Source organism: Trachurus trachurus, assembly GCF_905171665.1.
Source record: "Trachurus trachurus genome assembly, chromosome: 11".
Taxonomy (NCBI): Eukaryota; Metazoa; Chordata; class Actinopteri; order Carangiformes; family Carangidae; genus Trachurus; species Trachurus trachurus.
Window position 1 is genome coordinate 1,709,384 of NC_139904.1, and position 525,617 is coordinate 2,235,000.

Below are 525,617 nucleotides of genomic sequence, written 5' to 3' on the forward strand. Positions count from 1 at the left end.
ACAAAACACACAAAGACACAAACAGACAAAACACACACACAGAACGTGTTTCACTGGGAGTTTTCTGCTCTATCTTAAAGGGATAGTTCAACATTTTGGCAAACTGGCCCATTGCCATAATCATTATAGTCTTAGGAGTAGATTTGTTACCTTTAATTGTTGGTGCAAGCTTTTTTTAGAACGGCGGAGCAGAGCCGCGAGCTGCTCAGAGCTACGCTACAGAGGCTCATTATGGGATTTCTTGGTTTCCTTCATTAAACTCATCAAATACACAATCCAACAACTCCACAACGCACGAGTTGTTTTAGAGGGAAATTCATGCAAAACCGCTGATGCGTGTTGCCTTCAGGGACAGTTTTTCAGCAAGCAGTCTCTGTATTTCCCTCTAAAACAACTCTGTGTGGTAACGTTGTGTTATTATCTCATAGCGTGGTGAATGTGCAGCTCACAACTTGTCCACCAGAGCGTTGTGGAGTTGTTGGATTGTGTATTTGATGAGTTTGATGATGAGGGAAACCAAAGAAATCCCATAATGAGCCTCAGTAGCGTAGCTCTGAGCAGCTCACGGCTCTGCTCCAACACTCTGTGGATGAATGAGTGTGTGTTTTGTGTTTTGTCTTTTGTCCAGATGTTTATAGTTGTATGTTTATAGTATGAGAAGTGTTTTGTCTGTGTGTATGACCACCATGAGGAGAAAGATAAAAGATAGAGATAAAACTTTATTGATCTCACGCAGCAGACACGCAGCTGTAGTTTATACAGGGGAGTGAGTCACAGAGCAATAAAGTCTGAGGCAAAGTAAAGGAAACAGATTTGCAAGATCTGCAAATGTGCGTGTGAGATTAAAAGATTTAAAATGAAACTTAAAACATAATAAAATATCCAGTTCAATAGAGAATACTCTTTTTATTTGACTTTTATTATCTCTCTCTCTCTCTTTTATGGACATTTATGGGCTTAGTTTGCATAATAACTTTATTCAAGCTGCGGTGCGTTCAGGTTCAGCCCTCGGGGGCCACCGTAGTTTCCAGTAGAGAGAATGATGACACACAGGTTGGACGTGAACAGACGTGTTTCAGCCTCAGGTGTGAACATTTGGAGATGATGAGATAAGATGAGGCTGAAACGTTAATAATAATAATATCTCTAATCTCTGTGGTGGTGTGAGGAGGAAGAGGAGGAGGAGGAGGAAGAGGAGGAGGAAGAGGAGGAGGAAGAGGAGGAGGAAGAGGAGGAGGAGGAGGAGGAGGAAGTTGCCCAGAAAACTGTGACTCGGCTCTGAACCCTCTCGGTCCTTTTTGTGCTGTGAAGTGTCGTTGTTACGCAGTCGTGAGTCAGTCGCTCCTTCTGCTCACTGGAAGTAGCCTTGACTTAGTGTGTGTGTGTGTGTGTGTGTGTGTGTGTGTGTGTGTGTGTGTGTGTGTTCTTGTGTTTCCTCCGCGAGAACCAAATGTTCTCACAGAGGCACAGAGATCCTCTACAGCGAGGACGCTCTGCTCTGCTCTGCTCGACCTCTCTCCTCTTAAAGGAACATTCTGTCTCCTCTGGTAAAGTGGACGTTGTGTGTCTCTTCTGTCGGTCTCTGAGTCGGACGCTGCCTGACAACAGAGTGACGGTCGGACACGTTTTACTGGGAACAGTCATGTGTCATGATGATGACAGCAGGTCAACAGGTCACTGAGCCGTGAAGTCACGGACACAAAGTATAAAACAAGACGCTGAGTGACCTCCCATCACTGCTGCGCTGCTTTTTTAAAAATCTTATTAAATTAATAGTTTACCAAAAAATGAAATTCAAAAAACCTTGTAATATTCCTCCACACTGCTCGTCCACTGCAATCCAAGTGTCCTGAAGGGATGTAGTCCAGAGTTTACTGGAAACTACCTCATTTAGGACATTTTTACAGCCTAAACACAAACAGTCCTGGATTGCAAATTCAATCCAGGACTGTTTAGGCTGTAAAATGTCCTAAATTACATCATTTCGAGGACACTTGGATTGCAGTGGACGAGCAGTGTGGAGGAATATTAAATGGTTGTTGTGTAGTTTTATGGACGTTTTTGTGTCGGTCCCTATTGACTCTCATATAAAGTTTTGGTTGGACTAGGAACCGGCCTCCCGGGTCTCCAGATGCACTTTGAGGAATAAAAAACTACTCTGGAGTATTCATCAGCATGAGGGTTGAATTTCATTTTTTGGTGAACTATTCCTTTAATGTTCACACAGGCTTTTATTTTGGTATTTCCTGTGGAACAAATCACAGCATCTTAAGAGAAAAAACAAATGTACCAAACAAAAAGGTTGTTTCCAGGGACACGAACAAGTGACGGACCTCGTTAAGAACTAATGCTCAATAATAAAACCAAACAACTAAAGTAAAAACAACAAATGCTAAAGGTCCAGGAAAACCGTGACATCTAGCGTTCAGATTTTGGTGACGGTGGCCTCTGAGGACAGAAAAGCTTGTGTGGAAATGGCGTCTTCCACTATTACTTCTCACTATTCTCTACCGACTTACTACTACTAACTCACTCACGCAAGATGGCGACACTCTCTAAAGCATAAATGTAGATATAAAAGAATAATTATAAGGCTACGAAAACCAAACAGATTTTATTTTATAGCGATTATACACTTAGACAAATATATTCATGGGTAGTAGATTATTCAGATTTCGCCAATAAACCTTGACAAATATTACGCATTGGACCTTTAAAACCTGATCAAACCTCAATGTATAAAAATGATAAAATCACACTTTTTATAATGTGGTTGATTACAAATCAGCTCCATTTCTACCTGAATTTCCTTCGGGATTAATAAAGTAAATCTATCTATCTATCTATCTATCTATCTATCTATCTATCTATCTATCTATCTATCTATCTAACTATCTATCTATCTATCTATCTATCTATCTATCTATCTATCTATCTATCTATCTATCTATCTATCTATCTATCTATCTATCTATCTATCTATCTACCTCATACAAGTTTAAAGTAACATGAATTGTGTATCTTGTTATTTGTATAAGTTGTCCTGCTTTTCTTCTGTTAAGGCTGCTGTTGCTGTCATGAACTCATTTCCCCTCGGGGATAAATAAAGTATAATCTAATCTAATCTTATCTAATCTAACAGTGTAACAAGTTCAGTTTGTTTATTATTAATCATAAAAACACCAACCAAACCGTCATAAAGGCGGCGTCCATCTTTATTTAGCCTGTGCCACGTTTACTCATAAAAAAAACTCATTTATACTTTATTTAAATGAAATTAAAACTAAATACTTAAAGTTTTTATCTTTATGTTTTTGTTTGCTCTCACTGCCAAACTGTTTCTCCTTTTTTTTTTTTCTTTATTACAATGACAATAAAACCTCTGAGTGTGAGATAAAAGAAAAGCAACATGAGAGGGAGAGAGAGAGGTATTATGGTTCCACTGGGCTCAGCAGCTCTGAGGTTTGTCTTTGTTGCCTCTAACTAAACTAACTAACGGCCTTTCAGCTTGATTGTCTCTAATTGGCTCTGCTGCTCCACATGATGCTCCTGAGCTGCAGGTCGAGTCGGGGGACCACCTGTTCAGTCCGGCGCTCAGATTAACGGGTTTCAGTCGGTATCAGTAGAAACCGGCTGATTGGTCGACCCGGTGTCGGCTCACATCTTCATCACTTCATCAAACTCTGGAGACAGAAACGCTCCTGGATTAGGATTGTCCTCTCATTTAAAAAGCTAATAAACCTAATTTAGTTGTGTCGGTGCAGTCTTTTAAAGGGATAGTTCACCCAAAATTGAAATTTTCAGAGTCCTCCGTGGCTTCTCTGAGTTACAGGGGGTCTCGGCGTAGCAGTGCATGTCCATATAACGGTTGCAAATGGATACCAACTGTCTTTGTAACAAAAAGACACACCAAAAAACATCCAAATACCTCCATGCTGCTCGTATGTAATGTCCGTCTTGTATTGAAGCCCTGAAATGCGAAATAGTCCCGAAAAAAATTTAATAAGTCTATTTCAAGCTTGTTTTGTAGCGGAAGCTCCTCTTCCCGGTTCGTCCAAATTTGACCGCTACAAAACAAGCTTGAAATATAGACTTATTTAATTTTTTTCAGAACAATTTCTCATGTCCGGGCTTCAATACAAGAGGGACATTACATACGAGCAGCATGGAGGTATTTGGATGTTTTTTGGTGTGTCTTTTTGTTCCGAAGACAGTTGGTATCCATTTGCAACCGTCATATGGACATGCACTGCTACGCCGAGACCCCCTGTAACTCAGAGAAGCCACGGAGGACTCTGAAACTTCTCCCAGCCCTTAATAGTCCACATGAGGGGGAGTAGTAGATAATGAGTGCAATTTCAATTTTGGGTGAACTATCCCTTTAAAGAATAAAGTAGTTTATTAGTAGTAGTTTTTTTTTTAGCATTTGAGGATTTCACTGGCAGTGCAGCAGCGGCGGTCAGACGAGTCGAGTTCAAAGCAGCTCGACTGTTTTTCCTGAGAATTTGCAAAGTGGATTCTGAGGAAACGGCGGCCTCAGGGCGTTTAGTAAAATATGTGCTTCGCTTGGCACAGAGACAGAACCAGCATTTAGCCTTTGTCACCGCAACGCCGTCATCGTTGTGCATTTGATTATGTGGCTCGAAGAAGAGGAAGAGGAGGAGGAGGAGGAGGAGGAGGAGGAGGAGGCTGCTGCACTGTCACTGTGTCCCCGAGAGTAATCAAGTAAATTTACTGCTGACTTTACTCTCTGAGCCCTGAGGTCGTGTGATGTCACTTTACTCAACATTTCAGTCAATAAATAAGATTCAGTTTCCTCTGCTGCATCAGTCAGTCACATCTAAACATAGGAGTCTTTATAAGTGGTGTCATATACCTCAGTAAGACAGAAATCTGCACCTGTGACTGAGCTTTCTACACGTTACGCCTAAAACCAGGCCAGTAAGTGTGTGTGTGTGTGTGTGCAGACGTGTCCAGGCTCGCAGTGAATCATCTTGTTGCATAACAGCAATCAGCTCCAACAGCTGAACACCTGTAGCACAGCTGATTACCCATGTTCATGTTCATGTTCGTGTGTGTGTGTCTATGTGTGTGTGTGTGTGTTGGGGGTGTGTGTGTGTGTGTGTGTGTGTGTGTGTGTGTGTGTGTGTCCAGTCGTTCCTCATTATGCAGTGAAGCCCACGCCAGCTGAATCAGCTCTGTCGCATGAACTCAGATTGTTAAATATGTTTCGGTGTTGGTTTAATAGACCGTTTGGTTACATTTTGTGTTTGTGCAAAAATATATAAAGTCATAAAGTTACGTTTTTAACGATTTGAATCGACCGTTCAGTCTAAAACTTAGTGATCGACACTCGTTTCTAGAGCTTTAGTCGACTGTGTGCAGATATAAGCTGAACGTACAGTGTATCGTTACCTGCAGAACACATCCCTCTCCCTAGCGGCCTCTAGAGGCTGCAGTGTGTATTACAGCAGGCTATTCACCACGGCTGTTTTCACACCTGACCGAAAGGACTCGGCATTTATCACTTGTTTCAGTTCTGCTTTCACGCCTGCTTTCATTTCTGAAGCGCACCAAAGTTTCTGAATAACGGCACACAGTTGAAAAGAGCGGCTCGTTGATGGGACAAATTTGCAGGGGGAACAAAAAAACAAACAGCAAACATGGAACACCATGTTAAATTGGCTGTTTTATTTAATATACGCCACATCATGTGGCTAGTGTGGCTGCCATTCATAGAACCACGGTTACCTCCAGAATTGTTCATTTTATTATTAAATAATTGTGGTTTAATATGACCATCAGGTTAGGCAGCGAGGCAGAGAGCATCTCACTCTTACAATGAGAAAGTTAAAGGAAAATATGGTTGATGACGGACTACGAGGTGTTGTGTGTTGCTAACGTTACAGCTGCACTGTGTATTGCAACACTTTCTACATTCGGTCCTGCGTTTGGTCCGGTTTCAGGGTTCACTTGTTCTGTCCACTGCAGAGTTCAGATGAGCTTTCACAGCTGCCCAAACGAAGCGGACTATAATCCCAGTAAACGCACCCTGGTCAGTTTAAAGCGGATCTAACAGCTCTGGTGTGAAAGCAAAGCGACCTAACATACAGTGTTGGATTAAGTGAACTAGACTAATTATAATTCAGTTTTTCACATCGTCATGTCTGAGTGTTGTAGAAATCGTCATCCTCAGCCTCCTGAACAGACGAGTCGACCATGTGCAGCTTTAAAAAATGACAAAGCAAGGTGAATTTCTGCCTTAACACAGTTGTTTTTGAATAGATAGATAGATAGATAGATAGATAGATAGATAGATAGATAGATAGATAGATAGATAGATAGATAGATAGATAGATAGATAGATAGATAGATAGATAGCAATGTAAAATGTAATAAAAATGTATATACAACTTGACTTTGATGCAGGATGCAGGACTTTTATTTCTATCGCAGCTTTTCGGCTTCGTCGTTCACTGAAAGAGGAAAAAAAGGAAAAATAAATCAGCTTGTTGTGCGACGTGCGTTAAAGCTTCACAGTTACTTGAAATCACAGTTGTGCAGGATTCAAATCACAGGAGGAGCTGCACTTTGTTTTGATAAAGGTCAAAGATAAAGGTCGCACCTGTGACAAACAGTGTTAAGCCTTCGTTAGCGCCATTTAAACGTGACGCCCACAGCAGCACGATATCCCATCATGCCTTGGGAGGTCAGAGATCCTGGAGGAGCAGAAGTTTACAGATGAATGGTGTCTTCTCCTTCTTCTGTCGATGCTCCTCCCCTGAGTCATGCTCTGTGGACCGTGAAGAGAAGAGAAGAGAAAGTAAAACTTGATGGGCATGTCGGGCCTTAAAGGGACATTGTGTAACTTCTCCTGTTCTCTATTCACGAAAATGGATTATTTGGTTCTTCAGTCTGTTTTTCATTAACCAGTAATCCCCCCCATCAACAAAGTGAAGTGTTCCTTTCAGCTCTGAATGAGCCGTTCATATCATTCATATCTACATGGAGCGGGTAAGCTCGGTGCTGCTGCCATGTCGTGTCTCCATGTTTTTTTACGTTCAGTGGCAGCATTACTTGAGTATTAGATTTCTTTGGTACTTATTAGGGGTGTAACGGTATACACTGGGTACGGAAAGTATTCAGACCCATTCCGATTTTTCACTCTTTGTTTCATTGCAGCCATTTGCTAAAATCAAAAAAGTTCTTTTTTTTCTCATTAATGTACACTCAGCACCCCATCTTGACAGAAAAAAACAGAAATGTAGAAATGTTTGCAAATTTATTTAAAAAGAAAAACTGAAATATCACATGGTCATAAGTATTCAGACCCCTTTAAATTTTTCACTTTGCAGCCATTTGCTAAAATCAAAAAAGTTCATTTTATTTCTCATTAATGTACACTCAGCACCCCAGCTTGACAGAAAAAAACAGAAATGTAGAATTTTTTGCAAATCTATTAAAAAAGAAAAACTGAAATATCACATGGTCATAAGTAACCCTTTGCTGTGACGCTCATATTTAACTCGCATGCTGTCCATTTCTTCTGATCCTCCTTGAGATGGTTCTACTCCTTCATTGGAGGTTACAAAAGAATTTCTGCAGCACTCAAGGTTCCTAAGAGCACAGTGGCCTCCATAATGCTTAAATGGAAGAAGTTTGGGACGACCAGAACTCTTCCTAGACCTGGCCGTCCAGCCAAACTGAGCAATCGTGGGAGAAGAGCCTTGGTGAGAGAGGTAAAGAAGAACCCAAAGATCACTGTGGCTGAGCTCCAGAGATGCAGTGGGGAGATGGGAGAAAGTTCCACAAAGTTAACTATCACTGCAGCCCTCCACCAGTCGGGGCTTTATGGCAGAGTGGCCTGACGGAAGCCTCTCCTCAGTGCAAGACATATGAAAGCCTGCATAGAGTTTGCCAAAAAACACATGAAGGACTCCCAGACTATGAGAAATAGGATTCTCTGGTCTGATGAGACGAAGATTGAACTTTTTGCAATTAATTCTAAGCGGTATGTGTGGAGAAAACCAGGCACTGCTCATCACCTGCCCAATACAAAGAGCTGCAGTGATAGTTGACTTTGTGGAACTTTCTCCCATCTCCCCACTGCATCTCTGGAGCTCAGCCACAGTGATCTTTGGGTTCTTCTTTACCTCTCTCACCAAGGCTCTTCTCCCACGATTGCTCAGTTTGGCTGGACGGCCAGGTCTAGGAAGAGTTCTGGTCGTCCCAAACTTCTTCCATTTAAGCATTATGGAAGCCACTGTGCTCTTAGGAACCTTGAGTGCTGCAGAAATTCTTTTGTAACCTCCAATGAAGGAGTAGAACCATCTCAAGGAGGATCAGAAGAAATGGACAGCATGCGAGTTAAATATGAGCGTCACAGCAAAGGGTTACTTATGACCATGTGATATTTCAGTTTTTCTTTTTTAATAAATTTGCAAAAATTTCTACATTTCTGTTTTTTTCTGTCAAGCTGGGGTGCTGAGTGTACATTAATGAGAAATAAAATGAACTTTTTTGATTTTAGCAAATGGCTGCAAAGTGAAAAATTTAAAGGGGTCTGAATACTTATGACCATGTGATATTTCAGTTTTTCTTTTTTAATAAATTTGCAAAAATTTCTACATTTCTGTTTTTTTCTGTCAAGCTGGGGTGCTGAGTGTACATTAATGAGAAATAAAATGAACTTTTTTGATTTTAACAAATGGCTGCAATGAAACAAAGAGTGAAAAATTTAAAGGGGTCTGAATACTTTCCGTACCCACTGTATGTATGTGAATATTTAAAAAAATCTGCGCTATTTCATGGATGCGCGCTGCGTCGCTAGAAACGCATCAAACACGTAGCGCATGCCCCCCCCCCCCCCCCCCCCCCCCCCCCCGCCCCCCCCCCATGTCAATCACTGGTGAAGGAAAAAGACAACTTGTGTGTAACAACTTATCCCGCTGCTTTGAAGCCTCTTGACATGAACACAGACACCAGAAACATCCCCAAAGCAACTGGCATCTAGTCTAAATTAACTGTGTAAACCAACATTGATGTTAGTTTCTTGTTTTTTTTTTAAATAATAGTTGCCAGTTGTCAAGTGCAAGTTTTTTTCCCTTTAGAATTAATGAATGGCTTGTTTTATTTATATTCTATTTTTTTTCTACTTTTACAACACAAGACAGATTTTAGTTTTACATTCAGTAGTGTCTGTTGTACCGAAACCGTACCGAACCGTGACCCCTGAACCGAGGTACGTACCGAACCGTGACTTTTGTGTACCGTTACACCCCTAGTACTTATTACTCTTACTTGAATACATTTCCAAGACAAATATTTTTTACTTTTACTCGAAAAAATCCTATTGGACACAAGCTGTGTTTGTCAAAGAAGGAAACCCTAACCCCTAAAAGCAGCACATAAGTGCAGCTGCTTTCAAAGAGTTCATTCTCACTAACAAGAGTTAAAAGCTCCTTACATTCATTTACAAACTATTAGAGTCATTCATTGATGTGAAGAATAAGAAACTTACTCTGACTTTGACTTAAAGTACATTTAAAAGCAAGTACTTTTTTACTCTTACTGGAGTAACATGTGGACTGAGCTACTTTTACTTGTAACAGAGTAAATTTTGACCAGTAGTATTTGTACTCTTACTCAAGTACTGGGGTCGAGAACTCTGTCCATCTCTGCTCTGGTAAAACGTGGGTCAGGTAAACAATACCACATCGCCATGACAACATATTGTCACGTGTATTGTTTTGCCTCTTGTTTACATAGAGGCTTGTTTATGCCGTTATGTGCAGCGGCTGTCTGCCCAATTTCAGGTGAATGCAGCATGAAAAATACGACTGAGTTGCGCTAGATGGGAGATATTCCTACATATTATACCTTTAACCAGATGGGCTGAGTGTGTTTGTGTCGTGGGAAACACACAAAGAGACAGAGAGCCGGTGTTTTTCCATCACATCAGGCCGATCATCAGAGTTAACTACAGTCACCTGGTCCACATGGCACCAATAAAAACACTGCAGTTTTCTTTGTCCGAGGTGGAGAGACGGAGAGAAACAGAGAGAGAGACGACCTCTGTGTCCTGACGGTCCAGCTCTGTGTGTTAATGTGTGTTAATGTGTGTTTGTGTTGTGTGTTAGCGTGTGAACCAACACAAACACACAGTCACGGACGTTTTGACATCCGAGTTTCTCCAGAGAAACGTTTTGTTTTCTGGACGAATCGACCGCAAAGAAAAACATTTGTTTGTTTAGAGAGTGTGTGTGTGTGTGTGCATGTGTGTGTGTGTTTGGCAGATGGGTCTGAGCAGCCTGAGAATTTCACAATCTGGACTCGATTTGTTATGAACACGCTCACACACACACACACACACACACACACACACACACACACACACACACACATTTTGTTCTGCACTTGTCCTCCTACTTCACTGCTGCTCAGGCTCAGTTCTACACGCACGCACACACACATGTTGGTTTGATGAGGTGTGTGTGTGTGTGTGTGTGTGTGTGTGTGTGTGTGTGTGTGTGTGTGTGTGTGTGTGTGTGTGTGTGTGTGTGTGTGTGTGTGTGTGTGTGTGTGTGTGTGTGTGTGTGTGTGTGTGTGTGTGTGTGTGTGTGTGTGTGTGTGTGGAGGGTACATCCTGATAGCTGAGAATATCACTGTCAGATGTTGTCCCCTCTCTTTGTAAATTAAATACAGTGTCATGCAAAAGTTTGGGCTCCGCTGGTCAAAATGTCTGTTAGTAGTTAGTGAACAGTTCAGTAAGTGGAAGATGAAATGATCTCCAAAAGACATAAAGTTAAACATTAAAACACTCTTTTTTTTCAATATTTGAATCAATATGAGTGTATTATTTTAGTTTTCTACAGTTTCAGAGTGAAAAAGGAGAAACAAAGCAGCAGCCTGCAGAAGAACGGGAAACTGCAGGAGACTTGAGCTCTCAGAGAACTTTGACCAAGGAATCAGACAAGATATTAACTATTTACACTGTGATAGTTTCCAATGGGTGGGCTACTAGCTACTAACTATGCAGGGAGACCTTTTCCATTTTGAAAATGTGAAAGAAGAAAATAAATATATTTATATTGTTTAAAATGTAAAGGGAATGTGTCATATTCAGTTTCATCTTCCACTTGCTTCACTAGCGTTCACATTAACAGAAATTTTGACCAAACTTTTGCATGATGTTGCCTTCAGGGACAGTTTTGCAGTTTTTCATCAACAGTTTCTGTGTTTCCCTCTAAAACAACTCTGTGTGGTAACGTTGTGTTATTATCTCATAGCGTGGTGAATGTGCAGCTCACAACTTGTCCACCAGAGCGTTGTGGAGTTGTTGGATTGTGTATTTGATGAGTTTGATGAGGGAAACCAAGAAATCCCATAATGAGCCTCCGTAGCGTAGCTCTGAGCAGCTCACGGCTCTGCTCCGCCGTTCTAAAAACAGCTTGCACCGACAATTAAAGGTAACAAACCTACTGCTATGACTATAGGGATTATTATGGCAATGGGGCAATTTGCCAAAACGAACTCACACAGAGCTGCTGCAACAGGCTGATGACCGGTGTCTTTTAACTGGAGCTTCCTTCTTGGGCCCCAGGTCCAGATCGATCACCGTACGGAGGAGTTTCCCTCCTCTGATCCGCTGGTTTCCCTCTGGTTCTGGTTCTGGTTCTGGTTCTGGGGCTAGTTGCAGAAACTCACCATAAAACCTTGTTGGAGCAGGTTTCGTGGAGCTGGTTCCTCCACTGGGCCGGTGGTGAAGCCCCAGACCAGCAGCCACCGACCTGAGGAAGAGGTCTGGACGACTCGCCTCCATCCTGCACCTTTAAAAAACAACAACATTTAATTAAAAATAAACAGTTCTGTGCCCATCCGAGACCGTTCTACACGTCACGTCACAGCAGTTACCATGGTGTCAGGAAAGAAAACTGCTTGCTAACTGTTGACTATAACAATAATTTTCCACGTTATGACAAAGTATTAGGGCCACATTGAGAATAAAAATCACAAACTTAGAGAATAAAGTCACAGTTTTACGAGGAAAAAAAGTCATAGGCTAATATTTAAACCTGTTGTTTTAGAAGATAAGAGGGAAGTTGTTAAATGAGGGACGTGTTTCACAAACAAGGAGATAGCCTAGTTAATCTTTTGGTTCATCAGCACCGTTGTCATCAGTTTCAGGTCTTTGGAAAGAACATGCAAGAATGCATCTAGTAGCTATTTCCGCAGAAAGAACCAAGCGCTGCTTTTTTCTCATAAAACTATGACTTTATTCCACAAGTCTGTGAAAAAAAACTTTTTTTTTCTCAATGTGGTGTATCAATCGCTCTGGTTGGACCCTGCAGTGGTTAAAAACGGAGAAAGTCAGATAGAAACAGTTTTTTTTTTTTTAAACAAACTTTACTTAGTATCAAACAAACATGAAATAACAGTGAAGTAGGCTACAAAGAGTGCATATCACACAAAAAGCAGAGTTTGACACAAAAAAAGAAAGGAAAAAATAGAATGTCTCAATCTCTTTTTCAGGTAGAAACAGTCGTATCACACCTGTTGCTGTTGTCGGTGCTGCGGTTGTGGGTTTGAATCCCCAGGCCTGAGTGTGTAGGATACTGTGTGTGGAGCAGTGATGAGAGTGGTGGATATTTAAACATTCATGTTCTCTGTGTTAAATTAGTTTACCCTTTAATTTACAGGCTGTTAATTACGTGATAATGTCAAGAAATAGCCTAGAAATAGCCAAACTATTAACTGTGTTGAAATGTCAAGAAATGTTTTTTTTTCATAAAGGCAAAAGTAAATGCTTGTCATGCGATTCTTTGGGAAAGGCCAAGTTCTGCAAGTGACCGTTATTTCTGGGATTATTTCGCAATCAAGTGTTATTTCTTGGCAATATTTCTCAACATTACTAATTGACAGTTATTTCTGGGCTGTTTCTTGATTATGACGTAATTCATGGCCTGTGAATGAAAGGGTTACAGAGAGATGTTAGCTGACTGACAGGAACCTTGTGGGAAACCAAGAAATCCCATAATGAGCCTCCGTAGCGTAGCTCTGAGCAGCTCACGGCTCTGCTCCGCCCGTTCTAAAAACAGCTTGCATCGACAATTAAAGGTAACAAACCTACTGCTATGACTATAGGGATTATGGTAATGGGCCAATTTGCCAAAATGTTGAACTATCCCTTTAACAACACACAAGAGTTGGTGTTAGTCTCTTACACACGCACACACACACACACATGAGATAACGCAGCCTGTTGTTGTAGCAGAGACTCAGGGTGTCATTAACATGCACATCTGTGTGTGTTTGTGTGTCTGTTTGTGCAGTGTGTGTGTGTGTGTGTGTGTGTGTGTGTGTGTGTGTGTCTGTTTGTGCAGTGTGTGTGTGTGTGTGTGTGTGTGCATAATTATCACTTTTCACTTTAGTGTGTACACTCGGTGTGTGTTCATGTACCAGTTTCTACTCAACTGTGTGTTTTGTTGGTAGAAACATAATTATCATTTTCAACATGTGTGTGTGTGTGTGTGTGTGTGTGTGTGTGTGTGTGTGTGTGTGTGTGTGTGTGTGTGTGTGTGTGTGTGTGTGTGTGTGTGTGTGTGTGTGTGTGTGTGTGTGTGTGTCTGTGTGTGTGTGTGTGTGTGTGTGTGTGTGTGTGTCTGTGTGTGTGTGTGGGTGGCTGATGACTTTCACCAAATGTGTGTGTTCTCTTTTAGTGCTGCACATGTGTGTGTGTGTGTGTGTGTGTGTGTGTGTGTGTTTCATCTGACAGTGTGTGTGTTTATACTTTATAGATAATTATACACTTATACCTGTGTGCACTTGTGTGTCTTCATGTCTGTTTTCAGTGTGTGTGTGTGCATTTGTGTCTTTTTTTCTCTGTATGTGTGTGTGTATATGTGTGTGTGTGTGTGTGTGTGTGTGTGTGTGTGTGTGTGTGTGTGTGTGTGTGTGTGTGTGTGTGTGTGTGTGTGTGCAGTGGTGACGCTCGCCCATAGTGAGCGTCGCCACGGCAACGGCACTAGCAGCAGCGCAGTGTGAAGTGGAGGAAGAGCTCACACAGAGAGAGAGAGAGAGACAGAGACCGGTCTCCTTCCTTAAACACAGCCACACGATTGGTCGGTGGCTGTCGATGATGTCACACATGTAACCGGTGGATGTGTGTGTGTGTGTGTGTGTGTGTGTGTGTGTGTGTGTGTGTGTGTGTGTGTGTGTGTGTGTAGCAGCAGCAGCTCAGAGCCTCAAGAGTTAACGATGAAATCAAAACCCAGGAAGAGAGAGAGAGTGTGTGTGTGTGTGTGTGTGTGTGTGTGTGTGTGTGTCGTACTGAGCTCTTTGTGTTGACTTCCTGCTCTCTTCTTCTTCTCCTTCTCCTTCCTGACAGAAAAGAGAGACCGGCGTTCAACAAGAAGAAGAAGTAGTAGAAGAAGAAGAGCAGCGAGGACGAGGACGAGGACGAGGAGGAAGAGGAAGAGGCTCTGACCACAGCTGGAGACGATTACATCCCAAACCGACCGAGGGGATTATTACTACGACGACATCAGACTGAGGATTTACTCTCCTTATTCTTCTTTTCCTTTTTTTTAAAGGGATAGTTCAACATTTTTTTGGGGGCAAATTGTCCTTCTGCCTTTATGGTTGAGACATGAAACGACGAAATGACGGTGAAGTGTTTCCTTCTGCTCTGATGAACCGTTTGGGGCGACAGGTTTGAGAGAAACTCGAGGAGCTGAGGAGGATTTCAGCTCACAGTTCAGTCTCTTTGTTTTTCCTCTTGATAACTGAGTTTTATCATTAAAGGAACGTGACAACTGAAGTTTCTTTCTGCCAGAAGCCGGAACAGCGTTTTAATTTCACTTTGGATCTCAACAACAACAACAGGACAAATCCTCCTTTGTGTGTCTGTGTGTGTCTGTCTGTGTGTGTGTAGTTCACTGTCCCTCTGTGAAACATCAGAAGGGACAATAACAATACCCGTCCCTGTGTTGTGTTGTGTTGTTGTGTGTCTGTCTCTTCTGGGATAAAACATGGGATCGGAGAAGGACTCGGAGTCGCCTCACTCCTCGGTGAGCGGCGTTCCCAACCCTAAGTGCCGTGCGCCGGGCAAACGCCAGGGCCGCATCTCCTTCCACAGCCTTTTCCACAGCAAGCGGGGCGGCGGGGGCACCCGGGGCACCAGGGGCCCCAAGGGAGCCGCCGCCGTCGCTGCTGTCGCCGCCGTGGCAACGCCGCTATCCCACCACCTGCATCATCACCAACAACATCAGCACACGACGACGACGACGCAGCAGCTTCTGCCTTCAGCCCCGAGCTCAACGCCCGACGCCGCTGCCTCGACTACGCCCACAACAACCACCACCACCACCACCACCACCGCCGCCGCTGCTGCTGCTACGACGCCCGAGGACGACGCTAACGACGCCACGACCGACGCCGCCGCCGCCGGTTCCCCGTCCAATCAGCCGGTGTCGTCACGCCCGGCGTCGCCCGGGTGCGAGCTGCTGGAGTGCCCGTTGTGCCTGGTGTCGCAGCCGGCGGAGCAGCTGCCGGCGCTGCTCGGCTGCAGCCACCGCTCCTGCCTCTGCTGCCTGCGTCAGTACCTGCGCATCGAGATCACGGAGAGCCGCGTGCAGCTCAGCTGCCCCGAGTGCAGCGAGCGCCTGGCGCCGCGCCAGGTGGCCGACATCCTGGACGACGCCGCGCTGCTGGACAAGTACGAGGAGTTCCTGCTGCGCCGCTGCCTCGCCGCCGACCCCGACTGCCGCTGGTGCCCCGCGCCCGACTGCGGGTAAGAGACTGCTCCTCTCCTCGTAAAAAAGTCATTAGTTATAGTTTCTAGTTAGCCTATAAATCTAGCTGCCCCCTAGCAGCAGCAGATCTATTTGCTCCGTAGGTGGGTCTAGAAACGAGCCATAGGAACTTTTTGAGTCTGGAACACCGATTGTGTTGACCAATCACAGCGCTCTATCTGTTTAGAGAGTCGTTGGGCGGCTTAACGCCATGACGTCATACTTGCGACGGTGAGAAACATGACAAGAAGATAGATGGCTTTGGCAAAGGAATCGTTTGAATCGGCGTTGGCATCAACTTTGAAAGAATTAAACTTGTCATTTTCTCTAAAAGTTGAGCAAGAAACTGCTCTGAAGTCGTTCATTTAGAAGAAGGATGTATTTGGTGTTTTGCCGACGGGATACGGGAAAAGTTTAATCTACCGACGTCATCCTGCTCTTTGCTCTGATTGGTCGTAGCGCTACCCTATTGGTGTAGCCTATAAATCTATCTATGCCCTAGCGGCAGCAAATCTCTTTGCTCCGTAGGTGGGTCTAGAAACGAGCCATAAGAACTTTTTGAGTCTCCAACACCGTTTGTGTTGACCAATCACAGCGCTCTATCTGTTTAGAGAGTCGTTGGGCGGCTTAACGCCATGACGACATACATTTTAATTGGCTTGTCAGGCTAACGTCATCCTGCTCTTTGCTCTGATTGGTCGTAGCGCTACCCTATTGGTGCAGAGGCAGTTTGAAAGACAGCCTTCATCCCGCCCCCTGGATTGAGTCGAGGTCTACCGGTCGTTGACAGACTAGACATGTTAATGAGATAGTCTGGATGGTCAGGCTAGTTACTAGTTACTTTCCCCAAAAAGTAACAGAGTTAGTTACTGAATTACTACGTTATGAAATAGCTAATTTCCAGGAAACGTAAGACACCACGCGGAGTCTGTCTGTGCGGAGGGATACTAAGTGAGTTGGTTAGTTCCAGATAAACGGCTTAGTTCTGACAAGTTGTTTGACTGAAAAAAAAAAGTGTGTATATACAGTAACGTAACGTAGCTAAACTTTAACGGGTGTATTATTATTATTTTGTGACGGGACTTGTTGAGTCAAGTAGCGACGCATTTTATTGTCAGTTTAGTTTAGTTTATTAAGATCCTCATTAGCTGCAGCAGCTACTCAGAAAACACAAAAACAGAAACACTATAAAAGCAAAACAAAACAAAAAGCACAGTGAGCTTTACACTTCCTTACATCTTGATTTACACATTCTGAGACACTATATCATATAACCTTGTGCATTATCCTTTCTTCATTATATATTATACATAATATACCATATACCAATCAATATTACACCCATACATACTGCAAAACACTGTCTTATTTCTAGTCAAAATGTAATTTCTAGTCAAAACAAATCAAATTATACTCAAAATAAAACAAGTCACATAAAAAGCAGCTTGTTTTTAGACACTTTTTACTTCTTTCAAGCAGATTTTCACTTGAAATAAGTAGAAAAATCTGATAGTGGAGCAAGTTTTTCTTTCTTATTACAAGCACATAAAACTTGCTTTCACTGGCAGATTTTTCTACTTATTTCAAGTGAAAGTTTGTTTGAAACAAGTGAAAATTGTCAAAAAACTAGTTAATTTTTAGGTGATGAGTCTTATTTTAAGTGGAAAGAGATTAGTTTTGACTAGAAATGAGACATTTTGACAAGAAATAAGACAAATATTCTTGGAAAGATGTTGAGTTTTTGCATATAGTATATGTCTATACATACTATATTACAATATGCAAACACATCATATATATATTATATCTTATATACCATATATATATATATGTTATAAAGGGGGAAACAGTAACTTTTTTGATTACTCGTTACTGAAAAAAGTAGCGCCGTTATTCCCATCTATTGATCTAATCAGTTCATTCAGTTATATTCTATTGATTATTAGTCAATACAAATGGAAAAGACTCCAGCTCCAAACACCTAAAGAAATAAAAACCAGTGAATATATTGACAAGGTTGACACCATCGGTTATTGATTGATCGGTGGTGAGACAGTTCAGGCCTCGTGGGAATAAACAGGATCGTGTTTGTTATGTTGCATCTTTCATCTTTTCTGTTTCCACCTTCGTGTTTCTGTCGTCTGATGAAATTATCTGATCACAGATTTTTTAAAAAACGACAACAAGCTGCTCTGATTCATCCCAGAAGTGAAACAGACCCGAGGGAATTCACCCCTCGTTGTCGTCTTGTCAAGGTGCCGAGAAAAAAAACAAACAAACAGTTGTTAAGAGAAAAAAAAAAAAAAATCAAAAGAGAAACTAAACAGTGAGTGAGATGAAACGTTAAAAAAGATCTTTCATTATCTCTGATGCATGTTTCAGTAAAAGCAGCAGCAGCAGTAACTTGTTGCTGGAAGTGGGTTTTTTTCTTTATCTGTGCAGGAATTTCTGTTTTATTTTTATGGAAGTTTCTCAGGAACTGAACTGAGCCTCATTAAGATTAAAGCTGCGTCTCAACATCTGTTTCCTGAAGTGATGGAAACTTTTCCTCCACTCAGTCGACTAACAAGCTGTTTATCTCCTCATTACGAGGCCGGGCGAAGTGAAACCTCTGTCTCTACTTGTCTTTTCTCTCCTTTTCTCTTCCTCTTTCGCAACATCATCTGATCCCTCGCTCGGGCTCGGCCCACATTTACGGTTTTTTTTTTCTTCTTTTTTTTTCTTTTTAATGGGGAACTTTTTTTTTTTTCCTCTGTACTTGCCGGGATTTCAGATGAGCGGTGTTGCCTCAGAATGACCGAGGGGTAAAAGAACCGGTGTGAACCAGTCAGAGAGCAGGTGGAGGAGGAAGTGGAGTTAGAAACTCCTCTCGCTGCGGTTTGGAGGTTTGGAGGTTTCTCAGCTCTCGTCTGGTTGTTGGAACAAATGAGAGGCGTTTGCGAGTGTGTGATTCATTGTGTTTGTGTCTGTGTGTGTGTGTGTGTGTGTGTGTGTGTGTGTGTGTGTGTGTGTGTGTGTGTGTGTGTGTGTGTGTGTGTGTGTGTGTGTGTGTGTGTGTGTGTGTGTGTGTGTGTGTGTGTGTGGGAAGGACCAATGCAGATTTTCAGTAATATTTTGCTGCTGTGGTTTTTGTACAGTGAAGCTGTTGCAGTCGCAGCGGGGGGTCCCAGACTCTGTGTGGTCTGTAGCTACCTGTGTTCGAATATGTTTTTACACACACACACATGGTATTTGGTCAACGCCAGAATACACGTGCAGAGAAACCGCCATCTACGTCAGACCGATCTGGGCCACATGCGACCCAGATCCAACCTCCGATTGGCCCCAGCTCTGGCCCCTAGTCCTGCAGAGACAGTAGTTCCCATCCTTGAGTTTAAATAATGACCAACATGTTTATTTTTTATTTCAATTACAGCCTTTTTTGGTAACCCTTTAATTTACAGGCCGCTAATTATGTGATAATGTCAAGAAATAACAAGTAAATGCATCATAATGTCTAGAAATAGCCCAGAAATAACGGTCAGTTTCATAGTAATGTGCCAAGAATTAACGAATTAATGACTGGAAGTAGCCCAGAAAGGTCAATTGCAAGGAAAATTCTGGCCTTTCCCAAAAAATTCCCAAAAAGCATGAAAAGCATGTGTAATCTTTTGCCTTTATAAAAAACATGACATTACTATGCAATTAAAGCTTCAGTAAGCGATCCGGTGGTTTTGGCTAACTTCCTGTCAGCAGATGGAGTTAGCAGTCCCCGTCCTCGTCCCTACGTCACCACATTGACGCGCATCCCTTGGCTGCACACACAGAGAGGACTGCCCCTTTATGCCGTTCTCTCTCCTCATTGGATAAAGGTTGTAGGATACAAGGAAAGTTTTCTCCTGGGCTCAGAGCAGAGCAGAGGGACTGACAGACCCGTGTTTCAGACCAAACACTCTATAGAAGTGATTGCTGTCTGAAGATACAACTATTTAAGACTTATATTAACACAAACATTCACCTTACTTCTGCTTTCATTGTTATTTCTTGACCTTATCACGTAATTAGCAGCCTGTAAATTAAAGGGTTACTGCTTTTTTGTGCCCGGGTCAATTGTGACCAGGTTTTAAAGGGAAACAGTGAATAAACATAAACATAACTTGTTACTTGCTAGTGGAAATCTGGCCCAGATGAATTTGTAGTTGCTCGTGTTTGTTGGGTTTTGTTATCTGACTCAAGAAAGATGTGGGAGAATAAAAACATAAATAAAAACTGAACACCCAAACAACACTTCTGCTGCTAAGAAAGATGCTAGATGTGGCGCCGGAGGAGAGTTGCCTCTGATTGGCTCTGACCTGGAGACAGTAGGAGGAGTTTAAAGCCTTTAAAACGTTTTCTTTCATGCATGTGTAATTCTGGCACTGACCAAACACTATTTATACATTTCTGATCTATTAAACACAAGGTACAGACAGATGAAGAGTCAGTCGTCTCAGTCTCAGTGATAAGAACCAATGTTTTTTGTGTCTTCAGACTTTGCAGCTGAACTCCAAACTGTGTAGAAATAACGTCCTGTCGTTGGTTTATCCACTCAGGAATAATGTCAGTGTTGTTTTTCATTCAGTTTGTGGTTTGATCTGTAGGAAAACGAAGTGGAGACTTATTCATTAGAGGCTTTTCACCTGTTTCTAACGATTTCTATTGATGCTAGTGACATTTTCCCAAAGTTTACTGCAGTGCATTGACATTTTGATTTTTATAATTTCACCAAATTACATGTTATAAGTCACAAAATCAGTATAAATGCACTGAATTCTCTGCTGAGTGTTTTTCTGGGTGACCTGTGTCGACCTCTGTGTGTTTCACTCTTCATCCGTTTTATTGCGGTGACAATTGATTTTTTTTTGCAGTGTATATCGGTACTGATTCCAGATCGTTAGTATTAATAAGAGGTTTGATGCCGGTGGCGGCGGCTGCTGCAGCAGCAGAGTGAACTGGTGTGACCTCGGTGTTTCTGAGGAACTTGACTCTCACTGTGTTTAGTTTAATCAGTCTGAGTGTTTTCACTCCGTCTGCTGTGTCAGACTGCGACTCTGTGAGTAACACTCCACGACGTTCATCTCTGTTCTTACACTTCCTTCTCGTGTTACCGCGTGAACACACACAAGTGTTAGTAATAATAATCGTAGATACATACCGACAGTATCATTATGTTTGGTTTTGGTTTGTTAGTAAGGTATTTATTTCACTAAAGTAAAGATTTGAGGTTTTTCCCACAGAGCATTTATAGTATTAGTCAACAAAAGTTCCTGATCACAAAAAGAGTTAAAAAGAAAAACCCAAAACCAAAGTGTCAGAGGAGGAGAAGTCGACCACACTGACCTACATCTGTGTGTGTGACGCCAGCACTGAGTCACACACACACACCCACACACACACACACACACACACACACACACCGCTCTAAATCAGATAAGTTGACTAAATCCAAATTATTATTCACCTCAGACAGCCGGGACTGGAGAAGCAGCTCTGTTAACACACACACACACACACACACACACACACACACACACACACACACACACACACACACACACACACACACACACACACACACACACACACACACACACACACACACACACACACACACTCTCTCTCTACCGTCAGTGGAGAGGAGGCTTCAACAGAAACAGTGAATAAGTGTGAATTTCCTGAGTGTCATCATCACAGAGGGAGTGTTTATAGGTGAGAGTGGACACAAACGCAATGTGTGTGTGTGTGTGTGTGTGTGTGTGTTTTGCATCTCAACCCACTTGTGGGAAAGTTATGTAAATGCGACCTGTTTTTTTCTTTTTTTCATCTTATCTTTCTGAGCGACACTCAACAGACGAGAATGTAGACGAGTGGAGACAATGGAAGAGACAACAGAGAGACGATCCTGTATGTGTAAAGATGTGTGAAATATGAGTTGTTTCCTGCTCATCGTTAATGTTTCACTGGAGGAACTAGGTCACGTTAGTTTAGATTACAGTAAAAAGTCCCCAGATCGAGCAGGTGACCAGCGACACACCTCTAAGTATAACAACCGTGATAATAACTTATCTTTGCTCCATAAAGGCTGGAGGTGTAAACAAGGAAACTGATGATGAGTCAGTGTCATGTGAAGTGAACGCTGCTTTCAAAGTCTGTTCGGAAAACAGAAAACACAGAACAACTCCTCAAACTAAACCATAAAGGGAATGGGATAGTTCAACACTTTGGCAAATTGTTCCCATTGCCATAATCCCTATAGTCATAGCAGTAGGTTTGTTACCTTTAATTGTCGGTGCAAGCTGTTTTTAGAACGGCGGAGCAGAGCCGTGAGCTGCTCAGAGCTACGCTACGGAGGCTCATTATGGGATTTCTTGGTTTCAAACTCATCAAACTCATCAAATACACAATCCAACAACTCCACAACGCTCTGGTGGACAAGTTGTGACCTGCACATTCACCACGCTATGAGATAATAACACAACGTTACCACACAGAGTTGTTTTAGAGGGAAATTCAGAGACTGCTTGATGAAAAACTGTCCCTGAAGGCAACGCGCATCGGCTGGTTTTGCATGAATTTCCCTCTACAACAACTATGTGTGGTAACGTTGTGTTATTATCTCATAGCGTGGTGAATGTGCAGGTCACAACTTGTCCACCAGAGCGTTGTGGAGTTGTTGGATTATGTATTTGATGAGTTTGATGAGGGAAATGTGGAAATACTGTAGGCTACAGCTCACAGCTCTGCTCCGCCGTTCTAAAAATAGCTTGCACCGACAATTAAAGGTAACGAACCTACTGCTATGACTATAGGGATTATGGCAATGGGCCAATTTGCCAAAATGTTGAACTATCCCTTTAAAATGTTAAAAAAAACAACAACAATTCACCTGTTTCCTCATTAGTGTGTGTAGATGATGATAGCCAATCAGGAGACTCGTGCGACCGTCAGAGCCGAGAGCATCCAGTGAGAACAAAGAGCTGGCCCTCTCTGCCTCTCTCCCGTCTCCTCCTCCTCTGGCTGTCAGTTGCTATGGCGACTATCGATGCGGCATAGAGGGAGCGTTGCCAGGGGTAACAGGAGTTGCGACTTAATTAAACAGATCAATACATACATACTCACCGGACTGCGTGTGTGTGTGTCACTGTTCCTAATTTTGAGCTTCTGTCGTCGTTGTTTTTGACGTGATGCATGTTCAGTTCATCCTGCTGTGTGTGTGTGTGTGTGCGTGTGTGTGTGTGTGTGTGTGTGTGTGTGTGTGTGTGTGTGTGGTCTCCCAGGTGGCTCTCAGTGGAGCCGAACGCCGACAGAACTGTCTGTGCACGTTTCCTCTCAACACACAGCGTGTCAGCACTCATAACACTCCTCCGCCTCTCATCCCTCTCTCTCGTCTTGTTGCATTTTGCGTTTTACATCTCGGCTCTTGATCTCTCGCCTCCTCTTCACCTCCCCTGTGTCTCTCCTCCTCTCGTCGTTCGACTTATCTCTGTCCATCTCTGTTTGTCTCTTCTCTCTCTCATCTTGGAGGCATCAGATGTAATTACTACTCTGTGTTGTTGTTGTTGTGGTGGTGCGTTCAAGTCCGCCGGTCGTGAGGCAGAGTAGAGAGGGTTCGCCGCTTTGTTTTAGTCATTAGCGACATGAGACTGAAGTCTGAGGTCGACCGCGTCAGATCAGAGGTCAGATAAATGTGCAGCGTCGACATCTGCTGCAGTTCCTCTCCTGACCACTAGAGTCAGTTGGTCCCCGTAGACCAGTGGTTCTCAACTGGTGGGTCGGGACCCAAAAGTGGGTCGCGGACCCGTTCTGGATGGGTCGCGGACAGCTGGTCAAAAAAGTAAATAATTAATGCACATCTGATGTTGGACATGTCTTTTATTTTGAAAAATAACTTCTATTGAAAGGCACGCGTAACGTGAACACATGCAGTTGTGATGCTCCTCCTCACTTTCTTATTATTTGCTCCATTTGCTCTGAATGCAAAGATATCAGTTTCTTATTAATGTGGCCTGATGCAGTGAATCTTGTTTCGTTTTGTGGGTCTTTATTTTGTGCAATTTGATATTTATTCACTTTAGTGAACATGCTCTGAATGCAGAGATGCATTAGAAGTCAAATATATCGTTTTGTTGGTCTCCATTTTGTGCAGTTTGATATTTTTTTATTCACTTCCGTACATGCAGTTGTCATGGTCCTGCTCAGTTTCATTCATGTGCTCTGAAATGCACTTTGCTCAATAAAGAGCTAAATGAGTTTTTAAAGGCTTTAAAAAATTGAATTCTATAAAAGTGGGTCACGACTTAATGACCATGGGAAAATGTGGAGCCCAGAGTGAGACTAGTTGAGAACCCCTGCCATAGACGTCCATGTTGAAATAAACATAACAGCTAATTTCCTGTTTATAAAACCTGTTTACATTTTAGTAAAGACTATTGTTGTGGTTCACTTACCCATTGAAGTTGGAATTTGTCACATCCGATTCAACTGTGTTACAGTTGAGTTGATAACAATCTGGAAAATCAACTCTTAAGTTACGGTGCGTTCCTGTTGCACTCAGAAGTCAGAATTTCCAAGCTCCGAGTTGGATTTTTGATCTTGAACGCCCTGTAATCTTGAAGTCAGATCTCTCACTCAGAAAGTCAGACGAATCTCACCAGCCCCTGACATAAGACTCAGTAATTTAACTGTTTATTTTAGGCTATTTCTTTGGTAATAGTTTCACATGAAAGTCAGGCGATTACATAGAACTGGTAAATTCTTATGCCTGTTCATTTTCCATTGCTGTTTGTCTGAGTAAAAACCACCCAGAGTGTTGTTATCAAGCTAGTATTGCTACAAAATAGTCAGCAGTGGCTAACGGCTAATAGCCTAGTTTGTTTTGATGCCTGTCAGGTGGTTTTGTTGTAAGCTTGTACGGCTTTTTAAAAACGTTATAAATTGTTTGCATTGATATCAACATTTACAAGTATGAAATCATTATATTTTCGTTTCGTTCTTTTGTTTTCCTTCTGAAAAGCACTGGAGCTCCGACCTCCAAGGTGAATGGACGGCACCATTAGCTATTGTTGTTGTTAGCATTGTGAGCTAATCCCAGCCGATAACAACACACTACGTGATAGTTTATGTTTGAAAGCAACGCAGCAACATGTCTTCAGGCAGAAGCTGCACAACAAAGTCACTATGACTAATGTAATGACACTATAGTGATTGATAAACAGTGTCATGTTCAGGTTTTATTCACTGTTGACGCACAGAGCGGCCATCTTGGATTGTGAGCTGGGGGTTCGTGGAGTTCGTCTGATTTTCCAAGAAAGATGAAATATGAACAAAGATAAAAACGATTCACAATAAAGCAGAAATATGTTATAATATAGAAATGTTTATCATGTCTCTTTCCCTTACCTCTCTCTTTCTGTTACATTTCTTTGTTAAACACTTTTTGTTTCTGTTCTGCAAAAACAAGAAGTCCCAATAGGGATGATTTAAAAGTGTTTAGCTCAGAGGTCAGAGCGAGTTTGGAGGCAGAGAAGTAACAGTTAACAAAGCGTCCGCCCGTCTTGTTCATTACTCATCTGACAGTCGGCTGCTCTGTTTCTGTTTAGCCGAGCTTCCAGAGAAGCTGATGCTGCAGGAAAAACAGCGAAACTGGCATCTCTGTGTTTTTGTTCCACTCACTAGAGAACTGAAGGGTTTATGTGGTTATCTAAGTGTTCGGCGACATTTTAGTGACCGTTTGACCTTTGCATCCCGTTGTGTAACGTCTCACAGATGAACATGTGGAGACAGAAGTGAAGTCTGAGCCCTCACAGAGGACGGCCCGATGCCACATCGTGTCTCGTCTTGTCTTGTCAAGAGTGAACAAGCTCTTTTGTCTCCTCTGACATCCATGAATGTGTCCGTTCTGAGGACTGAGGCCTGTCAGTGTCACAGTTGTTGTTGGTGTCGGTGATAATGAGAGACGTGTTGTTGGAGCGGCCATGTTGGACTCACGCCAAAACAATTACAAGTTTGTCGTGTTATCACGTCGTCCACATACTCTCGTCTTTCTCTTTCTAAACCTGGAAAACTGGCAGCAGCTTTGTTTGGTCAGAGCAGAGTAAAGTTAAAATCCCTGTCTGTCTTTTATTTTATCTTTCCTCCAACATGTTTTCTCCCACTCAGCTCCACCACAATATTGCATGACAGGTTCCTTTGTGAATCCTCCAGTGACTGACAGCCTCTCACATCTCAGTTTGTCTCCCTTTCTCTAGTTTTTTATTGTTCCGAAGTGAAAACGCTTCGTCTCCTTCTGCCAGTTTCACCAGAATCTGCTTTCAAAATGTGCAGCATTAACTCAGTGAACTTAGTCTTAGTGTGTGCTTTTAGTTAGTCAAGTTAAAGGGATAGTATCATTTTTTTAAAGTGGGGTTGTATGATCTACAAATAGCCCCTAAGTACTTTAATTGCAGTAGAAGACTCTCTGCACTCCTCCCGTTAGCAACGCCAGCCCATAATAGCCCTGCCCAGAGATTTACAACATACAGTGTTGTGAACAGACCCAAAGAAACGGCCTATTTTCACGGCCTAAAAGAGGTTTTATGTGAAAAAAAATACACAGTTCCATTGTTCGCTATAATATAATTAGAAGAAAAAACACAGTTTTTATTTGGACCTAACCAACTCACGTATCCCTCCGCCCAGGGTTAGCGCCCGCCGATCAGCAGTTGGTTAGGTCCAAATAAAAACTGTGTTTTTCCTGCACTTTGAAGGGCTGGAAAAAATTATATTATAGTGAACAATGGAACTGTGTATTTTTTTTTCAGGTGAAACCTCTTTTAGGCCGTGAAAATAGGCCGTTTCTTTGGGTCTGTTCACAACACTGTATGTTGTAAATCTCTGGACAGGGCTATTATGGGCTGGCGTTGCTAACGGGAGGAGTGCAGAGAGTCTTCTACTGCAATTAAAGTACTTAGGGGCTATTTGTAGATCATACAACCCCACTTTAAAAAAAATGCTACTATCCCTTTAAGATGTCTGTTTTTTCATGTTTTTAGTCTTTACCCCCATACTGTTGTGTTTGTGTGTGAGCAGAGTGTCTCTTAAAAACACAAGGAAATAGGATAAAATCTGGTGGAAAATGAATTCCAAGTGATTGTTTTGCTGTTTTTCTGCACTATTTATGGTGTTTTCTAAAGATAAACCAGACGTCCTTCGATGGTAATCACTTTTCATAGAAACAGAAGTGGAACACAATAAGAGCAATAAACAGCACTCAGACACATGCACACACTGAGTAAACTGCAAAGAAATATGAAAACATAAAGGATATATATATATATATAAATAAAACTAATGGCAATATAATCATAGAATAAAAGCAGAAAAAAATGAACTTCATCATCACTGCGTCACAGCTGCATCTTCATCCTGCTCCTCTTCCTCTCTCTCTTCCTCTGAAATCCATATTGATTGACCTCGTCCTGTCTCTTCACTCCGCTCTCGGTCTTGTTACTAAGTGATTGCTCCATTGATCAGAGCTGCTCTCGGGCTCTCGGGGCTGCGTCATGTTCCTATTAGCGGCCATGTTGGAGCCTTCGCTGCTGCTCGAGTTCGCAGGATTGCAAAAGAAGTCACATCTCGGTTATGCAACACATGTCTGTTGCCAAACACGGCGGTTTGGGATCGACGAGTTTTCACCTAGTGTCGTTTTAATGTGGTTTTAGAGAAGTGCCGAGACGAGCAGACAGTTTATACTGCACGACAGACTCATTTTAAACACTTTATGTCTTATTTTTTCTCATGCTCAGGCCTCTGTCTAAGAGCAGAAATGATGCATCTCAGACAAGAAGAAAAATAAAACAGGTTATTACTTTGCCTCAGTGTTCATGCTGTGCAGGTAATGTAGCATCACATTGATGCAGCTGCCCACAGTTTAGAAATGTGGGCGTTCACACTCAGAAATATGGAACAGCCAGTTTGCAATCAGCGCGACACCTACAGCACTTTCATATTTCACAGATACTGTATGTTTGGTTCAAGCTTTTAATTTACTGCAGGACCGACTCTTCTTCAGCCTCCTCTTCACTCAACTCTCTCTTCTCCCCACCCGACTGTCACCTCCACTCAGGTTTGCCGTCATCGCCTCGGGCTGTGCCAGCTGTCCCCGGCTGGTGTGTCGCAGAGACGGCTGCGGCGCCGAGTTCTGCTACCACTGCAAACAGGCCTGGCACCCCAACCAGACCTGCGACTCGGCCCGGCAGCAGAGGGCGCAGTCGCTGCACACGCACAGCAACCACTCGCCCAGCTACACCCAGGAGCAGGGGCCCGGTGAGCACCTGCAAAACACACACACACACACACATCCTTGTAAATCTATCTTTGTGAGGACATGTCATTGACATAATGTATTCCCTAGCCCCTTACCCTAACCTTAACCATCCAAAACAAATGCCTAAACTTAACCATCACTCTAAACCTCATTTAAACCTAATTATAATCTAACGTCTTAACCCTCAAACAGCCCTTGGAAAAAGTGAGGACCGCCCAAAAATGTCCTCAGTCTGTTGGTTAAAAACTCGTTCCGGTCCTCACAACGTAGCATGTACAAGAACACACACACACACACACACACACACTGAGCCTTTCTATGTATACATACGTTAAATTTTCCATTTATGAAACATATGCACACATTAAAAACACATATGTCCTGTAATGATTATAAGAAATTAGAAATTTGACGATTTTCATATACTGACATATGTCCATACCATATAAATATGTACACACTTCGACATATATATGTATCTAACATATTAGTATTATTCATTTGTGTGTAGCCTAATATATAGATAACATGCAATTACTGTATGCATATGTTTTCTGTACTATTTATGGTGTTTTCTAAAGATAAACTAGACGTCCTTGGATGGTAATCAGTCAGACTTCATTTCTTTTCATAGAAACAGTGCAACACAATAAGAGCAATGAACAGCACTCACACACATGCACACACTGAGCCTTTCTATATGTACATACATTCAGTTTCCATTTATGAAACACATGCACACACATTAAAAAAACACATACTGTCAATCTCTTACAGCAAGAAGATGAATTATCAAAACTCAAACGGTAAATATTAATATTCATGGAGATTTAGCACTGGCTGTTTGGCTAGCTTTTTAAAAGTGTTTTTACTCTACATGCACACATACATAAAGTGAATAGCTGCTAACTGTTTTCTAAAGGCTTGCCTTGCTTACCATTAACGAATCTTGCGTTGCTCGCCGCCATGTTGAAAAGGTCAAAGGTTATTCTCATCTCGGCAACTCGGGCATCAAAAAATTCTACGAGTTGCCCAGTGTAAAATACCACATGAGAGGGTGTTCATGTGCACTTTTCAAGTCGTCTTTTGGTATTTACCATAATTACCATAGCACATGAAGGCAGCATAACAGTATTAACATTGTGACTGTCCCCATATATCCATAACAAACATAAACAGTAACATATTGACAGATGTGACATATAACTCCTTACAATTTCATGATGAGTAAATCATATGAACAGAAATAATATAATATAATATAATAATATAATATAATATATATTTGTCATATATGGCAACATTTTCCTCGATATGGGGCCCTTCATGTCACATCCGGTATTATATTCTGTATGGGGAAGTGTGTGTGTGTGTGTGTGCGCTCTGTGCAGACATAAACAGTCAGATAAAATCTCCCCCAGCAGCATTTCCGGCCTGTAAACTGTATTTCACACGTCTGAGCGCTCGGTGCGTCTGGGTGTCACTCAGCCTCTATCACATGTCGATCGTCTCAGTCTGTGAAAGTCTGTTCTACCTGCTGCACCGCCGTCGCTCGCTCCCTTCCCACCGCCGCGCCTCGTTCAATCAAGCGTGAGACACTATTTATATCACAGCTTCTCCACTTTGATAGTTTCACCACCGCTGCAGCAGCACTGTGTGTGTGTGTGTGTGTGTGTGTGTGTGTGTGTGTGTGTGTGTGTGTGTGTGTGTGTGTGTGTGTGTGTGTGTGTGTGTGTGTGCATCCTGTCTCTTTCAAATGTCACCGTGACACAGTGGCTCAGTGGCTCAGACTAAACTCTCAGTTTGGTCTGATTTATAGAAAGATGTGTTGGTTTAAATTTGACTGAAGTTAACTGAGCGATCTAAGTTGTTAAATTAAAAAGGCAGCTACCAGAAAACTATAAAAACAGCTCAACTCTGCAGGTGCAGATTACACCAATAACAGATAGCCTATATTTATTTTTATTTAGGAAAAATTACTTGCAAGATTTGACTCTACAAGTTATTTTTTCTCTTTTTTTACAGCATTATTTAAGACTATAAGGTTTCAGGAAATCATTTGTGTTCTAAGATTATATGTTTTGGTCTCTGCAATAAAATAAGAGTGTGTATTTAAAAAAAAATACATCCCCATTCTCTCTTTTTCCTCTTGCTTTAAAGCTATCATTAGCATTAACAGCTGTAGTAGCCTAATGTATGGTGCGTTTGAGACAACTCGAAACTCGGAAACTCCCATTTCAAAACTCAGATTTCCGACGTCAAAGCGTTGGAGACGCACCACGCCAGAATAACCAGAAACATGGTGGAGCGGGACAAACTTTGCTTTCAAACTGCTTCATGTAGCAAAGGCATTAAAACATTACAAAGGACACAAAAACTATTTTTTTAAATAATGAAACAGATCATTTAAAATTGAAGAGAAATAACAACACAAATTTACTGTGTTCCATAGGTTTATCTGTAACTGTAAGTGAATATTGTATATGTCATCGATCGATGTTTTACCGTTTGCGATGTGGTTCTGCGCAGATTGTTGTGTGACATCAGACAACTGATTCTAGGTTAAAGTTAAATGAAATGAAGTTATTTCTTAAAAGGGTCACTTTTAATTATTCACAGCTTTTTTAATGAATGAATAGTTTATTTCATTTATTGGATCTCCATTAGCACCAGCACATTAGCTTCCTGAGTCCAAACATTAAGTCAAAATCGTCTATTCTTCTGAGTCCATCAAGGAAAAGACAAAACAAAAACACAACAGCTAATAGTCACAACACATAGATACAATACTAGATGCAGACATACATACAGCACAAGACATGACACACCACACGTAAGAATCCGTAAATATATGCAAGTAGCCTATAAGAATAGTTGTTGTATATTTGATCGCTCCCACCATCATGACTACATGGCTACAGCCAGGATCTAGTTAGCTTAGCTTAGCTTAGCTTAGCACAAAGGCGGGGAAACAGGGGAAAGCAGACAGTAGTCTTATCATCTCTACAAACATAACACACTACAGATATTGAGAGCTTGTCTGTGCAAACACTGTTAAATGCGCGTTTGTGTCTTTTTAATCGCATTTTGATTAAAAAATCTATGAAATAAATCCCTCCAGCTGTCCCCCAGTCGTTTATCTCTCCTTAATTCACCACTTCCAGTCTTCCTCTGTCTGCCAACTATTCAGAGGAACTGACAAGCATCCAGAAAAACCCCAAAAAACTGACTCATATCACCATGCAGGCCGCTCCCTCCATGTCTGTCTGTCTGTCTGTTGCTTAGTCAACTAGATACAGATCTACAGAGACAGAGACAGAGACCATGAGGGAGTGGGAAAAAAGAAAAAGAAAGAAAGAAATGACGATGAAAGAGAAGACGAGAAGGAGTGTGTCGGGTCGTGTCAGCAGAATACAGAGTACACAAGCAATAACAACTACTCCCACACACACATAGACACACACACACAGTGCCCACTTCAAGTCTCTTCAAGTTAAAAGGCCAGAATGCCCTTTAAAGAGCAGAGAGCATTCCCAGCATCCACAATTCAAACACACACTAAACTGACTTTTTTTTCTCCTTTTTTTTTTTTTTTGGCGTTCTCTGCCTTTAAATGCATTAGAGGACAAAGTGCTGCAATTGTTTAATCCATTACTCTAACGAGGTTTGATTTTGTTGCCAACCGGACAGGAAAAATACAACTGAAGGGAACCGTTGTAGGAGAGTTTAGTTTTTCTTACATTCAAAGGGATAGTTCGACATTTTGGCAAATTGGCTCATTGCTATAATCCCTATAGTCATAGCAGGTAAATTCATGCAAAACCTGCTGATGCGCGTTGCCTTCAGGGACAGTTTTTCATCAAGCAGTCTCTGTATTTCCCTCTAAAACAACTGTTATTATCTCATAGCGTGGTGAATGTGCAGCTCACAACTTGTCCACCAGAGCGTTGTGGAGTTGTTGGATTGTGTATTTGATGAGTTTGATGAGGGAAACCAATTAAGAAATCCCATAATGAGCCTCCGTAGCGTAGCTCTGAGCAGCTCACGGCTCTGCTCCACCGTTCTAAAAATAGCTTGCACCGACAATTAAAGGTAACGAACCCACTGCTATGACTATAGGGGTTATGGAAATGGGCCAATTTGCCAAAAATGTTGAACTATCCCTTTAAACTATTATCACATTTTCTTTTTCAGTCTTGAGGCGTTTTATTTTATTTATTTTGAAGCTAATTTAACTAAATCTGACTGTAATGTGACTGTAGATTCTGCACAGTGTGGTGTTATCACTTTATCCAGATGCTAAATGAACATAAAGATGCACTTTCTTTTCTTGTTGTTGGGTCTGAATTGAAAACTCAAATTTTCCTCATCTCTCCTCTCCGTCTGCAGCCGACGACATCAAGCCATGTCCTCGCTGCGGCGCCTACATCATCAAGATGAACGACGGCAGCTGCAATCACATGACCTGCGCCGTCTGCGGCTGCGAGTTCTGCTGGCTCTGCATGAAGGAGATCTCCGACCTGCACTACCTCAGGTTCAGACACATCTCACACACTTTATCTCTTTTACTTTAATCTCCAAAATAAAACGTTGGAGCTGCAGCAGCCGGAGGTTCAGGCAGAACTCCAGCTCTGGATTTTATTAGATCCGAAGTGCTGCAGCTCGAGTCTTGTTCGAGTCATGTCCTCGGGATAGAAACAGCTTTTTTTCTCACCTGATGATTATGAAAATTATGATTTATTAAATGTGGAGTTTCTCAGGGCTCAATTGACCTATGGCTAAGCCACGCCCCCAAACGCGATGAGCCAATCACAGTGCGCATAGCTAGCCCATACACTCGGACATTCTCTGCTTCCACGTCCATTGAAATGCATTGCAGTTAGTCACTTTTCGTTCGTTTTTATATGTTTTTTCTTGACATTTTAAGTTTAAATGGTCAAACGGTGTCCATGGGTACATGCAACTCCAACACTAGGTATCCCGAGAGGCTGGGCGACGGGGTGGATTTTTTTTTACCTTTACCCAAGCCACATCTCAACCAAGAGAAGTGTCTGCTCTGGATAAAGTTATGAGGTACACTGCAAAAACTCAAAATCTTACCAAGAATATCTGTCTTATTTCTTGTCAAAATGTCTTATTTCTGGTCAAAACTAATCTCTTTCCACTTAAAATAAGACTCATCACCTAAAAATTAACTTGTTTTTAGATCATTTTCACTTGTTTCAAACACATTTTCACTTGAAATAAGTAGAAAAATCTGCCAATGAAAGCAAGTTTTTTGTGCTTGTAATAAGAAAGAAAAACTTGCTCCATTATCAGATTATTTCAAGTGAAAATCAGCTTGAAAGAAGTAAAACGTGTCTAAAAACAAGCTGCTTTTTAATGTGATGAGTCTTATTTTAAGTAGAATGAGATTTGTTTTGACTAGAAATGACATTTTGACTAGAAATGAGACAAATATTCTTGGTAAGATTTTGAGTTTTTGCAGTGTAGACCACAACACCAACTGAACGTGGATAAAATTAACAAGGATGTCTACATCTGTTCTAAGTTAAGTCAACAACGTATTTTAGGCAACATATTGTCAGAGATGTTTAGATGTTAGCCAGCATCACAACTAAGCATAAAGTCCGCTAGCTTAATGCTAACGTATAATGTAAAACTCCATAGACAGGCTAACAGAAATTAGCCCGTTGCTATATATCGGCGTTTCGCGGCAACCGACAGCCATAGCAGTAAAGCTAAGTGAAGTTTTAGTGACTTGGAGATGATATTTAATCTTTCTGTCTCCAAAAATCATCAGTTGACCTCCTGTGAAATGTCTCCTACTGTGACAGCTGTTGCCATAGCAACTGTCACCGAATGTTGACTGTTTGTCCCAGTGAGTGGAGGGGGCGGGGCTTAGCCAGAGGTCAATTCTTGGACCTCATCTGTTTCACATTATAGAAAACGTTGATGTTATGCAGATGACATCCACATTTACTTTACCTCTGTGATGAGGTGGGAGGTTGAACAGATAAATATAAGACACCTATAAATGTGAAATTAACCCTTTAACTTCTCTCTCTCTCTTTTCCCTCCATCAGTCCGTCCGGCTGCACCTTCTGGGGGAAGAAGCCCTGGAGCAGGAAGAAGAAGATTTTGTGGCAGCTGGGAACTCTGATCGGCGCTCCGGTCGGCATCACCCTCATCGCCGGCATCGCCGTCCCCGCCATGGTCATCGGCATCCCGGTGTACGTCGGCCGCAAGGTAAGAAGCAGCAGAAACTCAACGCCCTGCAGTGGCATTAATATTATAAACGAGAGCTCGAAAGTTTGATGTTAAAGGGATAGTTCAACATTTTGGCATATTGGCCCATTGCCATAATCCCTATAGTCATAGCAGTAGCAAACTCATCAAATACACAATCCAACAACTCCACAACCCTCTGGTGGACAATTTGTGAGCTGCACATTCACCACGCTATGAGATAATAACACAACGTTACCACACAGAGTTGTTTTAGAGGGAAATACAGAGACTGTTGATGAAAAACTGTCCCTGAAGGCAACGTGCATCAGCGGTTTTGCATGAATTTCCCTCTACAACAACTCTGTGTGGTAACGTTGTGTTATTATCTCATAGCGTGGTGAATGTGCAGCTCACAACTTGTCCACCAGAGCGTTGTGGAGTTGTTGGATTGTGTATTTGATGAGTTTCATCAATGAGGGAAACCAAGAAATCCCATCATGAGCCTCCGTAGCGTAGCTCTGAGCAGCTCACGGCTCTGCTCCGCCGTTCTAAAAATAGCTTGCACCGACAATTAAAGGTAACGAACCTACTGCTATGACTATAGGGATTATGGCAATGGGCCAATTTGCCAAAATGTTGAACTATCCCTTTAACGCTTCTTTTTAATCAGCTTAGTTAGTTGTTTGATTCTTCTTGTTTTTAAGTCTTTTTTTTTAAATAGACTGAATATGTTTGAGTTTTCTGCTCATGTCCGGACAAAACAAGATGTATGAAAATGTTCAGGCTCAAAGTCCTGTACAGTCACATCAGAAAAACAGATTTATATAAAGTTCAGCATAATGTAAATCTGTTATTGTATCTATCTTAATATAACTATATAATATGATCATTAAAATTATCTTTTGAGGAAAGTCAGAGCAAATCTAAATCTAATTTTCAGTAAATCCTGAAAAGGAGTTTGAGACGTTGTTGGAAGGAAAATGAAACTGAAATCTACATGAGACGGTTCACATCCGTTATGAAACCGGAAATTTATGAGTTCACAATCTTTAGAACAAAAACCATAAACATCACACACACACACACACACACACACACACACACACACACACACACACACACACACACACACACACACACACACACACTGTTTCTTTTACAACCTTCCTGTGATAATTACCTGGAATTCACAACATTGCAGAAACAACGAGCTTTTCTCTGTCTCTTCTGTTCTTTTTTTGGTTCGTCTTCGTTTTGACGTCACGTTAAGACAAAGTTGAAAGTTTTTCTTGAAATTACGAAGTGGTTTCAGTTCCTATGACGACCACAGACCAGTTTCCCATCACACACTGACAATCACACACCATCATCATCATCACACAACTCTTATCTTGAAGTTAGGATCATTCACACATGCACAAGTTCTGAAACTACTGAGATATAAAGCTTTGAAGATATTCAATCACCTTAAATGTGTTAAATAATTACATTAAAGCGTGTTTTACTTTTAATTTTATATAGAAATATATTAATATTCATATTTACAAGAAGTAAAAGAGAGTGAGAACTGAGGAGTTTTAGAAAACTCCTGCGTCAGTGAGTCTTTTGTTTGTGAAATGAGTCTAAAATGATAAATTATTTCCGCAGCGGTTTGATGAGCTGCACTTTCTAAAACCTGCTGATGTTCACTTTCTCTTTTGTCCGAGTGTTGTTGTGTGTTTGCAGTTGTTGTGTTGACAAAACAAAAGAAAAAAGAGACTTACACTGTAATAACTCACCATAAGAGGCAGGAATAGGAAGTGGCGTGTTTGAAGGACTGTGGCGCCCTCTGGTGGACGGAGGCGGAGCTGCAGCTGAAGTGTGAAGCATTAGAGGAAACATTACTGTACAGTTTTTCTCGATTGCTAAGACACATTTCTCGAAAGCTTCTCTCATTTTCTCTAAACTGTGAACACAACCCCCAATTTTCAAGCTACATTGACAAAACCTCAGACTCTTCTTGCAAAACCAAACTTTCACCTCAAAACAGTTCAATCTGTGCCCAAAACTGAACTATGTTGTCAAATCGTGCCCCGAGTCAATCAAAATTAAAACCACTTCTGAGCAGCCACTAAACACTACATAGACGAATAGAAAACACAATGCTCAGCACATGAAGCTGTAGAAATAAATGTTTATCGCCCACAACTGTAATAGTCTACTTGCCAGCCCATAGGGCCCCATTGTGAACCCGGAAATGTTGAGTACCCCAAAGTTTTATGTTAGAAATATATAGTATGGGTCCCCAGTATTCAGAAACTGCCGGATGCTAACTTATATATATTGGGCAATTAGCACAATTGACATAATTAGCATAAATTAGCATAATTTCCTATATGGGCAATATTTCAACAAAATTGACTTGGCTGATCTGGGCAATATTGGAGTGGTTTTAGGGGTTATTGATGATGCTGAATCCATTTCTGACATTTTCAAAATTCAAAATGGCTGTCTAAACCGGTAGTGACCAGATTTAAACCGCCAGTGGGCCGATTTTGATGGATTTCAATCTGGTCCCTTCCGGTTTAGACAGCCATTTTGAATTTTGAAAATGTCAGAAATGGATTCAGCATCATCAATAACCCCTAAAACCACTCCAATATTGCCCAGATCAGCCAAGTCAATTTTGCTGAAATATTGCCCATATAGGAAATTATGCTAATTTATGATAAGTATGTCAATTGTGCTAATTGCCCAATATATATAAATTAGCATCCGGCAGTTTCTGAATACTGGGGACCCATACTATCTATTTCTAACATAAAACTTTGGGGTACTCAACATTTCCGGGTACTCATTTTTGGCAAGTAGACTATAAGCTAAATGCATGTTGCAAAACAAAAAATCTGTGCATTTAGCACTTGTACATAAAAAAAAGTACAAAAACCAGAAATCCTGTGCATTTTACACGTAGCACTTGTACAGTACAAAGACAAACAGAAATCTTGTGCATTTAGCACTTGTATACAGTAAGCCTACGTAAAAATAAAGTACAAAAATATAGAAATGAGAAGTGCACAACTCAGCCACAGCATCATTTCTCTGTGGGTCAGGCCACAGGACTTCATCCTGAACTAGCTTACAGTAGCCTATATGTTCCCTCACATCATTGGACACAAGTGTGATCAATTTTGAGTTGAAACTTGTGCTTTACTTGTGTTTGACTTTTGCCTCCTGTGCTCAGCATTATGCAACACAGCTGCATCACAGTGAAAACGTGTTGGTAAGTTGAGTCTAAACAGGTGAAAAGTGCTGATGGTTTTGCCAAAAGAGACTGATTCAATCAGTGGGTTCAGACATCAGGGTTTAGTGTTTTAGCAATTGAGAAAAACTGTAAACTGTCTCTGTGTCTCTGTCTCTGTGCTGCAGATCCACGCCCACTACGAGCTGAAGAAGACGTCTCGCCACAGAAGGAACCTCGCCATCACGGGGGGCGTGGCCCTGTCCATCATCACGGCGCCCGTCATCGCAGCCGTCAGCGTGGGTATCGGCGTTCCCATCATGCTGGCCTACGTCTACGGCGTGGTGCCCATCTCTCTGTGCCGAGGCGGCGGCTGTGGCGTGAGCCGAGGGAAGGGCCGAGGCGTACGGATCGACTTCGATGAGGACGACGGACCAATCACAGGTGAGGACGATGGAAAACACATGTCACACATTGTCAAATGTCCTAGAAAAGCTTTGAGTCGTCCTGGAAAATGATTTATCACATCATGACAGCAGCTGCCAGATCTCAGTTTGACTTTTTCAGACACAACCAAAGATTTTTTTCCCAATCCTAGAGAGAAAACTATCAACATGGAGTTGATGAGTGTTTCTAGTATTGGACCTGTCGTCTTCTCTGATGAAGGACAGATAGATAGAGACAGAGAATTGTTGTAGGTGTGGTTTAAAAACAAAAACAACATGTTTTTGCATTGTTCTATGATAAAATTGTCTTAATTTCTAAGCATGTAAGATATTTATGTCATAGATAAGTTGGAGCCACAGACTGCACGTCTTTAAATCTGGGAGAGAGAATGAGAGAGAGGAATAAACATAGAAACAAACTGGTTAAACCCACATAGAAAGAACCTATAGGTTTTAATATAGGTTTGAATATATGTGACATACATAAAATTTGCCGTTTTCGTATACGCATTATGCTATATATATATATATATATATGGTGCATATATGCGTATATATGCACCATATACTGTATGCAGCATATATGCACAGATAAACTGCATATATGAAACCTATATGCAGTTTATCTGTGCATATATGCTGCATACATGCGTATATATTAAAACCTATAGGTTAGCGGTGGGAGAAAAAATCGATTCACATAAATATCGCGATATCATCTTGGATGATTTTTAAATGGATTTTTTTTTTTTAATGTTTTTTTATTTTTATTTTTTAAAAATATTGTGGAATGTGCATTTGTTCGCCTTTTTTACATACAGAGAGTCCAGGTTTTGAAAAGGGTTTAAGTTCACTTCATAATGGAGTATGTTAATTTATAGGCTCCTACAGTATTTGTGTGCAGATAAATGTTAAAAATGCTAAAGACTAAAAATCTAGAGAATCCGCAATATCACAGAATCGCAATTTAAATCGAATCGCCATCCAAAAAATCGTAGAAGAATCGAATCGGGAGAAAAGCATATCGTCCCAGCCCTACTATAGGTTCTTTCCATGTGGGAATGTAAAAGATAAGCTACAACTGTGGAAAAGACTTCTCCAAAGCATGAATGGGAGGGATGGAGGATGTGTTGGCGTGATGTCCGTCATACTGTAGCAGCTGAAAATGTCCTGGAAAAGTTGAACTCTGGTGTGTGACTCAGGTGAAGACGTGTTGATTAGGTTAGGTTAGTTTATTGGTGTCCACCAGGGAGAAATTTGTCGCGGAGACAGGGAACATGTTGCATACATAAAAAACACTTAGCTACAGTACAAAAAGAACATGAAGTTAAAAGACTGGTGGAGTAAACAGACCACTGGACAATCCTGCACATGCAGCAAGCTGAACGTCATTCACATGCATCCACACCGCTACACTAACTGTAATCATAAATATACATTCATATCAGCATCACATAACCTCAAACATACATTAATCCATTCACTCACATATGTCCATAGTTTGAGTCATCATAATACATTCATTTCCATATGCACACATATACACATAGCCTATGTTCGTATACATGTACAGAAACGATCATGTCTCTGTCTCTGTCTCTGTCCTCTAGTGGCCGACGCCTGGAGAGCCCTCAAGTCTCCAAGCCTGGGGGAGAGCAGCCTGGACGGGGCCGTCAGCGGCCTCAGCACCACGTCGCCCAGCGAGGGGCTGTCGGTGGCGCCCGGAGCGCTGGGGGACACGCCGCACTTCAACACGCTGGCTGGAGGAGCGCTGGGTTCACGCACCGGGAAGTACAGCCGGTGAGGAACCACAGTCCAGACCGAAGTTACACAAGCTGTGTTTCCTTTTCACCTAGAAATCTCTCAGATATCTCCAAGACATTTTTACGCTCTTATGAGGTGCTTTTACAGATGTGTCGATATCAACGTGTATCGCAAAAGTGTCATGGAAACACGTTTTTCACATTTACACGTCACTCCAGGTCTTATTAGATCTGATCCAGTTTTCCTTTGCTCTCCCTCTCCTCCATCTGTTTTCCCGTCACAGTTGCTGCTAAATCATTAAATGCAAAATGTTTTGAACATCCATCTTCCTTAAAATTGAGTCTCACGGGTGATTTTATGAGAAGTATGAGAGGGACGTCGCTGTAAAAAAGTCTGTCCTTCATTCACAAGAGGTTGTAGGTGACACACTTTGTACCGTTTCCACCCAACTGGGTTATTTTAATAAAACTGAGGCGTTTCAGTCGCGAGACCTTTAGGCTTCACCAGAACTACGGCTCATTCACAAAAAACACCTGGAAACACATGCAAATAGCAACTGTACTTTTTCGAAATTTTATTTCGTGAAAACCTGTGATGGAAACCCAGCTACAGCTGCTGACAGAAGTGTGTGTGTGTGTGTGTGTGTTCAGGCTGGAGGTCCAGGCGGGGGAGCTGGCTAAAGAGTCGGCCCAGAGAGAGACCGGCAGCCTGGGAGCAGGAAGCGACTGCGCCAGCACCAGAGGGATGGCCGGGTCCATCATCTCCTCCTACACACTACCTGACAGGTCAGTCTCCTTAGTAATAGTAATAATAATGACAACAATTATAATGATCTGTATTTTTTAAGAGCTTTGTGACTGTGTGAGTATTTTACAAAAACATCAAAAATATAAAATCAGTGAAATCAGTATATTTCAAAGAAACCATTAAATCAGTTAGGGCAGTTGTATATAAACCAATTTGGAACTATTTTGAGAGAAATAAAACAAAACTTTGAACCTTTTTTTAAAAAGAAAAAGAACTTGTTACAAGATACTGTATTTAGTCAATCTATTTTACAAGCAAATAATAAACAACCTAAATGTAAAACAAACATTGTTACAGGAAATCAAGAGGGGAAAAATAGTGAATTTCAATTTTAATGAAAACAAAAATCTCAGTTTTCCAGCAGATTTTTGGAAACATGTTACATTTTAAATCTCCATGTTTTGTTTTGTTTTAATGTTTTGATAAAACTCAAAACTTTTTTTATTGTTTTTACAAAAATTCAGTTTAATTAGAATGAATATGACTCAGCATGTCAAAGGTCACTGAAAATCTGCCAGTGAAAGTAAGTTTTTTGTGCTTGTAATAAGAAAGAAAAACTTGCTCCACTATCAGATTTTTCTACTTATTCCAAGTGAAAATCTGCTTGAAAGTAAAGTAAAGTAAAAAAAATTGATTTGTTTTGACTAGAAATAAGACAAATATTCTTGGTCTCTGTCTCTGTCTCTGCAGGGAGTGCACCAACCTGGAGATCCAGGTGGACATCGAGACCAAACCGAGCCACCTCTGCCTGACCAGCGAGGAGGACCTGACCCCGCCGCCGCCTCCGCAGGGCTCCGCTGCCATGGCGACCGCCTCGGGAGGGGAGGAGCCTCAGGACTGCAGCTCGCGGCGCGGCGGCGCCCTGTCGCCGGGGGCGTCGATGGGCGAGGGGCTGAGGGACGTGACGCTGGCGCAGCCCGAGAGCATCCGCAGCGACCTGGAGATGTCGGACACGCAGTCGGACGACATCGCAGAGCTCACGTCGGACGACTGCGACTCGCCGCGGCCCAAGAGCTGTCGCCAAGGGCAACCGCAGCCGCAGCCCCCCCCCTGCAGAGCCCTCAACCCCCCCTCCCCCTCCACCCAAGGCCTTCACTGCCCCGCAGACAGCAGCCTCATCCTCTACGTCTGAGGATCGCACAACAACTGAACCAACCAACCAACCAACAACCCAACAAGACATTTCTCCCATTTTCCCATTTCCACCTGAACTCAGCGCTTTTCTTTTCTTTTCTTCACTGCAAAAACTCAAAATCTTTCCAAGAATATTTGTCGTATTTCTATTTCAAAGGAGGTTAAATCGAAAGCAACTGGACTTAGTTATTTGTCTAGGAAGACGTTTCACCTCTCATCCAAGAGGCTTCATCAGAATGAAGATGAAGCCTCTTGGATGAGAGGTGAAACTAAGTTCAGTTGCTTTCAATTTAACCTCCTTTGAAATACTATGACCTGGACAAATGAGAATGTGCACCAGCTTGTCGTATTTCTAGTCTAAACTAATCTCTTTTCTCTTAAACTAAGACTCATCACCTAAAAATGATCTTGTTTTTAGATCATTTTCATTTGTTTCAAACAAATTTTCACTTGAAATCTGCCAGCACAAGCAGTTTTTTGTGCTTGTAGTTGTAATAAGAAAGAAAAACTTGATCCACTATCAGATTTTTCTGTTTATTTCAAGTGAAAATCTGCTTGAAAGAAGTAAAAAGTGTCTAAAAACAAGCTGCTTTTTAATGTGAGTCTTAATATAAGTATAATTAGATTTGTTTTGACTAGAAATTACATTTTGATTAGAAATAAGACAAATATTCTTGGTAAGATTTTGAGTTTTTGCAGTGTTTTCTTTTTATTTCTTTTCTTTTCTTCTGTTTCTGTCATTTCTCATCCGCTGCTTCTGCGCCTCACCACCACGGACTTTTAAAACGGTCTTAAAAAAAAAACACACAGACGACGTTTGTTTCCTCTCGTCCGTCTGTCTGTCGTATCTTTCTACCTGTCAAATCTCCTCACCGAGTAAATTGTCAGGGCTCTACCTCTGAGATTTATAAGATAAGATGATGATTTATGTTTACTCCTTGGTGCAAAATGCCTTGGCTACTTAAGCAAAAAAAAAAAAAAAGAAAAAGAAAAGAAAGATTTAAAAAAAAAAAGAAAACAAGAGGTACAAATTTTCCACAGGGGAAAAAAAAACTGATATCGTGAAACGAGGTGAAGCGTCACCAAGCACAGCAGAGAGAAACGGACGGATGGATGGATGGATGGAGGGAAGATGTTTCTAACGACGTGTGAATGAATGTGGACTTTGTACTTATCAAACTATTGTGGCTTTATTTTCCTCTTCTCCTCTATTTATATTCAGACGACCTGGAAATTGTATTATTTGCCGTGTGCATGAGTCTGCATGAGCCGAGCCTCGTGTGAAAGGTGTGAAAGGAGGAGGAGCGAAGAGGAGCGAGTTCCTGTTGCACTGGTCAAAGTTAAAGTTTACGTGTATAAAGAGAGAGAAGCTGCACTTGAATCTTACTTTCTCTGCACAGACGAGTAGGAGGAGGAGGAGGAGGAAGAGGACTAGGGGAGGGGGAATCACAGATATATAACAGAGAGAGGTCTGACAGTGACGTGACCCGAGGACCCTGAAGGCATCACTGACACTTTCCATCCAGTAAAACAAACACAAACTCAGATTCAAAGTTCGTCTCAAAAAGTGATTTAGAAACTTTCTATAATCTTCAGTTCTTTGAAGAAACACGTTCAACCCGCAGTAACTTTAAATTTATTAAAGGGATAGGTCAACATTTTGGAGAAATTGGCCCATTGCCATAAACCCTATAGTCATAGCAGTAGGTTTGTTACCTTTAATTGTCGGTGCAAGATGTTTTTAGAACGGTGGAGCAGAGCGGCGAGCTGCTCAGAGCTACGCTACGGAGGCTCATTATGGGATTTCTTGGTTTCACCTCATCAAACTCATCAAATACACAATCCAACAACTCCACAACGCTCTGGTGGACAAGTTGTGAGCTGCACATTCACCACGCTATGAGATAATAACACAACGTTACCACACAGAGTTGTTTTAGAGGGAAATACAGAGACTGTTGATGAAAAACTGTCCCTGAAGGCAACGTGCATCAGCGGTTTTGCATGAATTTCCCTCTAAAACAACTCTGTGTGGTAACGTTGTGTTATTATCTCATAGCGTGGTGAATGTGCAGCTCACAACTTGTCCACCAGAGCGTTGTGGAGTTGTTGGATTGTGTATTTGATGAGTTTGATGAGGGAAACGTGGAAATACCGTGCAGCTTGCGTCTCTGCTCCACCGTTCTAAAAATAGCTTGCACCGACAATTAAAGGTAACGAACCTACTGCTATGACTATAGGGATTATAATGGCAATGGACCAATTCGCCAAAATGTTGAACTATCCCTTTAAAACATAAATAAACAGTGATACAACTTCAGACTTAGATTTAGACTAGTCAGACGAGTCAGTCCAGATGTGGACGTGTGTGTGTGTGTGTGTGTGTGTGTGTGTGTGTGTGTGTGTGTGTGTGTGTGTGTGTGTGTGTGTGTGTGTGTGTGTGTGTGTGTGTGTGTGTGTGTGTGTGTGTGTGTGTGTGTGTGTGTGTGTGTGTGTGGGCCGAGTGAGTCGGGTTCAGTCTGAAGTTTAATTAATAAAAAGCAACATCAGTTACTATAGGTTAAATATAAAATCATATTTATAAACGTGTAAATAACTTTGGTTCATGTGGAAACAGTTCGTAAAGAAACTGTTTTTATATTTTACTATTTTATATCTGAACACAATGTGTCGGTTTGAGTCACTGTGACCTCTTACTGTCGTCATGGAAACAACACGGAAGATTTTCCTTAAAATCAGATTAACAGAAGAGTATATACTGCATATCTAAAAAAAAACTAAAAAAAAAACTGAATCTTATGACTGTTGCTACATTTCTGAGGAAATGATCAATATCAATATTTTTTCTATTGATTAATTTCTATGAAAATATAAATATAGCCAAGTGCAACTTATTCTAACGGTTCAGCAGTCAGGAATCAAAATCATGATGAGTTCACTGTAACACAATAAGAAATCTTCTCTTTTTTATAGTTAAAAAATATCAACAGTTCACTGATAATCAAAATAGTTGATTATTACTTAATTAATCAATAGGTGGACAAATAGTTTTAGCTGTAATTTGTGATCATTTTTCTAAAACTGGTAGGAAATTATCCAACAGACAGTGAACGCATCTTAACCCACACACACACACACACACACTAGGCTTGGGCGGTATCCAAATTTTGATACCGTCAAACTTCCTTCACATTTTACCACGGTATACGGTATTACCGTGACTAATTAAAAATGATGACGTAAGTGGCATTACCAAACATTGGCTTGTGTATTCACCAATCAGAAACTGAATACTAGGGCTAAGCATTAGCAGACCAAAATCTCATTGGTCGATTGGTTGCAGGAAAAAAAACAAAAACATTTGGAGCCCTGTCTTGTCAAAATTAAGTCAAAATCAATATGACCGAACTGTATATGAAAGGCTATAGGGCTTTTATTTTGAAGGGCAGGTCAAAGTAGGCTAAAACATATTAAACTAACTGAAAATTCAACCACACATAAGTGCTACTGGACATATAATCAATTTTAGACATTAAATGACTTTTATTTAATATTTAATCCTTATCTCCTGTATAAGTGCATTGCATTTTTTCATGACGGTATTGAAACTGATACCGTTGCTATTTTTAAACACCTGCAGTATACGGTATTACCGTAATACCGCCCAAGCCTAACACACACACACACACACACACTGGTCACCGTCAGACTTCTCTCTCTGGGTCGTTCAGGTGTGTGTCATGTGACTGGACCTGTGTGTGTGTGTGTGTGTGTGTGAGACGCTGCCTTATAGACACACTCACTGACCAACAACACGAACACACACACACACACACACACACACCTGACTGCTTTTAGTTTCTGAGGTGTTAAACTGGCTGATCCCACTTGAACGGTGTGTGTGTGCGTGTGTGTGTGTGTGCGTGTGTGTGTGTGTGCGTGTGTGTGTGTGTGTGTGTGTGTGTGTGTGTGTGCGTGCGACTGCACTCCTGATGAATGTACTGTGTTTGTCCCACTGTGTTTTTTTGAATGAGCACTCGTGCACTTTATCTGAATTTTATCGTATTTATCTTTAGTTTTGTTTGTGTTTGTTGCTGTTCATCTGTTGCTCTGCGTCCGTGTTTACTTCACTGTCTGTGGTACAAACCAAAACTGATCACCTACCTACCAGAAGGCCTTTTCTGTTGTTGGATGTAACTCCAGAAGAGTTTGGCTCACAAAAAAGAAAAGGAAAAAAAAAAAAAAAAAAAGTTTATCATTCAGTATTTTTAATTTCACACAAAATCCAAGTTGTTGTTTTTTTTGGTTTTTTATTTTTAAATCGATTTAATGATGCAAAGATGTAAATGTCTTGTTTTTTTTAAATGTATTGATGAGCCAAACACTTCACTTCTTGATGCCAATAAGCTTCTTAATCATCGTCACTAGCCTGACTCGTTCCTTAGCTTTGGAATCACCTCTGTGCTTCTGTTTCAACAAGGTTTGTTCCTTCAACTTCAAATCCACTGGGAATCGAACCGGGAGCCTTTTGTTTTTTTTTCTTTTCTTTTTTTTTTTTAAATGTTCATCTCTGAGTAGCTTTATTATGGATTCAGCTGCTTCTGTAAACCTGACAGTGCTTCGTTTGGTCTGCACTCTGCACACTCACCACTTGTTTCTGCCTGCCTGTGAGAAAACACACGAATGTACCACGGACGGAAAAAGAAAAAAGACAAAACTAAACAAAACCAACCCCCAAAACTTCCTGGACAAGTCTGATGACTGAGTGTTAAAGGAGAGAAGAGCGCAGGTGTTCCCGTCTTTATTTGAAAAAAGGTTTTATTAGAGTAAATAGATAGCAATATTTAAGTGTTATAATTCTGTTGGTGTGTTTCCTGTCTCTGTCGGAGCTCGGCCTCGGGTGGAGGTCGACTGGACCACGTGCAGGAAGAAGACTGTGAGAGACAGAGAGTTGTGGACATTTTGAGGGGGAAAAAATAAAAAATAAACACAATCTGATGTTGCACCAAATCAACGAGTCGTCATTTTTATCAGGAGAGATGATGATGAGAAAATAAAATGAATGAAGAAATATTAAAGCAGAAGTAAGCGATATTTTTGTGTTAATATAAGTCTTAAATAGTTATATCCTCCGACAGCAATCACTTCTATAGAGTGTTTGGTCTGAAACACGGGTCTGTCAGTCACTCTGCTCTGCTCTGAGCCCAGGAGAAAACATTTCTCGTATCCTACAAGTTTTATCCAATGAGGAGAGAGAACAGCATAAAGGGGCGGTCCTCTCTGTGTGTGCAGCCAAGGGATGCGCCTGAATGTGGTGACGTAGGGACGAGGACCAATAGATCCATGACGAGGGCGGGGGCTGCTAACTCCATCGGCTGACAAGACGTTATGGTGCGTTCAAGGCAACTCGTAACTCCTGTTTTTCCGACCTGTGAAGTCGTACCAGTTCGATCTGGTACGAGTTCACGGGTCAGAAGTTACGAGTGGTTACGAGTTACGAGTGGCTTACTTCTTACGCTTACTTCTGCTTTAATAGTGGTATTTATAGTAGAAGTAGTAGTAATAATAATAGTCGTGGTAATAATCTTAGTAGTAGTACTAGTAAAAATAACAGTAATAGTAGTATAGCAGCAGTAGCCTAATAGTAGTAGTAGTAGTAGTATTAATAGTAGCAGTTGTAGTAGAATAGCTGTAGTAGTAGTATTGTTTTGTTGTTATTAATGGTAGCAGTGGCAGTAGAAGTCGTTTTTTAATAAGTTTTTATTTACTTATATGTTTACTTACTTATTTATTAGGTTTGTTGAGGAAAAAGAAAAGAAATGTTGAAACTAATTCCACAAAAACTTCAACTGATGTTTGTTTGTTCACAAAATCATTCTTCTGTAAAGATAAATCATCCAGATTGTCTTTCAGCTCTTAGAACGAATATTTACCATGATATCTACATGTATAATAATTATCTTTATGGCTAAAACTACAGTTCTGAGTCCTGGTCACCGTACTCCAGTCCAGGTGGCGGCGCTACCGACCCAACACGCTGTTTCCGAGCTGCCGTAAAGCAGTAGCAGCAGCCGCAAGAGGTAGAAGAGAAGAAGTGGTGTCGCGCTGAGTCGTAAAGCAGAACGTGTGGAGTCGGAGGAAGGTTAAAGTGAATCCAACAAAACTCGGTAAATATGAAGATTTATCATCATTTTATCACCAAACTGAGTTAATTTAACCACCGCTGAGTTAACGTGTTGTTTTAAAGCGGTGTTGCGTTCACGGTCCGTGGGTTTAACAGCGGAGAGTGCGAGCGGCCCGTCGTTAGCATGAACACACTGTCATTGAAGGAGACACAGGATCGATACTGATTATTACTGTTAAAACCCAACCTGATCACAAACTGATCCAACAGATCATCACTTAGTTTATGTATATTTACATATGATTGTTTAGATAACTGTGCAGTAAAGTGATTTAGTGTTTATAGCGGTGTAGCTACGGGAAGCTAACCGGCTAATAACACAGTCAATGTTTGTTTCTGTATTGATCAATAAAACGTAAAATCAGTTTCCTCTGATCAATAGTTTGGTTCAGGTTTAATAAGAAATCACAGATCTGCTTCATTTAACCTTTAAAACCGCTTTTATTAAAGAGGATAAATGAGTAAATGTCATTTAATTCTGTTATAAATTGAATTTGTTCATAGTTCCCATTAACAGTCACTTCACAATCCATCCTTAGTTAGTTAGTTAGTTTACTTTCTCCTCTGCAGTTATAGGAGTATTCCTCGCTATTCTATATATATTAACTTGTTTACATCCTCTTATTTATGTCTGTGCTTTTATTTGACTGTATCCATCAGATTAATAATCCTATAATTATTCCACTTCATTCTTTAAACATCCAAACAACAGTGAATTAGAGATGTGGTGGTCATTGTTTTGTTTTATAGTTAATCAAATTAAAACTTCAGACCAGAGGTCATTCAAGACACAGCTTCTGAAAACAAAACTATATTATCACATCATACTACATAATGTTACATATTTTATTGATATATTGATCCCACACGTGGGAAATTCACTTTGCAACAGTAGCAAAGAAGTAAAGAATACAAATATAAAGACGTTGCTATGTACAAAAATATATGTAAAACTAAAATATGTACTGTTATGTACAAAAAAAAGTATATGTAGGCCTACATGTTGGTTGATCAGAAGTATTGCACAGTGGACATGAATACAAGTAAATGTACAGTTTGTGTGAACTGAAAAGGTAAAATACATAAAGATAAATTATGCAAAAGGAAAGAAAATTTATGCAAAGGTGACAGATCGGTCATGCAATAATATTGTGACATTAAATATAATTAATGTGTTGTGTTTGTAATCTGCACAGTTGAGCTCCGACTGGTTTTGTGTAATAACCTAATTTATCCAGTAAAGACTCATCCATCATGCTCTTGTCCCCTCTTCCTCCAGCAGCATCATGCCGTTCGTGGACGTGCAGTCGCGGCTGGGCATCAACCTGGACCGCTGGCTGCTGCTGCAGAGCGGCGAGCAGCCCAACAAGCGGGCGTCTCGCTGCCACGCCTTCGAGAAGGACTGGGTGGAATGCTCCCACGGCATCGGACAGACCCGCGCCAAGAAGGAGTGTCTGCTGGAGTTCGAGGATTTCTACGAGTGCATGCACCGGCAGAAGACGGTGAGAAGGGAGGAGGAGGAGGAGGAGGAGGAGGAGTTTTAAAGGGATAGTTCAACATTTTGGCAAATTGTCCCATTGCCATAATCCCTATAGTCATAGCAGTAGGTTTGTTACCTTTAATTGTCGTTGCAAGCTATTTTTAGAACGGCGGAGCAGAGCCGTGAGCTGCTCAGAGCTACGCTACGGAGGCTCATTATGGGATTTCTTGGTTTCCCTCATCAAACTACACAACAAATACACAATCCAACAACTCCACAACGCTCTGGTGGACAAGTTGTGACCTGCACATTCACCACGCTATGAGATAATAACACAACGTTACCACACAGAGTTGTTTTAGAGGGAAATACAGAGACTGTTGATGAAAAACTGTCCCTGAAGGCAACGTGCATCAGCTGGTTTTGCATGAATTTCCCTCTAAAACAACTCTGTGTGGTAACGTTGTGTTATTATCTCATAGCGTGGTGAATGTGCAGGTCACAACTTGTCCACCAGAGCGTTGTGGAGTTGTTGGATTGTGTATTTGATGAGTTTGATGAGGGGAAACCAAGAAATCCCATAATGAGCCTCCGTAGCGTAGCTCTGAGCAGCTCACGGCTCTGCTCCGCCGTTCTAAAAACAGCTTGCACCAACAATTAAAGGTAATGAACCTACTGCTATGACTATAGGGATTATGGCAATGGGCCAATTTGCCAAAATGTTGAACTATCCCTTTAAAAAGGCCTGAATACAGATAAAGCAATGGATGTCAGTGTAACAATAGAAATCAATGCACCATTAGAGGGAGGAAACAGAATCTGCTTCGTTAAAGATTTGATGTCTTTTATTAATAAATCTGTCTGAGTTACTGGCAGCTGGAAGAAAAACTGAAACCAGATCTCTCTGCGCTGAGAGTCTGATCGATCCGTAACTATGGAAACCAGCTGTTCACGTTCTCTCATTTCATTATTTTATGACGCTGACGTCTGGTGGAAATCTAAAAAAAACAAACAGATTTTTACTCAAATGACATGAAAAAGTCAAAAATCAAAACCAACAAAGAGGAAAATATGAAACAGTTTCGCTGCTGATTGAACTTTTATTGCTTCAAATTGAACGTTTGTTCCACAAGCAAACTAAATAAAATGTGAAGGTTAAATACATTTCACGTATTGTAGATAAACATATTAAAGTTAAACGGCCTCAGGTTAGTTTGATTGATGGAGGAAGAGACAGGAAACAACATCTGTCGGCCGGAGTAAAAACTAAACAGTCATGTTACCAGAAGGAGAAACAACATCCGAGTGGAACTGTGTGACAGATGTCAGAATTACACTGAGTTCAGCTTTTGTTACCAGAGTGTGTGTGTGTGTGTGTGTGTGTGTGTGTGTGTGTGTGTTTGTGTGTGTTAGTGTGTGTGTCAGCAGAGCTCAGACTGACTGACACTCTGAGTGAATGTGCAGCAGCAGCAGAAACGTCGTCGTCATCGTCGGTAACGAAGCTGCTGAGTGAAGATGAAACAAGCTTCAGGCCGTCGTGTTCGTCTCCGTCAGTTCAGATCAGAATTAATCCGCCTCAAATAGAAAACCACCAGGTCCTGTAGGAAACAGTAGTTTAGACCTTTAAAGGGATAGTTCAACATTTAGTCAAATCCTCCTCTCACCATCCCTATAGTCACAGCAGTAGGTTCATCACCTTTAATTATCGGTGCATGTTGTTTTGAGATGGGCGGGGCAGAGACGTGAGCTGCTCAGTGAACGGCACAGGACCCCTGTCCCTCATCAAACTCATCAGATACACAATCCAACAACTCCACAACGCTCTGGTGGACAAGTTGTGACCTGCACATTCACCACACTATGAGATAATAACACAACGTTACCACACAGAGTTGTTGTAGAGGGAAATGCAGCCGGAACTACATTCCCGACACGGCTGCTGCTGGGCGGAGGGATTTCAAAAGCACAAAGTAGTTCTGAGTATTTGCTTCATGTGTCGTAATGTTACATAATTATACATGATTATCTCATAGCGTGGTGAATGTGCAGCTCACGATCTCAAAACAACATGCACCGATAATAAAGTAGGTTCAATAAAGGTGATGAACCTACTGCTGTGACTATAGGGATTGTGTTGAGAGGAGAATCTGCCAAAAATGTTGAACTATCCCTTTAACCACTGAACTCTAATCAGTGTTTCCTTCTGTAGCAGATTTGCAGAGACTCTCCTCAGGAGTTTACAAGGCCAAATCAGTGTTTTTGTGAGGTCACTGTGACCTTTAACCTTTGACCTTCGGCCACTGAAATCTTCTCAGTTCAACGTTGAAACCTCGTTAACGTTTTTGTGTCAGATTTAAAGACGTTTAGAGACGTCGTGTCCATGACAACAGGACGGACAGAGATGGAGACATGGACTCAGCCTTCATGTTCTAACTTCTTCTTCTTTATCTTGTTCTTCCTTTTTTTTATTTTTTTTTATACAACTTTATTGACAACAAGAGTATACACAGGATTGAATACAGTTAGATGAAATAAGCGTATACAACATTAATACACAACCAAACCATCATAAACACGCCAGGGGATGACAGTCACAGCAAGACAGAAAAAAACATCAACTTAAATAAATATTTTGTGAAGTTTACAAAGATCATACGTTTTAACAGCTTTTTTATTCTCACTATCACAGAGGGAGGAGATATATTGACCAACATGCAGACAGTTCCAAGAAGTTTGGCTTCTTACCAGAAAATTTTGACTTATTTTTGTAAAATTTGGATAAAATAATTAACAAGTTAATCATATAAAACTGAGAATTTAGTTTTTTATCATATTCAGTGTAGCCAAACAGAACATTTTTCCAGCATGAATTAAACTGGGGATAAATACGATCACTGATAGAGCGTGCCAGTCTGCTCCAGAGTTGTCTGGTGTGTGGGCCAGACCATAATAAATGAACCAAGGTTTAGTTGACAGAGACACAGTGGGAACAGTTCACATCAATGTCCTTCTCCTTCTTCTTCTTCCTGCAGCACGAGCGGCTGCACGCCATCCGTAAGCAGCGCGACAAGATGGTGAAGGAGGGGACGTACACGCCGCCGGCCTGTCACTCAGGCAAGGAGGACCAGTCGCCATGACGACCAGACCTGTGTCGCTCTGCCGCTGTTGTGTATAGTAACTCAGATATCACTATTTCCTGTTCGCCTGTACAAGTTTGCAAATAAATGTTATTATCACCCACAACCCTCCTCCTCCTCCTCGTCTTCTTCTTTTCCTTCTGTCGTCGTCTCAGAAAAATATTTGGTTGAAAATATTTAGATTTAATTTCAACTAATTGATTTTTAAACACCTTTTTTTTTTTAAGCAGCAGAGCAGAGAAAAGAAACATGAGTTGTGACGAGTGAAGAAGACGACACCGAGAGAAACCAGCGGATTAAAAACAAACAAAAACTGGTCTTTACATTAAAGGGATAGTTCAACATTTTTGCAAATTGGCCCATTGCCATAATAATCCCTATAGTCATAGCAGTAGGTTCGTTACCTTTAATTGTCGGTGCAAGCTATTTTTCGAACGGCGGAGCAGAGCCGTGAGCTGCTCAGAGCTACGCTACGGAGGCTCATTATGGGATTTCTTGGTTTCACCTCATCAAACTCATCAAATACACAATCCAACAACTCCACAACGCTCTGGTGGACAAGTTGTGAGCTGCACATTCACCACGCTATGAGATAATAACACAACGTTACCACACAGAGTTGTTTTAGAGGGAAATACAGAGACTGCTTGATGAAAAACTGTCCCTGAAGGCAACGTGCATCAGCGGTTTTGCATGAATTTGCCTCTAAAACAACTCTGTGTGGTAACGTTGTGTTATTATCTCATAAATTCTAAAGTAAAAACAGCTTGCACCGACAATTAAAGGTAACAAACCTACTGCTATGACTATAGGGATTATGGCAATGGGCCAATTTGCCAAAATGTTGAACTATCCCTTTAACTCAAAGACCAAAAACAGCCTGTAGTTTATTGTACTCTACTGTTCATGTATCTGTGTCTTTAACCACAGTTGAGTTTCTCAGACCCACTGACCTGATTCTGTGGTGGTAAAGTGGTAAAGTGGGTGAAGGCTCCCGAGGGACGAGCGGAGCGGAGCGAAGCGACTCTGCTGATGATGATGATGAGACACAGATACAGACGGATGATGCTCTTTGACAACCGTGATTCAATTACCAGTGTTTAACATCAGACTGATGGGATTAGGAGGCTGCAGCTGTCGCCACCAGAGGGCGCCAGCAGCTCAGGTAAAAGGTGAGACAGTCTCTCTCTGCTTCTATAAGGAGATATTTCTGCTCTTATTCTTATCTCTTATTTCAACTCACAACATTTTGCAGAGACTTTAACCGAGTCTGTGCTGAAGCCTTAGGTTTTAATCTCACTGAGGTCGGACTGAGAATAAATTATAATGTCGCTCTGAGCTGCAGCGGAGGACACTGAGGTCGAGTCTGTGTTTATATTTACCCATGTTTTGGGGGGTTTAATGTTAATGAGGAGGAGTTCATTCTCTTTGATTTAACAAACTGGTTCTTTGGTTGTTATTAGACACAAGATTTAATAGATTTACTCACTTTTATGAGTTGACATTTAGACGACCAGTGGTGCATTTATTTTATTTTCTCTGGCTTTTATACTGTAATTTATTGGGGTTTTAAAAACCATGAGTCACAGCAATTACAATTACATTTCATTTTATTTGACTTTTCATTGGTAGGGTTGTTCTTTGTCACAGTTTTTCTCTTTTTTTATGTATCCTCTTCAATAATTTTTATCTGCACAAGCACCTTGTAACTTTTTTTTTTTTTTGTCGTTTCATATCTTTACAATGAAATAAGGGTTTGGCAACAATCCTCATAGCAGCATCACAATAAATACAGAATGAATTAATAGAAACACTAAAAACAATACATAGAAATACCTTAATGCTATAGATATTAGATCATTAAAGGAGAAGCTATTTGAAATAAAGGTTACGATCATTATTACTATTCCTTCTTTTTCCAAACCTACTAGAGATGTCTTTTTGCAGAATAATTCACTGTTGTGACTCGTGCTTTTATTTTGGCGGGGTGACACTGGGAGTATCTAGACCTAAAAAACCTCTACGTTTCTAAAATATTGGATTTTTAAAATATATATAAGTAATAATGTATAGATATGAGTCAGAAGCTAAAATCTGAATCAAAAAAAATGAAAAATGAACACAGTTCTTTATTGATACGATGGACAGAAACATTTCACTTCCCTCTGACCCCTCCACCCCCACTCAGACTTTTTATTTCAGATGACAGAGCAGCGATGACCGTCTGAATGCTCAAACAGGTCACGTCGTCAGGCCAAAGCGTCGGACTCGGACAGCGGCCGAGGCCTCGGGCAGAGTCTCACTCCCACACAGAGAAGCTTTGTCTTCCTCTTCATCTCCATCATCGTCCTCATTAAACTGAATCCACAGATAATTATTGTACAATAATGGATCTGTGACCTGCATCATCACAAGGTCTCAAAAATAAATCTAATTAATTACTGAGTCAAGTCAGATCTGAACCCACCACCGCCACCACTGAAAGGAATAGTTCACTCAAAATTAAAATTTCACTCATTATCTCCTACTCCCCCTCATGTGGACTAAGGGCTGGGAGAAGTTTCAGAGTCCTCCGTGGCTTCTCTGAGTTACAGGGGGTCTCGGCGTAGCAGTGCATGTCCATATGACGGTTGTGAATGGATACCAACTGTCTTCGTAACAAAAAGACACACCAAAAAACATCCAAATACCTCCATGCTGCTCGTATGTAATCTCGCGAGATTTGGACGGATCGGAAAGAGGAGCTTCCGCTACAAAACAAGCTTGAAATATAGACTTGTTTAATTTTTTTTGGAACAATTTCGCATTTCGGGGCTTCATTACAAGACGGACATTACATACGAGCAGCATGGAGGTATTTGGATGTTTTTTGGTGTGTCTTTTTGTTATGAAGACAGTTGGTATCCATTTGCAACCGTTATATGGACATGCACTGCTACGCCGAGACCCCCTGTAACTCTGAAACTTCTCCCAGCCCTTAGTCCACATGAGGGGGAGTCGTAGATAATGAGTGAAATTTCAATTTTGGGTGAACTATCCCTTTAAAGCTGTGTGTTTACAATCAATCCAACATGATCAATAATTAACTGCTGCTGAGTGAAGGAATGAGCAGCAGCTGCTTCATGTTGAACTTTAGCCTGTGTTTACTGTGACTGTGGCCTCAGGTTCATGGTGGTGGTGATGATGATGATGATGATGAGCCCGGCTGCTGTTTGATTAGAGCGGCTGCAGGGCAGATAATCCAGCTGTGAGGGAGGAGGGGGGGGGGGGGGGGGGGGGGGGGGGGGCAGGGGGGGAGACAGTCTGGATTATCCCACAGCAGCAGAGCCAGTCACACTGTATCACCACCTCCACCCCCAACACACACACACCGCTGCTCCACTGACACCGTCTGAGCTCCAGACGCCATGTTTCACACTCTGGTGTCCTGCTGCCACATAATAATAATCATAATAATAATAATTCATTAATTTAGTTAAATAAAGAATAAAAGACGTCTCCGCTTCAGACTGTTTAATAAAACAAACTAAAATCCACTGTATAACCAGAGTGTATTGGCTTTATAACTGATAGATTACACGTGATATAAGGTATGCAGGTTTATTTACATAGTGTCAATACTGTTTCATATGCGTGGATCAATATTTGTTAATTGGAGAGCTGAGATATACATATATACATATACAGCTCTGGAGAAAAAACAAAAAGAGACCACTTCAAAATGTTCAGTTTCTCACTTTGGTTTTATTCTTTAAAGTAGCCTACTGACAACATTTCTTCCAAATTTGAAATAAAATTATTGTCATTTAGAGCATTAATTTGCAGGAAAAAAATTGCAACTGTTTTTTTTTTTTACTTAGTAAGAGTTCAGTAATCAACATTGATGGAAGAACCCCAATTTTTATCACAGCAGTGGTTTTATAATCTTCATTAAATATGATTTTGGTTCATCAGTGCCTCATTAAATAGAGTGACGTGGCGTGAGCTTGTGTGGGAATCCAACAGACAATCGAACGGCTGCCAAACATGTAGAGATGCTGATTTATTAAGAAAACCTTTGGAGTGGTCTCTTATTTTTTTCCTGCAGGTTTTTATCGGTTTTTGTTTTGTTTTGTGTGTGTCAAAAAGAAGTGAGCAGCATTTTGTTTCTCACCTGTGGTTCATGCAACAAGTTGTAGTTGCAGCACCGATTCCTGATCTGTTGAGAATTTATTCTGAAAGAACACATTTATTACATATTATTATAAGAATTAACACGTTCAAATATAAGTTAATATTCATAAAAAACAGTTCATATATTAAATATGTAGTTAAAAAGAGGACTGAAATTCATTCAATTTTATTTGGTCGGACTTCAATACCCAGGATGCTCTAGGAATAAAAGGTGAACATTTTTTCCCTTTTTTATTTACTAATTGACGTCTGACTCATTTGAATCAACAGTCTCACTCCATCACTTTTTAGTTTCAAGCTGAATCTGAATCATCATCATATAGTCTCTGTATATAACTGGTCTGGTGCTACAGTAGTGGTGGTTTGTGTTGTGTTGTGGTGTGTTGTGTTGTGCAGACTGGGTGGAGCCCAAAACACCACACAGCCTGTGGCCGGGCTGTAAAAACCAAAACAATGAGCTGAAATATGCTGAACACGCTCTGTAGAGGAGGAGGTGATGATCCAGAGCCTCTCTTCTGATTGGCTGACTTGTTTTCTGAGCGGTCCAATTAAAAACAGAGCAGATTTCAGAATAAAACACTGATGGTGGTGATGGTGTTGTCCAGGTGGTGAGGAGGCGGGGCTTAGTTGTGACATCACAAAGTGACAGGAAGTCCTGACGGCAGCTGGTTTTAGTTTCTCTGTGGACTGAGGCTTTGATACTTTGACAGTTTGAAGGAGTTTAAACACAAACATTAACCTTTATTTTGAAGGAACTTTAACACAAACATACCTTTATTTTGAAGGAGCTTTAACACAAACATCTACCTTTATTTTGAAGGAGCTTTATACAACCATTTACCTTTATTTTGAAGGAGCTTTAATACAAACATCTACCTTTATTTTGAAGGAGCTTTAATACAAACATCTACCTTTATTTTGAAGGAGCTTTAATACAAACATCTACCTTTATTTTGAAGGACCTTTAATACAAACATCTACCTTTATTTTGAAGGAGCTTTATACAAACATCTACCTTTATTTTGAAGCAGCTTTAACACAAACATCTACCTTTATTTTGAAGGAGCTTTAACACAAACATCTACCTTTATTCTGAAGGAGCTTTAATACAATCATCTACCTTTATTCTGAAGGAGCTTTAATACAAACGTCTACCTTTATTTTGAAGGAGCTTTAATACAAACGTCTACCTTTATTTTGAAGGAGCTTTAACACAAACATCTACCTTTATTCTGAAGGAGCTTTAATACAATCATCTACCTTTATTCTGAAGGAGCTTTAATACAAACGTCTACCTTTATTTTGAAGGAGCTTTAATACAAACATCTACCTTTATTTTGAAGGAGCTTTAACACAAACATCTACCTTTATTTTGAAGGACCTTTAATACAAACATCTACCTTTATTTTGAAGGAGTTTTAACACAAACTTCTACCTTTATTTTGGAGGAGCTTTAACACAAACATCTACCTTTATTTTGAAGGAGCTTTATACAACCATCTACCTTTATTTTGAAGGAGCTTTAACACAAACATCTACCTTTATTTTGAAGGAGCTTTATACAAACATCTACCTTTATTTTGAAGGAGCTTTATACAACCATTTACCTTTATTTTGAAGGATCTTTATACAACCATTTACCTTTATTTTGAAGGAGCTTTAATACAAACATACCTTTATTTTGAAGGAGCTTTACTGTAATAATAACATGTATGGGGCATGTGTTTTTGTGACCTCTTCATGTCCAAGGTCAGCTCTTCTCCTCCTGCTGCTCATCTCTCCATCTCAGCATCTGTAATCAATAGATTTGTGAGCTACTCCCTCTCCTTCTGCTTCTCCTCCAGCTGTTTGGAGAGGGAGGGGGTGTTGTGTCCATACATGTGTGTGTGAGTGTGTGTGTACATAGGGATTATAAAAACCAAGATTAATACTATCACATGTGATCATCATCCAGCACTATAGCTGCTATATGTAATAATCCAGAGTGAGGAGGAAATATTCCAGTGTGAACGCCCTGTTCTCCCTCTCCTCTCCTGCCTGAAGTGTGAGAAAGTGTGTGTGCATGGAGTGAATGTGGATGTGTGAATGTGAATGAGTGTGTGTTTGGCAGTGCTGCTGATGACGCAGGGACACACAACCGAAATCTGAATTTCCGCGACACTTAACACACTCAATGGACATGGGTTAAGTGTCGCAGCCGTGAAAACTGCCTATTGAAGAGAAAGCGAGAGTGTGTGTGTGTGTGTGTGTGTGGCGGGGGGAGAGAGGGAGAGTGTGTGTGTGTGGTGGGGGGTTGTAGCCTAGACTATAAGGCGAGAAGAGAGGGAGAGAGAGGGGGAGAGGAGAGGAGAGGAGGAGGAAGAGGAGGAGGACAGCCATTACCATTCAGGATCACGTTGCCTGCTGCTCCACAGCCTCATCCCCGGCTGTGTGTGTGTTACAGCCTATATGTGTGTGTGAGAGTGTGTGTGGCAAGCGGCTCGGGGATTTTTCCTTTTTTTTTTTTTTAGGGAGGAAGCGTGGCGACAGGATCACGATCGGTGGACAGGAAAACATCCAACCTTTTTATTCATCCATCCCTTCCTTCCTTCTATCCATCCATCCGTCCGTCCGTCCGGGAGAAGGGAGCAGCGGCGGCGGCAGCAGCAGCAGCATCTCCCCGGCTTCCCTCGCTCTCTGCTCGGATACCAGGACCGCTGCTGCCCGCTGAAGGTAAGCAGCTCCGGAGCTCCAAACCAGCACCAACCCGTATAGCTATAGGCGATTATCTATCTATATCTATCTATCAGCACCTGTCGATCGATGACATTCATTTATTGATTATCAAGGATAATTTAGAAGAAGAAGGTGGGAAAAAAGTAACCGATCAGAACTAATCGATCAGCTATAAACTCACTTTACTATCATAGCCTATCATATCAATCCAGAACCACCGAGCTCTTTACATTCACATGTTGATGATGCATCGGGTTGTAGCTATAATGTGTCATAAAAATCAATAACGTGTTGATATAGGCTATATATAGCTATAGATTATTGGTTTTTGGGGTTTTTTTTCATCTCCGCGGTGCTCGGCGGAGCTGCAGCCGGATTTGGAGCCGCAGGGCCGGGTTCTGCTCGGTGCTGCTCGGGCAGAGTCACGGAGGGTTTGTGGGTCGTCGTGAGAAGCGGTTGAGGTTTTTTTTTTTTTCTTTCCCCACTAATGCGAGGCGAGACTCGGCAGTGGCAGAGACTCTCAGATGGAGAAATGTAATTAGTTGGTGTGATCCATCCGAGCAGCACATAGGGGCGGTGTGCTGGACAAAGAGCCCCCACCTCCTCCTCTTCCTCCTCCTCTACCACCATCATCAGCTCCAACGTTTAGCTCCATGTCTGACGTCCATTCATGCACACAGACACAGAGAGAGAGGCATGCATGCAGAAGTAGAGATATATTACTCTGCAAATCCACATGCAAATCCTCATCCAGATAGACAGAGACCCTCCCATCATCATCATCATCATCATCATCATCATCATCATCATCATCATCATCATCATCATCATCATGGCCTCCATCTCTACCTCCACCTGCTCTAGTAGATTCCCACTGGGCTCCATCGCCGCCTGCAGCAGCTTCTCCCTCTTTCTCTCTCTGTTTCTCTGTCTGGAAAACCTCAGTCATATCATATGATGCAAGGTGCACAGATAAATAATAATAATAATCCAGACTCAGAGCTCCATCACCTCCTCCTCCTCCTCCTCCTCCTCCTCCTCCTCCACCTCCTGCAGCTTTGTAGCAGATGGTCAAGCGCACATCTCCCCGCTGACCCCTCCAGCGCCTGTAGCTGCCTCCTCACATACAGTCACACACACACAACAAACCTTTTCATAACTCGTCGTCTCCACACAGGCTCATTTCTTTTTCTTTTTCTTTATTTTTTTTTCAGACTACAGACACACAGTGTGTTGTGTTGTGTTGTGTAGTTGTAGTTGTGTTACGGCTACAGGAGAAGCCTCCGTCTGTCTGTGCTGCTGCTGCTGCTGAGGTTAAATACTGAACATGTCTGTAATTTAATTTCATGTGAAGACTCTTTTCAGACATCATGCTCTTTGAATCAGGGTTTTTTACTTCTGTACTAAATCACAACGGTTTCACTGAAACCACAGAGAATCTCTCCACTTTTTTATTTTATTTTATTTCCCTTGTACCTCCAATCCTCTTTATCCATCCGCTCTGATTCACTGATTCGTTGTTTAATGCACATTGTAAGTTCACAGAGACCAAGGTGACGCCTCTGTTTAATCCCCACTGTTTAACACTGTGCAGAGAATCAAACTCTGTATAATAAAGTGATAAAGTTCCTGTGGAGATCATTATAAAGTAACTCCTCCTTCATTTCTTATTCTGTCTGATCAGCAGCCCAGAAATAAGACATTATAATAATAAAAAATGAAGAAAACCCCAAACTGTTTAACATGCAAACACCTAAACCTGTAAAAACAGAGGAGCAGCAGCAGAGTCAGAGAGGTGTGAGCGGCTGAGCTGAGGTCAGCGAATAATAATCAGCGTTTTATAGCTTCATTAATAATTTGAACAAAGTTAAAATAAAACAGTGGTTGGCTCATTATCTCCTCCAGTTGAAGATCAGAGCCTCAGATTGTTTCACATGGAGAAGTTTTGGGAAAAAGTGGTGAAAAAATGAAACTTTAAACTACACTTTAACTTAAATTTAGCTGTAATTAACTTGTGGATCGAGTAAAAACCTGCTTCTACCTGTGGATCATCAATAACAAGAGACAGAGAGAGAGATTTGGTATTTGCACAGTGACGTCCCAGAGCTGTAAATATTGATCGGTGTGTGTGTGTGTGTGTGTGTTAGATGGCTGTGTGATGATGATGACACATGATCACACCGGTCCAGTAAAAACCTCGGAGACATGTGACTCAACTCTGGCTGTTTGCTCTTCTTTCACTTTCCATCTCTTATCTCCGACTTTTAACCTGTGCACAACAAACACTTTCCCTTTTTCTCCTTCAATCTCTCTCTCTCTCTCACACACACACACACACACACACACACACAGACAGACACACAATCTCTCTCTCTTTCTTTTTCCATTCTCTATCTTTAATTAACTCTCCGTCTGTCCAGTCATCATGCTGAGTAGTAGCTTCGGTATTTTTTGGCAAGCTCATTTGGTTTGTGTTTATAATAGCCTATATGTGAATGCTTTTTCTCTGAGTATGTGTGTGTGTGTGTGTGTGTGTGTGTGTGTGTGTGTGTGTGTGTGTGTGTGTGTGTGTGTGTGTGTGTGTGTGTGTGTGTGTGTGTGTCTGGCCAGTTATTCACCCTGTCAGTCGGTGTGTTACTCATCAGGACTGTGTTTTCAGAGCAGAAGCTGCTCATTCATCCTCTGCTCCTTTTACAGTACATAACCAGTGATTTACGTGATGTTAAAGGGATAGTTCAACATTTTGGCAAATTTTCCCATTGCCATAATCCCTATAGTCTTAACAGTAGGTTCGTTACCTTTAATTGTCAGTGCAAGCTATTTTTAGAACGGCGGAGCAGAGCCGTGAGCTGCTCAGAGCTACGCTACGGAGGCTCATTATGGGATTTCTTGATTTCCCTTCATCAAACTCATCAAATACACAATCCAACAACTCCACAACGCTCTGGTGGACAAGTTGTGAGCTGCACATTCACCACGCTATGAGGTAATAACACAACATTACCAGACAGAGTTGTTTTAGAGGGAAATTCATGCAAAACCGCTGATGCACGTTGCCTTCAGGGACAGTTTTTCATCAACAGTCTCTGTATTTCCCTCTAAAACAACTCTGTGTGGTAACGTTGTGTTATTATCTCATAGCGTGGTGAATGTGCAGGTCACAACTTGTCCACCAGAGCGTTGTGGAGTTGTTGGATTGTGTATTTGATGAGTTTGATGAGGGAAACCAAGAAATCCCATAATGAGCCTCCGTAGCGTAGCTCTGAGCAGCTCACGGCTCTGCTCCGCCGTTCTATAAAATAGCTTGCACCGACAATTAAAGGTAACAAACAACTACTATGACTAACTATAGCAATTATGGCAATGGGCCAATTTGCCAAAATGTTGAACTATCCCTTTAAATATCATCATGCATCATGAGGGCAGTACGGTGGCCCTGAGGGGTGAACACACTGTTGCATCACACAAACCACAAACACTCTTTATCTTAGAAACAAAGCTTTGAACTCCAGAAGTTAAAACAACTTCCTGTTGTCGTGTTGTGTAACTCTGAATGTTTAAACACGTTGGTTTATTTTTTGCACAACTTTCTGTATTTATTGCAGCAGTTGTGTGTTTAAAATATCTTTAAATATCTTCTCTAGTGTGTCTATGAAGTTGTCGCCCGGGGACGAATAAAGTTTATTGAACTGAACTGAGTTGAACTGAACTAAAAACAGGCTGTTAATGTTGCTGTAAAGTGTGTGAGCAGCCAGTCAGCTGGTGAAAAACCACTGAGTAGGTTAGTATGATGATGTCACCGTTTCACAGATCAACCAATCAGATACCAATCAGCTCTGATGGTTTGAATGCAGCTTGTTGATCGAAATAAAACAGTTTTTGGTCAGTTTTTCTCATTTTATACGATAAAAGCAGAGACTCTGGATCTGGATTCATGTGTAGGACAGATGTGTTGTGTTGTGTTGTGTTGTGTGTGTGTTGTGTGTCTGAACTGAGCGTGATGTTTGTGTCCGACTGTGGAGCACGAGTGTCAGTGAATGTTTCGTCAGCGGCCGTTAGAGCGCAGGAATGCTGCTCTGGAATCACAGGGAGGCAGTTAGGACCGTTGCTCTGCTGCTAACGTCTGTTTTTCTCCTCCTCCGGCTTTCTCCCTTTTCTTTCTCTTTTGGATTCTTCACTGCCTCCTCCACAAAGTCTTCTCTCTCTCTCTCTGTGTGTTTTATGCCACTTCTTTTTTTTACTCCTCTTTTGTTGCACATAACCCTAACACACACACTAACACACACACTAACACACAGGCATGGCGTGGCCGGGCTGAGCTGAGCTGTGGGAACAGGCTGCGTCCATGTGAGTCCTGGTCGGGGTGTGAGTTATAAATCAGAGCAGTGAGGCATCAGCATCTCTGCATGGTCGCATTCAGCCGCCGCTGCTGCTGCTCACTGCAACAGGAAGAGGCAGCAGCCAAGAGCCCTGCATGGATATCACTCTGTGTGTGTGTGTGTGTGTGTGTGTGTGTGGCTCCGCTGCACACTTGCTGACCTGTGTGTATTTTTGTGTAGCCTACTGTAGCCTATATAAAGCAGTTAGTAGCCTATGTATACTAATCTATTTTAATTTGAATATATGAGTTGATTATTATTGTAATTTGAAGCAAAACAGGCAGTTTAAAGATGCTGTGTTTGGATTTTTCTCAATTTTGTCACAGTATTGATAATAAGTTGATTGATAAAATACAATAGATTCATAAATTACAAATCAGAATAACTGCCTTGGTGAGTTAAATTACAGTGGTTGGAACCAGTCAGAGTTGACTGAATGTCAAACTTGTATTTAGCCTTTGGGGGGAGTGTAGCGGATGTGCACTCACTCCACCCATAAAAGACGTGCTAACCAACCCACCAAGTGATTGTCAACCTCTTGGCGAAGAGGTTAGCATCGTCGCCTCTGGTGCGGGAGGTCGTGGGATCGAACCCCACCTAGGGCAGGCCGTGAGAAACACAACGCAGAGGGCCAGATCGACATCAGCTACAGGAGCATACATCAGTCCGACTGCCCAAAAGTCCGACGGCTCATTTCTCCGACTACCCATTCTACAGTGTTGAGGTTAGGTTTAGGGTAAGGTTAAGGGTTAGGTGAAGGTTAGGTTTAGGGTAAGGTTAAGGGTTAGGGCTACTTAAGTCGGAGAAGTGGGAGGTCGGACTAATGGACGCAAAAATAAAGAAATGTATGGTCGGAGAAATGGGTAGTCGGACAGACGTCATGCGCCCTTAGCCTTTAGCTGATGTTAGCATCAGTGAGCCTTTCCTTTCTTCTACTTGCTAACCAGACAGACGGCAAAATATAATTTCATATAGCCTATAAAAAAAGACGGCTGAATAAATAATGCTAACGTTAGCCATGTAGCAATAGCAAAACTTAGCCTACAAACATATCCTCATGCATTCAAGTTTATAATCTAATAATGACAGAGAGGCCATTCTCCTCCATTAACGTGATTTTGCCAATAATAGGCTACTTACGAACTTGTATTTTATCACGATAGACAACTGTTAATGCTAATGTTAGCTACTTAGGAATAGCTACATTTATAAACAGCATCTTTTAATCAGGATTGGTCAACAGAAAAACAGTGTTAGTTTTTAATTATCAGTATTTTTCAAGCAATTCATTGATTAATCAGAGTATAACTGATAATAATGATACGTTTAAATAAAAATGGTATTTATGTACCTTGAACTGTTTGTTTATCTGTAACTGTCATGCACTCAAGACTCAATCATTCTGACAGTAGATGTCCAGCCTGTGTTATAACGTCCGGTCTCACAATTAACCCTAAGGGTAAATTACTTAATATATTAGGAGGTAGAAAATACACCAGTTTGAACTAGTAGGCTATTGAACAGATTTTCCTGGACGTGATCTCAGTAGCAACTCGACAGAACTTCTTCAAATTTGGCTCAAACGCTCAAAGACTCAGAGATTCAGTTTTGGAGGCCAAGTTTCCAAAGATCTTACTATAACAACCTTTTTTGGCTTCGTGAATATCAATGTGATTTCTCAAGAGTTATTCAAAGGTCAAAGGTCAGTGTGACCTCACCCAATAGCCTACTTTTTAGGCTTATCTCACAACTTCACGCAGCGATTAGCTATGACAAATAAGGATAAACAAAGTTCTGGAACTAGTTTGAGTGGCGTAGGGATACGACCATGAGGAGGAGGAGGTTTCATTTAATTAGAAATCACAAGAAGAGGAATTTATTAATTAAAAATATTTATCTTGCAGTCCTGATTTGCAGCAGTGGGGCAAGTTATTGTACATCTGTGCATGTGTGTGTGTTTGTAGTGGAGAGGAGAAGAGAGTGAGTCTCATCATCTTCAGAAGATCTCAGTGTTTCTGCTTCCTCTCAGTTTCTTCTTCAAAGCTCTAGCTGGTTTTACCCTCTGAGCTGTAATGACACGGTGCGGCTTTGAAGCTTCCCCTCTGGCTCTATTTATAAAACCGCTAGTTGCTATAGTGGCACTGACTCACACACACACACACACACACACACACACACACACACACACACACACACACACACACACATAGACAGAGAGAAAGAGAAAACACCAACATCAGGACAGATAGAAACACAGCTGTACACTGGAGAACCGCGGTGGGTTTTGGGTAGTTTGGGCTTTCTCTCTCTCCCTCCGTCTTCCTAGAGGCGTTGCTGTGGAGACGGGATTCAGGAAGTGGGGCTCTGCCAGGCCAGCGGTCTCGCCAGGGGCCAGCAGAGGGAGGAGGAGGAGGAGGAGGAGCAGGAGGAGGAGGAAGAGGAGGGTTTTTTTGGCAGCGGTGGTGCAGATGGAAATCCCAGCCGTGGTGTTGAACTCACAGATCGTACACAGAGACATTCCCACCCAGTGACCAGCGCTCCGGTCACGCTGCCTCAGGGCTGTGTGTGTGTGTGTGTGTGTCACAGTTTGGACTTCAGCTGAGTGAGTGTGTGTAGAGTTCCTCTGAGGTCTTTGTGACCGTTTTCTGTCAACCAACAGTTGGTTGATGATAACTTGTTAAGACTCAGACTCAAGTCCCACTGGGGGCTTTTATTCTGAAAAACCTTGTAGCTGTTCTGAGGAAACAAAAGTGAAACCTCACAGGGAGCTTATGCATGTAAACCAACCAACACTGATCATTTTAACAGTAAAAAACAAAACAAAACATGATTTTTTACTTTTACTCTTTAGAACATGACGTGAATCTAATAAATATTTCTCTTTCTGTGACCTTCAACCTTTTGAGCTCCAGACGTATCTTGTTGTAGCATGTTCAGCTTCGTAGGAACAACACACAACAAGTGTGAATAATGAATTAATATAACAGAGATATTGTTAAAGGGATAGTTCAACATTTTGGCAAATCCTCCTCATAGCAGTAATTGCCTTTAATTGTTGGTGCAAGCTATTTTTAGAACGGCGGAGCAGAGTCGTGAGCTGCTCAGAGCAACACTACGGAGGCTCATTATGGGATTTCTTGGTTTCCCTCATCAAACTCATCAAATACACAATCCAACAACTCCACAACGCTCTGGTGGACAAGTTGTGACCTGCACATTCACCACGCTATGAGATAATCATGTAACATTACGAGACAGAGTTGTTTTAGAGGTAAATGCAGCCGGAACTACATTCCAGACACGACTGCTGGGCGGAGGGATTTCAAAAGCGCAAAGTAGTTCCGAGGATTTGCTTCATGTGTCGTAATGTTACATAATAATACATGATTATTTCATAGCGTGGTGAATGTGCAGGTCACAACTTCTCCACCACCTGCAGACAAGAGTTGGTTTCTCTAAAGAAGATTTAAAAACCAGTGATCAGATGATGCTTTTTTCGTTTCTCCGCCCTTTTCTTTCTTGTGATTATCTCAGTGACTCTATGAAAAAACGTCTTGCACAAACATTCACAATGAACTGCTTCGATTTGGGTCAAAGTCAAAGGTCAAAGGTGATGGTAGTGGTGGTGACCAGAAGATACAGTTTTGACCTTGTAAATGCGATAGCTGGGATTCTTTGAGGGAACTTCTTTAAATTTAATAGAAACGTTCACTCTGACTCAAGGAAGAACTGATTAGATGTCGGTGGCTAAAGGTCAAAGCAGGTTTAGTATAAATTGTTGTGGTGACGGGTGTAAAACCTCTGACATCTTGACTGGTTGGTTGACGTCTGTGAGCTGGAATCGAACCGACGATTCTCTGAGACGCTCGTCCACCTGCCGAGGCCCCGAGGAGCCGTAACACAAGAGCCAATAAAAAACCACTTCATTGTGTCAGAGCTGCAGCCGCCGGCGCAGTGCTGAGATCGGACGTATTGATTCATGTATTGATCCTGTGTGATGGACAGATGAGAGCATCAGCTCCCTGGAGGCTACACACACACACACACACACGCACACACACGCACGCACGCACGCACGCACACACACACACACACACACACACACACACACACATAGACACCTGTGTTTACTATCAGCTGTTTTTCTTTGTTATAATAAACAGACAGTGGTTTTATTAAGACATTACACAGATGTAGAGAAGAAGCAACAGATCAAGAGAAAGAGAAAGAGGAATGAAAAGAAAGAAAGAGAAAGAAAGAACGAAAGAAAGAAAGAGGAAAGCTCTTTCTCTCTCATCTCACCAACATATTGACTCTTTTTTATAAATAGAAACCAGACAAGCTTTGAAATCTCATCTCTTTCTCTTCCGCTTCCTCTCTCTCTCTCTTTTCTCTCTCCACTCCTCCATCACAGTGATCTGTCGTTCATCATCACACTTGGCCTCGTCCATGTGATCAATTAATCAGCTGAAAAAGAAGCTGCTGCTGCTGCTGTTTGAAATTGAAACTTTAAGGCGCTGCTGTTTTTTTTTTCCCCTTCAAAATAAGAGTCTGATTTGATTTAAGTTTTACATTTGTGATGAATTTAAACATAATTTAGGACATAATCACATTTTTGCAACCTTGAAACTTTGCATTTTAATAGAAGATGCAGTAATATATATACTATATACACACGTTAGTCTAAATAAAAAAGTCCTTAAAGGGATAGTTCAACATTTTGGCAAATTGACCCATTACCATAACCCCTGTAGTCATAGCAGTAGGTTCGTTACCTTTAATTGTCGGTGCAAGCTGGTTTTAGAACGGCGGAGCAGAGCCGTGAGCTGCTCAGAGCTACGCTACGGAGGCTCATTATGGGATTTCTTGTTTTCCCTCATCAAACTCATCAAATACACAATCCAACAACTCCACAACTCTGTGTGGTAACGTTGTGTTATTATCTCATAGCGTGGTGAATGTGCAGCTCACAACTTGTCCACCAGAGCGTTGTGGAGTTGTTGGATTGTGTATTTGATGAGTTTGATGAGGGAAACCAAGAAATCCCATAATGAGCCTCCTCTGTAGCGTAGCTCTGAGCAGCTCACGGCTCTGCTCCTGATTATGGCAATAGGCCAATTTGTCAAAATGTTGAACTATCCCTTTAAGTATTATTGAACTAACAAACCTGTCTGTGCAGATATCTTGATTTTCTCTTGTCTTGACACTTTTTTTTATCTCAGCTGCAACAACAAACGTTCACCGGAGACAAACTCAGATTAGACTTCTGGTGGCTGAAGGTCAGAGGTCAGAGGTCACGATGATGATGATGTCACAACAACATGATCTTGTCCTTGTGAACGCGGTATCTAAACTAGAACTAAACATTCACTTTGACTCGAGGACGAGCTGATTACATTTTGGGCGTCAAAGGTCAATGTGACTTCATGAAACACTGTCAAAGCACCGATGACAAACCTTCACAATAAAATGGGCTGCTTTATACGACTGTGGACAGGGCCGTTGCTAGGAATTCTGGGCCCCCTTAAAGAATACTAAAGTGGGCCCCTCCCCCTAACTTTTCCTTTTTTTTTTTCTTAGACTACGTATGTATTATGGTTTTTTATTTAGCCTTCTTTGTTTTGATGCTAATGCAGCATTACACTGCAAAAACTCAACTTTTAATATATTAAAAGTAGCTTGTTTTTAGACACTTTTTACTTATTTCAAGCAGATTTTCACTTGGAATAAGTAGAAAAAATCTGATAGTGGAACAAGTTTTTCTTCCTTATTACAAGCACAAAAAACTTACGTTCACTGACAGATTTTTCTATTTATTGTGAATTTAAGTGAAAATTATCTAAGAACAAGTTAATTTTTAGGTGATGAGTCTTATTTTAAGTGGAAAGAGATTAGTTTTGACTAGAAATGAGACATTTGGACAAGAAATAAGACAAATATTCTTGGAAAGATGTTGAGTTTTTACAGTGTACTATGAGTATTAGTCAGGGTCTTACGCAGAATAATTCAGTCATACAAAGATTAGACTACTGGGGTTTTTTATGGGCCCCACTGGGCGCTGGGCCCCTAGAGTTATCATCACCTTTCTCCCCTGTACAACGGCCCTGACTGTGGACAAACAGTTCTTCTACTCACTCGTTCGTATCAGTATCACCTCTTTTCCTCCGTCTGGACACGATGACAAACGTAACCCAGTTGTTTCTTTTCCTGCTGAATCGTTGCATCATTGATGACTCTCGCCTCATCGCACCGGGAGTCAGCGATGAATTATACAACATCTCCACTTTGTCTAAAGCTCCTTCTTCTCCTTCTCCTCCTCCTTCCTTTTCTCATTTTCTCCTTCTTCTCTTTCCCCACATTTCTTCTCCTGACCTTGTTTCTCATTCCACATCCTTCCTCTTCTCCTTCCTTTTCCTCATCCCTCCCTCTCTGGGAGTACTGTAGTGTAGAGGGGATGCATGGAACGCTGTCTTGGATGACAATAGAACAAAGATTTGCTTATAGTTTGGTCACATTTTTACTTAAAGCAGAAGTAAGCGATCCGGTGGTTTTGGCTAATGCTGCGTTCCAGGCAGGCTTTTGAAACCGTAAATTACAGCTTCAAGTCACAACTTACGACTTTGTAGCGTTCCAGGCAACCCACTCGTGTTTCTCCGACCTGTTTTACCTGTGAAAGTCACTATAACGGCCACTCGTAACTTCTGACCCGTGAACTCGTACCAGATCGAACTGGTATGACTTCACAGGTCGGAAAAACACGAGTTATGAGTTGCCTTGAACGCACCATAACGTCTTGTCAGCCGATGGAGTTAGCAGCCCCCGCCCTCGTCATGGATCTATTGGTCCTCGTCCCTATGTCACCACATTCAGGCGCATCCCTTGGCTGCACACACAGAGAGGACTGCCCCTTTATGCCGTTCTCTCTCCTCATTGGATAAAACTTGTAGGATACGAGAAAAGTTTTCTCCTCGGCTCAGAGCAGAGCAGAGTGACTGACAGACCCGTGTTTCAGACCAAACACTCTATGTAAGTGATTGCTGTCGGAAGATATAACTATTTAAGACTTATATTAACACAAAAATATCACTTACTTCTGCTTTAATATTTATCATGTGGGAAAACCTAATAATTTGTTGTTGCAGCTACAAACTACTAATGATAGGCGGCTATGCAACCAGGCTCATTTTACTCTGCCTCTACCAAGAACTGAGACGCTTACTGTAGGAGAACTGTCATGTACAGAGCAGTGACGTATTGAAATCGGCTCCCACGATATATGACCAACATTGAAAATAAATGGAGATTCAAAAAGAAAATAAAACAGGCCATTATTAGTAAAGAACTTAGATTTTTCTAAGGTTTTGAAAAGTCAAAGTTGTTTTTGTATTTTTTATTATTATTATTTTGTTTTGTTTTTTTGTTGTTTTTCATTTATTAAAAGGGACAACGAGGAGTTTCTATTTGGTTATAAAAAAGTTTCATATCAATGTGGATGAATCTCCGTTACCACTTGTTAATGGTCCATTTTAGATAAATCTATGGTTTTGTCTCTATGGTTATTTTGTTATTATTAGTGGTGGTGGAAATGCTGGGCGAGCCGACCAGCGTTTCTTTACTTTCGGTTTCGTGGCGAGTCATGAGAATAACGCCGCCGAATCTCTGTTTATGGTGGGAACTACGACGGTATGTGATCGTCTTCCAACCTCTGACTTTAATTCTTGATGAATGAAAACATGAGTCTGTCTTGCACCGGTCAAAGAATTTCACGGTGCGGAGGCTCATAAATGTAGTGTGGAAACACTTCACTTTTACAAAACTCCTCGTTGTCCCTTTAACGTGAGACTTTTTTATAACCAAATAGAAACTCCTCGTTGGCCCTTTAAAGTATATTGAATATTGAATTGAATTGAATTGAAACTAAACTAAACTAAACTAAACTAAACTAAACTAAACTAAACTAAACTAAACTAAACTAAACTAAACTAAACTAAACTCTCTCTGTCTCTCCTTGCAGCCCTGAAGTGACATGGAGTCGTCGGATGATGACACGCTAAGCGAGCGCTCCTGCGTCAGCGAGCCGTCCTTCAGGAGCGAGCGCTCGGGGGGGTCGTTGTCCCCGTGCACGTCGGGCCTGGTGGGGCCCCCGGGGGACACGTTGCCATGGAACCTGTCCAAGCACGAGAGGAGGAAGAGGAAGAGCCAGGACTCGGTGCTGGACCCGGCCGAGAGGGCGGTGGTTCGCGTCGCAGGTAAGAGATGGAGAAACCGCCGCTGCCTTTACTGTTTGTCTTTGAGCAAAGCATCATGGGAGATTTCTCTGTGTCTGCAGCCACAGGAAGCGTCCTGTGATGATGATGAGTGTGTGTGTGATGGTGGTGAAGCAGTTTTATAACAGAGAAGATTGATTGACAGAGATGATGATGAGACTTTTTTTTTTTCATTTTTCCACAAAACAAAAGAAAACATTCACTGATATAACGAATAACGAATGTGTGTGGTTAGACGAAGCTGAGAAGCTAAAATCTCTTTTTCATTTGAATATTTTTGCATTTTCTTTATTTCTTGAAAAGGCTTGGGAAATGAGACGAAGAGCGATGTATAGTTGAGAACTGAAAGTAATCTTAAATTGTTTCTTTATGTCACACCTGTGTGGCAGGTAACACCAACAGGAAGGACTGTCTAGTCTTTGTATTTGCTATTGTGTCCTGTAATCTCATATGGGATGGGCCACAGTGGTGGCACGAAAATTCATTCATTTATTCATTCATTCATTCACTGACATAGGACCCTATGAATTGAAATACAAGTAAATAATATGCAATAGAAATACCATAAAGAGAAATCACACGGAGAATAGGTATTTGCACCAAAGGGAGTAACACACTGCAAAAACTCAACATCTTTCCAAGAATATTTGTCTTATTTCTTGTCAAAATGTCTCATTTCTAGTCAAAACTAATCTCTTTCTACTTCAAATAAGACTCATCACCTAAAATTAACTTGTTTTTAGATCATTTTCACTTGTTTCAAACAAATTTTCACTTGAAATAAGTAGAAAAATCTGCCAGTGAAAGCAAGTTTTTTGTGCTTGTAATAAGAAAGTAAAACTTGCTCCACTATCAGATTTTTCTACTTATTTCAAGTGAAAATCTGCTTGAAAGAAGTAAAAAGTGTCTTATGTGAGGAGTCCTAGAATGAGATTTGTTTTGAGTAGAAATGACATTTTGACTAGAAATAAGATGAATATTCTTGGTAAGATTTTGAGTTTTTGCAGTGTAGAGAGTAATACAGTTCCACCTTTGTTCAAAAGTCTCCATTTTCAGTTCATTCGTTCCATATGTAGACCCTTTTCAGTCTCTGTACCCACTGAGTTATGGTCAGTGGTTTTGGATCCTTCCAGTTACAGTAACAGTTATCTTTTTTTTTTTTTTTTTGCAATCAGTAAAAGTATCTTATGGTAACATGTATCTTTGATCTGAACTATATGTCTCCAGAGGTACAGTAGTACAGCTCCCAGCAGGAATATCAATGGGTCTAATGGGGAATTCACTTGTAAGATCTTGTCAGTTTCTTCCTTGACTCTCTTCCACAATTCTTGGATAACTGGGCAGTCCCAAAAGATATGAGAATGATCTCCAATGTTTCCACATTTTCTCCAACACAATAATTCCACATTAGGTTCTTTCACATACCTTGGAATTATTATTATGTGGTGTATTGAAATACCTTATTTTTAATTTCCAGCCGAATTCTCTCCATAACTGACTATATTAAGTCCTTTATGACAATTTATACGCAGCTCTTCCCATACGATGATGATGAGACTTTTAACACTGATGCTTTTTGCTTCTCTTCATCGCTCTAGTCTGAGTCGTAGTTTCTTCATGTTCCCGCTTCGTTCTCCTTCTCGTCATTTGCATGTTGACATTTTCTCAGCAGCTCTTGTGCGACGGCCCGAGCCGCCCTCTGGCTCCTGTACGAGGACAAACCCACAGCGAATAAAATGTCACAGAGACGACGAGATACAGATCTGGTTCTGGCATCTCTGGGAGTTCAGCACTTAGATGACAAAAAAATACAAAAAAGCAGCTATGATTGGAAGTTATTGGTTTTTATCTCGTTAATCACAATTTGAATCTTGTTTTTCTGTCTTGGTTCATGTTTGAAGATGAGATTTGATAAAGACGAGCGCATGTTTCCGTTTAGTTGATTCATACAACACATGCATTCACTTTGAGGTGGTTTTATTGTCTCCATCTGTGCATGCGGAGGTCAAAGGTCAAAGGTCAAGGTGAGGAAGCGGTCAGTCAGGTGAGGGGTCAAAGCACTGCTCAAGCTCAAGAAAACACTTTACTGTGTCCCCCCAAAAACACTTCCTGTTGTGTTGGGAGTTGGTGATGAAGTCCTTTGCAGTGCATTGAGCCTTCAGGGCCACCATTTTTAATTTTTTTATTTTAAATGTATTTATTTAAAAGGGACAATACACATTAATGAACATTCGTACGTGTGCACAAATGTAAATGCGTCAGAGTTAGCAACTTGCTAATTTGCATCCGTAGTCCCTTGGCAGGTAACACACAAACAGACAGAAATACACAAGAATTATACAGTGGTTCACAATCATATACACATTCATACCTATACATAAAGTGCATGTGATCTGTAAAGTGCCTGGTATAAAGTGCCAGTTTCTAAAGTGCAAGTGCAAGTTTAAATAGATAAAGTACAAGTCTGTTCACCTCTCTCTCCTTGTTTCATAATTGTGAGGATTATTTGCTGTTTGAGGCTTTTAGCACATTAATGTTTGTCAGTGGATCAATACCCAGCTCTTAGCGTTTTAGCTTCACCTCCGCTCACCCTGCAGCAAACAGAGGAATCAGCTCAGAAACCCTCCAGCACTTAACCACAGTTTATGTTTGTATCACACTGAAGACTGAGACTTTTCAGCATCGTTTATTCATACTTTTTATTTCCTTTATATCTCCGTCTGTGTCTGTTGAGTTGACGTGATTCAGTGTTTCGATTAATGTCAATAAACAACAACACACAGAGATGCTGTGATATAATATTACAAGTCTGGAAACTAGAGGTGTGTCCTTTTCATAGTCAAATCTGATTCGTCAGATGTTGTTTTTTCCATTCATTCATTCATTCATTCATTAACCTTTATTTAACCAGGCAAAATTGCTACGAAAAAAATTCTTATTTAGGCAAAGGCCTGGTTTCTCATTGATTCATGATCACATTTGAGTCTTTTGCCACTCTGGAGAAAAGAGTTAAAACACCCGAATAAAGAAATGTAATTCTTCAGTTAGCTGTGAGATCACAATAACAGGTCATTCTCCATCCTTCCTTATGATCTCACTCACTAGGCTGCATGCAGGACATCACCGTCTCTCTTCGGTGCAGCGATGACGAGTACGAGTACGAGTATGTGCTGTGAATTAACAAGTGTGTATGGTGGATGAAAACGTGGAGTCGCATCGTTGTGTGGCCGTGATGTGTGCATCAGTGTTTGTGGTGATAGACGGGTGTGCCGTTCCTCCAGCACTCATTGTGATGTTTCTATGTTTCTATCTAAACAGTCTCACCTATATTATAAGAAAACTAATTCTATGTAAAACCAGATGTTCAGCAGCAGGGAGCACCCCTACGTATATTCAGAATGGTACGATCCTTTTTGCGACGATTCAACGACAAGGTCCATAGTCGAATCAGAGCTCTTCCGAATCAAATCGTCGAATATGGTCGACTATTCGAGGTCATCCTCTAATGGAAACAGAAGATTTTAGTGACCTGACTTGTTACTGAGAAAATAAAAGTATAGTTTTTATATGAAGTGATGACGTATTGTGAAGGTTTCTGTCCGTACGTCTTAGAAACGCTGGCAAAAACGTCCACCAGGCCTCCAGGACGAGCTGAGTTTGGTGCCATTATAGAACTTTTTATACCATTTGTTCATATTTTCTATGATTTTTGATCCAGTTGGCGGATGGATACGACCACGGTGAGGTGTAGTATAGTTCTGCTGCTGTTACCACTGATGCTGCATGTAAAGAGGGGGTGGGGGTGGGGGTGGGGCGACCACAGCACAGTAAAACCTCCTAGACATGGAAGCAGCATGTAGGTCAGGACAGAGTGAAGGTTGATGTCTGGCTCGGAGGACTTCCTGTCTGTCTGTCGGCAGCCGCCTCCAGAGCTGCTGCTTTAAATCTGTCTTTCTGGCTTTATCATCATCATCATCATCACCATCCACGACTCTTCACCTGATCTGGAGTCAGTGTGAGTCAGGAGAGCTGCAGCTGCAGGATCATTTCACTTGTTTAAGCTCCGTTCAGTCGGTATTACTGTAAAGTGAAGTTCAGAGCTGAAGGAGTCGTTGTGCACATGTGTGTGTCTGTGTTGGATGTTGTGTTGGTGAGAAGAAATGGAAAAGGAGGAAGCAGGAAAACTTCTCCATGAATGAGACAAGTGTGTGTGTGTGTGTTTGTAAGACGGAGGAAAGAGAAACATCAGAGTCAAAAACAGAATCGGAAACTGAAACAGAATCAAAATGCTAAGTGGAAATAAAATGAGGAACATGAGATGAGTGTGTGTGAGATGGAGGAAAGAGAAAATATGAAACTAAACCTTAATTATTGTTCATCAAAGAATAGGGAATGTAAAATGGGTCATAGACATAGAAATAAAGAAAACATATAATACAAGATGAATATACACATAAAATATATAATGTGTCCCTAATATATAAAAGAAAAAACAAGAATATGAGTTTAAAATCTGCATTTATGAGTTGAGGATAAGTCACAGAGAGGAAGAAGAATCTGCACATGAATGTTAAATGACCTGTGCATGTGTGTGTTTGTCACAGTAAGAGTGGGATAATAATAGATTAAAGACAGAGAGAGAGAGAGATGGAGAATCTGTGAAGGTTTCTGCAGCAACTTGTGACATTTTTAAAAGTCAAATCATGGAGAAAGGAAGAAAGAGACGTGATGGTTTACATGTGACGTCTAATTACAACCAGAATCTGGTTCATCGAGGCTTTAACGTCCTGTTCCCGCATCAGTTCCACATTCTCCATCAATGTTATGGTTTTAATAAGAACATGAGAAACATAAATCTATAAAGAAACGTCTTTTTGAAGCTGAATTTTATCATGAAAACTCGATTTGTTTTGGTAAAATTTGAGAATTTGATTCCAGTGAATCTGTGGAAGCTGCACATGGGGAGGGAAATACAAATGATGTCATGTAATATGGTTTTAATGAACAAAGTTTTCCGCTTTTCCTCCTCCTCCTCCTCCTTTCTTACTGTTTTGGAAGAAGCTGGTCTGTAGTGGAAACTCACAGCTGTGCCGGTTTGGACGCCAAGAGAATCAAAAAGAAAAAAAAAGAAATCTGTCTCTAGAAAGGTCAAAGAAAAGAAATAAACAAACATTTATGCGTTATTTTCTGTAATTATTAAAATATGCAGTGAGACTGGGAGGTTTTCCAGCCAGCCGCCATATTTGGATGCTGGCAGCGTCACACAAACCTCCACGTGGACGTCTCGCGCCTCGTCTCGTTTCCTGAAGCTGAAGCTGCGACGCTAACGAGTCTCATTATGAAGCGCGGAAAAAAATGCAAATGCAGCAAACTGATTCGTCAGCTGAGCTCTGATTTAACGAGCTGCTCAAACGTTTCCCAGTTTAAACTCTCTCCCATGAGAGACTAAACGGAGGAATTTAGACCTGAATCTATTTCTGTCATGTCCACTTTTTACCCATTTAGGGTAATTAGGGCAAAATGAACTGTGATGCCCTCCCACCACCACCACCACACCCCGCTCCACCCCAGCCTTCAAATAGACACATCACACTGATTTATTCATGAATACACACCAGACGAGCTCGTTAGAAACCTAATTATGAAGTTTTTATTATTGGGTTTAATACCCGTCATAGATGAAGTCGTAACTCAGATTAAATCATTCGTGGTTTCAGATGATAATTTAGTTTAATGAGGCATATTTTTTGCAAACAGTTAACGAGGTAATAGCTTTTTTGTGGACAGAGTTGAGCCTTCAGCCGTTAGTCTTTATGGCAGTTTATTTAAGCTAAGCAAATGTTTTATCTGACACTTGGCAATAAATATTAATTATTCCTCTCTGGTTTTAAGTGAGTGTGAACTGAGGACACAACTTTATAAATTACTAATTGTACCTGAACGCCTCTTGTAATTTAAAGGGATAGTTAAAAATTTTGGCAAACTGGCCCATTGCCATAATCCCTATAGTCATAGCAGTAGGTTCGTTGCCTTTAATTGTCGGTGCAAGCTATTTCCAGTTATTATCAGTTTTATCCAGTTATCATTATGGGATTTCTTGGTTTCCCTCATCAAACTCAAATATCAAATACACAATCCAACAACTCCACAACGCTCTGGTGGACAAGTTGTGAGCTGCACATTCACCACGCTATGAGATAATAACACAACGTTACCACAAAGAGTTGTTTTAGAGGGAAATGCAGAGACTGTTGATGAAAAACTGTCCCTGAAGGCAACGCGCATCAGCGGTTTTGCATGAATTTACATCGAAAACAACTCCGACAGTGCCAAAATGTTGAACTATCCCTTTACTAACACAACTAAACAGATGGATTGCATGAAAACAAACCAGATGAAAGAATAAAATATCAGCAGTCGAATCTTCTTCTTATTCAGACTTAGTAATAAACAAACTTCTTATTCCAGATGATTTTAAATCCTCTGCCTCGTCCTGATTGGCTGTCGTCTCTTCGCTCTGTTGATTCGCTCGCTGAGCACAGAGAGGTTCACGACCAGCGCTCACTCGTCCGTGAAGCCTATTGTGATGATATTACTTTTTTTTTTTCTTTTTTACATAATATGGACAGTGTGTTTACATTGACCTCGATCTCCATTCAAGCCGAAGCTGGAATGTGGACGATGAATATATTAACCTGCTCACACAGAGGTCACACTGTAATAACACAGAGGAGGACAATGGAAAACAACACTGTATAATCATAACTACACACCGTCCAGCATTAGTTATGTATTATTAGATACTTAATTTATCATCATATTGATACTAATTAGTCTGTAATTCGTAATCACAGCTATAAATGTTTAATGAACCAATCTATAATGATTAATTATTGTATTTTCATGTGATGGATTCAACATTTATGGATATAAAGTATGATATCAATGACAAACCAGTTATTTGGGAGGTTAATTAGATCATTTATGAAGTGTCCGTTAATGAATAATAAACTATTTAGATGAATATTTACATACAGACATGAATTTATGATCAGTGAATGTGTTTATACACTTTTTAATACCACAGCTAATGATTCATTCAGGTATTTACTACTTAAATACTTTTAAACCACTCTAAACGCATCTCCTAACCAACTCTTTTGTAATTGATATAATACTTGATTTATGAAGGTTAAACCCATCATTTATTAGTGTAGTATAAGTATAATGTATGAAAATTCAATCGTGTTTATTGATTAGGATGATTACAAACAGGAAAAACGACGTGTAACAGGTGAAATTTTACTGAAATATAAAAAGAGTGGAGGAGGGAAAAGTTGTTGTTTCTCGACGAGAGCTGAACACTGCAAAAACTCAAAATCTTTCCAAGAATATTTGTCTTATTTCTTGTCAAAATGTCTCATTTCTAGTCAAAACTAATCTCTTTCCACTTCAAATAAAACTCATCACCTAAAAATGAACTTGTTTTTAGATCATTTTCATTTGTTTCAAACTAATCTTTACTTGAAATAAGTAGAAAAATCTGTCAGTGAAAGCAGGTTCTTTGTGCTTGTAATAAGAAAGAAAAACTTGCTCCACTATCAGATTTTTCTATTTATTCCAAGTGAAAATCTGCTTAAAAGAAGTAAAACGTGTCTAAAAACAAGCTGCTTTTAATGTGATGAGTCTTATTTTAAGTAGAATGAGATTAGTTTTGAATTGAAATAAGACAAATATTCTTGGTAAGATTTTGAGTTTTTGCAGTGAAGTCAGAGGATGAAGTCATGGAGGAGAGAGAGAGCGAGAGAGGGAGGGAAACACAGGCGGCTTTGTGAGGAGATGAGTTGAGTTTAATTCACCCTGCAGAGAGAGAGAAAGAAAGAAAAAGAAGGAAAAAGAAAGAGAGGTCGTCGTGGTCGTCCTGACTGGACTCTGCTGCTGCTGCTGAGCATGTCAATGACACAGAGCTGCTCTTCATGTGGATGTAGTTTGGTCTCAGAAACCCGTTGTAATGATTTACAGTCGTGCACGATGGATTCAATCAACAAACCACAAACAACAAAACTTCTCAAAAGTTGGTTTTATTTTGTGGTTGGAACCAAAAACACTCCACTGTAAAACTGTCACAGCATTAAAATGTTAAAAAATGTTCTTTATTTAGCGTTTTATGTAACATCTGCTTGGTTTTTCCTGCAAAGATTGGAGGCCAAATATCAAAGGTCAAAGGTCAAAGTTCATGTATTTAGCAATTTAAAGTTTTAGATTCAACAAGACCACAATTATGTTAGAAAGGAAATCAAATAACGAAATGAAATGAACCTGAATTTTATTTGTGAAATTGAATGATATTGGTAAAATTTTCCTAAATATGAAAGTCTTCGCTCTCGAATCATGCGACCGTCAGTCACCAGTGTCGAGAAACTGAGACTAAAATGATTTTTTATCCTCCGTCCTCACAAGACAAATCGCACGAGATGACACAGAGGAAAGTGTGTACATGCAGTGTGTGTGTGTGTGTGTGTGTGTGTGTGTGTGTGTGTGTCCCTCTGCAGCAGTGATAATTCACATCAGGACCCCAGACGTCGCTGCCTGCATGTAACCGAGGCGTCCGAGGCGGCGCCTGCTGCTTTCTCTTCTTTCTCTTCTCTTCAGGCGGATGAACGGACGCCTCGGCTCATGGGGTCCCAGACTATATTATTATTCCCCTGTTGCCATGGCGACGTTGGCTATCCTCCGTTCGTTTCCATGGTTGTGAGAGACGAGGAGAAGCAATGGCTATGGGGGGTGAAAGAGAGGGAGGGAGAGGGAGAGGGAGAGTGTGACACTGGGGTATAAAAGAGGAGGGCAAAAACAAATAGACTGAGAGAGAAAGAGAGGGAGAGAGTGTCAGAATTTTAATTTGGAGCGAGAGAAAAGAGGAGAAAGAGAGAAAGAGAGAGGGAGAGGGAGGAGTGAATGATCGAGTCAGTTTAAAAGCTAATGAAGAGAAGGAAAGAAAGAGGGGGAAGGGAGGAGGTGAGAGGAGGAGAGAGAAGAAAGAGAGAGATGACTTTAAACTAAAGGAGAAATAGATTAGAAAAGAAAAAGAAGAAAGAGAATGATTAAGAAAAGGAATGAAAAGTTAGAAGAGAGAGAAAGAGAAAAGAGAAGGAGAAACTGGCATGGAGGGAAACTGTGACTCAGGTTGAAAGAGAAAGAAAGAGAGAACAAAACACAGAGAGAGGTCAAGAGAGTTCACTAAAAAGATGTGAAGAGAGAGAAACATAAAGAGATGAAGTCAGACACAGTGGAGGTGTTTAATAAACACTAAATCCTACATTTCCCATAATGCACTTTGACAGCGTCTGGTAAATGTCCGTTTCTTCCCCCGTGTTGTGACCGACCAACCAGGCGTCTGAAATGCTGCTGGAATGAAACACAAACAGTCAGATAATGTCTCCACTTATTCTGTCAAACCTCACGCTGAACAACAACTAACTAACTAACTTATTTTTACAGAAAATTACCGTAAACAGTTTTCTTCTACAACCGTTATTTTTACAGAAAATTACCGTAAACAAATAACAGTTTTCTACTGTGAAATTTACAGTTGCCAAAACAGCATACCGTAATGTCTCATACATTGTGACCGTATTTTCTACGGTAAAATTCTGGCAACCACAGCTGCCAGTATTTTACCGTAAATTCTACGGAATTTTTTTTACAGTGTAACTAACTAACTAACTAACTAACTAACTAACTAACTAACTAACTAACTAACTAACTAACTAACTAACTATTACACTGAACTACAACTAAACTAATGGAACTGTATCATACAACTACACTATACCAATATAGCTATAGTAACTATACCAACTACTTATATACTAACTATATTAACTACATCTATACTAACTTAATCTATACTAACTATACCCACTATATTAACTTAAAGCAGAAGTAAGCGATATTTTTGTGTTAATATAAGTCTTAAATAGTTATATCTTCCGACAGCAATCACTTCTATAGAGTGTTTGGTCTGAAACACGGGTCTGTCAGTCACTCTGCTCTGCTCTGAGCCCAGGAGAAAACATTCCTTGTATCCTACAACCTTTATCCAATGAGGAGAGAGAACGGCATAAAGGGGCAGTCCTCTCTGTGTGTGCAGCCAAGGGATGCACGTGAATGTGGTGAGGTAGGGACGAGGACCAATAGATCCATGACGAGGGCGGGGGCTGCTAACTCCATCGGCTGACAAGACGTTATGGTGCGTTCAAGGCAACTCGTAACTCGTGTTTTTCCGACCTGTGAAGTCGTACCAGTTCGATCTGGTCGGAACGGGTCAGAAGTTACGAGTGGCCGTTATAGTGACTTTCACAGGTAAAACAGGTCGGAGAAACACGAGTGGGTTGCCTGGAACGCTACAAAGTCGTAAGTCGTGACTTGAAGCTGTAATTTACGGTTTCAAAAGCCTGCCTGGAACGCAGCATTAGCCAAAACGATCGCTAACTTCTGCTTTAATATATACTATCTATACTAACTATACCAACTACATCTATACAACTACATCTTTACTAACTACTGTATACTGACTACATCTATACTAACTACATCTATCATATTCTAACAATCAATCAATCAGTTTACCTTTTGTCCATGTATTACGACCTGAGAATCATGATGAATCTGTTTTTTTTTAAAACCAAAACAGAAAAGGAACATGTTCTGTTTGTCTGTTTTTGATTTTAAAATACAAAAAAAACAAACATTTGAAACGCTCCTTTAAGATGTTAAAGATTCAATAGAAAGATGTAAAATGCTTGTTTTTTTTATCGACATAAACTTGTTTTTACAACTTTGTTTCAAACATGAAAAACCAATTTCAAAGAGCAAAAGGAAAATTGAATATAATTTTTTTTTTATATCTTACCTACATAACAGGAAATGTTGCAGCTGTTCCTCAGTTCACCGAGGGCTGACGTGACATGTGATGTTTGTGTTTGAGAGGCAGCGGGAGGATATGATCTAAATCACATTTAAACCTGGTTGTTTTATAAACTGAATCAGAGTGACAGTGAGATATGTCAGAGAAATGAAAGGATCGCAATCTGTAAAAGGTTAACGTCGTTAGATCAAATTCAAATTACTGAGCCTGTGTTTGCTAAATGAGACACTCGAGGTTTAGCTGATGGCAGCTCTGACCTCTGACCCCTCCGCTCTGTGTGTGTGTGTGTGTGTGTGTGTGTGTGTGTGTGTGTGCCAGCGCTTCACTTTATGCATTGCATCGGACACATCACATTGATTTTTGTGGCCTCTTGATTCGCTGCATGTTTATTCTGATGATGATGTTTGAGCTGCAGAACATTGGCGTTTTATTTTTCCCTAATCGAGTTGCAAGTTATTCGTGAAAAGTCGAGACTGTACGGCAAAAATCAGACTCTTCAAAGAGCTGTATGAAAATGTATGTGTGTGAATATAACGCAATAATCCGAGTCATGCACATCTCACAATAATTTCATTCAGTCTCTCTCTCTCTCTCTCCGGGGTATTTAGGGCGGCTGAGCTGCTTTAACAGGCTGTAATTCAAACAAAAATGCAGGCGTGCATAATCACAGCATTGTTTGTTGGTACAGATACTGTAACCTTTACAACTGAAGATCCATATTCTCTTTAGTTTGGTGGCTGCAATCCTCATTTATTCTTTTTAAGAAGAACATAATGGCACTGAGGTTTTGGGTTCGATTCCCCCGGGCCTTCCTCTGTGGAGTTTGCATGTTATCCTTTAAGAACTTTCTTTGTTTTTAACCTTAGGGACAGTTTGAATTTTTAGTTGCATCACATTTTACTCCCTGTTTTATCTGATCTACACACTTTGGCTTCGATATTTTGATTATTATCAAGATTTTTATGTATTATTGAAGTTTTTTTGGCTTTTATTGTGACCTTGTCTCTTGAAACTTTTTTACTTTTACTGTGTTTGTGTTTCCTGACACTTTTATATTAAAGAGATAGTTCAACATTTTGTCAAATTGGCCCATTGCCATAATCCCTATAGTCATAGCAGTAGGTTTGTTACCTTTAATTGTCGGTGCAAGCTATTTTTAGAACAGTGGAGCAGAGCCGTGAGCTGCTCAGAGCTACGCTACGGAGGCTCATTATGGGATTCCTTGGTTTCCCTCATCAAACTCATCAAATACACAATCCAACAACTCCACAACGCTCTGGTGGACAAGTTGTGACCTGCACATTCACCACGCTATGAGATAATAACACAACGTTACCACACAGAGTTGTTTTAGAGGGAAATACAGAGACTGCTTGATGAAAAACTGTCCCTGAAGGCAACGCACATCAGTGGGTGAGTGAGTTTGATGAGGGAAACCAAGAAATCCCATGAGCCTCCGTAGCGTAGCTCTGAGCAGCTCGGCTCGGTCGTTCTAAAAATAGCTTGCACCGACAATTAAAGGTAACGAACCTACTGCTATGACTATAGGGATTATGGCAATGGGCCAGTTTGCCAAAATGTTGAACTATCCCTTTGAGTTCAACATTGCTGTTTCTTGTGTCTATTAAACCTTTTTTAAGAGGAACTATGCAGGATTTGTACCTTAATTCCCAGTCCTAGTTCTGGTTAAACCAATGACTAGTAACTAGTTCCAGGGAGAATGGAGCGTCTCTTGGCTGAAAACCAACCTTGTAAGATCAGAGCCTCCGACCCGGTGTCCCAGCTCTCGTCTCCATGGCGACACGCCACACAAACGTAACGCGCTAACCCCGTAACCCGTAATCTCTTGTTGATGACAGATAAGACTACACAGATATACACATGGTAACATGGTAGATGATAAATAACGTTATCCACCGCTCCATGGATTGGTTTCTCACCGGCTTTGTTGGAAACAAATGATGCACATGGAGGAGAGGAGGGTTAGAGACACAGAGGAGGAGAGACCAGACTTGCATAGTTTCTAGGGGTGGGCAAAAATATCGATATGGCAATATATTGCGATACTTTATATCGCGATACGATATCGATATTCAATATTTAAATATCGATATTTTTTTTTCAAAAAAAAAAATTCAAATTTTTTTTTCAAATAATAAATCATGTTTCAGACGTAAATCCAGTACGACTTCCGCACCTTTGCTCCGCGAGGTGTCACTGTACTGCTACCTCAGACAGTGTGTTGTACATGCAAATATGTTGTTGTAACTTGCACTTGTATAAAATGGCATGGATAATTTGAATGGAAAAAAGGGGAATATCCGCACACTGAATTAAATTGAATTCAGTGTGCGGATATTCCCCTTTTTTCTTTGCAATTATCCTGACTGTCCGGCACCTGGCCTAAAATAGGCATTGGATGTGCGCACAACCACCCTGCTTTTTCATGGATAATTTGAATGACATTGTTTTGACTCAGTTTGTCCCATAAATTATCACTATCATCTGATGTACAATACAACTCGGATTTTAAGATGCATAATGCCTTTTACATTTTTCAGTGTAGAATATCGTAGAATATCGCAATATATCCTAATATATCGCAAAATTTGGATATCGCAATATCGTATTGTGACTTAAGTATCGTGATGCGTATCGTATCGTGAGGTCCTTGGCAATACCCACCCCTAATAGTTTCCCTTTAATTCATCTTTTACTCTGTATTCCTGAGTTAAAACTAAAGGATAAATGAATGAGTGTGGTTCCCTGTGGTGGGTTGATGACCTGTTGCATAATAATGAGACTATTCTGACTCTTTGAATCATTTCAGAAGCAGCCGACCATCTGTGTCTCCTGCTGCAAGTTTAACAGCACAGTGATGTGAGATTTAAAGTCTGATGCTTCTCCGTGTCGGCGTGTCCTTCCTCCTGGTGACGGTTCGGTCATGGCTGCTGCTGCTGCTTGTTGTTGTTGTTGTTGGTGGAGCTGGGAGCTGAGCTGCTGCTGAGGCGTTGGTTCCTGCTGATGTGTCCAGAGGACTGCATGTCCTTTTGGCTCATAAAGCACATTCATGGTGCAGCTGGACTCTGCATGACGGCACAGACACGCAACAACCACAATACACAACCACTCCTACACTTATGTTACTCTGTGTGTGTGTGTGTGTGTGTGTGTGTGTGTGTGTGTGTGTGCACAAACAGGCGGGAAACGCACACTTCAGCATGCAACACAGTGAGCGACAGAGAGATGACTCACTACTCTGTCCACATTCATTTATCTTCAGCAGTCACTGTAACACAAACAGACGCACATTTTAGACTTTATTTATACTCATATTCCTGTTTGCAGCTGATATACATAACAAGGAGAGTAAAAGTAAAGAGAAGACGTAGATTTAAGACAATAAAAGAGGAGAAGAAGTTTAGTAGAAGTTGTAGTGAGTTTGCTGTAGTTCCCATCGTCCACCACTAGGCGGAGATATAAAGGTTTCACACTCTGACAGACACATTGGTTTCCTGTGCAGAGGTCACGCAACATCTATTAGTCATTTAACCAGTCAGCTGGTAAAAGATGTTGACCACAGTGTCTAATATGGGTCTGCTGTGCTTTTATTGTGAAAATGTTGGACATCCTCTTTGCAGCGGCCAATAGATATAACGTTATGTGTCATATCTTTATCCTTGAAGTGACTTTTTTTTACTTTAACGATTGGTTTTCCAGTAATAAATGAAAACGTTTCCCCCCATGACTCTGTTCCTTTCTGCAGCGTTGAGTTGAACTTTCCATTTTGTGTCGTTATAAGCGATTTGTCAGATTTTCTTTATCTGCAGTGTGGAGGATGAAGACGCCGCTGCCCTTCTCTCCTCTCAGTGATGATGACCTCGCATTTATTTTATCTATGATGTGTTCGGCCTGTGATTCAGTCCAAACAGGAAGCAGAGAGGGAGGGAGCCGGGAGAATGATAAGATAATATACTAACGCCTCGTCGGTCCTTGAACCAGTGATATGATAAATAAACTTTGTGCTGGTTATGGCAGAACATTTGTTTTTGATTCTATTAGTGTGAGTGAGGCAGAGGAATGGGAAGTCGACTGTGTGTCTGAGTCTGACATTGTGCTTCACTTTAAACTCATATTTATGTGTCTGTATGGGATTAAGTGACATAATCTCTAGACTGTTTCAATGAGGCTGCTTTATGGGCTTTGACCTCAGGATGATCGCATGACAAACCCAGCCATCAGATTATCCACTGATGGCTGGCTTTTCACCCACAGAGACAGAGCAGACTCGTGGGCAGTCACCTGACAGCAAATAATACATGACCTGTTTTTATTTTATTATATATATAGGCCTACCTCTCTGATATTAAATATTCCCCCCACTAGAGATTGCATTTCTCTCGGTTGCAGTATTGAGATTGGATCCAAGACTGCAAAAGCAAAGTATTGACCTGAGAAAAGCTTCCAATTAGATTTTACTGTAATTATTTCAACACATACAGTGTTAGCCTTTAGATGGCAGTGTGCTCCTTTAATTCAACTCATCCACAACCAACACTCTCCACACACAGACACAGAGCTTGGTGGATAAAGAGAACAGTACAGATGTACAGAGGAAGTATTGTGTAGAATATAATGGGTTTGTTGGAAAGTCAATTGAATCAACCACCATTTAAATAGATATATATGTTTTTTTTTTTTTATATCTTTGCCAAAAAAATAACAAACAATCATTATTTTTTTCTCATTTCTCATTGGAAAGTCAAAGGGAAACAACCTTAAAGAGAGAAAAACAAAGAGATGTCAAACAGCTGGGCTACATATTCACTAAAGATAAATAATTCCAAAATATGGAGACACAAAGATAATGCTAGGAGAGACAAAAAAAAAAAAAGCAGGGACATAAATTTACGTCTACTTCTTGGCAACCCATGAAAAGAAAAGGTGTTTTTTATATATCGTTTTGGGGGTTTTATGTTAGTTAGTTAGTTAGATAGATAGATAGATAGATAGAACGATAGATAGATAGATAGATAGATAGATAGATAGATAGATAGATAGATAGATAGAACGATACGATAGAATGATAGATAGATAGATAGATAGATAGATAGATAGATAGATAGATAGATAGAACGATACAATGATAGAATGATAGAACGATAGATAGATAGATAGAACGATAGATAGATAGAACGATAGATAGAACGATAGATAGATAGATAGATAGATAGATAGATAGATAGATAGATAGATAGATAGATAGATAGATCTTGGGAAAATCCCTTCAAGAAATTTTTGGTTCCAGTTCCAGTTGCAGCGTCATACCGGTAGCCTGAAAGAGGAGGGAACAGAATACGCACTAATAAAAAACACACAAACACAATTCTAACAAAATACAAAGAAGAGAAAAAGATGGATCTATCAATTTATGGCTTTTATTTAGAAAAAAAGTTACTTTATTTGAAAGTGCACCAGATTCAGAGCACCACCGACCTGTCTGTCACCGAGCCCCGGCCTCCACGTGGGGGCGCTGCGGCTCCACGGACCCACCGACCGGCAGCGGCCATGTAAACCTGGATCAGGATCAGCACAGAAACATTCCTGTGGCGGGGAGCGAGAGAGAGATTCCTGGCGTGGCCGGTAGAGAGGGATGGAAGACAGGAGCTGAGAAACCTGAGGAGGAGGAGGAGGAGAGAGAGGGAGGAGAGAGAGAGATAGAGACCGCAAAGCCTCGCGCAGCAGATCACAAGCGGCCATTATTGGCTGGGAAGCAGCACGCGAAGCAGCGCGCGCGGCGGATCCACGGAGGAAGACGCCGGCTCGAGTCCGGATACACGATCCACGATCCCGCCTGGAGCTGCACGGACTGGGGGAGGAAACAGCCACATCCCCCCTCCACCACCATCTACCCCTCCACCTACCACCATCTACCACCTACCCCCCCTCCTCTCAGCTGGGGTGTGTTGGATATTCACTCCCCTCCCTCTCTCTTCACACACACAGGAGCTACAAAAAGCAGCAGTCACCGGGTGGAAGCCGATATCCAAGGAGGGACAACACACACACACACAGACACACAAACCGAGCGATGCATCGACTGTGTGTTCCCGCAATAAGAAGAAGAGGAGGAATAATGGACAGAAAGCGTTTCTATCCCAGTAGAAACCAGCAGCGGCGTTAACACATCTATTTCTATTTCTACTGAAACGCGCTTATTCCACGTTTTTGTTGCCTCTTCTTTTTTGTGTATTCTCCGAAGTCTCCCTGAGGATTATCTAACCGGCTTGGAAGTGAGTGAGCTGCTGTCTGTCGGACTGTGTGTGTGTGTGTGCGTGTGTGTGCGCCACCACCACCACCGATGCATCAAACCCACCAGCAGTGTTTCCCAGGCTGGTGGTGAATTGGAGGAAGAGGAGAGGAGGAGGAAGGGAAAGGGGGTAAAGACGGGAAGGAGGACCGGGAGGACCGGTGGGTCTCTGCGGGTCTAGCTGCAGGCTCTAGGCCGCTGCAGAGCCGCCATGGCCGGCTTCATCCCGGGGCTGCTGCCCACCAACCACAGCCAGGAGAAGGAGTTCGCTCAGGCGTACGAGGACGTGCTGGAGAGATACAAAGGTAAAAAGATGGAGAATGTCAACAGAGTTAACCAACTACATGAAACGGCTCATGTAACTTTGCAGAAGCATGTTTAGGCTGTGTCATTATTAGGCGATGGGATGTCCCTGTGGGGAAATGACAGGAATGTGGCAGTGTGTGTGTCTGTGTGTGTGTGCTGAAAGTGTAAATTGACCCTGGAGCTCCAGTCTGGATCTTAATCTGGATTGTTTCATCATTGTTGACCATTTGGATAAACAGAACAGTTCTTATTCTGGTTCTTCTTATTCTTTTTAGTTTAGTTTAGTTTATTTCAGTCTTGACATGTCACCTCATTTTACATTAGAAATGAGATCACACATAAATACATCAGCTATAGGCAAGGTCCTTATATATGTAGACTCTAGTGGATACTGTGTTTTTATTGAGTGTATGTAAAGTGATGAGCCCTGTCAAAGACAAATTCATCTATCTATCTATCTATCTATCTATCTATCTATCTATCTATCTATCTATCTATCTATCTATCTATCTATCTATCTATCTATCTATCTATCTATCTATCTATCTATCTATCTATCTATCTATCTTAAAGGCAACAAAAAACAAACCAAACGGATATTAAGACCAAAAAGGTGTAGGTTGAAGCTTGGTTTATTTTGCCTACCCTGTTTCTAAATCAAGTTGTATTTAAATTATACAGATATCAGCAAATAACAGAGTCAAAAAAGGAGAAAATATGTATTATTATTAGGCTATTTAAAAAGACAGCTCTACATCCATCACAGCTCATAAATTGATCACTCTATTCTTGAATATTTTTATAAAATGAGATGGAGCTGCTGTGATGACAGGGACAGGGACAGCCACCCCTCCTCCCACTCCCTTGTAATCACTTGTGTGCTCTTTAGACACCAGAGGAAGCAGTTTTATTACCCCCCTGCCCCCCCCCCCCTCCCTCTTCATGTGCCTGCATCAGGGAGTTTTCCCCACACAGCTTTGTGTGTGTGTGTGTTGTGTGTTTGCTGTTTGTCCTGTAAATATCAGACTGACTGTGCTGCTGCTGCTGCTGCTGCTGCTGCTCGGTCTGATGGGGGTTTAAGACACTAAAACAGCCTCATCACACACTGCAATGCACACAGAGACACTGTCACTCACTTTCAGAGAGTGTGTGTGTGTATATATATGTGTGTGTGTGTGTCTGGTATTGTTACCCCCCCCCCCCCCCCATTCCCCCCACCGACTCCCTGCAGCAGTGGCGTTGCTGTTTTATAATCCCAGAGACAGGGGCGCTTTAAAAATGAATGCCTCCACTGAAATTGACTGTGGTTGGGAGGGAGGAGGGGTTGGAGAGAGAGTGTGTGTGTGTGTGTGTGTGGAAATGTGTGTGTGTGTGTGTGTGTGTGTGTTGGTAGGAAGAGGATGGAGGGGAGTGGGGGTTGGAGTGGGGGGTTGGGGGGGTTTCAGAAAGCCAATAGACTCGGGTCACATCTGTGATGCTGGCGCTGATGAAAAGGAGGTGGTTTAAATTATTGATCATGATAATGAAACTAAACTCCTCGGGGTTTGGGACTATAGGCTTCTGTGTGTGTGTGTGTGTCTTTGTGTCTTTGTGTGTGTCTGTGTGTGTGTGGCCTGCACCTGTACAACCACCTTGTAGAACCACAGAATAATGATAATAATAATGATAAGAAGACGTCATTCTGTCCTGGTCCTTGTGATTTGCTGCTCTATCTGCCGAGGGAAAGTGAAAACATGTGGCCCTGAATAGTTTCACCCATAACTGGAATATATCTAGGCCAAAATATGCAGACGTCTATGTGTGTGTGTGTGTGTGTGTGTGTGTGTGTGTGTGTGTGTGTGTGCGTGTGTGTGTGTTTCTCCTGTATAAAACATCAGTTGAAGCTTTTTTGGCACAAATATTTCGTGGCCTCGGGCGCAGCAGCAAGAAAATACGTGTTAAATGAAGTTTGCAATACTTTTTTTCACTTTGGCACTATACAGTATCTATGTTATTATATTAAAGGGATAGTTCAACATTTTGGCAAATTGGTCCATTGCCATAATCCCTATAGTCATAGCAGTAGGTTCGTTACCTTTAATTGTCGGTGCAAGCTGTTTTTAGAACGGCGGAGCAGAGCCGTGAGCTGCTCAGAGCTACGCTACGGAGGCTCATTATGGGATTTCTTGGTTTCCCTCATCAAACTCATCAAATACACAATCCAACAACTCCACAACGCTCTGGTGGACAAGTTGTGAGCTGCACATTCACCACGCTATGAGATAATAACACAACGTTACCACACAGAGTTGTTTTAGAGGGAAATGCAGAGACTGCTTGATGAAAAACTGTCCCTGAAGGCAACATGCATCAGCGGTTTTGCATGAATTTCCCTCTAAAACAACTCTGTGTGGTAACGTTGTGTTATTATCTCATAGTGTGGTGAATGTGCAGGTCACAACTTGTCCACCAGAGCGTTGTGGAGTTGTTGGATTGTGTATTTGACGGGTTTGATGAGGGAAACCAAGAAATCCCATTAGCCTGGTGAATGAAGAATGAAAAATGGCGCTGGCAGAGCTGCAGTCCGTTTCCCAGCCAGTGATTTCTCTCTGTTTGTGTCGATCGCAATCACCGTCCAGTTTTCTTTTCTTTTTTTAACACTGTGAGTAGAAAAACATCTTGGTTGTGTGTGTTTCCCCCTGAGAGCGGCCGGCAGCCATTAGAGGACGGACGGAGAAACACATTGATCTGAACAGAACTGCTATCGGCCTCTCGGGCCTCCTGCACTGTCAACATGTAACAGCCTCAAACTGATGGTAGGTCAGTGCCACGGTGGTGATACGTCAGGCTGCAGCCGGGACAGTAACTCTGTCTGATCCAAAACCTATAAAGCATTGGATGCTGCTCGTATTATCTATCAATCTACAGTGAGTTATTTTGACTTTAACAAACTTTATTGGCTCTGATAGTTGTTGCAGCTGTTACAGTCACACATTATTCCTCCTGAATCTGATCAGTTCACAGTTACTCCATGACTCAGATATCCTGTTGAAGACGCCAGATCCCACAGCACCGTCTTCATTTATTGTCTTCATTGTTTTGTCTGACCAGCTGCATTCAAAAACATGAACTTTTTAATTTATTTTCAATACAGATTCTGTCCATTAACTGATTAAATATTTCATCTTTAAAGGGACATTGTGTAACTTCTCCTGTTATCTATTCACGAAAATCGATTATTTCGTTCAAAAGTATGTTTTTTTTTTTTCGCGGTAACGCAGTGAGGAGGAATGGAGCGTTACACTGATGCTGCATTCACCTGCAGTCAGGCAGACGGCCGTCGTCGCTAACAAACCAGATGTAATTTTAGTCACAGAAGTCCAGAGAAAGCCGGTAAAACAATACCACATCGCCATGACAACATATTGTCACGTGTATTGTTTTGCCTCGTGCTGACGGACCACTTGTTTACATAGAGGCTTGTTTATGCCGTTACGTGCAGCGGCTGTCTGCCCAATTTCAGGTGAATGCAGCATGAAAAATATGATTGAGTTGTTTGCGATATACAACCACAACGCTAGATGGGAGGAATTCCTTTAACATATACCAGTCCAGATGGAGGTATACAGTAGCCTATGTGGTGTTTAGTTAATAGTTGTATTTAAAGGGACAACGAGGAGTTTTGTTAAAGCGAAGTGTTTTCACACTACATTTATGAGCCTCCGCACCGTGAAATTCTTTGACCGGCGCAAGACAGACTCATGTTTTCATTCATCAAGAATTAAAGTCAGAGGTTGGAAGACGATCACATACCGTCGTAGTTCCCACCATAAACGGAGATTCGGCGGCGTTATTCTCATGACTCGCCACGAAACCGAAAGTAAAGAAACGCTGGTCGGCTCGCCCAGCATTTCCACCACCACTAATAATAACAAAATAATGATAGAGACAAAACCATAGATTTATCTAAAATGGACCATTAACAAGTGGTAACGTAGATTCATCCACATTAATATGAGACTTTTTTTTATAACCAAATAGAAACTCCTCGTTGTCCCTTTAATGTAGTATTTCTATGTGTTACAGTTGTAGCCGTGACCCACTAACTCAGTCTGATACTGTAGATATCTTTAGATCGACGTGTTGATGTGCAGCAGCTGCAGCTTTTGGACCTGGACCTGTGTGTGTGTGTGTGTGTGTGTGTGACTCTGTGTGTGTGTTGTGTTAAGACATGAGCTGGTCTCGGCCTCGTCAGATCCTTAATGAGGCTGTAACCCTAGAGGACGTGTCCTGTGTCTCTCTGGACCGTCTCTACCACCACAATAGGCCTGAAGGAGCTGCTGCTGCTGCTGCTGCTGCTGCTGCTGCTGCTGCTGCTGCTGCTGCTTCCATCACAACGGATCAAACTCCTCCTGTCATTTAGTCGTTTAGTGACACGTTGTTCTTCTGCTTTTTGACCTACAACCTGCCCTGTTTGTGTGTGTGTGTGTCAGCTGTGTGTGAGCGGTTGTCAGAGAAGAATAGACGTGGAAATGTGAACTTGGCGTTCTGCTCGGGGACTTCATCATCATCATCATCACCATCAGTTGACTGAAACCGGAGCGGCGGCATGTGATACGGTTTAAATGATGCAAAAGGTGCTGCAGCCTTTTACTGTGTGTGTGTGTCTGTGTGTGTGTGCTGTTGTGTGCAACAATGACAGGAAATCTAAAGCAAAGGGGACACACGGTGATATATGGAAAAACACTGGGACCTGAGTCAGACTCACACACACAAACACACACACACATTCTGCCTTAGTCAGTGGAAAAGCAGCTGGCTTCAGGCAGATTGACAGCAACGTTACATTCACTCAAGTCGCTGCATAATGAGCAGGTTGTGCAGAGAGAGGAGAGCGGTGCTGTGCTGTATGGATTTCATCTCCTCAGGCGTGTGGTTTTCTCTTTGTGTTTCTAACGAGACGAGTTGAACAACAACAGCGTTGACACAGCAGCAGGTCAAACATGAGACTGTACAACTACAACTGTCTGAGGCCAGAATATACGTAAGGAAACGGAAACCTGGAAGGAAACGGAACAATTAGACGCTTTAGGAGAAGGAGATGGTCAGGAGGAAACCCCCCAGTCAGAGCTCTGCCCTTTATAAATATAGACTCTAGAAAGTGTGTGTGTGTTTGTGTGTGTGTGTCTGTGTGTGTCTGTGTGTGTTGAAGAAATATAAAGTCAGATAAGATGCAACACACGCTGATAAAGTGATTTTTATTTCGTTTGGTTTGGCCCTCGATCGTCTGATTAAATCCACGTCTTAGGCAAACAGAGTCGTCTGTATCCTGTGTCGAGTGCGTGTGTGTGTGTGTGTGTGTGTGTTCTCGGTTGAGTGCAAGTGTGTGCATGTGTGTGTGTGTGTGTGATCAGCAGGGTTAACATTGCTGCAGATCTTTGGCTGACGGTGGCATCACGATGTTCTCTCTGTGAACTTAACACCTCGAACTCAGCGCTCAGTTCACAGGCAGCTCAGGCCTCCTGCTGCCTGTGTGTGTGTGTGTGTGTGTGTGTGTGTTGCCCTATAGGCTCACATATGTGTTGGCAAAGAGAAGGACACACTCTCTGTGGCTTTTTAAGGAGTAATGTTTTACTATTTACACACACAGTTTAAATGTAAATGACTTTTTATTTCTATTATCCATTATTCATCCAGATCATTCATCATCACAATGTCTCAGAGTTTGACTAACGACCCACAACCCAAAATAATGATGATAACAAATGACACAGCACAAAAAGAGCTTGACAAAGACGCCAAAAAAGAAAATATAAAGTTGTTAAAACAATTTGAAGAGTCAGTTGAAGAGAAACAAGAGGAAGTATCAGCTCTAAGTTTAAGGAGAGACTCAAAAGAAGTTAAGCTGAGTTAAAAAAGTAATAAAATAGAGATAAAACATCAGTAAAATCTCTAAATATTCCTGTCTACATCCAGGGAGTCGGTGTTGTCAGGGGCAACAGGAGCGATGTGTCGGTGTCTCTCCTGCTTCTGGACCAAACACGTTAGAATAAAAGAATATTTGTTGCTTCATCATCAGTTAAATCCAGATGCAAATAGCTGCTGTAATCATGCAAACACAGCGCACACTGATACGGTGTTATACCTGCAGCAGGACGCACACTCACTCTCACACTGACACACACACACACACACACACACACACACACACACACACACAGGAAGGAAGTAGACGGTGGTGTGTGTGTCTGTCCGGGAGCATTTGGATCTGAGCGTCACGGTGACGGACCACAGGAAGAGACAGGCAGGACGCCGCCGCCACTTCCTGTCCCTGCAGATCTGTGTTGTGTGTTTGTGTTGTGTGTTTGTGTTGTTTTGTTGTGTGTTTGTGTTGTGTGTTTGTACAGTACCTGCCTCTGTGACTCTCCGTGCGCTGCAGACACACAAAGGACGTCTGTGCTGCTGCAACAATCTCATGAATCCTATTAAAGTGCTGCTGCTGCTGCTTTGAATATGCAGCACCTTCATCACCTTCCTCACCTCCTCCTCCTCCTCTTCCTCCTCCTCCTCCTCTTCCTCCTCCTCCTCCTCCATCGCTATCATCCTTCCTGTCTTTGTGGCTCCGTCACCGGAGAAACGCCACATGACCTCATTAAAGAGATAAAAATTAGACCTGGAAATGTCCCAATCAGACGAAGGGCGATGAGTTCTCACCCAACTCTACACTAGGCAGCATAGTATAGTAGCCTGTACCTTCTACCTCAGTGTTATCGGGTGTTTATCATTACTATTATGACCTATTAGTCAAAATCTTCATTTTAATCATTATTTTACTCTTTATGCACTATTTTATGAATGGATTTGTTGATTGTGCAGCTGAGAAACTGATTTTCCTTCGGGATATCTATCTATCTGTCTATCTATCTATCTATCTATCTATCTATCTATCTATCTATCTATCTATCTATCTATCTATCTATCTATCTATCTATCTATCTATCTATCTATCTATCTATCTATCTATCTATCTATCTATCTATCTATCTATCTATCTATTCTATCGGAGGTAATAAGGGAAATGTGAGTGAGGAGGGAGAGGATGAAGGGATGGAAAAAGGAGTTGGAGATGTACAGAGGAGAAGAAGAAGAAAGAGGAGATGGGATGAAGAGGAAGAAGAGGAGGAGATGGAGGTCGACACAGAGGAGAGGAGAGGAGAGGAGAGGAGAGGAGAGGAGAGGAGAGGAGAGGAGAGGTCGGTCCAACAGTCGGATCATTACAGCTGGATTTTTCCACGTGGCCTAGTTTTCCCTCTTCCAGCTCCCTCGCTCCTGCTCTCCTCCTCCTCCTCCTCCTCCTCCTCCTCTTCCTCTGAACTCAACTTCTCTCTCCTCTCTCCTCCTCCTTTCTTTATCTCTCTGCTCTCATTCCTCTCCACCATCCAGTCTCTGATTGTCTGTGAGATCTCACCCTGTCGAGACGTTTTCATCGTTATGTAACAAACAGATTCACACAGAGTTTATAAACCTCTGTCTTCTCTCTATCGATTATTCTTTTCCTTCTCTCTGTCGTTTTCACATTCTCACTTTCTTTATTTCATTACCAACCAATTATTCAGCTCTCCCTCTCTTCTCTTCTCCTCTCCTCTCCTCTCTCCCTCCCTCCTCCCCTCCTTGTTTTCCCGTCGTTCCCGGCGCTCTACTTCCTGTTTAGTCACATTCTCCAGCAGCAGCAGCACCTGACTCCGCCGGCCGGCAGGGAAAACCAAACGCTGTCAGAGCTGCAGCAGGGAAAAACAAACGCTGCCCGAGCTAGAGAGACAAGAGAGACAAGAGAGACGAGAGAGACAGAGAGAAAGAGGGAGAGAGGGAAAAAGAGAAAGAGAGAAGGAGGAGTGTGGAGCGTGGAGGGGCCGTCAGGGAAATGAAACGCTCCCAGCGCTCCCGGCTCGGCTGCCAGGCCTCTCCACCCTGCTGGGAGAAGATTGCTTGTTGTTAATGCATTAAAAATGGACACGGGAGCAGGAAGTGACACAGAGCAGCAGAGCAGCAGAAGCTTAAAAAACTAAATGTTTTAAACCTGACAGAAGCTCAGAGGAAATGTAAGGCTGTTTGCACTGCAAAAACTCTACATCTTTCTGCAAAAACTCAAAATCTTTCCAAGAATATTTGTCTTATTTCTTGTCAAAATGTCTCATTTCTATTGAAAACGAATCTCTTTTCGCTTAAAATAAGACTCATCGCCTAAAAATTAACTTGTTTTTAGATCATTTTCACTTGTTTCAAACTAATTTTCACTTGAAATAAGTAGAAAAATCTGCCAGTGAAAACAAGTTTTTTGTGCTTGTAATAAGAAAGAAAAACTTGCTTTCACTGGCAGATTTTTCTACTTATTTCAAGTGAAAATATCCTTGAAAAAAGTAAAAAAAAGTGTCTAAAAACAAGCAACTTTTTATTTGATGAGTCTTATTTTAAGTAAAATGAGATTTGTTTCGACTAGAAATAAGACAAATATTCTTGGTGAGACTTTGAGTTTTTGCAGTGTAGAGATAGATCGACTACAGATCATGTGATTCAGACTCTGTAAAACCAGGTTAAAGCAGAAGCAGCGACACACAAACGGCCTCTCTGTGATATCACAACACTTTATTTCAACTATTTTTATCCACTTATCTACTATTGAACAACCTGTGGACGTTTGTTTCGGGCACCAAACCCATTCATCCACATCAGCTGAGCTTTGTTTTCACAAGATACTGGAAGAATTTCACCTTTTTTTTTTATTCCACCCAGATGATCTCTTATCTGGCTGTTATTGTGATATCAATACTCAGGTTTTATGTTGCAGTTTTACTGCGTTTCGACTTTTTTATAGAGATGGATCTCCGGATGAGTGGTTTTAAGTGTTGATGTAAGGAGTGAGGAGGAGGAGGAGGAGGAGGAGGAGGAGGAGGAGCGATGTCGCACATGACAGACGGAGGAGGAGGTCGTAGGCGAGACACTACAGGCAAAAACACCGTTTTTTCATGCACTGATCAATTTATATTCTATATATTATATGATATTTTTACAGAGGGGATTGTTGATATATCATTCACAGCCTCATTTATACAACGTTTTATTCCTAAAAACAGGCTGAAATTAGATTTTTTAGGGCTGGTGACAGTGTTTTCTCATTTACAGAGTGATAAAAAGAGATATCCAGAATCCTCTCTGTAAAAACTTCTGACTCTAATATGTCAACACAATAAAACAAGAATTTTGAAAGCGGCTTTATCTATTGTTCAGATTTCTGTTCTGGAAATATATGCAAATTAGCGCATATTTCATCAGATATCGCCACATTTACATATTTAAACATACAATTTGACAAAACTTGTAATACAAAAAATATTTGTCTTAATGTGAGTGATAAACTTGGGAAGTTTCATGGTGATATGTGTTAGCTAAAATTTTTACCCCATTCACCTGTAGTGTCTCAGCTTAACGCTAATAGTGATGATATGAGACGTAACAGTCGAACACAAGACGCCTCTGTGTGTGTGTGTGTGTGTGTGTGTGTGAGCAGCTAATGGTGTCGTGCATTCTCCACGTTTTAGCTTCATGTGCAGTAAATCTGTCAGTGTGACCCCCTCACCCCCACCCCCACCTCATTTCCCCCAGGCCCCCACCCCCACCCCCCTCCCCCTCTCTTTACCCTCTTTTTACCCCATCACTGTTCACTTCTCTCTCTCTCTCAGCCCTCGGGGTTCTTGCATAACCAGCACCCAGCTGATTTTTAGGAAAGTAATCAATGAGCTTCATTGTGTGTGTGTGTGTGTGTGTGTGTGTGTGTGTCAGGGGGAGACAAACCCAGCTGAATGGTTCGTGGGGGCTGCAGCCGACAAGTGTGAAATATTTCCTACAACATGTATTAGATGTGTGTGTGTGTGTGTGTGTGTGTGTGCAGCGACCCTCTCCCCTCTCACAGGGTGTGTATTCATGACTGTAACAGTGAACAGTGTGTGTGTGTGTGTGTGTGTGATGCAGCAGAGGAAGCTGAGCTCTGTTTGTCCCGACTCTGCCGGCGCTTCCTGGATGTTGGATGTGATCGCTGAAGGAGGGAGGAGGGGGAGGAGTGTGTGTGTGTGTCTGTGTGTGTGTGTGTGCATTTATTTAAAGGAAGAAAAAAAAAAGAAATAGGTCAAGATTGTGAGTAGATGTTGCCATGCATATCATCAGTGTGTGTGATGGAGCTGTGCAGCAGTACAGTTAAAGGACAACTCGGGGCTGTATTTTCATATCATTTTAGGTCTAACAGAAGGAATCTGAAGGTTTTCAGTTTAATGTCTCCTGTTTTGTGGTAGTTGTGTCTGTCCCTGCGTCGCCACGGCAGCGATGAATGGGAGCGGATTGAAGTTCTGCTGCTTAGGCTGTTTCCATCCCTCAAAGCGACAGAGAGCGTCAGATGGCGACTCAAACATGCACCCAGAAGTTTATTATTTACTTCAAACAAGCCGACATGTTTGTAAAACTAGATCTAATTCAAAGTCTGGCGGAGTCGAGACCCAAGTTGACGCTCGGTGTGTTCAGGTGCAGTGGGAAGCTCCCGTTTGTGTCATAAACACAGGAATATCAACTCTGGACTTGCTTCAAGTAAATAAACTTCTGGGTGCATGTTTGAGTCGCCATCTGACGCTGTCTGTGGAAAAAAAAAATCTTCAGATTCCTTCTTTTACAACTAAAATGTTAGGAGAATACAGCCCAGAGTTGAATTTGCCCGGTATTGTCCTTTAAGAATAACGTCAGTGAAGCCAATTCTGCTGCAGAGCGTGGAGCTGAAACTAATCACACACTCATTTATTTTATGGATTAATTTGCAAAATATAATGAGTCATTATTTTGTCTTTCAAGGAAAACACAGTTAAATGTGATGATTCAGTTTTCACTCGTTTAGGAAAAAGAAATCGTCACATTTGATGATTGAAACAGGAAGTTACAGATGAATCTTCAGCTGATTGTTCACCTGTGATGATGATGATGATGTCATGGTTTGATTGGCGGCTCAGGTCATGTGACGTGTGTTACAGCTTTAATGATTTAAAACAGTAAAAACGTGTTGATGTGTTAGAGAATAAATGTGAAACAGTTCAGTTGTTTGTCGACTGAAAGTGAAACACAGAAACAAATGAGACGAAAACATCTTTAAAACATGAACAGTGTCTTCAAATGTAGACGGTTTATTGTGAACGCAGAATAGAGTCGTCAGTGTGTGTGTGTGTGTGTGTGTGTGTGTGTGTGTGTGTGGGATGTAAATGCAGCAGGCCTGTCGAGATGAGCTAAGACAGGAGGAGAGAGATGCAGAGAAACAGTTAATGAATTAATCATGGCCGCTGCTCTACAGACGGCGTGTAGAGGACATCGATTGCACACTGCTGCACACACACACACACACACACACACACACACACACACACACACACACACACACACACTGCTGCACACACACACACTGCTGCACACACACACTGCTGCACACACACACACTGCTGCACACACACACACACACTGCTGCACACACACACACACACTGCTGCACACACACTGCTGCACACACACACTTGGTCCTGCAGCTCTGTCCCCTATAGAGCATCATGTGTCTGAAGGGTACACTGACTGACTGCATCCTCCTTCTCTTTCTCTCCCTTCTCTCCTTCTCTTTGTCTGTCACTTCCTCTCTACTCCTTCACAATAAAAGTCTTCGGGGAGAAGCTGAAATGTTCCTCAGGTTGTTAATTCACAGATTAGCTCCTGTCCTGTTCTCCTCCGTCCCGTCGGTTTGCACAGTCAGATGGAGCTAAGCAGCAGCAGCTTCAACGCCAATAAATTCAGTCTTTTCAAGATTGATCTCGTCCTCCGACTCTCCTTCACTCCTCCTTCACTCCTCCTCCTCCTCCCTTTGTCTCCTTCTCCCTCTCTCCAGATTTATTTCCATTACTCCCCTGTTTTTTTTCTCTTCATATCCATTATGCAGCTTCATTCTGCTCCTAATCCTCCGCTCCTTCACCTCCTCCATGTTAATTCTCTAATGAAGCCAGGAAGCTGCTGCTGCTGCAGGAGGAGGAAGAGGAGGAAGAGGAGGAGGGTAAATCTATACCTCCTCTTGTCTCTCCATCATCCTGTCTTCCACATACATGTTATTCAAGCAGGCTGGAGGAGAGGAGGAGGCTATAGGAGGAGGACAGTGGTGTGAATCACACTGTCACATATATTATTTTTATTATAATAGCTGAATGTAGGAAGTGTGTGTCTGTGCAGCTGCAGCTTTCCTTCTCCTCGTTTGAAAGGTGAAGGAAGCCTGCATGTGGAAACTAAAGACGTGAAAAGAAAACCTCCGAGATGTAGAATCAGTGTGTATTATAGAAGAGAAACACACATTACAGGACCGATGACTTGTATCATCAGAACAGACATGTCAGCCTCCCTTCATATATAAAAGAGGCCAGTTGTAAGGCCCATTTATTAAAGCAGAAGTAAGCGATCCGGTCGTTTTGGCTAATGCTGCGTTCCAGGCAGGCTTTTGAAACCGTAAATTACAGCTTCAAGTCACAACTTACGACTTTGTAGCGTTCCAGGCAACCCACTCGTGTTTCTCCGACCTGTTTTACCTGTGAAAGTCACTATAACGGCCACTCGTAACTTCTGACCCGTGAAGTCGTACCAGATCGAACTGGTACGAGTTCACAGGTCGGAAAAACACGAGTTACGAGTTGCCTTGAACGCACCATAACGTCTTGTCAGGAGATGGAGTTAGCAGCCCCCGCCCTCGTCATGGATCTATTGGTCCTCGTCCCTACGTCACCACATTCAGGCGCATCCCTTGGCTGCACACACAGAGAGGACTGCCCCTTTATGCCGTTCTCTCTCCTCATTGGATAACACTTGTAGGATACAAGAAAAGTTTTCTCCTGGGCTCAGAGCAGAGCAGAGTGACTGACAGACCCGTGTTTCAGACCAAACACTCTATAGAAGTGATTGCTGTCGGAAGATACAACTATTTAAGACTTATATTAACACAAAAATATCACTTACTTCTGCTTTAATAGAAAAAGAATTAATAAGAAATAATAGTTGTGCATCAGTATAAATTGTTGATCTTGACTTTGCATTGCATGCCACAGTGTAGCCTGTGGTTTACTTGTCTTCTGTACACAGTAATTACCTGCTTCTTATGGCGATGGCGGTGGTAATTGTATCACGATTAATCTCAATAATAATAATTTACCATTTGATGATGACAGCGACTTCGTGATCATTGCTTTGGGGTGGGCCCTTGAGTCTCGTTGCTGAAAAGTATTAATCCTTAACGGCACATTTCAGACCAGTTAATATAGACTTTTCTCTTCTTTCTGTCTCTTATAAAGCGTTTAAAGTTTAATCGGCTCGTCTTTCTCACTGTTTTTGAGTCAAAGAAGAAAAACTAACTTGTATCGCTGCAGAGATCTGTGACTGTAAATCCACCGGTTCAAAGATCAGTGGAGAGACTCGTGCATGTGTGTATACTGTACACACACACATATACACACATGTACACACTAGGCCTCCTAATAACTGTGTGAACCGCCGGCCGCCGCGTCCCGATTGGTCGAGCGTCCGGCTCTTAAATCCCGTGAGATGAAAGGAAGCGCTGAGTGGACGTGAGCGTCGAGGCCGGCGACGACCTCGACTTGTGACCGAGAGAAGCAGCAGCGACTTTTAATCTGCTCCAGTTCCTCCTGTGACTCTCAGCTGACTGCACACACACACACACACACACACACACACACACACACACACACACACACACACACACACACACACACACACACACACACACGCACACATAGGTGCACACAGCAAGGGAGGTGGATACTGTCAGACTGTCCGGTGAGTTGGAAGAGAAACGTATTGAAAGATATGAATTCTTTGGCAAATTACACTAATGTTTCTGTAATTTAATTATTTTTTATGTTTAAAAATGACAAATAACCAGATGAAACATAAAACAGCAAGTATTAATCATGAAGATAAAGGACACAAACGCGGAATATTACAACATCAGTCAGGCCTGAAGGATAAAATAAAGAATTAGGAAACAAAACAAAACAGTTATTATGTCAAATTGGACTTTCTTTATTCAGATTATTTCGAACAATAATAAATATGAGTTCTTATTGAGGAGTCACAAGTGAAACAGGCTGCCGGGGATTCATTGATAAACTGATCGACAGATAAATTAATCTACAATTTATTTGAAATTGAAGAAGTTTCTAGATTTATTTCCCCTGTTTCAGATTCTGCTGTAAAATGAACATCTTTGACTTTTAATTTGCACAAAAACAAACTTCAGACGTCTGCAACTCGTCATGGAGAATTAACACTGTCTCACTCACACCATAGTAGTAATAATAATAGCAGTAATGATAATAACTGTATTTAGTTTATTATTTATTTATTTCATTCATTTATCTATTAAAATAAAACTCATTAAAAAATGACAATACTGTAACTCTTGAATGAAAGGGAGCAGAAAGAAGCGAACTAACTTATATTGTCTACTCCTTGTTACAAGAAATGAATTCAAATGAGATAATATGCATCCAAGCACAGAAGAAATGAAAGTAGAAAAAGAAAACAACGTCTACAACAAAAATGGCATCAAATAAGTCGAGTAAAACCAGATCAGAGAAAAACTCCAACTCTCAAATGAAGACTTTGCAAAAACGAGTCAGAAGAGTCAAATAAAACTAAATAAATAAGTAAATGAATAGATAAAATAATAATAAAATAAAAGAAGTGAACACACAAACACAGATCGGAGATAAAAAACAAAACAAACTCCCTCCTCCTCCTCCCTCCGTGGTGCGTTCAGGTCCGTGTGTTTGTTTATGTGTGTGAGGTGGATTTGCCTGTGACGTTAATCTGGTCCAACCCCCCCTCCCCCCCCCCCCCCCCTTCTCAGTCCTAATCCCATTCATCCACTTTACTACACCAACAACGTGGCCAGCAACCAGTACACACACACACAGACACACACACACACACACACACACCCCTACCTGGCCAGTCACAGTGGACCGGCCCGTTCCTTCACATGTCTGCAGCATCAGGACCGTACCACTGCTGCAGCGCCGCGGGGGGGTTTAGAGTTTAAACTCAGCATCGTGGCCTTTGATTGGTTGATTGGATTATTTTTTGGAAGGATGAATATAAAGCTGATGTTTATGTTTATATTCATCACATCAACATCCAATATAATAAGAATCTTGAGTCTGTTGTTGTGATGCTGCGTCGTGGTTGTCGTGGATACGGAGCTGCTGCTGCTGCTGCTGTAATCAGGCTGCAGTAGCTAGGTATATTTTAAGTGTCTTGTCTTTTGAGTGCAGAGCTGTTTTTAAAATCCAAACAATCCCCCTGTAAGCTTCTTGTCTTTTTTTGTGTCAGCGCTAATGTCCTCTTCTCCTCCTCCTCCTCCTCCTCCTCCTCCTCCTCCTCCTCCTCCACATGGTATCTGTTTTATTTTATTTTAAGGTGGTGAGAATAACAACATGAGAAGTTTATTAGTGTCTGTGATAAGGCCTCTTAAATCACAGGGAGGAAACTGGCCTCGTTAAACAGCTTTTTACTGTTCAGCTTTTAGCTTTTTTTTATTAGGCTAGAGACGGTTTTATTTCCACCTGCTCCTGCAGCCAAAACACAGATAATCTGTTGTCTGTCCAGGAACAACTCTGCTGCTGCTGCTTTAAATAGACCCGTATCCTCAGAATAATACAATAAAATAATAATAATAACAGTTGAGTGGAAGCTGCCAAACAGAACAGAGAGTTTGTGTTCAGGCCTCAGGCTGCTAACGCTGTCTGACCCACTGTACTGTAGTACCGGCCCTGTGTGTGTGTGTGTGTGTGTGTGTGTGGTCCTGGGAGTATTAAGACTTCTGATTCATCACCCTATTTTTATCTGTCCTGACACACTCCTCCTCCTCTTCCTCTCCTCTCCTCCTCCTCCTCCTCCTATTCCCTCCCTCTGTCCGTTCATGCAGGTTTTTGTTTTTCATATCTTGCAGCTTCTTATCTCCATGTTTGTGTTTTTTTTTTCATATCTTCGTCGTCTCGGCCTCGTTTCTTCCTCCACGTCGAGTTCATCTTCTTCTTTTTCTTTTCTTTTATCATCATCATCCCTCTCTCATTTTCTGCCTCTCCTCCACCTCTTTACTAGGTCAGTGTAGTCGGAGGAGCTGCTGTTAATCTCTCACAGCTCCGGCTACTTCTCTTAACAGGCTTTGCTGCTGCTGCTGCTGCTGCTGCTGCTGCTGCTGCTGCTGCTGCTGCTGCTGTCTAATTGAGATACTCTAAAATTACCACCCTGCAGGCCTGTGTTGTGTGTGTGTGTGTGTGTGTGTGTGTGTGTGTGTGTGTGTGTGTGTGTGTGTGTGTGTGTGAGCAAGCATGAATATCATAAAGGGTGTGTGTGTGTGTGTGTTTGTGTGTGTGTTTTCATTTCCTGCCTCAGTTGCATTAGCCTGGTGTTAATGTAGGGAGTTGGTCATGCCCCGCCCCCTCCTGTCAGCTTGACACATGATCAATCAGAAATTGATTATTGCATATACTTAGAGGGATAGTTCAACATTTTGGCAAATTGGCCCATTACCATAACCCCTATAGTCAAAGCAGTAGGTTTGTTACCTTTAATTGTCGGTGCAAGCTGTTTTTAGAACGGCGGAGCAGAGCCGTGAGCAACAGAGTTGTTTTAGAGGGAAATTCATGTAAAACCACTGATGCACGTTGCCTTCAGGGACAGTTTTTCATCAACAGTCTCTGCATTTCCCCCTAAAACAACTCTGTGTGGTAACGTTGTGTTATTATCTCATAGCGTGGTGAATGTGCAGCTCACAACTTGTCCACCAGAGCGTTGTGGAGTTGTTGGATTGTGTATTTGATGAGTTTGATGAGGTGAAACCAAGAAATCCCATAATGAGCCTCCGTAGCGTAGCTCTGAGCAGCTCACGGCTCTGCTCCGCCGTTCTAAAAACAGCTTGCACCGACAATTAAAGGTAACAAACCTACTGCTATGACTATAGGGATTATGGCAATGGGCCAATTTGCCAAAATGTTGAACTATCCCTTTAAGTGTCACCTCATACACTGAACATTCCCATTGTTAAAAGGATGAATAGATTTCATTTTAATAGAACTGAATTAGCATTGATCACATGAACAGGACGACCTCATCGCTCCTGTTTATTATTCACTTCCTGTCCAGGATCAGATCACAAGTGTATTGATCTGGCTGTCTGTGTCAAAGCATGTGTGTGTGTGTGTGTGTGTGTGTGTGTGTGTGTGTGTGTGTGTGTGTGTGTGTGTGTGTGTGTGTGTGTGTGTGTGTGTGTGTGTGTGTGTGTGTGTGTGTGTGTGTGTGTGTGTGTGTGTGTGTGTGTGTGTGTGTGTGTGTGTGTCGGGTTTGGAGACGTAATCTCTCACAGTTTGAAGCCAGAGATGAGCTCTGAGTCCTGACGGCGTCCGATCGATACACGACGTTGTCAAAGAGACGAGATGTCGGAATAATTTATTTCCGATTCACAGCGGGAATTGAACTCTCGATCACTTTATTTATTTTGAAATTCTGCACTAACACAGACAACTCTACAGTCTGGTGGCGGGGCAGGGGGTCGTTGTTGGGCCTGGGGGTCAGACCGGGTATAAAGGCCTTAGACCCTCATGTTGCTATTTCAACAGGAAGCCTTTCAGAATAAGGGCGCGCGCGGCAGGATGCTCTTTAAATGACATTTTATTAGTTTTAAATGTCACGTCTTTGTGTCCAGAGGATAAAAATCACAGCTCAGCCATAACAACACTGTGACTGTCATGTTGTTATTATAATATACTGGTTCATAGATTGGACCGACTGGTTCACGGATCATCGACCTGCACTGATCCACTGTGTGTCTGATTCATTTATTCTTTTATTCAGATTCTCGTCAGCTGCTTCTCTTCCTGAGGGTCGACACGTTTTTTTTCTTCTTTTTTCTCTTTTTTGTGATTACTTGAACTTAATTAATCTGTATTAGGTTTTTTTTGTCTTGTCTTGTTTCTTCTCTCACATTTTTCCATTTATTTATTGATTTAGTGCTGTTATCATTCCTACTATCATCATCTTCCCTTATCTTCATTTCTTTTTTTTTCTATTTCTTTTTTTTTCCTTTAAAAACTTTTTTAGTTACTTCTCTACCTTGCACAAGGTATGTGAATATTATTTCTTTACTTTGTTTAAATGATTTGTTAGGTCAAGGTGAGGTCGTGTTAGAAGCCTTTCAGGTTTCAGACCTCACCTGCACATTTTTTTTTCGTATCTTTCTCGCTAGTAAGAGAGATAAGTAAATGTTTTTGTTCTATTTTATATGTGCAAATAAATACAGTCTAAAAGTCTAAAAGACGTGCAGCAACAAAATACACATAAAATACAACACACTCAGATTTAAAACAGTAAATATGAAGCATGTTGTTGTTAGGCCGGACAGTGATGGTTATAGTGTGTGTGTGTGTGTGTGTTTGTGTGTGTGTGTGTGTGAAGGGAAAGTTTTAATGTGATGTTGATGGATCAATTGTGTATTGATTGTACACACACACTGACTCTGCGTGTGTGTGTGTGCATCAGTCTCTCCTCAATAACCCCGTCTCCTTGGTCACCTGCTCTCGTCTGTGTGTGTGTGTGTGTGAACGCCTCAGTGGACTGATGCACACTGCCTAGATCTGTATGATGTGCGATTGTGTGTGTATAAATGCACACACACACACTATGTTGTGGTGTTTCTAAGTGTGTGTGTGTGTGTGTGAGGGACCTGGCACGTCCCGCTCTCCGTGACCTGCTCCATCTGTCAGAGGGTCTTTGCTCCCACTAATCACCAGGACACAGAGACACAGAGACCCCCACTCTGTTCCACGGCCAACACACACACACACACACACACACACACACACACACACACACACACACACACACACACACACACACACACATTAACGCACGCACACACACACTAGCGCGCACACACACTCTTTCTTTCTCCCCTGCTCTGCCCTCCAGTTCATATTTAACAGACTCTGGTTCATTCTCTGTTTTCTGGGTCAGTTCTCTGTGAGTTCTCTGTTTTCCTGCTGTCTTTGAACGCCTCACGGTTTTCTGGGTTACATCAGCTGATATCTATCTATCTATCTATCTATCTATCTATCTATCTATCTATCTATCTATCTATCTATCTATCTATCTATCTATCTATCTATCTATCTATCTATCTATCTATCTATCTATCTATCTATCTATCTATCTATCTATCTATGCCACCACCCAGAGAAGGAGGGATAATAAAAGGAGGGGTGGAGAGGGGGAGGAGGGAGCAGCTCTTCTCCTCCTCCACCTTAGCAGGTTTTCCCGGATTTCCCGTCTGTCACCCCTCTCTGCAGGAGGAGAGGAGGGGGTGATATAATCCTCATCCCTCCCTCTGTTCCCTCACTCACCTCCTTTTTTTTTTTAATCTGAGCGTTTAATCACACAATAACATTCCTGGAGGGGGATGGACTGATGGATGGATGTATAGACGTATAGATGGAGGTATAGGGTGGAAAGGGTCAGAAGAAGAGGAAGAGAGAGGGGGGGAGGGGCTGGAGGAGAGGATGAAGTGAAGTGAAGAGGGGGATGGAGCTAAGCTAAGATGCTAAACGTAGCATTTTAACTTCTGCCATAAAAGTATTCAAACGTTTTCTTCTTTCTGTTTTTATTCATCGATGACATCCCAGTGCTGTTACTTTAAAGGGATAGTTCCCCCTAAAATTGAAATTTCCCTCATGATCTCCTCCCCCTCATGTGGACTAAGGGCTGGGAGAAGTTTCAGAGTCCTCTGTGGCTTTAAATAATAATTAAATAAGTCTATATTTCAAGCTTGTTTGTAGTGGAAGCTTCTCGAAGCTCCTCTTCCCAGTTCATCCAAATTTGACGAACCGGGAAGAGGAGCTTCCGCTACAAAACAAGCATGAAATTAGGGCTGCCCCCGACCAAAGATTTTGTTGGTCGACCAGTAGTCGTCACTTATGGCGATTAGTCGACTAATTGACCCCCCACCTTGACGAAAAAAAAAAAAATTTAAATTAAATTTTTTTTTTTTTTTGCTGCCCGCGGTCAGGTTGAGAATTAATTAATTAATGCTCGTGACTCCGGCCGTGTTGGGTCCGAGATTCAACAACAGCCGGTCGGGTTTCACCGTTATTACCGGCAGAATGCCCGTTTATCACCAATAAACACAGTAGATGAGGAGGGTAAAAAGTTACTGAGCTCAGGCTGTGACGGGGGTGCGGGGGTGGGGGTCCGCGGCGTGGAGCGGTGCGGGCATAGACATATGTCTGTGGGTGCGGGTCTCTGACTGCAGCGGGGACTATCATGGATCCGCTCCGTGACACTGAGACTGACCCCCGGTGAGCGCTGTGGGACGGGACCGGGGCTCAGCTCAGACAGCACCCGCTAATGGTGACAGCGGTGGTACGAGAGAGACTGCCGTGCCTTGTAAAAAAAAAAAAAAAAAAAAAAGTGTCACGTCACGACTTCCTGTATCTGGCCCTTCAAAATAAAGGCCCAATAGCCTTTCATATACAGTTCAGTCATTGATGTTGGCTTAATTTTGACAAGACACGGCTCCAAATGTTTTGTTTTTTTTCCTGTGACCAATCGACCAATGAAATTTTGGTCGGCTAATGATTTTTTGGTCGACCAGTGCTTGGTCGACTATTTGGGGGCAGCCCTACATGAAATATAGACTTATTTAATTTTTTTGGGACAATTTCTCATTTCGGGGCTTCAATACAAGACGGACATTACAGACGAGCAGCATGGAGGTATTTGGATGTTTTTTGGTGTGTCTTTTTGTTACGAAGACAGTTGGTATCCATTTGCAACCGTCATATGGACATGCACTGCTACGCCGAGACCCCCTGTAACTCAGAGAAGCCACGGAGGACTCTGAAACTTCTCCCAGCCCTTAGTCCACATGAGGGGGAGGAGATAATGATAATGGGAAATTTCAATTTTGGGTGAACTGTCCCTTTAATCATCATGTTTTGGTTTCTGTGGCTCATCCGTTGCAGCTCGATCTCCTAACTGAGTTTCTACCTGTCACATTGTTGGCTGAAGGTTTTTACTGGCTGCTGTCGAACACTTTAATGAGACGCGGTGAGGACGAGGAGGAGGAAGAAGATGAAGAGTAAATGGATTTGTGCAGCTGGATTTAGACCCGACTCGAGGAAACAGAGGTTTATTTGTTTCCTGGGAACACGGAGGAGAAAAAACGTTGTAGATGAGATGGGTGAAAGTTTGTGTGAACGAAGCTTCAAGTCGATCTGGTAAAACAGGACGAGGGAACGAGGTCGTCGTGGTGTTGAACGACACCCTGAGGCAGCTTTACATTACAGCTGCAGGCAACAACAGTAGTATAATGAGTGTGTGTTCAAGAGCGCAATTAGTGAGTGAAGTGCATAATTAGGTCATGATTTCCTTGTATTGTTGTGGTAATAGACGGCTACACACACTCATATGTGATAGAGAGAAGAGTCATGGAGGATAAATATGGAAAAGAAGATAATAGAAGACAATAAATGTGGAAAATGAAGTTGGGATGAATAAGTAAATAAAAAAATGTGGAAAAGCAAAGACAGACAGATAAAAGCTGAGTGATTGACAGCTTCTATACGGGGATACACTGACTGTCCTCATTACGCTGCATCTCCCTACACTTGACATTGATTGGTTTATAAACTGTCACCAAAGCTTTGCTCATATTAGGTCGTTAGTGAAGTGAAGTCGTCTCATCTTCCTGTTAAAACTACATGAGTCTGAACAGAGATCAGCTGGTTCAGTCAGACCAGGTCTCAGGGCTTTGGTCCGGTGGAGCTTTCACACCTGAACATATTTGGTTCGGACCAAACAAGGTCGGTTTTTAAAGCCGCCTTAACCTAAGGTGTGTTTATATAAACTATTAAAGGGAAAGTTCAACATTTTTGGCCCATTGCCATAATCCCTATAGTCATAGCAGTAGGTTCGTTACCTTTAATTGTCGGTGCAAGCTGTTTTTAGAACGGCGGAGCAGAGCCGTGAGCTGCTCAGAGCTACACTACGGAGGGAAATGCAGAGACTGCTTGATGAAAAACTGTCCCTGAAGGCAACACGCATCAGAGGTTTTGCATGAATTTCCCTCTAAAACAACTCTGTGTGGTAACGTTGTGTTATTATCTCATAGCGTGGTGAATGTGCAGCTCACAACTTGTCCACCAGAGCGTTGTGGAGTTGTTGGATTGTGTATTTGATGAGTTTGATGATGAGGGAAACCAAGAAATCCCATAATGAGCCTCCGTAGCGTAGCTCTGAGCAGCTCACGGCTCTGCTCCACCGTTCTAAAAATATCTTGCACCGACAATTAAAGGTAACGAACCTACTGCTATGACTATAGGGATTATGGCAATGGGCCAATTTGCACAAAATATTGAACTATCCCCTTTAAAAAATGTAATTATGCATCTGCTGCTTCTAAATATCTCCACTGACTTATTCATCCATGTTTTTATTCCCACTTTTATTCATCAGATTTCTTCTTTTATATATATATATATATCCTATAATATGGCGCTGCAGTGACGCAGCAGAACCAGAGTGGAGGTCGAGGCCGAGAACATTCCTGAAATAACAAACATGATGGAGGGAGGAAGTGGGGACTGTTCTCCTCTTCTTCTTAAAGCGGCAGCAGGACGTTTGTTTTACCCACTTTGGTCTTCAACCCGGTTTCTCACCTCTGTGGATTATTATGGTCTGTGTGTTTCAGTGTGATAGAGGCAGCTCTGCTCAGCTCTGTCCGGGTGCACGTGAGCTGCGTCGGTTCACTCCTGTTTCTCATCTGGAGGCTGAACAGATCTCTGCTTTGTGTCTGAGTGGCCTGTTGTTCCTTTTCCCCCTGATGAGCTGATGAATGTGTTCAGGTCACGTTGGTTCATTCACACACACACACACTAATACACACTAACACTGACACGCGCTCTAACACACAGGCTTTTCACGGAAATCAAATTTGCACATTTGCTCATTTTCAAGGCGAAGGTTTCCCAGATGACTCGGCTTCTTGTCTTGTCACACGTTCGTCGTTAATCACTTTATGGTTTATATTTTTAGGAGCTGAAGCGTCTGCAGCAAACGAAGCGTCGGGACAAGTCCCAACATGAACATGAACATGAACATGAACATGAGCAGCAGCAGCAGCAGCAGAAGAAGCTTCATGCTTTCTCTTTTTTTCGAGTCAGATTTCTATCTCAGATTCACAGAAACAGAAAACCCTTCTATTCCCCGTGTTCGTCTGCTTCGTATTCATGTCATTTTCTGCCTCTTTGCTGTTTTCTCCTCCTCCTCCTTTTCTGTCTCACTACACACACACACACACACACACACAGTCGTGTTTCATCCTCCTTAACTTTGACCCACTTCCTGCTCTTCCTGCTCTTCCCTCGGAGCGCCGGCCTGAGCCGAGCGTCTGTCAGTCAGTCAGTCAGCGGCGCTGCAGCAGCTGCTGACGATGCAAATACCTGAGATTCAGCATTTGCAGTTTGTACAGTAAGAAAAAAACTACACACACACACTCAGACACACACCTGGGCAGCTGAGTGACTGATGACAGTGAACGCACCACTCAGAACGGCTTTAATGCTGTTTCCTGCAAAATCACCACAACTTGAACTGGTCATCTGAACGGTTTCACTCAGATTCTTCTGTCTGTTCTGCACTTTCATCTCTTAAACCTTTTGCATCATGACTCAGCTTTTTTGTTTTTCTCCCTGCTGCAGCTTCTTGACTCTCCCAACTCAGATTTTCACACAGTTACAGTGCGGTTTTTATTTTTTATTTTTACAAATTCACTCCAGAGCAGGTCATTTATCTCCATTTGCATATTATTATTTATAATAACTACTTTGAATTTCTCTCAGCGTTTCGGCTCACACTCCGTGTAAAAGAGGACCAGTTGTGTTGTAATTGTAAATTTGAAGAGCCGTCCGCTGCTGTCTGTATTTGTGTTGCTCCTATAGGAGTTATTAAAGTTGCATGTCGTCCATAAGCAGTGGTGGACAGTAAGGAAGTACAGTTACTTCAGTACTGTACTAAAGTTCATTTTGGGTATTATTTTTTTGGATACTTCTTACTTTTCACACATTTTCTTTTTTTTCCTTTTTCTAAATTCTGATCCCAAACCTGCTGATTCATGTTTGTTTTGTCCCAGCCGTGTTGCCGTACCTGTTCTCCATCATGCTCCTCCTCTGTCTTTAAGCAAATACAGAGAAAAGTAGTATCAAATAGTAATATTTTGACTAAGCTACTGATATAATAAGTAATATATGACAAGGAGAAGCCTACATCTGTATTTCTACTCAAGTAATGTAGATATGTACTCGTCCACCTCTGTCCATCAGAGACCAAACGGACGGTGCAGGATCAGGAGTTAACGATGACTCACCGCTTCTTAACGCACCAATCACCATCAATCATCACAATCATATCAGCAGAATTTAATTTGGCCTTAAATCTGATTTTGATATTTTTTTCTTTTTGAAGTGAAACACCGGGACAGTTAACGAGGAGCTGGCAGCCAGTGTGGGTATTTTTAAATAAAGTTATGAATATTGAATTAGCATGGAGGGGGAAGCACAGACTGTCCCCTCTTTTTCTTTTTCTTTTTTCTGAGTGTGTGTGTGTGTGTGTGTGTGTGTGTCTGGTTGTTTGAAAGCAGGTCAGTTTTTTTATTTTTTTATTTTTATACAACTTTATTGACAACAAGAGTATAGACAGGACTGAATACAGTTAGATGAAATAAGTGTATACAACATTAATACACAACCAAACCATCATAAATACGCCAGGGGATGACAGTCACAGCAAGACAGAAAAAACATCAACTTAAATCAATATTTTGTAAAGCTTACAAAGATCATACTGTACGTTTTAACAGCTTTTTTATTCTCACAGTCACAGAGGGAGGAGATGTATTGACCAACATATGCAGACAGTTCCAAGAAGTTTGGCTTCTTACCAGAACATTTTGACTTATGTATATAAAATTTGGATAAAATAATTAACAAGTTAATCATATAAAACTGAGAATTTAGTTTTTTATCATATTCAGTGTAGCCAAACGAAAGCAGGTCAGTCTGTGTGTATTCAGCCGCTCACTCGTCGCCGACGGCTGCGACCTCAACTCAACCAGTCTGTGTGACATTTTCAGAGCTGATGATGCTTTTTATTTTTTTTATTCAGTGGTTTCAGTGTTTCCTCTTCATCCTCTTCATCCTCCTCCTCCTCCTCTCAGGCCGTTGGCAGAAAAACCAAAAACCTCGTAACCACCGTCGTCACAAGACAGGAAATAAAAACGAATAACAGAATTGAACTGCTGGGGGTTGTCGTGGTAACGCCTGGCAACGACGACAAAAACAGGGATAGATAGCTGCGTGATACTAGATATATATAGGTCATTATCTATCTGCACTTATTGATCTTTCTTTTACTGTTATTTATTGACCAGTTTTTCTTTGAGAGTGTGAATGAACGTGTGCACCGACGCTCTCATGGAGCCACTTTTTACATTTAATGTCTGATTAATCTATCAGAATATAATAAAAAATATGGTTAAAAGTTGCAGAATAATAAAGTTGTGATGTCACAGAGACTTTAAATCAAAGGAAACATGTTTATTTGGTACAAAAATCAACAAAATTCATAACATTATCATCATATTTACATTATTTTTAAATGACATTCAATCAAACTTTATTCATGCAGCACTCTTTCTCTGCTTGGTAACTCTGGTTCACTGTTAGAAATAATCCACCTGCTGTTTGAAGGCAAATATTTAAGTTTCAAATGATCTGAATTTTTTCTGTTTTTTTATCATTAGAATAAAAATTGTGAAAAACAAGAACACTGAATTAACAGAAATAGTCCAATTGTGGTGTTTGCTTTCATTTTTCCTTATTTAATTTAGGAGTTAAGGTGAGACTTTCAAAATAAGAGCTCAGCAGATCGTTGAATTTCTGAAAGTGGATTTTAGAAACTGAAACGATCTTTTACAGTTTGAATAGAAAGTGGTACAGTAAAGTGTAGAAGTGAAGCTGTGAACTGAGCTGCTCTGTGGCCCGAGGCCGAGTGGCAGCAGTTACTTTACTGATGATGATGTGTGTATTTGTGTGTTTGTGTTAAACTGAGGAGGTTTATTTTGAAGGGGCGCCCTGAAGCCAAGGAGCCACATCACATCAGTCCTTGTTTTTTTTTTGGAAACATTTCTTCAGGCGTCAGATTACTTGACCTCTCACCCTGGAGACTTCCTGACCTTTAACCCCTGTTAGTGCGTGTGTGTGTGTGGTAATTTAGTGTGAAGTGATGAGGGGAAGTCCCTGTGACCTGATCTGTAGTTTCAGAAACCTCCACAGAAACGTTTCGGTTTCTTCTCCTTCTCTTTATTTGACGTCAACGTTTTTACTCTTTTGCATTTTCTACTTTCTCTGAATCGCCCTCACTACTTCCTCTTCACTTCCTGTCTGGTGTTTCCCTGCAGAATCATCTCCTTCCAGATTATTCCACCTCTTCATTTCCTCCTCCTGCTCCTCCTGCTCCTCCTCCTTCTTTCCCTTCTCCTCTCTGGAAACAGTAAATATTCTTAACTAGCGCCTGATTGCTCTATAACTTTTTAGAGTCACTGAAGACGTTTAATTTGAACGAATGAATGAAAAACGAGCCGATGTTTAGATTTATGATGTTAGCGGTGGCGTTTACAGCTCTGTGATAAAAACTAATGTTTCTAATGTTTCTACACGCGAGTCGACGCCTCGTGTTTCATCATCAGACTCAGAGAATTAACGGCGTGCGTCTTCGTCACATTAATGAAGTTTGAGTTAAAAAAAGACAGAAGATGAAACAGAGCGGTTAGTGTCGGTGACTGGGATGATCTGCTGACTGTTTTATCTCTGATCCAGAATCAGTTAAAGTCTCTGTTTCTAATAGAATCAATGTGATAAAGGCATGAACGTATTTATTTCTATCAGAGCTCAGTTTAGTTCCTGAAACTGTCCCGTTTAGTTTAGACGTGACGGTCCAGTCGGTCGATCCTCTGCTTCTGTGTTTGAGGTTTGATCTGGTTTCTTCAGGTGACAGTGAGTCGTGTATTTGAGGAGTTTCACCTGTTTTCTACTTGTTTCTATTCAGTTTATTCAGAGTGTTTGGTTGTTAAACAGTAAAATGTTGAACCTCTGGTGCAGATTTGACACAACCACTGCAAAAACTGATCGATCGATGATCAGTTCTGCTCATATTCCCTTTAATTATCTGACTTTTGGAGACTATACCTGCAAGCTGCATGAAAAGCCCTCTGGTAGAATTTAGGAGGCAGGTCCTCTCTCAGTTCCGATCGTTGTGTAATCGTTGTGTGACAGCTTTTTCCTTCTTTCTCGACTGCTCTTATTGTTTTTGTTTTCTGGTGGTGTAGACTCTTTCTAATAATGCTCGGTTGTAAAAGTGCAGCTTCTTTCTCTCGGCGTCACATCCTGCTCTGTGCTGATTGGAGGTAACTCAGAGTAAACCTCCAGCCCTAAACATAAGTGTTTCGTGGCCGGTCTTCTCCGGTCCCCCGGGGCAGGGAGTCGTTCAGCCGCTGTAAAAGTTCCTGCTATGGGGACAAGCTCCAACAGCTCCAACAGCCCTGACCCCGTTAAAGGGATAGTAGCATTTTTTCAAAGTGTGGTTGTATGATCTACAAATAGCCCCTAAGTACTTTAATTGCAGTAGAAGACTCTCTGCACTCCTCCCGTTAGCAACGCCAGCCCATAATAGCCCTGCCCAGAGATTTACAACATACAGTGTTGTGAATGGACCCAAAGAAACGGCCTATTTTCACGGCCTAAAAGAGGTTTTACCTGAAAAAAAAAAACACAGTTCCATTGTTCGCTATAATATAATTTTTTCCAGCCCTTCAAAGTGCAGGAAAAAAACAGTTTTTATTAGGAGCTAACCAACTGCTGATCGGTGGGCGCTAACCCTGGGCGGAGGGATACGTGAGTTGGTTAGGTCCAAATAAAAACTGTGTTTTTCCTGCACTTTGAAGGGCTGGAAAAAATTATATTATAGTGAACAATGGAACTGTGTTTTTTTTTTTTCAGGTAAAACCTCTTTTAGGCCGTGAAAATAGGCCGTTTCTTTGGGTCTGTTCACAACACTGTATGTTGTAAATCTCTGGGCAGGGCTATTATGGGCTGGCGTTGCTAACGGGAGGAGTGCAGAGAGTCTTCTACTGCAATTAAAGTACTTAGGGGCTATTTGTAGATCATACAACCCCACTTTAAGAAAATGATACTATCCCTTTAAACTACCCTGAAGTTCCTGCAGATGAATCCTCCTCTGTAGGAGTCACACTCGCTGCTGCAGCGTCCGTGAATCTACTCCACTGTTTAAATGTTCTGTTGCTGTGAAGGTTCAGAAACAGAAACAGAAACAGAAGAAGTTTTTTATTTATTCATCGTCCTGAAGGGAAACTGTTGTTTCTCTAAAATACTCCACAGGATGAAAGATAAGAAGTCTGAGAGTACAAACAACCTCCCGCCCTGTTCCTCGGTGTCGAGGTTTATTTAAGGAGAAATACGCACAACATCTATTTCTGTCCAGTGAAAAAGAAAAGAGTGTTTGTTTGTAATTGCTGCTGCACCACAGGCCTGGATGCACATTAACTTACATAATGTCGTCAGTCATGACTTCAAAGTGTCTGATGACCAATAGAAAACATTTGATTATCACTAATATGAAGCTGATATCACGGCCATGTTTGAGCCTCCTCCTCCTCCTCCTCCTCCTCTGAGCAGCAGTTTCACTATGATGTGATTTGAGCGTCATCGTAAAAATCAATTATTTCCTCAGACGTGTGTTATTTGTGTTATTTTACAACTAATAAGCTCCAGAAAGTCAGAATTTAACGGTGCGTTTACTTCATCCTCAGTGTCACGTCGACAGAACAGGCCTGACCGATGGATCAGAGCTCTGACGACGGATGAATGAGCTGCTTTCATGTTCAAGTGCGTGTGAGTGAACACACCAGAGGGGGAAACGCTGTTTGAACCCGTGTGGAGCCGCGACCGGTTCTGGTTTATGGACCTGCAAAAGGGGTCAAAGGTCAGACTAGGGAGGTCATGATTACTTGTTCTCACAATTAATCACGGTATTAAATTCCACAATTAATTAATTATCGTAAACATTTCTCAATGCCGTCATTATATCAGAACTGTATCGATCAGCGTAACTCGCATGGACCGAAAACAAACGTAACATTGAATTGGCAGTTATTGAAATTTTAGCATGTCTTTTGTAATTTAAAAGAAAAAAAGATGAAAATAAACTTAAACATTTGGTATAGATGACAAATAATCACTGAAATGATCCAAACATTTTCCCTGGGGGATGAGTAATTGGTCCTATATTAACAGATACTTAAAATAATTTGTGTATATGATTAGAAATGGGATTATATTTAGACTATAATGGTTTTTTACACATTCATAATGTTGTGAAATTAATTCATTATTGCATAATAATGATAAAAATCCTAATACCGTGATTATTTCTCTGGCAATAATCGTACCAAGTATAAATATAATGGTGACATCTCTAGGCCCAGCTTCAGAACAAATGATTTCATCTCAGTTTAATTCAGATGCTCTGGACTCTGCCGCTCTGGTCTCGACTGTCTCACCACCTCTCCGATCCTGAACCAGTAGCTTGGTCAGTGTGACGTGAAGTCCAGAGCTGTTAAACCTCCGTCCTCAGACCTGGTTCTGCCACTCAGAGCTTCTGAGGGTCTGCAGGGGTTTGTGGTGGAGGCTTGTGGCAGAGCTGCAGTGTTTTCTACCCCTCCACCCCCCCATCCATCCATCCATCCATCCATCCATCCATCCATCCATCCATCCATCCATCCACCCCCCTCCCTCGGTTCTTTCTGAACCAGCAGCTCTGCGTTCTGGCTCTGGCGAGGTCCTGGCTCCCTGTGAAGCCCTGTGGAGCTGGTAGGAGATCACAGCCCAGATCCCCCTCTCTCACTGTGTTCACATCAATGAAGCAGGGCAGAAGAGAGGGAGAGAAGGAGGGAGGAGGAGGGGAGAGCAACAAAGAGCAAGAGAAAGGAACAGAGGGGAGGAGGAGGAGGAGGAGGGACAGAGTGGTGGATGAATGAAATCTTTATCTGTGACGCTGCAGAGACGAGACGAGGCCGCTCTCACTCACATACCTCCACCTCACACTTTCACTCTGCTCTGTCTCTCCCTCCATCCCTCCATCCCTCTCTTTCTGTTCCTCTGTTCCTCAGCCCTCTAGTGGAGCTCACGCAGCTCGACCTCCTTTCCTTCTTTCTCCTTCCCTGTCTCTTTCTCTTTCTCTTCTTTGCCCTCTGCAGAGGCCACAACACTGCACACAAATAGCTTCTTGTTATCTATTTATTTATTTTTCAATGCATCTTTAATCAGACGAGTTGCTGAAAGTCAAATACAAGTTTTTTTAGCTCCTGAATGAGCCTGTGAACTCAGTCCTGGGGCCTCATTTATCATTGTGGATACACCTTTTTTTACGCCATTTTCCCCTCGTTTTGTGCGTACGCACTTTTCTCCGCCAAATTTGGGATCTATCAAGCCAAAACCTGACGGGGAAAAGTGCGGACATTTACACCCATTTTGACCCTGGCGTACGCCTTTTTTGAGGAACAGGAGGAATTGGCGACACCGTTGCTGAGTCAGAGAACTGCAGTGTGAGAGGGAGAGAGGAGCGGAGTACATTTAGAAGAGCACAGTAGGATTTTTTAAAGTAATTGTGGTAGTGGTGGACCGTTGATGCTGGCAATCCAACCCGCTCTATAATAACACTAGGCTCTATGTTAATTGATAAACAGAGCGCATTGTGGATTTTGCTTTTTTGATTAGGCTATGTGTGACGTCCGACAAGGATCAAACCATCCAAGTTTAAAAACACACCGGCAGCAGCGCCCGTGATCTGCAGCTACTGAGACTGTTATTATTCTGTCACCTGAGTTAACGAGGTGCACGTGTGTTTGGAGCTGACGAGAGGAGAGAATAAAGAGTGAGACAACGCGGCTCTGAGGAGGAACTGTGAAGGACTCAGCTCAGCTGACCTAAACCGAGTCCAGTAAAGCTGTAACTGTGTAGTGGGAAGGCGTGCAAAGTAATGGTAACTATCGTCCTGCTTCCTACATTGTTTTAACATCTAGGTAAAAAAAAAAAAAAAGATTACATAAGATTCTTCTTCTTTCTGCTCCCTTTTGTTGAGATTTGGGAGTTTTTTGTTTTTATTGTAGCTTATTAAAATGCAAGATCATTTATTGTCCGTGTATCTGCTTTCGGAGAAGCGGAGAAGTTCCGCTGCCCGTCCTCCGCCCGTTGTCTCCGTTGTCACTTTGTTGTCACAAAAGTTGCTGCGCCACAGAGAGCACATGGCTAATTAAATATGCACGTGCTGACCATATAGAGTTGTATATAGGCGTTCCGGGGGTGGAGTAAGAGGTGTGTTCACGTGTGCACCATTCTTGAGTCCTGTGTGACTTATTGCGGAGAGTTGTGCGTACGCACAGTTTGATTGATCTGAAAAAGGTGTAAATATTTAGGGTGTACGCCATTTTCGTCTTTTCGCCGTACGCAAATATTTAGTAGCAGTTTTACACCCTCTTTGATAAATGAGGCCCCTGGTCTTGGTCTTGGTCTTATTTGTCCATACAAACCCACTGACAGTGAATCTGAATGCAGCCTCGGGGTCGACCACTTCAAACCCTCTCTCACACTGTGGGAACCTCTTGACACCTCAGTAACAATGACTCTTGACTTTTAGAGAGTTTGCAGCTTATTATGCATCTGCTTTACTTTACTTTGCTGTTGCAGGTAGAACAAGTAGAGTAGATGCAGGAAGTTTTCTGTATTCTGGACCCGGCAGCACAGCAGCACCTCCTCTGACTGAGTTAAACTTTGATTACAGAGCTCGGACTTCATTGTGTGAACGCAGCAGGAAACATCCGGGAATTCACTTCAGTTTTCACCCAGTGACCTTGAACGCATCGTCTCTTTCTTGTGCATCCAGAAAGAAAAAACAAAACACACTGACCTGATTTCACCTCTTCTTTCTGAACGTTCTCACTTTCTCTCTGAGATAGAGATCTGTTGTATCAGGTCTCATACCTGCAGACAAAGAGGCCACGCAGCTGAGCTATTGCAGGAATCCAGAGTGTAAACGTTCGTGTAGTGGAGGAATGCAGCTCGACTGCAGGGAGGTTGTGCTTAATCGTTTCTTTTTTTTTCTTTTTTTTTGCTTGTAATATAACGTATAAACTGTGTGAGAGGCGCCTGAGGAAGGAACAGGGAATGAAATGAAACAAAGAGGAGGAGAAGATGATGTAAGAGAGTTAAATGAAGGATGGAGGAGAGAGAGGAGCTGTGACTGATGGAGAGGAGAGAGAATGGAGAGACTTGGAGGTAGAGAAGCAGGAAGGGCAGTGGGAGCGATGGAGAAGTTAAACAAAGGCCTATTTCTGTACCATCCGCTCTCCGTGCTGCTTTCTCTCTCTCTCTCTCCCTCTCTTTGTTTTGTCTGAGGCCTGAGTCCAGCCTCCGTGACTCGCTGCCTAAACTCGCCACCGCCGCTGCTGCACTGACGTAGCGGTTTGACATAATTACTTTATCATACCAGCAGCGCTCACAGTAGCTGGTTCCGTGCAGGAGGAGGAAGGAGAAGCAGAAGAAGCTGATTCACTGTTGGAGGAATGCAGCATTCAGATTCCTTCTCCTGCAGCCGGGACGTTGAGGTTGAAACCTAAATCTCTCAGATAGCTCCCGAGGCGCTGGCTGTGTGAGGGGTGAGGAGAGGGGGGATTTCCTGTGTTTTAACATCCAGTATATTATATTAACACAGTGCACAGTTCTGTCTCTCTTTACATAAACAGAGGAACAGTGTAAATAAACTGCAGACGGCTGCAGCTTCATCTCATTTAAAGAGTAAAATGATTATTTTCTATAGATTTACAGCAACGACAGTGAAATCCTGCGTCTTAGCAAAGCACTAGCTCCTACAACTCCCATAATGCACCTCAGCAGAGTCTTTCTGCCTTATAAATATGATATTATCTACAAATCTGTGTTGTTTCCAAAGGCAACAAGTCATATTTTTCCCTATAATTAAGCATATTAATAATTAGTGAAATCCTGCGTGCACTAACATGGTCCTACACTTCCCATAATGCACCTCTGCTGCAGGCTCCTCCCATCTGATAAATGTTAGGCTATATTATCACTAAATGCGTGTTGTCACCAAAGTTAACCAGCAATCTGATCACCTGTGAAATCCTGTGTCTTAGCACTAGCATGCTCCTACACTTCCCACAATGCACCTCTCTCTGTGTTATATTAAAGCTCCAGTGTCACAGTTTGATTCCAACATGAAAAACCAGAAGCTGCAGTTCCTCTGACGACCACTAGAGTTAGTTTTTTTTTTTTTTAAATGACAACCTAAAAGTTTTGCATAAATGAAGGTGTGGCCTCTTTGATTGACAGGAGTTTGCATTAACTGAGAGTTTAGCTGCGACACCTCGTGGCTGAGGCGGCGTCCATCTTTATCCACAGCCTGTAATAAAATATAAATATAAAAACATAAACATGATGAACAGGTGTCGTCAGCTCGAGTCCAGATTCAATTTTCTAATTTGCTCTCGTCTGTGACCTGGATAACGATGATCGATGTTCGAGCCTCGGTTTAGGGGGCGAGGGGGCGGGGCCTAAGTGTTGACAGAGGGGGCAGTTGGACAGGTGCATCATGCTGGCTCTGAATTCTTCATCACGCCCTGGACTCGATCCAGAGCAACAACTGAGCGCTGCCCCGCCCTCGCTGAAGACGTGAAGACGGGTGAAGGTCGCTGACGGACAGACAGGGGAGGGGGGAGGAGGGGGGGTGGGGGGGGGGGGGGGGGGGGTTCGATGATTGATGAGGAAGGAGTGGGGTGAATGTGACACGCATGTCGAATGTTGTCCAGTTGTTGCGGCGTCTAGTGCTCCACCTGTCTCCACTGACACACCCACGCTGCTGCTGCCGGTCGGGGGTTTCCCTGCCCCATAACCCCCCCTCTCCCACTCCCCCTTCACTTCCTCTGTTCTTCCACTGTTTGACTGAACTGAGAAATGAAAACTGAAATATGAGAATTCCCATAATTTCACACTAATCACACATTATACTAAACTGAAACTTTAAAGGTTATAGCTACAACTTTTTCATCAAAAGGATTAATTAAAAAATAATAATACATCCGCAGAATGTCTAGAGGGGAGCAGAATAAAAGTATTAATTTTACTGAATTTTTAAAAATAGTATATAAATAATTGTTTCATGAATTTTTGTGGGTCCGAAATATGTAAATATTTACATCTGGTTACGTTGGCAACGTCGGCATGGAATGATCTCTGTGGCAGCAGCATTAGAACTTTAGCTACTGCTGTAACTGGCAACCAGTAGAACTGAAGGTTGGAGCGAGAGCAGGCAGTGTGAGTTCTACACCGGAGGAATTAAACTTGTAGCTATCACTATTATATTTTTCAGCTGTTTAATAAAGTATTAAAGGGATAGTTCACCCAAAATTGTAATTTCACTCATTATCTCCTCCCCCTCATGTGGACTAAGGGCTGTGAGAAGTTTCAGAGTCCTCCGTGGCTTCTCTGAGTTACAGGGGGTCTCGGCGTAGCAGTGCATGTCCATATAACGGTTGCAAATGGATACCAACTGTCTTCGTAACAAAAAGACACACCAAAAAACATCCAAATACCTCCATGCTGCTCGTCTGTAATGTCCCTCTTGTATTGAAGCCCCGACATGAGAAACTGTCCCGAAAAAAATTAAATAAGTCTATATTTCAAGCTTGTTTGTAGTGGAAGCTCCTCTTCCCAGTTCGTCCAAATTTGACGAACCGGGAAGAGAAGCTTCGAGAAGCTTCCGCTACAAAACAAGCTTGAAATATAGACTTATTTAAGACGGACATGTCTTTTTGTTGCGAAGACAGTTTGTATTCCATTTTCTGTCATATGGACATGCACTGCTACGCCGAGACCCCCTGTAACTCAGAGAAGCCACGGAGGACTCTGAAACTTCTCCCAGCCCTTAGTCCACATGAGGGGGAGGAGATAATGAGTGAAATTTAAATTTTTGGTGAACTATCCCTTTAATACGCTGCTTTTTGAAAATGTAACTTTATTATACATGAGACAATAACAATGACACACATTTGTCCAGAAGCCCTCGAACGCCTCATTATGCTCAGATACAAAGCTGGCAGCTCCATGTGAGTGGGACTGAGACTGTGGGTCAAAGACCAGAGGTCAACGTAACACAACATGTGTTAATCGTGTCCCAAAGACATAATATTATAATATAATATTATAACTGAGTTAACTTTGACAGCCCTGATTGGATAATAAAGAAGTAAAACTGAAATGCTTTGAGGACACTAACAAGCAACATTTTATTTTTGATGATTTAGATTTATGTTTTTTTTTGTTTTTTTTTTGGGCTTCAGTGATTATGAAAACTAGATAATTGGGATAAAAAATGAAACCAACGCCCCACCCCACCCGACCCCACCCACTTCCTGGTTGTGACTCTGCATCATCTGAAGCCGTTTGTCAGTTCACAGACTTCCTGCACACGACCAGAGAAACCACATGAACTCATATCCACATTTTACACAACTATAGTATGTCTTTAAAGGTCATGAATAATGAATTAATTGTGGTCAAGATTTTTTCTATAATCAATCAATCTAATAATAATATGAACCCCCACCCACCCTCCCCCTCCTCCACTCCCCTCTGCTCCACAGCTGTTTGCGGTTACTGGGTGTGTCGGGCTGTGTGTGTGTGTGTGTGTGTGTGTGTGTGTTGGGGGGGTCGAGGGTCCTCTGGGTGCAGTCACATCGGTATTTGCATATTCTGCGTTATGACTGAGTGCAGTCATGTTACAGGGTGTGGAGCAGGAGGAGAAGCCTGAGAGCTGCTGCTGCTTCTGTTGCATCGTTCAGACTGTTGAATATAATGATGATGATGTCGTTGTGAGAATATTTAGTTATTAGATATAAACACAGCTACGACTAATTATTATTTTTATCTATTATTTTATTTGTCATAAGTTTCCAAGTCATTCCTGCTTTTTATTTCCTACATGTTTGCGAGAGATAAGATAATTTTCTTAGAGATCTCAAGAGTGAAAAGTGAAACGATATCATTCAGAGATGTCCATGTCATGCTGATCCACATCTCTCGGTCATTATCCTGTATCTGTGTCGGGTTGACATTTGGCTGCTTCAGGCTTCCGTAGAAATACAAACACAATTGAGAAGTTGAAACGAGAGAATATTTATTATTAAGTTTTGATTTAAAGACGTTTAATGATGATGATGAAGAACTGAGTCTTTAAATTGTTGCTGGATAAACTCCCAGCAACGTGATTCATCATTTCAACTCTAAAAGTAGAAAATATTTGAGAACAAAGAGGCCGGAACAGGATGATTAATCTAAGTTTGTATCTAAAACAACTCAGAGTTTGATTCATTTCATCCTCTATGAAATACAAACAGTGTGAACACGAGACAGAAGGTGAGAACAGACGAGCTGCTTTAGTCCAGACTGAGTGGAGGACCGGGGGACTTCCCTGTGACGAGCTGCTGCTGCTGCTGACTTCATCCTGAACCGACGCTGAGTCACTGAGACCAAACATGGCCCAGTGTTTCTACTGCTGATGGAAACTGGAGCTAAAAAAAGGAACGGAGAGGACGACTGATCATCAAACTCATCATCAAATACACAATCCAACAACTCCACAACGCTCTGGTGGACAAGTTGTGACCTGCACATTCACCACGCTATGAGATAATAACACAACGTTACCAGACAGAGTTGTTTTAGAGGGAAATACAGAGACTGTTGATGAAAAACTGTCCCTGAAGGCAACGTGCATCAACGGTTTTGCATGAATTTCCCTCTAAAACAACTCTGTGTGGTAACGTTGTGTTATTATCTCATAGTGTGGTGAATGTGCAGCTCACAACTTGTCCACCAGAGCGTTGTGGAGTTGTTGGATTGTGTATTTGATGAGTTTGATGAGGGAAGCCAAGAAATCCCATAATGAGCCTCCGTAGCGTAGCTCTGAGCAGCTCACGGCTCTGCTCCGCCGTTCTAAAAACAGCTTGCACCGACAATTAAAGGTAACAATCCTACTGCTATGACTATAGGGATTATGGCAATGGGCCAATTTACCAAAATGTTGAACTATCCCTTTAAAGAAAGTAAAAGTTATACTTCTAAATCAGTAGATGAGGTTGATCTCTTCTCCTCCTCCTCCTCCTGTTAACGACTGCTTGTTAACGACTCCTCTAATGAAGTGAGCTGTCAGCTGGTTCAGCCTTCATGATGCAGGACTTAATGGTTTCTAATGATTTTGTTCAGCTCCTCTTAAAGACTGATCTCAGGTCTGTTTCCTCCGACCTAAACTCTATTATTATAACTATTATTATTTATAATGTAAAAATGAAAACCCAGTGCGTTGTGGTTGTGACTGGTTCCTCGGTGTTTCTCTCCTTCCTGCTCCTGTTTGATCACAGCTCTGGAATGAAAAACCACATTAAAGTGTTGGAGTGTGTGAACTCGTCCAACTCGTCCATTTACGCCTGGCAGCCGCTGCAGCAGGAAACTGTGTGTGTGTGTGTGTGTGTGTGTGTGTGTGTGTGTGTGTGTGTGTGTGTGTGTGTGTGTGTGTGTGTGTGTGTGTGTGTGTGTGTGTGTGTGTGTGTGTGTGTGTGTGTGTGTGTGTGTGTGTGTGTGTGTGTGTGTCTCTGTGTGTGTGTGTGTGTGTGTGTGTGTGTGTGTGTGTGTGTGTGCTCTGGTCCATTTGGTCCATTTGGTCCATTCACTTAATGCTGCTTCACTGTGCTGTGGTGAATGTCAATGACTCTTATTGTTATCACATAAAACTCTGTGATGGAGATGGACTGGGACAGAGTCGGTGGACACGAAGCGCTGCGAACACCAAGACACTGAGACACGACACTCGGTGGACGACATGTTGTTCTGCATCTTGTTTTGTGTCACAATAGAGACAAATAGAAGCTCATTAAAGTAAAGTAAAGTAAAGTATGCCTTTATTCATCCCACGACGGGGAAATTTGCAAGTTACAGCAGCAGTACATACAAACAAACACACTCACACATGCCGTGCACACTGTGGTGGCCTGGTAAAAAAAATATAAATATAGACATTTATAAATATAGGGCAACCAAGACATTAAAAGAAATATAAAATAATATATATATGGCTAAAAAGATATATCAAAGTGCAATCGTGGATGGATTCTGGTCTGGTTTACTGAGAGCAAACTTGGAGTTTGTCCAGAAAGTGTTGCACAGAAGCACTAAAGCATTTAAGATTCTCTCCTCATCTTGTCCTTATCACTTAAAGAATCACTTAACATCATTTAAGACCTTCATGAACACACTGAGGAGAAGATCTTCATGTTTCTCTGACTGTATCTGAGCTCCACTGTAGCTTTTATTTTGCTATTTGGATGTTATTTGCTTATTAAAGTTGTTTTATTCTGTTATATTTTTCCTTTTCCTTTCTGTTGGACCAAAGCTTCCTGAGTTAAATCTTTTTCCTGAATGTTTTCCCGTAACAGTTTAATTTACTTTAAGGGGATTGGGTGCAGCAGCCTGAACTAACTGAGAGTGAGATTCAGCCGTCAGTGTCAGACTGGAGCAGGATCAGATCTTTGTCTTCAGTCTGACTCCGGTTCTTCCTCCTGTGGAGTTTGTGTTTGATAAAAAGCAGCTGCTCCTCGTGACGTGAAACATCGATTTCTTGTGCAACATAAAAGCTCAGAGTGATTCCTCCCTCCAGCTCAGCATCTGCTTTTTATATACATGTATATTTCTTAAAACCCCGTTCCCGTGTCGTAAATTCAAATGAGTGAATATGTAACAACACGATGAGTTCAGGAACGTGCAGAGACCAGGGAGCGGTGCGTTCAGGAGCAGCACTTATTATAGGATTTATGGACGTCATTAAAAACACACACAAGTCTCTGTGTGTGTGAGTTAACATGAGAGATGAGAGCGTCGCTAAGACATTTAAACTCAATTCAGGTGTTAGTCAGTCCAGGATGACTGTGACTGTGTGTCTCTTATTAGCATTACACACACGCACACACACACACACACACACACACACACACATACAAACACACTTGCTCACACGTCTTAATTAGCAGCATCATCATCATGTAAAGGAAGAACTTGAAATATCTGAATAGTGTTGGTGAAATGTTGTCACGGGTTCGGTGACGCACAGAGACCGACTATATCGAGATGTGTGTGTGTGCATGTGTGTGTTAAAATGTGTGTGTGGGTGTGTGTGTTTAAGTGTGTGTGGGTGTCAAGGACGACTTTGTCCCGTCTGTCTCTGCGTCTCTTAAACAGCTGTGCAATTTAATCTAAGTGGGACACATGAAGTATGTGCAGCAGACTGACTGACTGACAGCTGCTGGTGTCTGACTCTACTCTACTGTACTTTACTGTATAGATATAATATATATATACTTATATAGATATAAGTATCTATATAAGTATATATTTACTGTCATATTTCAGTTTTATCCGTCCTCTGTGCTCAGTGACAGATGTCGTAGGTCGATAGTTTTAAAACTCGTCTCTTCGCATCCATTCATTCACATGATCCTGGACTTTTATTTTGGAAACTGCTCATAGTCTGGACTTTTATTTTGAAAACCCCAGGGTCAGTTTTGCTCCAACATGTTGGAAAAACTGGAGGATTTTTGAGGAGCAGGAAATAACTTGTGGCTCATCGAGTTTATTTTAATTTTATTGTCTCGTTCTGTTTTTGACTTTTTATCTTTCTATTGCTGCTGCTCTGATTTAAAAAAAAAAAAGTGTTTTCTCTTCTCTAACTTTTTAATTTAGGTAATTTTCTTACTTTTTATTATTAAACCTTTTATTTATTTAACACTTTATTATATCAACTATTTATATATTATTGCTGTTATTGTGTCTGTTAGTCAAAGACCTTTTTTTTTTTTTGCTCCGTTGCACTTTGAATCAATGAATTTACTCAACACTTTGTATTGGATTTAGACCTGGTTGCTTGATTGATTTATTAATTGATTGATTGATTTATGGATTGATAGACAGTCTATTTCCTTCTCTCACACACTGAAAACGGCAGAGCACAACAGTGTGTGTGTGTGTATCATAGTGTGTATTGTACAAGTTACTACTGCGCGCGTGTGTGTGTGATCTTTACGTCTTTGTACCTTTGTCTCTTTTTCTCTTTGTGTGTTTGACGACATAATTTCTTTCTCTTTGTCTCCCACACACTCATTCATCCCTCTCTCTTTCTCCATTTCAACTTTTCGCCCACCTCCGTTTCTCTCCAGCTGTGTGTGTATGACTGTGTGTGTTGCTGGTTTTATTTTAAAGCCACCTCTACTTTCCCTCCCACCTCTGCTCTGCTCTGCTCTGTCAGCTGACTTCATCCTGACACCATAATTACATCATAATTAAAACTCTGATCACTTTGTGCTGCTGTTTCTCATCTTCCTCCTTTTATTTCTGTGTTTGGTGAAATGCGACTCTCTGCGGCTCCTCTCAGTCTTTGTGGTGAACCAACATCCTCCTCATCTTCCTCCTCATCCTCCTCATCACTAACATGGCTGCTGCTGATGAACAGGAAACAAACTGCTGTTACTGGAAACGGAGCATCGGAGCGCGTCCTCTGGACTAATGTTGTGTTTTTCCCTCCGGTCTCCGTTGTGGCCGTTAAAGAGACAAAACACAAAACATTCGACTTGTCGTAATGAACTGCGCACAAAATTAAATCTCCTGTGGACACTTTAAAGGGATAGTTCAACATTTTGGCAAATTGGTCCATTGCCATAATAACCCCTATAGTCATAGCAGTAGGTTCGTTACCTTTAATTGTCGGTGCAAGCTATTTTTAGAACGGCGGAGCAGAGCCGTGAGCTGCTCAGAGCTACGCTACGGAGGCTCATTATGGGATTTCTTTGTTGGTTTCCCTCATCAAACTCATCAAATACACAATCCAACAACTCCACAACGCTCTGGTGGACAAGTTGTGAGCTGCACATTCACCACGCTATGAGATAATAACACAACGTTACCAGACAGAGTTGTTTTAGAGGGAAATACAGAGACTGTTGATGAAAAACTGTCCCTGAAGGCAACGTGCATCAGTGGTTTTACATGAATTTCCCTCTAAAACAACTCTGTCTCTCTCTCTGAGCAGCTCACGGCTCTGCTCCGCCGTTCTAAAAACAGCTTGCACCGACAATTAAAGGTAACGAACCTACTGCTATGACTATAGGGATTATGGCAATGGGCCAATTTGCCAAAATGTTGAACTATCCCTTTAACACAACCCCAAGAAAGTCTAATAAATGAAGATTTAACTCCAAATAGTGACGGATGTTCGTCCCTGTTGCAGCTCGTGTGTGTGTGTCTGTGTGTGTGTGTGTGTGTGTGTGTGTGTGGACGTGTTGGAGCCTGTGGTGGATTATCAGGCTTTTAGCTGCAGCCCCTCCCTGCCTTTGTGTGTGTGTGTGTGTGTGTTTTAGTGTGTATTAGTGTGTATGTTGAACAGTGTGAGGTTCCAGAGGCATTTTAAGAAAACCACTGTGTGTTTAAGGCTGCGTGCAAACACTGGAACAAACACACAAAAACACACAAAACCACTGGCTTTAGTTGTTGTTTTTTCTTTTAAACTGGAATAACTCAACACACTGAAGTTAACACAGTTAGATTTATGGATATAAAGTCAAAAATAATCGTATTTATGTCCAATTTCCAGTAAGTTAAGAGGAAATCACTTAATTTACAGGTTAGTGTGTAATCCTGTTAGATATGATGACATCACCGCTCCGTCATGTGACCTCACCACGCGTCAGGTGACATCTGGGAAAAAATATATGTTATAATAAGATCATAATAATGATGTAATGATGGATGACTGTCACTTTGAACAAGATCTCTTTATTCTTACTGATGCAGACGTTGCCGATGTTTCTATTTCCCATCTCTCAATCCACCACTTCTCCTCCTCCTTCTCCATCTCTCTCTCCTCCTCCGCTGACTCACTGAAATCTCATTTACTCCTCGATTACAAACCGAATCGAAACAAATCTCTTCTCTCTTTCTTTCTCTCCATCTCTGTAGAAAATTACTACACACTCAAGTCTCCATGGTAACTCTCTCTCTCTCTTTCTCTTTCTCTTTCTCCATCAAAAACTACATCAAGTAAAAATCGTGTGTGGAATATAAAAGCTGTGATGTGATGTAACCAGGAACCTCGGTGCTGCAGCAGCAGAGCAGTGGGGAGTGGGGACACGTTAGAGCAGCGCACAAACCTCCTCCTGCATGCGTCTGCAGAAATCTGTCCCTCCTCTTCCCTTCCTTCCTTCCTTCCTTCCTTCCTTCCTTCCTTCCTTCCTTCCTTCCTTCCTTCCTTCCTTCCTTCCTTCCTTCCTTCCTTCCTTCCTTCCTTCCTTCCTTCCTTCCTTCCTTCCTTCCTTCCTTCCTTCCTTCCTTCCTTCCCTTCTCCTCTCCTCCATTCCTCCAGGAGATGAGATAGAGAGAAAATCACACTCACACCGTCTTCACCTCCTTTTCTCTCTCTCTTGTTTTATATTTCAAGTTCAGTTTGTCACTTTTCTGTCTGGTGATGGTTCTCAGCTTCATGTCTGAGGTTGTCTCACCCTCTTCACCCTCCTCACCCCCTCCTCTTGCAGCTCTTTTTTATTTATTTTTTATTTTAAGTCTGCAGCTCTGAGCATCGTTCCAGTGATGAGTCACTTCTGTTGGTGCTTTTGACTCTTTTTAAAGTCGTTTATGGATAAAAACTTTTCTTCTTTTTTAAATTATTTTAAATTCTTAAGTTCTATCTAAATGTATCTCTCTGGTTTTGTGTTAATTTATCAGAGGAGATGAAACTAAACTCACTGACATTCACTGACTTTTCCACCTTGGTGTTTTTATTATCTACTAAAATGTCAGTCGACGTCTGAGGGGACTGAAGATTTAACATCTGAATGACTTATTGTTACTTCACTTCTCTGTCTGACTCTGCATCAGTTATTAATATCACACTGGACTGGACCAATCATATAAGTGTTCTATCAACTCATTAATGTGCATGAGGTTAAATTAGATTGAACAGTTTATGTATCGATCTCAGGAAACATGAAGGAATATGAAGGAATCAGAATGACGTGTTCTCTGCAGATGAACAGTCGGTTTAGTAAAACTGCTGCAGCTCTGCCTCCACGTGCACATTCCTGCACAGCTTTAATTGTATGTGCACTTTTTTTTTTTTTACTAGTTTGTTGCATCTTTGTGTTTTATACGAATTCACATTTCACTGTGTTGATTCTGATGTAACTCACTCACTTTGTTGGATCTAACACGGCGTAACGGGAGTTTGAATGAGATTGAATATCGTTTCCTGTTCTGCTGAACTTTACACTACATCACCGACCGTATGCAACTTGATTTTATTGCATTTCATTAAAGATGAAACTTGTTTTTCTGTTGCACTCTTGCAAAATATCTTTGTGCTGCTGTACGTCCTAAAGTCAGACTTTGCTGATGCCTGTTGTTGTTGATGGTTAATTAGTTAGATCTCAAATGAACAGACAGTTCCTGAACGCCTCTGTGCAGATGTTTGTGGATGTTCAGACTGATTTTATTCTTATTTTTAAAATCTTAAATCTAACCAGATGTTTCTTCTCCTTCTCTCTCCTCCATGTCGTTCCTGTTCCTGTTCCTGACCACGATGTTTTTCTACAAAGGTAAAAAAACTTTTCAGCTTCTTCGTCGTTCTGTTTGTAGCTGCTGTCGTGTTTTCCCCGTGGCGATGTGTGTGTGTGTGTGTGTGTGTGTGTGTGTGTGTGTGTGTGTGTGTGTGTGTGTGTGTGTCTGTGTGTGTGTGTCGGGGCCCCGGGGGCCTTTTTTATTTAATCCTCAAGGAGCGAATGTGAAAAGGTGGAAAAACATCCCAGCGACTGGCTGCTGTTCTGTCGCTATGGTAACCAGTCACACCACCACCACCATCACGGCCACCATGACTACGGCCTCTTCCTCCTTCTCCTCCGGTGTGTGTGTGAATACATGTTTCTGTGTGTGTGTGTGTGTGGATGAGGTCGTGTGAAAGAGTGGAGTCCCAGGGTGCGTTCAGGATCGCTGGGCAGCTTTTTTCTTTCTTTTTTTTAAACATTTCTGTCAGAATTTCTTAAGGTTGGACAGAAGGTCGGCTTTGAACTCACCGCTGCTTTGTGTGGATTACTGGTGTGTGTGTGTGTGTGTGTGTGTCAGAGAGTGAGGTCAAATCCCATGTGGTGTGTTTTTCTCCACCAGTGTCACTGGTGTGTGTGTGTGTGTGTGTGTGTGTGTATGTAAACAAAGCCGGTAGCTGCTGTCGCCCCTGAACTTTGTGTTTCAGGTTGTTATCAGATCATCTACTGCAGCGTGTTTCAACCTTGGGGTCGTGACCCCACGCGGGGTCGCCTGGAATTCAAATGGGGTCACCTTTAATGTCTAGTAATTGATGAGATCAGACTTTTATTTCTGCAGCTCTCAGATCATCAGTGAATTAATACGTAACACTGATTAAATGAACAAAACTTCAACTTTATTAGCAAATCAAATAAACAAAGATTGTGTTTCATGTGGCTCCACTTTCATCTTCTCATAGCTGCATTTTTTTTTGCAAATATATGATTGAATTATAGTCGATTTATAAAAGGTTATACAGTTGTTTTATATAAAGTTCTAGAGTCGATCTAATTCAAAGGTTAACCTGAACTTTTACTCTGAAAACCCACTTCCTGTCCATAAATCTGTTATATTTAACAACCACATGAAGACACGGACGACTCTGTTTTACCGCTCTCAGTAAAAAAAAATCAGCTGAAACTACACAATATGACTATTCTTTGTCCATTTTTTAACAAAAACTACCAACACACACTGACTCTTGTTCAGACTTTGACTCTAACCGACGCGTTTAACAACTTATTTAATCAGAAATAAGAGCTCTTCTTCAATCTGTGGAGGTAAATAATGTGTTTGATTCATTATTTAATCTGTGCCCTCAGTGTAAACACATTAGGTGTCATAGCAGCAGTGGTTGTGTGTGTTTGATCCTCTCCATCTGCAGCTGTTGGTTCAGTGTCAAGTTGATTTCCTGTCGCTCTCGTGTCTCGTGTCTGTTTCATGTTGAACGGCGACGAGGATCCTGGTCGACACTGATTAAAATCTCTCTTTTCTCTTTTCTTTTCCTCCTCTGTGGCCTGATGTGACCTCCAGTAATTAGTCTGCCCCCGTTACACGTTATTATTACAGCAGGAGGACGGGGACGTTCAGAGCTGCTGCTGCTCTTCAGCTTCTCCCACTTAATGCTTTTTTTTTTCTTTTTTTTTACGAGTGGCCCTGAAGTGCACGAAGCCTTCAGAGGTATTTGGAGTAAACCTGCTGGTTGCCATGGCACCAGACCTCATCAGGCGGGTGTGTGTTGTGTTGTTGCACCCAGTCGCAGTCGCACAAAACACCTTTTAAAAGTTAAGATTTTCTCCTTAAAAGTCTTAAGAGTTTTAGTTGCACAAACAGTTCTGATTTAAAACATTCACTTGAATATTTAAGGTGTTTTTTTATCTTAAGGATTCACTTAAAGTCAGTTTTGAGTGTAAGGTCATAAAACACCTTAGCAACCAAACTAAAGGGGAAGTTCCCCTCAGAGGAACGACCTTCACCGACCTTAACATTCACTCTGTTCCCTCAGCTAAGGAGAAATAAAACCTCTAAGAGAGAGACTTAAGTAGAAAACATGAAGAGAAAGAGAGATGATTAGATCAATAACTGATCAGTTTATTGATTGAGGCTGATTTTGATAATTGATCTTCCAGGGAAAGTTTTAAAGTGTGAGAATCGGCTGTGTTTCAGAAAAGTCCCTCTGACATTTAAGTGGTTTTTAAAAAAGTTTATTTCGCTTTCTGACATTTATTGATCACAAACTCTGAATTATCTGTCCTACATTTACATGAAATCGGCCTAAGCTCTTTTTTTTTTTTTTATACCAAAGAATAAAACGTTCCAACACTTCACAGAGTTGTAAGATCACAGGCGCCGTAATGATGTGTTGATCCTGAGCTGAGATAACGTTTCCTCCTCATTAATGTCAAGTCGCAACACTAAAACTAAAATTAAAGTTTGATACGATCTAAGATCTAAAATTAAAGTTTGATACGATCTGTCACCATAGAAACAAGCCACACCTGTAGTCGACACGTTTCCTTCCTTAATCGGGAAAAAACCTGCCACAAATCTTCAAGTTTTTCCTCGTAAATTAGATTTTTTTTCCATGAATTAGTGAGTTTTATCTCATAAATTTGAGTTTTTCTTGCGAATTTCAGACTTTTAACTTGAAAACTCACTTCCTCTTTCTTCTTCCATTCATACTTTACTTTACTTCAACCCACTGTGACGAACACACGTTGTCAGACTCGTGGTCGACTGTTTATTTAAAACAAACACACGCTGTATAAATACATGAACTGAACCTACAGGAGATCATCACACTCTCTACGTAACGTTTAATGTTTTATAGAGAGAGAGACATATAGGGGGGGGCTGAGAAGTTATAAAAGCTGGGGAAAGTGTGTGTGTGTGCGTGTGTGTGTGTAATCTGCTGCAGTATGTTGATCCAGTCGGCAGCTGAAAGTCACACACACACATACACACATACACACATACACACACGCAGCAGGTTGAATGACAAATGCGACAGTCAAACATTCACGCAAGAAAACGGACAGCTGAGTAATGAAAACACGCCTCCTTCTTTTTCATTCTTAAACACACACACACACTAACACACACACACACTTACACACACTAACACACACTAACACACACACACACACACACACACACACACATTGGACGTAGACACCAGTGAAACACATGTTTCTGGCTCTGGAAGTGACATCACCCGCCTTGTGGTCAAAGTCCAGTTCCTCTATCCGGCTTAGAGCGAACACACACACACACACACTCAGTCACACACACACACAGTCACACACACACACTCACACCGCACTCGGCTCGAGCTCCTGTAACCGGCGGCGACGACACACACTCGGCTAGAAAACGGCGACAAATAGAAGAAAAAGGAGAAGAAGAAGAAGTGAGAGATGAGGGATTATCTGCTGGGAGGAGGACGGCTGCGACCCTGAGGCCGCTCACTCTAACTCCCCCTCTCTTTCTCTTTCTCTCTTTTCTCTTTCTCTCTTTTCTCTTTCTCTCTGTTCCCTCGCTCCCTTCCTTCTTTACTCAGTCTCTCTCTTCTGTTTGTTTTCTCCCTCCCTCTCTCCCTCCCTCTCTCTTTCTCTCTACGTTTCTCACCACTTCCACTTCACTTTTATACAATTCCCGTCTTTATTTACTTCTCCTCCACCTCCACCTCCTCCTCTACTCGTCTTTTTCTCTTACTCTTTCTCTCTCTCCGTCCTCTATGAGAGAGGGATGAGCTCCACGGCTTCGTACAGACAGTTCCTTCAGGACCTGGAGGAGAAAAGAGGTTGGTTCCCCCCCTCCGTCCGTCAGCTCGCTCTGTGTGTTTTTATGGAGGCCATCATTCATGGTTGTTATGGCGATGTAATGGAGAGCAGAGCGGTGTCTTATCAGCTGTTTACGTGTGTGTGTGTGTGTGTGTGTGTGTGTGTGTGTGTGTGTGTGTGCGATGACACAGAGCACGTGTGGATGAGCTAATCACCAACACCTCATGTTGGGGGGAGAGTGGGTTTTCATGGCTGATTCAAGTTCAGCTTCACCTGCAGTGTGTTTGTGTGTGTGTGTGTGTGTCTGTGTATAGGCTGTGTTTGTGTGTGTGTGTGTGTAGGCGTGTGTGTAGGCGTGTGTGTTAACCTACTCGGCTGCTGCATGCCGTGCCGTGCCGTGCAGATGAGATGAGATGTGGGTCAGTAGAAGGACGAGCGTCGCTGCTGCTGCTGCTGATGTGTGTTACCAGGCTGAAGTAAAGGGTTAATGATGATGTGATGCAAACCAATGTCAAGTAGCTAATCTTTCATAAAACTGTGACTATGTGTAAAGGAAAATAAATGTGGACTCCAATGGGGAATAAATATAATTCACTTTTACAATGCAACACCATGTTTCTTGACAAATTTTACATCATTTGTCAAATTGTCTAGAAGAAAAGAGGTGTTTTTAGGATCAGTCCTGCTCAGTGTTGCCAAAATGCATTAAAATGTAAATATAGAAACACAGCAAAAAAAAATCTATTTCAAATTAATGTTTTCAGAAGAAAACTCCACTGTAGGTGTTTGTGGTTAAACCATTTGACATTTTCAGTGGCATTCAGTCTAACCATTGTTAAAAAATGGTTCCAATCTCATTTCAAATTACATAACCCAGTACAACAAATTGTACATTGGAACAAATCTGATGCTTTTAAAAAACATTTTCTTTAAAGACATGTTTGAATTGCTCATCTTGCTAACCTTTATTTGTCTCTGACCCATAAACAGAAACGTTATAAATCAGAATATCTTCATTTATCTCAAAGTGTTGATGTACAGTAAAAAGTGTAAAACCCAGTTAAAGCAGTCAAGAACATTTATTGTGCACAGCTGCAACAGAAAATCTGGAAAATCAATAGAAATCAAGCTGAGCAACGTGAAAATAAAAAGTGGAGGTTTCTGAATCGTCCAAAATAACTGAGTGAAGATGTTAAATGATCCCAACACACACACACACACACACACCCTGAACACACAGACCAACACCCTGCTGCTGCAGCCTGAGCTCTTCATAGCTGCACAGCTTCATTACCATGCGTCGTTGATGTTGGCGTCTCAGCTTCTTGTCTTGCCAGACGGACGCCGGGCAACAAGTCAGGCGTGTGTGTGTTAGTGTTAGAGTGTGTGTGTGTGTGTGTGGACAACAGCAGGAAGGTGCGTTCAAGTGTCAGGTGACGTGTCGGGACGCTTCACAAGAGACAGCGTCAAGTAAACCGGACCGGGTGTTGGATACTTCCTCAGATCAGTTGAACGTGTTAAAGTGACGACACAAAGAACCAGGTTGTGTTGGATTCTTACAACAGTTATTGATATTATTATTATTATTATTATTATTATTATTATTATTATTGAACAAAACTAAAACAGCAGATATCTGGTGTGTTTTTACCTTTTATGGTAGAAACTGGACGGTCGGAGCAGATTTGTCTCATGTGCTGTTTGTCTGATGTAGAAAATGAGTTTCATCTTGTTCCCTGTGGAGCTGCACTTGGTTCAGTTTAGTCGAATAAAAGCAGATATTGATTTATTACATATGGACGATGCACAAAGATGAAGTCTGGAAACTCTTTACCTGCAGAAAACAAGATCGCACTCGTATTTTTTCATTATTTTCTCCTTGTAAGAGCAGCAGTGATTCATTATTCTGTAGCTTGTTCTATTATTTACATCAGTTTGCATCAGTTTCTTCTTCCTGGACACATTTAAAACAACAGTGTAACAGAGCGACATGTGATTTAAAGCCAGCTCAGATCTTAAAGTTATAATCAGTGGCCTTTAAATAAACTTTATGTTTATACGGAGCTGCAGCAGCTTCTTATTTAAGCTCAAAATGTACATGTTCAAACACTTCAGCATGATGTGTTTTATTTTGAAAAGACAAAGCCAGTTTCCTGTGTTGGGCTCTCTGTTCCAGCTTTTTAAAAAGGGGTCCACGCTAATTAGTTAGCATGCAGCTAATTGTTTGGGGGGGTCTCCGTGCACATAAAGCTGCAGGATAAATTAAAGTGAAGAGTTTAATGTGACTGAGTGCAGACAGGTGTGTGTCAGTGCTGCATTCAAATGTAAATGGATCGTGGAGTTTCTCACACCTGCTGCTACTTGTGTCTCGGTGATATTATGTGGCACAGTACTGATGCCCCCCCCCACACCCCCTCTCTGCCCCCCCCCCCTCGGTCTGAACAGCTGCTGTGTGTGAGGCTTTACAGCTCCACATGTCAGGCTGCGTTACCATCACCTCCAATCTGCTTTAACCCTTTAAATGACCGTGGAGTTAAACAGTTTAAAGTCACTCATCATCATCACACGGTGTGAGTCATTGATCCGTGTGGATGAAACGAGCTGCAGGATTAAAACTAGAACAAGTGATGTTGTACTGATGCTGTTTGATGAGTTTGATGTCGAGTTGTTTTTAGGATTAAACAGTTTGAAATGAGACGACACAGAGTCATGTAAAAGGTTTGACTTATTAGTCTTTTAGTTCCAGCTGTTAGCTTCCTGTAGCAGATGAAATCCAGATGTTTTCATTCACATATTCAGTCATCTAGTGTTGAGTTTCACTTTTCACTCAGCCTACTGATTTTATTATATTCTTTCTTCTTTTTATTATTTGTCTTCTTCTACCAACACACTTCTAATACTACTACTACACTGCAAAAACTCTAAATCTTTCCAAGAATATTTGTCTTATTTCTTCTCAAAATGTCTCATTTCTAGTCAAAACTAAACTCTTTCCACTTTAAATAAGACTCATCACCTAAAAATTAACTTGTTTTTAGATAATTTTCACTTGTTTCAAACAAATTTTCACTTGAAATAAGTAGAAAAATCTGCCAGTGAAAGCAGGTTTTTTGTGCTTATAATAAGAAAGAAAAACTTGCTCCACTGTCAGATTTTTCTACTTATTTCAAGTGAAAATCTGCTTGAAAGAAGTAAAAAGTGTCTAAAAACAAGCTGCTTTTAAAGCAGAAGTAAGCGATCCGGTCGTTTTGGCTAATGCTGCATTCCAGGTAGGCTTTTGAAACCGTAAATTACAGCTTCAAGTCACAACTTACGACTTTTTAGCATTTCAGGCAACCCACTCGTGTTTCTCCGACCTGTTTACCTGTGAAAGTCACTATAACGGCCACTCGTAACTTCTAACCCGTGAAGTCGTACCAGATCGAACTGGTACGACTTCACAGGTCGGAAAAACACGAGTTACGGGTTGCCCTGAACGCACCATAACAGTCCTCGTCCCTACGTCACCACATTCAGGCGCATCCCTTGGCTGCACACACAGCCCTGCATGCCGTTCTCTCTCCTCATTGGATAAAACTTGTAGGATACGAGAAAAGTTTTCTCCTGGGCTCAGAGCAGAGCAGAGGGACTGAGAGACCCGTGTTTCAGTCCAAACACTCTATGTAAGTGATTGCTGTCGGAAGATATAACTATTTAAGACTTATATTAACACAAATATATCACTTACTTCTGCTTTAATGTGATGAGTCTTATTTTAATGAGATTAGTTTTGACTAGAAATGACATTTTGACTTGAAATAAGACAAATATTCTTGGTAAGATGTTGAGTTTTTGCAGTGTAGCACTAGTAGCCTACTTCTACTCCTTCTATTATGTCTTCTTATTATTAATGAGAATTTGCACAACTCTGACTCAGACATCGTCTCTCTGTGTGTCCTCCCACACCTCCTCGTCCACACACTCCACCTCGGTGAGACACAGAGACTTGTGGTGAACTTGTGTGTCGACTGTCAGATGGTCTGAGCGATCGCTGTGCAGCAGAGGGTGTGTGTGTGTGTGTGTGTGTGTGTGTGTGTGTGTGTGTGTGTGTGTGTGTGTGTGTGTTCATGCCCGAGGAGCTCGGTCTCTCCATTTGTTTAAGGTGGAGTATCTGACAGCTCCTATTCTTATCTCTCTCTACCTGTGGCCGAGGTCACGTGACCTGAGCTGCAGCCTCACACGCTACCGACATGTAAAGGCTTGTTTATCTCTCTGTGTGTGTCTTTCAGTTCTTTTTTATCTGTGTTTGTGTGTCAGTGTCCTCTGTGCCGCGGCGGCCCGGGCATCGATCTCATGATCTTTCATCAGCCGATCGAGGACCAAAGTTCTCACAAGCTGCTTCATCTCAATACAAACTGAATTGAACCTTCAGCTCCTGGAACTTGTTTTACAAATGTTTACTCACAGATTAATAATAATAATAATTGATGACAACATTTATTTATTCACACTTCGTATACTATTTACTCACCTCCAGTCTGTGGTTTTGTCAGAAGGAAGCAGTAAAAGTTATTAACGACTCTAATCTGCAAACACACAGATCTCATTCATCTTTTTCCTTTTATACGTCCAAAAAAATAAAAAGACAATTGAAGGTTGAGTCTAGAGTTTTGTGCCCTGAAGTAAACACTAGACTTATACAAATGAAATCCGTCTTAATCATCACCTATGGGATTCTAGTCCTGTGTGGTGGGAGTAGTAGCTCAGGGCTGCTAGCTGCACTAGCTGTCTCTGATGCTAACGAGTGCTAGCAGCTAGCACGTCTCTCTCTCTCTAGCAGCAGCAGCAGTCAGGACCGCAAAGAAAAAGAAATCCAGTCTGAGTGAAGCGCTGGAGCCGCGGACCGATTCCCCACCGTCACCGACAACTAAAGCCTCGACTGGTAACAAGTATGAGGACCGTTGTGGTGAGCTAGCTCGATGCTAACTTCGGCTAGCGGTAGCGGTTAGCATCCGCTGTTAACACACTACAAAAACTCAAAATCTTACCAAGAATATTTGTCTTATTTCTAGTCAAAATGTAATTTCTAGTCAAAACAGTTCTCATTATATTTAAAATAAGACTCATCACATTAAAAAGTAGCTTGTTTTTAGACACTTTTCACTTCTTTACCTATATTTTTACTTGGAATAAGTAAAAACAATCTGATAGTGGAGCAAGTTTTTCTTTCTTATTACAAGCACAAAAAACTTACTTTCACTGGCAGATTTTTCTACTTATTTCAAGTGAAAATATAAGTTTGAAACAAATGAAAATTATCTCAAAACAAGTTCATTTTTAGGTGATGAGTCTTATTTTAAGTGAAAAGAGTTTAGTTTTGACTAGAAATTAGACATTTTGACAAGAAATAAGACAAATATTCTTGGAAAGATTTTGAGTTTTTGCAGTGCACCGTCTTCCCAGCTCACCACAACGGCCCAGTTTCAATGTTTTATTTACAAACTGCAACGAAGAAAACTCCAGACTCTACCTTTAAATCCCATTTCCATGTTTGTCTGTATCACAGTTGTTAATCACACGGTGAGTATAATTACAGTCACCATCTGATTAGACCTGAGCTCCATTCTGACTTTTATCTGTTTCCATTGGGAACTCGATAACGTCCGATCAATCAAACAACAGCGATTGTTGCTGGGACACAATCAGACTGATCACACTGTGGTGTGTCTGTGACTGTGACTGTGACTCAGCCATGTGTGTGTGTGTGTGTGTGCGTGTTTCTGTTGCCGTGACACCACCACCCACGTTGGAGATGATGGTTTTTTTTGGGGTTTTTTTTTAGGCGTCTGAGGAAGTTCAAACATATTTTGGTCGTTTCTGTTTCCTCTTTTGTTTCTATTTTGGTTGAATTCCTTCGCTCTAAGCCGAGCGGCTCCGACCTGTGTGTGGTTGTAGGAGTGTGTGTGTGTGTGTTTGTGTGTGTAGGCCCTATGTGTGTAAACTCAGGGCGGCCAAGTGGTTCAGTGGTTAACGCTGCCTGGCAGGAGCAGGAGGCGTTCGAGTCCAACCTGGAGCAAAGAGGAGGAGATGTGGACCAAACCACACACACACACACACACACACACACACACACACACACACACACACACACACACACACACACACACACACACACACACACACACACACACACACACACACACACACAGGAGGCCCTTTGTCTGGGTGGAAACATTAAGCTGTGCCGTGTGTGTGTGTGTGTGTGTGTCTCTCTTCATCATAATCCAGTCATATGAGCGGTTTTTGACTTTAACATTAACTCCTTTGTCGTCATGAGTTTGTCTTTTGTCGACATTAAGTTGTTTTTGAATTGGATTAACTTGGAGTGAAGGATTAGAAAGAAAGAAAGAAAGAAAGAAAGAAAGAAAGAAAGAAATAACTCCTGTGTTTTTACCTTGAGAACATGTTCGTGTGTGTGTATCTGTGTGTGTGTGTGTGTAGGGAGGGGATGTGTGTGTCCGACATCAGGTTGGTACAAAGTGTGTAAAGTGATCAGCTTGTTTGGATCAGACAAGAGGGGGGGGGGGGGGGGGGGGGGCAGCTGGTTGACGAGCAAGTGTGTGTGTCTGTGCAGCAGGTAGATGAAGTGGTGTGTGTGTGTGTGTGTGTGTGTGTGTGTGTGTGAGCAGTTAATTTGGGTCACTTAGCCTCGACTTCTCTGCACTGACGTTTTAATCCAGCGCTGTGTGTGTGTGTGTGTGTGTGTGTGTGTGTGTGTGTGTGTGTGTGTGTGTGTGTGTGTGTGTGTGACCCTGCTGAGAGCAAATCCTTCAAAAAAAAAACACACACACACACACACACAACATGCACACATCATGGTACACGGCCGATACTGATATTTAGGGAATAAAACTATTCCTCATGTGCAGCTTTGGAGTGAATAAATGAAGAAACCAATAACTGATCTATGACCTGATTGAGAATGAATGAATGAATGAATTGCTTTTACACATCAGCAGCACATCAAAGAAATAAGGAAACAAACAGGAGTTCAAAACCTTTATCTGAAAAAAAGAAAGCAGAGAAAATGAAAAGTGAAACAACGCCAAGGTTCAGGAGAAATCATCAAAAACTGTCTTCTTTTCCAGGCGTGAGAAATAAAACTAGCAGTTTTAAACAGACTGAAATTGAACAACCAACTTCTGCTCATCAGAGCACCAAAATATTTTGTTGTTTTGTCCACAGATTTCATGAAATAATAATAAAACCTCTCTCAGATCATCATACTTCGTACAATATAAAAGGAAATGAGACTCACTCTCTACTTCATCTAACTCACACATTTCACATCATCTATTCTCCTCAGGAATCGACCGACCTCGAATACCAGATCTCAGCTGCTGTGCAACTGAAGATCTTTGATTTCTCTGTAAACGTGATGTAACATATAATTAATTGATAACTGATCAGAGAATTAATCAGTAACTATTGATAATCTAATATAAATAATGATCAGTTTGCAGCTTTTCATGTTCATCAGACATTTTGCTGAGTCACAGCAGCAAAGTGACAAACAGCAAATAAGGAAAAACTGCAAAAAAGTAGAATATAAAGAACTTTAAAAAGATCAATAATGTAAATAATATATAATGTGTGTGAGTTTATTATATCTCCTCTGATGATTTCCTTTGTCTCACATGATGATAAACTGAGGACGTCTGTGGGAAATAATCAATATGGACACTAATCAACAGATCAATGATAAATGATTGATCTGTGACCTGAAGGCTTCATTTCACTGTTTCACCAACACGTCACAGCTCATAGAGGAGTAATGAGATGTAATCTGACTGATGGATGGATGGATGGATGACCTACACACACACACACACACACACACACACACACACACACACACACACACACACACACACACACACACCCCTTTCTCCACCTGGTTCTCCACCTCGGCCGTCTGAACCTCACACTGACTCACTACATATTTCACCCGAGACGTCAACGAGTCGAGTGTCTCTCAGCGTCGCTCTGAATCCACAGCTTTAAAAACCCACTAAAGGTCCTAAAAAGGCCTAAACACACAGACACAGACACACACACACACAGACACACACACACACTGCAGAGCTCCGACCGCTGCTCAGCACATATTTTATTTTATTTTATCTGGACTTGAATGTCTCCATTACTGCTGATGGCTTCAGCAGACGCTGGAGGTGAAGCTGCAGGAACAACTCACCACACCAGCTGACTCCGTCTGTGTGTGTGGAAGTCATCAAAGTCTCTTCTATACTCTTTTATTGATTATTAATTGATCAGGTTGCACATGTTTTTAAAGTTCAAAATTGAGATTTAATCAGCAAAAGATCTTGTGATGAAAACCTGAGACTTCAGAGCTTTAAACCGCTTTTTAAATCAGAGTCAGATAGGGCTGGGACCATACGCTTTTCTCCCGAGTCGATTCTTCTACGATTTTTTGGATGGCGATTCGATTTAAATTGTGATTCTACGATATTGCCGATTCTCTCGATTTTTAGTCTTTAGCATTTTTAACATTTATCTGCACACAAATACTGTAGGAGCCTATAAATTAACATACTCCATTATAAAGTGAACTTAAACCCTTTTCAAAACCTGGACTTTCTGTATGTAAAAAAGGCTGTACTACTAAAAATTGATTTTTGAAAAAAAAAAATCGATTTAAAAATCGTCAAAATAAATATCGCGATATTTTTGTGAATCGATTTTTTCTCCCACCCCTAGAGTCAGAGTCAGAATGCTTTATTAATCCCAAAATGAATTAATTTCTCCAGTCGGCACATCCACAATGACTAGAAGATAGAATAAAAAATTACAACAATGAATACAGCAATCTACAATCAGCATCCACACAACAGTGGTGCACGGAAAAAAAGTGAGATGAAGATCAGTGCTTCTTACGCATTTTGTGCGTTTAAATCCATCGTTCCACCTTAAGACTTAAGTTAATCAGTTGTGACTGGAGCTTTACATTGTTGTTGTTATTGTCGTTGTTCCGCCACCAGCAGCCGGAGAGCCCCCGGTCTGAGTCTGAGCTGCAGCTTCAGGTCATCACGTTACATAAACGTCTGGAGTTGGTTTGTTTGTCTGCAGCTTTAAGCAGAGGGGGGCGGAGTCAGAGCAGAGGGGGGCGGAGTCAGTGCATAGGGGGGGCGGAGTCAGTGCAGAGAGGGGCGGAGTCAGAGCAGCAGCTCCACAAGTGACTGAGTTCACACCTGAGCAGCACAACGTTCATCCAGTCAGAGAGGACAGAGGGAAATGACTTAGAGAAAACATCTTTTATCATTAGAAAACAGCTGCAGTTTATTCATTTATAAACCAAAAAGATGTTTTTTTTTTTTTTTACTTTCCATCAGCCCTAACCCTCGTTCAAAACAACTCTGCAGCCAATTTATTTAACAGAACACACTGATGTTAAAAGAGTGCTAATTTTATTTTTCAGCTGTTAACTTTATTGTGAAAGGTCCAGTTTCCTCTACAACACCATGAGCGCTTAAGATGCAGAAAAAAAAATCTAAAATAACATACGGTATGTAACAGAAATTATAAACACAAACATGAATTAAACCGAACCTGAGGAATAATTAAAAACATTTCTGCACATTAAAGCAAATATAAAAGCAGCTAAAGCACAATGAAATACTTCATAACACCAAACCTTAATCCAAGATAATTCCCTTTCCCACAATAATATTTCATATAAAACTTCTCCGTCTGTTTTTCAAAATAAAAGACCCATGAAACACAGAAAATACACTATAAACAAAATAAAAGTCCAGTCCTTAGCTCCGCCTCCTTCTCTGTGATAACCTCAGTAACTGTGATGGAGCGACTCAGTTCAACAGCGGGAATCTTTATCGACATCTCAGTTTGTGGCGGTTCATGGACGACCTCTCTGACTTCTGGGTCACACACACATACAGTAAACACACACACACATAAACACACATAAACACACACACACACTCACACATAAACACACACACACATAAACACACACACACACTGAGAGTTTCCAGTAGCAGCGGTCCAGATGTGTGCAGCGTGATAAGGCGTCTGCTGTGTTTATCAGCGTGGAGCCGGTCGGGCGTGGCCTCCCGTCGCCTCTCCGGCTCCTCCAGACCATAATAAGCTGCTGTCCTCTTCTCCATGCTGCAGGTGGGGCTGCAGCGCCCCCTATAGGACACACACACTGCTGGTGATTAGGAGTGTGTGTTCCCAGATTGTGTTTTATTTAGTGTGTAAAGACATCATGAGCTCGGTCCTACACATGCAACCACAGCTCTGACAGGCCTGTAATCACACACAGCACACACAGCGTCGGTGTGCATGTAATTACAGCGTGAGAGTGTGTGTGTGTGTTGTGTGTGAGCTTGTGTGTGTGTGTGTGTGTGTGTGTGTGTGTGTGTGTGTGTGTGTGTTGTGTAGGCGACGGAACGAGGCCGAGGCGACAGGACAGGGAGAGGAGGAGCAGGAGGACAAAGATAAAAGCTGGAGACAGAGGCAGAAAGCAAAGAGACATGAAGCTTCTCTTTCCTGTTTCCCTACAACTCTGAGTTTCCTTCTCTTCTCTCTTCTCTCTCCTCTCCTCTCCTCTTCTCTTCTCTTCTCTTCTCTTCTCTTCTCTTCTCTTCTCTTCTCTTCTCTTCTCTTCTCTTCTCTTCTCTTCTCTTCTCTTCTCTTCTCTTACCTGGTTTCATTTTACTTGAAAGCACTTTGAGAAGAGAAAAGTGCTGGTGATGGAGGATTCTTCAATGAGGACATTTTGTCTGTCCTCAGGGTGAATTTTCCAAAAGAAAAAACTATTTGTGTATTTGTTGGGTCCATTTTGTAAAAGTTCAGGGAAAAAGAAAAGAATTGTGTCTCAATTATGACATTTGTCTTTTTCTGGCATGTCGAAATCCAAATATGACAGAATGTCTAAGTTTAGGGTTTGTTCCCAACCTAGACTTTGAACATCTTCCTATAGTAAAGTAATTAAAATAAATGTTAAATTCATAAAAACTTCACATTGCATTGTCACATAATAACTTGAAAAAAACATATTTTTAATTAATTTGGTTCATATTTGGGCAACTAGAACATTTTTTAATAGTTAAATATCATTCAGGAATAGGAAGTTTCACTTTATTTACACATATTCAGTGCACGTTGTTTGCTAGAGTTCTGCTGGCAAGTCTAAAACTGAACTAACTAACTAAAAATTGTCATCACGATCAATGAATCAAAGTTATTCTGACATCTTTGTTCCAGAAATAGAAAAAAACACAGTTTAAAGATTTTTCTTCAGGTCAAAGAGAAGAATCACCTATAAATAAAGTGTAAAGTTGTTTTTATTATTATTACACCAGAGTCAGAGAGAGAAAGTGAAAGCTGAGCTCACTGAGCCTCAGGCTGCAGCTTCTCTGAGAGAAACAAGTTAAACTCAGAGTCATCGTCAGCGCTGCAGAGAGAAAAGTGTTATTGACCTCGTGTCTCTTCAACCTGCTGCTGCTGACTGGAGCGTTTGTTTCGTCTCTAAAACTCCTTCTTCTGTTTCCTCAGCGTCTTTCTGTGGGAAGTTATTTTGTTTACACATGTTTGGTTTTAATTGACTTCACCCCCCCTCCTCTCCTCCTTCTCCATTGTCCCGGTCCTCTGGCCTCGGCCTCTGGACACGGAGCTGCTGCTTCATCAACCTGCTGAACACTGAGCTGCTCTGTGTTATCTGACTCTCACATGGCTGTTTAACTTTAATGAAGCTTAACGTTGATCCAGGTTCACATGCTGCCACCTCTGTGTGTGTGTGTGTGTGTGACTCGCTGCAGGTGTGTGTGTGTGTGTGTGTGTGATGCATGTTTATTCATATACAGAGTGATTTAAGAGCTGAACTCAAGTCACTTCAGTTCATCTAAACACTTTGTCACGTTAATGATTCATGAGAAACACAGAGGAGGAGTTTATTTTTAGAGCCAGTGCTTTGAAACAACTGAGGACCAATTAAATCATTAATAATAATGAAGAGATGTTCAGTTCAGTTCAGTTCAGTTATTAACGGACATCTGCCTACAAGAACAAACACACTGGAGGTGCAAACATACAACTAAACTGTTTTTATAGTAACATTATATTCTCCAGCACCAGGAGGATTTTTAATTGTGAATCTTCAGCTTCATATGATTCAGTTTAAATGAGTCGGCATCAAAAAAAAGTCTGAATTTAGAATAAAAAATATAAAAAACGGAGTCAATACCAATAAGATTTAGTTAAATCAGCCACATTAAGCGAAAGTGTGAGTTGTGTGTTTATGAATTTGTAATCTGAGCAGTGTGTGTGTGTGTGTGTGTGTTTTATTGTGTTGGTCTCAGTGGGTGGGACAGTCGTCGTCGTCTGCTTCCTGTTTACTTCCTGTTGTCCCGGGACTCCTCCGGGAGGCTCCGCCTTCAGCAGCAGCAGGGCATCGTGGGAAACGTAGTGTTGTCTCAGTCTGTGATTTACTCACTGTCACATCTGAGTGAGTGTGTGTGTGTGTGTGTGTGTGTGTGATGTTGTTCTTTCCCAGTCGCTGCAGGAATCTGAAACACGTCGGCCATCTTTTCTTTGGCTCTGCAGGTTGTTATAGATGGAACCAGAGGTTTATTTTTAGAGTGTTTGAAGTGGAGGAAACGATGTCTTCAGCTTGTTTGGTCTCAGATGAGCTCAGATCAGCTGGACAGAGTTTACACATGCGGTGTGTGTGTGTGTGTGTAGGAGGTGTGTGTTTGTGTCGTCTTTTTTCAGCTTCATCTGTTTTCTTGTTTTCTCTGCGTCACGTTTCGTTCCAGTTTCACCTCATTCACTGGATAACTGTCCGATCCGGTCCGACCCGGTCTGATCCGGTCTAACCCGGTCTGATCCAGTCTGACCCGGTCTAACCCGGTCTGATCCAGTCTGACCCGGTCTAACCCGGTCTGATCCAGTCCGATCTGGTCTGACTTTCCGCTCCGAGCTTCATCCAGCTTCGATCTGTCCATATTTTTTTATTGAAGCCTTTTCATCCATGATGCTGCAGCCCAGAGCTCCGAGACCTCGGGTCAGTGAACTCACTCACAGTTTGTGCAGAGAGAGAAGAGAGAGAGAACATCCGTCAGTCGTCAATACAGACAGTCAGTCAACAGACAGTTAAAGGAGAATTCCGGCCATTTTTGACCCCTAAATCATTTTCCTGATGGTTAACCGGTGTTGGTTGGAGCAAAAAACGCGACTAAAATTGATGCAGACAAACCGGAGTTACACCATGGCTACCTGGCACTAGGGATAGCCACAACGCTAAAAACAATCAGATATCTCTGGTACATGACTGGAATCCTTAGAGACACCACTGAACTCATATAGTGTAGAGCAGGGGTGTCAAAACATGTGGCCCGTGGGCCAGAACCGGCCCTGCAGAGGGTCCAATCTGGCCCTCAGGATGAATTTGTCAAGTGTGAAAATATGAAATTGCACATATTTTTATCAAGAAATTTCAAGTGGTTCATAATATGTTTTGTAAAATGATAGTTCAGTAACTGCAAACATCTTATTAATGTACTAAAACAGAAGAACATTTCAATTTTTTAAATATATTTAAAGGTTATTATGCTATTATTTTACTGGTCCGGCCCACTTCAGATTAAATTGTGCTGTTTGTGGCCCCTGAACTAAATTGAGTTTGACATCCCTGGTGTAGAGTATAAACAGTATAAACTTTGTGTTTCTGCATGTAGCCACTCACCTCAGATAGCCCAACTCTGAAACATCCTGGAAAGACATTACTATCTGATCACAGAGAGAAACTAACACTTTGTCCTTGTTGTGATGATTTCTTTATAAAAAATAAACGGTCATATTTTGGACGTTACCACTGCTCTGCTCCACCGGTTATTTTATCTACAGACAGTTAACAGTCTGACTTCTTCAACACATAAGGCTGTTAGATGATTTGACTTGTTGGAGGCGTCGTCGTATCAGGACTCACATCATCACCTTAATTTAGTGTAATGAGGTTTTTATCTCCTCCTCCTCCTCCTCCTCCTCCTCCCTCAGGTTTTCTGAAAACACTGGGATGCCGGTCTTGAACTCGTTTCCCTCCAGAGCTCGTTAAAAGAGGATTATACTGTAGCGCCGCTAAGTCAGAACGTACCTGAGTCTCTGACCGACCTGCAGCCGCGTCCGTCCGTGTCCACTCATTAACACACTCATTGATCACCTTCCACGCCGTCGGCCGCGCTTCACACTCAACTCTCTGACTCTCTGGCAGCTCCAGAAACACTTTCACACAAACACACACACGGATAAAAACACAAACACACACACAGACACACTCTCAGATCTGAACATGATCTTTTAATATCTTTTCCAAACACATCTCAGAGTCTCTACCTTTCATTTTTTCGTTTTACTCTTCTGATTTACTGTCACTGATGTACAGTAAACCCAACATCTGGAGATTTAAGATCCTTAAACGGACCCCGAGGAGTTTGTATTTGGTTATAACAGAGTCTCATATTCATGTGGAAGAATCTACGTTCTCGTTTTGTCTTTATAGTTATTTTGATATTATTATTTAGTGGTTGGCTCACCCAGCATTTCCTATAGTTTCGGTTTCCCGGACGCGGCCCGGTGGGTCATGGGAATAACTCCGCCGGATCGCTAGTTGAATAGAATAGAATAGAATAGAAGCTTTATTGTCATTGTAAAGGAAAACAACGAAATTGCCAGTGGCCTCTGGGTTGACAAATGCAAACAAATATATATACACAACAAAACACATACACAACCATTCTGGCCAGCAGGAAAAAATGTAACTAAAATGTATAAAAATATATAAATAGGCTAAAAATAACAGTGCAAACGGCAAAAGTGCATCAGTGCTTCTGGTTCAGGGAGTGTATGGCCTTAGGAAAGAAACTGTTTAGAAGTCTGTTTGTGCGTGTTTTAATTTGGCATCGTTTATGGTGGTAACTATGACGGTATCTGATCATCTTTGAACCTCCGACTTTCATTCTTGATCAATGAAAACAATCTTGCCAAATGTTTTCACTTTCGTCCGTCTTGCACCGGTCCAAGAGTTTCACCTCGTGCGCAGAGGCTCATGGGAAATATAGTGTGAAAACCTTGTTGTCCCTTTAACCTGTCACATATGGAGTTGTACAAGTTAAATGTGTAGTGAAATTTGCAATAGACTGTGTAGTGAAGTTTACAACTAAATAAAATTGAAGATACATTTAAAATGACTCAGATTAAGAGCTAGAAAGAAAACAAAAGAAACATTGCAGTGTATAGAATAAGATATCAATGCATTACTTACTGTGAAGTGCAGGTTGCTACTGTAGCTTTCTGATGTAATAAAACGTAATCACATGACGGCAGCTGAGATACTGTGAGATACAAGAGACTTTTATAGACTTACGTGAGTCTGGAGCAAAGTCTGTAAAGTCTGTAAAGTCTGTAAAGTCTGTGCAGCTGCTGAGTCAGTGACAGAGTGAACAGCAGCCTGGAAACAAGTTTAAAACCACTCAGTCGCTGCTCGTTTACACTGTTTCTACTGACAGGAAGTTTTCTATCACTTTAACTATGATCAATATTTCAGAATAAGAGCTGATGACATCACACTTCACCTCAGTAGTGCGTTTATTTACTTCCTGTCAGGGGTGAGTTTAGTGATGGTGAAGGTTTTCGTAGTCTGAATGGAGTCGTCATATGTCACGTAGAGGTGTGTGTGTGTGTGTGTGTGCGTGTGTGTGTGTGTGTGTGTGTGTGTGTGTGTGTGTGTGTGTGTGTCACGGCGACGAGCAGCCGCTGACAGACTCTGATAATTACAGCTTTTTTTCAGCGGCTCGGGTCAAGTGGCCCAATAAAAGGCCAGAGAGGACGATGGGATGGGATGGAGAGGAGGGGGCTAATTGAGAGGTGTCCATGGTAACGAGAACAGCTGGGGTTAAAATGAAGGGCCTGGTTACCGTGGTTATGCGTCGGGGTCCCCTGTATTTGTGTACACTCTTCACATTCTTTCCTTCTTTCATTGATTCCCTCGCTTTTTAGTTTTTTTTTGTCTCTTTTCCCATCGACTGACCTCATCGTCTGAGTGTTTCTCTTCTTCTTCACCCCCCCCTTTCTCTCTCACACGACACACACACACACACACACACACACACACACACACACACACACACACACACACACACACACACACACACACACACACACACACACACACACACACACACACACACAAACCTCCTCCACCAGCTCTGATTGGTTCTCTCAGGATGTAAAGTGAATATGTGGATGAATCTAACTCTGATCTCATCCATGACTTTAGATTTTTCTCTTTTCTTTTTTTCTTTTTTTGTAAAATATCTCCAACTTCAACTTAATGGATTGGAACAAAAAACTTTGTGTTGACGTTCACGGTTTAATTATTGATAATGATCGTGATTCATTCACTTTTTATCACCAGGAAGTTAAAGTTTAAATTTGGGCTAAACTTAAGAGAAAGATCATTAAAGTGAAACGAATCAGTTTCAACAGAGAAACCAAAGAATTTAACACTGGTATTATGTTATAAAGGAAAAAAATGTAAATTACTTTTAGTTTAAAGTTGGGATTGGCAATGATTTTCAAATAGTCGTTCAGTTTAAAATAATCATCTTGTCTGTAAAAATGTAAATGTTCCTTTTTACTGTGGCAGAAGGAGAAACATGGAGAGACTTCACTCCACCAGGAAGTTCTGTGTGAAACTCTGTTAAATGAAAACAAGTGAAACTGAGCTGCAGCTCAAACTCTGCACGGTGCCGACTGATGAGAAGCTACCGGAAAATATTGACATAGTTTTACACCGGGAGAGAATTAATAATCGATTATTTCCCCGCCGCCATTATCCAATAGTACTTTTGCTTGAAATGCCCGTCACTGGTAGAGAGTAAAGAAGAGTGGCTAAAGAAGTCATTGGAATATTCTCTTTGTTAATTAGCGACCGGTGAAAGGAGCAGATAAAATCAGATTATTCTTATTTCTGCTCCTTTTCTTTTCATGTTCATATTTAAATACTGTAGTTTAGTTCAGTCAGTGAGTGAAATAAACAACAACTTTCCCATCATGCTCTCTGTCTGTGAGCCTGAAGCTGCAGATTCACATCCGTGTGTTTTCCAAAGTCTGGAAATCCCACACTTCACTTCCCTGTTCTCTCTCTCTCTCTCTCTCTCTCTCTCTGTCTTGTTTATTATTCCTCTTTTCTTTCACTTTCATTTTTCTTCCTCGTGGACTTTGATCTTTTTATCCGTCCTTATCTCACCCTCTTCACTTTGTTTTGTTATTTCTTTTCCCCCGGTTGTGTCACTAATTCGTCTCAATCAGAAAACTATTTGTCTTCTTCCTTCTACTACTTCTTCTTCTTCTTTTAGTCTCTCCGTCCCTCCCTCCCTCTCTCTCTCTCTCATTAACCTGTGATTAACGAACGCCCTAAAACCAAAAGAGTCCGGACGGAGCTTCTCTTTTCTCACGGGGTCATAAATCTATCGCTCCTCCTCCTCCTCCTCCTCCTCCTCCTCTTCCAAAGTCCGTCTCCTCCCTCCTTTTTCCCACCGTCCACCTCAGTGTGAGAGGAATCTCTGTGTGTGTGTGTTTATCTGACCAAATTGAAGCAGCGATGACTGGAAAAGTGTGTCTATAATCTGTGTGATTAGATTATCTAAGTGACACACACACACACACACACACACACACACACACACACATCAACACACACACAGACACACACTCTGGTCAGAAGGCTGTGACCGGCCGGTTAAAGCTCCACAGGTCAACACCACTGAGCCTGATGGAGCCACTCAGAGAGGTCAGAGGTCGTGTGTGTGTGTGTGTGTGTGTGTGTGTGTGTGTGTGTGTGTGTGTGTGTGACCTCTCTGTGCTCATGCTGCGTGCAAACCAAACCAAACTCCATCGTGTAACAACCAGAAACCTACAGATCGATACCGGCTGATGTTGATTCTAGCAGCAGAAGAAACTCTCACTTCTCATATTCTATAGTTATATAACGGGAATGAATGAAACAACAATACACAAACACTATTGCAATATTTTGTCGCCATGCATTGATCTTTTATTATGTAAATTTCAAATGCGAATGACAAACACTGTCAGAAAAAGTACTGCAGCACTGTACTAAGTCTGTCTGTGTCCCATCCCATTTTTAAAGGCTACAAGTGTTAAAGTTTGTTTTGTTTTTTGGTGTTTTTCCCGCTTTCTTTTTTTCTCTGATACTTAATTTTCTTTATATATTTAAATACTGTTAACCTTATTGGTTTCGGTCTTTTTCTGGTTTAGTTTTGCTTATGTATGTTTGTTTGTTTTTCATATTGTAAGAATGCTGGGTAGCTTAATTTGGTATGTAGGACAGGCATTAATATAAGCATTATGCTTCTGCCTTTGCCTTTTCAGTCACTACCTTGTTATTATGTGATGTGAGTGACTGAATAAAGAATTTCATCATCATCATCCCATTGTGCAAGAATCACAAAAAAACTTTACCCCGTTTGATAAATTAGGTGTCAATAAAGTTTTTTCTTTCAGGACATAATCTGCAGATGCAAAAACACCGTATGTCACAACGTATGACAACTTCAGGATGTTACAAAATGTTTAAAAGTGCAATAACATCATATTCCCGTCCTTATTACATCATATATACATTTATATTACTATAATATTTAGTGCTGAATCATCTCTCTCTATTATAACCTTGATTTTATACGTCACTCTGTGTATTTTTATAGTTTGTGTCCTGAGGGAGGACAGAGTGGACGTTCACACTCTGATCTCTGTGGTGGAGGACGGGTGAGACGGGGGGACGTGGGGACGGGGGGGTAATTGGGTTTTGTTTGCACCAAACAAGAGCTTTGGCTCAGTTTGTGTTGTGAGCGTGTGAGTGCAGAGAGTTTCCCTCCTCCTGCGTCGTCTCGTCCTTCTTCCTGCTCCCAGACCAGAGTTTTCATTTGTCTGTCCACCAGCTCCAGTTTCCATAAAGTTTTGGACGTTTTGACGCCCAGAGTTCAGAAATGATTGAAAGACTTTTGTCCTTGTTTCTCTCCTGTGGCCTCAGAAAAAAAAAAACCCGTCCAACACTTCCTGAAACTCAGCCAACCGTAAAACAGCTGGGAAGGTTTTTTTTCACATGATTGTTGGCACGGCAACCAGGAATGTAACAGGTCTGTCATCACAGGACGGAGACGTAGCTCTGAGCTCTGAGCTGACCTCAGGTCTGTGTCCGGACGTGTCCACGATGTCCCACTGTTCACCACCGCACCTCAGGGCGTGTGTGTGTGTGTGTGTGTGTGTGTGTGTGTGTGTGTGTGTGTGTGTGTGTGTGTGTGTGTGTGTGTGTGTGTGTGTGTGTGTGTGTGTGTGTGTGTGTGTGTGTGTGTGTGTGTGTGTGTGTGTGTGTGTGTGTGTGTGTGTGTGTGTGTGTGTGTCCTGGAGTCACCTCCTGTTAATCCTGTCTTGTTAGTTCATCTAACGAGGGGCCACAGCCACACGGACTCTCCTCCTGTTTCATCCTCCTCTAAGCTCTTAATGGCATCTTGGGGTCTCACTGTCTGTCTGTGTGTGTGTTAGGGCTGGGCGATATGGCCTAAAAAAAAATCCGATTCACGATTTAAATCGATCTTAAGTGACAGGACCAGTAAAATAATAGCATGATAAGGTATTTTAAAAAGAAGAACTTTTCCCTTTTGTATTACAAGATGTTTACAGTTAATGAACTATTCTTTTACAAAACATATTATGAACAATCTGAAATGTTTTGATATAGCCTAAATACATGTGCAGTTTCAACAATATTATTCCTCTTCTGCCTTCTATGTCGTTTTCACACTTGGCAAATTCATTCTGAGGGGCCAGATTGGACTCCCTGCCTGGCCAGTTTTGGCCCACAGGCCGCACGTTGTTTGACAACCCTGGTCTACGATCTGAAAAATGAGGAGAACATTTTGAAAAAAGCACCACCCACACAGACACACACCCCTCCCCTCCGAGCTCGATCCGCTCAGTTCTCCCGTCAAAACATTCCTCAGTGATCCGTCGGCGGCGGTAACGGATCATCCCACCACAGACTTAGTCACTCACCAGCGGCTGAAGCTGTAACAGACTCTATTACAACATGACCGGCTATATATATCTACCGGTATCTATATTTAGATATATAAATATAACATAAAATTAAGGGCTGCAGATTTTTTTTTTTTAGTTTATTTGAAAAGGGACAATGCACATTAATAAACATTGTATAAAAAAACACAGCAGTAAATGCACTCGAATTAGCTTAAAAATCTAGTTTTCATCGATTCTCCCTCTGCCAGATCGTACAAAGCAACCGTTAAAAAAGAACAACAATGGAATAAAATATTGTACCACATACACATACTAACTGTCCGTAAATACATACATAATAAATAGGCTACACATTTGGACAACAATAACAACATCAGTGCTCACATCTCTGGGTGTCTGCAAGCCAGTTCTTAACATTAGCTTGGAATGAGTGATATGATGGAGATTCTCTGATTGATTGTGGATTTAAAAAAAGGAGATTTCAGTTGGAATAATTGTTTTTCCTTTTTTATTTTCCTTTTTTTTTTTACTGTTGATGTGATTTTTGTCGCACAAACACCTGCAGCAGATGATGATGATGATGATGAAGAAGTGTTAGACCAAAGCGTCATCATGCAGCGATGCAGGGATATACTTGGACACGTAGTCAGATTAGGACGTTAAACTTGTCACCAGTGTCTTTTATTTCTTTTCCAAAAGTCTCATTTTTCTACAACTAACTAGTAACTGTACTAGATTACATTCCTGCAGACAGTCGTCCTTCCAGCCCTGGTTTGACCTGTGACCTTCTGTAGCTCCTGTGGTTTGGATGCTGCAGGATTTAAATAATATTGCATTGGATTATTTGCATTTATTCCACAAGATGAGCCCATTTAACACATGCACTTTGTTTTATCTGTGTGTTTATGATGTTTAGAAGTATTTTACATGTTGGCAGCAGTGAGATGAACTTCCTGTAGTGTCTGACTGAGCAGCCACTTATATTATGTCTTCTCCTCTGTGAGAGTTGAGTGTTGCGGACTGAGTCTCGGTCAGACCAGATCAGATCAGATCAGGTCCGTCGCTCCTCTCTGTGATTATCCCTCAGTCAGTCTGAGGCTCATCGCTGCAGCCTGGTTGACCCGGCGACGCCAAATCCATTTGTCTGGATGGAGATGAACTGTCTCTCTGTGTGTGTGTGACTGCTCCTCTTCTTCTACTGTTCATTTCACAGCAGTCTGAGCTCACTACGCTGTGTGTGTGTGTGTGTTTGTTATTTTAGTGACTTTTTGATCCAGAGACAGAACAAACATCTGATCTGGTTTCAAAAAGAGAAATGAAGAGTTTGGACTTTTGCTGTTGTGCAGTTTGTGCAGCTGAAGGAGAGAATCAGTGGTGCAGCAGTTGGAGGGAAAGCGGCTCTGCTGCTGCTGCTGCTGCTGCTGCTGCTGCTGCTGCTGCTGAGAGTCTGGACCCAGATCGCCCCCTATCTGCTCCGCTGTGCACTGCATGGTCTGGATGCAGCTCCCTCTGCAGACTCTAGATCAGCTGTTTGTGCACCAAAAAATAAAAACATGCACACAGACAGATCCAGTTTGCTCTTCCTGAATGGATCGGACCCGGTGCAGCAGCAGCAGCAGCAGCTTTAACAGCAGCATTAGCAGCAGCTCTGGGCTCTGGTTTCCAGACAGGAAGTGTTTGTGCTGCGTTTCCCCAGTGGGGGGGTCAGAGGTCAGAGGTCACACAGCTGCTGCAGCGTAGGAGGATGGATGTCGGACATCAGATGTTTTATTCACACGACTGCAGCCGCTCTTATATCAGATTAAAGCTGCAACAAGTCATCCATTAATCAACAATAGTCAACTATTTTTATAATTGAACATCAGTTTGAGTCGTTTTTAAAGAAAAAAAGTCCAGATTCTCTGATTTTAGCTTCTTAAATGTGAATATTTCTGGTTTCTTTGTTCCTTCATGACAATAAACTGAGTCTCTCTTTGGTTTGTGGACAAAACAAGACATTAGAGGACGTTTTCTGGTGGTTTGGGAAACACTGACTGACATTTTTCAACATTTTTTAACATTTTATTGACCAAACAACTAATCAGTCGATTAATTGTTTAAATAATACGATAAATAATCGTTAGTTGCAACCCTACAGTATCATTGTATGTATGTGTCAGTGATGTCGTGTTAAACTGGTCTGATGAGACGGGACGAGGTCGAGGACGTCTGTCGTTTTTATTGCAGCTCTGTGGACATGAAAGTCCAAGGACGGAGGATTCATCACTGTGATGTGTTCATCCTCTTCCTCTTCCTCCTCCTCCTCCTCCTCTCCTCTCCTCTCCTCCTCTCCTCCCTCCCTCCTTCCTTCCCCCCGTCAACACATGTATCTCCTGTTTCCTCCTCTCACAGCTGTGATGATGCTGTCGACACGGAAACAAGACGTTTTTCTTTCAACGTCTTTTTTTTATTCCAGACAGAATAATAATAATAATGGCGGCCGCTGCGTTGTCACCTGTGGCCTGTCATCGTCTCTGACTTCCTGTCTCTCTGTCACTTTCAAAATAAGAGCGTAGGCCTACACCTGCAGACTCACTGTAGCACGGCGCCGCTGAGCGTCAGACCTGTTCCTGTTTTATTATTCAGAAGACAAGAAGAAGAATCGGAGCAGCAGAGCATGAATTCATGATTCATGTTCTGCAGCTTGTGAACAATGTAGTGTGTGTCTGTGTGTGTGTGTGTGTCTGTGTGTGTGCGTCTACTGTATATGTGTGTGTGTGGTCGGCCCTGTGGTGTATTTCCATATGCAGATCAGTTTATAGCTCTGACTGTGTGTGTGAGGAGAAGAGGAGGTTGGTCACAGTGTAGTCGTGTGTGTGTGTGTGTGTGTGTGTGTGAGTGCAGGACAGCAGGTCTGTACTTACAGGTTCAGTGTGTGTGTGTGTGTGTGTGTGTGTGTGTGTCAGGGTGACCTTGCTGACTTTCTATAGAGGATGCTGACTGGAAGAACTGAGCTGTACTGGGGGGAGGGAGGAACAAGCTGCAGCATCACACACACACACACACACACATATACACACACACACACACACACACACACACATACACACCGCCTCGTATAAACAATATCGCAGCGACATAATTTAAAGGGATAGTTCAACATTTTTGGCAAATTGGCCCATTGCCATAATCCCTATAGTCATAGCAGTAGGTTCGTTACCTTTAATTGTCGGTGCATGATGTTTTTAGAACGGCGGAGCAGAGCCGTGAGCTGCTCAGAGCTACGCTACGGAGGCTCATTATGGGATTTCTTGGTTTCCCTCATCAAACTCATCAAATACACAATCCAACAACTCCACAACGCTCTGGTGGACAAGTTGTGACCTGCACATTCACCACGCTATGAGATAATAACACAACGTTACCACACAGAGTTGTTTTAGAGGGAAATACAGAGACTGTTGATGAAAAACTGTCCCTGAAGGCAACGTGCATCAGAGGTTTTGCATGAATTTCCCTCCAAAATGTTGAACTATCCCTTTAACGGCTAAAACAGCATCAGGTGATGGATCAGATTGAGTGAAACAGAGACAGTGAGAGTGTACACATCACTCACAAAAGGCTGTGTGTGTCTGTGAGTGTGAGATTTCTCTCTCTGATATCTGAATGAAAAGAGTCATTCACCACCGACACAAAACAACAACTGTAGTGTCTCTACACCTCCCACACTCTCTCTCATCCCTCCATCCTCCTCCTTCTCCTTCTTCTCCTTCCTCTCCTTCGTCCTGTTGTATGACATCATCCCCAGTGTGTGTGTGTGTGTGTGTGTGTGTGGCTGAAGTTCCCAGACGCAGCGTTTTCTGCAGGAGTGGGAGGGTCCATGAGCTCGCAGCCCTGACCTCTTGACCCTGAGAGCTACACACACACACACACACACACACACACACACACACACACACACACGCTTTCATTCATGTGACAGGAGGAAACGCTGACTAATCAATTTTCTTTTCTTTTTTTTACGTGTGTGAAGTGAAATGTCTTAAATTCAGAGAAGCTCAGAGTTCATTGGCTGACAATAAAAGAATACACATTCACACTGGACGATATAGACATATACAGTTTACCCCAACAACATGACATACATTCAATACATGACGGACACAAGAACAAAATAACAAGACAAGACAACTCCAACCAGGTTTCCATAGTATAATGATACTCATCCACAAATAATGAATTGACTCTACTATAACCACTACCTTTATACTCCTGCTGTAACCCATATCCTTATATCAAGTACAACATCATGATTAATGGAAGTTCATTTTTAAGTCATGTTCTTTTAGAGCTTTTTTAAAAGCATATATACTATTTAGTAGGGATGTCCCGATACCACTTTTTCACTTCCGATACGATACCGATATTGCAGCCTTCAATATCGGCCCGATACCGATATTGATCCGATATTAGGAGTGGTGAAAAAAAACAATTATTTATATTTTTCAAATTCTAATGCAAAGGAGAGTCCTCCTGTTGCTGACTGACAGGCTGCTGCTGTCATGTTCTTCTGTGGGACAGACAGTAGTGAGCTTACTTTTGAACTGTAAAATATTATAATGGGCTGCTTTTATCGGAGCGTTTATATCGGAGATTTTAGATGCAGTCCGATATAATCCGATATTCGCTTTTTTGGCTGATAACGGACAGATATCCGATATCAATATCGGATCGGGACATCCCTCCCTACTATTTAGTTGTTTAATATAACTTGGCAGTGAGTTCCATTCCTGGATTGCTCCATATGACTTTGTTCCTGGTTGATGTAGTTTTGTTTTGGTCAAATAAAACGACCGTCAGCTGCGAGTCTCTGTAATAAAAGAAAGTTTTTCATATAAAATATATGAACTCTTTGTGGTTAAAACAGTTCTCAAAAAAGTCATGAAGGAGTAGAGAAGTCTGTGTTTTACATTAAACCAAGACAGAGAGTCGTGCATTCTTCTAACATTGGCTCTGAAACCACAAAATAATCTCACACGCGCTGCTTTGTTTTGAGCCAGTTGCAGCTGGGAGTGTTTGATGACAGATGACGAGTGTGTGTAGGTGTGTGTGTGTGTGTGTGTGTGTGTGTGTGTGTGTGTGTGTGTGTGCAGATCAAACCTGTTTGTAAACATGATAATTGATAGAAAAGCTGCTGTTGTGATATTCAGTGTGTGTGTGTTTGTGAGCAGCAGCTTCATGTGTGTGTGCTGTCAGTGTGTTGTCAGAGTGTGTGTTGTGCGAGGCTCGACAGCCGAACACACACATGTTGGTCTCTTCTGCCACACAGTGGTGACAACTCACTCTAACACACTCAGAGACCATGTTGATCAGTTTCACTTCCTCTTCTTTTCTCTGTAAATCTCAGTTTTTATTCTCATTTCAAACAGGAAGTTCTTTTGTTTTGTCGGTTTAAGTGTGTGGTTATTTAGCAACCAAAAGGATTCTGGGTAATGTAGTTCTCACAAATTTTTAAACTTAATATCATTAGGAAAAAGTTTGACCATTTCATTATCAGACACACAGAGGGGCATTTCTGGGGCAGAAAGGATTCTGAGAAATGTTGTTCCCTTATCTTGTTCACAAACATTTAGAGGTTTTAATTTTTTGGGGGGGACAGAGGGATTCTGGGTAATGTAGTTCTTTTCTTCTGCAATAGGCTCAATCTCAAAAAGTTAAGGCTTAATCTAAGGTAGAGATCTAAGTCAGACTTTCACATCTAGAAGAGCTTCTTAACAATGCAGAGGTCGCTTTGCAACAGAAAGGATTCTGGGAAATGTTGTCCCATCTTTCCTTTAGCAAGGACTCATACATTTTAAGCTTTAGCGACTTTGTTTTAACAAAGTTTGAACCTCTTAATCAGATGTATCTAGTAGGAACAGAAGGGATTCTGGGTAATGTAGTTCTTTTCTTCTGCAATAGGCTAACTTAAAAAGTTAAGGCTTGATCTAAATCTAAGTTAGACTTTTAGACGAGCTTCTTCACGACACACAGAGGTTATTTTGCGACATAAAGGATTCTGGGAAATGTAGTCCCATCTTTCCTTTAGCAAGGACTCATACATTTTAAGCTTTAGCGACCACTTAATCAGATGTATCTAGGAACAGAAGGGATTCTGGGTAATGTAGTTCTATTCCCTCCTTTCACAAAGACTCATAAATCTTAAGCTTGACTTCGTTTTAGAGAAAGTTTGAACCTTAATTGGTCACATACCAAGCTCATTTTCAGCCCTCTAGGAACTCTGGGTAATGTAGTCCTGTAACAAGAAGTGACCAGCTGAGCCTCAGTGTTGGAAACCGCTGCATCATCATCATCACCACGACAACAAACAGCTGGCACCGGGCTCAGGTCTCCATGACCTCATCTCTGGTTCTGGTTCTGATCAGGAAATGACTCAGTGATTACACAGCCATCACATCACCGCTGCTGCAACACACACACACACACACACACACACCACCAACTAGGGTTTTTTTTTTCTTTAATCTATGTGTTAGGCTTGAAAACTTTTTATCGCATCTAATCGTATCGGATGAATTGAAGTCGCCATGACGACGGCTGAGACCGAGAGCGGAGGAGGAAGAAAATGAAACGTTGTCGGGGTTGATTGTGGTTGTTTGTTGTTTGGTCTGGAGGTTGCTAGGAGTGAAAATGTCAGTGGCTTTCTTTTCAGAGCGGAGCTGATAACACACACACACATGCACGCACGCACACACACACACACACACACACACACACACACACGCACATGCACATGCACACACACAATTCTCTGCGGGGTGACGGTAACCCGAGGACCCCCTGCCCTCCGGTCTGCAGCCTGAATCATGCTGAATCATGCTGCAATGTCTCTAACATGCACACACACACACATGCACACATGCACGCACTAAAACGCACACACTAACACTAACACACACACACACACACATGCACACACACTATCATCACCTTGGCTTAATGGCCGCCCGTGTCTGAAGCCTTTGAACGCACCGTCACAGTCAGCAGACATCATTCAAAGATAGCTGCGAATAAATATCACAGCCAGGATGCAGCGTTTACGCACCCATAGCAACGGGGGTAAACACACACACACACACACACACACACACACACCTAGACACGCACACACACACACATACACTGACAAACACACACTCTTCCGGGTGTGAAATTTGGTAAACATCTGCTCATACACAAATATATAACATGACTTAACATGCTGTAATAGAAATACATGCACATGCACAAACACACACACAGGAAGATGAGTGTGTGTGTGTAGCTGGCATGTGGTTTCCTTCTGTGGGGCAACTTCACACACACACACACACACACACACACACACACACACACACACACACACACACACACACACACACACACACACACATTTCCGTCTGATTAGTCCCATTTTTTCATGTATTTGCTGGTTTATGATGACGGCCGCCTCGCCTCAGACCAGTCGCTTGTTTCAGGGGAAAGGAATTCACTGAGAGAGTGTGAGAGGGCGAGAGAGGTTGAGAGAGAGTGAGAAACAGAGAGAGAGAGAGAGAGAGAGAGAGAGAGAGGGAGGCATGGTGTTGGTGGGGGGGAGGAGAGGGGGAGGAGGAGGAGAGGAGGGCTTGTGAATGGAGAGGAGGACGGAGAAGTTTTGAGCTGCAGTAGTTTAGAGCTGGAAGAAAAAGAAGAGAAGATGCTGTGGAGACGATAGTGAAGACGACGAGGCGTTCAGGGACGCTCTCCTGTGTGGGTCGTTCCAGTTGTGCAGCAGCTGGAGGTTTATTAGTTGTAGTTTACAGTAGTTTAGTTTAGTTTAGTTTAATTGGAGATATGATGGACTGTCTGACCGACCCGGCCGTCATCGCACCCGTCCTGGTCGTCGCTTTTCACTTCCTGACGGCGGCTGGAGTTTGGTTTTACCGTCGCCGTCGTCGCCGCGGTTTAGTCGACGAAGGTAAACCTGTTTCCTTCTCTCTCTGTCACTTCTTCTTCTTCCTTTTCTGCTCTGATTTACCTCCGATGGGGAAGAGGAGGAGGAAGAGAAGAGAAGAGAAGAGGGGTGGGTGGGGGCTGCTTTAACATCAGCTCCATGTGCTTCCTGTTTAGGCTCCGCCCCCTTTGCCATTTATGTAACGGACCCCTCACTCGGCTTCTCCTTTTTTTTTATTTCTTGTTTTACAGTGTGTTGAGTTCACTGCTCTGCCTGTTAGCTCCATGCTAACGCTAACGCTAACGCTGCTCCACGTTGCTGCAGCTTCTATTTTAGTTAAAGTGGAATGTGAAGCTGCTTTAAAGTGCAACGACACCGGGGGTTTCTCCTCTTTCAGCTCCGTCCATCACACACTAACACACACTAACTTGTTTTTACACATTCATACACACACACACACACACTTTTAGTTTTTAAGCTTTTTTTTTTCTTTCTTTTTTTTCTTTTCTCTTGCTCATCATTGTTTCTCACCTCCTCCTCTGTGACTCAGAGCGGCCCCATCTTCCATATTTGGCTGAAAAGCTCAGATGTTTCCCTCGACTTTTGAAATCTGTGTGTAATTCAACCTGGAGACCACAGTCAGTGTGTGTGTGTGTGTGTCTGTGTGTTTGCAGCTCACATGTCCATCTATGTCTTGTTCATGCTGTGTAACTAGACTTTAAACAGGGAGCTGCAGCGCTGCCAACGAGCTGCTTTGGCCTCTTGTCTGGTGGTAAACACTGATGCAACCACACGTTTCTGCAGAATTAAACAAATTCCAGTTGTGTTTTTATTTTTATTCTGTGTAGCTTCAGTGCTTAGAGTTGATTTATAGCCTGTCCACTGTGTTTATTACATTATCTATTCTCCACTACACTGACACGATGTTAGTGCCTCTGCTCCAGTAGCTGCTGCATGCTGCTGCTAATCGACAGCAGCGCTAATGGCTAATGGCTGCTATAGTAAAAAAAAGAAGAAGAAAAAAGTCCAGCTCTGAGTTTTTCAGTGGAAACTCCTGTCAGAGAGCGACTGAGGACACGTGTCTGGTTTTTAGAGGAAGATCTGACGTGACATAACAGAGCGGATCAATAAGGTCGATCGGCTGTGCCAACTTTGTGTGTGTGTCCATTTGAAATGCATTCGTGTGCAGCTGAAGTCGTTAAGCCTGTTGCATTATGGGATGTTTCCTGATGAGTGAGTGAAGTTTCACTGTGACTGATTCTGACTCAAACTCGACTCTCAGGTTCACTGGGTTTGATCTTGTTGACGAGCAACTGGGGTGTAACACAGCTGCAGAGTGTGTGTGTGTGTGTGTGTGTGTGTGTGTGTTCATGAGGCTGTGACATTGTGTGTTCTCGTCACAGGAAGTAGAGACACAGTGGTAAACCGCCCCTCTGTGTGTGTGTGTGTGTTAATGTGGTTAAATTTCACACAATATGTAAAACGTGGTGGTTTCCCACTTTCTCTGTGATCACCAGGCTTTTACGCTCCAGCCCATAATATCAACAACCAACATCTCATTCAGTATTAAAAGTATCAATCAATGATAAAAGTATTAAAGGTTCAGCAGGAGACAGTGAAGGGTTAATGAGACACAGACAACATGACACAGATCAGATGTTGCAGGGAAACTTCAATAAAACCAGAAAATTAAAAATAAAAATAAATGTTATTTAAGGTGGATAAGTTGTTTTTGCATTAAAAAAAATATAGAAATTATGATTTTTTTTCGACCAAACAAAACGTACAAATGTGATTTTTTATTTTGCTGTTTCTGCAGCAGCACGATCAATCAAACTGTACTTATAGGGCACTTTTTATACAAAAGATAAGAAAAATATATTGTAAAACAAACAAAAAAGCACATTTACACAGAGACAGACACACAATTTTCAAGTAAAATTTAAACACTGAGGAAGCGTTGTCTCACACTCAACAATTTTCAGTTTGCAGTGGATAGAAATAAGATAAAGTGAGTGGCAAATCTAATAATTACAAAGAGATGAAATGACAATACTGCATAAAATTAAAGTTCAAATTAAAGTAAAGATCTATTAAATCAATAAATAGTAAAATAGTAATAATAGTAAAAACACAAATGTGATTTATTGTTACACAACATTTAGCCTACAGTAGGTTACGATGCACAAAAACAATCCAACACTGTGATTCAACCCTCACCGTCGTCATAGAAACGACCTGTTTCTGTCGTGTGTGTGATTTCAGCCAAGAGACGTTCTGTTTGTTGCAGCTCAGTTTTACACTAGTTGATGCTGTGTGTACCTGTACAGCTATACATGTGAGGACCAGTTTAAGTTTTAAACCATCAGAGTGAGGACATTTTGGCCGGTCTTTATAATAACTAGGTTATTAAGTGTAATGGTTAAGGTTAGGCATTTGGTTTGGATGGTTAAGGTTAGGGTAAAGGGCTAGGGAAAACAGTATGTCCTCACAAAGATAGCCATGCAAACGTGTGTGTGTGTGTGTCAGGTGTGTGTCGGGTGTGTGTGTGTGTGTCAGGTGTGTGTCCAGGTGGGCAGATTGAACCTGTTCTTAATCTGATGACCGGCGGCTTGTGGCTGAGACAGACAGCTGCTTCCTGTCTAATAACAGCAGAGAGCTTCTCGACGAGAGAGAGATAGAGGAGATATTGAAAAATTAAATTCTGGAAAAATGTTATAAAAGTTTAAAAAATGTCCTAGTTCAGTCAGTTGTTGAGCCGGTTCTGACCCGGAATGAACCGGTTCTGCTGCTTCTGCTACAAGATGTTTAACATGCAGAGGTCGACTCGTCACTGAAGAGGAGAACAGAACAGAAAAGAAAAGGAATTTAATGAAAAGAAGGATGGAGGCCGGTGCCAGTGTTTGAGTGTCACCACAGAGAGAGAGAGAGGAGAGAAAGGGAGAGGAGAGGGAGGGGGAGTTGGAAGAGGAAGGAGGGGGAGATGATGGAGTGATGGAGGAAAAGGAAGGAAGGAAGGAAGACACTCGGAAATCACCCCAGTTGTAAATTTTAATTGAATCAGAAGAAGAGGAGGAGGAGGAGAGAGAGAAGCCAGAAGACCGGAAGACAAGGCCAGAAGAGAGGGAGAGATTAGAGGTGATAACGGAGGAGGAGGAGGAGGAGGAGAAGAAGGAGGGAGCGAGGAGAAGGAGGGAGCGAGGGAGCGAGGAGGGATAAGCAGCACGCTGCCTGGTATTAGAGACGCAGCCTATAAGCTCCGTCTGGTATTTTTAGTGTTGTTGACTGACGGTCCCTGGAAGAGAAATGGAGAGAGAGCGGAGGAGAGGAAGAGGAAGAGGAGTGTGAAGGAAAGAAGGAAAGGAAAAGGAAGAAGAGAAGGAAGAAGAAGAGGAGGAAGGAGGAGGGATAGAAATAAAGGAGTGAAGCTGCCTGAGGGGGAAACAGGAAGAGGAGTGTGTGTGTGTGAGCTGATGATGTCATAGCTACTTCCTGGTCACATGACGCTCCATCGCTCCGTCATCGCTGCTGATTCCTGACTCGGCTGAGTTTTCTTTTCTTTTTTTTTTCTTTTTTCTTTTTTTTCTCCTTTCTTCCCTCCTGAAAACATGACGGAGCAGAAATAACTGGGAGCTGCAGTCGGAGCTATTTATATTCCCAGAGCCATGAACAAATCATGAGTCGAGTCGAGTTGAGGAGAGTCGAGGCCGTGGAGAGAAACCGGACGGACGATGTGATTGGACGATATTTTTTGCCTGAAGGCTGGAGGCAGCTTCTCTGCTGTTTGTGCCTGAAAAGACAAAAAAAAGGGAAAACAAACCCACACAAGATCAGAAACACAATAATGAGATGATGGGATGTTGTGCAGCTGCTCTTCTTTCCTCTTCATATTTAATTAAAGGTCCAAGAAGCTGCAGAGCTAACGTTGCTAACGCTGCAACACTTTGCTGTTTGTGCCTGAAAGCCAAAAAAAAGGGAATCAGAAACACAATAATGAGATGATGGGATGTTGTGATGTACTACAGCTCCTCTTCTTTCCTCTTCATATTTAATTAAACATGTCAGCTCGGCTCCAACAGAGACCAACAACGACTCAGTCACAAACACGTTCTTCTCCGCCTGTTTCCTCCAAGAAGCTGCAGAGCTAACGTCGCTAACGTCGCTAATGCTGCTGCAACACTTTGTTGGTTTTTACCTTCTTTTTTTGTGTGTTTTCCTTTGTTTTTCCTCATAAGGAGAGAAGCTTTAGAACAACAGCAGCAGCAGGAAGCAGAGAGGCTGAACAGAACAGCTGCTGCATCTGGATTATGTCAACCTCAACCAGCACTAGTGTGTGTGTGTGTGGTGAGAGTGTGTGTTAGAGAGAGTGTGTGTGTGTGTGCAGAACAAACTGAGTGGATTACATCATCATAAATGGATTTTTTTCCCTTTTTTTCTTTTTTTTTGTGCAGAATTTATTTTTGATCCTATTCCTGCAGGATCTAAACTAATGATGCATCAGGAAATAACACAACAAGAGGGCGAACGAGCATGAGAACAAGTGGCACAGGCAGAGAGAGAGAGAGAAGATAAACAGCCAATGAAAACACAGAGAGAGAGAAAGAGAGAAGGAGAGAGAGGGAGAGAGAGAGAGGGCGCCACTGACTGGAGAGGGAGTGTAACTGACTGAGGGGGAGGAGCCTCAGCTGACTTTGACACATTCACACACCCACACACACACACAGACACACACGTGTACGAGCGAGAGAGAGAGAGAGGGAGCAACTGCTGCTGGTGGAGGAAAAAAAAAAGAAGAGTGTGTGTGTGACATGGCAGAGAGCGAGGAGGAGAGAGAGGGACCGGGCGACACACACTGGGATTAAACCACAGAGAGAGAGAGAGACTGGTCGTCGTGGACGCTGTGACATCATCATCGCCGTGACGTCACACACACACACACACACACACACACACACACACACACACACACACACACGGTGCTGCTGCTGCTGCTGCACTCATGTGGCCCGACTACCGGACTGAATGTCGCCTCAACGCACACCTGCACTCGCTCATGTGCTGTGCAGGTCAGTGTGTGTAAATGTGTGTGTGTGTGTGTGTGTGTATAAGTGTGTGTGTGTAGTTGTTGTTGACACACAGAACACGTGTTCCTGTGTTTGTGTTGTTGGTGCTCGGCGGTGACGAGACGACAACACTGAACCGAGGCTGAATGTGGGTCTCTATTAATCATTGTTGTTGGTGTCGGGGCAAAGAGCAGCACAACTCTGTGTGTGTGTCTGTGTGTAGTTGTGTTGTTAGTGTGTTGTTAGTGTGTGTGTGTGTCACTCAACAATCCCCTCCTGTGTGTGTGTCTGTGTGTGTCTGTCACTCACACGTCTGCAGCTCGGTTTGTTTGATTCCTGAGGGATTTATTATCCTGATGAGGGTGTGTTAGAGTGTGTTAGAGTGTGTGTCAGTGTGTGTGTGTGACCTATTAACATATTAATACCCTGTGTGTGTGTGTGTGTGTGTGCGTTCTGGCGGAGCGAGCTCGGCTCCTCCAGCAGGTTTTGGGAACGAGGCGTGTTGTCGTTGTCGCAGTCGCTGGTGAAACCATTTTGCAAGAGTGTGTTGAAATATGTGTGTGTGTGTGTGTGTGTGTGTGTTCTTCGCCTGGAGCCTCGGCCACTATGTAAACGTGTGTGTGTGTTTCAGTGTGTTTCAGTGTGTGTGTGTGTGTGTGTTGGGTTTTCTCCAGTGGAGATATTTTAACGTCTAAATCCTAAATCAAACTTCCTCTTCTGTAAATCCGTTCTACTTCTGGAGCTCAGGTTAAAGGTGTGTGTGTTTAGTGTGTCTGTGTGTGTGTGTGTGTGTGTGTGTGTGTGTGTGTGTGTGTGTGTGTGTGTGTGTGTGTGTGTGTGTGTGTGTGTTTGTACAGGTGTGTGTGTGTGTGTGTGTGTAGCAGATATGGAGGGAGAGAGCTAACAAGATCTGTGGAGGAGGAAGTGATACCGTCTCTCCACATGGCTGCTCCATCGCCATGGCAGCAGATAAACAACCGACAGGAAGCGACGTAGCAAGCTGCTTCCTGATTGGCTGAAATCTGACTGGAGGGAAAAGAAAAAATCCCCGTCTTGTCAAGTTTTTACTAGAAATGAGAAACTGCCCTTTTTTCTTCTCAGTTTTATTTCACACTTACTCGTCAATTTGAGTTTTTTTAGAAAACGCAGACGAGTCGACTTCACCTCGCAGGATGTTTGAGTGTGTGTGTGTGTGAGTGTGTGTCTGTCCACAGGAAGTCAGATATGAGGCTGAATGGCGGGAAAAGGAAGGAGAGAGACGGGGTCTGTGTTTTCTCTCAGACAAGACTGATATGAACAGGAGAGGAGGAGGAGAGGAGGAGGAGGAGGAGGAGAAGGAGGAGGAGGAGGAGATAAGAGAGTGCATGGAGGCTCAGCATCAGCCTCTATTCCTGGCTGTGCTGCCTCATGGTTCAGGCCTGTGGAGACTGAGACTCACTGTAGAAACACACACTGAGCCTCAACTACAACAACAATGATGATGATGGTTAAAGGTTCAGAAATGGCCGTTTGTCCTGTTTGTCGCCTCCTTCTACCAGTTTCCCACGAGTTGCTGCACGAGTTTTAGATATTCAAAGCTTGGGGCGAGACCGAGCTCCGTGTGTGTGTGTCTCAGATGTTTGATTGACAGATGACGGTGGCTGATGAATCGTGAGCAACGTGACGCATAATTCATGCACCCTGCGAAAAAAAAACTACCCCACTTTCATCTCGGATTTACTCAAAAATAGAATTTTGCACAAAGTTTGGGCTCCATCATCTGATAGATGAGTTATTACACTAATGTTAAGACCCACAGTGGAATCAAATTCATTTTTCTTTTCTGTAAAGCTTTAATACAGACCATAATATGAATGAATGAATGAAATATTTATTTTCATGTCTCATATCATGGGACTAAGAGTATCAAAAACTAGACCGTCCTTCCTGTTGACATCACCCGCCACACAAATGTACATGCAACTTTTTGACAGTAGCTCTTCTTCTCGTTGCTCAGACCTTTTCGAGATAAGAAGAAAATGCAAATAAAATACGTATATCAAACTGAAAAAGACGCTTTAGCTTCTCCCTGTGGCGTCCATATTATTTATCAGCTCAGTGTGGTTCTGTTGTTCACCATCATCTCCTCCTCATCTCCAGAGCTGCTCAGTCTGAAAACACCTTCAACCTGCTGCTTCATTCATCTGTAATAATAATATTTTTTCCTGCTGCTGTTGTTGTTTTCCGAGCGAACAACAGCAGCTAAAACCGTCGACTCCTCGTTTTGACCTTTGACCTCTGACCTGCTGTTGATCCGTCGACTGAAATCACAACTAATCCGTGTGTGACGTCACCTGTCTGTGACCCCGCCGTGACCTTTGCACCGTGAGACTTAGTTAGCAGGAGTTAGCTGCGATGCTAACAGGCTCTGTTGTTATTGATGCAGGTCGATCATAAATCTGTAAAATATGAGTGAATATGTGCACAGGACTGGTTTATGTCGACTGGTTGGTTGTGTAACATGAACTCGTGGGTGTTCAAGTACTGTAAATCCTTAGAAATTAATCTGATTTATTAACTCTGGATTAAATAAGATCAGGTTTTTGACTTGCAGAGATTAAGTACTTCCCACCAGAGGAAAATGGCGGCCGTCTGAATGTGGTCCAGTTGTGTTGAAACTGTGAGAAGCTGCAGAGTGTGTTTGTGTTTCTGGAAACAAGTACTGTAGAAAATTTCCCACTTTGCCCTGTGTGTTGGTTTATCCTTTGTAATCTGCCCAATAATCTGCCCAATAATCGGCCAATAACTCCATCAAACGCTGGATGATGTCACTGACCTCCATGTTTTTTTGTTTTCTCTCTCCAGATGAACGAGACCGGGTGCAGAAGAAAACCTTCACGAAATGGGTCAACAAACATCTCATCAAGGTAGGAGGCTTCACTTCCTGTCTCTCAACTTTAATAGAAATAAATCTTAAAATTATTACAGTCTTTTCCCAAAGGATCTTATAAAAACTTTAAGACACTTTTTACCAAACAAAACTACATGTAGCCTACAGAGGTTTCACATCCACACTCGCCTCAAAATACATGAATATATTTGATTAAAAAACACCATTTAACTTTATTTCTCTAAATATTTTATTTTGTCTTATTCATAGTAGAGTATAAAAGCATATTTCTATCATATTTTATTTATCTTTTTTCCTCATATTCATTGTTTTTCATTCATTCATTTTTTTTTAGCTCTTTGCATTTAACTAAATTAACTCAGTTAATGCAGGATGATTGATTATTATTGATTATTATTCACATCATTTTTAGCATTAGCCACTGCAGCTTAAACCTGCCTGTGTGTGTTTATGTCGTCACTTCCTCTTCCTCCTCCTCTCTGGACTCACACACTCCGATAAAATGCGTTCACTGTCAGCGTAGCGTCGGTTAAACGAGCGTCCGTCTGGCCTCTCCTCAAACCAAAGTGCTGAATGAAGTGAATTAATATTTAATAACAGCTGTGGATGTGGGTGTTTACAGGAATGTAGATATTGAATAATTGATCTTAAATGTTATTGTTGCAAAAAAAAAAAAAAGAACCTGTGAATGAATTGATGTGAGTGAGCAGCAGCTGTTTGAATAAATCCAGCTGAACAGGATCGAGTTAATGATGCATAACGATAATCATCATAAAGTGTCACGTCAGGACGGCCGGTTAAACATTAACTCTACTCTGTTATTTAATATGAGCTGTTCGCTGCTCCCTCTGGGTATGGAATAGATCAAATTCAAACTCTTCAAACTTTATTCCCAGCTCAAGACAGGCAGATAAAAACAAGAGAATGACACCAGTGCTCTTTAAAGGACTAAGATTATGAATAATAAATTTATAAAATAATGAAGAGTACATGGAAGAAGCAGGTAAAAGCCAATAAAAAGTCATTTTAACAGCAATAAATAAATCTAAAATATAGAAATAAATGCCGATAATGAAACATTTATGTTACACAACCAAATAAATAAATCTCTGTAGAGCAGATAAGTGATAGATAAACAACTAGAGCAGCAGATGAATGAGTCTGAGTGTGTGTGTGGGTAAATATAGTTATAGAGAGTGTATTATATGAAGAGACAGTGAGTTAATAGAGTCGATACGTCGTCTGTAGTTTCATTTTTTCATTCTTCACTCTGCTGCCGACGTGCATGCAGCTGTCACATGCACACACACACACACACACTGTTTTTATCACGTCCATAAAGAACAGTATGTATAGTTCCATGTGTTGCTGAAGAAGGAGGAGGAGGAAGAGGAGGAGGAGGAAGAGGGGAATGCTGGGTATTCGTGTCACATGACCCGGGAATGAAACGAACTGTCCGTCTGACCCCATAACTCTCTGGAACAACTGTCGTCACGGCGCCCGACCAGAGGTTGTAACTCTATATCAGCTGGCACCGAATGTAGGTCAGAGATGGACAGACAGAGGAGGAGGAGGAGGAGGAGGAGCAGGAGGAAGAGGGGGAAGAGGAGGAAGAGGGGGAAGAGGAGGAAGAGGAGGAGGAGGAGGAGGAAGAGGAGGAGGAGGAGGAAGAGGAGGAGAAATTACATAAAAATCAGTTTCTATCCTTTAAAATGTGAATATTTTCTTTGTTTGCAGTGATGATGAGAAAAAGCTCCCGCACACTGTCATCACTTGCAGAGGTTTTATTGAACAACGTTTCGGTCCTGAGACCTTCGTCAGGTTTGCAGTGATGATAAAATAGTGATCTAAAGCATATTAAATCAAGGTTTTGTTCAGTTTTCTTTTTTATTATTTTATAACAAACCAATTATATAATAAAAATAATCAGCAGGATAATTCGTGTTGAGCAGCGTTTAATAAGCATTTTAATGAATTTAGATCGACAGCGCTTAATTATTTTCATTTTATTTTTAATGAGTGCGTTTATTTTTCTTAGTTCCAGTTTCTCTAGTGTGAGAATTAGATTTTTTTTTTTTAATGATAAATGTATTCATAAATTGATATTTTTTTAGTTTTAAACTGTTGGTCAGACATTTTTAGACCTAAGGCCGAACTAATCGATGTAAAAAACATCAACATCTGGATTATTTGAGATGTTTCAGGATCATAAATGTAAGGTAACAACACAGAGGTGTGACGCAGGATAATAATATTAATAATAAATATTTAATTTGAGTAGGGACGGTGCATATTAATGAACATTGGTATAAAATACTGCAGTAAATATGCCGGATTGTAGCTGAGCCGCTAATTTAGGTCTGAATCAGCTGCTGCTCTCGTCTTCTTACTGTATTTAAACAACGATTTAAACAAAGTCATGATCATTTGTATTTATTAAATAGAGCGGCGTTGACCTTTACTTTACTTTACTGTGGTGAAGAAGTGAAAGAGTTAGAGAGGACAGAGAGTCAAGCGTTTGAGTCTGAGACGTTCATGTGTCTTACATCATCTATTGACTCTGTTGACTCGACCGACCTCTGACCTCTGAGCTGCGATTCAGAGACAAACAGACAGAAAAAAGAAAAGAAAAGCAGAGCGGAGGTGAAGAGGAAGAAGAAAGACTAAAGAGAAAGAAAGAAAGAAAGAAAGAAAGAAAGAGAGAGAGAAAGAAAGAAAGAAAGATGGAGGAGAAAATCAACTCATGTATGAGTCAAAGAGAGAAAAATGTAGAAGGAGACAAAGACGGACAGGTGGCTTCCTACGCTGTGACATCATCCTCCTCCTGTTTGCTCACCGTGTGTGTGTGTGTGTGTGTGTGTGTGTGTGTGTGTGTGTGTGTGTGTGTGTGTGTGTGTCACAGTGTCATGCCTGGTATGTTTTTGACCACTCAGTCAGGTGTGGCTGGTGTTAACAGGTGTGTGTGTGTACAGTGCAAACACAGGCCAAACCAAACAGAGAGCTGTCAGCTACCTGCTGGTATGTAGAGAGAACAAACTCTGATTCAAGAAGAGGAAGAAGGAGAATAAAGGTGTATTTCCACTGTTTCCCCTCTTCTGTTCACTTTGATCCATTAAAATCAGGACTAATCATCAATTAATCTGATGATAATTTCCATAATGAGGGAATAATGAAAAGTCTCTATTTCAGTTTTAAACTCCAAGATGCACAATTTAGCACAAACAGTTTAAATGATAATTTAAAGGGATAGTTCAATATTTTGGCAAACTGGCCCATCACCATAATCCCTATAGTCATAGCAGTAGGTTCGTTACCTTTATTTGTTGGTGCAAGCTATTTTTAGAACGTTTTAGAGGTAAATTCGTGCAAAACCGCTGATGCACGTTGCCTTCAGGGACAGTTTTTCATCAAGCAGTCTCTGTATTTCCCTCTAAAACAACTCTGTGTGGTAACGTTGTGTTATTATCTCATAGCGTGGTGAATGTGCAGCTCACAACTTGTCCACCAGAGCGTTGTGGAGTTGTTGGATTGTGTATTTGATGAGTTTGATGATGAGGGAAACCAAGAAATCCCATAATGAGCCTCCGTAGCGTAGCTCTGAGCAGCTCACGGCTCTGCTCCACCGTTCTAAAAAATATCTTGCAACGACAATTAAAGGTAACGAACCTACTGCTATGACTACAGGGATTATGGCAATGGAACAATTTGCCAAAATGTTGAACTATCCCTTTACAGTAAGACCATAATAAAACACAACAGAGAGAAGGAAAAGCTCCTCAGAATCATTGATTATTAATTTTCTGTTAATTAATTAATTAAAATATGTGTGTCAGGGATAGTTGTGTAGAAGTGACACACGTCCATGTGATGTAACCCTCAGTGTCGAGTCGAGCCACGTTTCAGTCACCAGGTGCTGTCAGAGCCCGCGGCCCCTGAACGCACCACGACAGTCTGACAGCTGCTGTCGGTGTGTATCAGACGCAGCTGCCTGTGTGAGCAACATCCCTGAAGACACACAAACACACACACATGCAGCTAAAAAACCAACACACACACACACACAGGTTCAGATGTGTTTTTATAAAGTCGTACGTGTCCCAGATTTGAACTCATCATCGGATTTTTGAAGTCGACAGAATCGCACTCAGGTTGTGATGATGTGATGTGTTGTGTTGTGTGTCGCACAGTGTGAACGTTAACACAAACACACACAGATTATTATCACTTCATAGTCACAGAAATAAATCCAGGAGCCACAGACCCAACAGGAAGTTTATTTGTGTCTCTGTTGGAGAGACGGGGCAACATCTGTCCTCCTCTCTCTGTTGGACTCGATGAAACCATGAATGCAACAACGTTTCAGTTACATGAAGCTGCTGCTGTTGTTACGTATCATCTCTGGACTGTTGAACTCTGCAGGGAAACAGAAAGTGATACTAGACTAGATCATGTGATCAGATATGAAGTAACATTCAAACTTTGATCTAGTTTTATGTCCTGACTATGTAATCGTGGCCGCGCCCACTCCCAAGTGCATCATCTTCTCCATAGAGGATCTTTGTTTTCCAGCTGTGTGTTGATGATGTAAAAAACAACCCTCCTTTTACCCCTGGACATTTTTCTCCACCTCTCACACTTTCCCAACTCCCCAGGGTCAAATAAAAGGTCACTGGGGCCTGATTTTTGGCGAGGAGGTGTATCTTTAGGTAAACTCTGGATGTCCCGAGTTTCAGAATGAAAGTCAATTTTTTTGGATGCGTAATGAATTTTAACCACACCCATGACCCTTCAAGTGGACACAACTGTCCGATGGTTTTTTTAATGTAAAAATAAAGTAAAAATTTTAACTAGCAGATATCACCATGAAACTTCCCAAGTTTGTCACTCACATTAAGACAAATATTTTTTGTATTACAAGTTTTGTCAAATTTTATGTTTAAATATGTAAATGAGGCAATATCTGATGAAATATGCACTAATTTCCAGAACCGAAATCTGAACAATTAATGAAGCCTCTTTCAAAATTTTATTTTGTTGACATACAGTATTAGAGTCAGAAGTTTTCACCGAGGGGATTTTGGATTTTATCTCTTTTTTTTATCACTAAAATACTGTCATGAGCCAAAAACCCCATAGAGCCCCATAGAAATGTTGTGTTTTTGCAGCAAAAACAACTGGCCAGAAAGGGGTTAAACATGATGAAACCCATGTCAAAAGTGATTTTCATGTTTAGTCAAGACCCAGCCAGTTAAATGATGCTGCTGTTGTTGTTACGTATCATCTCTGGACTGTTGGACTGTTGCTGGGGAAACAGAAAGTGATACTAGTAGACTCATATGATCAGATATGAAGTAACATTCAAACTTTGATCTAGTTTTATGTCCTGACCATGTGATCGTGACCGCGCCCACTCCGGAGACAGGAAGTGTAAACCTGAGAAACGCATCATCTTTGTTTTCCAGCTGTGTGTTGATGATGCAAACACACAAACCCTCGGATGATCCTTCAATTTGTACAACTGGACAAAATTTAGACATCAGTTACTCCCAAAATATCTTTGGGTTTCAACCCCTTCCTGGCCAGTTGTTTTTGCTGCAAAAACACACGATTTCTATGGGGCTCTATGGGGTTTATGGCTTGTGACAGTATTTTAGTGATAAAAAGAGATAAAATCCAAAATCCCCTCTGTAAAAACTTCTGACTCTAATATGTCAACACAATAAAACAAGAATTTTGATTTTTGGCTTCATCCATTGTTCAGATTTCGGTTCTGGAAATTAGGCTAACGCATATTTCATTATAATATTGCCTCATTTACATATTTAAACATAAAATTTGACCAAACTTGTAATACAAAAAATATTTGTCTTAATGTGAGTAATAAACTTGGGAAGTTTCATGGTGATATCTGTTAGTTAAAATTTTTACTTTGATTTTACATTAAAAAACCCATTGGAGATTTTTGTCCACTTGAAGGGTCATGGATGTGGTTAAAATTCATTACGGGTCCAAAAAATGGACTTTCATTCTGAAACTCGGGACATCCAGAGTTCACCCAAAGATACACCTCCTCGCCAAAACTCAAGCCCCAGGGACCTTTCATTTGACTCTGGGGGGAGTTGGGAAAGGAGGAATGGGACAAAAATGTCCCTAGTTGTTCATTCCAGATGAGATCAGATCATAACGAGCTCTGATGAATTTACTGGAAACAATTGTAATAATGAGGAGAATGGGACGTTTTGTTTTGTTGTGGTCACAGTGAGTTTTTTTTCACTGATGAACATGAACTCACCGTGAACACAACAACACAACAACACAACAACACAACAACAGCAGTGAGACACACTGGGACAAAGGGCGACGGTTCATTTCCAGTCAGTGTTGAATCCTCCGTGTTTTCCCGTCGCCTCATTAGCGCTCGATTCAGCAGCTGATGTCAGAGAAACAGAAGAGTGAGAGAGTGACACCGAGGAGAGGAGGAGAAGTAGAGGAGGAGGAGGAAAGAAAGAGATAAAAAAGGAGTGGAGGAATGTTGTAGCCTCTCATTCCACCTCATATTGATTAATTCACATCTTAACCCTCCTGTTGTCCTCCTGGGTGAAGGAAGGAAGGAAGGAAGGAAGGAAGGAAGGAAGGAAGGAAGGAAGGAAGGAAGGAAGGAAGGAAGGACAAAGGGAAAGATGGGAGGAGAGAAGGAGGGGAAAAAGGAAGGAAAGATAGAAGGAAGGAGGGAACAGATCGGGTCAATTGGGTAAAAAAGGAAGGAAGAAGTAAAGATGAAGGGAAGGAAGGAAGGGAAAAAGGAAGGGAAGATAGAAGGAGGAAGGGAACAGATTGGGTAGGAAGGAAGAAGTAAGGATGAAGGGAAGGAAGGTAAGACTAAGGGAAAGAAGGGAGGAGAGAAGGAAGGAAAGATTGAAGGAGGGAGGGAACAGATTGGGTCAATTGGGTCAAAAAGGAGGAAGGAAGGAAGGAAGGAAGGAAGGAAGGAAGGAAGGAAGGAAGGAAGGAAGGAAGGAAGGAAGGAAGGAAGGAAGGAAGGAAGGAAGGAAGGAAGGAAGGGGAAACGTATTGTGGAAAGAAGGAAGGGAAAAAGGAAGTAAAGAAAGATAGAGGTACAACAGATCAGGTCAATTGGATCAATAGAGGAAGGAAGAAGAAGGAAGGAAGGAAGGAAGGAAGGAAAGAAGGAAGGAAGGAAGGAAGGAAGGAAGGAAGGAAGGGAGGAAGGGAAAAAGGATTGTGGAAAGAAGGAAGGATGGAGGAAGGGAACAGATTGGGTCACTTTGACCCAGAAGGACAACAGTAGGGTTATTAATTGGAGGGAAATGCAGAGCGTTGAGACTGTAGTGTGTGAGCCGGTGTCTCCCCCCGGTGGCGGCAGCAGGAAGTGCTGAGTCCAAACTGCAGCAAAACCTCAGCGTCGACCTGCGTCCCCGTTCTTCCTCTGTGGCTCTGCAGCAGTGACCAGGAACTCTGGACAGATGTGTCTGACCTTTAGTGACCTCTCAGCCCCCCTCACCCCCCCACCCCCCTCTCTCTCCCCCCCTCTGCTGCAGATGAAGAGACGTAGGCTACAGTAGTTTGATGATGAGGAACAGAAAACAGAAACTTTTCCTCGTGTGTCACTGCAGATGTTTTGTGCTGCAGGACGCGGCTCGTCTCCAAAAACCTAGAGAGTTGAGCTCTGACCCAGAAACTTCTCTTTGTTTTCTTCACTCGATCCAAACTTTTTGTTTTTTCACTCTTTATAATAAACCCATTGTTATTATATATATATATATACGTATATATCTATCTTTATTTGAGACTCAGGGTCCATAGCAAGACAAACACAACAACAGACAATAAAAGAGAATAGAGCTCAAACATACAGTAGAGATAGTATAGGGATTTACATCGTTAATATCAAAAATAGAGATTACTACTGTATGAAGTTAAAAAGAGACAACTGTACTGTACCAGTGTGTCCAGAACAGAGATTGATACCTGGTGGAACTACAGTTGATGTGGATCAAGCTGTTAATTATCTGGTTTTCTGAGGCATCGAGCCAACACATAAATCTATACGTCAGGTTTCTGATACAGCGTTAAAGGTGCTGACATGTGCATTTACATTTCAACATTTCACTCGCACTCGGCCATCGATGTCTTTTAAGTAAGATACAATAAACTTTATTGTCCCACAGTCATATCAGGGAAATTTGACTGCAGCTGCACCATGAATGACAACAGACAGTACATCCTCAGCCATACAGTACCAACACCAACAATTACATAACAGTGTTGCACATATCTCATAACATAACACATACATGCACTTCATAATAATACATACTAAAAGACCATAATAAAAGCACTAAAAATTATTGCACAAAACACCCTGTTGTATTATCTGACTCCAGATGTTGGGTGTATTTCCTGCAGAGCGTCGTGTGATGATGATGAGTTCAAATCCTGAAAATTATTATTTTAGTTTCTTCCTCTTCTCGTATCGACTCACTCATCACCGCTCAGCCGACCCACAATCCCCTCTGTTCAGGCCGAGACAGTCAGTGTTTGTGTCACAATGTGTGTGTGTGTGTTTCTGTGTTTGTGTGAGATCAGCATCAGGGAGTGTTTTGTCTGAAAGTGGGACACACACACACACACACACACACACGGTTGCTGAGTCACGGTCTCAGCAGCAGCAGCAGCAGCAGGCGACCCGGCACCAGTCTCAAACATCCCTCCTCCTCCTCCTCCTCCTCCTCCTCCTTGTCTCCTTGTTGTGCGGGCAGCGTCATGGCAACAGAGACAAGGGGGGGCCACAGCTGGTGCTTCGTCTCTGTTGGCACGGCAACCGCTGTCAGCAGCCCTGTCAGCTGTGTGTGTGTGTGTGTGTGTGGGGGGGGGGGGGCAGATGTCAAGAGTGTTGAGTCAACAGACGGATGATTGGACGGTGGAATTAACTCTGTGTCTCTTTCTCTCCCCTCCTCCATCCTCCTTTCCTTCCTTCCTTCCTTCCTTCCTTCCTTCCTTCCTTCCTTCCTTCCTTCCTTCCTTCCTTCCTCCCCTCCTCCCTTCCTTCTCTCCTCAGGTGAGGAAGCACATCACAGACCTGTACGAGGACCTGAGGGATGGACACAACTTGATTTCCCTGCTGGAGGTCCTGTCTGGAGTCACACTGGTAGGTTTCATACACACACACAAAATGTTTCCATCCCAGACGTTCAGGTGAGCCGACGTTGGGGTTTGAGCCCCGACGGCGTGATGATGAGGATGATGATGGTGAAGGTGATGATGGTGACAGAGCGGCTGGTTCAGAGTCAGACAGGTGAACTAACAGAGACAGACTGGTGACTCCTCAGACACACACACACACACACACACTGACTGAGAGGACACACTCAGGACACCGTCGCCTCCAGGACACGACAGAACGAGTTTGTCCATTCACTGTCTCTCTGGAGCTTTTAGACACATGTTTATTCACTTCCTGTTTCTGTTTTACTGAACAGTCCAACTTGATGAATAATATCTATGATTAAGTTTTATTTCCTCAATATCTATTAATTATCTATAATAGTTTTTATTCAGTGATCACACATACTTATAAACAACAACACTCTCAGTCTTCAAACTGTTTGACATTCAGCCACAGAACTCACTGAACTATTGTTGTTAATCATTAACTATTATTATTAGTAGCTAGGTGAAGGTTATTTATCCACTGAGGGTCAGTAGAGGGTTTTTCTATCAGTGGAGAATAAATAAAGTTAAAGTTGTGACTGAACGAGCTCAGACTGAAGCCAAATGATTGTACATGCAAGAGAAAATAAACTGATTTACAACCCGTCTCCCTCAGAAGCAGCTGCTCTGTCAACATCTCTTTGAAACACCAAAGGGAAATTAGACGTTTTTAAAGTTTTCTATCACCACTCTTTCATTTTTAAAAAATAATTATAGGGAATCATTCACAACATCTTTTTGAAACAAAAAGCTAATCAAACATTTTATATCTATATTAACATTTTCTATAATTTGAGCCCAACACTAATACATTTATTTTTTATTTATTTATTTTTTTAATCTTTTGAACACAGTCTGAAGTGGCTCTGATTTGTCTCTACACATTATTTTATTATATAATCATTAAGTTTCACAGCATTGGAGTTTAGAAACAGTGCATTACTGTAACCATTCTTATTATGTAACACATTATTAATGTATTAATACTTATTTTGTAGTAAAAACCAATGGATTAAAACTCATTTTAAACCTCCACACTTCCACAGAAACAAATCACAGCTGCTATTGATGTGGATATTGTTTTTCTAATCAATATGATCAATACGATCAATATCTATTGTTTCCATGTTGAGTTTTGTGTTTTCTCTTCAGTCGTTCCCTCTCTCCGCTCTGTCGTCTTCTTTATCCACCGGTTCTCATTCTACATCTCCTCTTCCTCCCTCTCTTCCTCTCTCTCTCTCTCTCCCCCATTTTCTTCTTTCTTTTCTTCATCATCTTCTTCTCCTCCTCCCTCCCGTTACCGTAGCAACAGAAAGGCGGCCCCACAATGAAAAGGCCATACGCCTCGCGGGCCCCCCCTCTCATCTTGCTCAGAGGGGAGGATGAGGAGGAGGAAGGAGCTCAGGGAGTATGTTCAAATCAAACAACCCCAACCCCTCCCCCCTCCCCTCCCCCCCCCCCCCCCCCCCCTCACTCTCTGCCCCCTCAGCGTTGCCCCCCTCCAACCCCCCCAGGTGGAGCTGTGTGAGGCTGCATGAGAAGCTGCTGCTGCTGAACTAACAGCTTCCTGTTGGTGACGGCATCACCCACTGATCAATCTGATCTCATCTGATCTGATCTAGAGCCTTTTAGACCGAATCTCCTTGTTGTTTACAATCACTTCCGGGTAGAAAACCAGCATGAGAACAATAGTGACGGACGAGAGTTTCGCTATATCTCATTTTTCATGTCACTATATCGCCATTTAGACTAATCTGATGTTTGTAAAGTTTATAAAACCAATGATTGGACAAACATTACTATTTATGTGTGCACGTTTTTGTAGTTGTGGTTATCAATCATAGATTAGCCGGGCTAACCATTACCTGTTTGGGTCTGGAGTTTTGTGCCAAAAATAAACATTAGACTTGTACAAATGAAATCCGTCTTAATCATCACCTATGGGCCTGAATTTTGGTCTTTTGCTCTGTTTTGTTGTGCACGTGGACGTTTCTGGGTGGAGAGCCAGAGAGTCTGTTGCTGCGTTCATAACAACTCGGAGGTCGGAAATCCCAACTCGAAAATTTCCGACTTCCGACATCATTGCATTCACGCTGCAGGAACTCGGGAGAAAAAAAAGGAAGTTTGGCATTGTGGCTCATACGAAAAATAAATGCAACAGTAAATTATGTTTATTTTGGAGAGGAGACGCTGCAGATGAGTGCACATATAATGTTACAGCCTTGATAACAGTTAAACGTTATTTCTGTCACATACGAGGACCGCAATTTCACACCATACAGCTTAAACGTATTTCATATAGGCTACTGCAATAATACACAAAAATATGCATTCAAACCTCAACAAAAAAATTAAAATGTCTAAATTCTAACCGTTTAAGACGAGGGCTGCCGTGTTTTGATGTTGTCGTGACGTGAAGTCGGAAAGTCGGAGCTCTGATATGATACCCCAGTTTCCGACCTGTAATTTCCGAGTTGTCTTGAACGCAGCTCCAGCCAATGATGGAGCTGGTGAAGCTGCAGCAGAGTAGGAGGCTCAGGGCTGCTAGCTGCACTAGCTATATCTGATGCTACTAAGTCTCTCTCTAGCAGTAGCAGTCAGGACAACAAAGAAAAAGAAATACGGTCGCTGGAGCCGCGGACCGATTCCCGATCATCGTCGACACTGGTAACAAGTATGAGGACCGTTGTAGTGAGCTAGCTCGATGCTAACTTCGGCTAGCGGTAGCGGTTAGCATCCGCCGCTAACACCGTCTTCCCAGCTCACCACAGCGACATGACAACCAGGAGGCTACATAGCTTAGCCCCAGAGGAGGGGCCCAGTTTCAATGTTTTGTTTACAAACTGCAACGAACAGTAACTCTGTGACTCATTAAACGGTCCATGAAAAAATATTTTCTCCAGCAGATAATATCTTAGTTACAACATGACTGAGCTAACTGGAGTAGTTTCATGTCGTGTCTGACAACGGGAGGGTTTTAACAGCTGATGTCCTGGTGTTAGCTTAGCTACCGCTATTAGCTTAGCTACTGTTAGCTTAGCTACCGCTATTAGCTTAGCTACCGCCGTTAGCTTAGCTGCCGTTAGCTGTCCCTGTCAGCTGAGCCACTGATGCTTTCTAGACACCGTGATTCCCCTAAACTGAATAAATATCACACATAGCAACATAAAACACACACAGAGAAATATTAATGTTTCTTCAATCATTTCAGATTTGTCTAAACGGTAATAGTGGCGTGAAAAACATGATGTATATAAGTTTAACTCTCGTTTATTACTACTGTTCTCATTCAAATGACCTGCTGGTTTTCTACCTGGAAGTAGTTGTAAACAACAAGGAGATTCGGTCTATTAATCGATCATTAAAAAAACAACAAATAGAATGAATAGAAGTGGACTCTGCATGTTGTCACTCAACAGAGCTCGACTGCTACTTTGCATGAGTCACACACCTACACACACACAGAAAATAAACTGATGACTGAGTTTCATTTGCTGTTAATGGGATCATATTTCATTAATATCATCGTAGTAACAAGCAAATAATTATCATTAAAAGCTTTTTTTTATTTTCCTGATTGGACAGTTTTGCATATTGATGAGTTTTTCTCATAATTAGATTAATTGTTAATCTCATAAAACAACAGAGTGAAACATTATAAACATGTAAACAGACGTTTATCAGATCAATTAAAGACTCAGGTTTAATTAGTGAGTCAGTTACACACACACACACACACGCATACACACCTCTTTCTTCTTCTATCTCTTCCTCTCCTCCTCTCTTCTCCTCCTCCTCCAGTGATGGCGTGATGACTAATCCTGAGTGAACCTTTTCTTTACCAGCTCAGTGTGAACCCACATCAGCATCTGCACTTTAGCCTAGGCTACTCATCTGCAGCAGCAGAGTCTGTTCTTTCTTTCTTTCTTTCTTTTTGCTCTTTCTATCTATCTTTCTTTCTTTCATTCTTTCTTTCTTTTTGCTCTTTCTCTCTTTCTTTCTTTCCATCTATCTTTCTTTTTGCTCTTTCTATCTTTCTTTCTTTTTGCTTTTTTCTTTTTCTTTCTTTCTTTCTTTCTTTCTTTCTCACATCATTTCTTCTTGCTCTTTCACTCTTTCTTTTGTTTCTTTTGTGCTTTTTTTGTTCGTTCTTTCTTTCTTCTTTCTTTCTCACATCGCTTCTTTTTGCTCTTTCACTCTTTCTTTTGTTTCTTTTATTTTGTGCTTTGTTTTAGTTTTTTTTTTTTAACTTTTCCTCAATTTTTCCTCCTTTGTTTCTTTCTTTCTTTCCTTCCTCCTCTCTCTCTCTCTCTCTCTCTCTCTCTCTCTATCACAGTGTGTTGTTTGGTTTGTGTGTTTTCCTGCTGAAGCAGCATGTTGTTGTCATGTTTATATCTGCTGGTTTGCTCCACAGATCTCTCTCTCTCCTCCTTCTCCTTCTCTCTCTCTCTCTCTCTCTCTCTATCTATCTATCTATCTATCTATCTATCTATCTATCTATCTATCTATCTATCTATCTATCTATCTATCTATCTATCTATCTATCTATCTATCTATCTATCTGTCTGTCTCTGGCCTGACTTTAACAGCCTGTTGAAGACAGCGCCCCCCAGAGGAACTCCTGTCATGACCTCACTGCACTGTGGATTTATAATGATATGAATAATGATAATATCGAGCTGAGTGTGTGTGTGTTTTCACTGCTGCTCTGAGTGTGTGTGTGTGTGTGTATATTTGTGTGTGTGTGTCGTGTGTGTCACTAGAAACTCACTGACGTCACGTTGAGTCTCGTGTTTTTTTTGTGTCTGTCGTCTGTTTCAGCCCAGAGAAAAGGGGAGGATGAGGTTTCACCGACTACAGAACGTCCAGATAGCGCTGGACTTCCTCAAACAAAGACAGGTACACACACACACACACACACACACACACACACACACACACACACACACACACACACACACACACACACACACACACACACACACACACACACACACACACACACACACACACACACACACACACACACTGCTTCTTGTGTACTGTTCATTAAGAATATGAACAAATTATCCTACTTGTAAGTGTTGTGTCTATTTAAGGACAGAAGATAAAAAGGAGGTAAAAGCTCTAAAAGAACAGGGAGGACAGAATTAAAATGGTGCAATAAAGTAAAAGCCATAAAACTAATCAGCCGGTGCATATTCTCATTTGTCCAGGTCATAGTATTTCAAAGGAGGTTAAATCGAAAGCAACTGGACTTAGTTATTTGTCTAGGAAGTAATAACTAAGTCCAGTTGCTTTTGATTTAACCTCCTTTGAAATACCATAAAACTAATGGAAACAGACAAAAACATTTGTAAAGAGCAGTAGCAGTAGAAGTGGGGAATAAAATAAAGATAATAAGGATACATGAAAACCATAAAACCCTTAGAAACACAATTAGGACAAGATTTCACACAAAACGTTTGAATAATATTGAATAAAACTCTCCGTATTTTTCACCCAAAGGTCAAACTGGTGAACATCAGGAACGATGACATCACCGACGGCAACCCCAAACTGACGTTGGGCCTCATCTGGACCATCATCCTCCACTTCCAGGTCTGTGAACGTCTCACCGCTGCTGCTGAGAAAACCTGTTTACCCTTCGATATGACGGTGCCTTCAGGGTCCTGGTTAGGGGTTGGGAAGTTTCACAGACACCTGATGATCAGTCTGTGGTGTTTGTTGTGCGTCTGTGCTAAATGTCAGTTGGATTTTCACACACACACACACACACACACACACACACACACACACTGCAATTGTATTGTTTGTTGTTGAATATTATTCAGTGGTTTTATAAGAGTTTTTTAGAAATCAAATCGGACAACGTGACTCTGTGCTCTGAGGCGTTTGGGCGCATCTGTGATTTTACTGTGTGTGTGTGTGTGTGTGTGTGTGTGTGTGTGTGTGTGAGTGTTATAAAAAGCCTCTGGGAAGGCCTTCACAGGAAGATGTCCTTGAACACATCACGAGGTTGTTCAGCTCCAGTTTGTCAGTTTGACTTTATTAAAGGGAGCAGTGATATTTGTTTTAGATGATGATGGTGAAGGAGTTGAGCTTTAAAGGGATAGTTCAACATTTTGGCAAATTGGCCCATTGCCATAATCCCTATAGTCATAGCAGTAGGTTCGTTACCTTTAATTGTCGGTGCAAGCTATTTTTAGATCGGCGGAGCAGAGCCGTGAGCTGCTCAGAGCTACGCTACGGAGGCTCATTATGGGATTTCTTGGTTTCCCTCATCAAACTCATCAAATACACAATCCAACAACTCCACAACGCTCTGGTGGACAAGTTGTGAGCTGCACATTCACCACGCTATGAGATAATAACACAACGTTACCACACAGAGTTGTTTTAGAGGGAAATACAGAGACTGCTTGATGAAAAACTGTCCCTGAAGGCAACGTGCATTAGCGGTTTTGCATGAATTTCCCTCTAAAACAACTCTGTCAAATAAAGGAAACAAGTCTACTGCTAGGACTATAGGGATTATGGCAATGGGACAATTTGCCAAAATGTTGAACTATCCCTTTAAATGAACCTGCAGTTATCTAGCATGTGATGTTGAGCTCTTTCCATGTTAATGAGGTGTTGAACTGCAGGTGTGAACAGGATGTGGACTGACATCATCAGCTGTGTATGAGGAGTTTATTTTGCCGTTTAGTTTCTAGTATTTTTGTGGCTTAAACAGAAGATTTTGATGATTTTCTATCTTCACTATGAAAACAACTGGATTCAGCTTCAGCTCGGTGTTTAATCAGGAGCTGTGTGGTGGCGTCTTCCGTCCTCCACCTGCTCATCAGCAAACATCACATTGACATCACACCACACAGACATGATGGCGACCGGCTTCTTGACTCAGTGGAGCGTTTAGCAGTGAAACCAAACAGGAAGTTATTTCCCCCAGGAGCTGATGATGATGATGATGACGGTGATGGAGACTAGGGATGTCACAATGACTTGTTTTCACAATTAATCGCGGTATTAAACGCCACAATTAATTGACCGCAAAGATTCCTAAATACCGTCACTTTCCAAAAAAAGATTATGTATGAACCGTGTCTGCAGATGTGCGCCAAAGTAAAGGTAAATGCACAGATAATGGTCCATTTACCTAATGTAGCACTGAATTAGTAGAAATTTAAAGGCTAGAGTGTCATTTGTAATAAAAAAAAGATTAAAATTAACTTAATTAACAGAATTAATGACTTGAATATTTCAAACACTTCCCTTGGTGGATTAATAATTGGTCATATTTTAATAGATATTTAAAATATTTTATAATTAGTAATGTATATTTGAACTATATTTAATTTTACACATTAATAGTGTTGTGAAATTAATGAATGCATAATAATCGTGATAATCGTAACACCGTGATAATTTCTCTGACAATAATCGTACCAAAAAAATCTATTATCGTGACATCCCTAGTGGAGACCCAACACTGAGATTGAAAATAATAAAACCAGACACGCAGAAACCCGACTCCACATGAACCCTCACATCGCTCTGTAACCGTGTGACCGTGAACGCACCATGACGACAGAAGAAAAGCTCCTTCAAAATAAAAGACAACAGAGTTTGCAGCAGATGTAGAAGAGAAGCTGCTGTTGTTGTTCATGTTCGGTCTAGAGACGCTCTGTCATCGCAGCTCTGAGCTGAGTCTGACTTCCTCATGTGGGATAATTTGCACCAAACATCCCATCATCATCACCAGCAGCAGGACCGGTGGTCACCATGACGAGGAAGACAACAAATTAAATAGGCTACGATGTGAGATAAACGTCGCTTCAGGCTCTTCAACGTGTTTTCCGGCCGCTGCAGTTTGTTTGACCGTTACATGCGTGACCCTGTAAAAAGGTGACACTCCCAGCCGGTTACCATGGAAACAGTAGTGCACCACGACAACCCCCTCCTCCCATCCCCTCTCCTCCCCTCCAGCATCAGTTTCAGTGAGCATGAGTCAGCAGAATACGGTGCTACACAGAGAAACAGAGATGAAAGGAGGAGAAGAAGGATGATGAGGATGAGAGGAGGAGGATGAGATGATGGACAGACTGGCTGCAGGAGTCCTGGAGGGAAGACATGAAAGAAAAGCAAGTGATGAGAGAGAGAGAGAGAAAGGAGGAGAGAGAGAAAGAGGGAGGAGCAGTGTCAGCGTGGTGAGTTCAGTGGGTGCAGGAGATGACGACACTTTCACATTAGAGCTGCAGTGAGAAACTCTGCGGTTACACGCTGGTTACTCTAAACCCACACACACACACACTCTAAACCTACACACACACACACACACACACACACACACACACACACACACACACACACACACACACACTCACACATCTCTGTTCACTGTATCATCATGTCACCGACAGAAATACACACACGCCGTATCAGTGCCTGCGTGATTAAATTAAGATAAATGAGTGGAAGTGCAGCGTTCAGATAACTAACTGCAGCTGCTACATGTTGAGCCGTGTGCAGACTGAAAACATGTTGATTATTATTTTTTATATAGTTTACATTTAAAAAGGGCAAATGCAAAAACAACTCAGACAAAACTGGGAAATCAAAGATCTCACAGTATGTCACATAAATCAGAATTAAAAATAGAAGTAGTGTGTGAAAATGGGACGTCCCAGTTAGACTAGGAGCTCAGCCACTTCACTGCACAGAAAAAAGGACAAAAATATACATTTTCAACTACAAAACACTCACTTTACTTCTTATAGTGTCCACAGGTTGTTTTAAAAAACAACTTTGTCCAGTTTGTGAGCAGCAGCAGCATTAATTTCAGCTGTAAAAACATTTAATATGATCTCAAGGTCGTATTAAACATCTAAATATTTGAAGTACAACTTTATTGTAACAGTGGTGGCCAAGATTATTAGAACAGTTGGCATATTTAAGAAGTTTCAGTTTTTTTGTTGCTGAATTGTTATAAACCATAGAATAGAACCAGCCTGAGAACATTTAGGTCATTTCTCTTACAGAAAACGACCTAGGCCTGTTTCACTGTCAATGGCACACAGCCAAATTATTTACTAAAGTTTGGACCTCGACCCCAATGAACTAATATGGGGCGAGTTGGGAAATAAACCGAGACAGATCTATTCTACATTCAAAGGAAAAGCTCTGGGTTGATTAGCAGAAGGAATGATGGGATACTGTTAGTGATGAAGTTATCAGGAAATACTATATATTGACAGATATTATATACATTGTGCCAGAGAAATGTGCTGCTGCAGAAGGTGGACATACCAAATATTAAAGTTAAAAGTGGGACAAAGACAGAAGGACTCACTCAGAGCAACCATCTGTATATTTCATCAACATTATGAAATTAAATTATGTTTTTGAAGCAAAAAAAATGTCCATTATTTTCATATCTGTCAGCTGTTCTCATGATTTTGGCCACCGCTGTACTGTATGTAGGACGGAGAGAGAACTGAAACTGTAAAAACTGAAAATTCCTCCAGTGAAATCGACAAATCAGATTAAAAAACACAAAAACTGTACATTGTATTTATCATATTAAAGCAGAAGTAAGTGGTCCGGTCGTTTTGGCTAATGCTGCGTTCCAGGCCGGCTTTTGAAACCGTAAATTACAGCTTCAAGTCACAACTTACGACTTTGTAGCGTTTCAGGCAACCCACTCGTGTTTTTCCGACCTGTTTTACCGGTGAAAGTCACTATAACGGCCACTCGTAACTTCTGACCCGTGAAGTTGTACCAGATCGAACTGGTACGACTTCACGGGTCGGAAAAACACGAGTTACGGGTTGCCTTGAACGCACCATAACAGTCCTCGTCCCTACGTCACCACATTCACGGCGTCCCTTGGCTGCACACACAGCCCTTTATGCCGTTCTCTCTCCTCATTGGATAAAACTTGTAGGATACGAGAAATGTTTTCTCTTCGACTCAGAGCAGAGCAGAGTGACTGACAGACCCGTGTTTCAGACCAAACACTCTATGTAAGTGATTGCTGTCGGAAGATATAACTATTTAAGACTTATATTAAAGCAGATATCAGCTTCACGGCCGTTTCGGCTAATGCTGCGTTCAAGGCAGGCTTTTGAAACCGTAAGTTACAGCTTCAAGTCACAACTACGACTTGGTAGCGTTCCAGGTAACCCGTAGCTCGTGTTTTTACCATCCTGTTGTCTGTGAAAGTTCCCTATAACGGCCACTCGTAACTTCCGACCCGTGAACTCGTACCAGATCGAACTGGTATGACTTCACAGGAAGGAAAAACACAAAGTACGAGTTTCTTTGAACGCACCATGAGTTAGCAGCCCCCGCCCTTGTCAGGCATCAATTGGTCCTCGTGCTACGTCACCACATTCACGCGCATCCCTTGGCTGCACACACAGCCCTTCATGCCGTTCTCTCTCCTCATTGGATAACACTTGTATCCCACAAGGAAAATTTTCTCCTCGGGTTACAGCAGAGCAGAGTGACGGAGAGACTCGTGTTTAGGCTGAAATACTTCATGTAAGTGATTGCTGACGGAAAATAGGACTATTTAGGACTTATATTAACAAAAACATTCCACTGATATCTGCTTTAACACAAATATATCACTTACTTCTGCTTTAAGTAGGCCTATATTAATAATGTTAATAATGCAAATATTGCTGCTCACGGTTGGTGCAATATTATAATATAATATAATATAACATAATATAATATAATAATAATAATATAACAGACACCGTGTTGTGCTCTGGCTGAGACTTTTGTCCCAGATCAGCAGAGATCTGTCATTTCCTCTGAGTTCCCACCGGCAGCTCTGGTCTGGTGATGATCATGATGATGATGATGATGATGATGATGAAGAGGAGGAGGTAATTTCTGGAAACAAGCCTCCAGGTGTGTGTGTGATCAGTGTGTGTGTGTGTGTGTGTGTGTGTGTGTGATCAGTGTGTGTGTGTCTGTGTGATCAGGGTGTGTATGTGCAAATGAGTGAGTCAGGGCATCGGCTCTAATTATAGCCGACGCTCTCACTGAGCCATCGTTTTTCATCTGGGTCATCATCATCTTCATCATCTTCATCATCACAGGGGGCGGAGTCTCTGAGTTGAACACCTGATCGATCAATCAGAAACATTACTATATAAAACCGATCAGTCGTGGATCGTTACTTTGTCCTGAAGGAGTCGAACCTGAAGCTGGTTGTAGTTCCCGAGCCGAACCAGCAGGTGGCAGCAGAGGACTCGGTATCTCAGCTGACCTCGCTCCTCCTGCTGCAACTGTGTCTGCCTGCGATTGGCTGCACCGGCTGTAGCTTTTATTTTTACTCAACCTTTATTTAAACAGGGGAAGGACATAAAAAGAGAGGGAGAGAAGGACTAAACCCTAATCCTTTAATCAGTCAATCTGACATAATGATGCTGCTACTTCTTCTTAAACAGGAGCTGGTTCCTAATTAATTAAAGGATCCACTGCAGCTTTTAGAGCTCAGGTTGAACTCTAATGTCCATTTAAAACAGCTGAATGTCATTGAATGCACCACTGATGACAACATGGAGGTCATTAAACGCCTTTAGAGCTGAAGTGGGAGCGTTTACTGTCCGTCGTCCTCATCCAGACAGAGACAGAAACTTTAAAAGCAGCAGCAGCAGCAGCACCGGCCTGCACCGGGTTATTTTTGGTTCTTTTGAAAAAAAAACACACAAAAAAAAACAACAGAAAGAAATTTCAATATGAAACCTTCTTCTTCCTCTTCAGCAGCACAACAACATGGCTGCAGCAGGTTGTGAGGTTTCCAGGCAAAACAAATGAGATTCAATCAGCGTTTGTTTGTTAGAGGATAAATGAGTTGAGTTTCTCCTTTTCTGCATCTTCTTGACTTTTCATTATTATTATATTATCACAGTTATCATCATTATTACTATTGTTATTATTATTATAATGGTTATATATAACAGTGGTGTGTGTAGTTTTAGAGCCGGTGTTGGTGTTTGTTACGGAGCAGCGTCTGTGACTCCGGGTTCAGATGGAGGCGAAAAAAAAAACACAACAACCTCCAGGGAGTTGATTAGTGCCGCTCTCCCATTGGTTCCTGCCTCCTCTCCTCCACGTGTATTAGTGTGTGTTAGTGTGTATTAGTGTGTGTTAGTGTGTATTAGTGTGTGTTGGTTTCTCTTGGTGCTTTGGGTTAATGAGAGAAGATGGATGACTGCGGCGTGCATGGCCCTCCATCCGTTTCTGTCTCTGTGGAAGATGTTTTTGCGGTACTGTACATGAACATGCATTAGACTTGTGGAGCGAGTGTGAGAGTGCCGTGTGCACGATCACAGGTTCGAGCCCCGTCATGCTGCATGCACCGAAAAACTATAGAGTTGCACGATACAGAACAGGAGATATGAAGATATAAAATCCATGATGTGATGATGTGGTTGTTGAGTCTTGAACCAAACAAACGTTGTTGCACATTTTAGCATCTGAGCTGCAGCTGAATGTAGTTTGTTATTGATTCATTGGTTTAGTATTGGGGGAATTAATGGGTTGATGCAACAATAAAAACAGATGTTTAACATTTCAGATGGTTTATAGATCAAATAATCCGACTGACGAGGTCGATCTGTGGTGAATCCAGCAGCTCACATCCAGATACTTTGCAGATAAACGATCGGTTATTGATCTTCAACATCTCATCATAGCACAAGCTTCACTCAGAGCTTCACTGCCGCCACACAAAAGGTGGAGGAACGTCCCTGAATGTCTGTCCTCTTGATCCTCCGTCCGTCCCCTCCTGTTTCCCCCTTTGGTCCTTTTCAACTTTCTCCTAATTCCCTTAAATCCCTTCCCTCCTCCTCCTCCTCCTCCTCCTCCTCCTCCTCCCCCCTCCTCCTCCATCCATTCACAGCAGCTCCTGGTTCAAGCTGCTGAGATGCAACAGATTTAGGTTTTCTCCTTCTTCCCTTCCTTCCTTCCCTCCCTCTTTCTCTCTCTTTCTCTTTCTCTCTCCTCCGTCCCCTGTTGCAGCCTGTCATTCAGCTCAGGGAAGCTTTTGGGTCAAGTGTGTGTGTGTGCATGTGTGTGTGTTTGTGGCAGAGCGAGCTGCTCACTAACAGCCGAGAGAAAGAGAGGGAGGGAAAGAGAGTAATGAGGAAGCGGATAGGAGGAGGAGGAGAGCCAAGGAGGGAGGGAGGGAGGGAGGGAGGGAGGGAGGGGTGGAGGATTGTGCGAGTGAGAGATCGAGCAGAAGAGAGTGTGAAGCTGCAGCAGGCGGCAGATAAAAGCTTCTCTCTCTCTCTCACTCTCTTCTCTCTCGCCGGCGTCTGAGAGCGAGGGATAAAGCCGGAGGAGCGGAGGCAGTCGGAGACTCGGAGGAAGAGACGGATCTCAGCCGCCCGCTGTCACCGCAGCGCCCGGCTTCCTCTGATCCACAGGCCGCACGCTGCAAAACACACACACACACAGACACACGCCGTGCACACTCACTCTCCGCTCTCTCGTGGACACGTATGCAGGACGGCTTCACACAGCTGAGCGTGGAAGACGAAGAGGAAGAAGAGGACGAGGACGAAGAGGCTGAAACACTCGTCCTCTCTGCTGCTGCTGCTGCTGCTGCTCTTCCTGCAGCCGGCACCGTATCAATCGGATCAATCCAGCCGAGCCTGTCAGACAGAGACGGAGACGCCCTGTGCTCCCTGTGCTCCCTGCACGGCTTTGTCTTTTCATGGTGGGAGGGGGGTCGAGTCCAGAGGACCCTGACCGAAGTTTTCGGGGATTTCCTTTGGTGTCTGGATGCTGAATCTCCCCTCTGGCTGCGCTCCAAGTGACGAGACCCGAGATCCTCCTCTGAACCATAACCAGCTCCATCCTGGTTCCTCCTGCAGCCACCGCCGCGGCCACTTCCTGCTAAACTGTGTTTCGGTTTCGGTGCCGTTGCATCGTCGCACTGCACCACCTGATGGAGAGGACGGAGCTCTGACAGCAGGACACATGAGCAGCGTCATGATTGGACGGTAGTAGTGGAGCAGCAGCAGCAGCAGCCAACTCTGGTCCCCGGGGAGTCTGACATCGAGGGAGAGAGAGGGGGTGTGACTCTGGTATCCAGGCGAGAGGCATGTGATGTGATGTGGGAGTCGGACCGCTTCATCATCATCATCATCATCATCTGCCTCCAGATTTAGGACGACGGCTCCACAGGTTTCTCTTCTGTTTCTGTTCCGGCTGCACTTTTCTTTTCCAAATTAACGCTGCGAGTGATATTTGGATTCTGACATTATCGAACAACAATAAACAAGAACAAGAACGATCCCTGAGGACGAGGAGCTCACACACACAAGCTGGGAGCGCTGACAGCAGCAGGAGCAGGCGGGAAAGCTGAAGTATCTTAACAAGCGAGTGTGTGTGAATATCGGCTCTCGATCGTCTCAGATCTGTAGCAGCATCACTATCACTCACTAACTCTCCGCCGTGCTGCCTCGGCAGAACCAGACACCGCAGCTACTACAGGACGAGGGGGAACGGCCTCGGACCACACAGAGGAGGAATCCTCCCGGTCGCCACGGCGCTCACACTGCAATAACATTAGGTCAGAGAGAGACACACACAGAGAGACAGAGAGAGAGAGGCAGCATCATTAATGCATGAGCTCAGATCGCTGCTGGATGTGAGTTCTGAGTGGAGGTTAGAGCCGCTGCTTCACCTGCAGCCGAGGATGGAGACAGGAAGCAGAGACCTGAGGACGATGACGAGCCTGAGTGAAGACGTGAGATGAGACACTGCAGCACAAACACTGGACACACTTGGACTACCACGCTGCTGCATGTGTGTGTGTGGCTCTAATGGGCTGATCCTGGACCATTCTTCCTCCTCCTAAACTGTCTTGTCTGTAACAACATCTCTGATCCCTCCTCTTCTGTTGCTCACCCTGAGGTTTCTCTGATTTTTCCCTGTTAAAAGGGTTTTCCATGGAGTTTTTCCTCAGTGGATGTGAGGGTCTAAGGACAGAGGATGTTGTTACGATGCCATGTGAAGCCCTTTGAGACAAACTGGTGGTAAAAAACGGACTATACAAATAAAATTGCCTTGCCTTGCCTCCTCATCCTCCTCCTCCTACCTGACGGACGGACGCCAGGTGACGATAAATCAACGAGGCGCTGACCCTGGACCTGTTTGTCTTCCTGCCTGATGTGTCTCACGCTGATGTAGTAGCTGTGTCCTCGTGTCCTTGACTGCGACCACGAGTCTTCTGGGACACAGAAAACGGGACCAGCCAGCTGCAACTGTGCAACTGCCCCCCTCCCTTCCCCATCCTGCCCCTCTTACCCCCCCTCCTCTCCTCTCCTGTAGCCAGCAGGTTGTTTTGGAGCGGGTGTCGTGGGAAACGGACACAAACCTGCTGGTCTCAGCGTCACAGGTGTCAGGTTGATGAGGGAGCTGTTGGATACTCGTCCATTCATCTAAAACGTTTCCTGTCCTGTGGCTTTTTTATTTATACATCAAGCTGCTCAGAGCTACGCTAAGGAGGCTCATAGGATTTATTTCTTGGTTTCCCTCATCATCAAACTCATCAAATACACAATCCAACAACTCCACAACGCTCTGGTGGACAAGTTGTGACCTGCACATTCACCACGCTATGAGATAATAACACAACGTTACCACACAGAGTTGTTTTAGAGGGAAATTCGTGCAAAACTGCTGTAGTTTCTGTTTTGCCAGCTCTTTTCTAAAAAAAAAAAAAAAAAGACGATGGGGAACTCCATGGGGTGCGTGCGGCCGCCTCGGGAGGGGGAGCTCGGCGGCGCTCCCCCACTCTCACCAAAGAAGCGTCTGCGTTTCAGGCGCAAGCACAAGCAAGGCAAACGGGTGAGGAAGGGGGAGGGAGGGGAGGTGGTGAACGACGAGTACGAGCGGCAGAGAGAGAGTCACGACGAGCCGGATGAGGAAGAGGAGGAGAAGGAGGTGATTGGAGGAGGAGGAGGAGGAGGAGGAGACTCGGCGAGGACTTTGGGGACGGCGTTGGACCCCAGAATGAAGCTCCACAGCAACGCGCTCTCCCCCGGTCATCTCCTCCTCGCCACCAACAGGAGACTCGAGGCTCTGTCCCCGACCCCCAGCCCGGCCTGGAGGGGCGTCTTCTGCCTCCCGGGGGAGGAGGACTCGGTCAGCGCCATCGTGGACGTGTGCAGCATCCCCAGCCAGACCAACGCCACCACCACGCCGGTCATCAACGCTGTGGCGCCGGTCAACGCGGGCAGCACCACGCCGGGCGGCGGCCGGGTGTGCCGCGTCCGGGAGAAGGTGCAGGGCGTCCTGGAGAAGCCCTGGATCCTCCGGCAGAAGAAGGAGAGGAAGGACAGAGAGCGAGGGAGAGCGATGGAGAGGGAGAAGGAGGACAACACAGGGGATGCTGGGGCGGTGTCAGCAGGACGGGGGGCTCGGACGGCGTCGGACAGGGAGCGTAAAGGCGTGGTGCACATCCGCGAGGTGGACGGGAAGCTGTGCGTGGTGAGGACGATGTATCCCAGCGACTACGGCTCGCCGCTCTGGACGGGGCGGAGCGACGGCGACGCCGAGGAGGAGGTTGAAGTCCAGATGGACCCTAACCCGCTCGCTGGAAACATCCTCAAAGTCCTGCTGAGCCAGGAGGAGGAGGAGGAGGAGGAGGAGGAGGAGGAGGACCGGGGGCGTGTCCGGGCCCTTGCCATGGAGACGACGACACCCGGCGGCGGCTTCAGGCTGGACTCTCCGTCTCCGTCCCGCGGCGCTGCGGCTCAGGAGCAGCGGTTGTCGGCGTCGCTCCTGGAGTCGGGCTACGCCAGCGACCTGCCGCTGACGTCCCCGGAGACGGCGGGCACCACGCCCAGCCAGACGGACTGGGGGGGGCTGACCAGCTCCTCCTCCGAGAGGCTGGACGAGTCCATGGTGGAGAGCCCGCTGTCGCTACAGCAACCGGCAACGGTCAGACACCTGCCACAGGTCGGTGAGACGTATTATACCTCTTCTCCACCAGTTCAAACAGTTCCCAGGTGTCTTAGGGCCACTCACACTAGGCAGTCGTACCGTGGCCAAGCACGTTTGCCCCCTAAAGTCCGGATTCTATTGCTAGTGTGAGTGCAAGTGTTCCGTGCTCGAGTATGGTACACTTGGTCACGAATGCGCACAAGCATGTAACACGCTTCGGGGGGGGGGCTACACCAGTGCCGCTTGATGACGGACAAGAGGTAGAGAGAGAAAAGAGAGAGAACACCTGTAGCTCACCTTGAGTGAGTGAGTGAGTGAGTGAGTGAGTGAGTACGGTGGGCAGCGGCGGGTGCGTGTGTGGAAGGTGCCGCAGCAGTTTTGAGAGAAAAACAAGTTAAAAAAAAACAACAAACGACGCATCGACTATTAAATTAGTTTTAATAGTCGTGACTAGTCGACTAATCGTGGCAGCCCTAATCGCTAGCTAACATCGCTTTGAATAAAGTTCAAGATAACTATGATCATAACCGGTCAAACAGTTAAAAAGCGCCGTTCTTTCTGCAGTCAGGTGAAGCGCACATCCGCCGTGTTGGTATATCAACGTTATATCAACCGTGCTTGAGCACGCTTGGGTTCGAGGTAGTGTGAGTGCGGGCCATGTGTACGTAAACATCGCTAGCTAACATTGCTTTGAGTAAACTTCAAGATAACCATGACAACCAGTCAAACACACTGTTTGTTCTAGAGTCACGTATATAGTATATCAACGTGATGCCGTATGTGTCAGAGGCAACCGCGCTTGAGCACACTTGGGTTCGAGGCAGTGCGAGTGCGGGCCAGCAGGGGACAAGGGGGGGGGGGCATTCGTGCTTCAGCACAGTACGGAACAACTGGCCCTAGTGTGAGTGCAGCCATAAAGACATGTCTGTTACATGCTCACAGCTCTTTTCATCCTCTCCAAACAGCCCTGTTCAGAACGGCTGGTTTCAGTGTATGTCCCTTTAAATGCAAATGAACCACTGCTAGCCCCGCCCCCTTCTACCACTACCAGGTAGGGGTGGGGTTATGCAAATTGAAAACCTAGTTACATCACTGAAAGACAACTGAGGGAACAGCTGGTAAAACCTCATGGATTTCAACCTAGGGAGCCTGAAAATTACAGATTTGTTTGTCAATTCTCACATTTTGGGGACCTGAAGGCAAAACAAAAACAAAAATACAGTATATATATATATATAGTATATATATATACGTCCCCTTTAAGGTTCAATCCAGAGGTTCAAACATCTGGATTCAACCTGTTGGCAGCTGCACCTGGGGACACGTGTTACCAGGTATTATCAATACAATCGATCAAAAAAGGCTGAAAACATCTGGACTGAAGTTGACAGACCTCATCAGACAGATGTCGCAGCTTTACATTTATATATTTTATACATTAGTTAACAAAAATAAACTAATCTGGGATTTAATACTGTTATTGATTGGCAGCCATAGTTTCTTCTCATCGTTACTGGACTGTTGGTCGTCCCCTCACCATCGTGGTGTTTCCCAACCTCCTGACATCCCTCGACTGTGTGTGTGTGTGTGTCAGGAAGATATTGAACTCCCCATAAGTGATGCGAGAGCTTGTTAAGACTAGAAACGTTAACGATTCCTCAATTTAAATTCAATATTTTATGAATCTAGTGAAAACAGAAGAAGCTGCTCCAGAGTTTCTTCTTCCTCGTCCTGATTCTCTCGTTCCTGGAGTTTGTTAAAAGCTCATGAGACGTTTGTTTGTGTACTTGGATTGTTTTTCTTTTGCTTTGCTTCAAACTGAAACACTAAAGAGACAATAAACCTGATCCGGTGGTGTGTGTGTGCCCGTGTGTGTGTGTGTGTGTGTGTGTGTGTGTGTGTGTGTGTGTGTGTGTATCTTGTGTTGTGAAACCAGAGGTGTTTAGTGCCAACAGAGGCTTTTCACTGCTCTTGATTTGTGTGAGTGTGGGTTGTTAGCGGGAGCCTTTGTTGTCATTTGTGCAGCATGTTCGTGGTCATGAGGGGGTTATATAGTGTGTGTGTGTGTGTGTGTGTGTGTGTGTGTGTGTGTGTGTGTGTGTGTGTGTGTGTGTGTGTGTGTGTGTGTGTGTGTGTGTGTGTGTGTGTGTGTGTGTGTGTGTGTGTGTGTGTGTGTGTGTGTGTGTGTGTGTGTGTGTGTGTGTGTGTGTGTGTGTGTTGTTATCAGCTGCAGAAAGCCACTCTGCCTCTCTCCATTCTGTCTTTCCGCCTCTGTCCCTGGAGGCTAATCAACGCAGCCCAGACCGTCTCTACATCCTTCTTTCCCAGTATCCTCCTCCTCCCTCCCTCCTTCTCTCCCTCCCTCCCTCCCTCCCTCCTTCTATTTCTTGTTATTTTCCTCACACCACACATGCTTCATCTCCAGACGTCTGTTGCAGTGTTGCAGGACGGGTGTTGGTGTTGGCGTTAGTGTGTGAGAGAGAGAAGTCGTTGCTTTAAATGACAGGGTTCATCTCACTCTGTGCAAAACTGTAACTGGTCATTTCCCATCAGATCAGCAGGTTTAGTTACTTGGGGAGAAGCCGACGGGTTCATTTAAAGGGATGGTGGACAAGTTGTGAGCTGCACATTCACCACGCTATGAGATAATAACACAACGTTACCACACAGAGTTGTTTTAGAGGGAAATACAGAGACTGTTTGATGAAAAACTGTCCCTGAAGGCAACACGCATCAGCTGGTTTTGCATGAATTTCCCTCTAAAACAACTCTGTCTGGTAACGTTGTGTTATTATCTCATAGCGTGGTGAATGTGCAGCTCACAACTTGTCCACCAGAGCGTTGTGGAGTTGTTGGATTATGTATTTGATGAGTTTGATGATGAGGGAAACCAAGAAATCCCATAATGAGCCTCCGTAGCGTAGCTCTGAGCAGCTCACGGCTCTGCTCCGCCGTTCTAAAGACAGCTTGCACCGACAATTAAAGGTAACGAACCTACTGCTACGACTATAGGGATTATGGCAATGGGACAATTTGCACAAAATGTTAGTTGACCTATCCCTTTAGAGTAAACTCCAGAGTCCAGACTGTGTGCAGCTTTAGATCTGATCCAACAGGACGTGGATCAGATTAGAAACGCAGCTCGACCTTTTTAATTTTAGATTCTTTTTCTCTTCCTCCTGTGTTTTGTTTTGTTTTGTTTGGGACCAGAGAATGTTCTGAGGTTCTGCCACAGGAACGAGGCTTTATCTCGGCCCAAAGAGAAGAAAAAAAAAAGAAGTTTAAACTCTTTTGCATGGACAGACAGAAACCAGCAGCAGCAGCAGCAGCAGTTGTTATGGTTCGTTCAGTCTAATCCCATTTTTCTCCGTCACAGTTCAGAGGAAGTTCAGTGACCTTCCACAAAAACAGCAGCAGCAGCTACCAAACGAACCAGTGGACTTTAGTGTTGGTGTCGTCGTCGGTGTGTTTGCAGAAACAAATAGTGTACGACTCGGTTTAGGGCTGCAGCTATCAATTATTTTTGTAATCAATTAATCTAGCACTTTATCGATCGATTAATTGATTAATCGGATAATTTTTTTTGCGTTTTTAAACAACCAAAACAACAAAAATTATGTGGCTTTGAATGATCAAGCATTTGAAAAAGCCCATTTATTGCAAGTGCCAACAAGTAGGTAACAACACAGTTACCTTACTGTAAATTTAAACATACAACATTACAAATAAGGATCGCACATTTGCTCCTTTTGAAATTTACCTGACCAAAGAATATAAAATATCAAGCCAAACAGGTTAACAATATCAAAAAATAAAAAAATAAAAAAATAAATGTAAATAATACAATTAGCCTATAAGTCAAGACTTGTCATAAAAAACAAATGATGTTTTCTATTATTAAAATTCTGATTAAAAAGGAATAAAATAGGAATATAACGATGCTTCGAGGCAGAGTTTTTTGCCTCGAGCCATTTTTGTAATCGAGTTAATCGAATAACTCGATGAATCGTTTCAGCCCTAACCCTGTTTATTGTGACTGATTCTGTCTGTGTGAGGAAGTCATTGATCAGATCGGACAGTTTGTGTGTTTTCTCTCACAGCAGCGTCGATGCTTCAGTCAGTTTCCCTCCTCGACGTCAGCTCAGTGCGTCTTGCGCAGTCAAAGCGCTGACATCATGTTAGGTTGTGGTAAATGCTGCTGAGTCATGAGAAACACACACATATACACACACACGTATAGATACTGTAGATCCCTGCTTCACCGATAATCAATAGCACTCTGTCTTGTGTGTACGTGACTGTGTGTTGGGTTTAACGTGCAGCTGTCTTTTATATCTGCATAAAAAGGGATTTGAAATGCGCATTCATCAGTGAGACGCTGCCTCGTCTCCTCGGGGGAATTCATTCTTTCATTCTTTCATTCGTTCTTTCATTCTTTCTCTTCCACCGGCGCTCAAATTCATCCATGCACTCGTCGTCCGACTGTGTCTGAATCCATTCATCTCTCCATCCGTCATCCGTCTCTCTCTGTCCCTCATCCATCCATCCATCCTGTTTGTCACATAGCAGCAGTTCACAGGCACGTTTCATCTAAGTGTCAGTAAAACATCTTTTTTCTATTTTCTATCTCATCTTCTTCTCCATCCTCCATCTCCATCCTCCCCTCCTCCCTCCTTCTCTACTCCTCCTCCCTCCTCCTCCCTCTGCTCCATACAAACTTCAAAGAGGCCATGTTTTTTAAAAGCGGGCTGGTCCAGAGCCCCCGGGGGGGCGGTTAGAGGATCATGGATCATGGCTGCAACCTGCTCTGATCTCACTGTGTGTGTTGACTCATCATACATGAACACACAGAGTTCAGTCCTGAAACCAGGAACCTGTATAGTGACATATTTACTATGAAAAGAGAAAAAAAGCTCACACACAACCAAAATGTAGCCAGGTGCTGAGTCCAGGAAGGTAACAGGACAAAAAGGAGGGAACTCCCCACACTGTATTCTCCCAAAATATCAAAACATGTATTAGAGGATCACATGATAAAAGAACAATGACGACGTTTAGAGCGCCGGGTGACAATTAAAGATCAAGAGGTCATAAGGAATCCATAGTAAAATAATACAAAGTCTATAGATATTCATTGGCATTGCAAGTATAAGAATGGACACAGGTCGTCATATTTGATGAGAGTAAGGCTGGTATAGGAGAAAATAATAAAGAAAGAAAAAATATATTTAAAAAAAGGCAGAAAATAACCCGTTTTGTCAAAAAGACAGACATTTTCTCTGTTTATATAAGGGGTTCTCCTTCCCTATAAAGTAAGAGAAATGATGTATACAAAATTTCAAACACGAAATATACATTTAAGCATTAGTTCTACAGATAATAACTGAATGAATGCAAGTTGTCCTTGTCCTTTTGTCATGTAATCCAATATTATGGGAGAAGACAGTGTGGTGAGTTCCCTCCCTTTTGTCATATTTACTATGAAGCCACAGTGTTTACTGTAGGTCACATGACCAACGATCTGTGTTTGTGTGTGTGTAGCCTGTATTTACTTTAAACACTACTCTACTTACACCTGCGTCATGTTTTCTGTTTTCATGTGAACGTCTCACTTCACTTCACTATAATTAATTCTAGTTTTAACAGATGTAAATGATGAATTAATGATGAAGCAGCAACACATCGGAGCTAACGAGCTAACGAGGAAGTGGGTTCGGTTAATTAAAGAATTGTTTTTGGTTTTGTTTGCTGAATCTCCAGCAGCTTAATGAATGAAATGAGCTCTAATGACTGAACTTGTTCCATTAACCGGTGATGAAAACCTGTTTCCAGTCTGAGAGTCGGTGCAGGATTTAGATAAACGGTGCTGAGACGACGTGTGAAGGTTTTTTTAATCCAGTTACCGAGCAGATGAGTTGTTGAACAGACACAGAGGAACCTGGTGGAGACGTCACTCTGCTGTTTTCTCTCTCTGATTAGTTTTTAGTGTCATGAGTCATTTGTAAAACCCTTTAAATGCAGCAGTGGAAAGAACAGGAAGAAGTCAGTGTGTCCTGTTGTAAAGGGATAGTTTGACATTTTGTCAAACTGGCCCATCGCCATAATCCCTATAGTCATAGCAGTAGGTTTGTTACCTTTAATTGTCGGTGCAAGCTGTTTTTAGAACGGCGGAGCAGAGCCGTGAGCTGCTCAGAGCTACGCTACGGAGGCTCATTATGGGATTTCTTGGTTTCCCTCATCATCAAACTCATCAAATACACAATCCAACAACTCCACAACGCTCTGGTGGACAAGTTGTGAGCTGCACATTCACCACGCTATGAGATAATAACACAACGTTACCACACAGAGTTGTTTCAGAGGGAAATACAGAGACTGTTGATGAAAAACTGTCCCTGAAGGCAACGCGCATCAGCGGTTTTGCATGAATTTCCCTCTAACGAACCTACTGCTATGACTATAGGGATTATTTTGGGGCCAATTTGCCAAAATGTTGAACTATCCCTTTAAAGGTGCTGTTGTTAAAGATGAATTTAATTTTTTTTGTGTCTGTGGACAGTGAGCTGAGGAATGATCTGTTTAAAGGCATCTGATGTGATGAGAGGTTTTAGTTTGGATGAGACGTGTAGAAACGAACCTGGAGGACAGAGACAAGTTGCTTCAGTTCAAAACAACTCGGAGGTCAGAATTCCCAACTTGGAAATTTCCGACTTCCGACATCATTGCGTTCACGCTGCAGGAAATCGGAAGAGAAAAAAACAATCGATACCTGAAGGATGTTTGGCATGTTGTGGCTCTTAGCTGAATATGAAAAATTAATGCAGCAGTAAATGATGTTTATTTTGGAGGAGAGGAGACGCTGCAGATGAGTGCACAATGCACATATAATGTTATAGCCTTGATAACAGTTAAACGTTATTTCCGTTACATACGAGGACCACAATTTCACACCATACAACAATCACAGCTTAATATATTTCATATAGGCTACTGCAATAATACACTAAAATATGCATTAAAACCTCAACAAACAACAAACATTTTTAAAAATTCTAACCGTTTAAGACGAGGGCCGCCATGTTTTGATGTTGTCGTGACGTCAAGTCGGAAAGTTGGAGCTGTAAAATGATACCCGAGTTTCCGACCTGTAATTTTCGAGTTCTATGCCGTTCAATTCATTTTTTACAACTTGGAGCTCATTTTTTTCCAACTTCCGAGTTGTTTTGAACGCAGCAAGTGTGTCCATCATCTGAGGACATTTTCTTCTTTTTTTTTAATATGTGGAAATAATTGTTGTGATTTTTCTCCTGGGCTTCCTGGTTGTTGTTGTTTAGCATCTTATTAGCTGATATATTAGTATGTTGATGATGAATATTTGCTTTGAAGTTCTATTTCTTGGAGTCGACTGTGTGATTTGTTTATCGTTGCTTCGTTTTTTTATGTTTTTCATGTGTCTACGTGAACCCTGCTGCAGAACTAAGTTACTTATAGGAACAATAAAGTTAACCAATTCAAGCCTATCCTAATCTAACCTTATCTAGCCTAACCCTAATAAGAACATGGGTGTTGCTACATGCTGTCATAGCCTCCATGTATCTGCTGCTACAGATCAGTGGAGGTTCGTTCTCGACCTCTTCAACACGTGCGTGTGATAAATTATTCACAACTCGTGGTTCAGCAGGTTTTTTTTTATCAGGCAGAGTTCAACCACATCTCTCTGTGATTTCATCTGTTCACATGATGATGATGATGATGACACGCTCCGATTGCTGAGGAAGAAAACCATGAGACACGGTCGAGAGCTCCTCAGACCGCTCAGTGTTGGTTCTTCCTTTGAATTCACTCACTGTTAGTCGACTAGAAAGGAGGAATACACCAACAGGCAGAAGATACTGAAAATCCTGTTGCAGTGGGAGTGTAAAGGCTCTGAGTGCAGATGCAGCCCTCACACACACACACACACACACACATGCGCACACACACGCACACACGCAGTGCTGTATCAGTATTCAGGCAGAGGATTAGAAGCTCAGTGTCTCTGAGTTCTGCAGAGAAACAGCAGAATTTTACAGTTTTGCAGATTCAGATCACACACTCAGCGTCGAGTGTCTTTGTTTTCTGTCTGATGGTTAAAGCTGCAGGTCACGCACACACAACACACACACACATACTGAGTCGACGTGTGTGTGTGTGTGTGTGTGAACTCTGCATGTATGTTTGTCTCAGGATTAACACCATGATGAGTTGGTTGTGTCTTTAAAGGGATAGTAGCATTTTTTAAAAGTGTGGTTGTATGATCTCCAAATAGCCCCTAAGTACTTTAATTGCAGTAGAAGACTCTCTGCACTCCTCCCGTTAGCAACGCCAGCCCATAATAGCCCTGCCCAGAGATTTACAACATACAGTGTTGTGAACAGACCCAAAGAAACGGCCTATTTTCACGGCCTAAAAGAGGTTTTACCTGAAAAAAAAATACACAGTTCCATTGTTCACTATAATATAATTTTTTCCAGCCCTTCAAAGTGCAGGAAAAACACAGTTTTTATTTGGACCTAACCAACTCACGTATCCCTCCGCCCAGTGCTTTAAGTGGGAAAAAATAAGTGCCGGTACTCCCCTTTTCAGCTGTTGGCTGGTAAATTAGGCGGTGGGCGGTCGATACCAGCACATCATTAAGTGACAGGCTACTTTACATTCAAATATGATGTTGATTAAAAAAAGAAAAACGTTCAATTGAACTTTCCAGAAAGATTTTTAAAAAGTATTTTCTTGTTAAAATCCATCTGTGAATAATGTATGACGACAAATGAATCAGTATTTGTTATTTTAAGTTTACCCACTTCATAAAGTGTCTCTATCCTTCCCTAATTGCTGTCCTAAATTATTGCCAAATTAAAATTTTCACTAAAATCAAGAAGTTTTTGTGATTTGTGGCCAAATAAACAGCCTCCACAGACAGCTGTCATTGTTCTAACAAGCTGACAGCAACAGTTTCACAGTGTTTCTCAGTAAGAGCTTTCATTTTACTCTGCTCTTGTTAACGAGTAGTGTTAAGCATTTTGGGAAATATGACTCACATTTAAGCATGTTGAATACAGTAAGTGGAAGGCTACTTATTGGTAGGCTACCACTGGAAAGTCATGTAAATGGCTTTACACTGTAACTCACGAAGGTTTTAGTCGCTCCACATTCACATCTCGTCTGGACACATGGAGTTATACTATGACGAGGCAGCGGCGTGCGCTCCGTACGTGCATGTGAGAGAGTCATGGATGAGAGAGCGCACAGCGCGGCAGCCCCGCCCCTCAGTGAGAGACAGAGGAGCAGCGGAGAACAGAGCAGGGCAACAGAACCGTGGCGCTCAGGGTGAAAGAGGCATATCTATCACAAATCGGTCAGAGAGAATGAGAACAGGACAGAGTACGTCCAGACTCCCGGTACGCCGTAAAAAGTCCCGGTACGCCGGGGGTTAAAATCTAGAAGTGCCGGTACTCCGTACCGGTGAGTACCGGCCCACTTAAAGCACTGCCTCCGCCCAGGGTTAGCGCCCGCTGATCAGCAGTTGGTTAGGTCCAAATAAAAACTGTGTTTGTGGGAGGAGTGCAGAGAGTCTTCTACTGCAATTAAAGTACTTAGGGGCTATTTGTAGATCATCATGGATGCAAACAGCGCGCCGAAAAGCGAAACTCGCTTTTTTCATGACCAATTAGGTGACTTGTGTGAATCGTTCAGATCCGAAGAGTTTTTGTTTTTGAGGAGGGAGGGGGGGGGTCTCAGCTGGGGTCAGTAAAATGTTAGTTTCTAACAGGCTGACAGTGACAGTCACGTGAAACTGAGGCAAACTCATTCATGTTTGTCTCTGATTATACTGATAACAGCCGACCTCCAATGTAGACGCGCGACATGCGCGCTCATTAAAGCGGCGCGTGTCCGCGTGCAGGCGGTGCGACGGCGACGCCGTTTTTTCCCCCGTGCATGTGGAGCTGTGCGCCGCGGACATGCACGGTTCCCTACGTTGCTGTGTCAGGCAGGTGTTTCCACGGAGCTCTGCCCCGTGTCAGAGGTGAAGGAGAGACGTCGCCTCCGCGATGAAGAATGTGTTCAATTAAAGTGAAACTAACACATTACATTACACACTGAATGAAACATCCCATGTCTTTATTTATTCAGTTTATTTTAATAGTAATAATTATGACTAACATTCAGTGAAGACCTAAAATTCAGTAGCCTATCTCCAAAATTGAGATATTGCAAAGGATTTCTTTTTTTAAGCATTTTTAATATAGAAATGTTGGCCTTCTGAAAACTATGTCCATCTATGCACTCAATACTTGGTTGGGGTTGAACTACTGGAAATTGACTTTTCCATGATATTGTAATGTAATCATTTGTTAATGGTGTGCACCCCCCCCCCCCCCCCCCCCCCCCTCCCCACGCCAGACAATTCCTCTCTTTTTTGGTCCTGACCCGTTTGCATCCCTGAGATCATACAACCCCACTTTAAAAAAATGCTACTATCCCTTTAAGCTGCAAGTGGGAGCTGTAACCGGCCTCATAGCTGCTGTTCCCCCCTCCCTCCCTGTTGCTGCAGTCCCCTGGCTCACACCGGACTTCATACTGCTCTATATTAGCAGCAGGAGGGAGAGACAGAAAGACAGAAAGACAGAGGGATGGACAGAGAGACAGAGGAGGAGGAAGAGGAGGAAGAGAGGAGGGGATGACAGAGGAATACTGATGACAGCAGCAGCAGCAGCCAAACGCCGACTCTCTCTGCGTCCGTACATCACTCCGGCTTTGTGTCCGCGGACACTCGGACGTAAAGAGAGCAAACTGAGAGGAAGGAGGACGCGGAGAGAGGGAGAGAAAGAAAGAAGCTGTCGGTTGCCATGGAGACCTGGATTCCTACAGACTCACCCCCCACCCTCCCTCCTCTCTTCCCCCTCTGTTAAAGTTTAGTTCAGTAGCTGCAGCAGCAGCAGCAGAGAGGACGAGTTTCTGAGCTACAGGAGAGACACAGTGTTGTGTTCAGTCTGGGTGTTTCCATTAGAGGAGTAAATGTTAAAAGGGATAGTTCAACATTTTGTACAAATTGGCCCATTGCCATAATCCCTATAGTCATAGCAGTAGGTTCGTTACCTTTAATTGTCGGTGCAAGCTGTTTTTAGAACGGCGGAGCAGAGCCGTGAGCTGCTCAGAGCTACGCTACGGAGGCTCATTATGGGATTTCTTAATTGGTTTCCCTCATCAAACTCATCAAATACACAATCCAACAACTCCACAACGCTCTGGTGGACAAGTTGTGACCTGCACATTCACCACGCTATGAGATAATAACACAACGTTACCACACAGAGTTGTTTTAGAGGGAAATACAGAGACTGCTTGATGAAAAACTGTCCCTGAAGGCAACGCGCATCAGTGGTTTTACATGAATTTGCCTCTAAAATCACAACATTATTGTGTGTTTGTAGGAACCCGAAGTCTCTCGACAACCTGCACATACTGATGTGTTAACGTCTGACTTGTGGCAGTGGGAGGAGAGAAAAAAAACACAGATGGGGGAGGAAGGAGGGGGTGATGAAGTGAAAGTAGAAGAGGAGCAGGGTGAGCAGATTGATGAACATGCGGAGCAGAGCAGATGAAAGAGGAGGAAAAACTGAAGAGACAGATCGAGGTTGGAGAGGAGGGGGGGGGAGTCATGAGACAGAGGGGGGGAGGAAGGAGGGGGAGGTGGGAGAGGGGGGCTAATGAGCAGACGAGATGGAGGGAACTGACATTAGTAGAAAAACATGCAGCGACGTTTCATTATCAAACTCATGAGGAGAAAAAACAGCTGGATGTTTGTGTGAATGCATAAATTCCTACGATTTCCTCCCTCACCTGAATGCACCGTGATGATTATCTTATTCTGTTCCCGTCCAGATCTCAGAGATCTACGTGAGCGGCGAGTCGGGCGACCTCACGGCCAAAGAGAAGCTGTTGCTATGGAGCCAGCAGGCGACGGAGGGATACCCCGGCCTCCGCTGCACCAACTTCACCTCGTCCTGGAGCGACGGACGCATGTTCAACGCTCTGCTGCACAGATACAGGTGAGTCACTACTACAGTATCATCCCACCCACTGCACCTTTAAACCTCTATCTATTGGTTTTTATATTGATTTTAGATATTTGAGCAGGTTTTCTGTTTGTTTGCAGAGCAGGTTTAATTTCTAATGTCCATAACCTGCAACAATTTGCCTTCACCTTTAAATCACATCTTAAAGGGACAACGAGGAGTTTTGGAAAAGCGAAGTGTTTCCACACTACATTTATGAGCCTCCGCACCGTGAAATTCTTTGACCGGCGCAAGACAGACTCATGTTTTCATTCATCAAGAATTAAAGTCAGAGGTTGGAAGACGATCACATACCGTCGTAGTTCCCACCATAAACGGAGATTCGGCAGCGTTATTCTCATGACTCGCCACGAAACCGAAAGTAAAGAAATGCTGGTCGGCTCGCCCAGCATTTCAAAGCGATATATTTATCGAAAATGTAGCCATTAACAAGTGGTAACGTAGATTCATCCACATTAATATGAGACTTTTTTATAACCAAATAGAAACTCCTCGTCGTCCCTTTAAAACTTTCATTGAAACTTTTGTTTTCAATTTGAATTTTATTTTCTATTGAACTTTCTTGACAGTTTTTACAGTTTTCTTTCTGTTTTTTGTTGTTTTTTTGTGAAGTACGGAAGCGTATTGCATTCAAAACCCTGTTTTTCCGAGTAATTAATTTTTTGGTTTGTTTTTCAGGGTAATTATTTCTGTTTTTCTGAGCAGTTTATTTTATTGTTTGTTTTTTTGAACATTTTTTCCCTGTTTTTCAGACTTTTTTTTTTTTTTTTTACCAAAAATTACCACGAAAAACAGAACAGAAAAATTAGTCCGAAATACAGAAAAAAATATGCAAAAAAATAAATTACTCAGAAAAACAGTTTTTTTTTCCAAGGGAAATATGCTCCCATAGTGAAGCATTTTGTGACATTGTTAAAGAACGCGCCGACTTCCTTACTCCACTTTATTGTCATTGTTAATATAAATACCACAGTATAAATAAATGAGATTACATCAGAGCAAAGTATAGTGACAAAAGAAACTAAATGCAATCCCATAATTAGTGCAATTAAAGCCGAACAAACGATCAAAAAAATGATAATAAAATGAGCCATAAAGCAGCGAACGGCTTCTAAACAACAATTAAAACGTTGAGTTTAACGTCCTGAAATAGTTCAGATCTAATTCAGCTCCACAAACTCTTGATTACATGGAGTTAAACACTGATGTAAAACTATTTCAGAACAAGTTTCTCCACCAATAAAAACCTTATTTTGACATTTTGTTCACTGCTCTGAATTCAGCCAACATGTGCATGAAGAGTCGGGAGTGTTGAGTGTGTGTGTGTGTGTGTGTGTGTGGAGGCTGCAGATGAACAGAAATAAGCTTTTTAAACTGAGTGACACCCACACAGAGCTGGCTAACGTGTGTGTGTGTGTTTGTGTGTGTGTGTGTGTGTTTCCAGGCCCGACCTGATCGACATGGAGACGTTGTCGCGGCAGAGCAACCGCGAGAACCTGGAGCAGGCCTTCGAGATCGCCGAGTCGTTGGGCGTGACGAGGCTGCTGGACGCTGAGGGTGAGGCTGCTGCTGCTGCTGCTGGGGCTTTTATTCTGAAAAACCTGCCAACATGAAAAACCTTTAACCTGCACATCTGTGTTTGTTTATTCAGCGTTTTATCCACATTAACACATGAATAAAGTGTGATTGATGTCCAACAACCTCCCAAGTGTTACTGTAGCATCTGTTGCTACATCACAGCAGCTGGATCCTTTGGTTTACATGTCACTTTTTTTTTTTTTTTTTTTTTTTTTTTACAGCTGTGCTTTTGCACTTTTATGGAAATGTTGCTTCAGTTTCCTTTTATCAGAAAGTTTCAGAATTGAGGCAGAATTTTTAACCCTCATGTTACACTTTTGTGTTCCTGGTCAAAAATGGCCGCTCTATTAAGACTCATCATAAAACTGTAATAATACATATTATCATCATTTGTTTCATCAGTTTTCTTAATCAACTTAAGTTCTTGTGAACATTACAGGTTTTTCATTTCTATCTGTTATTTATGGCCTGTATTCCTCATTTATCTGAGCTAATGCTTCCTACAAATGAGGATGTACTGTACTTGAGCTCAGTTTTTTACACTAATTGTAGTTCCCCTGTTCATTTCTAATGTTGAATAAAAAGCACAAAGTTGTATGCAAATAAATATAATTCATTTTGTCTGTTGAAATCCTCTTTGTAGACAAAGTCATGGGATCTTAGGTCAGTCTGAGATCACATTAACTATTAACATTTTTCAGAGATAAAACTTTTAAAACGGTCAAATTCGACCAGAACATACCATGATTGTTGGATCTTAATGTTTTTTTTATTTTATTTTATTCTCTTCTCTAGAAACCTTTTACATTTCAGGATGTTTTTTCAGTTTCCTGTCTCTAATTTTCCACCTCTCTTCCAGATGTTGATGTTCCTTCTCCAGATGAGAAGTCAGTCATCACCTACGTCTCCTCCATCTATGATGCCTTCCCTAAGATCCCAGAGGGAGGAGAAGGCATCGCCGCACATGTACGTCTGATTTCTTTTTTTACTTTTTATTGGTTTTCTTATACACATATGTGCCAACTGGACACAAAAACACACAACTTAACAAAACATAACATGACAAGGGGAGGATTTGTTCATTAAGTGAAACAGCGGAGTCAAGCATAACCACATCATACATAAAATGATGTTTCTTGAGCATATGGAGCAAAAAAACATTTCTTAATCTAGGGTTTTTTGCCTTATCTTTGTGATCTATATGAAATCAGGTCTTACAGTCGACACGTAGCTGAGCCATTTCAACCAGTTCTCTTCAAAAATATCACTTTGGTTTTTGAGTTTGAATGTAATTCTCTCCATAACATAGTATATTTTATAAATGATATCATCATCTTCACGTTGATTTCAATCTTTGTTTCTGCAGCGTCGTGAGCAACGAGCTGGAACTCTGAAATAATGATGCAATTACTTTCCATCATTTCCTGGAAATTACATTTTATAATATGAAGTGCTACACATCTCTTTCTCCTTCCTCCTCCCTCCTCCTCCCTCCTCCTCCCTCCTCCTCCTCCTCTTCTCCTCTTCTCTCCATCATCAGGAGGTGGACCAGCGCTGGTCTGAGTATCAGTCCAGATTCTCCTCTCTGCTCCAGTGGAGCCGCCAGCATACGGCCCTGATGGCCAACAAGAACTTCCCTCAAAACCCTGTGGAACTGAAGGTGAGCGGCAGAAACTGGTTCTTTAAATCAGGTCAGTGTTGGTTCAAGGAAACAGGAAGAAAAAAACAGAGAGGAACGACTTCTTTTTTATTTTTTTCAATCAATAAAAACATATACAGAAATACAAAAACACAAGGGGGGGATAAACACTTCTTGGTCACATAAAGTTGCCATTTTGTCCATCTTAGAGCATACAGCTCTGTTTTGATTCGAAGACCGTAGGTCAATTGTTCCATTGATCGAATTTCTTCTACAAGTCCAGCCAGTGGCTCTGTCCAGGTGGGTCAGTTCTCAGCCAACTCCTTGTAATGGCTTTCTTAGCTGCGAGTAATAGGATCTTGAACAAGTATTTGTCTTCTTTACCTATCACATCTTCTGGTATCAGTCCTAGATATACATACCGAGGATCATTAGGAATATTATATCCAAATATTTCACCCATGGCTCTTAAAACCCCCTCCCAAAATGACTGTATTTTCATACATGACCAAAATATATGAGAATGGTTGGCATTCAGTTGCCCACAATTTCTCCAACAATATTGTGGAACAACTTCTTTTATTGTAAATTTAAAGGGTGAGTCTCTGCACAGACTCAAGAGGGTTTATTATCTTCACATCTCTGCAACAGTTTCTCTAAACAATGTGAAGCAGATTCCTTCTTCGGCTTCTCTGGAGGAAAAGAAGCTGACGAGCAAATTTCTGTAAAGCCTCCGGAGAGAGAGAAAGAAGAGGGGGAGGAGGGGGGTTTGGGAAAATGGACAAGAAGTGTTGGGATTAAAAGGAAGTAGTTCTCAGAGGAGAAGCTGTGACATCATGACAGAGGAGGTGGAACTGGCCAATGATCAGAGGTTTTCCAATCCAATCCAATCCAATTTTATTTATATAGCACGATTTAACCAAGACAAGGTTTCCAAAGTGCTGCACAGCAAGATAAAAATACAATAAGTAACACAACAGAAGCACAATAAAACAATAGACACAATAAGATAAAACAGAATTAAAATCAATGAGATAAAAGAGATATAAGATAAAACACAGTAAAATCAAATAAAAAACAAATAAATAAAATCGTTAAAATAAAATAAATGAAGTCAACTTCCTACTGGGTGTTTTACCTGCTGATCGACCTTAAACATAAAGCTTTCGTTAACACTGTCTCCCCTCTCCTCCTCTTTCTCTTCTTCCTCTTCCTCCTCCTCCTCTTCTTCTTCCCCTTCCTCTCTTTCTCTTCTTCTTCCTGCAGGCACTTTACAACGAGTACGTCCATTTCAAAGAGACGGAGATCCCCGCCAAGGAGATGGAGAAAAGTCACGTCGAACATCTCTACAAGCTGCTGGAGGTGAGGATGGAGAGAGGAGGAGGATGAAGGAAGGAGGAGGAGGAGGAAGTTTAGTTTAGTTTAGTTTATTAGTTTAATAAGGGACAGTGTGCAATTACATTAATCATTTGCAGGAAAAAAAGAAAAGATGGTTGCACCAGATTTAGCTCCCAGCTAATTTCCATCTGTAGTCCCTGGCTACACATAACATAAAAATGATAAAATACACAGAATTACACAGACCACAAGCTACTATACGAAGGTGAGGCATAAAAAGACACAATTAGACAATAGACAACACATTAGACAACACTGAAACATGTATGAGGTAGACAAAGTGCAAAGTGCTCAAGCAGCATGATTATTCATAGTAATGATAATAATAAATAAATATGGTAATAGTGAAAATATAATAATAATGTAATACCAACGATGGTAATTCTCAGTTACAAAAAATTAAAAAAATGAGCAGCTATGGTAATGTGACAGATGTATCTGTGGATATCAGATGAATAACAGAGACAAAAAAGTGCTAACAACAAAGAGAAAACCGCCTGGTGTTCAGCCTCATGTGCACAAACTGGTTCTGTGTCATGAGGTTGAGCTCAGGGCGAGAGACAAAGACACAGAGCGAGAGAGAGAGTGTGTGTGTGTGTGTGTGTGTGTGTGTGTGTGTGTGTGTGTGTGTGTGTGTGTGTGTGTGTGTGTGTGTGTGTGTGTGTGTGTGTGTGTGTGTGTGTGTGTGTGTGTGTGTGTGTGTGTGTGTGTGTGTGTGTGTGTGTGTGATCAATGCAGCCGATTGTCTCAGTGAACACACTCATGATGTGTTGATGATCATAGTTCCTCCTTTATTCTCCTCACTCAGCTGATCAGACCAGAGAGCATAGCGCACTGAGGCATGATGGGATATTAAAAATATGTGTGTGTATGTGACTCTGTGTGTGTATGTGTGTGTGTGTGTTATTTATTTGTTTATTTAGATGAGACAGTGCATATTAATGGACAGTGAGTACATGAGTACTCACTCTGTAAATACACTGTATTTACTGTAGCACTGCTGCTAAATTACATCCGTAGTCCCCAAAACAATACAACAATTAACATAAAAAGTCCATAAAGACAGAGGACCGATAGATAACAAAATAAGTAAATTTACATATTGCAGGAGGATATGGATATGATTCGTTGAATTGTAAAAAAATATATATATAGACATGATTCGTTGTGTGTGTGCAGGTGTGGATAGAGTTTGGGCGTATCAAGCTTCCTCAGGGCCTCCATCCCAACGACCTGGAGGAGGACTGGGGGAAACTCATCCTGGAGATGCTGGAGAGAGAGAAGGCTCTACGGCCGGCTGTGGAGAGGTACACACACACAACACACACTACACACTACACACACTACACACACACACTACACTACACACACACAAATTACACACACTACACACAGACACTACACACACAGAGGTCCATTCAACTGTACTTTCCACAGGATGCATTTAATTGACCCTTTGTCAAGTCCTGCCCTCCACGGTTACTGTTGCTAGGTTGGACAAACAATGGTCACGAAAGGGTTAACTGAACTCCCATTGGAAACCATTGAAAATTAGGCAGATTTAAATTGCTTGTAAGGAAAATATGAATTAACTTATACATCAGAAAAATGGTGTCCGTGATGTGGCTAAAGAGCGGTTGAACGGGCATTACCCGACTTTCCCGAAAAATGGGGAAAAATCATTGTTTTGGTCACTCACTAGCTAGCTAATGATGCTAGCTAACGTTAGCTACTGGCTAACACTTCTCCCATTTCTCTTCGTAAAACTTCATAAAGTTCAAAAGACACTAGCAGCAGTAATGTTACGTTTGCTAGATAACTTTGAAGGTTAAAGTAATATATATAGGTCTATGTTTATTGATGTCTTGGGTTTGGGGAATGGGATAAAAAATGACTCTGGGAAGACGTTCCAGATATCGTGAGTCGCTATTACAGGAACCTCAGGCACATTTTAACCATATTGAAAAATTAAAAAGTAGTTTTGCCAAAAAAATTGCTGTCTACCTACATATCTATATCTATATAACCAGGGTTGCCAACTTTTGGTCCTGGGCTGGAGTGAGATTCTGTTGGCGGGGGGGGGGGCACACACACACACACACACACACACACACACACACACACACACACACACACACACACACACACACACACACACACACACACACACACACACACACACACACACACACACACACACACACACACACACACATTATACCTGCAAACTGAGTAGGCTAGAGGTGTAATAGGTGACAAAATACGTATATCCCTCTAGGGGGGTCTGGGGGCACCCCCCCAGGAAAAAATTGTGATTTTAACATGTATTTGAAGCATTCTGGTGTACTCTGAGAAGAAAATAAAGGGAAAACACAACATTTGCTTCAGATAACAGGGAAAAAAGCAGATCTGTGGTTCCTATCATTGTATGGTTGGAGTGTATGAAACTGGTCTAGTGGGGAGCTGTGGCTTTTGGCCTGGACCAGCCTATTGAGCCTATTAATATATGAAAGGACAGAACAGACATGTCCTGTGATTTTCAGTCTTCTACTACAGCCTGATGATACAAGTCAGGTCCTGAAATGTGTGTTTCTCTTCTGTAATAAACATTCTACATACCCATTCGGAGTTTGCAGGTATGGCCCACGTGCATGCATGCGCAGTTGCGCACACACGTACACACAGACATACACACACACACACACACACACACACACACACACACACACACACCTGCACTGCGCTGTCTCTCTCTCCTCTGTTCTCTGGACTGAGCTGCCTGGCTGTACTTTTGGGCTACCCAGTCTGCATCTTGATTTTAGTTTTCAACGGACTGGCCCAACCAGCCCGACCGCAGGCGTCAGTTCGAGCCGCGTTCAGTCCGAAAACATAACTCGGTCAGGTCAGGTTGTGTCTCGGGCTTCGCTCTCTCCCTCTTTTTTTTGGCCATCGGATTCGGACCAAGTCCGGTCCAGGCTTCAGCACCGTGCCGCTGTTGGTGGAGGGGGGGGGGGTCGCGGATCGATAACTCCCCGTCCTACTGTGCTGTGATCACAGGCTTGAGCAGCCGTCCAATTGACACGCGGATAAGCATCGCGCACACCAATCAGAGAGCCTATTGATGAGTGCCAAAGCTTGCTTAAAATTTTTTTTTTTTTTTTGCCAAATCGCTTGATTTTGGCGTGAGAATAGTTTGAATGGCGTGAGAGCGTGAGACAGGACCTAAAAGCGTGTGACACACGCCAGATGCGTGAGAGTTGGCAACCCTGATATAACAAAGGGTAAATTAGGGTCCATGCCTCTGGTCCCACAGCCCTATGTTCCCACAGTTCTAAGATTTTTCTCAAAATTAGGCCCTATGTTTCCACTGGACTCTCTCTACCTATCTGGACTCTATCTATATGGCCTGTCTAGCCTCTACCGGGTCTTTTTACTAAACTTAACCAACTCTTTTCTTCATTGCCTAAACCCAACCAATGGTGGGACCAAAGGGCTGAGGGAACATAGGGCCTAATTTTCAGTGACAACAAAAGTTAGAAATGTGGGAACATAGGAATGACCCCGTAAAATTAGATGAAAAGCGCTGATGCACCGACTTCTTGTTGCGTGAGATTTTCAGGGACATGTCCCTTTAACCCCAGTGTGTGTGTCTGTGTTTCTGTGTGTGTGTTTCTTTGCGTGTGTGTGTGTGTGTGTGTGTGTGTGTGTGTGTGTGTGTTTTCAGGCTAGAGTTGCTGCTTCAAAGAGCCAACAAGATCCAGAACATGGCTCTGGACTGTGAGGAGAAACTCACCCTCGCCAGGAACACACTGCAGGCTGTGAGTACCGACACACATACACACACACACACACACACACACACATGCACACACACACACACACACACATGCAGACTCCTCATGTTTACGTGGGGTAAATGTTTCATAATTCGCTGCAGGACGTCTCAGCGTGTTAATGTGTTGGAGCTGGAACAGTAAGCGCTCGTCTGGGACAATAAATATTTACACACTCACTCTCACACACACACACACACACACACTGACTCCTCCCTCTGTTGCCATGGAAACAAACTCATCCCTTTAAAAAAAAAACCCTCCACCTTCTCAAGTATTTTAGTTTTAGTATCTAATCCATGTTCTGGTGTTTTGATTCTGCTGCTGTTTGATGTCACACCTCATTAAAACCCTCCTGTTGTCCTCCTGGGTCAAGGAAGGAAGGAAGGAAGGGAAAGAAGAAAGGAAGGAAGGAAGGAAGGAAGGATGAAGGGAAAGATGTGAGGAAAGAAGGAAGGGGAAAAGGAAGGAAATATAGAAGGAGGGAGGGAACAGATTGGGTCGAAAAAGGAAGGAAGAAATAAGGACGAGGGGAAGGAAGGAGGGAAGGAAGGGAAGGAAAAAGGATTGTGGAAAGAAAGAAGGGGGAAAAAAAGTAAAGAAAGATGGAGGGAGGCAACAGATTTGGTCAAGGAAGGAAGAAGGGAGGAAATAAGGAAGGGAAAAGAAAAGGAAAGAAAGATGGAGGGATAGGGAACAGATCAGGTCAATTGGATCAAAAGAGGAAGGAAGAAGAAGGATGGAAGGAAGGAAGGAAAAAGCATTGTGGAAAAAAGGAAGGGAGGAAGGAAGGAAGGACAAAGGGTAAGATGGGAGGAAAGAAGGAAGGGAAAAGGAAGGAAAGATGGAGGGAACAGGTTGGGTCAAAAAGGAAAGGAAGGAAGGGAGGGAGGGAGGGAAAAAGGATTGTGGAAAAAAGGAAGGAAAGAAAGATAGAAGGAGGGAACAGATTAGTTCAAGGAAGGAAGAAAGGAGGAAATAAAGAAGGGAAAAGGGAAGGAAAGAAAGACAGAGGTACTGTATAAGGAACAGATCAGGTCAATTGGATCAAAAGAGGAAGGAAGAAGAAGTAAGGATGAAGGAAGGAAGGAAGGAAGGAAGGAAGGAAGGAAGGAAGGAAGGAAGGAAGGAAGGAAGGAAGGAAGGAAGGAAGGAAGGATGGAGGAAGGAAACAGATTGGGTCAATTTGACCCAGAAGGACGACAGGAGGGTTAAAACAACAACAAAAAAACACCTGAGCACCTGAACAGACGGGTATCGACCAGGGAATGGAACAGGGAATGGAACAGGGACTCGAACAGGGAATCGAACAGGGAATCGAACAGGGTATCTGACGGTGGCCCTCTGCTGTGTAGGACATGTCGCGGGCGGAGAGCGGCGAGCCGGTGCAGTGTGAGAAGGACCTGGCCTGTTACCTGCAGGACTGTGAAGCTCTGATCAGACTCATCAACCAGGAGCTCAAGGTGCTGAGGGAGGAGCGCTACTACCAGGTGGAGCAGCTGGTGTTCAGGTGAGGCCCCGCGGTGCATCATGGGTAATAACTCAGAGGTGCATCATGGGTAATAATGACTCATTCACTAACACACAGACAGGGCGCAGGTTCACTAGTTTAATTTCATCCTGGTTCTCCTCAGTAGTTTTCCACTGAGCAGCTGAGACTCAGTCTGAGTGTGAGAGAGACCGTTACAGCTGGACCCACTTCACCTGCTGGAGACATACAGCCCATAATAATAACAATGATAATCATAATATTGATAATACAGTTGCTAACAAGCAGTTGGAAACAAACACTGTCACTAACAACAGAGAGCAGCACATCAATATATTTGATCTTTTAGGTTTGAATGCTTGTTTTTGTTTTCCAGATAAATCAGTATTTTATCATAAAAAACGTGTTTTAGCAGCTCATTGAGTTCACTAAATTATTGTATATTGTATTGTTTATTGTAACTAGAATGAATCAGCAACACAGCATATTGTTTCAGATACAGTACATGTAATGTGCATAGAGATTTACAGGTCTTATGAAAAATACATTTACTTACGATATGATATGATATTATATACTTGCAACAACACATCACCAGCCATACCATCACTGACAATTACATAACAGCATTACACATATCCCGTAACATAACACATACATAAATAATACATGCTAAAAGATCACCATAATGAAAGCACTATAAAAATTGCCTCAAGCAGCTTTGTTTAGGAATTTGATGGAGGAACTTACTGTAAATCAATATTTTCAATATGTTTTTCCATATTGTCAATATTTTGATCTGACAGTCTGTAGATTTCAATGTGTTTGCAGCAGAAATGCACAATGCAGTGTTTTTCTTTTCTCCATCATTCGTTTTGATTGTGTTTTGAACAGTTTTGAACCAAGTGTGTTATCATTTAAAAAATGTGCTGTAAAAGTTCAGTGTTTTGCAGGAGCTGGACAAGTAATTTTCATTTTCATTCATTAGTTAATTTCAAATGGGACTCCACATATTCATGAAGATATAAAAAAAATATATTTGATGTAAATATGCCAGATTTAGCTAGAGAGCTAATTTCCATCCGTAGTCCCATGGTCCACAAACAAATAAAAATCATTTAGACAAAGACAAAACAAATGAACATAGTGAACATACAGTATATCACATAATGGTTGCATTAAACAGGAGGGTGTTAAAAACATTAAAGTACATACAGTATATCCTACCATAGTTGTTGGGAAGTGCTATTTGAGATTCATTAAATGCATCTGAGAAAAGAGTTCATGAATCATGGCGACTGTGGTCATTGAATGCATCTTGTGTTAAAGCAATGAAAAGTGAATCACAGTTTGCTCCACATGGACTTCTGTTTTTCACACTGTGTTAAGAGTTTTGAAAACCTGACTTCAGTTTCGACCAATGCTTGTTGGCAATTGAGTAAAACTGTATTAATAATAATAATAAAAATAATAATAATAACTCCCTATCTCCCTGCAGAGTGTCGTGCCTGCAGGAGGAGCTGGTCTCTCTCCGGCTGCAGTGCTCCAGCGTCTACAGGAAAGGTCACTTTGCTCCGGCTCTGACCGGCACCGGGGCCGAGCTGCCCGCCGTGCAGCGAGCCACCGACGGCGGCGTCGGCCTGACGCTGGGCCAGACGCTGCTGGGAGCCGTGGGAGCCGTGGGAGTCATGGGAGCAGCGTTACTACGGCGACCCATGGCCCGGTCGCAGCTGGTGGCCATGTCTTCATCAGAGGACGAAGGAAGCCTGAGGTTCATCTACGAGCTGCTGGGATGGGTGGAGGAGACGCAGGTCGGTCCCCGAGGACGCTTTCATTACATCATCTTTCATTTACATTTATTATAATAACATAATATAATATATACTGTTTTATTATTATAATATTTATTAATATTTTATTTATTCAGTGCAGAATCTGATTGTTTTTTCAAACATCTTCAAATGTTTTACTTCCAAAAAACACAATGAGGAAAGATCATGATGATAAATATTTTATATCTAAGGGTGAAATGTGATTAATTAATGAACAAAGTCTTTTAATATGAACGAGTCAGAGATAAAACAGCTTTAATATCAACACAGAAAAATAAAATTCACATTCAAAAGGCGATACTGTAGATAGATAGATAGATAGATAGATAGATAGATAGATAGATAGATAGATAGATAGGGAAATGACAGCGCAGCAGCAGCATTAAACACAGTGGCGATAACAACATATAGGAAAAGAATATAAAGAACAAACTATACATAATAAAATAGCAATAGCAAATATACTACACCTTATATGATTCAGTAAAAACACTGAGTGGTTCTGGTTTTCTTCTAAAAAACACAATGAGGAAAGATCATGATGATAAATATTTTATGTCTCAGGGTGAAATGTGATTAATTAATGAATAAAGTCTTTTAATATGAACGAGTCAGAGTTAAAACAGCTTTAATATCAACACAGCAAAATAAAAATTCACATTCAAAAGGCGTCAGATATATATACTGTATATACACATCACATAGATGGATAGATAGATAGATAGATAGATAGATAGATAGATAGATAGATAGATAGATAGATAGATAGATAGATAGATAGATAGATAGATAGATAGATAGATAGATAGATAGATATACTGTAGATAGATAGATAGATAGATAGATAGATAGATAGATAGATAGATAGATAGATAGATAGATAGATAGATAGATAGATAGATAGATAGATAGATAGATAGATAGATAGGGAAATGACAGTGCAGCAGCAGCATTAAACACAGTGGCGATAACAACATATAGGAAAATAATATAAAGAACAAACTATACATAATAAAATAGCAAAATAGCAATAGCAAATATACACCTTATATGATTCAGTAAAAACACTGAGTGGTTCTGGTTTTCTTCTAAAAAACACAATGAGGAAAGATCATGATGATAAATATTTTATATCTGAGGGTGAAATGTGATTAATTAATGAATAAAGTCTTTTAATATGAACGAGTCAGAGTTAAAACAGCTTTAATATCAACACAGAAAAATAAAAATTCACATTCAAAAGGCGTCCGAGGCCGAAACACATGGAGCTGAAACTCAAGGCCGAGTGAGTCATTTAGAGAAATAAGGAATGAGGCTTGTGTTTGTATTTGTATGAACTGTGTGTGTGTGTGTTGCGTGTGTGTTGTGTAGGAGCTGCTGGAGCGAGCCGAGTGGGGCGCAGACCTCCCGTCTGTAGAAAACAACCTCCAAGAGCACAACAACATCCACACGGCAGTGGAGGAGCTGATGAGCAGCCTGCAGGAGGCACGCAGCTACGAGGTGCTCGCACACACACACACACACACACACACACACACACACACACACACACACACACACACACACACACACACACACACACACACACACACACTGAGTTGGTACTGAAGCTGCTGTCTCTTTTTCTTCCCTTCAGGCGAAAGTTTCCCCGAACTTCCGGGGCAGTTACTCCGACACCCTGGCCAAGCTGGAGCACCAGTACTGCAAACTACTGGTCAGTGTGTGTGTGTGTGTGTGTGTGTGTGTGTGTGTTCACATCTTTGTTCCCAGTTCAACCCCCCCCGCCCCCCTCCACCTCCCTCAGTTAATCCTTTTACAGCATGACCGGATTCTCATGCTAATAACACACAAATCTGCATCTGCTCCTCATTTTCTCGTCTCTCTTTCATTTCTTTGTCTTCTCTCTCTCTCTCTCTCTCTCTCTCCTCTTTAGAGCTAAATGTGAAATAAACACTTAGACTGTGTGTGTATATACAGTATATATACAGTATATATACTGGATAGATAGATAGATAGATAGATAGATAGATAGATAGATAGATAGATAGATAGATAGATAGATAGATAGATAGATAGATAGATAGATAGATAGATAGATAGATAGATAGATAGATAGACTTTATTGATCCCAAGCTGGGAAATGACAGTGCAGCAGCACCATTAAACACAGTGGCGATAACAACATATAGGATAAGAATATAAAGAACAACCTATACATAATAAAATAGCAAAATAGCAATAGCAAATATACACCTTATATGATTCAGTAAAAACACTGAGTGGTTCTGGTTTTCTCTCTGCAGGTTTCCATTCATTCTCGTGACAAAATGAATAAAAGAAACCACAGATTTTTGTGGTTTTAACATCATGAATATAAAAGAACCATTGTTGCAATAAGAAAACTTCAATTAAATGTGTTGAAGTATGAGATATTAGTCTCAGTGTCTTAGTCTTAGTGATAAATATAACTGTAAAATCAGTCAAAGGAAGAAAAATCTAATTTTCTTTGATAGTTTAAATACATTAGTTGCTTTAAAACTAAAGAAACTTGTATAGAAAATAAAAAAAAACATTAAATAGATTCCTATAATTCACATTCTCCTTTTCTCAGGCACTTTCTGACCTTTAACTGAACCAGAAACATCATCTCTCTGCACTGCTGATCAGCACCACGGCTACAGCGAGGACAATGATACCGATGGTGATGATGATGATGGTGGTGATGTTGTGTGTTTGTGTGGTTGCCATAGGAACATTCGTCATGGCGCCTGCGGAGCTTGGAGAGCCTGCACACGTTCGTGTCGCTCTGCACCGAGGAGCTGATCTGGCTCAACGAGAGGGAGGAGGAGGAGATCGCCTTCGACTGGAGCGACGGCAACAGCAACATGAACGCCAAGAGGGAGATCTACAGCGTGAGCAAACACACAAACACACAAAAAACACAAAACCACAACAGGAAACGTTCATGTTGTTGTGTCTAAAAGGAAAAAAGATACAGGAAACTCCACATATATTAAAAAAAAAAGTAATGTTAGTAACCAGGGTTCTAAATTAACTTTTTACAGTAGATCACCAGCCAATTTGGAATCAGAATTTCCACTAGCCATATTTTTTCTGGTGAAAATAAGAGAGATTCTTTACGTTCGTACTGTGTTTCCCATGAAAATAGCATGTTTTTAGCCTAGCTATCATACTGACAACTGAAATAATTACTTTCAGGTATTGTGCCTCCTCTATTACAGTTTTTCTCCATTGGTTTGGCTCATTTTTCAAAACAGAAATCACATTCTCAAAACAACTCGGACAAACCTCCAAACTACTTGGCAAATGTTCACAAAAGAATTGTATTTCTCTTTAATTTCATCACATTGTGGCCTAAATGTCTTCGTACATCTTTGCAAATGGTAAAAAAATCCTGTTTTTATTATTTTATTATTTAGGCCTATTTATTTTTTCAGTTTTATACACAATTGTAGGCTGTTCTGTTAGCCAGACAAAAAAAAAAAAACTAGACTGAGAACAGTAGAGCGGCTCTGACCGTCATGATGCACCACCGGCCAAACTGGCTAGTAAGTCTTTATTAACACCCGCCTAAATGATTTTTAACCCGCATTTGGCGGGTTGGCGGGTGTTAATTTAGAACCCTGTTAGTAACATGCTTTGGTCGGAAAAAACAAAAGATTGAGCACAGCTGGTTCTCACACACCAGTTTCACAGCGCTGCTCTAAACGGGCTTGTGAAATTAAAACGGCTCGTTAAGAGACACATTTTCTGACTATGGCAGTTTACAAAATGTTGACGTAGTTGTCAAAACTTACATTTAAGGGGTGAGGAGGCGCTCCAGATACGCAAATACACATACTAAAACAATGAAAAAGTGAGTTTTGCATAATATGTCCCCTTTAAAATCCTGACCTGAGATGTTTCTCCTCGTCCGTGCTGCGTTCACAGGAAATGCGGTCGGAGCTGGACGAGAAGCGAGACGTGATGCGCTCCCTTCAGGAAACCGCCAGTCGACTGTGTCAGGAGAATCATCCGGCCAAACAGACGGTGGAGGTGAGTCCATGAATCCACTCAGTGTGTCAGAGCTCGGTGACCTTTAAACACGCTGCAGGGAGCGGGAGGAGCGTGAGGAGGAGTTCGACCCGTTTGAACAAGAAATTCCCCCTGACAGTGAACGCAACGTTGTTGTTTTTGTTGCACAGATGAATTCATTCACTTCTTATTATATTCATAAACCTCCTCTGACCTTCTGTAGATGAAGAGGAGAAACTACATCATCATATAAAACACACATTAGTTTTTATTCACACACTCATCATTTAAGGCCGAATATCACAGAAAAATTCATTGTTTCCATAATTTTATTTAAAAAAAAAGATAATTTCTACATTCATTACACACAGGGTTAAATATATTTTATATATTTGAGGTCTTCATATTTGAATGATTTAAGTTTACAGGTCTTGTAAATCCAAAATCCAGTATTTATAATACTTATTAATACTAGATTATTCTATGAATACTTAAAAAAAATAGAATATTTTATATGAACACTGTGTTAGTCCCTATGATCATCAACACGTGTGTTACAACCAAAAACGTAATAACGGCCAATAACGTAATAATTTTGGCCATTTCAAATGTAATAAAGCCAATAGTGTAATAATGTGCCAATAATGTAATAAAACTTTTGAGCCAATAACGTAATAACTTTTTGCCGATAATGTAATAAGGCATTACATTATTGGCTGGTTATTACGTTATTGGCCTGGTATTAAAAAAAACCTTTCAAAATGTAATAACTGGTGCCGATAATGTAATAACACATAAAAATGACAGCAGCTCTTGAAAATAAAGGTTTTTTTTTGCAGTTTTTGGGCAGTTAGTGGATGACATATAGTCGTCATATTTATTCATCCAAGATATGTCTCTCTCTCTCTCTCTCTCTCTCTCTCTCTCTCTCTCTCTCTCTCTCTCTCTCTCTCTCTCTCTCATAATTGTGTGGTCTTTCCCCTCTGTAGCCAAATAGATATTCATAGATGTTCTTGTCTAAACAGGCAATTTTTCATGTGTACCATGCATATACCATAAAATCAGTGTCTCGTTGAGGGTGTTGAGGTGTCAAATGAATTCACCATATATTGTCCTGGACTTGCATTATTATTTATTTCCAATCCCAAAATCTGAACTGCAGTGTACAATACATAGGATAGAACATGAACAATCAAAATTAAATTAAAACTGTTCCTTCTCAAATGAAAAGTAGCTTTCACTCATTCACAAATGTAAAAAAAATATGGAGCAATACAAACATCTACCTTTAGACTTTCACAGTATATAGAACCTAAAGCTGCTTTATCATTACTGTAAAAAAAACAAAAAAAAACAACAACAACTTTGAAACGTCACTTTATCCAACATGGGGCCTGTAAGCTCATGTGTTGATGTAGTTTTTAATTTTCAAACATGAAAAACAAAGTTAGACATATGAACCCTATTACATTATTGGCTGGTTATTACGTTATTGGCCTGGTATTAAAAAAAACCTTTCAAAATGTAATAACTGGTGCCGATAATGTAATAACACATACAAGTTCGTAAAAGTTTTTACGAAGATTGTGGCATTCATGAATGTTTTCTTATCCAGAATTTGTTCTTAACTAAGAACAAAATCTACGAACAGTCAGGAGTATACTTACGCACTTTTAGGTGCTGAGACTTCTGCAAAAATTACCGATTATAGCTTTTTCTTTTGTTCTGCAGTTGTATGACATTATATGATTTGAATAAGAATTATTTTCTTATCTTTTATGATGTTTTTAATAATCATAGATATTAATAATAATAATTGACAAATCATTGCAGTCTCTTAAAAAACATTACAGACACTAAATTCATATCATATCTTTTTTGGGGGGAGAGGGGGGCATACAGCTGCCGATATGATTTTTTTTCTCCTAATTGCGGGCTGCAACAGTGCACTTACTGTAAGTGTTCACACTACACACAACTGTTCGTAGATTTTGTTCTTAGTTAAGAACAAATTCTGGATAAGAAAACATTCATGAATGCCACAATCTTCGTAAAAACTTTGTAAGTAGGACTTAAGAACAAATTTGTTCTTAAGAACGGTTCGTGAATGAGGCTCATTGTGTTGATGTAGTTTTGGCTGGCAGACACCATTCAATACACACGTTTGGTTATGTTTTGGAGGTTGTTGATAGCCTACAGTGCTTACTTCTTCTGTTTGCAAACATATCATGGTAGAAGTGAGTGAGAGATCGAGAAAGAGAGAGAGAGAGGTGAAAGTACATATCTTGGATGAATAAATATGACGACTGTGTCATCCACTATAGGCTACCTATTTTTGATTAGCAAACTGCACAAAAACTTCACAAAAGCCTTTATTTTCAAGAGCTGCTGTCATTTTTATGTGTTATTACATTATCGGCACCAGTTATTACATTTTGAAAGGTTTTTTTTTAATACCAGGCCAATAACGTAATAACCAGCCAATAATGTAATGCCTTATTACATTATCGGCAAAAAGTTATTACGTTATTGGCTCAAAAGTTTTATTACATTATTGGCACATTATTACACTATTGGCTTTATTACATTTGAAATGGCCAAAATTATTACGTTATTGGCAGTTATTACGTTATTGGCAGTTATTACGTTTTTGGTTGTAACACACGTGGAAACATAAAACCAAAAGAAATATTTCTTTCTAGAATGAATAAATCCAGAATATATATATGAAAGTTTCACTTTTTGAATTAAATTAGGGGAAAAAAACAGAAACTTTTCATGATATTCACATTTTTAAAGATGCACCTCTGCTGGATTATTAAATGCTGTTTCAACAAACTTTATTAACAATAAGTTTTTCAATGTGCTACAAATACAGTGATTCAAAGGAAATCAAAATGTAAAAAAAAACCAGTAAAATGATAAATATGCACATAATTAAATTATAATTAATAAACAAATTAATAGAATAAATAAAGAAGAGAAAATAAGCAGCATCTTTCTCTGTTCTTATTGCTTCTATTCTGTAAAACAAGTGATATCCAGTTTAGATTGATTGATTGGTTATTGTGTGACCAGGCGTACAGTGCAGCCCTGCAGACCCAGTGGCAGTGGGTGGACCAGCTGTGTGTGTGTGTGGAGCAACATCTCAAAGACAACACGGCCTACTTCCAGGTGAGACATGACGATGATGATGATGATGATGATGATGACATATTAAACTGTTGCGTTCACTGACCTCACGTCCACCTGTTGTCTTTTGTTTTAATGTTTCTCCAGTTCATGAGCGACGCGCGGGACTGTGAGTCGTACCTGCGGCAGCTGCAGGAAACCATCAAGAGACAGTACACCTGCGACAAGAACAGCAGACTGAGCAAACTGGAGGACCTGCTGCAGGACTCCATGGTAACGGAGGATGAAGATGATGCTTTTTATTGTTATCGATCCTCAGGTTAAAGTGAGAAGAATCAGAATCAGAAACTTTATTGATCCTCAGGGGGAAATGAGGTCGAGTTACAGCTGCTAAGAACAGAGAATGTTAAGTCAGTTATAGTACATTTACATATGCAAAATGAATAAACACATCAAATATAGTTTATAAAATGCTCTCATCCTATAATATATATTATAAAAGTATAATATGTAAATGTGTGTATGAGGTTCAGGAGCAAACTCAACAGGTTGGCTCATGTGACTCATCTATAGTGTAACATGGAGCTTTATTTAATTATTAATTAAATTAGCATTAGCGGCTGCTCATCCTGGGACTCACACATCTAATAATGCAAAACAACTTCAGATTAAAAGTCAAAGATGATAAACGTGAAAGAGTATAAATAAATAGCAACACAACAGTAAAATGATGAAGAAATAATACGAATATTTGACTTTATCTGGATTTAATCACAAAATCGACGCAAAATCTCAGTTTTAGTGGAATTAATCCAACAATTTTCCTTTATTCACAAGTAAAAATAGTTTGTTTGTCCGAGGTTCAGAGTGTGTGTCTGTGTGTGTCTGTGTGTGTGTCTGTGTGTGTCTGTGTGCCACATGACCCAGCGCCAAGTCATCTGTTTGCTGAATCATCCCCCTGTGGCACATTTGTGTGGCTGCCACTTCCACACCTACCTCAGTCTCACACATACACACACGCACACACACTGTAGACACACACACACGCACACACACTGTAGACACACACACACACACACACACACACACACACACACACACACACACACACACACACACACACACACACACACACACACACACACACACACACACACAGACACACCTTTAATGAGAGGATATGCTCTGTGGAGCGTTGCCCACACTAACGCTGCCATCTGTTGGAAGTCAGAGGTGTGTGTGTGTGTGTGTGTGTGTCTTACTGTGTGTATATGTGTGTTTATCAAAGGTCAAAGGTCACGGTGGCCATAACTCAAAGAATTCATTCAGTAATTGTGACAAAAACACTTTTATAAGAGATTTTTTATTCCTCTGCTGGTGACTGTGAGTCAGAGCGGCGGCCATGTTGTTTTCTGTCTCATAGTCCCCTTCTCCTTGGCAACACGTCGTCTTCAGATTTAGCACAAACGACTCATTACAACTCAAAGATGAACTCAGTAGATTTTGGATGTTGGAGGTCAAAGGTCAAGGTCACTGTAGCCTCACACACACTTCACAGAGGGAACACATTGTTAACTCTCCATCCGATTCCTCACATGGTGATGGACGACTGTGTTTGTGAGTCGACCTGTTTGTGTCCAGCTGACTGTGATGATGTCGCCTCGCTGTGAAATTCTGATCTGAGCTGTAACGTACAGTATGAACTTATTAACACTGAACCAGAGGTCGTTAAGGTCAGAAACGAGGTTTCAAAATAAAACAGGAAGTCGGCGGAGGGATGTTTAAATTAGAGTTCAAGGTTCAAGAATCTTTATTATCCCCGAGGGGGTTTCCCCACTTTGTTTCACAGCAAGTAGTGAAAAAACAAGACGCCAAACACATCGGATCGCAACAGGTCATTTACAAGTCTCGGAAAATGTATATATTATCCTGTAAATAGTATTTTTGTGGCTTTTTATTTGTCTGCACCTTAAAACCACAGCACATTATTTGGTATTTGTAAACTAGATAGATAGATAGATGGATAGATGGATAGATAGATAAATAGATAGATAGATAGATAGATAGATAGATAGATAGATAGATAGATAGATAGATAGATAGATAGATAGATAGATAAACCTACAAGTAGAAATGCAAAAATACATATAAATAAATATATCAGAGGTTAACGACTAAAACTGGTTAATTATTATTTAAAAACTTGGCAATAAATAAGTTTCTGATTCTGATTCTGGGTCATGTGACTTTCTACCTGTCGGCCCCTGTGGTCTCGGTTCAGTCTTTGATGTGTCTGTGTGTGTGTGTGTGTGTGTGTGTGTGCGTCCCGGTCCCCCAGGAGGAGAAGGAGCAGCTGATCGAGTACCGCAGCAGCGTGGCCAGTCTGGTGGGCCGGGCCAAGGCGCTGGTGCAGCTCCGCCCGCGCAGCGCAGAGAGCTCGCTGGGCGCCGCCACGCCCATCAGGGCCATCTGTGACTACCGGCAGATCGAGGTAACAGCAGCTACAGCACGTTACACCTCTATCTCTCCTTCTCTCTGTCTGTCTGTCTCTCTGTGTCACTGTGCATGTTGTTGTCATTGTTGTTGCCGTTGCCCCGCCCCTCGGCTCAGGTACCAGGACGAGGTCGTGACACATGATGTTTATATCCTCCTCCTCCTCCTCCTTCGGTCTCCTCTTCTTCTTAGGGATAGTTCAACATTTTGGCAAAGTGGCCCATTGCCATAATCCCTATAGTCATAGCAGTAGGTTTGTTACCTTTAATTGTCGGTGCAAGCTATTTTTAGAACGGCGGAGCAGAGCCGTGAGCTGCTCAGAGCTACGCTACGGAGGCTCATTATGGGATTTCTTAATTGGTTTCCCTCATCAAACTCATCAAATACACAATCCAACAACTCCACAACGCTCTGGTGGACAAGTTGTGAGCTGCACATTCACCACGCTATGAGATAATAACACAACGTTACCACACAGAGTTGTTTTAGAGGGAAATTCATGCAAAACCTCTGATGCACGTTGCCTTCAGGGACAGTTTTTCATCAAGCAGTCTCTGTATTTCCAGTTGTCTTCCTTTCAAGAATAATTTCACTTGGAATAAGTAGAAAAATCTGATTGTGGGGCAAGTTTTTCTTTCTTATTACAAGCACAAAAATCTTGCTTTCACTGGCAGATTTTTCTACTTATTTCAAGTGAAAATACGTTTGAAACAAATGAAAATTATCTAAAAAGAAGTTCATTTTTAGGTGATGAGTCTTATTTTAAGTGAAAAGAGGTTAGTTTTGACTAGAAATGAGACATTTTGACAAGAAATAAGACAAATATTCTTGGAAATATTTTGAATTTTTGCAGTGTAGGGATTATGGTAATGGGCCAATTTGACAAAAATGTTGAACTATCCCTTTAATCTCCCACAATAGATGGTTATTTATTTATTTTTAGTGATTGGATCTTTGCACAAAAATAAAAACGGAACGTCCCTTTTTTGAGGAGATGAAGGTGAAGCCGTGTGTCGGTGACGCTTTTATTCTGACAGGTAGAAACAGGTGAAGTCTCTCAGAGCCGATCAATTATACATCTGTGCAGCGAGGTTGGAAACTCAGCAGCAGCTTTGGCACGGACACAGCTGCCCTCTACACACACACACACACACACACACACACACTCTCTCACTGATGCTGCTATAAATAGGCTGCTGCTGTGTTAGGTTCCCGGGGGAGGGTGTGTTCAGCGGAGCGAGGTGTCGTGTCCAGGTGAAGGAGGACGAAGCCCGTTTGAGTCTCTAAAATAAAACCGTGTGTCACATGACCAACAGTAATCTTTCTCTCTCTCCTTCACTCTCCTGTGTGTCCTTCTCTCTTTCTCTCTCTTCCTCTCTCTCCTTCTCTCTCTGCTCTCCATACCTTTTTTTTTCCTCCCCCCTCCTCCTCCTCCTCCTCCTCTCACTCCCTCCCTTCCTCCCTCTCGTCTGTCGGCTGGGCTGGCAAGACAAACATTCAGGTATAACTGCCTATATTCTCCCTCTCTCACCTCAGATTCTCACACTGCACACACACACACACACACACACACACACACACACACACACACACACACACACACACACACACACACACACACACACACACACACACACACACACACACACACACACACACACACACACACACACACACACTGTGATGCTGTGGTTGCTCCTCTCCTGTCGGCTGCTCTCAGCTCCACCGGCGTCCCGTGTCGGTCAGAGTCTCTGTTACAGAACATTTTCAACCAGTGGTGTAGTCTAATGTGTTGTAGTGGCTAAACTGCTTTTTAGGTGGTAAACTGTTCAAAAAATGTGGTAAAATGTCTCAAAAAGTTATAGAAAAATGTGGCAAAAAATAAAATAAAATTGAAAAATTTAGAAGAAACTGGTGAATTTTCTAAAAAACAAACAAAACAAAAGTCAAACAATAATTTAAAAAGTGGTACATTTTCAAGAAAAAGTTGGGGACCCCCTTGAACCCTGTCAACCCTCCCACTTTGAGAACCATTGACATTTACATTGTCATTAGTTTAACACAAATATAAGTTTGACTTATTTAATTTATTAATGTTCACTAATGTGCATCTACAGTAAACAGTAGTGCAGCTAAAACCATCATTTCTGCATTAAAAAAAACATAGATTACTGATGCATAACTTCTTTAAAGGGATAGTTCACCCAAAATTCAAATTTCACTCATTATCTACTCGCCCTCCGTGCAGCACTGCATGTCCATATGACAGTTGAGAACCGTGCACACTTTTCTTCGTCCAAAAAGACACCAAAAAACATCCAAATACCTCCATAGTGCTCGTCTGTAATGTCCATCTTGTATTGAAGCCCCAACATGAGAAATTGTTCCACCGGTAAGAGCAGTGAACCGAGACACTGGGAGCTTCCGCTACAAACAAGCTTAAAATATAGACTTATTTAATTTTTTTCTGAACAATTTCTCATGTCGGGGCTTCAATACAAGAGGGACATTACAGACGAGCAGCATGGAGGTATTTGGATGTTTTTTGGTGTGTCTTTTTGGTCTAAGAAAAGTGAGCACCATTCACAACCATTATATGGACAAATGAACTATCCCTTTAACTGGGTTTCTGGACTGGGACCAGTAGTCCTGGACTGGGACCAGTAGACCTGGACTGGGACCAGTAGACCTGGACTGGGACCAGTAGACCTGGACTGGGACCAGTAGATCTGGACTGGGACCAGTAGATCTGGACTGGGACCAGTAGACCTGGACTGGGACCAGTAGATCTGGACTGGGACCAGTAGATCTGGACTGGGACCAGTAGACCTGGACTGGGACCAGTAGACCTGGACTGGGACCAGTAGATCTGGACTGGGACCAGTAGACCTGGACTGGGAGCAACCACTGAGCTGAACTGAACTGAGGCTCAGTCAGCGACACGTTAACAAGTCGCAGCTTTGAGCTTTAATCTACATTTCATGTTTCTTACCGTGTGTGTGTGTGTGTGTGCAGCTTTGCATAATTGATGTAGCTGAGTGTGTGTGTGTGTGCAGGGCGGGGGTGAGAGAGGGGTGAGGGTGGGGGGAGGGGGGTGCAGGCAGTGCAGCTGTAGGCTTTAACATGCAGCCCTCAATCTCCACTCTGTCCCCGAGTCCCAGTTTCACTTCCTGTTTCCTGATTCTGATCTGACCTTTCACAATAAAAGCTTTCAGTTCAGACTCTCTGACCTTTCACAATAAAAGCTTTCAGTTCAGACTCTCTGACCTTTCACAATAAAAGCTTTCAGTTCAGACTCTCTGACCTTTCACAATAAAAGCTTTCAGTTCAGACTCTCTGACGTCACATCATGTTTGAGCTTCTGCTAACTCCATAAAACACCATGAATGTTTATGTTTGTTTAAGTTATTTTTTGTTGCCTTATGAGTTTTTAATTTACACCTTCTCTCCCTCCTGATTTCTCCTCCCTCACTTTCTTCCTCTTTTTCATCCGTCCATCCATCCTGTCCTCTAATCTGTCTTTCCTTACATTTCCTGACTCTTAACCATTTGGTCCTCCCTCTATTAACCCTCTCTCTTTTCCATCTTTGTTCAAACTTCATCTCCTCATTCCCTCTTTTCCTCCCTCCCCTCCTTCATCCTCCCTCTCCCTCTCTCTGTTTTCTCCATCCTTCCATCCATCCATCCATCCATCCATCCATCCATCCATCCTCCCTCCACCTCCTCTCAGATCACCATCGGCCGGGGGGAGGAGTGCGTGCTGGAGGACAACTCCCAGAGGACCAAGTGGAAGGTGATCAGTCCCACGGGGAACGAGGCCATGGTCCCGTCGGTGTGTTTCACCGTCCCCCCGCCCAACCAGGAGGCCATGGACACAGCCAGCAGGTCACACACACACACACACACACACACACACACACACACACACACACACACACACACACACACACACACACACACACACACACACACACACACACACACACACACAAAACAGTTTCACAATAAAAGGTTGAAAACATTAAGGGGCGATGCTACAGGTGAATAGGGTAAAAACTTTAACTAACAGATATCACCATGAAACTTCCCAAGTTTATCACTTACATTAAGACAAATATTGTTTGTATTACAACTTTTGTCAAAGTTTATGTTTAAATATGTAAATGAGGCAATATCTAATTAAATATGCACTAATTTGCATACATTTCCAGAACCGAAATCTGAACAATGGATAAAGCCGCTTTCAAAATTCTTGTTTTATTTTGTTAACATATTAGAGTCAGAAGTTTTTACAGAGGAGGATTTTGGATATCTCTTTTTATCACTCTGTAAATGAGAAAACACTGTCACCAGCCCTAAAAAAAAAATCTAATTTCACCATGTTTTTAGGGATAAAATGTTGTATAAATGAGGCTGTGAATGATATATCAACAATCCCCTCTGTAAAAACCTTCAGAATATAGAAAGGGATCAAACTGGAAGGTTTGGTGTCTGTAAGTGCTGCTGAAGCTCAGAGTCTGAGGAAAAACTAATTTTGAGAAAACGACCTTTAAAGGCTTGTACTGTAAAATTCCATAGATTGTTAATGTAAATCCTACTTTTACGATTGGTTGTGGATACAGAGGAAATGACCATTTTTGGAGCCTATTTAGTTTAGAGCTTTACAATGACACCTGACATGACAACAGACACAGCACAGTATGTCACAGTAGCTGTTAACTTTTTGTGAATTTAGGAGAAATCTACTGACGAAAGAGACAAAATGAAGTAAAATAAAAAACCTTCATGTGGATTTTCTACCATTTCTTTCCACTATTCTGAAAGAAAAAATAGCCCAAAATCTCATCAGTGCATGAAAAAACAGTGTTTTTGCCTGTAGTGTCTCGCCTTAAAAGATTTTCATTATTATCAAGATTTAAAGATTCATCAGTATTTTTATGATTCTTTTTTTTGTTGTTGCATGTTCTCACTCCTTCATGTGTGTGTGTGTGTGCAGGGCGGAGCAGCTGTACCAGAAGGTCATGTCTCTGTGGCACCAGCTCCACGTCAACATGAAGAGCGTGGTGTCGTGGCACTACCTGCTCAAAGACGTCCGGACCGTCACCGGCTGGAACCTCGACACGGTGAGGATTCAGTGGCTGAGTTTCCATTAACCATGAGAAATGCACATAATCTAAATATCAGCAATGATAAAAACAGAAAAAATCTCTCATATATCATCAAAACATTGTTACGCTCTCAGGAGGTGATTTTTCAGACGTGGCGATATGGAAGTGTATTGCAAAAGTGTCATGGAAACCCTTTTTTTTGCATTTACACGTCACTCCAGGTCTGATTAGATCTGATCCCGTCGTCTTCGCTCTCCCTCTCTACCACTAAATCACTGAACGCAAAATGTTTTGAACGTCCATCTTCCTTAAAATAAAGTCTCATGGGCCGTGATTTTAGTAGAAGTATGGGAAGTCGCTGTTAAAGGAGAGTTCCGGTCATTTTCCAAGTAACACTCTACGCTCAACAAAGACAAAAACGTGAGGAAAATGTGGATTTAGGAGGAAAAAAAACGATTTTGGATGGGAGAAAAATTAGTTATATTCATATTGATGCTTTTTTCTCCATCTAAAATCATTTTTTTCCCTCCTAAATCCATGTTTTCCTCATGTTTTTGTCTTTGTTGATATGGAAACAGTGTTGCAAAGCATGTGTAGTGATATTTTGAGCATTATATAGAGGGCAAAGTCGCAGTTAGAAGAACTGCCCCCATTACTTCCCTGTTTAACTGCAGTGTAGCGGTGCAGCTAGCAGGAGGAGAGCTAGGTCCGGGCTGCATATATTTTTCTCGGGTTAAGTCCTATGGTCGCACTCTGGGACCTAGAGCTGTAGAGCGTTACTTAGAAAATGACCGGAATTCTCCTTTTAAAAGTCTGTTCTTCATTCACAAGATGAATACATGCTTTGTACTGTTTACACCCAACCGGGTTATTATGATTATTAATAAAACTTTGGCGTGTGAGGTACAATCATTCAACTCAGGCAGTGTCACACAATAACAAAACTATAGTTCCTTCTGTTACAGTCGTGAGAATTACAGCTCATGTGCAAAACACCTTCAGTGGAAATACCTGCAAGCATTGCACATACTGTACATTGTCGAAAATCTTAGGAATATTGCTTTTATTTTGTGAAAAACTGTCTTGGAAACACAACTCGTGTGTTTATAATTTCCTAACCAGCAGCCATTGAACTCCTCTTCTTCTTCCTCTTCCTCTTCTCCCCCTCTCAGGTGCGGGGCCAGTCTCCGTCGGAGCGGCAGCAGGTCCTGGACCACCTGGACTCCCAGTTGTCCGACTTCCTGTCCGACAGCAAAGAGAGTTCTCTGTTCGCGGCGGCCGAGAGGCGAGAGCTGGAGAAGGAGGTGCAGCAGGCGCAGCAGCACTGTCAGAACCTGCTGCTCAACATGGAGACAGGTCAGAACCTATCAAGACTTCATTTCATTTCATTTCATTTCATAAGCTTTATTTAAACTCGGAGATAACCTAATTTACAATACAGCCGAGATGAAACACAAAACACACAAGGACAGAAGACATTTGAAACATACAAAAACATAACAGAATACCAGAATTTAAAGGGTAAATTGAAACATAGTTAAAAGCACGAGCAGTTAGAGGTAAAATAAGATGTAGTTATGGCTTTAAATTGTCCCATTGATAAAAGTGAGGTAAGTTTCAAATGATTCTGCAGAGTGTTCCAGGTTGTAGGTGCAACAGTAAGAGAAGCTGCTCTTTCCCAGTTCGGTGAGGGAACCTGCAGTGTGAGCCGGTCTTTTGAGCGTGTACGATAGAGACCTGCATTGAAAGATACTAGTGAGTTAATATACGATGGTAAGAGACCAGTAAGAGCTTTAAAAATAAATAAAATCCAGTGTCGATCACGCCTGTTGGATAGTGAGGGCCATCCAACTTTGGAATACAGGTCCCGTTTGACTCAGCTCAAGTTAGTGCTGAATGCCGATAAATCAAAGACCATGCTATTTTCAAATGGCAAGCAGCTTCCATCTGACCTTCCAAACTTGTCAACTGTTCATGGGGTTGAAATTTAAATGGTCACATCCTATAAATACCTAGGCATTTTAATTGATGAGAACCTGTCCTTTAAACTGCACATCGACAAACTCGTTTCTAAACTGAAACTGAAATTAGGGTTCTTTTTTAGGAATAAATCATGTTTTTCGTTGCAAGTCAGAAAACACTTGATCAACTCAACTTTTTAACCCTTGTTAGACTACGGAGACCTGCTTTTTATGAACGCACCTGATCAGTTTTTAAAGAAACTGGATACTGTATATCACTGTGCTTTGCATTTTATTACTGGTTGCAGATATCGTGTACATCACTGTTCCTTATATGCCGTCGCACATTGTCCATCTCTGTGTGTCCGTAGACTCTCTCATTGGCTGACTTTTATTTATAAATCTGTTCTTGGACTTTTGCCTACATATTTGTGTGTCCACATGTGTAGAAACCACAGCTGATATGGCCTGCGTTCTCAGGACATTATACAGATGCAGGTCCCGAGAGTGAGAACGGAACTGGGCAAAAAGGCTTTTAAATTTTCAGCCCCGTCGACCTGGAACGATGTGCAGATAGAAGGACTTGAAACTGACACATCTTGTAACTCTGGGTGAATTCAGGTCAATTATAACAGACAGAGAATTGAGCTCAATCTGACTGTGTGATTGCGTTGTTTAATCATGTTTTCCTGAAATGTGTGATTGTATTTTATTTGAGTCTTGTGTGATGTGCAACTGAGCTGTTGTGTGCTGCCGTCTTGGCCAGGTCACTCTTGGAAAAGAGGTTTTAAATCTCAATGAGTTTTTACCTGTTTAAATAAAGGATATTGATTGATATTGATTGATTCACAGTGATGAGTGTTGTAGCTGTCGCCAGTAATGAACCTCATATCAGGGCTGAATGATAAACGGTGTCAAGTGGATGTAAAGTTGTGGCTGATGCATGCCGCCTGTATACGATATCTCCATAATCTAAAACTGACATAAAAGACAAAGACAACACAACAGAGGAAACATCTGTGTCACATCTGGTTTCATGTTTGTCGTCTAAAACTAACTTAACTCTTGTCTCCATTCCTGCAGCGGAGAAGGACGAGTCGGTGTCGCGGTCGTACCTGTCGGAGCTGCAGAACGTCTCGCTGCGGCTGAACGACGCCGAGCAGCGGCTGATGAGGGGGATTCAGACCCCGCCCCCCAGCAGGCTGTCGGCCGACGTCACAGACAACACCGTCCAGATCGCAGAGCAGGAGGTCAGTGAGTCAGTCTCAGCTCCATCTGCTGGTGGAAACATGCAACTACAACCTTTATAAGAGAGGTTTAATGCTCCTGTACAGAGTCACAGAGGAGGAGAAATCCAGATTTTTGATGTTAATTATTTTACTGCTGATGAATTTTCTTTAAAACTTCACTAGTTTTTGAAGAGATTTTTTTTTTTTTTTATGAAACTAGAACAAACCTGAGGGTTGTCATAAGTTTAAAGGGAAAGTTCAACATTTTGGCAAATTGGCCCATTGCCATAATCCCTATAGTCATAGCAGTAGGTTTGTTACCTTTAATTGTCGGTGCAAGCTGTTTTTAGAACGGCGGAGCAGAGCCGTGAGCTGCTCAGAGCTACGCTACGGAGGCTCATTATGGGATTTCTTGGTTTCCCTCATCAAACTCATCAAATACACAATCCAACAACTCCACAACGCTCTGGTGGACAAGTTGTGAGCTGCACATTCACCACGCTATGAGATAATAACACAACGTTACCACACAGAGTTGTTTTAGAGGGAAATACAGAGACTGCTGATGAAAAACTGTCCCTGAAGGCAACGTGCATCAGCGGTTTTGCATGAATTCACCTCTAAAACGGCTCTGTCTGGTAACGTTGTGTTATTATCTCATAGCGTGGTGAATGTGCAGGTCACAACTTGTCCACCAGAGCGTTGTGGAGTTGTTGGATTGTGTATTTGATGAGTTTGTTGAGGGAAACCAAGAAATGGTAATGCACGTACTGCTATGACTATAGGGATTATAGCAATGGGCAAATTTGCCAAAATATTGAACTATCCCTTTAAGTGTTTCTAGCCCCCAGCTGATTTCTCCTCCTCTCCGTCTCCAGAAGCTGCTGTCGGAGCTGGACGTCCTGCGCTCCGGTCTGGGCGACGTCTCTCGCCGCTGCGTCTCGTTCTTCGAGGAGAAGCCGACGTCGTCCAGCGTCCCGGTGCTCCGCTCGGAGCTCAGCCAGGCCGTGGAGAAGACGGACAAACTGCACAACCTCTCGTCCGTCTACCTGGAAAAGTGAGTCGCCCCTTTAGTCTGATCGGTGGACTCAGTCGGAGATAGATATGTGAATTTTTTTTTTTTTTTTTTTAAACATATCTTTATTGGTTTTTATATTCATACAACAACATAGAACACTTTAAACATATGGCAGTAATAAAAATAATAATAAAAATACTAATAGGAATACAGAAAAGGTAAATAAATAAAATGTCATAATAAAATAAATAATTAAAAAGGGATAAATTAAATGGACAAATTAGTCAGCAAAATGACTGAGCAATAAATAATAAATAACTAAATGTATAAATAATAATAAATTATTATTAATAATAATATTCTTAATATAGGTTACATCGTACACTCCTATCAACACATTAAATATTTTTATTATCTCATTCTCCCATTGCCTCCTCCAAATCAATGTCAAAAAATGTCATAAAATTCAGAAGCCCTCTTTCTAACAATATAGGTCAGCTTCTCAAGAGCCAAACTTGATGTTAAGTTATTCAACCATTGGGTAAAAGAGGGGCCATTAACATTCTTCCAACATAATTCAATATAGCGTTTGGCCTGCAGTAAACAAAGATCAACCATTTTTCTTTCTTCGCCAGATAAAGATCAGTCCTCTGGATAAATGCCTAAAATACATAACTTAGGGCATAGGGGTACAGGGGAAGTAGTGATTTGAGAGATGTACTTTAACACTGAGCTCCCACATTTTTGAATCTCTTCACATTTCCATAAACAATGAAATAATGTGCCCTGGTGATTGTTACGATATGTGAATATTTAATGTGGTTTATTTGTTTATTCTCCAAGGTTAAAGACAGTGGACGTCCTGATTCGCAGCCTGGATGACGTGGAGAGCCAGGTCAGGAAGTACGAGGGCAGGCTGAGCGAAGAGGACATCGTTCCCGCCGACACCACGGCCATTCAGAGCCTCAGAGACCAGCTCGGGGTGAGAGAGGAAACCGTCACGTGGAATAACATCTATATATATACATAAAAAGACTGAAGCTCTTCATCACACTGCAAAAACTCAAAATCTTACCAAGAATATTTGTCTTATTTCTAGTCAAAACACATCTAATTATACTTAGAATAAGACACATCATATTAAAAGCAGCTTGTTTTTAGACACTTTTTACTTCTTTCAAGCAGATTTTCACTTGAAATAAGTAGAAAAATCTGATAGTGGAGCAAGTTTTTCTTTCTTATTACAAGCACAAAAAAAAACTTGCTTTCACTGGCAGATTTTTCTACTTATTTCAAGTGAAAATTTGTTTAAAACAAGTGAAAATGATCTAAAAACAAGTTAATTTTTAGGCGATGAGTCTTATTTTAAGTGGAAAGAGATTAGTTTTGACTAGAAATGAGACATTTTGACAAGAAATAAGAGAAATATTCTTGGAAAGACTTTGAGTTTTTGCAGTGCATCGTCTCTCTCTTCATCCTCCTCCCTCTGCTTCCTGTCTCGTCTCGGTCCAGAAGTGGCAGGCGGAGCTCGGCGAGCAGGACGACATCTTCCAGTCTCTGCAGGCGGCCGTGCAGCGCGCCAAGGGGGCGGGGGCTCAGCTCAGCCGGCTGCACCCGGACCGCAGCCCCGAGCTGGAGCTGTACCAGGAGAGAGCCAATCAGATGACGGAGAGGTGGACCGGGGTCCGCAGACAGATGGAGACACGGTGAGGAGGAGGAGGATTAATACGTTTAGAGGAAGAGTGTCATGTGATCCGATTATTTAGAGAAATTTATCACAACAGATTCATTGAAAACCTAATTTACAAATATGAGAAATGAAACTCATGCTCCACTTCTCTGTGGATTAAATGTCTTTTTCACATATTTCTTGCAAAATTCTTAACTTTTTTATTTTACTGGGGAAGTTTCATATTCATAAGATGAAATATGAGTCTTTTTCTCATTTAAATTGTTCTTAATTGATTTTTTATGTCACTTTGAGTTTCTTCAGGTAGTAACAAACTATGAATCCATGTCTAAAGAAGTCGGTTGGATTTGTTAGATGCAAAATTCTTAACTTTTTTATTTTACTGGGGAAGTTTCATATTCATAAGATGAAATATTCTGAGTCTTTTTCTCATTTAAATTGTTTCTAATTGATATTTTATGTCACTTTGAGTCTCTTCAGTTGGTAACAAACTATAAATCCATGTCAGCAGTTTATGATTTTTTTTTTGTCTAAAGAAGTCAGTTAGATTTTGTGTTTATCTTTCAATTAATTAATATTTTTTTGTTATGATTATCACAATTGATTTTAATCCTCATCCAATACAATAAAACTTTATTGTCCACCATCGTGGAAAATTGCCTTCGGCTCACCGTAAGAGAAATACATATTTAATTAAAACACAGTTAAATACTCTGTTAAAAAAATAAGGAAACAGTTAGAACACAATTAACATAAAATAAATAAATAAAGAGAGGGGAAAAATAAAAAAAAGTTGAGAGCAGTTCATTGCTAGTGCCATTTAGGATGAATTGAGAATGAACTGTTCAAATGCATGTTATTTTATTCAAGAATTATTCATCATATGGCCTTAAAATGTCCTGTTTAAATTTTAATTAATTCAATTTAAATAAAATATATCAAATAAATGAATAAATAATAAAATAATAATAATAAATGTTTCTGTGTGGCGGTGTTGCAGGCGAGCTGACCTGGAGTCAGTGGGCTCGGCGCTGCAGCTCTACAGACACGGACACTCGGCTCTGATCCAGTGGATCGAAGAGACGACGGAGAGACAAGAAAACACACAACCAGAGCAGAACGACAGCAAAGCTCTGTCTGAGCAGCTGGCCCAGCAGACGGTGAGGCCCCGCCCATCAATACCCCTGATCAACGGATCAATACACCCATCGATCAGACATTCATTTCATTTCATTTCATTTTTGATTTATTTCATTCATGGTCTGTACATTCTCACATAGTTGCACATATACATAGTGTACACATTTTCACCATGAATGAAAAGGAGCAGGATGAAGAAAACTTATAGTACCTGCCCCTCTCTGTTGTTATAGTTACATTGGCTTACTTCAACACCAGTATTATTCTCTGTTTCAAAATATTAAAGATGATGAAACATAGTAATGACAAAAAAAACAAACAAACAAAATAACGGTAGACACCACTCGTCTATCTATCTTTTTCTTTTTCCCCTTCTTTTTCTCTTTCTCCTTCTTCTTTTTTGTAGATACTTATCTTTTCTTTTTTTAAAATGTTTCTTAAACTGAGACATACTTGTACAACTTTTCAATTCCTTGCTTTGTGAATGCCATAGCTACTTTTACACCTGCAACAGAAATACACATTTGTTTTAAGCTTAACCTTGCAAATGTTTAAAATCAAGCTTCAGTCTGTTGTTCCCTTCCTCCAATTTAAACAAGCTTTGTAAATGTTCTGGTAGTGATCTGTTCTTTGCTTTAAACATTATTTTTAGGGTCTGTAATTAGTGTGACTGCTGAAGCAGTCACACTATTGTTCTTCTGTTTGGCCATTTTCTTCCGCCTTTTTACGGTCTTCTTCTAGTCCTTCATACTTTGTGCTATTTCAACAATTCATATATCAAAACGTGCAGCTTTTTTTGAACTTTATCGGCATTACTTTTCTCTTTTTAACTATTTATACTTTTTCAAATATTTAACTTTTTCTGATTTTTTTCAGCTTTATAATGTGTGTGTATTGCGTCTAACGACTTCAATTGGTTACAGGTGTTTGTTATCTCCTTGATTACTCATACCAGTTTGCAGCACATCATCACATTACGATGAATGACAACAGTTTTGAAAGCAGTGTGCTCTCTGTAGCCGAGTGGCAGAGTAAAGGCTTAGTGATCATATGGTCATGGGTTCGATTCCTGCCTCAGTCATTTCACATCATTGCTTGACTTTTGATTCCAATTATTCAGCTGTCATTGGACAGTCTTTGATTCCTCATAGTATAAAGCTCATTGTAACTCAGGTTCTCTGTGGCCATATGGTTAGTGTGTTAGGTGTTGTGCTATTTCAACAATTCATATATCAAAACGTGCAGCTTTTTTTGAACTTTATCTGCATTACTTTTCTCTTTTTAACTATTTATACTTTTTAAAATATTTAACTTTTTCTGCAAATTAAACTCTAGACAAATTATTTTCTCCAGTTTTGTAGCCACACTTGTCTTCTGGCTAAAATTCTGGTCAAAAATGCAAAGAGACTTAGATAATAATTTAAAATATTTTTTAAATGTAGCCAGGGAGCTCTCTGCACATCATCACATTACAATGGCAACATGCTTATGTCTGTGCTCTCTGTGGCGAAGTGGCAGAGTAAAGGTTTAGTGATCATGAGGTTGTGGGTTCGATTACTGGTCCAAATCTTGCCTCATCAACAATTATAGTGAATTATTTTCCCAGTCGTCCTCTGTTGACTTCTGATAACTTGCTTCATGTTGAAACTGCTGCTCTCAGCCTGAAATTCACAGAAATTTTCATTCTAAGTCTTACTTGGTGTGGCTAATTTCTGCACTTTCCTTACCTTTTTTTTTTAAGCAGGAGCCAGTGATCCTCTTATTAAAGGTTTTCTTTGCCACTCACATACTGTCTCTACCTGTAGCCTAGTGGTTAGCTTGCTGAGCTGGAGACCTGAAGGTTACTGGTTCAAATCTTGCCTCAATAACAATTATAGTGAATTATTTTCCCAGTCGTCCTCTGTTGACTTCTGATAACTTGCTTCATGTTGAAACTGCTGCTCTCAGCCTGAAATTCACAGAAATTTTCATTCTAAGTCATTCAAGCTTGACTCTCAAGCTTTCTTGATGTCAGAGTGAGACAGAGTGCAGCTCATCAACAGACAACAGTCTCTGCAACTGTGTGTGCACTGTGGCCTAGAGGCAGAGTGGAAGTCTACTGACCATGAGGTTGTGGGTTCGATTCCTACCTTGGTCAAACATTTGTATGGTGATCACTGCTTGCACTATTTGCTAATTCTGCACAGCATTCAGCTGCTGTCAGCAGTCACACCATTTCCATTCTTGGAAATGCCTTTTCTAGTTCTATTATATCGGCCATTTTCAACAAACGTGCAGAAATAAAAAATCTATTTGAGGGATCTCTATAAGTATCATTAGATAACAAACGGCTTTGGATTCTTATTATTCGTGACTGAAACATTGATTTTTTTTTTTTTTTTTTTATCAAATGGTGGAAAAACAAAACTGGGTTCTGCTCTTTGGATCTGATCGATATGATTGATTATTGATTTTTTCCTTTCCAGGCGTTAGTAGCTGAGATTGAACAGAATCAAACCAAACTGGACGAGTGTCAGACTCACTCCAAACAGTACTGCACCTCCGTCAAGGTGAGACACAACATCTCTTTATGTTTATTCATTAGTGTCAAAGGTTTTTTTCCAGTTTATCAATAAAATACTTGATATGAAAATATATGTAATAATAATCAGTTTGAAATGAAACTAAACCAACGCTCTGCATGGCTGTTGTTGCCCAGGACTACGAGCTGCAGCTGATGACGTACAGAGCCTTCGTAGAGTCGACACACAAGTCAACGGTGAAGAGGAGGAGGATGCACTCTTCCTCTGACGCCATCACTCAGGAGGTAACACACACACACACACACACACACACACACACACACACACACACACACACACACACACACACACACTGTTAACCTGTGTGTCTGTTATTCTATATATCATAGTCTATTACTGTCTGTTAATGATAAAACACAATTTCAGCGTTTGCAGTGAGGTCGTTGTTATGAGAGAGACGAGCAGGTTTAAACCACCTGTCGTCCAGTTGTAGTAAATCTTGTGTTGCTGTTCGTTTTTTCCACAAAAGTCAAAATATATATATATAATTCATAGTTGTGTGAACAAACCTAACTCTGTGCAATCATTGTATAACTACTAAACAACACGAAAGGAGGACAAAAACTAACTAAAAACAGAATAAAAGGGAATAACAAGGGCCTCATGTTGCCACAGTCCCATTTCAGGTAAAAGGAAGTTGTTAAAACCGAGTTGTGTAACTCTTTGTGTCTCTGCAGTTTATGGACTTGCGCACACGCTACACGGCCTTGGTCACCTTGACAACCCAACATGTGAAGTACATCAGCGACGCACTGAGGAGACTAGAAGAAGAAGAGGTGGGAATTTGTGTCACAATAAAAATCACCATCTGAAAGTTTAATTTTTTTTTTTTTTTTGATACTTTCTTTTTATTGTTTTTCTTTAGCAGAGCATAAACATTATAAGGGGGTGGGGGGAAAACAAATTTAAAAAACAAAAATGTAAAAAAGAACATGTTGGATCACCATACTTCTACTTTGCTTCTACAGTTTGATCCTTTTTCACTGTCAATGTGATGGTCCTTGTCCTGTCGTTTTTATGTATTCAGTCCATTTCTCCCACTTCCGGCAGCATTGATCCTCTTGAGTCATTATTTTATAAGTCAGTTGTTCCATAATATGAATTTCGTCCATAACTTTCAACCAATCTTCCTGTGACGGTGGGTCTGTCTTGTACCATTTTCTTGTAATTGCCTTTTTACAGGCTGCTAACATCATTTTCAATATGTATCTATCATCTTTCAACACAACATTTTCCATAATGACACCTGAAAGTTTAATTTTTTATATATTTCTGGCATTAACAGGTGTAAAAACAGTGAGTTTATTCGTGTTAAACATGTTTTTTGCTCTTGTCTGTGCAGAAAGAGGTGGAGGAGGAGAAGCAGGCGCGGGTGGGACAGGTCTCAGATCTGCTGGGCTGGGTTCAGGGCCTGAAGGGCCGCAGCGCCGGCCGCAGCGCCGAGTCCTCGCTGGCGGCTCAACAGGTACAACACACACTTTAATTAATACACATAATCACATAGAGTTGTGTAATTAGTTAATTAGTGCATCGAGTGTGTTGTTAATATGTGTGTGTGTGTGTGTGTTTGTGTTGTTCAGGCCATCAGTGAACAACTGGCGGCCAAGAAGGATGAAGTGGCCGAAGCCATCAGGAGCACACAGGTGTTCCTGCTGTCCAAACAGGCCAGCAAGTGAGTTAACACACACTACACTACACACTAATACACAATACACACTAATACACTGTACTACACACTGTACTACACACTAGTACACAATACACACTAATACACTGTACTACACACTGTACTACACACTAGTACACAATGCTTTCAGCTGTTTTCTATGAGAAAATTGTTCATTCATCTATTTATTCTTCTACAAAGTCAATAATATTAACAAACCAGTCTGGAAAACTTGAATGAAAATGAATTTAATTCAGTTAATTTTGTCTCAAACATCGCTCCATTCATGATTAGAATGTAAATATTTTACTTTAGATTATTTTATTATTATTTTTAAAGGGACAACGAGGAGTTTTGTTAAAGCGAAGTGTTTCCACACTACATTTATGAGCCTCCGCACCGTGAAATTCTTTGACCGGCGCAAGACAGACTCATGTTTTCATTCATCAAGAATTAAAGTCAGAGGTTCGAAGACGATCACATACCGTCCTAGTTAGAGACAAAACCATAGATTTATCTAAAATGGGCCCATTAACCAGTGTGGGTAACGTAGATTCATCCACATTAACATGAGACTTTTTTATTGTCGCAAAATTTTTCGTTCTGCCGCTGGAGAAACTCTGCGTTGTCCCTTTAAGTATCTTTTATGGTATTTATCTATTTACAAATATAATATAATTGATTTGTATTTATTATTGAGCTTTTTATTCCTTTGTTTGAAAAATATATCTATATACAAAATGAATACCTTTATAATTAATATAATATAATTAATCAAACCAGGTTGTCCCCGGAGGAGCGGTCTCAGGTGGAGGCTCAGCTGGACGAGCTCACGTCCACCTACAACCAGATGTGCGACAGCTCCAGTCAACAGCTGCAGCAGCTGGAGCAGCAACTCGCCAAAGAGGAGGAGAGAAAGGTAAAGGAGGAGGAGGAGGAGGAGGAGGAGCAGGGGGGTCGGGCTCAGGTGGAGCAACAGGTTCTAGAGGTCGATGACACAAAAATGTTGTGTTTGTGTTTTCATTTCATTCTTTGTCGCGAGCTTTTCGACAAAACTGTGAAGGAACTTTTTATTTTATTTTATTTTTTTATACACAATGTCGCTTTGAGTCCGAAAACGCTTGCAAAGCTCAGCGAGAGGTCACGCGCGTGTGTTAGTGTGTGCGCGTATGTGTGGGCCAGCGAGTGTATGTATGTATGTGTGTGTGTGTGTGTGTGTTTTTTTTACAGCATGTTGTGTGTTCACAAAAAGGAGCATTTTTGACAAACATCTTCACTGCTGTTGATGAATCTCACTGACTCATTGACTTGGTTTGGTTTTAACAAAAAAAAACACATCCCAGACCCGGTTCAGACGAGTGATCACAAGCATGACCCAAAAAGTAAAAATCTCATTTTCTATTTGTAACTAAACGAAGTCTTGAAACACGTTGCCATGACAACCTGCGGACCGACAGGGTGACGCCGTCTGAACCGGGCCTCAGCATGGAGTGACCCACTCTCACGTTGGTTGCAGTCATGTCATTAACTCCTCTCCCCCTCCCCCCTCACACCTTTTTAGTTTTAGTTATTGTCACTCAATGCATCGTCATCATCATCATCACCACCGTCGTCATTATCATCATCATCATCATCAGAAAACACATCTGCTGAGCTGCTAACAGTTAATACACGGCCGTCATGGTGCCGCAGAACTGTAGAGCAGCGAGGTCCAAGCTTCAAGTAGAAAAAAACATAGTTATAAGTGACAGTTTGAAACAAAACACCATATTAAACATGAGTTAATTCATCATTATTTATAAAGCATTGCTCCTACACTGACACTAATTAATCTGTAAATTATAAACACAAGTATAAATGGATGAATAAGCTCATCTATAATGTGTAATAAATGGTCATTTATTCATTAGATCGTTCATAAATGATGATATTTTATTACAGATGTGATGTTTCATTACAGATGAGCTCATTAATCCGGTGTTTATTTAACATTTATAACTGTCTTTATGAATTACAGACTAATTACAGTCGATGTAGGAAGAATTAAGATTGATAAATGATGAATTAAGTATTTCATAATGTTGCACATCCACATTTTCATCTCCGTAGCTGCACTTTAGCGTCATTTTATGTTTGTTTTTTTTTATTTATGTAGCGCCCACTACATAAAGTCAACACATTTATTTATTTTACTGCTCATATATTTGATCCCATATGAACATTCACGTACATTCACAGTCAGCTCCACTTTGTCGTTTTCCTGAATGTGTCTGCGAGTTTCAGGTTTCGTGATGATTTCTTTATGTGAATGTTATATTATATTATATTTTATTATCATATATAATGTTTTTCAGGGGTTTGTTGTGTGACTAAAACTTAGAAAACAAAAACTCACTGAGGTTTAGAAGTTTGGTTTTCAAAACGTCTGAACGCACCAGAGGCCAGCTACGCAAAAAAAACCAACAACAAAAAAACCACTTCACCGTTTGAGCATGTTGTGTCCAGATCACAGTGTGTGCGTATGTGTGTGTGTGTGTGTATGTGTGTGAGAGTTAAACTCTTATGTTGTGTTTGTCCTAATGCATTCTATTAATGTGTGAAATTTTAAACCAGCATTTTGCTTGGAAACCACTAACAGCAACCAGAGGAGAGAGGAAGGTGGACGTCGAGCTCTGAGCCGAGGGTCAGAGAGTGGAAATAATCTGTTCAGTTAGTTTTTAGAGGGAATCATAATAAAGTGTCTCACAATAAAGAAATCTGTAATTCAGAGCAGTTTAAACACACCTATAAAATGGCGTGTGTTGCTGAGGTATAAATAACTCAGAGGTAAGAGGTGGTGATGGATCGATAGTTAGATTTCCTGAGGTCAGGGTCAGAATGAAGAGCGGCATGCAGAATGCTAACAACCAGCTTCTCACCTGTCGCGCCTCGCTCTGCCGAGCCAAACGCTGGCCCGTTAAGTGTGTGTGCCACGGGACGAGCCCGTACGGTAAGTGGCGCTCGCTTTCTCTCTTACCGTTGTTGCAAGTAAGTTTGTTTTGTTTATTTTTTCCTCATTTAGACATTTTCTTTCTTTCTTCTTCTTCTTCTTCTTCTGAATTCCTGTGTGTTTGCTTTCCTCTACCTAGAGCTTCTTTTTGTTTCCTGTTGCTTCGTTGCATGCTTAGTGCTTGTTTTAGTTTAGCAGTGGTAAGTATAGAAGCGCTGTTTGATATGAAAGAATTAAAATATGGGAAATAAAGAATCAAATTCCTAACATGGAGAAATACAAAAAATTGTATTAATCGTTTCTGTGGTTGTGGATTTTCTTCTTTTTCCGATTCTACCATCTAGTTCTGCCTTTAATATTCTCTTAATAATATAGTATCAAATAATCAATAGTAACATTTAGTTATGTTTCACATGAAACCAGGATAAACGTCGACTGAAGTTTTGTTTTGTTTCTTGTTGTAGAACCAAACTGCCATCTCCGGAGTGATCGACCTGGGAACAGTGGAAACGTTCCCGGTTTTCCAAGCGGCCCGACGAGGTCTCATTGACCAGGACAGCTGCCGCGTCCTCCTGGAGGCTCAGCTCGTTCTGGGGGGGCTCGTCCAGCCCGACTCCCCCCTCGCGCTCTCTCTGGAACAAGGTCTGGCTCGAGGCCTCGTCGACGCCCACACCAGAGAGTCGCTCCGGGAGCTGGAGAACTCCCTGCTGGTGGTGGGAAATACAGAACCTGCTGGTGATCTGTTGCCAGTGGCGACGGCCATGCAGTCCGGGCTCATCAAAGAGGAGGTGGGACTCCGTATCCTGGAGCTGCAGATCCACACCGGAGGCCTGAGGGCATCGACAGGGAAAATGCTGAGTCTGGAACAAGCGGAGGACATGAAGCTTTTGACTCCCAGAACCGTCTCCAGGCTCCAGTCCCGGCTGCAGTGCCGGGAGCTGATCGATCCAAACACGGCTGAGAAGCTGAACCTGAACGAGCTGCAGCAGCGATGCGTCTTCGACGACGAGTCCGGCTTCCTCCTCTTCCCTGTCAAACAGCAACCCGGAGGAACCGTCTGCCTCCGCTCCGGAAGGAAAGTCGGCATCTTCCGTGCCGTCCAGGAAGGTCTGATTGACCGGAAAGTGACCGCCCGACTTCTCGAAGCTCAGCTCTTTGCCGGTGGCATCGCTGACCCTCGCTCTGGCCACCGGCTGACGGTCAACGAGGCCGTCCGACACGGGCTCATGGACCAGGATCTAGCGTGTGCCATGTTGGCACGTCAGCTGCAGAACGGCGGCATCCTAGATCCTCTGAGTGGAGAACGTGTGGACGTGGAGGAAAGCATCCGCAGAGACCTTCTGTCCTCTCGTTTGGCTCTGTTGGTCCTCGAGTCTCTTTGGGCTTTCATGGGACTGCTCTGGCCCGAATCTGGAGAACTCCTGCCCGTCGCTGAGGCTCTTCAACAAGGAGTGATCTCAGGGGAACTGGCCAGGAACATTCTCCGACAGCGTCACGCTATCGGGGCTTTGTACGACCCAGAAACCACCCGGGTGCTGCCCCTGAACCAGGCGGCTGAGGAGGTTCTGGAGCCCAGTGTGGTCCGGTTCCTCAAAGACACCCACATCCCTGATGTTCTGCCCAACATGAATCAGTCCGGTACCCCGTCTCTGAACCGCTTGAGTTGGAGCTCCACCAGCTCCTCTCCACCTCCGTCTTCTCCACCCCCATCATCATCATCATCACCATCATCTGCAGGCCTCATGTTGGATGCAACGCCGGCAGAAGGAATGAATCCTGAGGAACAAGCAAAACACAAGCTGCTGTTTCACCTCATGACCCACAGCTATGTGGACGCTCATTCTGGGAAACGGCTGGTGCTGCTGGACTCTGAGCTCCTGGACTTGGTCAAAGCTTCTGAACCAGGTCGAGAGGTTGAGCCTCTCAGCGATTCAGCTACAGATGAACAGAAGGTGGAAATGTTGAGAGACATTAGTCTGACTGAGAAAGGAGTGAGTGATAAACAAAGTGAAGTAGAAAAAGAAAGTTTCAGTGGAGTCGCACCAAGTGAGGATGTCGAGATCTTTGCTACAGATAGACAAGAAGAAAGGTATGATGGAGATAATGTCAGTGGATTGTTGGAAGAACCATCAGTGATTGAAGAAAGTGATGTAGCCTTTGCAGCTGAAGATGAAATCAGTGTAGAAGAAGCTAAAAAGAAAGACACCTCAATTGATGAAAGTTTAATGGCTTCAGAAAAAGGTCCAGAGGAGCTGGTAGGAACTGAATCCAAACCCAGAGACAGTGATGGTCCAGAGACCAGTGTCATGACTACAACAGTAGATCCAGAAACAGTTAGAGTACAAGAGGATGTGGCAGAGACGATGGTGAAAGAACCCGTCCCACTAAATGAGGATATTCATCTCACAGAGTCTGACGAACGAAAAGATGTAAAATATGAAAAGGCTCCCGTGATAGAAACTGACACAAAGATTACTGAACCTAAGGTTGATGTTCCTGAGTCGGCAGAGGAGGAGGAGGGAGGGGAGGAGGAGGCTGAGTTGGCGAGTTTAGTGCTCGAGCTAAGACAGGGAGGACTGATGTCAGAGGATGGGGAAAAGCTGCTTCCAGATGAGGCGGTGGCTCAGGGCGTCCTCCCCGGACACACTGCAGTTAAACTAATGGCTAAGGCCGGTCTGTTCGGGGGTTTCCTAGATGCCCGAACCGGTGAGTCACCTAGCATGGAGGATGTGATGCAAGAGGGTCTGTTAGATGAAGAGCTGATGTGGAATGTCTTGAAGGCAGATAAAACTCTCTCAGGGGTTGTTGACGCAGAGAAGAAGCAGATCCACGGGGTGAAGGAGGCAGCTCAGGCCGGGTTGATCGACCCCAACACCGCCGCTCGACTTCTAGAAGCTCAGGTGGCGTCCGGCGGGATCGTCGACCTACGTAGGGACAAGAAAGTCTCGGTCACTCTGGCAGCAAACCTGGGGCTGATTGAGGAGGATCAGAAAGAAGATCTAGTGGCACTAGAAAAGGCGTGCAAAGGAAAAGATACAGATTCAGCAACAGCCTTCAGGAAGGCCAGTTTACAGCTGCAGATGGAAGGCGTCATCGACCCAGAAACTAAGTCTCCGGTTCCTCTGGAGCAAGCCATCCAGAAAGGGTTCATTAAGTCAGAGGAGGCCTATCAGGTGTTGGCACGGCAGGTGGCAGAGGGTGGGATAATACATCACGCTTCAGGAATGAGGCTTCCAGTCTCTGATGCTGTAGATAGAGGATTAGTGGATCGGTCTGACGCTCCGGGTCTGGAGGAGCTGGAGTGGGTCTACCAAGGGAAAGTCAGTCCTACGTCTCACCCAGACGCCGTTGTTCTCCAGGCGTCGACGGGAGCTGTTTCAGACCCTGACTCTGGAGATAAACTCACATTAACAGAGGCCGTTTCTAAAGGTCTTCTGGATGAGGACGTGGCCGATGAGATCATGGCTTCTCCCACAGTGACACAAGGGACATTAGACCCTCAAACTGCCCGAATCGTGCCCTATTCAGAACTCGTGAACCAGGGTAAGATAGACATTGAAACGGGTAAACGTTTCTTGGAGGTGAAACCATTCAGAGGCGTTCAGAGTGAGCAGGCAGGAGACAGTTTGACACTTCCTGAAGCTGTCGCATTAAAGCGAGTCGACCCAGTTCCTGCACTGAGGCTCCTCCAGAGCCAGGCAGATAGTGGAGGCATCATCGATATCAGGACTGGAGAGAGGCTTCCCCTCTCTGAAGCCTGTAGCAGAGGTCTGGTTGCAGATGACATGGTCAAGGTCATAGCCACAAACCAGATGATGAAAGGAGGCCTAGTTGATCCTGCAACCGGACAACGAGTCTCTAGTCTCGATGATGCTGTTGCAGAAGGACTCATCTCCAGAGACACAGCTTCAGAGATTCAGGACAAAGTTGAGGGCGACAGAGATAGTTCCACACCTGTGGCCTCATCAACCAGTACCTACAGCCCCTCTATCGTAATGTCTGTGACCTGCCCTGATAGTCCATACAGCACTGAGGTGTCTTCAAGTTCTCCACTGTCAGAGAAAGGTTTAGGAGTCACACAGGACGATGCAAAGACATCAACGTCCGTAGCATCGGAGTCGCCTTTCTATGACACTACCACAGAGGAGGACAGAGCAGAGGAGCCGGTGTCTGTAACCGAACCAGACCAGTCCATGGACCTCCTGTGTAGCTTTGCAGCCAATGTTGAGAAGAGAATTCAGCAAGCCATAGAGGAGATAGAGCCACAGACAGAAACCAGTGAGATGCTAATGAAACAAGAGCCTGGTGAGATTACGATTGATGAAAAACTAAAGGAGAGGGATTCAGTCGAAGAATCTGTGGATGCAGCCGTCCATGAGATTGACAAAGACTCTCAGGTAGAAGCTGCTACTGAGAAGTCTGATAGGGAACCCGTGGAGGTTTGGGAGAAGGTTGTTGAAAGCGGATCAGTGGTTCACCATGATCCTGTAGGTGAAAAACTGATGGGTCCTCCTCAGGCAGCAGAGATCAGAAAGGAAGGTGAAAGCAAAGACAGCAGTGAAGTGTCAAAACTAAGTGAGGAGGAAGATAAAAAGAGAGATGTGGCAGCACAGAAAGATGATGGTTTAGATGGTCGAGGTGAAGCAGCGGAGGAGCCTTCGAAGACAGAGATCAAATCGAGCACTGATGCCGAGCAGTCAGACCAATCACTGACCGTTCAATCGAAAGAGGCAGAAAGCAAAAGCAAGAAAAAGAGGAGGAATAAAAAGAAAGGAAAGGGTAAAGAAGCAGAGGGTGAAACACAACCTGCAGACACAAAACGTCTGTCTGAGGTTGACCAAGCCGAGGCAGATGTCCAGAGGCAGCCTGAGGCTACAGATGCAGCTCCAGATGAGTTTGCATCACAAGATAAATTTGAGAAATCACAGATCGAAGGGGAGACAGCTTCCCTCGGCCGTCCCGACGGAGAAAGAGAAGAGAAGATTGACAGGAAAACTGAGGCTAAGAAAGATCTGTTAAAACAGGGAGAGGATTCAGTTCCAACCACTGTGGAGTTCACAGAACAAACGATTGAGCCACAAAAGGATGTAGTGTTTTCTAAGGATGTAGAGAAAAGTGATAAGGAAGAGAAAGCAAAAAGAGAGGAGCAGAAAGAGGAAGTTGAAAAGAAAGACAGTGTCTCTCAACAACCAGAACAACCAGAACAACAAGAGAGCATGCAGGAGGTGAAGAAAGGCAAGGAGCAGGAATTACCTCAGAAATCAACTCTACCAGAAACTGAGAAAGCAGCGCTGGTACTGAAAGCCAAAGAGAGCATCCTGAAAAAGGTGTTTGAGAAAGGCGTGAGTGAGAAGCAGGCGGCCGAGGAGCTGCAGGCGCTTCGCAAGGAGGTCGGGAAGAAGGAAAGTCAAGGAACAACTCTGCCGGCTGCCGGTGACGGACAGGAGAGCCCTGATGTCAAAGATGATGATGATGATGATGGCGTCCAGAGACTGAATGGTTCTCCGAAAGAAAGCGAGGAAGAGCCGAGTGTCCAAGAGGATGAAGTGAAACTGACAAAGGTGAAAGAAGATGGAGAAACTGTGGAGAAGAGTTCTGTGAAGGAGACCAAACTCCAGGCTCCTTCAGCAAAGATCAAGAGCTCTGGGAAGGAAGACGTGGAGAAAGACGTTGAGACCGCTCCATCAGTCAAGCCCAAAGAGCCTCCGCAAAGCAAACGCAGCAGGAAGAAGAAGTCCAAAGGTCCAAAGGTGTCGGAGAAACCTGAGCCCCAAACGGAGAAGTCAACAGCTGATAAGAAAGTGGAGTCTGAGGTGACGACCAAAGACATTTCTACAATGGAAAAAGCAGCTCCAGATGTTTCAGCTTCGACTGAGCAGCAGAGGACGGAAAGAGACGCTGGTGCTCAGACGATCGAGGACGTCATCAAGACTTCAACTGGTGGTGAGGAAATCAAGATGGAGAAGTCACCTGCAAGTCCTGTTAAAGCAACTGACACGGAGCAACAACGACGTCCAACAGAGGAACCCAAATCTCATTCTGAGGAACCCACACAAGCTGCAGAGGAACCAAATGCAAAAACCACAAGTGGAGACAAATCCATTGACAAATCCATTGACATTTCCATTGACAAATCCATTGACGTTCCCATTGACGTCCAACCTGAGGCTCAGTCTGAGACTCCTGACTCACAACCAGATAAAACAGCCGATCAGAAACCAACGGAGATTGAAACTACCGATGTTCCTGAACCAGAAATCCCAAAAGACCAACAGCAGCAGAAACTTGAGTCTCCCGAGACGCCAGCTGTGCTCCAAGAAGAAGCTTCAACTGAGTCTGAATCAGCCGGAGTCCCAGAGTCCGATACGACCACTGAGAGCTGGGGGGAGGAAGAGGAGGAGGACGAGACCAGAGAGAGACAAAGACTCACGTCAAAGAAAGAGGAGGCGACGTCCACAACTGGCAAGGTAAGAACGAGGAGAAAAACTGGGAACATCTTCTCTTCAGTGTGTTATTAATTGGATAGTTCAACATTTTGGCACATTGGCCCATTGCCATAATCCCTATAGTCATAGCAGTAGGTTCGTTACCTTTAATTGTCGGTGCAAGCTATTTTTAGAACGGCGGAGCAGAGCCGTGAGCTGCTCAGAGCTACACTACGGAGGCTCATTATGGGATTTCTTGGTTTCCCTCATCAAACTCATCAAATACACAATCCAACAAGTCCACAACGCTCTGGTGGACAAGTTGTGACCTGCACATTCACCACGCTATGAGATAATAACACAACGTTACCACACAGAGTTGTTTTAGAGGGAAATTCATGCAAAACCGCTGATGGGCGTTGCCTTCAGGGACAGTTTTTCATCCAGCAGTCTCTGAATTTCCCTCTAAAACAACTCTGTGTGGTAACGTTGTGTTATTATCTCATAGCGTGGTGTATTTGCAGGTCACAACTTGTCCACCAGAGCGTTGTGGAGTTGTTGGATTGTGTATTTGATGAGTTTGATGAGGGAAACCAAGAAATCCCATGAGCCTCATGAGCTTGCACCGACAATTAAAGGTAACAAACTTACTGCTATGACAATAGGGATTATGGCAATGGGCCAATTTGCCAAAATGTTTAACTATACCTTTAGGTCTTAGCTCACTTACATCTGTTCTTGCTCCTGTTTCTGTTCCCTCAGTCCTCACTGAAGCGTCAGGAGTGTTTGGAGCACGACCAGAGGATCGTGGCCCTGGTCTCCATGGTGCGACACCTCGAGGTCCGACTGAAGCAGCAGCAGCAGCAGTCGGTCGGCCGCAGCCTTGTTGCCCTGGACGACATCATCAGACAGACAGAGGTAATGCGCTGATGCTTGAGTTATTGTTGCAGTTTTACTTCTGCAGGCGGTTTCTAACAAAGAAGCCGATTTAAGGATTTTAGTCTGTTACTCAACAGCATCAAGAGAAATTGTTTGCTTTCTTTGATCCTAATCTCTCAGACTCTGGACCTTGAGCTGCGCGACTTGGAGCCCGAGATCACGAAGGAGGTGGAGGCGGCCGAGCAGCTGCTGAAGCCCCGACCTGAAGATGTTCCTCCACAGCTGCTGTTGGCACTGGAGAAGGACGGACGCAGCTTAGCCCGAGGCTACGAGGCTGCCACGGCGCTCTCTGAGGGAATCCTGCAAAGTCTGCGCGACCACAGAGACTCGTACAAGGTAACGCAGAAAACACCGAAGAGGGAGAAGTGGATTATATTAGATCGGATTTTAAAGATTAGTTCAGAAAACTCCCTTGTTGTTTCGATGTTTGTGTTCATTAGCGTGGACTTGTGTTTTCAGGAGGCGGTGATGGCTGAGCAGAAGTCACTGGGAGGACAGGTGGACGGTCTGCTGTCCTGGCTGAAGGAGACAGAGGCTCAGATGGATGGAGGGATGGAAACAACGGAGAAAGCAGAGAAAGACGACGGTGATCCGCTCACACAGCAGCTGGATCTCTGCAGGGCAAGTTCTCTGAGCCACGCATGAAACTTTACTGAAGTATTTGGTGACCGAATGATAAATTAATAATGATAATAGATCATTCTCGTGGAAAAAAAAGTGTATTTAAAGGTCCAGTGTGTAAAATGAGGGGACAATTATGACATCTAGGATTCTGATTCTATTATTTATCTGTTAAATAATTATATTGTTTATTTATAAATGGAAACTCTTGAAACGTGCTCTCTGGTTGGCTGGATTTTCCATTCTGTACAAACATGGCGGCGCAAGATGGCAACACTCTCTAAGCAAGACCCTTGCTTTATGTATATACAGTATAAAAGAAGAATTATAAGGCTATGAAAACCAAACAGATTTTATTTTATAGTTATACACTTATACAAATATATTCATTGGTAGTATATTCGGATTTTGCCATTAAACCTTGACAAATATTACACACTGGACCTTTAAAGAGAAAAGGGCTTGTTCAAAGCTTGCACTTTTTTCTAAAAGAGGCACTTTCTTATTTATATTATTTAGAGGTTTCTGTCTTGTTCTCTTTACCTTGAAATGCAGGCCTTAAATTCATATTTATGATAAAAAAGATAGTTGTTAAGTGACATACAAGTGCACTATGTTTGAAAATTGACAAGAAATATGAAAATGTACGTTGCTGATTTTATTTAATGGACATAGGGGTCGGCTATAAGACACAATTTAGACTGTATGCCGCTATTCCCTCCTTGGGACTCTCTAATTATCTCCATGTGTAGCTGAGCACCTTTTTAAGACCAGAAGATGTGCACCTGCTCCACATCTTAGACTTCATGAGGTTTGGACCTTTTACTTGGACGAAAGATTAGTAGCTGGACCTCATTGAATTTTAATCGAATTCCCCTGCTGTAGATGTTTGCAACAACTCAGTGTGTTTCTGCAAGAATAACACCCCCTCTCTCTTTGTTGTTGCAGGATCTCCAGTCGTCTCTCTCGGCTCGCTCCAATGAGGTCAACACCGTGGCCTTGGACATCCAGGTGTTCATCTCGGAGCGGGCGGCGGACCTGGCTCCGGAGCAGAGCCGGCAGCTTCTGGGGCAGCTGCAGCAGCTGCAGAGGGCGTTCCACCGCGCGTCGGGCCGAGCCCAGGCCTGGGCCGACGCCCTCTCCGCCCAGAGGGAGAGGGAGGAGGAGAGGAGGCGCAGGGAGAGAAGAGCCAGAGAAGAGCAGGAGGACAGAGAGAGGCAGAGTGCCAGGGAGAGAGAGGTTTGGAAACAAAAAAAGACCACTGAGTCCGATCGGTTTGAAAAAAACGCTGAGCGACTTCTCACTAATGCAGCGATTAGCTTCATTATCCTTCATCATGATCACAGCTTTAATCGTCCTGCTCTTCACTAGTCCTGCTTCTCTACACCAGTGTTTTTCAACCTCATTTGAGCCGCGGCACATTTTGTTCACTAAACAAAAATGTTACAAAACGACACAGTGCAGCCTAATACATTAAATAGTAGGTCTGGGACGATACGCTTTTCTCCCGATTCGATTCTTCTACGATTTTTTGGATGGCGATTCGATTTAAATTGCGATTCTACGATATTGCCGACTCTCTCGATTTTTAATCTGCACTTTTAACATTTATCTGCACACAAATACTGTAGGAGCCTATAAATTAACATACTCCATTATAAAGTGAACTTAAACCCTTTTCAAAACCTGGACTTTCTATTCTGTATGTAAAAAAGGTGAACAAATGCACATTGCACAATATTAATAAATAAAAAAATTAAACCAAAAAAAATCGATTTTTGAAAAAAAAAAAGATTTAAAAATCGTCAAAAAAGATATTGCGATATTTATGTGAATCGATTTTTTCTCCCACCCCTAGTAAATATAATACAAATATTGTCTCTTACAGTGTAGTTAGTTTGTTCTGTACTCAGTATGGTCATTGCTAAGGCTACACCCATTGATATAAAAGAGTCCTATTTTATTAGCCAACTCTGCCAGACAGTCACTATTACAGACACAGATGCTCAACAAAGCCACATTATTTTTAGGAGCTAAATAATATTTGTTTGGACTTATGCTCACGACTAACTGTTAACCGATAACAATAACTTTGACCGATTCTTTACAGAGGGGTTTGTTGATATATCATTCACAGCCTGATTTATACAACGTTTTGTTCCTAAAAACAGGGCGAAATTTGGGTTTTTTTTAGGGCTGGTGACAGTATTTTCTCATTTACAAAGTGATAAAAAGAGATATCCAAAATCCTCCTCTGTAAAAACTTCTGACTCTAATATGTCAATAGAATAAAACAAGAATTTTGAAAGGGGCTTCATCCGTTGTTCAGATTTCGGTTCTGGAAGTGTATGCAAAATAGCCCATATTTCATTAGATATTGCCTCATTTACATATTTAAACATACGATTTGACAAAACTTGTAATACAAAAAATATTTGTCTTAATGTAAGTGATAAACTTGGGAAGTTTCATGGTGAAATCTGTTAGTTAATTTTTTTCCCCTATTCACCTGTAGTGTCTCCATCGCTTTTGTGCGTCAGTTATCGGTCTAAAAAAAAAAATTCAAAATGTGCATCCCTAGTTTGAATCAATTAAGTTAAATTTGATGATTTTCCACGGCACACCTGACGAACTCTCACAGTGGTTGAAAAACACGGCTCTCCACCACATCTCAGTCACTCCAGCTAACCTGCACCACAGTGAAACCCCCACACGTCATCATCAAACCCCCTCATCATCTCATACTGTCTCATAGGAACACACTGCTGCTCTTTCACTCCTACAACAGGCCTTTAATGCTGGTTTGCTCCTCTGCATGTCTCTATAACGTGTGTTTATTAACCTGTCTGCCTGTTTGCTGTTCCAGATTGCCACTGAAGGAAATCGCTTGTGTCACGGCGGTAAAAGGCTTTGAGATCTGATAACAGACGCAGCAGTCGCGCCGCTTCACTGTTTTTCCTCTGTTCTCCTCTGAACACAAGAGAAAGAGGAAAAACAGGAAATAAAACAACATTTATATATCTATTTGTATGATTTCTCTTGTTGTTGCTTTTACCAACACGTTGATGTGAAGGTATTATATGTGTGTGTGTCTGCCTATGCGAGTGTGTGTGTGTGTGTGTGTGTGAACTCTGGACACAATCTGCTCAAAACTTGGGAATTTTGGTTTTAGGTGCAAATGTGTTTAAAAACAGGTTTTTAGATGAAAACAGACTTTTTCTTGCTGTTTTTTATAAACAGATAAACAGAAACTCACATCAGTGTCAGGTTTCCTCACATTTTTCTTCCTCCTCTGGCTCTTTGCTCTCCGTCCTTCCTCTTCTTTCCTCTCTCTCCTTCGTTCCTCTCAGGTGGTGCAGCAGCAGAAAGCCGAGTGCTCTCAGAAACTGGAAGGCCTCACCATGTGGTTGGCTGGAGCTGCCAGCTTATTGGCCAGTCAGAGCGCGGGAGCAGAGTCAGGTGACGTGAACGTCCTGCAGGAGAAACAGAAGAAACTAAAGGTACGAAGCTCTGGATGAACAAATCTGCATCTCTTTCTTTCTTTCTTTCTTTCTTTCTTTCTTTCTTTCTTTCTTTCTTTCTTTCTTTCTTTCTTTCTTTGTATTTGTATTTGTATTTTTTTTGTTGTATTTTTTTATTAGCACATGAAAGATATATAAAACAGTATAGGGTACAGGGCTGGTCAAGTCAAGTGGTCCTCCTAAAGATATCAACATAATTCAACATACATTTAATTTACAGTAATGTGAAGAACAACATAAAACAATTAGAAAAGAGCGAGAGAGAGAGAAAAACAATATTGTGTGGTGATGTAAAGGAAATTACTGTATGTGGATTATGCATTGCTCAACTGGGCCAATAGAAAAGTGAATTATTCGTTACTTAAATTAATTTATGCTTGTGCAGTTTCTAAGGTGAATTAGTAATGAATTCCAAAAGTGCGGATCTCTAAATCTAATTGAGAACTGAGAGAAAGTAGATTTGAATAAAGTGGGATGAAGATTATTTGCTAGTGTTTTTTATTATTAAATTATGAATCTGGGAATTGAACTGAAATACAGTTTGAAAACAGATTGGAAGTAACTCGTGAATGGATTGATGAACAAAAATACATATTTGAAAAGTATTTACAGCAAAAATAATAATTTCACAATTTGACAATATCATGGTAAATCACAGCATTTCTTATTAATTGGTTGGAAAGGAGCAGGGAGAATGTACATCTTATATTGCCTGTCCCACACTCAATATCTAATTATTCTAGTAATCTGTCACTGAGCACTGAGTTTCAAGTTGACTTATCAGTCACTGAGCGATACTATAGTCTTACCATGAAGTAAAAAAAAAAACAAGCATGATAAAAAATAAAAAACAGCATTTCAAGCCGACTTTTCTGCAAGAATCATTGGTTACTTTTGTCATAATTAGTGTGAATGCTCCCTGAAAGCATACTACCCCCTTTTCTCTGTCTTTTACTTATTTCTTTCTTTCTTTTCTCTACCCCACTCTATCTCTGTCTACCTCTTTCTATCTATCACCCCCTCTCTCTGTCTCTTTTTCTCTCTTTCTTTCTTTCTTTCTTTCTTTCTTTCTTTCTTTCTTTCTTTCTTTCTTTCTTTCTTTCTTTCTTTCTTTCTGCCCATAGAAAGACATTCATCTCTCTTGCAATTTCCTTTAGCATTTTCTTGTACAGGTCTTCAATTCATTACTTTGTGAGTTCCATAGTCCATCTGCACATATAGAATCAGCCGAATCTCATGTTGTTGTGATGTTGTGTTTTCTCTCTCTCTGCAGGAAGTGCAGAAGGAGCTCCAGAGTAGAAGAGAGGGCGTGGCCGAGGCCATCCGCTCGGTGGAGGAGCTGCTGGCCGAGCGCGGAGAGAGTCTGAGCCCGGAGGAGAGGGAGAAGCTCCAGGAGACGCTGAGCAGGTTGAAGCAGCAGTACGGCGCCATCACAGAGTCGGCCAACACCTCGGTGTCGGAGCTCGACACGGCCATCAACACCACGGTCCAGCAGAACACACAGAGGGTAGGAACTAGACCACGGTGGCATTCGTATAGTTATAAATAATAATACTTTTTATTTATCATGAGCTTTTACAAATGCTCAAAGACGCTTACATAAAAATAAGAACACGATTAAAATACAGAAACAATGTAGAAGGCAAGGCATCTTTATTTATATAGCACATTTCATACCAAGGTAACTCAATGTGCTTTACATAAAGACAAAACATTAAAAAAAAGAAGCATAAGACAGAATAAAAACAAACAAAACACTAAAAACAGAGTTAAAAGCAAGAGCAAATAAAAGTAAAATAAAAGAAAATAGATAAAGTTTAAAGTTCTCAGCTATAAGCACGTGAAAGTTGTAGTTTACCCCCCTAAAGAGTATCTATCTTTACTCAAGTGGACATTCAACTCTGATATTATGTTAAGCCTCTTTGTGTGTACTCTGGGTCAAGTTTTTTATTTTATTTTATTCTTTTATTTTTATTATTATATATGTGTATGTTGTGTCCCTGTTCCCCCAGACCGGGGCGTAACAATTGTATGTTGCTTCAACTGTTAAGAAATTTGACAATAAAAATATTTGGAAAAAAATTTGAAATGAGACAAGATAGAAGAACAGAAAATTAGACATAGAACAGAAAATAAATCTACAGTAAGAACAGTTTTTTTTATTGTGTAATAATCGTCCTCTGTCCTGCAGGCTAAAGCGGAGGAGGAGCTGCAGGAGACCCGGGGGCAGATCGACTCTCTGCTGACTGAGCTGTCGTCTCTGAACCAACCAGGCGGCAGGAGAGCGGCGGCTCAGTCTGCAGCTCAGGATGTTGCAGATACGTCGTTGTCGCAGCCAGAGGGCGCCGTCACGTCACACACAGAGACGCTGCAGGTCAGGACCCCTCATCTTTCACATAGTGCACCTTAGGGATGTCACCATTATAGATTTTCTTGTTACTCTAGCAACTGAGGTAAACACCACCCCATATTTTAAGTATCAATTATATTCCTCAGGGGAATTAATTGTCATCTACACCAAATGTTTAAGTTTATTTTAATCGTTTTTTTTTTTTTAATTACACATGACACGCAAACTTTTAAATTCCTACTGATTCAATGTTACATTAGATAAATGGACCAGTATCTGTGCATTTACCTTTACTTTGGCGCACATCTGTCGAGATGGTTCCGACATAATCTTTTTTGGAAAGTGACGGTATTTAGGAATCTTTGCAATAAATTAAATGTGCCGTTTAATACAGCGAATAATTGTGAAAGCAAGTAATCGTGACATCCCTAGTGCACCTTCACTTCAGTGTCTTGTGCCACCAGCAGCTTCTGACGCTGTGAGCTTTGTCCCTCTGCACCAGGCGGAGCTGCAGCAGCTCCAGGCTCAGCAGGCGCAGCTGCTGCAGATCTCCCAGACCACTCGATCGCTGCTGGAGCAGTCGGACGCCACGGTTCCTCCTGAGGAGAAGCAGCGTCTCCGAGCCGCTCTGGACCAGCTGCAGGCCCAGCACCAGGACAAGCTGCAGAGCTGCCAGGTCAGAGTGGTTGAATATATATGCTCTGTACAGTCAACTTCCACTAGTTCTGCTCTCTGGAGAGATTTCTGCTGGCAGAATCTGGTTAGATATTTCATAACCCCTAAGTTCCAAAAGCAAGTGAAGGGTCTCAGCACACCTGAAGATGCAGGTGCGTAGGAGGAGGGCATAACCCAAAATACAAAGTTCAGAAAAAGCTCCCTAAGTTAAAATGTGTGCAGACAGGGCAGACAGCCAGGGGACTTTGTTGGAGAGAGTGTGGTGAACAGCTAGCAGACCATTTTCATATATTCTGGAGCTGCCATATTGGCAAAAGATTACGCAAGTAGTACAAAACATTTTTGGTGATGAAATTAGTAGCTCCTTTTCTACAATCTACCTGGGTAATATTGCACCCCATATATTGGGGCGAGACAAATACCAAATACCAAATAAAATATTATTAGCAGCTAGTAAGAAAACCGTAACTGGAAGCTGGCTGCAGACCGTCACCACACCTCCAGCAGAGTCAGACTGGATCAATATTGTGACTAATATCCAAAATATGGAAAGGATGACCTTTTCGTTAAATCTACAGACTGATAAATATTTGCACTATTGGGAAAAATGGATTGTGTTCATGTCCGAAAGAGACGCTCATTGAACCATCATTGTATTGTATTTATTAAAAAAAAAGTAAAAAAAAAAAAAAAAAAAAAGAGTTGCCAGGTCAGATGCATGGACGGTTTGTTGGTCGGTTGGATGGATGGGTGTGTATCCTCATCGCCTCACAGTTACCTGACTGCTGCTGCATCTCTTAATGATTTCCTCCAGGATCGTCTGAGGAAGTCTGAGGCTCTGAAGGACGAGTTGACCAAGTTCCTCCAGGAGCACGGCGGCCTGGGTTCATGGCTGGAACAGAGCGAACAGGAGCTGCGTTCCCTGGGGGAAGGAGAAACCGACGCACAGGGACTGAAGAGCAGGCTGGACGAGCACAGAAAGGTCGGTTAGGTCACACCAAACATTTAGTTTTCATGTGCAGAGTCGATCACCTGCAAACAATTGTGCAAGATGATTTTCTAATGTTCCAAATGTGCAAATCAACATGCGCTGTCCATTTAGTTGCTGCAGTTTCATTATAAACCAGTTTTTCTTTTATTCTCAGCCTGTTTTCTTGTCTTCTTCATCTTTTCATCTTTTCTTCTTTGCTGCAGCCCAACAACAATATGTTTTATTTTGCCCTTCCTATTAAAGCAGATATCAGTGGAATGTTTTTGTTAATATAAGTCCTAAATAGTCCTATTTTCCGTCAGCAATCACTTACATGAAGTGTTTCAGCCTAAACACGAGTCTCTCCGTCACTCTGCTCTGCTGTAACCCGAGGAGAAAATTTTCCTTGTGGGATACAAGTGTTATCCAATGAGGAGAGAGAACGGCATGAAGGGCTGTGTGTGCAGCCAAGGGATGCGCGTGAATGTGGTGACGTAGCACGAGGACCAATTGATGCCTGACAAGGGCGGGGGCTGCTAACTCATGGTGCGTTCAAAGAAACTCGTACTTTGTGTTTTTCCTTCCTGTGAAGTCATACCAGTTCGATCTGGTACGAGTTCACGGGTCGGAAGTTACGAGTGGCCGTTATAGGGAACTTTCACAGACAACAGGATGGTAAAAACACGAGCTACGGGTTACCTGGAACGCTACCAAGTCGTAGTTGTGACTTGAAGCTGTAACTTACGGTTTCAAAAGCCTGCTTTGAACGCAGCATTAGCCGAAACGGCCGTGAAGCTGATATCTGCTTTAATCCATCAGATCACATTTCATGTTGCATTTGTGGCCAAACTCTCCGTGGCAGGAAACAATCCCAACACAGATAACTCTTCATTTCAATGTTACAGTTTGCACGTGTTGCACATGCACTCTTTATTTGGCCATTAAAGTTCAATTCAATTCAATTCAATTTTATTTATAAAGCGCATTTCATGCACAGGGCAAACTCAATGTGCTTTACAATAGTTAAACAATTATAATACAATGCAATAATAGTGCAAACAATTAAAGAAGTGCAAATTTAAAACAAAACAAAATCAAAACAGTATCACATACGTCTACATATACATGTACATGCTCGGGGAGACACATTGGTATTTTCATTCACTTCCACTTGTTGCCTGTAGGTGGCGCTGACAGGTCACTTTGGTTTAAATCTCAGCTGCTTTGAAGTGAAGTGAATGAGCTGAGAAAATCTGTCTCTCTGCATCTGGGCCCAGATTTCAAAGCAGATAACTGTGGAGCTGTTTCTCTTTCTTTTCCTTTAATCATCCGTGGAAGATCGAATTTTCCGTCACAAGTTCTGGGAAACTCCACAGAAGCAGTTTGGAATAATTCCCTCATTAAGAGTTAGAGTCCGCTGGTCTCAAACTCACACTGCAAAAACTCAAATATCTTACCAAGAATATTTGTCTTATTTCTAGTCAAAATGTCATTTCTAGTCAAAACAAATCTCATTCTACCTAAAATAAGACTCATCACATTAAAAAGTAGCTTGTTTTTAGACACTTTTTACTTCTTTCAGGCAGATTTTCACTTGAAATAAGTAGAAAAATCTGATAGTGGAGCAAGTTTTTCTTCCTTATAACAAGCACAAAAGACTAGCTTTCACTGGCAGAATTTTCTACTTATTTCAAGTGAAAATTAGTTTGAAACAAGTGAAAATGATCTAAAACAAGTTAATTTTTAGGTGATGAGTCTTATTTAAAGTGGAAAGAGTTTAGTTTTGACTAGAAATGAGACATTTTGACAAGAAATAAGACAAATATTCTTGGAAAGATTTTGAGTTTTTGCAGTGCACACGGAGCTGCTGGGTAGTTTTTTTTTTTTTTCCATCTCCAGTGTCTTGACGTCACTCTGTATCTGTGTTTCCAGCTGGCGGAGGAAGTCATCTGCCACAAGGCCGACCTGCGCTTCGTCTCCATCTCGGGGCAGAAGGTCCTGGACTCGGTTCAGGGATCTCTGGAGCAGCTCGGCGGTCCGGACCCGGCTCTGGAAAGCACCAAGCAGCTGGTGACGGACAAGCTGCAGGACGCCAACCACAGATACACAACCCTGCACACCAAGGTGAGAGAGACCAGAGGACAGCGGTGTAGTCTATGTGATACTCAGGTAGACTCAGTATAGCCACTGAAAATGCATAAATATTTCAGTATATTACCCAGTACAACAAAACTATCCAACTAAAGTAAATGTCAATGGTTCTCAAAGTGGGAGGGTTGACAGGGTTCAAGGGGGTTCACAACTTTTTCTTGAAATTTTACCCCTTTTTTAATTATTGTTTTAATTAGTTTTCTTTTCTCTTTTTGAGAAATATTTACCTGTTTCTTCTCAATTTTTCTGTTCCACTTATTTTTCCACTATTTTTTAAAGATTTTTTTTGAGAAATTTGACCACATTTTTCTACAATTTTTTTAATTTTTTTTACCACCTTTTCTAGAATTCTTGAGTAATTTTACCAGTTTATTTTTTTTTTTTACTATTTACTAATATTATATATATATATATATATTTTTTTTTTTTTTTTTTACTATTTTTTTTTTTACCACTTTTTTTTTTATTACTGTTTGACTTTTTTTTTTTTTTTAAGAAATTTTACCATTTTTTCTGAGAAATTTTACCAGTTTATTCTCAATTTCATTTCTTTTCTTTTTTTTTACTATTTACTAATATTATATTTATTTATTTATTTTTTTTACTATTTTTACTAGAACCACTTTTTTTTTTTTTTTTATTATTGTTTGACTTTTTTTTTTTCCTAAGAAATTTGACCACTTTTTCTGAGAAATTTCACCAGATTTTTCAAAAAAAAACAACAACAAAACAAACAAACACCTTTTTCTAATATTTTTTAAACTTTTTTGTTTATTTTTTTGTCAGAATTTTTACCACTATTTTCTAGAAATGTTTCAACTTTTTTGGAGAAATTGTACCTCTTTTTTTCCCCAGAAGTTCTCTATAATCTTTCAAAAATGTACGCCTAATTTAAACGTACATTGATTGTTTGTGTATTTCTGGTGTTTGCTTCAAAATTTTGTCCAATGGGGGTTTGTGGTCTAATTTGTGTCAATTTTAGGGTCCTTGATATAAAAAAGTTTGAGAACCACCACCGGTCTATGTGATACAAGTATGAACAGTTTACCACCTAAAAAGCAGTTTACCCACTAACTACAAAACATCAGACTACACCACTGCCAGAGGATGTTTCTCCGTCTGTCACGTCGTTGTTGTCTGTCTGTCTGTCTGTCTGTGATCGGTCCGCTGAGGTTGTGTGTGGGTGTTTCAGTCCTCAGAGTTGGGCGGCCGGCTGTCGGGGCTGTTGGAGCGCTACCAGCAGCACCAGGATGAGGTCGTCTCGCTCCACTCCTGGCTCAGCACTCAGGAACAGAACCAGAGCATCGCCAAGCCCAGCGGCGACACCGACCCACAGAACCTGCAGAACACGCTCAGACAAGTCCAGGTGAGACACCGAGACACCGACCATGTAAAACCAGTGAAACCTACGTCAGCTGCTGCATCGTTTAAAGGGGTAGTTCACCCAAAATTCAAATTTCACTCATTATCTTCTCACCCTCATGTCGACAATGAGTCCTCCGTGGCTTCTCTGAGTTACGGGGGGGTCAGCGCAGCAGTATTTGTCCATATAATGGTTTTGAAAGGTGCTAACTTTTCTACGTCCAAAAAGACACACCAAAAAACATCCAAATACCTCCATACTGCTCGTATGTAATGTCCCTCTTGTATTGAAGCTCCGACATGAGAAATTGTTCCGCCGAGCAGTGAACCGAGACACCGGGAGCTTCCGCTACAAACAAGCTTAAAATATAGACTTATTTAATTTTTTTCGGAACAATTTCTCATGTCAGGGCTTCAATATAAGAGGGACATTACATACGAGCACTATGGAGGTATTTGGATGTTTTTTGGTGTGTCTTTTTGGACGAAGAAAGTTGGTATCCATTCACAACCATTATATGGACAAATACTGCTGCGCGGACCCCCCCCCCCCCCGTAACTCAGAGAAGCCACGGAGGACTCTGAAACTTCTCACAGCTGAACTATCCCTTTAAATCCAGTCCTGTAACTTAATCCCGGAAAAAAAATAAAAATAAAACATGTGTAATGTTGAAATGGAAAATATGAATGTACATTGTCTGAGTTTTATATTGAGTTTGTGTGGTGTGGTGTGGTGTGTGTGTGTGTGTGTGTGTGTGTGTGTGTGTGTGTGTGTGTGTGTGTGTGTGTGTGTGTGTGTGTGTGTGTGTGTGTGTGTGTGTGTGTGTGTGTGTGGTCAGCTGCTGCAGGATGAACTGGCCGAGCGCTCGGTGCAGCTGGAGAAGGTGAAGAGAGCAGGAAGAGACCTGGTCAGCACCGACGAAGCCCCGTCCCTCAAAGCCGTGGACATCCTCTGTGCTGCAGGTAACTAAGACTTCTTCTTATTTTGATCTGGATTTTTGAATATCACACATTACAAGTATATCTCAATCAATCAATCAATCAATCAGGCTTTATTTGTACAGCACTTTTCATGCCCACGGCAGCTGAAAGTGCTTCACATGATAAAAACAAGGAACATACAGTAGGAGACACATATTGGGAGACAAACACATACATTCACATACACATACATACAGTTAAGGTCAAAATTATTAGCCCCCATGCAACTTTTTAACATTTCCCTAAAATAATGCCCAATGTTAGCAATATTCATAAAATTTTATTTAGTAAATCATTCATCAATGATATGACCCCATTTTGGTACACTTTGGAATGTGAAATAAATATTCAAGATTTATTTATGAACAATTTGGTAAAAATTGAGATGGTCAAAATTATTAGCCCTCTATGGGATTTTTTGCTTGCTTTTTCTGCTAACTCGGTTTGAAACCACACCTGAGCAGTCAAAAAACACAAGATTTCCAAAACTTTGGAGCGCAAAATAATCAGAGATGTCAACAAGAAACCCTGGAGCTCTGCAAAGACGATTGTTGCTGAACTGGCTTCATCTGGACATGATGTTTCATGCAAGACTGTTGTGAGGGCTCTTCATCGTGGTGCATGCCCGAACAGCTCATGTGTAGTTTCATCAGACCAAAGCACAGACTTCCAAAACTCACCCTAATGTTTCAAATTGTCTCTGGCAAAGTTCAGTCCGACTTTGATGTGCTGCCGTGAGAGCAAAGGGGTTTTTCTTGGACGATGACCATTAAGTCCACCACGATGAAGATCCCTCACAACAGTCTTGCATGAAACATCATGTCCAGATGAAGCCAGTTCAGCAACAATCGTCTTTGCAGAGCTCCAGGGTTTCTTGTTGACATCTCTGATTATTTTGCGCTCCAAAGTTTTGGAAATCTTGTGTTTTTTGACTGCTCAGGTGTGGTTTCAAACCGAGTTAGCAGAAAAAGCAAGCAAAAAATCCCATAGAGGGCTAATAATTTTGACCATCTCAATTTTTACCAAATTGTTCATAAATAAATCTCGAATATTTATTTCACATTCCAAAGTGTACCAAAATGGGGTCATATCATTGATGAATGATTTACTAAATAAAATTTTATGAATATTGCTAACATTGGGCATTATTTTAGGGAAATGTTAAAAAGTTGCATGGGGGCTAATAATTTTGACCTTAACTGTACATAATATATATCCTAATTAGTAGTATCGTTCCCATTTCAGATTAAAGCTTTCCACTTGTTACTAATTTTTTTTTTTCTTTTCATTTCTCCAGATGGTTTGGAGAAGCGGTTCAGCTCTCTGTCTGCCTCGGTGTGTGAGCGGGCGGAGCAGCTGCAGACGGCCGTGGCCCAGTCGGTCAGCGTGCAGGAGGGGCTGAAGGGTCTGCTCGGCTGGCTGGACCACCTGGTGCTGAAGCCCGGACCCGTGGAGCCCACGGCTCAGGCCGTTCAGGACGCGCTGACCCAGAATCAGGTAGAGTTCCCACGGGAAAAATGAAAATGCAGGAGTTTGTAGGACGACAGAAAATGTGAAAAGTTGGGATGTCATGATTATAAAATTTCTTGGTACGATTATTGTCGGAGAAATAATCACGGTATTACGATTATCATGATCATTAAGCATTAAAGGGACAACGAGGAGTTTTGTTAAAGCGAAGTGTTTCCACACTACATTTATGAGCCTCCGCACCGTGAAATTCTTTGACCGGTGCAAGACAGACTCATGTTTTCATTCATCAAGAATTAAAGTCAGAGGTTGGAAGACGATCACATACCGTCGTAGTTCCCACCATAAACGGTGATTCGGCGGCGTTATTCTCATGACTCGCCACGAAACCGAAAGTAAAGAACGCTAGTCGGCTCGCCCAGCATTTCCACCACCACTAATAATAACAAAATAACCATAGAGACAAAACCATAGATTTATCTAAAATGGAGCCAGTAACAAGTGGTAACGTAGATTCATCCACATTAATATGAGACTTTTTTATAACCAAATAGAAACTCCTCGTTGTCCCTTTAATTAATTTCACAATACTATGAATGTGTAAAATCAAATGTAGTCAAAATATAATTAAATCACTTGTTGTTTACACAAAATATCTCAAGTATCTATTAATATATGACCAATTATTAACCCCCCAGGGGAAGTGTTTGAAATAGTTAAAAGCACGAGCAAATAAAAGTAAAAGAAAAGAAAGTAGATTTAGATAGAAAGTTTTAAGTTCTCAGCTATAAGCACGTGAAAAGAGAAATGTTTTTAACCTGGATTTAAAAGTGCTGACAGTTGGGACTGATCTCAGTTCTGCTGGTAGTTTGTTCCACTTGTGTGCAGCATCACAGCTAAATGCTGCTTCACCATGTCTGGTTGAATTGTGAATACCACAATTCATTGTGAAAACAAGTAATGGTGACATCCCTAGTGAGAAGTTGAGCCTCCTCTGTCTTTGTTTCCTCCTCAGAAACTTCGCCAGGAGCTTCTGTCCCGTCAGGGCAGCGTGGAGGCGACGCGGGACTCGGTGTCCAAGCTGCTGCAGAGCTCCGACGCCTCCACGGCCTCGGGGCTGCAGGGCGCCGTGGACCAGCTGACGCAGCGCTACGCGGCGGCGCAGGCCAGCCAGGCGGAGCGCGAGGCCGAGCTCCGAGCTCTGCTGCCCCGACTGGAGAGCTACGAGCGGCTCGGCACCGACCTGCAGGCCTTCACCCACACCCGGCTGAAGGCTCTGAGCCCGGCGGGCCAGCCCGACCGCAGCATGGACGACTACAGACAAACCATCGAGGTCACTTATTCATTCATTCATTTATTCATTTATTTCGGACATGTTAATTGAATCAGACTTCAAAGTCAAAGTCAAAGTCAGCTTTATTGTCAATTCCACAATATGTACGGGACATAAGAGAATTTAAATTGTGTTTCTCTTAGACCAAGGATGTCAAACTCAATTTAGTTCAGGGGCAACAAACAGCACAATTTAATCTCAAGTGGGCCGGACCTGTAAAATAATAGCGTAATAACCTTTAAATATATTTTAAAAATTTAGATTTTCCTCTGTTTTAGTACATTAATAAAATGTTTACAGTTACTGAACTATCCCTTTACAAAACATATTATGAACCACCTGAAATTTCTTGATAAAAATATGTGCAATTTCAAATTTTCACACTTCACTTCACAATTCATCGTGAGGGCCAGATTGGACCCTCTGCAGGGCCGGTTCTAGAATCTAGAATAAATATGAATAAAAAAACTAAGCTAAACTAGTGATAAAAAATTAGTAGAAGGCACAATAGAAGCAGTAGTAAAGTGCAAAAGACGGTAGTGCGAGTATTGTCAACACACACAATTTCAGTTACACAATACAAGCAACATGACCGAAAGGGAAACAGGAGAAGCATAAAGCTCATCAGCTCCCGCCCTGATTACCATTCAGAATACATTCATTTCATCACAATGTTTCTTTCTTAGCATAGGTGATACAACAGCAGAATAACGTTAAACCCCTTTCTCTGGGTTTAAATCAATTTATAATAGTCTAGAATAGAGTTTTGTATTTCTTTTTTAAAAGTCCACAAGTTTCTTGATTTTTTTTAACCTCATCATCTAGTTTGTTCCACTGTTTGACACCAGTGACTGAGATAGAAAAGCGTAGTTTCAGCCTAGTTCTCACTCTCCTCTGCCTAAATAACATACTTCCTCTCAGATTGTGTGTCACAATGAAAAAACCTTGTACTGTAAGTTATGCAGAAGGTCCCTGTTTGCAGCCCTGTACATAATCTGCAGAGAGTTGTAGTTGATTAAGTCGTGTAGTTTGAGGATTTTTGCATTGATGAACAACTGGTTTGTGTGTGTGCTCTGTACTGGGCAGAGTGTAGAATCCTTACGGCTCTTTTTTGAAGTGTGAACAGGGGGTGCATGACACTTTTGTACGTGTTTCCCCACACTTCTGTACTTCTATCTTTATCTCTGTTTATTCACCACGTGCGTCTTGTCTCTTCTCTCCCTTTAGGAGGTGCGGTCGGAGCTGGAGCAGGAGGCGGGGCAGCTCAAGTCCTTCTCCAACCTGGGCTCCGAGCTCAGCCACTCGCAGGCGCTCGGCAACACTCAGAGCTTATTGGATAACGTCAGAGGAGTGTCGGACGACTTCAGCCAACTGGAGGCCAACGTCAGCAAGAGGTACCAATATATGAGGCCGGCATTTTTATTTCTTTCATTTTCATTCATTAATTTATTTGTAATGGTACTCTGTATATTCATGAACACCCCCCAAAAAATAATTAGTTGTAAATATGCCAGATTTAGCTCAAGAGCTCATTTCCATCTGCAGTCCCACCGTCCACAAATAAAATTACAGTGAGACAAAAACAAAACAAATGATGAGCATAATACAAATATAATACATCACACAATAGTTGCATCAGTCGGAAGGAACAAGAGTGGTGAGATATTAAAGTGCATTTATCCAACAGAAAATGTCATAAAGTGCTATTTTTAAAGGGATAGTTCAACATTTTGCCATAATCGCTATAGTCATAGCAGTAGGTTTGTTACCTTTAATTGTCGGTGCAAGCTGTTTTTAGAACGGCGGAGCAGAGCGGCGAGCTGCTCAGAGCTACGCTACGGAGGCTCATTATGGGATTTCTTGGTTTCCCTCATCAAACTCCTCAAATACACAATCCAACAACTCCACAATAACGCTCTGGTGGACAAGTTGTGAGCTGCACATTCACCACGCTATGAGATAATAACACAACGTTACCACACAGAGTTGATTTAGAGGGAAATTCATGCTAAACCACTGATGCACGTTGCCTTCAGGGACAGTTTTTCATCAAGCAGTCTCTGCATTTACCTCTATTTACGCGTTTTGGAGTTGTTGGATTGTGTATTTGATGAGTTTGATGAAGGAAACCAAGAAATCCCATAATGAGCCTCCGTAGCATAGCTCTGAGCAGCTCACGGCTCTGCTCCGCCGTTCTAAAAATAGCTTGCACCGACAATTAAAGGTAACGAACCTACTGCTATGACTATAGGGATTATGGCAATGGGCCAATTTGCCAAAATGTTGGACTATCCCTTTTAAAATGCATGGAGTAAAGTGCCTACTGTTGTAAATAGGAAATAAAAGTTCACAGAGCTGGTTTTTATTGCTCCTCTTTAGTCAGTTGTGCAGTTCACCATTACAGCCACTAGGGGGCGCCAGATACAAAGCTGTTTAGGGTCTGATCTTGAATTATATACAATAATATCTGACTGGTCCTATGTGATGAAACAGTTGGACGACGTGGTCACTCTGACCCCAGACCAGCTGAGTCAGAGTAAAACAAACCTCCAAACACACTAACTGAGACAACTGGTTCAGACTCAGACCTGCTGCTGCTGCTCGTGGCGTTTCCAAAATTTCATTTCTAAATCCGTATCCTTCACCAGTTGCCATGCCGACCCCGTGTGATGTCATATCAGTGAATAGCCACACTTGAAGCCTGTCAGCATAGAGGAGGAGGAGGAGGAGGAGGAGGCTTTATAAATACCATCAGACTGGTTTAGTTTATTGGATTATTCTTTAGTTTGTTGAGTAAATGATGAATAATAAATGGAGATTTATAATAACTGTCCTGTTCTTGATTTAAACAACAACTCTGTGAACTAATATAAATAAAGGCCGAGTGGACGTGGCTCATTGTCCGTCCTATAAACGTCTAACCCTCTTCCTCGTATTAACTCTCAGCCCCCGACCCCCTGCAGAGGAGAAAATAGCAGCGTGATAATGACACGGCTCAGTGCCAGAGCTGTTGTGTCTACACAGAGAGAGAGAGAGAGGCCATGATGTTAATGTGTGTTTCTATTTTACAGAGCTTATAATGTAAAAATAAAAATAATAGCCTATTAATAAACTTTATTTATATAGCACCTTTTTAAACAAAGTTACAAAGTGCAGGACAGGAAAAAATGGTTTAAGATACAGGAAACAGTTTGAAATGACGACCCAGATAATAAAATAATTAAATCCTGTGGCTCGTTGTATTTAAAACCGGAAAATAAAGAAAATTACAATTAAAAAATTTAAAAAAAAAAACTTGTGGTTAAAAACGGGGTTTTGTAAAAGATGAATCCTGTTACTGCTTTACTCTGTCTGGAAAATGAAATAATAAAGGTACATTTCCTCTTCCACCTCCTCCTTTCCCCCTCCTCCTTCTCTTCCTCCTCCTCCTCCTTTTCCTCTTCCCCCTTCTCCTACTCCTCCTCTTCCCTTTCCTCTTCTTTCCCCTCTTCCTCTTCCTCCTCCTCCTCCTCCTCCTCTTCCTTTACCTCCTCTTCTTCCTCCTCCTCCTTTCTTACTCTTCCTTTTCCTCTTCCTCTTCCTCCTCCTCCTCCTCCTCCACCTCCTTATTTCTCCTCCTCCTCCTCTTCCTCCTCCACCTCCTTATTTCTCCTCCTCCTCCTCTTCCTCCTTCTCCTCCTCCTCCTCTTCCTCTTCCTTTACCTCCTCTTCTTCCTCTTCCTTTACCTCCTCTTCTTCCTCCTCCTCCTTTCTTACTCTTCCTTTTCCTCTTCCTCCTCCTCCTCCTCCTCCTCCACCTCCTTATTTCCCCTCCTCCTCCTCCTCTTCCTTTTCATCCTCTTCTTCTTCCTCTTCCTCCTCCTCCTCCTCCCCCCTCCTCCTTCTCTTCCTCCTCTTCCTCCACCTCTTCCTCCTTCTCCTCCTTTCCTCCTCCTCCTCCTCCTCCTTCTCCTCCTTTCCTCCTCCTCCTCCTCCTCCTCCTCCTCCCTCCTCCTCCTCTTCCTCCACCTCCTCCTTCTCCTTCTCCTCCTCTTCCCTTTCCTCTTCTTCTTCCTCCTCCTCCTCTTCCTCCCCCCCCCCTCTCCTTCTCCTCTCTCCTCCTCCTCCTCCTCCTCCTCCTCCTCCTCCTCCTCAGGTTCTCCTCCATCCAGGCCTGTGAGCAGCAGCTGCTCCTCTTCCGTGGTCTCTCCGGCTCGTTGCTCCGCTGGCTGCAGTCGGCTCAGGACCAGCTGCCGCCCAGAGAGGCCAACCTGGACACCGAGGCTCTGCAGAGGAGAGTCACGCAGCTGCAGGTAACCAGGAGGAGAGGAGGAGCAGGAGGAGCAGGAGGAGGAGGAGGAGAAATCATTCTATAACATTATTATAACATAATGACACTATAGCGATATAAGAGTGCCGAGGCGGAAGCAGGAAGTAACGGCGCCATGGGTCCTCAATTTGAAAAAAGTCTCTCTTTCTCTCTCCAAGTTTTATTTCGTGATCCGATTGAATTGTGCCGTGAGAAAATAATATGTCCTCTATCTGTTTAAAACATCACGTTTCATGCCGAGAAATCAGCAGTTTGTTGTAAAACTATTGTAAAATGTCAAATGTCAAAATGTCATAAGTAAAAGAATGTTATATCAAAATGTAAAAAAAAAAAAAAAAGAAAAGATTATGATAAATATTTTTATTCTGTGGGTAATGGGGGCGGGACTAGATAAGCTTTTGCTTCTCCCGCTTTCCCTTTCGGCCATGTGTATTGTATTACTTGAACTAAGATGAAGTGTGATGATGATGATTTAAATTGACATGCCCGAAATAAACAAATTGATTGATTGATTGAAAATAAAATTCCGAAGAGTCCGTAACCATAGAGACTCCAGGTGGCGTAGGTGACGTCACCACATGGCGTCCTTCCTTTCCCGTGTCAGTTGGTGACGTATTTTTTGTGGGACACCAGATCTGTAGTCCGTAGAGCGGTCTTCACACTAAATACATTCATCTGTTTCCGTTTTACGATAAACGGCTGATTTCTCTTCATGAACGGTGGTGTTTTAAACAGGTAGAGGTCATATTTTTTTCTCATGGCGCAATTCAAATGGATCACGAAATAAAACTTGGACTCCCTTTCATTTGTATGGAGATTTTTTTCGAATTGAGGTCCTATAGACCAGAGCGGCTTTTTTATGCAAATGAGAATGACTGATGCATCCTGGGTAATTTAGGGGCAGCGCCCGGCATTTTTAAATTGCACTCAGTGGCTTTTTGTGTTTTGATGGAGCGTAGACTAACTAACAATCAATCTGAATGTTTTATTTTTTGTTTCTTTTGTAGCACTATGTCTCATAATTATTTTGACTCCCTCTTTGAAACCCACCGTTCACGCTATCTTGAAAAATTACAATGAATGAATCTAGCGGTATGCTCCTTTAGCCTCCCACAGTGATCAATGACTCCACACAGTGGCCAGACATGTCTGACCCAGACATCTACACGTATTTGGTGGAATCACCGGGGAGGTTTTGGCTAAGTGTTGTCTGTAAATAGCCTGTTAATAGACAACTTTTTGTTAGTTAGTTTGTCAAGCCAGTTAGGCTGAACTTTTCAATGGAGGGATGCCGGTAGCTGCCCCTAAATTACCCAGGATGCATCAGTCATTCTCATTTGCATAAAAAAGCCACTCTGGTCTATGGCGACGTTATTTCGGCTCTCTATAACCGGGTGTGTTATCGTCCCTCAGGACCTGGTGAGCGACTGGGAGTCTCAGAGCTCCAGAGTCCAGGAGCTGAACAAGACCGGCTCGGAGCTGGAGACGCTCATCATCGACGTCACCGCTCCGCAGAGCAAAACTGGTGAGAGCACACGCTGTCCTCACACACACACACACACACACACACACACACACACACACACACACACACACACACACACACACACACACACACACACACTCCTCCCTTCAGTTCCAATGACTTATTCTCCACATGAGACCGTTTTACAGGCGCGTTTGGGGGAAATTTGTAAGAGGAATGATGTCGGAGCGAGAGGCAGCAGGAGGTTTATAAAGTTACATGACCTCAGAAAAACAAGTGAGGAGCCAGAACACGGAAAATAATCCTCCCTGTTATTACAGTATTCATTCTTATGTTGCATATAGATATAGATGTAAAAAATCTATAGATATATGTGTAGATATATAAATAGTTTTTTCATTTATCAGAAAAGATGTGAACAGAATCATGAATCTACAAGTATAAATGTGTCCAAGAACATTGGAACAATGCAGATAAGATCTATCTATACATATATAGATATCTCTATCTCTCTATATATGAAGAGTTCATTTGCAAAAGCAGATAAATGCCATTTTGAAAAAAATGATGCTTTTGAATTATTCTTTGCATAGTGTTGTTTTCAATAAAGCTTTATTTTTTTGAGCTACATCTGTTTTGTTTTGTTATGTCTCATCTCCTTGGTCAAAGCCACTCAACTTTGGTTTGACTGGTGTAAATAATAATTAAAAAATAATTTATCAATTATCAAATTAGTTATCTGCTTTTGCAATGAACTCTTCAAACTCTTTTCAAACTCTTCATTCATACATAATTTATAACAAAATATGAAAAGGACAAAGACGATCACACAAATAAGCAAAAAGAAAGAAAACGAAAATGAAAATAAAATTGGAAGTCACCAAAAAACATGTCTAGATTTAGTCGGTTGTTTGATGGATCAGAGAACAAGTTGTTTTAGATCTGACGTGAGTCTGCTCCTGTCGTCTGTTTCCACGGCTTCTTGTCCAGCGTCTGTTGTTGTTTCTCCTCAGATCTTCATCATCTTCTATCTTCTGTCTGTCTGTCAGCTGTGGGTCCATCGCTGCTCTCTGCTGTGTGGTTGTGTAACTGTGTTGTAGTATCACTGTGTCTCAGTCAGGTGTGTGTGTGTGTGTGTCTCTCTCCCAGGTGCTCCTCAAATCAATGGCTCCTCAGGTCCCAGCAGTGTCAATGGCATTCACACCTGCAAAGGTGAGCTCTTCCTCCTCCTCCTCCTCCTCTTCCTCCTCCTGCAGCTCTGTCTTACCTAAAGCTTCAAGATCTAAAACTAAACACAATAACATCCTTTATATGAAGAGATTGTATTGTTTATTGTATTATTTGGATTTCCATTAGTCTACATAAAGATGGAGACTATTCTTCCTGGGGTCGACTCCACCTTAAAGCAAACACTTATTCCAACAATACAGCGTTTATACAAAGAATTACATAAAATCATTTATCCTGAATATATTAACAAGATTATAGAAATGCATATTTAGTAGTACAATGTAAACTAGATAAAGTAGCATTTCCTGATGGAAATGCGTGTGAATGCTGAAAGCAGCTGAACGCTGCTCAGCTGCTGCAGAATTAGCAAATAGTGCAAGCAGTGACTGATCACCTTACAAATGTTTGACCGAGGTAGGAATCGAACCCACAACCTCATGGTCATGGACTTTCACTCTGCCTCTAGGCCTGTGACTATTTTTTGGTGAATTAAAACGAATTAAAAAGCACTTAACAGCAAGTTACAAAGTTGAGCTCCTTCTCCTGCTGCTGTGAAAAAAATGCATTGGGGTGAATGAGAGCAGAGAGCTCCCTGGCTGCATTTAAAAAATATTTTAAATTATTATCTAAGTCTCTTTGCATTTTTGACCAGAATTTTAGCCAGAAGACAAGTGTGGCTACAAAACTGGAAAAAAATCAAGTGTCTAGAGTTTAATTTGTGGCCGTGCTGACAGTTTAGACAGAAAAACTCTAGAATGTTTTTTTTTGCCTCTCTCCACTCTGGCTGACAATGTCACCACTCTAGCTCTGCTCGTTAGACGCAACACACACCCATTATAAAGCTGGATTTTGTCAAAAAACTTAATGCTTTTAAAACTGCCAAATATCAGAAACTGTTGAAGATATCAATAAGCTGAGTCATAGAGGAACACTTAAAAAGTTTGTCTACAGCTTAGAATTTGAATGAAGTCTCTAGCAGAAAGTATGGTGAAGCTTTAGTGACTGAAAGAAGTAAGATGATTTGAAGAGTTTGAAGACTGTTGAAGACAATGCATTCTCTATGGGGGAAAAAAAAATCAGAAATAGTTGAATATTGCAAAAAGTATGAATATTTGAAAAGAGAAAAGTAATTCCGATAAAGTCCAGAAAAAGCTGCATGATTTGATGTATGAATTGTTGAAATAGCACAAAGTATGAAGGACTAGAAGAAGACCGTAAAAAGGTGGAAGAAAATGGGCGAACAGAAGAACAATAGTGTTGCTTTCAGCATTCACACTGAGTTAACATGATCTAGAGGAATAATATAGCTTTTTACATGATTATAAAATAGTTACATGATTATAGACATGACATGATCAGGAGGAGTAATACCGTTTTTTTTTACATGATGATAAAATAGTTACATGATTATAGAAGAGTATACGTGAGATAACGCAGGTGTATTAACATGCTTGAATTCAACTTAACATGATTGCCTAATTTAATAGTCGTCTATTGCAACATAATATTATGACCAAACACAGCTTCTCTCAGTTTCATTTTAAAACTGGACATTCCCGTGGTTGTGATTAATGTTGAACGCTGTTGTTCCTTGTTTCTGTGTGATGCCGTCGTGTCTCTGTCGGCTTCTGTTCATGCAAAAACATCTGTCACTGTTAAATATGTCTGATATGTCTGATAAACGCTCCGGTAACACTTTACTTGAACAGGTATTCATAAGATTGACATAACACTGTCATAACCATCGATGAATACTTATGACAGCTGTCGTTAAGTGTCATTCGGTAAGTTATGTCACTTTTGATGCAAAGTTGACATTGTTTGAGATGTTCCTTGTTATGAGAACTTGACATCATTTTTTAAAGTTTGGCCATTAGGTCTGCTATGACAGTTTAAATTGTCTTTATGTCAAGTTGTCAGAACAAAAACATCTCAAACAATGTCAACTTTGCATTAAAAGTGACATAACTTACCGAATGACACTTAACGACAGCAGTCATAAGTATTCATTGATGGTTATGACAGTGTTATGTAGGGATGTCACGATTACTTGTTTTCACAATTAAGCGTGGTATTAAACGGCACAATGAATAATCGTAAAGATTCCTAAATACCGTCACTTCCCAAAAAAGATTATGTCAGAACCATATCGGCAGATGTGCGCCAAAATAAAGGTAAATGCACAGATACTGGTCCATTTATCTAACGTAACATTGAATTGATAGGAATTTAAATGTTAGCGTGTCGTTTGTATTTAAAAAAAACAACAAAATTAAACAAAAAATTATTAAAATAAACGTAAATTTGGTATTGATGACAATTTATGACCTGAATATTTCAAACACTTCCCCTGGAGGGTTAATAATTGGTCATATATTAATAGAAACTTGAAATATTTTGTGTAAACAATGAGTAATGTAATTATATTTTGACTATATTTGATTTTACACATTTATAGTGTTGTGAAATTAATGAATGCATAATAATCATGATAATCGTAATACCGTGATTATTACTCTGACAATAATCGTACCAAGAAAATGTATAATCGTGACATCCCTAGTGTTATGTCAATCTTATGAACACCTATTCAAGTAAAGTGTTACCAACGCTCCGTATGAGTCTGAGTCCACGCTGAGCTGAGCTGAGCTGAGCTGAGTCCACGCTGAGCTGAGCAGCCATCTTGTTTCTCCTCCTCAGACCTGACGGAGCTGCAGGTGGCCGTGTCGGACGTGAACGGCCGCTACGAGGCGCTGGGCGGCGAGCTGAGGGAGCGTCTGGGCCGGCAGCACGCCGCTCTGGAGCTGAGGCAGAAGGCCTGGCACGGCGCCGAGGAGCTGAAGAGCTGGCTGAGCAACAAGGAGCGCAGCCTGAAACAGGGCCAGAGCGCCGCCTCGCCCTCCAAACCCGAGGCCGTCCGCGCGCAGGCCCAGGAGAACAAGGTAATAATAAACTTTATTTGTATTGCACCTTTCTTAACAAAGTTACAAAGGTAGAGGAGCTTCTGGTTGTCACGGTCACACCGACCGACCGTCCTTGTGGAGGACGGTTCACTTTTAACTGCCCCACTTGGATTTTTCTAAACTTCTAAACTCGTCTTCATGTATTCGACTTGTTGCATACATTTTTTATTTATTTATTTAACCTTTATTTAACCAGGCAGAATCAATTAAGAACAAGTTCTTATTTACAATGATGGCCTGATGAGACATAAGCTTCTTGAGGGGAGGGGGAGGGGGGCTGTGAGGGAGAAAAGATAGGTTAAAAGACGATAGCAAATATGCACAACTATACAAACATTCAGCAAAAAAACAAGCCATAAAAGTTAATAACAGGGATATTCAAGCATAAAAAGACAAGATTTTTACAAGCATAAAAGAGTAAATAGCCAAGGTTTTTACAGACATTACAGGATTCTTTAGAGAGCCTAAAAGTTGAGAGAGGGTAAGGGACAGGGTTATCAGTAAGGATTATTTACAAACATAGAAACACTAAAAGACAGAGTTGGTTTCAGTAATTAGTACCAACAGTGTGTCACAGAAAGTGGCCTATAGGCCGACAGCGGCAGGTATGGGCATGCAACAAGCAGAAAACTGAGGAAAAGGGTTAAATAGTTAAATAGTGGGGAAGGGAAGCAGCTGCAAGAATCTGTAAAAAGGTGTGAGATGGCGTCTTTGAAGGCCGGGATGGAGATGAAGTTATCCAGTTTAAGGTGTTGTTGTAATGCATTCCAGTCAGAGACAGCAGCTGACTGGAAAGATGCAAGGCCGGATGTAGATCTGGTTTTAGGAGTTGTTAACAGAATGAGATGAGAGGACCGAGTGCTGTATGTGACAGGAAGTCAGTGCAGCAAGCAAGACAGGTAGGGGGGTGTACGTTGAAGGAGGGTCTTGTAAATGAGAGTGAGCCAGTGGATCTGACGGCGGGTGTGAAGTGATGGCCAGTTTACCAGAGAGTAAAGACTACAGTGGTCTTTACTATCTTTAATTTGCATCGTCTCCCCGTGCAGGCGCTGCTGTCGGAGCTCGCCGAGCATTCTGGGAAGGTGGAGGAGCTGAAGAGCACGCTGAGGAAACTGATAGCTGACAACCCCGATTCTCCAGAGGCCGACAGCTGGAGGCAGCAGCTGCAAGAGATAGGTACGGTGGCCTGCAAGGGGACAAAGAGGAGAGAAGTGATACAGAGTCAGCTGAAGCACATGCACAAAGAAAAAAACATAAATGTGAATGAAGGCTACGGCTACACAGCTACTGGAGATACTGTTCTGTTTAGTTGCTGCTGCACAATAAGATAAGAGACTTCAGTTTATCCCACATGTTGGAAATTCACTTGCTACAGCAGCAGTAAAAAAAACAAAAAAACAGCAAGAGTAAAGATATAAAACGTAAAATAGAGACGCACTATATAGTTTAGTACAAAAAATATAATAATTTCTTTTTTTTTTTTTTTTCGTAAGCGCTTTTACAGATGCTCAAAGACACTTACACTTTAAAAATCATAAAATAGAGCAAAGTCAGAGTGTAATTCAATTAGAAAACAGCAATAAAACAGTATAACACACAAAAAAACAGTATAAAAATGTGTTTTGAGCATGGTCTTGAATGTTGGGAGGTGTGTGCAGAGAAAAATATAAAATATATACACTGTTCTGCACTTTAAATTATTTGAGAAGATAAAATATATTATATATACCATGTTTGTTTAGTGTTAAAATATTACACAGTGATACTTTACTCTAAAAATATATATACATAATAATAATAATGAACAAATTGAGATGTGTGAAAAGTGCTATAACAAAATGACCTGCACCAAGTGCTTCACATAAAGAGACATAAAATCAGCTTTAATGATAAAAAATATATATATATTTGACGTGAAGGTAAAAAAAAAAGTAAAATGAGTTGGAATAATAATAAAGAGAAGGAAATATATATGAAATGCATACATCGAAAGGATGAAACCATTAAGACATTGAAGTGCAACATGTCAGAGGTTAAAGCCTCTGTGAATAGTAAACGGCTCAGAATGAACACGTAAAAAAAAAAAAAAAAACCCAGAGCATTTGAATCCGCTGTGAAGAAACTAAATTGAAGATATGAAGATTTCTAAGATTGTGTAAGAATCCGAGGTCATTATGGGGTTCAGGTTGGATGTAACGTAATCTTAATATGAAGAGTCGTCAACCGAGAGGAATGTGAATATCAGTCTTTCCACCGCTCTTCTATAAAAATGTGAGAAAACAATAAAAGGATGGAAACTGAAAAGAAAAAAAGGGAAAAGGATGAGTTGTTTTTACTGAGGCATGTTTTTGAAAACTGTCAGAGAGAGAGAGAGCGTGTGTGTGTGTGTGTGTGTTAGTTCTTCAGAGAAATGGAGAGATCAATATTATCCTCAGAGAGAAAGAGAGAGTGGGACGTGTTCCTGTCAAATCCATTTGTTCCTTTCTCATACTTGATATTTTTACCACCGGCCGCTGTGAGGTAACTGAGACCGAAATATTTAAGGTTGAAATCCAAGACGGAGGCTTTTATACCTCTTCATTTCATAACACACACACACACACACACACACACACACACACACACACACACTGCAGGATGCCCAGAACATGAGTCAGAGAGGAGGAGGAGGAGGAGGAGGAGGGAAGACAGAAAAGAAAAAAGAAAGTCTTATTGTTTAATAATTTCAGATTTCATCACCGTCACTGATCTGATGACAAAAAACACACTTTTTTTTTGTGTGTGTGTGTGTTTTTTTTTGCAGAGTCGCGCTGGCAGACGGCCAATCAGACGGCAGCTCAGAGGCAGACGGAGCTGGAGACCTGCGCCGACCGGTTGGGCAGCTTCGCCTCGTCGGCCAATCAGCTGGGCCCGTGGCTGCGGGAGAAGGAGCTGATGATGAGCGTGTTGGGACCGCTGAGCATCGACCCCAACATGCTCAACACACAGAGGCAACAAGCACAGGTACTGTAACACGACTCACATCCACTCTCATCCAACTGCTTCCTTTTAGAATAATAATAATTAGAAGTTTTATTTATAGGACAGGTGCAAAGTGTTTAACAAGACAAGGTAAAACTGAGAAAGAGCATTTAAGAAACAGTTCAAGGGAGAGAAGAGTGATAATGAGGTGCAGAAAAACTAAATTAAAAAGTCTAAAATGATTTAATTAACTGATAAGAAACTTATGGAGGTAAATTAGATACTTTATTAATCCTTTGCAGGAAATTACATGAAAAAACCCCCACAACAGATCTGTAGAAATAGATGACGCTCTTAATTAATACTATTTAATACATAAGAATGATCAAAACAAATTTTAAAAAATCTATCTATCGTTCTATCTATCGTTCTGTCTATCTATCTATCTATCTATCTATCTATCTATCTATCTATCTATCTATCTATCTATCTATCTATCTATCTATCTATCTATCTATCTATCTATCGTTCTATCGTTCTATCGTTTTATCTATCTATCGTTCTATCTATCTATCGTTCTATCTATCTATCGTTCTATCTATCTATCGTTCTATCGATCGTTCTATCGTTCTATCGATCGTTCTATCTATCGTTCTATCTATCTATCTATCCATCTATCTATCGTTCTATCTATCTATCTATCATTCTTTCTATCGTTTTCTATCGTTGTTGAAGTTGTTTATTTATAGTAGGATAAGCTACTCGTTCTTTCTATCTGTATATCGTTCTTTCTATCGTTCTATCTATCTATCCATCTATCTATCTATCTATCTATCTATCTATCTATCTATCTATCTATCTATCTATCTATCTATCGTTCTATCTATCTATCTATCTATCTATCTATCTATCTATCTATCGTTCTATCTATCTATCGTTCTATCTATCTATCGTTCTATCTATCTATCTATCTATCTATATTAATGTGTGTGTTTCTTCACTTCCAGTTCATGCTGCGTGAGTTCGAGACCCGGCGGCCCCAGTTCGACCAGCTGACGCAGTCGGCCGAGGGGATTCTGTCCCAGAGCAGCGACGGCGCCGCTCAGGACCCCAAGGACCTGGCGGAGGTCCGGGCCGAGCTGGGCTCCATCTCGCAGCAGTGGGAAGACTTGACGGGCCGCCTGACGCAGCGGTCCGACCACATCGACCAGGCCCAGGGGACCAGCCAGCGCTACCAGGTCAGGATGAGATCAATTATATGTGACCCGTTCTATCAAAATGAGCCCGTTTTTAGATAATCAGCTGATAACGTGGAAAACCCATAGAAAAAAAAAAAAAAATTGCCCTAATTTCAAAGCAATGACATTCAAAAACAATCTCCCAAAGTTTCACAGTCCAGATAATTGAGAAAAGGCACGTAGGCTAAATGATGATTAAAGTTGACTTGGAACTTAAACCCTCTGAAAATGAGCGTTGCATCGGTGCAAAACATGAAATATCTTCTGAACCGTTCACGATAGAGACGAGCTGTAAACTGCATCTGAATCGTGGGATTCTCCGTTTTCCGACGGTCATTGAATGTTGCCTCTATGAGGAGAAGGGACAGGTACAGATCTGTTTCTGTACCTGTCCCTTCTCGTCCTAGAGGCACCATTCAATGACTAAACTAAATGGCTAAACCGAGTAGCATCGATGCTAAACCGAACGTAGCAACGATAGATGGATGGATAGATAGATGGATAGATAGATAGATAGATAGATAGATAGATAGATAGATAGATAGATAGATAGATAGATAGATAGATAGATAGATAGATAGATAGATAGATAGATTTACTTTATTAATCCTGAAGGAAATTCAGGTGTGGTCAACTGCTCACAGAAGAATCAGTCACACACACATATGATAAAAACAGATTATAAATATCTAAAAATAAATAATAACAATAACTAATAACTGGAAAACCGAACGTAGCATCGATGCTAAACCGAACGTAGCAACGACACAACGCTTGCACATGTTTTACAAAACATCAACAAAACATGACAACTTCTGAACCGTTTATGATAGAGACGAGCTGTAAACTGCATCTGAATCGCGGGATTCTCCGCTTTCCGACGGTCATTGAATGCTGCCTCTATGACAACAAGGGACAGTATAGGGAGCGTGTAATCACGTGGTACAGGAACAGATGCCAGAGTCACTGGCAAAAACTTTAACTGCAATTTTCTCAGGTTTTAGAACAGAATAAGAGAGTGAAAGAGAGGTATCATTTTAAAGCTTATTTTCTAATCTTCCCATTGATACCAAAATCTCAACTTTTAAATTTGGGTCACTGTGACTCATTTTGATGGATCAGGTCACATATGTGTTTAATTGCATGTTAGGGCGTCACCATGACAACAGTGTCATAACCTCCTCCCCCTCCTCCTCCTCCTGCAGGCGCTGCTCAGAGACCTCTCCTCCAGCGTCTCTGCGCTGGGCGAGCGGCTGGATGCTCAGGCGTCGCTGAGCGCTCAGCCCGAGGCGCTGAAGCGGCGGCTGCAGGAAACCGGAGAGATCCGCTCGGAGCTGGAGCGGCGGCGCGGCGAGCTGGCCGAGGCCGGGGCGCTCTGCCGGGAGCTGAGCGCCATCGTGGCCGAGCCGTACCTGAAGGAGGAGCTGAGCAAGCGGCTGGAGAGCGTCAGCGCGCCGCTGAAGAGCCTGGAGGAGCGAGCAGGTCGGTGTTTGGGTCTGGGTTTCACATCCTCGTCTCATTATCAGGGTTCTTACTGATCCTTAAAAAGTCTTAAAAGGCATTGAATTCATTAATCTAAAAACAAGGCCTTAATTGGCGTTAAAATGTCTTAAATCGGTTTTTCAAACGTCTTAAAAATTTTAACACTCGGTAAGTGGTATTTTATGGTTGTAATTAGTCTCAAATCTCAAAATAATTGGTAATATTCTGACATGGAGAAGTTAGTGGCGGCCGTCAACGCTAAATTTCTTACCGCCACCAGCTCCCAAATCAGTTTTTTTTCCCCCCAATCATTCATGTAGCAGTCACTTTACCTTGGACCACATAGGAAAGTGGGTAAAATTGTCCCTGACCCTATGTAATAGATGTGGTGACGTTTTTTGTTTTGTTTTTGCATTTGTGTTTATTGTGAAGTCGGTCTTAAATTTCATTTCAAGTGGCTTTAAAAAAGTCTTAAATTTAAGTTGGCTTAAGCTGTAGGAACCCTGATTATGGAAGTGTTTTCTGCTGGAGCTGTGATTCTTCTACACACAGAGAATTGTTGGAGATTAACTTGATCCGTGAAGCTTTAACTTTGTTTTGATTACGACTAACAAAAATCCAGAGAAATAAACACAACAGGGTCCTGGCTCAGTGTTTATGTCACTAATCCGTGCTCTCTGCTCTGCTCTGCTGCAGCCGACGGCCTCTCCCAGCTGCAGGCCGCGCTCTCCTCCACGCAGCAGTTCCAGCAGATGTTCGAGGAGCTGCGTTCGTGGCTCGACGAACGGTCCGACCCCAGCGAGCTTTCCTCCGACTCGTTACCCTGTCGGCCCGACGCCGTGCGCTCGCTGCTGGCCCGGACCGACGAGCTGCAGCGCTCCATCGCCGGCCAGCGAGGCTCCTACGAGCTGATCCAGGCGGAGGGAGCGTCGCTGCTCGCCACGCTGCCCGCGGGCGGAGACGAGCGCTCCACGCTGCAGTCCCGCCTCGCCTCCCTGAGACAGGACTGGGACGGGCTGAACCAGAGGGTCTCGGAGCGGGAGAGCCGCCTGAAGAGCACGCTGGGCAGAGCGGAAACCTACCAGCAGCACAAGGCGGAGCTGATCCCCTGGCTGTCGGACTGCGAGGGGAAGGACGAAGACATCCGGCCGGCGCTGGACTCGGCCGCTCTGGACGAAGCTCTGCAGCGAGCGCGGGCGCTGAGCCTGGACCTGGAGAGACGGCAGCCGCTGGTGGAGGCCTTCAACACGGCCGCAGACCAGCTGCTGGAGCGCTGCTGCATCGGAGACGACGAGGTGCGCAGTCTGGTGCATCGTTAAATAAATATAAATCTCACTTTATCTGCTTTATTAACTCATTGAGTGCCGCGCTCCTTTAGTTAAGTTTTAGTCAAGTGTATCGGCAATTTAGACGATTTTTGACGATATTTGTAGAGCCACAGTGTATTCTATATTATTGCCACCAACACACATAGTGGCTCATTTGAAAGGTGAAACTTTATGCTTCAAATGGCCACAAACTGTTTGTTTCTACGTGCCTCTGTTCCTGAGAAAAGTCAAGCTAAACATGGCTGGGTTTCACCAAAATCCCTGCTTTTTTTGTAGAATAGAGCTGTCATGAGTTTTTATCGTCATCTATTTCATTTCTGCTCGTCGTAGAGTCCCCAAATTTACACATAAAGGTGTGTTAAAGTGTCTAGTTTCATAATTTAATTAAAAAAAACGAGAAATTACGTGGTTGACACTCAATGAGTTTAGTGAGTTAGGCTGAATGTCACCAGCATTAACCCTCTGGGGTCATGGCGTCTTCAAAGCGCCGTAAGAACGAAACGAGAGCACCTGCAGCGCTGCTGTCAACTTCCATCGAAAGTGCAGTTTTTAAACTCTCTTTGTCTTTGAAAGAAGATATGATAGTTGTAACTTGAAAACACAAAACATATTATAGAATATATATTTCCATATATTCGGGAACAAGTGGTCAAATCAGTTGATGAACACATCAGAGACGTCTAATGTGGATCAGGGGGTGAGGGTACATTTTTAAGATTTGTATTTGGTGATTTTCGGGCCCAATGTGTTAATAAAGTAGGTTAAAGTGTAAAAATAATGATCAGATCATAAAGGTGAACTTGTGCTGGAAAAAAAAGATACTAAACCTGGGCACGTGAAACATTTTCTTATGTGGTTTATACAGTACAGTAATGGCAAAATTAAAAGTATTCAAAAACAAAATAGGCTCAGACCCCTAAAGGGTTTAGAGTGTCTGTAAAATGATTGAAAAGTCCCAAATGAAGTAAAAGTATTAGAGTTCCCTGATGTGATGTAACTTCGTGCTGCAGGTGCGGGATGAGAAGGCCCAGCTGAACCGGCGGGTGGAGGCTCTGGGCGAGCGGCTGCACGGCCGCTGCTCCCAGCTGGAGGAGCTGTCCGGACGCCTGAAGGAGTTTGAGGAGGGACGGCAGGCGGTGGAGCGCCGGATGGAGGCCGCCAAGCACCAGATCGAAGTCCAGGAGGCTCTGGGACCTCAGGTAGCCTACTGACAGAGACCACGTGTCTGGGATTTTAATGCACAGTCTTTTTTTCTTTCTTTTTTTTTTTTTACTTTATTAGCAAATATTGTATGTACAAAACCAACAAGGTATACATTCATGTGGAACAGCACATCAAATATGAAAGGACAGTACAATGATGGAGTAAATTATAAAATATAGTCATAGTCATAAATATAGTATATCAATAATAATTAAAGCCGCAAGCGGCTATGACGGGCCCTCGCTCCACGCCACTCGGCGTCTCGCTCCCACGACCCCCCGGTCCCCGCCACCCCCGGGGCGCTCTTTGAAACCCCCGCGCGCCACCGGACGTCGGCAGCTAGTAGAGGGTCGTTCCCTCATCAAACACGTGAAATTTCGAGCAAATCGGACAATGTACGATGGAGTTACGGCAAGTTTACAGTTCGTCCACCAGGGGGCAGTAACGGGATGTGGGTTGTTGCGTTCTGGGTCGTGACCTCATCACACATGTGAAGTTTCGAGCAAATCGGACAATGTCGATGTAAAATATGGCATTTCCTGTGTCCACAAGGGGGCGACTTGAGCGAGCTTGCGTACGATCAAATGGAGGTGTAGAGGGCGGGTGTCTGATCACGTACATAAATTTTGAAGCAGTTCGGACGAAGTACATGGGAGATAGAGCAGCTCGTGTATGCATGGCGAGGCATCAGAAATGGCGGCGGCCACAGTGGCCACGCCCTTTGACCTACCGACCTGCAGAGCACAAGCTGTAATCAGGGCGGTCTGAGGATGATGTGTAGCGAATATGAAGTCGATCGGGCGAAACCCCTAGGAGGAGTTCGTTTCTGATGGACCGCAATACGTGGCGCCGCCACACGGGGGCAATTAGCCGTAGCCTCAAAGCGTTCATAATGTAGCTTCACCGATTTGTTTCACATGTATCAGAAGTGGAACGAAGTTGCTGGGGTGAACTATGTACGATTAATTCATGTTAGCGTAATCTGTGTCGACTTCCTGTTACCACCGGGGGGCGCTATGAGTAACGTGGGAAGTTAATATGTCAGATTGTTCAGGAAGGACCCATCATCATGTCCACCAAGTTTGAAGCGGCTACGATCAAGTATGTCGGCGTGAGAGCCGTTCGAAGTGAAACGGCGCCGAACACGAACAGTCGCCAAAATGTCTTGCATCATAGCAGTCACGCCCTTTGACCTACAGACGCGCGGAGCACAAGATAAGATCAGCATGGCATCTCGATGGTCCATAGCCAATTTGAAGTCAATCGGACGAAATCTCTAGGAGGAGTTCGTCCAAATACGTCAAAATTTCAATTCAAAATGGCGGACTTCCGGTTGGGTTTAGGGCGTGGCTCCAAGAGGATTTTTTGTGTGTCTCCCCATGTTCTATAACCCCACCAAATTTCATGCATGTAGGTGAAACACAGAAGTGGGGCTCGCCGTTTCCAACTTTCTAGGGGGCGCTATTTAGCCATTTTGGCAAGTCCATTTTTAACGACTTTATCAGACAAAACTTTTTGCCTGTCTGCATGTGCGTGCCAAAAATCGTGAGTTTTTGAGCATGTTCAGGGGTCCGTATTTGCGTTTAAAATTGGGTAAGAATAAGAAAAAAAATAAACATTACAATATCTGGGGTTTTTGCTGCCAGGTCTATGCAGTACTTGGTTACTTGCTTGCTTACTTGTTGTTACTCGTCGGCTGGCACGTTGACTAATGTGCATGTCGAATTACAATAGGGTCCTCCCTGTGACGTTGTCACTGGCTCGGGCCCTAATAATACATTTAAAAAAAGTTGAGTAAATAAATATATAAAAAAATTTAAAAAAAATAGATAAAACAGGGATGAGGAATAAAATACATACACTTACACATGTTTTAACGGGTTGTGCAATGTTGTTGTTATTGTGTATTTTTGTGGATGATGCGTGTGTGTGGTCTTGTGCTGTCGTCTGCTGCTGGTAACAATAATGTAATTTCCTGCAAAGGATTAATAAAGTATCTTTAACTTTAACTTTAACTTAACATAGAAAAAAGTAAAAAGGGACAAGGCAGTTATAAATAAAAATTAAATCAGAGGTTTCAAGGGATAAGCTTTTCATAATTACTTAGAAATGTTTTGCTTTTTTTGTTGTTTATCGAGTAAAGTAGTAGAAAAGGGGCAAATTTAGGAATCGAATTTGCAAATTTTTGTTTGTGCATAAAGAATTTTGCATAAATAATGATAAAGTTCATTAGCGATCTTTTAGAATGCACCATCGTTCAGTTACCTGTGCGGTGCTGATGACTCTCCCCTCCTCTCCTTCCTCCCTTCAGGCCTGCAGCGCTAAGAGTCTGGAGCGGCTGCGGAGCCAGCAGGAGAACCTGAGGTCTCTGCAGCCTCAGGTGGTCTACCTGCGTGACCTGGCCCGGGGGCTGGTGCAGGACGCGCCGCAGACACCGGGGGGCGCCGCCGAGGGGGCGCAGAGGCTCCACGACCAGGCCAAGGACACGGAGAAGGAGTACGACGACGTCACCGGGAAGGTGAGGAGGAATAAAGAAAACACAAGGAGTCAGAGGAAGATGATCAAAAACATACAGCTCTGGAAAAAATTAAGAGACCACTCGCAAAATAATCAGTTTCTCTGGTTTTACTATTTATAGGTTTAGTTTAGTTTAGTTTAGTTTATTTATTTATTTCATTCATTTATTGAGCATAAAAACAAAAATTAAAATAAAACTCATAAAAACCAATGACAATACTGTAACTCTTGAATGAAAGGGGGCAGAAAGAAGCAAACCTTTATTGTCTACCCCTTGTTACAAATAATTAATTCACAAATTAGATAATACCTACTGTACATCCAAGCAAAGAAGTGTAGTGAAGAAGTGGTGTGTGTGTTTGAGTAAAATTTAATTAAATTTTTTTTGTTTTATTCTGTCAACTACCGACAACATTTTTCCCAAAATTGAAATAAAAACATTGTCATTTAGAGCTTTTATTGGCTGAAAATGACTAAACTAGTCTAAATAACAAAAAATATCAAGTCTTTTCAGACCTTGAATAATAATAATGCAATAAGAAGCAAAGAGCACATGTTCATATTTATTCCTAAACAACACAGCAGGAATATTTTAACTCAGGAAGAGTTTATAAATCAGTCTTTTTTGTGGGATAATAATGTCAATGTTTAATCCCAGCAGTGGTTTTTATTTATAATCTTCCTATAAAACCAGATGTGGTTCAGAAAAGAAAAGAATGAGTGTCATACATGTAGAGATGCTTTTAAGAAACATTTGTGATTTGTGGTCTCTTATTTTTTTTTCCAGAGCTGTACAAGTCTTTATAATATATGATCTTTATTTATGGAGCAGAGGTTGGGAAACCAAACAGAAATATAAAGGACATATACGTACACATCAGTTCATTTCCAAGCAGTTTAATTCCTGATGAGATCCTGAGTCTGTGGTTTGTAGCTCGGTGTCATAAATGAAATCTGGTTAATATAACGACAGAAATAAAACTTGACCCATATATCAGAACAGAAACGTCCAGCGTTTATTCAGTCTGGAGCGAGGAGCTGTTGTACAACCACAGCAACTATTTATACCGAGGGTCAGTGTGTGAGAGGGTGTCTGTCACGTCTAAAGTGTGTATTTGTGTGTGTGTGTGAGCTGAGAGAGAGCAGAGCAGAGCAGTGTCGTCGGGCCGTTACCGTTAGCACTCTTCATATATGGTCACTGTGGACATCGGACACTTCATCACAGTTTGAAATGTAAACTTTGAGGCTTTGTGTCTATATTTTCCAACAGTTCAGCCTCTGAATAGTCCATGTAAGGTTCTCTGTCTCTCTGAGCTGAGCTTTTATTTTGAAATATTGATCTGACAGAGCTGCAGCGGACGATGCAGATCTCTCTCTGCTCTTAGATAACTCTCTGTGCTGCACCGACACTAAGTTAGTTTATTTTTACAGGCTGTTGTGTTGCATCACTTCCTGCTCTGGTTTCACATTGTTCTGTTTCCACTCGTCCGGCGTCTGTTTGTCTGATTCATGTGTTTGAAGGAACTCCACAAATATCATCACGGATGAAATGATGCGCGTGTTGAACCGATCAGAGCCAAATGAAACCCTTCTTCTTCCACCTGAATAAAAAGTGTTTCCATCTGTAGCTGCAGGTTTTCGCAAAATGAAACCGATATTTCTGAAATTACGAAAAAGTATATTTGGTATTTGCAGATGTTTCCATTAAAGGGATAGTTCACCCAAAATTCAAATTTTATCTGTGGCTTCTCTGAGTTACAGCGGGGCTCCGTGCAGCACTGCATGTCCATATGACGGTTGAGAACGGAGCTCACTTTTCTTGGTCCAAAAAGACACCAAAAAACATCCAAACACCTCCATAGTGCTCGTCCATAATGTCCCTCTTGTATTGAAGCCCCAACATGAGAAATTGTTCAGAAAAAAATTAAATAAGTCTATGTTTTAAGCTTGTTTGTAGCAATACAAGAGGGACATTACATACGAGCACTATGGAGGTATTTGGATGTTTTTTGGTGTGTCTTTTTGGAAACTTCTCGCAGCCCTTAGTTGACATGAGGGTGAATAGATAGATAGATAGATAGATAGATAGATAGATAGATAGATAGATAGATAGATAGACAGATAGATAGATAGATAGATAGATAGATAGATAGATAGATAGATAGATAGATAGATAGATAGATAGATAGATAGATAGATAGATAGATAGATAGATAGACATACTTTATTGATCCCAAGCTGGGAAATTGCAGTGCAGTAGCAGCATTACACAGACACACAGTGACGATAACAACATATAGTATAAGAATATAAAGAACTAGAAAAAGCATTTCCAAGAATGGAAATGGTGTGAATGCTGAAAGCAGCTGAACACTGTTGCAGAATTAGCAAATAGTGCAAGCAGTGATCACCATACAAATGTTTGACCGAGGTAGGAATCGAACCCACAACCTCATGGTCAGTAGACTTTCACTCTGCCTCTAGGCCACAGTGTACACACAGTTACAGAGACTGTTGTCTGTTGATGAGCTGCACTCTGTCTCACTCTGAAGTTAACGAGCCCAAAGCTGCACCTGTTGGAAACACACTGTGTCAACACCAAGAAAGCTTGAGAGTCAAGCTTGAATGACTTACAATGAAAATTTCTGTGAATTTCAGGCTGAGAGCAGCAGTTTCAACATGAAGCAAGTTATCAGAAGTCAACAGAGGACGACTGGGAAAATAATTCACTATAATTGTTGTTGAGGCAAGATTTGAACCAGGAATCGAACCCACCTCATGATCACTAAACCTTTACTCTGCCGCTTCGCCACAGAGAGCACAGACATAAACATGTTGCCATTGTAATGTGATGATGTGCTGCAAACGGTGGCAGTAGCAATTAATGCCTCTCTTAACGAACACCTGTAACCAATTGAGGGTGGGGGAGGGGAGCAGAATTCAACATCACATAACAAGATTGCTCAGCCTGGATTCGAACTAGTGACCTTGGGGTTGGCAAGCGGCCACCTTACCAACTGGACTACAGACAGAGTTGTGGAGAAGAGAGGTTGAAGAAGATTTGAAGAGTTTCAAGACTGTTCCAATGCATTCTCTATGGGGAAAGAGAAATAGTTGAATATTGCAAAAAGTATGAATAGTTGAAAAGAGAAAAGTAATAGCACACCTGTCCCGAAAAGGCTGAACATTTTGATGTGAGAATTGTTGAAATAGCACAAAGTATGAAGGACTAGTTAAGTGCCAAAAGTATAAAGAAAATGCTTTCAGCATTCACACTAATAAAATGTGATGTACAAAAGTATATACAATAACAAATTGGCAGCGTTGATTTTAGTGCAAAGTAGAAAATGTGCGATGTGTGTAACTGTGTGTAGAAAAGAGAGATGTAGAGTAGATAATGAGTGAAATTTGAATTTTGGGTGAACTATCCTTTTAAAAGGTGTTTTTGCGAATGAGCTGTAACTCTCAAAGTCTCACAACATCTTCATCTTCCTCCTCCATCAGATCGAACACTGCTGCTCGTCCCTGGAGTCGCGGCTGCAGGGCGTGGGCGAGGTCCAGTCGCACGTGCGCGACGTCTTCTCGCGCCTCGCCGACCTGGACGACGAGCTGGACTCGCTCAGCCCCGTGGGGCGCGACGCCGACTCGCTGGCGTCTCAGGCGGACGCCCTGCGCGGCTTCCTGTCCCGTCTGTCCAGCCTGAGGACGGAGCTGGAGGGACACGCCGCCGACTGCACCAACATGCTGCGGAGAGAAGGCTCCTCGCCCGACCTGCTGGCGCTGCGCAGGGAAACCGAAGCTCTGAGCCGCCAGGCCGGAAAGGTGAGGAGGAGGAGGATGATGATGCATTAACGTAGTGGTTCTGAAACGTTTTTACATCAAGGACCCCTGAAATGACACAAATTACACCACAGACCCCAATGGGCTCTTTGCACAGCTCCACTACTTCCAGAACTTAATGCTGCTCCTTTGTTTCCTGTCTTACATTATTGGACAAACTGATTAATCCAGGTGTGTCTGACCATTGTGACTACTCGGACACACCTGGATCAATCAGTGTAAAATTTGTCCAAAACAAGTAAAGAAAAATCTTTTTAAAAAAAAAGGATCAAACTTTCCAGAAAGAAAGTTTTTAAAGAAAAAAAAAAGTTTTTAAAAATTCTAGAAAAAAAAATTAAATTCTTAAAAAAAAAAAATGTAATTCTAGAAAAAAGAAAAAAAAAGTTTTTAAAAGTTCTAAAAAAAAAGCTTTTAAAAAGAAAAAAAAAGTGTTTTAAAATTCTAGAAAAAACTGGTACATTTTATTTTAAAGTTAAAAAAAAATTATTTAAAATTTTTTTTTTAAATTTCTCCAAAACAAGTAAAAAAAATCTTTAAAAAAAAAAGTATCAAACTTTCCAGAAAGAAAGTTTTTAAAGAAAAAAAAAAGTTTTTAAAAATTCTAGAAAAAAAAAAAAAAAATTTAATTCTAGAAAAAAGGAAAAAAAAGTTTTTAAAAGTTCTAAAAAATAGTTTTTTTTTTAATTCTAAAAAAGAAAAAAAAGCTAAAAAAAATTCTAGGAAAAAACTGGTACATTTTATTTTAAAGTTAAAAAAAAATCTAAAAAAAAAAAAAGTAAAATTTCTCCAAAAAAAAATTGTATAGGAAATCTTTTTTACATTTCTTTTAAAAAATTCTAGAAAAAGTGGTAAAATTGAAGAAAAAAAAAGTTGCGGACCCCCTTGAACCCTCTCTAGAGAACCAGTGCATTAACGGACTCGTTGTTTCCTCTCCAGCTGAGCGAGCGCGGTCAGGCCCGGTTGGACCAGATCGAGGACGCGGCCGGGCGGGTCGGGGAGTTCTACCGGCTGGTGGCGGAGCTGCAATGCATGCTGGGACGGGCCGAGGAGGGGCTGAACGCTCAGGGCGTCGTGGGCTCAGAGGTCGAGATGATCAAACAGCAGCTGCACGAGTTCAAGGTAGGAACGCTGCTTTATCTGTCTGTGTGTGCACATCGCCGCATGTGCTGTGTGATTTCTTTATCTTCTACTGTCATTCATACCTGAGCTGTGTGTGTGTGTGTGTGTGTGTGTGTGTGTGTGTGTGTGTGTGTCTGTGTGTGTTTGTGTGTGTGTGTGTGTGTGTGTGTGACTGAAAGCTGCAGAGGTTCTGACAGTTCAGGGTGAAAATGTTTTTCAGTTTGTTCAGACTCGTCCTTTTCACATCCTCCAAACTAATTCACACTGAAAATCTTCATCATAGAGCTGCGTGTGCGTGTGCAGGGTTGCATGTGTGTGTGTGCGGGGTTGTGTGTGTGTGTGCGTATGAGTGTGTGTGTGTGTGTGTGTGTGTGTGTGTGTGTGTGAGTGTGAGAGATGAATAGTGACATCCACTACTTGCAGAGCCTCGGTGGAGGTCTGAATCCATCATTTCCTCTCACTCATACCTCCAGAGACCATGAGGTAAGGGTGCGTGAGTGTGTGTGTGTGTGTGTGTGTGTCGGTGTGTGTGTCGGTGTGTGTGTGTGTGTAAGGAGCTCCTGTTGTGTGTCAGGAGTCGGAGACTGTGATTAGTTGAGTCACGAATCTCTTTGAAATCCTCTGACACGCTGCTGAATCATGCAGCTCTTTCCCCTCTAAAGGACACTGATGATGATGATGATGATGATGCTGCTCTGCCTTTTCCTCAACATTTCCCATCAACACACACACACATATACACACACACACACACACACACGTGGCCGCGCCCGTCCAGCTTCAGGCTCCTTGTTGTGGTGATGGACGATGGTTTAAATTTGATTCTGGAGCGAATCACATTTCTCTGTTTCCTCTCTCTGTTTATTTACCTCAGTTGGGCGTCTGTGAGGCGTTTGAGGACACTGCGGTCATCTGGCTTTTGCACCGTGTATTTATACTAAGTCAATTGTCTGAGGTGCAGTTACTGTAGTTAGTTGGCGGCACAGAAACTATTTTGTATTTCGTTGTATGAGAAGTTACATTACATTTTTAGAACGGCGGAGCAGAGCCATGAGCTGCTTTCTTGGTTTCCCTCATCAAACTCATCAAATACACAATCCAACAACTCCACAACGCTCTGGTGGACAAGTTGTGACCTGCACATTCACCACGCTATGAGATAATAACACAACGTTACCACACAGAGTTGTTTTAGAGGGAAATTCATGCAAAACCGCTGATGCACGTTGCCTTCAGGGACAGTTTTTCATCAACAGTCTCTGTATTTCCCTCTAAAACAACTCTGTCTGGTAACGTTGTGTTATTATCTCATAGCGTGGTGAATGTGCAGCTCACAACTTGTCCACCAGAGCGTTGTGGAGTTGTTGGATTTTGATGAGTTTGATGAGGGAAACCAAGAAATCCCATAATGAGCCTCCGTTGCGTAGCTCTGAGCAGCTCACGGCTCTGCTCCGCCGTTCTAAAAACAGCTTGCACCGACAATTAAAGGAAATGAACGTACTGCTATGACTATAGAGATTATGGCAATGGGCCAATTTGCCAAAATGTTGAACTATCCCTTTAACTACATGTTGAACAGCTGATTAATAAAAAAAAAAAAAAGAAATCCAGTCAAACCTTCTCCTCAGTGTTTCTACACCAATGTAAAACAGAAAAGCAGCGAATCCCCACGTCACAGTGAGTCAGTGAACGCATCGCACCGTAAACTACTTAAACTCTGTGTGAACTTGAACTGGTGGTAAATAAACAGCAGACAGAGAAAAAGCTGCTGCTGTTTATTCAGACTCTGTCTTTGTGTCTCGTATGTTTACAGTCGGATTTATTTTTTTCTGAGCCGACACTGAACGCCTCGTTACATAAATAAAGAATAAAACAACTCGTTGTGCTCGTTAGTTAGTGTTCGTCCTTTAACTCACCTGTGGAATCACACAGTGAACTCTTTTAAAAATAGACTCGATCAATGTTGGTCAAACAAGGACTTTTTATAGAATTACAGGGCAAAGGTATGAATTATTTTTGGGGATTATTCTGTCATATGTATTTTAGTGATTATGTAGCCTATGGGTTGGTATATTTGTGTTTAATTTTTGTATGTTTTTATTATTTATTTGAGTCTGATGTAAAGGATTTATATCCTGTATCAGATATTTTTCATTAAATTTAATTAAATGTCATTAAATCAGCTCCGCCTCAGCACCAACACCAACACCACCGCCACCGCCGTCCTTAAAGAGCGCATTGTCTCGCCATGATGTCACTTCCTGTCCACTTTGGAAAACTAAACTATGCATGAGGACGAATCCCACGCTCCCTCTCTCTCTCTCTTTCTCCTTTTTCTCTCTTCTTTTTTCTTTTTTTTTGGATGGAGTGATTGGTGACTCATGAGATTTGAGCTCTGATCATTTTCATGCACTTGTAGGAGTTCTGCCCGTTTCCCTGGAGAGCGCTCGCTCGCTCAGCTCCGAGTGGGCGGATCAAAGCTCCTTTTTTTATTTTATCTTTTTTTTTTTCTTCCGTTTAATGAGACACCTTTTTACTTCTGTTTCTCTTCATCCGTGCTCCTGCTCTTTTATTCCTCCTCCTCCTCCTCCTTCTTATTTTTCTTCTTTTTAATCTCTCTCCGTTTTGATTATTATTTAGATGTTTAGTGAAACATCTTCACTCACCCTCTTGTCCCACTAACCTCTCTCTCTCTGTTTCTCTCTCTTGTTATAATGAGAGCAAGTGGAGTGCATGTGTGGCAGAGAACAGACAGAGGAGAGAGGGAGGGAGGGATGAGAGGGAGAGGGAGAGAGAGAAGCGGTGAGAAGATAAATAGGCTGCAGCACTTGAAACAGTCCTGTGAAGCTGTAACATGTGATGTGTCTGGTTCTGCAGCAGCGACATCATCGTCACATTTTCAGGTGTCACACGATCAACAGACTTTCACCTGATTCAAAGAGAAGCAGCAGGTTTCTGTGTTTCTTAAAAAAGAAAGAAAAAAAAGGGCGTTTAAGATAAAAAAAAAAATCCTTCAAATCTCTTCACTTCCTGTTTGAACAATATTTTCAAGTTGTAAATGAAAACGGGCTGCAGGGAGGTGAGTCAGCAGAAAGAGACTAAACATCTGGATGAACAAGTTAATAAACATGACATCACAATATTCTATCAATACACAGACGTGCAGGTTTGGATCTTTTATTATTATATAAACTGCAGATTTAAGGAATTAAAGATTTTATTGCAATAATAATAATAAGAGTAGATTTTAAAGCACACTGTTTCACAATATCTTTAAAACCATAATTATCTCATACTGTGAGTTTAGATTGCCAAAAGCCAAATCAAATAGACTGAAAAACTCATTCATAACACAAGCCATTACCCAACTTAATTCAAATTCTAAACAGTCATGATACACTTACTTATCTATTTATTTATTTACTTACTTATTTATTTTCGATTGTATGGAACAGCTCCCAGTTTGCCCTCTGGGATACTTGTCATTTAAATGTTGTGTGGATGTGCTCTATATGTTCTGAGGGTTTTTTTTTTTTTTACCTTTCTGCAACATGAATTTCCCCTAGGGGACAATAAAGCTGAAGTTGAAGTAATGCTGCGTTCAAGGCGACTTGGAAGTCGTAACTCCAACTCTGCAATTTACAACTTCTAACATCACAGTGTTCACACCACAGGTTAACGCCCGAAAGAAGTTGCTGAACACGAAAAATATATGCAGCAGCCCTTTTTTATGTTTATTTTGGAAGCAGATGAAGATGTGTGAAAACATCGACAAATAATTGTTACAACTTCAGTTTTACCGTTAACCGTGATGATTCATCCATCATTTTTCATAAACTCTGAGCTTGTTTTTACCAAAATGTGATTGTCTTGAACGCAGCCTGAGTCATTGTGATAAAACCTGCAATATAATAACTATTTAAATGTAATACAAAGGATAATTATAAACCACGTTATAACCTTATTTTGGTTTTGGATTTAAAAACATTTGAATCTGTCGCTGTGATTTAAACAAAACAGCTCAGATGTTTTTTATTAGATTTAGATGAAAAAGAAGCAGAAAATAAGTTTCATTACGTTTTCGAAGACGTTTTCTTCTTTTCTTTTAGTTATTTCACCAGAATATCGACATTGACACGTTATTTTACAGTGTAATTTACCATTTTGTGTCTATTTTTGCTGATTTTTTTGAAACCAGAGGGAGAATCGTGAGCCAAAATAAAACGTATGATTTCCTCCAGTCGTTGTGTAGAATAAAGAATAAAGAAGAAGGAGAATAAAGACGAAGGATCAATGAGAAGGAGCTGGCGAGGGGCAGACAGACGGGCTGCAGGGGTAATAGCAGGGGCAGGATGGATAATAGCTACTGTCTGCGGGGTATGTGGAGCTCTGCCGCTCTATTTGGGGGCAGAGGGGGGTATTTATAGTGGAGGGGAGGTGGGAGGGGGTATTGTGGAGTTAGAAGGGCAGAAGATAGATAGAATAAAATAGATAAAGAAATAACACGTTTCTCCTCTCGTCCTCCATCTTTACCCCCCCCTTCCTCTTCTTCCTCCTCCTCCTCCTCCTCCTCCAACTGTCTGAGGAGCGACAGAGCAAAGAAAAGACGTCAAAACCTTCCACCTCTCCCTCCCTCCCTCCCTCCCTCCCTCCCTCCCTCCCTCCCCCTCTCCTCCTCTGTAACTGATCCAGCTCGGCTCATTTCAAACCTAAACATGTCGTCTGGCTTTTTGTTACATTTTATTGTTGCTGTCTTTAACTTTTATCTTTTTAAGATGAGATTAGATATGATTTTCCTTTATTCATTCCATGATGGAAGAAATTTACAATATTTCAGTAACATACAGTAAGTGGAGGAAAAAAGAGCACAAATAATAAATACAAAGTTATAAAAAGCAATATATACTGTACATATATCTGCAGTCCAGCAGTATGTACAGTACAAGAAGTGATTGATTTCAATGAAATGATTATTAGGGCTTAGGACGATATGCTTTTCTCCCGATTCGATTCTTCTAAGATTTTTTTGGATGGCGATTCGATTTAAATTGCGATTCTACAATATTGCCGATTCTCTCGATTTTTAGTTTTAGCATTTTTAACATTTATCTGCACACAAATACTGTAGGAGCCTATAAATTAACATAGCCTACTCCATTATAAAGTGAACTTAAACCCTTTTCAAAACCTGGACTCTCTGTATGTAAAAAAGGCGAACAAATTCACATTGCACAATATTTTAAAAAATCCACCCCCAAAAAAAAAATTTCAAAAAAAAATGTTTTTTTTTTCTAAAAAAGAAATCGATTTTTGAAAAAAAAAAAATCGATTTAAAAATCGTCAAAAAAGATATTGCAATATTTATGTGAATCGATTTTTTCTCCCACCCCTAATGATTATAGTGCACTGCATTATCCCTTTATTTATTCACTTATAACTCGTATTATTTCAACTATTCACTTGTATGACCACATAGACCACTCCTCCTCTGTAACTGATCCATCTCGGCTCATTTCAAACCTAAACATGTCGTCTGGCTCCAAAACAGATCAGACCCCCCCTCCCCTCCTCCTCCCCACCCTCCCTCCTCTTCCTCCTCCTCCCCTCCCCCATCAGACCCCATTTCCCAATCCACAGGGATGATGTCATACCGATGCTTAGAAAGACGAGGGGTGTGTGTGTCTGTGCGTGTGAGAGTGTGTGAGAGAGTGTGTGTGTGTGTGTCTTTGTGGGTTTGGGTGGTGGAAGTGGACCAGAGGGGGGAGAAGGGGGGAGGAGGAGGAGGAGGAGGGGGGGTGAGGGGTCATGGGAGAGGGAGGTGACGTTGTCAGATTATTGTTTAAAGTTTCCAACAGTGATCTCACAGAGAAAACACTGTCTCACACACACACACACACACACACACACACACACACACACACACACACACACACACACACTCTGTTCCCACTCTCCCATTGTAGTAAATATGTTAATTCATTAATCTGATGTTTCCTGAGGTCAGAGCTCAACTCTGACGACCTGTCACATCCTATAATGTGATTTATACTATAATTAAATATCACACGTGGAAGGTTTTTAACTTTTTATAGAGTTTCTCTTTCACACTCACTCTGCTTTTATTTCATTTTACAAGCAGGAGGTTTGTTATTATACGATCAATAACAACTACACTTCTTTTTTCTTTTCATTTATTTTCCATTTCACTTTATTAACTAGATTTTTCTCGGGAGGATTATGAGTTATTCTCTGTCCGTCTTGTTTGGTGCAATAATCTGTTTTGTAGCAAACATACATAAAAAACAAAAACAAAGACAATGTGTTAATGTGTCAGTAAGGAGAGGAATCATAAATCCTTGTTGTAACAGTTTAACAAAGGAAACTTTAAAAGTGTTTCTTTTCCTTTTAGTTTATTGAACCGTTGTGAACTTTAATAAAACAGCAACTGAGATCATTACGACAGAGTATTAGGGCCACATTGAGAAAAAAAACCCACAGACTTCGAGAATAAAGTTGTAAATTTACGACTTTATTCTCAAAGTTTGCGATTTTTTTATTTGTCAATGTGACCCTAATACTCCGTTGTAGATCATAAACCTTATGAAACAAAAGAAAACTCAAACTGAGACTAGTTTTATTGTCATTCGTAACACTTTGCATGATAGGAACAAAACACAGTTTCCCCGCCCGGTCTCGGTGTGTTCCTGCTAAAAAAAAAGACAAAATAGATAGTGAATATACTAATAAATAAATACTAAGATAAAAACACATTTTATTTTAGATTTTATTTATTTGCACAGTTAAAAATCACACAAGTAAAAGTAACAATTTAACTATTTAAAGTGCAGGAAGAGGCGAAAACTCACGGAGCTTATCAGGTTCCTCCACCTATAGCTAACAATAAAATATAATATCACACTAAAGAAAACAAAATATACAAATGAGCAATCAGAAATATACTATAGATGATCTGAAATAAATGAAAATTTACAAGGAAATGACACAAAAAGAATAATGATCGAAATATATGAATAACAGTTAAGAACCAAATAAACCAAAAAACAAGAAATAAATTCAAGGAGATTATTACACAAGAAGATAAAATATGTGTCATGTCAGTCCTAGTCCACAGTGTAATAGCCCAAAACTCAAGATGAGCAACACAGACGTTTACAAATCAAGTTTTAAATAAAGTTTAGTTCAAATCAAAGTTGATGTTATATAAATAAGAACAACAGCCCCTCCCTCTGGTGTTCATCATGTCTGTATGTTTCTATGTGGGCGTCCTGTCTGCACATATGTGCTACTGTGGAATCTGTGTTTGTATTTAGAGGTCGCTACGTGGGCTGATGAGAGGTGTGTGTGTGTGTCTGTGTGTGTGTGTGTGTGTGAACCGTGCATCACAGGATGCTTCTAATTCCTGTCTTTTTCGGGGTGCAACCGGAATCTCAGCTGTCTCTTCACTCGCCCCACCCTCACACACACACACACACACACACACACACACACTGTAACACACCGACACACACAGATATATATATGAGGGTGGGGCATCAACATCTCTCTACATGCCCCTGACTCCCTCTGTCCCTAAGCAGCTGACACAATCTCTGGGTGGGATGTGAAAACACACACACACACAGACACACACTAACACTAACACACACACTAACACACACACACACACACACACACACAGACACACACACTCTTGCTGGTGTTGTGGTGCAGCAGTGTTACGAGGCTTTAAAGCTGCAGATGGACATTCCTGTGAAGGGCTGGTTAGTCTGTGTGACAGCAGAACCAGGAATGTGTGTGTGTGTGTGTGTGTGTTCTTTTGTGTGTGTGTGTGTGTGTGTGTCTTTGCGTACGCGTGTTTGTCCTAAATCATGACAGCGCCCCCCCCGGTCCCCCCCCCCCCCCCCTCCCCCCTCGTCCTCCTGAGTGTTTCTAACTCTCCGTCCTTCCTGTGTCAGCGACTCTTTAACGATGTTGGTGAACTGGAGTCAAACTGGGCCGAGCCGGACCCAACTGGGCCACACCGGGTGTCCTGTCCTCCTCTGTCTCACCTGAGAAGCTGCTCCTGCTGCATTTAAAGGGATAGTTCAACATTTTGGCAAATTGGCCCATTCCCTATAGTCGTAGCAGTAGGTTTGTTACCTTCAATTGACGGTGCAAGCTATTTTTTAGAACGGCGGAGCAGAGACGCGAGCTGCACAGTATTTCCACGTTTCCCTCATCAAACTCATCAAATACACAATCCAACAACTCCACAACGCTCTGGTGGACAAGTTGTGAGCTGCACATTCACCACGCTATGAGATAATAACACAACGTTACCACACAGAGTTGTTTTAGAGGGAAATGCAGAGACTGCTTGATGAAAAACTGTCCCTGAAGGCAACGTGCATCAGCTGGTTTTGCATGAATTTCCCTCGAAAACAACTCTGTGTGGTAACGTTGTGTTATTATCTCATAGCGTGGTGAATGTGCAGGTCACAACTTGTCCACCAGAGCGTTGTGGAGTTGTTGGATTGTGTATTTGTATTTGATGAGTTTGATGATGAGGGAAACCAAGAAATCCCATAATGAGCCTCCGTAGCGTAGCTCTGAGCAGCTCACGGCTCTGCTCCGCCGTTCTAAAAACAGCTTGCACCGACAATTAAAGGTAACGAACCTACTGCTATGACTATAGGGATTATGGCAATGGGCCAATTGCCAAAATGTTGAACTATCCCTTTAAACTGTGCATTTTAGGTCATTAAACGTAGCGACTCACACACACACATGTTTGAACATCTGTCGCTCGTAAAGTTGCGGCTTTTTCCTCCAAGACCTGTGTGTGTGTGTGTGTGTGTGTGTGTGTGTGTGTGTGTGTGTGTGTGTGTGTGTGTGTGTGTGTGTGTGTGTGTGTGTGTGTGTGTGTGTGTGTGTGTGTGTGTGTGTGTGTGTGTGTGTGAGTCACAGAGGTTCAGGTCTGGGAACAATAAATCAGTAGCGTCCAGATTTTTTTAATGTTTCTCAGGACGACGTTCGAATGAAAAACGTGTTTTAGAGCTGAGACTCGTTTCCTGTCGCTGATAAAAAATCACATCAGTCTCCTGTAATTTCACAATTTTTTTAGTGTGAACACTTATTTTTGTTACATTTTATTGTTGCTATCTTTAATTTTTTATCTTTTTAAGATGAGATTAGATGTGATTTTCCTTTATTCATTCCATGATGGAAGAAATTTACAATATTTCCGCAACATAAGTGGAGGAAAAAAGAGCACAAATGATAAATACAAAGTTATAAAAAGCAATATATATATCTGCAGTCCAGCAGTGAGTTAAATGTACACAAGAAGCAGGGCCGTTGTATAGGGGAGAAAGGTGATGATAACTCTAGGGGCCCAGCGCCCAGTGGGGCCCATAAAAAACCCCAGTAGTCTAATCTTTGTATGACTGATTTATTCTGCATAAGATCCTGACTAATACTCATAGTACACTGTAAAAACTCAACATCTTTCCAAGAATATTTGTCTTATTTCTTGTCCAAATGTCTCATTTCTAGTCAAAACTAATCTCTTTCCACTTAAAATAAGACTCATCACCTAAAAATTAACTTGTTTTTAGATCATTTTCACTTAAATTCACAATAAATAGAAAAATCTGCCAGTGAAAGTAAGATTTTTGTGCTTGTAATAAGGAAGAAAAACGTGCTCCACTATCAGATTTTTTCACTTCCAAGTGAAAATATGCTTGAAAGAAGTAAAAAGTGTCTAAAAACAAGCTGCTTTTCATATGATATGTCTTATTTTAAGTATGATGAGATTTGTTTTGACTAGAAATGACATTTTGACTAGAAATAAGACAAATATTCTTGCTAAGATACTTGAGTTTTTGCAGTGTAATGCTGCATTAGCATCAAAACAAAGAAGGCTAGATAAAAAACGATAATACATACGTAGTCTAAGAAAAAAAAAAGGAAAAGTTAGGGGGAGGGGCCCACTTTAGTATTCTTTAAGGGGGCCCAGAATTCCTAGCAACGGCCCTGACAAGAAGTAATTGATTTCAATGCAATGATTATAGTGCACTGCTTTTACCATTATCCCTTTATTTATTCACTTATAACTCTATTATTATATTATTTCAACTATTCACTTGTATGACCACATAGATAAAGCTTGATTGATTGATTGATTAACTGATTGAAGTCTGATGGAACAAAAAAACTAAACAGACCCAAACATCATAGACACATGAATCGGTGTCTGGGTTGAAAACCTCTCGGCTACAACTGCGAGAAAAGTTTTATTAAATGTTGAATAAATCAATAAATGTCTGGTGTTGTTGATCAGTGATGAGAGAAACTGATTGATCCTCAGTTCAAACACAAACACAAAGTAGGAAACTCGCAGTGTGAGAGCAGAACAAAACAGATCTGGAGTCAGTTTAACGTCCCGACTACAGTAGTTTCTTTCAGCAGCACCGGTTCTGGAGCTTGGTTCAGACTTAATGTGTGTGTGTGTGCGTGTGTGTGTGTGTGTGTGTGTGTGTGTGTGTGTGTGCAGTGAGAGTTCAGTGGGTCAGAACCCACTCACCCCCCCGTGACTCCACAGCTCTAATCCAAGTCGTACGTCATCTGGACGGCACCGCTGTTTACGGCCGCTCTGGATTTTCCTGGACCTCTTTGTGTCTGCATACTCATGTCCGTTAGAGTGTGTGTGTGTGTGTGTGTGTGTGTGTGTGTGTGTGTGTGTGTGTGTGTGAAAAGTTTGATTTGATTTGTGTGTGTGTGTGTGCGTGTCTCTCTGAGGGGCTGATTGGATCATCGCTAACATAATTTCTGTAATCATATAACCTGATTCATCCGGACAAATTTTCCTGTAACCTGCTGGTACACACACACACACACACACACACATTCACACAGACACACACACACTCACATATGCACACACATGCACCCTACCCAACCAACCAATGTGTGTGTACTCATGCGAACACACACATTTTTTGCATCTTTGAAATCCTTGTGTGCATCTGCAACTGATCGAGAAAGTGATTGTTACGTCTTGGGCTTTTATGATCTAAATATGTCTGGGATGGTGTGTGTGTGTGTGTGTGTGACATGGTGTGTGTGTGTGTGTGTGACATGGTGTGTGTGTGTGTGTGTCTTAGCCTCTCTTGTATTGTTTCAGCTGTTGTGAATTAGAAAGGCATGCCGTGCCTCCCCTCTCTCCCTCTCTCCCTCTCTCTCTCTTCACTCTCGTTCTCTCAGTTCAGTGGAATTCAAAACACAGATCTGACATGAATTAGCACAAATACATTAACATAAATACGTCTATTAAGACTTCATATTATTGGATTTCATACAGCAGCGTCACAACACCGAGCCAACATGCAATCATTTCATGCTTTTTCTGTATGAAAGAGTTGTTGCGGTTTTTTGTTTTGCAGCTACAAATTCTAAAAGAATATCAGGATTGTGCAACAGAAACTGAGTCAAACGTTTAGTTGAACAGTTAAAATGAACCTGTAGAGAGACTTCCCCAGTGAAAACATCTTCCCCCACAGGAAGCTGCTGCAGACTTTCAACCACAAAACCAGTTTGTAACCTGCTGAGAGAGAATGTAAAAAAAAAAGGGGGGGGGGCATCATGGCTTTATGCTGCGTTCAAAACAGCAAATTCCGACTTCCGACATCATTGCATTCACGCTGCAGGAACTCGGAAGAGAAAAACATGGATACCAATATGGAAAATAGCCTATATGCAGCAGCAAATTATGTTTATTTTGGAGGCAAATGAAGAGGAGAGGAGATGCCGCACGAGTGCACCTATAACGTTATAGCCCTAGATAACCGTTAAACGTTATTTCCGTTACATACGAGGAACACAATTTCACACAATACAACAATCACAGCTTAATATAAACGTATTTCATATAGGCTACTGCAGTAATACACAAAAAAATATGCATTAAAACCTCAACAAAAAACTTTTTTTTTTTTTAATTCTAACCGTTTAAGACGAGGGCTGCCATGTTTTGATGTTGTCGTGACGTCAAGTTTCCGAGTTTCCGACCTGTAATTTTCCAGAGTTCCACGCCGTTCAATTCATTTTTGACAACTCGGAGCTCGTTTTTTTTCCAACTTACGAGTTGTAATGAACGCACCATTAATTCTGTCAATCAAGCTGCAGTTCCACTTTCCACCACTGTATGCGTTCCTATGGGGGAGTGGCGCTGTTCCTGTTTTTACTGGTCGACTGCCAGAGCAAAAGAAGAAGCTACAGCAGAAAACTAACAAGCTAGTTAGTTTCCTGGTAAAAAATACAAAAATAGAAACGGATGAAATGTGTTATTCAGTTAGAAATAAAAGTGAGATGTGTTGTGAAGTTCTTCAGTTTCTAGTTCCAGTTCTTTTCTTGGTGTCGTTGATCTGAAAGTTTGTGATTTAAATCCGGTTGGAAACTCAGTCTGGGTTTATTGTTGAACGTTCAGCTCAGTGAAGTTATAACTGTGACATCAGAGCCAGTTGTAAAAATCTGATAAAAGTCTCTTAAAGCACAAAAAAACATCAATAATTCATATGTTTAAAATCCAACAGTTGAATACAAAGTTTATAAATGTGGTTGTTTAATCACAACGTAGCTATGACATCATAAAACATGCAAAAAAAACTCCTCAAATGGTGTAAAAACCACCACAAAGAAGCTCCAACGTGTTTATAACGTGGAATCGTTAATCACACACACACACACACACACTGTTGGCTGCCAACTGAATGAAAACACACCACCCCACACACACTGACACACACACACACACACACACACACACACTGTGAGCCGGCCTGCATGGGGAGAGTGTGAAGGTTTTATTTGCTTAAAAGAATTTGTGTGTGTGTGTGTGTTCGCGAACTAATTTACCGTTAAATCGTAAAACACACACAGAAGAAGCAGCCCACCTGCACACACAGACACACACACACACACACACACACACACACACAGATCAGCCACAGAATCTGACAGGTGATTGAAGGTGTGTTTATTGAACTTATTGGTCTCGAAGAAAGAGGTGTGTATTTATTTGCACAGTCGTGTGTGTGTGTGTGTGGTTGTGACATTCAGTGTGTGTGTGTGTGTGTGTGTGTGTCTTTGTGTCTGAGGAAGGTTGAGAACAATAAAAGCTTTCACACACAAAAACACACACACACACACACACAGTCAGGCAGGTGAAATGCTCTGCTGGTTAATATAAAACTACCCCTGAGAGTTAGAGGGGGAGGAGGGGGGAGGAGAGGGAGGGAGGGGGGGAGGGATACTTCCTGTTAGGGGGGGGTGAAGGAGAGAGAGTGAAAAACAACCTTAAAGGGATAGTTCAACATTTTGTCAAACTGGCCCATTGCCATAATCCCTATAGTCATAGCAGTAGGTTCGTTACCTTTAATTATCGGTGCAAGCTGTTTTTAGAACGGTGGAGCAGAGCCGTGAGCTGCTCAGAGCTACGCTACGGAGGCTCATTATGGGATTTCTTGGTTTCTCTCATTAAAACTCATCAAATACACAATCCAACAACTCCACAACGCTCTGGTGGACAAGTTGTGAGCTGCACATTCACCACGCTATGAGATAATAACACAACGTTACCACACAGAGTTGTTTTAGAGGGAAATTCATGTAAAACCAGCTGATGCAGGCAGAGGAAAGTATATTTTCTTGGCCCGACAGGTGTGTTGTCACTTGTCACCCCCCCAACACACACACACACACACACACACACACACACACACACACACACACACACACACACACACCTCCCCCCCTCCCACTAGTAAATAAATGACCCAGAAAAGTCAATAACTCGTCCTCTGCTCCACTGGAGTTTGTGTTTATGTGAAGATGACGACGAGTCTCAGGTGAAACAGTGGTGGTGGTGTTGGGAGGGGGGAGGGGGGTGTCGTCAGTAAAGTTTTACCCCCCCCACCCCACCCCTCCTAATCCTCTCTGCTCTCTTTTTCTCACCCCACCTCCCCCCTCCCTCCTCCCATACGTCCTGTGGCTCTGCAGAGGAGTCGACTAATCAATTTAATTTTAAATAGATCACAGAGTGGAGGAGCAAAGTCTGGTCCTGACTGCATGAAGGAGGTAGAGAGGAGGGTGTGTGTGTGTGTGTGTGTGTGTGTGGGGGGGGGGGGGGGGGGGGGGGGTGATTTGATTGAACAAATTAACGAAGATTAATGTGTTTATCAGTCCCTCGTCTCTTCACCTCCGTCTCTTTTAATGTGTTTTTGTGTTGCTGCTCCTCTCTCCTGGTGGCTGCTCCACATCTGTGAACACTCCCTTTTAAATCTTGTCGTGGTGTGTGTGTGGGTGTGTGTGTGTGGGGAGGGAGAAGAGGGGGGGGTTTGGGGGGGGTCGTCAGTTAGCCGAGGGGGTCACGCGAGAGTTTGTGAGCTCTCTGTCTCTCTCTGTGTGTGTGTGTCGGTGTGTGTGTGTGTGTGCAGCAAAACCAGTGACAAACCCCTTTTGTTTCTATAAAGACGTTTGCCTTGGACGCGGCAATGACAGCTGCAGTGCAACTGACACAGAGAGGGAGGGAGGGGGGTGAGTTAGAGGTGGGAGGAGGGAAAGGAGAGAGAGAGAGGAAGGGGGGAGGGGGGGAGGGAGGTGGTGAAAAAGAAAGAGTGGAGTATTTAGCATATTTGACATGCAGGCCACGGGGCGGCTCGGTGCAACAGTTGAGAGACAGAGAGAGAGAGAAGCTCCTGTTGTCAGGTCGCGTTGTGGTTCAGATCAGACTGAAAACAAACAGAGGAGGAGGAAGAGGAGGAGGAAAGAGGAGGGAGGAAGGGCTGTGCAACTCTGGATAACAAGAGGAAAAACAAAGTGGCTTAAAGTTGCCTGTTCTGCTGCTGCAGGGCTGCTGGGCTGCAGGTTGCCATGTCTGCTGCTGCTATCCCCCCTTCTCCTTTCTCTCTCTGCAGCTCGGAGGATTTGTGTGGCATCTTGTAGAAACACCCCCACCACCTCCCTCTCCTCTCCTCTGTTTTTTTTTTTTTTTTGTGCACGGCCCCTTTTCCTCTTGGCCCCTCTGACACACATTCACACACACTCACACACACACACACACACACACACTCCCCGGGTGGATTGGGTTTCAGTGAAGGCGCAGACGGGAATGCACAAGTGGAGTCTGTGAATATCACAGACTTTAGTGTGTGTCTACATCTTTTCCATATTTATTCTTCACACCGGCGGCTCCTCTGTCTTCTCTCTCTCTCTCTCTCTCTGTGCTCCTCTGGAATTCTGGGAAAACTCTCGACAAAGGAGGAAATAATGGAGTGAATAAATAATAATAAAAGACGACTGGACTCACTTCCTCGTCCGCCTCGTGTGTGTGTGTGGACTATTGTTTTGGTGGAGAGAGAGAGGCAGCTCATTACTGATAAGCCTCTTTCTAACAGTCCCGCCCCCTCTCTTTTCTGCTTCTCTTTCTTTCTTTCTTTCTCCTTGTTTCTCTTTTCTTTTTTCCCTCTGACTCTGTATCGTTTCCCCTCTGGGAGGACTGTAGGGGTGGAGGGGGTGTGGGTCAGATTTTCGCCTCTGGAGAGTTAGAGAGTGGATTACAAAGCGGTGTTGAATGCTGTGTCCATCCCACAGACACTGAGTGATACTGTACAATAACATGCTGCCTACTCCTCCTCTTCCTCCTCCTCCTCTTCTCATTAAAGCTTTTTATTTAATTCGTAGTTTTCTTTGTCAGTTTCTGCAACAGAGAGAAAACAAAAAATCGTCGGGTGTCGGGTGATATTTGAGTTTTTATGTTCATGAAAAACAAAAAGCAAAAAAACAAAATCCTCCTCTGCACAACTCCTCTGTTCGTCTGTGGCTCCACGCCCCCTCTTCACACCCTGCCTCCTCTCTCTCTCGCTCTCTATCTACTGCTACTTAACTCCCCCACACCTCTCTCTCTTTCTCTCTTTCTCTTTTCTCTACGCGTCTGGTTTTTTTTTTCTTTTTTTTCTGGAGAGAGGAAACCGGCGAGATTGGAGCACTTCCTGTGTTTTAATACCGATGCAGGAAACAGAACAAACGGAGCTGAATTCAAACACAAACAGCGAGAGAGAGAGGGAGGGGAGCGAGTGAGTGAGTGAGTGAGCAAAGAGAGAGAGAGAGGACATGTGAGAGAGAGAGAGAGAGGGAGGGGGGGGAGCAAGCTGCATGCAAGAGAGCGAGAGTGAGAGGAAAAGAGGGAGATTTTTTTTAGCAGCTGCAAACCATTTCAGCTGTGTAGCGGCCTGAGAACAGACAGAGGCTGGGAGAGAAGGAGAGAAAGAAAGAAAGAAAGAAGGAAAGAAAGAAGGAAGAGGAGCACACGACTCGGAGGAAAAAAGAAGAAAAAGAAAAAGAAGAAGGAGCTTGCTGGGATTGCGTGGCACTTTGTTTCATTCTCAGTGCGGAGGAATAGAAGCAGCAGGAGAAGGAGAAGGAGCAGAAGGAGGAGGAGGAGGAAGAGGAATAACGGCAGCGAGAGAAAGGAGTGAATGTGGAGGCAGCGTGTCCGTCCGTCCGGGGATCGTCTGCTTCTGTCTGGGTCTTTGCCCTCTGGATACAGTCCCACGACTCACCGCTCTGCCCTGCACGGTCCACCACGATCCTCCTCCTACACCTACCCCTCCTTTCTCTCTATCTACCCCCAGATGCCCCCTCTTCTCTTCTCTTCTCTCCTCTCCTCTGCCTGCGTTCAATCTACTGTACCATCATCATCTCTCTCCCCTGGAGCTGAGGATGAGATGAGAGATAAAAGACAAGACTGACTGACACCGAGGAGGGATTTCTTCTTTCTTTTCCTCCCTTTGTTCTGGATTTAACTAGTTTTTTTTTCATTTCTCAAAATACCGGCGGACACTTTATGAGTTGAGTTGGTTTCCGTTTCGCTAATGATGACGGAGATGATGATGATGACAGAGATAGTGTCTTCTTGTCTTGTCGTGGTGCCGGCACAAAGCCCCGATTCTTTGTGATGGAAACGGACGACAGGAAAACAAGAAGAAGAGGAAGAAGAAGAAGAAAATCCGCGGACTGTTGCTCCCGAAACACTCACCGAAACCACAAAGTGGCAGTGACTCGGTAAAAAAAACAAAAAGGGATTTTCTATTTTCATATTTTTCTCAACTCAACTTGGAAAAAAGACTCTCTCACTCACTCTCTCTCTGTCTGTCGATCTCTGAGTGTTTTCACGTTGTCATTCATTTATTTCTTCCTGTGATAAAACGTTCCCGGAACAAAAGGAGGATAAAAGTGAAACAAATCCGTGGAGTATTGTACTTTTTCCTATTCGTTGCACCCCACGCAGCCTTTCTTTTATATAACACAGAGTGGGTTTTCTCACCTTAAAAGGAGACTTTTACACTTGCCTGCCTGCCTGCCTGCCTCTCACTGAGACAGACCGTTGAAGTTGTCCAAGCCTCTCGCTCTCCTGTTTCCTGTTGTGGCACACACACACACAGAGAGAGAGGAGGAGAGGAGGAAGGAGAGGAGGAAGGAGGCAGGAAAAAAAAGGAAAAGAGGTCAAGGAATGAGTCGCTGTTGCTGTCGCTGTGTGTGAATATGGAGAAGACGTCAGGCAAAACAAAGGGATGTTATCTGCACGGCGCCGCTCACCTCAGACCTCACCTAGACTTTGCACTTCTTCTCCGAGAGGGAGGTGACGACCCACTCCCTCCACCTCTCCCTCGCTCCTAAAAAAAACAAAAAAAAACCCACCACATCAGCAGCAGCCCCCTTTTTCAGATAAACAGAGCTGCTGATTAATATGGTGCCGAGGAGGAGGAGGAGGGCCGTCTCTCTCGCTGCCTCCCCGATGCCACAAAGCATCTCAGATGAACGACCGGTTGAAGTGACATAGTCGACGACGTCAGCGTTGCACGCCGGTGGAATGAGACTGTGGACGAGGACATTTATATAGTGTATAATGTGAAACCTGAAGGATTTTGTTGTTTGCAGCCAAATGGACTGTGTGAATTTGTGGATTATTATTATCGGATCGGGGACATTTGAAGGTTTTCTCGACTTTTTTAAATTTTGATTTCTCCACTCCTGCACCTTAAATCACAACCACTACAGGGTTTTTGTTGTGTTTTGTTTTTTTCAACCTGTGGCAGCACTTCGACAGGTGAATAGAATAGTTCAGTATGGGTAAACCGCTGAGCCGGCCGGACTGCTTGAGGCAGAACCCGCGCTGCCTCGGGAAGGGCGACGAGGACGAGGCGTACATCGAGGACTGCTACGTCCCGCAGAGATCCATATACGACACCATGCGCATCAACGAGCAGATCGACCAAGGGACCAAACTGTGCCAACCCTCCAGGAGCACGCTGGGATCGGGCGGCGAGGCGCGAGGCGAGGGGAGCACGCTGTCCAGCAACGGCACCATCGGCGCCGATTTGGGAAGCGTTTTCGTCTCCAGGAGCGCCGCCGACCACCACGCCGGTGGGGTGAAGAGACTGGACGAGAGGGTGATCTTCGACGCCTTGAAGCTCACCGGCGACCCGCAGATCATGTCGCCGCCCGTGGGCATCGTAGGCCCCGGTTTGCCCATCATCGCTCCGTCCTCGTCCAGCTCAGGCGGCGGCGTTGTGGCCGCGGTGGCCAAACGGCGGCACCACCACCAAGGCGGCGATAAGAAGGACAATCCCAACCGGCGCTCGTGGAAAGCCTTCATGCCCCCGAGTTACCCCGAGTTCGCAGAGAGACTCGAGTTCTCGTCGTCCGTGGACGGAGCGGAGAAGCGTTTGTCCGGGGCGGGGATCCCTCTGCCTCTGTCTCCTCTGCAGCCCATTCCCTCTCCTACCTCATCCACTCCTTCCTTACCTCCGTACACGCCCTCGCCGCTGTCGTCCGCGCCCCACACGCCCCCCGTGTCCTCCTCGCCGGCCTTGACGCCCGCGGTCAGCCCCGTGCCTCCTCCTCCCCTGCAGCAGCATCAGCATCATCAGCATCATCAGCATCCGCTCAGCCGGCAGAAGCAGCTTCATGCCGCGCTGCAGAAGCAACAACACAAACTCACAACTCACGCGCACATGCCGTTGTCTCCTTCTTCCAAAGAACATTTACCTTCAGCCTTCAGCCACAGCCAGTTGCCCCCGGGGGCTGGAAATACCCCCCAGCAAAGCCCCCGGCAGGTGGAGAGCAGACGGACCACCACCAGCTCCTCTACTAGAAGCGGAATCATCAGGCAAATCCCTGAGGAGGAGCCCGTTGAGTCGGTTAAGACCTCGGACTCGGAGCGGGATTCTCCTCTTCTGGACCAGGACCTGGACCAGGACCAGGGAGACAGCGCTCCTCTCATCCCGCCGAAGCCGGTCTTCTGCCCCCCCACCAAGGCCCGCACGTGGCCGCGCAGCTTAACGCCGGGGAAACGGGCTCAAACGGTGGGGCTGCTGAGGCACAACTTCCCCATGCTGCCCCCTCTGCCTCCGCTGATGATGGGGGGCGAGGACTGTAGCAACACGGACGAGGAGTCGCTTTATCTCCTGGATCCCCCGTCGCCGTTCCTGAAGGAGGACGAGGAGGAGCTGGTCTACGGCGGTCTGCCCCTCTCCCCCTGCATCAGTCAGGAGGGGGGCGACGAGGGGCTGCTGGGCTGGGGCGTTGAGCTGAGGGAGCGCACGGCCTCGGAGCTCAAATTCGAGGAAGACGAGCTCAGGATTCTGGCGGAGCTGGGGGAGGACGACGAGGGACGAGGGGAAGAGCGCAGGGAGGAGAGGACGATAATAATAATAAACGAGAGGGAGGAGGAGGAGGAGGAGGAGGAGGAGGAGGCGTGGAAGAAAGAACGGGACAAAGCGGAGAGAGAGGAGAGAGCGCAGAGAGAGGAAAGAGAGTGGGAGGCCGTTCTCAAACTGGAGAACAGGGAGATCATCGTCGACCACCAGGCGTGGGATCGGGAAACACTGGAATCGGAGCGATGGGAGTTGTCGGGTGACTCCTCCTCCGGCGGCGGCGGCGGCGGAGGAGGACACTGGCCCGTTCTGACGCCGCCGACCGGGTTCGGAGGCCCCCCCGGCCCGAACTCCACCACCGCCACCGCCTCGCCGTGCCCCAGCTCGGCCGCCGAGTCCGACGACCTCTTCCTGGAGCTGGAGCGCCAATGTCTCGAGGACGAAGACGGAGAGGACGGAGGAGAGGAAGGAGTGGAGATGAGCGTTGATCCCGAGCCTCTCGATCCTTACGCACTTCCTTGTTTAGAGGAGGAGCCAGAGGAGGAGGAGGAAAGTGGAGGAGGAGGAGGAACTGCATGGGCAGATTTTGAAGCGACTCTTCCTCTAGTTGCTGAAGTGAACTCTGCAGCGCCCGATGACGACGTCGCTCTCTCTCTGGACTTTGAACGCATTGCAACGGACACCACGGACTTCGACTTGATGCGAGCGCAGGACTGTGAAAAGGAGCACGGCCTCATCGACGAGGACTGCGACGATGAGGAAAAGGTCGAAGCACAGGAGGAGGAGAAAGAGGAGGTAGAGGAGGAGGAGATGAGTTGCCCGACGGACTCGGCTCTCGGTCTGCAGCAGGTGGAGTCGGACTCCTCGAGCGGTGTCCACATGTCCCAACCGGACAGGAGAACAACCGGTGTCAGCAGCGACATCACTCAGACAGACTGTGAACAGGAGAGACCCGTCGCACGGACGGAGATGGAGATGGACCCCGATAGCGGAGCGTCGTCGGACCGAGGAGACGTGGAGGAGGAGGAGGAGGAGGAGAGAGCCGCTACCCCCCGGTCGCACAGCCCTCTGAACCCGTACGCTGCGGAGGAGGAGGAGGAAGAGGAAGAGGAGGAGGAGGATGGAGGAGATCTGAAAGAGGAAGAGGAGTTGGGAACAGAGTGGGATGTATTCGATCAATCTGAGCCAAGTTTGGACAACAGCGAGAGCGCGGGAGTTCTGGTGGATCTCTCTCTTGAGCCCTCGCACACCACCGCCGTCGGAGGAGAAGAAATAGAAGAAGTAATCGACCATGATGAATGTACGCAGGATGTTGACGTTCAAACTTCCTGTGGAGACGAAGACCCGGTCCCCTCAGAGATCAGCGAACCGGACCCCGAGGGGACGGATGTAGGACTCTCAGGACTGGACTCGGATCTAGGAACATCAGAAGTGACAGCTAGCACCCCCAAATCAGACTCTACCCTCCCACATTCAGACTCTCCTACTCCCACTCCTCTTCCTCTTCCTCTTCCCGCCTCTTTACCTCAGTCTCCCTCCAAATTGGACTGCACCGCCGGCGCCGGGTCGGACAGTAAAGACTCGGAGGCCTTCGTGATATCGGACAGTTTCGTTTACCTGGCTGTATCTGCCCCTCCCCAGTCCCCCAGCGACTCCATCCCCCCGAGTCCCATCCCCAAAACCCTCTGCTGCTTCTCCCCCGACCCGAAAGAGGAGCGGGAAGGGGAGGAAGAGGAGGAGGAGGATGAGGATAGAGAGGATTTGGATGAGGATGAAGAGGGAGCCTTCCTCTCTCCAGACAGCTTTGTTTACATGGCGGCACCGGAGCGGCCGCAGCAGCAGCAGCAGCAGCAGCAGCAGCCGGACCTCCTCGTCGCCGTCGGCTCGGCCTGCTGCTGCGACGACGACCTGGAGGACTCGTACTCCGAGGGGACGCAGTCCGGGATGGACGGGGCCGAGTTCGTCCTCGGCTCCGTGACCGGCGACAGCGACTGGGAGTCGGACGGATCAGCTCTGGACTTCCCTCCGTCCCCTTCTTCTCTTTCCCTTCCCCTTCCGCTCGCCGCCGCCGCATCCGTGTCCCGGGACCAGGTCTGGGAGCAGCTGGAGCCCGGGCTGCTGCAGAGTCTGTTCACCCAGCAGACTGCAGCTGAGACAAACCAGACCTCCCGCTCTGGATCCCCGTTAGAACCGGGACGCAGCTCGACACCGACGTCACCGTGCTGCGACCCCGACGCTCAGGCCGAGGTACGCTCTCGCTCTCGCTCTCATTCTGAATAATACGATATAAAACACATCAGGGAGGCGGTTTACTTTACTTTTTTACATGCACAGTGTAGAAGATGAAATGATCTCCAAAAAGGCATAAAGTTACAGATGACACATTCCCTTTATTATTTATTTATTTATTGTCATCTTTTACTTTTTCAAACTGACAGAAAAGGAAAAGGGCCCGCAGCAAATAGTTATGTGATAGTTTGGAAACTATCAGAGTGTGTAAATAGTAAATATCTTGTCTGATACCTTGGTCAAAGTTCTCTGAGAGCTCAAGTCTCCTGGGTTTCCCATTCTTCTGCAGGCTGCTGCTTTGTTTCCCCTTTTTCACTCTGAAACTGCACAGTATCATGCAAAAGTTGCAAACAAGTGGAAGATGAAATGATCTCCAAAAGGCCTAAAGTTACAGATGACCCATTCCCTTTACCTTTTAAACGATATTATTTTTTCTTTATTGCCATCTTTTACATTTTCAAACAGACAGAAAAGGAAAAGGGCCCTCAGCAAAGGTTTGGGCCCCCTGCATAGTTAGTAGCTACTAGCCTCCCCCCTTTGGAAACTATCACAGCGTGTAAATAGTAAAGATCTTGTCTGATTCCTTGGTCAAAGTTCTCTGAGAGCTCAAGTCTCCTGGGTTTCTCATTCTTCTGCAGGCTGCTGCTTTGTTTCTCCTTTTTCACTCTGAAACTGTAGAAAACTAAAATAATACACTCATATTGCTCATTAAAATATTGCAAAAGAGTGTTTTAATGTTTAACTTTATGTCTTTTGGAGATCATTTCATCTTCCACTTGATGAACTGTTTCAACATTAACAGAAAGATTTTAAACCAGCGGTTGCCCAAACTTTTGCATGATGCCACTGTGTGTGTTTATTGTCTGGTAGCAGAACTAATCCCACAGTCCATAAACACAGTCCTGGATTAAATTGGACCAGTGAGACGTGGGTTTATTGATCTATTTAGCCTTAATGAGAGAAGATTGTGGAGGATGGAGAGTGTTAAGATCTGTTCTCAGCAATTAAAGCATTAAGATGTTGTTGGACATTGTGAACAAGCTGAGACACAGCATGGAAAAAGGAATTGGGTCAGGTATCTGAGCCTGGAGTTGAACTGATGTAGACATAGTAGCATGGAAAATGTATGTGAGGAGGGGGTTGAAGGGGGGGTTGGGAGGGGGGGTGGAGGTATGCAGACACCATAATTAGCTAGTTGTGTTTCAGTAGTGGGGCTTTAAATGATTGCAATACGATGCTCAGAGGGGGGTTTTGCTGCTTATGGGAAACTACCCTCAGGGTCGCTGCAGTGTGTGTGTGTTTGGGTGTGTGTGTGTGTGTGTGTGTGTGTGTGTGTGTGTGTGTGTGTGTGTGTGTGTGTGTGAAGGGGGGGTCAGTGCTAATCTACAGTGCATGCACATATTTGAGATTGATCACATGTTTTGTGCGAGGCTAAAAGAGCAGCGTGTGCCTGCAGCGGCCTACTTGTGATGTTGATCTCAAGTGCAGAGTTTAGAACATTTATCTCAAGGACGCGTCGTCACTGCTGCTGTTATGTTGTTGTGTTGTGTTGTGTTTACAGTGTGTGTGTGTGTGTGTATGGAGAGCTGAATGCCGTGTTTCCATCCATACAAAGTCATCATGGCTGCTGCTGCTGCTGAGAGTTTTTCCATCTCGTTTATTAAAGTAATTGGTGAGAAAAGGTCTCGGGGTTCTCACAGACTCCCGGTCCTGCTCTGTCTGAGTGTTTGGGGTTGATTTGAGTTTCTGAGAATGTAATCACTCACTGTCTCACTCCTCCTCCTCCTCCTCCTCCTCCTCCTCCTCCTCCTCCTCCTCCTCCTCCTCCTCCATCAGCAGCTCACTGCAAAAAACAAGAATATTTGTCGTATTTCTTGTCAAAATGTCTTATTTCTAGTCAAAACTAATCTTTTTCCACTTAAAATAAGACTCATCGCCTAAAAATGAACTTGTTTTTTGAGAATTTTCACTTGTTACAAACAAATTTTCACTTGAAATAAGTAGAAAAATCTCAAAAGTTTTTTGTGCTTGTAATAAGAAAGAAAAACTTGCTCCACTATCAGATTTTTCTACTTATTTCAAGTGAAAATCTGCTTGAAAGAAGTAAAAAGTGTCTAAAAACAAGCTGCTTTTTAATGTGATGAGTCTTATTTTAAGTAGAATTTAATTGGTTTTGACTAGAAATGACATTCTGCCTAGAAATAAGACAAATATTCTTGGAAAGATTTTGAGTCTTTGCAGTGCTTAACATGAAAATGGCCTGTTTTTGTCCATATTTTTCATTTTTGCACCAAAGCAGAATATTAAAGTCACTGTCTCCTCCTCCTCCTCCTCTGTGCACGACGGCGGTAACGCTTCGTGCACGATGTCGTACCGCTAAACGCTGCAGAAGACGGAGCTGTCACGGTGACGGCTCGTCTTGCTGCTCCTTCTGTGTCGCTGCTCTACCTCTTCTTGTGTTTGAGCTGAGTGAGTGTGTGGGCTGCATGTAAAGGTGTGTGTGTCGGTGTGTGTGTGTGTGTGTGTTTGACAGCCTGTCGTCGTGCTTTCTAGGAGTCTCGTCTGTCTGTGATTCACTGTCTGACCCAGATTTGTCTGGTTGTCTGAGATCTGCGTTGCTGCTGCACATGTTACCGTGCGTCTGTCTGTCCGTTATTATGTCGTTAGTTAGTTCCTCTTTTTTCTTTTTCTTTTTCTTTTTTTTTTTTGCATATGAAACATGCGACGTTTAACAGAACACAGTGTGAGTCTGTGGCTGAAATCAAAACCTAATGTTTGTCACAAGAGAGTCTTTAGATCGATGGATGACCTGGTTCCAGATCTGTTGTTGGTGGTGATGGAGGAGGTTTAAAGGGATAGTTCATCATTTTGGCAAATTGGCCCATTGCCATTATAATCCCTATAGTCATAGCAGTAGGTTTGTTACCTTTAATTGTCGGTGCAAGATGTTTTTAGAACGGCGGAGCAGAGCCGTGAGCTGCTCAGAGCTACGCTACAGAGGAGGCTCATTATGGGATTTCTTGGTTTCCCTCATCAAATACACAATCCAACAACTCCACAACGCTCTGGTGGACAAGTTGTGACCTGCACATTCACCACGCTATGAGATAATAACACAACGTTACCACACAGAGTTGTTTTAGAGGGAAATACAGAGACTGCTTGATGAAAAACTGTCCCTGAAGGCAACGTGCATCAGTGGTTTTACATGAATTTACCTCTAAAACAACTCTGTAGGTAAAAATGTAGCATAGCGACGGGAGAAATCCTGCTCTTTAATATCAGACACACGTAGATGATGAAGCTGCTGCTGTAGTTTCCATGTCACTGCTCGTCCACCCTGCGTGGGTTTACCAGTACACTTAACTATATTTATGTGTTTGTGTGTGTGTGTGTGTGTGTGTGTGTGTGTGTGTGTGTGTGTGTGTGTGTGTCTGTGTTTGTGTGTGTTATCAGGCCTCATATCTGTTTGTTCTCGGTCCAGTCACAGCTCTGCTCTGGCTTCACTTTAATGTAATCACATGTCGTGTTTACTCAGGCTCAGCTCTCTTACGGCTTCACTCAGAGTCCCGTCGTGCAAAACATTGAAAAGTCGACATTTCCCTTTGCTTACTTTAGCGTCATGTTGTTGGTTTGATTTCTGCACCAGTTAAATTCTTGTTTTTGCTACATTTATATCGTCATTTCTTGTTGGTGCAGACTTTATAACAACCCAGTGCATGTACAGTCCAGTCCAGTACTGTAGGTAAGATAAAACGATGATGAGTGACAGTCCAGTTGTTACCCAACGTCTGTCTCCATATGATCTATATCTGTACCGTCAAGCAGCCGCAACACAAGGACAAGCATGCACATCTATCTACACATCGACACACACACATGCACAAATGCACAGGAAGAGAAAAAAGGAAATAATTGTGCAGGTAAAGCAGTTTTAGTCACCATTTTGGATTATTTACTTATTTTTCCGTCTTCTTTTCGTTGTTATTGATTTTAAAAGTGACATTTTCCGCTTCTTCAGTTATTATTATGTTATTTTATGATTTTAATAATCCAAACTGAGTATAATTCCTTCATCTGCAGACTTTTGGAGGGGAAAAAAGAGAAAAGAAAATGTTTTATCTCGGTCTTTATCCTTCCTCGGGTCAAAGAGTCTTTGAACGCACCGTGGAGCGAACTTTATAGAGCAGAAGCTACAAAGTCGTTCACACCGCAGCCATCAGAACTGGGCTCCAATTAATTCCCTTCTCCTCCAAGAGAAGAAAAAGAAGAAGCAGCAGCATTTAATAATGCACACATCCTTTCAGGAAGAAGAAGCTTTAATGATGAGTGAGTCCTGCTCCGTTCATCAGAATCACAGAAACACACTGAGCCCTTTATGTTTCCTCAGTAATGAATGATGGATGACGACTCGACAAGAAATCTGAGCCTCCACTTTCTTGTGCACATTTCTGAAAGGTGACACATGCACTTTTGTTGTGTGATGATGAAATCCCCTTTCAGCCCGAGAGCCCAGACCCTCATTCTCCCCCCTCCCTCCCTCTCTCCCCCCCTCTTCCCTCCACTCTCCGGCCATGCTCGGGTGGGTTTGTTGCAGAGATAAGGAGGTGAGAGGTAAATACCGAGGCAGGCCGGGGGGGCAACACAGCTACACAAACAGTGTGTGAAGTTGGAATATAAACTTAGATCTCAGATAAGAAGGTGCCGGAGAAAACTCTGGACTCTGTTTCTCCTCCTGTCGTCCTCTTTATTTCTTTTTCCTTCCTCTCTGCTGCAATGGAGTTTAGTTTTTTTTTTTTTTTCTATGTCTGTGCTCTTAGTGTCCCCCCCCCCCAAATCCCCCCTCCCCATCTACTCTAACTTTAATATTCTGCTTTGGTGCAGAAATTAAATATGGACAAAAACAGGCAAGTTTCACTAAGCACTGCAAAAACTCAAAATCTTTCCAAGAATATTTGTCTTATTTGTAGTCAAAATGTCATTTCTAGTCAAAATAAGACTCATCACATAAAAAGCAGCTTGTTTTTAGACACTTTTTACTTCTTTCAAGCAGATTTTCACTTGAAATAAGTAGAAAAATCTGATAGTGGAGCAAGTTTTTCTTTCTTATTACAAGCACAAAGTGAAAATTAGTTTGAAACAAGTGAAAATTATCAAAAAAACAAGTAGATTTTTAGGCGATGAGTCTTATTTTAAGTGGAAAGAGATTAGTTTTGACCAGAAATTCGACATTTTGACGAGAAATAAGACAAATATTCTTGGTTTTTGCAGTGAGCTGCTGCTGATGGAGGAGGAGGAGGAGGACAGGTAGAGAGACAAAGACATTGTGACAGGCGATGGGGAGACAGGGAGGTTGGGTGGAGGAAGCTATTGTTTTCATTGGGGTGGAGGGTATGTGGGGTGAGGTAGGGGGCTGAAGGGGGGGGGGGCACCTTTTAGTGCAACACGAAGCTCTTTGGTGCAGCGATAAGAGAGCGACGCTGGCAGACACACACAGGCAGAAGGTCTCTGGATTAATATGGAGCTGGTTTTAAACAGAGAGGAGGAGAAAGAGTGTGTGTGTGTGTGTGTTAGTGTGTCTGTTTGTGTGTGTGTGTGTCTGTTAGTGTGTGTGTCTGTTTGTGTGTGTGTTTCTGTGTGTGTGTGTGTGTGTGTCCGTCCTATACAGACACACAGAGACAGACAGATGGACCCGCTCTGCTCTGCTGTTTGATGATGAAGCAGGGAACCAACAGTACAGACAGACTGACCGATGATGATGATGATGATGATGATGATGGAGAGGCGAGCGGCGGTGTGTGTGTGTGTGTGTGTGTGTGTGTGTGTGTGTTGGTAGCGGCGGTGGCGGCTCAGACAGAACATGTTTGATTCAGCAGCAGCAGCAGCAGCGTTTGTTCTGCTCCGACCGACAGAAACTTTAGAGAATCTTTAAACACGATGACGTCGTGTTTGTTTGCATCTTGAATATGAATATGATCCGTTGTCAGGGGCGTCTCCATAGCAACACAAGACTGATGATGATGCTGAGTCTGACCGATTTGCATTTATTTAGTTATATTTGTGCGTTTTTATTTGTATAGCCTACAGTCATCAACCTTTATTAGAACATACCGTATATACACTTATATATATATATACATGACTTCTATTAGTTTTAATGGACACAGCATCTTTAATGTTCAGTAAAAACATGAACATAAATACAAAATCGGTATTAATCAAGGAAATATTGAATAATAATAATGATCATTTTAGCTTCAGTCCTTGAGAAAATCATCCGATGCCTGTATTTTAATTTAAATCATTTCTTATCAGATTGAGCCAAGTTTAATTGCATCTCATTAAACATGTCCTGGTACGTCCCGAAAATATGATTTGTTGTATACAGGGCCGTCTCCATAGCAACATAATCCTGATGATGCTGACAGTGCACGTTTCACCTTTATACAAAAAAAGAAAAGAAAAAACAGAAAAACAACTACAGCTTTTTTTTGGGATTTGCATTTTTGCTCTTGATCATTGAGCAGCAGCAACGAGTGCAGACACATCACACAGTCTTATCTGCATGTGGCTGGTTTATATTCATATTTCTGACGTTTTCTTCTGCAGGTTTCTGCTTGTGACACAACCTGAACTCACATGCGATAAGAGTTCAGTGTATATTAGTCGTATCCTGTAACTTAACTAACAGGCTCATGCAGGGTATCCGCGGGGTCGTGAAATGTATTAAAAGGTGATAAATCAATTTTGGGAAAATTAAGACAAAAAGTCTTTTCACGACTTTATAAAGTCTTAAATATTGAAGGTATTTTTTCTGAATTCGCTGTCCAAGAGTTTGAGTTGTAAAACACATTGCGGAAGTGTGTGAATTTATTTGTTTTATTAAAAACAAACACTTTTTACTTCTTTCAAGCTGATTTTCACTTGAAATAAGTAGAAAAAATCTGATAGTGGAACAAGTTTTTCTTCCTTATTACAAGCACAAAAAACTTACTTTCACTGGCAGATTTTTCTATTTATTGTGAATTTAAGTGAAAATGATCTAAAAACAAGTTAATTTTTAGGTGATGAGTCTTATTTTAAGTGGAAAGAGATTAGTTTTGACTAGAAATGAGACATTTGGACAAGAAATAAGACAAATATTCTTGGAAAGATGTTGAGTTTTTACAGTGTACTATGAGTATTAGTCAGGGTCTTATGCAGAATAAATCAGTCATACAAAGATTAGACTACTGGGGTTTTTTATGGGCCCCACTGGGCGCTGGGCCCCTAGAGTTATCATCACCTTTCTCCCCTATACAACGGCCCTGGTTAAAAGTGTCACTGATGTAAATGGTTACAGCTTGAAGCGGCGGTGAGGTATTAAAAAATGTTGAGAAGGTCTTGAAAAAGTCTTAAAAAGGTATTAAAATTATCTTCAAGATTCCTGTATACAGTATACCCTGTCATGAAATCTGCACAAACTGCGTTTTTTTTGTTCCAAAACAAGACGAGAAACAAAATTAAATGAAAAAAAAAATATATATATAAAGGCAACAGAAGCCGAAGCGCTGAGAGAGAGAAGGAGGAGGATGAGAGAGAAACAGAAACAGGTGGCTTCAGGCCGACGGCGCCTTCATACGGTTGTGTTTTTGATTGATGTGATAATTCTGGTTCTGAACAAACGCCTCCGGGACAAACCTGTGAAAGAGCGAGGGAGGGAGGGAGGGAGGGGGGGAGAAAGAGGGGGAGGAGGGTGTGTGTGTGTGTGTGTAACATAGAAAAAGCATGAAAGCGAAAAAAAAAAGCGTAGATCAAATATTTGAAGCGTTTTTTTAAATGATTTTACAGATTTAGTGCCTGAGTCTGCTGCTGCATCACCCTCCTCTTCCTCCTCCTCCTCCCCCTCCCCCTTCCTTCCTCCCCCCTCTTCCTCTTCCTCATCTAGCTACATCATCAAAGACAATAGCTATTTATTAAAAACGGTGGAGCGTCGTCGTTCTCCTGTTGTTAGATTCAAACGTCTCGTCTCAAATCAGAGATTCCTCCTCGGTCTGTTCGTCTCACAGGGAGCTGATTCACAGCTTCTACGTGTGTGTGTGTGTGTGTGTGTGTGTGTGTGTGTGTGTGTGTGTGTGTGTGTGTGTGTGTGTGTGTGTGTGTGTGTGTGTGTGTGTGTGTGTGTGTGTGTGTGTGTGTGTGTGTGTGTGTGAGAGAGTGTGTGTTGAGAACATGAAAGAGGAGGATGAAGCCGTTTCTGATTTGACTGCCCGGCCACATTTGCATGAGATATTTGTGTGTGTGTGTGTGTGTGTGTGTGTGCTGCTGATGTTAAATAAGGACTCTCTGTTTTTTTCAAAATGGGGTTTATTAACCCGTTATTAACCTGTTGACTTCACTTTTTCACATTTCCTCCTCCAACATCAACAACTGGGTTTGTTTGGAAACAGATTTCTCTCTCTTTTTCTTTTCTTTTTTCTGGAGTTTCCTTCCTCGTTGCATTTAAAGGGAGAGAGAGAAAGAGAAAGGAGGAGTGAGGAAGGACGAGGGGTTGAAAGACAGGAAGAGAGCGAGAGACGAGGGCAGAGGCAGGAAGTGAGGGAAGAGGAGGAGGAGGAGGAGGGAAACATTTTTTCTCGGAGTAATAGCCACCTCATGATTTATATATTTATTCGTTTTATTCATGTGTATGTAAACTAGCACCGTCTTTGACCACTGCAGCACTTTAGTAAAACTGGGAAACGTACCTACACTGCAAAAACTCAAAATCTTTCCAAGAATATTTGTCCTTTTTCTTGTCAAAATGTCTCATTTCTAGTCAAAACTAATCTCTTTCCACTTAAAATAAGACTCATCACCTTAAAAATGAACTTGTTTTTAGATCATTTTCACTTGTTTCAAACTAATTTTCACTTGAAATAAGTAGAAAAATCTGCCAGTGAAAGCAAAGGTTTTTTGTGCTTGTAATAAGAAAGAAAAACTTGCTCCACTATCAGATTTTTCTGCTTATTTCAAGTGAAAATCTGCTTGAAAGAAGTAAAAAGTGTCTAAAAACAAGCTACTTTTAATATGATGAGTCTTATTTTAAGTAGAATGAGATTTGTGTTGACTAGAAATAAGACAGATATTCTTCCTGCTGCTCTTCCCATGAAGCTCTCCGGTCATGTGATCGTGTCGTTATGGAAATCCGTTCTGACCCAGCTCAGAGCAGAACGACTGCAGCTGCAAAATCCTAAATGATCCTGAACGTCACATCATTTACTTTGTCTCTGTGTGTGTGTCTGTGTGTGTGTGTGCGTGCATATTTGCGTGTCTGTGTGTGTTCGTGCTCCATGTTTCTCTTCCGTTCTGATCAGGAAATCGATTTCCTCTGAGTGAAGTTTTGGACGATCGCCATCGTCACCTCGGTGTCACCAGTCAGATGACAGATGACCACTAAATATAGAGCTCACACACATGTTCATGCACAGTTCACACACACACACACACACACACACACACACACACACACACACACACACACACACACACTCCTGAGAGGTCGTTGGGTCAGTATTTGCTCTCCTGGACCCTCTGCACTCAGAGTCATGTGTTTAACCTGCACGTATGTCGTTAACATGAAGCAGCTTCTCAGTCATGTGCTTTCACTTTCTCACACACACACACACACACACACACACACACACACACACACACACACACACACACACACTCTCTGACCTGATTTGCCTCCTCCACCATCGCCACCGCTGTCGTTTCGTCCCGAGGTCGTCACGCTTAACGAGACCGTGACCGACGCCGCTGCTCGAGAGTGAAACAGAATCCGTCACGTTCGACATGAATTTAAAATATTTAAAGGAAAGTGTCAGAGACTTTAAGAGACTCTCCTGATTAAATAACCTGCAGATCATATCTGGATTGCTCAGGTTTTGTCTGGTAAAAGTCAGAAAATAGTGAAAAGTTTCAGTAGAAGATGAAACATTTCTGCGTCCAGTAGGGGTGGGAATCTCACGATTAAATGCTAAGGAAATGGAGGCCGACAGCCGGCAGATTTGTTTCATTTTTCTATTCTTTAAAATCGATTTTGGGACATTTTATATCGATTCTGAATCGTATTAAATGAGAATTGCGATTCTTATGTGAATCCATTTTTTGGCACAGCCCTAGGATCCAGTCAAATAAAAGAAGCCGTTTGCAGAGAGAGTTTGATAAAACATCATCAGATTTCTCAGATTTACAGAAAGAACAAACATGCAACAAGTTTATTATGTTTAAAGGTTTCTAGTTTTAGTTTTATTAGTTTAGTTTATTTATTCATTCGGTCGATTAAAAAAAGAAGAGACTGACAAAATGCATAGATTGGTCAGTAATACATGCAACCAAAAGGTTATGCCTAGTACCCTTTGTACATAGGATTGCCATTTACATAGTGGAAATAAAGAGCATTAAAATAAAAACAAACAAAATAAGTAAGTTTGTCAAGGTATAGAAGCATCAGACTCGGTTTTTATAATAATGAGACAAAATTTCTCAAGTTTCATGAAGTAAAACGTCGACTTTCATCGTCTGCAGCAGCTTCAGCAGCGTCAGAACTGATGACATCACACACACACAGACACACAACCCTCCCAGCTTCAGTCAGATCTCCTCTGTCTCATCCCGGTGTTTTCACGGTCGTATCGTCGCTGATCTGCGGTCGAGGTGAGAACGAAACGCAGAAAAGAGTCGGTTTGGTTTGGTTTGGTTTGGTTTGGTGTCGTCGCACGAAGAGAGAGAGACAGAGAGGATGATGGGAGGAGAGAGGAGGCAGCAGGAAGGAGAAGAGGTAGAAGAGGGATGAGTGATGACACGGTGTGAGGGAAGAGGCCTGGTGGAGATGGTTAAGTTAGCTCAGCTCAGTCCGTGTGTGTGTGCGTGTGTGTGTGCGTGTGTGTTGCTGCGTGTTGGCCGAGTTCGGGGAGGAATGACAAGTATGTGGGACATTTTCCAGAGCTCTGGTTTAGTGGATTCAACCACTCAGAGAGAGAGAGGGAGAGGAGGAGGGGGGAGAAAGAGAATGTGACAGGAAGAGCACTGCAAAAACTCAACATCTTAGCAAGAATATTTGTCTTATTTCTAGTCACAATGTCATTTCTAGTCAAAACAAATCTCATTCTACTTAAAATAAGACTCTTCACATTAAAAAGTAGCTTGTTTTTAGACACTTTTTACTTCTTTCAAGCAGATTTTCACTTGAAATAACTAGAAAAATCTGATAGTGGAGCAAGTTTTTCTTATTACAAGCACAAAAAAACAGATTTTTCTACTTATTTCAAGTGAAAATTTGTTTGAAACAAGTGAAAATTATCTCAAAACAAGTTAATTTTTAGGTGATGAGTCTTATTTTAAGTGGAAAGAGATTAATTTTGACTAGAAATGAGACATTTTGACAAGAAATAAGACATATTCTTGGAAAGATGTTGAGTTTTTGCAGTAGTGAAGGTCGGAGAAGCTGTAACATACATTTCTATACTGAACATCCTACTGTATATGTTTGGATGATGGGTGGGTGGGTGGGTGGACTTTCCCTGTTGTTTCCTTTTTCTGCCCCCCTCCTCCCCTCTATCTATGACACACACACACACACACACACACACAGAGACACACACACACACCCGGGCAGGGCGGAGCGGTGCAGGGTGGAGCGGGTCATGGCTGCAGTCATTGTTGTTCTGGCCGACAGACTTCCTGTTCCAGGCAGCAGCTACAGTATGATGACGCCCGTCACCACGACAACACATCTGCGTGCAAACTGGACAGGAACACACACACATGCACACACACACACACATATGCACGCACACACACTTATATATGCACGCACACACACACACACACACACACACACACTATGCTGCTCATTCATATTTGATCTTGTGCAGAGATTTTCTACCTGTAGCGGACGGTGCTTCATCATTTCTTTCCACACACATATAATTACACACATTGATTTGCACTTTTGCACACACACACTCTTACACACACACACACACACACTCACACACTCTTACACACACACAGACACACACACACAGCCTTGGCCTGGATAACCTGCAGTCTGATGCTGTATTTAAACCAGATGAGCAGAGACCTGTAAAGCCTTTGATTATGAGCCACTGCAGAGACTCTCACACACACACACCCCTACACACACACACACACACACACACACACACACACACACACACACACACGTTCCAGCTGCAGCTACATGGACAAACTCACTGTGTTTCTGTGTGTGTGTCTGTGTGTGTGTGCAGCTCTGTAAACATCCACAACACGTCATAAACCACCGACACTTTTAAACACTCCCAAACGTGTGTGTGTGTGTCTGTGTGTGTGTCTGTGTGTGTGTGTGTGTGTGTGTGTGTGTGTGTGTGTGTGTGTGTGTGTGTGTGTGTGTGTGTGTGTGTGTGTGTGTGTGTGTGTGTGTGTGTGTGTGTGTGATGTAGTATTTTTAGCGGCTGCAGAGTGGAACCAGCTCGTTGTGATCACCAGAGCAGATGTTGTGATTTCAGTCTCGTCTGCTTCACTTTAGACAAACAGAAACTAAGCGATGTGATTGGACAGAATCGTCCCCGTGTCTCTGCAGCAGCAGCAGCGACGCACGTCCTGACCGCTGTGACTGTGATCTGTCGTCTCCACGGCAACACAAGCCCGATGGTGCTGACGCTGCACCTTTTCTACCTCTTCTACCTTTATCAGCTTCAGCAGCTCCTGTGATTTGGATTCTGCACGGTTTTGTGGTTCGAGGTTTTATCTGCTTGTTAATACAGATGTGCATCACGGTTTATATCTGTATTCTGTTATATAAATATTAATTTATATTTCTGACATTTCCTTCGATAAGCTGCTGCAGCTGCTTCCTGCAGGTTTCTGGCTTTCTGAGTGACATGGCTTTAACTCACCTGTGTGATGCAGAGAAACAGATTTATACTGTAACGACATGCAGGCTCATGAGATCTGCACATCGTCAACACAACCAGATGAAAAAATAGAAACAAACAAGTCTGTAAAAGACGAAAATCTGCAGCTTCTGCAGTCTGGGTTTTAGCATTTGGTCATATTGTGATTTCAGGTTGTGATTGATTGTGCAGCTTTAATCTTTAGGTTTTTATTTAGTTATTTTAGTGCATTTTATTTAACTCAATAATTTCTTGTACATCACTCATCTTAAATGGTTCCTGCATTTACTGAGTCTCATTGAGGTCTTTGAATGCATCAGGAGCTAATTCAACAAAATAAAATCTCTTATAGAGTTAATCATTACTAACAGAGGGACGTTGCTCTCTCTCGTTGTGTTTGTTTCTTGAGAAACACATTTATACTGTAACGACATGCAGGCTCATGAGTTCTGCACAATGTCAACACAACGAGATGAAGAAATAGAAACAAACGAGTCTTATCTGTAAAAGCTGAAAACCTCTGGGTTTTAGCATTCGGTCATATTGTGATTTCAGGTTGTGATTGATTGTGCAGCTTTAATCTTTAGGTCTAGTGCATTTTATTTAACTAAATAATCACTCATCTTAAATGGTCCTTGTATTAACTGAGTCTCATTGAGGTCTTTGAATGCATCAGGAGCTAATTCAACAAAATAAAAGCTGTTATAGCAGTGGTTCCCAACCCTTTTTTTGGCTCGTGACCCCATTTTGACATCACAAATTTCTGGCGACTCGGTCAATCAAGATGCGCCAGCTCAGATATTTTTATACGCTGCATTTTATTTGAACACGGTTTATATTTGAGTTAGTGAAAGTATAGAAATACAGTTGTTTAAGATTGTGTGTGGTGTTTTTAATCATAATTTTAAGAAGAAGAATTTTTTTTTTAGCAATTACTAAACAGTTCAGGCGACCCCATTTGAATTCCAGGCGACCTCACATGGGGTCCCGACCCCAAGGTTGAAAAACAAAGTCTTATAGAGTTAATAAATCCTAACAGAGACGTTTCTCTCTCCCGTTGTGTTTGTTTCTTGTCGCTCTCTGGTTCCTCAGATGTTTTAGTTTCTCTCTGAACTGGTTTGTTGTTATTTCAGAGTTGGACGCACAACGAGTGTTGAAGCTTCTCTGTGATTCTCCTCCAGACTTCGCTGCGTCGCTCTGGAACACAAACCCTCATTTTCACTATTTCCCACCCTCCCCCTCCCCTCACACACCCTCAGTCATGTCACACCAGCTATTTCCCCCCCCCAGGCTTTTGGATTTACCAAAGTCATGTGTGTGTGTGTGTGTGTGTGTGAGTCTCTTTGTGTGGCCGTGTGGGTTTGGCTGCTGCAGCATCTCAAACCACCGGCCCCTAATTCTCCCTCTGTGGCCCCGAAACTGAATGTCAAGACTTCTCAAACGTTTTCATGTCAGCGACCGACCCACCACACACACACATACACAGACATACCCCCACTCCCACACACACACACACACACACACACCCACACCCCCTCTCCCCCCTCCAGACTGACGGGAAGCTCCCAGTGGTGAAATCCCGCCGTGAAATTTGGAAAGCAGTTCTGTGGATTTGTTGAAATAGTTTGAGAAACATGAGGACAAAGTTTCTGACATTTATTGACGGAGCCGCTGGTCTGAGGTCAGTGCTGCTTTTCAGCGAGAACAAGAACCAGAGAAAACAAAAAAAAGACATTTCATTGCTCAGAGATTATGAAATAAAGTTGAGTTGAAGAAGTGACACAGATACAGTAGATCAATATGAATGATAGAAGTTATTAGATTTTCCTTTGCTCCTTTGCTTTGATTTAGAAGCGATTATGACTCTTTAATCGATCAGTGAATCTATAAAGTGACGATGTGAAAACTGAGTGAGGTGTGTTTTGTTTTTTTGTCCTGTGACTTAAAGGGATAGTTCAACATTTTTGGCGAATTGGCCTATTGCCATAATCCCTATAGTTTTAGGAGGAGAAACGTTACCAGACAGAATTGTTGTTTTAGAGGTAAATTCATGCAAAACCAGCTGATGCACGTTGCCTTCAGGGACAGTTTTTCATCAAGCAGTCTCTGCATTTCCCTCTAAAACAACTCTGTGTGGTAACGTTGTGTTAATATCTCATAGCGTGGTGAATGTGCAGCTCACAACTTGTCCACCAGAGCGTTGTGGAGTTGTTGGATTGTGTATTTGATGAGTTTGATGAGGGAAACCAAGAAATCCCATAATGAGCCTCCGTAGCGTAGCTCTGAGCAGCTCACGGCTCTGCTCCGCCGTTCTAAAAACAGCTTGCACCAACAATTAAAGGTAACGAACCTACTGCTATGACTGTAGGGATTATGGGAATGGGCCAATTTGCCAAAATGTTGAACTATCCCTTTAAAAAAAAAAACATATATATTCAGTTTAAACGCAGCAAATTCTTACATTTATGAATCTTATTGATTATAGATATTGATCACTGGCATCTAAAACTCCTCGTAGCTCTGGACCGGGCCGAGCTTTGAGAACCTGTGTGTGTGTGTGTGTGTGTGTGTGTGTGTGTGTGTGTGTGTGTGTGTGTGTGTGTGTGTGTGTGTGTGTGTGTGTGTGTGTGTGTGTGTGTGTGTGTGTGTGTGTGTGTGTGTGTGTGTTTGAAACAGTAGCATCAGATTGTGTGAGTCTGGTTGTGTTTTTACTGTCGGGTGGCTGCTTCTATTGTCGGCACAAGATGGCTGTGACAAGTGTGTGTGTGTGTGTGACGAGTGTGTGTGTGTGTGTGTCAGTGAGTAATGTGGCCAGACAAGTGAAGTTGTGTGTGTGTCTGTGTGTGTGTGTGTGTGTGTGTGATGAAGTGCAGGTTGTGTTGTACTCTATAGTATGTGTGTTTCTGTGTGTTGTCGACTCAGCCTTTTCCAGCCCCTTATACTCGTCGAACCCTCTAATCCCCATAATCCCCTCCTCCCCCTCCTCTTTTTTCCTTCTCCCTCGTTTCTCTGGTCTCTCTTCCTGTCTCCCACTCCTCTCTTATCTCTGCTCATCCCTCTCTCCCTCCCTCTCCCTCTCTGTAACATCCCCTCGCTGCTAAATGTAGCTGCAGCGTCGCCTCCGTTTGTCGTCACAGAGATCGAGTGTGTGGTGTATTTCTGACCCGCTGTATATTCCTGTACCTCCTCCTCTTCCTGTGTTTCCTCTTCTTCCTTTTTTATTCCTTCATTAGTGATGCATTAAAGGACAATTCCGGGCAAATTCAACTATTTTCCTAACATTTTAGGTCTAAAAGAAGGAATCTGAAGGTTTTCAGTTTATTTGCTCCTGTTTTGCGGTAGTTGTGTCTGTCCCCGCATCGCCACGGCAGCGATGAATGGGAGCGGATTGAAGTTCTGCTGCTTAGGCTGTTTCCATCCCTCAAAGCCACAGACAGCGTCAGATGGAGACTCAAACATGCAGCCAGAAGTTTATTTACTTCAAGCAAGCCGACATGTTTGTAAAACTAGATCTAATTCAAAGTCTGGCGGAGTCGAGACCCAAGTTGACGCTCGGTGTGTTCAGGTGCAGTGGGAAGCTCCCGTTTGTGTCAGAAACACAGGAATATCAACTCTGGACTTGCTTGAAGTGAATAAACTTCTGGGTGCATGTTTGAGTCGCCATCTGACGCTGTCTGTGGCTTTGAGGGATGGAAACAGCCTAAGCAGCAGAACTTCAATCCACTTCAATTAAACTAAAAATCTTCAGATTCCTTCTTTTAGACCTAAAATGTTAGAATAAAATACAGCCCTGAGGTGAATTTGCACGGAATTGTCCTTTAAAAGTCAGTCGGCCAATCAGTTAACGAGCTTCTATCTCCATCTCTGTGTTGCAGGCGGTGGAGCGGGAGCAGGTGGACGGCATCCAGCCCAAGCTGCAGCACGTCAACGCCGTGGGTCAGGGTCTGATCCAGAGCGCCGCCAAACACACGGACACGCAGGCGCTGGAGCACGACCTGGAGACCACCAACCTCCGCTGGAACTCGCTCAACAAACGGGTAAAAAGACACGCACGCCCACACAACAACAACAACAAAACAAGAAAATCAAACATGGCCTCTCCAGGTAGGGATTAGGGCATTTCGAATAATTTTCTAACCGAGTATCCTAACCTTGTCGTAACCGGGTAACCGAATACTGTAATAAAGAATAAAATGAGGTCATGTCTGACGGACAGAGTGCATTACTGACACACAGCGTCGTCAGACTAAATATCAGGTGGATAATGTAATGGTAAATCTTGATATTCCTTTGTTTTAATCACTTGAGATGTTCCTACACCCTAGTACTTTCCCAGACTTCCTTCTGCAATTGTAGATTCAAGTTCCTTTACACTTAACCATCTGTGATGCCCAACTTCCCACTTCCTAATTCACACTCAAACCCCTTTGTATTTTAAATTGTATCTCTTAACTCCATACTACCTCGGGAGACCGGTGATGATACCTTCAAAGGTGAAGGTGTGAAAACACAATCAGGGAAGGGGCCGGCCAAAGGACACAAACACACCCCAGAAGTGGACCTTCCCTCAGCTATAAATGTTTAGGTTTTCCCTTTGCTCAGAGTCTTTTCTTTACCATCACCCACTCGGGTTTGAACTGACCTTTCCTTGCAAGGAAATAAATTAATGTCCGCCGGCGAAGTCTCTATTTCATTATTCACCAACAGCAAACAGCTAAGAATTACCACGACAATAATAAGAGTAGAGATGGAGTTTAAGATGCACATACGGGGCAGATGTGCATCTTTATGCCAGGGCTGCCTCGGAGGAGAAAACTTGTTTTTCTTTTTTTTTAAATCATTAGTGGTGCTTATTTATTAGTCCACACTACATGTTGGTGCCTTCGGTCCTCTCTGCCTCGCATCGTCTCAGGAAATAACTGGGAAGGTTTCAGAATGTTTGTAAACTGAAAGCAGATTTTCTAAAGACTTGATGACACCTGTCGTCTCAGATTATTGTAAAAGGTTTGAAAGTCCGAGGCTCGATCCAAAAACGCTTTTACACAGCAGAAAATCATGTTGCTGCTTGATCCGAAACAGTTTAACGCTACAAAAAGCCGAACCACGGCATGATGATGTAGTTTGATCTGATACTAGACTGTTGCTCTAACGTGCTGTTTTTTTAATCCTAGGTTAACCGGATAATAAATTCATAACCGGATAGCAGATTGCCTACTCGGGTACCCGGGACACACATCCCTTCCTGCAGCTTCACTCACCTGAATTATTTCTCTCTCCTTCAGGTTGCAGAGCGGATCGCCCAGCTGCAGGAGGCCCTGTTGCATTGTGGGAAATTCCAGGATGCTCTGGAGCCGCTGCTGAGCTGGCTGAGCGACACGGAGGAGCTGGTGGCCAATCAGAAGCCTCCGTCCGCAGAATACCGCGTGGTGAAGGCCCAGATCCAAGAACAGAAGGTACGGCGGAGGAAAACACAGCAACTTTAATATATTAACAAACAGAGATAAGAGGGAAGAGGAAGAGAGAGGGAGATACATTTACATAAAGTCACAAAGTTACCAGAAAAAACTAGAAAACTTGTGATTGAGAAAATAACTAAGGCTCCAAAATGATCTTGTGATTCTGGACTAAGATAACTAATATTTCCTAAAAACACCCTGAAGCTGCTTCACACAGTCACAGGTAATTTTTCACTCTGTAACAGAGCAGCTGAGAATAAAGATGAGTTTGAGGAATAAAAAATATTATTAAATTATCTCTGATCAGATCGAGGAGAATAAAAATGATCTGATTTAGAAGAAAAGCAGCGGTAGGGTGATTATTTTAACTCAAAATAAAGAAAACAGTGAGCTGTGTGACATCGCTGCTGCAGCTCAGTGAGGACTTGTGTTGAAGAGTTGACGTTTCCTCATATTTTCCATTTTGGGGGATTTTTTAAACCTCTGATCGTCAGGCGCAAAGTTTCCTGACGGATCAACTGAAGCAGATTTGAATTTTTTCACTTTTTTTTTATTTTTCTGGATAATTTTATTTTCCAAACATTGTTGTTGTGTGAGAACTGAGAAAGTATTTTTTCCGTTTGCTGTGAATGTGTTGGACTTTGTTTGATTTACGTCCTCGGTGTCCTTTAACCACAAACAATGGACACACACACGCACAAAGGCGATGATCCGTCTGCCTGGCATCCGAACCGTCCCAGTTGACCGTCTGCCAGTCAGACTGGCATAAAAACAGACACACACACACACACAGAAACACACACACACACACACACACACGCATGGTGGATTCATATTGTTTTCAGACACACTCACAGTTTTCCCTGTTTATCCAACACACACTTCCTGTGTTTGTGCACATGAGAGAGCTGCAGTCTCGGCCAACGATCAATCACACGTGTTTACATCCGTGACGGAGAGAGAGAGAGAGAGAGATAGGGTGTGTGTGTGTGAATAAAAGTTTGTCCCGTTAAAGGGATAGTTCAACATTCTTGGTTGGTGCAAGTTTGATATTTGCAGCGTAAAAGTGGGATGAGATGAGCATTTTACAAAACAGAAACAAGTGGTGGAATCAGCTGATAACTACTCTAACCTACTTTATTAACATACTGGGCCCAAAAATACAAAAAAAAAATCTGGTAAAGTGAAAAAATAATTAATAAATTAATAAATAATTGTCATTAAAAAAAAGATAGTGGATATTTTTATATTATGTGGTATGTAAAGGTAAAAATCAAACGTATTCAGAAGTAACCAAAAAAAAAAACCAGACCTCATTAATGAGGCTTATTGTTATATATCATATACAAACAACAAACACATACTATGTGATAGATAGATAGATAGATAGATAGATAGATAGATAGATAGATAGATAGATAGATAGATAGATAGATAGATAGATAGATAGATAGATAGATAGATAGATAGATAGAACGATAGAACGATAGATAGATAGATAGAACGATAGATAGAACGATAGATAGAACGATAGATAGATAGATAGATAGATAGATAGATAGATAGATAGATAGATAGATAGAACGATAGATAGATAGATAGAACGATAGATAGATAGAACGATAGATAGAACGATAGATAGAACGATAGAACGATAGATAGAACGATAGAACGATAGATAGATAGATAGATAGATAGATAGATAGATAGATAGATAGATAGATAGATAGATAGATAGATAGATAGATAGAACGATAGATAGATAGATAGAACGATAGATAGATAGATAGATAGATAGATAGATAGATAGATAGATAGATAGATAGATAGATAGATAGATAGATAGAACGATAGATAGATAGAACGATAGATAGATAGATAGATAGATAGATAGATAGATAGATAGATAGATAGATAGATAGATAGATAGATAGATAGATAGATAGAACGATAGATAGATATAGAGAGAGAGAGAGAGAGAGAGAGAGAGAGAGAGAGAGAGAGAGAGAGAACAACACAGATCACGAGACACTGAAGTAAAAAACATAAAAACACATAATGTATTAAAACACAATAATAAATATGTGGATAAAAGGTTAAAGTTAAGGCAAGTCAGGGGTTAGAACCAGTAAATAATAAATAAATAACATTGTTGCATGACGTCATATGAAAGCACTGCTATCATATTGTGTTGCCATGTCTACTGACTGGTCACCACATCTGTCCCCGGCTGCTCCAGCTGCTGCAGCGGTTGCTGGACGACCGGCGGCCGACGGTGGAGATGATCCGGGCCGAGGGAGAGAGGATCGCCGCCACGGCCGAGACCCAGGACCGAGACAAGATCCAGACCCAGCTGCAGAGTCTGGCCGAGAGGTGGAGCGAGCTGCTGGACAAGGCCGGGGCCAGGTGGGTGTCCCGGGGGAGGAGGAGGGAGGAGGGGGGGAGGAGGAGGGGAGAGGAGAAACAAGACGTGACAGATGTTTGAAAACATAATAATGATCAGCTGCTCCGGTGACTTCCTGTTTTCTTGTTTCATCTCCGGGCGCTTTAACAGAGAAGAGTATCATTACCTCTGGTTTGTGTGGTGGACAAGGACACACACACACACAGACACACACACACACACACACACACACAGAGACACACACACACACACACAGACACACACACACACACACACACACACACAGGGAGAGGATGTGATGTGGCACGACAAAGACAAATCATAATTAACACGTTGACAGCAGGTCGACGCCTGGAAACCTGCAGCCAAGTGTGATACACAACACTGTGGAGTTCACACACACACACACACACACACACACACACACACACACACACACACACACACACACACACACACACACACACACACATATATATCTCTATATATATAGATATATGTATAGATATATATAGATATATGCTGTATATCATTTTTGTGTGTTATACTGTTTTATTGCTGTTTTTAATCTGAATTCCACTCTGACTTTGCTCTATTTTATGATTTTTAAAGTGTAAAGTGTCTTTGAGCATCTGTATTCAGTTTCAGTTTAGTTTCAGTTTAGTTTATTTGAAAAGGGACAATGCACGTTAATAAACACTGTATAAAAAACACATGTAAATGCACCCGAATTAGCTTATATAGCTAGTTTTCATCGACTGTCCCTCTGCCAGATCGTACAAGGCAACCTTCCAAAAGAACAACAATGGAATAAAATATTGTACCACATAGGATAGAACACATACACAACACATACTAACTGTCCGTAAATACGTAAAAGCGCTTACAAACAAAATGTATTATTATTATTATTATTATTATTATTATTATTATTATTATATATGTGAGATGCTTTGTTTGACACCGACACACAGAAACAACACATTTCTTTGATATTTAATAACATTTCGTGATTTTTTTTTTTTAATAAAAGCACAGCTGACCGTCACAAAATCAGCAAAAAGCAATAAAATACCAATAAAAGCCTCTTCCTCCTCCTCTTCCCCCCCCCCCCCCCTCAGGCAGCGACAGTTGGAGGAGCTGCAGGTTCTGGCGCTTCAGTTCCACGAGGCCTTGGAGCCGCTGGGCGAGTGGCTGAGCACCACGGAGCGACGCCTGAGCTCCGCCGAGCCCATGGGAACCCAGACGGCCAAGATCACGCAGCAGATCACCAAGCACAAGGTACACACACACACACACACACACACACACACATACCAAACACACACACACACACACACACACACACACACACACATACACACACACACACATACCTGGTCCTCTGATGGGTTAAATCAGGTCACCAGGGTGTCGACGTCCCCGAGCGCTCAGGTGTTTGTGCTTCACATGAGGTCGTGGAAGTAAAAATAGATGCACAGTCGGATCAGATGAAAATAAATACAATAAAACATACAAGGTTTGACCACATGTACCAAACATCCAGATGGATCGAAAAGCCGTTTCTCACTGTCCCACCTGACAGAATAAGTTAAGTTTATTTTATTTTTTATTTTTTATTTGTTTATTTCGGGCATGTCAATTTAAATCATCATCATCACACTTCATCTTAGTTCAAATAATACAATACACATGGCCGAAAGGGAAAGCGGGAGAAGCAAAAGTTTATCTAGTCCCGCCCCCATTACCCACAGAATAAAATCTTTATCGTGATCTTTTCTATTCTTTTGCTTTTTACATTTTGACATAACATTCTTTTACTTATGACATTTTGATGTAACATGTTACAGCAGTAGGTAGTATACAGAGCTGAAGTTTAGCTCTAGACAGTACGTACGTAAGTAGTAAGTTAAGTTTAGTTAAGTTGACTTTATTGTCACATATAATTACAAGTAGTTACAGTGAAATTCTTATGTACCTTTGGTCATTTGCATAACATAAATAGAGATACAAGAACAATAAAAGAAGAAAGAGAAGGATATTTAAAACCGAAAGAGGTGGGTAGTAATAAATATAATATAATAGTGCAATAGCAATCAATATAAAAAAGAAGAAAAAGAAGTGCATTTTATATGTTATTAAAATCAAAGTCTCTGGATATTTGTATATTATCCAAAGTGCAGTAGTGCATGGAAGTGTATGTGTGTGGTGTCTGATGGCCTGAGGGAAGAAGCTCCTCCTCATCCTCTCCGTGTTGGTCTTCAGATGTCTGAATAAAATACAATACACAAGACAGGACATTACCTAACGCTAAGATAAAAAATAAACAATGAAGTGCACAACAGATAAGACATGATCTGTTTCAAGTGAGAACATAGAAATTAAAATATAATATATAAAACGGTAGCAGCCTGTGTTGGGTGCTGCTGGTGTTTTTGTGCAAAACGGTCAAACTGAAGGTCGTGGGTTCAGACAGCGCAGTAGAAATCACAGATGTAGAGTCATACTAGACATATTAAAGATTCATATTATTATAAGTCACAGTCACGTCTTGATTTATTCATGTTCCCTTCAGTTTCTCATTTTCATCTCAGTTGTTTCAGTTTCTCATCGTCGATGTTTATGATTTCCTGTTTCTCTATGATTTCTCATCTCTCATATTTTGAGTTTTTATTATTTGTCTTTTGTTTTTCTGTTATTTTCCTTTTCTGTTCTCACATCCCTTCATCTCCTTTTTAAACACACACACACACACGCTCATACACAACCAAACACATACACACACACACACTTCCCAGGCGCTCCAAGATGACGTGTCCTCTCGAGAGGCCGAGGTCGACCGCCTCGAGTCCCTCAGCCAATCGCTGACGCCGCTGAGCTGCGCGGCGGACCGTGATTGGCTGGGGGAGCGTGTGGGCGCGGTGCGGTCGGGCCACTCGGAGCTCAGCGACTGGAGCGAGCGGCGCGCGGCGCTGCTGGAGCAGGCGCTGGCCAACGCTCAGCTGTTCGGAGAGGACGAGGTGGAGGTGCTGAACTGGCTGGCCGAGGTGGCTCAGAGGCTCGGCCAGGTGGCGGTGCACAGCTACCGGCCGCAGCAGCTGGCAGAGCAACACAAACACACTCTGGTAACGACAACTGGAGCTATGCACACACGGGGGGTTTACATCATTGGACGGCGAAACTGAATTTTTATACAAGAGAGAGCTGTCGATTCAAATGATTCGCTCATTTGTTCAAAATGCACCTTAAAGGGAAACAGTAGTTCAACATTTTTGCAAATTGGCCCATCACCATAACCCCTATAGTCATAGCAGTAGGTTCGTTACCTTTAATTGTCGGTGCAAGGTGTTTTTAGAACGGCGGAGCAGAGCCGTGAGCTGCTCAGAGCTACGCTACAGAGGCTCATTATGGGATTTCTTGGTTTCCCCTCATCAAACTCATCAAATACACAATCCAACAACTCCACAACGCTCTGGTGGACAAGTTGTGAGCTGCACATTCACCACGCTATGAGATAATAACACAACGTTACCACACAGAGTTGTTTTAGAGGGAAATACAGAGACTGATGATGAAAAACTGTCCCTGAAGGCAACGTGCATCAGCTGGTTTTGCATGAATTTCCCTCTAAAACAACTCTGTCTGGTAACGTTGTGTTATTATCTCATAGCGTGGTGAATGTGCAGCTCACAACTTGTCCACCAGAGCGTTGTGGAGTTGTTGGATTGTGTATTTGATGAGTTTGATGAAGGGAAACCAAGAAATCCCATAATGAGCCTCCGTAGCGTAGCTCTGAGCAGCTCACGGCTCTGCTCCGCCGTTCTAAAAATAGCTTGCACCGACAATTAAAGGTAACGAACCTACTGCTATGACTATAGGGATTATGGCAAAATGTTGAACTATCCCTTTAAAGAGATTTATTTTTCACATGTGTAATCGTGGATGAATAAGCTGCTTTATACAAATGTAACTTTATTAGACATTAATCAAAAACAGTGACAGATATTGTCCAAAAAGGCCTTAAACTGTGTTTGGTTTAAAAATACACTATAAAAAAAATCAAATACTAACATTGAAGCAGACGGTTGGTTTATCTTGTGACTGCAGCTGATTCATTTCCAGGAACTGTGGCTCAAAGATCAATGTAAGAATTAAAGTTAAAGTTGTTTATAAATGTGATAAATCCAGATAAATCCAGGTGTGACTCATTCCTGTGTGTTTCAACCAGAAGCAGATTTTTAATGTGCAACAAACTTTCTGCACACATGTAATATGATAATGTTTAATATTATTTATTATGAGAAAAAAGAGCAGATTTGAAACACACAAGAGCAGTTTAATGACTCTTTTTCCTCTTCCTCTTCCTCTTCCTCTTCCTCCCTCAGTCTCTGAATGAAGAGATCGTGAGCAGGAAGAAAACAGTGGACCAGGCCATCAAGAACGGACAAGCTTTACTCAAACAGACCACAGGTAACTTATATATGTGTACATATATAGGACGTGTAGTTTCAGCTACTGTTAATGTTTAATGCTAAAGTTTCAGTCTGTACTGTCTTTGGTTTGGCTTTTAGGAAATAAAACACACAAAACAACACTGTCAAATACACATATAAAGACTCACAATTAAAGCAGACACGAACATGAACTGTACAAGAGTCTTGATATTAATAATAATAATTAGCCGAGTTTGTGCTGATTCTGAATCAGTGCAGCAGCTGGTGAAACTTTAAAAATCGACAACTTTTATTAGGAAAAACATGTTTATAAAATGTGTTGGATTTGAAGTTCAAATAAAAAGTTAAAGGGATAGTTCACCCAAAATTGAAATTTCACTCATTATCTCCTCCCCCTCATGTGGACTAAGGGCTGTGAGAAGTTTCAGAGTCCTCCGTGGCTTCTCTGAGTTACAGGGGGTCTCGGCGTAGCAGTGCATGTCCATATAACGGTTGCAAATGGATACCAACTGTCTTCGTAACAAAAAGACACACCAAAAAACATCCAAATACCTCCATGCTGCTCGTATGTAATGTCCGTCTTGTATTGAAGCCCCGACATGAGAAATTGTCCTGAAATAAAATTAAATAAGTCTATATTTCAAGCTTGATTGTAGCGGAAGCTTCTCTCCTCGGGAAGAGGGGCTCTATTTGGATGTTTTTTGGTGTGTCTTTTTGTTATGAAGACAGTTGGTATCCATTCGCAACCGTTATATGGACATGCACTGCTACGCCGAGACCCCCTGTAACTCAGAGAAGCCACGGAGGACTCTGAAACTTCTCCCAGCCCTTAGTCCACATGAGGGGGAGGAGATAATGAAATTTCAATTTTGGGTGAACTATCCCTTTAATAATAATAAAAAAACAGCTGCAGATGGAAATTAGCTTTAGAGCTAAATCTGGCATATTTAGGCTACATATTGTATGTTCATGAATATGCAGAGTCCCGTTACAAACAAATAAGACAAATAAATGAAATGAAAATAAATAAATAGATGAATAAAGACAAATTAAATAAAACATAAAGTTTATATCTCTGATATTTTGTGTGTGTGTGTGTGTGCAGGCGAGGAGGTTCTCCTGATCCAGGAGAAACTGGACGGCATCAAGTCGCGCTACGCGGAGATGACGGCGAGCAGCAGCAAGGCGCTCCGCACGCTGGAGCAGGCGCTGCAGCTCGCCACGCGCTTCGCCAGCGCCCACGACGACGTCAACCAGTGGCTGGACGGCGTGGAGGCGGAGCTTAACAACGTGGAGCCCGACGCCTCGCTGGCCTATCAGGACAGACAGAAGGTACTGGGAGGCCACTGTGTCACTGTGTCTGTAGCTGCGTTTCCATCCACCTTTTTTTAATTATTCGCATTTTCAAAAATTGCGAATAAATACTTGAATGGAAACGCCGGAAATTCGGAAAAAGGCAGTAAATGCGCATAAAAGTTTTTACGCTTTGGGGGGTGGATTAGTCAGCGTATCGATTAAATGAAAATGCGACTTTTTGTGATGGAAACAGATTATGTGAGTTGAGCCAGAGTTTGTGGGTGAAGCTGCTGGACTTCACCCAGCGACGTTCAAACAAATGGAGAACGACGCCCCGGTGTCCCAGCTCTCGTCTCTGCACCCCGCAACACAAACACGCTCCGTAACCCATAATCTTTTGTTTATGACGGTTAAAGGGGTAGTATCTTTTTTTTTTAAAGTGGGGTTGTATGATCTACAAATAGCCCCTAAGTAACACAGTTTTTATTTGGACCTAACCGACTCACGTATCCCTCCACCCAGGGTTAGCGGCCGCCGATCAGCAGTTGGTTCGGTCCAAATAAAAACTGTGTTTTTCCTGCACTTTGAAGGGCTGGAAAAAATTATATTATAGTGAACAATGGAACTGTGTATTTTTTTCCAGGTAAAACCTCTTTTAGGCCGTGAAAATAGGCCGTTTCTTTGGGTCTGTTCACAACAATGTATGTTGTAAATCTCTGGGCAGGGCTATTATGGGCTGGCGTTGCTAACGGGAGGAGTGCAGAGAGTCTTCTACTGCAATTAAAGTTCTTAGGGGCTATTTGTAGATCATACAACCCCACTTTAAAAAAAATGCTACTATCCCTTTAAGACTACACAAACACACACGTCGTAACATCGTATATGTTATGTATATGTTCGTTGTAAACAGATGCACATGGGCGAGAGGAGCATAACCAAAACAGCAGAAAAGCGAGCAGACTGTCACAGTTCCCTACTGTCTTTCTGTGTAAATATCTCATGTTACAACATGAAAACCTGCGGCTTATATTCAAGTGCGGCCTATATATGTACAGTATTTTCTTTTAAAATGTAGCTGGTGCAGCTTATACAGGTGCGTCTATAGTCCGGAAAGTACGTAAATTGTCCATGATGTTGAGTGTCAGCTGAGTGTCAACTGTTGGATACATTCACGCTCTCTTATGACGTAATCTCACGGCGCACTCCTCCTAATCGCAACGGTCATAAATTTGCATTTGCTTTTTGCGCATTTTCACAAAATCCGCTCTTAAATTCGATACGACTTGGATGGAAACCCAGCTTGTGTGTGTGTGTGTGTGTTTATGTCACACATAACACTCGTTGCCTTCAGGTGTATTATTAACTCTGAGTCACGGAGCGTCAGACTCAACATCCTCCTTCACATCTGCTCTGGTTTCCACAACACATGTTTCACACTACTTCTTCTTCCTCCTCTGTGTCTTTTACTTTGTGCGTTCAGTCGTGATTGAACGACAAAACTTTATCGACTGAATCAAACACATGTTTACACTTTAAGGGGGGGGGACACTACAGGTGAATAGGGTAAACATTTTTAACTAACAGATATCACCATGAAACTTCCCAAGTTTATCACTCACATTAAGACGAATATTTTTTGTATTACAAGTTTTGTCAAATTTTATGTTTAAATATGTAAATGAGGCAATATCTGATGAAATATGCACTAATTTGCATATATTTCCATAACAGAAATCTGAGCAATGGATAAAGCTACTTTCAAAATTCTTGTTTTATTTTGTTGACATATTAGAGTCAGAAGTTTTTACAGAGGAGGATTTTGGATATCTCTTTTTTTATCACTTTGTAAATGAGAAAATACTGTCAGCAGCCCTAAAAATTCAAATATCTTATATATTTATAAGAAAATGAAGTGAAATAAAAACCTTAATGTGGATTTTCTACCATTTCTTTTGACTTTTCTGAAAGAAAACATGTTAAGGAAGAAAAAGAGCCCAAAAAAAGAAGTGTTTTTGCCTGTTAGTGTCTCGCCTTTAAAAAAAAAACCAACAACTACTTTATTCCCCTGATTTGTTGACAGCTCCCGTCTGCGATGACATTTTCAGTCGTTCCAACATCAACCTCCCACTGACGAGTTACCATGGAAACATTGATTTTTTTGTGTGGGAAAAGCCATTGAGAGGATTATTGCCATTTAATCAGTCGCTGCACAATGACATTTGCAGCATTTTACCATTTAATAGACTTCTTCCACTGCAGACACAGAAAAACAAAGAAAAACCTGAGTCACTTGTTGCCGGATTAGTCAAGTTAATTACTTTTTATTTAACACTCGTATGTGAAGTTTATTCAAAAAGTCTTCAGGATTTTCTCCGTGATTCTTAATCCTTCACTTCCTCTTCCAATAAAACTTTATTGCCTTGGACAGACAGGTGTTTCTAAACCTGTTATTATTGCACCAAGCTGTGTTACAACAGATGTTTGCAAAAAAAACAAGGATAAAAGAGATTAAAAAAAAGAAAAGAGTGCATGTAAGGAAATTTAAAAAAAAATCTAAAATCAATTGCACATTATTGCCATTTAATCTGTCGCTGCACAATGACATTTGCAGCATTTTACCGTTTAATAGACTTCTTCCACTGCAGACACAAAAAAACAAAGAAAAACCTGAGTCACTTGTTGCTGGATTAGTCAAGTTAATTACTTTTTATTTAACAGTTTATTTAAAAAGTCTTCAGGATTTTCTCTGTGACTCTTAATCCTTCACTTCCTCTTCCAATAAAACTTTATTGTCTTGGACAGACAGGTGTTTCTAACCCTGTTGTAACTGTAACAAGCTGTGTTACAACAGATAAAAGAGATAAAAAAGAAAAGAGTGCATGTAAGGAAATAAAAAAAAATTTAAAATCAGTTGCACATGAAGATAAAGCAAAAACAGAAGTGCAGAAAACTAAAACCCATGATTGTCTTGTGGTCCAGGAGCTGAAGAAGGTGTCGGCGGAGAAGCGCCTGGTCCTGGACACGGTCAACGAGGTGGGCAGCGCCCTGCTGGACCTGGTGCCGTGGCGAGCCCGCGAGGGCCTGGACCGCCTGGTCGCCGACGCCAACCAGCGCTATCGCCAGGCCGACGAGACCATCACTCAGCGCGTGCAGCTGGTGCAAGCCGCCATCCAGAGGTCACAGCAGGTACTGCAGCAGCCGGATTCATAAATATGTGAATGATGTGGATGTTTTAACTCCAGTGAGACGCAGCGGTGTAGTCTAATGTGTTGTAATGGGTAAACCGCTTTTTAGGTGGTAAACTGTTCATACTTGTATCACATAGACCGCTGGTGGTTCTCTAACTTGTTTATATCAAAGACCCCAAATTGACACAAATTAGACCACGGACCCCCATCGGACAAAATTTTGAAGCAAATGCCAGAAATACACAAACAATCAATGTACGTTTAAATTACATGCGTACATTTTTGAAAAATTATAGAGACATTTCTGGAAAAAAAAAGTGTTAAAAATTCTCACAAAAAATAAACAAAAGTTTTAAATCTTTTAGAAAAAAGTGGTAAAATTTGCATTTTTTTAGAAAAATCTGGTAAAATTTCTCAGAAAAAATGGTAAAATGTCTAAAAAAAAAAATTTTTTAAAGATTTTAGAAGAAACTGGTAAAAATGTATCAAAGAAATTCTAGGAAAAGTGGTTAAAAGTCAAACAATAATAAAAAAAAAAGTGGTAAAAGTAAAAAATAGTAAAAAGTTTTTTAAAAAATTTAGAAGAAACTGGTAAAATTACTCAAGAATTCTAGAAAAAGTGGTAAAATTTTTCAAAATGTTATAGAAAAATTTGATAAAATTTCTCAAAAAAAGGGGGGGGGGAACAATAATACAAAAGGGGTAAAAATGGCAAAAAGTAGAACAGAAGAAACTGGTAAAATTTCTCAAAAAAGAAAAACTGGTAAAATTTCCAGAAAAAGTTGTCAACCCTCCCACTTTGAGAACCATTGACATTTACTTTAGTTAGATAGTTTTGTTGTACTGGCTATACTGAAGTATTTATGCATTTTCAGTGGGTATAGTGAGTATCACATAGACTACACCGCTGAGTGAGTGACATTAAAGCTCCTCTCCCTCCTCTCTCTCCCTCCTCTCTCTCCCTCTCAGTACGAGGAGGCGGTGGAGGCGGAGCTGGCCTGGCTGGGGCAGACGGAGCGGAAGCTGGCCTCTCTGGGGCCGCTGAGCCTCGAGCCCGACGTGACGGTGGCTCAGCTGCAGGTGCAGCGGGCGTTCAACATCGACATCATCCGACACAAGGACACGGTGGACCAGCTGCTGGGCTCCAGGGACGACATCATGGAGAGCTGCAGCGACGCACAGAGGGACGCGCTGATGGTAAAACACTAAAACACTAAAACACTAAACCCTGTTGCCTGAACCCACTGATTGAACCAGTCACTTCTTTTGGCAAAACCATCAGCACTTTTCACCTGTTTAGACACAACTTACCAACACATTTTCATTGTGATGCAGCTGTGTTGCATAATGCTGAGCACAGGTGGCAAAAGTCAAACACAAGTAAAGCTCAGGTTTCACCGGTTGAACACAACAACTCAAAATTGATCACACTTGTGTCCAATGATGTGAGGGAACATATATAAGCCATAATTTTTTTGATTTTTTTTTACATATTGTGCAATGTGCATTTGTTAGCCTTTTTTACATACAGAGAGTCCAGGTTTTGAAAGAGGTTTAAGTTCACTTTATAATGGAGTATGTTCATTTATAGGCTCCTACAGTGTTTGTGTGCAGATAAATGTTAAAAATGCAGAAGACTAAAAATTGAGAGAATCGGCAATATCGTAGAATCTGCAATTTACAGTAAATCGAATCGCCATCCAAAAAATCGTAGAAGAATCGAATCGGGAGAAAAGCATATCGTCCCAGCCCTAATAAGCCAGTTCAGGATGAAGTCCTGTGGTCTGATCCAGTACAGAGAAATGATGCTGTGGCTGAGTTATGCACTTCTCATTTCTATATTTTTGTACTTTATTTTTACGTATAGACCTACTGTATACAAGGGCTAAATGCACAAGATTTCTGTTTGTTTTTGCTACGTGTAAAATGCACAGGATTTCTGTTTTTTGTACTTTTTTTTTTACTGTACTATATACAAGTGCTAAATGCACAGGTTTTTTGTTTTGCAACATGCATTTAGCTACAGTGAACGATAAACATTTATTTCTACAGCTTCATGTGCTGAGCGTTGTGTTTTCTATTTGTCTATGTAGTGTATAGTGGCTGCTCAGTAGTGGTTTTAATTTTGATTGACTCGGAGCACGATTTGACAACATAGTTCAGTTTTGGGCACCAGATTGAACTGTTTTGAGGTGAAAGTTTGGTTTTGCAAGAAGAAGAGTCTGAGGTTTTGTGAATGTAGCTTGAAAATTGGGTTCACAGTTTAGAGAAAATGAGAGAAGCTTTCGAGAAATAATGTGTCTTAGCAATCGAGGAAAAACTGTAAAAGTCGGTGCAGGTGGATGACCTCATCATCATTAATCATCTGCGTGTCTCCGTTTCCTCCTCCAGGTGAAGACGGACTCTCTGAGCTCGCGCTACGACGCGGCCAGCCAGCGCCACAGCGAGCGCTTCTCGGCGCTGGAGCAGGCCCAGGTCCTGGTGGCGCGGTTCTGGGAGACCGACGAGGAGCTGGAGCCCTGGCTCGGAGAGACCGAGACGCTCATCACGCAGCTGCCGCCGCCCGCCATCGACACCGACGCACTGCGCCTGCAGCAAGACCAGATGAGGGTAAGAGAGAGACGAGTTTATTCTACTGATTAATTGATTGATTGAAGTTTTTATTTCGAATATGAAAATAAAATAATTAAAAAAAAGAGAATAAGACAAAACATTTAAACATGAGATATAGAATACATATTCAAAAAGGAGTGAGAAGAAGTAAAACTTATAAACTCCACTCCCTCTCCTTATATATGACTAACTAAGATCCATGTCTAAACATATCTTATGTTACGAAATCATGAATATAATTTACTTAAACACACTAAAGCCCTATTCGCACGGGATTAGTATTACCTGGGGACCTCTGGTGATTTGTAAATTACCCCCCCACATCTGTGTTTCTTGCGGTGCATTCGCACGGGATAAGGGAAGGCTGTATTTTTACTTGAATTTACTGACATTAAGGCTCTGATATGATGTCAAAGCTGTGCAAGTCGTAACATCTGCTGCTGTCACATCCATGTGCAAATGAAGCAAATGTAAATAAAATGTCAATGCAGCAACGTGACTTCGCAACAGTGCAGTTGTTGTCGCAATAACGGGGCGTCACGGCATTTAAGCCTGTTGAAAGCTGCATGTCAATATCCTCCGAAATTTTGCTCTTTTTATGGATCTGAGCTGTTTATTCAAATGGGTCTCCAGCACCGATATGAGCCCGTGTTTGCACCTAAAACGCCTTCGAAAATGCCGCTCATAATTTCCACCACAGCCTCCATGTTTCAACCCGGTTTTAACCGGGAAAGAACAAAAAATGCCCCTCAATTACTGAGATGCAGATTCGCACGGACTAGTTTTACCACAGGACGTCGGTCTTTGGTGAAATATAGTACTGTAGGTAATTTGTGGGGGAATTTTTACTTACTTTTTTACTGACATGGCGCATTCGCACGGGATTAAGATCACAGACGTCCTCCGCAATTATTACAAATTACCTGAGGTCCCCAGGTAATACTAATCCCGTGCGAATAGGGCTTAATTATACATACATACAAACACATGCCCACATACAGATATATACACAAACACACACGCACATACATACAAAAGGAAAAAAAAAACAACAACACAAGATAATGACCAGTATAAAAAGATAAAAATAAATAAGCGCAGTAACTTCATTACACTTGGTGCTGCCCAACATCTTCCTCATACCTGTACCTCTGAAAAATAGACTCTTTGTACCTGATTTTAAACTGTTTCATGCTTGGACAACACTGCTTCAACTCCATAGTGAACTTGTTAATTAAAAAAAAAAAAAAAAGAAAGAAGCACCTTCTTCATTTCCTGTCTGACGCTGTTTTTTAATTTCCTCCTCAGCTGCTGCGTGAGTCCATCGCCGAGCACAAGCCGCACATCGACAAGCTGCTGAAGATCGGGCCCCAGCTGGCCCAGCTCAGCCCGCAGCAGGGCGCCACGGTGACGCAGCGCTACGCCGACGCCGAGCGCCGCTACCTGGCCATCAAGGAGGAGGTGAAGGGTCGAGCGACGGCGCTGGACGAGGCCGTGTCGCAGTCGGCGCAGGTGAAGAGTCTGAAACTAAACTAAACTAAACTAAACCACAGCAGCATGAGCTTTTATATTTTGTCTCTGTTGAGGATTTATTGTTGAACAAGTTCTTTATGTTGTGCATTTTACGTCAGAATGAAAATGTGTTTATTATTATTAATATTATTTAAAGGGATAGTTCAACATTTTTGGCAAATTGGCCCATTGCCATAATCCCTATAGTCATAGCAGTAGGTTCGTTACCTTTAATTGTCGGTGCAAGCTGTTTTTAGAACGGCGGAGCAGAGCTGCAAGCTGCTCAGAGCTACGCTACGGAGGCTCATTATGGGATTTCTTGGTTTCCACTCATCAAACTCATCAAATACACAATCCAACAACTCCACAACGCTCTGGTGGACAAGTTGTGAGCTGCACATTCACCACGCTATGAGATAATAACACAACGTTACCACACAGAGTTGTTTTAGAGGGAAATACAGAGACTGTTGATGAAAAACTGTCCCTGAAGGCAACGTGCATCAGCGGTTTTTCATGAATTTCCCTCTAAAACAACTCTGTCTGGTAACGTTGTGTTATTATCTCATAGTGTGGTGAATGTGCAGCTCATAACTTGTCCACCAGAGCGTTGTGGAGTTGTTGGATTGTGTATTTGATGAGCTCTGCTCCTCCGTTCTAAAAACAGCTTGCACCGACAATTAAAGGTAACGAACCTACTGCTATGACTATAGGGATTATGGCAATGGGCCAATTTGCCTAAATGTTGAACTATCCCTTTAACTTTAAATTCTAGTCTTGACCTTTTCTTTGCTCATCACTGCTCGTGTTTTAATGCCTGACGTGTTGTTACTGTTGCATGTCTCTGATTTAACTCATGATATTGTTTCTCCACCTCCTCCTCCCACAAACTGACCCATCCATGTTTTTACCTCCTCCTCTTCCTCTCTCCTCTTCTTCCTCCTCCTCCTCCTCTTCCTCTTCCTCTTCCTCCTCCTCCTCCTCCTCCTCCTCCTCCTCAACCTGCACCTCCATGTTGTCCTCATCCCTCACTCCATCCCTCCTCACCCACTTCCTTTAATTTAACCCTAATCTCCTCCTCCTCCTCTTCCTCCATCCCTCATCCCTCGTTCATTGTGGATGTGCTGTGTGTGTTGCAACCCCTCCACCCACCCACCACCATTTTTTCTCCATGGTCACTGCTCACTGCATCACCCAGCTGGTGGAGGTAAGAAAGACGACTGACGACATCACACTGGAGCTCAGGCTGCGCTCACCAAACATGATTCAGTCAAATAACAAACTGTGAATCAGTAAAAGCCACAAAACAAAACAACACGATCAATAAATGTCAAGGTTATTATAGTTTATAGTTTTTATTTTTATTTAGTTTTTTAGTTTAGTTTTTTTTTTTTTTCAGTTTAGTTTTAGTGAATTTAACAAGTGATGAAGCAGTTTTAGTTTAGTTTTTTCTAGTTTTTATTTTGATAGATAGATAGATAGATAGATAGATAGATAGATAGATAGATAGATAGATAGATAGATAGATAGATAGATAGATAGATAGATAGATAGATAGATAGATACCATACCTGTGGGTCGTACTCCAAATCATCCCATATTGAGCTGTGGCGTTTTCCTCCTGCAGCTTTAGACATCTTATGGCGCGTTTCCACTACATGGTACCGGCTCGACTCGACTCGACTCGACTCGGCCTTTTTGCGTTTCCACTACGTAAAAGTACCTGGAATCTGGTACCCGGTACTATTTTTTTAGTACCTGCTCAACCGCGGTTCCAAAACAGCTGAAGCGGTACTAAAATGTGACGTGTAAACATTGCGGACCGCTGATTGGTCAGAGAGTCGTCACTGGTGGCCGCGGGTCATCAGATTTCACCACATTTCAATAAATAAATGTTTTAAAATGAACAAACTATGCAAGTCCGGTCGCTTTTCCGCTGTCGCTGCCCCCCTCCCCTCCCCTCCCCGTCTGGCCATGTGGGTTTGTTGACAACGAAGCCGGCGAAAAATCAATACGGAGCGGTGGATAACTTTATATAACACATAGGATGTTACGATGTGTATATGTGTAGTCTTAACTGTCAAAAACAAAGGCTTACAGTTACGGAGCTGGTTTGTGTGGCGGTGCAGCAGAGAGGAGAGGAGAGCTGGGACACCGGGGGGCTGCGGCCAGGTAACGGATGTTGCAAGGTTCGTTTTCAGCCGTGAGAGGCCAGGTGAAGGCAGAGAGCCTCCGCTCTCACTTGTAACAAGTCACAAGTCATGTAGTTAACTATCAAATTACTCCGGAGCTTTTTAATTAAGGTAAAAATGTGGCATAACCACGGGGAAAATCCTGTTTATAGTTTCGTTTTATTTTGTTAAGCGCCGCGGTCGCTATGACGACCGGCTACTCTAAAGCCGGTACTATCCTGTAATGGAAACGCTCTCTAGAATAGTACCTGGTACCAGAGCCGAGCCGAGTCGAGTCGAGTCGAGCCGGTACCATGTAGTGGAAACGCGGCAAGAAAACTACAACTAAGCTCAGACTGAACTTTAGTTTTAGTTAGTTTTTATTTTAATTACATTTTTTTTCAGTTTAGAGGGTTCCTACGCAAGTATGGAAAAATGTGGAATTTGATTTTACATTTCCAGGTCTGCAAAAGTATGGAAAATGGAAACTATTGTATGGAAATATATTAATCTTAATACTTATCTGGGGTTGGTCTTATCTGAAATTATTTGGGCTCATTATTTTGTATCTCCTGGAAATTATTTGGCGACATAATGGCATGCAAATTCAGAATAATGAAAACAAATGATTAATTGCATCATTTATTTACATGATAGACATCAAATGTCACATATTATTTGAATGTTTTTACTGAGAATTCTGGAAATTAGGGTCTTAGGGAGTTTACTAAATGATTTTTTCACTGCTAGTTTTAGTTTTAGTGAACTATACTATAATAACCTGCTCCAGACATGATCAGTTCTGTATTGCATTGATAAGTGGAGTTCTACGTCTCTTCTAATGCCGCTTCACTTCAACCAAACTTCGGCTTTATTGATTTAAACATTGATCTGAATCATGTGTGTGTGTGTGTCGGTCCTGAGCGGTTTGTTCAGCTTAGTCACATATTCTACTTGTGTGTGTTTTTGTGTGTTTTCTTAGACAGAATTAGTCGTGTTATGTTGTGATTGATCAGTTTTCTTCTTCCTCCGTGCGGTCGGAGCGACTCGTCGTCCTGACGCTCTGAGACTTTAAACTCTGAAGCTTTAATTAGACGTTTCCTCTCCTCCGCTCCGTCGCAGATGGTCCAACACCCACGTTTATGTCTTTCTGTGTCTTCCTGTTTTTTTTCAAAATGTCACCCTCCTCCACGCACTCTCTTTTAACTTTTCAGTTCAGTTCAGTTCAGTTTTATTCATATCCCGAGGGAAATTGGATTTGCAGCAAGAAGCATTACAGACACAAGACAAAAAGAAAACAGCATCCAAGACATCGACATGTCACTAGCCACAACATAGTGCAGTAAAACATTAAAAAACAGTACGAGTAATAAAAACATACTACTAATAAATTACTGTTGATGATGATAATAATAATAATTCATAATACATAATGCTCTGCGCAAGTAAGAATGTAAACAGTCTATACAATGCATTAAAGTGCATAGTGCTGCAAGAATTGAAAATAAGAATAAAAATAAAAATAAGATAAACAACACTAATCCCTCTATGGTACCATGTTGCCCTCAGGCAACATACCACTTTCTGGCCTGTCACATCTCCACAATTCATCCCATTTAATGCTATAATACTTTTAAAAAAGAGAGGAGACTTAGAGGACCAATAACAATACTTTAATTTATCACATGACTTTCAAGAAGCCATACTGACTGAAACCCTTTTTTGCAGACTTTTTCAAAGGAAACAGGTTTGCCATTTTGCTCCACTAAAACGGTCTGAAAACATACAGTAACTTCCTGGCCCTTTTTCATCTGGAAAAAAATATATTTACACTAATAGATTAGTAAAGTTTAATTTTTAATAGTTCCATGCAATTTATTTACTTATTAAATAATGGAAACTTGTTAAAATGCACCTGTTGCCCCAAAGCAACAACGTACCATTATAGAAAATTGCAATGTTGCCTTGAGGCGACAGTGGACCATTATGGAATCAACATTGCATTATGGGACTATGGTAGTGTGTGTTTAGGTGTAAATATAATGTTCAAAAACATGTAATTCATCATAATTTTGTTTTTTATCCTTAATAAATGTGATTTTGCATGCAGTAAAGTAAACATCAGGCTATTATGATGATGATGAGGAAGATGAGAATGAGAATTTGGATGAAGATGAGGCCAGTGAAGGTGTAAGTCTACAGAGACTGCTGTTTCTAATACAGTATATGATGAACCGTAATGGTACAATGTTGTCTACAGGCAACAAATCCCCAAAACTTCCAAAAATAAATAATTTTTTAAAAATGTCTTTAGATTATGTTTATTTAGTCTATTTTGAGACATAAAAACACTCCAAACATTTTTTCCCCCACTGGCATCATAATGCTACCATAGAGGGTTAAAGTGCATAGTGCTGCAAGAATTGAAAATAAGAATAAAAATAAAAATAAGATAAACAACACTTAATACCCAAGTGCATTTAAGTGCAGAGGCCTGAGAGTATAGCCAAGCCTAGCCCAGGAGATGAAGCCTGTCTATGGCAGCAGGGATAAAGGAGACCCTGGCACGCCGCGTTCTGGTCTTAGGCATCCTAAAACAGCGTCCAGATGGGAGGAGGTCAAACTCCTTATAAAGTGGGTGGTCAGGACAGTCAATAATAATAATAATGATAATAATAATAATTTCCGTTTCCTCCTCCTCTCCTCCAGTTCCACGACAAGATGGACCCGCTGCTGGAGACTCTGGAGGGGGCGGTGCAGCGGCTGCGGCAGCCTCCTCCGGTGGCGGCCGAGGTGGAGAAGATCAGAGAGCAGCTGGCGGAGCATCGAGCTCAGGGGCTGGAGCTGGACAAGCTGCTGCCCAGCTTCTCCGCGCTCTGCGCCCGGGGAGAGGAGCTGATTGGACGAGCCGCCCACGACGACCCCGCCGCTCAGGGTGAGTGACGAAGGAGGGGAGGGAGAGGAAGGGAGGGGAGGGTTCTGATTGGGTGATTGACAGTTTTGTTTTTAAAGATTCAATTCAATTCAATTAAATTCAAAGAACTTTATTTTTCCGTCAGTGCAAATTTAAACAAGATAAATAAACAAGATAAATACATATAGATAAATACAAATGTAAAAAAGTTAAAAATACAAAACAAAGGTGTACAGAAATGGCCGTTTGTCCTGTTTGTCGCGCCGAGTGTGAGTCACGAGTTACCGCACGAGTTTACCCAAGTAAGGAAAACGAATTTGATTGGTCGTTATCGAGCAGGCGCCAAACTATTGCAGCTCTTTGGATGTTGCATTTATAATAATAATAATAATAATAATAATACATTTTATTTGTAAGCACTTTTACAAATGCTCAACGACACTTTACACTTTTAAAATCGTAAAATAGAGCAAAGTCAGAGTGTAATTCAATTAAAAACAGCAATAAATCAGTGTAAAACACAAAGAAACAGTAAAAAAAACACAAAAAATGATATATTAAAAGCAAATCTAAAAATTTGTGTTTTGAGCAATAAGTACAGTACAAAGTAAGTAAAGTAATAGATTAAATAAACAATTAATTGAAATCTAAAGTAAAAATGCACAGAAAGCATCGAACAGTCTGACATCAGAGCTTAAAAAGTGTTAAGTGTAATTTCTTTTCACTCAGGAGAAAAGCAGCGACTGTAATTACATCATAAAAACATAATAATATAAAGGCTCAGCAGTAATTAGAGTTTGTCAGAGCTGAGAGGAACTCAGATCTGGGTGAAAACCTTATTCCTGATTAAAAACCTTATTTTGGGCGTCGGTCCAGTTCAGCTGAGAGCTGCTCTCTGTTCCTGAGGAATTCCTCCTCCGCCGCCACCGCAGAACCAAACAAAACACAGTCGTCTTTGTTACGTCGACGCGTGAAGCAGTCGCAGCTTTGATGCCCTGCAGCCCGACACATGTCCCACATGAGCAGGACAAATGAAAAGCCCGAGTGTCCAGTGGGAGTGGGAGTCGACTCATGACCCATTAACCAGACCGACCACACTGCAAAAACTCAAAATCTTTCCAAGAATATTTGTCTTATTTCTTGTCAAAATGTCTCATTTCTAGTCAAAACTAACCTCTTTCCATTTAAAATAAGACTCATCACCTAAAAATTAACTTGTTTTTAGATCATTTTCATTTGATTCAAACAAATTTTCTCTTGAAATAAGTAGAAAAATCTGCCAGTGAAAGCAAGTTGTGTTTGTGCTTGTGTAATAAGAAAGAAAAACTTGCTCCACTATCAGATTTTTCTACTTATTTCAAGTGAAAATCTGCTTGAAAGAAGTGAAAAGTGTCTAAAAACAAGCTACTTTTTAATGTGATGAGTCTTATTTTAAGTAGAATGAGATTAGTTTTGACTAGAAATGACATTTTGACTAGAAATAAGACAGATATTCTTGGTAAGATTTTGAGTTTTTCTCCAAGTGGCAAAATCCAAAAACAAAGGGAAACATTATGACTCTCTGACTCCTCCTCTCCTCTCTCTGTCTGTCTGTTTGTGTCTCTGCAGCCGTGCGTTCCCGCCTGCTGCGGCTGCGCTCCCTGTGGGATGAGATCCGGCAGCGAGCCGAGGAGCGGGAGGGGAAGCTCAACGACGTGCTGGACCTGGCCGGGAAGTTCTGGTCGGACGTGGCGGCGCTGCTGAGCACGCTGCGAGACTCCCAGGACATCGTCAGGGAGCTGGAGGACCCCGGCGTCGACCCCTCGCTCATCAAGCAGCAGATCGAGGCCGCCGAGGTACAGTACAGTAGACCAAGACGGGACAGATGCATTCTGGGAGATGTGGACTGTGTCTGTTTGTTTTTTTGTCATTTACTTTTTATTGTTTTTTGGTATCAATAAATCAACATGGAGACCTATAGACGAGTACAAAAATATCAAGGGGAAAGTAAAAACGTACATAAGGGGACTGGTAGACACCTCCAGTCATGAATAGGGATGTCACAATTACTTGTTTTCACAATTAATGGCGGTATTAAACGCCACAATTAGTTGAAATACCGTCACTTTCCGAAAAAAGATTATGTATGAACCGTATTTGCAGATGTGGCGCCAAAGTAAAGGTAAATGCACAGATAATGGTCCATAAGTAACATTGAATTGGTAGGAATGTAAATGCTAGAGTGAGTGTCATTTGTAATAATAATTTTAAAAAAAGATAAAAATTAACTTAAACATTTGGTATAGATGACAATTAATGACATTTTTCCATGTATATTCTCTCCAAAGTGGAGAATTAGTTGTTTTCCATTGTTGTTTAAAAATTTCCTTCCAGTTCTCCTGTGAGATTATGACGTTGCCTTCAGTTTCCCCATCTTGATTTTACATTAGATATATTTTCTTTGTTAAGAGATTGAAGACTTGTGTATAATTTTGAAATGATCTTCTTATAAGGTTCATCTTTATAAGCTTTTACAAATACCTGTAGAATATCGTTTTCAGGTTCATAACACACTGCAAAAACTCAAAATCTTTCCAAGAATATTTGTCTTATTTCTTGTCAAAATGTCTCATTTCTGGTCAAAACTAATCTCTTTCCACTCCAAATAAGACTCATCACCTAAAAATGAACTTGTTTTTAGATAATTTTCACTTGTTTCAAACTAATTTTCTCTTGAAATAAGTAGAAAAATCTGCCAGTGAAAACATGTTTTTTGTGCTTGTAATAAGGATGAAAAACTTGCTCCACTATCAGATTTTTCTACTTATCTCAAGTGTAAATCTGCTTAAAAGAAGTAAAAAGTGTCTAAAAACAAGCTGCTTTTTAATGTGATGAGTCTTATTTTGAGTATAATTTGATTTGTTTTGGCTAAAAGTGACATTTTGGCTAGAAATAAGACAAATATTCTTGGTAAGATTTTGAGTTTTTGCAGTGTAAAGACATAGTCTTGTTGTTTGTTTTTAACTTCGGCTTCTCTCTGCGTCTCTTCTTAGGCCATCAAGGCGGAGACCGACGGGCTGCGGGAGGAGCTGGAGTTCGTCCGGACGCTCGGCGCCGACCTCATCTTCGCCTGCGGAGAAACGGAGAAACCCGAAGTGAAGAAGACGATCGACGAGGTGAGAGATCAGGATGACGTCAGGGAGAAGTGAGATGTTGATGTTGTTGTAGATGTCGATAAACTGATGTGACGACTTCCTGTTCTCCTCCGTCTCAGATGAACGCGGCCTGGGAAGGTCTGAACCGGACGTGGAGGGAGAGGATGGAGCGGCTGGAAGAGGCCATGACGGCGTCGGTGCAGTACCAAGACGCTCTGCAGGTTCGACAGCACCAGAACACACAAAACAAAACGTGTTTCTACTCTGTTAGTCTGTTTCTTATCTTCATCCGTCTCTTCCAGTCCATGTTCGACTACCTGGACAACGCCGTGATCAAACTGTGCGACATGTCGACGGTGGGAACTGACCTGGGAACAGTCAAACAGCAGATTGAAGAGCTCAAGGTTCGTTCAGAGTTTTAGAGGAGTCGCTCACGAAACAATTTACACACATTTTACATTTCAAACCGTTTTCAGTGTTCAATTTTATATCATGTAGACAAAGAAATCGAGAATAATATTCAGTAGATCATCAGAAATCAGAAATGTTTTTATTGCCAAGAGCAGTAAAGTTCACTTTACAGCATGAGGAACTTGATGTGGTGTCAGGTGCAGAAACAAAAGGTACAAAAAATTGTAAAAAAGAAAAAAAAAAGAAAAAAGAAAAGTAGCAATAAAAATAAATAAAAAAGATCAAATAAAATATGATAAAATGAAATTTTACTCTATAAAATAGAGTAAAATAGAATATTTGCACCTCATGTCCTCTCATTTATTTTTATTTTTTCATTTATTTTGCACAAACATATAATTTAAAATCATATAAACAATTATTATGATTGGGATGTGCGAAGGAGAGGTATGAAACCTGCAAGGGCTTGTATGAAAACCTCACCTGTGAATAAATATAAAAAATAAAAATTATTAATCAAAAAACAAATTTGTTCCAAAAAATAAGGAACAATTCAATGATAACAAAACCTCATAAGAAATTGAATGAAATTTACAACTGTTCACAAGTGGCACGTGACTCCAACGACTGTCGTTATAACACAATAGCGCACTAACGAAGTCGAAACCAACTTCCCACCAAAGACAGTCACTCTAACGACTGTCGTTGGCACTTCATCATCAGCTGTGTGACGCCCACACAAGAGGTTAAATAGTGAGTCTCCACACCAGATAGTTGGACCAGTCCCAGCCTGGTCAGATGCTACATGAACTGATGAAGCCTCTTGGATGAAGGTGAAACGTCTTCCTAGACAAATAACTAAGTCCAGTTGCTTTCGATTGAAAATTCCTTTGAGACACTATGACCTGGACAAATGAGAATATGCACCGGCTTAATGAAATTTAATTTAATTTAATGAAAATACATCTGATACAGGATATAGATCCTCTACATCAGACTCAAAATAATGACAACATACATAAAATAAACAGAAATATACCATTAGAAACTTCAATAACCCATATATAATATCACTGAAGTACATACTGTAAGCAATCAACTGAGTTATTATACAGTGATTATAAGAAGGAAAGGAAAAATACACACATGAATGAATAATGTAAAACATAAGTGCATAAGTGAAAACATAGAGTAGGCTGACGAGGTAGAGAGCCTTTTTAAATGATGTTAAATAAATACATTTTTTTATCTAATCAAAATCTTGTTATTGTACAGTTTTTAAAAGTTGTTACGTATGGCTTCATGCTCTCTGTGTGTTTGATGCCGAGCAGCAGTACAAGGTGGAGGTGTACCAGCAGCAGATCGACATGGAGAAGCTCTGCCACCAGGGGGAGCTGCTGCTGAAGAAAGTGTCGGACCAGACGGACCGAGACATGATCCAGGAGCCGCTGACCGAGCTGAGACACCTGTGGGAAAACCTGGGGGACAAGATCACCCAGAGACAGGTAACACACCCACTCCTCTAGGGTTTATATATAAAATAAATTACTATTCATAGCTGTGTGTTTGAGTAAAATGAACACTTTTGTTTCATTCTATAAACTACTACCGACAAAATTTCTCCCATATTTGATGTCATTTAGAGCATTTATTTGCAAAGAAAATGGCAACAGGTCAAAATAACAAAAAAAATTCTGGTGTTTTCAGCAGAGGTGAGAGAAAGTCCCTATGTTGCAAGTCCAAGTAGAGTCTCAAGTCTTTGCTCTCAAGTCTTTGGCATCAAGTCCCAAGCGAGTCCAAGTTTTTTTTTTATTTGATCAAGCAAGTCTTAAGTCATCAAAATCGGGACTCGAGTCCAAGTCCCCACCTCTGATTTTCAGACCTTGTATATTAATGCAAAGAAAACAAGTTCATATTCATTTTAAAAACACAAAACAACACTACTTTTTAAACTTAGGACAAGTTTAGAAATCAACATTGGTGGAATAATCCCAATTTTTAATCGCAGCAGGGTTTTTTTTAAATTTATTTATAATCTTTCTTCCTCATTAAATATGATTTGGTTCAGTAGAGTGAGGTGTTGCTTGTGTTGGAGTTCAATAGACACTGGAATCGGCTGATTTATAACATTTTGGAGGAGTGGTCTCTTTATTTCTTCCAGAGCTGTATATTATATATATACTGTATATCCGTACGCCGTTTCTGCAGCATCGCATGTATCTGACAGCTGCTTTTCATTACAGTCCAAATATTTAAGTGACTATTTTTAAGCGCTGAAGGAAAAACCTCTGTCTGTGTGTGTGTGTGTGTGTGTGTGTGTGTGTGTGTGTGTGTGTGTGTGTGTGTGTGTGTCTGTGTTTCTGCTCCACCACCACCACAGCACAAGCTGGAGGCCGCCCTGCTGGCCCTGGGTCAGTTCCAGCACGCCCTGTCGGAGCTGCAGGCCTGGCTGAGCCACACACACACCACGCTGGACACGCAGCGCCCGGTCAGCTCCGACCCCAAGGCCATCGAGATCGAGCTCGCCAAACACCACGTACGAAATGCTCCTTTTTTTTTCTTCTTTTTCTCCTCTTTTTCCTCTTCTTCTTGTCTGACGTTCTGAAAAACATTCTTTCTACTTTTTTTTATGATTAATACAGGGTTCCTACGCAAGTATAGAAAGTATGGAAAATGGAATTGGGTTAATTATTTGTATGCACTATTATACCTAGCTACAATCTCCAGGAAATTATTTGGTTACATAATGGCATACACATTCAGAATAATGAAAACAAATGATAAATTGCAGGCTTTTTTTATACTATGCACATCTATTTACTCAAACATCACAAATAATTTGAATTTTTTTTTACCAAGAAGTCTGGAAATTAGGGTCTGGAAAAAGTGTGGAATTTCAAATGTGTAGGAAACCTGTTAATACTTTATTGGGATTTTTGAATATCACACATTATACAAGTTCGATCTGGTACGAGTTCACGGGTCAGAAGTTACGAGTGGCCGTTATAGTGACTTTCACAGGTAAAACAGGTCGGAGAAACACGAGTGGGTTGCCTGGAACGCTACAAAGTCGTAAGTTGTGACTTGAAGCTGTAATTTACGGTTTCAAAAGCCTGCCTGGAACGCAGCATTAGCCAAAATGACCGGATCGCTTACTTCTGCTTTAATGCTGAGAAAGTAAACGGGTATCTATAGTATAGTATAAATGGCTTGCACTCCAGCAAACAGAAAAAACAGCAAAAACAACTAATAAAACAGATGAACAGATCAAAAACACAATAAAAAAAGGGGAAAAAAGGGGATAAAGACAAAAAACACATGGTTGTTGTCACTAGGGATGTCGCGATTATAGATTTTCTTGGTACGATTATTGTCAGAGAAATAATCACGGTGTTAGGATTACCACGATTATTACGCATCAATACATTTCACAACACCATGAATGTGTAAAATCAAATAAAGTCAAAATATAATTACATTACTAATCTCTAGGACCAGTTATTAATCCCCAGGGGGAAGTGTTTGAAATATTTATGTCATTAATTGTCATCTATACCGAATGTTTAAGTTTATTTTAATCATTTTTTTCACAATACAAATGACACGCTAACATTTAAATTCCTACTAATTCAGTGTTACTTTAGGTAAATGGACCAGTATCTGTGCATTGACCTTTACTTTGGTGCACATCTGCCGATATGCATCTTTTTTAGAAAGTGACGGTATTTAGGAATCTTTAAGATCAATTAATTGTGGTGTTTAATACCACGATTAATTGTGAAAACAAGTAATCGTGACATCCCTAGTTGTCACATCTTTGGCTGGTGAGCCTTTGTTTGTGCTTCAGCTCCATCATGGTTTGTTTTCTTCTCCCTCCTCTGTTATTTTAACCCCTCTCTCTCTGTCTGTCCATCCCAGGTGTTGCGTAACGACGTGCTGTCCCATCACGCCACCGTGGAGACGGTGAACGGGGCCGGCGCCGAGCTGCTGGAGTCGTCGCCGGGGGACGAGGCCAGTCACCTGAGGGACCAGCTGGAGCAGCTGCACCAGGGCTGGGAGAGTCTGCTGCTGAAGACGCAGGAGAGGCAGAAGCTGCTAGAGGCCGCGCTGCAGCAGGTAGCCTACACACACACACACACACACACACACACACACACGCACACACACACACACACACACACCTCATTAGATCAACTGCTGCTTTATTTCTAATCTTCCTCTCCTTCATGGTCAGTTGTTTAACATTTTTGGCAAATTGGCCCATTGCCATAACCCCTATAGTCATAGCAGTAGGTTCGTTACCTTTAATTGTCGGTGCAAGCTGTTTTTAGAACGGCGGAGCAGAGCCGTGAGCTGCTCAGAGCTACGCTACGGAGGCTCATGGGATTTTTTAATTGGTTTCCCTCATCAAACTCATCAAATACACAATCCAACAACTCCACAACGCTCTGGTGGACAAGTTGTGAGCTGCACATTCACCACGCTATGAGATAATAACACAACGTTACCACACAGAGTTGTTTTAGAGGGAAATTCATGCAAAACCAGCTGATGCACGTTACCTTCAGGGACAGTTTTTCATCAACAGTCTCTGTATTTCCCTCTAAAACAACTCTGTGTGGTAACGTTGTGTTATTATCTCATAGCGTGGTGAATGTGCAGGTCACAACTTGTCCACCAGAGCGTTGTGGAGTTGTTGGATTGTGTATTTGATGAGTTTGATGATGAGGGAAACCAAGAAATCCCATAATGAGCCTCCGTAGCGTAGCTCTGAGCAGCTCACGGCTCTGCTCCGCCGTTCTAAAAACAGCTTGCACCGACAATTAAAGGTAACAAACCTACTGCTATGACTATAGGGATTATGGCAATGGGCCAATTTGCCAAAATGTTGAACTATCCCTTTAACTCTGTCCTTTTTTTTTTTTTATGTGGAAACTTTGAAAATAATAAAAATTGTTCTGGGAGGAAAGAAAAGCTGAGCCAGGGCAGAGTCTGGCTCGGAAATAAAACTAATAATCATAATAAAAACTAATAATAAAGGGACTTAATGAACTGTTGTGAACTGATGAAGGTGCAGCTAGAATAATGAACTCATGCCCATGTCTCCACCTCCTCCTCCCTCCCTCCCTCCTCCTCTGCAGGCCGAAGGTTTCCATGGCGAGCTGGAGGAGTTCCTGCAGTGGCTGCGGCGGACGGAGAGCCAGCTGTCTGCTGCCAAACCGACAGGCGGCCTCCCAGAAACGGCCCGAGAGCAGCTGCAGCAGCACATGGTAACGGCAGAATCACGTTACACCTCCACACACGGGAGGAAACGTCTCACATCGTCCTCACACCTGCACCAACATCGTTCAACATCTCTGACATCTCTGAGCTCACTAATTCCATCACGTCTTAGATAAAATAAAACACACAAGCAAACTGTGAAACATTTGCTGAGGCAGCGAAGATCTGGTGTGATCTCTGTTTATTGGTTTAAAAAACAGCTCAAAACTGATTTTAAGAATATAATATAGAATGAATTCAGCCTCCACTGAAGATTTCTATATGTTTTTTTGATGGTTTTATATCTTAATATGACACTTTTATACCAGTTTAGATCCTTTTTCCTACATCTCCTGTTTTATGTTGCTACTATGTGTATTTCAAATTGTTTTATTGAGTTTTCAATCAAATATAGTGGGGGAAAAAAAGAAAGTGTGGAGAAAAGTGACATAGAAAACGAAAAAGCACAATTGCATGAATACCATACATGTATACAACACTTTTGTGTGCATATGTACATAAGTTTCTTGCACGGGTTTGTTGCTGTTTTTTTATTATTTGTAGTATTTGGATAGATAGATAGATAGATAGATAGATAGATAGATAGATAGATAGATAGATAGATAGATAGATAGATAGATAGATAGATAGATAGATAGATAGATAGATAGATAGATAGATAGATAGATAGATAGATAGATAGATAAATAGATAAATAGATAGATAGATAGATAGTTTTACTTTTTTAATCCCGAAGGAAATTCAGGTGTGGTCAACTGCTCACAGAAGAATCGGTCACACACACATACGAATCTATCTATCTATCTATCTATCTATCTATCTATCTATCTATCTATCTATCTATCTATCTATCTATCTATCTATCTATCTATCTATCTATCTATCTATCCTTGTGTAAAGCACCTTGCCTCCATTTAATCTAAATATATGAATTAAGATATAAATTATTATTATTATTAGACCCACAAAGCTGCAGGTTCAGCAACAAAACAGATTCTCCGCTGCAGAGAAATGATTCAGCATAAAATAAATGCAGGCGTGAGTTTGTTGATTGTTGAGTGAAGCTCAGAGTATCATCTTCCTCGCTCTGTTTGACACTTTGCAGATGTCACGTCCATGAATCTTTAATGTGTGTTGTTGTGTGTTTGTCTCGGTCTGCAGGAGCTGCAGGCTCAGCTGGCCCAGAGAGGAGACCAGTACCACCGGCTGCTGGACCAGGGCGAGTCCATGCTGCTGGCGCGAGGCGGAGAGGACGCCGGACCCGGGACCACGCAGACCCAGCAGAACCTGGCCATGCTGCAGAACAAGTGGGCCAGCCTCAACACCAAGATGGACGACCGCAGGGTGAGACACTCGTTGCCCCTCCTCCTCCCATCACGCATCTTGTTGTCATTTGTTTATTTAAAGGCGACATATTATGCTCATTTCTGCTTCTTGACATGGTACATTGATGTCTAAAAGTAATGTTAGTAACATGCTTTGGTCAGAAAAACCAAAAGATTGAGCACAGCTGGGTTCTCTACACACCAGTTTCACAGCCCTGCTCTAAACGGTCGGTTTTGAGTCTTCGCTCTGGTAGCTGAGGTAACCATGGTAACCATGGGAGCGAGGGCTTGAATTTTCACATCACCCGGCTTGTGATGTAATAAGCCGCGTGAAATTAAAACGGCTTGTTCAGAGACACATTTTCTGAGTATGGCAATTTACAAAATGTTGAGGTAGTTGTCAAAACTTCCGTTTAAGGGGTGAGGAGGCACTCTGGATACACAAATACACATACTAAAACAATGAAAAAGTGAGTTTTGCATAATATGTCCCCTTTAACTTTCAATGTCTCTCTTTTTTCAACAAGTGTGTTTATTAATTTTTTTCTGAATAAATATTCACACTACAACAAGTAAAATACAGGTGCAAAACAAAACTATCACAACAAGGCTCATCTTTAATAAGATAAACATCACAGGGTAGTAGCATGTGTTATTTTGCACAGTCCAAAACATAAATAATCCATCATCTCCCTTAGAGAAAAACATTTCAAATTAAAAATAAAAACAGACGTATAATAAATACATGGTAATTTCGTTTTGTTGATGGTTTACATACAGGGGGAACATTCCTCCAATGCTTTCCTCCCCTCTAAGAACACCATAAAAGATCTCAAATACTGTCAAAAATTAGATATTTACCCTTTAACGTGAAGGTGAGTTGTTCCAGTGCCAGCGAGTCTGATAGTCCTGCAAGCCAGACACTCATACTTGGTTTAGTAGTGGATTTCCATGACTTGGCTATTGTGTATTTGGCTTTTGCCTTGCTATGGTTAAGGTTTTCAACGTCTCTCTGTGAATACAGGCAAAACTGGACGAGGCCGTTTCCTTGGCGACGGGCTTCCAGACGTCTCTGCAGGACACCATCAACTGGCTGACGCAGGCTGAACAGACGCTGAACATGGCCCAGCCGCCGAGCCTCATCCTGGACACGGTGCTGTTCCAGATCGACGAGCACAAGGTAGAAACCGAGTAAAGACACAAGAAGCAGTGTTTCAATGGTTTATAAGATAAGATAAGATAAGATAAGAAGGACTTTATTGTCCACCATAGTGGAAATTTGTCTTCGGCCTCTCCAAGACAACAAGCACAAAAACAGATCAAGACACTCCACAAGATACACATAAAAACATAAAACAAGAACAACCAGAATGATGTGCAAAACAGGCATGAACAACATAGCGACAGGTATTACAGCCCACGTGCATTCCTAACAATCATGCCATATTCAGAGCTTGTATGGCCTGTGGAATAAACGATTTCTTAAAAATGTCTCTACTCATCTTGGGAACTCTGAATCTTCGCCCGGATGGAAGCATTTCAAACCCTGAGTTCAATGTGACGTTTAAGATGATTGTAGCGCATAAACATCTAACACCATCTGTTTATTCATTCAATTTTATTCTCTAGATCACTTTTTTCCTCACCTAAAATTATATATTTAGATTTTTGCATGGTGGAAACTGTAAAAAAAAAAAGGGTTATTTTAATCAATTTTTCTTGTATTATTTTCATTTCTTTTACTCTTTGTTGCTTGTTGCCAAAACTAAACTTAATATAATATTTGAATCAGTGTCAGTGTCTGGACAACTGTTGGAGCGACATACAACTGGTTCTCTAAGACACTGGTTCTGAAACTTTTTTATAACAAGGACCCCTAAATTGACACAAATTAGACCACGGACCCCAGTTGGACAAAATTTTGAAACAAACACCAGACTGAAGAATGTTAATCAATTCACGTTCAAATTATGGTCAATAGCCTGAATTTTTGGAAAAAAGATTTGAGCTATTTCTGGAAAAAAGTGGTAAAATTTCTCCCAAAAAAACAGGTAAAATTTCTGGGGGGAAAAGTAAAAAAAATTTGAGGAAAAAAATGGTAAACATTTCTCCCAAAAAAAGTAAAAAAAAAATTCTACAAAAAATTAAAAAAACAATTACATTTTTTTTTCTTTTCTAGAATACAATGGTAAAACTTTAACAAAAAATTTTTTTAAAAATTCTAGGAAAAAAAGGTTTTAAAAAATGAATATATAAAAAAAGTTTTTAAAAAATCTTGAGAAAAAAATGGTAAAATTTCTGGGAAAAAAAGTAAAAAAAAAAAAAATTAGAGGAATAAAATGGTAAACATTTCTCAAAAAAAAGTTTTTAAAAAATTCTACAAAAAAAAAACAATTACTTTTTTTTTTATTTCTAGAAAAAAATGGTAAAACTTTAACAAAAAAAAGTAAAAAAAATTCTTTAAAGAAAAATCTAAAAAATAAAATGTTGCTTGTTACTTGCTGCTTTTATGAAACATAAAGTCTGAATGTGAATCTAAGGTTTTCCTGCCTCTGTCCAGGTGTTTGTGAACGAGGTGAACACCCACCGGGAGCAGGTCTTGGCCCTGGAGAAGGCCGGCTCTCAGCTGCGCTTCGCCAGCCTGAAGCAGGACGTGGTGCTCATCAAGAACCTGCTGCTCAGCGTGCAGGCTCGCTGGGACAAGCTGGTGCAGAGGTCGCTGGACCGCGGCCGCCACCTGGACGAGGCCCGCAAACGAGCCAAACAGGTAGAGAGATGATGATGATGATGATGATGATGATGATGATGCAGCAGCTTCATACTGATCCAGTGGTTATTATGTGTAACCCCGTGTGTGTGCTGCTCTGTGCTCAGTTCCACGAGGCCTGGAGGAAGCTGACCGACTGGCTGGAAGAGGCCGAGAAGAGACTGGACTCAGAGCTGGAGATCTCCAACGAGCCGGACAAGATCAAAGTCCAACTGACCAAACACAAGGTACCGTGGACGTTCACTAGGGGCGGGAGGAAAAAAAATAGATTCATATAAGAATCGCGATTCTTATCCTCTACGATTCTGGATCGATTCAAGACGCTTGTTAACCGATTACTAACGTTAACTGATCAGATTTAAATGCTCTAGTGTATTGAATGTCTGTAACTAGGCTTTGGATCAGCTGATCGGTGTCAGCTGACGTTAGATCTTCACATTTTTAACTTTGAGGTTGTTATTAGCGCCTTTGTTACAGGTGATACATATCTATGTGCATACAGTATGAGAATTGATATTGAATCGAATAGAGACACTCAAAGACTCACATCCCTTCAGTCCAGGCTTTTGAAGAGAGAGTAAAAGATCAGCTAGTTTATTTTACAATGGTTCAAATATAATGCTGCTGAATAAATATGCAACATGTGATCCGAGTTTAGAGTTTAGAGTTTATTTATTTAGCACACAAATTTAAATGGTGCAAGGAGGGAACGAAGCCGGTTGGCTTGTACATAAGTTCCACCCCTATAACAAATTACAGCAAGACAAATTTCAATGGCTAACAAATAAACATAGAGAAAAAAAAAGAGATAAAGTGCATACATAATCAATGTTATATGAGCAAAATGAACAGAAATGAGAAAAAAATAAAGAGATAAAGTGCAAAGTGATTCGGTAACAAATAGAGACAATAGAGATAAGGTACAACAAATTAATTAATTATCTTATTATTATTATATTCAACCTTTTCACATGATCTGGTGTTAAAAAAGCAACAAAAAATCGCAAAAAAAACAATCGAGAATCGTTTTGAATCGAATCGTGACCCTAAGAATCGGAATCGAATCGAATCGAATCATGAGACACCTGAAGATCCCCACCCCAACTGTTCTCTCTCTCTGTGCAGGTTCACAGATGTTTTTTCCAGGAGTTTCTCTCACATCTATAAACCCGGTTTCCTTACTATATTTTTATTTCCTCTGTGCCGCGTGCAGGAGTTCCAGAAAGCGCTGGGCTCGAAGCAGCCGGTGTACGACACCACGGTGCGGTCGGGGAAGGCCATGAGGGACAAAGCTCAGCTGCCGGCCGACACCCAGAAGCTGGATCACCTGGTGGGAGAAGTCCGGGACAAGTGGGACACGGTGTGTGGGAAGAGCGTGGAGAGGTAAGGACCGAGGCGTCGTACTGTCTGTAAACTAAACTCTGCTTCTGCTACAGAAAAGAGCAGTAAGAGTTATTCACTCAAATAGATTTTTTTATTTCTGCAGGTTTATTGAAAGTGGCCGATCTAATAGAACGTCAGATCTAAAAATATAAAGCATAAAGCAAAGAATAGATCATTACCAGAACATTTACAGAACTTGTTCCAGCTGGAGGAATAGGATAACAGATTTTAAACATACATTTGCGAGGCTATAAGCTTAAAACAAATGTGTATTTCTGTTGCAGGTGTAAAATTATGGCATTCACAAAGCAAGGAACTGAAAAGTTGTACAAATATATCTCAGTTTAAGAAAATGTTTAAAAAAAAATAAAATAAGCGCCTACAAAAAAGAGTCTGTTTACTTTTTATTATTATATGTTTCATCATCTTTAATTTTTTTGAAGTAGTGTATAATATTGGTGTTGATAGTAAGCCAATGCAATTATAACAATAGAAAGGGGCAGGTACTATAAGTGTTTCTTCATCCTGCTCCTTTTCATTCATGGTGACTTAGTATATATTATGTAAATATGTGCAACCATGTGTAGTATGTAAACCATGAATGGAATAAATCAAAATGAAATGAAATGAAATGTGATCATTAAGACGCTGTCGTTTCTCTCTTCTCTTCTCTTCTCTTCTCTCCTCTCCGTCCGTCCATCCAGACAACACAAGCTGGAGGAGGCGCTGCTGTTCTCAGGTCAGTTTGCCGAGGCTCTGCAGGCCCTGGTGGACTGGTTGTACCGGGTCGAACCGCAGCTCGCCGAAGACCAGCCGGTCCACGGAGACCTGGACCTGGTGTCCAACCTCATGGACTCACATAAGGTGCGTACAAATAACAGAAACCGAGGAGCTCATTGGATATAAGATGAGAAGTGTGTGTCTTTGGTTTTGTTTTTTTTCTCTCTAAATGCATCCACAGAAGTTTTTTTTTATTTTTACTATATTTTAAATTGAAACAATCAAGACATTCCCATTAAAAACATTTTGAAAGATCATCTCCAACATACAATTCAAACACAGAATAATGATGAAAGATGAGAGCCGTATGTACAATCTGCATCCTGACATCAGTTTCCATAGGAGCTGTTTCCAGGTTGTTTTCCCTTTGATGCATTGTATCTAATTAGGTAATTAGGTTTATCATATATCTATTGCATTGGGGTGTATTTAGACCCAATATAATATTTGATAAATTCACCACAAATCCTAGTTTCAAGGCAAGGCAAGGCATCTTTATTTATTTGGCATTTCATACCAAGGCAACTCAATGTGCTTTACATAAAGACAAAACATTAAAAAAAAGAAGCATAAAACAGAATAAAAACAAACAAAACACTAAAAACAGAGTTAAAAGCAAGAGCAAATAAAAGTAAAAGAAAAATTTAGAAAATAGGTAAAGTTTTAAGTTCTCAGCTATAAGCATGTGAAAAGAGAAATGTTTTTAACCTGGATTTAAAACATGAGACATCAGATCAACAACCTGTTCCCAGAGTTTCTATTTATACAAATTTATCATATCAGGTAGAATCCCATGTAATATACTGTATATTAGTAGAGTTAAATTCTGATCATTTTGTCTGTGGAGAGAGTTTTATTGTTTGTAACTGCATATACATGCACATCACATAACAAGCACGTTTTCCCATATGCCTGCATGTGTAATACAGTTGTTTTCTCTGTCAGCTGCATCTTCTATAATGTTTAACAGCGACATCCTGTTGTAGTAAATCTCCACATTTACTGTTTGTATTGTCGACCTTGTGGGTGAAGTGTGTTTAATCAACTGTGAGTGACTCTGCTCCTCTTGCACCCGCAGGCGTTCCAGAAGGAGCTGGGGAAGCGGACGGGCAGCGTTCAGGCGCTGAAGCGTTCGGCGCGGGACCTGATGGACACGGGCCGCGACGACACGGCCTGGGTCAAAGTTCAGCTGCAGGAGCTCAGCAACCGCTGGGACACGGTGTGCGCTCTGTCCGTCACCAAGCAGACCCGCCTGCAGCAGGCGCTCAAGCAGGTCAGAGACAGACTGCATTATTCTCCAAAACTAAAATTAATAGAGTATTTGAATCATGTTTTAATGGTTTAATGTGAGGTTTATGATGATTTTAGCGCATAAACATCTAACACCATCTGTTTATTCATTCGTTTTTATTCTCTAGATCACTCTTTTCCTCACCTGAAATGATATATTTAGATTTTTGCATGGTGGAAACTGTAAAAAAAAGTGTTATTTCTATCCATTTTTCTCGTATTATTTTCATTTCTTTTACTCTTTGTTGCTTGTTGCCAAAACTAAACTTAATAGAGTATTTGAATCAGTGTCTCCCATGTGGGATTGATGTGGCATAGCCAAAGGTTCACTTCACTGTCACATTTATTCTGGGTCTGCCCAGTACTGGACAACTGTTGGAGCGACATATTTATATACTATACTGGTTCTCTAAGCCAGTGGTTCTGAAACTTTTTTTTACATCAGGACCCCTAAATTGACACAAATTAGACCACGGACCCCAGTTGGACAAAATTTTGAAACAAAAACCAGAAATACACAAAAATTGTTCAGAGGCTGAATAACGTTAATCAATTCACATTCAAATTATGGTCAATGGCCTGAATTTGAGACATGAGACATTTCTGGAAAAAAGTGGTAAAATTTCTTCCAAAAAAAAAAAGTTTTAAAATGGCTAGAAAAAACTGGTAAAATTTCTAGAATTTCATTTATTTATTCATTTTTTTGAGGTTTCAAAAATTCTAAAAAAAAAAAATGGTAAAAAAAATTCTCAAAGGAAGTTTCAACATTTTTAGAAAAAAATGGTAAAAGTTACAATTTCTAGAAAAAAAACTGGTAAAACTTTCTTGAAAAAGTTTTTAAAAAATTCTTTAAAAAAAAAAGGTAAATTTTCTCAAAAAGTTCAAAAATTTCTCCCCAAAAAAAGAAATTCTAGAAAAAGTGATAAGATTTTTTTTAAAAGAAAGAAAAAAAAAGTTGAGGACTCCCTTGACCCCTCTCATGGATCCCTGGGGGTCCCCCAATATAAAATATACATTTTTGGCTCCTCTGACCTCTGACAGTATCATGGGACAGAAAGCACTTTGGTTATTGTATACAGTATATCCGCATATAGTCTCTGTCTTTCTTTTTATTACTTCAATTACTTTATTTAACAATGTCAGGTGTTGTTTACCGATTCAGCATGTAGGTTTCTTTCCTATTTTTTGTAAAAAAAAAAAAAAAAAATGATGATGAAGCTACTTCTCAGGTTTGACTCCTCTCGGTCTCCTTTCTCTCTGTGGTCCGTCAGGCCGAGGAGTTCCGCACGGCGATCCAGGTTCTCCTGGAGTGGCTGTCGGAGGCGGAGCAGACGCTGCGTTTCCGCGGCGTCCTGCCGGAGGAGGCGGAGACTCTGCAGGCGCTGCTGCACACGCACCGAGACTTCATGGGCACGGTGGAGGAGAAGCGGACGGACGTCAACAAGGCGGCCGGGATGGGAGAGGGAATCCTCACGCTCTGTCACCCCGACTCCATCACCACCATCAAACACTGGATCACCATCATCAGGGCGCGCTTCGAGGAGGTCAGTGTGTGTGTGTGTGTGTGTGTGTGTGTGTGTGTGTGTGTGTGTGTGTGTGTGTGTGTGTGTGTGTGTGTGTGTGTGTGTGTGTGTGTGTGTGTGTGTGTGTGTGTGTGTGTGTTAGGGCTGCAACTAACGATTATTGTCATTATCGATTAATCTGTCCATTATTTAAAGGGATAGTTCAACATTTTGGCAAATTGGCCCATTGTCATAATCCCTATAGTCATAGCAGTAGGTTTGTTACCTTTATTTGTTGGTGCAAGCTATTTTTAGAACGGCGGAGCAGAGCCGTGAGCTGCTCAGAGCTACGCTACGGAGGCTCATTATGGGATTTCTTGGTTTCCCTCATCATCAAACTCATCAAATACACAATCCAACAACTCCACAACGCTCTGGTGGACAAGTTGTGAGCTGCACATTCACCACACTATGAGATAATAACACAACGTTACCACACAGAGTTGTTTTAGAGGTAAATTCATGCAAAACCACTGATGCACGTTGCCTTCAGGGACAGTTTTTCATCAACAGTCTCTGCATTTCCCTCTAAAACAACTCTGTGTGGTAACGTTGTGTTATTATCTCATAGCGTGGTGAATGTGCAGCTCACAACTTGTCCACCAGAGCGTTGTGGAGTTGTTGGATTGTGTATTTGATGAGTTTGATGATGAGGGAAACCAAGAAATCCCATAATGAGCCTCCTATAGGGATTATGGCAATGGGCCAATTTGCCACAATGTTGAACTATCCCTTTAAACGATTAATCAATTTAGTTGTTTGGTCAATAAAATGTAAAAAAAAAAATGTTGAAAATCATCAATCAGTGTTTCCCAAACCACCAGACGACGTCCTCAAATGTCTTGTTTTGTCCACAAACCAAAGAGAGACTCAGTTTATTGTCATAGAGGAACAAAGAAACCAGAAATATTCACATTTAAGAAGCTGAAATCAGAGAATTATGACTTTTTTTCTTTAAAAACTACAAAAAAATGAAATAAAAATGATTATTTGATTATCAAAATAGTTTGTTCGATGAATTGTTGCATCTCTAGTGTATGTGTGTGTGTTTGTGTTAACTCCTCTCCTCCTCTACAGGTGCTGACGTGGGCCAAGCAGCACGAGCAGCGCCTAGAGACCGCGCTGACCGAGGTGCTGAACAACGCCAACCTGCTGGAGGAGCTGTTGTCGTGGTTACAGTGGGCCGAGACCACCCTGGTCCAGAGAGACACCGAGCCGCTGCCTCAGGACATCCCACAGCTCAAGTCCCTCATCACCGAGCACCAGGTGGGTTTGACTCATCAACACCAACCAACAACAACAACACGACCTGCGACCTCGAGGTGCTTGTGTGTGTTGTGTGTGTTTACGTCTGTGACCGTGTGTGTGTGTGTGTGTGTGTGTGTGTGTGTGTGTGTGTGTGTGTGTGTGTGTGTGTGTGTGTGTGTGTGTGTGTGTGTGTGTGTGTGTGTGTGTGTGTGTGTGTGTGTGTGTGTGTGTGTGTGTGTGTGTGTTCTCAGATGTTTATGGAGGAGATGACCAGGAAGCAGCCGGACGTGGACAAAGTGACGAAGACGTACAAGAGGAAGCCGGCGGAGCCTCCCAGCAGCCTGGCCGAGAGGAGAGGAGCTCGTACGTCCTCTTCTGTTTACTAATATTATGATGTGACTGCAGATGTACAGATTCCTCTCTGACACTGATGCATGTGAACTAGGGATGTGGAGATTCACTGATTCATATCGTTGGTCCGATATAAACGTATGCGATGCGACTGCACCGGTAGATTCAGGGTACATCGGATATAATTTGTGGTTGAATTTGCGATGCATCTCTTCTAGCTTGTCTACATCAGTAAATTCCATGGTTAAGGCTGTAACTAGGAGGAGGGCCTTTGTATAAGTCTACTATTTATTTCCTATAGACCAGGGGTTCTCAACTAGTCTCACTCTGGGCTCCACATTTTCCCATGGTCATTAAGTCACGACCCACTTTTATAGAATTCAAACCAAGAATTTTTTTTAAAGCCTTTAAAAACTCATTTAGCTCTTTATTGAGCAAAGTGCATTTCAGAGCACATGAATGAAACTGAGGAGGACCATGACAACTGTACGGAAGTGAATAAAAAAATATCAAACTGCACAAAATGGAGACCAACAAAACAATACATTTGACTTCTAATGCATCTCTGCATTCAGAGCATGTTCACAAAAGTGAATAAATATCAAATTGCACAAAATAAAGACCCACAAAACAAGATTCACTGCATTCAGGCCACATTAATAAGAAACTGATATCTTTGGATTCAGAGCAAATAATAAGAAACTGAGGAGGAGCATTACAACTGCATGTGTTCACGTGTCTCGTGCCTTTCAATATAAGTTATTTTTCAAAATAAAAGACATGTCCAACATCAGATGTGCATTAAATATTATTTACTTTTTTCACCAGCTGTCTGCGACCCATCCAGAACGGGTCCGCGACCCACTTTTGGGTCCCGACCCACCAGTTGAGAACCACTGCTCTAGACTATACCTTTCAAATATGATTTATTGGTTTGCCCTGTAAAAATTAACCAAATATAGGCTACATACCCTCAAATTGAGACAGAGAGTAAAGCAGAATAGTGGTATTGAGGTAATAAACCTGATGTGGGAAGAAACTCTCATATCACAACTGTATCAAACATCATATCGAACCAAATCTCTGTGTAATTAAGTCATATCGTTATCAAATCGCATTTGAATCGCATCGCATCGTGAACAGGAGTGAATCGTATCGCATCGTATCGACAGGAGCTTCAGTGTGTGTTAATGTATCGTATCGACGGCAGCGTATCGAGATGCGTATCGAATCGGCCTCAGTGGTGGAGATATACAACCCTAATGTGACTGTGTGTGTGTGTGTGTGCGTGTGCAGGTCGACAGCAGCAGCAGCAGCAGCAGCAGACCGCGGCCATGCCGGTCTCAGGAGCAGCAGGAAACCCCCGCCTCACCCAGCTGTGCGCCCGCTGGCAGCAGGTCTGGCTGCTGGCGCTCGACCGCCAGCGCAAACTGAACGACGCCCTGGACCGGCTGGAGGAGCTGAAGGAGTTCGCCAACTTCGACTTCGACGTGTGGAGGAAGAAGTACATGCGCTGGATGAACCACAAGAAGTCCCGCGTCATGGACTTCTTCCGCCGCATCGACAAGGACCAGGACGGGAAGATCACGCGCCAGGAGTTCATCGACGGCATCCTGGCATCGAGTACGACCACGTTCAAGTGTTTAATCCAGCGGTGTAGTCTATGTGATACTCAGTAAACCCACTACAACAAAACTATCTAATTAATAGATAGTTAGTTAATAGTCTAAACTGGGACGGTTGACAGGGTTCAAGGGGGTCCACAACTTTTTCTTGAAATTTTACCACTTTTTCCTAGAATTTTTTCACTTTTTTTTCATTTTTTTTAATTATTGTTTTTTTTTCTTTCTTTCTTTTTTGTTGTTGAAATTTTACCACTTTTTCCTAGAATTTTTTCACTTTTTTTCACTTTTTAAATTATTGTTCTATTTTTTTTTTGTTGAAATTTTACTACTTTTTCCTAGATTTTTTTCACTTTTTTAATTATTGTTTTATTTTAATTTTATTTTTTTTGTTGTAATTTTACCACTTTTTCCTAGAATGTTTTCACTTTTTTTCACTTTTTTAATTATTGTTTTATTTTATTTTTTTGTTGAAAATTTACCACTTTTTCCTAGAATTTTTTCACTTTTTTAATTATTGTTTTATTTTTATTTTATTTTTTATTTTTTTTGTTGAAATTTTACCACTTTTCCTAGAATTTTTTTTGAGAAATTTTACCAGTTTCTAATCAATTTTTCTGTTCTACTTTTTTCTATTTTTTAAAGAAATGTTACCCCTTTTTGTATTATTATTTGCCCCCCCCCCTTTTTTGAGAAATTTTACCACATTTCTCTATAATTTTTTAAAAAAAATGTACCACTTTTTCTAGAATTCTTGAGTCATGCTTCAAAATGTTGTGCAATGGGGGTCCGTGGTCTAATTTGTGTCAATTTTGGGGTCCTTGATGTAAAAAAAGTTTGAGAACCAGCGGTCTATGTGATACAAGTATGAACAGTTTACCACCTAAAAAGCAGTATACCCACTACAAAACATTAGACTACACCACTGGTAATTAATCTATTTAATTTTATTAAATCTGGATTCTCATCGTCCTCCTCTTCTCCTCCTTCTTCTCTGCAGAGTTCCCCACCAGTCGGCTGGAGATGACGGCGGTGGCGGACATCTTTGACCGAGACGGCGACGGTTACATCGACTACTACGAGTTCGTTGCTGCTCTTCACCCCAACAAGGACGCCTACAGACCCACCACCGACGCCGACAAGATCGAGGACGAGGTACAAAACAAAACAAAACCCACGCGCACACTAGCTTTATTATTCTGACTTATTTACTAAGTATACGTTAAGCTTTGCTACATTTTATTTATAACTCATCCGATATTTATTCTATTTATTAACTTTTTATTAAAGGAAAGAAATGAAATGGATGATGAAGCTGTGAGGCTCAAGAGTCAGTCGCTCTCCTCCTCTTTCTACCTCATTATATACTGTATTTTTTTAAATAATGAGCTGTAGGAGCTTCATCAAAGTCAGGAAAAGTTTTATTCTCATTGTACTCAGATACATTTTATCCAAGAACTTGTGAATTTCTAACGCAGTGAAGTGAAAAGCCTCTCAAAATCAGAATGATCACAGAGCTCCCAATGTAAAAATGAAAATACCAGCAGTAGAGTCAGGAAAAACAAAGATATGGGTAAATAAAAATACTTCTATACAATAAAATATGTGAAAATAACATCACATCAATAATATCATATAATATAGATTGTGTGGTGGCGTTCAAAGCCAGTGGGAATTTAGAGTTTTATTCCCATAAACAAGAATTTGGACTCAGAAAGGATCGATAACAGTAAAAACTGACTGAGTTATCATGATATTAAGTCTTAAAGTGCAGAGTGAGTGTAACCTGAGACCATGTGACATGTTGTGTGTTGTTGTGTTGTTGTTGTGCAGGTGACTCGACAGGTGGCTCAGTGTAAATGTGCCAAGAGGTTCCAGGTGGAGCAGATCGGAGAAAACAAATACCGGGTGAGTTTGAGTTCAGTTTAATATCATTTATACCAAATATACATATATAAATCTATATAAATATCACAAATAAACTGTTATTTAATGTTTATGTTTATTATAATAAATTCATTTTTTAGAGCTGAGTCAGAACTTTAAGACGTTTAAACACATGAACTTTCAGAAAATAAAAGTTTGACTCATTTTATTCTAACTGGCTGTTCATTAATTAACATCTGTCACATCTCAGCGTCACTTCACAGCATCTTAACGTGTGTGTGTGTGAGTGTGTGAGTGTGTGTGTCACATCATGACCTCATGGTGTATTTATCACTGTTGTTTTTATAACATGTTAATAACTGCAGGATGATGATGATGAGCTCTCATCTTCATCATTGTCTTCATCATCGTCATCATCGTCATCACAGCATTAACAGAGTCGTGTAAATGAGACGCCACAGATACACAAAAACAGAGGGGCTGCTGGGAAACGAGGAGGCGGAGCTATCTCTATTATTTACTACTGTAGGTGGCGTTCAAAGCCAGTGGGAATTTAGAGTTTTATTCCAACACACAAGAGTTTGGATTCTGTTTTCCACTAGAAATTAACAAAAACAGTAAAAACCATTAGAATAAACATGATTTTTTAGTTAATTTGATTGAAAGATTGTCAAGTATTCCAACTAATTGTGAATGTTTCTTCACTCTCGGTGAATCTAAACAAAAGACTGACGGAGCTATCTCTATTATTTACTAGGTGGCGTTCAAAGCCAGTGGGAATTTATATAGTTGTATTCCAACACACAAGAGTTTGAATTCTGTTTTCCACCAGAAATGAACAAAAACAGTAAAAACCATTGGAATTAACATGATTTTTAGTTAATTTGACTGAAAAAAAAGGTTTTAAATGAACCTCAGTCTCTTAACATTTAAACTTAAACATAAAAATACTAAACTAAAGTTGTTAAAACTAAAAACCGCCCCCAGAGAGCGACAGAGTTTAATCCTCCTCCCAGTGCCTCTGTGTATCTGTGCATCATTTTACAGCGGCAACGAACTCTTTAACGGTTCACAGCAGCTTCTACTGGATCGGCCATCACTACCACTGCTGCAGTGTGTGTGTATATACATGTGTGTGTGTGTATATATGTGTATGTGTGTGTGTCTTCACCATCATTATCCTCTGGGTAATGACTCCCGGTGTCTCGCTGCTGCAGGACACTGGAGATGCTCATCCATCGAAACTCACTGGCTTCACTTCACTTCCCTCCACTCTCACTCTCTTTCACTCTTCATATCATAACACACACACACAAAAACACACTCACTCCTCTCTGCTGCATCTGTTTCTTTCTCGCTGCAACACTAATTCTCAGCTCCAGTAACACACACACACACACACACACACACACACACACACACACACACACACACACACACACACACTTTAGATCTTGTGCATAGATCAATAAACACATGTTTCTCTCTCCTCCTCCTCCTCCTCCTCCTCCTCCTCCTCCTCCTCCTCCTCCTCCTCCTCTGCTCCGTGTCTTCTGGATTTATTCTAGTTCTTCCTCGGAAACCAGGTAAAGTGCCTCTCGCTGCTGCGTGGTGTGTAATGCGTGTAATGTGCGTGACGTTTGTGTTTGACGTGTGTTCTGCGGACGCGTGAAATCTGCTTCACGCTCCTCCACCGATGGAGTTCTGTCAGAAAAGTCACATTTTTCTCTATTATATTATAATATAATGATAAAGTGTATTGCTATAGCACAAAGTTACAATGTGATGTTCATATAAAATCATTTAAGATGCATAAAACAAGGAGAAAATAGCGACTCATCCAATGAAAAGTAATAAAATAAAAGTCCTGAGGTATTTAAAACTGAAAACATTTCAAAATAAAAGCCCGACAAAATAAAAAACTATATAAAATAGGTCGCCTAGTGTGTTAAAGACGCCTCTGAGCCGGCTCACCTGAGGTCCACAGGTGAGCTGCTCCAGAGTCTGGGTGGGGGGCGTTGATAGCAAAAGCTTTAAAGGGATAGTCCAACATTTTGAACTATCAACTCGAGTTGTTTTAGAGGTAAATTCATGCAAAACCGCTGATGCACGTTCCCGTCCCATCGGGGACAGTTTTTCATCAACAGTCTCTGCATTTCCCTCTAAAACAACTCTGTGTGGTAACGTTGTGTTATTATCTCATAGCGTGGTGAATGTGCAGGTCACAACTTGTCCACCAGAGCATTGTGGAGTTGTTGGATTGTGTATTTGATGAGTTTGATGAGGGAAACCAACCAAGAAATCCCATAATGAGCCTCCGTAGCGTAGCTCTGAGCAGCTCACGGCTCTGCTCCGCCATTCTAAAAACAGCTTGCACGACAATTAAAGGTAACGAACCTACTGCTATGACTATAGGGATTATAGCAATGGGGGAATTTGACAAAATGTTGAACTATCCCTTTAAATCAGCAAGTGAAGTGCAAAATCCTCTAGGAAAAAGAGATCGATGTAGCTGCAGCATTTAAAACCAGCTAAAGACGATGTCATGTGATATCATATTAAACAATTAAAAGAATTAGAAAAAGCAGCAGCAGAACTCCTCGGTGGCTGAGCAGCGTGAGCAGCCTTCACCCTCCTCCTCCTCCTCCTCTTCCTCCTCCTCCTCCTCCTCTTTCTCTCCGTGTGACTCGCTGTGATTTGTTTGGTGTTGAAAGCGACAAATTGCAGAATGTGGAGCCGGCGACAGCGACATGGCTGCGGGGGTAATTAGTGGTGAGGTGATGTGTAGTCTGCTCTCTGGACTGAAGCTGAATCAAACTCAAACTGCTGCTGCTGCTGCTGAGATGGACCAGGAACTCCTTCTCCTTCTTCTCCTTCTTCTCCTCCTTCTCCTTCTTTTCCTTCCTCTTCTGAGTGCTGGTTTCTCCTGGTGTGAACGATTCGACTGTAATTTTTTTATTTAGTTTTTATCTTGTGATAACTCTGGGGTGTGAGAAGCAGCAGCCGAGGCTTCTCTCCTGTGACTGATTCTTCCTTTACTGTAGATCTGGTGGTTGATGATTGATTATTGCATGTTTCCTCCGTCGGTGCATGAAGAAGTAGAAGAGCTGGTTTCAGAGATCGACCCTGAATATATCAACTCTGGTTTCACTCACTGAGTTTCTCTTCGTCTTCTCCTCCTCTTCTCTCCTCCTCTTCTTCTTCCTCCTCCTCAGTTCGGCGACTCTCAGCAGCTGCGTCTGGTGCGGATTCTTCGCAGCACGGTGATGGTGAGAGTCGGAGGAGGGTGGATGGCGCTGGACGAGTTCCTGGTGAAAAACGACCCGTGCAGAGGTGAGAGCTGTTCACACACACACACACACACACACACACACACACACTTTCTCTCTGTGTACGTCCACGTTGGAGGTTCCTGCTCACACACACACACACACTGTCATCTTCTGTCTCTCATTCACGTGCGTCCAGAGTCGGACCGGCATCAGGGGGAATTTTTTAACATAAAGATTTTTTTAATTAACATTTATACTGAGCAGCAAATATAATATACTCACAGATACTTAGATATATATGTATTTATAGGGTTATTTTTACAGTTCAACAATAGGGGTGGGACGATATGGGTAACTCACGATTCGATACTGTGGCGATATTTGGCCCACGATAATGATAATATCACGATACACGATATCTGCGATATTCGATATATTGCAAGAAATTTCATCAACGATATATCACGATATATGTGAATGGAAAAAAAAAACATAAAAAGGAAAAAGTCTCATGCATTTATTCCAAAACTTTGTACAATGTACAAATGAATAAACACTGTACAGCTGGAGACATTAAAGTGCATGAACATTAATAACATGTCTTATGTAAACCAAGACAGTGCTTTATGATACTGAAAAGTCAGTAGCAACTTGTTTTATGTAATTTTCCATTCATGGTATTTAAAAATCATTTTCTGTAACATTATAAGACAGCGCCGCCCCCATTTTATACAAGTGCAAGTTACAACAACATATTTCAATTGGATTTAGGTCTGAAACATGATTTATTATTTGAAAAAAAAAATTGAAATTTTTTTTTTTTTTTTTTTTTTTTTTTTAAATCGATATTTAAATATTGAATATCGATATCGTATCGCGGTATAACGTATCGCGATATATTGCCATATCGATATTTTTGCCCACCCCTATTCAACAAACAACTTGTAGATGTAAGAACATATTTTAAATAATTGACTATCAAAACTGAAATTAATTTATATAATTAAAAAAATATAAAGACTATTCATATTCATCATAGTATAGATACAGTGAATAGATGTATTTAAGATGGGAAAAGTAAGATTCAAATGTATAAAGGTACAAAATTATTGTTTACTAATGTTAAAATGTTATTTTTTACTGTTTGGACAGATGTTACAGATGTTATTTAGGTCACTGGGTCATAGTGGACTTCGATAATCTGTCTTATTCTCTTTTGAACTGAATCTTTATTTATTGTTATCAACAAGATAAGACACACCTGCTTTTTCCTTTTGACAGTTGCACATAGTTGTTCTACCTATATGCAAATATTGAATGAAATACAACTACATAATAACATATACTGTATATATTTTTCAAAACGCAATCTGTTTTTTCTGATAAAATGATAAAACAAAACAAGAACCAGGAGGTAGAAGTGATTTTTCCTGCTGCAGCTGTTGCAGACACAAAGAGTTGAGTTGTTTCTGTTTTCAGTGTTTTTTTTTAATATATAATCAGGGTATCCGCGGGGTCTTGAAAAGTATTAAAAGGTGATAAATCAATTTTGGGAAAATGAAGACCCTTAAAAAGTATTAAAAAGTCTTTTCACGACTTTATAAAGTCTTAAATTTTCAAGGTATTTTATCTGAATTAGCTGTCCAAGAGTTTGAGTCCTAAAAACATTGTGAAAGTGTGTGAATTTATTCATTTTATTAAAAAACAAAGATGAACCGGTACATAAAAAAGAAAAGAAGATTGTTGTTTTTGTTTTTTGAGAGTGGAGCAATGTTTTTTTTATTTTTTTTATTATAAACTTTGCCTTTTATTTATTATCCTAGCCTATTTTGAATTCTGTTGTATCATAGTGGTCTATAGTCTTTATCACAAACTAGAACTGTTAAAGCAGAAGTAAGCGATATTTTTGTGTTAATATAAGTCTTAAATAGTTCTATCTTCCGACAGCAATCACTTCTATAGAGTGTTTGGTCTGAAACACGGGTCTGTCAGTCACTCTGCTCTGCTCTGAGCCGAGGAGAAAACTTTCCTTGTATCCTACAACCTTTATCCAATGAGGAGAGAGAACGGCATAAAGGGGCAGTCCTCTCTGTGTGTGCAGCCAAGGGATGCACCTGAATGTGGTGACGTAGGGACGAGGACCAATAGATCCATGACGAGGGCGGGGGCTGCTAACTCCATCGGCTGACAAGACGTTATGGTGCGTTCAAGGCAACTCGTAACTCGTGTTTTTCCGACCTGTGAAGTGGTACCAGTTCGATCTGGTACGAGTTCACGGGTCAGAAGTTATGAGTGGCCGTTATAGTGACTTTCACAGGTAAAACAGGTCGGAGAAACACGAGTTGCGGGTTGCCTGGAACGCTACAAAGTCGTAAATTGTGACTTGAAGCTGTAATTTACGGTTTCAAAAGCCTGCCTGGAACGCAGCATTAGCCAAAACGACCGGATCGCTTACTTCTGCTTTAAGTTAAAAGTGTCACTGATGTAAATGGTAACAGCTTGAAGTGGCGGTGAGGTATTGAAAAATATTGAGAAGGCCTTGAAAAAGTCTTAAAAAGGTATTAGAATTAACTTCAAGATTCCTGTATAAACCCTGATAATGTCGGTCCGACTCCGACTCCGGCTCAGTCACATGACTCCACACACTTCTACATGTTTGCTCCTGCACTGAGCTGTGAGTGGCAGGTCTGAGATCAGCAGCAGCAGCAGCAGCAGCAGCAGCAGCAGCAGAACCAGCAGCAGCAGCAGCAGCAGTGTATTATTGACTTGTCCTGTCAGCAGGTGACTGTGGAGCCGTCTCACGTTTCTCTGCAGTGTTTCCTCCCACTGACGTCGTCGCAGCGGCTCCTCAGAGCGGCAGCGGTATTTCTCTCTATCATCATCATCATCATCATCATCTCCTCTCACCCTGAACCTCCCAAACCCCCTCCTCCCCTCCTCCCCTCCCATCCATCCATCCATCCATCCATCCACCCACCCTCTCCCTCAAAGAAATAAAAGAAAAGAGAGAGAAGCGTCGTCCATGCTGTGTCGACCTGAAGGAGCTCGATCATCGTCTTTATCTGTGTTCACTCTAGGCCGGTTCTCTTCTCCTCTGTCTTCTCTCTCTCTCTCAGTTTTATTTATTCATTCTTTCTTGAATATAACAGTGGTATTGCATGGTGCATGATCCTCAGTTCTCCTCTCTTCTTCTTCTTCTTCCTTCCCCCCCTCCCTCCCTTTTTCCTTCCTTCTTTCCTTCTTCCTTCTTCTCTTTCCTCAGTGCAACATCCAGGACTTAAGATCCTCCGCTCCGATTCCAGTAGCTCCATCTCATCTCGTATAGGTTGGACTTCTCCTCTATCTCCTTCGCTTTCACTCTCTCCCTAACTGCTCGTCTTCTCCCCGTCACCTTTGGTTTGGGTTGGTTTGTTTGTTTGTTTGTTTGTTTGTTTGATTCTTGGACTCTCAGACTTCTTCCTCCTCTTCTTCTTTTTCCTCTCCTCTTCTTCCTCGGCATCTTCTTTTCCATTTATCTCCTCCAACTCTTCCTCTTCGGCTGTATTCAAAACCGCATATTATACTGCTAGTACGTACTGATTTGGTCAAAATGCAGTATGCAAACAAAAGCAAAATCTGCAGTATACGAAAAATTCCCAGATCGTCGTACTGATTCGGGAAACATCTCCAGTTTGCATCTGACCAGTCTACATTGCGTACTGTATCCCACAATGCAATGCGCCCCTGACTTCTAACCATAACCAAAGACGGTAGTGAAGTATCTTTGCCGTGTACCATAACTATGTTATATAGTTTAATAAAATAAAACTTAATGCAGACTGATCAATTCATTATAAAATATTTATTTATTTTTGTAAATGTGTTGATTTCTGTACGTAACGTCAGGCTCCAGAGCCCCGAGGCAGCGCTGCTCTTCTGTCCAATACAAACAGGAAGCTTCACTTTTCATTCAAACTAACTAATGCTACAGCCACAATTGTTAGATTTCATCACTGAGACCAACATTTATCTCCTGAAAATAATTTAACCAGCCGGTGGTAAACCTCTAAAAACCTGCGGGTAAGTTAATTAGCGATCGTTTTCCCCGCCCGGGATGACGACGGAGGTTGGCCGGCCGAGCAGCTCTGCAGACCGGCTGCTGTCTCTGTGATGTCCCGGTCGTTGCGGAGCTTCACTTCTCTGAAAAACATCGGAGCAAACTTCTAAACAGCCGTCATTTGGATAAACTGGCCGTATATTTGGGGTCTTAACAGTTACTTTCTCGCATGAAAAAATATGAAAACGTAGTAAAGTTACATAATAACAGCGCTAGAGCGGGAAATAAAACAACTTTTCGCCTGTTTTACAGTTACTGCTACCGGTTGCCGCGAAATGCATTCTGGGAAACTTGTATACTGTATACTGCGTCTGCATCTTCTCTTCCATTTATGTCCTCCATCTTTTCTTCTTTCTCCTTCTTCTCTTGTTTGGGTCTGTGGGTTTGGCCTTGTTGCTGTGCCTTGCTGACTGTGATCACCTGACTAACGTGATGTTCCCCCTCCTCCACTGTCCTGCTCTTCCTCTTCCTCCTCCTCCTCCTCCTCCTGCTCTTCCTCTTCCTCCTCCTCCTCCTCCTCCTCCTCTTCCTCTCCGGCTGTCACGCTCTCTGCTGCTCTGACGTTTTCCTGACCTTGTTCACGTTTCAGGGGTCACTGACAACAGGTCCGGACCCCCAGCAGTCGGCTGTGTGTGTGTGTGTGTTGATGGTTAAGTGATGTTTAAGGAGGATTTTTTTCTGCCGTCTTGACTCCACTAACCAGCCTGTGTTTGTGTGTGTGTGTGTGTGTGTGTGCGTGTGTGTGTGTGTGTGTGTGTGTGAGTGTGAGTGTGAGACTTTCTTCATCCCACCATGAGCATGCAGTTATTTCACATTGTCTCTTGTGTCTCTCAGTGACAGTCACTCCTGGCTATTTCTGCTGCCGAGGTATCTACTCCCTCTCTTCCTCTCTGTCTGTCTCTCACTCCATCTCATCCCTCCATCTCTCTCACTCCTCATCCATCCATCCGTCCGTCATCTCCATCTTTAAAGGGATAGTTAAACATTTTGGCAAATTGGCCCATTGCCATAATCCCTATAGTCATAGCAGTAGGTTCGTTACCTTTAATTGTCGGTGCAAGTTGTTTTTAGAACGGCGGAGCAGAGCCGTGAGCTGCTCAGAGCTACGCTACGGAGGCTCATTATGGGATTTCTTGGTTTCAACTCATCAAACTCATCAAATACACAATCCAACAACTCCACAACGCTCTGGTGGACAAGTTGTGAGCTGCACATTCACCACGCTATGAGATAATAACACAACGTTACCACACAGAGTTGTTTTAGAGGGAAATTCATGCAAAACCGCTGATGCGCGTTGCCTTCAGGGACAGTTTTTCATCAAGCAGTCTCTGTATTTCCCTCTAAAACAACTCTGTGTGGTAACGTTGTGTTATTATCTCATAGTGTGGTGAATGTGCAGGTCACAACTTGTCCACCAGAGCGTTGTGGAGTTGTTGGATTGTGTATTTGATGAGTTTGATGATGAGTTTGAAACCAAGAAATCCCATAATGAGCCTCCGTAGCGTAGCTCTGAGCAGCTCACGGCTCTGCTCCGCCGTTCTAAAAATAGCTTGCACCGACAATTAAAGGTAACGAACCTACTGCTATGACTATAGGGATTATGGCAATGGGCCCAATTTGCCAAAATGTTGGACTATCCCTTTAACCACAGCTGTCCTCCGTGTGTCTATGTATATATATATATCTATATATGTGTGTGTGTGTGTGTGTGTTTCTAACTGTGGTCGTGGGGCGTTGATGTCAGTCTTGTCTTTGCGCCACACGTCTGCGTCATGCTTCCCTCACTCACTGACACAAAAAAAGAGAAAAAAAGCAGGATTTGGTCAACCCCCGGTCTTTTTTTATCTTTTATTTTAAAACAACTTTTAAAGTTGAAAAGCAAATGACAAAAAAAAATTATTATTATTATTTTTTAATCATTTATTTTTCCTCCTCCTCCTCTCAGTAAACACAGACCTGGGCGTGGCCAGCCTGGGTTTCTAATAACGCTGCTTCCTTTAAATGTGATGGCTGGGTGGTGGTTGGTCGGTCGGGCGGTGTGTGTGTGTGTGTGTGTGTGTGTGTGTGTGTGTGTGTGTGTGTGTGTGTGTGTGTGTGTGTGTGTGTGTGTGTGTGTGTGTGTGTGTGTGTGTGTGTGTGTGTGTGTGTGTGTGTGTGTGTGTTGGTTGGTTGGTGGGAGAGACAATTACAGGGTGCACCTGGCTGGATGGATGGATGGCTGGCGTTTCTAAGTGGGGAGGGGCGTAATTGCAGGGTGCACCCGTTTTTTTCATTTTTTTTTTTTTCGTTTTGACTTGCGCTGCTGTTGGGTTGCTAGGCGACGGTGGCCGTGAGGCTGCTAGTGGAAGTTGCAAACCGCTGCTAACGGCTAGCTGCAGCCTCTCCTCTCCTCTTTTTACTTTACTTTCACACTCCATCTTTCACTTTTTCATCTTGTTTCTCCTCCTCGTTCTTTCTCTCTCTTCTTTTTCTCTGTATTTTTCAGTTATCTCTCTTTCTTTCTTCTCTTTCTCCTCTTTCATCTCTCTCTCTTTCATCTCTCTCTGGCTGGCTTGTTGTCGTCTGCTGGCGCTGCTGCACTTCTTTCTGTCGGAGAATGCTGCTCAGTGTCTTTTATGAAGGACGGAGAAACCCCGAGTCTCTCCTGAAAAACCATAAACCAGGCATGACCTCCACCCCCCCCCCAACCCAACCCCTCCCCCCCCCCCTCCCCACACATCTATTTATACACTCAGTGTGTATAGTACTACACACACACCGCAGGGCTGAGATGCTCCATCGCAGCAAGAAGAGAAAATGAAGTGAAGTGGGAAAAAAAACAAAAAAATGAGAGAAGAGAGGCTGTGCTTTAGCTCCTCCCCCCCCTCTGACCCCGCCCCCGACCCCGCCCCCCTCCCCCGCCATCGGCTGCCCGCCGCCCTCACCTGGTTCTTAAAGCAAATACGCAATGAAAGTTTATGTCGCTTTTTTTTTTCTAACAAGAGAAAAAAAGTTCAACGTTTTGTGAAACTCACTTATTTGCTGCCTCAGCTAATTAGCCTAGCCACATGCTAATTAGCTTAGCTTAGCTTAGCCTAGCTTAGCTTCCGCCTGCTGTTTTCCATCCATCCTTGTATTTTATAATATTTAACTCCCTCAGTGTCGACTGTGTCTCCTCGTTCATCCAATAATTACAAAATATGAGCATCGATTTAACAGCTTCTTCCTTTTCTGTGAATTATCAAACTTCTTTTGAATATTTTGGGGATTTGGGGGATTTTTTTTTTTCATTAATAAATGTAAAAGTATAAAATCACAACTTAAATTTATACTTACATTTAAATGTTTGTTTGTTTTTTGTTTAAAAAAAAGGAAAATAAGAGAACAGAAAAAATACTTACAGTCATAATTGATACCCAGGGTTTATAGCCTACATACCATTATTATGAGACCTCATGGCTCATAATACACTTTAATAAGAGCCACTTTATTTCTCAATAATATGATTCCCAACAGCATTATCTAGGTGAGAAATTTGATTTAGTATGCTATCAGTCAAATTAGAATTAAAAGTCTAGTTTTAACGGGATTTAGGCTACACATCATCATAAATTTTCTCACCAATTAACAGGTTTTATCACCTTTGTTTCATCCAAACTAAACCCAGGGTGAAGCGTCTGAAGCTAAGCTAAGCTAATTCTGACTCTCAGCGACAAAGTAAATGAGTGTACAATGAGTGTTTTTTCCAAAACGCTGAACTGAACGTTTCCTGTAAAGAAAATGAGCTTCAGCGTTTGAAAGAGGAAGTTTCCACACGTTTTTTTCTTGTGTCTAACTTTCGTTGCGTATCTAATGATCTCAACCAAAGTGCACTTACGACCCCCCCCCCCCCCGCCCCCCCCAACCTCCTGACCCAACCCCCCCCCCCCCCAAAAAAAAACAACCATGCGTCCCACTTAGGGATGCACATTTTGAATTTTTTTTCTGACCGATAACCGACGCTCGTTAACCGATTATTAACCGTTAACCGATAAGATTAAGAGGCTTGCGGCGCACGGCAATTCATTAATCTAAAAACAAGGCCTTAATTGGCATTAAAATGTCTTAAATCAATTTTTCAAAGGTCGTAAAAATGTTAACACATGATAAGTGGTATTTTATGGTTGTAATTAGTCTCAAAATAATTGGTAACATTCCGACACAGAGAAGTTAGTGGCGGCCGTCAACGCTAAATCTCTCACCGCCACCAGCTCCCGAGTCAGTTTTTGGACTTTTTATGCATTTATTTTGAAAGGACAGCTGGAAAGAGACACAATCCAATGTTCATGTAGCAGTCACTTTACCTTGGATCACATAGGAAAGTGGGTAAAATTGTCCCTCACCCTATGTAATTGATGTGGTGTTTTGTTTTTTTCTTTTTTCTGCATTTGTGTTTATTATGAAGTCGGTCTTAAATTTCATTTCAAGTGACTTTAAAAAAAAGTCTCAAAAAATCTTAAATTTAATTTGGCTTAAGCTGTAGGAACCCTGTTGTTATCGGTTAACGGTTAAACGGTTAATCATGTGCATCCCTATAGTCCAACTCCACTCAACTCTCAAATGAAACATGCACGGACTCTGATGTCTGCAGCCAAAGGAAGCACTGGCTCTCTCCCTCACGCTGCTCGCTGCCTCTGCCGCCCCCTGCTGGAGGGGCAACTACAAGCCCTCCACCTCCACCTCCTACCCCCTCCTCCTCCCCCTCCCTGCCCCTCCCCCCTCCCCTCCTCCTCAGCAGCTCATTGGTTCTCCTGTGTGTCCTGTCTTCCTGTTTCCTGTCCCTCAGCGCGCGGCCGCACCAACCTGGAGCTGCGGGAGAAGTTCATCCTTCCCGAGGGAGCGTCGCAGGGTCTCGCCGCGTTCCGCTCCCGAGGACGGCGCTCCAAGCCGGGCTCCCGGAACGCCTCGCCCACCCGCTCCTCCTCCTCCGCCTCCCACAGCGGCGCCTCGCTGCCCTCCGCGCCCTCGGCCCCCGCCACGCCCACGGCCTCGGCATCGTCCAGGGTGAGAACCAGCATTTATCTCACACACACACACACACACACACACACACACACCTGAGCTTCCATCTTTGCACACACACTCAATAACATTCATCCTCTGTTGTGTGTCAGAGATCCTCACGCTCATGTTGTTTGTGATGTTTTCATGTGTCATCACTGTTGTCTGGTTACTGTTAGGGGTGTAACGATTCTATAAAAAATAAAAAAAAAAACGATTCGATTCCATTTCACGATTCATGGTTGCCGATACGATTAAAGGACGATCTTGGTTCATTGATCTTGGTTCATTTAGAACAGGGGTCTCCAACCTTTTTTCCTCTGAGAGCTACTTTTACAAAATGAAAATGGCCGAGAGCTACTCATGTTTTGTAACATTAATTCTTAACGTTTGTAAAACAAAACTGTGTTTCCCACTCTTCATGAAAATAGTAGATTATGTTTTAAGCCTCTAATGTCAATTATTGTCTCCCTTTCCTCTGTGTGCCGCCCGCTAGCGTCGCTTTGGTTGTGAGCACACATGACGCACATACACATTACATCTGAACGGCCCTATGCGTGCACACGCTTCAACCAAGGCGGCGCCATAGGCAGGGAAAATCCTGGATATCGGTGCAGGTTTGCCGAGTGACCAATCAAGTTTTCAAATGTTGCTATTAATCCTCGGGAGCTACTGGGAAAGGCGCCGCGAGCTACCGGTAGCTCACGAGCGACGTGTTGGAGACCCCTGATTTAGAACGACACGATACGATACGAGTCAGTGACTTGAAATCGATTCATTCTCCATCGTGCGGTACGTCTTCACGTTCACGCGCTCTCTACATAAGTGTCGGTCGACGTACAGTGTGGGGTAAGATAGAAATAAAACAGAGCAGAGCGCACCTTATCATGTTGCTCATTTAGTGTCATATTAAAGGGATAGTTGTTTTCGAGGTAAATGCAGAGACTGCTTGATGAAAAACTGTCCCTGAAGGCAACGTGCATCAGCGGTTTTACATGAATTTCCCTCTAAAACAACTCTGTGTGGTAACGTTGTGTTATTATCTCATAGCGTGGTGAATGTGCAGCTCACAACTTGTCCACCAGAGCGTTGTGGAGATGTTGGATTGTGTATTTGATGAGTTTGATGAGGGAAACCAAGAAATCCCATAATGAGCCTCCGTAGCGTAGCTCTGAGCAGCTCACGGCTCTGCTCCACCGTTCTAAAAACAGCTTGCACCGACAATTAAAGGTAACGAACCTACTGCTATGACTATAGGGATTATAGCAATGGGCCAATTTGCCATCTATCCCTTTAAGACCGGTGCGTCAGTGCCAGTGGACCGTCGTGGGTCAGATATTTGGCCGCCTATGGCTGTTTTAATGTGTCTTTATCATTAAAAGTGCTAAAAAAGAAACACATCCACATAAAGTTTGCCATCCTTAAATCTAATGTGCAATTTCTTAGTATCGATACAAGCGATTGTTTACCATTTAAAACGATTTTAGATCGATATATGTCGCCCGGAAGGCCAACTTGCCGAGTACAGATCGATGCAGTTGGATCGTAGGAATATAAATCGATGCATCAATGTAATAGATGAATCGTTACACCCCTAGTTACTGTAGTAGAGTGTGTGTGTGTGTGTGTGTGTGTGTGTGTGTGTGTGTGTGTGTGTGTGTGTGTGTGTGTGTGTGTGTGTGTGTGTGTGTGTGTGTGTGTGTGTGTGTGTGTGTGTGTGTGTGTGTGTGTGTGTGTGTGTGTGTGTGAGATAGAGCTGCATGTGTGTGTTTTTATGAGTTAATGTTCCACATTGTTCAGTTGTTGTCTCCTCTTGTTGTTGTTGCTATTGTTGTTGTCAGAAATCACCACATCCTTTAACTGTGATTTTTTTTTCTTTCTTTTCTTTTTGTTTTGTTTCTTTTGTTTTTTTCTTTCATCTTCTCACCTCCTCCCTCGTTCCTGTCGTTCACTCCTCCTGCTGCTGCTGCTGCTCTAACCCGGCTTCAACAACCTGTGTGTGCAAAAAAATGCAAAAAAATGCAAAAAAAAATGCAAAAAAAAAACGACAATCCGCTCTCACACAAACACACACTGCGCTCCTCCTCCTCCTCCCTCCCTCCCTCCTTCCCTCCATAACTCCTCCCCCTCCCTCCCTCCCTCACTTCATTCCCTTCTCTCCTTCGCTGCTTCGCTCTCCTCCTTCTCCTCCTCCCTCCCTTCCTTCCTCCCTCTCTCCCTCCCTTCCTTCCTCCCTCCCTTCCTCCCTTCCTTCCTTCCTTCCTCCCTCCCTTCCTTCCTCCCTTCTCTCCTTCGCTGCTTCGCTCTCCTCCTCCTCCTCCCTCCTTCCCTTCCTCCCTTCCTTCCTTCCTTCCTTCCTTCCTCCCTTCCTTCCTTCCTTCCTTCCTTCCCTTCCTTCCTTCCTCCCTTCCTTCCTTCCTCCCTCCCTTGCTTCCTCCCTTCCTTCCTTCCTTCCTTCCTTCCTTCCTTCCTTCCCTTCCTTCCTTCCTTCCTTCCCCCCTTCCTTCCTTCCCTTCCTCCCTTCCTTCCTTCCTTCCCTCCCTCCCTCCCTCCCTTCCTTCCTTCCTTCCTTCTTCCTTCCTTCCTTCCTTCCTTCCTTCCTTCCTTCCTTCCTTCCTTCCTTCCCTCCCTCCCTCCCTCCCTCCCTCCCTTCCTTCCTTCCTTCTTCCTTCCTTCCTTCCTTCCTTCCTCCCTCCCTTCTTCCCTTCCTTCCTTCCTTCCTCCCTTCCTCCCTTCCTCCTTCCTTCCTTCCTTCCTCCCTCCCTTCCTTCCTTCCTTCCTTCCTTCCTTCCTTCCTTTCCTTCCCTCCCTCCCTCCCTTCCTCCCTCCTTTCCTTCCTTCCTTCCTTCCTTCCTTCCTTCCTCCCTCCCTTCCTTCCTTCCTTCCTTCCTTCCTTCCCTTCCTTCCTTCCCTCCAGTCCTCCCACACTCACTCTCGTGACTATGCCAAGCCGTGGCTGGCTCACAGTAAAACTCCGACGCCAACCAAGTGCCACTGCTGCCCCGACCTCGGTCACAGCCACTCCGCTCCCGGGCTCGAGGTAACTCACTCAACTACCCCACCTTCACCCTACCCACCCACCTACCCACCTACCCCCCCTCACCCACCAAACCACCCCCCACCCCCCCTACTGAACGCGCTAATGCACTAACGCACACACCAACAACACTGGCGTCTCAGGTTTTTTACTGCTGTTGTTGTCGTTGTCGTTGTGTGTTTTGACTCGGTCGTCCCGTTCTCCTGAAGGTCGTGAACGCCTCACGAAGCTTTGACCTTTGAGAGGAGGAGACGTGACGCGATCGAGCTCAAAGCTGCTGAATGTTTGTTTGATGATGATTATTGATTGATTATTGATAGGGAATAAAATTAAAATATTCACGTGGTGGGAAAATCTGAAAAGTTGTTTTCACGCACAAATCACATCAAGTTTGAGCTTCAAGAAACTTTTCAGATTTAAATTTTCATCGGTTTTGTCTCAATGTAGAGATAAAACAACTTGATTGATTAATCGATTCATAAACTACTTTGATAATTGATTATTTGTTTGTCTTTTTTTTCTAGCAGACAAACCAATTATTCATTTTTAATGTTTTTATTTGTCTAATCTGTTTTGTTGTGTTAACAATGTGAAGATTGAACCCTGGACCCCTGTTTTACAGAATAATCGATTAATCAATAATGAAAATAATCAATAGTTGAAGCTGCTGCTGCTTTTAGTTTTTGTTGTTAAAGGGATAGTAGCATTTTTTAAAAGTGGGGTTGTATGATCTCCAAATAGCCCCTAAGTACTTTAGTTGCAGTAGAAGACTCTCTGCACTCCTCCCGTTAGCAACGCCAGCCCATAATAGCCCTGCCCAGAGATTTACAACATACAGTGTTGTGAACAGGCCCAAAGAAACGGCCTATTTTCACGGCCTAAAAGAGGTTTTACCTGAAAAAATAAATACACAGTTCCATTGTTCGCTATAATATAGGCTAATGTATGTTGTAAATCTCTGGGCAGGGCTATTATGGGCTGGCGTTGCTAACGGGAAGAGTGCAGAGAGTCTTCTACTGCAATTAAAGTACTTAGGGGCTATTTGTAGATCATACAACCCCACTTTAAAAAAAAATGCTACTATCCCTTTAAGTTATTTAATAGGATACAAAGCTTTGATTTGTAGTTTTCATTCAATCCTATGTGTTGTGTTTGTTTATTTGTCTGTTGTTGTCACGGTGACGTGTTTAGTTGTGACTTGTGTACATGTTGTTTCGTACATCGTACTAACGTTTCCTCTGTCGTCCTGCAGGGGGCGGCGTCCGGCTCCAAACTGAAGAGGCCGACCTTCCACTCGAGCCGAGGGTCGCTGACCGGAGAGAACGGGGGGACGACACACACCAGCAAACCAGGACGAAGCGGTGAGACGACGATGCCAGCGGCGGTGGCCATGTTGTTTACATTTACACTGTCAAACTTTTCTTAACGGGATACAGATTTTTATTTTTTCGTGTCTTGCCTCACTCCCGAGTCCATGACCAGCAGATAGACACCATCCTTTCGACTGTGCGTGCAGTAACAAGGGAGATAGAGCCGTATCGCCTGTAATTAGCTTAGCTCAAACGCTGGAAGTGTATGGGTAGTGTTAGCCTGCCTCCACCTAAAGTCGCTAATTAGCGAACTCTGTAAATATATCACTTTATCCACATTTCAAACATGTTTAGGTGAGAAAGTAGCCGTTTAGATCAGCAGTGTGTCGTTAATTTGTCTAAATACCAGCTGTTTACAATTTTGTTCGGACGAATTCGGCGCTACTCAAGCTAGCCGTTGTGACCAACGCACTTCCGGTTACTTTCACAAAATAAAACACCCGTTGCCCTTTACATACAGAAAACCATGATGATAGAATTTGTGCTTTTACTTTGAAATAGGAAGCTAACCTACCCTCGATGTAGCTAGCTTGAACCAAAATAAAGTGTCTTAGCTTGAACCCTCCGTTTTGACCAATCTCGTCCCGTTAGCGGCATTTGACCGCTCAAGATGCCTTACCGGAGAGTTTTGTCAGCTCTGAGACGAAGATCGGCCCGCCGGTTTCCGTTTAGAGTTGCTGAAGAGTTTCTCTGATGACTTTAGGTGGAGGCAGGCTAACACTACCCATACACTTCCAGGGTTTGAGCTAAGCTAATTAGCGACTTTAGGTGGAGGCAGGCTAAAACTACCCATACACTTCCAGTGTTTGAGCTAAGCTAATTAGCGACTTTAGGTGGAGGCAGGCTAACACTACCCATACACTTCCAGGGTTTGAGCTAAGCTAATTAGCGACTTTAGGTGGAGGCAGGCTAAAACTACCCATACACTTCCAGTGTTTGAGCTAAGCTAATTAGCGACTTTAGGTGGAGGCAGGCTAACACTACCCATACACTTCCAGCGTTTGAGCTAAGCTAATTAGCGACTTTAGGTGGAGGCAGGCTAACACTACCCATACACTTCCAGCGTTTGAGCTAAGCTAATTACAGGCGATACGGCTCTATCTCCCTTGTTACTGCACGCACAGTCGAAAGGATGGTGTCTATCTGCTGGTCATGGACTCAGGAGTGAGGCAAGACACGAAAAAAAAAATGTTGGCGTATCCCTTTAAGCGAATCGCCCTCGACAGCCAAGCTAGCAGCTCTGAAGCATCTGAGGCGTCACTGAAGGCTTTGTTTTAGCATTTAGTAGTTTAATTTAATAATATTATATAAAATGTATATAAATAATAACATATTAATAATAATATATAACTATAATAATAATAATATAAATTTAATAATTCTATTAGCATTCTAACATTTTCCTCTGTTTCCGTCTCGGTCAGATCCAAAGCGAGGGGCCAGCGGTCCCGCCAGTCGCGCCGGCAGCCGGGCGGGCAGCAGGGCGAGCAGTCGCCGTGGCAGCGACGCCTCGGACGCCTCGGAGCTGCAGGACGCCCGCTCCGTCTGCTCGGACGCCTCGGACACGCCGAGACGACCCGGCAGCGGCGCCAAACCCTCCAAGATCCCGACCATCTCCAAGAAGGCCCCGGGCCCCAAGACGCCGGGCGCCACCGGCAAGAAATAACAACAGAGAGAAAGAAGAAAGAGACGGAAAAAAAACTTAAAACAGGAAGCGAGTGGAGCGATGCGGCTGCTGTCGGCGGCCATCTTGGATGTACCAGCTCCTCTGAACCAGAACGTCCATCCAGTTCGTGCACTAAAGACAGATGAGAACCAGGAGGAGGAGGAGGAGAACACAACACAAGAGGAGAGCCGAGGGGTCGGGGGTCAAACTGACTGACTTCCCCTTTAAGAAGCGACCCCCCCCCACCCCCCACTCCTCCTCCTCCCTTCATCCCCTCCTCCTCTCCTCCTTCCTCCCACTCCCCTACTTTGCCTTCCAGTCTCCTGCAGAGAGGAACCAAACAAAACAACGGACTTGACGTGATGCTGCCTTACTTTGTGTTACACACTTCTGTCCCGATCAGACAGAGCGACACACACTGAAACACACACACACACACACACAGACACACAAAGACACGCACACACAAACACACATACATGTCTTTAAACTGCTTTATACCACACTGACATACACACATTTTAAGCTCAGAGGCGGTGTAGTGTTGTGTAGTGTTGTGTAGTGTTGTGTTGTAGGGAGGGAGTGGGACACACCACCCACCACCAGCCATCACCACGACGACGGCTACACACACACAAAAAAAAAAAAGCTCAGATGACATTCAGGAAAAAAAAAGAAAAGAAAGAAAGAAAGAAAAGAATTGTGGGTAATTATTTTGGCTTGTGGGTCAGATGCCTCAACGATGAGTTAAAAAAGAAAATATGCAACGAAAAAGCGTCACCTCAGCAGATCTGCAGCCGCCGACACCACGTGTGGAGAGAGAGCACACACACACACACACACACACACACACACACACACACACTCTCTCACACGCACGCACACACACCGGCTGACCTCAGACTCAGAGGGTCGGTGGCGGTGACGGTGACGGCGGCGGGCAAACACTCACACACACAAACACCACAGAGCCGACTCCTCCCGACCGCTGGAACGTGAAGATCGGCCTCGTCGTGGGTGCTGCTTTTCAGCGGGGGAGGGGGGACGTGGAGGGGGTGTAACATCGAAACGACCCGACACACACACACACACACACACACACACACACATATACACACATATACAGAGGGAGGACGGACTACTTTTCCTGGCAACAGACACACAACTAACAGCACATAAGTGACACCTGTGTAACTTCACCTGATGATGTTGAACCAGCTGCACTAACTGTCTCCTCCTCTGCAGCTCCAGCTTCACACACACATCCATACAAACATATACACATACATATACATACACACACACATGGCGGTGTGTATCATGTGTGTCTTTGTCAAAGGAAATAATAGAGGTCATTGACTTGAGTCACTGTATGCAAAAATTTTACTTTGCGAATGTTTCTTTTTTTGTTTTTCTTTCTCTCTCTCCTCCTCCTCGTCGTCGTCGTGGTTAATTTATAATCCAGTTGTATTTTTGTTTATTTAGCTTGAGAGAAGAAAAGAAAAAAAACTTATTTATTTTTCAGTTTCATGTCATATCAGCATCAACGAAGAGAGAGAGAGAGAGAGAGAGCGCGAGAGAGGGAGAGAAAACGACTGACTTAGTATTATGGTTAAAAAGACGTTTGTGAATTTTTCTTTTTTTTTGTACCGAGGTCGTGTCGTGTTCACTCTCCTCCGCTCTCTGACTTTATTTGTGTGTAAAGTGTGTTTCTACTTCATTGTAACATTGTGACATCATTCACTAGGTCTGATTCTAGTGGCAGCCTTCTCTCTTTCACTTCCTGTTTTGTTTTTTTTGTTTTGTTTTATTATTTTCTTATGTTGCTAATGACGATAATTCCCAGACCATGACCAAAGGGGTTTGCCCTTCATGTGTAGAGAGAGAACTACAAATATGAATGACAGGAGTTCCCCGGGATGGGGGGGAGTAGGAGGAGCGAACCAATGAGAGCGGAGGATTCCTCCCTCATGTCCCGCCCCCTCCCCCCCCTCGGCGTGCCTCTCCTCCTCCTCCTCCTTCTTCTTCATCTTCTAGGCTTTTTTCAAATGTCCCGTCATCACCGGCGACGGGGCCGAGGTGTCTCTCTCTGTGTGTGTCGTCTTGACAGATGAAGTTTATTATTAAAAAAAAACTCAAGACAAAGACACGACAGTGAGACAGAAGAAGACGTCACATCTAAAGGTGATTTTTATTTATTTATTGTCTCTCTGAGGAGGAGGAGGAGGAGGAGGACGAGGAGGAGGAGGAGGAAGGAGACGAGTCCACCACCTTTTGATGCTGTGTAACTCTTAGTGTGATGACGACAACATGGAGGGAGGGGCGCGGGTGTTACCTAGGAGTCAATTGTGTAAAAGTTAAACAAAAAAAACTAAAATTATAAACTTTTTTTGTTCTGTTTTTGTATTAAAAAATATGCTTGCAGTAAAAAACGACTTTTGTCTTTGTTCTCTTCTTTATTACTTTTTTTTTTTTTTAATCTCAACCTCAAGTCATTTTTTCTTCAGGTTTTTATAGCGAAAGTATTTTTAAAACTATTTTACACTTATGAGCTTTTATAGTGTAGATGCATCTTTTTTTGGTAAAGTGTGAAAGTTTTGCAGTTTTTTCTTTGATTATCTGCAGAAGTAAGATAATGTACCACTTTATTACAGGAACAGGAGGGTTGCATTCATTTTAGATTTAAAAAAAGATGATTATTTAGTTTAATTCTGAGATAATTGTCTTCTTCGCATCATTACCTCACATTGTTTAGCCTATATGTTTTATTTCCTGGTGTTTGTCTCTTGAGTTCATATAAAGTATCTTTGCTGAGTTTCAGTTTATAGTAAGACTGTTCACTATGGTGGCCTTGAAGGCTCAACTCACTGCAGCCTTGCAGAAACTGACTTAATCAGTTTGATGCAAAAACTCAGAATACAACAGGAAGTGTTTCTGGAGGACATAATGAAGTGAGGGGCCAGACTAAAGGCTAATGCTAAGCTAACAGTCCATGTAATCAATAACATGTCATATTGATGTTGTAATAAACCAAACAAACTCAGCTTATTGTCAAACCCACTAACAGGAAGCTGTCTGCACAACTTCTAAAGTCAAGAAGAAAAAATAAATTCAATTTATTGTGTCCTCAGACCAGTCCCTCTCTTTATTTATCGTGTCCCCAGAAACGCTGCTGGTGAAGTTGTTTTCAGAGTTTGTAACAGGTTTGTGTTTTCTCTTCAGCTGTAGTGAGCTGAGTTGAGCCTTCAGAGCCACCGTAGCTCTCTGTCAAAGTGAGTTGTGTCCGTTTTCTTCATATCTTTTTTGTGTCTGTTCCAGTTGTTTCTCTCTGTCCTCATGTTCATGCTGTGAATTAATGTGCTGTAGCTACACATGTTGGACATATGAAGTTGGCGCTCAGTGTGTGTGTACGTGTGTGTGTGTGTGTGTGTGTGTGTGTGTGTGTGTGTGTGTGTGTGTGTGTGTGTGTGTGTGTGTGTGTGTGTGTGTGTGTGTGTGTGTGCATGCCATCAAACACACACACACACGGCTGACAGCAGACCACAGGCTCAAAGCGACCGGACATTTCTAGGTAATTATGTTGTCAGAGATAAGGACACGCCCGCCTGGATCTTCACTTCATTGGACCCACACACACACACACACACACACACTGGTGGAGGCTGAAAGTCATTTTAATAATTAGAAATCTCTCTCTCTCTCTCTCTCTCTCTCTCTCTCTCTCTCTCTCTCTCTCTGTTGGTTTTTCATCACTGTCTCAGTTTATGTGTCTGAGAGACACAGACGCAGGATTTGAAAATAACTTTGTCCTGTTTATTTGGTGGTTTCACCGGAGATGATGAGGTCTGAGTCCACCCTCTGCAGCTGTGTGTACACACTCTCTCTCACACACACACACATACACACACATACACACTCATTTTCTGTCCACTCTGGATCCATCTCCTCCCTACAGTCCATCTGTCATCTCGGCCTCTCGTTCTGATGACAGTCCTCGCTCTGTTCCACCACTTCTGTCTCCCAGGAATGTCATTTTTCATTTTTGTTGGGTTTATATGGTTTCAGGGCCACTCAGCTCCTTCTCCTCCTCCTTCTCTTATCCATTATCTCTCGCTCCCTCTTTCTTTCTCTCTCTTTCTTTGGACAAAAAAAAAACCTTCCGAAGTTGCAGATGTGCAGAGAAAAGAAAAACAAAAATGGGCAGAGCGTTAATTCCTGGCATTTGGGACTCGCCCTTTCGGCCAGGACAGAATGAACCGTGGTCACTCTGGTTTGGTCAGTGTTATTCATGCCTTTCAAAGTGACCACAAGTACCAGGCTGCTTTGAAGAAAAGAGTACACAAACACGAGCTGGCACCGGCCTCGGCCTCACTACTATATTTGAGTCATTTCTTCCCTCCAAATCCTTTTGGTTCAGACACACATATACAGCAGCGAGTGTGTGTGTGTGTGTGTTTGCGTTAGGTCTGTCTGCTGCAGGGCTCAGCTAATGATTGGCTCGACGGGGGGAAACTGTGTTACAGCTTCACAGGTTCAACAGCTGAAGGTTTGAGCCTGATTCAGTTTGAAGTGTCAAAATTTGATGTTTTTCCGTTTTTGTTGAATTCTTCCGAAACTCTGAGACTTTACAACTTTGGCAAAAGAAAAAAAAAAAGTTCATCTGAACTGACAAATGAGCCACAGTACAGAGTCAGACAGGTGACGGATGATATTTACACACCAGTAAACTAACACTCAACTTGTTTTAACCATCCTAAAACAACTGGTAGCAGCACCACAGTCTGGTACTGTAGCTCTGAGTTTTAAAGGGATAGTTCTACATTTTGGCAAATTGTCCCATTGCCATAATCCCTATAGTCATAGCAGTAGGTTCGTTACCTTTAATTGTCGGTGCAAGCTGTTTTTAGAACGGCGGAGCAGAACCGTGAGCTGCTCAGAGCTACGCTACGGAGGCTCATGGGATTTCTTGGTTTCCCTCCATCAAACTCATCAAATACACAATCCAACAACTCCACAACGCTCTGGTGGACAAATTGTGAGCTGCACATTCACCACGCTATGAGATAATAACACAACGTTACCACACAGAGTTGTTTTAGAGGGAAATTCATGCAAAACCGCTGATGCGCGTTGTCTTCAGGGACAGTTTTTCATCAAGCAGTCTCTGTATTTCTCTCTAAAACGACTCTTTCTTGTTCTGTTATTATCTTGATTGTGTATTTAATGAGTTTGATGAGGGAAACCAAGAAATCCCATTAGCTTCCATAGCGTAGCTCTGAGCAGCTCACGGCTCTGCTCCAACAAATGACAAATAAAGGTAACGGTAACGAACCTACTCCTAAAACTATAGGGATTATGGCAATGGGCTAATTTGCCAAAATGTTGAACTATTCCCTGTTTTTGTCTTTTTATTTTTTGGTCAACTACTGATGGATCCTTCTGTGAGGAGAGGAGTTTGATCAGGTCCTTTCTGCTGTGAACAACTCAGATCAGCCACCTCTTGACACTTTGATGGACGGAGAGTTTTTGAAGATCCTACAGACATCAGGCTTTTTAATTCTGCTGCAAATGATAGATGATCTGCCAGATGAATTAATTTTCCTTTGGGGATAATAAAGTCATTTGTATTTGTATTCGTATTAAACCAAAAAGCCTCTTTTTTTCCATTAACCTTCATTCAACTCCAGGAAAAAAAGAAAAAAAGCTCTTAAAGCAGAAGTAAGCGGAATATTTGTGTTAATATAAGTCTTAAATAGTTATATCTTCCGACAGCAATCACTTACATAGAGTGTTTGGTCTGAAACACGGGTCTGTCAGTCACTCTGCTCTGCTCTGAGCCGAGGAGAAAACTTTTCTCGTATCCTACAATTTTTATCCAATGAGGAGAGAGAACGGCATGCAGGGCTGTGTGTGCAGCCAAGGGACGCCGTGAATGTGGTGACGTCGGGACGAGGACTGTTATGGTGCGTTCAAGGCAGCCCGTAACTCGTGTTTTTCCGACCTGTGAAGTGGTACCAGTTCAATCTGGTACGAGTTCACCGGTCAGAAGTTACGAGTGGCCGTTATAGTGACTTTCACAGGTAAAACAGGTCAGAAAAACACGAGTGGGTTGCCTGGAACGCTACAAAGTCGTAAGTTGTGACTTGAAGCTGTAATTTACGGTTTCAAAAGCCTGCCTGGAACGCAGCATTAGCCAAAACGACCGGATCACTCACTTCTGCTTTAACTCTTGATGTAAAAAGTTTCACAGAGATATAGGCTGATCAAAATCTAATGGGAGCTATATAGAAGGTCACACTCCTGTTATCTCATCAGCATCTCCTGCATCGTTGAGTAACCATGACAACGACAGGATTCCTGCCCTTTGATTGAAGTATCATTCGATGTGTTGATCAACGCATCGACCTGATTGTCTACACAGTTTACAGCACGAGAGGTTGAATCTGATTCACAAAGTCATTACGATGAGGAAACAAGCTTTGATATAATTAATTAATTATAATTAATTTAACCTTCTATTAATTAACCCCTTGAGATCAGGTTATCTTTGACCAGGCCAGGAGGCGACAGCAAAGATGATAAATGAACAGTATTAAGATTAATTTACAAACAGTAGGCTAAGTAAAGAGCAAAAGACAAATAGATAAACACAGACAATGTCCAGTGGTCTCTCTTATCTGGAGATAACAGAATAGTTTGACCCTCCTCAGCTTCTGTAAAAACCCGGAGAGAAAATCTTTTTAAAGGTTCATTTACACTGGATGTTCTCACCGTTCTGTAGTGACTCATCATGTTGAACCTCTACAATCATCGTTTCTCCTCCTATTGTTTCCAGATATTCAACTTTTACTCTGTATTATTATTTCTTCCTCCCCTGCGGCTCCACACACACACACACACACACACACACACACACACACACACACACACACACACAGAGTGAAGACACACTGAGATCCTGTGAAACCTTCACACCGGCTCCTTTTTTTTTTTTTTCCTCCTGAGCGTTTTTTAATTTAACGAGGCATCAGGCCACTTGACTTGTTTCCCGCCAAACCGCCCGAGAGACTCGACGCAGCAGAGAAGCTATGAAAGGAAGCAGTCATGAGAAGATGAAAAGATAGATGGGTGGAGGTAAAGAGAGGGAGAGATGAGGTCTCCCAGAGAGACCGCCGGGAGCGAGGGAGCGAGGGAGGGAGGGAGGGAGGGAGGGAGGGAGGGAGGGAGGGAAGGAGGGAAGGAGGGGTGATGATGAGATGAGAGCAGGAGGGAGAAGTTTAAAGACTTGAAAGAGGAGGAGGAAGAGGAGGAGGAGGAGGGAAGGAAACTCCCTCCTGGTTTTGAGCAACTGTTGCTCAGTGAAAGCTTCATACAGGAACACACACACGCACACATACAGACACACACTAACTAACACGCACACACTTTCTTCTCTGAGCTGCTGCAGCTGAGCTGAGCTGAGTTGTGCGTCTGGAGGATTTTACAACCAGGAAACAATTTCCTTTCACTTATCATCATCGTTTTTATAAATTGGATTAAAACATCTGGAGCCCCGGAGGACGGACCGAGCGTACGTGTGTGTGTGTGCATGTGTGTGTATATGTGTGTGTATGTGTGTGTGTGTGTGTGTGTGGGAGGAGGTTGAGGTTGTGGATGGATGAATAAGAAGTGAAGTGAGGGATGACTCTGGATTAAAAGCTTCCAGCCGTGAGTGTGTTTGGACGAGGTGTGAGCGTCGTTCCTCGTCCGTGAAGGAAAACCTGGCGTGGCGACCCAGATGTGACCTCTGACCTCTGACCTCTGACCTTTGACCTCTGCAGCACCTGACGTTGCTCGTTTCTTGTCGTTTTCCATCGTCCATCAGAGATCAAGACTTCAGAAGACGGAGTGTATTCACAACACACACAGAGAGAGACAGAGAGAAGCCGTGTCATTATGTCCTCACTCTCATTATCTCTGCTGCTGCTGCAGAGGTGAGGGAGGAGGGTGAGGAGGCTTTTTTCTTTTCTTTCCAGATTAAAGAGAGGGGGAGAGGGGAGACAGAGGGGGAGAGGGGGGAGGCAGCAGAGTAAACAGGCAGTTAGAGGCAGTAAACAGTCCCAGCTCCTCTAAACACATCGGGCTCAGATCAACGCTGCATCTCATCTCATCTCATCTCATCTGGTCTGGTCTGTCTCTACTGCTGCTGCAGCCTCAGTGTGGGGGACGAGCTGGACCGAGCACGAGGACAAGGACGCTGCGTATGAACGGGAATCGAACCTGGACCCTTTTTGTTCTTGCAGAAAAGAAGAAAAATAGGAAGAAAAAGAAAGAATAAAGAAGAAAAAATCGATTCACATAAATATCACGATTTTTAAATAGATTTTTTTGGGGGGGAATTTTTTAAAATATTGTGCAATGTGCATTTCTTTGCCCTTTTTTAATAAATAGGACGAAAAAGAAAGAAGAAAGAAGAAACTAGGGGTGGGAGAAAAAATCGATATCGCGATATCTTTTTAAATCGATTTTTTGGGGGGGGATTTTTTAAAATACTGTGCAATGTGTATTTGTTAGCCTTTTTTTTTTTTTTACATACAGAGAGTACAGGTTTTGAAAAGGGTTTAAGTTCACTTTATAATGGAGTATGTTAATTTATAGGCTCCTATACAGTATTTGTGTGCAGATAAATGTTAAAAATGCTAAAACTAAAAATCGAGAGAATTGGCAATATCGTAGAATCGCAATTTAACTCGAATCGCCATCCAAAAAAAAATCGTAGAAGAATCGAATCAGGAGAAAAAAAGCGTATCGTGGTCCTAGAAGCCCTAGAAGAAACCATGACCTCAGAGGTCTCCCACAGCGCCCAGTGTCTCTGCAGCAGGATGAAGGAGACGACGAGGAGCAGCTCTTCCTCCTCCTCCTCCTCCTCCTCCCCCCGGCCGCTCCTCCTCCACCCCCGGCGGCTGCTCCTCCTCCCGCTGCTCCTCCTGCTCCTCCTCCTGCCGCTGTGGAGCCAGCAGGCCGAGGCCGTGGTGCACTCCAGCTTCCGGCGGCTCAGCGGCCGCGAGAAGAAGGAGATGCAGAAGGAGATCCTCTCCATCCTCGGTCTCCCGGGGCGACCGCGGCCACACCCGCCGCTCCGCCCGCCCTCCTCCGCGCCCCTCTTCATGCTGGACCTGTACCACGCCATGTCGGCCGACGGCGAGGACGAGGGCAACGAGATCATCCTGAACAGCGGGCCCGGGCCTGGCGCCGGCACCGGGACCGGTCCAGGCGGCGTTGGGCGGTTCGGGGGCGGTTCGGAGAGGTTGGCCCAGGTGAACCACCACGCCGCGCTGCCCACCCTCAGCACGCACACGCCGCCGCTGGGCACGGTGGTGAGCGAGGCCGACACCGTCATGAGCTTCGTCAACCTGGGTGAGTTTTTTTTTTATTTTTTTAGATAAGCATAACAGAATTATCTAAGCACATAACATAGCATATGTTGACATTATGCATTATACAGAGAGATAGAGGTGGACAAAGCAGACAGGGGGATAATGAGAAAAGGAAACAAAAATGACAATGACAGTACAAATAATGACATTACAAATAATAAAAATAAAAATAAATAAAAATAAAAATAAACATTGCCAGATTTGGAGGAATCCATTTACCTAGTGAAACTTTCTTAAAGAGGGGCTATGTTGAATCTTTCAAAAATACAGTTCGTTTTCATAGCTCAACCTGGGTGAGTGTCAACCTTGTCTCACCTGGTTCACACAGGAAGTGACGCAGCTCACACTTCCTGTTTGTTGTTAAAGCGAAATTCATGCAAAACCGCTGATGCGTGTTGCCTTCAGGGACAGTTTTTCATCAAGCAGTCTCTGCATTTCCCTCTAAAACAACTCTGTCTGGTAACGTTGTGTTATTATCTCATAGCGTGGTGAATGTGCAGCTCACAACTTGTCCACCAGAGCGTTTTGGAGTTGTTGGATTGTGTAGTTGACGAGTTTTAATGAGGAAAACCAAGAAATCCCATAATGAGCCTCCATAGCGTAGCTCTGAGCAGCTCACGGCTCTGCTCCACCGTTCTAAAAATAGCTTGCACCGACAATTAAATTAAAACCAACCTACTGCTGTGACTATAGGGATTATGGCAATGGGCCAATTTGCCAAAATGTTGAACTATCCCTTTAAACATGATTTAGCTATTCTTCAGAAGTCATCAAAATAAAAGCACACCTTGAAAGCAGTTCTGATTATTTTTCTTGCTGAGAGTCGGATGCAGCTTTTTACGACTATGAAAACTTTAATGTCCACAGAGTGAAAATTCATCTTTGCTTCCACCCATTGACATGTCTTAAGGCAATAGGACACACAGAACATATTAATAAAACATTGCAGAACAGAAAAATGTAAAATAAGAAAAATGATGACTACATTTACAGTGTGGAGTCATGATGACGCATTTGAAAAGAAACCCTCATCAAAAGTAAGAAGCAGGAGTAAAGGTGAATACCTAACGCATTCTAGTTTGATCTATTGCATTGGCAGTGTCTGGGACAAAGGACTTTTTATGGAGATTTTTCCTTGCCATTGTTCGTCTGTAACACTTCCCTGAAATAAGAGTAATAATAATAAGAGTTCAAATTCACTATACAGAGGAGGAGAAGAGTCGTTAACGATCTTCTCAGCTTTACTACTGATTAATTCATCGTACAACCGAACCCTAACCCTTTATTGTGAAGCTGGAGCTGACAGTTGGGTAGCTTAGTTAGCTTAGCTTAGCTTAGCATAGCCAAGAGAGAAGAAACCAAATAGAAACCAGAAGCAGCTCATCGGCCGTCTGATCTCTGACCGACTGTTTGTTCACAGAGTTAAAGAGGAAAAAGTGAGTTTATGTAAAAATTTGAGGAAATAGATTATTTTGTGCCTGGTGAGTCCAAATATTTGTGTTTAATATAAAACTGCTCAGATTTCATGCCGAGTGACTCAGAGACTCAGACCACAGAAACCAAAACAATGAGGTTTTGCAGTGTTTCAGTGTAAAAGTGGCTTCGCTGTCGACTGTTGGGTCTCAAACCTCCTCAGACTGTTTCCATAGAGACAAGAGAGTAAATCTGAACATTTATAATCAAAGACCTTGAAGTTTTACTGTTTGCGTTTTATGTCACACTGTAAAAACTCAAAATCTTTCCAAGAACATTTGTCTTATTTATTGTCAAAATGCCTCAAAACTAAACAATTTCCACTTAAAATAAGACTAGTCACCTAAAAATTAACTTGTTTTTAGACAGTTTTCACTTGTTTCAATTTTCAATTGAAATCAGTAGAAAAATCTGCCTGTGAAAGTAAGTTTGCTTGTAATAAGAAAGAAAAACTTGCTCCACTATCAGATTTTTCTACTTATTTCGAGTGTAAATCTGCTTGAAAGAAGTAAAAAGTGTCTAAAAACAAGCTACTTTTTAATGTGATGAGTCTTATTTTAGGTATAATGAGATTTGTTTTGACTAGAAATAAGACAAATATTCTTGGTAAGATTTTTGAGTTTTTGCAGTGCAGTGTTTGTTTGTACAGTTTTCTTTCCTGTGTTCGGAGAAGTTCAGGTTCAAGTTTAGGATTAGGATCAAGATCAGGATTAGGATTTGGTTAAGGTTCAGGCTCAGGATTCAGGGTTCAGTATGTTTAATATAAGAATCAAGATCATGTTAAATCCAGGGTGAGAATCATAGGTTTAGGATCAGATTCAAGTTCAGGTTCGGGTTCAGGTTCGGGAGATCAAGTTTAGGATCAGTCTGATTATTTGTACTGTTTTATTGTTTGTGCTCCATACCACTTGCGTGGTCGTGAGAAATAAATAAAGTAAAGTAAAAGAATAAGAATCAGGTTTGGGACCAGGATCAGGATTAAGATCAAGATCAATTCAATTCAATTCAATTCAAAGTAGGCTACTTTATTATTTTGTTAAGAACTTTGTTGCGGAAGGACATCAAAAGTGCAGGAGCAGCAATACAATGATCCACACATCCCAACATACCACAGACATACCCAACACAATAGTAACACACATTCCTACAACCACACATAAGTACAAAATAATACTCGCAGCAAAGGTTAAAAAAGACACATAAAAAATTTGTTAAAAACAGGTTAATTGAAAAAGAAAAAGTTATGGTGGGAGTTAGGTGTTTAGAAGTCGGATTGAGGTGGGAATTAAACTGGATGATGCTCTCATGATCAGGATCAAGATCAGGTTTGCAGCTAGGATAAACTAAGCTAAGCTCATTTAAGCTAAATTAATCAAATAAATAAGATAAACTATGATAAACCAAGCTAAGTTAAATCCGGTGGTTTTGTCTAACTTCCTGTCAGCAGATGGAGTTAGCAGTCCCCGCCCTCGTCCCTACTTCACCACATTCACGCGCATCCCTTGGCTGCACACACAGAGAGGACTGCCCCTTTATGCCGTTCTCTCTCCTCATTGGATAAAGGTTGTAGGATACAAGGAAAGTTTTCTCCTCGGCTCAGAGCAGAGCAGAGTGACTGACAGACCCGTGTTTCAGAACAAACACTCTATAGAAGTGATTGGAAGATAGAATTATTTAAGACTTATATTAACACAAACATTCAGCTTACTTCTGCTTTAATTTTAAATAAAATAACCTAAGCTAAATTAAACTGGATGCAGCCCGGTGCCCTCTCCTCCTCCTCCTCCTCCTCCTCCTCCTCCTCCTCCTCCTCTGACTCGTCTGAAACATTTTTACCGTCACTTCTGACGCAGCAGTTTTTTTGGGTTTTTTTTTTCTGGACTTGCGGTGTTTGGCAGCGACTTGTGAAACCGTAGAGCCGATGAAATTACACCGTGTGTGAACTGGATGACACCGACAACAGTGACATGTCTGCGCTGCCGTTTGAGTTTTTTCTGCTTCTTTGCAAATTTCCACAAACATTTACCCCCAGAGAGAGAGAGAGAGGGAGGGAATCAAACCAGCGGCCGCTCTGTCGTGGTCGGTTTCCATTTCAGAGCAACATTCCTGCATCGACCAGCCGACGTCAACGTCCACTCCTCCTGCTGCTGCTGCTGCTGACGGACAGAGTCCAGTCTGGGTCCAGACAGGACACCGATTGATTTATGATCATTGATTATTGATTAAACCTCCTTGTTTTTTAGTCCTAAAGTTTTGTTCAGTTTTTTTTTGTTTTTGTTTTTTTACATTTTTTATTTTTATTTTGTGAGAACATTACAATACAGTAGTTACTTCCAGGGAACATACAATGTTACTTCTGCCACTGTCTGTTCAAGACCGGCATATTTAACCCACTTGGCCCACCTTTTAGTAAATATGATTTTTTTGAAGGCGGAGGGAGAAGGTAATCCTTTCCATAAGGTAAATGTCATTTACGATACTTATCCACTCCTGTATTGTGGGTGGATCGGGGATTAACCAACGTCTTGTAAGTGCTTTTTTACCAGCGGTTATCAAAATATCAAATAAGTATTCATCAGCTTTCCTGAAATTTCCTAAAAATAATGTGGAAAACTGCATAGGCAGATTAGTGTTAAATAGACCACTTAATACTTTATGAACCCTTGCCCAGGAGGATTTAACCACTGGGCATTCCCAAAAGATATGCCGTTGATTGGCTTCCCAGTGTCCACATTGCCTCCAGCACGTAGCTTCCCCTCCAGTAAAATGTGCCTTTTGTTTTGGTGTAATAAAGAAACGGATCATACACTTCCAACCGAACTGAGAGCTGGTGCATTTCCACTGGGATTGGCAAATGCAGAGCCAATCCTTGTTCAGTTTTTGGTTTAACAGAAAGACAACAACAGAGTCTGGTTGACACAATTAACATTAATAATTATGATGATAATAATGACAATAAATAATATTGAAAACATTAAAACAAGACAATGAGATATTATAAATATATTATGAATAAAAAAACACAAGTGTGGTTTCTGATTGGTCAAGAATAGGCTCATACTTGGGGCCACTGTAGCTTTTAAATGGCACCAGTCTCAGTCTGAAGTTGATTGATCAAGAGGAAAACACTGATTATTGATGAACAAGGATCAATATGTGATTAGAAAATCATCAGGAACAGAGTTAAAACTATTATTTCCTATTTAAGTCTCAGATTAAAATTCTACGTAAAGAAAAAAACTGTATAATATTATAGTTTAAAAACTTTGTATTTATGTTTTTTCACATTATAACAATATATTTCCAGGTTATTCCAACATACAAACTCATGTCAAGGCAAGGCAATTTTATTTGTATAGCCCGTTTTTACCACCAGTTTGTCTCAAAGGGCTTTACATGGCATCGTAACAACATCCTCTGTCCTTAGACCCTCACATCCACTGAGGAAAAACTCCATGGAAAACCCTTTTAACAGGGAAAAATCGGAGAAACCTCAGGGTGAGCAACAGAGGAGGGATCCCTCACCCAGGACGGACAGACGGGACAGAGATGTTGTTACAGACAAGAAAACAGTTTACAGTTTATGACACAGAACGTCACATTATAACAATATAATGATTTATGAAGTTTCAACGCAAAATATTGAAAATTAATCATGAAAATGTATCATTGCAGCACTGGGACTCCATACACTGTGAATCTGCACAAGTACAATTAGTCTTGAATTTGCGGATGAATTAATTAAAGCAGAAGTAAGCGATCCGGTGGTTTTGGCTATCTTCTTGTCAGCCGATGGAGTTAGCAGCCCCCGCCCTCGACTTGCTGTCGGAAGATACAACTATTTAAGACTTATATTAACACAAATATTCCACTTACTTCTGCTTTAATCAATAAATAAATAAACAGCCCAGTTATTGATATTGTAAATGTGCTTCATTGCCTGGGTAGCGGTGAACACAGTGAGTGCGCTGCTGGAGGTTTGCAGCAGCCTGACTGATGCCTATCTGCTGTTAAACATCCTCCATGAGTCTTGATGGTTTCCTTCCTCCAGCTCCTCTGGAATGAGGTTGATCTGATCCCAGTTCACCGTGGGAAACGTCTCCCACCTCCTCCTCCTTCTCCCATCTCCGCCTCCTCCTCCTCCTCTCTGCTGCTCGGGGTCTTTAATGAACTCCCATCAAATGACAGGTTTCCTTTTCCAAAACCTGGTCTCTGTGTTGGAGCAGAAAGCTGAACCCTGACATTTATCAGTCAGCGTCCAGAGGGATTCTTCTAAACAAAGTCGACCGGTGTGTTGAACAGCGTTTCAGAGTTTCCTGTCTCACAGACGTCATGGAAATGCATCTCAGACAAAAGTAAAGCTTTAGAAAGAAGAAGGATGACTTTATTCTGTCTAATGGAAGACAGACCGTGATAATTAAGGCCGACAAAGAAAAAGGTGTGGGAGGTTTTGTTTTTCTCCTGAAGTCAAGAGTTTCTGAGCTGTTTGACGACACACTGGACCATTATCAGATCTTAACTGGTTTTAAAAACATGGAGACCAGAAATAAGAGGAGAGATTAAACTGATTTTTAACATTTATTTGAAGTAAAGACTTAACAGACAAGAGATCGTACATGATCAAACATGACTTCAGCAGAAGAACACATATGGAGGACGATTAAATGCCCCAAAAACCAAAAGAAGATGGTGTCGGTGCAACTTGAACACTTTACAGTGAAACTCAACATCTGGCTGTTAATGCTTTCTGCTCTATAATTGGCTACTGCAGGTATTTCTATCAGAAACAGCCCATCTGATCTATAGGGAGCAGTAAAATAATCATAGAGACACATCACACTTAAAGCTTATTGTGTTTGACAAACCTTACATCAGGCCACACCCCCGAGTCCCAAAAGTCGTCCAGTGTGTAGCCTATAGCCTAATCTGCCAATTTGTGAGCTGTATGTATGTATGTATAGAGATGCATATAATATAACATATAATAATAACAACATGTTTGATGTTTATCAACTCAATCAGGAGCAATCAAATAACTTTACTGATGCAAACTGGGCCAAAGATCGTCCACACACTAAAAACAGTTGGGTTAAAAAAATAACCCAATTTTAACCCAACTGCTGGTTCAAATAAGGACAAACCCCTTTTTTGGGTTAATTTTAACCCAATGGGTTGGGTTATTCTTTTTTTTCTTTTTTTTTTCTCTTAACCCATTAGGTTAAAATAAAAAAGGGGTTTGTCCTTCTTCAAACCAGCAGTTGGGTTAAAATTGGGGTTGCTTTTTTTAACCCAACAGTTTGGTTGTTAAAAACTACAGAGAGTGCTCCAAACTTTTCTACCAAGTGACACCACTGTCACAGAAATGAATGGCAGTGGTGTCACTGGTTAACAAGTTTGGAGCGCTCCCTGCAGACCTAGATTGATTGTTTTAATATAAACCTATTAAAAGTAAACACTTGTAAAAAAAAATATATATATATATATATATATATATCCAATTGGGTTAAATTCATAGCCTATAACCCTGAAAATGGGTTACACTCTGGAAAAATAACCCAAAAATTTAACCCAACACCAATAACTCAGAAATTGGGTTACAGAGATAACCCAACATTTTTTAGCGTGCAGCGTGTATAATCCAACCTACATCAAGATCTAATCTAGATCCTAATCTGCCATGTTTGTGAGCCGTATATATACAGATATGGATGTATTATACATGTGTACATAGAGAGGTATAGATACACAATATAACATGTAATTATAACATGTTTGATATTTACATTTTCCGACTCATTTGAGCGTTAAAATAATGTGCACACCACACACAACATCTGGTTGGTCACACACTGGTTTTCTCACTGGCTGGCTATTGGCTATAGTGTCGTCTGTTTATACACACAGACACACACATGCAAACATACATATATATACATATTAAAAAAAAAAGATGTAAAAACTTGTCTTTTTTTTATGATTAATCTTTATTGGGATTTTTGAATATCACACATTACAAGTGTGTATGTGGCAAATGTTTGGTTATGTAACAATGTTGCGTGTGCACTCCAGCAAACAGAAAAAAACAAGACAAAAACAACCTAACAAAAAAAAAAAACGGAAAACAAAACAAAAACACAAAGGGGGGAGAAAAAAACAATAACAGATCAACATGTGTTCAGCAACGTGTTCAGAATAATGATCGTATGTCATCAGGCCTTAAAATGTAATAACAGGAGCAGTGAACTCATCACATTGAGGATTATTTGGACAGATAATCATATGCGACACGCCTTAAATTAGGCCACGCCCCCTCCCTCCCTCCCTGATCATAGAGGATTAAGGTGGGTAAACTCCTCCATCTTCAGCAGCAGCATCAGAGCAACAGATTTAAACATGTTTGATGCTTTGATGCTTCTGAACTCTGGTAAATTTAGTCTCTTAGTTCCCATAACTAATCTAATCAGCGTGTCGCTCGTGTCCAACAGCTACAGTATGGGTGTGTGTGGGTGTGTGTTCCTACGCATGTGTAATGGGGAGACACAGCTGGTTAGAATTAAAGGCCATGCTGCTGCTGACACACACACACACACACACATACACACACACTGAAAAAAGTCAAGCAAACGGTCCGAAGCGAGATGAAAATACGTCTGTGGAGGCAGCGACGCTAAAAATACCGGGCAGGGCTGCAATTATGGTGTGTGTGCTGAGCAGCTGCTGCGGTTCAGGGCACTAAGTGTCTCTAATTACTGCAGTGTGTGTGTGTGTGTGTGTGTGTGTGTGTGTGTGTGTGTGTGTGTGTGTGTGTGCTGATATGAGCACACCCATCAGGGGTGTCCTGCCCTTAGTATTTCAATTTACCATATATTTAATGTGTGTGTCTGACCAGAGCTATTTCGTGTCTCTCTGGGGATCCAGTGTGTCCACCGCCTCATTTCCATATTGTCCCTTTTTTAAACATTTTTGTCCACTTGTTTAGTTTTTTGCTCCTGCTTCTATGTGAACTTGGACTTGAACTTGAACTTGAACGCGCCACCAGACCCAGGGCCGTTGCTAGGAATTCTGGGCCCCCTTAAAGAATACTAAAGTGGGCCCCTCCCCCCTTTTTCTTAGACTACGTATGTATTATCGTTTTTTTATTTAGCCTTCTTTGTTTTGATGCTAATGCAGCATTACACTGCAAAAACTCAAGTATCTTACCAAGAATATTTGTCTTATTTCTAGTCAAAATGTCATTTCTAGTCAAAACAAATCTCATTCTACTTAAAATAAGACACAACATATTAAAAGTAGCTTGTTTTTAGACACTTTTTACTTCTTTCAAGCAGATTTTCACTTGAAATAAGTAGAAAAAATCTGATAGTGGAGCAAGTTTTTCTTCCTTATTACAAGCACAAAAAACTTACTTTCACTGGCAGATTTTTCTATTTATTGTGAATTTAAGTGAAAATTATCTAAAAACAAGTTAATTTTTAGGTAATGAGTCTTATTTTAAGTGGAAAGAGATTAGTTTTGACTAGAAATGAGACATTTGGACAAGAAATAAGACAAATATTCTTGGAAAGATGTTGAGTTTTTACAGTGTAGCCTATACTATGAGTATTAGTCAGGGTCTTACGCAGAATAAATCAGTCATACAAAGATTAGACTACTGGGGTTTTTTATGGGCCCCTAGAATTATCATCACCTTTCTCCCCTGTACAACGGCCCTGCACCGACCGACCGACCGTCCTCCTCTGCCTTCGTGCCCTTCAGCAACACACAGTGTGTCGGTGCTGCTGCCCAGTGTGAGTGTGAGTGTGATGTGGGGTGTTGGTGAGAAGGAGCGTACACGCCTCATAAAGCCTCTCTGGGTAAATAAAGAACAGAAGCGATGCGTAGGAAAAGTTGGAAGAGGAAAAAGAAATGTTTCTCCCTCTCGCTCTCTTTTTTTTTTTTTTTTTTTTTTCAATTTTCCTCTCCAGGACTCGAAGCCTCGTTTTATCTTTTATGAGAACAAGTCGGAGGAGCGACCACGTCAGAGCTGAGAGGATTAAAAACCTCCGACTGAGCTGGAAGGACACGAGTTGAACCAAGTGATGCGTTCAAGTCTGTCTGAGAAAAGCAGAATGAAAAGTTTAATTTAGAGACACTATACTATACTATTAAATAAACTTTAACAGCAGGAAAGACATTTGCTGACGTCCCTGTCTGTGTCTTTTAAACCAGAGAGCTCTGTTACACCATAATATCACACTTTATTTGTTAGAAAACATTCTTTTAGGTGATTTTACATCAGTTCATAGTGTTTGTATCTATGAAATGTAACTTGACAGTGACTTGTATGTGTGTTATAATGTTTATTTTGTTTTATTTTACTGCTCTGTCTGTGCTGATGTGTTCTCTGGGCTCAGGGAAACTTAGCAGATGGAAATGCAGAAACTGCTTTGATCTGCTGCAAAGTGAATAGCTATCTCAGTGAAATCAGTGACTGAACTAAACTAATCCAAACCGAACTGAACCGAACCAATTGTAATCAAACCAAACTAAACCAAACCTAACAAACCTCAACTCAAATCAACTCAACTAACCTAAACTAAACTAAACTAAACTACTAACCTAAACTATTCAAATCAACTAACCTAACCAAACCAAACCTAACAAACCTCAACTCAAATCAACTCAACTAACCTAAACTAAACTAAACTAAGCTAATAATCGAAACTACTCAAATCAACTCAACTAAACTACTAACCTAAACTAAACTCAACTACTAAACTCAACTCAACTTATCCAAACCAAACTCAATCAAACCAATTCACTAGCAAGGACCACGCCACAACAATGTGCCATTAGACGATTTAATGGGATGAAATGATGAACATGAATGAATGATATTGTACGAGAGTGGTAAAGGTGCGGGGAGGTTGATGTCGCGTCTCGTCTGGGAAGATAAACCGGAGACCGGCGGAGGGAGACTCAGAGTGGGCGTTGTTCCGCCCGAGCTGGATTCGTGCCCCCCAGACGATGCCTTGGAGGAGATCTGGGGCCTCATTTATCATTGTGGATACACCTTTTTTTACGCCATTTTCCCCTCGTTTTGTGCGTACGCACTTTTCTCCGCCAAATTTGGGATCTATCAAGCCAAAACCTGACGGGGAAAAGTGCGGACATTTACACCCATTTTGACCCTGGCGTACGCCTTTTTTGAGGAACAGGAGGAATTGGCGACACCGTTGCTGAGTCAGAGAACTGCAGTGTGAGAGGGAGAGAGGAGCGGAGCACATTTAGAAGAGCACAGTAGGATTTTTTGAAGTAATTGTGGTAGTGGTGGACCGTTGATGCTGGCAATCCAACCCGCTCTATAATAACACTAGGCTCTATGTTAATTGATAAACAGAGCGGATTGTGGATTTTGCTTTTTTGATTAGGCTGTGTGACGTCCGACAAGGATCAAACCATCCAAGTTTAAAAACACACCGGCAGCAGCGCACACTGATCTGCAGCCTAGACTGTTATTATTCTGTCACCTGAGTTAACGAGGTGCACGTGTGTTTGGAGCTGAGAGGAGAGAATAAAGAGTGAGACAACGCGGCCCTGAGGAGGAACTGTGAAGGACTCAGCTGTAGCCTAATGGAAAATGACCTAAACCGAGTCCAGTAGAGCTGTAACTGTGAAGTGGGAAGGCGTGCAAAGTAATGGTAACTATCGTCCTGCTTCCTACATTGTTTTAACATCTAGGTAAAAAAAAAAAAAAAAAAAAACGATTTTCTGGGATAAAGAGGCAGATTACATAAGATTCTTCTTCTTTCTGCTCCCTTTTGTTGAGATTTGGGAGGTTTTTGTTTTTATTGTAGCTTATTAAAATGCAAGATCATTTTTGTGACTGATTTATTGCCCGTGTATCTGCTTTCGGAGAAGCGGAGAAGTTCCGCTTCTTTCCCCCGTCCTCCGCCCGTTGTCTCCGTTGTCACTTTGTTGTCACAAAAGTTGCTGCGCCACAGAGAGCACATGGCTAATTAAATATGCACGTGCTGACCATATATAGTTTATATAGGCGTTCCGGGGGCGGAGTAAGAGGTGTGTTCACGTGTGCACCATTCTTGAGTCCTGTGTGATTTATTGCGGAGAGTTGTGCGTACGCACAGTTTGATTGATCTGAAAAAGGTGTAAATATTTAGGGTGTACGCCATTTTCGTCTTTTCGCCGTACGCAAATATTTAGTAGCAGTTTTACACCCTCTTTGATAAATGAGGCCCCTGAAAGGGAATGCGTTGGTTAAGAAGAAAGGGATGGAGAAAGGGAGGGAAGGATGGAGGGATGAGAGTGAGGATGATCCGGGAGGAGGCTGGAGCCGGGAGGCGCCTAGACAAGGGGAAGAAGGGAGGGTGGGTCGAGAAATCGAGGCAACTAAGGAAGGAAGGGGTTGACCCGGGTATTTGTAGGCTTGACCGGTGATTAGAGGTGTGGTTGAGGCGTGGCCCTGCTCCTGAACTTAAGTTAACTCCGTGAACTTTCATTTGTAATCGAACCAAACCAAACCAGACCTAACCTAAACTAACCTAATTTAACCTAAACTAATCAATCCAATTCATATACCAAACCAGACCGAACTATACCAAACCAAACCTAACTAAACTAAACTAGACTACTAATCGCAACTACTAAACTCAACTCAACTCAACTAACTAAACTAAACTAAACTAAACTAAACTAAACTAAACTAAACTAAACTCAACTACTAAACTCAACTCAACTAACTCAACTCAACTCAACTCAACTACTAAACTAAACTAAACTCAACTCAACTTATCCAAACCAAACTAAATCAAACCAATTCTAATCGAGCCAAACCAAACCAGACCTAACCTAATTTAACCTAAACTAATCAATCCAATTCATACCAAACCAGACCGAACTATACCAAACCAAACCTAACTAAACTAAACTTAACTTAACTTAACTATACCAAACCAAACCAAAACTATACCAAACCAAACCTAACTAAACTAAACTAAACTAAACTTAACTTAACTTAACCGAACCAAACCAAACTAAATCAAACCTTACTGGATTTTGCAGCTATAAAGGATGTTGAAGTTTAAAAGCTAAAAACTCTTTTATTTTGAAATGGTTCTGACATCACTGATCACTGACTGTCAGATCAAACACTCACCTGTTCTCCTCCTCTTCCTGCCTGTGTGTGTGTCTCTCTGTGTGTGTGTGTGTGTGTGTGTGTGTGTGTGTGTGTGTATGTGTGTGTCTCTCTGTGTGTGTGTGTGAGAGCAGTGGAGCAGGAGCGCGACCTGCTGCAGCCCCGTCCCTACTGGAAGGAGTTCCGCTTCGACCTGACGCCGCTGCCCCAGGGCGAGACGGTGACGGCCGCCGAGTTCCGCATCTACAAGACGCTGACGATGGGTCAGAGGGCAAACAGGACGCTGCACATCTCCGTCTACGAGATCCAGAGGGAAAACAGACACAGGTTCACACTCACACTCCTCTTCCTCCTCCTCCTCCTCCTCCTCCACTGCAAAAACTCAAAATCTTTCCAAGAATATTTGTCTTATTTCTTGTCCAAATGTCTCATTTCTAGTCAAAACTAATCTCTTTCCACTTAAAATAAGACTCACAACCTAAAAATTAACTTGTTTTTACATAATTTTCACTTGTTTCAAACTAATTTTCACTTGAAATAAGTAGAAAAATCTGCCAGTGAAAGCAAGTTTTTTGTGCTTGTAATAAGGAAGAAAAACTTGTTCCACTATCAGATTTTTTCTACTTATTCCAAGTGAAAATCTGCTTGAAAGGAGTAAAAAAAAGTGTCTAAAAACAAGCTGCTTTTAATATGATGTGTCTTATTTTAAGTATAATGAGATTTGTTTTGACTAGAAATGACATTTTGACTAGAAATAAGACAAATATTCTTGCTAAGATACTTGAGTTTTTGCAGTGTAATGCTGCATTAGCATCAAAACAAAGAAGGCTAAATAAAAAATTATAATACATACGTAGTCTAAGAAAAGAAACTGGAAAAGTTAGGGGGAGGGGCCCACTTTAGTATTCTTTAAGGGGGCCCAGAATTCCTAGCAACGGCCCTGCCTGCAGGTGTAGCTGAGCCTGACCCCTGACCTCTCCCTGTACATCTGCCATAAGCTGGTAAAGCAGGGGTGTCAAACTCATTTTAGTTCAGGGGCCACACTGCAAAAAATCTAATATCTTACCAAGAATATGTCTTATTTTTTGTCAAAATGTCATTTCTAGTCAAAACAAATCTCATTCTACCTAAAATAAGACTCATCACATTAAAAAGCAGCTTGTTTTTAGACACTTTTTACTTCTTTCAAGCAGATTTTCACTTGGAATAATCTGATAGTGGAGCAAGTTTTTCTTCCTTATTACAAGCACAAAAATCTTGCTTTCACTGGCAGATTTTTCTACTTATTTCAAGTGAAAATTAGTTTGAAACAAGTGAAAATGATCTAAAAACAAGTTCATTTTTAGGTAATGAGTCTTATTTTAAGTGGAAAGGGATTGTTTTGACTAGAAATTAGACATTTTGACAAGAAATAAGACAAATATTCTTGGAAAGATTTTTGAGTTTTTGCAGTGCATATACAGTTTGCAATTTGATCTCAACAGTGAAATAACAACATAGCATAATAACCTATAAATAACCAGAACTCAAAATATTCCCTTTGTTTTAGAGCAAATGAACCCTCTGTTTTACAAAAAATGTTATGAGCAACCTGAAATTTCTTGAAGAAATGACTTACAATTTCAACAATATTATGTCTCTTCATGGCTTCTATGTGATTTTCACACACTAATTTTATTTTGGGGCCCTCTGTTACAGCCAATAATACTGATTATTGATCGTTTACACACCTACTACACGCCTACAAACTTATTTCATTTTTCTCATCATTACGAATCAACATCCTAGCCTGGCATGTTTTCACCTGTCTGTGGTTTTTAATTTGAAATGGAACCAAATTCAGCTAAAAGTGCAGCCTGGGGTGATTGATCAGTTGATTTTCAAAATGATATACAGTAGTAGGCTACTATGTAAGTGGGAATAATGAATGTTATATAAAAGGCCTACTACTAAAACTAACAAAACAATAGACAATGCATTTGCTGCAATTCACTAAGAAAAAGTGAATTATTTATGTGAATGTGGTTTTTGTTTTGTCTGTACTCTGATGATTTTGTTTGTTGTCTAAATATGAAATGTGTCTTGTAAACCCTTATAGGCCGGGCGCCTTAATTGGTGCATGACAAATTCATTCAATTCATGCTGTAAACACAACACGTCATCAGCTTTTCTTTAATCTTTGGTTTTAAATCAACTGCAACAGCAATGTGCAGCAACAATTTGAAGTGCAACAGCAACAATTAAGTGTAGTCTAATTGTAATTACGTAGGATTTCTCTTGGGATCGATTACACAGTATAGATTTAAATAAGTGAATTTCTTTTGTGTGTGTGTGTGTGTGTGTGTGTGTGTGTGTGTGTGTGTGTGTGTGTGTGTGTGTGTGTGTGTGTGTGTGTGTGTGTGTGTGTGTGTGTGTGTGTGTGTGTCAGAGAGCCGGAGCTGGTTCTGCTGGACATGCAGTCGGTGCCTGCAGGACAGGAGGGCTGGTTGGCCTTCGACGTCACCTCCGCCTCCAACCACTGGCTGCTCCATCCCCGTAGCAACCTGGGCATCCGGCTGTACGTGGAGACGGAGGAGGGTGGGTGGTGGCGAAGCAGCAGCTACACACACACATACATACACACACACACACACACTGCAAAAACTCAAAATCTTTCCAAGAATATTTGTCGTATTTCTTGTCAAAATGTCTCATTTCTAGTCAAAACTAAACTCTTTCCACTTAAAATAAGACTCATCACCTAAAAATGTACTTGTTTTTAGATCATTCACCTTTACTCCCCCGCTGCTCAAGAGAGCGATATAAACATTCATTTATACCTACTGCAATACAGCTGTACAACTCCTCAATCTGATTAATTAATTCAGTCACCATGAGCATCCTGGACCCAGCACTTCTTTAACTTCTTAACTTTTTAACCTTCTGCACGCATCTCGTATTCATATATTTGTTTCTTTTCTTTAATTCTGTGTTTTAATACACTATGTGTTTTTATGTCTTCATGTATTTTTACTCAGTGTTCACTAGCAAGGACCACGCCACAACAATGTGCCATTAGACGATTTAATGGGATGAAATGATGAACATGAATGAATGATATTGTACGAGAGTGGTAAAGGTGCGGGGAGGTTGATGTCGCGTCTCGCCTGGGAAGATAAACCGGAGACCGGCGGAGGGAGACTCAGAGTGGGGGTTCCGTCTCGGCGTTGTTCCGCCCGAGCTGGATTCGTGCCCCCCAGACGATGCTGTGGAGGAGATCTGAAAGGGAATGCGTTGGTTAAGAAGAAAGGGATGGAGGAAGGGAGGGAAGGATGGAGGGATGAGAGTGAGGATGATCCGGGAGGAGGCTGGAGCCGGGAGGCGCCTAGACAAGGGGAAGAAGGGAGGGTGGGTCGAGAAATCGAGGCAACTAAGGAAGGAAGGGGTTGACCCGGGTATTTGTAGGCTTGACCGGTGATTAGAGGTGTGGTTGAGGCGTGGCCCTGCTCCTGAACTTAAGTTAACTCCGTGAACTTTCATTTTGTGATCTGTGTTGTTGTCTGTATTGTCTTGCTGCTGCTCTGTGACATTTTAAATTTCCCCTCGGGGATTAAATAAAGTATTTCTAATTTCTAATTTCCACTTGTTTCAAATAAATTTTCACTTGAAATAAGTAGAAAAATCTGCCAGTGAAAGCAAGTTTTCTGTGCTTGTAACAAGAAAGAAAAATTTGCTCCATTATCAGATTTTTCTACTTATTTCAAGTGAAAATATGCTTGAAAGAAGTAAAAAGTGTCTAAAAACAAGCTACTTTTAATGTGACAAGTCTTATTTGAAGTATAATTAGATTTGTTTTGACTAGAAATGACATTTTGACTAGAAATAAGACAAATATTCTTGGTAAGATTTTGAGTTTTCATCAGTGCACTGGTGATGAGTCATGATGATGACACGTTGCTTCCTGTCCTGTCCTGTCCTGTCTCGTCTGCAGACCGCTCCCTCTCGGCCGGCTGGATCGGGCTGGTGGGCCGCCGGGGGCCGCGGTCCAAGCAGCCCTTCATGGTGACCTTCTTCAGGGAGAGCCAGGTGCCCTGTCGGCCCCCCCGAGCCGTCAAGCCCCACCCCCGCAAGAAGAAACCCAAATATGACCTCCCCGTCCCCAGCATCCACAGTGAGGGCCACAGACACAACTTAAAGGGATTCACCAACATTTTTTTATTTGTGTCTTGCCTCACTCCCGAGTCCATGACCAGCAGATAGACACCATCCTTTCCACTGTGCGTGCAGTAACAAGGGAGATAGAGCTGTATCGCCTGTAATTAGCTTAGCTCAAAAACTGGAAGTGCATAGGCAGTGTTAGCCTGCCTCCTACCCTCCTTCATTTTAGCTCTAAACTCTGTAAATATATCACTTTATCGACATTTCAAACATGTTTAGGTGAGAAAGTAGCCGTTTAGATCAGCAGTGTGTCGTTAATTTGTCTAAATACCAGCTGTTTACAGTTTTGTTCGGACGAATTCGGCGCTACTCAAGCTAGCCGTTGTGACCAACGCACTTCCGGTTACTTTCACAAAATAAAACGCCTGTTGCCCTTTACATACAGAAAACCATGGCGATAGAATTTGTGCTTTTACTTTGAAATAGGAAGCTAACCTACCCTCGATGTAGCTAGCTTGAACCAAAATAAAGCGTCTTTGCTTGAACCCTCCGTTTTGACCGATCTCGTCCCGTTAGCGGCATTTGACCGCTCAAGATGCCTTACCGGAGAGTTTTGTCAGCTCTGAGACGAAGATCGGCCCACCGGTTTCCATTTAGAGTTGCTGAAGAGTTTCTCTGATGACTTTAGGTGGAGGCAGGCTAACACTACCTATACACTTCCAGCGTTTGAGCTAAGCTAATTAGCAACTTTAGGTGGAGGCAGGCTAACACTACCTATACACTTCCAGTGTTTGAGCTAAGCTAATTAGCGACTTTAGGTGGAGGCAGGCTAACACTACCTATACACTTCCAGTGTTTGAGCTAAGCTAATTAGCGACTTTAGGTGGAGGCAGGCTAACACTACCTATACACTTCCAGTGTTTGAGCTAAGCTAATTACAGGCGATACAGCTCTATCTCCATGGTTACTGCACGCACAGTCGAAAGGATGGTGTCTATCTGCTGGTCATGGACTCGGGAGTGAGGCAAGACACGGAAAAAAAATGTTGGCGTATCCCTTTAATTACCTTTAAAACATTTTAAACATCCACCTCTGACCTTTAGGGTTAAGATTTATAATGAAAATATGTGTCAGTATACCTGAACTTAAATCGTTCTCATGCATTGATTGTGACTTTTAATGTTCATTATGATATTAATTATATGTTTTTCCCGCCTCTTCCTGCTTCAGATCGTAGTCCGGTGAACAATGGAGGTCAGCCGTGTAAGAAACACGAGCTCTACGTCAGCTTCAGTGACCTCGGCTGGAAGGTCAGATTCAAAAACATCTGATTCATTTCATCTTTTCCAACTTTAATACGTTAAATTTTGAGGTTTTTATTCAGGTTTATTTACTGCGAGGTCGGAATCAGAATCAGAAAAACACAACGTGTCACTGAGTTCATTTTGTTTTACTGTCGCTGAAAATGTATTCATCGTGTTCCCAAAACTCCGACCGCAGAGGCTTCTGGGAAATCTGTCCTCTTCTTTTATAATGTGGTGATGAAACTCCCTCACAACAAAACCTCTGTTTCTTAGAAAGCGTCAAGTGTTTTGAGATTTATTGTTTCTCTGTTGAAGATGAAAGTTCAAACTTAAATGAACGACACTAAAGAGGCTTAAAAGAAAACCCCCAAAAGAAACCAGAAAAATAAATCTAGTACTAACGTTTCTCAAACAGATTTTTTTAATTCTGTATTTCTTTGAAAAGTGTTACAACATGTTTCCTGCTCCGACTCGTTCATTTCCTCAGATAAAGTGGGTTTTTTTCTGGGTTTCCTAACTCGTTCATGCACTGCAAAAACTCAAAATCTTTCCAAGAATATTTGTCTTATTTCATGTCAAAATGTCTCATTTCTAGTCAAAACTAACCTCTTTCCACTTAAAATAAGACTCATCACCCAAAAATGAACTTGTTTTTAGATCATTTTCACTTGTTTCAAACAATTTTCACTTGAAATTAGTAGAAAAATCTGCCAGTTAAAGGAAGCTTTTTGTGCTTATAATAAGAAAGAAAAACTTGCTCCACTATCAGATTTTTCTACTTATTTCATGTGAAAATCTGCTTGAAAGAAGTAAAAAGTGTCTAAAAACGAGCTACTTTTGAATGTGATGAGTCTTATTTTAATAGAATGAGATTTGTTTTGACTAGAAATTAGACATTTTGACTAGAAATAAGACAAATATTCTTGATAAGATTTTGAGTTTTTGCAGTGTGTAATGAATTGATTTTATCTGAGTCAGATGAAAACACGTCTCTTCCTCCAACTGGACATTAAAATGTTGAATTTTATGTCAAATAAGGTGAAAGATAAGATTTGGGTTTCCTGCCTCTGTTGTATTATTATAACCTGTGCATGTGTGTGTGTGTGTGTGCGTGTGTGTGTGTGTCGTCAGGACTGGGTTCTGGCCCCCACTGGATACTCGGCCTACTACTGTGACGGAGAGTGTTTTTACCCTCTGGGCTCCTGCATGAACGCCACCAACCACGCCCTCATCCAGCAAGTGGTCAGTGAAGTACACACACACACAAACACACTCTTATCAGCTTTACAAATATATATATGGCGTTTTAGAGCATTTGTGTTTTTCATATTGACCTCTCTGGGCCACTGTAGCTGCCTCTGATACTGAATCAACTTTATTTGTAGGAAAGAAAATTGCAGATGTGTGTCTGTGTCTTGTTTTAATATATTTACCGGTAAATTATATTATATAAAGTTGATCATCACAAGTTCCTTTTTCCAAATGAAGGTTCATGTTTCATGTTAAAGGGGACATGTTATGAAATATCATTATCATATTAAAAAAATCTGTAATTTTGAGTCTCCCTAGGTTGAAATCCATGTGGTTTTACAAGCTGTTCCCTCAGTTGTCTTCCAGTGATCTAACTAGGATTCGAATTTGCATATTACCACCCCTACCTGGTAGCAGTAGAAGGGGCGGGGCAAACAGTGGTTCATTTGCATTTAAAGGGACAGGCACTGGAACCAGCTGTTCTGAACAGGGCTGTTTTGATTGGATGAAAAGAGCTGTGATGTTTGATCCTCGGAGGATTTTGACCAAAGCATGTCACAGATATGTCTTTAACACACCTGGGAAGTATTTTAATCTGTGGAATATATCTCCTTTAATAAATATTAAACTATTGTTTACTGGTTTGGACGTCAGATTCTCAGCTTGTTTTAAAAAAAAATAACTCCAAACACAACATTTCATCATTGTCTCCTTGTACTAATCATCATGTTAATCTTCTCACCAGCTTACGAACCACTGTTAGATACAAATAGTATAATACTGTAATTTCCCAGCTTGGGATCAATAACTCCCACCAGAACTTTTTCCTTTTTAATTAACCTGTTTTTAACTAATTTTTATCCTTGTATGTGTCTTTTTTTTTTAACCTTTGCTGCGAGTACTTGTACTTATGTGTGGTTGGTTGTAGGAATGTGTGTTATTATTGTGTTGGGTATGTCTGTGGTAAGTAGGGATGCGTGGATCGTTGTTTTGCACCTGCACTTTTGATGTCCTTCCTAACGGAATAATAAAGTACTTTTGAATTGAATTGAATTGAATAAAGTATATATATCTATCCATTAAAGTGCTTACACAATAATGCATCCTAATGCTGCATTAGCAGGACTTGGGGTATTTCTATGTTGTTGTATTTAGGCTACTCCTTTAGTAATGAGGGTGATGTGTAGTTAATGTCACGAAACATTCATCCAGATTCATATTTCATATTTCTTATAATCTCATCTTTGTCTAGCATTTATTCTCTTGTGCAAATCAATGAATCAATCAACCTATAGAACCTGTGTGTGTGTGTGTGTGACAGGTCCACATGCTGAAGCCTGACGAGGTTCCCAAGGCGTGCTGCGCTCCGACCAAGCTCAGCCCGATCTCCGTGCTCTTCTACGACGACAACAACAACGTCATCCTCAAGAAGCACCGCAACATGGTGGTGAAGACCTGCGGCTGTTTATAGTTATTATTATCAACACAAAACCTACAGGTGTCAGTCAGGACGAAACACAACCACCACCACCTGAACTCTACACCAAACTTCAGACATTTACAGAATCTAAATCAATATTTTCTACTTTTTACACTTTTTTTTTTTTTACTGTGGGATTTTCTCTGTTCACGATGATTCATGTTAAACTGGACACTTGTTTTTTATTTGCTTTTTCTTTTCTTTTTTTACCCCAAGAGTTCATTACTGGCAGATGATGTTGGAGGCAGAAGGAGCCACTAGTGATGCCTGATATGTTTGCTTTGTTTTTTATATATGAAGGAAATCAACAACACAAATCTATATGAAGAGAATATTAAACTGTATTCAATTAATAAAGTTAATATTTACATTATGATGATGTACTGTAGCATGAAATGGAGCGAGAGAAACATAAACAACCAGTTTGAAGTGAAAATATTTAAAATGTAACGACTCTTCAGCTTCAGTCTGATGAGGATGAAGATGATTCTGAATTAGTTAAGACTGAATTTATCTTAAACCTGAGCTCAAACAAACATAGAAAAGCAACTAGTTTGGTAATTGATTAACTATATAAGTCATTTAGAGTTTAGTATTTCTAGATTCAGTTCATAAGTTGTACTTTGCCTGATCACAGACTGTTAAAATCTCACTTTTATGATGTTCTAACTTTTTTTTTTGGACCAAACAATCAATTAATTGATCCTTACTTGTAGATAAACACAACATTACAGCTGTGTGACACTTAATGCACAGTCAGTGTGTTTTAGACACTGAAACAATTAAATATATACATTTACATGTTTGTTTCATGTTGAATAGTTTCAGCTTTATCCATTAACTAAAACCTTAATTTCACTTTGTTCTAACAGGAAGATTAAATATATAGAAAACCAACATATAAACATGTAATATCTAGACATAGAATATAAATATATATTATATCATATAACATATAATATTGTTTAAGTGTCTAACGTTACGATCAAATAATCCCTTTAACATCACGTTTCATCTTGTTGTGAACAAAGAAAGTTAGGATTTCGTTGGAGAGTTTCATGTTGAATAGTTTAAGCTTTATCCATTAACTAAAACCTTAATTTCACTTTGTTCTAACAGGAAGATTAAACATAGAAAACCAACATATAAACATGTAATATCTAGACATAGAATATAAATATATATTATAACATATAATATTGTGTCTAACTTTTGTTTTGCTGCTGAACCATCAAATAATCCCTTTGACATCACGTTTCATCTCGTTGTGAACAAAGTCGACTGAGGAAACCAATCACATTAAATACATTGTTCAATTTATTGAAAAGGGTAAAAAAAAAAAAAAAAAAAAAAATTACAGTGAAAGCAAATGTAAATGTATGACCTTTTCTTTTTTTTTCCAAACTAGTGAACAATATGAACCAAAGTGAGCAATCATCATCATCACCATCATTTTTTGGCAGGTTCTTGGTTTTAAATCTAATTATTTTCAGTCTGTGGGGCTTCGTCCGTTCGTTCGTCCATTCGTTAGCGTTGCTTTCCTGTTCTGTTCTGTGTTGTGTTGTATTTTTTTAAACTCAAGTGGGACAAAGACGTCGTTATGTTATCGTGTTATTGCCAAAGGTCGAGGAGGACGACGACGATGTTAAAAACGAGCAGTAGAAGTAGAAGAAAGTAAATAAAAGCAGACGGTGAGAGTTGCTGTGTGGTCTAACGTGAGGTACTGTTGTAAGTAAGGTGTTGACTGAGTGAGGACACCTGTGGAGCAGCAGCACAGGAGGACGGACCCCCCCTCCCCTCTCCTCCCCCGCCTCGTTTCCCCTCCTCTGCCCTGATTGGAGCTCGGAGGTTCTGGCTCCGCCCCCCCGTGGATGAGCAATGATGTGTAAAAGTTGAGTTGAGGGTTTTTCTGAATGTGCCATCGATCGATGTGTTTCTGGTGGTTTAACGTCTCGTTGGAGCTTCTCAGGTCTCGTCGACCCCCCCTCATCCCTTCCCCCATCCCCCCCTCCCCCTCTTTGTTAGTCACAAGTTAACTGATTCAGTGTTAGCAGGCGAGCTTGCTGGTTCTGCTTTCTGGGAACTCCCTCCCTCCCCGTCCCTCCCCAATAATCTGGAATAGCAAGGTAGTTGTACATAATAAATATAAAAAAAGGGCTGCTGGTGTTAACTACTGCCCCCTCGTTACTGTTTTTCTCTTATGCAAACACACACGTACGTACGTAACACAGCACATACACACACATTCACCCGCCCCCCCTAACCCCCAACCCGCCGCCACCGCCACCGTCCGTGAATACTGACAGGTCTCAGTGTTCATTATCATCATCAACTTCAACTTCCTTCAGGCGCCGCAAACGTCTCAGTCCAGTCCATGGTCCGTGTGTCTGTGGGGCGACAGCAGTGTTTTAAATTTAATTCATGAAGATTTTCTGCAGAATTAGTTTGTTGTTTTATTATTATTCTTAAAGCAGAAGTAAGCAGAATATTTGTGTTAATATAAGTCTTAAAGGGGACATATTCTGCTCATTTCTGCTTCTTGACATGGTACCTTGATGTCTAAAAGTAATGTTAGTAACATGCTTTGGCCAGAAAAACAGCTGGTTCTCTACACACCAGTTTCACAGCCCTGCTCTAAACGGTCGGTTTAGAATCTTCTCTCTGGTAGCTGAGGTAACCATGGGAGCGAGGGCTTGAATATTCACATCACCCGGCTTGTGATGTAATAAGCCGGGTGAAATTAAAACGGCTTGTTAAGAGACACATTTTCTGACTATGGTAGTTTACAAAATGTTGACGTAGTTGTCAAAACTTACATTTAAGGGGTGAGAAGGCACTCTGGATACGCAAATACACATACTAAAGCAATGAAAAAGTGAGTTTTGCATAATACGTCCCCTTTAAATAGTTCTATCTTCCGACAGCAATCACTTATATAGAGTGTTTGGACCGAAACACGGGTCTGTCAGTCACTCTGCTCTGAGCCCAGGAGAAAACTTCTTGTATCTTGGATGAGGATGAGGGATGAGGACCAATAGATCCATGACGAGGGCGGGGGCTGCTAACTCCATCGGCTGACAAGAAGTTATGGTGCGTTCAAGGCAACTCGTAACTCGTGTTTTTCCGACCTGTGAAGTGGTACCAGTTCGATCTGGTACGACTTCACGGGTCAGAAGTTACGAGTGGCCGTTATAGTGACTTTCACAGGTAAAACAGGTCGGAGAAACACGAGTGGGTTGCCTGGAACGCTACAAAGTCGTAAGTCGTGACTTGAAGCTGTAATTTACGGTTTCAAAAGCCTGCCTGGAAGGCAGCATTAGCCAAAACGACCGGATCGCTTACTTCTGCTTTAATGTTATTTTAGATACAGGGAGTTTGAGTAGAGGGTTTTTTTTTTACCCAGGTTCAGGTTGTGGTCTCAGTCCAGTGGGGTTTGTCCTTTACGCCTGAACGTCTGCCAGCTCGGGGGGCATCGGGGACTTGGGGTGTTTGCTCTCAAAGTGCTGCTTGAAAGTCTTGGGGTCGGGCATCTGGGTCTGAGACGAGAGAGAGGAAGAAGAGGAAGAAAATACGGTGTTAGTTTGTTTTCTCTTGAGTCTGGACTTCAAAACTTCAGCCACGTTGAGTTTAACAGGTAAAAACAGGAGCCTATAAGTTATTAACAATGAACTTCAGCAGAAACTAAAACTGTTGGATGATCAATTGGTAAATCTAAAACATCTTTTTTAATTTCTTGAATAAATAGGAACTTGAACAGACTGTTCAGGTGATGTTGAGCCGAGGAAACAGAGCGACGACACTGACACCTGCTGGTTTCTAAACCGACTGCAGCTCCTCAACACTCACCAGTTGTTTTATTTATATCAAATTAAAAATATGACATACTTACATATGTTGAAACTAAACATTAATCTAAAGCCAAGTCTTCACTGTGATGTTGTGCTTTAACGGAATAGTTCACGAATGAATACTCCGGAGTAGTTTTTTATTCCTCAAAGTGCATCTGGAGGCTCGGGAGGCCGGTTCATAGTCCAACGAAATCCTGAAATCCTTATATGTCCGACACAAAAAGGCCATAAAACTACACAAAAAACCTTGTAATATTCTTCCATACTGCTCGTCCACTGCAATCCAAGTGTCCTGAAGGGATGTAGTTTGCCTGCAGCCCCAGGCAAATTCAATACAGGACTGTTAAGGCTGTAAAAATGTCCTAAATTAGGTCGTTTTGAGTAAACTCTGGACTATCTCCCTTCAGGACACTTGGATTGCAGTGGACGAGCAGTGTGGAGGAATATTAAATGGTTTTTGTGTAGTTTTATGGACGTTTTTGTGTCGGTCCCTATTACTCTCATATAAAGTTTTGGTTGGACTAGGAACCGGCCTCCCGGGTCTCCAGATGCACTTTGAGGAATAAAAAACTACTCCAGAGTATTCATCAGCATGAGGGGGAGTCACTAATGACTGAATTTTAATTTTTGGGGAACTATTCCTTTAACGTCATGACACAATCTGATGTAATTAGAGAACTTATGAGTGATGATCAGGCATCAGGTGGAAATATTCACACATTTATGATCAAATCTACATTAGTATGTTTTCGAGGATTAAAGGGATAGTAGCATTTTTTTTTTAAGTGTGGTTGTATGATCTCCAAATAGCCCCTAAGTACTTTAATTGCAGTAGAAGACTCTCTGCACTCCTCCCGTTAGCAACGCCAGCCCATAATAGCCCTGCCCAGAGATTTACAACATACAGTGTTGTGAACAGACCCAAAGAAACGGCCTATTTTCGCGGCCTAAAAGAGGTTTCACCTGAAAAAAAATACACAGTTCCATTGCTCGCTATAATATAGTTTTTATTTGGACCTAACCAACTCACGTATCCCTCCGCCCAGGGTTAGCGCCCGCCGATCAGCAGTTGGTTAGGTCCAAATAAAAACTGTGTTTTTCCTGCACTTTGAGGGGCTGGAAAAAATTATATTATAGTGAACAATGGAACTGTGTATTTATTTTCAGGTAAAACCTCTTTTAGGCCGTGAAAATAGGCCGTTTCTTTGGGTCCATTCACATCACTGTATGTTGTAAATCTCTGGCCAGGGCTATTATGGGCTGGCGTTGCTAACGGGAGGAGTGCAGAGAGTCTTCTACTGCAATTAAAGTACTTAGGGGCTATTTGTAGATCATACAACCCCACTTTTAAAAAAATGCTACTATCCCTTTAATGTTCCTTTATCTCAGTGTTACTCATTGCGCGGCTCGCGAGCCCCATGCGGCTCGTCAAGCTATAATTGGTGGCTCGCATGGTAGCTTCCTATGTGGTAACACAGCCAATACATTTTTTCAAATGTGCTACATAAACATACAACACTGGACTACAAAAACGCAAACATCCGGATTATACTTCTCCCTGCCTTCACCCAAATAATGAAGGTGAAAGGAAGTATTTTAAGCCTTAATGGTCATACCTAAAGGGGGCATTGTCAAACCTGGCAACGCAGCCCGCAAGCCATGTGGTATTGTTTACAACACTTGACCGCAGCGCACGTTTGCAGGCAGGCTACGTTAGCTCCGTTAGCTCCGTTAGCTCCGCTAGCCAGCGTGATGGACCGTTTTTAACAAGAAAAAGGACAGAAACCAGCTCAAAAACCAGACGGACAGACACACAGTGTTGTAACGAATAGTGGAGTGGGTGAGGAAAATGAGTCTGAGGAAGCAGCAAACAAAAATCAGCATGAAGACACCAGAGAGGGGACGAGCAGGCAAACAGCAGGTGTAATATAGGAAGCATACAAGATGAGCACAGAAAATTTTAAGACAAGTGGACAGACGAATTTTTATTTGTTCTGTATGGCATGAACCCTAACAAACCCTCACTGTGATTGCAACAACAAACTACAAATAAACATTAAGAAAGTCAAGGACATGCCCAGCTTCCGCTCATCCCAGTATTAAGGTAAATATGGTCTTAAATGAAAATGTATTGGCTATGTTATTTCTTTTTTGTGGGATGTCCAATTTATATCATATCATATAATATGATATGATATAAATAATAGAAATGCATATTTGCAAAGGTGACTTAGTATGTTGTCGCAAAAGTGGCTCTCCCCTTGATTTTGCACTGCCAATGTGGCTCTTGTGAAAAAAATAGTGAGGATCACTGCTTTATCTGAATGAAGCTCCAGAGACTCTGGATCTTCACCATCACCCGGTGTGGACTCACCCGGCAGACAGGGCAGGTGTGGACCAGAGCGGCCTTCGCTGCCGTCTTCTGGTCGGCGGCTGCACCTTTCTTCTTCTCCGCTGCCTTCTTGGCGTTCTTCTGCTGGGACTGAATCTTCTGCTGCCCACGAGCCATGGCCCTCAGCTTCAATCTGCTCCATGTTAGAGAGAGAGGGACAGAGAGAGACACAGGTTTGGTAAATTCTCTGCAAACGTTACAGCACTGAATCTTAAACTACAGACGTGTTTAATTCCTTCATGCACCGACAGAGACGTGATGATGTTTAAGGAAAAGATGTTTAAACTGGGGTTAAAACATCAATTAATGATGAGGATTTCTTTTGGATTTGACTTCATATCAATAATGGACCTTAGGTGTTAAAGTATCAGCCAGAACTGATACCAGATCAGGGGATACTGAAAAAGAAAGTAATAAAGTTTTAAATCGCCTCCACAAATACCTGATAAAAAAAAACTGATATTGACTATTGAATCTTTGTTTCCACACAAACACATCACATAAATGTCATCATCACTTATACTAGACTCAGACTGTACATAATACAACAATCTTATATTATATTCATATATTGTTTTTAATTGCTCATCATTGACCACAGTGTTGCACATACTTATTGTTCCCTTAGGGATAATAAAGACCGATTGAATTGAATTATTTAGTGCTCTTTATTCTTTTCATCATCAATCTAATCTACAATCTACAGATTATAGACTTGAATCATCCATAAAATGAAACAATACATGTCCAATACAAGAAAACATTCAAAAGAACATGGACGTGAAGGACTTCATACAGCAGCTGCATCAGTTTCACGCAGCTGCACCTGATGGAAGTGAAACTGAAACTGCAGCTCACTGTTTAGTTTCAGAAGTACTTTACTTTTCTTTTACCACCAGTTATAATCTAGTTAATATTTAAAACTATGTGGTTTATTATGTATTCATGTGCCGATTGAAGTCGTGCAGTACGTGATGATGAACATGTCCTGAGAAGAAGTACAAGTCATGTTGCATCCTTCATTTTCTTATCTTTCATTTCCTGCAAATCTCCCTGATGTTCAATCCGTTCATCAGCTGCCAACACGAGGAGAGAGCTACAGATACAGAGGAGACGGTGAAGGAAGCTCTAACTACACATTAACCTACTTTCTTTTTCTCCAGTGGTTTAACTCACGGAGTCACAGCAACTTAAACTAGTTCATCATCATCATCATCTCTATCCCTGTTGACGACCACGTTAAAGCCTCGTTAAGCTTCTCTGTTAAGTCATTAAAGCTGGGAGGATTTCTACAGGTCCTGACACTTTCACCATCACATGTGAGTTAAATCCAACAACACAGCTGGGATGTTAAGGCCAAAGAGACTTTAACAAAAACGTTGATTGTGATATTTTTCTACTGTATATGAATATTGTTCCTGATAAAATGAATAATTCAACTATAAAAAAGGCCTAAGATTAAACAAACAACAGTGAACTGGTGTTTAAATAGATGGATTAACCGATTTAAAGAAAAATAACCTATTTATTTAAGACCCGCATGCTGCCAGGCCTCAATACTATAACTAAAACAACACACTAAATATGAATAGTTTGTTACCAACAATACCAGCAGCAAATAAACATAGAATTTAATAAAATGACATTTTAATAGAATAATATGCATTTTTTAAGGTGGAAAAGATAAATAAAAGTGTATTTTAAAGACTTAGAGACGTACAAACAACCCAGATAACTTAGCTAACTTAGGCTAACGTTAGTTATTTGTTATTGATTAGCTGAAACACATGATTTGACCGATTACACTACACAGTAACCACAGATATAAGGTTATTTCTCATTAAAATTATATAAAATAAAACGACTAAATTGATAAAAAGTGATCAACATCGTGTACACAGACACGGGCCTCTCATCAGCCGGCGCCGCCTTGCTAACGAAGCTAACGCCGTTAGCCGCAGAAGCTAACGCGGTTAGCCGGAGAAGCTAACGAAGCTAACGTTACAAGTGATCGAGTTACTGCGCAACACAAAGATGTCGGAGGAAAAGAAGAACAATGTCGAGGACAAACGGAGGTTATTTACCACACAAACTGTTCAAAGGGGCTGAATATCGATGGATATATTGATTTTAAGGCGGTTTCTTTACCTTCGAGGTTTGACTCTCCCTTCGCTCTTTTGTCGGTTTCTTTTTTTTTTCTTTTTTTCCCGTTTTTTTTTTGATGCCACAGGAAACTACAAAGGCTCATACATCCTGACGGTGGCGCAGACAGCGCCCCCAGCGGCGCCGGAGGGGAACGGCAGCCTCAGCAGCAGCACCATATGAATCAGAATGACTTTATTGATCATTGGAGGAAATTTTCTCTTTATTACAAACTCCTGAATAGTAAGAAAAGTGATATACATAGGAGTTGAGAAAAGATCAAGATAAATAAAAATATTATTACTAAAATAAAAGCAGAATAAGAGTATAGTAGTAATAATAGTATAATAGTAGTAGTAATTGATAAAAAATAAAAAAAATTACTGAGAAAAACATTTAAACTAATTATTATTCTTTTTTAAATTATGATTAAAAACACCACACACAATCTTAAACAACTGTATATTCTATACCTTTACATTCTCAAATATAAATTGAGCATTGCCAAAAATTTGTGATGTCAAAATGGGGTCACGAGCCAAAGAGGGTTGGGAACCACTGATCCCAGAGGGTTAATATTACATAATTATAGTTTATTTTATATTTTTAATTGATATTATATTATTAAAAGTTAGTATGAAAGTTATGTGTGTTTATACTTGATGCTTTTTACACCTGCTGAAAAAGGGAAAGAGCCCACAGAGTTCAGTAAAACCAGTCGGTGAAAGTCAAGTAAAGATGTGTTTATGTAAACTGTGAGTCCCTCCTATAAAGATTTACACACAGCATTCACAGGACTAATTAAAACTGGTCTAAATATCCTTTTTCACAACTTCTACTTTTATGTATATTAATATAAACCAGTGTAAGATCATGTAGCCTATTTCCGTTAGAATGAAAGGGGATTTAGTTTTCTTATTTTAGCTGCAGTTTTGTTTTGCAGAACTGATTCCACAGAGGAATAAAAACAGCACTTCCAATCAAACTACTTTTTATCTGCTGTTGTTTGCATTGTGCAGAAGAATAGAAGTCAAATTATACAGTATAAAGGTAGATGTTTGTATTAAAGCTCCATACAGTATAAATGTAGATGTTTGTGTTAAAGCTCCATACAGTATAAAGGTAGATGTTTGTATTAAAGCTCCATACAGTATAAAGGTAGATGTTTGTGTTAAAGCTCCATACAGTATAAAGGTAGATGTTTGTGTTAAAGCTCCATACAGTATAAAGGTAGATGTCCATGAAATGCACACAGACTAAACACAGTTTCATCACTTTATTACAGTAAATGAGTCCATATCATACATACATACACACATACAGAACAGACAGAGACAGGTTTGTGTTTCTCTCTCTCTCTCTCTCTCTTTCTATCCCTCCATCACCAAGAATCAGACCAACGTTCACGGCATCGGAGTAAAAAATAAATAAATAAAACAAAGGTGGTGTTATAAACTCAGGGACGTGCAGCGATCACACCTAACATACAACTGGAAACTGTTATGTTATTAACAGGGAAGGTGTCTGCATGTTGCCTGGATACAAACACACACACACACGTTTATTTCTGCCTCCGTCTGATCATTAGCAGCGACACAGCACAGAAACACTTAAATGCCCATGTTGAGGAGTCGCAGAGTCGAACGTCCAACTTAAAAACACGGTTCAGAGATCAGTCAGGTCGAGACTGGACCTTCAATACTGCACAGGAATCATAATATAACACACACACACACACACAGAGTCCTGTTCCAATAAGACAAGAAAATGAAATGTAAATGTGGGAATAACACACTGAGGGTCAAGCATATAGCTGCTAAACAGACAGATGTGTTGTTCAGGAGCAGGTAAAGACCAAAAAAGATAAAAACAGAGTGAATATAAACTGAAAATATGACTTTAAATCAATAATCATGTTGATCCTGCATCTGTTTGCTGCCAAATCAACTTTAAAAAGCGATTTTTTTCACATTTACAACTCGTCTCCACTGCCCTCAAGTTGCATTCTAGTCAATTTTACTTCATAAATTTGAAATTTTAGTCGACTGGTGCAGAAATAAACAGATTACAGTCAATGTTACTCTCTAAAACCTTAAATATTAGTCATCTGGGGCCTGTTGCTTTATATCTTTCTCTTCTGACTGATTAATAATAATAGAGCAGCAGGTCATGGAGGCAAAAAGACTCAATATGTTTTGTTTGGTGTTTGTACGACAGCGCCCCCCAGTGGAGAAACTGTAAATTGACTCAATGTGATTTACTGTAATTACAAGAACATCTATTATGATAATAAATGACTTTTTGCACCACATCTCTGTTGCACAGATACAGAATAACATGATTATTGGGTGATACATTTATTATATTTACCCCCCGACCCCCAATCAGAGTGGACGAGAGGAAGAAGGAGGAGGGAAGAGGACATTTTGGAACAGAACTCTTTACAACAGTCGTTCAACAGGTGGAGCGCTGAGTAACAGAGATGTGAACGGCCACTTTATAATTATCACTAGACAAGAGAGAGAGAGAGAAAGAAAGATCGTCAACAAACATGAGGAGTAGACTGTTTTTTTTTTTTTTTTTCTCTTTGCTTTTAGTATTTACATTTTTTTGGATTGTGAAAAAAAAGAAACATATTTACAAAAATGCACAAACTAAAAGACGGCTTCGTCGAGAGAGAATGAGGAAAATAAGATATAAACAACTCTGTAATAAAAAGTAAAAAGAGGAAAATAAAAATCAGTGATATTTACACGTGCGAGAAGAGGAAGAAGAGGAGGAGGAGGAGGAAGAGGAAGGAAGGAAATGAATGCCTTGTGAAGATGAAGAGAAGAGTCGGCCATGTTTGATTCTGCTCTCGGGGAGGATTCACACACTGTTCATGGCCACAGAGAGAGTGTGTGTGTGTGATGGCTCAGAGTGTGGAGCATCCTCGTAGTTTAAAAAAACAAAACGACAAATCAGTGAGAATGTGGTGGAGTTTAATTTAAAAACAAAATAAAATCAGAAACAGACAAACAGAGAAACAGAGAAACAAACATGGCTGCAGGTCAAAGAGCAGGTGGAGGCTTCAAATATATCAAATATACTACTGTATAACTACAAACTTTCAAGTGTCTTGTACTGCGTTTACTAAAAAATCTGTACTGTCGACGGCTCTACTCCTAAAACACTGGCTCTTCAGACTGCAGAGGGGACATGGGCAGACAGACACACACACACACACACACACACACACACACACACACACACACACACACACACACACACACACACACACACACACACACACACACACACACACACACACACACACACACACACACACACGCACACGCACACGCACACGCACACGCACACACACACACACACACACGCACACACACACACACACACACACCTGTACTTCTATATGAGTGATACATTCTATGGACCTCGCCATCTGGGGGCCGAGGTCAAAAGTCGAAACACACTCAGTCGTGTCCAGAGGAGTTTCCCTGCTTCTATAATATTCACGTTTTGACCTTTATAAGCTTCTCGCTCACGTGTTTATTTTATTTTTTTTATTCTTAAGTTTTTTTCTTTATTTAAACACGTCAGCAGCAGCAGCACTAACGACCTGAAGCGCGTCACATTTTCACGTTTTCTTTCTTTCTTTCTTTCTTTCTGTCGCTTGTTTCCACTGATGGAGGTGAGGTGGTGAAGTTTTGCTAAAAGAAGCTGAAGAAACACTATTTTTTTTTTTTTCAAAGTGAACAAACTCACACATTTACGACGGAGTATTAGGGCCACATCGACAAATAAAAAAATCACAAACTTCGAGAATTAAGTCGTAAATTTACGACTTTATTATATTATAAAGTCATACATTTCCGACTTTATTCTCGTAATGTTATGACTTTTTTCTCGTAGGAAATGTACGGCTTTATTCTTGTAAATTTACGACTTTATTCTCATAAATCTACGACTTTATTCTCATAAATCTACGACTTTATTCTCATGTTATGACTTCTTTCTTGTAGGAAATGTACGACTTTATTCTCGTAAATTTACAACTTTATTCTCATAAATTTACGACTTTATTCTCGTAATGTTATGACTTTTTTCTCGTAGGAAATGTACGACTTTATTCTTGTAAATTTACGACTTTATTCTCATAAATCTATGACTTTATTCTCGTAATGTTATGACTTTTTTCTCGTAGGAAATGAACAACTTTATTCTTGAAGTCTGTGTTTTTTTTTTTTTCTCAATGTGGCCCTAATACTCCGTCGTACACATTCAACTCACATCCCCCCAAAAAACAACAACAAAAAAAACAAAGAAATAAATAAGTTTACATCAAGTATCCCCCGTTAAAAAAAACAAAAAAACAAAAAAACATGCAACTCCCCCATTTAAGCATTCTGCTGTTTATCGAACCAACGGGACGACTCACATTCGTTTTACAGGATTTGGTTTTAATCTGACAAGTTTTCTCACTTCCTGTGTTTAAAAAAACCTTTAAAATGAAGAATAAATCGACCTCAGTTTGTGTGATTGAAGTTGTTTAGTGACCTGAAAAATGTGAAAATCTTTCAGTTAAAAGTCGATCTCAGACGTTTCAGGCTCCAAAGAGATCGTCTGTTTTTCATTTACAGCTTTTTTTTTTTTTTAGCTTTAATCTCTCCGGTTGTTTAACGGAGCTGAAGTTTGTTTCATAAAACCCACAAACACACGACTGAGCTTCAGTTTTCATCTTTGATTACAGATCACAGGAGTTTTTTTTCTCTTTTTCTTTGGAGTTTTTTTCTTGTGTGATGATCTGATCTGCGTCAACACGGATAATTACAAACTGCTTCGTTTGCTCCACATCAAAAACAAAACAAAATCTCAAAACCTGGTTTCTGTGGAGCATCAGTCACGTTTCTTTAATCGCTGACGGTTACAACTTTTTTCTTTTTTTTTTGCAAGAGGAGGAGAGAGTTTAAACATGTGGCTGCAGCTCTGCTCTGCACTTCAGCTTATTCATACATTTATATCATGTTACCTTTTACTCATGCACGTCTGCAATCTGCATTTCGTTGCCTATGCACTGACAATAAAGTTGAATTTGAATAAAATCATCACTAATAAAAGCGTCATATTGGACTCATATTTAGTGTAAATACAGGACATGATTCACGTGGGAAGGGAACTGGAACACTGGAGGTTTACACTGCAAAAACTCAAAGTCTTTCCAAGAATATTTGTCTTATTTCTTGTCAAAATGTCTCATTTCTAGTCAAAACTAATCTCTTTCCACTTAAAACAAGACTCATCACCTAAAAATCAACTTGTTTTTAGATCATTTTCACTTGTTTCAAACAAATTTTCACTTGAAATTAAGTAGAAAAATCTGCCAGTGAAAGCAGGTTCTTTGTGCTCGTAATAAGAAAGAAAAACTTGCTCCACTGTCAGATTTTTCTACTTATTTCAAGTGAAAATCTGCTTGAAAGAAGTAAAAAGTGTCTAAAAACAAGCTACTTTTAATGTGATGAGTCTTATTTTAAGTAGAATGAGATTTGTTTTGACTAGAAATGACATTTTGACTAGAAATAAGACAAATATTCTTGGTAAGATTTTGAGTATTTGCAGTGTAATTAGAGCCTGAACGTCAGGGGGAGTTATAGTTTATAGATCTGTGTGTAGAAGGATGAAACCATCAAGTCCCTGCTTCTGTTCTCCTGACCTGAGTTTAATAAAAAAAACCTCCAACACCAGGTCCGGGTCTGGTTCGGGGCAGTGTTCAGTCCAACTCTTCACTAACAGGGATTTAAAAACATGGAAGAAGAATTTAAAAAATAATCTGAGGTGAAGAAAACGACCAAAAAAACAAAAAACAAAACAAAACCCCTCAAAAAAGACGAGTTGATGCTTCGTCAAATAAATAAAAACACAATTATAAAGAAGAAAAAAAGGGAAAAAAAAAAAAAAAAAAAAAAAGTTGATTTAAAAAAAGGTTTATATTACAGAGGACCAGCCCCTCACTATTAACCCTTCACTCCCCATCGAGCAGCAGCAGCGGCGGCGGCGGCTGCTACTCAACTAAAAGTTTGTTCACTGTACAAAAACGGATCTAAAGAGGAAGAGAGCAAGCAGCATGGAGGGAAGATGGAGAGAGTGTGTATGTGTATGTGTATGTGTGAGTATGTATGAGTGTGTATGAGTGTGTGTGTGTGTGTGTGTGTCTGAGATAAGGGTGAGGGCTGGCAGGCAGGCAGGTGACGAGCTGCTTCAGATGCTGTTCAGAGATCCTGGTACTGAACTGTGCTGAGATGAATCTGAACCGGTGCCGTCTGAGGGAGGAGAGAGAGAGAGAGAGAGAAAGGACAAGTGAGTTCAGTATTCAGGTGAAAACAGGTGAAAACTCTTCACAATCACCAGGTCTCGGTTGGTTCACCTCCACCAACCAATCAGACGACTATGGACAGAAATATGTGTCACTAGAAACTGAATTTGAATCATTTATGTTTGAATTTGAATTGCTAAACTTGAATAAATGCATTAAAAAACTGAATTTGAATCACATTTGTTTAATTTGAATCATTGCATTTATTAGTTTGGAACTGTAACTGAAACTGAATGCAAGATTATGAAATTTAATTCACTTTCCAAGTTCCAATTCATGGATCATACCTCCACTGTGCACTTCTAAGAAGCTTTGTCGTCTTCTTTTATTGTTGTTAGGATGAATGTTTTCCACATTGTATTTCTACTGAGATGTCTACTGTGCCTATATCTGGGGGCAGTGTCCTTCTACAACTTAATTTATCTTTAATGTAACTTACTGTTTTATCACCTATGTCTGTTTTTATAGTCCTGTCCTCTCACAAGTGCTTTCCAATGCAGATTTTCTGCAAATGGCAAATAAATGACTGACTCTGTTTATCTGAAACCATATTTGATCCTCACTAAAAATTCAACTCTCTATATAAAGTATTTTCACATTCAGTTCACACAATTCAATTTCAATTTACTGTGACAGACATCCGGATCGTTAAAGGAAGAGCAATCGAGCGCAGATACACAGGACTCTTCTTCGGCCAATTGGCACTCACGTTTTTGAGCACGTAACATAGTGGTAATTTATTTACCTTAAAACTGGCTGGTTGCCACGCGCCATAAAACCATACAGTCTATGGTCCGAACCTCATCCACGGTCGAAGGAACTTCTTCCTCCGTTTTATGGCGGGTGGCAACCAGCTCCATCACATGAGTTCTTAAGTTATGGTGCTTCAGTGTGACCTTTTGACCACCCGATGAATAAAAAAAGTGAATGTTTGAACCTGATGTGATGAAATAACTAAACTGACACAAAGCGTCATGAGAAAATGTAAAAATAGAACAACTAAATATCGAATGATTTCTGGATGGACAGTGAAATATTTACAGATCTGTGACAGAGCGTTAAAGCCACAGTGAGGAAATAAAAGCTTAAATTTCAAGGGCAAACTCGCATTATTGTAATTTTACATGAAAAAACATCACAATATTCTGTTTTATGTTGTTTTTAAGGGGAAATATCAGGAGCTTTAACATGAGGAATGTGGAGCCTCTATATGATTAACTCATGTTTATTCTTTTGGGAGACAGATAGACAGCAGCTGTTTGAAATAAAACCAAAAACAGGATAATTTCTAGGTATATTTCAATTATTTTTTAATACTTTTTACTAATATTCTACTAAATTGCTGTAATACTACAGTTTTTTTTTCCTTGCAATGTTACGACTAATCTCTAAATTTCAGATTCATTTTTCTCTCCCACATGTGGCCCTGATACTGTCTAAATATATATCAAATCTGTTATATAATATGTTAGCATTAGTATATTAGTTTGACAAAAACTTCTATAGCTTTTGTAATTTTTTGTAAAATTAAAACTATTCTGCTCATAACATTTAAAAAATTAACTGAAAATGTTTCTAAACTTTCTTTAAATCACATTTTTACATACATACATAATTAATTCTACAGGAAGAGATTTATTTTATTATTATTATCATTTATTTAAACTTGTGAAGTCGGGATGTATTTTGTGGTTATGTAATGTTAATGTGCAAAACCAGCGACGTCAACACTGACAGTGAAATGATAATGAGTTTCTCACCGTGGGCGGAAGCAGCTGTGTGAGAGCGAGCGTGAGGAGGGATGAGGGTGGAGTTCAGCTGGGGCTGGATGGACAGCTCTGCAGAGCACAGAAGAAAGAGAAGAGGGAGAAGACGGAGGAAGAAGAGAAGTTGATGAGTCACACAACAAAACAAGTGTATTCACTACTCACCAGGAAACACCAGCTGACTGAATTTTAAACACAGATCTGACTTTCTGCTGTTAAAAGGATAATTACCGTTTTTTTTTTTTACAACCTGGACCTTATTTCTATCATAAAATCCGATCATTTCCTCCCCCAGATAACTTTGGTGTCATTACAGGTGGTTGTGATGAAATGAGCTCCAGCCGAGAGGCGCGTATATCCGTATAATGGAGTCTACAGGGCAGCAGAATGCAGCCTCTAAATAACACATTATCTGCAGAGAAACTCCTTCATTTCACCAAGATTTAGTTCTGATAGGCTAGTGCTATTCCCCTCTGAGTCCGGGGTTAGCTGTTATCAACATCCGGGGTCTGTAGGTCGACCTACTGACCTCTGACCTGGATGATGTCATCTCTGAGAGCCGCGCGGCTCATTCTGATAATAATCATTCTGCTTCGGCATTCGGGTCCATTTTTATCTCAACTAGCCGGAGCTTTAGTGAGTCCAGGTTGAGGAGAGGAAGCCTGTGGAAGCTGAACTTCATCCAGCTGCTCATTTTGTTCTGACAAGTCAGAAACACGCAGAAACGAACCGTAGCATTAGCGCTAGCAACAAGCTCAGAGATGACATCATCCAGGTCAGAGGTCAGTAGGTCAACCTACAGACCCCGGATGTTGATAACAGCTAACCCCGGACTCAGAGGGGAATAGCACTAGCCTATCAGAACTAAATATTGGTGAAATGAAGGAGTTTCTCTGCAGATAATGTGTTATTTAGAGGCTGCATTCTGCTGCCCTGTAGACTCCATTATACGGATATACGCGCCTCTCGGCTGCAGCTCATTTCATCACAACCACTTGTAATGACACCAAAGTTATCTGGGGGAGGAAATGATCGGATTTTATGCTAGAAATAAGGTCCAGATTAGGGATGTCACGATTACTTGTTTTCACAATTAATCGTGATATTAAACGCCCAAATGAATTAATCGTAAAGGTTCCTAAATACCGTCACTTTACAAAAAAGATGATGTCGGATCTATATCGGCAGATGTGCGCCAAAATAAAGGTAAATGCACAGATACTGGTCCGTTTAACTAACGTAACATTGAATTGGTAGTAATTTAAATGTTAGCGTGTCATTTTTAATTTTAAAAAAAAGCAAAACAAAACAAAAAACGATTAAAATAAACGCAAACATTTGGTATAGATGACAATTTATGACCTGAATATTTCAAACATTTCCCCCGGGGATTAAGAATTGGTCATATATTAATAGATACTTGAAATATTGTGTGTAAACAATGAGTAATGTAATTATATTTTGACTGTATTTGATTTTACACATTCATAGTGTTGTGAAATTAATTAATGCAGAATAATCGTGATAATTACTCTGACAATAATCGTACCAAGAAAATCTATAATCGTGACATCCCTAGTCCAGATTGTAAAAAAATGGTAATTATCCTTTAAAGCCAACTACAGAGAGAGTCAGAGTGTGTGTGTGTGTGTGTGTGTGTGTGTGTGTGTGTGTGTGTGTGTGTGTGTGTGTGTGTACCTGTGGTGCTGAAGTTGAAGAGCATGGGCAGGTCGCGGCCGCTCGGCAGCCGTGTGTTGGGCTGACGCAGCTCGTCGAAGAAGGCGTGCGAGCAGGCCTCTAGCGGGGAGAAGCGCGAGGCCGGCGTGTACTCCAGCAGCCGGGAGCACAGGGCGATGGCCTCCGGGGGGGTGCGCGGCTTAAACACCTGGGGAGACCGCACACACAAACACACACACAGCTTTATAAACACCTGGGGAGACCGCACACACAAACACACACACAGCTTTATAATCACACAAGTTCAATGTGAACCAGTCAAACTCTGATTAATCGATAAAGGAACACATTTGAAATTTCCAAACTCCACACTTTTTCCAGACCCTAATTTCCAGACTTCTCGGTAAAAAAAAAATCTAATAATTTGTGTTATTTGAGTAAATAGATGTGCATAATCTAAAAAAAAAATCATGCAATTAATCATTTGTTTTCATTATTCTGAATCTGTATGCCATTATGTAACCAAATAATTTCCAGGAGATTGTATCTAGGTAACAATAGCACAGTGGTTCTCAACTGGTGGGTCGGGACCCAAAAGTGGGTCGCGGACCTGTTCTGGATGGGTCGTGGACAGCTGGGCAAAAAAAGTAAATATTTAATGCGCATCTGATGTTGGATATGTCTTTTTTTGAAATATAACTTATTTTGAAAGGCACACGACACTTGCACGCAGTTGTAATGCTCCTCCTCAGTTTCTTATTATTTGCTCCATTTGCTCTGAATGCAAAGATATCAGTTTCTTATTAATGTGGCCTGAATGCAGTGAATCTTGTTTTGTTTTGTGGGTCTTTATTTTTTTGCAATTTGTTTTTTATTCACTTTTGTGAATATGCTCTGAATGCAGAGATGCATTAGAAGTCAAATATATCGTTTTGTTGGTCTCCATTTTGTGCAGTTTGATATTTTTTTATTCACTTCCGTACATGCAGTTGTCATGGTAACTCCTCAGTTTCATTCATGTGCTCTGAAATGCACTTTGCTCAATAAAGAGCAAAATTAGTTTTTAAAGTTTTTTTTAATTTTTTTTAAAAATCTTGGTCATCTTGGTTTGAATTCTATAAAAGTGGGTCCCAGAGTGAGACAAGTTGAGAACCCCTGCAATAGCACATACAAAATAATTAACCCAAATAATTTCAGATAAAACCAAACCTAGATAATAAGTGTTAAGATAAATATATTTCCATACAATAATTTCCATTTTCCATGTATAAAATCAAATTCCATACTTTCCATACTCGTGTAGGAACCCTCAGTGTTGTACAAATAAAATGTGTTTCCTTCACTCAACAGAGACAAATCTGTTTGAGCTGACTATTAACGATCAACTCGACTTCCTGATGTTCATTTACAAGTATTTTATTTTGAAGGAAACCCGTCAGTGTGTGAGGTGAAGTCTAAAAACAGCAGCCGCCTCCTGCAGCTCCTGCAGCACAGAACCATCATCCACTCTCTAGTGTTTTTATTCTGGAGGTGTTTCGGAGGTTAATCGACGTCAACCTGCAGATTTAAATATTCTGTGTAGGCAACAACAACAACAACAACACGTCTACGGCCTCTCTATGTGGTCACATTTACACCAGTTTCTCTTTTTGGGAACAAGATAAAATACTGTAAATTCTCAATTAGAAGCCGAGTCTGTTTCTATTTTCTGCAACTTCCTGTGAATGTAGGAAACCTCTCAAAGCCCACGAGCCTCCGACTGAGCCGTTTCTAAGCTGCTTCGTTCCTGCTACAGGTCTCAACAGGCCTGAGAGTTAAGATGAGATGTGGCCGGACTCACGAGCATTAATTCTCGTCACGTCAAAAAAAAGAAAAGAAAAGAAAAAGTTGCTATTTAAGTTTCTGCGTCTCTTTCCTTCTATTCTTATTGTTTTAACCCTCCTGTCGTCCTTCTGGGTCAAACTGACCCATCTGTTCCCTTCCTCCATCCTTCCTTCCATGCTCCCTTCCTTCTTTCCCTTCGTCCTTACTACTTCCTTGCTCTTTTGATCAGATTGACCTGATCTGTTCCCTATCCCTCCATCTTTCTTTCCTTCCCTTTTCCCTTCCTTCTTTCCCTTCTTCTTCCTTCCTTGAACAAATCTGTTCCCTATCCCTCCATCTTTCTTTCCTTTCCTTCCTTTTTCCCTTCTTCCTTCCTTGAAGAAATCTGTTCCCTATTAGGGATGGAGTGATTTTCGATCGGATCGTCTATCGGCGATCGAAGGGACGATCGTGATTTTTTTTTCAAATGGCGATCTTTAAGGCGATCTTTAATTAATTTACTGCCATGTTAAAGAAATAATCTCTAGAACCTGCGCTCTACTGTGTAGGCTACTTGAAAAATGTTTCGTGGAGCAACATGTCTGCATACTGTACAGCCCTTGGATCTGTGCAACAGAGGAGTGAATATTAAACTACACACCCTGTTGCATGTTTTTTTTTTTCCTTCTCACTTTTTTTCGGAGGTGCATGCCGCGGACGCAGGCTGTGCGGGGTGGGGCGGGTCATTAAAAAAAACTGATGATGAAGTCCAGAGTGTGTTATCAGGGGCGCGCTGATGTTGACGGGAAAGCCGGCAGAGGTTTTAAGGAACCGGTGAGACGGCGGCTGGGAGCATCAGCAGAGCGGGGTTGGTTTCACTGAGAGCAGACCGGGGAGAGAGAGAGGCGGCGGCGGCGGTGGCTGCTGCTGCACGCGCTGCACTGTGACTCTCCCTCTCCTCACGTTTAATAGCGGCGGGGCGGGTTGTGAAAATAGATGCGGTGGTGCGGGGCGGACTTCATGCGGGAGACTTCATGCGGGAGAGCATGCGCGCTTGTCTGTGTGTGACAATAACGGAGAGTGAGCGCTATGCGGAGATGAATGAACTATATAGCAAGTTTTTTTTTTTAAGCTGACGTAATTGCAACCCTCCCCCCCGCGATTGGATCGCCTATCGGCGATCGACAGTGTCCACGATCGAATGATCTGAATATAGGGCCAATTTCCCATCCCTATTCCCTATCCCTCCATCTTTCGTTCCTTTCCTTCCCCTTTCCCTTCTTCCTTCTTCTTCCTTCCTTGAAAAGCCGGTCCCAGAATATAAAATAAAATGTCACAACATTCAGAATCCCAGAGGCTGAAGCCATCGGTCGGTCGGTCGGTCGATCGATGATGAGATCAGCTGATTAACACAAAACTATCTCCAACTTCTCTGATCATCACTCGTCTGTTGGAGCTCTTCACTCTGAATATTTTAAAAAACTGTAATAAAAACCAGCGTCGTTGTTTCACAGCTGTTTGAACAAAACAACAAGACTCCTGCAGACGTCGCCACAGAGACTGCTGCTGCCTGGTGTGTTTTCGTTTGTGCAGAATAAATAAATAATTAGTTGTTGGATAAACTGAAAAGAGGACAGACCTGCAGGAGAACAAGGGGCGCCGGGTTTATCAGGCATCTAACAATCTGTGGAATTCAGTTTAGCCCTACTCTGCAACTCTCTCAGAGTCACTCCTACTCCCTCAGATATTTAAGACCTCGTGATGCGTCCTAAGTGGTTAAAGGGATAGTAGCATTTTTTTAAAGTGGGGTTGTATGATCTACAAATAGCCCCTAAGTACTTTAATTGCAGTAGGAGACTCTCTGCACTCCTCCCGTTAGCAACGCCAGCCCATAATAGCCCTGCCCAGAGATTTACAACATACATTGTTGTGAACGGACCCAAAGAAACGGCCTATTTTCACGGCCTAAAAGAGGTTTTACCTGAAAAAAAAAAACCACAGTTCCATTGTTCACTATAATATAATTTTTTCCAGCCCTTCAAAGTGCAGGAAAAACACTGTTTTTATTTGGACCGAACCAACTCACGTATCCCTCCACCCAGGGTTAGCGCCCGCCGATCAGCAGTTGGTTAGGTCCAAATAAAAACTGTGTTTTTCCTGCACTTTGAAGGGCTGGAAAATATTATATTATAGCGAACAATGGAACTGTGTATTTTTTTTTTCAGGTAAAACGTAACTCTGATGATTTGAAAACCATCATCAATTAATGAATTGGAATGATTAGGAAACGTTTATTCTTGATTTTTGATTCATTTCAAATGCAGGCCTTTATGTTTTGTATTATTTTTTTTAGATTATTGTCAAAATACGATTGAATATACAGTTTATTTAACTTTTCACTGAGATATTTCTAAGATATTTCTTTTCCATCGCTGCCCCCTCCCTCTAGTACTCACTTCCCAAACCCATCCGTATGTGCACACACCTCCCAAACATTCAAGACCATGCTCAAAACTCACCTTTTAAAATTAGTTTTACTGTAATATATAATTAATTTTGCGTGTTTTATACTGTTTTATTGCTGTTTTTAATTGTATTTCACTCTAACTTTGCTCTATTTTATGATTTTTAAAGTGTAAAGTGTCTTTGAGCATTTGAAAAAGTGCTTACAAATAAAATGTATTAATAGTATTATTTTATTTCTGTATTCTTAGAAAAGGAATTCCATTTAGTGATTGGTTATTCCTATACATTTGAAAGTGACGTCATCTAAATTTCCATTTTCCAGCACATAGTACTGTGGAAACTCAGCTCTGAGACTGACACTTCAGATTCAGCCCTACACTTCACTAAAAGTGTGAATAAGTCCCTTGATAATTAACTTGTAAGTGCAGCTTTCAGTGAAAATGTTTTTTAAATTCAAAAGTCGACTCATAGCAGTGTGAGATTTTAGGAGGAGTGTTATAAGAAGCTTGATAAAAATGCCACGAGGTGTGTTTTATTTTATTTACCTTGGTCCATGGATGAGCTTTGATCTGAGGGAACTTGAACTCTGTGTAGTTCGGGTTCATCTCTCGGATTTGCTCCCGTGTCGGCGTTCCCAGCACCTGCAGAGAAAGAAAGAAAACACATCGTAAGGAAAATATGTAAAAGATAAATCTGATTAATCATATTTTCTATCTAAATAATCCAACACTGGCAGCAGCAGCAGCAGCAGAAACCACAACGATAACAGCGTTAACGGATACTATCCAGCTAATAAAAACTGTATAAATGATGACAGGGTTTATACAGGAATCCTGAAGTTAATTTTAATACCCTTTTAAGACTTTTTCAAGACCTTTTCAATATTTTTCAATACCTCACCGCCACTTCAAGCTGTAACCATTTACATCAGTGACACTTTTAACTGAACAGTTTTAGTTTGTGATAAAGACTATAGACCACTATGATACAACAGAATTCAAAATAGGCTGGGATAATAAATCAAAGGCAAAGTTTATTATAAAAAAAAAAAAAAAAACATTGCTCCACTCTCAAAAAACAAAAACAACAATCTTCTTTTCTTCTTTATGTACCAGTTCATCTTTGTTTTTTAATAAAATGAATAAATTCACACACTTTTACAATGTTTTTAGGACTCGAACTCTTGGACAGTTAATTCAGAAAAAAATACCTTCAAAATTTAAGACTTTATAAAGTCAAGAAAAGACTTAAAGGGATAGTAGCTTTTTTTTAAAAAAAGTGGGGTTGTATGATCTACAAATAGCCCCTAAGTACTTTAATTGCAGTAGAAGACTCTCTGCACTCCTCCCGTTAGCAACGCCAGCCCATAATAGCCCTGCCCAGAGATTTACAACATACAGTGTTGTGAACAGACCCAAAGAAACGGCCTATTTTCGCGGCCTAAAAGAGGTTTTACCTTAAAAAAAAATACACAGTTCCATTGTTCGCTATAATATGATTTTTTCCAGCCCCTCAAAGTGCAGGAAAAACACAGTTTTTATTTGGACCTAACCAACTGCTGATCGGCGGGCGCTAACCCTGGGCGGAGGGATACGTGAGTTGGTTAGGTCCAAATAAAAACTGTGTTTTTCCTGCACTTTGAAGGGCTGGAAAAAATTATATTATAGTGAACAATGGAACTGTGTATTATTTTTCAGGTAAAACCTCTTTTAAGCCGCGAAAATAGGCTGTTTCTTTGGGTCTGTATGTTGTAAATCTCTGGGCAGGGCTATTATGGGCTGGCGTTGCTAACGGGAGGAGTGCAGAGAGTCTTCTACTGCAATTAAAGTACTTAGGGGCTATTTGTAGATCATACAACCCCACTTTAAAAAAAATGCTACTATCCCTTTAATACTTTTTATGGGTCTTAATTTTCTCAAAATTGATTTATCACCTTTTAATACTATTCAAGACCCCGCGGATACCCTGGATGATGTAACCGCGGTGACAAAACAGGAACAGATGTGTCCAGATGTGTCCGATCAGCCGTGACACACTCACCTTGATGATCTCCACTAGCTGGTCCACTCCGCTGTCTCCGGGGAAGATGGGCTGGCCCAGCAGCAGCTCGGCCAGGACGCAGCCCGCCGACCAGATGTCGATGTTCGCCGTGTAGTCGGTGGCGCCGAAGATGAGCTCGGGGGCGCGATAGTACCGCGAGCAGATATACGACACGTTGGGTTCACCGCGGACCAGCTGCTTGGCGCTGGAGACACACACACACACACACACACACACACGAGAGATTCATGATTCATTATTACACACGTTACTATTATTATTATTATTATTATTATTATTATTATATCATGTTTAATTCTTTTTCAGGTGGATTAACCCTCCTGTTGTCCTCCTGGGTCAAGGAAAAAAGGAAGAAAGGAAGGAAGGACGAAGGGAAAGATGGGAAGAAAGAAGGAAGGGAAAAAGGAAGAAAAGATAGAAGGAGGGAGGGAAGAGGTTGGGTCAATTGGGTCAAAAGGAAGGAAGAAGTAAGGACGAAGGGAAGGAAGGAAGGAAGGAAGGAAGGAAGGAAAAAAGGATTGTGGAAAGAAGGAAGGAAAGAAAGATGGAGGGAGGGAACAGATTCGTTCAAGGAAGGAAGAAGAGGGAAGGAAGGAAAGGAAGGAAGGAAGGAAGGAAGGAAGGAAGGAAGGAAGGAAGGAAGGAAGGAAGGTAAAAAGGGAAAAAGGATTGTGGAAAGAAGGAAGGAAAGAAAGATGGAGGGAGGGAACAGATTCGTTCAAGGAAGGAAGGAAGGGAAAGAAGGGAGGAAAGAGGGAAAAGGGATTGTGGAAAGAAGGAAAGAAAGATGGAGGGAGGGAACAGATTCGTTCAAGGAAGGGAAAGAAGGGAGGAAAGAAGGGAGGAAAGAGGGAAAAGGGATTGTGGAAAGAAGGAAAGGAAATAGGAAGGAAAGAAGGATGGAGGGAGGGAACAGATTTGTTCAAGGAAGGAAGAAGAGGGAAGGAAGGAAGGAAGGAAGGAAGGATTGTGGAAAGAAGGAAAGGAAAAAGGAAGGAAAGAAGGATGGAGGGAGGGAACAGATTCATTCAAGGAAGGAAGGAAGAAGGGAAAGAAGGGAGGAAAGAAGGAAGGGAGAGAGGAAGGAAGGAAGGGAGAGAGGAAGGAAAGAAGGAAAGATGGAGGAAGGGAACAGAAGGACGACAGGAGGATTAAAGTGAAAGTCCGAGTGGAACTGACCTGCCGAAGTCACAGAGTTTGAGGATGGCCGTTTCTGGGTCGACCAGCAGGTTCTGGGGTTTGATGTCTCGGTGACAAACTCCCTGGGAATGGATGTACGCCAGACTACGAAACAACTGGTACATGTAGACCTGAGGACAACAACACAACAACACAACAACACAACAACAACAACACAGGATCAGCTCAGCACAGAGTAAAAGACACAAAACATCAACATTAAAGTATTGATCCTAACTTTTATTCCATTGTATTTTATTCTCTTGATTTTCTTGATCTTATTACTTTGATGTTTGTTATATTAAAGCAGAAGTAAGCGATCCGGTGGTTTTGGCTAATGCTGCGTTCCAGGCAGGCTTTTGAAACCGTAAATTACAGCTTCAAGTCACGACTTACGACTTTGTAGCGTTCCAGGCAACCCACTCGTGTTTCTCCGACCTGTTTTACCTGTGAAAGTCACTATAACGGCCACTCGTAACTTCTGACTGGTGAACTCGTACCAGATCGAACTGGTACGACTTCACAGGTCGGAAAAACACCAGTTACGAGTTGCCTTGAACGCACCATAATGTCTTGTCAGCCGATGGAGTTAGCAGCCCCCGCCCTCGTCATGGATCTATTGGTCCTCGTCCCTGCACACACAGCCCTTCATGTCTCTCTCCTCATTGGATAAAACTTGTAGGATACGACAAAAGTTTTCTCCTGGGCTCAGAGCAGAGCAGAGTGACTGACAGACCCGTGTTTCGGTCCAAACACTCTATGTAAGTGATTGCTGTCGGAAGATATAACTATTTAAGACTTATATTAACACAAACATTCTGCTTACTTCTGCTTTAATTTACTATTTGTTTTCTTTTTTACCTACCTCTTTTTTTTATTTTATAATCTGCTATTATGATTACTGTTGTTATTGTCTTTTCTTCATTTAATTATATTTATAAATGTGTGACAGCATCAGGTAATATGTTTTTTTTCTTCGTCTTGAATTTGAATCACGTATGTAAAGCATGTTGGTCAACATCTGTCTTTAAATGTGTTAGTTGCCTTCTTTTAAGCTCTATAAATGAGTGTGTGTAGTTGCATGACTTGTGCTACATTTCATTTGTATGAAAAGTGCTCTATAAATAAAGTCTGATTGATTGATTGATAGAAATAAAGATGACTTGACTATATTCATGTATATGTTCTAATACAGTATATGCTAGAAATTTGATATGAAATATGATTGCATATTATTCACAAGACAGATTTCAACATAATTTGTGTAGAAAGAATAAGAGTTTTAATGACTGCTGTAATATTTTACCTTACCTATTTTACCTTTACCTTATTTATTCATAGTATATGTGATATATATTCATCATTTATTCTATGCAAAGTAAACTAGATACTAAACTTGCAACGTGTAAATGATTCAGTATAAAAAAGCAAAGTGACCTGGTGAGACTCACCTTGACGTATATTATGGGAATGATGCTCTTGGCCTTGTTAAAATGCCTGGCAACCCTGTAGACCGTCTCAGGGACAAAGTCCAGCACCAGGTTGAGGTACACTTCATCTTTCTGGACAAACAGCAGCAAAACAGACAGAGAGAGAGAGAGATGAAGGGATGGAGGGAGGATAGGAAGAGGATAAAGATAAATACACACCGTACATATGCATTTCCTTATACTATAATATGAGAAACTTTTAATATGTAAATGTGACTTCTTAATGAGTCAGAACAACCAGCTGCTATGACGGCTCAAATAAAAACAGGAACAAATAATACACATATTAATAATATAATGATATTGTTTCCAGTAATTTTACTTCTGCTACATCTAAGTCACTGTTTCTGTATTTGTCAGTGAAAGAAACAGAAACTGCTTCCTTTTTTCTTTTTCTTTTTTAGGTTCAGGGGAATTTCTCCACATGTTGCATTTGAGTAATCTCTGATCTTTAATGTGCCTCATGTGCAACGCAGCATTTCCTCTGTGTGTACAGTCTCCTCCTGAAACCAGCCTGTGACTCAGCAGAAGTTTGTCTGATCAGACAGATCAACAGTTTGATTTTCTCTTCTGTTCTGCGACGGTGTGTTTCTAATTTAATTTATTCAAATCTCTGTTTGATGATGATTAAAAAAAACAAAAAACAACGAGCTGAAGCACCTTCTCGCCGCTGGAGTAGAAGAAGTAGCGTAGTCGGACGATGTTGCAGTGGTCCAGCTTCCTCATGATCTGTAGTTCTCGATTCTGACAAAACACACGAGAGGAAGAGGCGGGAAAACAGGAAACCAGGTGAACAAAGTGAACAAACTCTGAGCAACGACGTCAATTCTCACAGAATAAAGAAGTCCAGACATCCAGAAAAGCATTACCTGGATGCTGGTATCTGGAAAAAAAACAGACAACCCTTAAAGGACAATTCCAAGCAAATTCAACTGGGGGCTGTATGTTCGTATCATTTTAGGTCTCAAAGAAGGAATCTGAAGATGTTCAGTTTAATGTCTCCTGTTTTGCGGTAGTTGTGTCTGTCCCCGCGTCGCCACGGCAGCGATGAATGGGAGCGGATGCAAGTTCTGCTGCTTAGGCTGTTTCCATCCCTCAAAGCCACAGACAGCGTCAGATGGAGACTCAAACATGCACCCAGAAGTTTATTTACTTCTCGTGTTTGAGTCGCCACCTGACGCTGTCTGTGGAAAAAAATGTACACTTGAAGCAAGTCAAGGGTTGGTATTCCTGTGTTTATGACACAAACGGGAGCTTCCCACTGCACCTGAACACACCGAGCGTCAACTTGGGTCTCGACTCCGCCAGACTTTGAATTAGATCGACTTTTACAAACATGTCATGTTGAAGTAAATAAACTTCTCGGTGCATGTTTGAGTCTCCATCTGACGCTGTCTGTGGCTTTGAGGGATGGAAACAGCCTAAGCAGCAGAACTTACATCCGCTCCCATTCATCGCTGCCGTGGCGACGCGGGGACAGACACAACTACCGCAAAACAGGAGCAATTAAACTGAAAATCTTCAGATTCCTTCTTTGAGACCTAAAATGTTAGGAACATACAGCTCTGAGTTGAATTCGCCTGGAATTGTCCTTTAAACGCAGCGTTTGGTTCCCACGTACCTTGAACCTCTTGTCCTGCAGAACCTTCTTGATGGCGACCATCTCCTGGCTGTCGATGAGTCGGGCCTGGTACACGACGCCGAACGAGCCGTTACCGATCACCTGCAGAGGGAGAGGTGACATCATCATCATGAGGTCACACAACTTGTTGGTTTGAAGTAGCTCAACAAAAAATGGTGACGCTGGTTAAAAGCTGTGTTCACAAGCAACATTTAGACCACTTGATGAATACTAGTTGTTTTTTAATTTGAATTTAGAGACAAATATTACAGCTGTGAATAAGAAATCAGTTTTCTTTTTTAAATCAACACATGCAAAAAAACATAAAAGAGAACAATTTGAATACAGAACGTTTATAAAATAACCATAAACGCTTTCTAAATTTTAATTTCAAGGAAATTTTTCAAAGTTTCAGAAAAAGTGTTCAGACTAAAAGTCAGTCATTTGAACGCACCACACTGAACACAGGGAAACTGTGGTTTATATTTAACACTATTTAATCTGACATTTTATGGAGAAAATTAATGAAAGTCAAATAACTAACATTTCTGGTGTTGATTTACTGAGCGAGTCATTAAAAAATAAAAATAAATCAGTGCATGTGTTTGGATTCAGTGTAATAAACTGTGAAATTATAACGAGAACAGTATTAGACCAACGACACTCTGCAGAGTTTTTATAGAACTCCTTGATAACCTTCATATACGTTAGGCAACGTGTTTCTGATCAGACGCTGTAATAAGACTTAGAAAAGTGTGATAATAATAATGTGAAGTGTTATTGTTGTAAATGTTAATGTTAAATAATGTGAGAAGAGGAAACCAGGAGAACCTGTCGGATAATTACACCCTCCACTCGTCCTATGGAGTTTCAACAGCGTGTAACCGACACTGTTACATCACGTTTTACGGGCGGCCATGACGGTTATAAACCTCAGCCTCCCCCTCGGCCTCAGCCAATCAGCAGCAGCCATGCAGAGTCAGGTGATGATGATGATGATGATGATGAAGGTCACAGCCTCACCTTGATGTCAGTGTAGGAGACTTCCTGTGGGCGGTCCGGCCCCTGACCCGGCGTGGCCACCACCGTTGTCACCTTCCCGCTGTCTCCTAGGAAACGAGCAGGAACAGGGGTTAAAATAAAATGGTGAAGGGATCAAAGAAACACTTTTGTTTGTGTGTTATATTATTAACAGGCATTTCTGTTAAATTGCTTTATTATTATTATAGAAGTTAAGGATGTCGCGATTACAGATTTTCTTGGTACGATTATTGTCAGAGAAATAATCACGGTGTTACATTTATCACGATTATTATGCATTGATTAATTTCACAACACTATTAATGTGTAAATTCAAATATAGTTAAAATATACATTACTAATTATAAAATATTTTAAATATCTATTAAAATATGACCAATTATTAATCCGCCAGTGGAAGTGTCATCGATACCAAATGTTTAAGTTAATTTAATCTTTTTTTTTAAATTACAAATGACACTCTAACATTTAAATTCCTACCAATTCAATGCTACGTTAGGTAAATGGTCCAGTATCTGTGCATTTACCTTTACTTTGGCGCACATCTGCCAACACGGTTCATACATGATCTTTTGACGGTGTTTAGGAATCTTTGTGATCAATTAATTGTGGCGTTTAATACCGCGATTAATTGTGAAAACAAGTAATTGTGACATCCCTAATAGAAGTTATTATAAGGAGGATTAAAAATGGCCGTGGTCTCTGTGGTCACTTCCTGCACGAGCTCAAGATATGAAACGGATTCACAACTTCGCTGAAAAACAAAACGCCGGCGTGACACTGGAGTAGCGGACGCTCGGCCTCCACATCTGGGCCGACGCCGGTTCCGCCGGTCGTTTGGATATTTAGGTTAATGACAGTCGGGTGTGTGAGCACTGAGCAGCGGATGTCAACTCTTCACAGAAGTCTCAGAGGAGGAGAAGAGTTCACATTCAAGACTCTGAGCCTAATTAAACCGGGAGTGAACCCAAAAATAGGCCAGCCGCCTTCCTTTGTCCTGATAAAACTGTTTTAAGTGGCGACGGCTCTAAAAAATGTGAGGATTATTACTGTTTTATTTCACAGCACAAAAAACAACTATCATAGTGATTAAAAAAAAAGCTTTTGGAAAATCTCTAATCCAACTCTGTGTGAAAGACACCATTTGTATCCGTGTATAGGTTGTAAATAAGTCAGAGCCTGATCAATAGGAGGTTTTTGGGGCTGTAAAAACCTCTGATACCGAACTGTAATAACAAAAATAGTGGCAAATATGTATTTGAAGTCAAACACCAAGGGATGCACAATAACTATCGGCCAATAATTACTGGCAAAACACACCTGTAAGTCAGATAATTAAATTTTTTTGCCGTTTACTGGAGCTAATTATATAATCAGCCAACATTGCCTTGATTTATACAGTGCTATAATGTTAAATTCATCTGTACTCACTACAAATGAACCTTTCTTAACCTCAGGTGTGTATATAATTAACTATTAAAAATGTTACTGTTTCGTGCATCCCTATATTTAACTAATAATAAATAACTTGCAGGAAACTCTCGGAAAATGTTGACAAAATGAATAAAAATCAGTAGAAACAGGTGAAAATCCTGTAGAAATAAGATCAAACCTGCAAAAACTGAATGAACGAACACGACACTAACATTTATTTTTCTCTCTCAGATGGTCTGGAGTTCACCTGCACAGAAACGGTTCTAATCAAGAAGAGGATTCAATCTTAACAGAAGAACCAACTAAATATCCCATAAAAGTACGAAACAGCCTCAGTCTGTTTGTTCCAGTGTTGGTTTCTGCTCCAGTCTCGTGTTGTGTTGTTTTCAGACAGTCTCTATTGCTCATGTTCACTGTTCCACTCGTCTTGACTCAGCATCTTTACACCACAATGAAAAATAGGAAACTTTATCTGTTGTTACAGTAAATTTAACCTGCCTCCTCCTCTTCTTCTTCCTCCTCCTCCTCCTCCTCCTCCTCCTCCTCCTCCTCCTCCTCCTCTGTTTCTATTATTTCTGCTCTTGGTTAAATAGAGGAACTACAGAATATAAAAAAAAATCCAGATTCAGAGTTCAGCTATTCAGAGACGTGAAACCCTGAGTCATATCAGGATGCGAATCGTCAAAGTGGAAGAATAAGGAGGAAGAAGTTCGAAGTTTTTCTGCCACTTCATAAATCAAACGTCACGATCAGTGCAACAGAGAAGAGGTGGTGAAGCTGTGGATGAATCTGGGACCAGATGGAAATGTAATTTTGGCAAATTGGCCCATCGCCATAATCCCTATAGTCATAGCAGTAGGTCCGTTACCTTTAATTGTCGGTGCAAGCTGTTTTTAGAACGGCGGAGCAGAGCCGTGAGCTGCTCAGAGCTACGCTACGGAGGCTCATTATGGGATTTCTTGGTTTCCCTCATCAAACTCATCAAATACACAATCCAACAACTACACAACGCTCTGGTGGACAAGTTGTGAGCTGCACATTCACCACGCTATGAGATAATAACACAACGTTACCAGACAGAGTTGTTTTAGAGGGAAATGCAGAGACTGTTGATGAAAAACTGTCCCTGAAGGCAACGTGCATCAGCTGGTTTTGCATGAATTTCCCTCTAAAACAACTCTGTGTGGTAACGTTGTGTTATTATCTCATAGCGTGGTGAATGTGCAGCTCACAACTTGTCCACCAGAGTGTTGTGGAGTTGTTGGATTGTGTATTTGATGAGTTTGATGAGGGAAACCAAGAAATCCCATAATGAGCCTCCGTAGCGTAGCTCTGAGCAGCTCACGGCTCTGCTCCTCCGTTCTAAAAACAGCTTGCACCGACAATTAAAGGTAACAAACCTACTGCTATGACTATAGGGATTATGGCGATGGGTCAATTTGCGGAAATGTTGAACTATCCCTTTAAATAATGAAGCAGCAGCAGCAGCAGCTCTGAGTCCAGTTGTCATCGTGCTGTATCACTGTCAGCTCGACCTTGTCCACATACTTAATTCTTTGTTTACCAAACAACACAATGCACTTATTGATACGTGCCCCCTCTCCTACAGCCAGGACTGCATGTCCTGCTTGGAGCGCGCGCGCGCACACACACACACACACACACACACACACACAGTCACACACACACACACACACACACATACTAAACTGTCCTCAGCCACTAAAGTGTGCTGGTCATCCAATAGGCACGCTGGCGATATCTGTTACAGCTGAGACTGTAAACCCTGCAGAGTGACCGGGTCACTGAGTTCCCCAACTCAGTGACTGGGTTCATCCTCTAAACAGGGACACACACACACACACACTTTAACACACACACACTTTAACACACTAATGGCGCATTTCCACTAGCACGGTTCGGCTCGGTACGGCACGGCTCGGCGCGCTATTGCGTGTTTCCACTAGCACGCAGTACCTGCAACCGGGTACATTTTTGGTATCACCTCAGCCCTGGTTCCAAGCGAGCCGAAGCGTTACTAAAACGTGACGTCAGCCGACTGCCTTCCACTGATTGGCCGATGAGTGTCGTCACTGGAAGCGACGACCGACAACAGAAATGTTCCTGCTGAAGCCTGTTATTACCTAATACATCCATGGTTATTACCAGAGAATTTCTAATATTGAGACTGGCTCTGTTATTACGTGACTTTATTAAGTTTTAATATTTTTTCATGCGAGAAAGTAACTGTTTAGATCCCCATGTGCGGTTAGTTTATCCAAACGACGGCTGTTTAGAAGTTTGCCCCGATGTTTTTCGGAGAAGTGAAGCTCCAGGTCCGAGCAGCGACCGCAACATCACAGAGGCAGCAGCCCGGCTCCTGACGTGCTCCGCCGGCCAGCCTACCACCGTCACCCCGAGGAGAAAACGACCGCTAATTAACTTACCCGATGGCTTTTAGAGGTTTACCACCGGCTGGTTAAACTCTTAAATGTTGCTCAGTCTCATTGATGAAATCTAACAATTGTGGCTGTAGCAGAAGTTTGTTTGTGGTTAGACCGAAGAGCAGCACTGCCTTGGGGTCTGTACGCACAGAAAACACCACATTTACATCAATAAATAAATGTTTTACAATGAACCAGGCCGATCTCAGAGCTGGTAGACTCTCCGGTAAGGCATATTGAACGGTTAAATGCAGTTAACGGGACGAGAGCAGTCAAAACGGCGGTTTAAAGCTAGCTACAGCGAGGGTAGGTTCACTTCCTGTTTACAAAGTAAAAGCACCAATTCTATCGCAATGGCTTTCCTTATGATAAAAGGCAACGGGTATTTTATTTTGTGAAAATAACCGGAAGTGCGTTGCTCACTACGGCTAGCTTTAGTAACGCCGACTTCGTTGAAACAAAATTGTAAACAGCTGGTATTCTGTCAGATTTTCAACACGTTGGGGATCTAAACGACTACTTTCTCGCCTGAAAATGTTTCAAATGTTGCTAAAGTTATATATTTACAGAGTTTAGAGCGTTGCTCGGCGACGTGTAAATGACGTCACGGCGGTACTAGTGGAACTCAGTTGTAATGGAAACACAACCAAACCGAGTCGAGCCGTGCCGAGCCGTACCGAGCCGAGCCGTGCTAGTGGAAATGCGCCATAACACACACACAGGGTTCCCACTCTTTTCTTGAAATCGCTTTCCGGGACTTTTTCAGCTGCTACAGTCTGACGGACATTCGTTTTTACGCCATACGCTGTCCCATTCATGCTTTGGAGAAGTGTCATTTTCGACAATAGTACCTTATATTTTGTAAATTTAATCAGTTTGTTTCTATGTTTATTCCTCTCTCTCATTCTCTCTCCCAGCAATCTGATTGAAAAATGTGCAGTCTATGGCTCTAATTTATGAAATAATCTCTTAAAGGTTCATTGTGTAGGAATTCCTCCCATCTAGCGTTGCGGTTGTAGATCTCAATCTCAAGCAACTCAATGGTATTTTTCATGTTGCATTCACGCGAAATTGGGCAGACGGCAGACGGACAACGGCATAAACAAGCCTCTATGTATGGCAGCCAGCACCAAGCTTACTTGCTCCATGTAGATATGAATGATATGAACGGCTCATTCAGAGCTGAAAGGAACACTTCACTTTGTTGATGGGGGGGGATTACTGGTTAATGAAAAACGGACTTTTGAACCAAATAATCGATTTTCGTAAATAGATAACAGGAAAAGTTACACAATGTAAAAAATTTAAAAATGTGCAGTCTATGGCTCTAACTTATGAAATAACCTCTTAAATGCTTAGAAATTATGACAAATTTATCATAGAACAGCAGAAACGTGTTTTTTTTTGGAAACAAAATCCTTAGAAGGATCTGAAAACGTCAAATAGAGCTCTGGTAGCTGTGATAAATCATTTTCCAGGACAACTCAAGCTTTTCCAGGACATTTGACTGTTTTTTTCCCTCATTTTCCATGTGTTTTCCATGGTTTTCCAGATTTTCCAGGACGCGTGGGAACCCTGACACACTAACACACAGCCACATGGCAGTTGGTGTAAAGTGTTCAAGTGTTTATGCCACCGGTTGGTTGTCGACGTCGCTCTTTTTCCTGCTTCTGCCGTTCACTTTCTACAGGATGAAAAACAACTTCCTTCCATCCAGCGAGCGGCCTCAGCGCTCCAGACGCTGCCGGACGTCGACGCTCGTTCGCTCATCCATCATCACCGTGGAGACGACGACGAGGCCTCGCTCCTCGCTCCGACGGCTCTGATTTATCGTCACTTCATTGTGTCTGAACTCTTGTGTGTTTTCGTTATCAGCGCTGCGGCGTCTCAACTGTGCTTCCTGTCATTCACCCGAGGAAACTCACATGATCTCCTGCTGTAGGAAATAATACATCCCTCAACCTCTGTCACATCCAGGTCTATTTATTTGGTGTCATTAAACTCAAGCACGAGGGAGTTACTGTATATCTATATTTTGAGATAAGGAGAACAAAAAAAAAAAAAAAAAAAAAAAAAAAGGTTGATTATTCAGACTAAGCAGCAGATTTTTATGTTAATTCTTCCACACACACTGTGCTTAAATGAACTCCAACGCGTCTTAAAGCAAAGTAGCTTCTAGAGAGTTTAGTTTATCTTATTAATATGCAGTTTAATGCAGCAAGATCCTCCCAAAAAAAAAAAAAAAAAAAAAAAGTCTAACCAGGCCATCTGCTCTGTGGGGAAAAACCTCTGGTGTGACTGCGAGCTTTCAATCATCAAGCCTCTTATTGTTTTACAGTTTGTGTTGTCATGTGACGGTCAACAACCACACACACAAACACAAACTTCCCTGTGTGTCGTGGTCATAGTGTCGGTAATTAGTGAGTTTACATGAAATTTACATTGAGCAATCGTCTTGTGACTCCGCTGTGGTTTCATTGATCATATGATTTATGTTTTTTCTGTAAAATCCCACTGTTACTGTTGATTACAGAGGAGAAAAACTAAAATAAAACCCAGCCAGCAGCAGCATTATTAAAGAGCGTTTCTATATCTGTAGCTCAAATTAATTGGTGAATATGAAGTGAACATCCCTCCTGGAGCTGGATGGCACAAAGACAGACTGTGGTGGTGGTGGTGATGTGACAAATCCTGGAGCGGCTCCACAGACAGTGAATAATGGAACAACTGCTTGAGCACAGTGACAGCAGCAGCAGCCGTGGTAATTAGACTGGGATGTGGTGGGGGGGGACATTTCTGATTTAGTGCAGTAACCCCCTATTTGCTGGCTGGCTGGCTGCTGGGGCCTTTCCCTTTGGATATTGTATTTTATTTTTATTTTTTTAAACATTATGCAAAAGCTCACTAATGCACAAAAAGTGTCAATTCAGGTTGTACACATTTAAAATGACTTGACAGTGGAGATGCAGGCCAACGGAAAAGCAACAGTCAACCTACTTTATATATTACAAGAAAAAATGTTTAAATTCTGGATAAACCTATCATCATTTTTCTAATAATGCACATTTGTTTCCATACTATATATATCAGAATGGTGTTTCCTCAACAAACCCTTTGCTATAATCTCATTTTGAAACCTGCTTATTAATAATTTCAGTGTTTACTTTTATTCTTTGGCTTTTAACTCGGCATGAGAGATTTTTTTCAATGTATTTATTCCTTTTCAATTATTATTATTTTTTTTTATCTTTATTTTTAATTCTCATTACCTTTTTCTTAACCAACACTGTGCAGCACTTTGGTAAGCTTTTATGTTTACCTGCTTATTAATAATTTCAGTGTTTACTTTTATTCTTTGGCTTTTAACTCGGCATGAGAGTTGTGTGATCTCTGTTCTCTCTATATTTTTAATCTGTCAGCTAAATGGCACTTTCTTATTATTTTTTAAATGTATTTATTCATTTTAAAATTATTATTATTTTTATCTTTATTTTTAATTCTCATTACGTTTTTCTTAACCAACACTGTGCTGCACTTTGGTAAACTTTTATGTTTTGGAAATGTGCTACATAAATAAAAGTGGATTGGATTATTAAAATCATAATGATGCTAATTTAGTGCAGTAACCTTTATTTGCTGATGTCTTTCCCTCTGGTTATTGTATTTTTAACATTATGCAAAAGCTCACTAATGCACAAAAAGTGTCAGTTCAGGTTCACTCCTCTGGATCTCATAAATCAAAACAAACTGCACATTTGAAATGACTTATCAGTCAGTGGATGTAGGCCAACGGAGAAGCAACAGTCAACCTACATTATACTGTATATTACAAGAAAAAATGTTTAAATTCTGGATAAACCCATCATATATATATCAGAATGGCTTGTTCTCAAAAAATCCTTTGCTATAATCTCATTTTGAAACCTGCTTATTAATAATTTCAGTGTTTACTTTTATTCTTTGGCTTTTAACTCGGCATGAGAGTGGTGTGATCTCTGTTCTCTCTGCATTTTTTATCTGTCGGCTCTAAATGGCACTTTATTATTTTTCTTAAAATGTATTTATTCCTTTTAAATTATTATTATTTTTCTTTATTTTTAATTCTTCTTAACCATTTCATGCTCTATGTCTTGTATGTAAGTCACTGTGACTGTGCAGCACTTTGGTAAACTTTTATGTTTTGAAAATGTGCTATATTAACTGAAGTGGATTGGATTATAAAATCATAATGATGCACATTTAGTGCAGTAACCTTTATTTGCTGATGCCTTTCCCTCTGGTTATTGTATTTTTAACATTATGCAAAAGCTCTCTAATGCACTCGCCGTGAAAAACAGTGTCAACCTCATGATGCCGTCAATTCAGTCCGTGGGTGATTCTTAAAAACCTCAAGTCAGAGGGAAAAAAAGCACTGGAAAATATTTTATATCGTATAATAAAAAGGAATCGTAACAAAATCAACTGTAAACTGCCAACACAACTGTTACACTGGGACCATATGTACATGTTGCTACCAACTAATTCAGCAGGTAGCAGGTGGGGGACAGGGTTATTATTTAATCCACCAGCCGCTCCGCTCTCCGCTCCATCGACTGCCTGATCAGATGGAAAAAAAACAACAAAAAAAACTTCACTCTGGTTCTTTAAGGTCACTTTCAACAAAACTTTAGGACTGGACTGGACTGGACCGGACTGGACTGGAGGCCTTGAGCTATGTTTTATAAGCGGGACGACTGCTTTGGAAACCCGCAAACATTTCATCATCAGCCTTTTCTTCTAGTGTTGTTCATAATGACAGGCCGCTGGTTGGTATGGCAACACAACACCTCCTTTTTGACACTGCATGCATGTCCAGACAGTCCAAGTTTAATTTTACCGGCGATTCAAGATGTCAAATCAAATTATTTCCCACCCCCACACACACACACACTTTCATGAATATCTGCTAAAATAGGTTAATCCTGTCTCTAAGTCTCCCAAAAACCTGACAACACATCCATCAATCATCCTAAAGCGTATCCATAGCAGCCAAAAGGTGACATTTCAGCTTATAAAAGAGGCCTTCAGGCGGCGATGCTCCACCGCTGCTGCTGCTGCTGCTGCTGCTGCTGCTGCTGCTGCTGCTGCTGAGGAAACGGGGGTCAGAGCGTCTGAACTGCAGACGACCTCCCATTCAGGCTCTAATATCAAAGTCACACACCACTGCCTGCTAATGGATGATAAGGTTTTGGATTAACACACACGCACAACGCACAACGACGCACGCACGCACAGGATCTCTGCTTACACAAGTCACTACAGTGATAAAGAGAGGGAGAAGAGAGGGTGTGGTGGGGGGTGTGGGGGTGGGATGCACTTTAGATCTCCATCTCAGACAGGACGAGAGTTAACTAGGACTGGGTTTAAAAAAAAAAAAAATCGATCTTCATTTTAAAGACCTGATATCGATTCATAAAATCCTCAGATCGATCTTTTTATGTTCGCCATTTCCTGTTAGATAGATAATTTGGTAACACTTTACTTGAATAGGTATTCATAAGATTGACATAATTTTTAAAGTTTGGCAATTAGGTCTGCTATGACAGTTTAAATTGTCTTTATGTCAAGTTCTCATAACAAGGACATCTCAAACAATGTCAACTTTGCATCAAAAGTGACATAACTTACCGAATGACACTTAACGACAGCTGTCATAAGTATTCATTGATGTTTATGACAGCTGTTATGTCATGGTTATGACAGTGTTAAGTCAATCTAATGAATACCTATTCAAGTAAAGTGTTACCGATAATTTAATATGAATATGAAATTAAATATGAAACTGTACTGAAGAGTTGCACTGTTAAACTTCTGGAGTGGTTCATGTTAAATAAATGTGCACAATGTACTAACCGCTTTTGGCTCAACTTTTAAAGCCCCAGTATGTAACTTATTTGGCTTTTTATTAGCAAAAATCAAACATGTCTTTCATAAATCCGTATTTCACTGAAGTGGAATCACAGCTGCATACAAATGAAAGCTTTCTGGTTCCTTAGAATGAGTTGTTACAAGTCGTTACAAATACATAAGTGGGCGACGCACCGAACCGAGGCGGCCATGTTGCATCGCCATTTTTTACGTTGAGTGGCAGCGTGACCGTAGGGGGGAATCTGGGGAATCTGGGGGGAATTCCTACATACTGGGGCTTTAAAGTAGACTAAACATTCATATTTTCAATAATGCACCAGGTAAAGAGCAGTGTTTCCCATACGTTCATTTATTCGTGGCGACCCGCACCCGCCACAAATAAATTACGTCCGCCACGAATAGATTTTTCGGCTTTTGGCTCGACCAACGCAATATCGTTCAGTTCATTCATCTCCACATAGCGCTCTTTCTCTGTTATTGGCGTTCACACACGGAAGCACGCATGTTTGACAGCAGTGCGCGGTAAAAGCGAAACTCATACGGTCATACGGCAGATTGTTTGGTTGGAACTACTTGTTGTATAATTTTGTCATTTTCCTTCCTTCTGAAAGACAGTCTTTCTACCCACATGTGTCAATTAATTCACAAAAGCCAATGTGGTAACTCATTGTTGGCTGGTTAGTTAGTTAGTTTGCTCCGACCTCTGGCCTGTTGTTGCAGATTCATTGAACATACGGGGTCTTGGCACAATCAAATCTAAATAATCTTGATTTCAATTATTGACCAAAATAATCATGGTCCAGCCCTCCTCCCTGTTCACGACCCAGCATGCACCACCAGAAGCCGCCTTCATCAGCTCTCGTTAACTGACCCATTTCTGTTTCCATGTTTTTCCATATTCCATGTTGTAATAAACTGTTTTCCTTGTCTGTATACAACAGGGGTGTCAAACGTGCAGCCCAGGATGAATTTGCTATGTGTAAAAAATTACATAAGAGGCATAGCTAATATTTATGAAATCGCACATATTTCTCTCAAGAAATTTCAGGTTGTTCATAATGTTTTGTACAACTAGTAATATCTCATCTGACCCCTCTCATGTGTTATTCGAGGAATATCAGCTTCTGCCATCAAACAGAAGGTTTAGAGTTCCACGAGCTGGACTGAACAGGCTGAGGAACTCTTTTGTCCCTCAGTCTGTCAAACTGTTAAATCAGAGTTTGGGCTCTAAGTCGACTAGACCCTCGGGTTCATGTACAGACTGAGCACTGGGTGTTGCACCAAAGACACATTGTAATGTTGGATTTATGTTGTGAATGGAGTTAGGAGGTGGTTTGTGTTTTTCTTTAAATGTGACTTTTGAGGGTAACATTTATTTTTTTGTAAATGTATGTTTTTGGTATTTTGTTATTATTTGTGTGACACCTTGGACGTCATGGGACGCAAGACAAATTTCAGAGTGATCTGACAATAAAGTGCAATCTTATCTTATCTTATCTTAATAATAACCATAGTAACTATGTTTCTATAGTATTTATAGTACAACTAAAACACAGGATTGTAAAATCAAGCAAATAATAACAATAACAAGACTTGTTGTTCTTCTTTGCACTAAAACAAAGGGAAACATTTAGAGTTCTTGTTATCAATAGGTTTTTATCTTGTTATTTTACTGGTCCAGGATACTTGAAATCAAATTGTGCGTTTGTGGCCCCTGAACTAAAATGAGTTTGGCACCACTGGTACACAACATCTATTGAACGTCTGTCCGTCTGTCTGTCTTTTCTTGGGAGTTTCTCCTCAGTGGACGTGGGGGTCTGAGGTCAGAGGATGTCGTCATGATGCTGTGTGAAGCCCTTTGAGACAAACTGGTTGTAAAAATGGGATATACAAATTAAATTGCCTTGCTGCTGCTGCTGCTGCTGCTGCTGCTGAGCCTCTGCCCCACAGGTGACCTTGGTGCGGAGGCAACTTTCAGCTCTGATACCCCCCCCCCTCTCCCCTTCAACGCCAGACTGAGAGACAGTGAACGCACCATCAACACTGGCCAAGTTTAGGTGTCTCAGTCTGGCTTGTTCGCTAATATTTAATGACCAGAGAGCTATCGGTCAGTGTGGTGTGAGTGAGTCGAGCTGTTTAAACTGGCTCTGTTGTTCTTTTCACTAAAACACCTAAACTTGGCTGTTGATGGTGCGTTCACTGTCTCTCGGCCTGGCTCGGTCTGGAGCATGGAAGAGGGGGGGTCAGAGCTGAAAGTTGCCTCCTCACCAAGGTCACCTGTGGGGCAGAGGCTCAGCAGCAGCATCAGCATCAGCATCAGCATCAGCATCAGCAGCAAGGCAATTTCATTTGTGTAGCCTATTTTTACAACCAGTTTGTCTCAAAGGGCTTTTTTTTTTTTACACAGCATCATGACAACATCCTCTGACCTTTAGACCCTCACATCCACTGAGGAAAAACTCCCCAAAAAACCTTTTAACAGGGGAAAAATTGGAGAAACAGAGGAGAGACCCCCCCACACACCTCACCCAGGACGGACAGATGTGCAATAGATGTTGTACAGATACAGACAAGGAGCTATCTTGTCATTAAATATTAGCAAAATCAGATTAATCGATAAATGAAGCTGAGGTTACACCGGGTTAAGATGATGACCGGCAGCAGCTGCTCTGACATCAGACAAGGGGGGGAAGGGGGGGCACACACATCTATCCATCCATCCATCCATCGTCCGGACGGTGAACTGGTGGTTACATACAAAACAAGTGGCTAACGTTAGCATGCTAGCTAGTTAGCCAGCCTCTTACACACAGAGAGGCGATAACGGCTAGTTAGCATGCTAGCTAGTTAGCACGCTAGCTAGCCAGCCTCTTTTACACACACAGAGGCGATAACGGCTTTCCACCGGCGGGTTTATTTTATTCATTTAAAGTAAAATAAAAAAGCAAAGAGTCGTGTTTATTATCGGTTAGACAGACTCGGATAAAAACATAACGTTAGTGGACGATTAAAACTTACTGGCAAGCTTTAGGTTGGAACATCCCGACGAGCTGGTGCCGGAGGCCTGCGGGACCCCGGACTTTCCTGTGCTGCTCCCCACGGCAGCGGCTGATCCGGCGGGCGCAGCGGCGGCGGCGGCGGCGGCGGCTCCTGGAACACCTGGCGGCTCAGCAAACGAGCTGGTCCTGGGCCGCCCGCTGCCGCTCATATCTCTGTGCAGGGGTCACGGTTGGTGTTCCCCCACTATTTTCTTTCTTTCTTTCTTTTTTTTAGCCAAGCGACTATTTCAGTTATTTAAAAAAAAAGTGTAGAGGGGGGTGGGTTGGTGGGGGCGGGCGCAAGGGGGGGAGAGAGACACACCGAGAAACACACCGCTCCCGTTGCCGCCGGCTGACGGCTGTGCTGTCGTCTGGCTGCCTGGGCTGAGAGCTGTTGTTGCTAGACACCCTAGAAACAGACCGCGCGCAATGCCACCTGGGAAATGGAGTTCACGGCGGCTGTTGCTCAGGTTCGCTTCTATGGACCTCACAAATCAAAACAACTACAAATTTAAAATGACTTAACTGTGAGTGGATGTAGGCCAACGGAGAAGCAACAGTCAACCTATATAGTATTATAATACAAGAACAAATAAAGAAATAAAAACGTTTAAATTGCGGATTTAACCCATCATAATTTTATTATTTTCATACTAGCCTATATATGAGTCTGGCTTGTCCTCAGAAAACCCATAGATCTCATTTTGAAACCTGCTTATTAATAATTTCAGTGTTATAAAATCACAATGATGCACATTTAGTGCAGTAACCCCTATCTGCTGCTGATGCCTTTCCCTTTGGATATTGTATTTATCCAAAAGCTCACTAATGCACTACCCCTAAAAAAAAGTGTCAACCTCATGATACTGTCAATTCAGTCAGTAGATAAAAACCTCAAGTAAGAGGGAAAAGCACCGGAAATTGTTCTATATCAAAGCAATGGGAACTGTAATAGGAAACTTGTGTTTTCTCTGATGTGTTGTGTAACAATTTTATAATCGAACATGTTCTTCTTAGTCAAACTGTTCTTATTAAACAAATAAGCATGTACCGTACTTCTTAGGCAAATAATGCTTAACGTCATATAATTAATTTCCAGACATACTCTGTACTTTGAACTGTTGGAATAAACATGTGTATGTGATCATCATTATATAAAAATCTGTTCCTATCATCAGTGTGTGTCCAGTCTCTTGAGACCCCTGTGGTTGAAAGACACTGTAATAAACTCTTTAAATCTATTGTTGTTTATCAGTGGATTGAGAAGCAGTCAATTTACATTATATTACAAGAAAAAAATAAGAAATAAAAACATTAAACTCAGTGAAATTTTTCTAATAATATACTTTATTTTCATACTATATATCAGCCATGGCTTATCCACAGAAAACCCTATTAATTTCCTTTAAATTGAGGCCTTTTATGTGACTTGTATTGATGTGCTATATCTGCCTATAGGGAATACAACATACACAGTGGTGACTGACGAAGGCCTCTGGGTTTTATTTGGGACACATGTGAGCTGGCAGATGCCGTCTCCAGCTGATACCAGAGGCTCTTTGATAAGGTCTCCTCACCTGAACCCTGCACCTCTCACCCAGTTCAACCTGTATCTGAGAGGCTTCTCTAATCCAATAAGCACTCTGAACACTGAGATGCTTGATGCAGGCCAGCTGGAGAAGAAGCACACACACACACAAACACACACACACACACACACACACACACACACACACACACACACACTGTATGTTCCAGGGATTTGGGTGCATTTCCTGGTGGGTCGAGGTTGCTACATCTGCAGAAACAAAGGCTCATTAGCATGCAGCTACATTTGTTTTTTAAGGGGGTCAGCCCTATGTTCCCCCAGCCCAATGATCCCACAGCCCTATGTTCCCTCATTTCTAAGAAATTTTTTTCACTGAAAATTTTGAAAATTAGGCCCTATGTTCCCACAGCCCCATGTTCCCACAGCCCTATGTTCCCACAGCCCCATGTTCCCACAGCCCTATGTTCCCTCAGGTTTATGTTCCCACAGCCCTATGTTCCCTCAGGTTTATGTTCCCACAGGCCCATGTTCCCTCAGGTTTATGTTGCCTCATTTCTAAGATTTTTCTTATTTCTAAGAATTTTCTCAAAATGAAACTCTAAGTCAAGTCAATTTTATTTTAAAGGGATGATTCGGAGTAATTTCAACCTAGGGTCCTTTGCACCATGACCTACAAACTTTTCTAATGCTTTGTTTACTACTACTAACACTATTTGTACTACTGTAGAAGTTTGTTGTCTAAATTGCACTAACTCATGGAGGTGGGTTTAATTTCGGTATAAGGGTTCGTCACTCAACCCTATGTTGGAGTAGTGGTGTTGGAAGGGGTCAGCCCTGTGTTCCCAGGGCCCTTTGTTCCCAGATTTAGCTAAAAGCTACATTACATCTGTAGTCAACTGCTACTGGATAATAGGTTGGGTGTAATTGACTACCAAATTGGGAGAAATGGGGATAAAATCTGATGCAAATTGATGATAAAGGAAATGTGGGAAAGAAAAAAAAAACCTTTGAAATGTGGGAACATAGGGCTGAGGGAACAAAGGGCTGAGGGAACATAGGCACGCTCCCCATTTTGGAGACAGAATAGTCAAAACAGTTTCTAAGTCATCTGACCGACACTGAACACTTGGACAACGTGAAAGAAACAAACTGGACGACATCAGACATTGTGTTAGAACTTTAATATTTTCAATATTTAGTTTTTTTGTTGTTGTTTAGAAATATTGCACATGGTCAACATGCCTGCTTATGAGATAACACTCACCTCGCTCATCCTAAAATTCCTTCTCCAAAGTAAGGACAGTTTTATTTTTAAGCACAATCATACAGTGTACACGCATACATGTGTGTGTATGCACATATGTCTGTGTGGGTGTGTGCACGCGTGCATGTGATTGCACATGCATGCAGATGGACACTTTTACAGCCCTAACCCCAAAGAGAAGTGAATTGATAGTCTTCTATTACCTGTGTGTCGTTTATATATATATATATATATTTCTATATATTGTATATCCTGAATATATATCTGATATATATCCTGAATCATCTGGTTTGATAACAGTCAAGATGGCGGACAAAATAGTCATGGTGACTATAAAAATACTGTCTCTAGAGTAGAATATAGAATGTAGAGTACAATGAAAAATATACTATCGATAATGTTGCTGTGTGGTGAAAGAACAAGAGGTTGGTTGTGTTAACACGCTACCTGCATGTGCCAAAACATACACACACACCCGCACACAGACCTAAATGCACATATATAGAAATATCGGTATATATATTTTTTCACACATCCAACTGTATACAGAGAAATAAAAGAGATACCCATAATAATAATAATAACTACCCCCCACTCTTCACCAAGGAAGCAAAGAGCCAAAAAGTGCTATTCAAAAAAATTGTCTTTGACTTTTAGTAAGTTATACTCTCTATCTCTTCAACAAGAACAATAATTGCGTGATTCTTTTTTGTTTTGTTTTTTTATACCATAGTTAAAGATAGTATCACAACAGCTCATTCCTCTCACTGACTGACTGCACTGGATTTCATTATAATAATAATATCTATGGCACAGAGCCGTCCCCCGAAAAAACTAAACAAAACAAAACAAAACATCCCACCCTTTTTCCAAAAAGGAAAAAAAACTAAAAAAAACAAAAAAAATAAAATAAATGTCCTATTGCACCATTTGATGGGAAAGGATAAAGTGTCAAGAAGAGAGGGAAGAGGGGGAGGGCTCCAGAGACTGCCCTCTAGGGCTGGTCTAGGATCTGCTTTCCCTGATCTAACCCTAACCAGAACCATCCTGAGCTACATAGCGCTTGACCCGGGACCAGTGCTTAAGGGCACTTTCTAACAACACTTGAGGGGAAGGAGAGGGGAAGGGGAGGAGAGGAGGAGGACGGGTGAAGCCGGGGAAGGAGGAGAAGAAGGTCTGAGGAGGAGAAGAGGAGAAGAGGAGAAGAGGGGAGGATGAGGGGGGAAAGGTGGTTGATAACATACGGAACAAGGTTTATTATTATTAATATTATTCTTTTTTTTTCTACTAAAACAATCTCTAAAAACAATACTTTCCTGATTTAACTTACGGCGGTCCCACGCGAGAGAGGAGGCCGCACAAATTGTGCAAACACCTGATTTCAACGTTTTACAAAACGACGACAACAACCCCCCCCCCCCTCCCCCCCAAACCCCCAAACCCAAACCCACCCCCCTTTTTGCTCCCCCACTTCTGTGTCTGGTGAGAAATCATCGTCGGGGAGGTAGAGGAGGAAAAGGAGAAACCACCCCTAAGTACGATTAAAAGTGTGGGGTGTGGTGGGGTAAAGGGGCAAGGGAGGGGGTTAGGGTTGGGGTTAGGGTGTAGGGGTGTGTGGGGGGGGGGGGGGGGGGCACAGACTGATTTTTGTCCCCTTCTTTGTCCAGAGTTTTTGTTTTTTTTGTTTGATTTTTGTTTTGTTGTGATTTTTTTTTTTTACTTTTTATGCTGGAGAAGAAACACAATAGTAGAGCCACGAGAGAGAAAAAACAGGCCACGGTAAAACTGGTTATTTCCACGGCAACGATAACGAGAGAAAAAGCAACATCATCATCACCATTATCATCATCATCATCACCATTATCATCATCATCGTCATCGTCATCGTCGTATCCACGAGCGTCGTCCAGTCTCGTGTCTCTTCTCTGCTGCTCCGCCGCCGGTGTCGTCTCAGTGTCGAACTTTAACGTTGATTCTTCAAAAAGCCTCACAACCACAAAGTCTCTTTACATTAATTAATCTCTTTACGGTGCCTGCTCCTCACACAGGGTTTTTTTTTCGGGGAGGCGGGAAAGGGAGGAGAAACTCCCCCTCCACCTCCCCTAACAGATATACAGACATTTATATATATTTATATAATATATAATAATAATCAGCTCCCACCATTGATGAGGACTCATCAAGTCTCTTTCAAAAATGGCGATAACTGAAGGTGCAAAGATTGGTCACACTCCATCCCAGCTCCTGCCTCCTTCTTCCTTTTTCTCCTTTTTCTTTTTTTTTTTTAGTTAGTTTGTTTTTTTTTGTCCAGGAGCGAATAGATTTCATGCTTTCAAGTTCCTCTTCTCACTACAATCACTAAAAACTGTGCAGGCCAATGGCTTGGTCAGACCGGGGTCGACTGTGTTCGTGTGTGTGTGTGTGTGTGTACGAGTGCTCACACAGATGCACAGATGAGTGTTTATGCATGTGTGTGTTTATGCATGTGTGTGTGTGTGTGTGTGTGCTGTCTGTCTTGCAGCATCGAGGGGCTGTGGAATACCAGTGGAGGTCGTTGGGGTTGTGTTTGTGTGTTTGTGTGTCCCGACCACTGTGCTGAGGAGTGGAGGGGGGGGGAGGGGGAGGGGCCAGGAGGAGGAGGAGGAGGAGGAAGAGGGAAGAGGAGGTCAAGTCAATGGCATCTGAGGGCTGGTTGGCTGGCAACAGCAAACTGCATCTGCACAATAAGTGACAAAGTGCCTTTGTGTGTCATCATGGTCCTTGGTGGCGGCGGCCGACCAAGAGTAACAGTCTGATTTGGTAAATGTGTGTGTGTATAATGTATGTGTGTGTATATGTGTGTATATGTGTGTGTGTGTGGGATCATGTGCATGCTGGAGATTACATACGCACCAGGGTTTGTGTGTGTATGTGTGTGTGTGTGTGCCAGAGAGATAGAGAGTGTGTACCACAGAGTTTGTGTGTCCGTCTACAAACTACTGTACAAATGTGCTGAGCTGAGACCTGGGCCGAGTGTCAACGGAACGGAGGAGAGAAAAGAAAAGAAAAGAAAAGAAAAGAAAAGAAAGAAAAGAAAGAATCCAAACACTACAAGAAGCACTTGACTCGTCTGAACCTGCTTTTGACTCGTCCACTTTTGAGGCTTATTTTTTTTTAGTTTTTTTGTCTGTCTGGTGAGACAAATCAAGCGCACATCGTTCGTTGAATAGTTTGAATATTTGTGTATAAGTGTGTGTATAAGTGTGTATAAGTGTGTGTGTGTGTGTGTGTATAAGTGTGTGTGTGCCCAGGTCTGGTGGTGGAGAGTCGTGCCAGTAGAATAGATCCTGCTGGTTCAACACATACGAGAACACACTCCTCTCTTCTCTCTCTGTCGTCGTCGTCTTCGTCTTCGTCCTCTCCAGCTTTACGATCCTTCGCTCCTCGGCTCCTCGGGGCTGCGGCCTCGGTCTCCTCCCTGTTGCTCCGCCGCCTCCTCCCGGGCTGATTGATTGAAGGAGGAGGAGGAGGAGGAGGAGGAAGAGGAGGAGCTGTGGGACGGGATGATGGCGGCGGCGGCGGCGGCTGCAGCTGCAGCAGCTGCGGCGGCGGCTGCAGCTTCGAGCGAGCCTCCCAGCTCCAGAGTTCCCGGCGTGGCCGTCTGCATGATCTTCTGCCGGACCTCGCGGATCTTCAGCTGCAGACAAACCTTGGTGGGGAAGGTGTCGGAGTACCGGGTCTGGAAGGCCGCGGTCGCCTGGGCTGCAGAGGAGGAGGAAGAAGAAGAAGAGGATGAGGATGAGGATGGCGTCAGGTGTTTCCTCACATCCTGTGTGTGTAAAACAAAGCTGGAACCAGAATAGTTGTGAGCACATCCAGTCCTAGGATTATCAGAGGATCAGAGAAAAAAGAAAAAAGAGAATATCTGCACACTGGATTAAAGCTCCCATATGTTTAACCCTCCTGTTGTCCTCCTGGGTCAAGGAAGGAAGGAAGGAAGGACAAAGGGAAAGATGGAAGGAAGGAGGGAACAGATTGGGTCAAAAAGGAAGGAAGAAGGAAGGAAGGAAAGGAAGGAAGGCAGAGAGGGAAAATGGATTGTGGAAAGAAGGAAGGGAAAAGGAAAGAGGAGGGAGGGAATAGATTTGTTCAAGGAAGGAAGAATAAGGAAGGAAGAAGGGAAAGAACTAGGGAGGAAAGAAGGAAAGGTAAAGGGAAGGAAAGAAAGATGGAGGGATAGGGAACAGATCAGGTCAGTTGGATCAAAAGAGGAAGGAAGAAGAAGTAAGAACGAAGGAAGGAAGGAAGGAAGGAAGGAAGGAAGGAAGGAAGGAAGGAAGGAAGGAAGGAAGGAAGGAAGGAAGGAAGGAAGGAAGGAAGGAAGGAAGGAAGGAAGGAAGGAAGGAAGGAAGGAAGGATGGAGGAAGGGAACAGACTGGGCCAATTTGACCGAGAAGGACAACAGGAGGGTTAATTGTTAAGTGCAACGTTTTGACCAAGGTGGTCTTCCTCAGGCAACTAGAGAAATGGTGTGACAGGTAGCAGGCATATACATATATAGGCGGAAGGCCTGATGACCCGATGATCACACCTCTGTCATTAATATAGGCGGGCTTCAAGTGGGCCATTATAGAGAGCCGAAGCGGAAGCAGGAAGTAACGTCGCCATGGGACCTCAACTCTGAAAAAGTCTCCATGTAAGTGAACGAGACTCCAAGTTTTATTTTGTGATCCGATTGAATTGTGCCATGAGAAAAAAATATGTCCTCTACCTGTTTAAAACATCACGTTTCATGCTGAGAAATCAGCAGTTTGTTGTAAAACTGTTGTAAAATAAAATTCCGAAGAGTCCATAACCAGAAAGACTACAAGTTGCGTAGGTGACGTCACCACATGGCGTCCTTCCTTTCCCGTGTCAGTTGGTGACGTATTTTTTGTGGGACACCAGATCTGTAGTCCGTAGAGCATCTTCACACTAAATACATTCTTCTGTTGCCGTTTTAAGATAAACTGCTGATTTCTCGGCATGAAACGTGATGTTTTAAACAGGTAGAGGACATATTTTTTTCTCATGGCACAATTTAATCGGATCACGAAATAAAACTTTGATTAATTTGTTTCTCGGTTGTTTATCAGTAACAAAAGTAAAGGATGTTTTACAAACCAAACAAACGGAGGAGAAAGACGAGGAAGGAAAGACAACAAAGAGCTGATGTCATCACACTCTGCTTCAGATTCCCTGCATAGTTTCTCTCTGTGGTGTGAAGGTATAAACTGTGGACAATCAGCTGAGTCAAAGCTGCAGATTTCTGAATTCATTCAAATGAGTTTGTGTCTTACAAAGTCAAATGAATCTGCTCTGAAAGTCTCTGCAGCTGTTTGTGAAGAGGTTTCAGGTTTAACGGATCAAGTCAAAGATTAAATCTCAGTTCGTTTCCCATCAGAACACGTTGTTCTATCAACAGGTGGAGGAGCTGCAGATGTCAGATGTTTAAAAACAGAGCGATGACGGAATAAACTGAGATATTTTCATAGTTTTGAATTTTAACTTTTCTCCTTTTTCTCTCTTCTTCCTGTTCAGTTTTTGTTTGTAAAAAAGTTTAAGGAGGAAAGTGACAGAGTTCCAGTTTCATGTAACATTATATTAGTGTTTATTTAAGGTTATCAAAGTTAATGTGATCATAACATGTTGATGCAAATTCCTTTTAACACCTCTATTCTTATACGATCGAGTCACGTTCTGTTATATTGACCTGAATCTGTCTCAGTTTAAAACATCTCTGAGCTGTTGTTGATGTTTGAGCTCTGAGGGTTTCTGGTTCATTTGTGATAAAGTTAAATTTGCATTAAACTGCATATTAAACACTGGGGAAACACTTTTCAAATCACTTTAAGGTTAATTTTCAACAAGTAAAAAATATATAAAGATAAAATATATATAAAGAAGAAATATTTGCATCAATAAAAAGGTTTAAAGGGAGTTTCTATTTGGTTATAAAAAAGTCTCACGTTAATGTGGATGAATCTACGTTACCACTTGTTAATGGTCCATTTTAGATAAATCTATGGTTTTGTCTCTATGGTTATTTTGTTATTATTAGTGGTGGTGGAAATGCTGGGCGAGCCGACCAGCGTTTCTTTACTTTCGGTTTCGTGGCGAGTCATGAGAATAACGCCGCCGAATCTCCGTTTATGGTGGGAACTACGACGGTATGTGATCGTCTTCCAACCTCTGACTTTAATTCTTGATGAATGAAAACATGAGTCTGTCTTGCGCCGGTCAAAGAATTTCACGGTGCGGAGGCTCATAAATGTAGTGTGGAAACACTTCGCTTTTCCAAAACTCCTCGTTGTCCCTTTAAATTTGCATTAAACTGCATATTAGCACTGGGGAAACACTTTTCAAATCACTTTAAGGTTAATTTCAACAAGTAAAAAATACGTGATTACTTTGTGATGGACAGTGAAGAAATATTTGCATAAATAAAAAGCTTTAAGTTTTATTTTTATGTGTTAAATATGAATAAGAGCTGTAGTAAACCTGAGGTGGAGGTGAGTTACCTGATGGGAAGAAGCCGTGCTCCTGAAACAGCTGCATCACCAGAGCTCGGCGCTGGTCCAGAGTTCTGCGCAGAGACGAGTACGGGACCCGGTCCAGGTCTCCCAGCATATCCTCCCCCTCGGTCCCTGGGGGGGGGGGGGACACAGAGGGAGTCAACAAACCGCTGTGGATCATCACCATCATCATCTTAAAGGGATACTTCACCCAAAATCGATAATTCCCCAATCGTTCGGGTTCGGAGAACTTCCAGAGTCATCCAGGGCCGTTGTATAGGGGAGAAAGGTGGTGATAACTCTAGGGGCCCAGCGCCCAGTGGGGCCCATAAAAAACCCCAGTAGTCTAATCTTTGTATGACTGATTTATTCTGCGTAAGACCCTGACTGATACTCATAGTACACTGTAAAAACTCTACATCTTTCCAAGAATATTTGTCTTATTTCTTGTCCAAATGTCTCATTTCTATTCAAAGCTAATCTCTTTCCACTTAAAATAAGACTCACAACCTAAAAATTAACTTGTTTTTACATCATTTTCATTTGTTTCAAACTAATTTTCACTTGAAATAAGTAGAAAAATCTGCCAGTGAAAGTAAGTTTTTTGTGCTTGTAATAAGGAAGAAAAACTTGTTCCACTATCAGATTTTTTCTACTTATTCCAAGTGAAAATATGTTTGAAAGAAGTAAAAAGTGTCTAAAAACAAGCTACTTTTAATATGATGAGTCTTATTTTAAGTATAATGAGATTTGTTTTGACTAGAAATTACATTTTGACAAGAAATAAGACAAATGTTCTTGCTAAGATACTTGAGTTTTTGCAGTGTAATGCTGCATTAGCATCAAAACAAAGTAGGCTAAATAAAAAATTATAATACATACGTAGTCTAAGAAAAAAAACTGGAAAATTAGGGGGAGGGGCCCACTTTAGTATTCTTTAAGGGGGCCCAGAATTCCTAGCAACGGCCCTGAGTCATCAAAACACTTTAGAAGTTCCAGGGTGGGTCCGGCTGGTGACGGGTTTACATATAATAGCGGTGGATAGAGTTCACTTTTGAATCATCCAAAACACACACTATGAAACATCCAGATACCTCCATACTGCTCGTCTGTACTGACCCAAGTGTCCTGAAGCAAAGACATGGAAAATGAATGTGATCTGTGTTTTTAGCCTTGTTGTAGCAGTAGCTCCCAGTGGCTGCGTTGATGTTTGCTGTGAGATGTTCTTCATCTCAACATCCAATGGTTTACAACGACGAACAAACATCAACAACTCAACTCCAGCACTTTAACATTCAATGGTCACTTTATTCTTGGTCTGTCATGAGCAACAAGATTCATTGTCTGTCTATGATGTACTGTACCTGCCACTCTTATTGTTATTGTACTGTTTTACCCGTTTACTGCTAGTATATCTCTGTCTTATTACAGTGTACAATGTTAACATCAACCTGCCTAGGGACAAAGGATGGAAATTAGCTAGTTGCTGTAATCCTGCATATTTACACGCAAGTGTCTATTAATATGTATTGTCCCCTGATTTTTTTAAATCAAAATCAAAATATTCATTCATTCATTCAACAGAGCCACTGGGAGTGTGTGTTTTGGACCATTCAAAAGTGAACTATATCCGCCGCCATTATGTGAAAACCCGTAGCCAGCCGGACCCCCCCTGGAACTCCAAAAGAGTCTTGATGACTCCAAAAGTTCTCCAAATCCTTCCTTGGCATGACGGTGAGTAGATGATTGGTGAATTAGCCTATCGATTTTGGGTGAAGTATCCCTTTAATCATCATCATCATCATCTGCTGCTGCTGGTGCACCATCATGTACCTGAGGGCTCACCTGGTCTGTCGAAGGTGAAGATGTCGCCCTCACACTTGGCGGCGCTCTTGGGGGTGTTGGGCTCCGAGCTGCAGCTGGACAGACGGCGCGTCTTCCTCCTCGGGGAGCTGGGGTCGTCGGCCGCCGCATCCAGGTCTGGAAAAAGAAAATCAATTTAGAGATTTTGGGCTATTTTTCTTCCTTAACATGTTTTCTTTCAGAAAAGTCAAAAGAAATGGTAGAAAATCCACTTTAAGGTTTTTATTTTACTTCATTTTGTCTCTTTCGTCAGTAGATTTCTTCTAAATTCACCAAAAGTTACCAGCTACTGTGACAAACTGTGCTGTGCCTTTTGTCATGTCAGGTATCATTGTAAAGCTCTCTCTCTCCTGAACAATTATGTATCTAGGCTCTAAAAATGGTAATTTCCCCCGTATCCGCAACCAATCGTAAAAGTACGATTTACATTAACAATCAATGGAATTTTACAGTACGAGGCCGTTTTCTCAAAGTGAGTTTTTCCTCAGACTCTGAGCTTCAGCAGCACTTACAGACACCAAACCTTCCAGTTCGATTCCTTTCTATATTCTGAAGGTTTTTACAGAGGGGATTGTTGATATATCATTCACAGCCTCATTTATACAACGTTTTATCCCTAAAAACAGGGCGAAATTTGATTTTTTTAGGGCTGGTGACAGTATTTTCTCATTTACAGAGTGATAAAAAGAGATATCCAGAATCCCCTCTGTAAAAACTTCTGACTCTAATATGTCAACACAACAAAACAAGAATTTTTAAAGTAGCTTTATCCATTTTTCAGATTTCGGGTCTGGAAATGTATGCAAATTAGGGCATATTTCATCAGATATTGCCTCATTTACATATTTAAACATAAAATTTGACAAAACTTGTAATACAAAAAATATCTGTCTTAATGTTAGTGATAAACTTGAGAGGTTTCATGGTGATATCTGTTATTTAAACTTTTTACCCTATTCACCTGTAGTGTCTCCCCTTGATAATAACAATGAAGAACAGAGGCAGAAAGTCTTAAAAGCTTAAATCTAATCTAAAAAACCAAATGAGATATTGTGTTAAAAAAATCTAAAATGTCTTCACCGGTGGAGTTGCGCCTCTTCTTGCGATAGCTGCCCAGGATGGCTCGGGGCGAGGTGGCCAGACTCTGCAGGGTGGGCGAGGGCAGCACCTCCTCGGGGTTGAACTCTGGAAGCTCGGCGAACCGCTCCTCGAAGTAGGTCTCCGACAGAACCCTGCACCGGTGGAGGGAAGGAAGGAAAACACAGCCGTCACACTCACAGGGCCGGATTTACTAAAGGTTTGCGTGTATTAAAACGTGTGCAAACGTGATTGCACGCGCAAACACACGTGGAACCTGATCTACTAACCGGACGCAGTGAGGATTGCGTCTCTCAAACGGGCAAAATAGCACGTGCGATCCATTTAGCGTGTTTGCCTTGATGAATATGTAAATATGGGCGTTTCAGCCAGAACGTGCAGAATACTGGGAGGAGTAGATGCAAATCGATTTATTTAGCGAGCGCAATGTGATTTTATTTACCAAACTAGGAAGAGATTGCGGTGGCTGTTTTTGCGTCTTTATTTACCACGTCTGAAAACCATGTACTAACTGATACAACTTTGCCAAAACGTATGCGTTTATTGGTTTGATACCTGTCAGATAGGGCTGGGACGATATGCTTTTCTCCCGATTCGATTCTTCTACGATTTTTTGGATGGCGATTCAATTTAAATTGCGATTCTACGATATTGCCGATTCTCTCGATTTTTAGTCTGCACTTTTAACATTTATCTGCACACAAATACTGTAGGAGCCTATAAATTAACATACTCCATTATAAAGTGAACTTAAACCCTTTTCAAAGCCTGTACTCTCTGTATGTAAAAGAGGCGAACAAATACACATTGCACAATATTTAAAAAATTTCCAAAAAAAAAAAAAAAAAATTCAAAAAAAATTTTTTTTTTCAAAAAAAAAAAAATCGATTTAAAAATCGTCAAAAAAGATATCGCGATATCTATGTGAATCGATTTTTTCTCCCACCCCTACTGTCAGAGCCCCGTGATCTTACATCTCTGCATTTCCTCACGTCTGGGTAATTCTGTAACAGTTTTTCAGCCGTGTTAAAGGTCTTTTACGCGCCGTTACGCACGGTGCACGTCTGTCCTGCAGTGCGCTCCTCTCCTCTCCTCTCCACTCCGCTGCCTGTTCATCACTATATGACGAGTTGGGCCCTGTAGCGATTTGTGTTTATTAATCTAAACAGAGCGCGAGAGAGATGAACACACATGCTGTCATTGTGTGCATCGGATCAAATGTCATTCTGTCCCTTCGTCCGTCCAGCTCTCTGTCCACTCTCTCCATGGCGGAAACGATTACCACGCGCAAAACCCTCATTTACGTATTGTGGTTTGCACGTGTTTTCATTTAGCGGGTTACTCTTAGTAAATCACCTGTTTTGCGTGCACTAACCAAACACGCAATATTTTAGCGGGTGCAAACAATTTAGCGCCCGCTATCTGGGACCTTAGTAAATCCGGCCCACAGTGTTTTAAAAACCCCTCGGCCTCGGGCCTCCACTCCACTCCACTCCGCTCCGCTCTGCCTGGGCTTCCTCTTCTCTGTGGCTTCCCCACCAACCTCTCCACACGCGCTCTAAATACAGAACGCAGAGGTTGAGCTCTGCGCCCACTCACATTCAGTAAACAAAGAATCTCCACTGTGGGTTTTTTATTTTTTATTTCATTTTTATTTTTTTTTATGAAGTTGTTGGAGATTCGCTCAACGAAAACTAAAAATGGAGCAGCAGCAGCAGATCCCACTGAAGCGTGGAGAGAAACCGGAGCTACGGCTCGTCATCGTCAAGCTGCTTCACGCCGTAATTACACAGTCAGGAGGAGACCGACGGACGGAAATGTAAAGTGTTACAACAACAGAGAGAAACTCAGACTCTGGACTTTAACACCAGGTTCATTATAACTAATATTATTATAACAAAACAAAAACATTAGGAAATAGAAGTTGTGACTCTAAAGTAGAGACGACGATTCCCTTCATCTACAAATGGATAAATTCACAAAGATCATCTGTCTAACAGTTTAATATAAAATAAAAAACCTCCCTATTTACTGAATAATGAAAACAGATCTAACTGCTTCGTCTCTTTAAAACATGCTGCATTTCCCTACAAAAATATACAAATATGGTCTGATAAAAGCAGGTTCTTTTACATTTTATATCCAAAGTATATTACATAAATACAAAACCTGGAAAATAAATTCTAATTTAAATCCCTCAACCTGCTCCCATAATTTAAAATGAACACAGTTTCCCATAAAGTTGGAATAATCTTGTTTTCCTATTATAAAGGTCAATTGTGGTTTAATTTTCACAGTGATCAATTGAGTTTTGAGATAGATTAGATATACACTTTATCTATCAAGAATAATTCACATTGGGGCATTGTTGTCCTACATCAGTGGCCCTTTAGTCATGTTTAAAGAGTGTGTTTTATTTATGTCTTGTTTGCTTTAAGAATTTGTATTATTATTATTATTATCTCCCTTTTTAAATGATGATAATAATAAATTCTTGTGTGATTTTATAATGTCCTAAATGTTTTTTTATATGTATGTAATATTTCTTATCCTATATGCCATTTTATGTTATACACTGTATCTCTGTTTTAACTTTTTGAAGCACACTGAGTTTACGCTTGTCGTATGAAATGTGCTATATAAATTAATTTGACTTGACAAAATATGAAAAGAATAAATCACATAGTCACAATAATTTCATGAGAAGATGTGAAAAAACTATATTATTCCACCTTTATGTGCAACAGTGTGTAATAAGAGTTCATCTTCGTGGTGTCACTCACTTGTCGATGGAGTCGGGCGTCTTTTTGAGCGGCGGGGGTCGAAACTTGGTCTTCTTCGAGGACGAGGAGGAGGAGGAGCAGGAGGAAGAGGAGGGGGGCTCTCGTTCTGCAGGAGGAGGGGGAGGAGGGTCCAGACCTGAGGGGGGTGGAAGAGGGGAGCGAGGTCCAGCCTGAGGGGGGAGACAGGGGGAGGAGGGTGAGACATGACCGACATGATGATACCTGACGTCATCATCTACAACTTCTGGACCCTGTTATAGCTGTTTTTGCTCATCTTTCATGTTTTCTCCAGGTAACAAGCTCGTAATAAGCTAAAAACAATGCAATAAATGCAACCAGTGGTGCAGCTATTTTATATTGTTAGTATATTATTTTATGTTTTTGTCTTTTTTATTGTCATTTCTTAGTTATTAATACCATGATCCGCAGTATCTTACTTTAATTATTGTTTAATATTAATTGGATGAGACGTTATCAGCTGTTTTCTCCTTCTATCTTCATTTATTTGATCAGTGCAGAACTTTGTAACCTCGTTTAAAAAAATGTGCTAGGCCTTATATATAATATAAAGTTTATTATCATCGTCATAAATCAATATCTGCTTTTATTTTATGAAACAAAAATCTGTACTTGTAATTTCCAATAACATTATCAATGAATAACAAAATGAAGCTCGTTTTCTACATCAGACAAAAAGATAAACCTTCCAGTTTCAACCACGAGTCATTAAACATCACTTTTTTTTTTTGTTAAATTATGTATGAAAAACATTATTCTCATATTATATCGTCCTATTCAAGACCATGCTCAAAACACACCTTTTTAAATTAGCTTTTAATATATAATTTTTGTGTGTTTTATACTGTTTTTTGTATTTTATACTGTTTTATTGCTGTTTTTAATTGAATTCCACTCTGACTTGCTCTATTTTATGATTTTTTTTAAATGTAAGGTGTCTTTGAGTATTTGTAAAAGTGCTTACAAATACAATTATTATATGTTTAGTTTTGGTTAAACACAGATTCTCTTAAAGCAGAAGTGAGTGATATATTTGTGTTAATATAAGTCTTAAATAGTTATATCTTCCGACAGCAATCACTTACATAGAGTGTTTGGTCTGAAACACGGGTCTGTCAGTCACTCTGCTCTGCTCTGAGCCGAAGAGAAAACATTTATCGTATCCTACAGTTTTTATCCAATGAGGAGAGAGAACGGCATGCAGGGCTGTGTGTGCAGCCAAGGAACGCCGTGAATGTGGTGACGTAGCGACGAGGACTGTTATGGTGCGTTCAAGGAAACTCGTATTTTTCCGACCGTGAAGTGGTACCAGTTCGATCTGGTACGAGTTCACCGGTCGGAAGTTACGAGTGGCCGTTATAGTGACTTTCACCGGTAAAACAGGTCGGAAAAACACGAGTGGGTTGCCTGGAACGCTACAAAGTCGTAAATTGTGACTTGAAGCTGTAATTTACGATTTCAAAAGCCTGCCTGGAACGCAGCATTAGCGAAAACGACCGGACCACTCACTTCTGCTTTAACATGCAAATACGGCTCTTTCTCCATTATCAATAAAAACCTGATCAAACCCATAGTGTGACATCTGTTACCTGAGGCCCAGTCAATTGTTTTAATCCCATATAAATCAACTTCTTAATTATTAATAAAAGTGTTAAACAAGATTGGGGGAAAAAAACACACACACACACACTCTGGTTTTTTCCTGTGAAGTGAAATTGTACAATTTTTCTTTGAGAAGTTGTGAAAGTTCCTCTTTTTTTTCTTCTTTTTTTTCATCATCATAGACGGTCACAGCTTCTCTGAGGTTAAATCCTCCTGACTCGAAACTCTCTGAGTCGTCTAAAGACTCTTCAGGAGTGTGTGTGTGTGTGTGTGTGTGTGTGTGTGTGTGTGTGTGTGTGTGTGTGTGTGTGTGTGTGTGTGTGTGTGTGACTCAGATATCCAGCTTTCCTCTCCTCTCCTCACCTCTCTGCAGCCGTCGGCCGAGCCGTGGTCGTCCCTGTCGGCCTCTCTCCCTCTCTTCCTCTCAGCGCCGTCCTTCATCCCTCTCTCTGAGTCCGTGTCTCGTCTCTCCTCTTTGATGTGCAGAGCCACCATGGTGTCCTCCTCCTTCTTCACTGCAGACATTAAACACAACAAAGAAGTCAGTGTTTGGTATTTTATCCCATATATATTTCCTCTGGTGCTGCAGCTTCCTGATTTTAATCTGAAAAAAAAAATCTGCAGCAACATTTTCCTCCACTTTATGCTTTTGGGAACCCCGGGAAATGGTCAGTTAATCTAATACCAGTGGAAGGAGGAAGGAAGGAAGGAAGGACAAAGGGAAAGATGGGAAGAAAGAAAGAAGGGGAAAAGGAAGGAAAGATAGAAGGAAGGAGGGAAGAGATTGGGTCAATTAGGTCAAAAAGGAAGGAAGAAGTAAGGACGAAGGAAAGGAAGGAAGGAAGGAAGGAAGGAAGGAAGGAAGGAAGGAAGGAAGGAAGGAAGGGGAAAAGGATTATGGAAAGAAGGAAGGGAAAAAGGAAAGAGAGAAAGATGGAGGGAGGGAACAGATTTGTTCGAGGAAGGAAGAAGAGGGAAGGAAGGAAGGAAGGAAGGAAGGAAGGAAGGAAGGAAGGAAGGAAGGAAGGAGAGAAAAGGGATTGTGGAAAGAAGGAAGGGAAAAGGAAGGAAAGAAAGATGGAGGGAGGGAACAGATCCGTTCAAGGAAGGAAGAAGAAGGAAGGAAGAAGGGAAAGATGGGAAGAAAGAAGGAAGGGAAAAAGGAAGGAAAGATAGAAGGAGGGAGGGAACAGATTGGGTCAATTAGGTCAAAAAGGAAGGAAGAAGTAAGGATGAAGGAAAGGAAAGAAGGAAGGAAGGAAGGAAGGGAAAAAGGATTATGGAAAGAACAGATTTGTTCTAGGAAGGAAGAAGAGGGAAGGAAGGAAGGAAGGAAGGAAGGAAGGAAGGAAGGAAGGAAGGAAGGAAGGAAGGAAGGAGAGAAAAGGGATTGTGGAAAGAAGGAAGGGAAAAGGAAGGAAAGAAAGATGGAGGGAGGGAACAGATCCGTTCAAGGAAGGAAGAAGAAGGAAGGAAGAAGGGAAAGATGGGAAGAAAGAAGGAAGGGAAAAAGGAAGGAAAGATAGAAGGAGGGAGGGAACAGATTTGTTCGAGGAAGGAAGAAGAGGGAAGGAAGGAAGGAAGGAAGGAAGGAAGGAAGGAAGGAAGGAAGGAAGGAAGGAAGGAAGGAAGGAAGGAAGGAAGGAAGGAAGGAAGGAGAGAAAAGGGATTGTGGAAAGAAGGAAGGGAAAAGGAAGGAAAGAAAGATGGAGGGAGGGAACAGATCCGTTCAAGGAAGGAAGAAGAAGGAAGGAAGAAGGGAAAGATGGGAAGAAAGAAGGAAGGGAAAAAGGAAGGAAAGATAGAAGGAGGGAGGGAACAGATTGGGTCAAAAACGAAGGAAGAAGTAAGGACGAAGGAAAGGAAGGCGGGAAGGAAAAAAGGATTGTGGAAAGAAGGAAGGGAAAAAGGAAGGAAAAGAAGGAGGGAGGGTAGCCTACAGATTCGTTCAAGGAAGGAAGAAGAGGGAAGGAAGAAGGGAAAAGGGATTGTGAAAAGAAAGGAAGGGAGAAAGGAAGGAAAGAAGGAAAGATGGCGGAAGTGAACAGATTGGATCAATTTGACCCAGAAGGACGACAGGAGAGTTAAAAAAAGAGGAATGTTTGAACCCTGATGGAGGTGTGTTACCTGTGGCGGACATGAAGCTGGTGTAGTTGGCCGCTGGCGCTCCGTCCTCCATCCCATCATGACTGTCCCTCTCCTTCTTCACCTCCACCTTCAGCTGCCTCTCCGCCCCCGTCGCCGTCGCCGTGGCGCCGGGCTGATGAGGGGCCGCGGCCGCCGTCGCCCGCGGAGACGACGGGTCCATGACGTCCTGCGCCGAAGCTCCCACCGCGGGAGGCATGGTCGTCATGGAGACCACGCCCGTAGCCAGGGCGACGGTCGCGGGCGCGGGGTAGATGGCGGTTAGTACCTGACAACGGAGAAAAGACAAAAAAAAAGAAAGAATCAGGAACATTGTTAAAGGGATAGTTCACCCTAGAATGACATTTCGCTCATTATCTACTCACCCTCATGTTGACTAAGGGCTGGAAGAATTATCAGAGTCCACCGTCCCTTCTCTGAGTTACAGGGGGTCTCGGCGTAGCAGTGCATTTCAATGCAACGGTTGCAAAGGGACACCGGAGCTCTTCGTAAAAAAACACACACAAAAAAACATCCAAATACCTCCATGATGCTCGTATGTAATGTCCCTCTTGTGCTGAAGCCCCAAATTGCGTAATTGTCCCGAAAAAAATTAAATAAGTCTATATTTTAAGCTTGTTTGTAGCGGAAGCTTCTCGAAGCTCCTCTTCCTGGTCCGTCCAAATCTCGCGTGATTCGCAGTAACCGCACTGACGCCGGCGCAAATCACGCGAGATTTGGACGGACCAGGAAGAGGAGCTTCGAGAAGCTTCCGCTACAAACAAGCTTAAAATATAGACTTATTTAATTTTTTTCGGGACAATTACGCAATTTGGGGCTTCAGCACAAGACGGACATTACATACGAGCATCATGGAGGTATTTGGATGTTTTTTTGTGTGTGTTTTTTTACGAAGAGCTCCGGTGTCCCTTTGCAACCGTTGTATTGAAATTCACTGCTACGCCGAGACCCCCTGTAACTCAGAGAAGGGACGGTGGACTCTGACAATTCTTCCAGCCCTTAGTCAACATGAGGGTGAGTAGATAATGAGCGAAATATCATTCTAGGGTGAACTATCCCTTTAAACAGCCTGGAAGACGTACTGGCGCCATGACAACAACGTCTAAATGTCAAACACACACACACACACACCTGTGTTTTACGACCTACAGTTTCATCCCCGAGGACGAGAAACGCTGCCAAAGTGTGTTGACAGTGGTTTACCTGACGTAACCATGACAATGATGCCTTCAACCACTACAGGTAAATAGGGTATAAACTTGAACTAACACATATCACCATGAAACTTCCCAAGTTTATCACTAACATTAAGACAAATATGTTTTATATTAAAAGTTTTGTCAAATTTTATGTTTAAATATGTAAATGAGGCGATATCTAGTTAAATATGCGCTAATTTGCATATATTTCAAGAACCGAAATCTGAACAATGGATGAAGCCGCTTTCAAAATTCTTGTTTTATTTTGTTGACATATTAGAGTCAGAAGTTTTTACAGAGGGGATGTTGGATTTCTCTTTTTATCACTCTGTAAATGAGAAAATACTGTCACCAGCCCTAAAAAAAAAATCAAATTTCAAAATGTTTTTAGGGATAAAATGTTGTATAAATGAGGCTGTGAATGATATATCAACAATCCCCTCTGTAAAAACCTTCAGGATATAGACAGGAATAAAACTGGAAGGTTTGGTGTCTGTAAGTGCTGCTGAAGCTCAGAGTCTGAGGAAAAACTCATCTTTAGAAAACGGCCTTTAAAGACTTGTACTGTAAAATTCCATAGATTGTTCAAGTAAATCTTACTTTTACAATTGGTTGCTGATAAGGAGGAAATGACAAGTTTTGGAGCCTATCGTTAGCCTAATAGCATAATTGCCTAAGTCATATTTGAACATTTTTGGGAAAAAAAGAAAAAACACAATTTCTAGCAAGCAAAGTCAAAAAGATGACTTAGGCAGATAGTGATTTTGGACTCTAAAAGTGTTCTGATTGGTTGAAGACATAGCCAATAAGGCAAGGTGATGCAGCAGTGGTAGAGGAAAGTTAGGCAGATATCTCAATTTGGCCAAAAAATGACTTAGGCAATTGCTATGAGGCTAACGCTATATAATTGTTCAGGAAAGAGAGAGCTTTACAATGATAACTTTTGGTGAATTTAGGAGAAATCTACTGACGAAAGAGACAAAATGAAGTAAAATAAAAACCGTAATGTGGATTTTCTACCATTTCTTTTGACTTTTCTGAAAGAAAACATGCTAAGGAAGAAAAATAGTCAAAAATCTCTAAATTAATGCATCAGTTTCTGTTTCTTTTCTTCTACCTGTCGTCCGGCGGGCGCGGCGGCCTGACCCGGGGGGGTCTGTGATTGGCCGAGGGGCGGCGCCGGGGCCGGAGCGAGCAGCGGCGACTGGCCGACGATCGGCTGCACCAGGGTTTGGTTGCCGGGGGCGATGGCGGTGAAGCCCAGAGCGGCCAGAGGCGGCTGCAGGTACGCCGGGCCCGGAGCGGGCGTGGCCTGTTGCTGGGGCGTCGCCGTGGTAACCCCTGGACCAGACTGGACATAGGTGATCCTGAAGAAGAAGAAGGAAGAAGAAGATTTTACTATAATATCTAAATATAGAGGCTTTTTATCTGTGTATGTGATGTTTATATGTGTTTATTGACTTGTAACATTGATGTTAAACTAAGTTGCAGTGGGAACATCGGACTTTGGTCGACACGTTAACTTAAAGAGATAGTTCAACATTTTGGCAAATTGGCCCATTGCCATAACCCCTATAGTCATAGCAGTAGGTTCGTTACTTTTAATTGTCGGTGCATGTTGTTTTGAGATCAGCGGGGCAGAGACGTGAGCTCTGCACAGTATTTCCGCCTTTCCCTCATCAAACTCATCAAATACACAATCCAACAACTCCACAACGCTCTGGTGGACAAGTTGTGACCTGCACATTCACCACGCTATGAGATAATAACACAACGTTACCACACAGAGTTGTTTTAGAGGGAAATGCAGCCGGAACTACATTCCAGACACAGCTGCTGGGCGGAGGGATTTCAAAAGCAGCAAGTAGTTCTGAATATTTGCTTCATCTGTCTCTAATGTTACATGATTATCTCATAGTGTGGTGAATGTGCAGGTCACAACTTGTCCACCAGAGCGTTGTGGAGTTGTTGGATTGTGTATTTGATGAGTTTGATGAAGGAAACATGGAAATACTGTGCAGCTTGCGTCTCTGCCCCGCCGATCTCAAAACAACATGCACCGATAATTAAAGGTAATGAACCTACTGCTATGACTGCAATGGGGAAAGGAGCTGTATGCCGATTTAAAAAACACACGTCAACCCTCTGATCTCAGTAGAGAGCGGCTTCACAGACAGACAGATGTAACAAACAGATGCGTTACTCTGATCAGAAAATAACTTCTAACTGAACTGACTTTATATTTTATCTTTCTGAGCTGGAGAACTTCTTGAGAAAAGGATGTTTTGAAGTTCTCAGAGCCGAGGTCAGAGGTCAGCGGCGTCAACCTGCCTGACCCCTGAGTGTTGCTGCTCTCTCTGTGCATTAACACAACTCGTTTACAGACTGAAGCTGTTTCTAAAGCTGCTGCTGCTGCTGTCTTTCAGGTGGTGGTGGTGGTGGTGGTGGGGGTTGCTGACCTGGTGGGCGGCGAGGTCAGGAGAACAGTCTGCGGGGGCGCTGCACCACCGGGAGCCATCACCGTTGCCACGGAAACAGGAAAGGGGCTCCCAGGATGCACTGTTGCTGCGCCGCTCGGGTGAACGTTGGTCTGGACCACGGGCATGGGAGCGATCTGGATGATCTGAGGAGAGGAGAGGAGGATCAGAGGAAAAGTCTTCATCTACATATTTATCATCATTTATTTATCTTGTTTCTACAGAAGAAAAAAACAACTTTTTAAAACATCTGATGTGGTTTAACGATCCTCTGAACAAATCACACAACAGAACCGGTAAGTAAAATAACTTTCAGCATCTTTTCACCAACTCTTCATCTTCCAGAACAAACAATGATGCTTTTTAATGGTTTATTTTTATTTTTTTAATTACTTTTATTGTGATTCTGCTGCTTGTGAGACGCTTTTCATTCAGTCTCACCTCTAATTATCATTATAAATATGTTTTTATAACATGTTTTGTATTTAATTTTTGTCTATTTCATGTGAAGCTCTGAGTGCAGGTCATTTATTTGTTGTGAAGCAGTTTATGCTACATCTCTTGTAACAAAGATGCTGCAGAAATAAAGTTTATCATCAATATTATCATTATTTTTATTGACTCAAATTTCCCCAAAAATATATATTTAAAGTCAAATCGTAGCATTTGAGAAGCTTGAGACATTAAATTATCTGTTTTTTAACACGTTTTGTGTCGAATTCTTTGTCTATTTCATGTGAAGCTCTGAGTGCAGGTCATTTATTTGTTGTGAAGCAGTTTATGTTGCAGCTCTTGTAACAAAGATGCTGCAGAAATAAAGTTTATCATCAATATTATTATTATTATTGACTCTAAAAGTATGTATTTAAAATCAAATCGTAGCATTTGAGAAGCTTAATCCATTAAATTCCTTGGATTTGTTTTAAATAAATTACTTGATCTGTCAGTCATCAATACATTTTCTGTCCGTTATTATCTAACAACACCAGTTTCCATCACTGTCACTTTGGATCAATCAAACTGGGACAAAAAAAAAGTCGATTTCTTTGCTTTATTTATTTATTTTTATCTTCTCTCATCATCTTGTCAGTTTATCTTTGACATTTCACTTTTTTTTCTCCTTCTTCTCCTTCTTCTTCTTCACACAGCCGTACCTTGTTTCCTGTCGCGGGGCCGTTCTGCACAGGAAGAGGCGGAGCCACCAGGGAGATGGGAGGATGAGGATGAGGAGGAGTAGACCCTGTTCTCACTGTTGCCATGGGAACCAACATCTTGCTCTGCAACACCGGCGACTGGGTTTGGACTAATGAGTGAGAACGAGAGAGAGAAAGAGAGAGAGAGAATTAAATCACTCAGCGTGAGGAACAGATGAATCGAGCCATAAGAGGAGGAGGAGAAGAAGGAGAAGAAGGAGAAGATGAAGATGACAGCAGAGGAGCGACGGGGGGGATGAGACACACTGAGAGACAAGAGGGGAGGAGGGGGGGGAGGGAGGGGGGAGACACAGTGAGGACGCTTCAAGAGAAATTCCTGGCGGATCGACAACAAGGTGGAACAATGTTGCGCCGACTGAGTGCGGGTGGGTGGGCGGCGGCCGCGTTCCCGCTGTCAATCATTTATGTCTCGTTTACGTAAGCCAATCAAATCTATTTTCAGTTTCCCTTCCTGTGGAGACGACGACGACGATTATTATTATTACTGAACACGACACAAACGGAGTAAAGGGAAAAAATCAAAGAGAGGAGAAGGAACCTGAACCTGAACCTGTGAACTGATCTAAACCTTTACAGGGTCTCTGCAGGTTTCACCAGCTTAAATTTAAGAGTTTTTAAAGGGATACGCCAACATTTTTCTTTTTTTTTCGTGTCTTGCCTCACTCCCGAATCCATGACCAGCAGATAGACACCATCCTTTCGACTGTGCGTGCAGTAACAAGGGAGATAGAGCCGTATCGCCCGTAATTAGCTTAGCTCAAACACTGGAAGTGTATAGGTAGTGTTAGCCTGCCTCCTACCTAAAGTCGCTAATTAGCTTAGCTCAAACGCTGGAAGTGTATGGGTAGTGTTAGCCTGCCTCCTACCTAAAGTCGCTAATTAGCTTAGCTCAAACGCTGGAAGTGTATAGGTAGTGTTAGCCTGCCTCCACCTAAAGTAGCTAATTAGCTTAGCTCAAACACTGGAAGTGTATGGGTAGTGTTAGCCTGCCTCCTACCCGAGCTGAAATCAGCAGTCAGAAGCTGATTTCATTTTAGCTCTAAACTCTGTAAATATATCACTTTATCCACATTTCAAACATGTTTAGGTGAGAAAGTAGCCGTTTAGATCAGCAGTGTGTCGTTAATTTGTCTAAATACCAGCTGTTTACAATTTTGTTCGGACGAATTCGGCGCTACTCAAGCTAGCCGTTGTGACCAACGCACTTCCGGTTACTTTCACAAAATAAAACACCCGTTGCCCTTTACATACAGAAAACCATGACGATAGAATTTGTGCTTTTACTTTGAAATAGGAAGCTAACCTACCCTCGATGTAGCTAGCTTGAACCAAAATAAAGCGTCTTTGCTTGAACCCTCCGTTTTGACCGATCTCGTCCCGTTAGCGGCATTTGACCGCTCAAGATGCCTTACCGGAGAGTTTTGTCAGCTCTGAGACGAAGATCGGCCCGCCGGTTTCCGTTTAGAGTTGCCGAAGAGTTTCTCTGATGACTTTAGGTGGAGGCAGGCTAACACTACCCATACACTTCCAGTGTTTGAGCTAAGCTAATTACGGCTATACGGCTCTATCTCCCTTGTTACTGCACGCACAGTCGAAAGGATGGTGTCTATCTGCTGGTCATGGACTCGGGAGTGAGGCAAGACACAAAAAAAAATGTTGGCGTATCCCTTTAAGACCTTTTTAAGACCATTATGGATGAAATTTAAGACCTATCATGTCACAAAATTAGAAATTGATTGCTAAGTTGCGTGTTAGGCTTGTTTGTAGTTTAAAATACATTAAATAAAGCACAATGAGGTGTCGCAGGAGCATTTTATTGAGCATTTGCAGTAGCGAGGGCTCTACTATAACATATCTCCCAAGGAACACGCCTATAAAGTAAACTATTTTCCCAGTTCGCACATGTATTTTTTTAGGGTCAAATGCGAGTGAAATGCTCGCCCATGATGGACATAAGAAAATTTAAGACCTGTCTAAAAAAATACTTTTTAAAAGACTTGAACACAATAATTCAACGAATTTAAGACCTAAAATTTTGATTTTCAAATTTTAGACTTTTTTAAGACCCCGCGGATACCCTGTAAACCTGAACTCCTCCTCCTCCCTTCAGCCAATCACAGCTGTCCTCTGGTCTCACCTCTGGTCGCGGGGCTGACTCTGATTCCCGCCCCCCCCGACGACGACGACGACGAGTGCACGCCGCCATTGGCCACCACGGGCAGGGAGAGGATTTGCTGGTGTGTGGAGGAGGAGGAGTTTGTCTCGCTGGGCAGGAAGTACTGGACGTGGGCGAGGGAGGGAGGGGGGAGGGAGGAGATGGTGGCGGTGGAGGTGGAGGAGGAGGAGGTGGAGGAGGAGGGGTGGAGCATGGGGAGGGGGAGGGGGGTGTGTGGGGGGGTGGCGAGGACGAGGCTGGTGACCACCGGGGGGGAGGAGCATGACGAGGACAAGGATGACAGGTACGCACCCCCTGCTGTGATTGGCAGCTGCTGAGCTCCTCCTGCTCCTCCTCCTCCTCCTCCTCCTCCTCCAATCAGGAGCGTCGTCGTCGTAGCAACGGCGGTGGCAGCTCCTTCTATTGGTTTGCTGGCGATGGGGATCGGCGTGCTGGCGATGGGCCGCACCACGTTGGTCACCATGGTGGTCGCCATGCGCACGGCACCGAGGATGAGAGGAGCCGGGCTGCTGCTGCAGGAGGAGGAGGAGGAGGAGGAGGAGGAGGAAGAGGAGGAGCAGACGCCTCCTTCTCCTCCTCCTCCTCCTCTTCCTCCCGACGCTTCGTCTCTCTTCGGTCCTCCCTCGCCACGGCCGCCGCCATCATCCTCTCCTCCTCCGCCGCCGCCTCGCTTTCTCTTCCTCTCCGACCCGTCTTCAGCACCTCCTCCTCCTCCTCCTCCTCCTCCTCCTCCTCCTGAGGGAGAGGAGGAAGGATGGCGAGAGGAGCGGGACACTGGCTGGAAGCCTCGCTGCAGGGGAGAGACAGAGAGAGAGATGAAGAGGAGGAGAAGAGATCAAAGCCGGAGAAAGTTACAACACAAACACAAAGTTTTTTTTTCTCTCTCTTCCTCAACTTTAAGTAACTTTAATTCTTCGTGGCACCGACGACGCGACGCCTCACATACAGAGGAGGAGGAGGAGGAGGAGGAGAAAACCTGGAAACACTTCGTCCCCAACTCTCTGTGTCTGTTTGGTTTTTGTTCAGATTCCTGAAAAAAGTTCTGTAGTTTCATTTTCCTGTTTTATGTAATTCTACGACATTAAAAGGATAGTTCAACATTTTTGGCAAATTGGCCCATTGTCATAGCAGTAGGTTCGTTACCTTTAATTGTCAGTGCAAGTTATTGTTAGAACGGCGGAGCAGAGCCGTGAGCTGCTCAGAGCTACGCTAATGGGAGGAGGCGAATGGGGTTTCTTGGTTTCCCTCATCAAACTCATCAAATACACAATCCAACAACTCCACAACGCTCTGGTGGACAAGTTGTGACCTGCACATTCACCACGCTATGAGACAATAACACAACGTTACCAGACAGAGTTGTTTTAGAGGGAAATACAGAGACTGATGGTGAAAAACTGTCCCTGAAGGCAACGTGCATCAGCGGTTTTGCATGAATTTACGTCTTTATTACTCACTGATATCTTTATTATTATAATCTGTCTTTATTATTTGATTTAAGTGTATTGAATTAGATCCTTTCCATTGACATTTATATACAGTATTTATATTATAGACGAATAGTACAGCTCAGTTAGGGACCTGGTTACACATTAAAACTATATTAAGTTAATTAATCTTTCTTATTAACACCATCACAGCCAGATATTATTAATTCAAGTGAACTGATGGTTATTCCAGCTACCTGTCCATCTGGTTCGTCGTCGTCGCTGTCCGTCACTCTCTCTTTACACTTGAGGTCGATGGAGCCTTCAGGACAGGAATCCTCTGCACAAACACATCAGAAATATGTTATTACACATTTAAATAAAGGATTATAAATAAACTCATAACAGCCTTTTACATTTATAATATAATATAATATGTTTTTTAACAGTTGCCTTCATTTTAAACATGTCTCAGTATCAAAGTCCTGTTGTTTTGTGGTGCAACTATAATAAAACTAACACAAAATTATATAAAATTAATTGTTAATATGTGTGGTTTAGTGTTTTTTAAAGATCAAATAGTCCAGTTTTGGTAACTTATAGTCTTATTAAACACTTAATTCTTCATTAATAAAGTTAAATGTTTATATTTTCACATTTAACAAATGGCGTAATCATCATTTATAAATCAAGTATTATATAAGTTATTTAACAGATGTCAGATCAGTTTATTAGATCTGTAATAAAGTGTCAGTAAATTATTAAGTATTATATTATTATTTAGATAAACTAATGGTCAGTGAGTGTTTGAACAGATGTTTTATTATTTAATCCAGAGTTTACAACTATAATCAGTGTGTAATCATCATGTGTAACTCAGGCTGAACAGTGTGTAGTTGTAGTTGTGTGACCTAATTGTGAGCTATTGTTGCATTTCTAGTAATTAGCAGTCCGGGGCTCTCCCACCATGACACAGCAACTTTTTTCTCTTTTTTTTTCTCTCTTTTTTTTTTTTTTTCATGCTGACGTCGTGGTTTTGACTCACAGAAAGGCTGAGGTTGAGTCTGTTGTTTTTCAAAGACACACTGACCGTTAGAGGAACTGAAACTAAATCGCTCCATGGTTACGGCACAACAACAGACAGAAAAAAAAGAACAAAAAAAACTCCCTGCTGTGCTGTGAGTTGTGACCTCACCCATTACATCATCGTCCCCTTCCTCCTCACAGATGACCATGCGCTCTTCATCGCTGGTCATGTCCTCGCTGGCCCCGCCCTGGTAGAGGGACGGCGGCGGCGGCGGCCGGCTGCGAAACAAACTCGCCCCGTCCTCCTGAGTGAAAAATCATCAGAATTAGTTTGTTTAAAAAGTGTAGAAAAAAGCAAAACTAGCAAAGATTGTCCCCTGGCAGTAGTGAAACTTGCAATAGATGTGCCTTTGTCCCAGGCTAGCTGACTTAGCCCATACTTTCTGGTCATGCTCGAAGCTAACAGGGTTCTGGAAGAGCTTTTTCAAGATCATGTCAGAGGTTCTAGGTGTAGCTATCACTCCCTGTCCCCTCATTGCTATTTTTGGTGTTCCCTCAAATTATTCAGAATTCAGTAAGCAGACATTAAAGGACAATTCCAGGCGAATTCAACTCAATGAATGGGAGTGGATGTAAGTTCTGCTGTTTAGGCTGTTTACAGCCCTCAAAGCCACAGACAGCGTCAGATGGCGACTCAAACATGCACCGAGAAGTTTATTTACTTCAAGCAAGCCGACATGTTTGTAAAACTAGATCTAATTCAAAGTCTCCCGGAGTCTCGCGCGAGACCCAGTTGCCGTGCGCGGTGTGTTCAGGTGCAGTGGGAGCTCCCGTTTGTGTCATAAACACAGGAATATCAACTCTTTACTTGCTTCAAGTAAAAAAAACTTCTCGGCGCATGTTTGAGTAGCCACCTGACGCTGTCTGTGGAAAAAAATGTACACTTGAAGCAAGTCAAGAGTTGATATTCCTGTGTTTATGACACAAGCGCTAGCTCCGACTGCGCCTGAATACACCAGCACTGCAACTTGGGTCTCGCGCGAGACTCCGGGAGACTTTGAATTAGATCTAGTTTTACAAACATGCCGGCTTGCTTGAAGTAAATAAACTTCTCGGTGCATGTTTGAGTCTCCATCTGACGCTGTCTGTGGAAAAAAATTGCGGCTTTGAGGGCTGGAAACAGCCTAAACAGCAGAACTTACATCCACTCCCATTCTTCACTGCCGTGGCGATGCGGGGACAGATGCAACTACCGCAAAACAGGAGCAATTAAACTGAAAATCTTCAGATTCCTTCTTTTAGACCTAAAATGATAGGTAAATACACCCCCTAGTTGAATTCGCCTGGAATTGTCCTTTAAATGTTTTAGCGTTTGCCTCTCTGATTGTCCGCAGGCGTATCCTTCTACACTGGAAGTTGCCTAAACCTCCAGCAGAACAATCTCGGCAGACTGACCTAATGTCATTCCTTAAATTAGAAAAAATAAAAATGTTCACTCCGAGGGTCAACTGGGAAATTCTATACTACATGGCAGCCTCTTATCTCATATTTCTATAATGTAGCTACAACATCTACGGTGTAGGAGTGAATAACACATTCTGTTTTTCTGTCCAGCTGTGCTCTTAGATCAATATGACTGTACAAATGTAAGGTGGTTGATGAGATACTCTGTTGGAAAAAGAAGACCAACTGGGGTGTGGGGGGGTGGGATAATGTTTTGTATGTTCTCTACTTGTTCGTTTGTTTGTATGTTTGTTTATTTGGAAAAAAAATCACGCATCTATTTGTAAAGGTCATGTAACATGATGTGAAGTGTTTCAATAAACAGATTTATATAAAAAAAATAAAATAAATAAGTGTAGAAAATATCGCCCATCGATTTAAAACTTGACAACAAAGGAAAAAGCTGCGGTGTTGAAGAAACACACATCAGACAGAGGTAATGTGATGTCGCTACGTTATCAAAGCATGCATTGCATACATATACATTTTGTGTGTGTGTGTTTCTTTTTCTCGCCGGCAGCGTTAAATGCCTTCAAACAAAAGCGTCTGTCGGTCTCTCCCATGCAGGACGACTCCTCTGTGATTAGGAGCGGAGCAGCAAACACCACAGTTTCACAGTTTCACACCTTCAAAGGCTCAGAGAAAGTCGAGAGTGAAACCTTTGAAGTTGGAAGCCGGAGCTCCCCCAGAGGTTTCAGTGGGTTTTTTCAACAGCAGCATCCCAACACACACACACACATAGACACACACACACACACACACTTACTTACACATACACAAACACACACACACTCAGATCCAACCCAGCGAGTCCATTTGAGCTGTTTCTGAACAGTTGTGGAGCGCAACCTTTTTACTAAACTTTCTGCGTTTTGTTTCTTTCTTTGTTGCTCTGATCCCGATCTCCACACACACACACACACACACACACACACACACACACACACACACACACACACACACACACACACACACACACACACACACACACACACACACACACACACACACACACACACACACACACACACACACACACACCCTTGTAAATCTATCTTTCTCAAGGTACAGTGTTATATCGAGCTATGAAGGAGTGGAATGCCCTTCCGAATTATGTTATACAACAAAGAAACATGGTTAGTTTTAAAATGAAACTAAGAGATTATTATTTTGATCGCAATTTTGACCATTAGTAGCCTATTTGTAAATTGGGTCCTGGTATCCTTGTTGTGTAGTGATTCAATGTAGGGGCGGGTAACATATGTTAAGTGTTTGTCTTGGATGTTTTGTTTTTGTATTAAGTATGTGTTTTCTGTATGTATTTTCTGTTTTATGTATTAATGTGTTGTGTGTTAATGGTTTGTATTTGTCATTTATTATGATGAAAAGACCCCAGGAAGAATAGCTGCTGCGTGGCAAAAGCTAATGGGGATCCAAATAAACTAAACTAAACTAAACTTTGTGAGGACATGTCATTGACATAATGTATTCCCTAGCCCCTTACCCTCTAACCTTAACCATCCAAAACTAATGCCTAACCTTAACCATCACTCTAAACCTCATTTAAACCTAATTATAACCTAAAGTCTTAACCCTCAAACAGCCCTTTGAAAAAGTGAGGGCCGGCCAAAACGTCCTCACTCTGTTGGTTAAAAACTCGTTCCGGTCCTCACAACGTAGCATGTACAAGAACACACACACACACACTAATACTTACACACACACACACACTAATACTTACACACACACACACACCCAAACACCAAGCGAGTCCATTTGAACTGTTTCTGAACAGTTCAAATGGACCTTTTTTACTAAACTTCAGTTTATTTCTTTTTATTTTCCGCATTTTGTTTCTTTCTTTGCTGCTCTGATCCCGATCTCCACACACACACACACACACACACACACACGCACACGCACACGCACACAGACACACACACACACAGACACACACACACACACACACTCGTCTGCTGACTGTTGTGTGTTGTGTGTTTTGTGTGTTGTGTTAACGCTGTTGAGTAAGAACCCGGTTTGTGCAGCTGCTGATCTTTAATCCCCCTGAGTCTGTTTGCTGCCTCTGAGCTACAGATTAACGACCTTCTCGTACCTTCTCCAGGTCGCGCTCCCTCTCCCGCTGCTCCAGGGTGTGCACGGCGCTCTGGGAAAAGGCTCTGGGACGGGGGTGCTGCGCTCCGAACAGCCCTACCCCCCCTCCTCCTCCTCCTCCTCCTCCTCCTCGGCGCTCCGATCCCCCCGGCCAGCCCGAGCTGCCTCCTCCTACTCCTCCTCTTTCTCCTCTTTCTCCTACTACTCCTCCTCCTCCTACTCCTCCTCCCTTCCCCTCCACCGTCTGGGACTCTGACAGAGGATCTGCAGAAAACAACATGTTGGATCAATAACGACAGTGAAGCTTATTAACTCATTGAGTGCCAACCACGTAATTTCTCGTTTTTCGTTCCCATGCGTTGAGTGCCGAAAACGTAATTTTACGTTTTTTGCTTTTTTTTTAAATTATGAAAATAGACACTTTAATACACATTATATGTAAATTTGGGGACTCTACGACGAGGAGAACTGAAATAGATGACGATCAAAGTCACATGACAGCTCATGATCTGGAAGTTTTTATCATAACTCGGCTTCTGCAAACGAGTTCTGCATGCAGATGCAGCGCAGCTGCTCTGCTCTCACCCGCGCTGCTGCTCCAGCTGCTGGAGCTGCTCGGAGCTGAACCAGGAAGCTCTCAGCCGACAGTCCGCCCGGTCTTCATCTGGAGCAACACCGTGTCCTCCCCAAAGTCCTCCCGCGGTAAAATCTGATGGTCTCTGGACCAAAGCAGACCGGCATCACCGACCCGTACCACAGAAGGACCGCGACCACCGGCGGGACCGGTCTTCCCGAGCCGCGGTGGCCGACAGACCCTCACGCTCCGCGGGGAGAAGCTGTGACACGGCACGGTGCGTCTGTGTTATTGTTGTTTAGTGGCGCCCCCCCCGCCCCCGATGGTGGTTTTGTGAATAGAACAACAACTGTTGTATATATTTATCTTATACGAGCCCTTTGATCCAGAAATGCGAGTGTCAGAAGAGCGACAGACACAAACAGCGCACCTTTCATAAAAGACGCTCTATCTCCTTTTCTAGAAAAAAAGGAGGGATTTTGGTGAAACCCAGCCATGTTTAGCTTGACTTTTCTCAGGAACAGAGGCACGTAGAAACAAACGGTTTGTGGCCACTTGAAGCATTAAGGTAAACCTTTCAATTGAGCCACAGTATGTGTTGGTGGCAATAATATAGAATACACTGTGGCTCTACATAAAAAGTCAAAAATGGTCTAAATTGCCGGTACACTTGACTAAAACTTTGGAAAGGAGCGCGGCACTCAATGAGTTAATTAATCGCTCCAGAATTTGTACTGTGACACTTGTTGCAAAACGAGTAACACAGTGACACAATGCAAAAGTTTGGGTCCAAATCTTTCTGTTCATGTGAACAGTTCATCAAGTGGAGGATGAAATTATCTCCAAAAGACATAAAGTTAAACATTAAAACACTCTTTTGCAATATTTTAAAAGGATAGTTCAACATTTTTGGCAAATTGGCCCATTGCCATAATCCCTATAGTCATAGCAGTAGGTTCGTTACCTTTAATTGTCGTTGCAAGCTGTTTTTAGAACGGCGGAGCAGAGCCGTGAGCTGCTCAGAGCTACGCTACGGAGGCTCATTATGGGATTTCTTGGTTTCCCTCATCAAACTCATCAAATACACAATCCAACAACTCCACAACGCTCTGGTGGACAAGTTGTGACCTGCACATTCACCACGCTATGAGATAATAACACAACGTTACCAGACAGAGTTGTTTTAGAGGGAAATACATGCAAAACCGCTGATGCGCGTTGCCTTCAGGGACAGTTTTTCATCAAGCAGTCTCTGTATTTCCCTAAAAATAGCTTGCACCGACAATTAAAGGCAACGAACCTACTCCTAAAACTAGGGATTATGGCAATGGGCCAATTTACCAAAATGTTGAACTATCCCTTTAATCAATATCAGTGTATTATTTTAGTTTTCTACAGTTTCAGAGTTTCCAAAGGGGGAAACTATCACATAACTATTTGCTGGGGGCCCTTTTCCATTTTGAAAATGTAAAAGATGAAAATAAAAACAAAATGATATTGTTTAAAATGTAAAGGGAATGTCTCATCTGTAACTTTATGCCTTTTGGAGATCATTTCAAAGCCCAAACTTCTGCATGTCACTGTATTTGCATGACAGGTCCTGATTTATTTGTGATTGTTAATTTGCTAATCAACGTTGATCATCATGTGACGCACCGATGCTCTCCGACATGCTCCTCTCCCGCGCCTCCTTGGGGGTCCCGCGGCCCTCGGACAGAGACTTCCTGCGGTCCTTGTTGCACCACTTCCAGTCTGGATGTGCTCTGAAGTGGGCCTCCTTCACCTGTCAGAGGAGAGAGTTTACAGCTCATTAAAACTAACTAACACAACTTCTTCTACTTTAATCTCTTTATTCTCCGGACGCTGCTGCTGCTGCTGCTGCTGCTGCTGCTGCTGCTTAAAGTCGGTTAAATCCTGTGAAACAACAACAGATCTGCTGCAAAACGATGGGAAGAACAAGTCACGACCTGGAGCGATAATGGAGAGGTAACTTCTGTCTGGTTTTATAGATCCTGATGATCTGATAACAAACTGTAGAAATGACAGGAAGTTTCCAGCAGGTGTGTAGTAGTGATGTCATTAGGTACGATTATTATCACAGAAATAATCACAGTATCACGATTATTATGCATTAATTCATTAATTCAACACTATAATTGCATAAAATATGTCAAATACAGTCAAAATATAATTACATTACCAAATATATATACAAAATAATTAAAGTATCTATCAACATATGACCAATTATTGATCCCCCAGGGGAAATGTTTGAAATATTTAAGTCATTACTTTTCATTTATACCAAATGACAAATGAAGTTTAATCTCATTTTACAGTAGATGTGATCAAAAAGATATATCTTTTATTTTTGTTGGTTTATTTTACGTTTGATTTATAATGACACAAATAAACTGGGAGCATCTCTCATGCAGCGTTAGTAATAAATGAAACGGACATCTACGGAAGAGCATATGGGCCAAAAACAGAGATTTGTTTTTTTAAGATTCTGAGATAAAAACTCAGAAATTCTGACTTTTTATGATAAAGATAAAGATAAAAACTCAGAAATTCTGACATTTTATCTCAGAATCTTAAAACAAATCTCTATTGTTGGCCCTAATGCTCTTCCGTAGACATCCCATAATACTGCTGGAAGCACAAGCACAAATTTTACCCAACACAGATGGGAGGAAGCAAAAGGAGGTGCGTTGTGAGTTGCACTCATCTGCCGACATGGTTACGGCATCTTTTTTTTTTAAGAGTTACGACATTTAGGAAAATAATTTACAATGAATTAACCATGGCATTAAAGGGATAGTTCACCCAAAATTCAAATTTCACTCATTATCCACTCACCCTCATGTCGACTAAGGGCTGGGAGAAGTTTCAGAGTTACAGCCAAATCTCGCGCGATTTGGACGGACCAGGAAGAGGAGCTTCCGCTACAAACAAGCTTGAAATATAGACTTATTTAATTTTTTTGGGGACAATTTCGCATTTTGGGGCTTCAATACAAGACGGACATTACATACGAGCAGCATGGAGGTGTTTGGATGTTTTCTGGTGTGTCTTTTTGTTACGAAGACCGCTGGTGTCCATTTGCAACCGTCATATGGACATGCACTGCTACGCCGAGACCCCCTGTAACTCAGAGAAGCCACGGAGGACTCTGAAACTTCTCCCAGCCCTTAGTCCACATGAGGGGGAGGAGATCATGAGTGCAATTAGAATTTTGGGTGAACTATCCCTTTAAATACAGGTGGTTAACTGTTAGTGTGTAGTAGTACTGTACCTGGAAGGCGAGGTCGTGGTACTGCTGCTTCTCGTTGGGGCCCAGCGCGTACCACCACTCCCCCAGGATCTTGCTGACGGTCCGGTTGTCCTGGTTGGGATGTCGCTGGTGCACCAGGGCCCGGTGCCGCTTGCTGAAGATCATGAAGGCGTTCATGGGACGGCGGATGTGGTCCTTCTCCCTCTGGTCGGTCGGAAGAGAGAGACACACGGGAGATGATCAGCTGAAAACATCCATCCTCTGACTAATCTGAGGTCAGCGTTGACAGGCGTTCACACACAGATACTGGTTTCAGTGAATCGGCATAAGGTTTTTATTGTTTGAAGCTCACAGGTGAAAATGACAAAATATTTTATCAGATGTGCCTTTCGTTTAGACAGCGACAGCATTTTGGGGGCTTAAAAATGCAAAAAAGTGATATCGCTCTCCAGAGTGGAAATCTTAAAAACGCTCCACCGTCGCGTTCCCATCTAAAGGGTAAAAATGAAAAAAAGTCCTGCTCTGATTGGCCCCGATCGGCTCCGAACTGCGCATTTAGGCGCGTGGACTTTGTGATGTGTTTCACACTGCCACCTAGCTGTCTGGCGTCCATATAACATTGGATTCCATAAACATTCCCCCCCAAAAAACGCTTGTCTAAACGCGGAATAGTAAGTGAGACTGCAACGCCACTTTTGCGTTTTCTGTTCAGATCGTTTCCGTGTAAAATGGAAATGGCATTTTGGGGGGCGAAAACGATATTTCCCCCCCAAAAAAATCGTTTTAAAGCAGAAGTAAGCGATGTTTTTGTGTTAATATAAGTCTTAAATAGTTATATCTTCGGACAGCAATCATTGGGTCGCGTCGTCAGGTATCCCAGCATGCTTTGCGCGGCAACGCCGACTCCCGACGGCGCCACCCAATGTTTTCTCAATGGGAGCGACACGACGCTCCGCGAATTGGTCGGAGATAGTGTGGCTGGGGCTTCAGTCAGGACTCGTCGGCCGTCGGGAGAGTAGACTCGTCGGGTACTCTGATTGGCTGTGTGCTAGCTATGGCGATTCTGATTGGCGGTGCCCTAAGCGAATCAGCGCGGTGTGTGGGAGGGACGGTAGTGACCACAGTAAACAAACTGTCCTAGCCTGTCCTACAGTAAAAATGGTATACAAAATAAAAAGAGGAGTAAAGCAATATATTAAGCAGCAATTTAAGCATCAAAGAAAATCAAACCCACATAGTTTGAAACAACGTTCAAAACACACACAGCTAGTGTCACAACTAAGCATATAAAGTCCGCTAGCTTAATGCTAATGTATAATGTAAAACACCATAGACGGGCTAACAGAAATTAGCATCGGCTATCGCCATTTCGCGGCAAACGAGCCACAGCAGTAAGCTGCTAAAAACTGTTTAGGCTTTAGCGCTGTTAAACGTGGCTGGTTAAATTCTTTTTGGGAGATTAATGTTGGTCTCATTGATGAAATTTAACAACTGTGGCAGTGGAATTAGTTTGTTTGAATGAAAAGTGAGCAGAGCTGCCCCTTGTCTGTATTGGTCTGTATTTCTATGGGGGAGTCCTCGCCACTCAGTCGCTCTGGTCGGCAGTCGGGGCAGTGTGTTTCACTTTTTCCTTTCTCCCGACGAGAGGCGACAGACTCGTCGGCCAAAGCCGTCGGCGTCTGGGCGCGTCGTGGCGGTGTGTTCCTGGCTTTATGTTTGGAGTTTGAATCCAGCAGAGAAGCTTTCTGTCTTCTTCTCTGTTTCTGGTGTTGATGTGTAGCAGCGTTACAGCGCCACACACAGGCCTGGTGGACGTACTACAGCGTTTAGAGTCCTTTTCAGCGAATCCGTGTGTACGCAGATATTTCTTGAAACGATGTCGTGTTCAAAAACTTTTTCAAAGCGAACAAAGAAAAGGATTGTGTGTTTTTAGTTGAAGCTCCGTCCGCCAGGTGGACTCACTCACCTTCCTGTCTCCGTCCTTGGGCAGGGCGCTCAGGGACTGCGTGCGTCTCTTCATGGGGCCTGTAGAGGGCGCCGGGTCGTTGGCCACGCCCGGGGAGAAGCTGCATTCACACAGAGAGGGAGAGACAGAAGAGAGAAGAGAGAGGAAAAGTGAAACTGAGGATCAATGAGACAGGGAAAGAAGGGAATTCCCTCTGTGGAGGATCAGATGAGGATCTAGATCCAGAACAGACTGTACAAACAAAAACTAAATCCAGCTCGTTAACTGTGATTTTCTTCTTTTTATTCTTTCTTTATCTTTTATTCACAGACACAGAAAACTAAAATAAAAACTGGAATCACCACCTCAGAGTCGCACGTGAATTATGAATAAATAGCCTCAAAACAAGTGGTTTTTGCATTTCCTGATATTTCTATTCCATCATATTCACAGTGAAGTTTACTGTTGACCTTATGGATATAAAAAGTAATTTATTATAATCAGTATTTTCCTCTATTATACAAAATCCGTTATTGTGAACAAATTCTTAAGTCACAGCGACGAAGGGGAGAGGATAGATCATATGTGGCATTTATGTTTAATATTTTGTACAATTAATAGAATGAAAATGATTTCTGTGCGGATTATTCTTTAATCTCATACTTCTTTAAATTTGCTTATATTTATGCAAATCGGTTTCACATTAACATATCTGCTGTGTAGTCTGAAAATTACTGAGAATATTTTGCATTAAATAATTATAAAAACGAACATATCTGCTGCGTTCTCTGTTTTTCTTCACTTCACTCTTTGTTTAAAGTTGAATAAAGTTGTTTTTTGAGGAAAAATAAAATAACGCAACAGTTTTTGAGTGGTGAGGAAACAAAAGGAGACGATGATGAATAATAAAATATAAATAAATCAGGGTTAACGTGGGTTAAAGTTTACGTGTTGTGGTTTTGAGTCGTTCAGTCCCTTGGATTCACCTGAGCTCCTCCCATCTCTCCTTTACTGTAACACCTGTATCTCCCTCTGACCCTGCTGGTCAGTGAAGGAACTGCAAGTGGGGCCACGATGCATTTACATAACAGCACGATTTGGGTGTAAAATGTACATTTGTTAAATAATAAAACTATAAATAAAGTTTTTTAATTAATTAATCACTGAAAACAAAACTTCTATTATTTTTTTCACTACTTGCATCACATTGTGAACTTGTTAACCCTCAAGCTTCCTTGTATAAATTATAATGACAAGGAAGCTAGATAGTTAATTTATGAATGGGGGTGGGAGTAAATAAGTTTTACCTCTTCCCATTTCTTTTCGGATATGAAAAATCAAATTATTTTCATTTTTTAAAAATATTTTTGTGTTGTCTTTGTAAAGTATTTATTTGTTATGGATGTGCATTACTGTATTATTTCTTATTTATTTTAACATGTCTGAAATAAACTGAAACTAACTAACTAACTAGGCTATCTGCACAAAAAACCTGAAGGAACAAGTGGAGAAAAAGAGGAGAGACAGGTGTTGGATCAACAGGTGATCGATCTCTCTCTCTCTTTCTCTTATAAAATATAACAAATATGAAAACCTATGAACTATAAATAAAAAGTTGTGTATTTACATTATTTGACCTTTGTGATGTTTTTCCACTTCCTGTCGTCTCTTTTCTATTCCCTCTGTTTCTCTTTGATCCTCTCAGACTCTTTTCTCCTTCTGTGTTTAGATGTTTATATCTTTATGTTCTTTCTTTCTTTCTTTCTTTCTTTCTTTCTTTCTTTCTTTCTTTCTTTCTTTCTTTCTTTCTCTCTCTTTACCTCTCTATCTTCTATCTTCCTCCTGAGTCGTGCTCTCTGCTCTCTCTCCTCTGAGAAACCGTGACAAAAAAAAAACTCCTTTTCAGAGTGTGAGGCTGCTGCAGACACACACACACACACACACACAGTCTGAACCTCTCTGCTGCTGCTGGAGAGACTGACCTCAGTGTCAACCAACATTTTCCTTTACAGACTAGTTCTGCTAAAGATTTCATATTTTATACAGTATTATATACATCAAACACACACACATATATAGAGAAAAGCCAACCTGAGACATGTGCGAGTTTGTGTGTTATAATCTGTGTGCATGTTTTACAGACGTTTACAGTTCGTGTGTGTGCAGCAGATAAGATACTAAGAGGAGCAGGAGGTTATAGTCGTGGGTGGATAATTTAAAACATGTTTATTATATCAGACTTTTCTTTTCTAAAAAAAAAAAAGTGTCATTATGATTGTAAAAACAAAGGAGGATAATTAGGAACTCACAATTTCCCTCCTTTTTCTTAGCTGGTCAAGCACTTGGTGTTGTGAAAAAAGTTAAATATCTGGGCCACATAACCAGAGAAGACCTACGTGATGATGATAAACTCTATTCACAGGCCAATATGCTCGCAAGGAAATTTAATGTGTCCACTCTTGCTGCTCTTTTAAAGGGATAGTTGAATATTTTGGTAAATTGGCCCATTGCCATAACCCCTATAGTCATAGCAGTAGGTTCGTTACCTTTAATTGTCGGTGCAAGCTATTTTTAGAACGGCGGAGCAGAGCCGTGAGCTGCTCAGAGCTACGCTACGGAGGCTCATTATGGGATTTCTTGGTTTCCCTCATCAAACTCATCAAATACACAATCCAACAACTCCACAACGCTCTGGTGGACAAGTTGTGACCTGCACATTCACCACGCTATGAGATAATAACACAACGTTACCACACAGAGTTGTTTTAGAGGGAAATTCATGCAAAACCACTGATGCGCGTTGCCTTCAGGGACAGTTTTTCATCAACAGTCTCTGTATTTCCCTCTAAAACAACTCTGTGTGGTAACGTTGTGTTATTATCTCATAGTGTGGTGAATGTGCAGGTCACAACTTGTCCACCAGAGCGTTGTGGAGTTGTTGGATTGTGTATTTGATGAGTTTGATGAGGGAAACCAAGAAATCCCATAATGAGCCTCCTCTGTAGCGTAGCTCTGAGCAGCTCGCGGCTCTGCTCCGCCGTTCTAAAAATAGCTTGCACCGACAATTAAAGGTAACGAACCTACTGCTATGACTATAGGGATTATGGCAATGGGCCAATTTGCCAAAAATCCCTATCCCTTTAAGAAACTACATGTATAGATTCATGTGTCGACTTAATCAGGCAATCTATCTATCTATCTATCTATCTATCTATCTATCTATCTATCTATCTATCTATCTATCTATCTATCTATCTATCTATCTATCTATCTATCTATCTATCATCTATCTATCTATCTATCTATCTATCTATCTATCTATCTATCTATCTATCTATCTATCTATCTATCTATCTATCTATCTATCTATCTATGCGTGTGTTTGTGTGTGTTTGCAGGCAGGTGGGAACAGAGAGAAAGAAAACGTCGTTGTTATTCTTGTCCACTGAGACGCCGACAGAAAACAGGTGTGAACCACTGCAACACAGAGAGAGAGAGAGAGAGAGAGAGAACTGAAGCATCTCTCTCTCTCTGTTTCTCTCTGTCTCTCTGAGCGATGGCGGCGGCGGCGGCGGCAGTGGCCCCCTTTGTGAGCACAGTGACCCTGAAACATTGAAAACCACACTACAAGCCAGACCAGACAGCCACGCAGCCGTCTGAGTCACTGTGAAAGAGCAGAGACACACACACACACACACACACACACACACACACACACACACACACACACACACACACACACACACACACACACACACACACACACACACACTGAGACTGAGAGAGTGGAATGAGCAAGCACAGACTGTACAGACACACACACACACACACACACACACACACACACACACACACTGATAGAAAAGAAGTTTGTTGTTGTTTCTTTCTGCAGGATCTTTATCAGTGTTGTGGCCCTGACCGGTTCTTATTACTTTTTTTAAATTTTATTCTAAAAGTCGTGATTTTTTAACAACTGAAACAAAACTGTCCCTTTAATGTGTCTGCTGCTCTCTCTCTCTCTCTCTCTCTCTCTCTCTTTCTCTCTTTCTCTCTCTCTTTCTCTCTCGTTTCTACTGACTCATACACGAAGTCACAGGAAGGAAACAAACACAAATGCAGCAAGCTTTTTCTGTTTTTTTTTAACTCAGCGTTTATCAAAGAAGCTGTGAGGTTTTTTTTTTTTAAAGACACAAAACGAGTTGAGTCGAAAGTTCAAACGAGACGTTTTTTTTTGTTTTGGTTTGTTTTGTTTTGATGCTTCTTTTTTTTAAATTACAGATTTACAGAAAGTTAAAGCAGAAGTGAGTGATATATTTGTGTTAATATAAGTCTTAAATAGTTATATCTTCCGACAGCAATCACTTACATAGAGTGTTTGGTCTGAAACACGGGTCTGTCAGTCCCTCTACTCTGCTCTGAGCCGAAGAGAAAACATTTATCGTATCCTACAGTTTTTATCCAATGAGGAGAGAGAACGGCATGCAGGGCTGTGTGTGCAGCCAAGGGACGCCGTGAATGTGGTGACGTAGCGACGAGGACTGTTATGGTGCGTTCAAGGAAACTCGTATTTTTCCGACCGTGAAGTGGTACCAGTTCGATCTGGTACGAGTTCACGGGTCAGAAGTTACGAGTGGCCGTTATAGTGACTTTCACCGGTAAAACAGGTCGGAAAAACACGAGTGGGTTGCCTGGAACGCTACAAAGTCGTAAGTCGTGACTTGAAGCTGTAATTTACGGTTTCAAAAGCCTGCCTGGAACGCAGCATTAGCGAAAACGACCGGACCACTTACTTCTGCTTTAAGTTTCCAAACAGGACGGAGAGTTATAATATGTTTTATTTCCTTTTGTTAAATGCTGCTGTCACGAACAAATTTCCCCTCGGGGATGAAATAAAGTAGAATCTAATCTAATCTAAACTGCAGTGACTTTCAATAAAAATAGATTAAACTGCACTGACTCTGTATAGATTCACTGTAAAATGCATGTAAATATTAACTATATAGATTGTTTATTGCTATAAAGAGGTATTTTTAATTCATATTTTATTATTATCATTATTCTATTAGTATATGTTTGTCTGGGGCACTGTAATTTAACAATTTCCCGTGGGGATTAACAAAATATTTTCTGATACAAATCAATGTGTAATACAACATTTTGTCTACACATTGATCTCAATTCAATCTGTTATTTATTTGTGTTTCTTTTTATTTTTATTCTCTTCTTGTCGTCTGCAGCCACAGCTGATCGACTCCCTGCTCTGTTCTGCTCTGAATTAATTAAAATCTTCTATAAGGAATAAATTAACTTTGCAGAAACAATCAATCAGAAAAAACACTTCACAAAGAGTCTTAACTGCTGAAGAATGAAATATATTGATATATTAATAATTGTGTGCACATAGAACATATTTGACTCCTTAGATAGAAGATAAAGGTGCTTTTTGTTGTGATAATATGATCTTTGTGTTGTACAGACGCCTTAAACTACATTTTGCACTTGCACTTTACATGGTATGCATCTTTTATATGTACTGTACTTTTTTCTTGGTGACTGTCCGTCAGCCTATCCATGGGGGCAAATTGTCCTTTTTTTATTCCATCTATTGTATCTGTTTATTGATTGTCTTATTAACAAAACTGTTGTCTATTGTCTTATTGTCCTAAGTGTTCCTGTTTGAGCTCTTGCAAATCCTTTTCCAATGTGGTCCCCTTCCACAAATGGCAAATAAACTGACTCTGACTCTGATTTTACCACCTTTTCCACCTTTTTTCACAATAAATGCTCAAGTGGAAAAAGGAAAAGAAAAGAAAAGAAAAAAACTTGTAAAAATGAGATAAATATAAAAATATAAGATCATCAGTGTATAATATGGCAGGGGTTCTCAACTAGTCTCACTCTGGGCTCCACATCTTCCCATGGTCATCAAGTCACGACCCACTTTTATAGAATTCAAACCAAGATTTTTTTTTTAAAGCCTTTAAAAACTCATTTAGCTCTTTATTGAGCAAAGTGCATTTCAGAGCACATGAATGAAACTGAGGAGGAGCATGACAACTGCATGTACGGAAGTGAATAAAAAAAATGCACAAAATGGAGACCAACAAAATGATATATTTGACTTCTAATGCATCTCTGCATTCAGAGCATGTTCACTAAAGTGAATAAATATCAAATTGCACAAAATAAAGACCCACAAAACAAAACAAGATTCACTGCATTCAGGCCACATTAATAAGAAACTGATATCTTTGCATTCAGAGCAAATGGAGCAAATAATAAGAAACTGAGGAGGAGCATTACAACTGCATGTGTTCACGTGTCTCATGTGCCTTTCAAAATAAGTTATTTTTCAAAATGAAAGACATGTCCAACATCAGATGTGCATTAAATATTATTTACTTTTTTGACCAGCTGTCCGTGACCCATCCAGAACGGGTCCGCGACCCACTTTTGGGTCCCGACCCACCAGTTGAGAACCACTGTAATATGGTATATACTGTATATGGTATAAACATATAAACACTGTTCTTACGGGTCGTCAGTGTCGCTCTCCGTCTCGCTGTCGGCCCCGCCCCTGTCTGCAGGAGGATTGTCGTTGGTCGGGGGAGGGCAGGACGGCGAGCCCCTCTCCAGGTCTGGAGGTCCGGACCGCCCCTCACTCACCAGGGCCACGCCGCACCGAGGCTCTGGACAAAGAAAGAAAAAAAATAATAATAATAATTTTATTTATATAGCACTTTTCAAGCAAATACACAAAGTGCTTTACAGATAAAACATCACAGAAAAAGAACAAAAACAGAAAAACCCATGCAAACCCCCCTCCCTCTGAGGTCACATGACCCACAATCAATCAAAAATAGCCCATAGTCAACAGCAGTGCACCCACCAAAACAGTAAAAGCACGGATTCACAAAGGTACAATACAAATGATTTTATAAATAAGTAAGTAAAATGCGCTTGCAGTACGGATAAAATGTTAGAATAATTAAACAAGAACAGGAAACAGTTAAGAAAGAGTATGCCAACCTATAAAAGGTTGCATATAGAAAAGAAAAGAAAAGAAAAGAAAAGAAAAGACAGAAAAGTCTGTTAGTGACGAGTGAGTGGAGGTTTGCACGTGTGCACGCGGCCGTGCAGCCGGGTGGTGATGAGTCAGAGTGGGAGGTGTGATGATGAGCAGCTCTGATTATTACAGATACTATAATGTCAGGACGTGTTGCTGCGGCGACGTGAATGCACTTCACTTCACTGGTACAGGAAGTGTCTCCTCGGGGGGTTTCTGTGACTTCACGTTACAGAAGCAGTTTGACATTAAAGCCAATCATAATTATCATTATAATTATTATTATTATCATCATTCCTCCTCTGGTGAAAACCTTTAAGACTTTCAATTGAAACATGTGGTCACAAAGTGATTTAAGAGGAAGAAGCATGAACACTGAGCGCTTTCTATTTTACTCTGTGAATTATGCAACAGGTAGAAACCAATAAAATAGTTTTTAAAAATGAAAAGAGTCAAGTAATTCTTATATTTATCGAGGTTTTATACTGCATTTGTCTTAAAAACTCACTTTTATAATGTAATTTATGGTTTTAAATATCATTGGTCACAGAATTTTACCTTTATTTTACTATTCATGAGTTTTTGTGAGCTGTTTTCTCTTTTGTTTTCATTATATTGTCTGTTCAAACACTTTGTAACTATGTCAAGAAAGCTGCAATATAAATACAGTTTTTTATTTATTATTATCATTATTATTTAATATTCATTGCTGCTGTTCAGTAAGTACTCTGTCCTTCCAGATTCTCCTCACCAGCATTACATATAATAGAAGCTTATATTATATATTATATAAACACTGTTGCCCATAAAGTTGGAATAAAATATATTTTTTACCTTTTCTCATGAAATGATTGTGAGGATGTGATTTATTCTTGAGAGATAAAGTTTATTATGTTGGACTCAGTATGTGATCATTGCATCATTCAAAGAGGAATGTGTCTGAAAACTAAATTATTCCAACTTCATAGGCAACAGTGTGTGCCTATAATAAATAAATAAATACATTAATTAATTCAATTATTTTCTCTCCTCTGTTTTCTGAACATACTGATCATTTGATCCATCGATTAACCTCCAGTTATTTCACAAACACCAATAATTTACTGTCTCCATTCGCTCTTTAAAGGGATAGTATCATTTTTTTAAAGTGGGGTTGTATGATCTACAAATAGCCCCCAAGTACTTTAATTGCAGTAGAAGACTCTCTGCACTCCTCCCGTTAGCAACGCCAGCCCATAATAGCCCTGCCCAGAGATTTACAACATACAGTGTTGTGAATGGACCCAAAGAAACGGCCTATTTTCACGGCCTAAAAGAGGTTTTACCTGAAGAAAAAACACAGTTCCATTGTTCGCTATAATATAATTTTTTCCAGCCCTTCAAAGTGCAGGAAAAACACAGTTTTTATTTGGACCTAACCAACTCACGTATCCCTCCGCCCAGGGTTAGCGCCCGCCGATCAGCAGTTGGTTAGGTCCAAATAAAAACTGTGTTTTTCCTGCACTTTGAAGGGCTGGAAAAAATTATATTATAGAGAACAATGGAACTGTGTATTTTTTTTCAGGTAAAACCTCTTTTAAGCCGTGAAAATAGGCCGTTTCTTTGGGTCTGTTCACAACAATGTATGTTGTAAATCTCTGGGCAGGGCTATTATGGGCTGGCGTTGCTAACGGGAGGAGTGCAGAGAGTCTTCTACTGCAATTAAAGTACTTAGGGGCTATTTGTAGATCATACAACCCCACTTTAAAAAAAATGATACTATCCCTTTAAAGACATAAATAACTCCCAATAATATTCAGCTTCTAAAAAAAAAAGAAACAACGACTCAGAGACTAAAACACGTCGTCCCTCTCCCTCCCTCCCTCCCTCCCTCCCTCCCTCCTTCCTCAGATTCAGTTTGGAGATTACACCGTCTTGTTCCCACCAGTCAGAATAAAATTTAGCACTCGAGTCAATAAACAGTGTTATCAACAGTGTTACTGGAACTGGATCGGTGTAAACACCAACTGTGCCTCCGCCGCCGCCGACTCTGAATCGCAATTCAGTCGAAACTGTTTTGGGAAACACTCGCTCGGTCCGGCCAACGTTTGTACTGGAGCGTTTTTTGGCAGAGAAACGACAGCCATGATTATTTTTATTCATTCTCATTCACTTAAAAGGGAAAGTGTTCTCTACTCCGACTTTCAGACACAACTCTTTATAGATAGAAATATATACAGACCACTCCCAAAATGATCAGTTTCTCTGGTTTTTAGTATTTATAGTTATGTGTTTGAGTGAAATGAGCAGTTTTGTTTTATTCTATAAACTACTGACAGCATTTCTCCCAAAATTGAAATAAAAATATTGTAATTTAGAGCTTTTATTGGCAGAAAATGACAACTGGTCAAATGTTTTCAGACCTTGAATAATAATAAAGTAAAGAAAACATGTTCATATTCATTCTTAAACAACACAACATACATTAATTAATTAGTTAATTACGTGATAATGTCAAGAAATAACAAGTAATTGTGTCATAATGTCTAGAAATAGCCTAGAAATAACCATCAATTTCATAGTAATGTCGAGAAATATCTGCAAGAAATAACGGATTTGGTGGAGAAAAATTCTGGCCTTTCCCAAAAAAATCCTGTGTAATCTTTTGCCTTTTATGAAACTTTTATTGAAACTGACTGTTATTTCTGGGCTATTTCTAGACATTACTACACAATTAATTGTTATTTCTTGGCATTTTCACGTAATTACGGCCTGTAAATTAAAGGGTTACCAAATATTTTAACTCAGGAAGAGTTTATAAACCAGTTTTTGTGGGATAATAATGTCGATGTTTAATCCCAGCAGTGGTTTTTAATTATAATCTTCCTATAAAACCAGATGTGGTTCAGGTGACGACCTCATTAGTGTCTCATTAAGGAGAATGAGTTGTGTTTGTGTTCGTATTTAAAAAAGAAAAGAAAAGAGAAGAATGACTGTCATACATGTAGAGATGCTTTTAAGAAACATTTGTGAAAGTGGTCTCTTATTATTTTTGTATGTATGTGTGTGTGTGTGTGTGTGTGTGTGTGTGTGTGTGTGTGTGTGTGTGTGTGTGTGTGTGTGTGTGTGTGTGTGTGTGTTTAAATGTGTGTGCACAAGCTGTGAAATTAAAATCAGACTTGTGGGTAAAGAGTCGTGATGTGGTCACACTTCTTCTATATAAAAGGACACAAAGTCATTTCACAGGAAGAAGCATGAACACTGAGTGTATTTTGCAACAGGAAGAAACCAATAAAATACTTGTAAATGTAAAAAGTCAAGTAATTGTTATATTTATCAAGGATTTATCATGCTGCACTTGTACTCAGAGTGAATCTTAAAAACTCACTTTTATAATGTAATTTATGGTTTTAAATATCATTGTTCACAGAATTTTACTTTTGTTTTACTATTCATGAGTTGTGTTGCTTGTTTGTCACTGATTTCGCTTTTGTTTTCATTATATTTGTAACACTTTTTGTACACTTTGTAACTATGTTAAAAAAGCTGCAATATAAATAAGGTTTATTATTTATTATTATTACTATTTAATATTCATTGTAGCTGTTCAGTAAGTACTCGGTCCTTCCAGATTCTCCTCACCAGCATTACATATAATAGAAGCTTATATTATATATTATATATACACTGTTGGCCATAAAGAAAAGAAAAGAAGGACTGTCATACATGTAGAGATGCTTTTAAAGGGATAGTTCAACATTTTGCCCATTCCCATAATCCCTATAGTCATAGCAGTAGGTTCGTTACCTTTAATTGTCGGTGCAAGCTATTTTTAGAACAGCGGAGCAGAGCCGTGAGCTGCTCAGAGCTACGCTACGGAGGCTCATGGGATTTCTTGGTTCAAACTCATCAAATACACAATCCAACAACTCCACAACGCTCTGGTGGACAAGTTGTGACCTGCACATTCACCACGCTATGAGATAATAACACAACGTTACCACACAGAGTTGTTTTAGAGGTAAATACAGAGACTGCTTGCCGAAAAACTGCCCCCGAGAGGAACGCGAATCAGCCGTTCTGGATGAATTTCCCTCTAAAACAACTCTGTGTGGTAACGTTGTGTTATTATCTCATAGCGTGGTGAATGTGCAGCTCACAACTTGTCCACCAGAGCGTTGTGGAGTTGTTGGATTGTGTATTTGATGATTTTGATGAGGGAAACCAAGAAATCCCATAATGAGCCTCAGTAGCGTAGCTCTGAGCAGCTCACGGCTCTGCTCCGCCGTTCTAAGAATAGCTTGCACCGACAATTAAAGGTAACGAACCTACTGCTATGACTATAGGGATTATGGCAATGGGCCAATTTGCCAAAATGTTGAACTAGCTATCCCTTTAAGAAACATTTGTGAAAGTGGTCTCTTATTTTTCTATGTATATGTGTGTGTGTGTGTGTGTGTGTGTGTGT

General features: G+C 41.7%; 8 protein-coding genes across 11 annotated transcripts in view; 5 read left to right on the top strand and 3 right to left on the bottom strand.

Annotated features, from left to right (window-relative positions):
* The first annotated feature begins 14,748 nt into the window (after nt 1-14,748).
* rnf19b (ring finger protein 19B) lies at nt 14,749-41,731 on the top strand. Its single transcript, XM_083982141.1, has 8 exons — nt 14,749-15,790; nt 27,913-28,112; nt 32,503-32,647; nt 34,200-34,362; nt 37,753-38,008; nt 39,621-39,810; nt 40,425-40,559; nt 41,272-41,731. The coding sequence occupies exons 1-8, from the start codon at nt 15,030-15,032 to the stop codon at nt 41,711-41,713; spliced, it is 2,292 nt and encodes a 763-aa protein (XP_083838267.1). The 5' UTR covers nt 14,749-15,029; the 3' UTR covers nt 41,714-41,731.
* Nucleotides 41,732-47,762: 6,031 nt separating this feature from the next.
* Nucleotides 47,763-52,622, top strand: ndufs5 (NADH:ubiquinone oxidoreductase subunit S5). Of its 2 annotated transcripts, none has more exons than XM_083982182.1 (3): nt 47,763-47,882; nt 49,179-49,401; nt 52,412-52,622. In XM_083982182.1, the coding sequence occupies exons 2-3, from the start codon at nt 49,186-49,188 to the stop codon at nt 52,514-52,516; spliced, it is 321 nt and encodes a 106-aa protein (XP_083838308.1). In that variant the 5' UTR covers nt 47,763-47,882; nt 49,179-49,185; the 3' UTR covers nt 52,517-52,622. The 2 variants fall into 2 exon arrangements, with proteins under 2 accessions (XP_083838308.1, XP_083838309.1); XM_083982183.1 differs by having other exon boundaries at nt 47,793-47,882; nt 49,182-49,401.
* A 6,480-nt stretch (nt 52,623-59,102) lies between these two features.
* On the top strand, nt 59,103-196,469 carry LOC310993828 (microtubule-actin cross-linking factor 1-like; the record flags this gene model as incomplete). Its single annotated transcript, XM_083982308.1, has 8 exons — nt 59,103-59,401; nt 71,798-72,032; nt 173,352-173,413; nt 182,477-182,566; nt 183,935-184,036; nt 187,450-187,527; nt 188,137-188,229; nt 196,158-196,469. The coding sequence occupies exons 2-8, from the start codon at nt 71,810-71,812 to the stop codon at nt 196,467-196,469; spliced, it is 960 nt and encodes a 319-aa protein (XP_083838434.1). The 5' UTR covers nt 59,103-59,401; nt 71,798-71,809.
* Nucleotides 196,470-198,575: 2,106 nt separating this feature from the next.
* On the top strand, nt 198,576-405,871 carry LOC310993737 (microtubule-actin cross-linking factor 1-like). Its single transcript, XM_083982185.1, has 101 exons — nt 198,576-199,620; nt 211,528-211,694; nt 213,166-213,278; nt 214,159-214,265; nt 214,840-214,959; nt 216,205-216,300; nt 217,516-217,643; nt 220,061-220,154; nt 221,525-221,679; nt 223,157-223,469; nt 224,862-224,990; nt 225,127-225,204; nt 226,241-226,402; nt 227,442-227,546; nt 230,604-230,699; nt 230,805-230,930; nt 232,996-233,148; nt 236,881-237,035; nt 238,147-238,273; nt 239,431-239,614; nt 241,303-241,469; nt 242,327-242,505; nt 243,310-243,448; nt 243,979-244,172; nt 245,157-245,316; nt 247,762-247,845; nt 247,995-248,102; nt 248,556-248,654; nt 249,221-249,343; nt 249,459-249,550; nt 250,328-250,463; nt 252,998-259,000; nt 259,721-259,876; nt 260,018-260,233; nt 260,357-260,518; nt 261,467-261,757; nt 263,869-264,018; nt 265,313-265,546; nt 266,231-266,413; nt 266,892-267,065; nt 267,879-268,046; nt 269,967-270,158; nt 271,378-271,551; nt 272,387-272,510; nt 273,826-274,025; nt 275,014-275,331; nt 276,559-276,725; nt 279,467-279,623; nt 281,054-281,165; nt 282,276-282,338; nt 285,057-285,298; nt 286,366-286,495; nt 288,123-288,322; nt 289,288-289,518; nt 290,724-291,000; nt 291,697-292,295; nt 293,339-293,527; nt 295,843-296,049; nt 299,553-299,870; nt 300,825-301,007; nt 339,810-339,971; nt 341,217-341,387; nt 343,630-343,796; nt 344,916-345,075; nt 346,593-346,919; nt 348,180-348,264; nt 349,354-349,580; nt 352,524-352,730; nt 353,702-353,929; nt 355,124-355,342; nt 356,654-356,857; nt 361,738-361,963; nt 363,551-363,777; nt 364,975-365,097; nt 365,196-365,297; nt 365,379-365,480; nt 366,819-366,992; nt 367,868-368,023; nt 369,406-369,603; nt 370,629-370,757; nt 371,932-372,114; nt 373,120-373,275; nt 374,656-374,862; nt 374,970-375,089; nt 376,076-376,245; nt 376,950-377,109; nt 378,104-378,298; nt 379,587-379,859; nt 380,955-381,143; nt 381,377-381,488; nt 382,773-383,099; nt 384,099-384,253; nt 384,932-385,006; nt 386,554-386,571; nt 388,201-388,318; nt 391,520-391,582; nt 393,188-393,220; nt 397,161-397,378; nt 400,293-400,415; nt 401,665-401,773; nt 403,207-405,871. Exons 1-101 carry the CDS (start codon nt 198,673-198,675, stop codon nt 403,446-403,448), a joined length of 23,697 nt encoding a protein of 7,898 aa, XP_083838311.1. The 5' UTR covers nt 198,576-198,672; the 3' UTR covers nt 403,449-405,871.
* Nucleotides 405,872-412,264: 6,393 nt separating this feature from the next.
* bmp8a (bone morphogenetic protein 8a) lies at nt 412,265-433,643 on the top strand (the record flags this gene model as incomplete). The annotated part of the gene is made up of 7 exons (XM_083982309.1): nt 412,265-412,844; nt 425,606-425,798; nt 427,900-428,048; nt 429,442-429,621; nt 430,839-430,918; nt 432,044-432,154; nt 433,485-433,643. The coding sequence occupies 7 exons, from the start codon at nt 412,265-412,267 to the stop codon at nt 433,632-433,634; spliced, it is 1,443 nt and encodes a 480-aa protein (XP_083838435.1). The 3' UTR covers nt 433,635-433,643.
* A 1,294-nt stretch (nt 433,644-434,937) lies between these two features.
* On the bottom strand, nt 434,938-442,106 carry LOC310993425 (zinc finger protein 706). The gene is made up of 4 exons (XM_083981773.1): nt 442,032-442,106; nt 439,866-440,016; nt 437,043-437,179; nt 434,938-436,030 (listed from the first exon to the last, which is right to left on the bottom strand). Exons 2-3 carry the CDS (start codon nt 439,998-440,000, stop codon nt 437,084-437,086), a joined length of 231 nt encoding a protein of 76 aa, XP_083837899.1. The 5' UTR covers nt 440,001-440,016; nt 442,032-442,106; the 3' UTR covers nt 434,938-436,030; nt 437,043-437,083.
* A 5,363-nt stretch (nt 442,107-447,469) lies between these two features.
* On the bottom strand, nt 447,470-476,528 carry LOC310993724 (glycogen synthase kinase-3 beta-like). Its single transcript, XM_083982166.1, has 11 exons — nt 476,303-476,528; nt 463,482-463,567; nt 462,459-462,560; nt 461,498-461,581; nt 460,799-460,909; nt 459,348-459,478; nt 458,148-458,352; nt 456,653-456,748; nt 451,860-452,046; nt 450,156-450,233; nt 447,470-448,342 (listed from the first exon to the last, which is right to left on the bottom strand). The coding sequence occupies exons 1-11, from the start codon at nt 476,490-476,492 to the stop codon at nt 448,281-448,283; spliced, it is 1,332 nt and encodes a 443-aa protein (XP_083838292.1). The 5' UTR covers nt 476,493-476,528; the 3' UTR covers nt 447,470-448,280.
* Nucleotides 476,529-479,094: 2,566 nt separating this feature from the next.
* The window catches only part of cica (capicua transcriptional repressor a), a 75,873-nt gene continuing 29,350 nt past the window's right edge, over nt 479,095-525,617 (bottom strand). The window contains exons 5-22 of one of the 3 annotated variants that reach the window (XM_083982129.1): nt 520,640-520,793; nt 514,126-514,225; nt 512,181-512,363; nt 510,542-510,668; nt 508,313-508,575; nt 504,866-505,001; nt 503,928-504,010; nt 502,535-503,033; nt 500,008-500,156; nt 498,836-498,999; nt 497,494-497,743; nt 495,160-495,445; nt 493,396-493,547; nt 491,413-491,582; nt 488,612-488,763; nt 487,502-487,648; nt 485,675-485,800; nt 479,095-482,876 (exon numbers count right to left, since the gene is read on the bottom strand). In XM_083982129.1, the coding sequence (XP_083838255.1) occupies nt 482,542-482,876; nt 485,675-485,800; nt 487,502-487,648; nt 488,612-488,763; nt 491,413-491,582; nt 493,396-493,547; nt 495,160-495,445; nt 497,494-497,743; nt 498,836-498,999; nt 500,008-500,156; nt 502,535-503,033; nt 503,928-504,010; nt 504,866-505,001; nt 508,313-508,575; nt 510,542-510,668; nt 512,181-512,363; nt 514,126-514,225; nt 520,640-520,793 (3,476 nt within the window). In that variant the 3' untranslated portion in view covers nt 479,095-482,541. Of the gene's footprint in view, nt 482,877-485,674; nt 485,801-487,501; nt 487,649-488,611; nt 488,764-491,412; nt 491,583-493,395; nt 493,548-495,159; nt 495,446-497,493; nt 497,744-498,835; nt 499,000-500,007; nt 500,157-502,204; nt 503,034-503,927; nt 504,011-504,865; nt 505,002-508,312; nt 508,576-510,541; nt 510,669-512,180; nt 512,364-514,125; nt 514,226-520,639; nt 520,794-525,617 lie in introns of all 3 variants that reach the window. The other 2 variants (XM_083982128.1, XM_083982127.1) reach the window with 2 other exon arrangements.

Bases quoted from the DNA above. Each gene is read 5' to 3' on its own strand.
- rnf19b (XM_083982141.1), top strand. From the start codon at position 15,030: ATGGGATCGGAGAAGGACTCGGAGTCGCCTCACTCCTCGGTGAGCGGC. The intron at 15,791-27,912 runs GTAAGAGACTGC...ACCTCCACTCAG, and splicing joins TGCCCCGCGCCCGACTGCGG to GTTTGCCGTCATCGCCTCGG. The intron at 32,648-34,199 runs GTTCAGACACAT...TCCCTCCATCAG, and splicing joins TCCGACCTGCACTACCTCAG to TCCGTCCGGCTGCACCTTCT.
- ndufs5 (XM_083982182.1), top strand. From the start codon at position 49,186: ATGCCGTTCGTGGACGTGCAGTCGCGGCTGGGCATCAACCTGGACCGC. The intron at 49,402-52,411 runs GTGAGAAGGGAG...TTCTTCCTGCAG, and splicing joins GCATGCACCGGCAGAAGACG to CACGAGCGGCTGCACGCCAT.
- LOC310993737 (XM_083982185.1), top strand. From the start codon at position 198,673: ATGAAGCTCCACAGCAACGCGCTCTCCCCCGGTCATCTCCTCCTCGCC. The intron at 289,519-290,723 runs GTCAGGATGAGA...CTCCTCCTGCAG, and splicing joins GGACCAGCCAGCGCTACCAG to GCGCTGCTCAGAGACCTCTC. The intron at 345,076-346,592 runs GTACACACACAC...CACACTTCCCAG, and splicing joins AGCAGATCACCAAGCACAAG to GCGCTCCAAGATGACGTGTC.
- LOC310993425 (XM_083981773.1), bottom strand. From the start codon at position 440,000: ATGGCTCGTGGGCAGCAGAAGATTCAGTCCCAGCAGAAGAACGCCAAG. The intron at 437,180-439,865 runs GTGAGTCCACAC...CTCTCGTCTCAG, and splicing joins ACACCTGCCCTGTCTGCCGG to ACCCAGATGCCCGACCCCAA.
- LOC310993724 (XM_083982166.1), bottom strand. From the start codon at position 476,492: ATGAGCGGCAGCGGGCGGCCCAGGACCAGCTCGTTTGCTGAGCCGCCA. The intron at 462,561-463,481 runs GTGAGGCTGTGA...CTCCCTCTGCAG, and splicing joins TCTCCTACACTGACATCAAG to GTGATCGGTAACGGCTCGTT. The intron at 452,047-456,652 runs GTAAATAAAATA...CGGTCTCCCCAG, and splicing joins AAGCTCATCCATGGACCAAG to GTGTTTAAGCCGCGCACCCC.